The sequence below is a fragment of the Dasypus novemcinctus genome, chromosome 2 (genome assembly GCF_030445035.2).
Source record: "Dasypus novemcinctus isolate mDasNov1 chromosome 2, mDasNov1.1.hap2, whole genome shotgun sequence".
Taxonomy (NCBI): domain Eukaryota; kingdom Metazoa; phylum Chordata; class Mammalia; order Cingulata; family Dasypodidae; genus Dasypus; species Dasypus novemcinctus.
Window position 1 is genome coordinate 58,937,393 of NC_080674.1, and position 576,716 is coordinate 59,514,108.

Below are 576,716 nucleotides of genomic sequence, written 5' to 3' on the forward strand. Positions count from 1 at the left end.
TTCATGAATGCTGAAAAAAGCATTTGATAATTTTACCATCTATAATAAAAACACTTGATAAATTAAGAATCACTTGCCACTTCCTTAAATGATATAGCTATCTTAACACAAGCTAGCATAATATCTAAGCCCTCAAACTAAAGTTAAGAAATGGCAAGGATGCTTGCTTTCATCACTATTATATTAACATTCTACTAGAAAGACTGGATGTTACAACTAAAGAAGAGAAAGAAATAAGTATTAAAATGGAAAGGAGATAAAACTATCACTATTTGCAGAAAATGTGACCATATAACCGGAAAACCTTAGAGAATATGTGAAAAAACATGAATTACTATTAGGGTAGAATTCAGTAACTAGTAAGGTACTGAAATTAATATATTGAAATCAGTAGTGTTTAGAAGATTTAATGAAAGAAAGTTCTAACCTATAAAAGGACCAGAGGACAGAGTAGGTAGCCCCAGGAATCAGTTCCCCCACAAGAATAACTTTTAAACTGGCAGGAACTGTATTAATCAATGATTTCAAAACTCCAGAGTCCAGTATAGCATCCAGGGCAGAGTGGGAGGAAGAAGTTGGGAAATTGTGGTAAATATCAATAAATTGCTCTTTCCACATGGTGGTTACCATTGCATATTCACCACTTTTGTGGCAAGCAGCAATTGGGTCCAGACCCGGGTGTAATTCCTGGTGCCAGAGAGGGATATAAAAATCCAGTTCCCCAAGATCCAGGAGGGAAGGGGAAGAAGAGGGAGGATGGTCTGATTACTGATCACTTCCTTTGATTAGTTATTTGGATCACTCTGAGTATGGCCATTATTCCAGCCCATCCTGGACAAAGGTGGTGAAGGAGACTTAAAGAAAGTACAGTTTTTCAGAGATGTGGAGGACAGTTGATGGGCTCCATTTACTGGACAGGTGCCAAGTCAAGAAAGCCTAGCTTTAGGGAGCAGTAGAAAAAGCTCCTGTCACCCTCATTTGCCCTTTCCTCACCCCCTCCCCAGGGCCGTTTAGAGTCTGTGGCACTCCTTTTATGGGTCCATGGCCTTGTTCCCACTGGGAAAGACCTAATTTGGAAACTCCTTTCCAGTGTGCCCCTCCCCCCTCCCCCCCCCCACCCAAATTTGCCCTCCAGGTAAAAGCAGCTTAAGACAACAAAAGCAGTATAAGAAACAATTGGGGTGAGTGGCCTGGGTAAAAGCTTACCTGCTTTAAGTCCTGAAGTGGAATACCTGGGAGAAGGAGAAAGTCTGTTTCCTGGGAAGTGGAGCAGCATTCAAGCAACCATAGACAAGGAAACTCCTAAGATTACAATAAAGCACAAGCCCAGGACAATTCACTAGCCCAGAACAGACAGGAAGGACCCTGCATTTTTCATTTGCCTTGGACTAACTTCCTGATGGGAAGACTGAACTCTGATGGAGAGCACCAGCCCAAACAAAGCCAATTTACAAAGACAATGAAAAGTGTTTTTGCTTAGGTTTACTTGGTTTTGTTAGCTCCTGACACTCAAGACAATGTCTGTCATATCACCAGCTAGACACAAACTCAAGAAGCTGACATTTAATGGAATAAATCTCAGAGATTTAATATATTAAGATGTACCATGTGCAAAAAAATTTTACAAGACAAAGAAACAGGAAATGATGACTCACCCAACAAAAGAGTATACAAATCCAGAAAACATCAAAGAAAAAGACTGTACTGTGGATGTATTGAACAAAGACTTAAAAATAATGATATTCAATTTTTTGAATGATGCTCCTCTCAAGGAGATGAAGGAAAATATAGAGAAAGAAATGAAGAATATCAGGAAAACAATGAATGACCAATAAAAGAGTCTCAATAAAGAGAAATTTTAAAAAGGAATCAAACAGAACTACTGGAACTTAAGACCAAAATAACTGAAATGAAAAATTCCCATGAGGGTTTCTATAGCAGATTAAAGCTGGCAGAAGAATGAATCAGTGAACTCTGAGATAAGACTATTGAAGGTTGCAAAGCAGAAAGGAAAAAAAAAAAAAAAAGAATTATAAAAAGCCAAAATAGCCTAAGAGTCTTCTGGAATACAATCAATCATACCAATACACACATTGTTATTGTACCAGAAAAAGAGGAAAGAGAGAAAGGTACAGAAGGGATACTCAAAGAAATAATGACCAAAGCCTTCCCAAACTTAGCAAAAGCATGAATATGCACACCCAAGAAGTCCAGAGAACACCAAATAGGAAAAACGTGATGAAAAATATGGCCTGTCACTTTCTGATCAAATTGTTAAATGTAAAGGACAAGGAGAGCATTATGAAAGCTGCAAGAGAAAAATGTGTTATGTGCAAGACAGTCCCAATTAAATAAAGTGTCAATATTTAATTAGAAACCATGGAGAGAAAGCAGCAGTGGGTTTAAATACTTAAAAGTGTTGAAATTAAAACATTGCCAAACAAGACTTTTATATCCAGCAAGGCTTTCTTTCAAAATAAAGGAGAAATGAAGACTTCCAGATAAAGAAAAAAGCTGAGGGAGTTCATTACAATTTGATATGCCCTACAAGCAATGCTAACAGGAATTATTCAGAGTAGAAGGAAAGAACACTAGACAGTGGTTCCAAGAATCATTAAGAAATAAAAACCTCCAGTAAAAGTAACTATACGTAATTATAAATACCAGTATTATGGTATTTTTTCATATATAACTCCACTTCTTACTTCCTACAGATGCTAAAATGCAAATGCATTAAAAATGATAAATCTATGGTTTGGGATGTACAAAATACAAAGATATAATATGTATAATAATAAATACAAAAAAAAGGTAGGGGTATGGAGGGATAAAGCAACAGTGTATATGTATGCTATTGAAGTCAATTTGATGTCAAATCAAATACAACTGTTATATATTTGAGATGTTACATTTTAAGCCCATGGTAACCCCTAAGGAAATATATGAAAAAAAATCCCCAGAAAGAAATGAGAAGGGAGTCAATCTAGTTCAATCTTAAAATCTAAAAATAACTATGAAAGGAGGCATTAACATAAGAATTGAAGGACAAAAATAGGTATACAACTTACAGAGACTAAGTAGCAGAATGGCAGAAGAAAGTCCTGCATTATTAGTAGTTACTTTAAATAAAATGGATTAAACTTTCCAGTCAAGAGGCAGAGATTGGAATAATGAATAAGAATGCATGCTCAAACTATGTACTGCTTACAAGAGACTCACCTTAAAGACATAAGTAGGGATGAAAAAGTATACCATACAAGTAGGAATGAAAAGAGAGCTGGGGTAGCTATACTCCTAACAGATAAAATAAACTATAAGTCAAAATCTATTATGAGGGACAAAGATGATCATTACATACTAATAAAAGGATCAACTCAACAAGAAGATGTAAACAATTATAAGTATATATGCACCTAATAGCAGAGCCCCAAAATTTGTGTATCATATATTAACAGATTTGAAGGGAGAAATAAATGGTTCTATATTAATAATAGGAGACTTTAACACACCACTTTGAATAGTGGACAGAATATCTAGACAGAGATTAATATGGGAACAGAAGACTTGAATGATACTCTAAACCAACTAGATATAACAGACATATATAGAAAATTTCAGCAAACAGCAACAGAATACTTACTCTTCTCTAGGGCACATGGGTCATTCTCCAGGATAGACCATATCTTAAGTCACAAAACAAGTCTTAATAAATAAAAAAATATTGAAATTTAAAAATTTTTCTTCCCTTTCCACAATGGAATGAAGCTATATGTCAATAACAGGGGGAGAAATGGATAACCCAGAAATAGGTAGAATTAAACAGTGCTTTCTTAAACAACTAATGGGTCAAATAAGAAATCATGAGGGAAATTAGGAAATATCTTGAGGCAAATGAAAATGAAAACAAATTATACCAAAAATTATGGGATGCAGCAAAAGCAGTATTGATAGGGAAATGTATAGCACTAAGTACTGACATTAGAAAAGAATGATTTCAAATCAGACACCTAGCCTCACAACTAGAGGATCAACAAAAAGAAGAGCGATCTAAGAAAAAAGCAGGCAGAAGGAAGAAAATAAGAAAGATTAGAGCAGAGACAAATGAAATCAAGAACAAAAAAAAATAGAAGGAACCAACAAAATCAAAAGTTGGTTATTTGAAAAGATCAATAAAACCGACAAAATTTTAGCTAGACTGAGGAAGAAAAAAGAGGATACAAATAACAAAAATCAAAATTGAAAATGAGGATATTACCACTGACCCTGCTGAAATAAAAAGGGCTGTAAGAGGATAGATACTATGAACAACTGTAACCAACAAATTAGCTAACATAGATGAAACTGTCTACACTGACTCAAGAAGAAATTGAACATCTCAGCAAGCCAATAACTTGTAAAGAGATTGAATGAGTAATCAAAAACCTCTCAACAAAGAAAAACTCAGGACCAGATAGCTTCAGGTTAATTTTATGAAGAATTCCAAGGGGAGCAGATGTGGCTCAGGCAGTTGGGTGCCCACCTCCCACATGGGAGGTCCTGGGTTTGGTTCCCAGTGCCTCCTAAAGAGGACAAACATTGAACAGACTTGAGCAAAAAGTAACGAGCCAGCAATGAGCAAAAAAGATCAAGACAAAGACTAAATGACAAGCAGACAGTGAGCAAAAAGAAATGAACAGGGAGTGGATGTGGTTCAAGCAGTTAGACTCTCACCTCCCACATGGAAGGTCCAGGGTTTGGTTCCTGGTGCCTTCTAAAGACAACAAACAGACAATGGCAAAAACAATGAGCAAATAAAACCCCAAGTGGACAACAAGCAAACAGACGAGAGAGCCATATCAGGGCAGGTGTGAGGGAGGGAGTTCCAAGAAGAATTAACAATCCTGATCAAACTCCTCCAAAAAATTCAAGAGGAAGGAGCACTCCCTAATTCACTCTACAAGGCCAACATCATCCTCACACCAAAGTGAGAAAAAGATAATTCTAGAAAAGAAAATTATAGGCTAATATCTCTTATGAAGATAGATGCAAAATTCTCAATTGTGGTGTTTTGAAGCTGTATGTATCCCCCAGAAAAACATGTTCTTAAAGTTAATCCAGGAGGGATGGGGTAAGATGGTGTCTGAGTGAGTGCATCTTACAGTGTCTCCTACAAAGAAGCAGCTGGGCAGCGTTGGAAATTCTTCAGGACCAGGCTGTTTAGGGATTTTGCAGGGCAGGAGGTGTCTGGACATCAAATTGGTGGGACGGTGACAGAGAAGATTTGTGTAAAAGGTAGAATTGAGGCTCTCTTTCACGGAGATAGGGGCTGGATGCAGGACGCTCCCCCCTGGGGCAGGTGGCACGGCAGTGGCGATTCCTGGAGGTTCTGCAGTGCTAGGGAATTGATAAGCCCTGAGCAGGCTATTCAGGGGCTTGCAGGGCAGGAGGTCTTTGGAAACTGATTTGGTGAGACAGAGACTGAGTTTTTTAGGAGGTGTGGAATTTTGGGTTTCTGACATGGAGATCAGCGCTTCTGGCTAGAGCCCCACCCCCTAGGGCTGGCTGCTGATCTGCAGTGTCCTTAAATTGGTTGCAATATAGAGGTGCCCTCAGCAGGCTGTTTCGGGGGCTTGCAGGGCAGGAGGTGTCCTGAAGTTGAATTGGTGACACAGTGACAGAAGAGACTCTTGTGAGAGGGGGAATTTTGGGTTTCTGCCACAGAGGTCAGAGTTTGTGGATGTGACCCCCCCCCATAGGGCTGGTACCCAGCTGTGGGAATCCCTGAAGGCTGTGTTGCACTGCGGTGCTCCCAGGCTCCCTGTTAACTGGATTTGAGGTTGCCAGGTCTGTGTCCCCTAAACCCTGGTGGCCCACACCCCAGAGACTCACACCTCTTGAGTCTGCAATATCACAGACTTCCCATCCCTGAATCCACCATGCCCTGAGGTCCATCTGAGGTCCTTGATTGTCCTAGCCCTCGATGTTTGCATTTTTTTCTCTTTCTTTTTTCTCTTTTTTCTTTTCTTTTTTTTCTTTTTTAATAAAAATAAATTATGCTAATATTGCATTATCCCCTAGTCTTTTATCCGATTGTATCCCCCAGGGTCTTTTTTCATTTATTTAGGGTTTTTTTTTCTTTCTTTCTTCTATTCTTTTTCTTGCTTGTTTCCCTCCCTTTTCTTTGCCCACCCCCCCCTTTTTTTCTTCTCTTTTTTTTTCTTTTCTCTCTTTTTCTTCTTTATTTTATCTTAAGTATACAATAGGTGCTGCAGGGAACACCTCACATTTGCTGGGTTTCCTCATCCTCCATTGCCTCGTTTCTGTGTGAATTGATTTTGGCCACCTACACTATCCCTTTTCCCCTACATCTTCATATTCTCCATCATCTACTGTCTCTCCTATATTCCACCTCCCTTTCTTTGGTCCCCAAATTGTCTAACTTTTAATTTCTAATACCTTTGTTTTGTTTTCTGTCTTTTATCCACTCTTGATACTATTGTCTTTCTTTCCTCTTTCTCTCTCTCATGAAAACACTGGCTTTTTAATTCATACTATATTCCTCCCATATTCAGTCGACTACCTCATTATAGGTACTCTACTTACTGCTAAACTCTACACAACTTACATAAATCTAATATCCATCCTCCCAGATCTCATATTGTTGCTCTGTTAACATTTATTACCAATACTACTTTACACATTTTCCTTTTTTACACAATTGCCTTTCCCTGGCCCTAATATTTTCCTTGAAAGGGAGCTCAGCCAGCATCAAGAAATTAGAATAAGAAGAACAAAGTGACAAAGAGAAGATATAACATTTATGCAATAACAACAGCTAATTAATCCCCAAGGCTAGACAAAGAACCAAGGAACTGATTAAAGCTGTCAAGATAAAATGATGACCATACAGCAACAAAAAATTACAAACCAAATGAGTAATCAGGAAAACATGGCTGAATCCAATGAACAAACTAAAAACCAAGAAGGGGAGCAGAACTTCGGACAAGTAATTAAAGATCTCAGAACATATATCAGAGACAAACTTAATGAAGTAAAGGAAGAGTTTAACAATATGAAGAAAACACTTGGAGAGGAAATTGCAGACATATGCAAAAAGATAACAGATATGATGGGAATGAACACCACAGTTCAAGAAATAAAAAATACACTCACAGCAAATAGCAGCAGATTAGAAGAGGAAGAGGAGAGAATTAGCGATGTGGAAGACAGTACATCAGAAATCAAACAGATAGTTGAATTGATCGATAAAAAGATAGAAAAAAATCCAGCTAGGACTTAGGGACCTGAATGACAATGCAAAATGCACAAACATATGTATTATAGGCATCCCAGAAGGAGAAGAGAAGGGAAAGGGGTCAGAAGGGGTGTTGCAGGAAATAATGGCTGAAAACTTCCCAAATCTACTGAGAGAGACAGATGTACATATCCAAGAAGCACAACACATCCCAAATATCATAAACCTCAACAGGCCCACCCCAAGACATATACTTGTCAAATTATCCAATGCTTAACAAAGAGAAAATTCTAAAAGCAGCAAGAGAAAAGAAAACCATTACATACAAGGGAGGCTTCATAAGATTAAGTGCTGATTTCTCATCTGAAACCATGGAGGCAAGAAGGCAGTGGTATGATATAGTCAAGGTACTAAAAGAAAAAAGTTTCCAACCAAGAATACTCTACCTAGCTAAACTAGCATTCAAAAATGATGGGGAGTTCAAAATATTCACAGATAAACAGAAATTGAAAGAGTATGCCAACAAGAAACTTCCCCTTCAAGAAATACTAAAGGGAGTTCTGCAGGAAGAAAGGAAAAAACAAGACAGGCAGAGTTGGAGGAGAGTGTAAGAGCAACAAAAAAGACAAAAAGAGAAGGAAAAAAAACACACACAAAATATGACAAACACAAACCCAATCAAAATATGGCTAACATAAATAATTCCTTGAAAGTAATAACACTGAATGTCAATGGATTAAACTCACCTATCAAAAGATTCAGACTGGGACATTGGATAAGGAAATATGACCCATCTATATGCTGTCTACAAGAGACACATCTTAGACCCAGAGATTCATGGAGGCTGAAAGTGAATTGTTGGAAAACAATCTTACAAGCAAACAATAACCAAAAAAAGGCAGGAGTAGCTATATTAATATCAGACAAAATAGACTTTAAATGTGAAACAATTGTGAGAGACAAAGAAGGATACTACATATTACTGAAAGGGACAATCTGTCAAGAAGAACAAACAATCATAAATATTTATGCTCCTAACAAGGGTGCCTCTAAATACATGAGGCAAACACTGGAAAAACTAAGTGAAAGAATAGATGCATCTACAATTATAGTGGGAGATTTTAATACACCACTGTCAACTCTGGACAGAACATCTCAAAAGAGAATCACTAAAGAAACAAAATATTTGAACAGTATATTAGAGGAGCTGGATCTAATAGACATACACAGATCATTACACCCAAATACAGCAGGATATACATTTTTCTCAAGTGCACATGGATCATTCTCCAAGATAGACCATATGCTAGGCCACAAAGAAAGGCTTAATGAATTCAGAAAGAATGAAATCATACAAAATAATATCTCTGACCACAGTGTAGTGAAGCTGGAAATCTGCAAGGGCCAGAGGGCCAGATTTCACACCAAGATATGGGTATTAAACAGCACACTCTTAGAAAAACAGTGGGTCAAAGAGGAAGTCTCAAAAGAAATCAATAACTACCTTGAAACAAATGATAATGATAACACAACATACCAAAACTTATGGGATGCAGCAAAAGCAGTACTGAGAGGGAAATTTATAACCATAAATTCATGCATCAAAAAAGAAGAAAGAATAAAAATTGAAGAACTAACTGCACATTTGGAGGAATTAGTAAAAAAACAACAAAGTAATCCCACAGGAAGAAGAAAGAAAGAACAAAGATAAGAGCAGAACTAAATGAAATAGAAAATAAGAAAGCAATTGAAAAGATAAACAAGACCAAGAGCTCATTTTTTGAGATCAATAAAATTGACAAACCCTTAGGAAGACTAACAAAGAAAAGAAGAGAGAAGATGTAAATACACAAAATAAGAAATGAGAAAGGAGATATCACCACTGACCCAGAGAAATAAAGACTATCATAAGAGGATACTTTGAAAAACCATATTCCAACAAAAATGACAATTCAGAGGAAATGGACAAATTCCTAGAAACATATAAGCAGCCTATATTGACGAAAGAAGAAATTGATGATCTGAACAAACCAAACACAAGTAAAAAGATAGAATCAGTCATTAAAAACCTCCCAACTAAGAAGAGTCCAGGGCCAGACAGCTTCACAGGTGAATTATATAAAACATTCCAGAAAGAACTAACTCCAATCCTACTGAAACTCTCCCAAAAAATCGAAACAGAAGGAACATTGCCTAACTCATTCTATGATGCCAACATTACCCTAGTACCAAAGCCAAACAAAGACACCACAAGAAAGGAAAATTACAGACCAATTTCTCTAATGAACCTAGACGCAAAAATACTTAGCAAAACACTTGCTAATCGTATTCAACAACACATTAAACGAATTATACACCATGACCAAGTGGGATTCATTCCAGATATGCAAGGATGGTTCAACATAAGAAAATCAATCAATGTAATACACCATATAAACAGATTGAAGGAAAAAAAAATGACATGATTATATCTATAGTTGCAGAAAAAGCATTTGACAAAATATAGCACCCTTTCTTGATAAAAGCACTCCAAAAGATCAGAATACAAGGAAATTTTTTGAACATGATAAATAATATATATGAAAAACCCACAGCCAACATCATTTACAATGGAGAAATCCTAAAATCCTTCCCTCTAAAGTCAGGAACAAAACAAGGATGTCCACTCTCTATCCTTCTATTTTACATTGTCTTAGAAGTACTTGCTCGAGAATTGAGGCAAGAACCAGATATAAAAGTCATTCATATTGGAAAGGAAGAAGTCAAAATTTCATTATTTGCAGATGATATGATCCTATACATAGAAAACCCTGAGAGGTCTACAACAAAGCTTCTAGAACTCATAAATGAGTTTAGTAAAGTCGCAGGTTATAAGATCCATGCACAAAAATCAGAAGCATTTCTGTACACCAATAATGAGCAAGATCAGGAGGAAATCAAGAAACAAATACCATTTACAATAGTAAATTAAAAAATCAAATATTTAGGAATAAATTTAACTAAAGATGTAAAAAACTTATACACCGAGAACTACACAAAACTGTTCAAGGAAATCAAAGAAGACCTAAATAAGTGGAAGAATATTCCCTGTTCATGGATAGGAAGACTAAATATTATTAAGATGTCTATCCTACCAAAACTGATCTACACATTCAATGCAATCCCAATAAAAATCAACACAGCCTTCTTTATGGAACTAGAAAAACTAACTATGAAATTTATTTGGAAAGGAAAGAGGCCCCGAATAGCCAAAGACATGTTGAAAAAGAAAAACGAAATTGGAGGAATCACACTACCTGATTTCAAAACATACTACAAAGCTACAGTAGTGAAAACAGCATGGTATTGGCATAAGGAGAGACACACAGACCAATGGAATTGAATTGAAAGTTCTGATATAGAACCTCATATATATAGCCATATAATATTCGATAAAGCCACCAAACCCTCTCAACTGGGAGAGAATGGTCTATTCAACAAATGGTGCCTGGAGAACTGGATATCCGTATGTAGAAGAATGAAAGAGGATAACCATCTCACACCTTATACAAAAATCAACTCAAGATGGATCAATGACCTAAATATAAGAGCCAAGACCATAAAGACTTTGGAAAGCAGTATAGGGAAACATCTACAAGACCTTGTAATAGGAAATGGTTTCATGAACATCACATCAAAAGCACGAGCAGCAAAAGAACAAATAGATAAATGGGACTTCCTCAAAATTAAAGCCTTCTGCACCTCAAAGGAGTTTGTCAAGAATGTAAAAAGGGAGCCTACACAATGGAAGAAAATATTTGGCAACCATATATCCGATAAAAGACTTATAACTTGCATATATAAAGAACTCATATATCTTGAAAATAAAAAGATAAACAACCCATTTAAAAAATGGGAAAACGATTTAAACAGACATATCTCCAAAGAAGAAATACAAATGACTAAAAAGCACATGAAAAAATACTCTAAATCTTTAGCTATCAGGGAAATGCAAATCAAAACTACAATGAGATACCATCTTAATCCCATAAGATTGGCAGCTATGATAAAAACAGAAGAATACAAATGCTGGAGAGGATGTGAAGAAATGGGAACACTCATCCACTGCTGGTGGGAATGCAGAAGGATCCAACCATTCTGGAGGACAGTTTGGTGGTTTCTCAAAAAACTAGCCATAGATTTGGCATATGACCCAGCAATTCCACTGCTGGGTATATACCCAGCAGAACTGAAAACAAGGACACAAACCGATATATGCACACCAATGTTCATAGCAGCATTGTTCACTATCACCAAAAGTTGGAATCAACCCAAATGCCCATCAACAGATGAGTGGATCAATAAAATGTGGTATATACACACAATGGAATACTACTCGGCTTTAAGAACAAATACACTACAAACACATGTGATAACATGGATGAGTCTTGAGAACCTTATGTTGAGTGAAGCAACCCAGGCATTGAAGGACAGATACTACATGACCTCAATGATATGAAATAAGTAAACCAAGCTGCCTCAGAAAGCTAGAGACTGGAAGATAGGCTTACAGGAAACCGGGGGTATGGGAAGGATGTAAGCTGACATCTACATGGGTGAAATCTATGATAAGCTGGAGGTAAGTATGTGTACAAGGAAGGGATAAAATGGGGGCATAGGGTTACCTTTGGGTGGGGCTTTGTGGGCCTGAGGGGGGTTAGGGATGGGCGGATGGGTAATATTGCCCAAGAAATTGGGGGGTGGGTGGGGCAACACACGAACATAGGAGATTGTCAGGTGTTGGTTGAGAGTATAATGCTGAGAAAACCTTTTCAAAATATAATTAGGAAAGTTACCTATTTAAGATACTTAAAGGGGATAATCTGATGTAGGACAGACTCCTAGGGAATATGCGAATGCTCATTTTGCCAGAGTGGGTTATACCATTGGGTAGAGGCCCATATAATGAGAGTGAAGGTATACCCACATCCTGGGGAGGACTGCTGCCATCAAATAGAGGGAACTGTATCTCTCAAGAGAAATGGTGGCTCCCAGGGCATTAGGGCAGTTGAGCAAGTCAAGCCCTCAACACTGTTGCAAGTATCTCTGAACATGGCTCCTCAAGAAATGAAGATTGACTGTCCCTGTGGGCCCCAAGGGGAGGGGGAAATAGATATTAAATAGATGGAACCAACGTAACTGTGAGGGCAATAGAAGTGTTTCACAAGAGTACGCAAGGATGGATATAAAACATGTAATATTACACCAAAAACATATAGGGGCCTACAGACTAATAATGTAAATCATAATGTAAAACATAGGATAACTAAAAATTTAGAAAATTGTATAGCCTAAAGTATAAACCACAATGTAAACACAAATGTTACCTTGTTTGAAAGCTATTGTCTCAATATCTGTACATCAGTTTCAGTAAATATGGTATGAATATGTTAAAAGATTATTGCTGTGGAAGGGAAAAAGTTTTATATTGGATATGTGGTAGTACTGTATATTGTATATACGAATTACTATGATATATAGCTCTTGTGAAGAGAAGCTTAATAATTAGGAAAAAAGAAAAGAAAAAGATAGGATGTAGAATTTTTCCAAATCAATATGTATTCCATATCTAACCTTTAAACTCATCGCTATATTCCATTTTACTATTAAGGGAACCTGGCATTATATTGGGCTTACTTTTCAGGAAGTTTTGGATCACAGAGTGGTTCAACAATGGCAGCGGAGGAATACTGGTATGGGATGTTATTGACAGGGGACATATGGTTGACAGGGAGTTAATATAGGGCATGTGTCCAGAGTGCATGGAAATGTTTGGATATACTCATAGTGGAAACAAATAAAAACAACAGTTGGGGGGGTACTGGGTTCCTGGCCGGGGAGGAGGGGCTCTGTCGTGGTCCCTAGGGGAGCAGCGGCAGTCCCCCAGGTGCAACGGCAAGGACCAGGAAGGAATGAGGGTCCAACAGTGACCCCCTGATACTAATGACTATGCTTGTGAGCCTATACACCTGAAATAAGAACAAGACCTAGAGCAGCACTGTGCCTAGGAGTTCCCTCCTGACAGCCTCCGTGTTACTCAAATGTGGCCAGTCTCAAACCCAAACTCAGCATGTAAATGCCCTGCCTTTCCCCCAGCATGGGACACCCGGGGATGAGCCTCCCTGGTGCCAAGGGATCACTACCAAGTACCAGCTGATGACATAACTATAAAATGACCTTGAATAAAAGTTTCAACGCCGACCAGCAGAATATCCCTGTCTACATATAATAACAGGAGTTAAAAATGCTTTTTGACCTAAATTAAGGGGGAAATGGAAAGGTCAAATGAGTTTATATGGCTATGAGTCTCTAAAAAAGAGTCTGGAGGTTGTCAGAAGGATTGCCCCTATGCACACCTGAGCAGAGGCTCAGAGACAGATAAAGTAGATACAACCCCAGGTATTGGTTCTTCTGAGGGCTAAAGAGACCCACAGGTTTTATGGTCATGGCAGATGGCATTCACTGCCATGTCAGTTGGCTCTTCTTTGGAGTTGGTGTTTCTGCGTGATGGAGCTGGACTCAGATGTGATCTCTTTTCACAAGCCTTTCCTGTTACTTTACCAGAATTGTAGTTGGTGCTGGGGTTTAAGATATATCTAGGGGATCTGAATCTCTGGACTGACAATGTGATAGCCAGGCCTTGAGCCTCAACAGACTTCAGCTCCTACACTCTGGTTTATTGGACTTACCCCACTCAGCTAACATGGAGTTGAAGAATGTCAACCACCACACCATGGAGCCAAGAGTGCCTACAACTGAAAGCAGGAGGATTGCATCCAGTATCCATGTGGAATCTAAGCCCCCTCTTGAAATAGATGTGGAATGGACACAACCAATCCAAGGTCTACAGGAAGGAGGAATACAGTAAGGATTAGAGTGGACTTACTGATATTTTATTCATGAACTATTGTGATTAGTAATCGAGAAAATGTGGCATTGGTGTGGAAAAAGTGGCCATGGTGGCTGCTGGGTGTGGGAAATGGGAGGAAAAGATGAGATGTGGAGGCATTTCCGGGACTTGGAGTTGTCCTGGGTGGTGCTGCAGGGACAATTACCAGACATTGTAGATCCTCCCATGGCGCACTGGATGGAACGTGGGAGAGTATGGGCTATGATGTGGACCATTGACCGTGAGGTGCAGCGATGCCCAGAGATGTACTCACCAAATGCAATGGATGTGTCATGATGATGGGGGAGAGTGTTGCTGTGGGGGGAGTGGTGGGGTGGGGGTGGTGGGGGTGAATGGGGACCTCATATTTTTTTAATGTAATATTTTTAAAAATCAATTAAAAAAAATTAAAACACACACACACAAAAGAACATAGGCAGTAACCAATAAAAGAAAACAGAAAAAAAAAGTTAATCCATTTTTATACATGTAAACCTATTGTAAGTAGGACATTTTGATAAGGTTACTTCAGTTAAGATGTGACTCAGCTCATTCAGGATGAGTCTTAATCCTCTTACTGCAGTCCTTTATAAATGGAATGAATACGTAGAGAAAGAAAGCTGCAGGAACAAGAAGTTGAAAGCATCAGAACCTGAAAGAGAAGGGAAAGACCAGGAGATGCCATCATGTTCTTGTCATGTGACAGAGGAGTCAAGGATCACAGGAGCCAGTCTTCAGGAAGAAAGCATTGCCTCGAAGATACCTTGATTTGGACATTTTCACGGCCTCAAAACTGAGTTTGCAAGCTAATAAATTCCCATTGTTTAACCTGAACCATTTCATGGGCTCTACTTTAAGCAACCTAGGAAACTAAAACAATGAAATACTAGCAAACTGAATTCAATAGCACATTAAAAGAATTTTATACCATGATCATGTTGATTATATTCCAGGTATGCAAGGTGTGTCGACATAAGAAAATCAATTATTGTAATACACCACATTTACAGAATGAAGGGGAAAAACACATGATCTCAATTGATACAGAAAAGACATTTGACAAAAATCTAGCATTTCTTCCAAATAAAAGCATTTAGAAAACAGAGAAAAAAAAGGAAACTTTCTCAACATGATAAAGCGCATATATGAAAAATTCAGAGCTGACATCATAGGCTATGGTGAAAAACTGAAAACCTTCCCTCTAAGATCTGGAAAAGTAAAGGATTCTCACTGTTATGACTGTTGTTCAACATTTTACTGGAGGTTCTACCTAGAGCACTTTGTCACGGAAAACAAAGACATCCAAACTGGAAAGGAAGAAGTAAAATTTCTCCTATTTTCAGATGAAATGATCCTAGATACAGAAAATCCTGAAAAATCGCAACAAAGCTACTAGAGTTACTATATGTATTCAGCAAAGTGACAGGGTACAAGAACAGCACACAAAAATCAGTAGTGTTTCTATGAACTAGTAATGGGCAATTGAACATGAAATAAAAAATCCATTTACAAAAACAACAATAAATGGAATATCTAGGAATAACTCTAATCAAGGATATAAAGGATTTGTATACAGAAAACTAAAAAATATTACTAAAAGAAATTAAAGAAGATATAAATAAATGAAAGGACATTCTGTATTCATGGATCAGAAGACTAAATATTGTTAAGATGTCAAGTCTACCCAAAGCAATACGCATATTCAACACAATCTCAATCGTAAGTCCAACAGCCTTCCTTGCATATTGGAAAAGCCAATCATCACATTTATATGGAATGTTAACATACCTTGAATAGCTATAGTCATCTTGAAAAAGAATAATAAAGTTGGAGGACTCACACTTCCAGATCTTAAACTTAATACAAAGCCATAGTAATCAAAGCATGATACAAAAGCATGGTATTGGCACAAAGACAGAAATATAGACCAATGGAATCAAATCAATAGTTCAAAAAGCAACACTCGCATTTATGGCCAACTGATTTTTTGGAAACATATCAATAGTCTCTTCTCCTTTTTTTTTTCCTTTTTTTTAGGAGGAACCTGGGATTGAACCCAGGACCCTGTATATACAAAGCAGGCCCTCAACACTGAGCTACGTCCATTCCACTGGCCAACTGATTTTGACAAGGGTGCCAGGTCCACTCAATGGGGAAAGAATAGTCTCTTCAACAAATCATGCTGGGAAAACTGGATGTCTATGTGCAAAATATTGAAGATAGAACTCTACATCATACCATATACAAAAGCCAACTCAAAGTGCATAGTAGACCTAAATATAAGAATCAGAATTATAAAACTCTTAGAAGAAAATGCAGGGAAGCATCTTTAGGACAAGGTTTTAGGTAATGATTTCTTAGACTTTACACCAAAAACACCATCAACAAGAATAAAAAATAGATAAACATAACTCCATCAAAATTAAAAAGTTTTTTGCATCAAAGGACTTCACTATGAAAGTAAAAAGACAACTTACATAATGGGAAAAATATTTAGTAAGCACATATCCTATAAGAATTTAATATACAGAATATATAAAGAAATCCTACTACTCAACAACAAAATGACAAACAACCCAATTGAAAAATGGGAAAAAAAACTCAAATAGACATTTCTCCAAAAATATATACAAATGTCCAATTAGCACATGAAAATATGGTTAATATCTTTAGTCATTAAGGAAATGCAAATCAAAACCACAATGAGATTTCATTTTATAGCAACTTGGGTGGCTACTATTTAAAAAAAGAAAAATAACAAGTGTTAGAGAGGATGTGGAGAAGTAGGAACACTCATTCATTCATTATTCATGAGAATGTAAAATGATGCAGCCATTGTGGAAAACATTTTGGTGGTTCCTCAGAAAGTTAAGTATGGAATTTCCATATAACATATATGGGATTGCCGGGTATATACCCAAGAATTGAAAGTTGATAGTAACATTATTCACAGTTGCCAGAAGGTGGAAACAATTCAAGTGTTCATCAACAGACAAATGGAGAAGTAAAAGTATGCATATAATGAAACATTATTCAGTCACGAAAGGGAATGACATTCTGATACATGTGACAACATGGATGAACAATGAAGACATCATGTTGAGGGAAATAATTTGGACACAAAAGGTTAAATATTTATGAACTCACTGAGATGAAATACTTGCAAGAAAATTCATAGCATCAGAAACTAGTATGTAGAGTCCCCAGGATGAAGGTAGAATTAGAGAATGGGGATTTAATGCTTAATTTATACAGATCTTCTATTTGGTCTGATGGAGAAGTTTTGGTAATGGATGGTGGTGATGATAGCACAAAATTGTAAATATGATTGGCACCACTGAATTGTGTGTTTTAATGTAGTTGAAAGGGATAATTTTGGGTTATATATATGTTACTAGAAGGAAAATTTAAAAGACAAAAACAACATAGGGCTGTACAAGACAATGAACCTAATCTAAGCTACGGACTGTGGTTTAAGTATAATTATGATGACGTTGCTTCATCATTTGTAACAAGGGGTTCACAGAGGTGTAAAATGTTGGTGATAGGGAGGATTTTGTGTGTGAGGGGGAAAGTACATGGGAGCCCTATATTTTCTACATGAATTTTCTGTAAAAATTTAACTTCTCTAATAATAAATAATATAAAATAATTACTAATTATTGTGGCACTGTGTATCAATAGCCAGACAAATCAATGGAAAATAACTGAAAGTCCAGAAATAGGCCCAATAATAGGCAACATTTTAGTATTTTATGAAGGTACCAACTTCATAAAATATGAAGTCAGTGAGACTTACCTCACAATTTTGATAGATTATTTACTAAATGCCGCAGGGTCAACTTGTGGAAAAGAAAGTAAAATGGATCCATACTTCACCTGGTAAATTCAAAACAGATGAAAGTTTGAAATACAAAATATGAAATAATAAGGCAATATGGGAGAATTCGTTTATAGGTTGAAGTGTGGTAAAAAATGTTAACTATTACACAAAACCCAGAATTCATACACAAAAATAATCATTAATGTAACTATATAAAACACAAAACCTTTTCATTGATATAATAATATCATAAATCAAAGGACAAATAAACTGGAAAAAATTGTTTGCAAACATGTATCTGAAAAAAGTGCTTAGCCTTCTATTATGTAAAGAGCTATTATGAGTTGAAAAGTGACCAAAACATATATCTGAAAAAGTGCTTAGGCTTCTATTAAAGAGTTATTACAAGTTGAAAAATGACCAATAAGCCAATAGAAAACAAATGGCCTTTAGATTTGCTCAACCTCATTCATAAGAAGAGAAATTGAAATTAATAAAATACTGAGATATTTTCTACCTATGAATTGTTAAAATCCCAAAAGTTTGTGTGTGAACACTTTGTATCAGTGAAGTGTTGAGGAAACAAGCACTTTCATATATAGCTGGTAGAAATGTAAATTGCTACAATCTGCTTGAAAGGTAACTTGGCAGAAACTATCAAAATAAGAAATGCATGTAACCTTTTACTCACTTCTAGGAATTTGTTCCTATAAATCCCGCATATAAAATGATATATAACAGGAGTCAGCAAACTATATACCCCAATGGCCAGATCTGGTCCAAAGCCTGCTTTTGTAAACAAGGTTTTATTGAAAGATAATTTGGCAGACTCTATCAAAATAAGAAATGCATGTACTCCTTTACTCACTTCTAGGAATTTATTCCTATAACCCCACATATAAAATAATATATAACAGGAGTCAGCAAACTATATACCACAATGGACAGATCTGGCCCAATGCCTGATTTTGTAAATAAGGTTTTATTGAAACACGGCAGCTCCCATTTACTTAACAGATTGTCTATGACCACTTTCATGCTACAATAGCAGAGTTGAATAGTTCTGACAGATACCATATAACCCACAAAGGCTAAAATATTTACTATCAGGCCCTATATAGAAAAAGGTTGCTGATCTCTGATGTAGAAGATTATTCATTGCAGGATTGTTTGTAATAGTCAAAAACTAGAAAGGGCCTAAATGTCCATCAACAGAGGACTGGTTAAATAAACGATGCATTCAGACAATGGGATGGTAGGCAGTTGTAAAAACAAAATGAAGAACCTCTTTAAGAACTGATATGGAAAGAATGAAATATTGTACAGAAGTATAGAACAATTCTATACTCTTCATATTACTTCCTTTGGAGTAAAAAAGGAGGGGAAAGTAATATTTTTATTGCCTAAAATATGAATAAGTTGGAAGCATTTATACTTAAACTAAGAATAGCTTTTCTCTGAAAATTTACTTATCCATTTTTACAGGTAAATAGTTTACTTTTTCTAATCACTTTTTGTGTTTTAATGTTTGAACCAAGAGAAAATACTGTCTATCCAAAAACAGATAACAATATTTTTAATGACAGGGTCCAGTATATACTCCTTTATCTCTTTCATCTGATCAAGATTTATGTAACATACCTGAACCTATATTATTTAATTTTTTGACTATTAATTTTCTTTGCCACAGGTCTGAAGGCTCCATGAGGACAGTTACATTGCTTTGTTTATTACTGTATCTTCAATGTCTAGAACAATACTTTGCATAGAGTAAGCAAATTTGTTGAACAAATTTATAAATACAGCATTGCTGAGAAGACTAGATTCCATCTAGATTTGATCTTGCCCAAGTTACCCAACCTCGCTGTGCTTCAGCTTCCTCTGTAACATGGGGCTTACAATATTTTATAGGACTGTTAAAATGATTAAATAAGCCAATGCATGTAATGTCCTTAGAACAGTGCCTTCCACATAGTAAGAATCAATGTTACTCAATGTCAGCTACAATATTTATTAGTCAGGAGAAAAGGAAGGGGCGAGGATTAGAGCTACCAAGGGCAAGAAGTATGAGGAGGAACTGAACCCAAGGCAGAGAAGAGAGAAGGATTCTCTCTCCAGCATCTGGCTTATTTGGAAGGAATTGAACAAAACTGAATTGAAACTAACAAAAAGGGAGAACACTGATTTATTTGCTTTTCTGGTTTGTTTTTGGCCTAGGGAAGAAGGAAGTGAGGGGATGAAAGTGAGGGATCATCTAGGAACCTAGTAATTGCAGCTTTTGCATTTTGAAATTTTCCATTTTACATTGGCATACATTCTTAAACAAATGTGGTTTTGTTATACATCATTTTAATATGCATTTCTTTAGGGATTTTTTTTTTTTTGCTAATGACTTATTACTTGCTGCTTATTTTATATTTTAGACTATGGAAATGATGTTAGACAAAGAGCAAATTCAAGCAATTTTCTTATTTGAGTTCAAAATGGGCCCTAAACCATTGGAGACAACTCACAACATCAACAACATGTTTGTCCAAGAACTGCTAACAAACGTACAGTGCAGTGTTGGTTCAAGAAGTTTTGCAAAGGAGACGAGAATCTTGAAGATGAGGAGGGTAGTGGCCGGCCATTGTAAGTTGAGAGTGACATGACAATTGAGAGCGATCATAGAAGCTGATCCTCTTACAACTACACAAGAAGTTGCCGAAGAACTCAACATCAACCAATCTATGGTTGTTTGGCATTTGAAGCAAATTGGAAAGGTGAAAAAGGTCAATAAGTGGGTGCCTCATGAGCTGACTGAAAATCAAAATACCGTTGTTTTGAAGTGTCGTCTTCTCTTATTCTATGCAACAACAAACCAGTTCTCAATTGGATTGTGATACACTATGGAAAGTGGATTTTATACTACAACTGGTGACAATCAGCTCAGTGTTTGGACTGAGAAGATGTTCCAAAGCACTTCCTGAAGCCAAACTTGCACCAAAAAAAGGTCGTGGTCACCGTTTAGTGGTCTGCTGCTGGTTTGATCCACTACAGCTTTCTGAAACCTGGCGAAACCTTTACATCTGAGAAGTATGCTCAGGAAATTGATGAGATGCACCAAAACTGCAACACCTGCAGCTGGCATTGGTCAACAGAAAGGGCCCAATTCTTCTCCACAACAATACCTTACCACACATTGCACAACCAATGCTTCAAAAGTTGAACAAATTGGATTACAAAGTTTTGCCTTACCTGCCACATTCACCTGACTTCTCACCAACTGACTACTACTTCTTCAAGCATCTCAACAACTTCTTGCGGGGAAAAGGATGCAGAAAATGCTTTCCAAGAGTTTGTCGAAGCCTGAAGCATGGATTTTTATGCTACAGTTATAAACAAACTTATATCTCATCAACAAAACTGTGTTGATTGTGATGGTTCCTATTTTGGTTAATGAAAATGTGTTTGAGCCTAGTTATAATGATTTAAAACTCATGATCCCAAACCACAATTCCTTTTGCACCAACCTAGTGCTACCACAAGCCAAAGGAGAATATTGCCTAACCTCTCGCAGCCCTGTAGCTGGAAAGTGAAGAAAACTGCAGCCTACCTAGCTCCCAGGGAGAGAGAGGCGTGTTTGCTCTCAGTACATGTCTGGAGAAGCCACATTGGGGCACAGCACATTTATGAGCACATCTCAAGTTCTACTTGGGGAGACACACCTGTATTGTAAATTTCATATACTGCCTTGGCATCTTTGAGCTTCATAGGCCCCCAAAGACCTTCATATTCAATAGGCAAGAGGCCTCACACTGTTCGTTCCCCTGACAACCAGACCAGCTGCCCTCCACCTGCTGTTTTTGCTACCTAATGGATTTTACTTCTCTGCCACCCTGTGGAATTATTCAAACAAATCAAACGCATCCTCCCATGTGAAGCAGGGGTTACCTCTATCATTTGTTACCACAAAGCCTGCCTCCCAAGCTCCAGAGCTTGTATACTCTGTTCCCAAATGCAGCCCCTCATGTGGCCCTTCATGGCATGCGCTGTCTTCTTCCCCCAGGCTGTGAATATATGTGAGTAATAAACTGCTGTCAATCTCATCTGTTGGGTGTCACATGTTCAGCCTTCCCCAGAACCCTCTCTCACCAAAGTGATGAAGAGATGGTGAACAAAACACTGCCCTGGCATACAGTCTAGTAATGGTGAGGTACCTGCAAGGGACCATGGGGGTAAGAAGTGACCTGCTAAACCTGAGAAGCCCCCTCTGCCCAAGCAACCTCCCTCCCTCCTTCCCCATCCACACCTAACCCAGTCTTCACTATTTCAGGGCCACAAAACCAAACAGAAATATGAAAGGAGACAGCATTCTGGAGTTGGCAATGACTTGACCTGGCCCTGGGGAGTCCGTGTGGTGTCTGTAATACCAGGAGGGTCAGCCTCCGGGAAAGGAGAAAAGCCCCAGCAGAAGGGTAAGGAGTGGGACTGCTGGCCCCTCCCTGTGGTGAGAAAGGTGAGTCGCAATGACAGGTAGGCAGCATGGCGTCTATTTTTTTGGTAACAAATATAGTGAAAATAAATCAAATATATAGGAAGGTGAAAAGAAAGGTACAATGATAACCCATATAGCCATTATCTAGATTCAACAATCATACATATTTTACTTTATTTTCTCCATCTCTCTCTCTCTACCCCATTTAAAAACATGTTATATGCATCATAATACTTTATCCCTGAATGGTTCAGCATCAATCTTAAAATCTTGCAAGATAAACGATTCTTTAATATCTAATACCTAGCTCATATTATGTTTCACCAGTTGTTGCCAAAATACATTTTATTGCTGATTTGTTCAAAGATTCAATCAAAGACTGATTTTTGTAGGCTGCCTTTTGTTTTGACTCCTAACCATTAATCTGTAAAAGTCACTACTTTCTTCCTTTGAGCGCAATCAGGCCCTTTGTCTTGTAAAATATCCACCATTTTCTGAACTTGTTTTATTTTTGTCCTGGTGGTTTCATTTAATTTATTCCTGTCCCCTGTGTTTTCTTTGAACTTGAATTTAGAAATGCAGACTTAATTCACTTTGGCTTAAGCATGTTTTACTAAGAATACTTCATAGTGAGGATGGTATAATTTCCATTGCATCTCATCAATAGGCATATCGTGTCTATTTCTCACACATTTCATGATGATAAGTTTGATCTCCGACAGCCAGATCTCTCCATGATTCAGGAGCATCCTTGTTCCCCCTGTCCCGCACCCTTGTTATTGACATGCAATCAGTGGGGTAATACTTTGGTAGCAGGAGAATTTTCCCATCAACTATTCACCTAATGGTTGTGATCCTGTGTTGATGATTCTTAACGGAGTCAGTTATTTTATTTGTGGTGCAGAATGGTGATTTTCTGGTACTGTCCATTCTTTTAACATTTACTATTAGTTGATGTTCTTCCATAACAATATTTTCATCATGAACTGGGCCTATTTTATTACTCTGAACTATAAGTAGCACAAATGTTTAATTCTTTTCCTTGATTACCAATTTTCAGAAGAAAGATTTGGTGTAACAGTCACCTCCAATGTGAGCAAGAAAGTTTTTGTTTTGTTTGCATGTTTATTTTTCATTTTAATATCATTGTGGCCTCATAGTTTTTTTTATGTTTAAAGTGTTTTAAAGCAGCATGTTTATTATTTTTATTTTAATTCAAACTCATTCAGACAACAGAGCTAGGAGACACATTTTTTAAAATATTAAGCTGAAACGGACATTTGACAATTCAAATTTGGCTTTATGGAGTTTTGATTTAATTCTTTTGATTTTTATACTCATCTGTGAAAATGAAAACCTTAGTTTGTAATAATAGTGACAATCATTTATTTTATCTCTACAATATACATAACATGATGTCAAAATAACAATATCGATGCTACTACTGACAAAAAAACTACTGTATTTGAAATATGTTTTTTCCTTAGACTACATCTCTCCAATGAGCTTCAGCTAGAAACCTTCTAGAGTCATCTAATATAATCCTTTCCTTTGCATACTTATGTTAAATTTTATTACATAGGTAATTCTTTTTTAATATTTTAAATTCAGGGATTTTTATTTGTAATTGGGTAAAGCGTTTATATAATTCAAAATTCAAACTGACATAAAAATGTGCTCTGAGAAGTCTTGCTTCCATTTCTCTCCCCTCAACCCTGTTTCTGCTCTCCACCCCCATCCCTAACAAGTACCTATTTTTATTAGTTTCTGGCTTACCTTCCAGTGTTTTTTCCCCTGAAAATATAAGCAAATGGGTTCCTCTCTTTCCCTGTTTATTCATATGTGTATATTATACTCATAGTCACGTACATTTATTTCTTCTCCTTTCTTACACAAAAGGTAGCACACCTGTTCACCACTCTGCAGCTACACCAAGACTCATCGTTGAATCTAGAGCTTGGCTAGATAAAGAAGGCCTGCATGAAGATTGGGATTCTTGCCCTTATCCAAGTCAAGTTCAAGCCAGAGACTATTAGATTGTTGGCGCTATAGTTGAAATTTATCATAGGGTGGTAAGACTTGAAGAATCACCTTTATGTGAAAGTTTATAAATTCATTATCATGCTGATTATGAGGTGAAAAATCTCGAGTTATATGCAAAACCTCAAAATAAGAACACCAAGAGGGTGCTTGAAAATGTAAGAAGGAATCAATAGATTTCTGAGATATCTAGCTAGATGTGTTAATTGGGTTTATGAAAATGAGTCAAGTCTCCAAGAGATAAAAAATTGGAGAAAGTAACAAATAACTAATTCCATAGAAAAGTCAATTCGATCTAAAATATGCATGTTCTTGAAGATTTTCCAAGAGTCACAGGGCCATACAGATAGTTTAAATGGATCAGTTAATAGAGTCTTAGTTGTTACTTCAACTCTTTCTTAAAACCAATCTGCCTGAGAAAACTCCATTTTATTAATTTCCTAGAGGGGCTGGAACAAAGTGCAACAAACTGAATGATTTAAAACAACAAAAATTTATTGTCTCATAGTTTTGGAGACTAGACTCTGGATCAAGGTGCCAGCTGGAGCCTGCTCCCCTGGAGTCTGTAGGGTTCTGCAGGTAGCTTGTAATAACTCAATCTCTGCCTCCGTCACATGGCTACTTCTCTCTCTGTCTCCTACTTTTGTCCAAAATTTCTTCTCCTCATAAGAACACCAGTCTTATTGGTAGGGCCCACCCTAATCCAGTTTGCGCTTATCTTAACTAATGACATCTTCAAAGATTCTATTTCCTAAAAGGATCACATTCACAACACTGGGAATTAAGACTTGGACATACCTTATATGAGGACATAATTCAATCTATAAACCTAGGTCTGCCAGTTCTCCCTTCCCAATTGTCCCTTTTTCTTTCACAATTGTCCTAACCATTTTATAAAAGGAAGTCATACCACTCATTTATCCATCCATCCATTCATTCATCCATACAAAATTTTACTTTCGTGCTTTTCTACCAGGCATAAGTACTTCTGGAACCTTGAGAGAGAAAATTTGAGACTACAAAGCTTCTATAAGAAATAGTGAAGAGAATGAGTCTTCCTTCTTTCAAGTGACAAATATAAGGAGCCTCCTGACTCATTCTTTCTTTTCTTTCTTTTTTTCATTTCTTTGTTTCCCTCAGAGACTTAGAATTTAGAAGCAAGATGGTTATCACAGGACTGGTATTAGCACATTAATTTGATTTGGAAAACAAAGTCATATATTTCTGATTGAGTACTTGGACAGTGGAAACTGTTTGCCAATTAAATTATATAGTGGATGTTTTCCATTAACTGAAGGTTCAGTTACATAGTTTTGACAAAATGTATTTAAAACATACAAATAATATTAACTATATCAGATATTATATTCTTTAACACTCTTTAATATTATGAAAAAAGTTTATATGTCAACTTAAAAATGGTCAAAGTGATAAATTTTCAAAATTATTTTATAGGCAGTATATGGACCAAAACATTTGAAGACCTGTGAGTTAGTGCACAGGAAAAGACAGAACAGGACACAGAAAAAGTCAGAGCATAGACAGAGAACCAGAAGAGAAGGCAGAAGAGAATCTACGAGGTAAGTATGATGGCACAAAAGAGAGATAAGGACAAATGCCAAACACTGCTGAAAGAACAAGGAGAATAAGCACTCAGAAATGTCTCTGTCTGTTTGTGAATAAGTAGATAATAAGCCTTGGGAATTCAGTTTCTGCTAAGTAGTACAAAATTAAGGCTGCAGGTGGGGTAGAGGTTTATGTCATTCACAAAGTTGGACAGTGCTGGTAAGGAAAACTGACCATTCTATAGAAAAATTAAAGCTGATTATCACAGGAAGAGCAATTCAAGATGTTTTGAATGAAGGCTCTTGGAAGGAATATGATCTTTGGGACAGGGCAGAGGGTATGAAATTTGCTTGCTGAACAAGGAAGACATCTCTTCTTCTGAAACTGGCAGGAATGATGAGAAGAGAGCTGTGGAGGCAGCTGGAGAGGAGAGAAGACACCCACCTCAAGGCAATTATCCTCTCAGCAAAGTACAGTGAAGTCATGTGCTGAGAGCAGGGATTTGGGTGGAAAACAGAGAAAAAGTGAAATTACTCCTTGGAAGAGTATGCCAAGAAATCCATAATTGAGGAGTAAAAGAGAGGGCCGCTTAGGATCAATACCTTCCTAGCTTTTCTAAGACTTAAAAAAAAATTAAAGTTGTGGGTTTATAGAACAATCATGCATAAAATATAGGATTCCTATACACTACCCCACCTTAAACATCGCATTGGTGTGGAATATTCCTTACAACTGATGATTGCACTTTTTCTAATTGTACTATTTTTAAAATACTAGTTACCTTTATCAAAATTGATAAAAAACTATTAAAATAGTATTTTAACTATCATCCACCATTTATATTAGGTATAATTTCCCCTATACCACCTTATTATTAACACCTTGTATTAGTGTCATATATTTGTTATAATTCATGAAAGAACTTTACTGTTAACTATAGTCTGTTGTCTACAGTAGCACTCACTGTGTTGTACAGTCCTATGTTTTATCTTTTAATTTTTAATCCAGTAACATATATGACCTAAATTTCCCCTTTCAACCACATTCACCTATACAATTCAGTGTTGTTAATTACACTCATGGTCATGTGCTACCATCACCACCATCCTTTTCTAAATCTTTACAAACAATCTAAATTGAAATTCTGTAGAAATTAAGTATTAACTTCCCTCTCTAACTCCAAACTGTCCCATGGTAACTTTTATTCTAGACTCAACTCTATGAGTTTGCATATTATAATTAGTTATTGACAGTGAGATCATTCAAAGTTTGTCCTTCTGTGTCTGGCTGATTTCATTCATCATTATGTCTTCAAGGTTCATCTTATATTGTCACATGCATCAGGGATTCATTCCTTTTTAATGTTTGAATAATATTCCATCATATGTATATACCACATTTTGTTTATCCATTGATTGATTGATGGACACTTGGGTTGCTTTCATCTTTTGGCAATTGTGAATAATGTCACTATGAACATTAGTGTGCAAATATCTGTTATTGTCCCTGCTTTCAGTTCTTTTGGGTATATACTAAGTAGTTCTGTACTTAGCTTCCAGAGGAATTGCCAAACTATCTTCCACAGTGGCTATACCATTTTACTTTCCCACCAACAGTGAATGAGTGTTATTATTTCTCTGTATCCTCTCTAACGTGTAGTTTTCTGTTTTTTTTTTTTTATATAGTTGCCATTCTAGTAGATGTCAAATGATATCTCATTGTAGTTTTGATTGGCATTTCCCTAATACCTAATGATGTTGAACATCTTTTCATGTGCATCACTCATATATCCTATTAGTAGAAATGTCTTTTCTAGTCTTTTGCCCATTTTTTATTTGGGTTGTTTGTCCTTTTATTGTTGAGTTGTAGAATATCTTTATCTATTCTGGATATTACCCTCTTATCACATATATGGTTTCCAAATATTTTCTCACATTGTGTAGGCTGTGTTTTCACTTTTGTGACAAATGTAAAGTATAAGAAATCATTGCCTGCCATTAGATCTTAAAGACACTTCCCTACATTTTCTTGTGGGAATTTTATAGTCCTGGTTCATATATTTAGGTCAACAGTCCACTTTAAGGTGGCTTTTGCATTTGTTGTCTTATTGGGATCCACCTTCATTCTTTTGCACATAGAAATCCAGTTTTCCCAACACCATTTGTTGAAGAGATTATTCTATCCCAATTGAATGGACTTGGCATCCTTGTTACAAATCATTTGTCCATCCAAAAATTTCCCACCTTTTATAAAAGACATAAATATACATGTCCAAGAAGTGCAACATACTCCAAATCAATAGGTCCTAATAGACTTACACTGAGACACATACTGATCAGAATGTCAAATGCCAAAGCTAAAGAAAGAATTCTGGGTGGCGGACTTGGCCCAGTGGTTAGGGTGTCCCTCTACCACATGGGAGGTCCGCGATTCAAACCCCGGACCTCCTTGATCCATGTGGAGCTGGCCCATGCGTAGTGCTGATGCACGCAGGGGAGACCCAGGCGCAAGGAGTGCGCCCGGTAAGGAGAGTCGCCCAGCGCAAAAGAAAGTGCAGCCTGCCCAGGAATGGTGCTGCACACACGGATAGCTGACGCAACAAGATGATGCAACAAAAAGAAAACACAGGTTCCCCTGCCGCTGACAACAACAGAAGCGGACAAAGATGCAGCAAATAGATACAGAGAACAGGGGAAGGGGAGAGAAATAAATGAAAAATAAATCTTTAAAAAAAAAAGAGAGAGAGAATTCTGATAACAGTCAGAGAAAAGTAGTAATATTCTCTCATTTCTGATTTTACTTATTTGCATCTTCTCTCTCTTTTTCTTTGTCAGTCTAGTTAATGGTTTGTCAATTTTATTGATTTTTTCAAAGAATCAACTTTTGATTTTGTTAATGCTACTGTTTTTTTAATTCTCAATTTCATTTATTTTTGCTGTAATGTTTCTTATTTCTTTCCTTCTGCTTGCTTTAGGATTAGTTTGCTGTTCTTTTTCTAGTTCCTCCAGATGTGTGGTTAGATCTTTGATTTAATTCTTTCTTCTTTTTTAATGCAAGCATGTAGGGCTATACGTTTCCCTTTTGTCACTGCCTTTGCTGCATCCCATACGTTTTGGTATGCTGTGTTCTTGTTTTCATTTTCTCAAGATACTTCATGGTTTCCCTTTCAATCTCTTCTTTGACTCACTGATTGTTTAAGAGGGTGTTATTCAATTTCTGTATATTTTTGGGTTTTCCAGTTTCTCTGCCTGTTACTGAATTCTATCTTCATTTTATCATGGCCTGATAAGATGCTTTGTATAATTTTAATTTAAAAAATTTAAATTTATTGAGACTTGTTTTGTCACCCAATGTGTAGTCTATCCTGGAGAGTGATACATGTGCACTTGAGAAGAATGTACATCCTGCTGTTTTGGGGTACAGTGTTCTGTTAGGTCAAGTTCAACAAAGGTCTAGTTAAGTCTAGCTCATTTATCATATTATTCAAGTTCTCTGTTTTCTTAATCATCTCCTATCTAGATGTTCTATCAACTGATGAGAGTAGTGTGTTAAAGTCTCCAAACATTACTCTAAAGTGTCTATTTCTCCCTTTGGTTTTGCCAGTATTTGCTTCAGTCTATTTTGTCTGATATTAGTATAGCTACCCTGACACTATTTGGTTACTAATTGCATGAAGTATTTTTTTCCATCCTTTCACTTTCAATTTGTTTGTTTTATTCTAAGGTGAGTGTCTGTAAACAACAATTAGTTGGGTTCCAGTTTGTTTGTTTGTTTGTAACCATTCTGTTTCTTTTGATAAAGGAGATTTTTGGATTTTTAAAATTAATTTTGTTAATTTTTAAAGAAACTTCAAATTATGTAAAAATGGTAAGTGATTCTCATATGCCCTACTCCCTCACCCTCCCACACTTTCCCACATCAACAACATCCCTCATTAGTGTGGTACCTTTTTTAAAATTGATAAACACATACTGAAGGATTGCTACTAACCATAGATTACAGTTTACATTATAGTTTATACTCTGTACCACAGCTTTGTAGGTTATGACAAAATATACAATGACCTGTATCCGCCACTGCAATGTCATGCAGGAAACTCCAATGTCCTGAAAATGCCCGCACATTACATCTATTCTTCCCTCTCCCATCCTTCAGAACCTCTCGTGTCCAATGCCTTTACATCAACAATAAGAGTTCTTCCATTGCTAGAATAATAACAAGACTCTAGTAGAATAATAATAAGTCTAGTTTAGTCCATTGTTCATTGCCCAGTCTTGAGGAAACAGGGATGGTGATACCCACTCTGCTTCTAATTGAGAGGGAATTTAGACTCCATGGGGCAGATGACGAAACTATTTTGCTGGCAGTTGCAGACAATCTTTGTTCTTTGGAATGGGTGTTGTCCATCATCATCTATTTGTTAGTTGTCCTGGGTGAGTTCAATAAACTGGAGAGCTGGTGTTGCAACTCTGCTGAAATTCAGGGCTCAACTGGGACATGAATAGATGAAAGATTAAAATCTCTGGGACATATATTTATCAAGTATAGTACTAATTACAGGTTCAAGAAAAATGAGACAGAAAAGCCACGTGTAGAAAACCTATACATGAGTCTAACTCTGTTACAATGGGAAGCATAAATTCCTAAGTAAGGCCCACTAACAGGGTGCCAAATTTCTGAGCTTGTCTACCCTGCTTATGGTTTCTGGATGTCTCTAGACCTCAGGAGCCCCGCTGTTTGTGGCACTGTTTACTGTGACAGTCAGTGAAATTCTGCTGATAGGTGCATAAGCATAACTTCTGGAATGACCTTCCAATTCACTTTGAAATTTCTTAGCCATAAGAACTCATTTGTATTTATGATTTCCATCTTTTGGTCAAGGTCTTTTTCCAGATGCATTGCTAGTTGGCACTTGGTAATCCTTGGTGCCAGGGTGGCTCATCTCTGGGAGTGAAGTCCAATGCCAGGGGGAAGGTAGTGCATTTATATGTTGACTTTAGCTTAGAAAGAGGCTGCATTTGAGCAACTAAGAGGCTTTCAGGAGGTGACAGTTAGGATATAGTACTAGGCTAAGTTTCAGTTTCACAAGAAAAGATTCATAAGTACAATCATCAATACCAAGGGCCTGGCATAATTGTCTGTCTTCTTTCACAAGGCACTGCTCTTGCACTCGGGATTCTTGCTGTCCTATTAGAGAATGTAGCAGAGCTCCACAGTGCAGAATTCAATATGCTTTTGGTTATCGTGTGGATCTCCACTGATAGGGGAGTTTAATCCATTAACATTCAGTGTTCCTACTGTAAAGACAGCACATGCTTCAGCCATTTTGTCCTTAGGTTTTATATATATTGTTTTCTGTATATATTTAAAATACTTTCTTTGTGGTTATCCTGGGGTTTATATTCCACAAGCTACGTCTATACCCTACTAATTTGAAAAGATAACTACTTAGATTTAATAGCATAATTGTTCTCTGCCTCCATATCCCTTTGTTTTACTTCTTTATGTTTCTTGGTCCCAATTTACCACTTTATGTTTTGCATATCCATTATCAGGAAATATGTGTTTTTCTTATTCAATTGTATTCCGATTTTCATAGGAATTAAAGTGTAGAGTTTTATATTGAGGTTATAGTACTATTGGGTTTTACATTTACCCTTTTAGTTACCCTTATTGATAATCTTCAATTATTCCATTACTCCAAGTAACACTTTCCCATCTTTTCCTTTCAATCTGCAGAAGTCCCTTTAGTAATTCAGTGTGCCAGGTCCTTTGTTGGTGAACTCTCTTGGTTTCTATTCATCTGTGGATATTTTAAACTACCCCTCATTTGTGAAGTACAATTTTGCCAGATAAAGAATTTTTGGCTAACAATTTTTCTCCTTCAGTACCAGAAATATATCATACCACTGACTTCTCTCCTCCATAGTTCCTATGGAAAATCCCTTGTATGTGATGAGTCACTTTTCTCTTGCTTCTTCAGAATTCTCTCTTTATCTTTGACTTTTGATATTCTGATTAATATGTGTCTCTGAGTAGGTCTATTAGAATTTATTCTGTTAAGAGTTTGTTGTACTTTTTGAACATGTCTTCTGTAAAGGTTGGGAAATATTCAGCCATTATTTCCTCAAATATTCTTTTTGTCCCTTTTCCTTTCTCTTCTCCTTCTGGGACACCCGTGATGCATATGTTTGTGCATTTCATGCTGTCACTCAAATTCCTAAGATATTGCTCATTATTTTCAATTCTTTTCTTTACCTGTTCCTCTGACTATATGATTTCTATTGTCTAATCTTCTCAATCACTGATTCTTTCTCCTGACTGTTCAAATCTACTGCTGTATGCCTCTAGTGTACTTTTTAAAAATATTTTATAGAGATTTTTTGAAGAGATTTTATAGTATAGAAAAATTACATTGAAAATATAATGGATTCCTATGTGCCCCACCCTCTCTCCCTTCTACATCTTTCCCTTTTAAAAACATTATACAATTTTGTGGTACATCTGTTACAATTGATGAATAAATATTGAAGCATTGCTACTAACCAGGGTTTAGAGTTTACTTTGTGATTTACACTAATTCCAATGTCCTAAAAATTCCCTATGTTCCACTTATTATTCTCTATCCCTCCCCTCAGAACCTCTGGTAACTACTATCTTTATATCAATGTTATGTGTTCTTCCATTACTACAATATTAATAAGTTCATTTTGTCCATGGTTGCATCCTTCCCTCCTTATGTTTGTTCATTCCTCAAACTGGAGGATTTGGGGATGATGATTTCCACTCCGCCACAGATTGACTGGGGGTTTAGGTATTATAGAGCAGGTGGAAGGAATGGTTTTGCATGCAGTTGTAGATACTCTGTTTTTTGGGATGGGTGTTGTCCATCATTGTCATTTTGTTAGTTGTCCAGGGTTAGTCCAGTTATATGAAGAGTAGGTATTAACCTCAACTCTTCTGAGATTCAAGGCTCAATCGGTATATGAACAGACCAAAGATTTAAGTCTCTGAGACATATACTCAATGGGTATAGTACTAATTATAGGCTCAAATAAAAGGGGTAGAAGAATCATGTGTATGGAAATTATAAATGAGTTTTAACTCTGCTACACTGGGAAATAGGTTGTTAAATAGTTCAAGGTAAGCCCACCAACAGGGTGCTGATTTCAAGGGACTGTGTACCATTCCTATAGTGTCCGGATGACTCTAGGGCCCTCAGGAGCTCCCTATTTGAGGCTTTGCCAGTTAGTGAGATCTGCTTACCGCATGTATAAATGTAACCTATGGAATGACCTCCTGACTCATTTTGAAATCTCTTAGCTATAAAAACTCTTTTGTATTTGATATTTCACCCTTTTGGTCAAAGTCTTTTTCCATATGCATCACTGGTTGGTGCTGAGTATTAATCCCTTGGTGACACAGAAGCTCATCCACAGTAGTCGTGTCCCATGCTGACAGGAAGGTATTGCATTATTTGCTGAGTTTGCTTTAGAGAGAAGCCACATTTGAGTAACAAGGAGGTTTTAAGGAGGTAACTCTAAAGCAATAATTATTATTAGACTAAGTTTCAATTTTACAAGGGTGCAGTTCATAGTTACATGCATTAATATTGAGGACTTGACATACTGGTCTATTTTCTTTTATTAGACCCTCCCTATGTACTCAAGGGATTCTTGCCCATCTATTTGAGAATGTAGCAGAACTCCCCAGGAAGGGTGTTTAATATTTTGCTGTTTATTTTGTGGGTCTCCACCCACTGAATGAACACCTATGACAAGATGAACACTTTCATATTCAATAGATGTATTCCCCAGGTGGACCCTTCCCCACATATCCTCACACCACTGACACCCTGCACCAATGACTCTCTCCTGCCATATTTGCCAAAAGAACATCCCCATAACTGTGTTCTTATTCACAGACCTCCACCTCACTAGACTTCACCTGTTCGTTCCTCCAGCCCTTCCTCCAGTTCCATGGATAGCCCAACCTTTTCCCCTAACCCTGCTTATCCTCACACTCCAGCACTGTCAACCCCATTCATACCCCTGCACCACAATCACCCCCATCCACTGCTAAACCACTCTCATTCTCATTATCATAGATTCTGCCCAGATTGAGCATCTGGTCATCACTCCATACTCTCTATCTTCTGGTAACCTATCTTCCAGATTCTATCTCTGTAAGTTTTCTCAATATCCTTAGTTCATATGAATGAGATCATGCAATATTTGTCCTTTAGTGATTGGCTTACTTCACTCAACAAAAGGTTTTCAAGATTCATCCATGTTGTCACATTTGTCAATACTTCATTCCTTCTTACAGCTATGTAATATTCCATCATATGTATATATCACATTTCGTCTATTTGTTAATGGACACTTGCCAGGTTTCAAGTATTCTAAGTCAATCTTACTTATTGTGATTAATCTGTTGAGTTCATCAATTTCTTCTTTCATCAATATATGTTGCATATTTGTTTCTAGAAATTTGTCCATTTCATCTAAGTTATTCCTCTTGTCAACATACAATTTTTCAAAGTATCCTCTTTATGATCCTCTTTATTTCTATTGGGTCAGTGGCGATATCCCCTCTCGTGTTTTTTATTTTATGTATTTGCATCTTCCCTCTTTTTTTCTTCGTTAGTCTGGATGAGGGTTTGACAATTTTATTAATCTTCTCAAAGAAACAGCTTTCAATTTCATTAATTTTTTGTGGTATTTTTAAATTCTCAATTTCATTTAATTCCACTTAATCTTTGTTATATCCTTTTACTGCTTGCATTGCGATTAGTTTGTTGTTCTTTTTCTAGTTCCTCCATGAGTGCAGGGAGGTCTTTGATTTTCAGCTTCCTAAAAATCTTGTCTAGGGTTTTATTGTTGATTGGCCTTCTGCTAAGGTGCTTCTTCGATGCTTGGCCCAACTTATTCTTAAGACCTTTAGAATAGCCAGTGTTTAATTGATCACATTTTCTCAGCTCTACTTCACCTGATTCTTGCCCTGGACATGTGGTACAAATTTTTAGGATACACTGTTCCTGCAGTTGTTTTACCACTAGGAGAAATCTGCTTTTCCACTCTTACTTCTCTGGGAATTTTGATATGTTTTGTATTTGTGCAGACTTTTCTCCTCAAACCCTAGGATTTGTTTACATTCTCCCCCTCACTCAGTGCCACATTTTCCATACACTTTTCAATACTGGGACCCTCCAGTCTTATAGCAGTTCAGTTTAATCTCCCCCCCTTTTTTTTCTCTTTGAGGTCTTCTGCCTGTTAGGGTAGCAAGATCGGGTCAATCCAGAAAGGTGGGTCACTCCAGAAAAGTCCATTTTTGCATTTAGGTGGTCCAGCCAACAGAAACTGGATTGAGTGAGTGTACTACTTACCAACCATTCTACAGTGGCCACTGTATTAGTCAGGTTCTCTAGGAAACAGAATCAACAGGAAATGTGTAAATAGTATGAGATTTTAGAAGAATCTCTCACTTGACCATGGGGATGCACAGGTCCAGGTCCCACAGGCAGGTTGCAAACCAGGGACTCAATGAAAGTTCAGTGAAGGTCTTTAATGAATTTCCGGGAGACATTGGTTGTCCAAAAACGAGCTGGGAAATTCTCTCTCAGTGCTGAAATCACTTCCCCTTTTAAGGCATTCAATTGATTGGATAAAACATCACTCATTGCTGACTCCAATCTCTCTGCCTGAAGGTAGATGTAACCAGCTATCTATGCAGTAAACTGACTGATGACTAAAGCCCATAAATGTCCTCGTATTACAGTAAACCCAGAGCTTGCTTGACCAAACAACCGGGTGCAATTACTTGGCCATGTTGCCACATTAGCCTAACCATCACATCCAGTCTCTCCTTTTTGTTACCCCCCCCCCCCCCCCCGCCTCCCCACACACACTGCAGGGATGGGAGGTGGGGCTTTTGTTTATAGCATTCCTCAGAGCCTTGTGTTTCATCATAAATGTCTGCAAACTTAGGTCCCTGTTCCTGGGTATATGTGGGATCTCGTTGTTGTGAGTGGTTCTATAGTCTGTGACCCCAGTGGTAAGGACCCAGGCTGTTGTCTCTGAGTGACTCCCAGACCATGTGGACTGAATAAGGGAGAGGGGAATGGACTGGTAGGTCTGTGATGGATATCTCCTACTTGATATTTTCTTTTTTGTTTTTTCGAGTCAGCATTTGTAGAGTCTTTCTCCAGTCTCTACTGTTCTCCAGTGTTCTAAGCAAGTAGGATTTGTCCTTTTATTTGTTCAATCTCTGGGGAGATTCTTTCTAGGGGATACCTTACATTTCCATGTTCTCTATGACTTTTTAAAATGAAATGTAATAATACTGTCCCTTTTAAGGTTTCTATAATTTTTTTCCAATTTCCTATGTTGAAAGAGATAAGCTTTCAAAATACGGTGTTAGAAATAAAGATAAAGGAAAGAGAAGATAAATTACCTCATCAATAAGCTCTCTTGATTCGATAAAGTAGAAGAAGTTTTTATTGCATTTATATGGGGTAATTTGATGGTTCCTCAATCTCTTTGTCAGGCTGGAATAGTTTATGAAGATTTGTTTTTACACAGTAGGCAAACACTTTCAGGCAGTTTATCCATACCTGCGCTTGCCAGCTGTAATGGTCAGCCATACAACTTCGCTCAAGTTGTTTTGGTCTGGAGTATGATGTTCTAATGATCAGTTGCATAAAAGTCATGTTTATAACAAAGATTTTGATAGCTAGGCATGCAATCAAAAATTGGATGAAAAGGAAAAAGAGTTTATTGCCAAAGCAAGATGTCTAACCAGTAGAGGGCAGCCTTCTCTAGGTTTTGGTATACAGCATTTGTTCCAGTGCTTATTGGCTCTTCATTTCTTCCTTTTTTTTTTTTTTCTTTTTTCCCCCTAGGTGATTCAGGGGAGGAAATTGATAGTTTCAGTGAAAGAAATATAATCCCCCTACCTCCTTCAACAAATAGTTTAATGTTGGCACTTTTTTGATGACTTACTGACAAGAATTATGCTTTGAAGCTACACTGTGGCCTCAAAGACTTTGGGAGACAACTCAAGAAATAGCTAGTTCTAATTAAGGGAACTATTTGTCTTGTCCCTGTCTTTTTTCCCTGTTAAATAATCCTAGTGCTCACTAGTTATTTCTTTTGCCTAGCATCCATTTCCCTTATTCTAGTCAAAACACCGTAATATTCTTTGACAAACCATTGTTGGGGGGTAGTTGAGGAATGGTTAGCCTCATTCATTAGCTCCAGCCTGGGCATATGAGCCTGGCCCAACCCATCAGAGCATCCCACACCTGTCATCATAGGGGTTGTTCCTAGGATTGACTTGAAGCAAGTCAGGGACTTCCAGAACTGTTGAGAAAGATAAGCACTCTCGCCTGCCAGTATAAAGCTACTGAAGTTTGGAGTTGCAGAAGATTCCCAAACAGAGAAGGTCTAAAGAGGAAAGAAAATCAATCAAGAGAAGGAGAGACAAAGTACTGATGACCTTTGCTCAAGTCCTGGATCCAACCACTTCCTTTCTATTTTATTTTAATTCAAATTTATTATTAAATATTTATGATACTCAAAGGCATGAAGATTATTATAATGAGCATCCACATACCCACCAGGAAGTGTGAGAAATAAAAGATCACTAATGAAATTAAACTCATACACGTTTCCATTATGTAGATCAATAAATCCATTTTGCTTAAGCAAGTTTTAGTTGTGACTCTGTCTCTTGCAACAAAAGCATTCAGATGGAATTTGCACGTATCCCAAAATGCCTAATAAATAAAAGTATACAATGTATCGGTTTTAGTCACAGTTTTAGTTGCAAGCAATGTGTCCTTGTTCAAGGTCATCTTGCATCCTATTTAAACCTAAGGACACAATGCCCCACTGAGTCTGGGTCAGTTATCTACCTGTACTTGGCTTGTCTTGACAATATGCTGCTCTCCTCTTCATGCTCTATTTCCTGCATCAGTAGAAAGCCTCCTTTATCCCCACAAAAATGTGTGTGTGTTTGTTTGTTTGTTTGACCTCCCTGTAAAGGCCAAGCTTAGAAGCAGAAAATACAAACCTCTGGTCATATCTCCATCGGACATCCAGCGTCTGGTCTATCCTAGAGAACTTCCGATGCCTGACGACGAGCTGCAAGTTTCTCAGGCAGATTCAACACTTTACCCACTGACACACCCAGATCTGGGGGACTTTACAAACTGTCAGGAAAGCTGAGGACACTATGTCCTGTGGCTCAATGCCGCTTCTCTTCTCCTGAGAGTCTCCTCCAACAGCCATTTCTACCTTAGCTGAGTCTGTGCTTGTTCTCCAGTTTGCCAAAACTATTTGGAGCTACATACATATGTGGTAAAACCATAAAGAAAAGCAGGGAATGATTAAAAAAACAAGATGATAGTGATGCTAGAGGTGAGGAAGGATAACTTCATAGGGTGGGGCAAATTGAGGCTTCCTAAGTAGTGACGATTTTCCATTCTTTTCACCCGAGTGTTGGTACACTGGTGCTTATTTTATTATTATTCTCTAAACTATATATGTATAAATCATATCTATGCACATATGTAGATTTATGTGTTTATATACATATGTATTTCTATATACTGTTTGATATGTATTTATGTTTAACACCCCCCAAAAATCAGGCATTTCATCCCAAGGGCTATTCTCCCCATATAATTCCTGTTTCTTTCATTTATTCATTCAACAAAAATTTAATGCACTTCTTCCATATAACATGATTAATACTGCTAGAGACACAGCAGTGAACAAAAAAGACCAGGTTCCTGTTCTCATGAAATTAACATAATGGACGTAAAATAGGATGGACGTAGAGCGAGTGTGGGTAGGGATGCACTCCAGATTGGGATGGTCAAGGAGGGAGTGTTTAAGCGGATGCCTGAATAACGAAATGGTTGAAGGCATGGAAAGCTCTGGGAGAAGGACATGAAGGTAAGAGAACAGCGAAAACAAAGGTCTAAAACAGGAACAAGTTCAATGTGTTAGAGGAACAAAAAGAAAACAAGCATAGTTGGAGTCAAGGGTGTGACAGATGAAGCTGGTGGAGATAATAAGAAGAGAAAGAGGCCAGATCATGGATCACAGAAGATTGGAGTTTAATTCTAAACCTATAGGAAGCTACTGAAGGGTCTTAGGCAGGGGACTGATGTGATCTGGTTTATGAGTTAGAAATATAACTCTCTGAGCTTTAAGGGTAAAACCGATTGTAAGATGACAAGGATCAGAAGGGGAAGACCAGATAAAAGTCTATTGTGGCACTTCAGGCAAGAGATGAAGTGATCTGGAATATGGACATGTCTTTTCATGTACAGAGAAGTGAACAGAATGCATTTGGAGCAGCTCACTAAGTCCATTCAGAGCTAAACATGAGGTCATTCCGATCTATTCTACAAAACAGTAACAAGGGTCATCTTACCCAGGCCCCATTTTTGGAGATGTGACTCCCCTTCTGGAACTGTACAGAAGAAGGATTCTTAATCCTGGGACTCGTGAATCTTCACCTCAGATTCCAATATTTGTATCTCCTCCATTATGTGCTTAAATCCCTCATACTTTATTAAAACCCAGGCAAAGGCTCATCACCAGCCAACCAAACCTAGCAACCCTCCACAGTCAGTGCCTCCATCTTTCCTTCCGGTCACATACTCTGAAATAGATAGAGACATAATTTGGGATAAAGCAGCTTTTATTATAGAATTTTATCACGGGAATTGGCTAAGCAATTAAAGAGTACTTTGAAGGTTAAAAGCACAGGCTCTAGACTCAGGTTGTGTGGTCCAAGTTTGAATACGTGCTCTGACACTTAGAGGCAGTGGACTTTTTTAAGTAATTCAACTGTCTAGGTTTCAGTTTCCTCGTTTCTAAATGACTAATGCTCATCCCTGTGCGTATAGTGGGCATTAAAAAAGAAAACCACCATAAAGGGATCAGAGAATTGCTGGACACATGCTCAACTGCTCAATTAATGGGCACTACTAGTAATATTTTAACCTGTGCACAAATTCCTATTTTAAATAACATGTATTTCTCTCATGACCTTTACACACTTCAGTGATTATTACTTGCTTTTTCTTGCAACACTATCTTTCAAGTTCCCGTTTTACACTGAAGGAGTTAAGTTGCTCACCCAGATGATACAGCACAGTCACGGGCTATTAGTTCAAAAAAGACCTGAGTGCTTCTCAAAATTGGCTGTCTGGGAAACTTTTAAACACTTGGAGAATTTTTTAAAATAGTGATGCCCAAGTTCCACCTTCAGAGATTTTGCTTTAATTTCAGTGACTTGGGACCCAAGCATCAATATTTTTAAAGCTTTTCAGGAGATTCTAATGATCAACTAGAGTTAAGAATGACTGGCCCTTTTAAATCCATTTTAAAGATGAGCAAATTGAGTTGCTTTGTAATTTGATCACTGACCCAAGCTATTAAATGTCAGCCAGGCAGACTTTGAAGACAATAATGAGATAGTCTTAAAATTCTGATAAGTTAACTAAAAGGAATAATTCATGGGGAGAGATATGTCCCTTAAAAGAAGAAAGAGCAACTTGACATTAGCCTAATTTGTTGTTAACGTATCTCAAGAGAAGGCAGTAGTCTACATGGAAGCAAAGAAATATGAATTTCAGAGAAGTGGGTTTAGCAGGAACATCACACTGGTACACCTGAGACCATTAACAATTTATGCCTTGCACTAATGTCTCACCTTCTTATGAATTGGTTTAAAAGTATTTTTCCCATGGGCTTTCTGCCCTAACCACACTGTTAATGTTTGCTTGTTTTCTTCACCCTCTACTATGTCTCATGGGAATAGAGTTAGGAAGGGCTCTTTGCAAAAAAAAAAAAAAAAAAAAATTGTGGCTCTAAAGCAATTACTGCTCTTTGCTTCCTTTAACTTCTCATGCAGAATCACTGTGTAATGTAGATCATGCACGGTCTTAAAGCAAAAGGCTCGGAGTGATACTTTGCTCAGATAAGGTAGTTGCTTTCCCTCTACAGGTTTGGAATGGTAAGAAGGATCGATTAATGCTGTCCGTGGGAGAAATGTATGTGTTATCAAGTAGTCCTCATATCCAGCTTGATTACAGTGTGCAGTTTCAAAATATGCCCAGTTATTTTTAAATTGTATGTTATAGTAAGCCTCTCAACATTCACTGAAGAAGTTGGCAAAATCAAACAATGACTGATGTGGTGTTTTTTATCTTGGTTTTCAGTACTTTCTTCCTCAAAAAAATCTGTTGAAATAGTTTGTTATCTGACTTGTGAAATTGTGCATTGTCTAAGATGAATGGCATATCTGTTATAAAAATGTTGATTATGCAGCTTTCAATTTTATTCATGAAGACATAAAATGTTTTCAGTTTAATTTTTTCATAATCAATGGTTAGTCTACTTTCCCTATGTCCACCTATTTTTATCTGAAGGAGAAAAAGGGGAAAAACCTGGGGAAGTTGAGGCAAGCCTCAAGTCATGTTATCAGATCTGCATAACAATTAGGAAAGACTTGTGAAGAAAAAGGGGGTTGGACCAAAAGGAAGTATATACCAAACATGAAAAACAATTTCAAACATCCTCTTCAGATAGTGGTGTTGACTATTTTTATACTGTTCGTTTATACTAACTTATTAGACTTGGAGGAGCCCAATCAATTGTTGCATTATGGATGCATGCAGCAGGATGCAGAGGAGTTGTGCTACTTACCCAAGGTCCCAGAATTATTTCTTTTAGTAAAAATCAATTTACATCTATGTGTTTTTAAGTTGCACAGGATTTTATGTGCCACACATCCCTTAAGTGAGTCAAGGTGTACCAGTGAAAGACCGTATCATGATCCTAGAAAGTACAAATTCCCTACTTTGGGAGTTAAGATTCACTAATAACTTCCATCTTTCTTACTGCCAGCATCACTACTCTCAGGCTCATGAAACTCCAGATAAAGTTAGAATTCATCTAAATCAAAATCTACCTACAATTTAAGTAATTATTTCACCACGCAAACTAGTAAACCAGCTTGCCAATCAAATTACAAGTCAAATCTAGTAATTTGACTAGATAAAAAATGTCTAATCATCTCAATTTTCATGACTTTTAAAAGAATTATCACAATTCATGCCCAATTTCTATTTCAGTTGAGACATAATTTGCATTAAAATGCACAAATCTTAAATTTACAGCTTAATTAAATGGCTACCTACTTATACATTTGTGTAAAACCCATTGAGATCAAGATATGAAACATGTAGCAGATAGCCTCCCTCGAGTACCTCCCAGTCTGTAGGAACCACCACTTTTCAGACCGCTATCATCATACATCCAAAGATTAGTTTTACTGACTTTGCTCTCATATGAATGGAATCATACAGTTTGCACGCTTTTGTACCTAGCTTCTTACATTCTACATTATATTTATTAGATTTGTCCGTGGTGCTGTGCAAACCAGTAGTTTGTTCTTTTTCATTGCTATGTAGTATTCCATTGTGTGAATTTACTATACTTTATTGACTCATTTTATTTTTGATGGACCTTTGGATTGTTTCCAGAGCTTTGAGATATTATTAATAAAGCTGTTATAAATAGAAACGATGCTCATTTCCATTGAGTATATATCTAGAAATGGAATTCATTGTGTCCTTTTACTTTGTTTACCTTTCAGTTCCTTCTTTTTTTAGTCCTAGACCATAATATAAATTTATTGGTTGTCAAATGAACCATCCCTTTAGGCCTGAGAGAGTGTTCAAGTGGCAGACCTTATAGTCTTTCAGGTTTCCTGATTTACCCTCTATCTTCCATGATGAGTATTGTGGTCCCATTTCCTTCTTTCTACCTTCCTGTCATATGTATTCTGTTTAGTGTGAGGGAAAAAAGGACTATTGAAGGAGACATCTAAAGATTTTCTTTTTATCTATTCCTCACAGAGACAGTGTGGTATAGTGGGAAAATACTTAGTTAGATTAAGGGGCCTGGGCTTTTATATCCAGGCTAAGGTTTTATTTCCTAGGTTGGAGGATATGGAGTAAATCACATTACTTCTCTGGACCCCAGCCAGTGGGTTCATCATATCAATAGTTTTTCCAAACATTGCCACAAATTAAAATTGTCAGGAGAGATATTAAAGTTTGTTGTTGTTATAAAAATGTAAAACGTTAATAGAAAAAGATAAAATAGTACAGAAGAGTGTAAGATAAAAAGTTAAAATGTCCCCCCCCCCACACACACACACACAGTCTGTATGATCCACCCTTTTCTCTAACCCAGAAAATATTTGGTATTTTTCCTATCCTTTAAAATAAAGATCTATGGCCAGTACTTCAAACCAAATCAAGTAGAATCATCAGCACTCTAGGAATTTGTATTTTTTTAAAGCTTCATAAGTGATTTTTATATACTTTCAGGCTTGAGAATCTCTTGACTAGATAATATCCAGGATCCCTAGTAGTAAAAACCAACCCATCATCTTCCCCCCAAATTACATGATTTAAGTTTTCCTGTTGCTAACAAGACTGGCTCTAAAGCATCCATGGCTTTAATTTGACCCTCTCTTATTTTTGCCTTCTCCCCTTCCTTTTGGCTGCACAATTTCCTCACTTTAAAATTTCATAACTCTTTGTCCTTCCCTGAAACATTACTAGTTAGAAAGTGGTGATGTTTATTTAAATCTCTGATTGAATTTTGTTAATCACATAAACGAATCAATCAGTATTGATGATGACCTTGCTCACTAATAAATATTTAATATTACTTTTCCCAGGTCATGTAATACCTTAGGTCAAAATGTAGACTCCCATAGTGCCCTTAACAAGTGACATGGAGTTTTTATGCATATTCCAGAACATCCAAGAAGTTTCTTTAAGTCAAAAACACAAATCCATAAACACAAACATTTGTCCATGTCTACATCACTAAAACTAGGTTCAAGAACCTTATAAAGCACATTACGAAACTAGATACTAAGGGACACAAAAAATTACTAGGAAATTAAATCACAATTAAGTACAGTGATTACTAATCAAAAAGAATGAAAAAGAAACCTAGCCATTGTAGTCATGAATAAAAAGGGAAATGTAGACTTCCAGTTGACCAAAGTGGCAGTAAAAGATGCTCCAGGGTGACAATCCCCTAAGATCTTTGAGGAAATGGCAAAAACCGGCAGAGCCATTTTTGCTCAAAACTCTGAAAAATAGTTGAACAGTTGAGTAACTGAGCAAGTGACAAATCATGAAAATGCATCTTTAAAAAATGCAGAAGCTCGTAGTCCCCTTTCATTCCTCCTGGGCATGCTGTACAGCCAGCCTGTGCTCCCACCGTGAGTCCCTGGTTCGTTTCCAGAGGAAGAACAATAAGTCCCATGCACATACTGGGGTACCAGTATGTCCATGCCAATCTATCTAGTTGCAGTGAAAAAGACTCAACCAGGAAATTTATCTCTATCTTACCCTCCCAGAGCATGCCCTGTAAACAGAAGCTAGAAATCAATAATAAAGGGAGAACTGAAAATTTCAAATATGTGGAAATTTTAAATTGCGCTCTTAAACAAAAAGTTTAAGAGGAAATCTTAGGGGAAATTAAGGAGTATCTTGAGGCAAATGAAAATGGGTAAACAATATATCAAAACTATGGGATGCAGTTATGTCAGTACTGAGACTGAAATTTATAACTAAATCACTATGTTAAAGAAGAAAGATCTCAAATCAAAGTCATAACATCACAACTTAAGGATTTAGAAAAAGAAGAGCAAACTAAGGCCAGAGCAATCAAAAAGAAAGGAATATCAAAGATTAAAAGGGAAATAAATGAAATAGAGAGTACAAAAGCAAGATAGAATCAATAAAACCAAAAGTTGATTTTTTTAAAAGATCAATAAAATCAACAAACCTTTTCCTAGGCTGACAAAGAAAAAGAGGAGGGTACAAATAACTAAAATCACAAATGAAAGGGAGGACACTACTACTGACCCCACAGAAATAAAAAGGATCATGAGAAGATACTATGAGCAAATGTATGTCAACAAATTAAACAAGCCAGATAAAATGCACAAATTCCTATAAACACATGAACTACTGACACTGACTTGAGTAGAAACAGAAGACCTTAATTGACCAATAACTAGTAAAAAGATAAAACACAAAAGTCCTCAACAAAATAATAGCAACTTGAACACAAAAAGCACAATGAATAATTCTACACCATGATCAAGTGGGATATACCCCAGGTAGGCAGGAGTAGTTCAACATAAGAAAATAATTATTGTAAACATCACATGACTATGTTTTCACCATTAAGTATGAATGGCTGTGGATTTTTCATATATGACCTTCTATTCCTAGTTTTCTAATTATTTTTCTCAAATAGCTTTTTGTCAAAAGCTTTTCCTGCATCAACTTAAATACATATAATGGAATATTTTTCAGCTATAAAAGTTCTGATATATGTGATAACATGAAGGAAACTTAAAGACATGTTGAATGAAATAAAACACACAAAAGGACAAATAATGTGTTCTCATTGATATGAAATAATTAGAATAAGCAAATTCATAGACTTAGAAACTAGAGTAGAGGGTACCAGGGGCTGGTTGATGGTAGGAAATGGGCAGTTAGTGCTTACCTTTTACAAAGCTTTTCTTTGGGGTGGTGGAAAAGTTTTGGTAATAGATGGTTGTGATGGTAGCACAACATTGTGAATGTAATTTACATTGCTGAATTATATGTTTGAATGTGGTTAGAAGGGGAAATTTTAAGTTATACATATGTTACTTAAATAAAATTTTAAATAAACACTGGACTGTATGACACAAACAGTGAACCCTAATGTTAATTGTGGATTATAGTTAATAGAGTTAATACTACACTTATAATATTATTATTTCATCAATTTTAACAAAGTAACCACTCTACTACAAAGTATTAATAATGGGAGAGAGGTGCTATATGAGATCTCTTTATTTTTTGCATAATTTTTCTGTAACCTACAACTTCTTTAATTAAAAAAAATTTATAAAAAGAGAAATGTGAGAATACAATAAAAATGTATTTTGCTAGGACAAAGACTGGGAAGTAGGAAACAGAATTCTAGAGCAAATACCTGATTCCTATAAATGATAATTATACAATAAATCTATTTTGAATATAAGCAGGCAGCACTTATTTCATAAACTCAAAGAATGACTATCTCTATTACTTTTTAAAAATTGCAAACTAGAGGAAAAGGTCAATATTCCTTCATTTTATTTTCCTAAAGAATTAAATAGATTATAGATAAAGTGATAAGGGGTTGTATTATTCAGTCAAAAGGGTGCCAGTACAAAGTACCAGAAATCTGTTGGCTTTTATTAAAGATATTTATTTGAGGTAAAACCTTGCAATTACAAGGCCCTAAAGGTTCCAACTCAAGACTGCTTTCTCACCAAAGTCAGTTGCCACGTGTTGAAGCAAGATGGGGAGTGATCTCTGCCTGAGCTCTCCTTCCTTCTTCCTCTTAAGGCTCCATGGGCCCATCTTCTGATTTCAACTGTAGGCTGGCATAGGGCTCATCTCTCAGGGCTTCCTATATCAGTCTGACATAGGGCTCTTTTCTTCCCAGAACTTAATCAGCTGCTCAGCTGCTGACTCTCAGGCAAATGGCTCATCTCTCTTCCCAGGGCCAACGATCAAAGTTCTCTCCTCTTCAGTGTCTATAAAGTGTTCTCTCTTCCTGTGTCTTCTTGAGTGAGTGCTCATTTCTATCAGTCCACCAAAGGGGTGGGGACTTAACGTGATCCACACCTTACTGAAGCATGGCCTGATCAAAGGTCTTACCATTGTTTTAATCAAATGAACTTAAAACCTTCAAATTTAATACAATCAAGGTGTATCATACCCAAAAGAACAGAACAGTTTACAAACATCATCCTCTTTTTTGGGGTTCATAAATAATCTCAAACTGCCACAGGAATTAAATAACTTTCCTAAATTTAAATGGCAAGATCTCAATTAGCATCCAGTTGCTATGACTTCTAAATTAAAGAGATCACATACTTTAATATAAATTAATGTATTTATCACATTACTTGTATATATGCTTGAATTATGGAGGGATGGTTAATATTGAAATTAACCACTGACAACTATAGATCAGCTGAAGTTCATAGTAGCACAACTTCATAGCCTTCTTCATTCTGGGGTTTCTTGAAACACTTGATTCAGCCTTGATTAACTCTTCATTCTATGAGGTCTAGCTTGATCAAGCCTTGCCTTTCCTGAATGCCCTGGGTTGGTTGCCTCTTTTCCTTGCTTCCATTGTCCTCTGTGCATTACCAGTTCTTTCTTAATACTCATCCCTTTGATCTGAAATGATCTATGGACCTAGCCACCTCTTCTACTAGGCTTTAAGTGACACAAGGAAGCTTATTCATTATTGCATCCCCATTGCAAAGCACAATGGCTGGCACATGTCAATGCCAAATAAATAATGATAATACTGTCCTTTAATCAATTGGGATTCCAGTAACTACATCTTCTTTTAAAGCAACTTATACAAAGTTAATACTCTGGTTGAAAAAACTCTTAATACAATTTAAAAGGCAAATTTTTCATTAGTTTATTCTCTCATCTATCATCTGCCTAATTCAGCATTTTCCATTTTTATATTCCATGGAGCTGGTATCTGAGAGATGATGTTAAATAAATGATTCTGTGTGGGAAATGATATTCAAGCTAGCAAGACAGCAAATGTAGTGGTTTAGCACATAGATGTTGGAGGCAGACCACATTGTATGAGTGATTGTCATCTCCTGTGCTTCCACTTCCTTCTTTGTAAAAATAGGTATAATAAAAGTACCTCTCCCATAGGATAGTTGTCAGGGTTTACTGAGTGCTAACACCAAGGGTTTAGATTACTAAGTACTCAGAACAAGCTGGCAATTATTAAGCAAAGTTGAACCATTTGCTTTCTTATTTGGCTTGTTTTGTTTGTTTACTGTAGGCCTGCTTAGGGCTTTTAATATGCTGGCAAGCCTTGTGAATCTCCAAGTAACCAGTGTTTCCCAAATTATTTAATGGGAAACCTACTAGCATATCCCAGAATATGCCTCATAATATACTTTGGGAAGTCTGTTCTAATCAACTTAAAAGAACATTAGCATCTTCTAAACCAAAACACTTGTTTACCAACTATAATTACAACCTGGGAGCATAGGCACATAGCATTTGAAGTGATTTCTATTCCAGAAATCATACAAACACATAAATCAAGACTTTTGTGTTACTATATTTAGAAATCTTATTTTTAATTTTTTAAAAAATTAGAATTTAAAAAAATTTTTTTAACTTTATTTTTAAAGAAGTTTTACATTACAGAAAAGTTACATCGAAAATATACGGGGTTCCCATATACCCCACCCCTCCCTTTAACATTTTCACCTATTAATAACATCTTAGATTAGTGTGATGCATTTGTTACATTTGATGAATAAATATTGAAGCATTGGTACTAACCATGGTCTACATTTTGCATTATGGCTTACACTTTGTACTGTACAATTTTATAAGCTTTGACAAAATATGTAATGGCCTGTATCCTTCATTACAATGCAGAATGATTCCAATGCCCTAAAAATGCCCTGCATTCCACCTGTTCTTCCTTCCCCCTGCCCTCATGAGTGAAATGACTTTTATTGTTTCTAGAGGGAGAACTGCAAATATTACTCTAGTAAAAACCGTCTTGCCTTCACGTATCATTTTCTAATACAGTTGGAAATTATTACTTGATGAAGGTGAAGGCCCAGACTTCCTTACTTAAAAACTCATGCCATTTTTCTTAATTCTGGAGCGTCTAATGAGAACTTCCTCAAGAGCCAGTGTGAAATAAACTGAAAAGAGGAGCTAAAGAAGGAAGTAACTGACCAAAGTGAAAAAGGGGAAATGAGTACCAAAACAAAGCTGGTTTTTAAAACATAGTCAAAATAGCAAAAGAGACAGCTTCACACACCAGTCGTAAGGAAGGTAAGAATCTGGTTTAAGGTGTTTGGGTAATGAAAAACTGTAAGAAACAAGCTCATTTTTAATTAATCAATGAATTTTTAAGTTATCAAACTCAATGTTCAGGAAAATTGCCTTAGGTAGCAATCAAAAAAAAAGAAAATCAATTTACAAACTGTTTGAGAGTGATGTTAACATTGCTTTATAAGTATTTGTGCTCACAAGTGTAAGATTAAGCTTTGCTGTTGCCTTATTTCCAAACAGAAAAATAGAAATGGATTTTGAAAACTCCTGAAGCGTATCAACGATTTGTAATTTTAAGCAAATGAATAATTGTTAGTTAACCTGTCAGAACTGCTTTCCAAAACAAATAGAGTCGATCTTCTTTGCAACTGGGTAAAGTGAGACTTATTTAAGGGCTAAACTATATTTGAAAAATTATTGTTTGAAATGTTTTTCATTATAGTAGGCCTTTGTTCATCTGACCCATGGTTTTTCCTATAAAGTTATTTTGAAGAAAGGGACAGGATATATTTATTTTCCTTCAAAAAGTCTTCTTGTTTTTATCTCCATGAACACCTCTTAGACAAACTATTTTAATATTTAAAACCTATTGGAATGTCTATTCTACACAGAAAAAGATAGATGATAAAAATAAATTCTCTTCTTAGAAATTCAAAGGGAAATTTATTACCTTATTCTTAGCTGCAGATGGAACAATAGCTGGCTTTCTCCAAACCCCACTCCCACTTCTGTTGCAGGTTTAGCACGTGTTTTAATCGCTCTTTGAAATTTAGTTCAAATATGCCTGCAAACAATTATTTATACCATAAAACATATTACATATGATCAGTTCTTATCTATTTTAGAAAAGGAAGTGAAGTCTTAATGGTTAATTCATTTGCCAAGGTTTGCCCTTGAACACAAGAATTTTATCTGGCATAAAAAAGGATGTTTGGGTAATGAAAAATCTTTTATAAGAGATGCTCCTTTACAGATTGTAAATCTTATGTGATGGACAATACAGTTCTCAGCCCCAACGCCACCCCAAAAATGCCAAGGAGATTAAAAGACATCTAGATCTGTGGTGCCTTTCTCTATATTTTGATGAAATAAAATTTTTAAATTAACTGCAGCTGTTATTCAACTTGGGAATCATGAAATGCCAAATTAAATATTTACACTTGATATAATCTACCTTGAAAAAATTTAGGAAGATTTTCTATCATTCCTGGGTACTCACCGAGGGCAGGGCACAACTTGGTGGGTTTTCCTTTCCTTGTGTATCTTTACTATTGTAGCCCTAGAAGCAGATTACTTCATTCACTCAACAGATAGTCAATAAATATCTATTCTGTGCTTGGTGCTGGTGCTGGCGATGCAAAGATAAATAGATTTCTAAACCTCAAAAACCTCAGAGTTAATCAAATTTAGTGACAAATACGCTTGATTTATAGATACTTGGGCAAAATTAATATTTTAGGGAAAGTTTTACTTGAATCCTGGTTTAGTCACTTCTTAGCGGTTAGGGAATTTACTTACAGTCATTAATCCTCTCTTATCTCAATTATAAAATGGTGATAGGAATAGTGTCTATTCCATAAGGCAGGTGTAAGATTAAATGTAAAAGTGTTTAAAAGCTCAATCCTACCAAACTCTCAATAAAGATGTTTGATGATGACATTCAATAAATAATGATCACACCACAAGCACTACTACAATATTTGATGTAGTTATTGCTATGTCCGGGCTGAAAATATGCAATAATAATGTTTTGTTGATAAAATCATAATAGAACAGCCTGATTAAACATTTCCCATTTCTCTCCCCTTTGCCATTTAAAATCATTGACTGTAAACACCCTAAAATCTTAACCGAATGAAAGCTATTTTTGGAAGATACGAGAAAACTGGTAAATAGGAAGGCTTTCAAAGAGATATATATTTTAAACTTCAAAGGCTCCTTTCAAATTTAAAATACCACCTGCACCCTTTAGAAGAGATATCTTGAGTTTTAAATTATCAATTTAAGCAATTGGGTACTGAAATTTAGAGTCATTTGTTTGTTTATTCACTCATTCAATAAATATTGATTGAGTGACATTTCTGTGCTAGGTGTTATGCCGTTCTCTAGGAATACAAAGATGAAAACATTTTGTCTCAGTCTACCATTCAACCAGTAGGAAAGCACACAGTTTCCTCGAAACACAATTCCCTGTAATGTAAGGTGATCATGCTGTCAAAGAGAAGGGACTAATTAATATGGAAAGACAGAATAATGAGTGACTAAGGAAATGACATGGTCCTTTTCCATTCCAAATTGGGATTGTCAAGGTTTCAGTGAGAATGTGCTAGCTAATGGAAGTGATTGTACATGTATGCTCTTTTTCCTTTCCTCCTACTGGGTACAGAGCATTGTCTGTCACTTGGAAATTGTTAGCCTTAACATAAAAATGTATATTTACAACTAATCATACAACCACTTGGGCTTGAGCAGGGACAGGTTCTTGTAATTTTTCTAATCTCCTCACAACAGCTACTACGATATTCTTTTTTGAAGAAGAAGAAGAAAAGGTGGAATTTAATCTTTGTTTACAGGACACACTGTAAGATATGAAATTCCACGTAGAAATAAGAAACATATTGAAGAGAGGTTTCATACAGTATGTACAGTTTAGAACTGTTCAAGTATAGTTTTGTTGTAAAAAGTGCTACATAACAAATCACATTTAAAAAAGAGCTCTTAGTAGAGAAACAGCAAGACAAACTTATACAAAACATAGTACATAAGCAACTTTATACCTCAGCTGTACAATCTAAAAGTTGAAAGTCCCAGGAGTACCATCCTGAACTTGGAAGGTATAGCCTTCAGAGGTAGTTTCTGGCACAACATTCTGATCATCTTCTTCCTCTACAGAGATACTGAGGCCAGCATTCAATCAATGTTGGTTCTTAAAGTATTGATAGATATTGATAATTTTTATTTTTTATTATGCTTTTTAATAACATTTAATTAATATATTTAATTTATAGGTTTCTGCATGACAGATTGCTCAACCTTCCTTTCCTTGAGTTTTCACCTCTATTAATATTATCTTCCATTCATTTCTGCTTCATTTTGTGATTCACTGTTCGAAAAAGAAGTGGAATGAAATAAAATCTCCCTGATATCAACAATCATACATTAACAACAGTAATGTAAAAAGCATCGGATACAAAGAGAATCATCTTTCAAAAATAAGTTTACTTAATCTTTTCTCTAGTTGCAGCAAAACTTTGCCAGATAATATTCCTTTGGGTCTGAAAAGGAATTGCCAAGAGAGCTTCCAAAATTATTGAATCATACAATGCTATAAAAAATTACTTTGGTATGCACTGGTACGTTCATTAAGAACACCACCACACTGCTAAACAATATGATCTATGAAGAAATGTTGAAAAGCTGTGCAAATTCTTCAGTGGCTATTTCCATAGGAATTTTCCTTCTTTCACTCTTGGTATTCTGTGGAATTGGATGTGTTTGGCACTGGAAAAAGCAAAACGCAACCCGATTTACCTTGCCAAAGTTTTTGCAAAGAAGAAGCAAGAGAAAAGACTATACTAAACCACTTTCCTTAATTCCCAATGTGATTTGCCCAAAGCATAAAATCTCAGCTCAAACACAGGACTGCAGATACGCTATGGAAGGAACTAACATGCATGATGACTATGAAAATGTGGAAACCGGTCCTCCCAAAACTAAGAAAGAAACTGAGAAGGAATTATATGAAAACACGTGGCAGTCCAATTTTGACGAGCATATCTATGGAAATGAGATATCACCTGACTATTATGATTTCCGGAAGTGTAACATTTCTGAAACTCCTCAAGATGAAGATATATATGTTATTCCAGATATGTAACATTTTTTCCAAATGCTAGATTTAGTTTTGGGAGGATAAATATTCACTGGGTATTTTTTTGTACTAATGACATTATCAATCAAGTTCTTCTGATGAAATGTATTGTCTCTCCTCTATCTCCATTCTTCTAAATCTACTCTACGTATGTTACTAAGGATTAATTCTAGATATCCTCTCCATCCGCCTTGCCCAGATTAAATCTGTATTTATGCTATGTTGATTCTCCCTTCCAAAAACTACCTGAATTTATCTTTCTTCCATTTCTACTTCTACCATCTTTTTCTGGTTCATAACTGCCAGACTCATAACTGGTTTTCCTACCTCTAACTCTCTACCAACTCAGTCAATTACCCACAATGGTGCCAGATTTAGCTTCAGAAAACATCCCCAATGGCCATATCACTCCTTTGCTTAAAGACTTTTAATGCTTATTCTTTGCAAAAGACATAAAACCCATAGTACATACTCCAGAATTCATTATTTTCCATAACTGGGTCCAGTTTTCTTTTCCAATGACTTCTATTCTCATTTCTCTGCTTTCATCAGAATCATCTCAAAAATTGGTGGCAAACTCATCCCACCTCCACAATTTTGCTTGTCCGACTCCTTTTAAACCTTCCTCAGTTCATTACTTCTTCAAAAATCTTCCAAATAATTTCAAACCTGCATTTACCTTTTTCTTTTCTGACTTCCTATAGATTTTTCTGCCTGTTCAATTCCTTGGGCATTTAAACATAGTGCCTGTTATCATGTTTTATTATTTAATGTCATATGAAAATGTCTTAAATTCCCAAATGAATAGGAAGGAACGGTCTTGCATTCATATTTTTATTCTCAATTCCTAGACATCTTATGAGTTACTCAATATCTGGTGAATTGGTGTGAACTGAATTGAACATTTTGTTAAGTCTTTTTATTAGAAAAATCTAATAAGTTCATCCATTATTCATCCATCCAAGGAATATTTATTGTGTACCTTATGTCTATCTGTTACTGGGTTGTACATATGGTGAGGGTGGGGGTGGGGTTGCAGGTCTCAGAGAGGTATATGATAGTAAAAAGAAAAACATGGATCCTCAGCGTGTGCTTTCTAGTAGGAAAGAAAAGACAATAAGAAAATAACAAACAATGAATACTATGTTTGCTATGGAGCTATGGTATCTCATTTCTAAACCCACCTTCCTTTATGTTGCTCTGAATTCGGACTAGAATTCTTCAGAATGCATTTTTCCTTTGCATGGGGCCTCCATGTTAGACTCTGTCAATAGAGGGTGCTAAGTAAGAACGAAAGGCAATAGGAAGAAAACTGGACTTGCTCCTTTTTATTTCCTATCAGGCACCTTAGTCATATTTTTTTATGGTAGAATTAACAATTACTTCCAGTTTCTAATTTCTTCCAGCACTTCCAGATCAGCTTCATTGCACCCTGTCTAAATACCAGCACCAGCTAGGCAGCAACCTCATCTTAGACCCTGAGACTCAGTTCCCCAGGGACCTATTCCAAGCCCCTGAAGTACTAGAAGGAGCCAAATGGCACCCTCTCCTCAGAGTTCTGGGTCTTAGCCCTTATGGGTCTCCTCCTCTTAGGTTCCAACAATCTCCAGGCTAGGGGTGGTAACTGCTTCCAGCAGTTACTATTTATGGTTCTTCAGTGCCCCCTTTTTGTCTTTTTAGTCTGCATATACCTCTTTAATTAAGTTCCCTATATTAAATTTTCTCTCTTCAACTGGTGTGGTTTTTGTTTTCCTAAGTGGAACCTTGTAGAAATAAAAAGTACTGTAGATGCTTTGAAAAAGAAAAAAATAGTCTTTGAGAACAATCCTGGTGGGAAAGGAAGAGGATTTTAAATTGAATAAGTTGGCCAAACTGAGAATTGAGGGTGAGAAGGAGCTATCTTATAAATGTGGTAATGAACAGGAGGGAGGGATGAGACCAGCATGTGAAAAGAAACTGAAGCATGAAATAATTCAGGGTGGTCTGGGAACTCAAAGAAAACCATTGAGCAGTTTGGCAGTGAACAGGGGTTATGAGGATGCAGCCATGTAAACGGGGTTGATGGTGCTGGAGTCTGAGTATGAATAGGGTTGGGGGATGGGATGGGCCATCATGGAGCTGAGGGGAGTGCTGGAGGAAGGAATAGTTAAACCCTGAGGAGAATGTAGACTGGTTGAGAATACAACTGTGGGGGTGTTCTTTTGGTATCTGTGGTAGGGGAGGGTCACTGGTGCAGGGTGTCAGTGATTTGTTGGGATGGGTACACCTGGGGCATGCTTCTATGGAATATGAATGTATTCATGTTGTCATAGGGTATTATCTCAGTGGGTGGAGATCCACACAATAACCAACAAAATATTAAATTCTCATCCTGGGGCATCCTGCTACATCCTCAAATAAAGTGGCAAGAATCTCTAGATACATAGACAGTCCCTCGTAAAAGAAAACAAACCAATAGCCAAGTCTACAATATCAATGCTTGCACTTATGAAACTTATTCTTGTAAAATTGAAATTTAACCTAAGAATAACTATTGCTTAAGAGTTACCTCTGCAAACCTTCTTGCTACTCAAATATGACCTCTCTGTAGGGCCAAATTCAGCAAATAAACTCACTACAATTCCCCAGCATGGGACTTGACTCAGGGAATGCATCTTCCTGGCACCAAGGGATTATTATCAAGGGACAACCAGTGATGCATTTGGAGAAAGACCCTGACCAATAGGGGAAATATTGAATACAAAAGAGTTTTTATGGCTAAGAGATTTCAAAGTGAGTCAGGAGGGCAGTTCAGAGGTTGCACTTATGCACATCTCAGGCACATCTCACTAACTGCCACGGTAAACAAAACCAAAAAGGGTGCTCCCAAGGGCTCTGGAGACATCTGGACACTATAGGCAAGGCACAAAACCCCATGAAATCAGCATCCCAATATTTGTTCATCCAAGGTCGGTAGAATATATGATAATTTCCCCAGTATAACAAAGTTAGATCATTTATAATTTCCCTACACATGATTCTTCTACCCCTTTCATTTGAACTTACATTTAACACTATACCCATTAAATATATGTCCCGGAAACTTAAATCTTCAGTGTGCTCACATGCTGATTGAGCCCTGAATCTCAGCAGAGTTGTGGTCAACACCTACCCCCAGTTCATCATACTCACCCAGGATAACTAACAGAATGATGATGGACAAATCCCATCCCAAAAAACACAACTGCAAGGAAAACAGTTCCTTCCATCTGCCCTATAAGATCTAACCCCCCTCTCAATCTGAAGCAGAGCAGAGCAGCCATCAACCCCCCAAATCCTCAATAATGCAGAATGAACCAACATAAGGGAAAATACAACCATGGACCAGATAGAATGATTATTATTATTGTAATGGATAGTGGTTATCAGAGGTTCTGTGGGGAGGGGGAAGAAAGAATAGGTGGAACACAGGACATTGGAATTGTTCTGTATGATATTGCAGTGATGGATACAGGCCATTATATATTTTGTCAAAGGCTATAAAACTGTATGGTACAAAGTGTAAACCATAATGTAAACTATAGACCATGGTTAGTAGCAATGCTTCAGTATTTGTTTATCAAGTATAACAAATGTACCACAGTGATGTAAGCTGTTATTAATAGGAGAAAATATAGGGAATCCCCTATATCTTCAATGTAACATTTCTGTAATCTAAAACTTCTTTAAAAATACAGTTTAAAAAGATAGTAGTTACAAGAGGTTCTGTGGGGAGAGGAAGGAAAGAATAAGTAGAACATAGGGCATTTTTAGGGTGTTAGAAATTTTCTGCATTATATTACAATGATAGTTTCAGGCCATTATATATTTTTCAAATCCTATAAAACTGTACAGTGAAAAGTGTAAACCATAATGTAAATTATAGACTTTTGTTAGTAGCAATACTTCAATGTTTTGGTCATCAACTGTAACAAATGTACCACAATGATGTAAGATGTTTTTAATAGGGGAAAATGTGGGAGAGGGAGTGGGGTATATGGGAATCTGGTGCTTTTGATGGAACTTTTATGCAAATCTAAAACTTTTCTATAAATAAAGTTTTTTTAATTTTTATTTATTTATTTATTTATTTATTTATTTATTCATTCATTCATTCATTTATTTCTCTCCCCTTCCCCCTCCCCCATTGTTCTCTGTGTCTATTTGCTGCGTCTTCTTCTTTGTCCTCTTCTGTTGTTGTCAGCGGCACGGGAATCTGAGTTTCTTTTTGTTGCATCATCTTTTGTCAGTTCTCCATGTTTGTGGCACCATTCCTGGGCAGGCTGCACTTTCTTTCACGCTGGGCAGCTCTCCTTATGGGGCGCACTCCTTGCATGTGGGGCTCCCCTACGCGGGGGACACCCCTGCGTGGCACGGCACTCCTTGCGCGCATCAGCACTGCACATGGGTCAGCTCCACACGGGCCAAGGAGGCCTGGGGTTTGAACTGCGGACCTCCCATGTGGTAGACAGGTGCCCTAACCACTAGGCCAAATCCGCTTCCCATAAATAAATAAAGTTTATTATATGGAAAAAAAGCCATTGTGACTGAGGCTTAGTGAGGGAAGGTTGAACTGATACCTGAAAGGTTGGTGTATTAGCCAGTGGGGTGCTTATGCAAAGTACCAGAAATTTGTTGACTTTTATAAAGGGTATTTATATGGAGTAAAAACTTACAGTTACAAGGCCCTAAAGAGTCCAACTCAAGGATACTTCCTTACCAAAACTCTGTTGCCTTGTGTTGAAGCAAGATGGTGGGCATTGTCTGCGAGTGTTCAGCCTTCCTCTTTCCTGTTATGCCTCTGCAGGTCCAGCTTCTTCCAATCTCCGTGGTAGACAGGCATAGGGCTCTTCTCTCTTCCAGGCTCATTTCTTTCTGGGCTCAGCTGCTCTGTCCTCTTCACAAGGTCAGCTGTAAACTTTCAGGCAAATAGTTCATCTCTTCCCAGGGCCTCTGCTGTGTCTATGGAGCTGTCTCTCTTCCTCTGTGTTCTTCTGTGTATCTACTTCTGTGTTCTTAATTGAACATCCATTTATATAGCCCACCGAGGGGGCAGGGACTCAACCCCACACACCCTAAGGACATGGTTGAATCAAAGCCCCAATCTTGATTTAATAAAGTGAAAGTGAAACATCTAAATTTAATACAATCAAAGGGGTATCAAACTGCCAGAGTTGGTGAAGAAGGAAAACAGTAGACCAAGCAACCTCTTGTAGCGTGAGACTTTATTATAGGTGCAACTGGAGTCTAGTAAAGGGTTTACAAGTAGAGGATTGATATGATAACATTTATATTTTAGAAGAGTTTCTGGGTTGAGAAATGACTGGAAAGGGGAAAGATAGAAGTGGGTGGGATATTAAGAAGTTTCGCATTTACCTGAGGCAGATGTGGCTGCACCATAAATAATACAAACAATGCTGTCCAATATATTGGAAGAAATGCCACAGGACTAGCTGTGGGTGTTTCATGAGAGAATGTCTTAGTTTGCCAGATCTGATATGACAAATACCATAGAACATTTGGCTAAAACACAGGAATTTTGTGTCTCACAGTTTAGGGCTGGCCGTCCCAAATCAAGTGTCAGGAGGCTATGCTATTTCTGAAGTCTACAAAGTTTTGGTGGGTGGCTTGCCAGCAATCTGTAACTCAGTCTCTGCCTCCATCACATGGCCATCTCTTTCCCAGTCTGTTTCTTACTGCATCAGTGTCCAAATTTCCTCTGCTTGTAAATACTCCAGTCATACTGGAGTAAGGCCCATCTTGATTCAGTTGCCCTATCTTAACTAATAAGATCTATCAAGAACCCATTAACAATTGAATTCATTTGCAGGATTGGGGTAAGGATTTGAACATGTCTTTGTGGTGGACATGATTCAAATACACAACAGGGAGGGGGTAAAATTGTGGGTTATGGGAAAGTGAAGAATGTTTTCTGGCTGAAAAAATAATAGTGGTTGTAGATCACTTTACTGAGACAAGGACCTTAAGGGGGAAAAAATGTTTGGAGGCTCCATTATTTAGGAATGCATTGGGTTGCCAATAACATAACCCCAGATTGCATTGGCTTAATTACTTCCAGTTTTATTTATTTCACGTAACAGAAAACTATAGTGAGGCACTCCAGGACTAGTGAATCAGCTCAAAAATGCCATCAGAGATTCAGGTTTTTTTTCTGTATTTCTTCTCTGTCATCCTTAGAGTTGCCTCATGGTCACTCTGTGGCTTCTGAACCTCCAGGCATTATATCCATATTCAAGTCATAATGAAGAAAGAAGGGGAAAAGTCATCATCAAGAGATATATATTTATATATCATTGTCCAGAATTGTGTTACATAAAAATCATCAGTTGTAGGAGAGGGTGGGAAATCGAATCTTGACTTTTTATAATCTTGTGGAAATGGGAGCATGGGTGAAGGAGAGCTGTAAATGGAATGAATTGTCAATGTACAAAACTTGCCTCATGGAAAAAAATCAGTTTTAGATATGTTTATTTTGACATGTCCTGAGACATTCTGGGACCCAAGTAAAGTGTCCAGTTGGCAGTTGGGTATTCATATTTGGATATTGGAGGAAAAGTCCTCAATGTAGATGTAAATTTCAGAGCCATAAGCATTTAGGTTTTATATGCAGGAGCATATATGTGATTGCTTGGTAAGAGACTGTAGGAAGCAAAGAACGGAAAACCAAGAGAGAGGAAAGGGGAGGAACCCAGAGATTCTCCCCAGATTGCAACATTTAAAGGCTAGATCAATAAGAAGAATCTAGCAAAAGAGGCTGAGGAAGGGTGGCCAGTGAAGAGGATGGTGAATTCTTATGATCTCTAAGAATGGTGGTGACATTGTGGAATATATTATAAATTGACACATCCTTTTTCTCCTCCTCCTCCTTCTTCCTCACTCTTTGCTTCCACTCTCCCTTTTCTCCCTCACTCTCTCCTCCATCCCTTCCTGTCCCTTTCTCTCTCTCTTTCTGTTCCCTCCAATTCTTCTCTCCTGTCCATATCCTTTATAATTACATTTCCAGTCTTAAAATCTCAAAAGTAAAAGTTGTCTGAGAGATAAATATAATAAAGTTCATCTATATTGAGAGCAGCAGATTTTATGTGTGTTTTATTATTAGCAATAGTAACTCATGCAGCAAAATTAAAAGAGGAAGGATGTTGGGGGTGGGAAAAAAGAGATGGTAACATCAAACAGAATGAGTGTGGTTTTGCTGTGTTCTCAAAGAAATGTAGGTGTGTTCACATCCTGTGACTCATAACTAATCTCTGTAAAACTCTGTGGCCAGCATCCAGTAACAGTGAGCACTTGACTTCTTGACCTTGCTCTCAGCCTGCAACTTCAATCTGTCTTATACTTCACTTCTCAGCCTATTATTAACCTCCACAGAAAATGTATCCTTGCTGTAAAGTCTCCCAGTTATCACTCTGATTACACACTTGAGGCTGCTTCTCCAGGACCCACCTCTGGATTCTCACCTCAGTGATGACTCTACTTTTCTCTTAGATAATACTTCTTCAGCTGTTCTGGGTTAATTAACCTATCCAATGAAGCCTGGTCCCCAGGATCTTACAAAGATAAGCTCTAGTTTTATTTGTCAGGTTTCTTTCACCTCCCCATGATTGGGCACTCTATAAGGCAGGGAAAACCTTTGAGACTTTAAAATGTGACCCTTTGCTCCAGGACCAATCTAGAAGTTGAGAGCAACATTAATCATTTTCTTCTTTAATTGCCAAAAAGGAGATATTTCAAACCTTGTCATATTTTCTGAATTTTCATTCATGAGTGGTAAGGTATAGGTCGACAGCAATATTTTGACTTGCATTTCACTTTTGCTGGTTTTTTTTTTTTTTAAATAAACACTAGAAAATCACCTTGGCTCTCTGTGATAGAGTTACAACATGGGGACCTCAGACCTAAAAGAAGGGGATAAAAATAAACCTCTTATGTTGTTAAAGGTGTGAGAGTCTACTGACCATAATTAAGTTATTTTATAACAGACCCCAAATTATTAGCTTTCTGTGCTTTAGAATCAATAAGGGGAAGCACCCTGTTGGGCCTTCTTAAAGACAATTGGTAAACTGTCCTTTCAGTTTTGAGGATAGTATATGAAGCAATCAAGCGCTACTGTCTCAAGGATGGAGTGAAATGTAGTCATTGAGTTTTGTGTTGGCCAGAATTTTCTGAAATAGTTTGAGTGGAATTGGTATTCTTCTTTAAATGTCTAGTAGAATGCATCAATAAAGCCATATGATCCTGGGATTTTCTTTGCAGGAAGATTTTTCACACTTTGTATGATTTGAATCTTTTTTTATTTATTGAAACTTGTTCTATGGTATAAAATAGGACCTATCTTGATAAATGTTTCATGTGTACTTGAAGAGCGTGTATACTCTGTTTTGCTGAATGTAGTGTGCTAGAAATATCTATTAGTTCAAGTTGGTTGATAGTGTTGTTGAAGTCCTCTATATTAGTTTTTCTTTGCCCCCTGAAATGGCTCCCTTATCTGTTTGATCATTGTTTTTGCTTGTTGTCTGCTCATTGCTTTTGCTCAATATCTGCTCATTGTCTGCTCATTGTTTATTTGTCTTCTTTAGGAGGTATCAGTAACTGAACCAGGACCTCCCATGTGGGAGGTGGTGCTCAACTGCTTGAGTCACTTTAACTCCCCTATTATTTTTAATTGAGATATAATTCACATACTACAACTTTTACCCTTTTAAAATGTACAGTTTCATGGTTTTTAGTATATTTACAAATTTGTGCAAACATCATCAGTAATTCCAGAAAATTTTCATCATCCCCCAAAGAAATCTTGTATCTCATACCCATTAGCAATCACTCTTCCCCTCCCCACTGGCCCTTGGCAACCATTAATCTACTTTCTGTCTCCATGGATTTGTCTATTCTGGATTTTTCCTATAAATGGAATTTTACTGTATGTGGCCTTTTGTAGATGGCTTCTTTGACTTAGCATAATGTTTTCAAGGTTCATTTGTTTTGCATCATGTATCATAGTTCATTCCTTTTTAAGGCTGAATAATATTCTATTATATGTATATCACATTTTGTTTATCCATGCATCAAGTCCTCTAAATTTTTACCAGCTTTTCTTTCTTTTCTATAAATTATTGAGAGCAGGTTGTTGATATCTCTAACTAAAATTTTTATTTGCTTATTTCGCCTTGCAGTTTTTCTTTTTAACTTTTATCCTTTTTTACAATATTTGCCTTGTATATTTTGAAGCTTTGTTATTAGGTATATAAACATTAAGTATCATTATGACCTCTTCATGGAATTGACCTCTTATTGGTTGGCACTGGATATTTTCTATTACTCTAAGTATTCTTGAACTTTGTTTTAGAATGCAGTTAATTTACTTGGAAAAAGCTTGATCTTTTCAAGTCTTGCTTTACATTTTTATTAGGTTGGGGGTACTTTAGTCTAAGGCTAATTTTTAGTCTAGGGTAAAATGTCTCATAAGTGGAATACTTTCCCAATTGTCCCATGAATTATGAGGTGTCCCGGTCTGTCTGGTGGGAATATGAACTATTCCTGACCTGTGTGGGCTGTTAGAATTGTTTCCTCTGATCCTTCCAGGTAGTTCCTTCTTACCTTGGGTATTTTCCTCACAAGGTAAAGACTTGAGGGGAAACTTCTTATATCTCCAGAGTTCTCTCTCTAGTTGCCTTGATCTCCCCAGTCTCCCAACTCCTTCTCCTCAACTAACAGAAACCACTGAGCTCCATTTGGACTTGCCATGCTGTGGCTTGGAAACTTTCTCTAAGCATTAAGGTGAGGCAATAATAGGAATTAACCTTGTTTGTTTCTTGACTACCAGGGACAGAGAGGTGAAGAACCAAAACAAGAAACGTGAGTTACTAAACTCACTTGGCCCCTGAGGTGGCCAAGAAGGGCACCATCTCCCACCTTCAAGATGTTAAGCCTGGATAAAACCCCTGGCTCATGGCAGAAGACTTAGAGGGGAACAGAAGTTCTCCTCCTGGGAAGGGGAAGGGTGGGTTGGGGGACAGAGAGTGGTTTCTCTTTGTGAATTAGGCCAGCAGAGCCCACTTTGAATCTCTGCTCAGCTCAGACCAGAAATACCAGCAAGTGGAGGTTGAAAGAATTACCTTCATGGAAAGGACCACTGACAAGCACTACGCAAACCTCAGAAAATCTGTGCCCTGTTAATAGAGTCCCTGGCTTGATTTTGATAACTTAAGCTGGGCAATTTTAAAGACTCAGAATAAATTCGACCAAAAATCAAAGAAGACCTATGAGAAAAGAAAAAGAAAACACTAGAGACATAGACCATTAGAGTAAATTCACCAACATATTCAGATGGCTAGACATCAGCAAAAAATTGCAAGCCGTACTAGGAAACAGGAAGAGAAGACCCAGCCTAGGAACAAACTAAATATCTTGACAAGATGCAGGATTTGAGACAACTAATGAATGATAATTACATAACTCTCATAAATCAATTAAAAGAATTAAAGGAAAATATGACTAAGGAGATAAAGGATATTAAGAAGTCACTGGGTGAACATAAAGAACAATTTGAAACTCTGCAAAGAAAAGTAACAGAACTTATATAAATGAAAGACATAATGGTGAGATTAAAAATACATTAGAGACATATAACAGCATATTTGAATTGCTTGAAGACAGAATTAGTGATTTTGAGGGCAGAACATCTGAACTGGAAAAGATAGGAGAACAGAAAGAGAGAAGAAAGGAAAAATGTAACAAGGTTTCAGAGAATTGAATGACAATGCAAAGCACATAAGCACATGCATTATCAGTGTCCCAGAAGGAGAAGAGAATGGAAAGGGGGCATAAAGAATATTTGAGGAAATAGTAACTGAAAATTTCCCAGTGCTTAAAAAAGGTGTAAATATGACTATTCAAGGAAGACAACACACACCAAACAGAATAAATCCAACTAGACCTACTCTCAGACATCTACAATTCAGAATAACAACTATCAGAGATAAAGAGAGGATACTGAAAGCAGCAAGAGAAAAGCAAAACATCACATACAAGGGAACCTCAATAAGATTAAGTTGCCTACCATTGATCAGAAACCACAGAGATGAGAAGAAAGTAGTGTGATGTATTTAAGATACTGAAAGAGAAAAATCAAAAATTCTGTATCAGGCAAAACTATCCTTCAAAATGAGGGTGAGTTTATAGTCTTCAATGTGGGAGTCATGGACCCAAAGGGTATCGGGAATGAAAGACAAAGAGATATTGGGATCAGGGGTTCTGAGAGCATTGATTTCTCAAGCTCATCAGACAAGTTTATTACTCTCAGGGGCTTCTTTATATACCCCAAGCAATTGTGAGAACCAGCAACTATTCTAGCTAACTATTCCCATTACCTCATTCTAAATAACACAGTGCACAGTGGATAAGATAGTTACCAAAGCTCATAATGTTCTATTATATTATTGAAACAAATATACTCATTAATCTTGTTGCCCAGGTTTCTTGAAATATCAAGTCTGGGTTCTGCTGGAATGTTATGTTTCCCAGAGAGATTAGCCACCTGCACATTTATCTCTAGGGACAGCATGACCCAGTGGTCAGAAAGTAACTTGCTTCCATGGAAACAACATGCCTTTGTTTCCCACACTTCAAAGACAAAAATAAAAAGTATGTTACCAAAAGACCAGAATTACAGGAGGTACTAAAGGGAGTGCTGCAGCCAGAAAGGAAAAAAAAACAAGAGCAAGAGACTTGAAGAAGACTGTAGAAATGAAGATTATTGGGAAGGGCAAATTAAAGGCTAAAAAGACAGACAATAGGAAAATATGACAATGGAAAGCCAAAAGATAAAAAGGACAAGGTTAGTAATGCCTTAACTGTAATAATATTGAATGTTGATGGCTTGCACTCCCACATAAAATATCATAGTCTGATAGAATGGATAAAAAATATGAACCATCTCAACCATCTCCAAAGCATCTACAAAAAACTCACCTCAGACATAAGGACATAATCAGCTTGAAAATGAAAGTTTGGAAAAAGATATGTGCAAATTGTAATCAAAAAAGATGTGGAGTAGCAATATTAATATTGGGAAAATTAGATTTTAAGTGCAAACCTTTTTATAAGTGATGAAGAAGGTCATTATATATTAATCAAAGGGGCAATCCACCAAGAAGAAATAACCTATCATAAATATTTATGCATCTAACCTTGGTACCCCAAGATACATGAGACACACTCTGGCAAAACTGAAGGGAGAAATAGATGATTATACAATAATAGTTGGAGACTTCAGTACACCATTCTAAATATTGGATAGAACATCTGGACAGGGGATAATTAAAGAAAGAACTTGCATAATATGATAAATAAACAAGACCTAACAAACATTACAGCACATTACATCCCAATACAGTAGGATATACATTCTTTTCAAGTGCTCATGGGTCCTTCTCCAAAAATCTGTTGGCCATAAATGCGAAGGTTGATTTCTGAGCTTTCAGCTCTATTAGTTTGGTGTGTATGTCTGTCCTTGTGTCAGTACTATACTCTCTTGATTGCTATGGCTTTGCAATAACCTTTTTTTTTTTAACACTTTTTAAATTAAAATTAATAGACCACAAAGAAAGTTACATGAAAAAACATTAAAAAACATAAAAAAAATAAGAGGTTCCCATATAACCCACCCCCCACACCATCATTTTTGTAAATTGTATTTTTTGAAGATATATACATCATACACAAAAAATGTTACATTAAAAACATAAGAGTTTCCCATATACCCCCACTCCTCCCACAGCAACAACCGCCCCCATCATTGTGGTACACTTATCTCACTCAGTGAACACATTTTGGAGCACTGGTACACCACATGTGTGATAGTTTACCCAGGAGTTCACATTCTCCCCCACTACATTCAGTGAGTTATGGCAGGATACATAAAGTCCAGTATCTGACCTTGCAATATCATTTAGATCAACTCAAGGCCCCCATTCAGTGAGTTATGGCAGGATACATAAAGTCCAGTATCTGACCTTGCAATATCATTTAGATCAACTCAAGGCCCCAAAAATGCCCCCACATCACATCTTTTCTTCCCTCTCCCTACCCTCAGCATCTACTGTGGCCACTTTCTCCACTGCAATACTACAGTTTCTTTTATTCCTAGTCACAATAGTTTTATAGTAGAATATCAGTAAGTCCATGCTAATCCATATTTTATTCCTCCATTCTGTGGACCCTGGGATGGTGATGTCCACTCCACCTCTGGACCAAGAGAGGACTTAGATTCCACTTGGATGATGGAAGCAATTCCTCTGTGTGCACTTGTAGGCACTCTTGATTCCCTGGTGTGGTGGTTGACCATCTTCACCTTCCTGTTAGCTGACCTGGGTAAGTCCAATGAACCAGAGAGTAGGAGTTGCAATTCTGCTGTGGAGTTCTGTGCCATTTCAGACGACCCTATTTTGGAATTTGTGCTCCTAAGTGTGATGGAGTTGGACCCAGATGTGACCTTTCTACACATGCCTCTTCTGTCACTTTTTCTGAATCTGTGGTTGGTTCTAGGGATGGTGCATACTCAAGGGACTTGAATCTCTGGACTGCCCATATGCCAGCTGGGCTTTGTATTGAGTTTTTAAATCTGGAAGTGTGAGTCCTCCAACTTCATTCTTCTTTTTCAAGGTGGCTTTGTCTATTCAGGGCCCCTTATCCTTCCCTATAAATATGATAGTTGGAGTTTCCATTTTCAAAATTCTGTTGGAAATTTGATTGGGATTGCATTGAATCTATAAATTGTGTTGTATAGTATTGATATCTTAATGATATTGTCTTACAATCCATGAACATAGAATATCCTTCCATTTATTTAGGTTTTCCTTCATTTCTTTTAGCAATCTTTTCTATTTTTTTTTGTACAAGTCATTTACATCTTGCATAGATTTATCCCTAGATATCTGGTTCTTTTAATTTTTATTGTGAATGGATTTTTTTCTTGTTTTCTTGTTCTGGGTTTTCATTGTTTGTGTATAGAAACACCACTGATTTGGGGGTTTAGGTCTTGTACTTTGCCAATTTGCTGAATTCAGTTATTAGTTCTAGGACCTTTTTTTGTGGATTTCTCTTATGCTGAACCATTATTCCATAACAGGGTTAAGTCCCAACGATCATGGTGTATAGTTCTTTTAAGTATACTATTAGATATGGTTTGATAGTATCTTGTTGAAGATTTTTGCATCTGTATTCATAAGAGGTATTGGGGTGTAGTTTTTTTTTCTTGTGATATATTTATCTGGCTTTGGTGTAAGGGTAATGTTAGCTTCATAGAATGAGTTAAGGACTGTTTTCTCTTCAATTTTTTTGAAAGTGTTTGAGCAAAATTAGAGTTAAGAATTCTTGGAATGTTTGGTAGAATTCCCCTGTGGAACCATCTAGTGCTGGACTTTACTTTGATGGGAGGTTTTTGATTACTGATTCAATCTGTCTATTAGTAATTGATTTGTTGAGATCTTCTATTTCTTCTGAGTCAATGTGGGAGTTTATGTGTTTCTAAATATTAGTCCATTTCATCTAGTTTATCTAATTTATTGGCATACAGTTGTTCATAGTATCCTCTTACAAATCTTTTATTTCAGCAGCATCAGTAGTAATGTTCCCCTTTTCATTTCTGATTTTCATTATTTGTAACTTCTCTCTTTTTTTCTTTGTCAGTCTACCTAAAGGTTTGTCAAGTTTATTGATCGTTTCAAAGAACCAACTTTTAGTTCTGTTCATTCTCTCTCTCTATTTTTTATTTCATTTATCTCCACTCTAACCTTTATTTCCTTCCTTCTACTTTATTTGGGTTTAGTGTGTTCTTCTTTTGCTAGTTCTTCCAGTTTTGAGGTTAGGTCTTTGATTTGTAGTCTTTCTTGTTCTTTGGTATAAGCATTTATAACTGTAGATTTTTCCTTTCAGCACTGCCTTCTCTGCATCCCATAAGTTTTGATACATTGTATTTTCATTTTCATTTTCATTTGCCTCAAGATAGTTCCTAATTTTGCTTCTGATTTCCTTTTTATCCCATTGGCTGTTTAAGAATATGGAATTTAATTTCCACATACTTATAAATTTTCCATTTCTCCCTCTGTTATTGATTTCTACCTTAATTCCATTGTGGTCAGAAAACATACATTGTACGATTTCAATATTTTTGAATTCATTAGACTTATTTTGTGACCCAACCTATGGGCTCTCTTAAAGAATGATCCATGTATACTTGAGAAGGATGTGTATTCTGGTTTTGTTGGGGGCAGTGTTTTATATATGCCTCTTAGGTCTGGTTGGTTGGGTTAGTGTGTCGTTCAGTTCCTTTACTTCCTTATTGCTCTTCTGACTAGGTGTTCTATCCATTATTGAAAGTGGTGTGTTAAAGTCTCCTAAAATTAATGTAGAATACCAATTTCTCCCTTCAAATATGGCAGTATTTGTTTTATATATTTTGGGGCTCTACTGTTAAGTGCATCTACATATTATATTTGTTACATCTTGCTGTTGAATTGTACCTTTTATCCGTATATTATGACCATCTTTGTCCCTCATAACTGTTTTGACTTCAAGTCAATTTTATGCCATATTTTATTTTATTTATTTTTTTTTAATTTTTTTATTTTGTTGACTTTGTAATAATATTACATTAAAAATATATATGTGAGGTCCCATTCAACCCCACCCCCCCACCCCCCTCTCCCCCCCCCAAAAACACTCGTTCCCATCATCATGACATATCCATTGGATTTGGTAAGTACATCTTTGGGCACCTCTGCACCTCATATACATTGGTTCACATCATGGCCCATACTCTCCTCTATTCCATCAAGTGGGCCCTGTGAGGATTTACAATGTCCGGTGATTACCTCTGAAGCACCATCCAGGGCAGCTCCATGTCCCGAAGACGCCTCCACCTCTCATCTCTTCCTGCCTTTCCCCATACCCTTTGTCCATTATGTCCCCTTTTCCCAATCCAATGCCACCTCTTCTATGTGGACACTGGATTGGTTGTGTCCATTGCACCTTTATGTCAAGAGGAGGCTCAGATTCCACCTGGATGCTGGATGCAATCCTCCCATTTTCAGTTGTAATCACTCTAGGCTCCATGGTGTGGTGGTTGTCCTTCTTCACCTCCATCTTAGCTGAGTGTGGTAAGTCCAATAAATCAGATTGTAGGTGCTGGAGTCTGTTGAGGCTCAGGATCTGGCTATCACATTGTCAGTCCAGAGATTCAAATCCCCTAAATATATCTTAAACCCCAACATTAACTACACCTCCAGCACATTAGCATGGAAGTCTTATGAAGGGAGATCCCATCTGAGTCCAGATTCATCACACATAAACACCATTTCCAAAGAGGGGCCATCTGCCCTGGTAGTTAACCCCATCGGCCATGGCCATAACTCCCATGGGTCTCTTTAGCCCTCAAAGGAACCAATATCTGGGGGTTGTATCTGCTTTATCTGTCTCTCTGACTCTGCTCAGTTGTGCATGAGGGCAAACCTTCTGCCAGCCTCCAGACTCTATGCCATATTTTATAGCCATCCAGCTCTCTTTTGGTTACTACTTGCATGGTATATATTTTTCCATCCTTCTACCCTCAAATTATTTGAATTTAAGATGAGTGTCTTGCAGACAGCATATAGTTGGGTCATGTTTTTTCTTTTTTTCATTCTGCCAATTTCTGCCTTAAGAATGAATAGTTTAAGCCATTTGCATTTAATGTCACTACTGATAATATAGAACTTTCCTCAGCTATTTTGCTCGTTCTAAGGCTCATAATTTTTTTGCCCCTCAATTACATTAATGCCTACTTTTATATTTATTTGCTCTTTTGTGTTACACCATGTTTAGTGCCTTCTCATTTCTATCTTGACATATTTTTCACTTTTTATTCTTTTAGTTACCATGGGGTTAAAATGTGTCATCCTAAATATATAATAATCATATTTGGTTTGATACCAACTTAACTTCAATAGCATGCACATATTCTTTTCCTTTACTCCTCTGTCCCCCAACTATTTTTTGTACTTGTTACCCCTTATATCTTTGTACATTATATGCCCAAAATCATAGATTTATAATTACTTCAATGCATTTTTATTTTAACACCTATAGGAAGTAAGAAGTGGAGTTACATACCAAACAATAAAATACAATAATATTGGCATTTATAACTACCCAAATGGTTACTTTAAGTGCAGGTCTTTATTTCTTTATACTGCTTTGAACCATCATCTAATGTCCTTTCCTTCCAGTCTAAAGAACTCACTAAGCATTGCTAAGGCAGGTCTAGTGGTGATGAACTCTGTCAGTTTTTGTTTTATCTGAGAATGTCTTAATCGCTCTCTCATTTTTGAAAGAAAGTTTTGCTGTCTATAAAATTCTTGCTGGAAGTTTTCTTGCAGAACTTTGAATATTTCAACCCACTGCCTTCTTGACTCTGTAGTTTCTGATGAGAAATCGCACTCAATACAATTGGGACTCACTTATACATAACATGTTACTTTTCTCTTGGAGCTTTCAGCACTCTCTCCTTGTCCTTTGCATTTGAAAGTGTGATCAGTATATGAAGGTGTCTTTTTTCCTTCATTTTATCCTGTTTGTTATTCTCTGAGATTCTTGGATGTGCATATTCACATCTTTTCCTAAGTTTCGGCAGTTTTCTGTCATTATTTCTTTGACTATTCCTTTTGCCCCTTTCTCTCCTCTGAGACTCTCATAATATGAATATTGGTGCACTTGGTGGTGTCCTATAGCTGTTTTAGGCTATTTTTCTTTGAATATATCTTTTTTCTTTCTGCTCCTCCCCTGACTCATTTCAAGTGTCTTGTTTTCAAGTTCACTGATTCTTTCTTCTGTCAGTTCCAATCTGCTCTTGAAGCCCTCCTGGGCAGTTTTCATTTCAGTTATTGTGGTCTTCAACTCCAGATGTTCTTTTTGGTGCCTTTTTAAAATAGAAATTTCTCACTTTACTTAGACTCCAATATTGCTAATTCAGTGCTTTACTGATATCCCTTAGTTCTTTCTATGCGCTTTCCTTCATCTTCTTGATCATTGTTTATAAAGTTTTGTTTGGTATGTCCACACTCTCATATTCTTTATTGGTGTTTTCTGTATTTTTATCTTCTTCCTTTGTATGTGCCATCATTTCCTATTTCTTTGTTTTCCTTGTACTCTTGTTCCACACCATACTTTTTAATATTTTAAAATTTTAACTCTGGAATTTATTCTCTGAAATGTCTGTTCTTTGATTTTGTGAGCAAGTGGTGATAATATAGAGATTTTGTTGAGCTTTAGCTTCATATAAGGAAGATCTGCCAAAGGCTAATACACTGTGCAGTGTTTTCCCTGTCTTTCTGAATGTCTATCTTGTCTTGAGCTTTTATTTGTTGGTTGTTTGGATTTATCTTGTTTACAATAATTTACCCCATCTGTTTCCTGGGAACTCCAGGAGTTCGCTATTCTGCCATCTTCCCCAAAGTTCACTCCCTCATTCTGTATCTTGCTTTAGTTTTCTTCATAGCACTTATCACTCTCTGATACAAACTGTGTTTGTAATAAGTTCCATGAATGCAGAAACATTGTCTTACTCTCTGCTTGATCAGCAGTGCCTGGCTTATAGGATATGTTCAATTATGCTTATTGATCAAACTAATAAGTTTTTTTAAAGGCTAACACTCAACATAATTGCTGAAGAACTTTGGAAAATGATACAATGGGAAGAATTGCATATATTATTTGAACATCACTAATGTTCATGAATTTATTAAGGAACATTTTTGTGAGAATTCGGTGTCAGTTGTCTCTTTTACCACTTAACAGGATCAAAGTCTGTCCTTGAGATGTCCAGTCACTGGATCCAGAAAATTAACTAGGCAAGTGAGGAAGTTGGGGCATTAGGCTCAGTGAAGGACAGATCAAAAAACAGAAATCAAGAAGGGGCTGGTGATACCTGTTTTTATATTTTTAACTGCTACTTTAAGCCATATTAACTTGGTTTTTAAAATTTAGAGGATGGTAAGTCAAGTATGTACCTTCTAGTTCTTACCTTATGTGATCTCTTTGTGGCATAGTACTCCTACTCCCTCTTCTTCCCTTCTTAGGCTCCTTTCAGGTTCCTTTTCCCTTGTACACTTATTCAATGAGCATTTCTACATGATTCTCTCCTTGGCTTCCATATCCTTTCCCTATCACCCTTTCCCTAGGTGATCTAGATATTACTACATGAATACTCCTGCCTCGATGTCTTTTTTAAGCTCTTGGCTAATATAGCATGTCACCAACTGCTTATTTCTGTATGACACCGCTCAGACATCTTGAAGTTCAAGCATGGAAAAATTAGTGAATTAGGGTTAAGGTCTGGGTGTCACACAGCAATAGAGATGAAATTAGTGATGGGATACCAGAAGGATCTGAGATGAAGGGAACATACCCACTACATAGATTACTTTCTAATAACTTAGATAAACTGAAAGTTCACAATATCCCTACTGTGAAAACATCAGCCTCAAAATATCATGGTATCAGTATACCACGCACTCAGTGGTGGCTTCTTCAGTATCAATGCCTGGCTCAAACAAACAAGGTTTGTCCTTATGATCCCTAGTCACAGGAACCACATGGTGTACCATATAGAAAGAAGTGTGTCTTTCCTGCTCTTCCCCTGTCTTCAGTTTGATGAGCTCTGAAACATAATTGTATATGTAATAACTAGAAGGGTCCAGGGCTGACTAGGCGATATGCTACTGGACTTATTTGAAAACTACTAAGGGCATGGCTTAGTGCTGTCTTTTCTGTAATTTAATTCAAGATTTGCTATATATTTTAAAATCTTCTTAGAGAATTACATTGAGTTGGCTCTAAAATCAAATGTTAATGGAATATATTATGAAAAAGAAAAGCAGAGCAGAGATTTTAGTATTTGTCCATTTTGAGTGGATGGATATCCACTAATACCACTTTGAAAGACAGGAAGATTGCAGATACCTTGAGCAAAAAGCACCTTTTGGTAGATATCTATAATGGGGTAGACAGGAGGTTGCAGAACATCAAGGTCATGAAATTTATAACAAATGACCTTAATTATCTAGTAAATTTAAGTAATTTCAGTCAAGTAACAAATATTTATCAAGTGCTTATGATGTATCAAGCACTTGGATGGCACTAGCAGTTCAGCCGTGGGATTGGTGGGTGGATGGTAGAGTACAGAAATAGATGTTGTCTCTGTACTCAAAGGGCTTCCAGATTGCAAGAGAGTTCAGATACTTTTATAGGTAACTAGAAGGTAACATGATAATGATTTGATAGGGCAGCACAAGATATAATGGAAAACCAAAACTAGGTTCAGGTTAGGAAAGTCTTCCTGCAGAAAGTGACAGTTAAATGGAGATCTGAGGACAAACCGGAGACAGCCAGGACAGAGAATGGAGTCTCTCTCTTTGGAGCAGTGTTCCAAAAAGTAAGGGTAACACGAGCCCAGAGGATAGGGTATGCCCAAAAAACTGAAAGGGAATAAATATCACTTGAGTATAGAGAAGGGGAAAGATAGATGGAGGCAGTACTTTTAGCAAAGGTCAGATTGTGCAAGGCATCGTGTGTCAGTTTAAGGAGTTTAGAATTTATCCTAATAGATTTGATATCTATGATATCCGAATATGGTCTTGGAAAGCAGAAATTTTTTCTGCAAATAGGGTCTTGCAAGTAAAGAATTACCACCCTGCAATAGAGTATGGCAGGAAAGAATCTGAATTTTAGGATATTGATGCATGTGTCTAAGAGTCTGTGAGTTATAAAATAAGCCATGCTTTTCAGAAATTTATTAAAGGGAAGCCCCTACCTCTGTAGCTTCTCATTTAAATTCAGCTCCTATAGTTTTGCATTTTGAGATTCTCCTAATAGAGATAAGAACTGAGCAAATGAGAGGTGCTCCAACAAAAGGAAACACAGAGGATGGTAAAGTACCAAATGCATTCAAGGCTGGTGAAGGTATGACTGCAGCTATTGATTGACCTCTGTTGTTGCCATGGAAGCCAACCAAAGCTTTGTTGTCCTGGAGTGCTTTTCCTGTTTAAAGACAGATTGGCTTTACTGGATATTTAAGACTGCAAATTATGGAAGTTGGATCATCCATTGCCATATGTATTCTAAATCCTTGTTATTAGCAGAAACAATAGCTACCAGGGATTGAGGTAAACTTCTCAGAGGCCCAAAAGCTGCAAAGGCATCGGGTTGAAGCTCACAGAAAGGCGGAGTTTAGCGCTTGTCTCAGGCCCACTTCCCCACTACAGCAACATAGTAATCATAAATGACACCCAGAATTTAGGAGGAGGAATACAATTAAATTAACTATTTTTATCTGTTGTCATATTTTGTATCAAATTAGGAGATCTGAGAAGCATGAAACAAACAGATATGAGTATATGTTTGGCTTTCTTCCTAGACATCTCTGAGATAGCATCAGAGTACTTTCTGAGTGCCAAGTATGACAATGTGGTTTTATAAGAATTATCTTTCTTAATTGACTAATAACCCTATCACATAGGTACTGTCATTATCCCCATTTTACAAATGAGAAGATTGAGATTTAGAGGAGTTAAAATTGGCCCAAAGATCAAAGCAGAGACAGTTTCTGAGCCCAGTTAGTCACCAAAGCCTTGTTCCAATTATTTTGTTATAATATTATTAGTAAATGTTAGTACTTTCTGCCCAAGCATCATGGAATTTTAGATCTAGAAACTTGATTTGGAAATCATCTAGACCGACTGCCTCATTTTGAAAATGAGAACAATGAGCCCAGAAAGTTTTGTGGCTTCTTTAAGGTCACCTGGTGAATTAATGACAAACCAGGACCAACACTCAGAATTCCTGGCTTCGGCTTCATTATAATTTTTAATATCTTGATTGATGCCTCTTTAAAATGACTGTGTAAATACAAAGCTTTTTTTTGTAAAATCTAAGTATTCCTTACAGCATTCCTTTGAGTCCTATTTTTAAAGACCGTTGTTTTTCTCTGCGTTCTCTCCTGCACATCTGGAAATGAGGTTGAGTTTTCCAAATGTTAAGTAAAGACAGTCCTGGAAGAGCACAGTTGTATTACAGATGTCTTAATGCATGTGGCTTTTATGTGGCTGAAGTTAAGTAATGAAGGCAATCCATCAGGAGTGGAGTGGTGAAAGGTATGTCCTTTCCTGATCATTATTTATTAAGACATATTCTTTTGTCATTTTGTCTCAGCTGGTAGAATTTTCCCAGACTACATACACTTTTAGCTCAATTATCTAAGAGGAAAAAAAGATCAACAGAAGAGTAGCATTATGGTTGAGGAGAAGAGGGAGGGAGTCTGTGGGTGACCATTACATTGCAATAAGAAAGCTGTAGATCATATTTGAAGGAACAGCTGATGACGAAGTAAATAGTCTCCATGCTGCATGAAAACGGCCTACAAACTATTTTTAGTCTCTTTGTTCCAGAAGATGAAGAATAGTGTGAAGTACCAGGACAAAGAAAAACCTGACATTCCATTTTAGAGATAGTCTCATTTTAAAATATGAAGTTGAAAAACAATAGCAAAACAGTAATTATCTTTTAATTTGCTAGGTCTGCAAATTAAAGCTTAAAGCAAGAATTTGGGAGAGGGCTGGGCAAGTGCATGGTAGAGACAAAATGAAGAAAATAGAGGAATGAACAGATGCTTAAATAAAGAAGGCTTTGATCGAGTTAAAATCTTTCGGTGGTAAGCAAAGAGAGAAAGTGAGAAAGTTCTGTCAAAGTTGAAAACTCAGACATCCACATGGGCTAGGTAGGAGACATATACATAGGCTTGAATTCAACCTGCTGAAAGCCATGGATGCCTCATATTCTGACCAAGTGAAATGCCTGTCCTAGTTTTTTTGCCTTTTCAGACACTATGCAGGCCAACCAATAATCAAACAAAATGTGTCCTTGACTCTAAGTCAAGATGTAGTTGCTTAGTACTTCTATGTACAGTGTATCATATAGGTCTGAAGAAATGTGAATGTGGCTTTAAATTTCCCTTTTAATAAAAGTGCTTTCTAATGAAATATTTCATATTTCAAGGACATATTGTATTAAAGGAAACCAGAGGGGTAAGTGGGAATCTCTTTTTTTTTTAAGCATAATTTTCATTTCCTCATTTAAGTAGCTGCATTGCTTAATATACCAATACTTTCTTCTCCCACACACGTTGAAAAAGAAAGCAGTGAGGCTTAATTTAGAATGCAGCTACTTGGTTGCACTTGAAGGAAGAAAATTAAAATTGTGGTAAAGATTGCACTGGATGAAGATTAACTTGCCCCATTTTAAAGCCCAGCCCAGGTTAAATTCCAGGTCATTTATGAAGAGCCTTCTTCAATACCAACACTCCATAATGAATGACCTCTTCATTTCCTGATTCCCTTCCTTTTTTTTTTTTGAACTCTTGACCTCGTACATAGGAAGCAGCGTGCACCCAACCACTGAGCTACACCTGCTCCTGATTTCCTTTCTTTATTCATATTCATCCACCCACAAATATTTACTAAGGGCCTATTATCCAGTAAGCATTGTTACAGGAACTGGGAATTCAATGACAAATAAAAATATCTTATGTTACAGTCTAGTTGAATTAGAAAAAACACAGAAACATTTGGAGGGAACAATTAAACATGGGAGATTGTTGGGTATGTGGTTGAAACAATAATGTTGAGAAAACACTTTAGAAAATATAATAAGGAAGGATTACCTGTTTAAGGTGCTTAAGAGGGGGCATCTGGTATAGGGGCAGGCTTCTAGGGAGTGTGTGAGTGCTCATCATGTCATTGTGTGTTATATCATTGGGTGGAGACCCATACAATGAAAGGGAAGTTGTCCCCACATCCTGAGGAGGCCTGATGTTCTCAAAAGAGGGAATTGTGCCTCTGGAGAGAATTGGTGGTTCCCAATGGGGGAGGACAGTCTAGTATGTCAAGCCCTCAGCATTGTTGCAAGTATCCATGATTCTGGTCCTTCAAGCAGTGAAACTTGGTTGTCACTGTGGGTCTTGTCGGGAGGGGGAGAGACGAATAGAATAGATGGAAACAGGGTAACTGGGGGGCAATGGAATTGTTCCACAAGATCATGCAATGATGGTTATAGGACATGTTAAATTTCATCAAAAATGTATAAAAGTCTATAGGCTAAAATGTAAACCATAACATCAACCATAATGTAACTAAAATTTTAGAAAATTGTACAGTCTAAAATATAAGTCGTAATTTAAACCAAAATGAAACCATGGTTGATAATTATGTTTCAATATCTGTACATCAGCTGCAGCAAATATCACATGAACATGTACAAAGATCATTGCTGGGGAAGAGGGAAAAAGGTTTGCGGTTGGATATATGGGAGTCCCCTATATTGTATATGTGACTTGACTGTGGTCTAAAACTTTTGTTTTGTTTTGTTTTGTTCTGTTTTTAAGATTTTTATTTTTATTTATTTCTCTCCCCTTCCCCCCATTGTCTACTCTCTGTGTCCATTGGCTATGTGTTCTTCTCTGTCTACTTGCATTCTTGTCATGTGGCACCGGGAAACTGTGCTGCTTTTTTTGTTGTCGTTGTGTCATCTTGCTGTGTCACCTCTCTCCATGTGTTCGGTGCCACTCCTGGGCAGACTGCTTTCTTCATGTGGGGTGGCTCTCCTTGCAGGGTGTGCTCCTTGCATGTGGGGCACCCCTACACAGGGGACACAGCTGCATGGCATGACACTCTTTGCACATGGCAGTACTGCGTATGGGACAACTCACCACACAGGTCAGGAGGCCCTGGGTATTAAACTCCATATGGTAGGCAGATGCTCTATCAGTTGAGCTACAGCTGCTTCCCAATCTTAAACTTTTTTGAAGAAAAAATTAAAAATTAGGAAAAGAAAAGAATGTAGACAGTGAGGAAGAAATGAAAGAAATTGCCTTGCCACTGTACATACAGGGCAATACCTATTACAGTAATGAAAAGCAAAACATCAAAAACTAAATTTTATGATTTTTTTTTCATTTTTTAATACCTCAATTTATTTCTACTTTATTTTAGTTTTTCTAAATTAGTTTGTATTATATTTCTAATGTTTAAACCTATCATTACTATTTCATTTTCCTATTAATTGAATTTGGCAATATAATAGGCTTCATTTTTGAAGAAGTTTTGGACCACAAAGGGGTTCAACTATGGCAGGGGAGGAATGCTGGTGTGGAGTGTTATTTACGGGGGACACACAATTGGAAGGGAGTTCTCCAGAGCATGTATATAGGGTATATAGAAATGTTCAGATATTCTTTGGGTATTTTCATAGTAGTTACGACAACTGAGGGAGTGCTGAGTTCCTAGACAGGGGAGCTCTGTCAAATTCCCCAATGGAACAGCAACAATCCCCCAAGTGCAAGGGCAAAGACCAGTGAAGAAGGATGGTCCAATGATGAACCCTTGATACTGATGGCTATGCTTATGAGCCTGTGTGCTTGAAATTTGAACTAAGCCTAGAGCTGCAGTGTGCCTAAAAATGACCTCCTGAAGCCTCCATGTTGCTCAAATGTGGGCACTCTCTAAGCCAAACTCAGCATTAAAATGCATTACCTTCCCCCCCAGCATGGGACATGACTCCCACGGATGAGCCTACCTGGCACCTAGGGATTACTACCAATCACTCGTGAACAAAAAGACCTTGAATAAAAGGGGAAAATGGTAAAGACAATTGAGTTTATATGACTAAGAGTCCTCAAAAAAGAGTCAGGAGCTCATCAGAGGGGTCACACTTATGCACACCTCAGCAGGATCCCAGAGATAGCCAAAGTAGATACAATCCCAGCTACTTGGTACTTCTGAGGGCTACAGAGACACACAGGTTCTACAGTCATGGAAGCTGGCTCTGGAGCTCAGTGTCATGTCAGTGGGCCCCACCTTGGAATTTGTGTTTCTGAGTGTGACAGAGTTGGACTCAGATGTGACCTTTCTACAAATCCCTCCTCTGTCACTTTTACTGAACCTGTGGTTGGTACTGGAGTTGGTGTACACCCAGGAGACTTGAATCTCTGGACTGGCCATGTGCCAGCTGGGCCCTGAGCCTCAGCAGAGTTGCAACTCCTACTCTTCAGGTCATTGGACTTACCCAGGTCAGCTAACAGAGGTGAAGATGGCCAACCACCACAACAGGGAACCTAGAGTGCCTACAACTCCAAGCAGGAAAATTGCATCCATCAACCAAGTGGAATATAAACCCACTCTTGATATAGAAGTGGAGTGGACATCACCATCCCAGGGTCCACAGGATGGAGGAATAAAATATGGATTAGAGTGGACTTACTGATATTCTACTATAGAACTATTGTGACTAGTAATGGAAGAAACTGTAGCATTGATATGGAGAAAGTGGCCATGGTAGTTGCTAAGGGCAGGGAGAAGGAAGAAGAGATGTGATATGGGGGCATTTTGGGGACTTGGAGTTGTCCTAAATGATATTGCAGGGACAGATGCTGGACATGATATATCCTGCCATAACCCACTGAATGTACTGGGGAAGAGTGTAAAGTACAATGTGAACTATAATCCATGCAGTGCAGCAGTGCTCCAAGATATATTCACCACATGCAAAGGATTTTACACAATGATGAAGGAGGTTGATGTGGGAGGAGTGGGTGGGGTGGGGTGTACGGTATGTGGGAACCTCTTATATTTTTTAATGTAACCTTTTTTGTGATCTATGTATCTTCAAAAAAATACAATAAGAAATAAATGCTCATAAAAAAGAAAAGAAACAAACGTAGAATTACAAACATAGAAAATGCTATAAAGGAAAGAAATGAGGTGGTTTGAAAGCTCATAACTGAAGAACTTGATTTATTCAGCAGTTAGAGAAGGCTGCTCGAACTTGATTACTAATTTACTAATTATAGAAGCAGAATTTACCTGGAAGGAGTACAAGAGTTCACAATTGCCTTGCTACAAAAGAAGCCCATTATTAGAGAACATTATTGTTTTTTGTTGCCTTATTTGTTTAATAGAAGGGGGAAATCTCAAATTGTTTTAAAGGTTTTATAAAATGCTATTAAAATAATTAGAAACATAAAAATATTGGTGGATAAAATTTCATAGGAATTAATTTTCCATCCAGGCCTGGTGTGAACATAAATATTTCTAGGCAGTATAACAGAATGGGAAAAAGTAAAGATATCACATATATCATACATATGTCTCAATTATCTCTAATGAAATTAGTTCTGTGGCCTGGCAGAAGTTATTTATCCTCTCTGAACCAGAAAATTGATAGCAGAGAGTAGTAATAAAGAGCATTTAAAGTTTATTATGAAAATTGAATGTGATAATGTGTGAAATGCCTCAAACGTTAATGTTATTCAATAACTGAGATGCATTTAAAACAGTCTGTTTTATTACTCATTTCATTAACATCAGCTTTATACCACTAAGGACCTCTTTTTTAAAATAACTTTGACATTAAGAAAAACAAACAAAAAAGACCACTCAACGAGTTATGGAAACATTACTCCTGTAAATTTCTTTCCAGGCACTTTTATCTCATTGAACTCCAACTACTAACTCAATTGTTTCTCTAGTATTCAGAAGGATACTTCTTTTGATGATTTTCTTTGCAATCTTTTTCTCAAGAAAATAAACTTCATTTATTATTATATATCATTGTTTATCATACTTATAGTTATATATAATTTTATAAGTTCTTTACAAATTTTCAACAATTATACACTTGTAATTACCAATCAAAAATCTTTATCATCATGATCTCATGGAATTTATATACTTGCAAATAAAAATGTACAGAAACTATGCACACTGTTTCAATTATTATGATTTTTAAAATTCAAAATGCTACCCTTTACACAAACAGTCTCTTAGAGTGGCTCTTTCCAAGTTTCTCTCCAGAAAATCAGAGGCAAGTATGTCAAACCAAGAGCAAGTTTATGGGAGCTTGGGAGATGAGGTATGTGCTCCCCCAACAACTCTGAGGGCACCATTTGATCTCCAGTGCACTAAAGAGATCAATATTTATCAAGAAAAAGTGCTGTTGGTCAAAATATATTCTTGGTTGTTTCTAGGGTTTCTGTTGAACCTAATGTTGTCCTTGCTCCAGATGTTTGGTCTGATTCCACTGTTTCAGTGAGATCTCATCTTCTGAAGGTTGTGACACTCATTTTTTATGAGTTCTAAAAAACAGAGCATTAAAAATGTGCACAATTCTGTTTATATTTCTGCTCAAAGGGTCCTCGACGTTTTGTGTTCCACCTTGCCTTGGCTGCTACACTTTTTTTATCCCCTCCCCCTCCTTGTGGCTTTTTTTTTTTGGTGCTATCTGGTCTCTGCGTCCATTCACTGTGTTCTTTTGTGTCTGTATTTATTTTTATTTATTCCCCCCACTCCTTGCGGCTTGCTTGCTGTCTGCTCTCTGTGTCCATTCGCTGCAGGCTCTTCTGCATTTTTGCTTGTCTTCCTTTTAGTTGCATCACCTTGCTGAGCCGGCTGGTCACGGCACTTGCGGGCCGGGGCAGGGCACTCCACGTTGCCTGCAGGCCAGCAGCTCTCCGCAGTGTGTGGGCCAGCCTGCTTTCATAAGGAGACCCCAGGACGTGAACCCAGGGCCTCCCATATGGTAGACAAGAGCCCAACTGATTGAGCCACAGCCACTTCCCTGGCTGCTACACTTTTACCAGGGGTGCTCCTTGAATTTATTGAGTTCCTCCAGGGACTCTTATGATGGATGCAGAAGTAATAACCAAACAGAAAATGCCCTTAAAGAGTATAACCTTTCTCCTCTGGGCCATGGCATGATGATTTGAGGTAACCGTTTTGCAATTACCAAAATTGTTGCTAAATCCTGGACTTATTTTTCCCCATGCCATGCTGACTTGCTAGTATGATTGTGTTCACTTATCTATGGGTAATGTTGGCAGAGGAGGTTTTTGCCCTAGACAAGGTAAATTATCAATGTCAAAAGTCCTCTGTGCCTTTCCCTTCTGCTTATCGCAGTCCGAAACGCATACTATTCCAGATTCTTCCTCTGCTCTCAGGAATCACTAGGCTATCTTTGTTTAAAAATACCTATCCCTATATGATGTGCTTTATAATCATTATCAACTTATTTAATACTTTCAAGAGTTAAAGCTTCAGGTACATGACAGAAATTAGGACAAGAGTCATCACATATTTGAGTGACTAATTAGCTGCTCTTTTCCAAGACAAGTAGTAGCTTAGTGCAGGGGTTCTGGGAGGCTGGACAGGGTTTAGGGGGGAAGCTCCCATGCAAATTCAAATGGCTTTGGTCAAATAGATGCTGTGGAGAATTTTAGCAAAATTGTCCTCACACTGGTCCTCTATTCCTGCTTCTTGGTTCCTGGCTTCCCTATTTAATCCCTGATTTATATCACCACTTCTACTTAACTTGCATCATCTCTTACCCGCCCTCCTGACGTTCACTCATGTGATCATACAGAGTGATATTAAACTCAGGAGACAGAAATATGAAAGGCAAGTCTCTGCCCTTGGAAAGTTTATGGTCTGCTGAAACTTATAACTACTTTTTCCTCTAATTCATGAGATAATATTGCTACCCACTTGTTAATTTGCATTATTAACCCAAAAAATTTTTGGCAATTAGTATCATTCTAGGTCAAACATGAATCGCTTTATTTTAAAAAATTAGTGTCCATATGTCAGGGACCATTCTAGGCTGCCATGATGCAGAGATGATATCAAAGAACTTATAAACTATTGTGAAAGTCACATAAATAAACCAACCATTTTAGTACAAAATAATAAGCATAGGTTTTAGTAGAAGGGCAGATTTCTAACTATGTGGGCAGAGATGGGGAAGTGTAATACCGCATGAGACAGTGAAGTATGTCTTCAGTAAAATAATCATGTTGATCTGAGTTTGAGGAACAGAACACGATTACATTACCTTGGAAGTCTTTGGAAATATGGAATACAAGATATGTGCCAGATGAGAGATTATCTGAACACAGGGATTTATAGGAAGAGAGATATGGAGACCAAACAGAGGATAGGGGATCATGGGAAAACAAGGAGCATGATGATTAATTCTGGACAATTAGAGGTCAGAAGTGGCTTTGATATCTGAAGGACACTAAAAGTGAAAGAAAGATGGGAAATTGATAAAAAATTCACTGTACACTTTCTCTTAGTATTTTGTAGATAATATTTATATAAGTATATGCAGACATTTTAAATAGAGGAAATTTAATAAAGGAATTGGTTACAAAAGTGTTGGAGGACTGGAGCAATTAAAGGGAGAAGGTAAAGTTATTCACAAGTTCAGTAACTGCAAGAAGTTACAGCAGGGAAAGCTGAAGGGAAGTGATATTGCCTAGAGCCCACAATTACCGTGACCCTGAAATACTGCTGGTAGAATCAAGCTGCGCTAAACAGGAACCAAGGAAGTAACCCTCATTTGTGACCACTGTTGCTGTCATCACCTCCAGGGGCTCCACAAGAGCCAGCAGTGATGGCTTCTCACTTCCTTCTACCTTCCAATTTAACAAAAAGCCAGCTGGCAAGGCAGGTGGGGAGTTTGGGAAATAGAGTTTGCAGGTTCCCAACCCCAGTCATGGAGTAATTTACTAAAACAATGCATCATGGGGAAACACGTTCAGAAACTTGCAGCAAATGATCCCTTTATTACCTGCACAGAGTAAAAAGTAAAAAGTCCAGAAAGGGCAAACAATCTCCTTGTCACACAGTACAAACAGTCCAAGGGAGCAGGGAAGAAGTCCCATCATGGCAGGTTACCGCAGGTAGCTGAAAAGTTGATAACCACTCTGTAAAGTGGTTGATATATGGCAGTTCCACAGCTCCACTTTGTGAGAGAAGAGAGAATATAATCTATACTGTTTGAATGTGGTTTTTATTCACCTTGGAATGGGAGGAAGGGGCCCTGTCCCTGAGAATGCCTGTTCTGATAAGCATCTGGGTCTGCTTGTTCCTGGTTTCCAGGCTCAAGTTCAGACAGGGTCTTTTCATTAGCCTTAATGTCTTCCCCAGGATGTGGAATGGCACACAATAGAAAAACATGCGGTGGGGGTAGCCGAAAGCCTGAAGATGGCCACTGAGCTTGTGTTTATGACTTTCCCAGAGAAGGAAGTAGAGGCAATGGCTGCTTAATAGGTGTCTGTGATTTCCCTAACACCAGAGTGTACAAAAAATGAGTATGGAGACAGAGACAATAAACCCTACCTAGCAACCACATGTCTTGAGTTAAGCATCTCTTAGCATCCCCTACCCCCAGGTCTCCATCAACAAAATGGAGGACACACATATCCTTGTTCTCATTTTCATCATTACCTCCACATACTGTCATGTCTCTTTTGGGAAATAGAAAGTCATTCAAAGTATGTAGTAGAAATAAATGAGGAAAGATTTGAGCAAATAGGAGAGATACACATTCAGGAATGAAACAAGCAAAGAAGTCTAGTTGTAATTATATGAGAAAATAATAATGTTCTCCATTCCCAAGCTCTTCTTTACCAACACAAAGAAAAAATATTCTGTCTTATTTTACAGTTATGCTTTCTTTTTTAAAATTTTTAGGTCACCATATCTTTTAAACTCCCAATATTAAAGATTTGAGTGGAAAATGAGCCGGTTTTTTTTCATCCCAACAGCTTCTGATAATGAAATGTGACAAAACTAACTGTATAAGCAGCTATTCAGGTTGTTCAAATATGTTCTATTGTACATATTTGGAGAGCAAAATAAGATGCATCTGTTTGCAAAGGAGATTAAAAGTCTAAAAGATTAAAGAACAATGACAACTGGAAAACTCATTTGGAAAACAAAAATAGATATACAGTGAAAGAAAAAAACTTTGGGTTTTCAAACTTAATTTATGAAAGCTCTGCTTTTAAGAAAAAAATAATTGCATTTGTTGATATCCAAAAGATTAATAATGAAAAGGAAGTTAAAGTAAAATCAGTAAAAATGTTCTATGCTTTTGCTTTGATGTTTCTGTCTCCTCTATTTAACAATTAATTTTTAAAAGCACAGCACCCATACAGCAGTGTTCACCTATACAATATTCCTTAAGGTATATTTTAAATGGTAATCGGTGCCACTTGGTTGAAAGTTTAGGTTGAAAATCTAGAGGTGAAAAACCTTGGAGTCTTAAACAAAGTTCTTATTCTTCAATAAATTTGTAAAGTTATAAAAACATCTTATAATTCCTGGATATGTGGGGATAATTTCCACAGTGTTGGCTCTTAATAGGTATATTTAATGAGTAGTAAGAATTTCAGCATAGTCTTGTTTCTGAAGGTGATTTCATGCGCTCTTTATCCATGATACAAGAATAAGGCCCTGCTGGCCTTTTCTCTAGCTCTTTCTTCTTTCTAGAATGCTCTTCCCAGATATCTTAGACAATCCTTAAACTTTCTTCAAGGCCAGTGGTCCAATACCTACACCACCTCATTCACTCTACAGTGATAGCTTTATCTTGTCTAGAAGAAGTCATAAGACATCAATTCACTAAAAGGGGTGGTTTCAAAAGATAATTTTAAAAACATTGTTATATTTTGCAGAGTTCAAAATTCAAAATGTACAAAAGAGGATAAATTAATGATGTTTTCATTCTTCCCTTCTTTCTTAGTTCCCAGTCTCTCCTCTCACACCAGCAAAGCATTGAGATCAGAGGAGCATAATCTATAAGTTAATGGTAGATCACACCCCCAGATGAAGCTCATTGATAGTTTCTATTGATAAAAATTTTGAGATTTTACACTATTACAGGACAAATACACCTGCAACAGAAGTTACAAAATACACATAGGCATTTAATGGACTATAATATTTTATATTTCATGTAGACATTTACTTAAAAAATAAACTCAGAAGTATCAAGATGTTGCATTGTGGAGTGAGTGCTATTTCTTTGGAGAATGGTGATTGATTCTTAAATGACTGAGTGAAACACCTCATTGAGAGAAACACCCATGAATATTTGTATTTTGTTTAATGGTTAATTTATTAAATTTAGATATTTGATAAGTAAAACTTTGAAAATAGTTTTTCATAAATATTTAAATATGAATAACACATGAGTAATTAGATTTCTCTTCAATTTAACCTGGAATCAAAATTTACTGTGACTGATTCTTTTTTGATACTTCAAACCTCAAAAGAGATAAAACTTATGAATCCCCCCCCCAAAAAAAACACTCAGCAAACATTATTCTACTAACTAAAACCTATTTTGCAACTTCAATGCCATGGTTTTAATTTATTCCTTTATTGCTTTGCACTTGAAACTTGCTAATACCTTCCTAGGGTTATAGCTATACCAATTTTGATATATGCCTTGGGCTGCAGTGATATTATTTTCATAACTTCCTGAGGTTGGAACAAATTTACCAGATCCTTAAAAAAAAATAAAATCTTTCCCAGCCAAGGATTTTTGTTATCAATGATTGAGACAAAGAATTTGGCTAATTTTACCAAAGTGAACTTCCTCTTAATGGAAACATTTTACTTATTTCAACTCTATTCAAGTCCTCACTTTTCATGTGGATATAATTATTATTATTGTGTTTCTTGGTGTTTTTCCCCACTCATAATGTAGTTTAAAATAGCTAGAATTATATAAGCCACTGTCTTGCCATTATGATATACTGATCTAGCCTTTTAGCATTAAAAAGTGATTCAAAACTTGTTAGAATTTTATTATTATCAGTTACGCTGTACAGGGGTTTCACCTTCTGAAAGATTAGGGATTGACTCTGTGTAGTTTGCTTTCCTAATTAAGGACATTGAATTATTTATTATCCTGGAACAATGCAGATTTTCCTCTTTACCTGGGTTTGTGACCACTGGATATGTCTGCCTGTTGAATCCCCCCTCCACCTAAATTTTCTATTGTATCATAGTACTGCACATTGCCTCTTGGTCATGGCAAAAGTCCTACTTTCCCCCCCAAGATTTCTTAGCTTTCTCTAGACTTCTCTTTATATTCTTTTTACAATACTCAGCTAAAAGCAAGATCATGTCTATTCTTTACAAACAGACATGTAGCAGACTAAAAACAGAAGAAACTGAAAATCTTTATGTAGTAACTACTCTTCTGCTCTTGTTAAGATCAATGTAAATTTAAACCTATCCTATTATATTCACCTTCATGTTGTACTATAAGTATTTTTATAATATTTATATAAACTGTTCTCTTTGGAATGCCATTAGGGACTCATTAGTTTTCACGGATAAATTTTGTTCAAATTAACAACAATAACTATTTTGTTATTATTATAACAAATAATAACAACTTTGACCAGTGGAATCCCTCTATGCAGGTTCTTTGTCCTTTCGGTACTGCCTGGTTTTGGGTAATAATTGGACATATCCTGATATTTCTCTTCCTTAAGACTGTGATACCACTTGACTTTTAGTAGAGAACAATATTAGAGCAAAAAACCTGGATTGCACAAGTGTTGATGGTGGGCAAAAGTGTTCCTCCAGAATTTGATCTATTTTCATGAGTAACAGAGGTTTTATATATATATATATATATATATATATATATATATATAAACATTTATTTTTAAGGCAGAGTTCACACTGATTTTTTTTTTCTATTTAAAACATATGAAGTGCTAAGTGAAAGAAGCCAGTCTGTAAATGCTACATACTGTTTGAGTCCAACTACATGACAGTCTTGAAGGCAAAGCTAAAGACACTAGTAAAAGTATGAGTGATTTCCAGGGATTTAGGGGAAGGGGGCAGGAGATTTAGAAGTGGTACACAGGGCATTTGGGAAGTAGTGAAACTATTTTATATGGTCCTGTGATGGTGGAGACATGACATTATACATTTGTCAAAACTCATAGAACTGTACAGCACAAAGGGTGAGCTTTAATGTAAACTATGGACAACAGTTAAAAATAATGTATCAATATTGGTTAATCCATTGTAACAGATGTACTATACTAATGCAAGTAGTTAATAATAGGAGAAACTGGTGGTGGGGAGGGAGGTATGAAACCTCTGTTATTTCTGCATTATTTTTTCTGTAAATATAAAATTGATCTAAAAAATAAAGTAAAAAAAAAAGTTTCATCAGATATAAGTCTTTCTTCTACACAAGTAGAAAGGACATTTTGATATGCCCACCCTGAGGCTACATTACCACAGAAGACAATGCTTAGGTTAATGATAACATTTAGAACTTTACTCTATCTCAGCTAAGTATTAAGTCTAATCTTTATCCTGCAAACAATTTGGTTTTTGAAGCTGATGACTTAATTTGCAGAGAGCATTCCACTGGAGTCTTAATCCCATAATCAGGGTGCCTCACGAGTGTGCCATCCCTGCAGTCACACATGGCCTCCTGCTCGATAGGTTCCTGTGCTTGGTTTAATGCTCTGTTTTCACTGTCTCAAAATTCTTAATAATTTTTGAACAAGAGGATCCACATTTTCATTTTGCGTTGGGTACCTTAATTTATAGACCCAGTCCTGACCCTATGCATGAGCTGTTATGTGAGAATTTAAGATCCTGGTGCCTTTATTCAGCCCAAGAAAGGGGCAACTTCTTAGCATGTACTGTTCCAAAGATACCATATTATACTAAATCCAAGAGACTCAAAATTTCCCACTTGTAATTCAAATCCCATACAAAATGTCTCATTACAGACTGAGGAAAACCAGCCTACAATGAATTCTCTAAATATCTGACAGACGACTAAAATCCTTGGGAGACTTGACACTACAGTTTCTGGGCTCTTCCCCAGACTGAATTCAAATCCTTTGGGCTGGAACAGAGAACTCATTATTTTTAAAAATCTCTGGAAGTTTTTAACTGCAATTTTTAGGTGGTTGGGGGAAGAGAAGCTAAAGATTTCATTAGACTGTTGAAATTTATGATGTGAGAGGCTTGCATTACCAAACTTAGTTCCTATGAGATATTAATCTGATGTGGTTTCTGCCTGGTGGTACCCACCAGGAGGGAACTCACAGCTGCTGCTTACACCCACAGAGGATGTGAGACCTCTTAGCTAGTCTAATTATGTTCAGCTAACACTTTCAGGAAAACATTGGCAGAATAAATCTTTTTCAGTTTTCACAAGATTACTGTCATTTATCATGCACTCGTATCATCATTTGTTTTTCTATTTCCTGTGGTAACTATATCTGCTCAATTCATTATAACTTTCTCTCTCTTTCCTGAATCTAATTTTAGTTACAGCTGTTACTTTCTTCTGCTTAACCTTCCCTCTTAGTGGAAAAAAGAAAACAGAAGACATTAGCAAAGCAGAAGTAAAAGTAACATCTTACTCTTTACACCTGTGAAGTTACTGGTGTAACCCTAAGATTTATTCTGCAAAGTCACCACATGAGGAGTGGATGATTTTCTCCCACACACTTTGCTTGTATTTGTCCTTTAGATACAGAGTGTAAGGCCCATGAGCATTTCAAGGAATGAAGGCTTTACACAAACAATCAGAAAAGGAATTATTGGCTCTAAAATTGGAAAAATGCAAAATAAAACTAATTTAAATGTTACATTGACTTGATACTCGGAATATTCACCAAAATCTCACTATATTTGAAAATAGTTTAGAAGTTTTTAGGCCCGGGTACAGATCAGATTACAAACATAATCTAATATCTAATTTTGGAATTCATAACCATATCAAACTGCTACAGTACACAACTTAGACTTTTAAAACATCATACACTCAGTGCTTAAGGTAATCAGTAGGTTATGTAATGCTGGCTGATTCGATTCATGCTTCTTGAAAACAAATAGATGTAATATTAATATTTTTCAAATTATAATAATTTCTACATCTAAATTTAGATAGAATTCATAATTTTAAAATTGTTATAGCTAGTTTTACATGGGTAAATCACAAAGTGAGCTGATATATTAGTGATAATGGATTTTCACCTACCATTCAGAATATATTTTTTTTAAGATTTATTTTATTTTTCTCTCCTTCCCTCCCCTCCTCCCCACCACAGTTGTCTGCTCTCTGTGTCCATTCACTCTGTGTGCTTCTGTGACTGTTTCTATCCTTATCAGCGGCACTGGTAATCTGTGTTTTTGTTGTGTCATCTTTTGTGTCAGCTCTCCATGTGTGCGGCACCATTCCTGGGCAGGCTGCACTTTCTTTCGCGCTGGGCGGCCCTCCTTATGGGGAGCACTCCTTGCGCGTGGGGCTTCCCTACATGGGGGATACCCCTGCGTGGCAGGGCACTCCCTGCGCGCATCAGCACTGCGCATGGACCAGCTTCACACGGGTCAAGGAGGCCTGGGGTTTGAACCTCGGACCTTCCATGTGGTAGACAGAAGCCCTAACCACTGGGCCAAGTCCGCTTCCCCAGAATATTTTCTTTTTACGCTTGAGATACTAAGAGAGAAATGATAGTGCAAAGGCCTAAGGAGGCAGTTTTCTAAGAAGGGCTTTTAAAATCTTTGCATGGTAGAGATTCCCCATTAGCATTTTCTCAGCATGGGATTGTTAAATCACATGTTAAGCACTGCTGCCTTGTACTTTCTGCATCTTCCTCTATAACTAGACATATTTTCATAATTCGTGAAGGACGTATAGTAAGAATTTTTCTGCATTTCTTTTAAGTGAGATAGTGGCATCATTTAATTGAGGAAGCTTTTGTTTTTCTCTAGGAATTGTTCATTTGTTTGGCATATGTTTGGATTTTGCAGCTCCACGTTTGTGCCTTCCTTCTTGTTTATTCAGAGTTTATTCCAGCTAATTTTCTTGTGATTGACATTTCTTATTTCCTGCCTACAAATTTGCTTTCAGCAGCTTTGGGGATCTCAAAAATTGTGAAAAAATGTGCTATTTTGCAGCCATATCCCAATATCTTGGGCAAAATTATGAAATGAAACTATTTTAGAATTAGCATTTATCTTCTCCTTCAGCACAGGTTATCTTTTTCTCCCTATCCTCGTTCTTTTGAGGTCTTTCCCATATCTTTTTCACCCCTAACTCCTGGACCCAAATGCCCAGTTTCTCTGTGTAAATTAACTTGTTTGCTAACCACCATCAGAGATATTCTGCATTTGAGAGGGACTCCAACAAAGAATTGTGGAATTTGAACCTCTGGGCAACTTGATAGGAAGCTAATTAGGGACAGAAGAAGTAAAGGGGAGGGAAAAATGAATCAAAAGGATTTTCAGTTTAATTAAAAGGATTTTCAGTGTTCTATAAATTAAAATTTATATGTTATTAACTATTTCACTAATGCATTAGGCTGGGCCTCAACCTTGATGTATTCACTGGAGAATGGATTGAGGTCATGACTATAATGAAAATGCAGTTAGAACACATCATTTAAATAGTTAATATAAAAGCACACCATGTAATTTATTTAATGTAGAAAAAATCCTTGCTAAAAGTTGATGAAACCCTTGCTATCATCCCTATTTGTCCCTTGCACATCTTTTTTACTTCTCAAAATAAACTAAAACTTATTTTTCCCCTCTGCCACCACCACTCGGCTTCTCCCTCTTCCGCTTTTATTACAGGATTCCTTAAGGTAAGGATAACACACATCTTGCTCCCAACTGCCTATCCTAATCTGTGCTGCTGTGACTCATCTTTTAAATTCTTGTCATTCATTTAAAAATCAAATGCCTTTTTGGACAATGGAAGAAAATAAATGTAATAGTTAAGACTGTGAACTCTGAAATCAAATAGGCTTGGATATAAGTGCTTAGCCCTGCTCCTACTTAACTGTATGATTTCAAATCTATTATTTAATTTTGCTAAGCCCCAGTTTTCTCATCTGTATAAACCAGGGTGGGTAATACTAATCTTTTATACATCACTGTAAGTGGTGGCTTAACATTTCTCCACCAACGCCAAGACAATTACAAATCTCTAGGGAAATCTCAAAAATCGATTTAAAAACCTAGTATTGTATAAGACAAAATATTGTTGGTGATAAAAAAAACAACAACAATTATCAGGATCCCTTATTCATTCCATCAAGTTTCTTTATGCTATTTCCTGCCATGCTGTAAGCTTCCTGAAGGGAGGAAGCATATTTGTTTGGTTTGTCCTATGTCTAGTTGCAGGCAAATCATCAGATTCATCCTTCTTCTCATCTTTCTGACTTTTTTATTTTCTGTCAGTTATTCTGGAGGTCACCAAGAGGAAAGGGTCAGATAGAGGAAGTGAGAGTTTAGAATTTATAAAATGTCCTATCATCAATTGTAACAAATGTTCTACACAAATTCAAGGTGTTAATAGGGTGGTATATGGAAATACTGTATTTCATGGGTGATTGTTCTATAAACCCACAACTTCTCCAATAAAGAAAAATTAATTAATTTTAAATTTTATTTTGAATGTAATATCATAGAAGTGATGTTAGTGCCACTGCTGCTGCTGGATACTACTAGTAAAGGCTGGACATCCTTAAATTGAGAATTTCATGAGTGCTGAGGCTCCACTAAGAGTTGCCTCCTGAGTGAAACTTCTTAACTTCCTTTGACCCCATATAAATTCACAAGACCCCTAAGAGCCATTTATATTTTGTATCCCATACATTTATCACTCCATGTGCCCAAATCCAATGTTGAATTTACTTTTCTCTCTTGAAACACTTTCTTGTTTGGGCTTTGGTACACCACACAGTTGATGTTGATTCTTTTTTTCTTTTAATCTCTCTGGATTCTCCTTTTCAAGCTCTCTCACTTTTTATTCTCATCCTTCAGATGTCCTTGTAGATACTACTGTGTAGAAGTCATTTGTGAAGCTAGTAGGAAGGGAGAGTTGGCAAGCATTAGGTCTCAACTAGTTAGCATGAGCATTTCAGAGGCCATCACAGATGGGAACCAATGAGCCTGCATCTAATGGGGTGATTGAGGACTGCAAGAACTACGAGTAGATCAAACTAATCCAGTGAGGGAAGGAGTGTGAACAAAATAAGACTGGCCATTTGTTTACATTGTTTTAATTAAGGAATCTGAGTAATGGATAGATGGAGGTCATTACATTATTTCTTCTTCTTTCTAATATAGTTTAAGTTTTCCACCATGTGCAATATATACATATGTGTGTATATATATGTTTGTGTATATATATATAGATAGATATGTATATGTTTATATATGTGAATGTGTATATATGTGCAAAAAAGAAAGAAAAGTAAACAGTGTGCATATGTCAAGAAAGGCAGAGTAGAGATAGGAAATACTGGGGAGATCTTTTAATCTACACTTAACTAGTTTCATATTTCTGATTGTATCAACATTGCAGCATAGATGCCCTGATTTCACCATTCTTACTGCTTCAACCTGGGTAAATTTGAGGAGAGACCATTAATTATTGTTGAATATTGAGCAGACCCAATAAACATCAATCCCTTTGCTTGCCAAGTTTTGCATCAATTAATAGAATCAGAAGAATAAGAAGGACGAATAGCAAAGTCCAACATTTATTCATGATTCTGACCAATTTGGAAATGTAGTTTTGGGTCTATTCAGCAAGTGGGCTTGCTAATAACGCACCCACAAACTTGGCAAGCTTGTCCACCCAATCACAAGCACAGCTGGATGTACACGGCCCTTCCTTATGGGAGCTTGGCCCTATCCAACTTTTCAGTTGGAGCAGAGTAAAATATGTGGGTCTCTATTAACAACTGGCTCTTAAAAGAGAAAAGGAGTGAGAGGATCTGAGACATTCATGTTCAGTTCTTCTCACATTCACCGATATTGTGGAGAGGGTGAAGGCAATAGTTAAGGACCATCTATCCACATGGAAGGAAACATTATGAGTGGGATATAAGTGAACCTAAATGATCAATGGAAACCTTTACCTGAGAAGTCAATAGGAAGACTCTATTACAGTTCTAGCCTTCAGCCTTGTGGTTAGATTAGAAACTATGTTCCTTATGATGATATGTGAAGCTGCTTCTGTTGACCCCATTAAGGAAATCTTGAATCTTGAGGTTGTGCTTAACATCATGGTTGAACCTCTGGAGCATATGGAAGCTCTATGACCTAAACAGTGAAGGTGCCCCAAAAGTGTATTTTTCTTGGGCTTGTTTAGAAGTTGTATTTAATTATTGGTACAGACAAAGTCATTTGATACTTCAGAGGAGAATGGTTTCTAGTATATTGATTGTGGTTCTTGGAAGACTTTAAAATTCCCAAAAAGATTCTTGGCTTGGAGGTTTCCCATCTATCATTATTTTGGCGTATATTTTCAAAATGATTGATCATTTTGATATTTGCCTTTAAAGTGCCCTCCACCCCCACCAAATCTTCTGCATTCATGCTTAAGAATTGAGGAATAGTCTTTTTTCACAGAAATGCTTAGAGATTACATGGGTATCTTGTTCTGTGATGTCTCTGTGACTTCAGCATCAGTCATATTGATAATTTGTCACATCAAAAGAGATTACCTTCTGTTGAATTCTTAGAGCACTACATTTGTACTTCTCTTGTAATATTTGTCCCATGGCTAGTCATGTACTCACTGGGGAATATTCTTACCAATCCTGTAAAATAATAAGTTTCTAGACAGCTAGGATCACATCTAAGTTAATTCTTTCTCATCACAGGGACTGGTGCAGAGTAAGATCTCAATTAATGTTTTATAAATGTATAAATAAGCACATAGCAAAAATAAATAAATAAGATATCCTGTCTTCTTTCATCCAAATTTTTCCTTTCTCCCTTTTTATTATTCTTTCTTACCCAACTCTTTCTGCCATCAAACTTTCTCTGCCTTTACATATTTTTCCTAGCATTATTTTTGTTGACCAGTATGTGATCCTGTTCCTTCTATCGCTATATCTTCTTACCTCCAGATTTTATAGGCCTACAATATAACAGTGAGGAGGCAGAAATTTGGTCAGAGGAAATAGACGGAATTAAAAATTTCTTTAAAATCCCTGCTTTGTCAAAACAATACATGCACGATAGCTTTTTTAAAAATCAAATTATAAAGAAGAACTTATAGTAAGAAGACAGAAGTAATTGACTGAAAATGTTACCAGCCCTGTTTCCCCTCCCAAGATGTAACCTCTCTAAACAGTTTTAGATTGTTTTGTAGCTACTGTCACATTTCTAAATAATATGTTTATAGCATAACTTATTAAAGTTTCCTGTGGTAGATGAGGTGTTATCTTACTTGGATTACCACCAATGATCTCACTTCCTTATACTAAATATAGATGCATTTTCTACTGATTACCATTATAACAGTAAATAGCATACCTTAACTTTTAGTTCTGTCATCCATAAGTAATACCTCTTGACATTTTTAAGTTAAGTGTCCCATCATTGCCTTCACTTAGGGTGACCTATCAGCACATTTAGAGTATTTTTGTTAATTAGGAAAAGTTGCCTCTCTGGGTAGACTCATTCGTATGGTAGTGACTGGTAGCTCCTTTGTGTGAAGAAAAGTTGCTTTCTCCCAGATTTTAGCTTTCAGCCCCTATTGCCCCATTGATTGGACATCTTTGTACAGTCAACTAACTGTATAACTACACACAAATTTGGATATCACCCTCCTTTCCCCCTCTCTCCTTTCAGTTCCCAGTACTGTCAACTTTACATTTACTTTACAAACTTGACTTTCTATTTGTAAACCATAATTAACTGTATTTTGTACCTCTCAGATATTAATGTAAAGCATTTTCATTGTTAAGTGGATGAATTATTCACTGCAGAAAAACAGGTGTTGTGATTGTGTTTCCTTTTTTGCATAGTTATTTTGTTTTCCTGAAGTTTTTAATTGCCTCCCATTTCCCCATTTATTCCGTCTCTCTCTCCCTTCCCCAATGACTCCCACTTGGAGCCCTCTATCCCTTGCTTCATGCTGGGCTAACTGATCTGGGAACTGCTACATAACTCTCGTGAGTGTGTAGGTGGTGGGGATGGTGAGGATCCACATCCTTTATTATTTTCTTTTAAATATTCAGCCACCTTGTTTTGCCAGGCTGAAGAAGCAGAGCCTTAAGTAACAATCTATGAGAGGGGATAATTTCTTTTTCATCTCTTTACGTTAAAATTGTCTCCTCTTTGCCCTCACATTTCATTGACAATTTGGTTGAGAACAGAATTGTAGACAGAACACCATTTCCCTTGGAATTTCAAAGTCATAGCCCTACTCTCTTTTAGCATCCAGTATAGTTGATTAAATGTCCATTCCCAGTCAAATCTCATTTCATCTGTTTTTCCAGAACCCTTTCCTACCACCAGCCTTCTACCCCCACAGAAATTTTAGTGTTTTTTCTTTCCTTATTATTCTAAAACTTCACAGTCACGTGTCTAGGTTCGACCTTTTAAAAATCAGCTTCCGTGGTATTCTAGTAACACCTCCCACTATGAAATCTTATGTCTCTTTTCAGCTTGGGAACTTCTCTTTTAAAATTTATTTGATGATTTCCTCACCTCATCTTCCCTGCTTTTCCCTTTTGAAACTACTTTTAGTCAAATATTGGATTGCTTGACTGGGGACATTATCTTACCTATAGTTTCATATTTTCACTCCCTGGTGTTTTAGAAGTAGACTATGCTCTGGAACAAGACTTCCTGGATTCAAATACTAACCCTCCACTTACTATCTGTGTGATCCATCGGAGTTTCTTAACCTTTCTTGATTATGTTTCCTCATAAGTATAATGGCATCTCCCTCACAGAGTTGTCCTGAGGATTAAATGAGTTAATGCATTTAGCACCATGCCTGTCACAGAGTAAGCATTTTATGAATGTTTGCTAGTATTGAAATAGTATAGCATTGCAGTTAAGTTCATGGGCTCTAGAATGAGACTAACTGGGTTTTAATCCTGTGACTTTTGGCAAGTTGTTCAATTGCTCTAGACCTCAGTTACAAAAATTTTTTAAAAGAGCATCATACTATTATCTACATGATGGGTCTGTTGTGATGGTTAAAGTGCTTAGAATAGTTCCTAGCACTTAATAGGTACTTGATAAATGTAAACTCTTTGGAAAAAATTTTTTTACTTTATTTGTCCAATTTTATTATGTCTTATACATTTTTCCAATGGTATTTTTAATTTCTAAGACCTCTTTCACAGTCTCTGATAGTTCCTTTTTCATAGCATCCCGTTCATACTTTGTGGATACAAATATCATACCAAATCACTCTGAGCATCCTAAATCGACAGTCTTTTCCAAGAATAAATTTTAAATTCTTCCTGAGTGCTTTTAAAAAGTTTTGTTTGTTTTCTTTCTATACTTTCTTTCCTAAAAAGCTTGGTGAGCTTTGACTAGTCATTTTACATTTCAGAACAAGGCTATAATGAAGGCTAATGTGGTGTTCAGTGAACCAGAGTATGGCATGTTAATTGTTATTGTTGCTTTAGTATGAGTATACAAGGAGATGGTCATTATGCTCAGTGACCTCAAATTCCAGAGAGCAAGGGACTTTGGCTTGCTATGACAATATTTATACTGGCTGCCCTTGTTCTGCCAGAGAGCTTTGGTTTCCTTTTTTTAGGGAAGAATCCCATGGTTTTACTGCTTTGTTTTGTTGTTGTTCTTCCTCAGGGATAAATGCCTGCCTTTTAGTTGTCAGGATGGATGGGATGGGAAGCTGTTATTCTATATTAAAGCTTTCCATTAATCTTCCATTTTTCACTCACTCCATCGGTCCTTGAGTTTGAAGTCTTGTCAGTGCTTCACTTGGGAACATTGTCTGCTTCCTTGGCAGTAGCACCTACTGTTTAAATTCCAGGTTGCAGTTTCCTCCCACTCAGCTTCTACTACCAACACTATCACCTTTCTGCCTTCCAGATATTCACTGAAATCTCCTCACAGTTGATAATCTTTCTCCCATTTTATCTGTGATTATGGGCGAATATATTTTTCTTTCCTTCTGATTTAATAGGTGTTTGTGAGGGAAAGGAAATAAATGCAGATGTCCATTCTGTCATCTTTAATGAGTATTACTGGAGACACATTTTTTTTTTTTTTAGATTTATTTATTTAATTCCCCTCCTCCCCCGGTTGTCTGTTCTCTGTGTTTATTTGCTGCATCTTGTTTCTTTGTCCACTTCTGTTGTCGTCAGCGGCATGGGAAGTGTGGGCGGCGCCATTCCTGGGCAGGCTGCAATTTTTTTCGTGGTAGGCGACTCTCTTTACCTTGAGCATGGGGCGCCCCTACGCGGGGGACACCCCTGTGTGGCAGGGCACTCCTTGCGCGCATCAGCACTGCGCATGGGCCAGCTCCACATGGGTCAAGGAGGCCGGGGGTTTGAACCGTGGACCTCCCATTTGGTAGACGGATGCCCTAACCACTGGGCCAAGTCCATTTCCCTGGAGACACATTTTTAAAGAATCTCTTGGTTTACCTTAGTGTCACATTTGACACATGATTTTAATGAGTTAGTGCCTACATCTTGCTCAGGTATAAAGTATATGTAAAGAGGAATATTTAACTTTAATGGCATTTGCCCTGAGTTTGTAAATACTAACGAGTATAATAGTCCCTACTAATAGTTGTAGTTCATCTATCCTGGGTATCAGGAAGTTCTCTCTTACTTGATTCAAAGTCGTTCAGTCTCCTTTTGGTTATGTTGGTATGCCCAAGAAGGTATAATCAGGAGATATTGGTAACATGCACATTTTTTATTGCTACCTGACATTTCTCCCCTTATCTAAGCCCTACCCAGTATCTTACGCTGGCTATATGGACTAAATATCAAAAAACCTTCAAGAAGCATCAGTCCAGACAGCCTGGAACAGAGCTATCCCTAAGAAACCCACTTAATTATTTTTCATTGATCTATGACAAAGAAATGCTTTGATAGTTTCTACATGTAAGGCCCAGGAGATGTAGTAGAGAAAAGGACAGATGTTCCTCTCAATATATGGCTTTATTCTGTAACATACTTTTTCTTTTCTAGTACATTTCTTCACTTTATTAGAGAAGTTGTGGGTTTACAGAACAATCATGCATAAAATACAAGATTCTCATATACCACCCCACCTCCAACACCTTGCATTGGTGTGAAACATTTGTTACAATTGATGCTAGCACATTTTAATAATTGTACTATTGAAGTCCACAGTTTAACATAGGGCTCACTGTTTGTGTAGTGTAGTCCATGGATTTTAGAACAATTTTTATTCTGCTACCATATCTACAATCTAACATTTCCCCCTTTTAATCATATTCAGAAACATACTTCAGGGCTGTTAATTACATTCACAATGTTGTGCTACCATCACCACCATCCATTACCAAAACATTTCTCCCACACCTAATTTTTAATCAGTCTTTCTGAACTGAGCAGCTCTCGGCAGAATGCACTTCCATTCCCACTTACTATTCTAAATGAAACAAAGAACCACACAGGAGAAAACTTGGGTGCACTTTGCTGTTCACACCTGAGGCTGTGTTATTCTTTCTGTCTCATTTATGTTCTTAGAATCCTCTGAGTGGGAGTTGAAGAGAGGCAAGCAGAGTGTGCGACAAACTTGACCAAATATTCTTAATAGGTACTTTACACCTACCCAGCTTTTTAAGATTGGGATGAGAGAAGGGTAGAATTACATTTCCTGGAACATTATACATTGATCATCTCTCAATTTTAAAAGGGAACTTCCAGTGATTCTAACTCATTAACTCATACAAATAAAGCGAAAGTGCGCCAAGGTTGCTGTCCCTCTATTACATATACCACTAACCTGTTTCAGTTACTCTCACTCCAAAATTCCCAACTTGTCACAGAGGGCAGCTTTAGAACTGTCCCATTTTAAATTCTGGGCATAAAACTCTTCAGGTGACATAGCAGTTGTTCCTTTTATCCTAATGAGGATGACAGCCACTAGAGGCTCTCCAAGACCAGAACTCAACAATGAAACTGGAATGTTAAACAGCTCTCAGCAGCTTATGCAGCCCAGAGGAAAATGTGGGATGATTAATCATTCTGAAAGCACATATTTGCCAGTCATATCTACAACTGGTATATTAAACACCTACAATCTGTTACATAGCCTGTATAGTTTTCTCTTGTGAGGAGTACTGTCTAAAACCAAGAATCATTTCCAGGCTGATCTGTTTACTTTTCTTCTCCTTTCCTACAATTTTACTTCTTAATATTCTTTTGTTTCAAAAGAAAACTCTCAATACTCACTTGGCTGTGATAGTTAATTTCACATGTCAACTTGGCTAGGTTATGTGATCCTAGTGTTCCAAGCACTGGTTGCTTGTTAATATGAGGGTATTTTGAGATGAGATTTGCATCTATAATCAGTTGATTGTATCTAAGATCAAAAAGGAGATTGCCCTGAGCCATATGGGAAGTCTCCTCATCCAATTAGCTCTAGGACTTAAAAGTCAGAACTGAGAATTTCAGGTGTCAGAAGAGGAATTCAAACACAACTTCAGCGTTAACTTTTGCCAGAATTTCCAGCCAACCAAACTACCCTAGAGAATTCAGACTAAGGCTTCAGCATCACCTTTACTGACGTTTTCAGTTTGTGACCTGCTCTTCAGAGTTCAGACTTATTAGCCCCATGGTCATGTGAGCCAATATCTTATAATATGTCTCTCTCTATATATATGTATGTGTATATATATATATGTATGTATATGTGTATGTGTGCGTGCACAACTCCTGTTAGTTCTTTTCTGCAGAGAACCCTGACCAATATATTATAATATATTGGTAAAGATGACTTTGCTTTCCCAATGCTGATAATGCTCATTCTGATTCAGAAAAGGATTAGAAGTAGCTGTTTCATTCTCTTCTATGAACAATAATGCTGAACAATTGATTTACTAAGTCAGATGGATGATGGAGGTTGAGAAGTCTAAGTTATTCCATGTTAATCAATCTTTCCTGTATCTCAATGTGGAAGGGCTAGTAATAGGATAGTCTGGGATACATTTTGTAGTGGTTCAATCGATCCTTCCAAGGTTAGGATTCTTCCAAACTCCTAATGAACATGACAATATTGGCATAACTGTGGGCCAGAGGAATATCTTCAATACAGATATTCTAGGCTATAAATAAGAACTAAAGACTTTTCTACTATCTCCCACCTCAACATTGAGTGTTTGCAATAATAATTCACTCTTCTCCTCATTTAAATTCATCCCATCTCCAGAATGGTCCAGAGAAGACTGATCTCTCAGCTTGCAGCCAATTGCCCTTTCAAATCTTCCTTAAAGTATACATTATCACATCACTCCTCTGCCCCAAATACTTTAATAACTCTCCATTATTGGGTTAGACTGTCTTAGTTTGCCAGGGATACTATAACAAATACTACAGACTGGGTGACTTAAACTACAGGCATTTATTATCTCACAGTTTTGAAAGCTAAAAGTCTAAAATCAAGATGTTGGCAGGATCATGCTTTCTCTGAAGTCTGTAGCATTCTGGAGGTAGCTTGTTGGCACAGCCAACTCAATCTCTGCCTCTGTTGCACGGTTTTCTCTCTCCCCATTTGTCCACCAGTATGTATTATGCCCAAATTCCCTCTGCTTATTCAGGACTCCAGTCATATTGGATTATGTTTCCTCTGATTCAGTTTGGCCTCATCCTAACTAATAATATCTTAAAACTTCTTAGACGGAAATGGGTTCACATCCACAGGGCCAGGAGTTAGGACTTAAACTTATCTTTATTTTCTCCTCAGTCAAACGTTGTCAACGTGTTTTCCACTTCTCTTCTTTTAATCAACCCTTTTATCCAAACCTTTGTTGTTGCTGTTCATGCTACTTGAAATTCTGCAACAAGGGTTCTGGTCAGTTCTAAGAAGTTCACTGTTAACCAAGTCTTAATGAGTCTCTCAGAGTGGAATGACCCTGAGGCAAGAAGGAAAATTTCTGGTCTTTGGGAATGATTCCATTTTCAACCTACTCCCCTAGAGAGGATCTAAGAGCCCTAGAACATGGCAAATATACTTGCTTTCTAGGGATCTGGGCTGCCAGATATAGGTAAGATTATATGTCCCTAGCATTTCAATGAGCCCTATGATGGTTCACCTTGTCCTATTACAATGGAACTGAAGAGTATGGCTTGCAAATTTTAATGTTGGAAAATTCCATTATTTGCAGTTTATTTTAACTTCCTTAAAAAGGCTTACAATTATAAGTATCTTCAGAAAGAACACTCATAGATAACTGCTTCTTTGCCATTAATTACAGATATTGATTTTATGATTAATCACACTGTTCATGTTGTGTTCTAGATTTGCCCAACTGTTTAAGTCACTTGAGAAAATAATCTATTCCTAGCTCTTCAAGAAAAAAAGATTTTAGGATCGTTTTAGTCTGGTTCATAACAAAATATCAGAATATCAAGATTCTGATCTTAACTAAATGACTTTTTTACTTCACCCTAAGGAAAAAATTTGAGAGTAGCTGTTTGAACTTCTTAAACCTTCTGCTTCTGGTATGATGTTTACTAATTTCAAATGGAAACAGTAATTTTCAGGGCTTTGACCTGGATTTGTATAAAATTGACCCAGTCATTTTGACTTCCCAAATCTTAAAGAAAATGTCTTATACATTAACTTCGATGAACAGCTCCCTGCAATGGATTCCTTAAACTTCAATACAGTGCACGATTGACTATTCATTTTATGAGAATGTTGCTTTATTTTTATTCCAGGATTATAGGCTCACAATGAACTATTCCTTACCATACCCAGACAAAGGGATTTTACTAGGGTATAGCAGTTTATTTGTATTGTCACAGTCCTTGCACATTTAATGACCACTGAAAAGAAACAGAACAAAATTTATGATGATTAACATTGGTTACCGCTTTTGTGAAATGGCAGATTTTGTTGCTGGGAAACTAAGTGGGGGAAATGAGGGAAAACTCTAGCTTTTGCATTTACAGATTTAATATATGTGTTGAGAAGTCTTGTTTAAAAGGCTTGATTTCCTTTAGATTGATTAAATTTAGTTGATTATGAGTCAAGGTACATGCATACTAGCTTTCACAACATTTAATGATATTTTACATGAGAATTTGTATCTTTAATCAATAATTTTGAGCTGCTAATCTGAGGAATTCTTTGAAGAACATCTAAGGGAAAAGTATGCATGAATGCATACACAAACACACAAAATATGTGATATCTAAAATGTGTAGCATTTGTCATAATTTAGTAAAATGTTAATGTACAACATTGGCTACCCAGCATGGAAAGGCCATATTAGTATAGCTGGGGTAAACTAAAGTGGACATAATTTATGTCAGGAATTTACTTTTCCCTACATAAATGATTCTTTAATTAACTATATTTTCAGTCCTAAAAACTCAATTTTTTAAAAATTTTTCATTGAGCTACCACGGATTTACCAAGTGTTAAGATAAAAATCACAGATGTCAACAGTTAATTTACACTTAAGGAGATTCTTCATTTGCGGTCACCCCTCGGGCTGAAGTGTGGTTTACTGGCCTGGCGGGGGAGCAGCCGCAGTAAGCTAGGGTGGCTGGTCGGACTCACCGCCACCCCTGAAGGGAGCTTGGCATGGGCGCAGAGTGCCCTCGGGTCTCCCCTTCTCGGCAGCCATGCTTCTGCGGCCGCCCCTCCTCCCAGATAGCATCACACGATGCCTTCTTTCTCCCTGCGCAGGCGCAGGGCGGAAAATTCCAGTCTGCCCTTTTCCCCTCCCCCGCCAGCAGCAACAGCCAGGCGTGGGCGGGAAACTCAAGTCTGCCCTCCACCCCAGCAACAGCAGCCACCAATCCCTAAACCCTGCCCCTTTCCCCAGCAACAGCGACAGCCAATCCCTAACCACCACCCCTCCCCCGTCCAGTACCGCCCACTGACCTTTCGCCGGCAACCAATCAGAACAGGGCGTGGCTTTGACCAATCAGCCTTCCCCAGCCCCTATAAAACTGTTGCCTCTCCCTCAATAAAGTGGATTTGCGTGTTTACCTTGTCTCCGCGGTAGTTCTTCTGCTGTGCGCCCTCCAGTCCTGAGAGCCCCCGACAAGGGCCTGGCCTCCCTTGTCCCCAGTTCGTCGCCTGCTTCTCCGGGCGACCCCTTCGTCGCCAGCTTCGCCGGGCGACCCCGTCAGCCGAACCGCGCAACCCCTTGTGAGACCGATCCCTCGTCTGCTGCCGGACCGACCCCTCGTCCCAAGTGGGACCGACCCCTCGTCCCAAGCGGGACCGACCCCTCGTCCAGAGCTGGACCGACCCCTCGTCCACAGCCAGACCCCACCTCTACTGACCGAGCAAGACGTCGCAGTTGGCGCCCAACGTGGGGCAAGGCAACCCCACCTCTACCGACCGAGCAAGCCGCCGCATTCATTGTTTCAAAAAATTCTATTTCCCCACTAAAAGTAACTTTCCCCATCTCCTGAACTAGAATTCATTTAGAACCTGGATTTTTTCACATTAAAATCACCTGGAAGATATTAAAACAAAAAATAAATGAAGAAATTCCTCAGCCCCAGCCCTAGATATTCTGATTCAATTGCTCCTGAGTGTGAGGTATAATTATTATTAAATGCTCGACTAGGTCATTTTAACTTAAAACCAAGGTTGCTATTCTGTGATCCAGCTGATTTCTTTCTCCGCCACCCCCTCTCTCCTTCAAGCCATCCTGCACACTGATGTCATATTAAGGCTTCAAACACTGTTTTATCACATTCCTCCCCATTCCAGTTCCTTCACTTGTTCTTTATTTCTAGACCCTTATCAACCATTTAAACTGTAATTTCTATAAATAGGCAGGCCCCACTGTGCATAATAGCCAGCATTTTATAATAATTTTAATGCTGGGAAAATATTTTAGATTTTCAAAAGACTGACACGCAGCATGATAAATGCATCTGAATGTCCAGGTTCAGAATCAGGTCTACTGTGACTATGTGGTTACCATGTGGGATGACAAATTTCTTGCTTTGTGGATCACATCCAGAAAACTGAAATTGCACTATCAAGACTTCCTTTCTTCAGTTTAAAGAACTGCACCTTATTAAAATGAAAATATCCATTAATGTGAGGTCTGATGTGGGATTGCATAGTCTTTCCTTTCTAACAGGATCACTAACTGAAAGATTTGATGGGGAGTTGGTGGAGAGATGCAGAGAACACGGGATGTCTCCAGAAACTCCCAAAATGTGGAAAAGCCCATGTGAGGGAAGGAGTACCAATATTGAAACCAATTCCCTTCACTTCCCCATTTTACAAAAATACTCTGGTTTTAATGTGTGTGTGTGTGAGTATAAGCCCAAGTGTGTATATGTATACATGAAATATACATAATAGGGTGGGGAAATAGGATGTAAAATTTCAACCGTTTTCTAAGTGTAGACAGTTGTTATTTAAATAGCAGCACTCTTTTAGTTAAGCATTTTTAAAAAGAGCAATTGGGAGAATCTATTCAACTAAATATTAAAAATTACAGTAAACTTAAAATAACGAAGGTAACATGGGAGTAGCAGAACAATATACAGAGAGATAAAGAAATGGATTTTAAAAGTCACTAAATGGATTCAAGAATATATAATGTATCTATCTATGTGTGTGTACATATAATACTTAGTATATAATAAAGCTAGCATAAACATTAAGCCATTAAAATAATAATGTGAAAGGCATTTATTGACATAGAAAGTTCAACTACAAGGCTCTTTTGTTAAACAAAGGATAGATAATATCCAGGTAGAAATAATAACAGAGATAATTCTGCAAATGTATACACTCAGTGAACAAAGAGGTTACACCAAAAAGTAGAACTTTAGATAATTTTTATTTTCTGTATTTGTTGATCTGAATTGTTAAAATTGGAATTCTATTCATTAACTTGTATAAAAGTGTTTTATTATCTAAAAATGCTAAAACTGAAAAGATTTTCCTTTTTACCAGAAATTCTTAACTGAGTGATAATTTATTCTGATACTATTTTATAATTACTATACAGAGTTTGTAAGAGCTCAGCGTTACTGTAAAAATAGAAAAGGCACAAATGTGCCCGTGGAATATAGGGCCACATCTTCAAAGAAATGGATCCCTAAAAATCTCAGAGGAAGACTATATAAGTGGACTATATACTGTCTTTATAAAATAATCTGAACAAAGGGTTTATCTCTCAGCAGAGTAGATAAAGTAGGTGAAAGTTACAAAATTTTATTGAGGCATGGGAACTATAAGTTAGGTTGTAAGAACTTATTTTATCAATATTTCAGGCTCAAAGAAGTGAAAATAAAGAGGGGAAAAAAGTTGTTTTTTTAACTTAAATACTCTCTGCCCTATCCCATGGACAACCCAGCAGACATTGAAAATGTGCACAAATGCATCTGGAAAAACACCTTGATCAAAAAGGGGAAATGGTAAATACCAATGAATTTTTAGGGCTAAGAGATTTCCAAGTGAGTTGGGAGATCACTCCAGAGGTTACACTTATGTACATTCCAGCAGGATCTCATTGACTGCCACAGTAAAGAGCGCCTCATAGTGGGGTTCTTGAGGGCTCTAGAGACATCCAGACACTGTAAGCAGGGCAGACAGCTCAGGAATTTGGCATGCTGTCAGTGCGCCTTACTTTGGAATTTATGCCCCGCAGTGTAACGGAATTAGACTCATTTATAGTTTCCCTACACGCAGCTCTTCTCCATTTATTTGAACCTATTAACATTATACTCGTTAAATATATGTTCCAGAGACTTAAATCTTTGGTCTTACCACATGTCAATTTAGCTCTGAATTTCAGCAGAGTTGCAACATCTACTCTCCAGTTCACTGGACTCACCCAGGACAACTAACAAGGAGATGATGATGGACAACGCCCATCCCAAGGAACAGAGAGTGGCTGCCACTGCAACCAAGATATCTCCATCCATCTGCCCCATGGGATCTAAGCCCCCTCTTTTTTAAAAGCAGAGTGGGGCAACACCATCCCCAAATCCTCAAGACTGGGGACTGAACAATGGACTAAAATAGACTTATTATTATTCTACTATAACTTATTGTTTTTCTAGCAATGGAAGAACTGTTATCATTGATATAAAAGCAATGGCCACCAGAGGTTCTGAAGGGAGGGTGTAATATGGGGGAATTTTCAGGACATTGGAACTGTCCTGCATGACATTGCAATGATGGATACAAGCCATTATGTATTTTTTTATAACCTACAAAATTGTGTGGGACAGAGTACAAACTATAATGTAAACTATAGTCCATGGTTAGTAACAATTCTTCAATATGTGTTCATCAATTGTAACAAATGTACACTAATAAAGGATGTGGGAAAATGTGGGAGGGAGAGGAGGTGGAGTGTATGGGAACCCCCTATTTTTTTATGTAGCTTTTATGTAATTTAAAGCTTCTTTTTTTAAAATTTTTAAAAAGAAAAAGAAATGTGCACAGAATAATGCTGAGATTGCTAGCAAGTCACACATATGAGTGCAGATTACCTGGGACCCCACACGTGGATCGAGGCAATGATATTTTTGGGCAAGCCTCTGCTTCTCTTGCTAAGGGATCTGTGTAAATCAGATAAATGCCAAACTCATATTTCACCCAGACACAGCCTTTACACCAGCTGGGTCAATCCAATTATCTTGGAGCAGGAACAATGGAAGGAGTGCATGAGGATATTAGGCAGTTTTCTATAAGCAAAAAGAGGTGAAAAAAATACAGAAACTCTCCATTACCACCAACTCCATCCCATGTGTCAAAATGCCTCCCAATAATGGTAGCCAACATTTGTTAAAAGTTTACAATATGCTAGACTCTGTTTTAAGCCATTTTACAATTACTGTTGATATGGGCTGTGTGTGTGGGCTCTGTGTGTGTTCAGAAATGACATAGGCTGTATGTGTATTCAAGAATGACATGGGCTGTGTGTATTCAAGCTTACCTAGTTTCCTAAAAGCCCCTAGGCCCCAATAAATTGAAACCTGATCCAACGAAGAACGTCTTTTTCACGCCAAAACCTCTCCTGGCCCTAACCCGTATGTCTCTTATATAAAGGCAATCTGAAAACCCTACTCGAGGCTCAGTCTTTGGACATAAGTCCACTGGACCCAGCTGGCTGTTAATAAATCTTCCTTCTCAGAAGAGTCTTGCATCCTGGTCTTCAATACTATGATCACCCAATTCTCTCTACTGCCACAGCATTTCTGGGGTCTCATCTAGGATCACTGCAAAGGTCAGAGATGGCAACATTTGGTTGCCCCTCTCAGATGCCTCCGAGGAAGCTGGGAGGGTCCAGGTGAACCCTGGCCTGGGGCACCTCTGGACCCCTTTAGTTCAGAAAGAGTTTGTGGACTCCTCCAGAGCACTCCTGGAAGAAACTGGAGGCACTGGAAGGTTTGAAGGAGACCCTGAGAATGAAGCAGAGGAGTGTCACATGCCAGATGAGTAAGCCCCCGGGGGCATAGTGTAGGGAAAGCCAAACTCTGAAAGTTAAAAGGGGAGCCTGATTGCCTCCTGAGAAAGACCCAAGTACTCCCAGGAGTTCAGGAGGAAACCATCTTCTCTAGATCTGAAAAAGAGGAAGACCCACATATTCCCATGGGTTCAGGAGGAAACCCTATTCTCTAGGTCTGAAAGAGGAAGAACCAAATACTCCCAGGGGTTCAGGAGGAAACCCTCTTCTCTAGGTCTGAGAAAAAAAGGGAAGGAGGGTGGTTCTGTGCATGTGATTTAGAGGAACGTGTGAGACACAGAGAACTTTTGTAGAGTGCGGAGTCCCAATCCTCATATGGTGTGAGGCAGTGGGAGAGGCTTTGGTGGTTTTGACCCCACTCCTTCACTCCCTTAAAAGAAAAACCTTGCTTGGCTGAGGAGCCAATAGGGCATCTACGGGATTATTACTGAACACCTCTAAGTCAGAATCCCACCCAGGCAGAATGATATGGCAGCACCATGGAGCCTTGGTTGGCCTTGGATAGCCAGTACCCCACTGTCCCCGCTGGTGGGCTGTCATGCATGCTCATGCATGCAGTGCCCCCCACCGTGTGTCAGAACTGGGGTCTGGTGCAGAGATCCCCTAGTCCCGGGAAATGGGGTTAATCCAGAAAGGGAGCCACCCCCTTGCCCATCACACACTGCACGTTCATGGGGAACCTGGTGCTAAACCACACATAGATGTATTGCTTCTGGGTTGGGGTTTCATAGGTGGCAGAGCAGCTCCTTCGCTGCAATCTATTAAAAGTCAGCCCTCAACACAAGGGTTTTATTTTTTTAAAAAAAAAAAAAGGAAAAAAAATAAAAAAATAAAAATCAAAAGAATAACCTGCTGTTAGGTTTTGACTAACAGCAAGTTAGCATTTGGTTTACCTTCACTAAAGTAGTGAAGGTTTGGTTACAGTGGGAGAGGATTACTGCCTTTTTTGCCTTTATTTTGGCTGCTTTCTCTCTCTCTCTCTCTCTCTCTCTCTTTCCCCACTGCCATGGAGAATGAGACACTGGTACCCCAGTCCTCCCCACTAGAATGCCTCTAGCATACCAGCAAATTCCCTGTAAGAGTCTCTTCTTAGGAATCAGGAAATTCTGCCTACTGCTGATCCACATGGCAACAGTACAGCAGCCTCTGTATTGAACCCTGAATTCCAGTTAAACCAATGTAAGAAAGAGAACAAATAGATCTGAGGCCCAGAGACCTCATGTCATGTCTCCTTAAAGAAATAAGGAAATAAACCTCAAACTTCCAGTAGTTTAAACTAAGTTGTGCCTGTAAAATATGTGAATAGTGATCAAGATAAAGAGAACTCATATGCCATCAATTAGGATCAAAGAGTTCCTAGAAATGTTAAAGGTATAAAATTCTCTCTTCTGTTTTAATCTGTGCTTAACTCTGTGTTCAACTTTGAAATCTGCATATAACTTTGGCATTTTGCTTATGCCTAGGAAATCAGATTTAGGGTTCACCTGTTAAAAATTGATAATGGTGAAAAGTGACCTCAAAAAAAATGAATCTTTAAATGTCAATACTGTCTTGCTAGTGGATTTAATGCATAAATGACAAGTAAAATTTATTTAATTGCTGAAAAAGTGAGAAACTTCACAAAGTTTTTACTAATAAAATTGTTTTAATTGCTTAGTTAATAAATGGACATGCTCAAATTGATTTTAACTGAAAACTTTCTAAAAACTAAGAGTTAAGATCATTATATAAATGCCTTTATATATAAGACAGCAGAAGGATAATAACTGAAATTATTATAACTGAGTAAATGTAGCCTAGATTCAGCTATTGTAATGGTAATCTTAAACCAATTTACCCTTGTTTATGACTACTTCAAGTCTATCTTGTGCTCGCTATAGTAATGGAATTATAAACTTAACTTATCTTTGATTATGGTTATTTTGTAACTAGCTTCACCTAGCCCTTAGACTTCAGCTATTGTGATGGTAATTATAGACTGAGTTTACCTTTGTTTATAGTTACTGCAGGTCTAGCCTCACTCCTTGCCTTTGCTTGTGGTTATTTCTTGACAACTTCTGCCCCCATGGCTCAGAGAAAGCAAATTTAAGACATCACTGTCTCCTGTTCTACTTGTATTAGTAAACCTGCTTTCTCTTGTGGCTCCAAGTATGAACTAAATTGCTGTGTGGTGGAATTCTTGACCCTCAAGGTTGAATGTCCATTCTTCCAGTCCAGTGGGTGCCAGAATCCTGTTATCTCCAAGGACTGGGAAATGAAGGAGACCTCTGCCTTAAGTGTCAGGGTTCCTAAAAGTGGCAATTCATAAGAGAAACCAGTTTCCCTGAGGCTTCAATAGCCTCAGCGAATATACATATAATTAGTCTTGCTCATCCAAAGTCTGCTAAAGTCAAAGTGAAATATAAGGTTCTAAAGCAAAAGAAAATTGTATGAAAGCATTGAGAACATTTTGGTTATAAGTCATTAATTAAAAAGAAAATTCTTGTGCAACAGTGCATGGCCATAATGCAAATTAAAAGAAAGTCTTCGACACTGTCAAGTGAGCCTCATGGAAGCACCAAGCCTTGAGCTCCCTTGACCTCAGCAAACCATTCTACCTCTGTTTATATAAAGCCACAAAGTGGGGAAACCACAAACCCCTAGTCTGGAGAAGCCCACAAAGAAAAGCCTTTAAAGAAATCTTACAAATGCTATTTTACAGTTGAACTTGTTTTGCAAAAGAATGAAAGTTTTAAGGAACTAAGTTGTGTTTCCATGTCCAGCTATTCATGTCTGCTTATTTGTTCAGTGTGTATCTTCATACATTGGGATGATAATATCAAATTCACAAATAATTCTTAAAAGAACTCTATTCAAATTATTAAAAATTAAAAATGCAGTTATATATATAATGAATAGTCCTAGAGCCCAAATTAAGCTAAAAACACAGAAAAGTCATACAAAAATTTAAATATAGCAACTATTAAGAAAGGGGAAAGGATTTTCCTGAGCTCTTTGACCTACCCAGCCCCAAGGGCCTTCTCTTTGCAGGAGCTCTGAGGGAGGGGCTAGGTGTAACAGATTAAAACTCTTCTAAGCAGAAAGAATTAAGAATAAGTTTGTCCTTGTAAGATCATGCTTAATGAAATTAAGCTAAAGAAAAAAATGTAGATTTGCTCTCTTTTAAATGCATAAAGTTCCATTGTTTGCTAATTGTAATCTAAGGTAAATTAACCAGTCTATGTGGGTGTGGTTAATTATAAAAAGTTTGTAAGAGCATCTTCCGAAGTGAAGCATTTAAATGGCTAGTTCCTAAAAAGTCATTAACTACAAACCTACATTAATATTAATGGCAAAAAGTAACTTCATAGCAGTGAAACCTGTCTGGAATTCACTTCAATGTGCATATTCAAGTGGTAGTAATAAAGAGTTACTTTGATTCCATTGGGAATCTTCAGTTTTCATTTTAAAAATGGAAAAAGTAGTTTTTCTTCTACTGCTAAACTAAGAATACCTGCTAATTAATGTCTTCATGATATAAGAGTAAAAGCAAAAAGCAAAGTACTAAAAAGTTAAGTTCATTTGATATGTTACATGTTGCACTGGAAATGTTTAAAAAGTGTATAAACATCAAAAGATAAACATCAGCATTGTCAAACTCTCTTGTGCATTCAAACCAGGCCTTGAATATACTGCAAGTTGCCTCTCCATATGAGTTATTGGCTAGGTTAGTCACTGACTGCTAAAACAATAAATGTATCTACTACATCTCTAGTTGTGCTCCTGAAGTTGGTGGAAATTACATTGCAGTTTCAAACTCCTGCAGCAGTCAATAATGGCTCGGTACAGCCAAATGTACAATGGATAGTGCCTCCAGACTGGTACTATTTCATAGGGCCAAGAGCACTATGCACCAGGCCAGTGGAATACTGGAAACTACTTTCCTAGTCTCTCTCTCTAGGGTCAACGGTACTGTGGTTTGCTCACTGTGTGAGAGACATACCAGGTGGAGCAATGATCACTGAGTACTGTGAGTAAAACCTAAACACAATTGGCATTATGGCTTGCTCCCATGGAGAGATAACATGCAAAGTATTGCAAACCTGGAACTTGAATCTATTAACTGCAGCTCAAAAAGAAACTTATGCATTAAATAGTACATTAATTAGTAGTAAGTACTGTACCTATATCCTATTCTAGATATATGCTTAATGATTATGGTAATATCTTTTCTATTTTAGACTATATACAAAAAAAACAACATTGAACATGTCAAAAGTCCTGGTAAACTTCATTTTCTAAATAGTTAATAAATGTGCTTAACCCATTAAGGTTAAGCCCTTATTAAGGTTAAAGGAATGTCCAGCTTAGTGCACTAACCCTGAGTGAAGCCAGCTGCCCAAGAAAGTGTCAGCTTACCAGAAACACCTGACAGAATGTATGAATGCCAGTCATTAAATGGCCTAAATACCTCTTCAAGAGAAAAAGCTAAGTGGTGTCTATATGAAAATCAGTTGCCCAAATGCCAAAATCTTTAACTTAACTATACAAAAAAAGCAACGCTTCTTCATATTCTACCAAAGAAAAACAAATACTGTTTCGCACAAACTTTGGGAAAATGTAGACTTTGCAGGCACCTGACCTTTTCTACTTCTGTGGTCCAGTGTTCCCTTAGTGAGATCATATACTTTCAAAATTCTAATTGAGTCTATTTCTTCCAAATCAACATCTTATTAGCCATATGCAAACTTCAGCTAGCTTCACCCAGAATGCCAGATCTGTCTTCCTCCAGCCAAGATCAAATAGGAAGAAAGTTTCACACCTTGTCAGATAGGGGCTATTGACCCTAACCAGCAGAAAGTAGCTACAGAAAAAAGATCACCTCCCTTCATCACCACCCATAAGATTAAAGGTGTAAACACTCTGAGGAGGGGAAGCAGACTTGACCCAGTGGCTAGGGTGTCCGTCAACCACATGGGAGGCCCACAGTTCAAACCCTGGGCCTCCTTGACCTATGTGGAGCTGGTCCACACACAGTGCTGATGTGCACAAGGAGTGCCCTGCTATGCAGGAGTGTCCCCACATAGGGGACCCCCATGCACAAGAAGTGTGCCCCGTAAGGGGAGCTGCCCAATGTGAAAGAAAGTGCAGCCTGCCCAGGAATGGCACCACACACATGGAGAGCTGACACAACAAAATGACGCAACAAGAAGAAACACAGATCCCCGTGCTGCTGACAACAACAGAAGTGGATAAAGAAGAACACGCAGCAAATAGACACAGAGAACAGACAATTGGGGAGGGGAAGGGGGGCGGAGAGAAATAAATAAATAAATCTTAAAAAAAAAAAATTCTGAGGGGAAAGTGAAAGAGGCTAGTAAAAAAGGGCATCAATAAATGGATCTGGAACTTGGCAAAAAGTCCATGAGGACATTAACAACCCCCAAAATGGTTGCTGGAAGATCCTCTCCAAGATTCTGTCACTCAGAAAAAGACTTCCTCTAGAAGCCAGGAGAAGCCTCAGATATTCCCCAAGGATTTTATCATTGGGCCCTCCTAGGAGATTATTAAAAGAAATAAGCAGTCAAAATGGTGAGCAACTAAAACTCCTCCCATATTCTCATCATACTTCCCTGCTTCCTCCCCTTAATGATAGCTAGGATACATGCTTTGATAAATAGTACAGTAAAAACACAGACAGTTGCCCACCTCATAACTCCAACAATAGTGATGCCAAAACTTAATAAATTTAAGCTTGCATCAAAGGGGGGAATGATATGGGCTGTGTATGTGGGCTCTGTGTGCATTCAGGAATGACATGGGCTGTATGTGTATTCAAGAAATATATAGGCTGTGTGTATTCAAGCTTACCTAGTTTCCTAAAAGCCCCTAGGCCCCAATAATTTGACACCTGATCCAACAAAGAAGACTTTTTTTGCACCAAAACCTCTTCTGGCCCTACCCTGTGTGTCTCTTGTATAAAGGCAACCTGAAAACCCTACTCAGGGCTCAGTCTTTGGACTTAAGTCCGCTGGACCTAGCTGGCTGTTAATAAATCTTCCTTCTCAGAAGAGTCTCACATCCTGGTCTTCAATACTGTGATCACTGAATCCTCTCTACTGCCACAGCACTACCTTATTTGATACCCATAATTCAAGCTGGTAGCTACTGTTGTCATCTCCATTTCATGTATGAGGAAACAGACACAGAGAGATTAGGGAACTTTATCAAGGTCACACAGCTAGTAAGTGACAGAGCTGTGATAGAAATGAGACACAAAGTCTTCTCTTTAACAACCACACTGTATTTTGAGAGAAAAAGTGGGCTTAATATAAGTTTCTTGATAGTCATAAGGCTCCAACAACAAAATAGGATCAATAAATGTCCTCAAATATTACCAAATAACAAGATTTTTTACAGCCTTGAGGGTGGAGATAGAGATAAACAAAAAGAGTAAATAAGGAATGAAGAAGAATGAGCACAGAGAATTCTTTAGTCATTAAAAAAGGGGATCCACAATGGACAAACAAACTGTAATACATCCCTACAATGGAATACTATTCCACAAGAAGAAAGAAGAAATTGCTGATATTGACACACAGCAACATAGATGTCTCTCAAATGCGTTATAGAAGCCATATGCAAGAGGCTACATACTGCGATTCCTTTTATATGCTACTCTGGAAAAGGCAATGCCTTAGGGATGGAAAACAGAATGCTGGTTGCCAGGGGTAGGATGGGCAGAGTCAGGGATAGACAACTATAAATGTGCATGGGGGGCCAATTTTTGGGGGCAGTGGATTATATCTTAGTTGTGGTAATGGCTACATCCCTGTATGCATTTGTTGTAACTCTCAGAGGTCTACACTAAAGTTGGTGAAATTTACTGGACCTAAATGATATCTTAATTAAAAAATATATAGGACCCAAACACCCAGAAGTAAATATTCAGTAACCAACTAGAAATTATTATCCTCTTCCTCTGGAGAGTTCTGTTTGTGATGAATAGTGAGGTGAGAGTTCTTCTGGTTTGACATTGGATTAGTCAGAAATTTCTTTTGGAAATTTTGACCTTGAGAATTGGTTCTAGGATAATGGATATGACCTGGAACATACAGAGCTTGTATTTGGTGATTCTACAGTGGGTTGGGGGTGGGGCAGGACACGGTCACCCCATAGTTTCTATCAGAACAAAGATTCTAGCTCCTGTCCCTCAGCCCAAACCCACCCTCCCTAGACCTTAAGGCCACAATTAATTTTACACATGCTGCATATTTATTCAAAAAACTGTGAAGGTTTTCCACTTTGTCTACAGGAAAGCATTCTAAGAACTACAGCCTGGTGGTCTAAGTGTTTTAGGTCCCAAGCTGTTGAACCAGCTCTTCTTTGCCTTTGGGGAAGAACAGCCCTTTAATTTGCTAAATACAGTGTCTGGTAACCCAATAAAGAGCGCTTAAGCATATAATAGCAATAGTTCTTTTATCTAATACATGAATTCAATGCACATAGTGATATAAAATCAAGAAATATAAATGATTAAACAAAGAAATGTTTCTAGTATAACTATGAACTCTAGGGCTGGAATACATAATCCTAGAATATGCCAACAAGATGATAATAGCCAATAGCCACCTGCCATTTATAACACCATGTTATGCCAAGTGCTTTCATATGCATTATCTCATTTGACCCTTACAATAAGCATAAGACATAGGCATTATTTCCTTTCCTTAAAAATTGAGACCAAAAGTTTGAAAGGACTTCCTCTGTCTAAATATGGGGCATTTAACTATCAAAATAATGATAAAATAGATTACAACCCATTGAAAAAGTAAGAATGCATAACCCACACTGATATTAAAAAGAAATAAATAAACAAACCTAAATAGAGGAGGTTTAAATAAACTTTCTTGCCGTGAACGACAACTAATGAATGCAGAGGTAACAATGGAGTTTTTTTTTTTAATTACCATTTTAGGGGTAAAAAAAATCACCATTTTGTAGCTACTGTAGTTATAAGTGATTGCAGCAAGAATCATCAATAGATTCTACACCTAGTTGGTAAATATTTGATGAGAAACAGGATTTTTACACTATGTCAAAGTATATTCCATATGTCACTTATTAATTACAAAGAAGAAAGTAACTTAGCCAATGATCAAAGTTAACCTCACTAACGAAACAAGTTGACTTCAGATGTGATGATACGAATATACAACCTCACTACATATCTACATATTATAATATACAACCTCACTACAAAATATATAACTGAATCTAATTTTAAGGAAACTTCAGTAGAACTCAAACTGAGGGACATTTTACCAAATAAATGGCTTGTACTCTTAAAAAAATGTCAAGGCCAGGAAAGTTAATGAAAATCTTCTTCAAGAAGACCAAAGAGACATGACAACTAAATAAAATGGTTGATCCTTGTGACAAGATCCAGACCTAGAAAAAAAATAGCAATGAAGGACATTGTAAGAAAAAAATTGGTGAACTTTGAGTAATAACAGTCAATTAGGTAATAGGAGTGTATCAATGTGAAATTTCCTAAATTTGGGTAACTGTATTCTAGTCATGCAAGAGAATATCCTTATTTACTCTTAAATAATTCAGAAAAAAATCATATATCTACAAACACATAGATACAGAGATAGAAAAGACAAAGCAATTGTGAAAAATGTTAACCAGCGAATTGGGGTGAAGGATATATGAGAATTTCTTTGTATTACTTTTGCAACTTTTCTGGAAGTTTAAAATTATTTCAAAACAAAAAAGAAAGTCTGATTTCATAGAAGTTAGGTACTTTATCCAAAGTCACAAAGCTACAATCTGGGGAGAATCAGTCTTCTAACTCACAGTGGTCTGTTTACAAAGATCACTCTCTTTCTTTTCTACTAATGACTTGGCCAACACTGGAGAAATGCCACAAAAATTCTGAGATTAAAGTGGCTAAGGAGGAGGCAAAAAAATTTGCCATTATATTAATGGTTTGGTCAAATGAATTCATTTTCTGACTTCTTAGCAAGAAAAAACACAACAGGTAGGTGCAGTGGGAAGGCAGTTTTTCTGCACAAGTCTGTGTATTTGGATATTATAGAAGCAATATCTTGAAATATAAAATCCATCATTTGAAAGTAAATTCTACTTCTGTGAGAATTTGATAGTGATACTAATAAAAGCTAACGCTTATTGAGCATGCACTATGTCTCAGCACTTTCAAAACACATTAAGCATATAAACTCATTGAATCATCATATCCTGTCAGAATTATTTTGTCATCCCCATTTTCCAGGTGTGGAAACCAAAGCACAGAGATCTTAATTAACCTGTCCTAGGTCATATAGCTAGAAAGTGGAAAAGCCAAGATTTGTCAGTCTGGATGTAGGGTCTTGACTCTTTATAGCCACCTATGAAAGAAAATACATGTCAATCATTCTGAAGCCAAAGGTACCTTGAGTGTTATGGGTAAGTTTATGTCATCCATAGTAACAATTACCTCAAAGATGAAATCATAGATACCATGGAAATTAATGAAAATATATCAGGGTTCTTCTTCACCACTAATATAGAAAAAAATAAAAAAACAAAATCATAACAACCAGGTGAGACTAAATCTTGTGATAAACATAGTATGATGATAAACTCATTTTTCTTTTCTTTTTCTACTTACAATAAAATGAACCAGGTTCCTGATCATCATCCTTTGATGGTTCCTGTTGACTGCTAATCAGGATAACACATTACATTTCACCAATTCTGAAAGATGCTTTTATTCACGTCTTAACATGTCTGAAATTGGGATGCTACTTACAGTTGATATTGAGTCCTGGTTGATTTGCAGAGATTTCATTTTTTCTTAATGGTAAAATATTGGTGTTTTTTGCAAATGATGGCATCTTAGAATTGATGAAATATGCCAATCTTTCTCCTTTTTTCCTTTCTGTGATCATAATAAAAAATATGTAATAATAAAAACATTTTTATTCCAGATAATTTTTGATGACCATCACACTATATTTACAATATTGTAAAATATGTATAACTATAACAGGCATTAGTGAAGTTGACTAGTTATTAGATAATATAGTAAGAGAGAAAGATAACTATACTAGGGATTATTGCATAATTATAATAGTGTAGAATCCTGTATTGCATAAATGCTGACAAAATATCTTGCAATTACTCCAACATGTATTTTCACTTCTTTTTAGGCACTTACTATAATAGTTTCAATCAATTGAATGTGTTTATAAATGTAATATAAAGTGTTATAAGTCTATATCTTTAAAATATAGCCATCATAGCACATTTATCAAGCTCTTTTTAACAATTTTATATTGAACAGTTACTTTGCACATATACCAAGATAGGCCTGAGAGGGCACAAAAATTATAGTATTCGTCCTGACCTCAGGAAGCCCTTAGTTTGTAACATTTAATGAAATGAATTGATTGTCTCAAGAAATACTAGGGATAATAATTAACACAATAAGCCTATATTTTTTTCCTTTCAAATGTACCAAAAAAAAAAAAACCAGAAAAAAAAGCAGATTTGATCTGAAACATAAATAATATGATAGTGCAGACTTAAGTTGTATAAAGTGGAATACTTCAGATGTACCCCGGAGGTTCTCCACCTGAACAATATAGATCATGGATCCATTCATTTCACAAATATTTATTGAGTGCTTAACCTTCACCAGGTACCTGGGTGTTATGGCCTGAATCATGGCCCCCACACACACCAATGTTCAAGTCCTAACCCCTAAACCTATGAATGTGAACCCACTTGTAGATATAGGATCTTCAAAGATCCTATTAGTTCAGGTGAGGTCAAACTGAATTAGAGTAGGCCTTAGTGCAATTTGACTGGAGTCTTTATAAGTAGAGGAAATGTGGACATAGCAGGAGGAGACAGATGGGGACAGATGTGATGCCTCCATGTGATGGAGGTAGAGATTGAGTTATGGATTGCTGGCAAGCCATCACCAGAATGCAACAGACTTCAGAGGAAGCATAATCCTGTCAACACCATATGTTTAGACTTCTGGGCTTCCAAATTGAGACGATCAATTCCTTCTGATTAAGTTAACCAGTCTGTGGTATTCTGTTACAGCAGCCCTTACAAACTAAGACATGGGGTTTGGTGGCCAGTTTTATTTGTCAACTTGGCTAGGCTACAGTCCCCAGCTATACAAATGAACAATTATCTAGGTGTCGCTATGAAGGTATTTTGTTAACGTGATTAAATTCCATAATCAATTCATTTAAGTAGGGGAAATTATCCTAGATAATTTAGGTGGGCCTGATTCAAGCAGTTGAAATGACTTAAGAACAGAGCTAAGGCTTTCCCAAAGAAGAAAAAAATTCCATGTGTGTGTAGCAGCTTATGTCTAAGAGTTCTAGTGTGTTTTTTCTAATGACCTACCTCATGGATTTCAGGCTTGCCTAGCCATCACCCCCAGTCACATAGGCCAATTCTTTGCAATAATTTTTTTTTTCTATCTCTGTGTCCATGTGATATACATCTATATCTATACATAACTTAGTGGTTCTGTTTCTCTGGTTGAACACTGACCTACACATGATGAGAGAGGGATGTACAAGACAGACACAGCCCTTGTCCTTACCCATTGTATGGTTTAGTGGAGATTCCATTAACATAATCAAAAGATTGCAATGTAATTTAATGATGGTAGAATTGCAGGGAATGTATTGGGGGTTGCCTAGCCTAGACTTTGGAGTGGCACAGGTAAGGAAAATTTCCTGGAGACTGGGAAGAATAATTTGAGAGTTAAAAACTTAAGTATGAATTAAGAAAGTAAAGAGTATGAATGTGTGTGTTTGTGTGTGTGTGTGTGTGCGTGTGTGTGTATGTGTAGGCTTTATAGGAAGGATGGTAGTAAAGAGTTCCAAGCAGAAGACAATGTGCTAAAGTCTAGAGGTGAGACTCTATTGAGTATGGCACAACAAAAGACTTCAGAGAGACTGAAGATGGGGTGGTGAGAGAGGGAGGCTGTGGGACTAAGAAGAAGCTAGGTCATGAAGGCCTGTGAAGCATGCTAAGCTGCTGGGCATGGGGAAGCCATTAAAGAGCTTTTAGAATCTAATACTTGATTCATTTTGGATTGGGGAAATATCAGTCAGGCCATAATGTGGAGAATGGATTGAGGGAAGACAAAGATTGGGAAATAGAAGCAATCACTCAAGATATTTAGAAGGTGAAGTGGACAGTACTTGATGGTTGACTGGATTTGACTAGTGACAGGAATTGAAAAGTCAATGTCATCCTCAGATTTCTGACCTAAATAACTAAGTGGATGGTGGGACCACTCACAGAGGGACAGAACATGAAAAAAGAGCAAGTATGGAGAATTATTTTGGACCTGTTATGTTTGAGGTTTGCAGAGGGCATACAGGTAGAGGTATCCATTGAGCAGTTGGAGAAAGCAGTCTACAAGACAGGACGAGATGTGGGATAAAAATATGGATCTAGGGCATCGTTAAATAGATGGAAGTTGAAGCTCTGGGCCTGTATGAGACTATCTAGGGAGATAGTAGAAAGAGGGTGAGAGAGACCAGGATACAACCTAGAGGAAACCTGACATGTTCAAGGAGGGGTAGAGAAGAAAGCCCTCAAAATAGTAAGGATAGGAACAGATGTGGCTCAAGCAGTTGAGCATCTGCTTCCTACACAGGAGGTCTTGGGTTCGGTCCCTGGTTCAGAGAGCTGATGTGGCTCAGTGGGTGAGCATTGGCTTCCCATATATGAGGTCCGAGGTTCAATCTCAACCCAGGTACCTAGGGAAAAAAACTAGCGGGGACACTTGTTTTTAAAACAAGTTCAAAACATGACTTAGATGATGGCCTTCCTTAGGATTACAGATGAATTTACCTCAATACCACTACCTTTAATACATAACAAAAGTTTTTTTCTCCTCAGGTCATGTGTGGACACAAAAAGTAGTCGGGATCCAGGAAGTGACTGTAGCTCAATCAGTTGGGCTCCTATCTACTCTACGGAGGCCATGGGTTCACGTCCCAGGGACTCTTTATGAAGGCAAGCTGGGCCATGTGCCATGGAGAGCTGATGGCCCGTGCGCCACAGTAAGCTGACACAGCAAGATGATGCAACAAAGGGAGGCACAGGGGAAAAAAAGCAACATGCAGCAAATGGACACAGAGAACAGACAGCAAAAAACAAGCCACAAGGGGGGGTGGGAATAGATAGATAGATAGATAGATAGATAGATAGATAGATAGATAGATAGATAGATAGATAGATAGATAGATAGACAGATCTTAAAAAAAAAAAGTAGTTGGGATCCAGATATCAGGTTTTTGAGTTACAGATCTGCTCTCCTATACTAAAGAGATCTAAGTACCATGTTCTTAAGAGTTTGAAAAGCATTTTCACATGTGTACCTCTTTCATTTAATCCTGAAAAAAGCCCTATGAGATAGCTATTGGCATTATTCCCATTTTACAGAAGAAGGCACTGAGGCTCAGAGAAGTTCAAAAATTTGTCCATGATCACTCAGCTACATCCTAGTGCCTCTGACCATCAATCCCATCATCATAGCTCTTTACGTGGATATATATTAAAAAACACACCTAGAACTATGGTTGATCCTGTTTTACAGAAAAGAAACTCGAGGCTCATAGAAGTCAGAAGGTTAATCATAGTTTCTTACTTTGAAAACAGTGTAGCTGAATGTACATTCAGTTGTTTTGACTCTAAAGAACTATCTTTTAAATACCTGCTGACTCATAGTCAATAGCTACTTAGCAAACTTTTATGAGCCATGACTTAAACGATGTTTTTGTTTCTTTTCATTGGTTTGTTTGAGTATGAAACCATCCACAGCAAGTATCTTGTTTTTTCTGGGAACTCAGTAACTTTTTGACAAAATGTATATAGTTCCTTCTGAAAACAGCAAAAAAATAAATGTCCATCCCAGTTAATAATCTGTTTTGGTTCCAAACTCTCCTGCTGTCATCAAATAATATTAAAATATGGGAACATTATTTTGGAGCCTTCAAATTTATATAAATACTAAATTGTGTTATCATTACCATAACTATCAGTTACAAAGAATTAATGAGAAACAACAATATTATTCAGTGGTTAATGCAACAGTAACAAAAAATATCCTTGCAATTTCTTCTTATATATAAACTTATGAATCATTATGAGAATTCACCTATATATGTTCCATTAGCCCAACCTCAACTATGGAAGTATATACCTAGATTAAAATTATATTGAGAATCAATGACTTGATCAATATGTGAAATTGATTCATAAATGGAAAATACCTCCATGATAAGGAGGTATTGTTCTTATTATTTTATTAATTATAATCAGATAGCTCTTTGAGTTGGGCAGGGCCTTCCTGCCACAAGGCAAATCATTTTGCTTAAAAATCATTCACGGGAGCAGATGTAAATTAAGTGGTTGAGCACCTGCTTCTGAAGTATGAGATCTTGGATTCAGTCCCTAATATCTCCAAAAGAAAAAAAAGATCATACATGAGCACTATTTTATTTTCATCCAGATGAACTCAATTAATCTAGAAGAACTCCAGCATCAGTGAAGACAACATGCAGATTGAGGATTGGATATAAAAGTTTGGAGGTCTCAGGGAAAAAGCCTCAGGGCCTTGGTGAATTTCATGGTTCGTACGGGTCACCTTTTTAGTGGCAGCATTTATTTCTGCATGGTTCTAGCTGCTTGTTTCCCGTGGAAGTGCAAGTTCTGGAGTGATGACCCAGGAAATGATCTTGTCTTTCCTAGAATGTCTATCATGCCAAGCATAAATCATTGCTTCTTTTGGAAAACTGGGCTCCAGTTTTCAGTCTTCCATTTGCTGGACATGAATTTATGCAAGTCACTTTATCTTTGGTTTTGTTTCCTCATCTATAAAACAGGAATTATAATAATAATGCCTGGATCAGAGTTGCCACAAAGATATAAAGAATTATTGCTTTTTCTTCTGAAATTTTATACCACTCTTTCTATTTGAAATAACTTGAATACAATGTGACAGAATTATTAAGGAAAAGTATTTTACTTTGGACATAAGAAATGTAATTGTAAAAGGAACACATGTGCTCTGTGTATAAGATTATAAACCTAATGAACCTCAGAACATACAAACTTTTTTATAAATAAATATGTATTTTCATGCTCTAAAATGTTTAGGCCATGTTGTACTACTGTTTTCATTATATTTTTCATTGATTATTTTCTTTATTCAAAATTTAGATTGTGGAAGTTAGGATTGAATTATTGGACAGGAAAATTCTGCAAGATATGATTTCTGAACATGCACCTAATAAGGACCCTTGGCCATTTGTGTGCTGGTTTGGGAGTAATTTTTTTTCTCAATTCAGAAAACAAGAAATTCTGAGGTTACAAAGCCAAGCACCAAACCTAGCTTTCTCATGTTGCAGGAAATTACCCAAGAACTTCAGGAACTATCCTATAGACCATTACTCATCATAAAAGGGTGGGATTCCTGTTCACTCACACAAAAGGCTGGAGGCGAGGTTGGTAGCTTGTAGCTCTGAGATTGGGACGCTTACATTTTTGCTTAGAGAAAAGCAACCTTCTTTGTCTTTCCATGCCCTAATTGGTTTCCTCACTATTAAGCAGGGACCATTATTAATCTGTCTTGTGAATTTTACGTGAGGAGAAAATGATAAAACAGTATATGTAGAAGCTTAGTGAACTCTACTGAAAAGTCAATTATTAAATGAACAGGTAGACTTCTGCCAGAAACGATGACTTTCGGTTTAGCTTTGTCTTATTTGTAACTGTGGCCTGTAAAAATGAGACAACAAATAAGTCAACAATCTACACCTCAGTCATTTACAAGCATAAAGAACATACAATTCATAGGGGGCAACCCTTTTTCTTGTGTGTCCTTATCCCCACTGTTCCAGAAAGTCATTTGAGCTGCATGAGTTAAATCATTTCGTGGATTCCAAGCTAATGAAAGAACTGAGGTAACTGCTTCTCTTTAGGCTTCTAGTGAAGACTGGAGCATACTTCCAAAATTATGTATTCCATCCATCTCATTGCCGAATAAGAAAATCAATTGTTCAAAATCTTATATAAGTTTTACCTTTGTTCTACTACGCATCAACTATGTTTTACTACAGGCAAAAACAATGAACTCAGTAAAGAAATAATGGAGAAAGTTGAACTGAAATTCAATTCACTTCAGTTCACTTCATACAGTGCAGAAGTGCTGTGTTCTTACCCAGTATCTCTTTTAAGGGATAAAAATAACTCTCAAGTAGCTTCTGAGAGTTAAGAACAACAGACCAACAAACTCAAAAACACTTTCTATAAATCCATCTGTCATGAAACGTGTAAAGAGAAAACTCCTTGCTTGAAAATTCTTACAATCAGTTTTATTACAAGGCATAATGGGTATCTTTCAGAGAGCCAATTATGTGGCACGCTAAAAGCAACATAAATTGACAAAGTCCGAGACTCCTCAGCCTCAACTGGCTACTATTCACAGGGTGAGTGCTTTTCTACTAAGACATAATGTTCCATTAGTCAAGGAATGAAAAGGCTAGGATCAGAAATTACATTTTGCAGCACTAACTTAACCTCAGTTAGGATTTGCAAACCTGGTATAGAACAAAGAGGAAGCTTAGTATTATTTCTTTTTTTTTTTTTTTTTTTTTTTTTAATTTTTTTATTTTTTATTGACTTTGTAATAATATTACATTAAAAATATATATGTGAGGTCCCATTCAACCCCACCCCCCCACCCCCCCTCTCCCCCCCCCCCAACAACACTCGTTCCCATCATCATGACACATCCATTGGATTTGGTAAGTACATCTTTGGGCACCTCTGCACCTCATATACATTGGTTCACATCATGGCCCATACTCTCCTCTATTCCATCATGTAGGCCCTGTGAGGATTTACAATGTCCGGTGATTACCTCTGAAGCACCATCCAGGGCAGCTCCATGTCCCGAAGATGCCTCCACCTCTCATCTCTTCCTGCCTTTCCCCATACCCTTTGTCCATTAGAGTCATCACCTCATCCTGCTTTGTCCAGGACTTTTCCTGGTTTTGTACTGAAAATCCTATATGCCAAGAACTTTTCAGTCTTGGGCAAACTGGGATGGTTGGTCACTCTACTTCACAGACCAAGTCAGACTTACTCGCAGCTACAGTGTAATTTTCAGGGTTCCAAATGACTCTTCATAAAAAAATGCATTTTCATCATTTGAGGTACAGCATTTGGGAAGAGATGAGTAGTATCAGATGAGTAAAACAGCTTCAAATCCCCCCTATAGGATATTGGTAACACAGTCATTTGTCCATCATATGGTAGCAGTGAGATAGGCTATTATACAAGACATCTCAATATACCCTGAGAAGTGCTGTGCTGACGCAAGCTCTGAGCGCTATAGGAACACATGGGGTTGGGGTGGGATGGGTGGGAGGTTATATGTGAAATGTGCAAAGGTCAAGACAAACTTTGTAGAAGGAATGACATCAAAACAAACAAACTAATGAATAGATTAGTGCTAGAAGCCAACAAATAAAGCCTTAAACTGAGAAGGGAGGCTAGACAGGCAGATTTTTCTCAACATGATAGATCTAAAACAGCAGATGTTGCTTAGGAAAAGAGACGTTCCAGAGTGGGAGAAAGGGGAGAAAAGGGGAGAGGGAAGGAGAACCATGCAGACCCCAGAAGAGGCATGAAGGCCTCCTCCTAAACAAACTTTCCCCTTTAACCAGCCTTGTCTTAATTTCCTGAGGAAAACAAGTCCCTTGAGCCATTTCCCTCTCAAGCCTAAAGTACCAAAAACCATCTGTTGGGGGTTAATCATGCGTCCCTTGATAGTAGCATTGTTCATATTAGATGTCCTGGGTTGAATACTGTTCCCCCAAAATTCATGCCCACCCAAAACCTCATAAGATGATCTTCATTGCATAGCGTCTTTGTAGGTATAATTAATTAAGAATATTAAGATGAAATCATCCTGGATTTAGGGTGGACTGTAAATCCAATGACTCTTGTATTTATAAGAGAAAGGAGAGAGAAATTTGGACACTCAGAGATACAATGAAAAACTCCACATAAAGACAGAGACAATGATTGGAGTGATCCATCTACAAGCCAAGGAGTGCCAAGAATTGCAAGAAACCACCAGAAGCTAGGGGAGAGACATGGGGTGGATTCTTTCTCAGAACCTCCAGAAGGAACCAACCCTGTGACAGCTTGATTTCAAAATTCTGGCCTCTAGGACTGTGAAAGAGTAAATTTCTGTTGATTTAAGCCAAAATGTTTCTGGTAATTTGTTATGACAGCCCTGGGAAGCTAATATATTAGGTAATAATAGTCCAAGTAGATGATAGGGAGATGGTATATAGAGCTTACTCAAGGTTCTGAATGAAATATAATGGCCCACAAGTGTAGTGTTGGGATGTAAAAATTAAATAATGGGAATAGAGTTGAAATTTTGGAAAATACTCCTTATGATGAAAATGTATTTTCTCTCTTCACAAGCTCAATAGGGCAGTTAGCACATATAATACAAAGAGAAATAGAAAGACCTGTTTAAATTCTCTTTTGTCTCTGTGACCTAAGGAAGTTATTTCCTTTGATCTTAATTTGCCCATCTTTACAATGGGGGATTTGCTTATACCCTGCCTGCCTTATTAATCCTTTCTTCTCCACCCTTCTATACCCTGCGCTATATCATAGCAGACTAAGTACGTACACTGCATATGAAGGGTCCCACATCTCTGGCTTCTCATTGAGTTCAGACAAGGCAAAGCTAGCAGGAGATAGATCTGGAAGTTTAGGTTGTTTCCCTCCAATGAAGTCCCTATTTCCAATCAGCAATTTCTCCTGGTTCCAGTAAGTGCCCTCTTCCTGAGCATCGACCCTTCAGGCTAGACGTTGTCACAGACTCCTTGTTACAGCTAGCTGCATGGTACTGTACTCTTCCTTGTTGATTTCCATTAGCTATGCCCATGGCTTTGTAAATAGTCTCTTTATTAAATTCTTTACAAATTATCCAGTGTGACTGTGGCTTCTTTTCCTGTTGATACAGAAGGCAATCATATTTACCTCTTCACATTAAGTTAAACTGTGTGAAATATCTAGCACAGAGCCTGACATAAAATAAGTCAGATAAATATGACTCTCTTACTCTTTCTGCCTTCTTATAGAGCACTCTGGCATTCTTAAAGACATAAAACTAATCTGTACTATGATGGAATCTGTGCTTAATGTGATTTGAAATAGTTTAATAAGTTTTCCTTGAAGACACCTCTGTGTAAGTAAATAGAGAACTATTGCTTATGTAAGAGTCATTAGCAAATAAATTAAGAAAATGCATCTTTCAAAAAGTCATGGCACAAGACAACCAGTAAGATGGCAGCAGAGTAAGGAGCTCCTAGAGTCAGCTCCTGCTACAGGGCAGTTCGTAAACACTGAGAGCTCTCTGGAGCTAGCTGAGGCACCTGTTTGGGAGCTCCAGGAGTCCAGAAGAGCATCCTGCAATGTCGTCGAAGGAGTGGAAGGAGGAGACTGCCCGTCTGCAGAGAAGACTCGTAAGTAACGCTGCGGAGGCCGGTGCCCATCCTCCACTGGAGGCACAAGCCACCTTGGGAGCTGTTCCGCGGCTAGAATTGAAAACTCCACTTCCCCAAAACAGGGGAGGAAGAGACAGTTGGGCACCAATTTCAGCTATTGATGAGAAAATTCAGTGGGCTACAGTATAATACTGAGAAAAGCTAAAGCTTGAGCCTGTCCAAGTCAGAAAGAGGCCAAGAACTGCCATCTTAACTCCACGCCTGGCATGAGGCGAAGCACAGTGGACTGAAAATCCCAGTGCTGGTGGGGACTGGCTTCTTCCCATCCAGGTCATATTGCAGGTCTAGCCTAGGCCCCAGTGCCACCTTGAGCACCTCGAGTAGGGATCTGTGCCAGCCTCTCTGGCAAATTACCAGTCAAGCTGCAGAGGCTCGGTGATTATCCTACTCTGGCGGCACAAGCCACCCCAGGAGCTGTTCTGTGATGGGAATTGGAAGCTCCATTTCCCAGAAACAGGGGAGGAGGAGATGGTTGGCTCCCAATTTTGGCTACTGAATGGGAGACTTGTCGGGCTAAGAGGTAACCCTGGGAACAGGGGGTTGTGAACCAGCCCAAGTCAGAAAGAGGCCAGTAGCTGCTATTCTGACTCCTCCACCAGCCTGAGGGGCAGCCAGGGGAACTGAAGCTCTCAGTGTCAGCACTGAAAGAAACTCTCAGTTTCTTTCAGGCAGATCAGCCTGCAGCCTGCCTAGGCTTCAGCCCCACGTGGGGAAGAGGCTGAGGAGCCCTGCACTAGTCTATATAGGTAATTGCAGGGAACTTTGGCTGGTTTGGACTGAAAATCAGAAGTCTACCAGGGCAACTGTGGTCATCTTGGACTTGCACTGCATAGACTGCTGTCCACACCTGCAGCTCCATCCCTGCCCCACACAGGGGAGAAAGGGATGGGAACTTTCATCAGTCTCTCTGAGCAACTACAGTCTAGGCCTACACATGGATTATTCCACATAGCTGTGATGCTCTCCCTTTGCCTCTGTGAAAAGTTGGCAAAGGAGAAGGTTGGAAGAAGCTTCATTGGACCCTGGTGCAATAAGGGCAGCTTGAGCCTCCACAGCTTACAGCACCAACTACATGCTTGGCTCCTACTGCATAACCAGCAAGGAAGAAATGATAGGGATCTCTAAACTAGAGAGAAAAACTGCACCCAGAATAAATACTCGAGTAAGCCAGATGCGAAGACACCAACAAAAATTTACAATCCACACCAGGAAACAGGAAGCTACGGCCTAGTTAAAGGAACAAGATAAGCCTCCAGATGACATAAAGGATTTGAGACAGCTAATTATAGATGTTCAAACAAATCTCCTTAATAAATTCAATGAGATGGCCAAAGAGATAAGGATATTAAGAAGACATTGGATGAGCACAAAGAAGAATTTGAAAGCATACACAGTAAAATAGCAGATCTATGGGAATGAAAGGTGCAATCAATGAAATTTAAAAAAACATTGGAATCATATAATAGCATTTGAGGAGGCAGAAGAAAGGATTGGTGAGCTTGAAAAAATGGCCTCTGAAAGTGAACATACAAAACAAGAGAGGAAGAAAAGAATGGAAAAAATTGAACAAGGTCTCAGGGAACTAAATGACAGCAAAGGGCATGCAAACGTATGTGTCATGGGTGTCCCAGAAGAGAAGGGAAAAGGGGCAAAAGGAATATTTAAAGAAATAATGGTAGAAAATTTCCCAACCCTATTGAAGGACATAGATATCCCTGTCCAAGAAGCACAAAGTACTCCCATCCAAAAAAATCCAAATAGAACAACTCCAAGACACATGCTCATCAGAATGTCAAAGGCCAAAGACAAAGAGAATTCTGAGAGCAGCAATTGAAAAGCAATGCATAATATATAAGGGATACCCAATAAGATTAACTGCTGATTTCTCACCAGAAACCATGGAGGCAAGAAGACAGTGGTTTGATATATTTAAGATACTACAAGAAAAAACTTCCAACCAAGAATCTTATATCCAGCAAGACTGTCTTTCAAAAATAAAGGCAAAATTAGAATATTCATAGATAAACAGAAACTGAGAGAATTTCTAAGCAAGAGACCAGATTTTCAGGAAATACTAAAGGGTATGCTAGAGCCTCAAAAGAAAAGACAGGAGAAAGGGGCCTGGAAGAGAATCTAGAAATGAAGATTATGTCAATAAAAGTTACTAAAAGTGTCAAAAGAGTGGTGAAAATAAAATATGACAGATAAAACTCAGATAGTCAGGAATAAACTTAAGCAATGATGTAAAGCACTTATATTCAGAAAATTGCAATTCAATGTTAAAACAAATCAAAAAAGCCCTAAATAACTGGAAGAACATTCATACTCATGGTTTGGAAGACTAAATATCATTAAGATGACAATTCTACTCAAACTGATATACAGATTTAATGCAATCCTGATAAAAATTCTACCAGCATTAAAGAAAAAATTGAAAACATGAACATTAAACTTATTTGGAAGGGTAAGGCATCCTGAATAGCCAGAAACGTCATAAAAAGGAAAAGTGAACCCTCATCTCCAGACTTTAAATCATAATACCTACCTATAGTGATAAAAACAACATGTTACTGGCCCAAAGACAGACACAATAGGCCAATGGAACCAAATTTATGGTTCAGAAACAGACCCTCACAGGTATGGTCAAGTGATTTTTGACTAGCCTGTCAAACTCACACAGCTCAGGCAGAACAGTCCATTCAACAAATGATACTGGAAAAATTGGACATCCATAGCTGAAAGAAGGAAAGAGGACCCCTATCTCACACCTTATCCAAAAGTTAACTCAAAATGGATTAAAAAAAGAAAAATAAAAGCAAGAACCATAAAACTTCTAGAAGAAATTATTGGAAAATATCTTCAAGACATGGTGGTAGGTGGTGGATTCTTAAAGGAGATAAGAGAAGGACTGAGTGGACTACTGATGCTTAATATATGTAGAATTTTTTATTAGCTTCACTGTAAAAGTGTGGAAATATATAGAGTGGATGCTAACACACACAGTGAGTAACAGCTAGTTTATAAATGGGGATGTGACTGAAAATGGTAGTCTAGTTATCTAAATGCCAATTGACAGAATGCTTGAGAATAATCTAGGAACTGGACAGCACAGTAAACCAAGAGGTGGGTGAGAATTGTGGTTGATGGTACAGATGCAAGACTGTCCTTTGTTAGCTAGAACTAATGTGTATCACTACTGCAGGGTGTTGGGAATATGGAGAAGCATGGGAAAAATATAGCTGGAGTAACCTATGGACTGTGGTTAGTAGAAATAATATAATATCCTTGCATCTATGCAAAAGATGTACTGTGTTGATACTGAGGCAGTATTGAGGATGTGTGCCAGGTGTATACTGTGGACGTGGTGGCTTTTGGATGGTATTGTTTTATCTGTGGCAAATAACACAACACATAGTGGTGTGTTGACAGAGGCATATTGTTTGGGAGTTCTGCACATGTGCGTGATTGTTTTGTAAGTTTGCAACTTCTGTCATAAAAAAATATATATTTAAAAAATAGTAATAGGGTGGGGTGGGGGGAAAAACACACCAAATGTAAGATAAGAACTATGATTAGTAGTAAGATTTTGACAGTGTTCTTTCATAGTTTGTAACAAACGTCTCATGACAATGCAAGGTGTTGGTGGAGGGTTGATGTATGGGACCTCTGTATGATGTTATGCATGTTTGCTTTGTAAGTTCGCAACTTTCACTATACACTTAATTGTTTATGTATGTTCATATATAAAAGATATAAAGATAATAACAATCAGATTGGTTAGGGGAAAACTACTTTGTTTAGCAGTAATATTTTAAAATGTTCTTTAATTATTAGTTAAAAAGGTTTAAAAACAATGCAAATTATTAGTGGTAGGGTGAGATGTTATATATGTTTGTTTGATGTTATATATGTTTGTTTTGTAAGTTCACAACTATTTTACACCTATTGTTTATGTATGTTTATGTATGAGTGATATATTTCAATAAATTTTTAAAAAGTCATGACCGTATAAAGAAAAGTATACTTTAACCATGATTGTTTCAGATAGAGTTAAAGGTATACTTTTTAATAATTGGATTTTCTCCTCTCAGGAGCACACATATCCTCAGACTAAGAAAGAGCTAAAAAGCCATAAGGAAGAAAAAAATTTAAGTTGTGGGTGATAAGGTTTACTTGACATAGATAACATCTTTGTAGACTAAATATTGCCTACAAACATTTGTTACGGAAATGATTGATAACTTTTCTAGTACACATTTTTAATAAATTTTGTGGCTGGGAGATGACCTGATAATTTAATAAGATGGAATACCTTTGAGAAATGTCTGAATCTTCTTTTTTTCTAGTAAGGTGATCAAGGAAGAATGAAAAGTGTTCTCTCCTTGCAATAGCAGTGCCGAGGTCTGTGAGTCCTTCTGTCTGAGAATCAATCCTTCCTTATTTTCAGGGATAGTTAACAACCAAAAAGAGAAGTAATCATTTGTTTGGGGTGCACAGGGTGGAATTTCCTGAACATCTCTTCATTATTAAAGGCTTAAGTTTGTGTAAATAATAAAACTGGATTATAAAAGAGGAAATCTATCAGCAAAAATCCTGTGATTGAAGGTTGAAGTGGGTCCTGTGAGATTTGTTAGATACCTGGGAGCAGGAGGGCCGGGGGATGGTGGTTTCAAGAGCAGCAGAGGCAGACGCTCACTTGAATGCAGAGCCTCTGAAGTGGTAAAGCCAGGATGTGGATGGTTACTGGAGGGGGGAGGTTGCAATATCGGACACCATCTCCACACCTTCCTGTGTCTATGTCCTTTTGAAATGTGACTTTGTAGTTCCTCACGTCGAGAGATGTACTCTACTTCTCCATCTTTTGAATCTGAGGTGAATTGTAACTATTTTCTAGCCAATATATTGGAGCAGAAGCAATGTCGTTCCCGTTCTGAGTCTAGACTTCAAGACGCCTTGTGTGTTCCCACTCACTTTTCGAATCCTGAAAAGTTTCTGTGTGTATAAACACTAGATAACCTGCTGGAAGGTAAGGAACATGTGGCCCAGTTAACATGTTGGCCCCAATTCCCAGCCAACAGACAGAAAATTCCAAGAAGCAGATTTGCTTTGCTGACTTAGAGATGGCTGCAGATGCACAAGTGACAGAAAGAGACACTCATCAAGACCAGACCCAATTTCCAACCCACAGAATCATGAACTAAAATAAATGGCTGATGTTTAAATCTCTAAATTTTGTGGTTGCTTGTTACACAGCAAAACTAACTGATAAATTCTGTGCCTGTGATCCTAGGACTTGGATCAGGATCTCTGTACCTTAACTTGGCAAGGAGAGAATGGAACTACTGGCCTAGAAATAGGTCATGTTGACATGTAAATGAGTAACATTAGCGGTCATCAAAGAGTGAGGAAGATATCCTTGGTATACCATTTTCCTGTCCTGCTTTGCTTCATTGGTCTTGTGTTATGCCTAAGAAGAAGGATGGAAAACCTCTTCCCCCACCACCAGTCCTGCCAAACCAGACGATACTGTACATTATGACCACCTTAATATGTGTGGACTTGGGTCAAAATCATATTAATTAGAAAAATAATAAAACTTTGATTCTGTAGCTTAATGTGTTATATTTTTTTAAAGAGATAAACTTTGAAATATTTTCAAAGCCCTTATTTGAAGGAAAAGGCATTGTTTTTCAACTTTTCTTGGATCTTAACCTTATTTCTTAAGCAGTAAAGAGGAGATAAACATCAGATCTCAGATCTTTCTGTGATGAGGTTTTGACTTCTGAATAAATGTATGGTAATTTAATGATTTCTGAGGAAAAAAAGTATAGTAAAGTTATAAAGTAGCAGGTAAGTGGTTAAGTCTAAAGTTGAAATATGTATGCTTAGAAAGAACTCTGTCACTAATCAGTGCAATGCTATTAATAAATCAGTCATTAAGAATCTTTTGGCCTAGATTTCTTTATCTGCAAACAAAGAAAGAAGAACAAAGTAATCATTAAGTTTGTTTGAAGGTCTCATAGTCTATTTCTCTCATTCTACATTTACCTTTGGACAACCTTCTTAAATGTACACAGAGATATAATTTACTTTTCTATGGAATATCCTTGAACTGATTGCTCTCTCCTATGAATCTTTAAAGCAGTTACTTATGATAAGAGTGGGCTAGGAGCTAATTAGACACTGCTTTGTGTTCTCTCTGCCACTATCTTGCATTCTTTTCTATTACCTGTCTGTGTATCTGGTCTCCCTAACTAATTTGGAGTCCCCATGAGGATGAGGATGATGTCTTATCCCATTTTAACTCTCCATTTTAAATTATAATAGGTAAACGTAAAAGTAATTTATTGAAAATTATTGATATCCATAAAATCAATTTTATTAATAAATTACAATATACTTTCAGAATAATTACTTTTGTCAAATATTTGTCAGAGCACTTTGGCAGCATCAGATGACCTGTGGACCTTTAGGCAGGTCATTTTCCTTTCCTGGGATCTATCTTCCTACCCATAATATGGGAAAATTGAGCTAAATTATCCAAAGATCTTTTCTTGGTACAGTAGTCTGTCATTTTTTAAATTCTATGGAAGTTCAGGACATTAGATGCCCATTATAAACTCATTCTTCTTCCCAGCTTGACTTGGCTCTGAGATGTAAGCTTAGCTTAGAGCTATGCTTAGAGCTTAGCATCAGTATGCTTAGGTTACCCATTCCAATGAAAACATGGAGATTGGCTGTTGCAGTTACTCTGGCTGAATGCCAATGGTATGCGCTTCAAAATCACTGTCCCCATCCCTATTCCGCATCATACACACAACACACTATTGCAAGGCCTCTGAGAGATGCTGCCTGGGGCCACTGTCTGTCCTCAATGTCAATGTGTTGAATCACCTTTCCTTTGGCAGGTCAGAAGCCTCCATGTGGAAAGCTTGATATCTAAACTCCATATAGTTAAGCTTGGTCTTGATTATAAAACTGTTACCAAATTTTTAATAGTTTTATAAGACTAATGATTCTTTAAAAAATGATAGTTCTCTCTATAGAGGAACACCAATGTTTAATAAAGGTGTAGGTCATATAACTATAACCCAAGGAACAGTCTGAAACCGGTACCCGAATAAGGAATCTGTAAGAAATTTGAGGATCATTATTTATTACTCCTCTGTTTTTCTCATGGTTTGAATACTTATAATCTGCTTATTCCAAAACTGTCTTCTCTGGAATATAATATATGTGCTCCATTGAAAGATCTAAATTGGATAAAAAGTTCCTTAATAATAATGTTTCTAATGAATCAAATGCATCAGTATTTATATGAAAATGTGGATAGTTTTCAAATTTAAAAATGTTGTATGAAAAGATATAAGAAACCTAGTAATTCCAAAACAGGGCTATAAATTAACACCCTCATTCACAAGCAAGCTCAAAACAACAACACATTTCCAATAAAACATCTTTGAAAGAGATTATATGATTCTGAAGCAGGACTACCTTGTATGAGAAAAACTACGGTTAGAAGCCTGGGCTTTGGAATTAGATAGCCATGATTTAAATCCTGACCATGCATCTTACTAGCTACTTGTCTTAAGTAAAATACTCAACCTTTCTATTAGTTTCCTTCTTTCTAAAATAAGGTTAATAATGCTCAACTTGCAATACCACTGAGTATTGAATGGAGAAATCTAGGCAAAGTGCCTACCAGAGTAGGTATTGAAGAAAGGATAACTATCATTAATAGTACCATACATATCTTAGAGAAAGAAAGCATCATTTTCTTCTCATTTGGTTGCTCTGCCTTTATTTCTTCTTATGAATGGTCTCACTCACATTAATTATTTTTGCTATTAAAAACATCATAAGAAAGAATGAGTTAAAATCAGTTTTCCTTTTAATTTAAACAAGATTTATAATGCCATGGGAATGTTTAATTCCTTCCAAAGAGAACATGAGGCAATCAGTAGCATTTGTTACATGGATGCTGTATAAAACTGAGTTCAAAGCCAGCCACAGTTTAGTGAGCCAGACAAAGGTAATAGGGCTTGGGCAAGAAAAGCCTCCTGCTTAATTGGAAACAGTCTCAGAAATATCAAAGATTAGACTCCCAGCCATAGCCTTTCATTGTGGATTTGAGTAAGACTTGGGTGAGGGAAGAAGTGAATTCCCAGGAATGTCCTTATCCCTTATACCAAGCATTTTAGTTTGCTAAAAGCTTCTGGGAGCAATATATCAGAAATGGGTTGGCTTTTATAACGGGAATTTATTAGGCTAAAAGCTTACAGGTCTGAGGCTGTGAAAATGTCCAATTCAAGGCATCATCAGAGATGCAGTCTCACTGAAGGTCGACTGTTGGCGATCCTGGACTCCTGCCAAACAAGACACAATGGCGGCTCTCCCATCTGGTCTCTGTCTCTACTCCAGGCTTACCTTCTCCTGGAGCTCAGCTTGTGAGCAATCAGGCATCCGATTGCCTCTCCCCTCTCCTTTGGGCTTCGTCTCTTTCAGCCCCTCTCTCTCTGGCCTGGTTCCTTGCTTCTGTATTCTGCTGATTTCAGCCTCTGGCATCCAGGACCTCTCAGTCTCTCCCGGGTTTTTTATTTCTGCTGCTTTTTTTCTGTGTGTCTGTTGCTTTCAGTCCTCTGTTTATAAAGGACTCCAGCAAGAAGACCAAGACACACCCTGGGTCATGCCTCATTCAAGTAATCTAATCAAAGCCCCCTTAACTGAATCCAATTCAATCAAAGTGTCCCACACCCATACGATTAGATTATCTTAAGAACATGATTTTTCTGGAATTCACAAAAAGCTTCAAACTGTCATGCCAAGTCTCAGTAATTTTTATTTTTTGATGTAAATCCTAACAGAAAGATAGTGACAGTGGTGGAAACAAAAAGCATATTGCTATTTTTTATTTAACCAATATCATCATTATTACTTGTTTAAAACAAGTTAGTAGTAGATAGTAGTAGATAAGCTATATAAATACAAAAGCAAAGTAAATATCAGTGAATATTAGATAAATTCAGGGCAGCAAAATGTCAATCAATAATGAATAATGATTTGGGACAGTGAAGAGAAAATGGAACCAGAAGACAAAAAGACCTAAGATGTCTAATCATTGTTATCCCTCTAATGATCAGTGAGGACCTGGGTAAATCTTTTACTTTCTCTGGGCTTCTGGGGCTTTAGGGTCTGCTCTAAGGTCTAAGACAGTGATGAGTTCATGTTACATACTCAGAGGTCCCTTTCTCAATTGTGGTCTGCATTTTTAAATGTTTCAATATCAACTCCTAAATCAAATTCTTACAGTAGTGCAAAAGGCTTCCCTGTTTTCCTATTTTCTGAATAAGAGCCAGATTATTCTAACCTTTGGTAATCTCTTTTAAGGGTTTGATTACTGTTAAATTACAGAGATCCCTGTGAATGAGCACTTCTAAAAAATGATTAAATATTTATGCTTCAGTATAATTGCAAGGAGGAAAAAGCAGCAAGTTTTTCTTCTAACACCCCTGATGCCTATAGCAGAGACTGCCAGCTGTCTCCTCTTCTCTTCTTTCTTTGTAAATAGAACTCTTGATTTTCATCTGGGCACATGCCCACCCACAATAAAGACTACATTTCCCAGCCTTCTTTTTAACTAGGAAAAAAAAAATTAGAGGTTTTACTTCTAATAAGCTGCTATCATTGAATCATTGCCATTGGATTCCTTTTTGCCTTTCAATTATATTGGTTATTAGCTAATTTAAATGAAAATGCTCCAACCATCATGTAACCTTCAACTATGAGGTGAAGATCTTTAAATGCATTTTCTAAATAGTTATGAAAACTACCTTGGTAGTTTGTGTCAATTCTCATTAATTGCAGTACTACTTTTGGGTAGTATTGTGTCAATTCTCATTGATTGCAAGAAGACAGGTCAGTGATGATTTCTAAAAAACTTAGAATTAATGGGACTTTGTGAATATAACAGGTTTCCAATATAAGACTATTGCATTGTTGAACCAATGCTGAGAAATTTTGGAGGTTTATACTTTTGAAAAAGTCATATATACATGTATAGATGTATATACATCTATATATTCTTTTAAGGCAATGTTTCTAAAATTATGGCAAAGGTATCACTTGCTGGGGTTTTGTTTAAAATGCTAATTCCTGGACCCCTCATCAGATCTAGTGAATCAGATCTCTACATAAGACTTGAGAACATGAGTTTTAAACAACCCCTTCAAGAGATTGTCAAACACATTTAAGTTTCAGAACCTCTGTTCTGCTGCTTCCTCTAATGCAATGAAAAGGCTGATCTAAGTTATTTCTTTCATGCCTCTGTGCCAACAGCAGGAACATTCCTTTTCCACTCTGCCTCCAATGGCATCACTTTGACTTCATGCCAAGGCAGGGATCATTGCTGGACTGAATAATACTTACTCTGGAAGGAAGTGAGGAATTTCTAGGTAGGTAAAGAGGACAAAGGTAGTAATATATATTAATCAGCTGCGGGGGAAAAAAAATAAGTGTAACAAAAGTACAGTTCAGAGATTTCAAAACCATTTTTGGACTAGTCTGGGAGGAGTGCGGTTGTAATGTAAGGAATGACTCTTTTTATTTAAAGACAGGACAGGATAGCTTAATAGAGGGCCCCCATCTCATTCTGTGACGGTGCTTTTGGACTCTGGTGATGGATGAGTTCATTTCATGACTTGTTTTGCCCTATCAGCGCTCCAGCCCGCGGCCAGCGGCTGCCGTGTGCGCGCTACTGACGGTGGAAGGTGCCTGAAGGGGGACCTGGGAGGGGCTGCCCAGCTCGATCGCGCCTCCAGCACTTCCTAAGAGACTCCTAGCCCTTTCTCTGCAAGCTGCCAGTTGAAGACTCCACGCTTCCCCTCCAGAGGAAAGAAGCCATCCATCTAAATCAAGCTGTCCTCCCCACGTCCCTCATTTCTGCCTCCGCCAGCCTCCACCCCCACCCCTTCCATTGTGTTGTGCCTTTTCAGTGTAGCCCCGCTTCTTGTCTAAGACCCTAACCCTTTTTGCAGCGGGAGCGCTTACTGAGAATTTCCGAACCTCGAGTTGCAATGGAGCTGTATGGAAAGGTAAGCCCCGGAGAGTCTCACAGCACGCTCAGCGCGAAATCTCGCTTCGGTGGACTTGTGTTTTATGTGTGTGTGTGTGTGTGTGCGCGCGCCTTCTCAATGCAATTGTGCAGGTAAATCTTTTTCCTTATCTGAGTGTCATTCGTCTTTCTCCCCCGAATTTGTCGAATGTAATTGTAAAACCAAGCCCACTCTGTCTATGGAAATGTATAAACTTTGCCTATTCGGAAGGGGCGGGGAGTACCCAGCTCAGATTTTGTATTGGGAATTAGCACAGGTAGAGTTTCCTAACTAGGAAATCACAATGTGGCTTCCAAAGGCGACAGCAAAGAAAAAATTCCAGCCGAAAGGGGTTCGGGCCACTTTCGCCTGCGCGGTGCAAGGAAATGGGCTGGGAAGGTGGAGAGCTGTAACTGCCGGCAGCAAGGAGAGGTTCGGCTGGAGGAGAAGGAGGCTCTGTGGCCGAGGCCGACCAAGGGAGAGAGGCAGTGTTTTGCCTTCTTGCCGGGAGATGTAGTTCGCGGCTCGACTGTTTGCCCCGAAGTCCCGGAGGATAAAACTACATCTCCCATGAGCGCATGGGGCTCCAGGCCAGTACGCGTGTGCGGCGCCAGACGGGGACAGCTCTGGTGCTGATGTTGGAGCCGGTTAGCAAACCCCAAGTGTGTGGACCGTGGAGCGCTCCGGCTGTGCATGCGTGGCCAGGCGTCCGTGCCAGCGCTTTCCTAGCCAAAGATAAAGGACATTTTGTCAACAATGAGACACGAAGCGCCCATGCAGGTGGGTCTATAAAGAAAGTGTGGTCTCAGGAGGATGCTTCTCCCCTCTCTCTAGGCACAAACTGTGTCCTACCGAAGGGAAGGTCTAGGCGGCCACCCGCGGAGACGCGGCTCCGTGACTCGGTCCTGGGGGCAGAGGTGGGTTCCTCTGTGCTCTTTGTGGCTGTGATAGGGACTGTCTTGGGGAGGGATAGGGGTGTCCATTATCTTCCCAGGCACTTCAAGGAGGGTGAGAGTGTCTGTCTAAAATGAAAACCCAATCAAACAAAAGTCAGAGGAACATGCATCTCGTGTTGGCATTGATCTGCCGTCTTGGCTTCCACGGTTTGTGTTCGCGCTTCAAACGCACTGAAGATCAGCCAGGTCCGTGGTTGCCGAGCTCTCAGGGGGAGCCAGGGAATAGGTAGAATTCTGCGTGGTTAAGAGCGCGTAAAAAAAAAAAAAAAAAAAAAAAAAAAGGTGAAGCCGATGTTAGGGTTCCCAAACCTTTCTTTCTTCCTTTATGGTCTTAGTAGTATCAGCGAAAAATGGCATGCACGTTCGTATTTGGCTCATCCCAGAGCTATGGCAGCCCTTTATCACTGCCCACACAACTGGTTTACTCAGCCTCTGTTTTGGAAAACTCCCTTTGAGCTTTCCTGTGTCATGTGCCCATTTGTTGTACATTCCGAGTCCTTATTTCAGTCAGAACCTTAGGTTTGCTTCCTTCAAGAAATGCAAACGACACCGGTGCAAGGGTACCTCTGCCTTAAGTTTTGTTTTTAAGTACAGATGAGTGATGCTTTCTCTTTAGTTTGTGCATCCAGTTAATGCTAAACATCAGCCTATGTTTATTAACCAAGCAGGATGATCCCATTGCTTAACAGAAGGGCAATTTATGAATGGGGTTGGGAAGCGAATGGAACACTCCGTTTGGAATGTGTTGTCTCTCTTGAGAACCCTCCTCTGCTGGCAAATCCAACGATATAAATATTTGACTTTAATTTGAGTTTTAAACGTTTTCTGGCTAGTTTCTTTGTGAATCAAGGACTTTCAACATATGCTTCGATTTACTTTTAATTTATTTCATGCTTGTCTACATTAAGATACAACGACTGGACGGGTAAATGAAAAATCTATTGAATCCAATTGTTTGTTGAAGGATCGCATAATGAAAGCCCTCAAATTATCTTATGAGATACTGCAATTTTGATTTGTTCCAGACAACATTGGCCCCAATTTTGTGTCTTCTCCAACCTCTGTGAGTGGCTCAATTTTTCATTATAGACATGTGAAAAGAATCGGGACAGACAATAAAGGTACAGGCTGTCACAATCAAGATACATTGGCTTATGATAATTTTCCATTACTGAAGGTACTACCGGGAGTCAACTGATTGAAATTAATCATAGTTGATTATAAATAAACATTGACAATAGACTCTAGAAGTTGCTTGTTATTTTTAAAGTCAACCCTCATATATGCACTGAAGTCTTTCTATAAAAATAAATTACTAAAACATTGACCACACTGCATATTCATTTTTATTTTCTTACAGGAGTTGCTTAGAATATTGAGAAGGGGTATTAAAATGTTGCAAAACTGTGAAATTATGCCTGTGGAAAAACTTTGTTCTGTGTTCCCACTAAATGTATAGTAGGCACTATAATTTTATACTTTACTCAAAACTTTATATGTAAAGAACTATAAAATTAATTTGCTTGTGGATAGATTTATTGTCATATTTATGGTGGATTTTAATTATGGGACTAGATTTTTTGAAATTTAAATATTTAAATGCCCAAATGTTACCATGAATAATATGTACATCAGAGACTATTTTCTTTAAAATATTTTGCTAAAGGGCCCACATTGGTTCAATTTAACTGGCAAATATGCTGTTGTCCTGGTGAGCTCCTCTCCTATAAAAAACCTTTTTTTATAGATTTTTAATAATGCTTAATGATAGGAAGAGTACAAATTATAAACAATCTTTAATTTTTCAGTAACAAGTGATATCTAATTCTTAATTATAATCACATTCCAGGTAACTTTGGTATATGAAAATCTGATAAGATTAATCATTGACATTTCTTATTTTTTCCACTAAAGACTGCACCATATCATCATTTTAAATATATGCTCAGAATATTTTTTATTTATGTTTTAGAAGCTGAGACACAAAATATCATTCTATAGTTTCATTATCCTGAAAGAATCTTCTCTTTTAAAAAATATTCATTTAGTTCATTTGATATGAAACAAGATAAACTTTTAAATTTAATTGTTGATTTCCTAATTTACTTATATTTTCTTGAAAAAAGAAAATTAAAAATTATGTAATGTCTTTTAAAAGGTATTTGATGAGTCTATATAAACAGCCCAAATGTTCTGTTGTAAGTAGCTGTTTTTGACATATGCATATTTTCTCAGGAATACTTCTCTCTGAATGTATGGAAAATGAGGGATAATAATTGTTCTTTTATAGTGACTATTAAAACAATTTACAGTGATAGGATTTGATGTCTTTATTTTCTTTGTATCCAAGTAACCAGAAGAAACATTTAGTAAGCTTAGAATTTCAGTGGTTATTTTGTGTCTTCTCATTCAGTGTGTACCTAAATCCTGAGGGCCAAATAAAATGGGGAAGAGAAGTGCTCATGACTTGAGGGCAAGATTCTGGTAAACAAACCGTCATTTGATCCAGGACCCAGACTGAAAAAATCCCAGCTTATCTATGCCAAGCTCTGTGACTTGCTTTCAAATCTCATTTGATATCTTTAACAGCTCAAGGGTAACCAATATCTTAATTACAGGCAAGCTAGCTGGAGCTAGCTGGAGCTTATGAAGATTAAATCACTTTTCCAATATGGTCAGTCAAAATTTGGCCTAGAAATCCCATGTCCTTTCCTCCATTATTTTGGTTCCCCAAGAAGACCCAAAAGGGTGCTAGAAAGAATGAGGGCACTATTGATATAATTTGATTAACTCATTTGGTTCAGAGGAAAGAAAAATTGGTTTTCTTCTGTTTATAAAATAAACTTGTGTAAAGTTACCTAAATATTCGATAAGAGCTATTGTTTTAAAATGGCTTTTTTTCTGTCTTCTGAATTTGTAATCCCTTGAAGGTCCACTTACTCTCTTGAAGGACCAATGTCTCTAATTAAATGCTTACTTTTCAGTTTTGTTAACTACAGTTTTCTGGGTCGTCTCATAAATGTAGAGTCTTCTGACTATTTAGGAAACTTTAAAGTTCCACCTAAATCATGAAGCAGAGTGTACAAATAAAGATTGTTTGAGTTGAAAGAATTTAGATTAAATTAATGTTGAAGGTAAGGTAAAAGCCATTCAACAGATATTAAGTACAGCTGTGCTGTATACACAGATGACTTATAGAGTCCAAATATTATAGTTTCATTTGGCAATGGAGAGTACATAATATTCTTACACTATCATCATTAAATTTCTAACCACATTTAGTCTTAATTAAGATCCTTCTATCTTTATAAGAAATGGAAGTTTAATACTTACAGAAAGAGAAAATCCCTGGTTAACTTTGGAAAACAAGAAATTCTTCCCTCCTCCATTTGGGCTAATTTCCTCACATATCCATCTCTCTACTATAGTGGAAGTAAAGTATAGAGAGGGAAATTAAACTATGGTAAGAATAAACTTCTTTGGCACAAGGGCGGGTTTCCATTTCTACTGTTTTCAAGCCAAGAAGCTGTGGGTTTATCACATGGTGTAAACACAGTTTTCCCCTGCCATTATAAGCTTGTATTGGAACTGGAAATTCCTTTGTTGATGCTCATATTCCAAGAAATAATTATATTTTTATGCTCAGGCATGGGTATTCCTGGGACTGCCTTTACACCAAAGATATGCACCTCATGGAGTACAAACAGTTGGGCCACCTGAAAAATATCCTTGTATAGGTTAAAGCTTGTCCAACAATTTTTTCCTGTTTTTCACTCAATAATTTGGGTTAGAGTTGAAGATGAATCAGAAGAGCAGGTCACAATCTGTTACCAAATTAAATCTTTGAGTGTTCTTTGAAATTATATAGATCTATGGCATTTTTTATTTGCTCATTATTGTTTTGTTTTGTTTGGAGGTGCCAGGTATTGAACCCAATACTTCGTGCATGAGAAGCAGGTGCTCAACCACTGGGCTATATCCGTTCTCCAAAGAGTTGGTTTTTCCATTTGTTTGTTTTTTGGAGGTACTGGGGATTGAACCCAGGACCTCATATATGTGAAGCAGGCATTCAACTACTTGAGCTTCATCAGCACCCCTACAGTCTGTTTTTTGAGGAAATATTTATATATATCAAAATGCACAAATTTTGAGAATTTTGACATATGGATACACCTGCGTAACAGACTGCTATAAAAATATAGAACACTCCTGTCACCCTCAAATGTTCTCTCATGCTTTTATCCCAATAAATCCTCTTACATGAATAAAGAATTTTTTCTTTTTTCCACACTAATTAGTATTGTTTGCTCAAGAACATCATATAATTCCAGAATATACTGTAAGCACTCTTTCCAATCTAGTTTATTTTGCTTAGCATAATATTGGTGAAATTCATCCATGTGGTTGCTTTTCAATTATAAATTCCATTTTGTTGTTGAATATGATACTGTTGTATGAATCTATCATCCTTTCTTAATCCATTCTCCTGTTGATGGACATTGAGGTTTTTTCAGTTTGGGACTATTATTGACTATGAGTAAGGCTATCCAGTCTTGTACTGTTTTTTTTTTTTTTTTTTTTTTTTTAATAGTAATGTGTTTTCATTTCTCTTGGGTAAATACCTGGAAGTACAATTTCTGGGGTAATGGGTAAATGTATGTGTAACTTTATAAGAAACAGTCAAAATATTCCAAAAATGATAATACCATTTCACATTCTCACCAGTACTGTATGAGAGTTCCAGTTGCTCTACGTCCTCAATATATGTTATCAATGGTCTCTTAAATGTTGGTCATTTTAATGGTTATTTTGTGTGCATGGTATAGTGTTGTGATTTAAATTTGCATATTCCTCATGACAAATTATGTTGAACATGTTTTCATGTGCTTTTTGACCATCTGTATATTTTCTTTAGGGAAGTGTTTGTTTCAGTCTTTTGTCTATCTGGGGGGAGAGGTTTACTTGTCATTTTTTTTGGCCTTTATTTATATATTTTTAATGTTACATTAAAAAAATATGAGGTCCCCAAATACCCTCCACCCCCTTCATGCCACTCCTTCCATACCTCCTCCATCATCATGGGACATTCATTGCATTTGGTGGATACATCTCTTAGCACTGCTGCACCACATGGTCAGTGGTCCACATTATAGTTTACACTCTCTCCCAGTCCACCCAGTGGGCCATGGGAGGACATACAATGTCCAGTAACTGTCCCTGCAGTACCACCCATTTTACTTGTCATTTTGTTGCTTAGTTGCAGAGATCTTTATGTAATCTTGAAACACGTCTTCTCAGATATATGTTTTGTCAGTATAGTCTCCCCGTTGGTGGCTTGTATATTTATATTCTTGATAGTATTTTTTGATGAAAACTTTTGATTTTGACAAAATGTAACTTACCAAATATTTTTCTTTTATAGTTATTGCTTTGGGATCCTATCCAAGAAATGTTTGCCTATTCAAAGTATATGAAGATATTATCTTCTCTGAAGTTTTTTTAGTGTAAGCTTTTAAATTTATGCCTATGATCAATCTCAAATTAATTTTCCTGGATAGTATAAGGTAATGGTTGAGGTTTATCTTTTTTCATATGAATATTAAGTTATTGCAGCTCTTCTTGTTGAGAAAACTACTCCTTTCCTTACTGAGTTGCTTTGATGCCTTTGTCAGAAATTTAATCATATAAGTGAGGGAAGGACATATCTGGACTTTCCATACTCTTTCTCTGGTCTGTTTGTCTTGACTCTATATCCTGAGAACTTGCTAAATTTATTATTTCTAGTAGTTTTTTTTTTTAGATTCCTTAGGAATTTCTACATAAACAATCATGATTTGCAAATACTGACAAATTTGCTTTTTTTTAAAAGCCCTTTTTTTTCCTTACCTTATTGTATAACATAAGACTTCCAGTACAATGTTGAAGAGAAATGATGTCTTATTCTTTGTCTTATTCCCAATTTTAGGGGAAATCATTAATTAAACATGTTACCTGTCGGTTTTCAAAATAGATACTTTTTATTATACTGAGGAAATTTCTTTCAATTTCTGGTTTGCTGATAGTATTTATTTTTAACATAAAATTTTCCAGTGCTTTTTCTGCATTTATTAAAGTTATTACCTGGTTTATATCCTTCATTCTGATGGGTTACATTGATTGATTTTTAGAAGGTTAAACGAATCTTGCATTCTATTTTGTCATGATTTATTATCTTTTCTATATATTGCTAGGTTCAATTTGGTAATATTTTGTTACAGAGTTTGCTTTTAAGTTCATGAGGGATATTGGACTCAATTTTCTTTAAACACCTTCACAAGGTTTTAATATTGGAGTTATGTAGACCTTATAAAACAACCTAAGAGTGTTCTTTTTCTCTCTGTTTACTGAATGATGTGTAAGATTGGTAAATTTTGTTACTTAAGTGTTTGATAGAGTTTGTCAATGGAGCTATTAGAGCCTAGAGTTTTCTTTGTGAAAATGTTTTTTTTTTAAATAACTAACTCAATTTCTTTGATATATATCTGTATTTGTATCTATATCTGTATCTATCTACCCATCCCTTTAGTATATTGTGGTAGGCAGAATAGCACCCACCCCACAAATAATGTGTTTGCCCTAATCTCTGGGTTACTTGGCAAAAGGAACTTTACAGATGTGACCGAGACAATGGACCTTAAAATAGATAGATTGACCTGGAATATTGGGTAGGTCCAATCTAATCATATTAGCCTTCACACACAGAGAACTTTCTCTGGCTGGAGTCAGAGAGATGTGGCAGTAGAGGAAGTCAGAGATTGAAGCATGAAAATAATTCAGTATGCCTTTGTCGGGTTCAAGAGGAAGGTTACATGTTAAGGAAAGAAGGACCTCGGTTCTACAACCATGGAGAACTGAATTCTGCTAACAATCTGAATAAGTTTGGAAGTGGAATCTTTCACAGAGCCTCCAGATAAAAAGCCATTCCAGCCAGCATCTTGATTTTGGCTTAGTGAGGCTCTGAGCAGAGGATCCACCTGTGCAATGCTGTGCCCACATATCTGACCAACAGAAATGTGATTTAACAAATAGGTATTGTTTTAAGTCACTGAATTTGTGGTCATATGTTGCAGTGGCAATAGAATGCACAATCATGTGTAAAATATCACAGTTCTGTGAGGAATTATCTTTCATTTCAAATAATTTGCTCATTTCCTTGTGACTTTTTTCTATAATCCATGGATTATTTAGAAACATGTTTTCTAATTTCCAAATATTTGGATATTTTATATTTATTTTTAAAATATTTTTTTCTAGTTTAATTCAAATGTGGCCAAAGAACATATTCTGTAAGATTTCAATCTTTTGAAAATGTTTATACTTGCCCTTTCCAGGTCACTACTATTAATAATTTATTTTCTGTTAGTCATGCTTAAACAAATGTCTATTTTTAAGCATATATTTGGTACTTAATAGAATGTTGTTTAATGTACTTTTTAAAATTTATTTTTTATTATAGAAGTTGTGGGTTTACAAAACTATCATGCATAAAATACAGGCTTTCCATATACCACCCCACCACCAACACCTTGCTTTGATGAGGAACATTTGTTACAGTTGATGATAACACATTTCTATAACTGTACCATTAGTCCATGGTGTAAATTAGTGCTCACTTTTTTGTAATGTAGTTCCATGGTTTTATTTTCCTAATTTTCATTTAACATATATATTTCCCCTTCTAATCATATTCAGACATATATTTCAGTGCTGTTAATTCATTCACAGTGTTGTGCAACCACCACCAACATCCATTACTAAAGCATTTCCATCATTCCTAATAGAAATCCTATATATTTTAAGCCTTAACTTCCCAATTCCTACCCCCACCCCCTCCCTTGGTAACCTATATTCTACATTCTGACTCTATGAGTTTGCTTATTCTAATTGTTTCAAATTAGCGAGATCATATAAAATTTATCCTTTTGTGTCTGATATATTTCACTCAACATGATGTATTCAAGATTTATTCATGTTATAGACTTGGTTTTTTATTTTCTATTTTTAAAAATTTTATTGACATATATCATTCATACATGAACATACATAAACAGTAAGTATATAGTAAATCTTGTGAACTTACAAAACAAACATGCATAACATCATACAGCGGTCCTATACATCATCAGCTCACCACCAACACCTTGCATTGTTGTGAGAAATTTGTTACAAATTATGAAACATCATCAAAATCTTACTACTTACTATAGTTCATATTTACATTTGGTGTATTTTCCCCCAACCCATCCTATTATTTTATAAATATATTTTTATTACAGAAGTTGTGAATTTAAAAAACAATCATGCACATGTGTAGAATTCCCATACAAGACTCCTTCTTCAACACACTACACTGTGGTGGAACATTTGTTGTTATTATGAGATAATGTCATCAGAATATTACCACCAACCATGGTCCATAGCATACATTTGGCACACTTTTTCCATACTCCCCCATTATCAACACAGTACATCTTTGGCATTGACGCATTAATATTACAGTATTGCTGTTAACCACAGTCCATAGATTATACCAATTGTATTTTTCCCATGCTTCTCCACATTTCCACCACCCTTCAATAGTGATGTACATTTGCTCTAGATCACAGAAGGACACTCTTGCATCTGTACCATCAACCACAATTCTCATCCACATCTGGGTTCACTGTACTATTCAGCCCCTAGATTATTTTCCAGCTTTCTTTCAATTGACATTTGCATCCCTAGACTGCCATTTCCAGCCACATTCCCATTTATAAACCAGCTGCTAGTCACTATAATGTTTTGCCATCAACTTTATATATTTCAACATTTTTACAATAAAGTTATTTAAAACTTCTATACACATTAAGCATCAGTAGTCCTTCTCAGCCCTCCTCTTACATCCTGATAACCTATACTCTGTGTTTTAAATCCATGTGTTTATTCTTCATATTTAGTTCATTTAATGACACCATGCAAATTTGTCCTTCTGTGTCTGGCTTACTTCACTTAGCATAATGTCTTCAAGATTCATCCATTTTATCGTATGTGTCCCAATTTCATTTCTTCTTACTGCAGCATTGTATTCTATCATATGTATATACCGCAGTTTGCTTATTCACTCATTGGTTTTTGGACACTTGTGTTGTTTCCATCTTTTAGCAATTGTGAATAATGTTTAGACTTGCTTTTAATCTAGCATGTTGTCTGCCTTTGTGAACATTACTGTTTATAATTTTAGCTTTAAAGAGATTTATGTAATTTTTAATTACATAAGATTAATTAAGAGAAGAAAAAAATACACACACACTCTCTACTTAAGCTACTTATTGTTCCTGATAGTCTTCATTCATTTCTGAAGATCTGAGTTTTTATCTGGTGTAATTCTCCTTCAACCTGAACAACCTTCTTTATCATTTCTTCTTGAAGATTTGCTGACAACAAATTCTCAGTTTTTATCTGATAATATTTTTATTTTGCTTTCATTTTTTAATGGGTTAGTTTTCTTGCATATATTTTTGTTGACAGTTTTCTTTTTCTTTCAGCACTTTTAACATGTTTCATTGTCTGCTGACCTCCATTATGATTTGATGACAGCTGCACTTCATACCCTAGCATTTATGTCATTTTTTTCTCTGGCTGTTTTCAAGATTTTCTATTTAATGTTGAATTTTGCCGGTTTGACTATGATGTACCTAGTTGTTGTTGTCTTTATATTTAGTCAGTTTGGGCCTTGATTGGGCTTCTTAGATCTCTGAGCTTGTGTTTTTCACCAAATTGGGAAAATGTTTGACCAGTAGAACTTCAAGTGTTTTCCATTCCATTCTTCCCTCGTTTTCTCTTTTGAGACTCCAATTATGTGTATCTTAGACATTTTTTAACATTTATTTATCTATTTATTTCTCCCCTGCTCCCTCCATTGTCTGTTCTGTGTCCATTCACTGTGTGTTCTTCTGTGTCTGCTTGTATTCTAACTAGGCTGTTCTGGGAACTGATCCTGAGACCTTCCAGAGTGGGAGAGAGGCGATCATTCTCTTGTACCACCTCAGCTCCTAGGCCTGCTGCATCTCTCATTGTCTCTCCTCTTTGTCTCTTTTTGTTGCATCATATTACTGTGTCAGCTCTCCACCTAGGCCAGCACTCCTGCATGGGGCAGCACACCTGCACAGGGCAGCATACCTGTGTGGGGCTGCACACCTCCATGAGACAGCACTCCACATGAGCCAGCTCACCACATGGGCCAGCTTGCCTTCACCAGGAGGCCGTGGGTATTGAACCCTGTACCTCCTATATGGTAGAAGGGAGCCCAATTGCTTGAGCCACATCTGCTTCCCATGTATCTTAGACTTTTGATGTTGTTTCACAAGTCACTGAAGCACTGTTAATTTTTCTTCTTCTTTTTCTTTTGTTCATCAAATTGTATATTTTCTATTGACCTTGCTTGAAGTTCAGTGAATCTTTCTTTCTACTATCTGCAGTCTTTTGTTTAACCTATCCAGGGATTTCTAATTTCAGTTATTGTATATTTTCCTGTTAGATTTTATATTTTGTTCTTTTTGTATAAGTTTTATCATCTCTTCTGAGATTGCCAGTCTATTCATTCAATATTACTATATCTTCCTTTAACAACTGCTTTTAAAAAATTACCATGATAGGTAAAACCTTAATTATCTCAGCTTCCAGCTGCTGTTTTTGCTGGGTCTCCTGCAATGTCCACTGTACATGTAAAGTTCAGTTGTGATCCAAGGACTTGGGCAGAGTTTATATGTACAAGCCTTGGCCTTCTCACCATTGGTCTTCCTGCTTTTAGTTTATCTTTAGCCCACCAAAGACAAGTGGGCATTACATGTCAGTGACCCAATGGCTCAGAAGGGTGTCTGACTTTCAACTAAAGAAACTTGTAAACCAACACTGAGGAGTAATTTCTGTTAAAATAGCCATAGCTTTAAGAGCCTTGGAGAGGGCGGCGGACTTGGCCCAGTGGTTAGGGTGTCCGTCTACCACATGGGAGGTCCGTGGTTCAAACCCTGGGCCTCCTTGACCCGTGTGGAGCTGGCCCATGCGCAGTGCTGATGCATGCAAGGAGTGCCGTGCCATGCAGGGATGTCCCCATGCACAAGGAGTGCTCCCTATAAGGAGAGCCACCCAGTACAAAAGAAAGTGCAGCCTGCCCAGGAATGGTGCCACACACATGGAGAACTGACACAACAAGATGATGCAACAAAAAGAAACACAGATTCCTGGTGCCACTGATAAGGATAGAAGCAGTCACAGAAGAACACACAGCAAATGAACACAGAGAGCAGACAACTGGGGGGGGTGGGGAGAAGGGCAGAGAAATAAATAAAAAATAAATCTTAAAAAAAAAGTACCAATTGGCAAAGTATGACTCTTACATGATATTCAACTATAGCATTAGTAGTAGAGGATGGTTTTTCTTTTGAATGATTTATTCACTGAACACCTGTTTGAGTGGTTGGACTGATGAAAAGGGATAATGGAAACACAGCACACCTGTGGATGTGAGTGATTTTTTTATAAATGTGCAAGAGCAGGCTTATTCTTTGTAGTAAATAACAGTAGCAGTAGCTTTTGAATGAAAGGCAGGGGTGATTATATCTAGAAAAAATGGCTCTGTAAGCCATTCTAATTGGTAGAAGTGCACAGCCTTCTGTTAAGTCACAAGGTTCCTCAAGAATGGTCCAAAGATTTCCTTTGTCTCATAAATATTGGACAATGGGGTGATTACCCCTATATCTGACCTATCCTAATGAATGAAAGAAGGGAAGAGAGATGTCAATATTTGGAAGGAGTCTTTATAGTGTATCGCTGATGGCATTTTTCAAAGGCTCAAATATTTTAAAATAATTTTAATGATGAAAAATTATTAGGAAGCAAATATATTCATATTAAAATTTAATTTTTTAATGTGAACCTTTTTCCCCCACCTTGGGAATTTTTAGAATATTTTACTAGATATTTTTAAGAGAGGATTTTCCTTATACCACAGAATCTATTCTGTTTACTTTCTATTTTCCTCTCAGGAAGAGATATTCTTCATTTTGTGGTCCCCATTTGAACACTGGCCTTCAGTAACTGTCAGGTGTTTTGTTACAGAATGGAAGGACGTAAAGTCCAAATGTGCCTTTACATATATATATATATATATATATTTTAATGACTGATGGAAAAGTCAAGGCCACTTTCCACAGCACAAAGCAGAGCAGAACCATGTGTACTCATAGCCCGTCAGGAGTTCACAGTTAGGTATATTACCACTCTTCAGAAGTTCCTGGCTCTAACCAGGGGAGAGATAACTGATTAGGTACAATCTTCAGAATTCAGTTTGTCTGGACAGACTGGGCATTGCAGGGTATAAACCCTTATCTGCAGTAGTCAATATCGTGATGGTGAGATCTGCTGTCACTGTACGGCTAGAAGGTGTAGCTGGTAACAATAGCAGCTGACAGAGCTCTGTGCTCACATTTCCACATCCCCTGGGATCTTGTCCTAGCGGTTATATAACCCCATCTCCTCTTACACATATCCTAATAGATATGTACACCTGCCTTAATTGAGCAAAAGAATCATATGGGGTGCTCTAAATTTGACAGATTCCTGGCTCCACCCTGAACATTCTAATTCTGCAGAATTTGGGTGAAGCCCTGCAGGTTTGGGAAGCTTAGATCTTAGATTCCCAAGTTTGGGAAGATTCAGTTTTGTATTTCTGAATAAAAATTAATCCAACTAGAGAGAGGAGGTATTTGAGACCACAATGCCTAGAATTTTCTGCTGCCAAGTGATGAGATTATTTCAGGGAAAACTTATGTATATTATATCCATATCCATGAGAAAATTTTCAAAGGTTTCTTTACTTTTATCCCTCAGAAAGAGGCCCTTTCATTTTTACAAGTTGATATCTGCATATGGGAAGTGTGAATGTTAGAAATGTTTAATGATGTTTTTATATTTTAAGGTCAACTTAATTTTATCAGATTTGCATATGGAAGACGTAGGGGCTTGGCTATATAAAATCAAGGAGAGATGGGAGCTTGAACTTGCTATTGATCCTCCCATTTTCCTGCTCCAGCCACACCCAGGGTGACCTATCATCCTAGCCTGCCAGGACTGTCCTTAATTAAGCACAGCAAGTCCTCTGTATCCTGTGAAAGCTCCCAGTTCCAGGCAAACCGGGATAGTGGTCACCCTAGCCATACCCTCTAATCAGAAGTCCCAACATTTCCAAACCCTAGGCCAATCAACTGTTCTGCTGTGTAAGGATTCTTGTGGGCTCCTCTATCAAGCTTAGGATTCTATTTTGTCTGGTCCATCCATTTCCAGATTCCCAAATTTTGTTGACTTCTCTATGGACAATTGTCTTCTCTTTAATGATCCTTGCCCTTAAGGATTTTTGCTTTTGTAAAAATCCTTTGCCATTATTTTAGAGGTTTTTTTGAAAAAGAATGGAGATCACCATGTAAACAATATACTATATTTAACTCTTAAGGATGACTAACATAGTAATTAAAATATTGTGGACCTCAGTGATTTTCCAAATTCAGTGTCAGAGATTAGGCTAAACATTATCCCAAACCAATTCCAGGGCCAGATGTGAGTACAGTGTTTTCCCACATCTTCAGTGAGTTCCAGAGGCTCCCTTTCTCATGCTGCTCTTACTACATGGTACTTGGATTCTGCCTCTTATCATACCAGACATGAAACCCAGCTCTCTCCCAATTTCCACAGAAGTCCACTCACACAGGGATTTCAGGAGGTTAGTAATTTACAAGAAGTGGCAGGCAGTGTCAGAGTGTAGGTCACAGTGCCCATGGCCTTTGGCCACGTTCCCCTCCCTACTGCCTCTCTGGATCACAGAACCTTTCCATCTGCTCTTAGGCTCCTTAGGATCTCAGCTTCTATCAAGAGAGGTATTTGGATGAATGCTGTTTGTTCCATGTCATAGTATTTGAAGTATTTTAAGGCATTTATTTAGGTAACTATGAAAGTTCACAGAATGGAAGCATTGCCCTCAGACATTAGGATATGAGAAGAAGCACATTCTATAAAATCAACCTTTTCTATTTTAGATAATAGCATCAGTGGGAGTTGGGGAAGAAAGTGCATGGCTTGTGTATCATTTCACTGCAACAAGAGGAATAACAAGGATGATCATGGCAGCTCCAGTGAGCCCTTAACATATGCCAACAGTTTTACCTTGATATTCTATTATTCTTATTTTACGAATAGGAACAAAAGCAACTTTGTTCAAGTTCACAGAATAGCAAGGTAGCAAGTAGCAATCCTAGGATTCCATGTCAGGCAGTCTGACCACAAAATTCATGCTCTTTACCCATATTCACATCACACAACTAAGGTAGAATGCTTTTTTTCACAGATGTGTCTTTGTGCACATAATTTCAGAACTACTGAGAATTGGTGGAAATGTATTTTTCTACTTCTTTTCACTCAATGATTTCTCTGTCTTGGGTTACCAGTAGCTGGGTGCTTGCCAGCATCCCAGGGTTGTACTAACAACTCTGGCTCCAGAATCAGCGAGGTGCAGGAGCTGCTGGGACCAGATCTCTGCATTGTTACAGCTGTTAGAATTGCATCTGCAGTGTCTGCAGAGAGGGCTCTCTCAGCCCCTGTGGGTCTTCTCCCTTTGGTCTGTGTGTCCCATTTGTTCTGCTGCTCAGGCCAGTTCAGCTCTCCTGACATTCAGGGAAATCTTCTGGAACCAGACCTGGAGTGAACTGTAGCATGGACTGAGAGGAGAATAGTGGTCTTTGATGTTAATAGGAATGTTTTTCACATGGTTTGATAAATTTCATTTCTTATTTCTTGACACTCTAGAGTATACATCTACAGATTTTAATGAATATTCAAAATCTATTTAGTGAATTTAAAAATATGTATCAAGTTCATTCCTCCCTTGAACAAAGGAATGCTTGCTTTCTAGAAGCAAAGAGAAGATGCTCCCTTGCCCCATCCAATATTATTCTCCATGCTTGAAGTTCCAGAATTGTTTATTTGATGGTGGGAAGAATGAATTAGCTGAAGCTGCATGTCGTTAACTCTTTCTTTCTCTCTCTCTCTCTCTCTCTCTCTCTCCCTCTCTCCCCTTCACCCTCCCCCCACCCCAGTTGTCTGTTCTCGGTGTCTATTTGCTGCTGTTCTTTGTCCGCTTCTTTGTCCGCTTCTGTTTTAGTCAGCGACATGGGAATCTGTGTTTCTTTTTGTTGCGTCATCTTGTTGTGTCAGTTCTCCGTGTGTGCGGCGCCGTTCTTGGGCAGGCTGCAATTTCTTTCGCGCTGGGCAGCTCTCCTTATGGGGTGCACTCCTTGTGCGTGGGGCTCCCCGATGCGGGGGACACCCCTGGGTGGCAGGGCACTCCTTGCGTGCATCAGCACTGAGCATGGGCCATCTCAACATGGGTCAACGAGGCCTGGGATTAGAACAGCACGGACCTCCCATGTGGTAGGCAGATACCCTAACCACTGGGCCAAGTCCATTTCCCTCGTTAACTCTTGAAAAACATATTTGGTCCAGGTAATGAATGTGTTAGAGGTAATTTCTTTGGTTCCTGGCCAGTAGGACCTCTGGGGAAACTAGAATTGAAATTTTAAAATGTATCAAGTAAATTCATGATCTATTCCCTTGTTATTGAACATGGAACAAACAGCACGGTCCAGGTAATGAGAGTTCATTACAAAGGCTGAGAGAAGTCAAGATAACCTGTTAAGAAAACAAGGGCCATTCCACATCAGGGTCCTCTCAGATGCCCTTAGTTTCCTCATCTCTAAAATAGTAGTTATGCCTCCCAGATTAAGTGTGATCATATATGTATAGCACGTAGTATAGTCCCTGGTGGTATGAGTTGTTGCTGTTATGATGTTACCTTGTCTCGTACATATGCTAAGAGTATCCACATCACTAAGGAAGGCACGCAGGAGATGGAGATCTAGAGGAAAGCCGAAAGGGGAATTGTGAGTTAGAGCTGGAGGAATACCTTTAGAATATGTGGTGATTTGCATCTTAGAAGCACTGCTGTAATTTGGTACACCATCCATTCACTGTCCTGTCAGTTCTATGAAATAGTAATTCATTCCCGGTTAAAAAGTGAGAGACAAGATTTCTGAATACTATCCCACTTTTTCCAGGCCATTTACTTCAGAAACCAGGATTATAGGTTAAATATTCTTGTTCTTTGCCACTTCCAATTCCCTGGACAGCATTTGTTCAGCTCGATGGTGAGCTTTCAAAGTGACACAAGTGGAATCTTACTGCTTCTTGGCTGACTTCTGCCAGAACCATATTAACAGGCACACAGAGAGCCGGCTGGTCAGATATTACAGAGCATCATAATTTCAGTCCATTCTGATAGGCAAACTGGCAGGCAGACAATCCTGCACATAGAGGACTGTATTCACCAGGAGAAACAGCTGGAAGCCAACTGACAGCCATTTGGAAATCCTAACTTTTAATATAACCGTCTTGTTTCTAAATTTTAGTCTTTTTTCTGGACCTCTCAGCCATACTTCCTTTTTTTTTTTTTTCCTGTTATTTCCCCCCAGTTAGTAACAATTGAGATTTGGAACAGCTTTATGGATTTACACATTTTCAATACAACTGCCCATCCTTACCTTCACCCTTATGATGTCAAAGAACTACATTTCTTTCTCTGGGTAACTTACCCTCTTTCCTCTTCCCACTGACCCTCAGGCTGTTAGTAACAGAGGTAGCAGCTGGAACATAGTAACTTTAAAGTGACTTTTTTTGTTTACTCCTGCCAGATTCTCCAAATGGCTCACTGTAGCTTAAATTGTTAAGTGCCAAAGTAAGTGAATCATTGAAAATGATTTTGAAAAAAAAATGGCAAAAGTTTTAAGTAGGCTGTGGTTGAATGTGTTAGAGGTAATTTCTTTGGTTCCTGGCCAGTAGGACCTCTGGGGAAATTAGAATTGAAATTTTAAAATGTATCAAGTAAATTCATGATCTATTCCCTTGTTATTGAACTAGGCACGCCTCAGGGACAACACAGTTGCTTTCCAGGGCACTGACTCCCCAAGGTTCAGGATTTACTTTATACTTTCCAAATTCCTTAATATATTGTGGGGGTCTCATCCATAGATTTATATATTCAATAAGTTAAGAAGATCATTGTTACTTATCTTTAAACTGATTAGCATTTTCATCAGGGTTTTTGATAAATATATAAACTGCATACTGATAATATTTAGGAATAATCAAATCTGGAAAAAATAACTAATTTATTTATTTATTTTTTAAAAAAAACCTTGTTTCATCTTCACAAAAAAATAACTGATGTTTTTGATGACAGGTTGTAAAATGACCAGTTTAGAATTCTTTGAATTGTAGATCAAACAAACAAAAGGAAATTGAATAGGGCTACACATAAAGGTCAACACATTTAATAAAAAAAAAAATTACGCAGTAGACAAAGGGGAGACCTATGTTTATTACAATTAATGTGAAAAAAGAGCAGAGCATTTTAGGAATCTTTACTGTTAAATATGGTAGGTTATAATAGTCTCATTGTACTCGACACTGACTAGATACGTATCTGGTATACTATGACGAGTTTTGGGAGCTATATATAGATCTTTGACAATCTGGAAAGATGTCAATTTTAGCCTAGTAGGAGGTGTGGGATTTTAGGATATATCATATGTGGGACGGGGGGTGGGTGGGGTGGGGAGGGAGGAGCTAAAATAGAGAGGATCATCCAAGCAGGAGAAGAGAAATCTTATCAAGTAGGCTGTTTCATAGCATAGTGAAATTCCTGTCACTCCTGTGAAAGGCTAGGCTGGAATACTATGGCCTGGAAATGAAGAAATGTTGGAAGGAACACTAGAGATTGGTGGGAAATTGTTCTTCCTAAAGATTCTTTCCAAATGTATGATTCTTTCTTTTTTTGAAATTCAGATGAATGCAATTTGAACAATTATATTTTAAGTGTCTTTTATGAGATCTGATTTACTCTCTGGGACATTATCTCATGTCTACTCATGTTTTCAAATTTCAGCTAGATTTTACATGATTCAGTATTTAGAAATCTCAGTAAATTTGCACAGCAACCATTTACAAGTCCCTCTGACAGTCATATGCTGTCAAATTGCTTCCTTTTTGTTCTCAGCAAGGCTGTGTCTTTTTCCATCCTCTCAATGAGGATTTATTCCATTATCCTAAAGTTTTATAAAACACACATACATTCCCAATGTACATCTTTTTTCACTCTTTGTGAATCCTATTTGGGATATAAGTCATAAAATAGTAAAAAAAAAATATATATATATATGGTCATCAAAAATAAACTGCTCTAATTTCTCCTTCAGAAGCTCTTCCCTAAGAGAATAGAGACACATTTGCCATGTCCATCCTCCCTAATCCTGGACAACCTCAGTGTTCTGCTCACTTTCACTGCTGCCAATCCAACAAAGTATATTAGCCTTTTAAAACTGAAGATACTTTACCCTTGTATGGTTTTTCCCATCTTAATTCCCACGACTGCATTCAAAGTCCTTAGTTGCTGATGTATATATTCAGGCTTTGCAATCAGTCAAATTTTGGAATAGAACCCATGACTGATAGTAGCAGTCTTCCCACCACATCTCCTTTTGAGGCAACATGGAGATCCACAAGACACAGGTGGAAAATGCCTTTAGGGGTATTGAGTCCAGTATATGGCAGATTGAGTAAATGAGCAGTTCTAAGAAATTTGTAGTGTATCCTTTCTGGAGTGGCTTAGCTGAATATTCTCAATCCAGAACCTAGAATCTGGGCCGTTTCAAATAAAAGATGGTAAAAGAATCTTCTTACCAAAGGCCATTTGCAGGCCTGGTTGAATTTTGCAGTTGTGTAAGAGGGGAGTTTTTGCTGGTAAAAAATGTTGTGTTTGCGGGAAGGAGAGTGCCAAACAGAACAGTTACCTGACTTTCTTAGAGGATCAGAAATCTCTGGAGCAAGACATCATTGTTTAAAATGATAGTCAGTTGTTTTATTATCCTATTTCTGTCCTTGGTTGGTTCCTGTTGGGGGAGGTTAATTTTGTGTGTGGTCTCCTGGGACAGAAAGGAAGGTAAGGATATCTGCTTGCCCTAGTGGCCCAGTTTTGCCCACTGGGAAACACTCATTAATATTGGTCATGATTACTGAATGTATAGTTGTGGTTACATGCACTTACAAAGAGATATGATTAAGCTTATATTTAACAAGAAAATATGAAATGCAATCTCAATCTTTATCGTCCTTAACTGTCGTAATACATATGGATTTTCTTTTTGTCCTTATTCTTATACATATAATTACATTCTCTTAGTAGCAATAAGTAGAAAGGTAATATGTTATCTTGCCTTCTCACTTTTTCCCTTTTCGATGGTTGTTTATAAACACACACACACATACACACCTGACATCAGGTAGACAAACAATAGTGTCTTGGATGAAATTGAGCATTGTTTACTGTTTCTACCATTCCACCATCTGCTGAGGCTTCTCCCTTTGCTCTATTCTACAAGAGAAGGATGTAATTATTAATCAGCTTTTATGAGAAATGAAAAAAGGTACTGCCTAGCCCAGCATCACCTAATAGGATTTCTGCAATTATGAAAATGTTCTATCTAATACAGTAGCCCCCAGCCACATGTGGCTGATGTGCACTTGAAATGTGGCCACTGTGACTGAGAAACTGAATTTTAAATTCTATTTAATTTAAATTAATTTATGTATAAATTTGAATAGCCATGTGGGACTAGTAGCTACCCTATAGGACAATGCAGTATTAGCCAAAAAATTCATAGCATCAGAAAAGATGATAAGTAAATCATTAATAAGTAGGATTCACCATTCTAAATACTCTTTCCTACAATGAGCCAGATGGTACTTAGAAGTCATGCAGCATAATTTTCAATATATGTTGAGATGATCATCAAGAGAGATGAGAAAAAAATCAACATCCACCTAAAGCATTTATAGTTAATAATAGACAACTTTCTCTATTCTATGGTAGGTGCTTTACATATGTCATCTATTATTTTTACAAGTGTTCTAAGTTAGACTTTTTAATGTAAAAGCAGAAACAGGTACACCAATTTACAATAACAAACGCAAGGTCACACAGCCAATAAATGAAAGAATGAAGGTTTGGAGTCCCATAGCGTTCTTTGTTGATGCATCTCACAATGAATATTTCCCACAATGTCTTTTAGAGCACTTGTACATATTTCCCTAATGATCCTTGAGAAATAGCATAGAGCTTAAAAATATAGGCCCTGGTGCCACACTGCCTGATCTGAGTCCTGGGTCTACTGCTTACACCTGTGTGGACTGCAGTATGTTACTTAATATCTCTATACCTCAAATTTCTCATTTTAATATGGGAATGAGAAAGGTACCTACATCATAGGTTTGTTGTAACAGTTAAATAAATTGACAGTGCCTGGCATTTTGTTTGAACCATATTTATTTGCCATCATCATTATTATTAATTTGAAAGAATCTGCTCTGCTATTTATGTTAGGGTGTTGAATTTATATGTTGTTAATAGATGAAATAGAAATATGCTTTAGGTGTGTTTCCCAAGGAAATAAGAAGACTAATGATTCCAGTAACTCAGGAAGAAACATCCTGCTGTTCAGCCACTTTGGTGTCTCCATCTCTGGGATTGCCAAGTTTCAGGGCCCATGCCCTGGCCAATTCTTCATATCTTTGCTTTTCATGTTACCCTTATAGATGTCTCCTTTGGTGTCTTTGATGGGTTCTGAATGCCGAGCTGTTACAAACACCAACACAGCTGGAAAAAGCTGTAGGATTTGCTATTCTCTCTTCCAGCGGGGAATTATTGCCATGGATACCAGCATCAGAGGAAGACTGGGAAACACTCTCAACTTGCCTCCTGAGTGGTCTAACATCTGTTTCTGGCAAGGCCAATAATGAGTGTGCTGCTAGCTTCATATGAAATAGGAGACTGATACACACCTCTTTTGTTTTCACCACAGATGGCCTCTGCCCAAGATGCCAGGTTTGGCCAGAAAGACTCATCTGATCAGAACTTCGACTACATGTTTAAGTTGCTTATCATTGGCAATAGCAGTGTTGGGAAAACATCTTTCCTGTTCCGTTATGCGGATGATTCCTTTACATCTGCATTCGTCAGCACGGTTGGGATCGATTTCAAAGTGAAAACTGTATTCAAAAATGAAAAGAGAATCAAGCTTCAGATTTGGGTAAGTGACTTTGAACTGATGGTGTTCTCAATCTGGGGTATTGAACATATAAATCTGTAAGTGAAAAACTTTCTGCCTTCTTCTGTCCTTTTGAGGGCCCAAGTCTCTACTTCCAGGTGCTTTGCTGCAGAACATTCTGTTTCAAAGACGGAGGGGTGATGCCTTTTTAAGATATGGAGTCTAAACTATGCCTTCTTGTCAACTGATGCCCCTTAAGTTTCTTCAGAAGGAAAAATCCAAACATACATCTATCTCTGTGGTGGAAGGAACACTCAATGAGAAGTCTGGCTCTGCCTTTTATGATCTTCATGGACTTGAACAGGTCTATGAATTTTTCTATGTCTCTTTAATTTTCTACAAAATAGGCAAATTAGATCTAGTCTTTTAGTTCACAGGAAGCAGCCTGCCCTGAGCATTTTAAAGAAGAAGGTAAATGGCCAAATGTAGGGAAAGCTTAGGTTTAGTCTCTTCATAAATTCCATGGTATAACTTTGCACATGGTCTATTTACACTTCAAATGCTTTGTGTTCTTAGTTCTAAGAGCTTTGTGTATCCATGCACTAAACAAAACAAGCCAAAAGAAAATATTTACTTGGAACAGGGTCTTCCCTAAGTAGAAGGTTCTGTGATACATTTTGGGACTGTTCAGCTAGCTTTCCACCCCTCTGCACCCCTAAGATAAAGATCAGAGGTTCCTTAATTAAATTGTTAGGATAAATTTAAAACAGCCAGCAAGAAACTAAAGGGAAATGTATATGGGTAACAGGTCCAAGGTAATATAAGAGATGAGGTATCAAAAAAGCTGGTTACACTAAGAGAGTAAACATTTTATAGACATCAGATTATGTATAGGTACACAGGTAGAAGGTTACTACAGTCAGTTTCTGCATCTTTCCCTGTCCATCTATACATTTGTCACTCAAATTGATTTGAACTGTAAGCAGGTACTTCCCAAGAGGATTTTTCTTTCTGTTTCTGAGACAATTCTGATGCTGCTATCATTTGTGTGATGCTCAGGTACTTATTTAGAACTGATGCTAAGCCTCGTTCCTCAGATACGGAAAGTTGAAAGAAAGGTAAATACTAGAGTGCAGCATTTAACCTTTCTTTTTAATTAGACCCTTTAACAACATATTAAAATGAATTGGGTGATCTTTATTTAACTTGGAAGTAAATTTAAACTGTGTAGATAAAGACACAGACAAGTGTCCTTAGGTAGTTTATAATGGATTGTTACTATTTCATTTTTTCTAATTCTGGTAGTTTCCAAGTCTAATTAGAACTCAGGTAAGAACTTGGAAAAGTTGGCCTCACACTGAGAGTGTTCACTGTTCCTCTGTTCCCCAAAGCTGCTTTTATTGGGAGAGTCCCTTTTTAGGCACTTCACCTCGGTCATTGTAGTATTGTAGTACGTGCCCTTGCATCTTCTCATGGAAACAGATGGAGCCCTGTCCACTGCTTCATGTTTGGGTCCTGCTTTGTTCTTGCCACCCTTTGAGCTTCAGGCAACCAACTTTCATATGCTGATAACTTTAACATTCAGGTTGCGGAAAGGTCTGTGTGTTCTCAGGGACTTCTGTGAATTGAAAATTACATAAATTCGGTAACTACACACCTCTTAACTCCACAACAGTGCTCTTTTTACTAATATAGAGGAACAAAGCCCAACTGAGGTCTTCTAGCTACCTCTGCTCTAACAACCCCTCTTGCTTCAAAAGCCTTTGACATATCATTGTTTTCAAGTTTACTTCTACCCTTACAGAATCAACAATTTTTCTAAATCTCCAGTTCCTTCACAGCCCAGTGCAGCCTGGGATCTCATTCAAGGCTTCCATACTCTTGTACTGTGGACGTTCATACTACCTTTAGGGACTAGCCATTCAGAACCTCATTAGCTTAACTTCTTCCCAGTCCCAACAGTAATATGATGGCCATTATTATTTTGCAATTAAAAGATAATTTCATTTCTTCCTCTTTAGGTTCACTTAGGGTTCTTAATGAACATATAATTTTAGGAATATGAAAATGAGTTTTACACCGCTGCTACCAACTGATCCATCAGATCATGAAATACTTAAAAGAAATTCTATATAAAGATTTTGCACTCATGGAATTTGCAGTGTAGTTGGAGACATTATATACTCCTACAACTACCAACTTGTATAAATATTATTCATAGTGAGTGTTGAATATTATATATGCTAGGCACTACCAATGCATTATCTTTAATTCTCACAACAACCCAACATGATATTTGTTATTACTATTGTTTTACATGATAAATGTGAGGGTGGGACAGATGAAATAGTTTGTCTAGAATCATACCCAGCAAGGGGCTAAGATGAGATTCCCGACTAGGTTTATTAGATTTCAACATCTACTTGTTCCCCTTTGCTATGCTACTATAGTTAAGAGAAAGTATTCTTAAACATGCTGGTATTTTTATGAAGATGGAAACCTTAGGACATGCATCCTGGGATACTGAAGAAAATGTTTTTGAAAGTGTTTGATCATCTCAATGAATTGAAGCTTGCAGGTGAAGATATGTTAAGGAGAACATAGTGGTAAACCTAAGAGGAGGCATTTCTACAAAAATTCTAGGGATCCTGCTTCATGCTATAAGTATGTTGGAAAATAGGTGTGTACAGTTCTTATTGTTTCATGACTTCCACAATAAACTTATTTGAGTATATATTTGTCATTGTTAGAGTTGTCATCTCATGTGTTTTTTTAAAAGATTTATTTATTTATTCCCCCCCCCCCTCCCCATCTGCTCTCAGTGTCCATTTGCTGTGTGTTCTTCTATGTCTGCTTGTATTCTCATTAGGCAGCTCCAGGGACTGATCCTAGGACCTTCTGGAGTGGGAGAGAGGCAATCATTCTCTTGTGCCACCTCAGCTGTCTGGTCTGCTGCATCTCTTATTGTCTCTCCTCTGGTCTCTTTTTCTTGTGTCATCTTGCTGTACCAGCTCTCTGCATGAGCCAGCACTCCTGTGTGGGCCAGCACTCCTGCATGGGTCAGTAGTCTGGGCAGGCCAGCATTCTGCATGGACCAACTTGCCACAGCTTGCCTTCACCAGGAGGCCCTGGACATCAAACCCTGGACAACCTTTATGGTAGAGAGGAGCTCAATTGCTTGATCCACATTTGCTTTCCTCATTGTTTTAATAACCAAACAATTACCTTTGTTTCCCAGCTTATAATATTTTTATACATTTATCTTTTTTTTTTGAAGATGTTTTTCCCTTTATTTTTAAAGAAGCTTTAGATTATATAATGTTACATCGAAAATATAGGGGAATCCCCTATACCCCAACCTCTCCCCCTCCCACACTTACCCCCATTAACAACATCTTTTATTTGTGTGGCACATTTGTCACAATTGAGTGAACACATATTGATGCATGCTACTAACACTGGGAGTCATGTCCCATGCCAGGGGGAAGGCAGTAAATCTACATGCTGAGTTTGGCTTGGTGAGAGGTCATGTTTGAGCAACAAGGAGGCTTTCAGGAGGTAACTCTTAGGCACTATATATTACTACACTAAGTTTCTTAAGAACAAGGTTCACAAGTGCAAGCATCAATATCAAGGGCCTGGTGTTTTAGTCTGTCCTCCTTCACTGGCGCTGCCCATGTTCTCTAGAGATTCTTACCTCTCTGACAGAATGTAGCAGAACTCCCCAGAATGGGAATTCAATATTCTGTCAGTCATTGTGTAGGTCTTCACCCACTGAGACAATACTGCATGATCATATGAACACATTCATATTCCATAGAAACATGTGCACCTGTCCCCACACTTGTTCCTACCACAAACCCCCTGCACCAGTGATCCTCCCTTGCCACCACTGCAACCCTTCTGCAATTGGCAATCCAAAAATTCCCTAAAAACAAAGCCAAAAAATAATAATATAAGAAAATTAAGAAAATTTTTTTTTTGCATTTTACCTTTCGTCACTGTAAGATCTATTTGTTATCTTTTTTGTATATTGACAGTTTCTTCTGTATGTTCCCCCAGTATCTTTTTTTTTTCCACTTTATTTTCCAAGAAGGTTAGGTAAAAGAAAAGTCACATAGAAAATGTAGGGGATTCCTACATAGCCCCCCCAAATCCCCCCCTACCAATATTACACTACATGAATATGGTTTATATATTACAATTGATGAACAAATATCAAAGCATTGCTACTAACCATGGTCAATGGTTTACATTATGGTTTACATTCTGTACCATACATTTTTATAGGTTCTGACAAATGTATAATGACCTGTATCCACCATTGCAAGATCATGCTGAACAATTCCAATGCCCCCCAAATGCTCCTTGTTCTACCCATTCTTTACTTCCTCTCCCCTTTGAACCTATAGCGACCACTAAGTTTCAATTTTTGAAGAACAAGGGTCATAGTTACATATAGTTACATGAATTGATATTGAGGGCTTGACAGTGGTCTGTTTTCTTTTATTAGGCACTGCTTATGTACCTGAGAAGTTCCCACCCCTCTAGTCAAGGACATAGCAGGACTTCCCAGGATGGGAGTTCAATATTTTCTTGTTTATTGTGTGGGTTTCCACCCACCAAGACAATACCCCATGACAAGATAAATCATTTTCTATAGAAGTGTGCCCCAGGTGCACCCCTTCCCAAACATATCCCCCCCAATGCCCTGTACCAGTGACCTTCCCCTGCCACAGATGCCAAAAAAAACCCAAAAAACAACAACAACCCCAAAACACTCCCACCATTGTAGTTTCAACCAGACACCTCCTACAAATCCTCAGAGTTCACCTGTTCCTTCTTCCAGTTCTCTCCCCAGTTCCATAGATAGTCCAACCCCAACTCTCCTACCCTGCTCACACCCACATTCCAGCACTGCTGACCCTGCACCACCATCACCCCCACTACTGCCAAACCACCCCCTACCACTTTATCATGGGTTTTGCCCATATTGAGCATTGGCTCACCACACTCTACTCCCTTTCTATCTCCTAATAACCTATTTTCCAGTCTGTTCAATAGGTTTGGGTCATATTAGTGAGGTCATGCAATATTTGTCCTTCAGTTTTTGTTTTTTTTTTTCTTTTTCCCTCCCTCCCTGCCCCCATTGTCTGCTCTTGGCATCCACCTGCTGCATGCTCCTCTGCATCTGCTCACATTGTCAGGCAGCACTAGGAAACTGTGTCTCTCCTTCGCCCTGTTGTCCTGCTGCACCAGCTCTCCATGTGGGCAGCGCCACTCCCTGCTGGGCTGCACTCCTCTCACATGGGGCTGCTCTCCTTGTGGGGTGCACTCCCTGCAGGTGGGGCACACCTAAGCGGGGACACCCCTGTGTGGCACGGCACTCCCTGTGCGTGGCAGCACTGTGTGTGCGCCAGCCCACCACATGGGCCAGGAGGTCCATGGTATTGAACCCTGGACCCGCCACATGGCAGGTAGAAGCTCCATCAGTTGAGCCACGTCTGCCTCCCTGTCCGTCAGTTTATAACTTAACTTTTTTTCCCCCTCCCCTCCCCACACCCTGCTGTTTTTGCTGTCTGTGTACATTCACTGTGTGATCTCTAGGATTCACTGGGATTCAATTCTAAGGACCTCTGATATGGAGAGAGGGTCCCTGTCACTGGTGCCACCTCAGATTCTGGTTTCTACTGCTCTTCATCTTGACTCGCCCCTTCATCTCCCTTTTGTTGTGTCATCATCTTGCTGTGTAACTCACTTGTGTGGGCACTGGCTTACTGCATGGGCACTTGGCTCACCATGCAGGCATGCTTTTTCTTCTTTTTCACCAGGAGGCCCCAGAAATTGAATCCGGGCCCTCCTATATGGTAGGTGGATGCCCTATCACTTGAGCCACATTTGCTTCACTATACACTTAATGTGTAACTAATTCATTAAGATGTCCACAATCATCTTAAACTGTTATGTAGTTCAAAACAATATAAGCAAATATTTTCAAAGTAATGAAAACCATCATGGATTAGTCTAATGCACAGGTCCCTTTACTAAGACAGTTTGCAGATATTGATACAATTTGGATCACTCTATTAATTTTAAACTACACATGTGTGTGTGTATATATATATATATATATATATAATTTATATATATATATATATATAATTGCTTGCAGGTCAGGAAACCAAAGTATTGAAAGATTAAGGGATTTGACCTTTTTTTTTTTTTTTTCAAATAACAGCCTTTTAAAATTTTTTTTTAAAGACTTACTTATTTTATTTCATTTATTTATTCTACCCCATCTCCTTGTTGTTTGTACTTGCTGCCTGCCATCAGCTCTCCACGTCGGTGCAGGCCAGCTTGCCTTCACCAGGAGGCTCCGGGAATCAAACCTGGGGTCTCCCATGTGGTAGATGGTTGTCCACTAACTTCAGCCACAAACACCTCCCTGATTTGACCTTAATTTAGAGTTAATGCCAGAGTAAAGCTTAAAATCCAGGTCTCCTGCTAGCTGGGCCAGTCTGATTTCTCCTGTATCAAGGAAGCTTTGAAAGTAAGTGCTGTGTTGTAACAATTGATAAATCTCATACCTGGTTGCCAGTGGAATACACCAGACATAGAAAAATAAAACTTGTGACCAAATTTAAGTAGTAGATCAAATATGTCATGGAGAAAGAGACTGGTGGAAAGACTGCCCTGTTTCTCTACTTGATGGCTTGTTTTTCTCATGTTCTTCATAGTCGTTTCATAATTCAGCAAACTGGATTATTGGATTTTCAAGTCTACATTCTAGTAGAACATTTTAACAACTATTAGAAACATTGAATTCTTTTCATGGACATGTTACATCTCCTCTTTGTGGAAGTTCATTACTACCTTGGAATAAACTTTTTAAGAAAAGTAACATTGTTCATTTTTACTTAGTTACAAATTTTATCTTCCTTTTGTATATGAATGAATTTCTCTATCATTTACTACATTATCATTTTTATTACACTTTTATTTATTATCATTTTTATAGTACTCAAATCACTAACTTCCAACTTTTTGAAGACTCCAAATATTTGGGTTGGTTCTTTTTTTGTGACTGTTTACTGCTATTATGGATACATTGGAGAGAAATGTACTGTGGTTTTTTTCACTTAAATTACAGAAAAATTTTACAGTCAATGTCTATGATATTTTTGCTTCTAATTTACAAAACAATTAGGCCTTGAGAAAGGGTATGTAGAGTGGATTTTTGCCCATGGAGAAGATTAAAAATAGTTTCGCATCCATTACTAGATACTCCAGATTACTGGTATAAGAACAACAAAGCTCACAACAGAGCTTTGTAAACCAAAGGAGGGCTGACAATTATTAAAATTATACTGTGTAGATAGCCAGCCTGACAGTGTGATTCCCCTGAATAAATAGCAATTTCCTTTGCTTAAAGAAAGTACACAGATCTCCTTCTCCAATTGGGTCTATGTTGTTAAAGTCTAAAAATCATGATTGACTCAAAATAATGGAAGGCTCAGCTAATCAAAACACAGCTTAACTAGAGAATATAGGTTTAAAAGGGACAGGAGGGATTGTCATTTTAATATTGATGTATCAATGTTCTAGGGGATAGCACATCAAACAGGTTCATTTCCATTAGGATAGGGTACATGGCACATAACAGTCGGAAGAGTTCGTGAATGGGAGCTCCTTCCTTCTGCATGGGTGAGTGATCCAGGTTCAGTTCTTAGACAAAGCTGCCTTTAAATTCATTCTTCTCTTTATTACATTAGATCAGAGTCAGGCTTGGAGAACTCAAAGGCTCAGGCTAGGCCTGAGGATTCCATTAAAGCCCTCTTACTAAGCTGTTTAGTGATTGTAAAGAAACACCTGTCTCTAGCAGGTATAACTCAACTGGAGTTCCTTGGGCAGTGGGAGTAAACTCATGTAGCATAGGTTTCCAAAGCCCAAGTAAACACAGTTAAGAAGATCCCCAAAAGTGCCAGCTCTTGCAGAAAACCCTTGAGTCTCTCTCTTTGTGATCATGAGGTTAAATATTAGAGCAGGTTATTTACCAGTTTTGTGTTCTCTTTTTCCCATCCTCACCCTTCACCACTCCTTGTCTTTCCTCTTCCTATATCCTTCTTTCCTTCCCTTTCCCTCCTTTCATCTTTAACAAGCTCTGCCTATGCTGAGTTAATAGGAAAGTCATCCTCAACATGCTCCAAGCGCAGGGCTTCCATATATATAGAAATGCAAGTTGTGCACTGGACATGGGCGCCACATGGGTCACATGGGGCTACGTCAAGTCAGAGAGCTCCACTTGCAGCACCTTGTGCTCTTACTCCGAGTTGACCAGTTTCAAGAATGAGCACCTATCCTTTTCACAAAAGTGCTATCCACTCACCAGGAGGGTGCTTGCTGGTCCTTGTGCAATCAAAGAGGATTCTGTGTTACATAAAGCATCCATATACAAAGACAGAATCTAATGAAGGAGATGGATGAGTAAACCCTGATGTTTAGAAGCCCTGCTTCCCCAGCAGAGGCTGAGCAGGAAGGAGGCAGTTTCTCATAGCACAGGGAGCAGCCTCTGTTACTGATTCCACTCAAGGTGCTGTGATTTCACTCACTCTCAACACATTTCTGGGTCTAAGTTTTGGAGACTTAGAACATTGGATTAGAAAACGGGATTAGGAAAAGGTCTAATGGTCCAATGCTCTCACTTGATGATCCTGTTAATAATACCAATGTTTATTTTGAGCCCTTACTACTTAACAGGTGCTGTGATAAGCACTTTATGCTTATATGCATTTTAAAATTTATTTCTTGCAAAACGCCAGCAAGGGATAATATTATTAGCCTTATTTTATAGAGGTGGACACTGAGACTCAGAAAGATAGGGTGATTTGCCCCAGGTCATACCTGGAATCCAAACCTAGCACTAAGTTCAAAGCCTGTGCACTTGGCTGTTGGTATAAATGAGGCCAGAGAGATCGACTGATTTGTCTGAGATCTTCAGGGAAGCAGATATTAAATCACAAATATCTTAGTCCCTAGCAAGTACATTTTCCACACTGAGTTGTTGCTTAATATCTTTCAGTATTCCCTCACTACCTGTTCTAAGAATTTATTTCTAGTTACATAAATAAATCAGTTGTTTTGCTTGAAACTTATGATCTGCCATAATGAGCAGTTTGTGCGTTCTCTGTTTTGTGTTTAAAACACAAAGCTATGCAGAGGAAGAGGGACTGGAGCACATTCAACTAACTTTTTCATACATATTTCTGGAATTCCTGTTTCCACTGCTGAGAACATGCATATGAAGAGGAGTACATGGAGGGAAGAGTCTGAATAAAAGGAAATAAATACCTACAGGAAAATAATCCTGACTATAATCTTCCCATTTGGTGCTCATTTAGCCTAGTCACCTACCCCTTGATTTCAGGGTCATGTTTAAATCCTCTAGTCTTTCTATAAGGAAGAAACATTTTCTGCACAGGCAAGCCCCTTAAGAGCCTTCCAAAGCTGGTGACAGCTGCTGAGACCATTCCCGGTGCTGTTTATTTTTATGCTCTTTTCTCCCCATCGCATTTCTTCTAGCAGCATCTGCTTTTCCTGAGAGATTGAGAAAGGCAAGATTTAGTTTCACTCTTGAGAGAAGCTGATACTATGTGCGAAATGTCAAGATACATGAAAACATTCACTTTGTCAAGCAGCCTATACCAGCAGCTCCTGCTGTGCTTAAACTACTCCTCTCATCATTGACAAACTGTGAAGGATGGTAAGGATTTTATTCCTGGCCTAATAGAGCTCACCAGCTAAGTGGGAAGAAAGGAAAACAAACATGGGAGAAAGTATCCTCACGTGCATCAATAAGTGTATTCTGCCAAAGGGCTCAAACAGGGTTTTTGGAATACAGTGATCAAGGGTTTAAATACTGACCCTGACTCTCATTAGCTGTGGTTCCTCAAGCCTTAAGTTCTCTGCACTTCTATTTACCCACTTATGAAAATGGAGAAAATAATACCTAATCCTTAGTTACTAAGTATTTGCTATAAAAAACACCTATATATAGTTAGTGCAATACTTGGCACTAGACAGGCGCACAATAAATGTTCATTTTCTTCTTTTCTAAAAATAGTGCACCCACCTTCAGACTGTACTTAAGTAATTTAATTGAATCAAATGCTTGCTGGGTGCCTACTATGTGCCAGGCACTCTGTTAGGTTATACTGCAAAAGATGCAGGGTGTCTCTAAGGAGCTAACCATCTGGTAAAGAGGGAGACAAGTGAAGAGCAAGTTCCATCTGCTGTGATAAATGCCCCAGGAGGGCTGAGCACCCGGGACACAGGGAAGATGCCTAGCCCAGTCTTGGGAATTCTGAGAATGCTTCCTGGGGGAATCTGTATTTAAGCTGAGAACTGACAAAGAGGAGATTTTTGTTCATTTATTCATTCACCCATTCACTCAAGCAACATTTAAGTTTTTACTACGTGTCAGACACTGTGAGGGGATTTAGGATTGCAAATAAATACACACATACACACAGAAAAAAAATTGTAATGAGTGCTGTGTGGAAATGGAGTGCTCTGAGAAAGGAAAAACAACAGGGGAGGGGAAATCTACCTTAGCCAGGGGATCAAGGAGGGTTTATTTGAGTTAAATGAGCTGAGACCTGGAGGATAAGAAGGAGCCTTTCATTTGAAGTTTTGTCTTTTGAAAGGAGAGAGGGAGACAGAGAGAGAAAATGACTTTTTTACCCTGTAGTTCCACAGAGACTGTTTGTTGATCAAATCCTGATTTGCCTCACATTGTGCCCTCCATTTGATCAGGAGTGAAGTTAGGCATTTGAGGCCTGAAGCTTTTACAGCTGGGAGGCCCTCTTTATGGAAAAATATACAAGTAGATCTTAGTTCTGCAAAAGTAAATGAACATGTGCATACATTGCTGGGACCCACTTGGTTGGAGCTTAATCTTCAATCAGCTACACAGCAAATTACCTCTGCTTTTATAGAACGCTTTACCTGCATGTTGAAGGGAAGGACACATCAGGTGACGAAAAGCTGTTAGAACTAGTAAGAGGTAGGAAGAGGACCTTACAGTGAGAGCATGTAGGCACATCAAATAGAGAAGATGTGTCAAGAGAGTGGGATAGAGAAGAAGTGGCATTGAGGAGAGTGAATTCCAGGCCCCTCTGTGTCACCTTGGGGAAAATGGATTTAACCTCTCTTGGCATCAATTTTCGAATCTGTAAAAGAAAGGAAATGGATTCAATTAAAAAAAAACAAAAACAAATTCAAAAAACAAAGCCTGTGTCAGGCACAGCTGTACTTGCTTTGTAGGCAGTTAAGTCCTCCAATCCTCACAAAAATCCTATTGGATAGATTCTGTACTTACTTCCAGCTTACAGGTGAGGACATAGAGGCACAGAGAATGTGAGTTACTTGCTGCAGGTCACACAACTAACAAGTAGTTAGAAGATCTGAGGGCAGCCATCTGGCTTTGGAGTTTTTTTCCATAGTCAAATTTGCTCTACTCCTCTGTAACTGATACTTTCGAGTGTCACTGTGCATATTTTATTTCTAATGCATATAATGACCTTGAAATGTTGTTATTAATATTTGTCTTTTAAAGATGAGGAAACCAAGACCCAGAGAGGCTAAATTATTCCCCCATCATCACATAGCTTTTTCCACTGTCTTTGGAGTAATAAAGAACATTATTGCTCCTGATTTTAAAAAGAAATTAGAAAGAAACTAATAATCAATGATTAATTTTTTCCAGAAATATTTGAGGCAAAAATGGACAAATTGTGTCATGATATTCCATCCAGATTTGCATCCTTCTTTTATCTCTTCCCTCATCTCCTTGAATTGTTTTCGGATATTTGTTCAGACATCTATTAGTCAGGGTTCTCTAGGGAAACAGAACCAATAGAAGATAACTGTAAAATAGTCTGAGATTTTATGAAATTGTCTCACATGACTGTGAGGATGCATGAGTCCAAATTCCATAGGGCAGGCTGCCTGTCAGGAGCTCCAATGAAGGTCCTAAATGAGTTCCCCAAGAGACTCTGGCTGTCTGAAGTGGAAATGGGAATTCTTTGAGTGCTGAAATCACTTCCCCTTTTAAGGCCTTCAAGTGATTGGATAAAATGTCACTCATTGCTGAAGGCCATCTCCTCAGTTGATTGTAGATGTAGTCAGCCTAGATGTAATCAACTCACTGATGATTAAAGTCCATGAAATGTCCTTGCATTATAATTAGCCCAGGGCTTGCTTGACCAAATAGCTGGGAACCCTTATCTGGCCAAGTTGGCACATTAGCCTAACCATGACAGGACATCTTTGATTAGTTCTACATTTTGGGTCTACTCCTACTTTTTAATTTGTTCATTTTACTGGGCTTTATCTTCCAAAATACATTTATAATTTTTTTGCTGATATCCAGGCAACTGTTTATCTTGATGGGTTTATTCTGTTGATCAGTTTCTCTCTCTTGCCTAAGGTTTTATTTTTGTTTGGTTTTTGCTAAGGGTCTTCTTTGACAGTTGGGTTCTTCTTATTCTAAATCTTTAGAATTACCTGTGTTTAACTAAAAAAGAAAAAAAAGAAAAAAGAGAGAAGAAAGGAAATAATTTACAAAAACAAAAAATAAAAAAGAAGAGAGGAAAAAGAAAAGATAAAAAGAAATTAAGGAAAAAGGGAAAGAGGAGAAGGAAGAAAGGGGAAAAAAAGGAAGAGGAGAAGAGATAGAAAAAGAACATTGAAATAAAAACAAACAGGCCTCCCTCTCAAGTCTCCAGTGACCGGCTAGGTGCCCCCTCACCAGCTGGATTGCCCTGCTGTCAGTTACTCCTCTCATGCCCATTTGGACACCCCTACGCTTCCCTGATTGCCCCATCACCCACCACTCCCCCAGTGCCTGGCTGGGTCTCCCCTTTCCTACTGGCCCTAGACCCCACAAGCCTACCTTTCTTCCTGCAGCTTCTGGAGGAGTATTGAAGCCTGCTGGTCCCCTACTCACTACCTTGGATCTGCCCGATTTGAATCTTTCTTCATTCCAGTCAGCTAGTTCTCACAAGGACTTATATCCCAAGGATAAAGCTCTCAAACTTTCTAAAAATCAGAATACTGCCTTTGGTAGTGAGAATGGGGATTATGCATAAATGATGTTCCAGATAATTAAAGCTTAAATTGCCAAAGTTTTAAACAAATGAAATATCTTAATGGAAATCCTCTAACATGTGTTACATATTTACTTACTTTAGGAGAACTGAAAAAAAAAAGCAATGAAAAATAAGCCAAGTTGTCTTTGAGACTCAGGATCATTAGTATGTATCCCTTGGGGATAAGTATTTCACTCTGTGGTCTCAGGATATTTCCTGGATTCCTAGGTCTACTGAGGGGATCTAAATTCCCCTAATATGGCAACAACACATGTTGCTTTTGTGAGTAAGAATAAGTTCAGAAGTCAGTCTTCTTGGATTCAAATCCTTGTTCTAAGATTCTTGGCTATTGTAACTTTGGGCAAATTAATTAGCTTTTCTGTGCCTCTTTTTTTTATCTGTAAACTGGGGATAATAATAATACTTTCCTTTGAGTCTTATTGTAAAGATTAAATGAAATGATATTTATTTATAAAGTTCTTGGTATAGTACCTAGTACATAGTAAGTGCTCAGTAAATAAGCCATTATTTCTCTCCATATCCTGCATTTTACCAATACTTACCTTATCTATCTATACTCCCCATATTCATTAGAACTGCAAATTGAATTTTTGGACCATAAGTTTCCAGTTCTAATGTAGAGAGACAATTATATGAAAGACTTTAATTTTAGTGTCCTGACGTGGTATAAAATATACAAGCATAGCAACAAGGTGAAATATCTTGAGGACACCTTGCTTCTTTTCAGCAACCAGCTATTGACAAATTTTAATATTGCCAAGTGTAATCAGTTTGTATTGTTGAAGTGTTTGTGCTATTTTGAGCCATCTGTGCATTTAAATAGACATCAACTACACAGAGCAGGCAAATTGGAACAGCTTGTTTATTTATTTATTTTAATATGGATATTTTTAAATCTTTTTTTTAAAAGATAGATCACACAAAACATTATGTTAACAAATATAAGAGGTTCCCATATATCCCCCTCCCCCTCCCCAGCTCCTCCCAAATCAATATCCCCTTTCATCAGTGAGGAACATTCATTGCATTTGGTGAATACACCCTGGAGCCCTGCCACAGTGCATGGATTATAGTTTACACTGTCATTCGCACTCTCTCCCAGTCCATCCAGTGGGTTATTACAGGATAAACAATGCTCTGCATCTGTCCCTGCAGTATCATCCAGGACAAGTCCAAGTCCCAAAATGCCCCATATTACACCTCTTCCTCCCTCTCCCAGCCCTCAGCAACTCCCATGGAAACTGATTCCATATCAACGATACAATTTCTTCCATTGCTAGAGTCACAATAGTTCTATAGTAGAATACCAGCAAGTCCACTCCAATCCATATTGTATTCCTCCATCTTGGACCTTAGGCCAGTGATGTCCACTCCACCTCTAAATCGAGAAGGGGCTTAGATCCCACATGGCTGACGGATGCGATTCTCCTGCTTGCAGTTGTAGACACTCTCAGTTCCCTGGTGTGGTGGTTAACCATTCTCACCTCCCCAACAGCTGACCTGGGTACATCCAACAAACTGGACAGTAGGAGTTGCAGCTCTGCTGAGGCTCAGGGCCCAGTTGGCATATGGACAGTCCAGAGATTCAAGTCTCCTGAGCATAAACAAACCCCAGCACCAATCACAGGTTCAGTAAAAGTGGCAGAAGGGGCATGTGTAGAGAGGTCACATCTGAGTCCAACTCTGTCACAATCAGGAGTATAAATTCCAAAGCAGGGCCCACTGGCAAGACAATGAACTGAAGAGCCAGCTGTCATTACCATAGAACCTATATGTCTCTGTAGCCCTCAGGAGCACCAGTACCTGTGCTTATATCTACTTTGACTGTCCCTGGGATCCTGCTGAGATGTGAGTAAGTGCGACCCCCTCTGATGACTTCCTGATTTATTTTGAAATCTCTTAACCATATAAACTCATTTGTCTTTGCCCTTTCCCCCTTTTATTCCAGGTATTTTTCTAGATGCATCACCAGCTGGTGATGGTAGTAATCCCTTGGTGCCAGGGAGGCTAATCCCCAGAGTCATGTCCCACACTGGGGGACGATAATGCAGTTACATGCTGAGTTTGGCCTAGAGAGTGGCCATATGTGACAACATGGAGGCTCTCAGGAGGTAACTCTTAGGTACTCTGCAGTTCTAGGCCTAGCTGAAATGTCAAGCACACAGGCTCCTAAGAATAGTATCAGTGTCAAGGGCTCCTCATTGGACCATCCTTCTTCACTGGTCTTTGTCCTTGCACTTGGGGGATTGTTACTTTTCCACTGGGGAATGCAACAGAGCTCCCCAGGATGGGAACTCAGCACTCCCTCAGTTGGCATGTGTAATTCTATCCACTATGACAATGCCCAATGAACGTCCAAACATATATATACCCTATATGCATGCCCTGGAGAACTCCCTCCCACCCATGCATCCCCCGTCAATAACAACCACACCAGTGCTTCTGCCCTGCCATAGTTGAACCCCTCTGTGATCCAAAACTTCTTCAAGAATGAAGCCCAATATATTGCCAAATTCAATTAGTAGGAAAATGAAATAGTATTGACAGGTTTGTGCTTTAGATCACAGTAAAGTTACATATACAGTATAGGGGATTCCCATATACCCAACATCAAACCCTTTTCCCATTTCCCCAGCAATGATCTTTTTCCATGTGGATGTTATATTTGCTGCAGCTGAGTACAGATATTGAAATATAGCTACTAACCATGGTACCATTATGGCTTACCTTACGGTTTATATTTTAGACTATACAGTTTTCTAAATTATTGCTTACATTATGGTTTACTTTATGGCTTACTTTTTTACTCTATGCTTATAAATTGTTGGTGAAATTTAACATGGCTTACATCCATCATTGCATGAACTTGTGAGACACTTCCATTGCCCCCTGGTTACCCCCACTTCCATCCATTCTCTTCCTTTCTCCCCCTCAGGGTCCTCAGTGACAACCAAGTTTCATTGCTTGAAGGACAAGATTCAAAGATACTTAAAACAATGCTGAGGGCTTGACACTCTAGTCTGTCCTCCCCCATTGGGAGCCACACATGCTCTTAAGAGACACCCTCTCCTTTGTTTGAGAACATCATTCCACCCCAGGATGGGGGTACAACACTTTCCTACGCATTGTATGTGTCTCCACCCACTGATGTAACACAATGACAAGATGAGCACTCACACACTCCCTAGAAGCCTGCCCCAGATCCCCCCCCCATCAAACACCCCAAACAATTAACCCTTCCTTACTGTATTTTCTAAAGAGTTTTCTCAACATTATAGTTTCAACCATGTACCTGACACTCTCCCGTGTTCATCCACTCACCCCAAACCCTCCCCCAAATTCCATGGATCTTCTGGTCCATCCTCCCAAACCTAGCTACCTTCAAGCCTGCAAAGCCCCACCCAGTAGCATCCCTATGCCCCGTCTTATCCCTTCACTGCACAACTACCTACAACTGCCTACCTCCATGTAGGCATCAGCTCACAACCTTCCTCTCCCTACCGCCCCCCCTTTTCCTGTAAGTCCATCATCCAGTTTCTAGTTCTCTGAGACAGCTTGATTTGCTTAATTCATACCAGAGAGGTCGTGTATTATTTGTCCTTCAGTGTCTGGCTTACTTCACTCAACATAAAGTCCTCAAGATTCATCCATATTATCCCGTGTGTTAGTACGATATTCCTTCTTATAGCTAAGTAGTATTCCATTGTGTGTATATACCACATTTTGTTTATCCATTCATCTGTTGATGGGTATTTGGGTTAATTCCAACTTTTAGCAATAGTGAATAATGCCACTATGAACATTGGTGTGCATATATCAGTTTGTGTCCTTCTTTTCAGTTCTTCTGGGTATATACCCAGTAGTGGAATTGGTGGGTCTTATGGCAAATCTCTTGTTAGTTTATTGAGGAACTGCCAAACTGTCCTCCAGAATGGCTGGATCCTTCTACATTGCCACCAGCAGTGGATGAGGTTTCCTGTTCTGCATTCTTTCCAATGCTTGTGATCCTCTGTTTTTTTAATAGCCACCAGTCTAATGGGTGTAAGATAGTATCTCATTGTATTTTAATTTTCCTTTCCCTAATAGCTAGTGATGTTGAGCATCTTTTCATGTGCTTTTTAACCATTCGTATTTCTTCTTTGGAGAAGCATCTGTTCAAATCTCTTGCCCATTTTTTGAATGGGTTATTTGTTGTTTAATTTTTGAGATAAAGAATCTCTTTATATATGTTGGCTATTAGGCTCCTATCAGATATATGGTTACCAAATATTTTTTCCCATTGGGTAGACTGTCTTTTAATTTTCTTGACAAACTCCTTTGAGGTGCAAAAGGCTTTAATTTTGAGGAGGTCCCATTTATCTATTTTTTCTTTCACTGCTTGTGCTTTGGATGTGAAGTTCATGAAGCCATTTCCTATTATAAAGTCCTGTAGATGCTTTCCTATATTGTCTTCCAAGGTCTTTATGGTCTTGGCTCTTATACTTAGATCTTTAATCCATCTTCAATTTATTTTTGTATAAAGTGTGAGATGGTAATCCTCTCTCAGTCTTTTGCATATGGATATACAGTTCTCCAAACACAATTTGTTGAAGAGGCCATTCTCTCCCAGTTGGGTGGGCTTGGTGGGCTTGTCCAATATCAGATGACTATATATGCGAGGCTCTATATCCAAACTCTCAATTTGGTTCCATTGGTCAGTGTGTCTATCCTTGTGCCAATACCATGCTGTTTTTTTTTTTTTGTTTTTGTTTTTTTTAATACCATGCTGTTTTGACCACTATTGCTTTGTGGTATGTTTTAAAGTCAGGTAGTGTGATTCCTCTGATTTTCTTTTTCTTTTTCAATATGTCTTTGGCTATTTGGGGCCTCTTTCCCTTCCAAATAAATTTCATAGTTTTTCAAGTTCATTAAAAAATGCTGTGTTGATTTTTATTGGGATTTGCATTAAATCTGTAGATCAGTTTTGGTAGGATAGACATATTAATGATATTTATTCTTCCTATCCATGAACAGGGAATATACTTCCATTTATTTAAGTCTTCTTTGACTTCCTATAACAAGGTTGTGCAGTTTTCTGTGCATAAGTCTTTTACATCTTTAGTTAAATTTATTCCTAGGTGTTTTTTTTTTTATTTACTATTGTAAATGTTATTTTTTTCTTGATTTCCTCCTTGGATTGCTCATTATTGGTGTACAGAAATGCTACTGTTTTTTGTGCATTGATCTTATAATCTGCAAATTTACTGAACTCATTTATAAGTTCTAGAAGCTTTGTTGTATATTCTCAGGGCTTTCTATGTACAGGTTCATATCATCTGCAAATAGTGAAGTTTTGACTTCTTCTTTTCCAAATTGGATGCCTTTTAAATCTGTTTCTTGCCTCAGTACTCGAGCAAGTACTTCTAATGCAATGTTAAATAAGAGAGTTGATAGTGGGCATCTTTGTCTCATTCCTGATCTTAGAGGGAAAGATTTTAGGATTTCACCCTTGTACATGATGTTAGCTGTGGATTTTTCATATATACCCTTGATCATGTTCACAAAGTTTCTTTCTATTCCTATCTTTTGCAGTGTTTTTATCAAAGGGTGCTGTATTTTGTCAAATGCTTTTTCTGCATCTATAGATATGATCATGTGATTTTTTTTTCTTTGATCTGTTTATGTGATGTTTACATTAATTGATTATCTTATGTTGAAGCATCCTTGCATACCATGGATGAAACCCACTTGGTCATGGTGTATAATTCATTTGATGTGTTGTTAAATATGATTAGCAAGTATTTTATTGAGGATTTTAGCATCTAGGTTCATTAGAGAGATTGGTCTGTAGTTTTCCTTTCTTGTGGTGTCTTTGTTCAGCTTTGATATTAGGGTAATGTTGGCATTATAGAATGAGTTAGGCAATGTTCCTTCTATTTTGATTTTTTGGAAGGGTTTAAGCAAGATTGGTGTTAGTTCTTTCTGGAATGTTTTATAGAATTCACTTGTGAATCTGTCTGGCCCAGGGCTCTTCTTAGTTGGGAGGTTTTTAATGACTGTTTCTATCTCTTTACTTGGGATTGGTTTGTTTAGATCCTCATTTTCTTCTTTCATCAATGTAGGCTGCTTATGTGTTTCTAGGAATTTGTCCATTTCCTCTAAATTGTCCTTCTTGTTGGCATATAGTTTTCAAAGTATCCTCTTATGATAGTCTTTATTTCTGTGGGGTCAGTGGTGATATCCACTTTTTTATTTTGTGTATTTGCATCTTCTCTCTCTTTCTTTGTTAGTCTAGCTAAGGGTTTGTCGATTTTATTGATCTTCTCAAAGAATCAGCTCTTTGTTTTGGTAATTTTTTCTAGTATTTTCTTATTTTCTATTTCATTTAATTCTGCTCTGATCTTTGTTCTTTCTTTCTTCTTCCTTTGGGGTTAGTTTGTTGTTGTTGTTGTTGTTTTACTAATTCCTCCAAGTGTGCTGTAAGGTCTTTGATTTTAGCTCTTTTTTTGGTGTATGAATTTATGGCTATGAATTTCCCTCTCAGTACAACTTTTGCTGCATTCCATAAGTTTTGATATGTTGTATTGTGATTTTCATTAGTTTCAAGGTAGTTACTGATTTCTTTTGAGATTTCCTCCTTGACCCACTGTTTGTCTAAGAGTGTGTTGCTTAACTTCTATATCTTGGTGCCTAATTTGGGTCTCTGGCCCTTGCATATTTCCAGCTTCATTCTACTGTGGTCAGAGAAATTATTTTGTATGATTTCAATCTTTCTGAATTCATTGAGACTTTATTTGTGGCCTAGCATGTGGTCTATCTTGGAGAATGATCCATGTGCACTTAAGAAGAATGTATACCTGCTGTAATTGGGTGTAGTATTCTGTATATGTCTATTAGGTGCAGATCCTCTAATATGCTATTCAAAATCTTTGTTTCTTTATTGATTCTCTGTTGAGATGGTCTGTCTAATGGTGATAATGGTGTGTATTAAAGTCCCCCACTATGATTGTAGAGGCATCTATTCCTCTGCTTTGTTTTTCCAGTGTTTGCCTCACATATTTTGAGGTGCCCTGATTAGGTACATAAATGTTTATGATTGCTCTTTCTTCTTGAAAGATTACCCCTTCTACTAATATGAAGTATCCATCCTTGTCTCTCAAAATAGTTTTGCATTTAAGGTCTATTTTGTCCGATATTAGTATAGCTACTCCTGCCTTTTTTTGGTTATTGTTTGCTTGTAAGATTGTTTTCCAGCCATTTACTTTCTTTTTTTATTTTTTTTAAGATTTATTTGTTTTTATTTATTTCTCTCCCCCCACCCCCCCTCCAAATTGTCTGCTCTCTGTGTTCATTTGCTGTGTGTTCTTTGTCTGCTTCTGTTGTTGTCAGTGGCATGGGAATCTGTTTCTTTTTTTTGCGTCATCTTGCTGTGTCAGCTCTCTGTGTGTCCTGTGCCATTCTTGGGCAGGCTGCACTTTCTTTCACACTGGGCAGCTCTCCTTATGGGGCTCACTCCTTGTGCGTGGAGCTCCCCTATGTGGGGGACACCTCTGTGTGGCACAGCACTCCTTGCACTCATCAGCGCTGCATGTGGGCCAGCTCCACATGGGTCAAGGAGACCCGGGGTTTGAACTGTGGACCTCCCATGTGGTAGACAGATGCCCTATCCATTGGGCCAAGTCCGCTTCCCTGCCATTCACTTTCAACCTCCTTGAATCCCTGAGTATAAGGTGGGTTTCTTGTGGACAGCATATAGATGAGTCATGTTTCCTTATCTGTTCTGCCAGTCTGTGTCTCTTGACAGGTGAGTTTAATCCATTAACATTAACATTCTGTGTTATTACTCTCAAGGAATTACATTAGCCATATTTTCTTTTGGATTTGTGTATGTCATATGTTGTTTTTATTTCTCTTTTTGTCCTTTTGGTTGTTCTTACACTCTCCTCCAACTCTCTCTCTCCTGTTTTTTTCTTTCCTCCTGCAAAACTCCCTTTAGTATTTCTTGAAGGTCAGGTTTCTTACTTGCATACACTCTTAGTTTCTGTTTATCTGTGAATAATTTGCACTCTCCATCATTTTTGAATGCCATCTTTGCTGGATAGAGTATTCTTAGCTGGAAATTTTTTTCTTTTAGTACCTTAACTATGTCATACCACTGCCTTCTTGTATCCATGGTTTCAGATGAGAAATCAGCACTTCATCTTATTGAGCTTCCCTTGTATGTGATGGTTCTCTTGTCTCTTGCTGTGTTCAGTATTTTCTCTTTTTCTTGAGCATTGGCTATTTTAACAGGTATATGTCTTGGGGTAGGCCTGTTGGGATTTCTATTGTTTGGGGTGTGCTGTGCTTCCTGGACATGTACATCCATCACCTTCAGTAGGTTTGGGAATTTTTTAACCATTATTTCCTCCAACATCCCTTCTGTCCCCTTTCCATTCTCTTCTCCTTCTGGGATGCCTAGAATGAGTATGTTTGTGTGTTTTGTATTGTCATTGAAATCCCTACATCTCTGCTGGATTTTTTCTATCTTTTTATCTATCAATTCTACAACCTGTTTGTTTTCAGATATACTGTCTTCCACATCACCAATTCTTTCATCTGCTTCTTGAAATATGCTGTTATTTTCTGAGAGTATATTTTTTATTTCTTGAATAGTGCCATTCATCACCATCATATCCATTGTCTTTTTGTATGTTTACAATTTCTTCAGTATGCTCTCCTAGTGATTTCTTAATATCCTTAATCTCTTCCTTCACTTTGTTAAGTTGGTCCATGATATTTGATTGGAGACCTTTGATTAGTTGTTTGATGTTCTGCTCCTCTTCCTGGTTTTTAATTTGTTCATTGGACTGGGCCATGTATTCCTGATTATTGGTTTGATTTATACTTTTTTGTTGCTGTCTGGTCATCATTTTATCTTCATGGGTTCGTTCAGTTGATTAGCTTTTCCCTCTAGTCTCAGGTTTTTTTAGGTGCTGTTTTTGTGTGTGTTAATTTTTCTCCTTGACACTTTGTTCTTCTTATTCTGTTACCTTATGATTGTCTAAGTTACCTTGAAGGAAAAGATTAGGGCCAGGAAAAGCAAAAGAGGTAAGGAAAGAAAAAGTATAATAGTAGTATTGGTAGTAAATGTTAGCAGAAGAACTGTATAAGACCTAGGAGAATAAATATTAAACTCATGTAAGCAGTGTATAGTTATAGGAATAAGAAAGTGGAGTACCTACAATGAAATGGGAAACTGAATATGGAGAAGAATATAGTATTAATTAAAAAGGTAGTGTGATCAGGAGAGAGGGAAAGAGAAAAGACAATAAGATAAAGAGTTAATAAAAGATAGAAAACAGGATAGAATGTTAGAAATAAAAAGCCAGAAAAATTGGGGCCTAAACAAAGAAAGGGAATGTAAGAGCAACAACAGAAGGTGGAATGTAGAAAGATGTAGGAAGGAAATGAGGTAGCATACACACAGAAAAAAGGAGGTTGAGGATGAGGAAGCACAGCAAAGAATAAACAAGCTGACAGCACATAACTGAAAATAAGGAAAAAAGAAAAAAGAAAAAAGGGGGGGGGGAGATAATAAAGAGGAAGGAAAGACAAGATGACAAGAAAAACAAAAAACAAAAAAACATGTCTTCAAGCAAGGAGTCAACCAAACAATAAAAAAACCCAGACTTCAGTCTTAAGCTCTTATTTAGGGAAAATAAGAGACTCAAGGGAAGCTAATACAAGGATATTATCTATGTTTTCCCTGTCTCAAAGTATCCCAGTAGATCACTACTCTAAGAGGAGCTTTGAACTGAGCCAGAGCTCTTACATATTCAAGGTTGAAACTCCTCCTCTGAAACAAACCCTCCCTCAGGGTCAACTTGCTCCTTAAAGAAAATCCCCTTCCAGAGGCAGGATAGACTCTTTGCAATTGAATAAGCTGATTGGGAATCTGCCCTTCCCCCTTTCTTCCTTTCTCACTTCCCTCTCTTCCAGGGCAGCAGGAAGCTCATGTGAGAGCTCCCCTCTGAAATTCAAATGAGACTATGGTGAACCAAATCACCATGGAAAATAATGACTCTCAGTCTCTTTGAGAGAGAGCACCCAGACCTTGCCAGGAACTCTAAATGTGTTCTTGGAATTCTACCAAACACTTCCTACTACTCCCTCCCTTAGGTGTGTTGCACAGGATTAGTTAATTGCCTGGCTCCACCTTCTCCCAGACATAACTCACATAGGTAGGTAAATTGTGCTGCTGTGGCAGATTCGCTTCTCCCCTCTTCCTGGTTTCTCCTTAGTACAACTAACATGCTCCTCAAAGTTCTGAAAGGGGGTTCCAGACAATTGAACCTGTACTCATAGGACTCCTCTGCACCCTTCACCAGAACCCTCCCACTCTCGGGGTTTTCCTCCTCCTGATGTGTGACCCACGTTGTTCAGGGAAAGTCGTGGTTTCTTGCCCTGGGAGAGGAGCAGAAACCCACGGTTTTACCCTGAGCTATCACTCTTCTTATGTCTGCATCGATGTCCAGCAGCCTCCTGCTTTGTGGGTTCCCAAAACAGCTCATTCAGGCAGGATTTTGTCCCCACTCAGCCATTTTTTTGTAGGCGTGATGATATGGTGTTCTTACTCTGATGCCATCTTGTCCTGCCTTCCTAGCTTATTAATTAAATGCTAATAAAATGGATGTCCTGCCCCAGCACAAAATGATAATAAGTCATTGGCTCCGTGGAAAGCTGTTATTAAAATGCTGGAATATACTTCCCTCAGGATATTGAATGGTAATGCTGATAGCTTATGATCTAAGATGTGGGCTGCAACTATGCCACCAAACCACCCCTTGTTATATTTCTACTGAATTGTTTAAAGTTATGTAATACTTAACTGACCAGTTGTTCTGGCATTATATAAATGCTGAATAAATCTAAGTACCAATTAAGCATTTATTTACTCTTCATATTTATTACTTAAGTCAGCTTTCTCTAGATAAATTGCATTTACTCTTGATTTTCAGGTAAGGAATATTCTTTTTTTACCCTTCTGTTTTGCACTCATAACATTAATTTTACTAGTCCTGAACATTGCCATTATGGCAACTCATCAAGTAAAGTAAAGAAATGACAAATGTATCCATCAGTTGATACAAATCACTTTGCTCAAGCCAATGATGGATATGAAGAAATGGAAGACAAGATCCCCTCCTTCAAAGAGTTTGCAATCTCTGAAATCAATTATGTGAGTTTTAGAATGTCTATAAAGAATTGTGTGCAAAATCACAGGGTATAAACTAAATACTATAGTACAAAGGTGGTAAGAAACTAATAAAAATCAAGGGGATGAATGTATTCGACAGGGTGTTGGCAAGGAATAAGCAGGGTAATTAAGAAGAGTTTAATGATTTTACAAAGGTGGTGGCAGGGTTTAGGGAACCAAAAAGGATTGGTGTAGACCACAGAGCCAGCACATCTGAGAGCCCTGATCACCCCTTGGATGAATGGGAAAGTGGAGGGATCAGGAAAGAGCTGTGGCCGTAGTGAGCAGAGATGGCCATTGGACTGGAACCTTGGCCTCTTAAAGAACAGTCACTGCTAATCAATGGCCAGTGGGAAGGGACCAAGGGAATCATCACCCTGACATTTCATTCCTCCTGCCAGTCCCTCTCTTTGGTGGAACCTACTTAGAAGGTAGCCCACAAGAGAGCTCTGTTCAAAGAAAACCTTCTGGAGCACAAAGTAGGGTGGAAAAGGGTAAAGGCTGGATGTGGAAAGGCAATAGAATGTATCTTGCAAAACAAAGAAGGTAATCTTTGGTATTTTTTTTACGTAAGACACTTGGGTTTTCAAATAAAAGGGGGTAAAGCCCAAATATACATGTTAGGGAATTCAAATCATAGCCCTTATATGGTATTGTCTTCATAGTTTTATACCACCTGATAATTTGAATAATATGGTAATTGCATGAGTTTTCTTTTGTTTTACCTTGTCCACATCTATCGTCCTCCACAACTATTTCCTTGGGCATTCATTGAATAATTCTACAAGGCTCAAGATATTGCTAAAGTATTGGCCCTTTGAACACATACATGACAATTAATGTCTGCTTCATAAGGAGATAATTTTCATTCAGAACTGAGTGAATATTTACATGCAGAGAATACCAGTGTACAAGGACCTTTATCTGATCCTCTCTGAGAAGCTTCAACATGCTCTGAAAAAGGAAACAGTTTAAATAAGTTGGCACCAAAGCCAAAGAGGCTATGGTTTAATCATAGAAAGCCCAGGAAAGCCTGAGTACTGCACAGTACCAACATTCAAAGCCACCCTTCCACCTTGCCAGGCTGAGTACTCTGCTGCAGACCCATGCTGGCATCTGACAAATGTTCTGCAAACGAAGAGTCAGACAATGATTTTGCTTTTCTTAAAACAGAATGTATTCAATTTTAAGAAGCATTGTAAATTAAAATAGTATTACTTATTGCAATTAGTTACTACTACTCTTTGGTACTCTGGTAGATTGTAGATATGTTTTAAACCTTTCTTTGGGGAAAATAAACACAACAGTGCTCTGTCAAGTGCCACATTTATATTTATTTGCATTATCATTATGTTGGTCTTAATGCCCTAAAATCTGGAAAGCTTAGATATGAGGATTTCTTTTTTAAGATTTATTTTTTATTTTTATTTATTTATTCCCCGCCTCCCCCCCATGGCTTGCTTGCTGTATGCTCTCTGTGTCCATTCACTGTGTGTTCTCCTGTGTCTGTCTCCCTTTGTTGCATCATCTTGCTGTGCCAGCTCTTTGCAGGCACAAGCAGTCAGCTCTCTGTGCAGGCCAGGTTGTCTTCACAAGGAGGCCCTGGGACGTGAACCCAGGCAGGGCCTCCCATATGGTAGACAGGAGCCCAATCGATTGAACCACAGCCACTTCCCAGATGTGAGGATTTCTGTGGCATAGAGCTGACTGGGCTAGAGAGATGGAGGGAGCAGAGGGAAGAGAACAACCAGGCAGTTGTGCTGTAGTCACACAACCCCAGCCTGGCTTTGGTGTGAAAGGACCAGACACTCAGAGAGTGGTTGCTATTAGCTGTGCAAAGTGCTGGACTCTGGGGGTGAGGGAGGCCTGGGTTTTAGGCTCTTCTCTATCATTCAGTGGCTTACCACACAATGGCATAGAAGCAAGTAAGCCAAACACAAGCAGATTTTACTAAAAGCATCAAGAGGGACAGCACAAGGAGGAACGAAGGCCTTTTGGTATCTGATGGTTCTACTCTGGGCAAGGGTTTTATCTATACTATGCCTCAGTTTTTTGTTTTCTATGAAATAAGGATAATATTTCCCTTTTAAGGCCGTTTTTAAGAATAAAGATAAGATGTGTAATATGCCTTGGACAGTGTTCTCATACTTTTGGATCCTTTACACTTTGAAACATTATTAAGGACCCCAAAGAGCTTTTCTTTATGTGGGTTATTTCTATAGATAATTACTGTGTTAGACACTAAAACTTAGAAAATTTCTAGATATGGAATTCACTTAAAGCTAACAATATTAAACCCACTGGAGTGTAAACATAAATGACTACATTTTTTAAAATAAGAAAATTAGTGAGAAAAGTGGCATTCTTTTATAATTTTGCAAATCTCTTTAATTTCTGGTTTACTACAGGGCAGCTGGATTTTCATCTTGGCTTTCTCCTTCAGTCTGTTGCTATATGACACATCAGGAAAACTCTACTGCACACTCCTGAGAGAATGAGAGTGAAAAAGGCAGATAACAACTTAGTATTAAATGAAAGTAGGTTTTGACCTCACAGACCTGTTGAAAGAAATTGAGGGCCACTGGACCACATTTTGAGTACTGTTATCCTAGACCACAGAATGTGCTCAATACATGATTACTAAAATTAGCAGAGAATCACAGTATCGTCAGCATGTATAGAAAGGGACATAGCTTTATAAAGAGGTCCTGCCTTGCCATGGATCAAATAAAAAAAAAAAAAGAACCTATGACAATGGGTGGCTAGGTTTGAGGCTCAGAATAAGCAGTGCAAATCTTTGCAAATAGAGACTGAACCAGAAGAGAGTTTTTATTTTTTGACAGTATCTGAGCGAGAAAATGCCTAAATAAAAGTGCAAGCACACCCTTAATGCCTAGTTATTATTGAAAATATGGAAACAACAAATGCAAAGAACTAGAAAGGCAGTCCCCTTTCAGCTGCTCAAATCTTACTCACTGGTTAGAGTCTCCCCCTTATGCCCTGATGGGGAGGAAGGCAGATGGCAAGTGTGGTGAATCCTCCTCTCAAGTCTCACTTAGTTTGCAAATTGGGCAGCTGAGTGGAGAAACCATTAGGTTTCCAGTCAAAATTCTCAAAGAAAGGGAGCATTGCTGGTAAAAACAAGCTGGTGGATTCTGAAACCCTAGCCTTTCAAAGTTTATGAGAAGTTAAATATCAATTTACATTAAGTTATGCATGAATGAAAGCCTAAAGTCTAAAATAACCTAAGGTCATTTGCATTTTAAAAGAGTAGTTTATTAACTAAAGGCATAAATGAGCTTTTAGCAGTAAGTTTAATGGCAGGGCCACTTGTCTTGGTCTCTTCCAATTAGCCATGTGGAGGTTCCTTGTTCAACATGTGTGCAAGAGTGAGCCACACTCAGAGGCATATTGTTGACACATACTGTAATTGAGGGGGAGAAATGGGCTGATATGACTCATTTCATTTTATTTTAATCAATACATCTGTCCTCCTCTTTTAAGAATGAGAAAAGTGTAGTCTTTTTTTCTTTTTTCTTTTTCCTTTCAAATTTTGGAAAGCAATTAACCTCCGGGTCAGGATAAAGCTCAGATTTCATCTCTACCTCGTAATTCTTCACAAATTTATAATCAATTGGAAACAAGAGAGTGAGAATCGAGAGTTTTTTTCTCATTTTGCTGTATGTCTGCCTTCTGCAGATGCTGTAACAAGGTCTGTAGGTCTGGTTTTGAGACTGAAATTCTAAATTGAGTTTTGTAATAACATGGCTATCGAGGGCTGAAAGCAGAGATGGAGTAGGAGAGGCTCCTTACTCAGGGATTGGTGAAATATCAAGACCTGCTGAGCCCTTTTAGCCTGGCCTTGTCGATGACATACAGCACAAGCAACTTGAAGGCAATTCTGCAGTTGTGAGGCACTCAAGTTTGCCTATGGGCTAATCTCAGAGAGTTGATCTAAATTCATGTATGAATGTAACCAAAGAAGGCCGTATTAAGTTAGGTGCTTAGGGTTCCACTGGGGTTTGTTAGCATCACTTTTTCCCAGAGGAGCTTCTGGTCACTGACTTCAGTATATAAACCACAGACTCACCAGAGTCATGTACTCAAAGTATGGTCCCAGAGTCAGGCCTTTGTCAGAACCATTCAGGGAATTTGTTGAAAATGTAGGTTTTGACCTCATTTCAGGTCTGCTATACCAGAATCTCTCTGTGAGCAGAAGCAGGGAATCTGGATTTCTGAAAATCTTTCCAGAGGAGTCTGATGCAATAAACTTTGAGTACTGCTACTCTAAGGAACAGGTTGCAAGGGCCCTAATGTGCTTCTGGAATACTGCAAGTGCTCTGGCAAAGCTGAAGGTAATTCTACTTTAGTCTATTAAGGTTAAGGATAGATCTGAGTAGGGGCAGACTTAGAAGAATAGCAAACAGGTTTGAGGATCTTGAATACAGTTTGACAATGGGTCTCCTTACTCCTTCAACCCTTTTTTCTCCTTCCCCACGAGCCTATCATCATTCCCTCATTTCAAGGCCAAATATAGTCCAGCTTCCTTTTCATTGCTGACTTTGCTTTTGATTCCTTCTTCCCCTTCCTATTGCCCTTATTCTTAGATATTGAGGGCTAGAAACCATTTTGTCTCCATTCTCCTTTAGCTGTCTATGTCTCTGAACATGCCACGAACTAGAATGGGGAAGATCTAGAACTAGCCCTATCCCAAGCAGAGAGTTTCAAGTCCTTCAAGCCCCTTAGCATTTGCCATATGATTTCCAAATATTTCTTAAGCCATGGAGTCACGTCTTTAAAGAAACAAAATATGCAAAAGTCCAATGACTAGAGGGAACTGACCTGCTTTAGGCAGGGTGGGGTGTCCAGACCCTCATTCCTTCAACTGCCCAACCTCTTTCCTAGATGAGGCAGGGAAAGCTCAACCTGGAAAACATCTGCTCTATTATATCTTGTGGAATAGGGCTAGGAAGCATAAGGGATGTGCCTCTTGCTGATCCCATCTGTAATGTCAACCCCCTGGAAGATGGTAGATCTTATAGAAAGAGCCCAGGGTCACTTAAAACTAAGCTACTGAAAGAAAGTAGAGGGGAGGCGTAGGCTTAGGACATCTCACCCACAAGGGTATCTGCCATAATGTTAATCTTTTAACTTGTGTATGTGTATAGTGATGATTCAACAGTACAGAGTTCTGGGAAAAACAGTTAAGATCGATGATCTTTTCAAATAGAGAGGAGCAACAATCAAGACGAAAGCAACAGTTAAAAGTCATATTATTAACAGATATTTATATGAACCATCTGTTATTTAGTTCTTGACTTTCCTATCTTTTTCTTCCACCAATTCATGAGTGCCTATGGATCATGGACTGTTATTCAACACAGTATTCTAAGCACCTAGCGCCTGGCCCGTAAAAAGTATCAGTATGTGAATATATTCATATCTAACAGAGTGTATTAGTCAGCCAAAGGGGTGCTGATGCAAAATACCAGAATTTGGTTGGTTTTTATAAAGGGTATTTATTTGAGGCAGGAGCTTACAGATACCAGGCCATAAAGCCTAAGTTACTTCCATCACCTAAGTCTATTTTCACGTATTAGAGCAAGATGGCTGCCAACGTCTGTGAGTATTCAGGCTTCCTGGGTTCCTGCATTCCTGGGGCTTGCTTTTCTCTGGGTTCAAGGTTCCTTTTTTCCTGGGGCTGGCTTCTCTTTCCTCTGGAAGCTTACCTCCTGGGGCTCCAGCTTAAGTCTTCAGCATCAAAGCAACATCAAAACTCCAACATCAGAAGCCTCAACTCTGTTTTTTGCCATCCTTTTATCTGTGAGTCTCACCCCTAATGCCCTAATCATAACTCAATCATGCCCAGGTACAGATCAGATTATAAGCATAATCCAATATCTATTTTTTGGAATTCATAACCTTATCACACTGCTACACAGAGTTATCATCCTCATTAGCTCAAACTCAATTGTTATTAACTAACTCCATAGATGTTTGGTTGTGAAGCTTATTTGATTGTTCTCTTAAATTTTATTCACATATTTTCAGTTCTCCTAATCCTTACCATTCTTCCTTTCCATTATTTCAGTTGTTCAGGTTGAGGGATATTTGTTCATCATACCCTTTAAAAAAATGGAGGAGGTATTGCACGGGGAAGGAAGATCACCTGAAGTAGAGCTCTACTTCCCAGGAGACAGTGCAGCATCCTCTTTAGGAGCACAGGCCCTGATGCCAATGCCTAGGTTCAAAACTTAAATTTGCTCCATACTAAGGCCCTCCTAAACTCTGTCAGCCTCAATTTCTTCTTCTGTAAAGTAGAATAATGAGGGTATCTATTTCATAATATGGTTATAAGAAACAATCAGGGTAAAACTTTTATGTCACTTGGCATACCACCTTGTAAATAGTAAGACTGAATAAATCTTAACTCTTGTTATTATTTATAACTTGGACTAAGTACGCACCTTGGCATCTAATCTCAGAAAGTTGTATTTTGTCATTTTGAACATTTATCCTTATATTAGAAAATTACCAAGTCAAACTACCTCACCATGACCTGCTCAGGAACATACCTCTTTGACTCCCTGAGAAAATCTAGAGGTTCTGCAAGATGCAGCTTCCCCCTGGCCTAATTGCATTAACAGGATCCACCAAACCTGGGTCTATCCCTATTTAGATATCTCTCTGGGGCACTGGGAAGAAGACTGAGGGGCAAGCCTTCAAAAAAGGAGTGGAGACTTGGGCAGTATAGTAACAATATGTTGGAAGTTGTTGATCCTCATTGTAGAAGGAATAGGATAAAGACTTGTGGCTAGACAAGAATAAAATGATAGAGATAGTGGGGAAGGACAGAAGTGTGAGGTCATTTATGCAAAGGAACAACATATTGTGGAAAAAATGCACTATAGTATTGAACTCAATTGGATGTCCACAGTAGGAGGATGTTTTTGTCCTAAGATGACAAGAAAATATGTTTTTTCCATGGTCAGCATAAGTTAAAGGAATAAGTTATTCAAGCCATAAAGCTAGAATACTGATTTGTATATAAAGATTATCAGTTCTTCCTTATTTTCCCGAGGAAAAAATGGGCAGAGATGTACTAAAATGGCTGAATGAAAAGCTTTTGGTCAAATACATAAGGAAGAAAGTCTCTTTTTTTGTTAAACGTGGCATCTATTCTTGGGGAGTTTGCAGTCCTTCCTTAATGGAAGCTTTTCAAATGAATAGATCTTAATCTCTGGATAATAGTTTAGGTAAGTCAGAGAAATGAATTGATGACTTCTAAAGGTGTTTGCCTCCCAAAAAATCTTTTGTTAAGTTGTGTCATCTGGCATGTGGAATAGATTCTTGAACTTAAAGGAATGATTTTCTACAGAATTGGATAATTTTTAGCCAGAGAGAGAATTGTCATCTTGGGAATCAAATTCAGACTCACTGTGTCTGGACCTGGAAACCTCCTGTGACTTGGCTAGTACCAGTGCCTATTAGGACCAGGGTTTGTACATCTTCATATCCCCCTTAACTTCCTCCTCAAGCCCCTGAGGCTACATTCCAGAGTCTACTTTACCTCTAATGATTATCCCCTAGCCTTTGACACAGAAAGAAAAATAACCACCGTGTAAAATTTAAGAAGGGTGTGCCTGATCACAGCGTAGTCAATGGGGTGTTCAGAAGGGCAGAATTTACCAGACAGGGGACAATACATGGAGTTTGGTAATGGAAATGGTGAGAAATAATAGGAAGGGGCACATAAAGAAAAAAGTAGGATTTTTTTTCTTTTGATTATCTAATTTTACATTTTGGGGATGGATTAAAAGAAGATACTGGAAGTCTCTGAGTATGTTTTAAAAAGTCATATCATCCAATTGAGAATGATAGAGGGTCAATTAAAGGGAATATGGCATTAATTCTGCTTGGCTCATTGCTTCTGTAGCTCTCAAACCTGCAAAACTGAGACAACTTAAATAATTAGTCATTATTTTGGCCCCACCCCTACTTTAAGACCAGTTCTTTGTGGCTGAAAGGAATATAGGAAATGAAAACACATTTGTTCAAGTTTCAGGTTTCAAGTAGATTTTCTGGCTGGTCTTTCTGGTCTACCAATTTCCTGCATCCCAGTTACCTAGTTCAGTGGGTTCCTGCCTAGACCTCTTTTCCCTAGAATCTCAGTCCTGTCAGGGACTAAACTCCTATCTGTATTTGGACTCTGGTTAAATATCCATCATATCCGGAATTTAATTTGAGTCCTACCTTATGATATGTCCTTTCATGTCTCTTGATTAACCACCACTTTGCTAATGCACTCTTGTTCCTTTATTTACTTTTGCCTCGGCCTCACCTTTTAAATTTGCCTGCAGTAGTGTTCTTGAATTTTCTGATTTGGTTCCCCATGTCCCAAACCATTGTTCAGGCCCCACATTCAGCAAATGCTTCCTTAATCTATTTTCAATTGTGCTAAAATCTTATTGCCCAACAAGAAAAGATCAAATAAAAAATATATGCTAGACCAGGATGACATGTGCATCACCCACAGGGTGGTGAATTATAATACTTGGCATCCTCTCCTTTTCAGTTTCCAGGAAACACTGTCACAATCAGAAGTCAATGACCACCAAAAAGAAAGAATATAGGAGAATTTCAGCCTCCTTCTTGTTATTGATATTTATCTAATCTTCTCATACATGGGCTTAATTTCCTACCTTTGTATAATCTTCATGTATTCAATACCACCCTTTGAAATGTTGGAAATACTAAAAAGGGTCATATAGAAATCAGAAGTATGATTAGGAGTGAAACTTTTGGTAATGGATTAAGTTGCCGTTTTTCTGTCAAATTCATAATTAGTGGACAGTAACTATGAAAAGAACTTAGGCATGTGAAGCAGAACATTGTCTTTTATTCAAGTTTCTTTTAATCAGAGAACAATTTTTTCCATTTTCACTCTCCAATTTAAATAGATATTCATGCTTCTGTTTCTACCCCCACCCCGATGGTCCTTTACACATAGAAGTATCATATTTGGAAAACCAGAAGTTTTAATAATCTTTCAATAGTCTTTCTGCTTTTGTGGTCTTGAGAAGGTAACCAAACCAACCCCAAACAAAACAAATGTCAAACATTCCAGCTATATTCTGTAATTTGTATTTGTGTTTCTTTCTCTCATCCCTCCCTGCTTCCCTCTCCATGTCTCCCTTCTTCTATCCTTTTTCACTCTTCTGCCATACCTCTCTCTACATGAATAGATATTCTGTATTCCTGTAGATTCTGATGCTAGGACTATAAAATATCTGTGGATTCTGTCACTGATGCCTCCAAATTCTTTCTGCAATCTTCTTTTAAAGGGACTTACCACAGAAAACTAGACATAGGATTTAGAGTAACACTCTATAGTATATATAGTATAAATTTCAATAACGTATTCCTTTAGAAGATAAGAATCCCTAAAAGAAAAGGTGAGAAGACAGAAAAAGTCATTGGAACCACCCCCTCAAGGTTTAACCATAATTAACTTTAGCATTAAAATAGATTTTTTGTAAAATAATTAGCTTTCATTATTATTTTAAAAGTACATATGTGAATTTAGAAAATGAGGAAAGGAAAAGAAAGAAATTATTGGAAAATTTATGACCCAAAGATAACTATTGATAGTTTGGTGTATAACTTTCCAATTTTTTCTATATATTTATTTTATATGTTAAAAACAAAATACATGCTATAACACCAACTTTTTTCACTTGAGTATTATGACCTTTTCCCTAAAATACTTTAGTATACATTAAAAGCCAGATTGGAAGTAGCAATGTAAGAATAATTTATTTAACCATTCCCTTATTGTTGGCTTTTTATTCTGTTTCTGATTTATTTTGCCATTATAAATAATGGGAATTGCCTTTGTATATAAATACTTCTTTATGTGTAAATCCCAGGAAATAGATTTATTTATTTATTTTGTTTTTTTATTTATGTTGCCAAATTGATTTTCTTAGCTATGATTTTATACTTCCAACAAAAGGGCATGAGGTGCCCATTTCATTGAACCCTGCAATATTTAGCATAATAATTTTTTTAACTGCTAATTTAAAATTTATTATGTTTTTCACTTTTATTTTGGGTGTCTTTTCTCAAATGTTTATTTGCCATTTTCATTTTTTCCATATAAATTACTAAGTCTTCTTTTGTGCTACACATCTTTTTTTCTTATTGATTTGTGACACTCTTTTCCTGTGTATATAGTTGTTTTTCATAAGGCTTTCCTAACTGTTTGCTTTAATTTTGTTTATGACATTTTGGGAGGCCTTCCTTTTCTCTCATTTTTATGGAATCACATCTATCAATTGTTTCCTTTAAAATAAAACCTTCCAAAAGACAAGTCATACCAATGTTAAAACCTTTATGAAATAATAAATACATCCTTGTTCTTCTTTTGAAATTTTAACCTACTTTATAACTCAAGTGTATGTGCTAACGATATAATGGAAACCTCTAGAATGACAATGTCAGAACAGCGATACAAAGTACTTCAGAATTGAAAATAACAGGAAACCTATTATTTGGCACATTAGGCACCAAATATGTACAACCTTCAAAAAGGTAGAATGTGGAGCACTGTTAGGGGCTCTCGATGCAGTTGGCACAGTCATTCTAAAATGATCTTTCCCTACTCGGTGGATATGTGTAGCAAGTGCCTCAGGTACTCCTACACAACTGCTTGGCCCCAGTCCTGATTTTTAGCCCCAGCTGCAGCAGACACCTGTGTGCATGCTCAGCACCCAGTCTCAAGCACACCACCCCAACCTTTCTGCATTCTGCCCCAGGGCTCAAGGCACAGCTTACTAGGTCCACCCTTATCAAACAGCCTGGAAGAGGAGGGGCATGAATCACCCCCACCCTCACCTCACCAATAACCTTCAACTAACAGAGGACCAGATCCAGTGGGTAGACCCTGCAGCCTACCACAGTCTTGCAGGTGGGAGATTCTGGAAAGCTTTCTGTATGCTTTTCAAGAAATTATAGCAGAATCAACCCCCCATCCCTTACCTATCACCTCAGTGACCTTGATAATATGTACTCATATTGTCTTTTTTCTCTTTCCTGTCTCATCCTCCCTTTTACCTCACTCCTGTGTCCTGCAATCATCTCCCAAATAACCTACCTGCTCCCAAAGTCCTCCAAATCAAAACAATACCTTCTTGAAACCATGTCTGTTAATTGCACTTGGATAATGTAAAATTATATTTTCTCAAAGACCTCCTTTATGATTGTAAAGGCATTTTCTCTTCCTTTCCAAATGATGTTTGATTGTCAGGGATTCCTAACACTTCAAATCTCTGTATTCTCTGGATTCTATCAAATAATGATCTTTAAGTATACTAGAGAGTTCGTTATGTAAAAGGAATCCACTATACGTAAATATAATGTAAACATCCAATCATGCTGTGGATCCTTTGCAAAGACATATTCCATTCCTAGTGTCTTCTTAAATTGTGCTTGATTTCTTTCTCATCAGTTTTCCAAAAATGATGAATATGGGCCTGGGAGCCTGGGGGTGGTGGAGCGGGAGGAGCAGTGGGGTGGACAGTCTCCTTATTCATTTCCTCGAGCCAAGCTCATTCTCGGTTCTTAGAATGGATGAGCTTCCAGCTGCTGGCAGTAAATTTGTCTGACTGCCTAAGAGCTGTTTTACACCCACCCAGAGCTCTGCCAGGATGCTAAATATCAGGAGTCACCATGTGAACACCAGATATCCAAAGTAGGAGAGCCTTCCCCTGTCTCTCTTCTTCAAACACTTTGCATTTAAAATAGTCTCGAGAGTAGAGTGAGCCAGGGAAGATTCAGGCTGATTATAAAATTACTTCAGTCTATATGGTTTCTATTTGGATAAACAGTTGTCCCCACAAATGCCAGGAAGGTTGGCGATCATGGCTGCAGGAGAGCCCCATTAAAATGTATGAGCCCTCATACCTTGAGGAAGTAATTATAAATAATAATTACCATGATGCTCAGTACGCTTTTATCTGGGGCTGCCTTACTTCAGGTGTATATAAGATAGAAGTGATATATATGGTTCTAAAAATATTCCCATAAGCATGGTCTAAAGATGCCTGAAATAGAATAGCAGAATAAAAAATCGGATGTCTTTCAGGGACAGCATTGTCAGAGAAGGTGCCTTCTTCTCCAGTATGCTAGCGGCACTTACTACCACTATGGAAGGTGAATTGCAAGTTTTTTGCTATAAACCAGGACTCTTGTGCAATATCACAATTACCCTAAGTTTGCAATTATGTGACAGGGGAAGCTTCCAGAAGACAAATTAGAATTATATTGTTGTTTTGCACTAATGCTATAGGAACATGGACATAAATATTTTCTTCATCAGATCTTTCCTTGGATTATGGTTTATACCATCCAACTAAGCATCCTGGAATCATATTAGTGTCTAAAATAGTTGTGCCACTTTTGATCTCCCTTGCAGGCTGTCATCACCTACAATCAACTTCATGTAATAAAATCTAGCATGCCTTGTCAAATTTATATCAGAGCAAGGTAAATGTGTGGGTGGAAAAGGAGTTGATCTTTAAGGGAATGGAGACCTGGGATGTGCTCCCTTTTGAGGCTGTCCCTAGTGGTCAAAAGCATGTAGAGTTAGAAGGCCCCTTAAACAGCTTTCTATCCATCAAAACTTTCTCACCTCCTCAGTCTCTTATCTGACAAAAGAAAGAATCAGGCCTGCCGATTATAGTGGTAATGCTGGAAGGGAACAGCGTGCAAGTAAGTGGGGAAAGGGAGTGGGGTGTGGGGTCATTAAAGGAAGCAGAGATCCAAAAAAGAGCATGTGGCCCTGTGTCTTAATTGATCTCTGCCTCAATATCTGCACATGCATGAACCCCAGGTAGACTGAAAACACTAATATCCTCGTCATATTATATGCTGGAATTTTCAAAACAACTCCCATACGTTTCTATTAAATGCAGTCTCCATCTTAGAAGTGTGCTGCCTTCCAGATGTTTATTTTTATGTTTCCATTTGAAACTTGGAATACATTTTCCTATTTTAAAATGTTATGAAGAATGGTTAGTTTTCTGGGAGAGCTTCAAAAACCTATTTAATTTGTAATGTAGGTAAATAAATAAGTAAATAAATTTGGTTTGAGAACTATGTCACTGAAACAACTCTGGGCTTGACTGGATATAAAAAGAGCAGAAGCCTGTTTAGTTTATGAGGAAACTGCATTGCCAAAGAAACCAGGATCCTGGCCAAAAAAAAGTCCTGTGCCTATTTAACAACTCTTGATGCTAACAGAAAGTAGCTGGCAAAACCTGTGCCTTCCTCAAAGAGGGCACACTCACCAACACCACTATCCGATGAAGCCACGGAGGTTGAAGGACAAGGAAAAACCTCCCACCAGGGGCCACAGTGAGGAGAAGACAAGGGTCCTTCTTTCAGAGACCTTGGAGAAGACACGCCCACTTCTTAAACATCTTCACCTAAAATAGGTATATAATTTCAACTTTTCAGCTCAGTTTCCTTTGACAAGAATTAGTGAAATGCCTACACCTATGAAAGGCTGGGAAAAAGTCTAGCTGTGCACTTAGGATAAAAGAAAATGTATTTTGATGGACAGCTAGAAAACTGTGCCACAATTTTTCTTCACTGCCTACCTCCTCATTGCCCTTCCCCACCCATGGTTATTTCCTTTCTTTCTCCCAACATTCCCTGCCAGGTTACTGGAAATTGCAAACCTGCCATCTTCTCTTCCTGGGTTTGTAATTGCTCTTCACTTCTGTTCTGGTTGACTTCCATCCCCACAGGCCAATGACATTATTCATAGTAAGGCTGGAGATTATATCCCTAATTGACAAATACAAAGAACAATTTTCAGACCTCATCCTACTAATACTCTGAGCCACCTTCTCCTTGGATCTTCTATGGGCTTCCTGATAGTAGTCCCTCCTGGTTCTTTGCTCAGTTTTCTGGCCATGTCTTCTAATTCTCTTTTACTAGTTGCTCCTCTTTGCTCATCCCATAAATACTGGAACATCCTGGGGTTCTCCTTTAATTATTTTCTTTTTTCTTTCTGCTTGATCTTCTTGGGTGATCCATTTGACCTATGAATAGCTCTAAAATTTAAATCTCTGCTCCTCACCTCTGTGCTACGCACAAAACCCATTAAACAGCTCCACTTGACTACTCCACAGTCACTCAAACTTAACTCTGAGATGGACCTAAGTTCCTTTAAAATCTCCTACCTTTGTCTCCCTTCTTCTTGTTGTCCTAAGATGTCATATGATCACTCTAATGCTTATTGAGTGTATTCTATCTCCTATGCAGGCACCAGGCTAGGCACCTTGCATGCATTACAGCATTAAATCCTACAGCACCCTGTAAACTCAAAATCACTTATTCCTATAAGGGGCAACTAAAATTCAGAGAAGTTAAGTGATTCACTTATGGTCACCCAGCTAGTCAGCGACAGAGTTAGGAAATGAATCCAATTCATAAAGCTCTAGATCTTAACCATTAGGCTGTTATCTAATCCAATGTCTCAGAAAATAATTCATAGGATCCCTTATTTTTCAGTTATTATATATATATTACTTCATAGAAGGTCAATAATTTGTGAAAAAATAAAACCAGTATTCCTTTAGTGATTTCAAAAACTTTGAGAGATGAACATTAATGCTAATCATTTTAGATAATTTCTTAATCTGCATTCAGTTAGCATTACAATTTGGTCATGTTGTGACAATTTAACTTGGATCACAACATCTATAAATAATTAAGTAGAACAACTCCTGAAGTTATGGAGAAAGAGAAAAAAATTATCCTTTACTTGGACCCTAAAAATAGATGCAGGTGTCACCGTGAGAAGCAAAAAAAGCTGAAAATGCATAGATATAACCTGGCCAACTTACACTGATGTCATTTATCCTAAATTCACTGAGAAAGATTATTCCATAATGAAGTAACATTTGGGGTTTAAAAAGAAAAGTGCTCTTTTAGCTGTTATGACTATAATTACCTATGAATTTAGTATACCCAACTACATGTCCCATTCTTGGAAAATCTAAGATTAAAGCATGACAGGTATCAGACACTTAATGGTATGTAATTGGTAATTAGCTATAAAAACAGGGGGAAGAAAGCCTTTCCTTTTGGAAATTTAGGCAAATTGCACTCAGTTAAAAACATACATTAAAATTGTCTGAATTGGCTTCCAGGTTGATGCATGATTGAAAGTAATGATTTTCTACCTTTTATGCCATCTCATGTGACCTTCTAAATTCCCTATTGCAAATTGCCTGTTTCTGAAATCACGCTTTTGTGTGGTCACATCCAATTAATTATGGCACCACTCATGAAAAGATTTCCTGCCTCACTCTCCATAAAATAGTTCATTAGCTTCACAGGGATTTTACTTCAATACTATATTTAGTTTGCACTCCCTGGGCTGTTACAAACAGAAAAGAGTGTGCTCCCTAGGAGGAGGCATTGGAACTAGAAGAGTAATCAGAAGTAAATGTCTGTCTTTAAAACTGTTCTTGGTTGTAAAACAAAGCAGTACAAGGGCTGGTAGTAAGTCAACAGCACAGTTTCTTTTTTGTTGTTATTGTTTTGTTTTTTCCTAATAGTCCTTCTTTTACATGAGTTATCCTAGGCAAGCCATATCTCAGCTTTCTTTAGCAGGAAAACAATATATTGTTAAGCTAAGGGAGCTGTATCTGCTATCATTTTGTTTTATTGTTATAATGTCTAAAATTCTACTGAGGCCTAATATTGTACTCTGGTAGGCACAATGTGATTAGTGATTAGACTTAACAATGGCATTAAATGGGGCAAGTAGAGTGAATGTGCAGAGAGCAAGCAGTTAACAGAAATCATAGTTATGAGAGAGGCAGCTTGAGGTAGAAGGAAAACCAGCAGATCAGGAATTGGAGTGATGGCCCTGCAATGAGTCAACCCTGTGTGACCTTGTGTGATTGCTTCGCTTCTCTGTACCTCAATTTCATCTTCTCCTGAACTAGAACCTAAGTTTAAGATTTCTCAGGTCCCTTTTGGTTCCAGTCATCTATGATTATAATAATGCCTCAGGCTGAATAGTTCACTGTGTTTAGAGTGAACATTAGCCTGACAGCCAAAGCATCCCACCAAGCAAATGGTATGGCTTAATGATAACAGTAGTGGCTCGTGGAGACTGAGTGCTAGGCCAGGCCAGGTGTAGTATGCTCATAATAACCCTATGAATAGGCGTTAGTATTATTGGCCCCATTTTATAGAGGGTAAACTGTGGCACAGAGGGGTTATAATGGCCCAATGTCACAGAGCTGGTAGATGGATATGATCCTAGACAGCCTGACCCCAGAGACTGAACTCTTAATTACTGCACTTCCATCAAGCCTACCATTGGTCAGTATATTCCAGAAATTTTACAACATAATAACACATACAATAACTCTCTTCTCCATCTGGGTTTAGAGAAAATTGAGAAAACGAATGGACAGTTAATAAATGGTGGTGGAAAAAAACACCTTTATTTAATGGAAATTTTTTTTTTAAGATTTATTTATTTATTTCTCTCCCCTTCCCCCCCACCCTGGTTGTCTGTTCTCTGTGTCTATTTACTGCGTCTTCTTTGTCCGCTTCTGTTTTTGTCAGTGGCACGGGAATCTGTGTTTCTTTTTGCTGTGTCATCTTGTGTCATTTCTCCGTGTGGGCAGCGCCATTCTTAGGCAGGCTGCACTTTCTTTTGCACTGGGCAGCTCTCCTTACGGGGTGCACTCCTTGTATGTGGGGCTCCCCTATGCGGGAACACCCCCGTGTGGCACGGCATTCCTTGTGCGCATCAGTACTGGGCATGGGCCAGCTCCACATGGGCCACTGAGGCCTGGGGTTTGAACCGCGGACCTCCCATGTGGTAGACGGACGCCCTAACCACTGTGCCAAGTCCGCTGCCCATATTTAATAGTAATATTAACGTTACTGGAGAAGATGGCTTAGGTGGGCTCTTTACCCCAGAGTTAGACAGACTTATCACCCAGTTACAGTAGGTGCTGGTCCACTTTTGCCTCCCCAAAGGTATAGGTCACCATGAAACCTGTGACCCCCGAGGAGCAGAGCAGAGAGCAAATTTCCTGCAGGAAGAACTAATGCTTCAAAAAAAAGTTTGGCTGTTTGTTTTTGCTTTTCTTCAAACTCATTAAACAGATAAGCCATTCTGGGTAGAGTTAAGTGAGAGGCAGAAAGAGTCCAGGAGGATTACATTTACTGATGGCCTCCAGTTGGAAGGAAAAATCAGGAATGGAGATGAAATATTCCAATTCTAACTTTTTGTTCTGTTCTTCATTTATAACCTAGTTCCTCATTTTCATGCTATCTATTTCTGGTGATAAAAAAAGCATTTAAGATATTTTGACCAAAGTGAAAAGAAATTAAGATCGGCACTAGCTGAGCTACAAGTGTTGCAGGTTTCTGTGCCCTTCTATCTTCTTCACCTTGTAAGCGGGCCATGGAAGGGGTACTGGGAAAGCTAAACAGGAGCACAAAGAAATGCAAGCCTGTTTCATAAACACTGCATTTCCAGAGCACAAATGAAGCGGTGGTTTAGCCGTTGCTGGGTTAATAACCAAACTGAGTGGTTCGAGAAACAATATGAATGAGAAAGTGATTTATGATCAAAAGCTGTTGTCATCTGGCATCTTGATTTCCAAGACTGTGGTCAAGGCAATGGAGCCCTTAGGAGAGGAAGGGAGACATTCAGATGCAGCTCCTTGAATATGGCCAGGAGGCAGGCAGCAGACAGATGGGAACCCTCAGGCTCAACTGACATTGAACATTTCCCTTTCTGCAAAGTTTATGAGGCTGCAGTCTGTCTGCATGTGCCGTCAGCTGTTTATTAACACAACTGACTACAAATTGAGATATCACTGGATATTAATTTTCTCTTGTAAGTCACCTAAATGAATGCACAGGTTATCTGTTTCCATGACCAATCATGTGTCTCACTTCTAATAGAGAAAATATGCTTCAGATTTCACAGATGCATGAAATATAACTAGCTGGAAATAAGGAAGAAATAGCGCCAATTACTCTTGAAGTTTTAAGGGTTCCTAAAAGGTTTACAGAAATATAAGGACACGACATTCTTACATTTATCTACCCACCCCATCCATCCATCCGTCCATCCACCCGTCCATCCACTCATCCATCCATCTTACATTCAGTATTTGCCAAGCACTGTGTACAAAAAGAAAGAAGATATTAGAGTTTTTTTCTTAAAGCAGGCAAAAATAGAAAATAAGCAAGTAAAAGTAAGAAAGACACAGTCATTATTGTGATTTGTGAAAGACTAGAAGTAACCAAACAGTGTGTACTGTAGGAGCACAGAAAATGGGTATCTAACATACATGGGAGCAGTGCTGCATGAATAGTTTTGGAAGAAGTGATAATTTCTTTGAGCCCAAAAATCAAGAAGGAATTAATGGGGCTGAAGTGGAGGAGCAGGATACTCCAGGCAGAGAAGCAGAATGGGGTTGAGGTGGGCTAGGGTTCCCGGTAGCAGGACTGGCGCTTTCCTAGGCCTGGCAGTGAGTACCTCTGAACAGGATCCGATGTGAGTAACTGCGGCTTCTCTCCTTCACTCTAGGAGAAGAGAGAGTGACTCTAGACACAAACTTCATTCACCCTCACTTTCCCAGTTGTGATTTTGGTGGGACCACACCTGGTCCCACCCACCAGCTGCATTCTACCAGCAAAGAATTGCATTAACAACATTTTGCTATAGGTTCCACAAGGAGGTGAAACCACATGATTTTCTTCCCTTAAGAGGTATGCTTGATTACTACTTTTGCTAATTTTTTTGAGTTATAGGAAGTGTCTGGTCTTGCCTACTTCAAGACAAGAGGTGTCCTTCTCTGTTTCCATAGCACCTTCCTCACTGCACCTAGCACAGTGTGTTGTAATTGATGTTTACAAAATAGCTTGTTTCAGTTTCTATGGAGGCATAAAACAACATGTTTATTCAGTACTTTTGTATCCTTAATGCCTGGCAAAGTGCCTGGCCCATAATAGCACTCTTAAAGGTTCATTGAAAGAGTGAATTAATGAATAAATGAGTTAGCTGTTCTGATGGATTTTTAAGAAAACCTGCTATACATGAAATTTTCTAGGAAAATCCCTCTGAATCAGGCACACTTCACGCCAGGGACCCATCCAGTAAAGTAGATACCAGGTTCTCTTATGGGCGTTTTGCAAATTAGCTGACATGCTGTGGGGCTGGAGCTAAATGAAGAAGGAAGAGCAAACCTTTTATTGGTGGGCCACCAAGCTCATTCAGTTCTGTGAGAAGTGTGCAGAGCTGGGCAGGCAGTAGGAATAAAAGGTATCAATATCAATTTTACCTGTTTCCCCTCCAGCCCTCTGGGGTCACTCCCCTCACCACTTGTGGGGGCAGGGAAAGTAGGCCCCATACATCACTAGCCTGGGATTTAGAATGTTCATTACATAGCAAGACCAGTGATCAGTCATAGCTGACACTTTCAATTAGGAGCCGTAAAAGTAACTCTCCTCAAGCTGCCCCTTGGCACCTTCTGCTGTATCATTTTAAAGTGTGCAGAATCAGCTAAGGAAAGTAATGATCGCACTCCATATTGCTCATCTTGTAATGCAGGCTGTGACTATTAGCTCTTGGTCCACCCAGAGAGTGTCCAAATATAAGAAACAGTGTGCTGCTTGATTCAATATTCTTCTTTAAGAACTGGATCTCAAATCAAAACCAGATCCTCTATTTTGAAGAGCCATTGGCTAAGACATGTAAGCCAGTTAAAAGAAGTCAGTTCTCAATATAATAAAAATCCCTATACACCTGCCTTTTAGTTAATAAGATACTTTAGCTATTTTCTGATAAACAGAATAATAGCTTCCTCTCCCCTAAAACTTTGAGTTTTGTACGTTGGCTGACAATTTATGCCTTCGGGCAACTACACAAGAATATGAGAGCAGGTGGTATTATGTTGAGTCTGGCTAAATAAGTACCATGGGATATTTTTAATGACATGCTGAAGTTAAAGAAGATCCTGTCCTCAGATTTAATATTGCACATACTCTCAATGTACCTGAATTAATTCAATAGGTCTAGAGATTGAAGGTTGCCACAGTGCTTTGATATTGAGTGCAATATAATACTTTGATATTAGCTCATGCTCTATTTTGAGAACCTCATCTGCTTGAGGTTAAATGAATATTATTATCTATGTTTTGCCTGAGACTAAAAAATAATAAGTGACAAAGTGTAGAGAAAATAACACCATTCTTGGACTGCAAAAATGAGAGTTCTCATCTGATTTGAAACAAAATATTTTCATGGTTATGAGCAGATCCCTTTATTTCCCTGGGCTACAGTTTTCTCAAAGGAAAGTGAAAAGCTAATACCAAAAAGTCACCTTCTAAAAAATAAAGTCCACTGGTTCTAGGAGGATTCTGCATCACAAAATTAATTAGTGGAAGATCCCAGATTGGTCTCCATAATTGCCTTCTAATTCACTTTTCAATGGTACATTACTTTTCTAGTTGCAGTGACTTCATTCATTCATTCATAAATGACTTATTGGATGAGTCCTATTGACTCTGTGTCATGGGTACAAAGATGAATGTGACAATCCCTCCCCTCAGAGAGATCACCATTTACTTTGTGATTGTGCTGGTTTTGGATTTGTGAAATAAAGTTATCAATATTAATGGAAACCCCCATAACAGGCTGTAATGGAAATGAAAATCATGCTACAAATGTGAGAAAAGGAAAACTAAAACTTACAAAAACCCTCTTCTATTACTGGGAAAGATTTTACCATAAGATCTTGCTTATTTAAAATTAGTTTCTTTACATCATTACCTCTAATCATTATAGAATGTTCTACATATTCTTGGTGAGACAAGTGAACATAGAATCTGCTCATATTCACCAGTGTAAAATGGATGCAATACAATGCAAAAATAGTTTTAATCCATGATTTGATCAGTGTAAGCCAACTGCCATAAAACTCCCCAAACCTTAGTAGGTAAATACATTAAAACTTATTTTCTCAATATTGCAAAGTCCACTCTGATTTTCCTTGGTTGGGCACTTCTGAACATCTCTCCTTCAAGTAGTAACTTGGGGAACCAGGGAACTTGCTTCTTATGGCTCCGTCATGTGGTGGCTTCAAGATTTCCCTGGCATCATTGGGAAAATTATCTTACTTCTAATGGTCAATCACTTCTCCTGTGAACTAAACATCACTTCCCTTCTCATTCCTTTGGCAGAACTGGTTACATGATTCTACTTTGCTGAAAAGGGAGCTGGGAAATGTCCTGACTGGATAACCAGTTCCTAGCAAACATCTTAACGTGTTCAGCCATATTCTAAAGCTAAATAGCTGCTGTCGTAAGTTCACCAGTTGCGTTACCACCAGCTGGTGCCCTGGAAGCCCCTGAACTTCCCTATAGCCCAGCAGCTAAAGGGTTAATACCTCAAAGGAAGCATGCTATAGGACACTATTCCAAAGCTTGTCCTGCAACCTTTCTGAATGGATAGTGCCCACTTAATACCTGTTGCTAAATATTTTGCATCTCACACCTGCATCCAAGTTCCTTTCCAAGCTCCATCTTCTAAATCCACCAGCTCTAACTAGCTTGTTGAGGTCACTGGCCCTCTATTTCAGATCTCATTCTCCCTATGGGAACTCCTTTGGATTTGATTATACAGTCCTGGAAATCTCCAGCTTCCCTTTCCAGGATACAGATCTCCTTCCCTAGGATCCTCACTTAACAGGCATTGTCCATCCCTGCCGTCCTTCTTCCTCCTCCTCCTCCTGAGTCCTCTAACCTTCAGGAGAGGAGCCCAGTACTTCAAGGCACAGAGAGTCTAAATAATGTCCTTGTCTTTCTGGGCCCCTCACTGTCAGGCTCCACCAACCCTGACACAGGCTGCTTGTCTTTATTGTCTTCCTCTCAGCCACTCTCCAATAAAGAGATGTTTCTATTCCATCTTCATCAAAACCTGCCTGGTCATGTTGCTTTTCCTGGGAACTTCTAACTCTATTAGCTGAAGTAATGAACACATCTCTGCTAATGTTTTGGTCTGCCCATCCCAGACTTCCCATTTGCCTGGCAACTGGAGATAGCTGAAGATAAAGCCTTAGCTCAGAAAGTAGCACTCTCTGTCCTTTAAGGCACAACGGCAGCCTCACGCTACACTGTTCCTTCCCTGCCTATGGCTGGCTCTGATTTATTCTTTCTTTCCTGCCTGACTGACTTCCTGCCTTTCTGTTTATAATTTACAATTTATATGCAAAGAATTGTCAGCACTTTACATTATAACCTGAAGAAAAATTGCATGATGTTGTTCTTGGAATCTAAATTACATAGATTTAAAATCTCACCTCATGTGTCCCAGGCATTTTAAATGAACAAATAATAAATACTGGTTTAGCATGAGTTCACATTTCCTTAAATGTGGCATGGGAGTTTCTAACTCTGGTCTTCATCCAGATATAAGAAACAAGATATGTCTTGCACTAGTGATAAAGAGAAAGGATGATTCTTGCTAAATTCTTAGTAATATCAGGTAAAGAGAAGAATCCAGGAAGAGAGGAAATGAGAGAAAGTGAGAGAGTAAGAGAGAAGGGGAAGAGAAGGCTACTTTAGCAGTCAAAAATGATTAAAAGAACCAAATGTAAAATTCTGGTTTTTAATGAAGGAGAACTAGTGAAGGATGGGTTTAGCAAGTAACATAATAACTCTAGTTGAGCAAGGAGAAACCTTAGAGTTTCAGATACATGTGGTCATTGACTTATGTGTACTAAACATTAATTATCAGCTCAGCATTCACCTATAGTAAAGTCTTTTCATACCTTGCTTTACCAGCTTTCATGATTATATTTGTAAATTTTATCTAAGGATTCAACTCCTGGAAAAGTAAATATGATCATATTTGTTAAACTATTTATTATTATTGAACCCTGAATCTCTTGCAGTTTTGTTTTTTGTTTTTGTTTGTTTGTCTGCAGATGGTCTGAGCACAGGTATTAACAAGCATGATTCCCCTAAGAATTAGTGAAATTGACTAGGAAATACATGAAGCCCATTTTTAAAATAAATTCTACAATATTCTTGTACATTTCGATCTTAAAAAGACTAGTTAAAAGGGAAAACTCAGAATCAAAATACAGAATGGCTTGAATATTTGGACTGAGCAGGGTCACTTGTGAGCCAGAGAGATCATTTTCTCTGCACATAGAGTTGGGTGTCTAGTTCTGTAAAAGCTGGGTAATGTCTTTGCTTTGTAGCTTGTGTCAAAATTCAAAGTTGATTATATGCCATTGACATGGTGATGTTGAACTTGGACAAATCAGACCCTACTTAAAATCAGACTGTTCTGTTTTTTTGGCTTTCTGCATGGAGGAAGCCAACTGCAACTTTTTTTGGTTGTTCAGCATTCAGGTTCATCTGATACTAGTCACTCCAACATGCCACCCATGTTCAACCCCACAGAGATCTAAGTTGTGTACCTGAGGGTCACCGGTCACCGGTGAGGAAGTTGGAGACACGTCTGCCTTGGTCCCTTTGGTCCGTCTCCAAAAATGATGGTGATGACATCACCAATGGCCTGAACTGGCCATTGGTGTCTGGAAGAGTTCAAGGATTAAGGGGAAATTGACCATCAGAACAGACAGGTCTAGACCACGGTCATACCTTTTTGCCTTCACCTTGGTTATCAAAGCCACCAAGGAACCATGTGGAGACAGAAAGAAGCAGAGAAAACATTAAACACAGCGAAAATATCACTTTTGATGAAGTTGTTAACAATGCCCGACAGATGTGGCCCAAACCTTTATCCAGAGAACTCTCTGGAACCATTAAAGTGATTCTGAGGACTGCCACAGTCTGTGGGCTGCTGTGTGAATGGCTGCCGCCCTCATGACATCGTAGGTGACAGTGGTGGAGTGGGATACCCAGCTAGTTAAGAACTACAAAATGTAGTCCAGAACTACACAAAGGAAAATATTTCAATAAAAGATTGTTTGACAATCAAAAAAAAAATTGGATTTTTCTATTTCAGCTTACCATGTATGCTGCTGGATTAGCAATAGTAGCAGCAACCCCAATGCTTTGACATATAAACTGTGTCACATTCAAGGGTAGAAGGAAATGCTAGTCTACATTAGTTGTGGCCACAGTTCCATTGATCCCTTGATTAATGACGAGTTGTGTTTTCTTTCATCATAAGTAAGTTAACATATGAGACCATTGGTGATCTTTAGATCAGTAGTCTTTAAAGCGGTTGGGGGGAAGTGGATTTGGCTCAAGTGATAGAGCATCTACCTACCACATGGGAGGTCCAGGGTTCAAACACAGTGCCTCCTGACCTATGTGGTGAGCTGGCCCATGCACAGGGCTGATACACACAAGAAGTGACCTGCCTCACAGGGGTGTCCCCATGTAGCAGAGCCCCACGCACAAGGAGTATGCCCCACAAGGAGTGCTGCCCCATGTGAAAAAAGTGCAGCCTGCCCAGGAGTGGCACCACACACATGGAGAGCTGACGCAGCAAGATGATGCAACAAAAAGAAATACAGATTCCCGGTGCCGCTGACAAGAATGCAAGCAGACACAGAAGAACACACAGCAGATGGACACAGAGAGCAGACAATGGGGGTAAGGAGAGAAGGGGAGAGAAATAAATAAAAAATAAATCTTTAAGAAATAAAATAAAATAAAATGGTTAGGGTGCTAGAGGTGATGGAGGTGGTGTTCACCCCTGGGGGTGCAAAAGACAATCCATTAGTAGTAACAATTAGATAACATATTTATCACTTTAAACTTGATTTTACATATGTATTTCCATGTACATAATATATTAATATAGAATTACATGTATATAATGTATTTTTTATACATAGAATCAAAACAAAATGGTTCATTGTGTTGTGAAAATGGTGTAAATTCCAAACCTAATTCATTTGTTTAATTATTCATTCATTCAACAAACCTTTTCTTTTTTAGCATCATTCTATTCCAAGTACTATACTAGGTGCTACATACACAATCGTATCCAATAGTAAGCAAGATAAAAGCAAGCCCTATTATCTCAGCTTACTGTCTCCTTAAAGTAGTAATTCCAAGGGTAATGAATACTGTGTAAGCTTATAATAGGAGCGCATGGTCTAGTCTGGGACTGAGAGCTGTTCATGAAGAAATGTTGAAACTGATAAAGTACTTATCATTGATGTTTCACTCTTTAGTTGAGTTTATTTTACTATGTTTGAGTTTCCAATGTCACTTGGAAATAGTTTGAATATACAAATTTGTCCTAATCTTAAAAAATAAATACAATATAGTTCTCCTTAGGTTTTATAAATATGTGTTTGTTGGAAGTAGTGGGCATGAAAGAGGAATAGACATTTTTTAATTCTTACTTATTATTCTTTAACAGATTTTTAAAAAATTGGAACTAGTATATATTTCACAATATTCTCTAATGAATTATCCCATAAAATATAGACTCCACAATCAGTTATATTCCCTAAGGAAGGAAAGAAAAGAGATTTTCTTCTCATAAAACTTTATGAGTTATATGTTCCCTTTTCTTCGTTGTTTTGCCAGAAGGGAGAAATCATTATTACATGAACTATAAGGTCAGGATCATTATTATTTCTAACGTTAGAGAGTGGCCCAGTGGTTGCCATCATTCCTCTGGTAAATAACAGGGAGATGATGTTAACTTTACCTTGCATCTTGCTGTTCCAAACCTTGGAATGGGAGATTTTACACACACACACACACACCCACACAAAAACAAAACACACGTACACTATAGATACATAGATAGAGATAGAGATAGAGGTATAGTTATATAGTTTACCCAATGTGTAACATAATTAATAAAGCTAGCTGGTCTGAGACACAAAAAATAATTGTTGTTTCCATAAAATGAAAATAAAATTAGCCACCAAAATAAAGAGAAAAGATGACAACAATTTACTGATGGCGATTTATATGAAATTTTGAATATTAAAATTTACTACAGATAAAAAATAATTAAAATTTTACAGGAAAAAAAGAGATTTTAATCAAATATGTGTTCCTTGGCCAGTTAGATGATTTTTTAATTTTAAAATTACTGTAATAAAGTGTTATTCATCATTGTTGGGTGTGCAAAAAATGAAGTTCCTTATATTTTAATACCAATTTCATAAACAGATCATTTGAGACATAAATATTTTAAATCACTATTTTACTTGTACAGCAAACCAGAGGATGAGCTGAGAATGAAATATATTACTGACTTCAGATCTTTTGTTTTTTGAATACAAATCCACATAATTTTTCTATAATTTATATGTTCTTTTTAAAATGTGGCATTCTAGTTTTACTCATTTTTCTTTTGTAATGCTTTCATGGCTGTTACCTAACTTTATTCTTCTATATAAATTTTGGTTTGCTTAAAAAAGCCCTATTATTTTTATAATTATGCCATGCTGATTATAAAAATTTCAAGCAGTACATGAATATTCAAAGTAGAAAATAAAAATTATCGGAACTCTTACCCCACCTCTAGGAGAAGATGGTTATTGCCAGTATTTTGTAACATATCTTTCTGGACCTCTCTCTATATATTCATAAACTTGTAGAAAGGGTGTGTACAATCTCAGATAAGTGGCATTGTACTATACTTTATTCCAGAATCTGCCTTTTCACTCAATAATATTTCATGACTATTAAAGGTACTCCATATTTATCAAGTATTTTAACTCTCTGACATATGCATTACAAATATTTTTAATGAAATAATTCAGCAATCAATTTTCTAAAAGCAAATCTTTTTTAGAAAGTTCTATACTTCCAGGATTTTAATATATTCATGTTTTCCTCTAATAATTTTAAGTGTTTTTTAAAATATTTGAATCTTTGATTCATCTGGAAACAATTTTGGGAAAAGGATGGAGGAATCCAACTTTATATTTTTTCCAAGTTGCTAATTTGTTGCTGAATTCCATTGATTGAATAATCATCTCTCCCCTCTTGTGTTTGAATACCATCCTCATTTTTCCATTTTATATTTGGACTGATTTTTTTTTTTAAGATTTATTTTATTTCTTTCTCTCCCCTTCCCCCCTGCTGTCTGCTCTCTGTGTCCATTCACTGTGTGTTCTTCTGTGTCTGCTTGCATCCTTGTCAGGCAGCACCAGGAATCTGTGTCTCTTTTTGTTGCATCTTCTTGCTCTGTCAGTTCTCCGTGTGTGTGGCGCCACTCCTGGGCAGGCTGTGCTTTTTTCACATGGGGTGGCTCTCATTGAGGGGCACACTCCTTGCGCATGAGGCACCCCTATGCAGGGGGATCCCCTGCATGGCACTGCACTCCTTGCGTGCAGCACCACTGCACGTCGACCAGCTCACCACACAAGCCTGAAGGCCCTGGATATAGAACCCCGGACCTTCCATATGGTAGACAGACACTCTATGAGTTGAGCCACACCCACTTCCCTGGACTGATTTCTATACACCAATTTCTGTCTGTCTAATCCTCCATCAAGACCTTGGTTCAAATACTGATGCTTTAAAATATATTTCAATTTCTGGTATGACACTTTTTCTCTCCATATTATTTGCTGTCAGAAATTTTCCTTTATTACTCTTTGTTCCTCAGGATAAACTTTAGAAAATTCCTGATATCTTCCAAAATAAAATTCTACTGGGATTTTATTTTGAATTTATAAATTAATTTAGGGGAAATTGACAGTTTCACAATACTGAGTTCTCACAGCAAAGAAAAAAGTCTATATTTTCATTTATTTAGTTTGTTTTGCATTCTTTGGTAGATCTTCACATAAGCTCTTCAAGTTTCTAATCAAATTTATCCAGAGACATTGTAAGCATTTTCTTGATATAATAAGTCAGAGCTTTACTTTTAATTTCTGTTAAATTGCTGTTCCTTTGAAAAACTGCTGGTTTTTGTTTTTTTCTAAAGGTTTTCTTTTTCTGCTGTTGTTAATCAAAATTGTTATACATGAGCTTTTATTATAACTCTGGAAGAAAAAAAATTCAGATCACTACTGTTTAATAAAAATGTTTTAAATATATTCTTAGGATAAGTGGACTCAAGTAACAAATAAAGAAAAATTAAATTTCCTTATAAAATAAATTTAATGTTTCAACATATTAAATTACAGAACATCATCTGATAGACTAACATTATATTAATTTATAATTTTAAATGTTGTGAGTCAGGATGGTAAGTTTGGAAAATGTTTCTTGCTGACCAGTCAACATCCTCATTCTCCCAAGAGGTGTGAAGAGTGAAAGGGGAATGATGGGAGATAATTTGGGGTGGTGGTTTGTGTCCAGATTGTGAAAGATGATCAGACATTTAGATTTTGAAGGTGGTCACTGATTAAAGAGAGATAGAAAGTTAAAAAAGAAGGCTTTGACACTTCTTGCTTGGGGAGCTAAGTGGATGAGAGTGTTAATGGATGAGATAAATAATACAGGAGATAATTGAGTTTTATCATATTACCATGGTGGTAGGTGATGGTAGGTAGTGGGAGACATTGAGTTGGTGATGTCCAGAGAAGCATTTGTGAGAGACAGGAAGAGGTGAAAAAGATTTGACCTATAGATGGTAGATGAAGTCATGGAAAGATAAAATTTTTCCTGATTAAAAAAAAATCTTTATAGAGTTCTATACAGATTATGTCCCCAAATGGTCCATTTACCTATAATCTACATAGGGTGCTCATTATTCATAGGATACATAGCCTAAAAAATAGAGTAAGTTTTTAGATGAAATAACCCCAGAAATGAAACCCACAGCTGTAAAAATTCATTTTTTTTTAACTTTCTGACTAATTTAATGTTTGCTGCATTTACTTCTCTCTGACAATCTCCTTCTGGTCTGATTTCTTCTGGTTGCTTTTCTTAATTAGATGAGCTAGCTTAGTCTAAGCATTTGATTCTAAAGCCTAAAGTAATTCAAGGGTTTCCAATGCATTCTTAGACCTACTGCAGAACTTTAATACGTCATGTAGGTAGTGAAGTAGTGCTTGTAGAGTGTAATTTGCTCAAAGGAAATTGTTTTTAAAAAGAGATAATAAAAGGGCTCTTCATGGACAAGGATTTATGGGTTCTTTACAGGGAGCCCAGTAAGTTAGAATATATTTGAAACTTAAAAATAAGAAACATTTCCAGAAAAGTTCTCTTTTACTCCCCAAGATTCAAATTCCACTTTTCAGTTAGGTTTTATGATAGTGTACATACCTGATGATGTAATTTAGAGGTATAATTTAAAATTTTTAGGTGACAGGAATGCTATAGTTTCTACTGCAAAAAGGGTAATTATATAAATAATTAAATAATTTTTTTCCAATTTTCAAATGATATTTCCAAACATAGATGGAAAAATGTTTCAGAAAATGCTCATTATGAAAAACCCACTAAAAGGAAAATTGCATAAAACAAGCAGCAGTTTGTTCATATCATATTCCCTCTCTTTCTCTCATCTTCCAAAATTGTTTTGAAAATCTTTGAATATATGAATGTCTTTCCAAGAATGCTTAAGCATATTTCATGACAATGGCTCAGTAGCATTTTTTCATTTATTTTTTCATTCAGACAATATTTATTGAGTATCTACTGTGTCCCCAGCACTGTTCCAGATGGTGGGGATGTAAAACAGAAATGCCTTCCCAAGCTTATATATATATATATTTATTTTTTTATGAGTGAGACAAATAATAAACAAGAAATTAAATAAATGTAATAAATATAGACATGTACGCATATTTTAGGTAGTGATAAATTATATATACAGTATATATTTTCATACGGATATATTATTTAATTAATGATAAATGTTAAGCAGAAAATAAAGCAGGGTAAAGGGGACAAAGAAAGGCCCACTAGAATCATGGCTGCTTTCTAAATCCAGATTCTTCTCTCATGATCCTAAAGTTATGCACATCAGTGAGGAGAAGAAATAAAACAAACTACAACTCATGCTTACAGCATAACTGGGATACAGTAATACAAAACCTCAGGGAATATATCACTCCAGTTCCTCTCCTGTGATATGATCTAGGAGATGAGTTTGCCAATCAAGAGATGAATAGATTGCCTTACGCATTGAAATAAAACAAAGGTTTTATTTTGAATAATGAATAATACCATTGAAATAAAACAAAGGTGAGACAAGGGTGGAAGAATAGTATGTAAAAGTAATGTGTTTCGACAAGTGGAAGTAAGCAACCCAAGAAATGGAGAAGGAGAAAGAGGAAAAATTGAATAAGCTCTTTGATTGATACAGATAATAGGTAATATATGGAAGGCAAAGGATATAATTTAAGACTGACAAACCAAATTGTAGAAAGTCAAGTAAAGGAAAGAAAACTATGGACATTATAAAAGGTAAAGATAAAACTAACAACTGGCACAATAATGGACACCTTTCTAATTTCCAAAATTCTTTTCTTTCTTTTTTTTTTTTTTTTTTTTGAGGTACTGGGGATGGGAATTGAACCTGGGACCTTGTATGTGGGAAGCTGGTGCTCAACCACTGAGCCACGTGAGCTCCCCAGAGTTTTTTATGTTTGTTTGCTCATTGTATGTTTGTTTTTTTAGCAGGCACGAGGAACCAAACCCAGGACCTCCCATGTGGAAAGCAGGTACTCAACTGCTTGAGCCACATCTGCTCCCAAAATTCATTAAAAAAAAAAAAAATTAAAGAAACAGATTATTTGGAAAAAGAAACACACTAAATATAATACAGTGAAAATTATCTAATATATAATATTATGACAACCTTGGAAACCAAGCATATTCATCACTGCAAAACTGTATCAGTCACAGCACCTACTAAAAAGAGGAGATTCTCAGAATGCGTCACAATGGGAAACCTAATTCTACAAATTACAGAAGAGACATATGGAACAAAGGGATTTAGAAAGGCTAAAATAAAGGAACCAGCAGAAATAAATGAGGCACATACAGACAAAAGAGAAATAGAGGCTTTAATCCAGCTCTCACACAATGCAAAACAAAACAAAAAAATGAGTAAAAGAAAACACTTTATAATGCTAAGGACTATAATTCACAATAAAGGTATAATAATTTTTAATATCTATACTTTCAATAACACAAGAATGACCTCTGTAAATTAAAAAAGGACATACACACTGATACTCTTAGTCTAAGATAGGTTAAGTGGACAAATATGAAATAAGTATATGAACTCTAAAGAGAATCAACAACAAATGCGGGGAGGTTTGAGGGTACTGTGGGAAGGTAACTTTATCTAGAATGGTCAGAGAATGACTTTCTGAAGAGATGACATATGAGAGAGATCTGAATGATGATGTGTGCACTATGTGAAGGGAACTAGGAGAAGTTCTCTTCTGGGAGAAGGACATTCAAACTTAGGGAAGAAAGTATAATGGCTCCAAGGTGAGGATAAGCCTGACATTCTCATGTAGCAGGAGGAAGTTCACCAGCCTTAGAGCAAAGACAGTGAGGAGAAGAGTGGAAGATGACGAGGTGGGCACCAAACCTACCGGACCTAATAGTCCATAGTTAGGTGTTCAGATATTATTCTAAGTCACAAGAGAAGCTGCTGGAGGGTTTCAATAGGAACGGTATTTGATTTCAATTACAGAATATACCTTGGTACAAGATAAAGACTTAATCCTGATTTTCTCTTCATTTGATTTAAATGAAAAATTATTTGCTCATGCTATGTTTTTTGCTTTAGTTGCTAGATTCATCTTAACAGAAATTATAGAATTTGTTCAGTGTTGTGAAAAGCTTCATGAAAAATATTTTTTTAAAATTGCAAGGAAGGAATCACAGGAATGAAAGTTAGTCAACTCTTTATCTCAGAATGATAGTTCCAGAAGAGATCAGTGACAGAGTGGGCCACTGGGGATCCCTTGTACAGTTAAAAATAAAGAAAGAAAATGTAAGTTTGGAAGAATAAGAACTGTAATATTAATATCATACATTAGGTGTCTATTATAGTGCAGGCATGGTGTTGGACAATTTACCTTCATCAGCTCATTTAATTGTCCCAACAACTCTATAGAATTAATATTATTCCTTCTTATTGGAGGACAATCTAAAACCTAAAGAGGCCATGTGAAGTGGATGTGGCTCAACTGATAGAGCATCCATCTACCATATGGAGGGTCCAGGGTTTGATCCCCAGGGTCTCCTGACCGGTGTGTTGAGCTGGCCCACGTGCAGTGCTGCTGTGTGCAAGGAGTGCCATGCCACTCACGGGCACCCCCACATAGGGGTGCCCCACATGCAAGGTATGCATCCCACAAGGAGAGCTGCCCTGTGGGAAAAAAGCACAACCTGCCCAGGAGCGGCCCCACACACATGGAGAGCTGATGCAGCAAGTTGACGCAACAAAAAAGAGATGCAGTTTCCCAGTGCCGCCTGATAATGCAAGCAGAACCAGAAGAACACACAGCAAATGGACACAGAGAGCAGACAATGGGGGAGAAGGGGAGAGAAATAAATAAAATAAATCTTAAAAAATAATAATAATAAATAAAATAAAACCTAAAGAGGCCAAGTGGCTTTCCCAATGTCCAACTAGTAAATATGTGCAAAATTTGGAATTTAAACTCAGGCTGCTTCTGTATTCACCAAAGTGAGTCCTGAAACAAGGGAGGATGTAGTTTAAATATGACAAAGGAGAACTTCACTTTTAAAAATCAAGTAGAATATTATAATGCAACCTATTACAATTATACCATGGTTTATGCAAGGATAAGCATGTCTCTTAGGGATGCGGTTGTGGCTCAACTGATAGAGCATCTGCCTACCGTATGGAGGGTCCAGGGTTCGATACTCAGGGTCTCCTGACCCATGTGGTGAGCTGGTCCATGTGCAGTGCTGCTGCATGAAAGGAGCGCCGTGCCACACAGGGGTGTCCCCTGCTTGGGGCTGTCCCACGCACAAGGAGTACATTCCCCAAGGAGAGCTGCCCCTGCCCAAGAGTGACACTGCACACATGGAGAGCTGACACAGCAAGATGATGCAACAACAAAAAAAGAGACAGTTTCCCAGTGCTGCATGACAAGAATGCAAGCAGCCACAGAAGAATACACAGCAAATGGACACAGAGAGCAGACAATGCGGGAGGGGGTGGAGGGGAAAGAAAGAAATCTTAAAAAAAAAGATTGGAAGCCCTTTAAAAAAAAAAGAATGTCTCTTATTGGTTGCATCGGTTATCCTTTGCTGTATAACATACCATGCTAGAGCCAAATGGCTTAAAACAACCCCCATTTATTTAGCTCACTATTCTGTTGGTTAGCAATTTGGGCTGGGCTAAATGGGATGATTCTTCTAGGATTGGTCAGGTTCTCTCATGCATCTGCAGTTAGTGCAGATGGTGGCTCTGCTTCTGGGAGTTGACTGGCTATTTATTGGAGGATTGGGTCAGTGGAACTACTGGACTATCTATATCTCATATTGCAGTAGGCTAGTGTGGGGTTGTTTATATGGAGACTTGCCAAAATTTCAAGGGGGAAAGGACGCGTGAAAGACCTCTTGAAACATGGTCTCAGAACTGGCAAAATATCACCCCAATCTTTTCTGTTGGCCAGAATAAGTCACAAGTCCAGCTCAGCCCATATTCAAAGAGGTAGAGAAATAACTGTCACCTCTTATGGGAAAAGCGGCAAAGTCACATCATAAAAGGGGTATGTAAACAGGAAATTTTGGAGATCTACTACATTAGGCAAAAACCATTTTCCTCTGGAATTAAACAAATAGGAAAATAATTCTCCAGTAACGCTGTTTGACACCCTCTCCACATACACATACATGTGTGCTCATATAAGTATATGCACATACACATATAAATATTATATAAATTATATTTTCAGATAATGTATTTTTATTTTAAATTAATAAATATACTGAATTGAAATTATGTGTCTTATGCTGGGAGAGTTAAACTCTTCTCTCTATATATATTTCCTTTCTCCCTTTCGATGCTTCATGCCTGTCATAATAAATTCTCAACAAATACTGTGTGAATGACACCTTGAAGGCTTTATAAAATTTTTTTCTTCCATAAATCCAAAGCAAAAAATCAATCATCTATTTTTATGTCACTTATGTTTACCAGTGCGGAAGAAAAGACTTGATCATTTTTCCAAATAACCTTGTACCCTTCCAGAGTCTACCTCTGGATGTTCATACCTGGAGAACAAATAGTCTACTATTTTCCTCTGGCGGAACCAATCCCCACTTCCCCAGCCAGCTTTATTCTAGGAGAAAAATCTTTTAAAACTTTCCAATATTTAACGTTCAAATAGATAATAAAATAATTTCTTTCTCAAACTGCTGAGAAATTGTTCTAATATACTGGCCACTGATCTCATGATGACATCTCTTTTCTAAAGTTCTTAATTCAGTGATAACTTTGGGATGCAAAAACAAAAAGCTTTGCATGTACATACCACGTTTTATTTATCCATTCATCAGTTGATGGACACTTGGATTGCATCCATCTTTTGGCAATTTTGAACAATGCCACTATGAACATCAATGTGCAAGTATCAGTTTGAACCCCTGCTTCAATTAATTGGGTATATACCTAGTAGTGGGATGGCTAGGTAATATGTTAGTTCTGTACTTCACTTTCTGAAGAACTGCCATACTGTCTTCCACAATGGTTGCACCATTTTACATTGCCACCAGCAATTATTGAGTGACCCTATTTCTAGAACAGGTTACCAGGGGACAGGGTGTGTATAGAGAATGGGAAGTTAAGGCTTAAAATGTATAGGGTTCCTATTTAGAATGATAGAAATGTTTTGGTAATGGATGGAGATTATGGTAGTATACCATTGTGAATGCAATTAACAGCACTGAAATATATATCTGAATATGATTAAAAGGGGGAAATTTAGACTATATGGTTGGTAACAACAAAAATTGTTTTAAAAAATCCATGTAACTACACTACACGTGAACTCTAAGTTAAATCATGGACTATCATTAATAGTACAATTATAAAAATGTGCAACCATCAATTGTAGCAAATGTTCCACATGAAGGCAAGGTGTTGATGGTGGAGAAGCATATGTAAATCCTGTATTTTATACATGATTATTTTATAAACCAGAACTTTTCTAATAAGAAAAAAAAAACAACAAACTAGCAAACAAAAAACCTCAATATTCTGCCCCTATCTATGCAAGATATTGAATGGGAAACTTCTTAAAGTCTCCCTAAATCCATGACATTTATCAGTCTATTTTAGAAATTCTGATTGCTATGCTTGGGATTTGAGAAGTAAGAGATGAAATAATTCCTGAAACTGACTATTGCTCTGGGATATAAACTTCTCTCATGGGTAGTGAAATTGTCATCCTTCCTCCCACATACTCCCACCCCACCCCACACAGAAACAACAGCTATGAAAGAGAAGGATATAAATGGAGTTGGAGTGAGAACTCATCTCTTATTGATTTCCCTTCTTTATGGTATTGTCTTTTTCAGAATAGAAAGTTTGTAAATAGTCTCTATTTTGATGCATCAACACCAACCTCGTTTATCACATATATCAGATGTTGGGAGGAGAGCACATTATGGTAATTAATGCTAACACAATAATCAAACCTGAATTCTTAGTGACTTAATGAAATAAAAAAGTATGTCATGGTCTGAAGCAATGCAGGTTTCCTCAAAGCTCAAGGTCTCAGGTTCCTTCCATAATTACAAGTCTATCCTCTTGGAGTCCATTATTTTCAAAAGAAAAGAGAGAGAACATGGAGAACTAGTAACTTTGCTATAAAGGCAGTGGTCACCAGAGGTTTTGAGAGGAGAGAGAGGGAAGAATATGTGTAACATGGGGAATTTGGGGGACACTGGAATTGTGCTGCATGACCTTGCAAGGATGGATACAAGCCATCATACAATTTGTCAAAACCTATAAAATTGTGCAATGCAAAGTGTAATCCATAATGTAAACTGTAGGCCATGGTTAGCAGCAATGCTTCAATATGTGTTCATCAATTGCAACATGTGTACCACACTAATGAAAGATGTTGTTAATGGGAAAAGTATTGGAGGGGGTGGTGGGGAGGTATATGGGAATCTCCTATATTCGATGTAACATTTATACAATCTAAAACTTCTTTAAAAATAATAATAAAGAGGAAAAAATCACACACACACTCACACTCATACAAAGAAGGCATCCACACTTAACAGACAAGGATTGGAAGTCAACATCACTTCTGTCATGTCTCTCACATTCCATTGGTTGGAGTTAGTCCCAGGTCCCATCTAGAATGTATGCAGGGGAATGGGCAATGTAGAAGAGCTCATGGAATTTGCATGAACACTAACAACCTCTTACAGAGATGGTTCAAAGGAACCCAGTTAACATTGCCTCATCAAAGTAGAGTCATGACAAGTTTCATGCCCCACAAAACATGTCTTATTTCAAGGTCCTAAAAATGTCTTAGTTATATTTCAGTTTTTCTCATGACATAAACAATAGGATATTTGTTAGCATGAGAAAGAACAGAAACGGAAATATACTTTAAAGTACCATCATGTGTTCTCACAGGGTTTTCATTAGAATTTTTCACTCCACAGAAAATTTCACCATCTCAGTGAAATAAGCAAGTTCTACTGTAAATTTATCCATCAAAATATCACGTGGAATCATATGCTCATACCTTACTTAGGCTCTGCTTTTTTCTGCCATTTATTTCTAATATGTGTGCCCATGTCAGTAATTTTCCATCCTTAACTAAGCAGTTTGTACCACCTGAAAGGAATTGTAAATTTCCTAGAATCAAACATTTGCTGCTTCAAAAAAGTCTTTGTGTACATTTTTTTCACACTTTCCATTTCACATCTGCTTAAGCCACTCTAGTAATTAAACGTTAAAGTCCCATCTGAACAAATAGAGCAGCAACTGATTGAACAGAAAAGCCCTAGATAGATAGATCTAACTTTGATCAGACATAGGTCTCTCAGTTATGCCCTTGTGGCACTGTGCCCACTGTGGTGGCAGTGCACAAGCAGGCAGGGACAGTGGTAAGCTAGAAGTTGTTTAGAGGGCTAAAGCCAAGCTAGTTAACTAAATCCATGAACTCTATTCTTTAGAGTGGCTAATTGCTGGAACTATTGATCCCCTAAAAATACTTCAAAATGGATGCTTGTATTATAATATCATGGATGGACAACTGCAGAAGAAGTAGCAAAGGAATAAGAGAACAAACGCAAAATGGATGAACAGTGGCAAAGAAAAACAGAATAAAACACGGAGCTAAAATATCAGTCAATCATTTTCTAGTGTGAGCTGGAAAAGATTTGGAAGTGGTGAGCAGTCAAGGAAGAAACATTTGACCTTTCCTGCAGCTCTTCCTCTCCTATACCCCAGTTCCTAATTTGACTGAATTGGGGCAGTCAAAAAATCTTCAAAAATCTTTCATCTTCAAAAAGGTGAAATCTTTTTGAGAAGAAAGGAAGCCCTTTGTGTTTAGTTTCTGGCATTGACCCTTTGAGGGGGATTTCTTGAGGCCTTTGGTCCTGCTCTCTCGCTCTTTTTCTGGGTATAAGTAAGGACGTTGTATGCTTTGCCCTTTTCTTGGAAATCTTTTCACTCTGGAAGGGCTGAGAAAACATAACTGATGACTGCGTATGTGCTCAAGCCCAAAGGTCATGGAGAAGAAAGGGGTAGAAATTCAGAGAAGAATGTTTGTTCCATATTAAAATTATGATGGCAGAGTTCTTTTGTACTGATTCCATTGAGCTTGCATAAGGATTGAAGCATCTTCAGAAATATTCTATTCTTCTTTGGTTAAGAGGAAGGAGTGAAGGAAAATTCCAAGTTGATGGAAATAAATTTACATTATTTACATCAGTACTGATATAGATAAATGTCTGAGTACCTTAACTTTAATTCTCACAGTAACCCTAGGGGAAAGGTACTAATAAGACCATTCCTCAGCTGAGAAAACAGTTGTTAATTAATTGACCTAAATGTCATATAGCTCTTAAAGGAGAGCTGAGATTCAAATTCAATGAACCGAGTAAATCTTAAAAGACATTATGTAGAGCAAACAAAGCCAGCCACAAAAGAGAACATGCTATACAATTCCCTTTATATGAATTTCTAGAACAGACAAAAACACAGTTATAGTGAAGGAAATCTGATCAGTGGTTGTTGGTGAGGGACGGGAGAGGACTGACTTTGAAGGGTTACAAAGAGGCATGTTGGGGATGATGGAAATGCTCTTTTCTTAATTGTGGTAGTTAAACAAGTATATGTTTGTCAAAACTCATCAAACTTTATGCCAAAAATGGGTGTATTTTATTATCCATGAATTTTAACCAAATGGAATGGATTTTTTAAAAAGCAGTGAGCCTACCTGTCTTGGCCACTACCAAGAAAGTATTTGTGTGTGTCCACAAAAGAAAAAATGGGGGGAAATGGATGCGGTTCAAGCGATTGGGCTCTCATCTACCATATCGGAGGCTCAGGGTTCAATTTGATTATTGGTGCCTCCTGGTAAAGGGCAAGCTGGCCCATGTGGCGAGCTGGCCCATGCAGAGTGCTGGCCCACGTGAAGTGCTGGTCCGCACAGAGTACTGGCCTCTGTGGCGTGCTGGCCCATGCAGGAGAGCTGGCCCGTGCAGGAGTGCTGGCCCACATGGAGTGCTAGCCCACACGGAGTGCTGGTGCACAAGATTACACAACAAAAAGAGACACAGAGGAGAGACAATAAGAGACACAGCAGACCAGGGAACTGAGGTGGTGCAAGAGATTGAGCACCTCTCTCCCACTCCAGAACATCCCAGGATCGGTTCCCAGTGCTGTCTAAAGAGAAGACAAGCAGACACAGAAGAACACACAGCGAATGGACAAAGAGAGCAGACAGTAAGCACAAAAAAATGGGGGATGGTGGGGATAAATAAATAAAATAAATCTAAAAAAAAAGAGAAAATGTGATGAAGAATATAAGTACCACATTGCTAACTGTTAAAGAGCTATTTAGGTTTCTTTGGTCTGAACATCCAAATAGTACTTCTGCATCTTTCTAGTTAATTGCCAAATGTCTCACCATGTTGAGACACTTATTAAAGTTATGTCTAAATATGCAGAGTTTACAAAATGTAGACTCCAGACAACATTCTTTTGCTTAATTAGCTCTTCAAATTAAAAGAAAATGTATTTTAGGAAATTAAGATAGTCACATGATTGCTTTCATTTTTCTCTTATTTTAGATATGTAGACATTGTATATATAAAGATAAAGCTTTGTTTGTATTGTTAGCTATTACCTACCTTGATCCTAGTTGGAAATGTAGGCTATAAAATTATGTTCAGCTCAATGGGATAGAATTAGTAGCTCTATCCTTGGGACGGATATTCTGCTTTGTAAACACATTTCAAAAAAGAGATTTGAAAAAAATCTATTATTTGTTGGAAGATTAATGTTTCAAAGAGATAAATCCTCTCCCTACCAAGAACTTCAAGTTTAAATTTTAAATGTTAAAATGCAACTAAATTTACTTGAAATAGAAAAGGAAAGATTTGCCCAAATATAACTATTAGCTAAAAGTAAATACTACTTGGACAAAAGATCTGAACAGATACTTCACCAAAAATGGCCAATAAGAGTATGAGAGAGGCTTAACATCATTAATCATTAGGGAAATGAAGATTAAAACCCCAATGAGATACCACTATACAGGCATTAGAATAGCTAAAGACACAAAACAAAACAAAAAAATAGCTGACAATACCAAGCTATGGCAAGATTGAAGAATAGCTAAAAGTCTCTTAGAGTGATTGCAGGAAATTAAAATGGTACAGTCACTCCGTAAAAGAGTTTGACAGTTTCTTGTAAAGCTAAACATGCCTACTCTATGACCCAGCAATTGTATTTACCCCAGAGAAATGTTAACTTTATTCACACAGAAACCTATACGTGAATGTTCATAGCAGCATTTTTCTTAATAGCGCAAAGCTGGTTAAGTAAATCACTGTGCGTCCATACCGTGGAATACTCCTCAACAATAAAAAGGAATGTACTATTGCTACAACAACTGGACTGAGTTGCCAGAGACTTATTCTGAGTGAAAAAAGCCAACCACCAAAGGTCACATACTATATGGTTCTCTCTCTATGTATAATGTCCTTGAAATGATATTATACATATGGAGAACAGATTAGTGGCTGTCAGGGATGGAGGAGAGGGAGGAAACTGGATGTAGCTATGAAAGGGCAACTTGAGCGATTCTCGTGGTGATGGAATGTTCTGTAACTTGATTGTTTCAATGTCAATATCCTGGCTGTGATCTTGTACTATAGTTTTGCCTTGGTGGAATCAGGGTAAACGGAACACAGGATCTCTCTGCATTATGTCTTACAACTGCCTGTGAAGCTATAATTACCTCAAAATAAAAAGATTAATTATAAGTACATCGAATCATATTATTCCCTCCTCAATACTATCCAGTAGCTTCTCATCACACTCAAAATCCAAATGCCCTCAACATTGCCTCATAGCACTGGCATGGTCTGGCCCTCAGCATCCACTCCTACACCATTTGTTTCATTTCTCCCTTTAACTAATTTTACACTGAATACACTTGACTTCTTTTCATTCCCCAAATTCTCCGAGGCTATTCCCACCTCACAACTTTCCACTTTTCCACTTTCCTGCCATACTCTTCTCACAGATTTTAGCATGACTTACTCCCTTACTTAATACAGGTACTCAGAAGTTACCACCTTAATCTCACTTGCTCAGTAATCTCCTTTGCTGAAATATCATCTCTTGAATGAGGACTTATCTGGCCACTTTATCTCAAACAGTGCACAGCCTAGTCCCACATCATTTTCCATTATCTGATGCTGTTTAATTTCCCTTTTGGGTATTTATCCTTACCTGGCATTATAGTATTCATTTTTACTTGCTTATTTACCTTAATAAATGCTGATGTTGAGTTCAATTAGGGTAGGAGCTACACCTTCCCTATTCACCACCAAATCTCACAGCTCTAGAACAAATATTTTTAAAATAAATATTTGTAAAGTTAATGAAAGAGTGAACAAAAGCAAGTTGGAAAAGTAATGCATATTATCTATGAGAATGTTTATTTGTAAAGTTTAACTCAAATTATTTATTATTTAGTGTTATTAGGCAAGTAAATGTATATTTCTTTTATGGGTAGGGGACATGTTATGAGTGAGAGAAGACCTGATATCATTAATGTTTTTGGAGAAAATATGGGAGTATGATCTATGGGAAATAGTATTGTGTATAAATTTTTTAACAACTCCTTTCAGTTGCAGTAATTTTTCTAATTTTTTAAGCTGTCCTATATAGGAATTAGCTGTTGGATTTCTTTCCTTTTCAAAATTGGTCCCTACCTTGGGTCCTTCCAGAAAATAGAGCACTTATCTCTGAAGAATGGTACCGGTAATTGCGAATTGGAGCAGTTTAACAAGTGGTCAATTAAATGCTCTTGAATCTATGTGATATCTCTTTGTTGTTATTTGATTAACTCCTCAATGAACTACAGTGTTAGAAAAATCATTTTCCCCATTGCAAATCCTGGGACTGCCTCTCTTTGAAGCTGTTCAAATTTTGTAATATTTATTTTTATCTTCATGGCATCAGCATGGTGCCGTGCATGTTGAAGGTTTTCCCAAAAATGTATTTTAAAATAAAGGAATGAATGAAAATCAGACATTTTATTAGATTTCACATGTTTAGGAATAGTTCAATTTGTTAAGTTTGTTTCCTCTGAATCCCTATGAAGTCATGAAATACTACATTTCTAGAAATTCCTCAATGATGCATTAAATGAGAAATCTGTATATCCACTGAGGATCATGAAGGCCAATATCTGTCACTAAATTCTTGCCTGTACTGCTAACTCTGTGTTTGCTGCAATAGATTTCTACAAATAGATGATGGTTGTCATATTTTAATTTGATGCTCTGGCAGGTACCAACACAGAGGGTGCGAGGGGGAATCAGTAAGTAGGAAGCTGTGCTTATGTGGTTAGAGAGTATATAGGGTGACATTTACAGTCCTTCAGAAAATCAGCACCACCCCGTATAACTGACTTCATTTTATTATGTTTGGAATGTTCATGTTTTCCCATGCCAGCTTTGTTTTGTCTTCTTACAATTAAACCAAAAGTATTTACAGCATTTTCTGCTTCCAGGTTGGCAGAGAAGGCAAGCAAGCTATTGCTTTTTATGAGTGGGTTGTGTGAGGCATCAGTGTCTCTAGTTCTGCTAAATGTTTAAGTTAAAGATAAGTTGAAAACCACTGGAGATGGAAAGGATGGTGTTTCTCAAATTTGACCATTAATAAGAATCATGTGGAGAGTTTGGTAAAAACAAGACTCCTGGACCCCATGTCCAGAGATTCCGATTCCAAGGTGGGCACAAGAAATTACATTTCTAATGTGCTCCTAGATGATGCTGTTCTGTGCACCACACTCTCTGGAGGGCCTCCTTAGGCTGACCTGAAGCTAGCCATACGCCTAGAACCAGGAAGGGGGTTGGGGGAAGTTGGGGGAAGCTGGTGATACACACGAGTGAAATTTAGGTGAAAATCAGCTAGAGGCTTAAGCTGCAGTAGGAGCAGGGAGGCCTGCATCTTCCCAGAAAGAAACTGCAACTTCCTTGAAGACAGGTGACAAATGGGAAGCCACTTATATGGGAGATGACTCAGAGGTTAATGGAGATGATTCATGGAAAGTGATGACTGCAAAATGGAACAGAGACATGAAAACAGCAGTGAAGTTGTGACGTGCACAGAACGTCAGACCAGAGCCAAAACGCTCTTTTATTGCATCTGGACCTTTGAGCATTTTGTTCTAGGGAGCCAATAAATTGCCATTAGTATTGGAAAACAAAATTATCTGATGCTTTTACATAGATTACATAGTGTGTAAATGCATTGTGGTAATAACCTTGGCAACCCCTTGCTTTCCGAACATCCGTTCATTCCTTCTCCTTACCAACAGAACCACAATATAAATGAGATTTGATATTTTTACACTGATGGCACTAACAATGAGGACAGATTTTATTGAGGGTAACAGTGTGCCCAGTTATAAAATTTGATTTCTCAGGCTCCTTTACAACTATGTGATGCCACATAAACAAGTTCTAGACAGTGAAATATAACTAGATGAAGTCTACTAAGTGGGCTTCTGGGAATCTTATCACTTTTCTGATTTAAAGGGGAAAAAAAAGAACAGACTTAGCTCCATTGTGCCCTCTGCCATTTCTTCTTCTTCCTTGCCTGGAATGTGGTCATGAGGATTTATTTGTAGGAGCCATCGTTGGAAGCATTAGAACAAAAGCCATTTAGAAACCTGGGACTCTGCTGGCATCTTGGAGCTTCCATGCCTAACTTGGACTGCTTACTCCAGACTTCAAGATGCACTGGAAAAGTATACCCTTTGTTAAGCAGCTGCTTTTGTGTGTGATTCTTATACAGAGCCAAACAAAATTCCAAAATGATGAGACTGATATCACTATTGAGAATTTGCTATAGACCAGCCATGTTTCTAAGAATTTTATGTATATTGTCTCATTTTATCTTCACAACTGCCCCATGAGATATATTGTTCTGTATTACCAAAAGCTTCTAAGAACAGTTAGGAACATTTTTAAAAAATGTACCTTTAATAATACCAGGGTAAATTTAATTAGGTAAATTTGAGTTTCACTTATTTTAATCTTCCTTAACTATTAAGACGGTCTCCTGACCCTCACCTTTATATTGGTATTGGTCTATGTCTATTATATTGACTTGTAATTATCGAATTCACCTCCCATTGGGCTCAAAAACACATTGTAAGAATGTGGATGTAGATTATGGAGAGAGACTGATTTGAATAGAAACTGCCCCATTGTAAGTGCTCTCAGTATATAAAATAGCTTAGCCATGTATGGCCTGAAAATAATATTACATTCCAGTGGTACAGATAGTTTCATTAATTTTTTAGTGTAATCACCTACCTTAAAAGCTTGCCCGTCCTGAATAATGTTTCTTCCTTTCCTCTTTAGAGAAAAGTGATTAGAACATTAAGTGGAGCAAAATGACCTGTACCTCAGAGATAGATAAAGGGAGAAATTAGCTTGCAAGGAAATAATTCTCACTATCTAGCATTTATTAGTAGCTTGGATATGGGGATGGGAAGATAGGAGCCAGGGAGACAAATTGAGAATCTCGTTTCAAATTAGATTTTAATATCAATCTTGAATTCTAGTTTATCCTCAAAATGACTGAAAATGTCTTTGGCATTGAACCTCCCATAAAATCATCATTAAAACTAGGCTAATAGTTTCAATGAATTTCATTGACTAGTCTTCCATGTGAAGGGTATCACTGGAGTTTACAAACTCATACCTTCTGAATCAACATGCATTTATTGTTGTAAAGCACAGGCAGAATCAAATTGTAGAATTATCTAACTTTAAAAACCTCAGAATTCTAGTTTTGTATACTATTAATAGTTTGCAAAAGAAGATACTAAGCTGAGAGATGAAAGCTACCACTGCTAGTAACTAAACCAAAAATAGAATTCAGAGCTCCTAATTCTCAGTTTAAGATGCTTTCTAGTATTCCACAGTCTCCCATGAAAGACTTCCCTGGCATTTTTTTTTTCTTTCACATTCTTTTTTTTTCTTTCCCCTCCCCCTCCCCCCTTTTTTCACATTCTAAGTCTCACTAGATGCATATAACTTTTCAACCATAGTCTAAAGTAACTGACCACTTTCAAGTGAATCCTTTCCTGTTGTAAAATCAAATTTCTATCCCAAATGTGGTCACATATGGTAGCATTTCCTCTGAACAGAAATAGACAAAACTTCCCTATCAAGATCACTTCCATGTTCAAAGAGCCTGCTGCTTGGGTCACACCAGACCATTCCCAGAGCTGCTGGAAATGGAAGGGAGCACTCTCACACAGAGGGGTGGCCTCAGCTCACATCCAGTTCTCTTTTTTACAACCTCCCTCAGCCACAAATACAAGGTATAGCTAACAGTGAAGGTATAAATCCAGTTTCAAAGTCAGCTGGTACCTCCGTAGAGGCAACACATCTAGGGGTTAAGAAGCCTGGGGTTAGAGGCCAGCTCCGCTGCTCATTAGCTATGTAATTGATCTTAAACAAGCCACTGATATCTGTGCTTTGGTTTTCTCCTCCGTAAAGTGGAGCTAGCAATATTAAGAGTTAAAAGATTAAATGAAATGAAACACATAAGGAGTTTGACCCATAGCAAGTCTTTCTATGTTTGCTACAAGCACTAAAATACTGTCAATAATCTTAAACATAATTTTTCTGGGAAAATGAAGACTCAAGTCACTCAGACACATCCTCCAGTTCTCACAAAAGATGAATTCTTCACATTTTCTTTTCATTAACCACGACTTTTTTCATGGGGTGATTTGGAGACTTCTGAATAGTTTTGTATTTTTTCTCCTTAGCCTTTTTTTGTTTTGGAAATTTGGAGGAGAGGCATCAGCCAGCCATTTGACCTTCTGCATGAATATTTCTCCATAAATGTACACATTTACAAGTCATCATTCCCCCAATCTCAGTATTCTCATTATTGATTTTCTTTTAGGGGGGCATAGAACATTTTAAGAGTCTGAAGACAGCTGTTATCATCCCCTCTCCTACTGACCAAATTGACAGCAATCTCAGAGGCCCCCACAAGCACCCGATGTATATTCATGTGTCCTCATCAGGGAAGGCAAGTAGGTACAAAACCCTCTAGTCTAAGCCTACATACATTTCTTAAAATAAGAAGGTTCTCCAAAGAATGGATTAAAAACAAATTTAAAACCTTGGCTCTGATGTATTTGAGAAAAAAATTTCTCAAATTTTTGAAGTGATTTGTGAGCAACTCCATGGAAAAAAACATATTTCTCTTTACCTCCCTTTCCTTTTGGTGATATGCTGGATGTGATAATATTCTAAATTAGTTAAATCTCTCTTAAGGATCTGCCAAATTTCAAAGCAAAATTATATAATCTGCATTCCCAACATAAGAAAAAGTTAAAGTGCACATGAAAACATGCCTTAAAAATGTGGAAATTCTATCAAAGACAAAATATATTTATCACCTCAAAATCCAGAAAATATAGAACTGCAGTTCTTAAATTGTCTGCCTGAAGTGTAACTGTGTTAAAGTAAGTTAAGCAGAGGCCTTATGCCTGCTTTGTGTGAGAATTGGAATATTTTTATTTCATGGACTACACAGCAGAACCCGGCCAACTTAATGGTCAAAGTCCCAAATCCTATTTTTATTTCCACTACTGCCTCAGTCTATTCTTGCCTCTGATGATTCATCCAGTGAGCTCCATTGCATTTATGAAATCATACTCATGCCAAACCTCTGACTTCCACACACTTTTCATTTGCTAAGGGACACACTGGAGATCTGGATATACATTTCTACTTGAACAAGTCATGGCCTCTCGGGGTCCCTGACTTATTGTCTATCAAGTGGTGGCCAGGTTGAATCCTTACCTTCAGTGTCCGTTCTGTTCTTCATAACGGATCAGCAGTGAGCAGCTGATGGATCTTTTGTTGTTTCCCTTCCTGAAGATAATTACCAAAAGCCGAGTACTTAATAATGCCAAACACTAAGCGCCTTATATGTAATTTTTAAAAAACACACAAAATGCAAAAGAACACATTCCATTTTCACAACAGCCTTAAATTGTAGGCCCTCTTATTATCCCTATTTGAAAGACGAAGAAACAGCAGATCAGGAACTTTAAGTAACTTGTTCGAGGTCACACAGTTAGCAAGAAGCAGAATGAGGACCCAAACCCAGGCCATCTGGTTCCAGAGTCAGCAAGCAGAAAGACTGTCCTATTGGAGTAAAGCAACAGGGTGTTTCTAGTTAGGATTCTTGTAGTAAATTGCTTATTTTCCACTCTATTTTCCTGGATTTAAGAAGTTTAACCAAAATTTATATGCTTTAGAATTGGCACCATTAAAAAGAAATTGCTCCTCTAAAACACTTGATATAATGTTTTTCTCCTCGCAAATACATTTGCATTTAATTAAGTCCTTCACACCTCTCCATATCAGACCCTTGACTACAAGCATATACATTACTGACTGGATAGAATTTAAAAATAAAGTATAATTTGAACTGAAGCGTTCTGGTTGTAGTTTATGTGACCCAAATGTAACTGAAATTGCACTTTTCATCTGCTCTTATATGTGCTGACTTTGAATATCCTTTCAAGTTCATTCCTGTAAGAAATACATTGCTCATGAACTACAACTGTTATTCAGAAATACTGAGAATAGACTACTTCCATCTGAAGAAAGGCTGGGAAATTAAGTAAAACTAAAACACATACATTAATAAAAAGACATGATACAAATAAAGGTTCTAGAAATTGTTTTAACATTAAATAAGAATTATTTTTATCTACCTACCAGGTACTCTTCACTTAGTTTTAACTTGGTAGGTAATAAGCTGCCAACATACCAGAATTTTATGACAAAAACATTTGTAATATGTCTTCCAATTGAACTTCCTAGTGGGACCAGGGCTACAAAGTGAAATAAAATATATTAAAACTAAATGTTCCAGTGTTTTCAGGGTAATAGGGTAGAGTAAAAAAGTGTTTGGGAGGGGAGTCAGGCATCCTAATTTCTCCAAGCTGCATTGTTAACTTGCCAAGTTTGAGTTTCGTTTCTTCAGTTTGAGGGAAACGAGGAGCTTAGCCTGGATGGTTCTCAAAGGTCATATCCATCTCTGACATCCCATGGTCCTGAGACTGAAAATGTTTAAGGAATCAATCAAATTTGTCCTTGGTATATATTATTTTTGCTTCCTCTTGGAGAACCTTTGTTTAGAATGTGGTTCTCTTTTAAGTCAATGGAAAATAAGAGAAAATAAGGTCTACTTAGTTTCTGGAGATGCCCTGTGGTTCTCTTATCACTCACTGGCCACATTTATATACTAGGAAAATATTAAGCCATATATAGTAATCATTACTTGTTAGACCCCACCCCTATTCAGTTCTTTGGTTGTCATTGTTTTTACTTTCTCCCTAAGGCTATTCCAAGATTATAATATATGTTAGTGGTTTAGTTCCTTGATGCCAAGACAAATACCATACAATGGGTTGGCTTAAACAATGGGAGTTCATTGACTCACAGTTTTGAGGCTAGTAGAGTCCAAAATTGAGGTATCAGCAAGGCGATGCCTTCTTTCTGAAGACTGTGGAGTTCTGGGGCTGGCTGCTGGTGCTCCTTGGGCCTTGATTTTTCCATCCTATGGCAATGCCAATGATGGTATCTTTTTCTTTCTCTTTTGGGTTCCATTGGCTTCCAACTTCTGACTGCTCCCCAAGCCTTCTCCCTCCTCTGTCCAATTTCTTTTGCTTAAAAGAACTTCAGCTTTATTTGATTAAGGCCCACCTTCATTCAGTTTGAGAAAACTTTAACTAATAACACCTCCAAAGGTCCTGTTTAAAAATGAGGTCACACCCACAGGAACAGGCTTAGGGACCTGAACGTACCTTTTAGGGAAACATGATTCAGTCCCCAGTCATTAGTCTACATTTTAATAAATATATTAGGTTCTTAACCTCAGGTTTTATTTTAGATTTGTGGGGAGGGCAAGATTAATAAAATAAAATAGGAATTGTTTAAGGGTAGTTATTGTACTCCGGTGTTAGGTAATGTGCTTTGTTTGGAGAAACTTGTTTAGTTAATGGACTGGACTTGGTAAGACCCACAACCCTTCACACATGCTCTATTGATACTCCTTTCCTCACCCCGTGTGATATTTTGACAGATGCTGCAGATCCTCTGATGAGTTTCAGATAGTATTGGAAAGACCAGCCTGACCCAAACCAAAACTTTCATTTGAGATCAAATTCAAAGTTTCTTCCCCCATCAAGCCTGATCTAGTCTTGGAAAACTGTAGTGGAGAAATGTGGTGTTTCCTTTTTTCTTCAACAAACCCGTTGAACATACTCTCTCTAATCCTCATGAAAATCCTTTAAAGTAGGCCTCACTATTTCCCATTTTGTAGAACCTAAGAAATCATACATATCACAGGATTTGACACAGAAATGTCTAACTCTAAAGCAGGCTCTTTCTGCTGTCCTGCAGTGCTTTTCAAAATTTCATTTACCCACAAGTTTGGGGTGTGTATATGTGTGTGTGTAATTGGATTTGGTTCTCTTACATTATGTTTTCAAATGAAAAAAGATTTAAAAACTTCAGTTCAGATACTTTTTATATGCATCTGTTTGGAGAGAGATACATGTGCCACAACTTGATAACTTCCCTCATAGCTCCCAGGCATTTGGGATAAGTTCAAAGAGGGCCATGACTCCTGTCTGTAAAATGTAAATATTTTACCCATTACAAACACACACACACACACACATACACACACACTCACACAAGAAACATCTAATTGGAGAAATATATACTATAAAGAAATAATTTTTTAGACTATATAATATTAATGAATCATTAAAGTAGATTAGAGAACAGGTCAGAAATAGTAAAAGCGAGTTGCAGAATAGATAACAGATTAGTCATTCTGAAAAAGATATAGAGTATTGGTATTTTTCAAAATAAAAACATTAATAAGTATTTGAGAGAATTTAGGCAGGGGATTTAGAAATGGCATGTTGGGATCAAAAATGAAAGTGCGGTTAGCTCAAGTGATGTGATTATATTTAGTAAGAGTGATGAGTATCTATTTGAATGTACTATGTGAATTATCCCTGTGTATGTTACACATAGCTTGAGACCTGAGGTCATAATTTCTCTCATTCTTCAAGAAACAAGCTTCAAGTTTGAGGTGTTGATTGTCTTTGAAAGACAAATAATATGTTTGAAATAAATTCAGTGACTCCTTGGTTTCTAACTGAAAGTTCTCTAAGGAATATGGTTGGATATAAACCAACCAATGTCTAATGGATGTTACTTAGAAAGATGTTTCTTTCTCCTAAACAAAAGAAAGCATTGGGAAATATGCATAATGCCAAAAATTCATGTTTTCTGCTCAATCCATGTAAAAATTATATGAAGGGCAGTAAAAAAAGCTCTGATCAACTACAGAAATAGTACAAGGGATCTGTCTGGTCAAATTTACAATAATGAAATTTTTAACATTTTCATTCATTTTACAATAATGTGAAGGTCAACATACATGTTTAACCATTCTACATCAAATAATGTGATATACTATGAATGTATAGAGGTCTTTGCTATAGATTAAAATGTGCCAGAGGATATGAAAGTGCATTTAAAACTTGACACCATAGAACATAGAGATATAAAGTATAAGCCTGCTCTTTTGTCAGTCCTTTAGAATTATGAATTCTCTTTGAAGTTAGGGCAAGTATTGAGATTAAATACATCCATTAAAAAATTAAAAATCAAAACACTAAAGCTCTTTACAATTCTAAACTCCACCTTGATCCCTGAATAACATGATAAACAACCAAAAGCACCATGACTTTATGCCCCTTCATTTATTTCCCTGGGTCTTAGGGGATCCCTCTGAGTTCATTCCTCAGAAGTAATGAGGAATCCACCTGTGAGATCAAATTGTGGTTTTGAAGTTGAACCTGGAAGCCCTATCCCCACCTTTTGTGAATGTCTCTGTCTTAGAGGCATATCTCTCTACAAGACTTCTCTCTGAAAATCACTTCATATCCATCCCATATCCCATTAATTTAGGCTCCTTAAAACTAAATTTCAGAAAAGTATTAAAAATAGCTGAAAAAAAGAAACATTTCCTTGCCAAAACTAATTTTCTTCATCTCTAGCAATACTTCCTTGGCTATCCTTTTGCTTAACTCCCATCTCTGTAATAGTTAAGCACTTTTAAGATTACTTTATAAAGATAAATTTTAAACAGGCTGCATATCGTAGTTTAAGTTTCCTGTTTCTTTCTCCCATCTGCTATTCAAATTTTCTTCTCAGCAGAAACCACACCATTGCTTCATTTCCACACATGGCAGGCATTCAAGCATAGCAAATTGAAATCGCAGTTAAGCTGAAATGAGAAGGAAATGTGCTTCCCAATACCCTGTCAGCTTCTTGCCACCAGAGGCCATTTGTCTTTTCTACCTTTTTTTCCCCTGCCTTTTAAGGAAATTAATATCAAAAGAAAATATAAAAACTGAAATCAGCAGTATCCCCCAACTGTTGCTGTGCCAATGAATGGATTTTATCTTTTAAGGTTTAGGATTTCTATTAAAATTATTTCTCATGGTGAATCTGAGATGAATGTATCTTCTGAGCTTTCAGTGATTCTTAACCAGCCTTCTAGTTTTCATAGTATCCTACTTTAGTGACCCCTTTCCTGGCATCAATTTCTCCGCCAGGTGGTTCTCTTGGGCAGGGTTCCTTTCCATTCAGCCCAAGCTAGCTCTTTTCAGTAGGTCCCCATCTGGCCCATGGAATTGCTCCTGTGTCCTCACCCGGCAGCACTGTAGAAGGACAGGCCTTTCCTACACAGCTTGGCCTTTTGCTTTGCCAGGCAGCATGCTCCGATCATCCTCTTATCTTCAGGCTTTTTTCAAGGAAAAGTCCGTATGTTCTCAAGCTCCAGGAGATACAAGGCATGCTTTCTGAGGTGTTCTCTGAAATCTCCCTCATTCAAATTCCCTCAAGGGTTGAGAAAATGCCCTAGAACAGCAATGACTTTCTCTAAAACAAACTCTAAAGAAACTATCACTACCCTGAATTCTCAGCCATTGCTTAGATAGGTTGGAGGTGGGGGGTGAGCTAATATTGGCAGAACTCAGTTTTAATCAACCACTTTGCAAGCCTTGCATAGATGATTAGTGTGATTAACTTTTTTGAGTGTTTTTTTTTCTTTTTGTCCATGATGCATCTGAAATTTTGCTAAAGAGTTAGTGCCAGTACAGTATCTTAACCATAGTATTATCCTTGCCAGAACCTAGCAGGCTGCAAGGAACATTCCAGGTACTCATATATGTATTGCTTTCCAGAGAATTGGATTGTTAGTTTTATAACTATATGATAAGTTTATCTGGTTGAGTTGATTAGGAGATATCTAGAAATTTGACCTCAGGTTATGAAGAAATGCTAGAAAGTTGACATAGCCCAGAGCTGCAGTGGTTCAAAAGGATATTGTGTTAAATATTAACATTTTTCTATACTGAAGGAAATGAATGTAGTTCCTGCTATGTATCAATTTTTACTAGCCTAAAGGACATGATAATGAGCTAGAACTGAAGACTGATTTGCAAAATATATTTCTAGTTTCACTGGGAAGTAGTAGCTAGATTATTTGGTGTGTGTGTGTGTGTGTGTGTGTGTTCAGTTTAATGTTTGTGGTAGAGGCAAGGAAAAGAGACCTAGAGACAGCCATGCAAACTCCCAAGAATTTTCATAAACATCATTTTAGAGCAATGCCAAAACATCATAGTTTTGGACCTACGCTAAATTTTGAGTATTAAAGAATCCTCTTTTTATTGTGCTAAATTCATAAGTATTTATTTTTCATTTAAGACATGAAAATGATAGAAAATATTAAAGAATAAATTTTGATAGCCAGTAAGGAAACATATATGAGTTATGTTTGATATTTGTTAACAAATGGAATGTACTTGGAACGTTATACTGCAAGCAGCTGATATTTTTTTAGTATAATTTGTGTTCATGCTTACACTGATTACAGATACTAATTTGTATTTTGAATGGAGTACATGAGATCAACCAGACTATTGTTTGCCTTCTTTTGGTAAGGATACCTTAGTTAACAAGATGACAAACAACAAGATAAGTCCTCACTTCAGTAAAGTGATCAGGAAAAAATATGTCAAGAGGTCTATCTGAGCAAAACAATAGCTCTTTGCCTTTTTATATTTTACTGCAATCTTCCCTGAATGTCTTAGAAATTATTAATGCTTTCGCTTTTAAAAATAAATACTTCTTATATTACTAGCAAATAATTTTTCCTAATTCTGCCTAAGAGATTTATTTTAAACATAAAATTGAAATACAGCCATTCTCTATTTTTTTCAACATTCTTTTTCTTTATTAGAAAAGTTGTGGGTTTACAGAACAAGCATGCATAAAATAGAGGATTCCCATATACCACCTTATTATTAACACCTTGCATTGTTGTGGAACATTTGTTAAAATTGATGATTGTACATTTTTATAAAAACCTAAGTGCAAGTCATCTCAATTCCAATGTAACCTTGATTTAAAAAAATAAAGTAAAATGCATTATGCTAAGATCCTTTATCATCAGCTCAACAATATTACTCTGATAAAGACAAATATCTCCTTTATCAGTCTTTACTGTATGTGGAGGATAAATAAGAAAAGCCTTGTTTATAAGACTATTGTGTGTCCAGAGAAGATTTAGGGAACATTGACATTTTAGATTCTGCCTATATCCTGACCTGATGGACCACAACTCATCATATTTTGACACTTATTATACTCTTCCACTCCAATCACCCAAGCCAGAATAAAGACAATTGTGTGGGGTGTTACAAAGAAGGACACAGTGTGGTAGATAACCAAAGAGACACTGTATGGGGTGGTATGAACAAGGAGACAGTGTGGGGTGATGTGAATGCCACGGTCTGGAAGTGAGGGCTTGAATCACTTTCTTTGTAGTTTTCAGTAGATTCATTGATCACTTGAGTCTCATATTCACAATTTGGACTAGATTCTCTCTACAGACCTTTCCAGCTCTCAGACTCTATGAATCTCTTGCTCTCCAAAAAGGAGTTCTTTTCTTGACTGAGTTCACAATATTTTGGAGCATTTGGATCTCAATATTTTTTAGGCAGATCACTCTGTTGTATCATCAGTCTGTGTCACCTAGAAAACAATAGTTCTCCTGTTAAGGTCTTTCCTCCGCTATGGTTTTTCCAAAATGTATGATACATTCAGGTTCTTAACAGTCTTCTAGCATTCCTTTTTCCTGATCAAGGACAATTTTTCCAGTTAATACATCTCAGTAGCTGTCTTCCTGGGGGGGAAAAGCCCTCACAAGGTCTTTACTGTATTTGAATGCTTTTAAACTCATATTAAATGACTTAATGCTGCTCTTTGGTTGAAAATCAGACACAGAGAATCCAACTGTAAACTATCAGCAAACACATGGAGGCCTTTCATTGCATAGCAAAATAAGCAAGGCAGTGTTTACTTTTGAGTCAGCGAATGGCAAACATGTCCTTTAAGAAATGGAATGTTTGGTTTTTGGTGTGGAAATGTGTGCTGAGCTCAGTCTTTTAGAGGTTCAATTTGTCAGCAGATTGTCATGTCATGCAAATTTTTGCTTGTTTCTTTGGGAATCTAGCATTCGTCCATCTGAATACCTTAAACGACTGATGGACACAACCATGTAAAATCAAATGAACTGTGAATTTTGCTGTTTTTACAAAGTGTTGTTAAGGAAATGTAGCACTAATTTATAGTGAATAAAAGAATCAAAGGTATTGGAGGAGCTTATATAATTTTTGAATGTAACTTCCCATTTCAAGAAAATGGGATACCCCAAAAACAATATCAACAATTTAGTTCCTCGCTATGTGGGTCATTGAACCTTCCCTTGAGATTCTGGAATCTGGAAAAGTAACTTTGTCTAACCAAGGAGAAAAGCTTACAATGATGAGAAACCAGATCAAGAACGATCCAGAATGCACTTTCAATGTGACAATAATAAAGTGAAGTGCAAAAAGGAAACAACCTGGCTGCTTGTGCATTGCTAAAAACAAACAAAAAATCACAATTATCTTCTGTATTCTTTTTATCTGGTTGCTGTTAAAAAAAAAATTGCCACATTCTTACAGCTTAAAACAACACAATTTACTATCTTAAAGTGCTGGAGTTCAGAAATGCAATATCAGTCTCACTGGACTAAAGTCAAGGTGTGGACAGGACTTCTTGATTCCTTCTGGTAACTCCAGGGGAGAATCAGTTTCTTTGTCTTTCCAGCTTTGAGGGGCTGACTGTATTCCTTGGCTCAAGGCCCCTTCTTCTTAAAAAAAAAAAAAGAATTAAATGCATCTTGTTAAGATTCTTTCTAATCCTTAAAAGCATATTGAAAGTGTCAGAGAAGATGTGACCACAGAAGGAAGTAGTACAACACTGCTTTCCATGTTTAAAGAACATTCCCAATTACTAAAGTATAAATACTGGGGTTTGACAATGGGAAGATCTGCTTTATTCTTAAAATGAAAGAAATAGAATTGGTACTAAGCTAGAATATAATTTTGGAAATTTGAGCAGTCAATTGGATCAGAATAATGTGTGTATTATGATGGGGTATTCTTATTTCCCATGAGAGAACTTTACATTTAAATGGCTAAAATTAAGCAGTCTCACTGAAAATAAGATAAGTAAATAAACGGAATCTTTGTCACTCTGTTTCCTCCAAGAATATGTTATGGTTGTCAGGACAAATGTGTAGTATGAACTGCCATGAACCAAGATGAAGAAAGAGGAAGCTTATGTACTTAGATACTGTGGTTGAAGTTGAGGATACAAAAAAGAAAAAGTTAGAGATGAAACTTTTAAGGCCATAGCATGGGGGTCATTGAATGCCAAACTTAAAGTTAATACTTGGTTTAATAGGAAATGGGTGATGATTGAGGATTTTGAGCAAGGTTGTCAAGTTTTAGGAACCTTAATCTGACCACTGTGCATCAGATTACAAAAGGAAGTTAATGAGAGGCTGAGCAACCTGCAGCTAAAGCAATGCTAGGAAAAGGCAGGGGACAGATTTGAAGTGAGGCCGTGCAAAATGAGTATCTTCATGATCTAACAGCTGGTTAGATGTGGGTATAAAAAAAAGAGCATGACTCAAAGATGAGAATAAGGTTTCCAGGTGTCTGTTTCAATAATTGATAATGGCATGAATAAGAACTGGGAAATCATGAGAAGAAGCATTTGTGTGTATGTGGGGGAAGCGGCATGTGAAGGTTTGGATTGGAAGATATGGAGTTTAAGGTGTCTGCAGACATGCCAACGGTGATGTCAGTTACACTTGATATAGAAAGTTCAGAAGAGAGAGTACAGGATCAGAAAGAAAATTGACTTAGCTCTTTAGAGGTTATATACTAAGTCACTAAATGTGAGAATGCTCCAAGGTAGATTCTAGTATTCACTTTATAAACAAACTGCTCTTTTTGAACTTAGGTGATTTTGCTACTCCACTATATTTAAAATAGAACGGAAAAGATTTTCCTGCGGTATTACAATTAAAAGATAGCTTTTTAAGACTATTTCAGAAATACTGGAAGGGAGTACAAAAGATGTTAATTCTCATTCACATTCCCAACTACTAATTTTCTTCACCCTCTGGTGTTCTTGTACATCATTACACATGAAAAAAATCATACCTTTCTTGCCTGAATTAAAACAGTTTTTTTCTTTGTTCTTACTGAGTTAGTCTTTGTTGTGATACCATCGGCCTATTTTGAGAAATATATGAAATAGCCATTTGCCTCTCCCACACATATATATAAAAATTGCAAATATATATGTTTAAATATATTTATTATTAATAAATATACACATTTATGTATATATTTAAAGATGTTGTTGAGAACATTGTTTATTTAGGCTACATAATATACTCTTTATGACGATCCACTGAAGGAATTTCTCCCTGATCTCAGGCACAGAAATATAGTATTTCTCATGGGCATGGTTTATTATTTTAAAGCCAAATACTGAACACTGAATCTTATATCTCTTTGCATCATGTATATCTCTTTGCATTTGCTGCAAAAAATTATAGCAGCAAATTCATTACCATTTTGGCAAATATTTAAATTTTTAAAACATTTAATTTGGGAACTAATAATTTCTTGGCTTCATCTTAGAGTCTTTACTATATTTTTCCTTCTGATCTGCCTTTTTTGAAGCTTTCATTTTGAAAAATATTTTTTCTTTATTATATACAGTTTTGTAAGCCATTTAGAATATCTGCATTTTGTTTATGTCTGCATACAAAGACTCACAAACAAACGTACCTTGTCATATTCTTACTAAGAAAATGTATGAGTCTACAATTACTGCTTAAGAAATTGCCATAGATTTATTGGCTTAAAACACCAAAAATGTATTATTTTATAATTCTGGAGGTTAGATGTCCAAAATGGGTTTGCAGGGCTGTGTTCTTTCTAGTCTCCAGGAGATAATCCATTTTCTTATACTTTCCATCCTCCAGTCCCTCCAGAAGCCACCTACATCCTTTGCCTTGTGACTCTCCTCCCTCCAAAGCCAACAGCATGGCATCTTTTCCCTTCCCTGACTGCCAGCCAGCCTTTTCTAAGGACTATTGTGTTTACATCATTCTTACCTGGATAATCCAGGATAATCTTCCTCATCTCAACCCTTAATTTAATCACATCTGCAAAGTTCCTCTGCCAAGTAAAGTAACATATTCACAGGCTACAGAGATTAAGATGTGGACATCTTCGGACATCTTCGTGGGGGTAGGGGACTAATTCAGCATAATGCAGATAATAACTTTTTCCCTGAGGGAACTGTTTTAACTTGATGTTAGCTAAATCAATAGATCATTTATTTAGTCAAAACAATTATCAGATTTCTGTTGACTGTCTACTATGAGCTGGGCATTCTTCTAGGAGCTGAGGAAATGGGGATATCATAGTGATTAAATCTAGCAAGTGACCTGTTCTCTATGAAAACGATTCTAGGCACATGAAAAGATCTAGGATAGAAGACGGTATGGACCTTCCAAAAACATTAGCATAGTTCCCTATGGTAGTAGCATAGGATAAAAAGGAATAAAGCTATTATGAGCTGTGGTAGGAACTTTGGACTTAATCCACAGGAAATGGTTTCAAAGGGAGGTAGGCAACATGATTCGATCTGTAACTTAAAAAGTTTCCTTTGGCTGAATTATGAATTGGAAGGAAGCTAGACTGGACTGGAAGACTAAGTATTACGAGATGGTCCTTTAATCCAGGGATAAGTGATTATAGTCTGAATTAAGATAATAGCATTGGATGAGACAAGAAATAAAATAATTCAAGGCAGGACAAAGAAGTTGAGGGTATCATTATGACAGTTGTGTAATGACGTGTGGAGTCAAAGCCCAAAAGAAAAGTGAACAAGACAAAAGGGGCCTGCGAGGGAGAAGCCAAGTAAACAAGGTGGAGAAGTAAAAGGGTAAAGCAGAAGAACAGGTGTAGAAGGAGTCCCTGTGAGAGAAAACCAGAATAATAAGTGGTTGTAGTTGGAGAAGGGAGGTCTGACTTTAAGTTTTGAGAAGACGTGCTCCATATTTGCCAGAAGAGTGATCAGGAGACCTGGACTTGGAGGCAAAGGTAATTGGTTATACAGAGATCAAGGAAGTAAGAAGCTAGGAAGTTAGGTGACTCATACGTTGAAACAGTGAAGTTACTAAAAGGTGTACAAGGCTGGGGCAGGAAGAGATTGTACATCAGTGTTCACAAGTCTTCAATAAATAAAGGCAGAGTAAAAGGAGCAGTAGAAGGAATGGATGGAGGGATAACCAAAGAGACTGAGTCTCAGTGGAGCACAGTAATTTTGATCTGGTGACAACATTAAGGGGTTACGGGACACGAGCCCAACCCACCAGATTGAGCACCAGCCAGTCATTTTCTTGGCAATAACTTGATTTCACCCCAGTCAAGGATAAGAATATATTCAATGAAGAAGCTGAGGATGTCATGTAATTTATTAAACAAGCATATGGAAATAGAGACTTCTGTTGAGAAATAGAAACTCAAACATAGACATTTGCCTCCTCAACCCTCTAAACTCCAGTCAAATAATAAAAACAAAAAGGAGAACATCCTGCTAAATCTTACAAAATGTCATAACTTAGAGACACCAGCAACCACAAAAGATAGAAATAAGGGGGAAAGTATCCTAGATTATCTAAGGTACTTGATGAGGAAATTATTAACTTAAGGAAAATATAAAGGGCGAAAAAGAAAGGCACACTACTTAGTAAGTAAAAATAGTCGCATAGTTATTTGAGACCATTTGGTTAAATAAAAACTTGTACTATTTTTTTCTAACTTCATTAAGAAGTTAGATGGAAAGGAAAATGGGGGTTGGGGTATAATTGGGCTCAATCCTCCCCTATCATAATAGGAAGCCATAGAATGAATTAATCAGAAACAGCAAGAGAAATGTTATTGAAGAATATGGGGATCAAGATTGAGGTTGTATGGATTGTTGGGGTTTTGGACTGCTGTTTTTCATAAGAAGTCTTTAAACTAGCTCTGCATACTACTATGGTTAAAATAAGCAGGTACTAAAATTTAAAACACACATACAAAGTTTTGAGAGGGGAAAGTAAGAGATTGAGTCAGGCAAGAGAGGCATAGAGCAGGGATAATACAGATGTCTAAAGTTGCTTACATTTTGTTGGCTAAATTATATGAGGCATAGACTCACCATTAAGATGGTTTGGAGCAATTATTAACACTACCCATCACAGGCTGCCTTTCAGTAAAAGGAACTTGAGGAAAATTTATGTTGGGTATTTACTCTCTCACACATCAGGCTATCTATGTAACAGCAAAAGGTTAAAAACAAAAGCTACAAAAAGAACAAAATTGAATGTGTCAACCTATCACGAGGGAGCAATTGAGTCCACACCCTTAAGAAAACATTCTCTAATACTCCCTATGGACTGCTGCAAGAAGGAAGAGACCAGAGAGAACAGAGTAAAAGAAAGATCAAGGCTTGCCTAGAACCACATGAGAAGTTCTTGGTAGTGCTGAAATGAAAAGTCGGATTTCCTAATTTTCACTTGATACTCTGAGGTATCACAGTGCCTCTGTGGGCTAAGGGAGTCATCGCTTCAGGATTAGGGGAAGGTGGGAAACTGGCTGGGAAGCGGAAAGTTGTGAAAATGAAACGTCAAGAAGGAAGGACAAAAAGAGACCTGAGGAATTTCATAAACAATGGAGAAAGAACTGTGAGGGTGTGTGTGTGAATGAAAACAGAAGGAAGTGGGAAATGGCTTGGTCTAGCATCTCTGTTGACTTTCACTTACACAATCAATAACAATTTCTTTTCTTATAAAACTATGGAAAGGTTCTAATATGGACTTGCTTATAACCAATGGACATTCTCATTTCTTAACAATAAAGTTATGTTTTCTACAGACAGGAGGAGAAGAGAAGACTGGAGAAATTATTGATGAGTGAAAAGAAAGACTGTGAAAAAAGTGACTAAACCTGCTTTAGAAAAAAAAAGTAAGAATAGTTATTATGGGATGAGAGCAAGGAGGAAGAAAAATTAGGATCTATTGATGTCTTACCAGATAATTTGATTTTCTGTCAGATTCAGGGAATTGGCTCTACTCTTTTTGTACCCCATACCTATGAATTCCTTAAGGCCAAGGATGTATTTTAAGTGTCTCTCCATCCTTAATACCTAATGAGGCCCTTTGCTGTTGTAGGTTATCAATAAATGCTGGTTGAACTGAAAAGAATGACACATTATGTTTCTTTTCCCCAATATCCTCTTTTTCCCATTCTAAAATTGGATACTACCCTGTGCTATTTTTATCAAAAATTTGACTATAACCAATTTTTCACTAGGATTTTGTCTAAATGTAAAAGCTGTAGGGGAAACTGAGCCAAGTATCTGTATAATTTAGGTGAAAATATTGTAGTGCCCACATCATCAAATTTATTGTCAGTTAAGCAAATTACCTATGTAATCGTGTACACATTGCAAAGACAAACAGCAAAACAATAAATATAATAATTAGCATTTGTCCCCAAATATCTCCCATTTTGATCCAATTAATAAAAATATCAGCTTCTCTTATCATGACCAGTAAGTCCTGTTGCAGTCTGTCTCATTTTTGCTTTGTTCAATCTGTATGTGTTTACTCATTATCTCTTTCTCTGTGTGTCTCTATCTCTGTCTCTGTGTGTGTCTCTCAGTCTCTGTCTCTCTGACTCCATGTCTCTCAGTTTACCTCTGTCTGTGTGTGTCTCTCTCCTCTTTAGAGACAGCCCCCCTAATCAATTTTGGGGAGGAGAGGAAAACCTCATCAATACCTTTCATTCTGACATAATTTTGTAAATAGCAGGCTTGTCTCTTGACCCATGCATCCAGTTGCTCAGCCCAATAATCAGTGAAACAGTCAATTGGAGGAGAATAGATGACTTAGCCTACTTAAAAAGATATGTTAAGCAACACAACCAATTTTGTTACAAACCAACTAAGCCTTGAAATCAAGTTGGGGGAGAGGGGGAACACTAAGTTTTGAAACTCAAAGATTTTAACCAGTGACCTAGAGTTCAAGGACTTTTCCCATGTTCCCTGGTGAATAATAATGACAGTGTAATCATCTTTGTTTGTGTTTTTTTGTTTTGTTCTGTGGCTTATTGAGAACAAGATCATTGTGTCAGATTTTAGGAGTTGAATCTCTTCTAGAAATGATTGTGGTTCATTTTGTCCACCCACTAGGCACCAAAATAATCTGCTCTCTTCCCAAAATGTGCATTCACTATCCAAGTCATATTTTATGCCAACTTTTAAGAGAAAAGGAATCATGCCAGACTCATTTTAAACCAAGTTCTATTTTCTATTTCTAGTGTTAGCACATGGTAGACAGCTGGAGGATCATTTCATTTGAGTTGATTTCTTCCTTTACACTGTTTCTTTTAAGATATGAATTAGCTAGAATACTGCTAAAAATGAATTTTTCTAGTTCTGAACTTAAAAAAACAAAATCCAGTAAACATTTCAGTAATGATATGGTTTACATAGAAGTTAACATTTTCTCCTGTGGTTAAAAAATATTAATTATATGGGTTAGTATAATCCCACCAACTAAATCCTGGTCTACATGAATGTGGCATCAGTTATGATGTCAGGCAACAAGATGAACCAATATAGATAGAAAGAGGAAGCCTTAACTTCGATGCAGATTACATTTATATATAATATAACAGAGCTAATCCAAATATAGTGAAGCTCCTCCTACAGACATAATGCAATTTACAGATAGAATAAAAATATAATGAAGAAAGGATATGGCTTGGCCCTTAGATATATTTCTAGTTATTGATGTTTTTTTTTTTAGTTCTTCAGTTTATGAAGTATTAGACTTTTACCATTGAATACATTTGTGATCTAAGTCCCTAAATGGATTAGCTAAAGTTTTACTTGATTTATCATATCAGTTTATTCCACATATCCTCACCTACCAACTATCATTTAACACTTTGGTTGAATATGCTGTTTCCAATTAAGGCTTTCATTCATTCTTATACATGCGGACCAGGCAACATTTATATTCTTTACCACTTTGAAAGTCATTTAAATTAATTTACATGCTTTATTGATATTTCTTTGGCCTTTGAGTCTATGAATATAAATTCATTATTTAAGTCTGTAAGCCTATTGTAAATCTCTAATTATTAATGCTGACAATTTAATACTACTGAGAAAGTTAGTAGAAATGGACAACAATGATTTCAGTGAAGTCAGACATGTATTTCCTTTAGTTTTACCTTCTTTGTGATTTTCACCTTAGTAATTTGTTAGCACTCTTTGTTGAGCTGGAATTATATCCCTTACAATGGGGAAGAGAGAGAGCTGGCTCTATTAGTCAGGTAAACGGGTGCTGATGCAAAGTACCAGAACTCTCTTGGCTTTTATAAAGGGTATTTATTTGGGGTGGAAGCTTATAGTTACAAGGCCCTCAATAGTCCAACTCAAAGTTACTTCTTTACCAAACTCTGTTGCCACGTGTTGAAGCAAGATGACGGGCGATGTCTGCAAGGTTCAGCCTTCCTCTTCTTCTTAAGGCCCTGTGGGCCCAGCTTCTTCCGATCTCAGCTATAGGCTGGAGGGCTCATTTCTTTCCAGGTTCTGCTGCTCTACTATCAGGCTCATCTCCCTTTCCAGGGCCCCTGCTGTATTTATGGAGCTATCTCTCTTCCTCTGTGTTCTTTTCTGTGTCTACTTCCATGTTCTTGATTGAGTGTCCATTTATATAACTCACCAAGGGGGCCGGGACTCAGCCTGCACACACTAATGGTGTGGTCAAATCAAAGCCCTAATCTTAATTTAATCAAGTAAACATAAGCCCTTTGAATTTAACACAATCAGAGGGTATCATGCCCAGAGAAACAGAGCAGTTTACAAACATAATCGATATTTTTTAGAATTCATAAATAATATCAAACTGCCACTCTGATGTTTATTGACCTTTTACTGACTGTCAGGCACTATGTTCAGCATTCTATTTAGTTTACTTCATTTAATTCTTACAGAAGTTCTATGAAGTTGATGATATTTTTATCCCATTTTTTTTTTTTTTTGCAAATGAGGAAACTAAAATCCAGAGAAATTGAAGGTAACACAGCTACTGTGAGGTAAGACCTGTTAAAATTCAAGACTCCAGACCTTGAACCCTTAACATACTACCTCTCATATGAGAATAAATATTGTTTTCTTAATATAAATTTGACCTGGACAACTTGTTTTGCTCCTTAGTGTCAGAATAATGTCTCACTCCAGATATCTGAAAATAAAGGTCTCTTAGGCAACCAATTCCTAACTTAAATCTCAGTTACATAGATGTCTGTTTTGCAAAGAGTTAATTTAGAGGACACCCCATGACACAATGCTACTCAATAAGCTTATATGTATAGAAAGTTTAGGGGGAGAGAGAGAGAGAATATGAAAGTTTTATTATGTCTGTTATGTCTGTTCTAAGATTTTTGGAGTACCTTAAGATCAGGGCAGCCATGTCTTATTATAAAGACAATAACCATGCACTAATCTTTGTGATAGAGTAGATGCAAAATCATTTCATAAGGAGAGTCATGGCCTTGACTCTTAAATTCCCTGGTATATTTCGAGTGGAACTGAAATATCCCCTATTGAGGATGTTACTCTTAGCAGCCTCCTCAGTGCAATCCTTCTTGTTCAGATGACTATTAAAGGATATCACTTAGTGCTTAAGTAGTATCATTGACCAGTTGCACTCCAGATTTGTATTCTCTGCCACTCAATATTTATCAAAAGTTCAATGTGTGAAGCAATATTCAGGGAGGATGTCCTGAAGGGTATGTGCTTTGCAAACTCCTCTAAAATGTTCTACAGGCTAATCCTGGAGTTAGACATATCTTTCACCTCTTTACTAAAATTATTCTAAATTGTTTCACAATCTATTCCTTGAGTTAGACACACCTTTTTACTGAAGGTATGTGTATACCTTCTAAACACACACCTTCTAAACCACCTCTTCTTAAAAGCATGACTTTTCTTTTCTCTAGAAGAGGCAGAAATAAAGTTATCATAAGCAACAAAGAGTGATATATAAACTTACATGGCCCACTCTTCTGCATTAAATATAAATAGTTTCAGTTAAGAAATTCTGTATTCGTTTGAGTTGCTCTGAACTTTTTTTTAACTTTAAGAGATTTCTAAAAATGAAACAATGATCACTGTATACATTTCTATGTCATTTCTTTATTATTGGGTAACAAACTTCCTCAAAACTAAGTAGCTTCAAACACTCTGCTATTTCTAATGATTTCACTGGTCAGAAATTCTAACAGGTCATAATGGGAGGGGAGGGGTTCATCTCTCTCCAGACTGCAATAGAATATCTGAAGTGATTTCCTCACTCATTCATCTGACACCTTGGCTGGGATGACTGTAAGAGCTGGGGTTGACTGGAATGATTCAAACGGGATCATAAGTTTGGGGCCACTGTGCTCTCTGTAATCTGACTTCCTTAGTTTTGCTTCATGCAGCCTCAGGGTCTTTCCCTCTCTGTGTAGGCCCTTCACATGGTCTCTCCAACAAGGAAGGCCAGCTTCTTCCATGATTGCTTAGGGCTCCCCAAAGCACAAAAAGTAAAGGCCTTTTTAATGCTTATATTCAGAACAGACACAGGATCACTTCTGCTGCATGTCTAAATGAAGGAAATCACAGAGCCAGTCCTGAGTAGGGGACTACTCTAGGGTGAGAATGCCAGGAAGTGTGGTTAATGGGAGTTCACCAATATTACTTACTTATTCAGTTCCATTAGGTTACAATACAGTGAAGTAACTAATAAGATTTACAATAACTAATAACCCCAACTGCCAGTTTTTAAAAGTGTTGCAATTGATCATGAATTAGGAAGTCATTACTGACTATGATTTGCAAAAGTAGATCTCCAGGTTAAGTGATAAGTTGCTCTTAAGTCATTTTTCTATCTACCTTATTAATAATAGCCCTATATTTAAGTCACAAAGAACTCACAAATTATAATGGCTCCTACCATTTCCAGTGAAGAAATTAACCTAAAAACCATTGAAAAGCTGTCTACATATTCTCTTGAAAAGTTCTATAAATTGGCTAGGGAGCGTAGAAATAAAGAGCATGCTTTATGCAGTGATATGCTTAATTTCTGTAATATATTTTATTGAATGCCATTTTGTGTGGGATTTTAAAACCATTATCTCTGGTTATAAGGCATACTATCTTTATATGTTAGAAGATTATGATAAAGACCAACAATCTCTCTGATAGGCTATAAAGTTGTTTGTTGTTGTTATTATTATTATTATGTTGAGGAGTATTAGAGGAAAAGGAGACCTAACAGTGTATTGAATGACTATGAGCCAAATGAAAAGCTTTACATGGCACCATGGAAATGAGAACTTGGAAAGTCCAATGAATGTTCCAAATGGAAAAAATCCTTAGTGTTACGAGAGAGAGAATAAAACCAGAGGAATCATTAAAGAAAAAATGTCTTTACATGTAGTTTCAAACTTAAAAATTGGTCAAGTTTGTTTGTAGCATAATTTGCTTCATAAAAGCAGCCACTATACTTTACCAGTTAAGATAACCAATGACTTTGCCATTTCTAAGGGCGATTTGAAAGCAATATTGTGAATCTACTCAGTGAGTGATAACAAACATACATGACTCACTTCATTAATATGATCAACAAACTGCCATGGAAACAGACAAGGAAAAGAGTGGGATGATGGATTCTCCATTCCTTGGATAATAGAGGGTAGATGATATTAGAGAAAACATCAACAAAGCAATATTAACATGAGCTTTGAATCATAAATAAAAATCCTAGAGGGGGCTGTCATTGCTTTCAAAGTCACACCTAGAATATCACAACTCTCAACAAACTATTACTTTTTTCTTTTTCCATATTCCAAAAAGACCCTAACTTACTCAGGAGTAGGAAGAACTTGCAAATGGCCATGATCACAGGCATCTGAGTTTCCCGCTCTGACACCTTAATAACCATTAGTTGAGTTAATATAAATGGAGGTATGATGGAAGGTCAGTGTGGAATAGTTGATTCAACCCTAAGGAAATCATCTGTGTCCTGCCTACGGCACTAGTCAGGAGAATGCCCAGGATAAATTTAAGGTCATCTGAGAGAGTAACCATTTCATTTTTTAAAGAATTTCAAGTTTGAAGATTCTATAACTTCACCTGAGATACATATCTAGTAGCTGTTGACTTTTTATAGCCAATTAACTTTTTCCATGTAAACGAAATATTTATTGTAAACCTGTTAAATACTAATCAGTGGACTTTTAGATTTGAAAGATTCTATTCTTCGCCTGAACAACTCACGGTAAAATGTTTAATATAAGTATGAGACTAAGTGGAGTCTGTTCATAAAGTGTCTGTATGTGTCTGCTACATAAACCAAATTATTCTATATTTTTAATTTTTCCATAATGGATACTGTAGCAGTTTGATATGGTTATGAATTCCAAAAATAGATGTGGATTATGTTTGTAATCTTGTCTGTACCTGGGCATGATTAAGTTATGATTAGGGCTATGGTTGGGCCACGTCATTAGGGTGTTGAGTCCCTACTCCTTGGTGGGTGTGGACTCACAGATAAAAGGCATGGCAAAAGGCAGAGTTGAGGGTTTTTGATGTTGGAGTTTTGATTTTGGAGTTTGATGCTGAAGCCTTAAGCTGGAGCCCCGTGAAGTAAACTCACAAAGGAAAGAGAAGCCAGCCCCAGGAAGAGAGGAACCTGAGCCCAGGAAGAAGCAAGCCCTGGGAAGGAAGGAACCTTGAACCCAGAGAGAAGCAAGACCCTAGAAGGGAGGAACCCAGGAAGCCTGAACCCTCACAGCCATCAACAGCCATCTTGCTCCAACACCTAAAAATAAACTCAGTGAGGGAAGTAACTTACACTTTATGGCCTGGTATTTGTAAGCTCCTACCCCAAATAGATACCCTTCATAAAAACCAACCAATTTCTGGTATTTCACATCAGCACCACTTTGGTTGACTAATACTGATAGAGAATATTTTTGATTCAGTAATTTTTCAATACATGTTTTATATTTTATCTAATTTTTATATATCTGTTTTATGATAGAATTTTAAAACCAAGAAAATGGCACCAAAGCTGAAGGACTGAAAATGATTTGAATTCATATTTTCTTTCCTACTATTATTTTTTTAAATTCCTCCCACCCCCGCAAGATGGCTCCCTCATCTGTTTGCTCGTTACCATTGCTCATTGCTTGCACTTACTGTGTGCTCGTTGTCTGTCTGTTTTTCCTTAGGAGGCATTGGGAACTCAACTTGGGACCGCTGATGTGGGAGGTGGGTGTTCAACTGCTTGAGCCACATTTGCTTCTTGCTCATTGTTGTTTTGGCTCATCATCTGCTGTTTGCTCATTGTTTTGCTAGTTGTTTTTGCTTGATGTCTGCTCATTGTCTGCTCATTGTTTGTTTGTCTTCTTTAGAAGGCAGTAGGAACCGAACCTGGGACCTTCCCTGTGGGAGGCAGGCACTCAACTGCTTGAACCATGTCAGCTCACCCTACTACTATTTTTGATGCATCTTTTGAGCCTTTTCCTGAACCATGTTTCATGTTTTTGCAAAGATTATAGATCTCCAAGGTTGCATAAAATTGACCTCCTTTATAGTGGCAGTAGGAAGAATGCATTAACACTTGGATTTTATGTTGTGGAATGTACAGAGAAGCAGAAATATATATAATGAATAGGCAGGGAGAGACACCATTTGGGTTTCTAGGTGAACTCATCCATGGAATGATGTAGTACCTGTGTAGAATAGTCATATCCTCCACAATTTAGCACTTCTAGTGGGTTCTGAATCTGACTGCCCAAATGTCTGATATATTCTGGTAGAAACCTGTGTTTCATGAGAGCCATAAGAAAATAAAATAGATCCATGGGGGAAACCTCTTTGGTTTGATATCTTGGCTTCGGAGGTAAAAGATGATAGCTGTCTCTGTTGCTTGGTTGAAAGATGAGAAGGAGTAACTGTGAACCTGGGAGAAGGGGCTCAGTGAATGCATATCTTTCCTTGTGCTGCACTGATGAAAATAGGTGAGGGCTACCCACCTAATAATTTTTAAAAAAATTATTGATGTAATCACTCATACATAAACATAAATAAACAATAAGTATATAGTAATAGTTGTGAACTTACAAAACAAACATATATAACATCATACAGAACTCTCATACCTCACCCTACACCAATACTTTGCATTATTGTTAAACATTTTTAACTAATGATTAAAGAGCATTGTCAAACTATTACTACTAACCAAAGTATTTTCCCCCAATCCAACCTATTATTATCTGTATATCATTTAAATATGAACACACATAAACAATAAGTGCATAGTAAAAGTTGTGAACTTACAAAGCAATCATGCATAACATCATACAGGGGACCCATACATCAACCCCCCAACAACACCTTGCATGGTCATGAGATATTTGCTACAAATTATGAAAGAATACTGTCAAAATCCTACTACTAATTATAGTCCTTATCTTGCATTTGGTGTATTTTTCGCCCAACAAACCCTATTGTTATTTTTTACATGTATTTTTTATGACAGACGTTATAAGCTTATAAAACAATCATGCCCATGTGCAGAATTCCCAAACAACATTCCTCTCTCAACACACCACACTGTGGTGGAATATTTGTTACAGATAAGATAATATCATCTGATTGTTACCACATCCATTGTGGACATTTGGTTCACATTTTCCATACTGCTCCATTATCACCACAGTACATCTTTGGCATATGCAAGAATATTATATTATTACTGCTAACCTCAATTCGTCACTCCAGTTGTATTTTTCCCATACTTAACCATGTTCCCACCACCCTATAATAGTGATGTGTATTTGCTCTAGCTCACAAAAGACACTCTTGCATCTGTACCATCAACAACAATTCTCATCCACCTTTTGGTTTACTGTGCTGTTTAGTTCCTGGATTATTCTCTAGCATTCTGTCAATTGGCATTTACATACCTAGACTACCATCTTTAGCCACATCCCCATTTATAAACTAGCTGTTACTCACTATTTGTTACCATCCACACTATACTTCTATATACATTAAACATCAGTAGTCTATCTCAGTCGTCCTCTTATCTCCTTTAAGAATCCACCATCTACAACTAGGTCGTGAAAATATTTTCTTACAATTTCTTCTAGAAGTTTTATGGTTCTTGCTTTTATTTTTAGGTTTTTGATCCATTTTGAGTTAATTTTTGGATAAGGTGTGAGATAGGGGTCCTCTTTCCTTCTTTTGGCCATGGATATCCAATTATTTCAGCACCATTTGTTGACTGTTCTGCCTGAACTGTGTGGGTTTGAGAGGCTAGTCAGAAATGACTTGACCATACATGTAAGGGTCTGTTTCTGAACCATCAATTTGGTTCCATTCATCTATATGTCTGTCTTTATGCCAGTACCATGCTGTTTTTACCACTATAACTAGGTTATATGATTAAAGACCTGGAAATGAGAGTTTGCTTTTCTTTTTTAAGATGGTTCTGGCTATTCAGGACCTCTTACCCTTCCAAATAAATTTGATAATCATGTTTTCAATTTTAAAAAATGCTGTGGACTTTTTATCAGGATTGCATTGACTCTGTATATCAGTGAGTAGAAAGGACATCTTTATGATATTTAGTCTTCCCATATGTGATCAGGGAATGTTATTCCAGTTATTTAGGACTTTTTAAAATTTCTTTTAACATAGAGTTGCAGTTTTCTGAATACAAGTGCTTTACATTGTTGGTTAAGTTTATTCCTGACTATTTGAGTTTTAGCTGTCATATTTTATTTTCACCACTCTTTTGACACATTTAGTTACTTTTATTGATATAATCTTCATTTCTAGACTCTCTGCTAAGCCTCTCTCTCCTGTCTTTCCTTTTCAGACTCTAGCACACCCATTAATATTTCCTGAAAATCTGGTCTCTTGCTTAGAAATTCTCCAGTTTCTGTTTATCTGTGAATAGTCTAATCTTGCCCTAATTTTTGAAAGACAATCTTGCCAAATATAAGATTCTTGGCTGAAAGTTTTTCTCTTGTATTTATCCTAAATATATCCACAGTTTCTGGTGAGAAATCAGCATTTAATCTTATTGGGTATCCCTTATATGTTATGCATAGCTTTTCTCTTGCTGCTCTCAGAATTCTTTCTTTATCTTTGGCATTTGACATTCTGATGACTATGTGTCTCAGAGATGTTCTATTCTGATTTTTTTCAAATGGGAGTATGTTGTGCTTCTTGGATATGGATATCTATGTCCTTCAATAGGGTTGGAAATTTTTCTACCATTATTTCTTCAAATATTCCTTCTGTTGCTTTTCCCTTCTTTTCTCCCCTGGGACACCCATGACATGTATGTTTGCACATCTTTTGTTGTCATATAGTTCTCTGAGACCTTGTTCAATTTTTTCCTATTATTTTCTCCATCTGTTCCTTTGTATGGTCACTTTCAGAGGCCATTTCTTCAAGTTCACCAATCCTTTCTTCTGCCTCCTCAAATCTGCTATTATATGATTCCAATTTTTTTTTATTTCATTGATTGTACCTTTCATTCCCATAAGATCTGCTGTTTTTCTATGTATGCTTTCAAATTCTTCTTTGTGCTCATCCAATGCCTTCTTAATATTCTTAATCTCCTTAGCCATCTTATTGAATTTGTTAAGGAGGTTTGTTTGGTTATTTGTCTCAACTCCTGTTTGTCATCTAGAGGCTTATCTTGTTCCTTTTACTGGGCCATATCTTCCTGTTTCTTGGTGCGGATTGTAATTTTTTGTTGGTGTCGTGGCATCTGGCTTATTAGGGTATTTATTCTGGGTGCAGTTTTTCTCTTTAGTTTAGGGCTTTCTGCCCTTTCTCCCTTGCTCTTTGCATCATAGGAGCCAAGGTGTAGTTGGTGCTGTAAGCTATGGAGGCTCAAGCTGCCATCATTGCCCCAGGAACTAATGAAGCTTCTTCCAACTTTCTCCTTTGTCAGGGTTAGGGACAGGGTCACAGCTGTGTGAATAATCCAAGTCATGCAGGCCTAGACTGTTGTTGCCCAGAGAGACTCATGAAGCTTCATGCCCCTTTCTCCCCTGCCTGGGGCAGGGATGGAGCTGCAGGTATGAACAGCAATCTATGCAGTGTGGGTCTAAGATGACCACAGTTGCTATGGTAGACTTCTGATTATTTGGTCTGTGCCAGCCAAATATACCTGCAGTTACCTGGATAGGCTGGTGCAGGACCTGCCAACCTCCTCCCTGCCAGAAGTTGGGTTGAAGCCTAGGCTAGGGCTGCAGGCTGATCTGGGTGAAAGAAACAAGTCTCTACTGTCACTGTGATTTTTGGTCAGCCGGACTTCCCTGAATGCTGGGGCAGAGTCAAAATGGCAGCCACCAGCCTCTCTCTGACCTAGACAGGTTCATACTCTAGCTGTTGCTAGGGCTATACTCCAGCCAGCCAAATTCACCAATCAGTAGCTGAAATCGGTGGCTGACTGTCTCTTCCTCCCCCATTTTTGGGAAATGGGGCTTCAAATTTCAGCCACAGAATACCTCCTGGGGCAGCTTGCCCTGCCAAAGTAGTATATTCACCAGCCTCTGCAGCTTGGCCAGTAACTTCCCTGAGAAGCTGGCACAGGTCCCTGCAGCTTCCTCCCTGCCAGAGGCTGGGCTAGGTCTTAGGCTAAATCTGCAATCTGACCTGGATGGAAAGAAGCCAGTCCCTACCAACACTGTGACTTTCAGTCTGCCCTGCTTACCCTTGTGCCAGGTGCAGAGTTAAGATAGTGGCTACTGGCCTGTTTCTGACTTGGAGAGATTCAAACCTTAACTGTTCTTCGGATTATACTTTAGCCCACCAAATTTACTAATCACTAGCTGAAGATGGTGCCCAACCGTCTCTTCCTCCCCTGTTTTTGGAAAGTGGCGCTTTCAGTTCCAGCTGTAGAATAGCTCCTGAGGCAGCTTGTGCCTCCAGTGAAGGATGGGCACTGGCCTCCATGGTGTGGAGCACTCTACCTACGAATCTTCTTTGCAGATGGGCAGTATCCTCCTTCCATTCCTTTAAGGATGTTGCAGGATGTTCTTCTGGTCTCCTGGAGGCTCCAAACAGGTGCTTCAGCTAGCTCTAGATAGCTCTGGGTGTTTACTAATTGCCCTGTAGCAGGAAATGACTCTACAAGCTCCTTACTCTGCTGCCATCTTGCTGTTTTCCTACCCACCTCATTTTAACCATTGATGGAGAGGTATAAGGAGAGATCTAAATTATGAGAAAGAACCGGCATTGTTAGGTTCTAGAAGAGTGTGCCAGACATTGAAAACAGTAAGACCTTTTCTTAGAGTCTTTTCAAGGTGAGTCTATTAGGGTTATCCAAGGTGAGAAGAAGGTCAATGTGGCAGGAATGAAGGGAGAAGGAGAGTAAAAATAATGGAAAGGGTAGGTAGAGAATACATGTCCTTGTAGATAATGTGGTGCTTTCTTTTGACTTTTTTTTGAAGTTTTTTTATTTACTTATTTCTCTCCCCTCCCCCCCTCCAGTTGTCTGCTGTCTGTGTCCATTCACTGTGTGTTCTTCTGTGACCGCTTCTATCCTTATGAGCAGCACCAGGAAACTGTGTTTCTTTTTGTTGCGTCATCTTGTTTTGTCAACTCTCTGTGTGTGTGGCACCATTCTTGGGCAGGCTGCACTTTCTTTCGCGCTGGACGGCTCTCCTTAGGGGGCGCACTCTTTGTGCATGGGGCACGGCACTCCTTGCGCGCATCAGCACTGTGCATGGGCCAGCTCCACACAGGTCAAGGAGGCCCCGGGGTTTGAACTGCAGACCTCCCATGTGGTTGGTGGATGCCCTAACCACTGGGCCAAGTCTGCTTCCCTGTAGATAGTATTAAAGACTGTGAATTGTATTTTAACTTCATTTAGGAAGAAGACACTAGAGGGCTTTAAAGTTTAGCAGATTATTTGTCTGCTGTGGGGAAATGTAGAGTGAAGTTCGTTCTAAATTTACTCAATAAGGGGACTGAAGTTCCTTCCTCCAAATATAGAGGGCCTTAAAGCCAGAGAGTGTTGGAGACATATTGATGGGGAGGCTGATGAGTATTGGTACAGTCCACAGGAGATTGAAAGCCCAAGAAAGAAACAAGATAGGAGGAAGAAAAAATGTTCTACCAGGACTGTGCCTTCTACAGAAACAAAACATTAACACAGAAGCAGGGGGAAAGCAGCCAAAACACGTTTATGATCTTTAAACCCACTGATTAAAAGGTCTATTTGGAAGGGAAAACTGGCTAATTGCCGGACATAATGTTCTGTCTGAAAGACTCTGGGTGGCATTCAGGAAGAGCCGTCTTGGTACAAAATGTTTTTTCAGACAACATATGTAGTTCTTAATTCGCTGAAAGCTTCTTATAGGCAGGGAGCATGACTTAGGCCTTTTTCATTGTGCATTGTAAATAGAACACAGAAACTCAGTAAATATGTAGGTTTGGAGTAGATTTTATCTATTTCTTGCTCATCTATGATATCACCAGAAAAATACATTAGATAAATCTCATTTATACCATGATTTAATTAGTATATGGAACTGGTCATCTTGTTCTTTAATCATAAATGAATCATTCTACTCTTTTCTTCACAAAATGTGATTGTATACTGAAGACTGATGGGCCCAAGCACATGCTGAACTGCGGGGAGGGGAGATACTCTAGACTGCAGTTAGAGTGATAAAGCGATGTTTCATTTTTCAAGGTCAGAACACCCAAGGATGGCTCCAAGAGGTTGTGTATTTAAAACCCAAAATAGATATAATGCAGTAATGAAAGCATGAGATTGTATATATATATAATTTATATATGTCCCAAAATATGGGTCATGACCTTTTCATTGCAGTTTTATGAACCCAGAGTTTAGCTAATAGAACATCCAATGTGTGTTTAAATGTTTAGATAATGAATTTGTCAAAAATCAATGAACTGATTTACCACTTGTCAGGAATGTGAATATAGTAAGAAAAGCATGCTCAGGGGAAAAAAAAGAATAGGCTGATTTCATATTTACAAAAGAACAGTAAGTTCAGTAGTTGCCATTAGTTGGCATTTTGGCCATAGTTGGAATTTTATTTTGATGTGGAGCATAAAGTTTAGCCAGCTACCCACAAGAAACATTAACTTAAATGGGGAGACTGGAAGAAGACCCGTTCTTACAGGAAGACAGATCCCCCGCCCTTGACCTGGGGTCGCCGCCGGCTGCGGATATGCACTGGCAGCGGGAACTGTGGGAGAAGCCACCTGCCCGCCGCCTTGCCAGCCTTGGCCAGCGCACAAAAGCAAAAAGATCGTAGCCTGTGTTGCCGTTGCGGACCGTGAATTTAGAGGAAAACTTGAACTGTTTCATTCTGTGAGGTTTGTCAACGAAGGCAAAAAGTGATGGCAGGAGCCGATGTCGACACAAATTGAGTTCCAGAATTCTGATCAGATACTTGATACTTCACCACTTTCCTGACTGCTCCTCTGTAAATAACATCAAGTCATCTAAAACACCCTCACAGAAACAGGGACTTGCATGAGCTCAGCTCCAGCAGCACAGCCAGCGCAACTTTCTCACCCAAAGCTAGCAGCATCTTCCTTGGCATCTTGTTTCAGGTCAAGCAGAAGATATTTCCAGCAGCTCTGGCAGCCTGTTTATTGATAGGTGTCAGAAGAAAACACAAGTACTGCTAACTTGACAGGCCTCCATTATAGTGGGACTCAGAAGAATGCCATGGAAGTGCTAGAAATGAGAGTCAAAAATCCAGCGCCCCCAACACATAAATTTAAAAACAAGCTCATTACCGTTGCAGCAAAAATGATTCATCTAGTCATTGTCAGTGAAAAGGTGTCTTATTTCCTCAGAAAAAAAGGTTGCACAGGGATAAGAAACATCTTGATGACATCACAGCAGCTCGGCTACTACCACGTCACTATATCCATACACAGATGCATTCCATGGAAGAAACTTTGGCACTTCAGAAACAGTAGAAACAGAAGTAGGAGGACCTGCAAGTCAAGCTCACAGCACAAAAATTAACAGAAAAAGCGAATATTAAAATGAAGAGCTATAATCTTGAAGGGGAGTCTTCAGGGAAATACTGAGACGTAAGGAATGAAGGTGATGATCAGTCCCCTGATGATGAACTCTCAATGTGGGCATTGGAATGTTCTCTTCAATTTCTCACTGTCAAGATGTCATCTTATATCAGACTTTCTAACTAGTATCAAGAGACTTGTTAGCCACTGTTGAAGGAAAGAATTTTATTAAGTTACACCAAGGTAGCTTTCATGTCATCTTAAAGGATTATGTGGTTGTCTCCAGAGAAACTATACACTTATATTATCAAAGATTTTTTTGCCTAATATGTTGGAATCTTTAAACAATGTTGAATGGAAGAATAAAATACTAACTAGAACAACTTCAAAAAAAATTAAATGGGGAAAACATTATGACAATTAAAGCATGTTATAATTGCTTTTGGGTTTTGACCCACATATGTTGTTTTCATTGTGGTAAACATTGAGTTGACAATGGCATGCCATTCAAATATAAGTAAATGATTAGCATAAACAAGCCCCATATTGTCACTGTTTGATGAGTCTCCTTGGGTCAATATTTCGGGCATTGCTTTTCCATTTCTATTCATTTGTTAACTACTTTTTGCATCATAAAATAGTTAGACAATAGTTGAAATTTCTTAAAATACCCATTATTAACTCAAAATATAATTTTGTAAAACTTTGCCATCTACCTGTGTTGCTGGATTTTGTTTAGGTTTTTTGACTATGCTGGAGAAATGAATTTCAAGAGTACATCGGGTAAGTTCGGCCAGTAATTTATTCAGGTATGGAGGGAAGAGAAATGGGAGAAAATAACAGATCAGGGGTTCCAGATAGAGAGGAAGGGGCTGAAAAGTGATAATGAGGGCTGATTTACAGGCTACAATTACCCATTATAGGTTATAAATGCCCAGGTTTACTTGCGTAGGGATCCAAGTGGGCGAGAGGCAACTGGAGCCCAGGCCCAGAGGCAAGACAGCTCAGAGAGCAAGAGAGCTCATTCAGGCCTTGCTCCTGGCTTTTGAACTATTAATTATCCCACCCCTTTGCTAATGGCAGGGGAGGAGTTCCAGCTGTTTAGTGTTTTGATTGCTTATTTCCCCCATCAATCTCCCAGGAGGGCCCAATTATAAAGTCCTTGGGGGAATATCTGGGGCTACTCCTGGTTCTGGAGGAAGTCTTCGTCTGAGTAGCAGAATCTTGGGGAAGGTCTTCCAGCAGCCATTTTGGAGTTATTGATGTCTACGTGGACTTCTTGCCAGGTTCCAGATCCATCTATTGAGTCCCTATCTTACTAACCTGCTTCATCTGGACTATGAATATAAATTTTAGTGTATATTGGAAGTAAAATGTTTTTGTGAAACTGTGAGGGATTTGGCTTAACACATTTTTGCTTAATATAAACCATCAAGTTTTTCTTCTTTTTACCAAAATTTCACAAAAGCCTTCAATACTGCAGTACTTTACTTTGATTAAAGTATATATTAATTCAGCTAAACAGTAATGCTAAGAAAGTAATCTAGAGGTTACAACCTTCTACTGAATGAAAGCAACCCTAAATGGTCCAAGATAAAGTGCCTGAAGCATTCCTCTATAAGATCCTAAGTCCCTTGAGTGCAAGCATCTTGTCACATATGTTCCTGTAACACCAGTGCCCAACCCAGAGTAGAGAGGGCTCAATAAATGCTTGATGGTGTGTCAATTCTAGATGATGCAGAGGGGCAGGGTTTCTTAATGAGGAAGCCAGGGCCACATCCTGAATGAGATCAATTCTCCAGTATCCCTCACTAAACCAAAGGCTCCTTGAGAGAAGGACCACATCCACTCATCTTTTTTATCCCTAGATAAAAATCACCACAGAGCATGACATTTGGCGAGTGCTCAGTAAGTGTTTTATGAATATACTTTAAAATTATTTTGAAAGTCGACAGGAGTGTCTTCTACAAGTGTTTCATGTGATTTGGCTTTCTGAAACTTCCAGGTAATATTCAAATGCAAAGCATCCTGATTCTCAATTCTTCTTTTATGTTTTATGAGATTGGGGTAGGAGGAAGCAAAAGGATACATTATGTTTTTGTGACATTAATTCTCTGAATGTAATGGAACCTATTCAGGGGACTTTAGAAACAGAAAATTAACTAAGAAGTTCCTAGGTAACCTTGAGAATGTCTGTATTAGTCAGCCAAAGGGGTGCTAATCCAAAGTACCAGAAATTGGTTGGGTTTTCTAAAGGGGATTTGTTTGGGGTAGAAGTTTACAGTTACCAGGTCATCAATCAAAATGTACTTCCTTCAACAAAGTCTGTTGCCAAGTGTTGAAGTAAGATGGCTGCCAACATCTGCAAAGGTTCAGGCTTCCTCTTCCTCCTAAGGCTCCATGGTCCCAGCTGTAGGCTGGGATAAGTCTTGTCTCTCTCCTGGGGCTCATTTCTCTCTGGGCTCAGCTGTGCTGCTCTCTCCACAAGTTCAGCTGTAGACTAGTAGTCTACAATAGAAACCCACAATAAGATGTATTTTGCATCACAATCAACCTGCACACATAGACACACATCCACAAAGACACACACTAAAATCTTCACGAAATAACATGTTCTTATGATGTGTGATATACTCTATTTTCTGTTCTGAGCTATTAATTTTTGTAATGCTGTCCATTACCCACAGTTTCAACATCACTGTCATCACTGCCATCTCTTCTTCCTCCTCCTCTTCCTTTTCCTCCTCTTCCATCCTTCTATATCTACCTCCTTTCTTGTTTTCTTTCTGAATGGGAGAGTATAAAGATAGAATACAATTTTTAGAAAATTTTGAACATATATAAAAGAGTAAGCAGAAAACATAACCCACCTCTTTAAAAAAAAACCTCCAGAAATAACTATTAATATTTATACAATTTCAGTTAATCTTCTTGGCTATCTAGACCTATCTACTTAATAAAACAAAACTAAGATCATACCATAGAATTTTGCAACCTGCTGGAAATAGACTTGACATTGACATAGATAGTAAAATATGGATTTGGGTTATAACCAGAAAGTTTTGACAAGAAAATCTAGGGTAACCTATACATTGGGTTGACAGATATCCATGATATATGGTAATTAAAGGTGACTTAAATGAGAAAGAGGAATTTAAAGAGCTTTTAATAAAAGTAGGAAAGGATGATTCAGCAATTATGTGTGGTAGCCAAAGTTGAATTCTCCTGGTGAATTGATATTTTTTAATTCTTTTATAGTCATATTTCTGAGGACAGAAGTTATTTTTATTTGGAATAATTATTGGGCATTATTATATTATTGAGGCATTCTTTTCTAAGGATTAAGCCAGGATTTGGAGAATTTGCTTTAAATTTTTTCAGGCCGCTAGTTCAACCTCAGAGTGAGGTCCACAGAGCAACTACATCAGAATTACTTGGAAAGCTTACTAAGTGCTTACTAAATGTGAGGATTTCCATGTCCCATTCCCCTAAGCCCTATCCTACTAAATCAGACTTTAATGATGGGACCCAAGTATTTCCATTTTAACACATTTTGATGAATAATAAAGTTTGAGAAACATTGTACTGAAACTTGTGAAACCGTTAAATTAGTTTACTAAACAGCTTTTTAGGGACCCTAAACTGTATTAATGTAAGTTGTCCTAGAAATCAGTTTCTTTAAAAAAGGCTTAATAATAGGAGTCTTTAGAAATGAAAGAGCTTAAAAACTATGCAATTCAATCACCTCCCTTTACGAAAAAAGGAAAGTGAAAAGATATAGTGAACTTGCCAAAGTCACAGAGCTAGTCTGTGGGAGATTGGAGCCTTTTATCTGGAAAGAACTTCTGATTCCCAAGTCCAAAGCCCTTTCTCTCTTCCGCACTAGAGTATGTTTTACTGTATCCTTTGGATTATCTATTTCAAGCCACTATTTCATCATAGTAAATGCCATTTTAATCCTTACCTATTTACTTTCTAATGGCAGATCCTGAAACCAATTTCTTTATAAAAATACATGGCTGGCTTTAATGTAATTATGGAAACTGCCGAGCCAGAAAATCTGCTTTGCGAAGTGCATACTGCTTGGTGTTTGCACGTAGTTTGTAGTCCATAATTCTTAAGTTTGCCTGCTGGTGTACTCTGATAAGAGGAAGCATCAAGACCCCAAATTAAAGGACTCAGATAGAAAAAAACTGCAAATATATCCCTATTTCCTTAAAAGGAAAGAATTTTACTTGTTTAGACAGGTGAAATATAATCTAAAAACAAAGGATTCTTGAAAGCACTTTGGATATCAAGTAGTAAAATTACACAAAAGCAATACTTCACAAATAAATTTGGTTGAATGTATCAGGTGTTGATATTCTAGTCCATTCCAGAACAGTTGCCTCAGATTGACATTCAGGAAAAAGGATTGTGATGAGTGGGTAAAATTATTTTCCTTTTTCTGATTTTGTTTGCCATATGTTCAGAGACATAAAGGGGTGTTAGCTTTTCTTCTTTTTTTTTGTCACAACCTTCACTCCACTCTCTAGTTGAACATTTAGCTCCAGTTTAAACTAGGTGAGGTGATCCAGTTGCTGAACACCAGAAAAACTGGTTTGTTGGGCAATGCTGTGTTCACCATTAATTAACAAAATAAGAATCCCCAGTTACCAAATCAGGGGAGTAAATCACTGCATGAGTTTTCCTTCTCCGTCACTCCATGGATAGTACGTCAAAGTGAGTGGCAGTGCTGCATTATATTAATAACCAATTTCACTGAAGCTAAGTAAATAGTAATTTATTACTTTTAACAATCACTGTGATCCTTCCCTTTTTTCTGATTCTTCAATAACATTTTTTTAACCATCTGGTTGTTTATGGCATCTCGCTTTATGTTATACCAAGGTATGGTGGAAAGATATTTCTCTGGAGGAGAATATAAGTCTGTTGGAACTGGGTTTATGTATAGCATTGAAATAAAGGGTGCCAAAGTTTACAACTGGAAAGACTTCCTGAATAAAATAACTTGTTCCCAAATAGTCGGCCCCGCCCCGCCCCCCCCCCCCCCCCCACCCCCTCTGGCTTCTGGCCTTCTGGCTCCTAACGCAATTTAACTTGTTCCTGGAATGGAGCAAATTTAGTTTTACTTTTTAATTACACCTGAAGTACCCATCTTCCTATGGTCAGGAGATTAGGGCTGCATTTGATCCTGTGTTGGCCAATTTACCTCCTGTTATTTTCCAATTGCTTTTATTGCTTGTACTAGCCTTGTAGTTCATTTAATCATAGGAAATACTGGATATTATGTTTAAGTGCCTCAAATATAAAATTATGATTTTTGACTCTAATAGCATTTCTCTGATATTTTCTGGAATTACTGGAACAATTTTATAAAAACACAATTTAGAATGATCTAGTGCCAACATCCATAGGATGGTCTAGGAATAAGTGTAAAGGAGATGCCAAGTTTGGAACTCTTTTTTCCCAAAAGGAATAGCTTCTGATGGCCATTCTGAATGCTAAACCTTACTGTCCCACTAACTGAGAAGTTAAATCTCTACATAACGTTCACTATTCAGACAAAGCATCTTCATCCCTTTGCAAAAGTAAACTTGGAGAAGTGCCCAGGCAACATTCCAGTCATTATTGGTCTGCTTTTCTTTTACGGCAATTTCCAATTTTTATTTGCTTGTCTCTGTTTGTTTCTTAATTGCCTTGGACATTTCATGTTGAGAGAGGTTCTCTGGCAGAAAGATGTTTTAAAGCTCAGAGGTGTTTGCCTGTCAACTTCAAGCAAATTGGAGGACCACAACAGTAATCTCATTTCCATTAGAGATATATTAGCAAAGAATGACAACTTGTAAGATGTTTTTATTCCTTGATCACTCAACATTTTATTCAAACAAAGGTGACTAATAGTGGTTTGTAGTTACAAATTTTAAAAAATGGTGTCCAAAAATTACGTATCACACCAATAATATATTGAGATGCTTATATATGATAATTTCTATATAGAAACTTTAAAAACCCAAATCCTACATGTGAAACATAATAATGGAGAAAACATTACATATAAAAGAGAAACGTAAGAAAAAATAAAGGAGCAGCTGGGAATGACAACAGCTAATGTATTGCTCCTCTCCTCTGTCTGAGATTCTAGTATATACTAAACAAGTAACCTCCATTAGCTTACTTAATTTTCATAAACATTTGTTATGAAAAATTAAATGTTTACCACTTTATTTTTATTTTTTTTGTTGTTGTTGTTCTAAGGAATTTGCCAACATTAATTTATTTAAAAACTTACAACAAGCTAAAGGGGTAGATTTTATCACCATTAAGTAGAAGATGAAATCAAAGTACAGACAGGTTAAGGTACCTTCTCTTGTCTAAGACAACATAGCCCGTTTTAAACAAAATTTCTGTTTGAACACAGGTACATGAATCCAGTCACACCTGCCGCTCTGTGGGCCCGGCACTCACTCAGCTTTCAGGAGCAGAATGGCTGCACAAGTTTCTAGCTTCACCACACAGTGCCAAGTATCAGTTCAAAAGAAACTGTGCAGAATCACATTTTCTATTGCTTTTGTAATAGGTCTGTATACTCTATTGCCTTGGAAAGATAGCTAGGCCATACTTTTATCTGAAAATAGAGCAATTTGAAATGTGTATCTTTTAAAATACCAACTGTGTGCAACTTATGGGAGGACATACACCGCAGGGTTTACAATGGTTAGCTCAGCAATGTGAACTTGGAGTGTGCTGGAGAACACCCTTCACAGTGCAGATCTTTAGTCTTTTAATAGAAGTCACTGTTGACATTAGAGTTGCCCCTTGGAGTGTTATATTTACAAAGATACTAGGGAGTACAAATAGAAGTTGCTGCCTTTAATTGAAAAGCATCCAATAGTTGTTATTAAAAAAAAAAATAGGTCAGCACAGGGCATTCAGATGCTCAGTTGGATATCTTCAGATCTGCTGACCCTGGCTCCACACCCACGGCTGACTCGATCACAACCTTCTGGATTCTTAGACAACAGCTGTCAGCTAAGACAGGATGGTGGGAGTTGCACACTTGCTCCAGCAAAGGATCCTCCTAGGGTCTTGAAAGTAGACATCTGGGGCTGTAGCGCCATTGGAAGCTCCTGCCTTTTGGATGAATGGAGGTCAGGCTGATGCTGTTGGGGTGCCCCTCACAGTCAGGGCTTCAGTGGGGCTGGCTGCTGGAGGAAATATGGCCGTTGTCCTCTTAGGCCATGCCCCATGTCCTGGAGATACTGACCTGGTCCATAGATTACATGGATTAGCAGCCCTGGAGACCACCAGCCAGAAACTGCAGCAGTGGGATCCTTGATTCTCTTGTACTTCTTGTTGGATACTAGCTTTTGAGAAGGACACCGAGCAAGGCAGTGGCTATCCAATACTTTCCTCTTGAGCAGGAATTGCTTGAGTTTAAAACTGTTTTTGTTTGGGGGGGGTCCTCCTGCAGCCTTTGTTGTTTTTAAGTTTGCACTCTATGCTCTAACCCAGCTTCCTCTGGGTCCTTTAAACTCCATGGTGAACTCAAAACAAAACAAAACAAAAACAAGGGAGCTGATGTGGCTCAGTGATTGAGTGCCGGCTTCCCACATGAGGTTCCAAGTTCAATCCCTGGTCCCAGTACCTCAAAAAATAAAAATAATAAAATAAATAAATAAACACCATGGTGATTTTTCTGAAGGGATCAAAAGTTCAAGAAGCATTCTTAAAGATGGCTTTTTTTTTTTTTTAAACACATTTAAGCTGCCGAAAAGACCTTTGGTTCATGGGCTGCCTATTGCTCTCTCAAGTCAGGCTTCATTTTCTGGGGCTACTTCCCCGGTCCCTGACATGCAGACCATTGCAGCGGAGGACCCCTCATCCCAGTACTGCTGCATTTGGGCCCTGGGCTGCTCTGCAACATCTTGCTGGAAACCTTGCCCCAAGGGCTGCAGTGGTGACTTGGCCAGTATTTGGTGAGTAGCCTGCTGTAGCTGAGAGCACAAGGACTGATCATTAGTTTGAGGATACTGAGTCTGCTGCTGCTGCGACTGAAGGGAGGGCAAATATTGCCCTAGAATCTGGTGGTTCAAGGGCATTATAAGCTGTTCCTGGAACAGTGACTTCTCTAGAAAATTCTGAGGCTCTTGAGGTTGCTGCAGATGACATCCCCATCCAGTCTGCTCCTGTCCTGGCAATAGTGGGTAGTGATAACCGGCCACACTCTGCTCCTCCTGCTGGTCCCCCACTCCATGAGCATTGTTAATATAATCCAAAAGGAAGGGATTTGCATGTTGGCTTCTCCCTACCCCAGGACTGTCCCCGTCAGAATAATTCACAGAAGATGTACGAAGATGAGTGTAAACTGCGGAGCTGTAGCTTACAAATGGATCGTCAGGAGAAGATGCATTTTCTGTGTCACCTGGATTCTCCAAAGCATAGCCCAGTTCCTCTTTAATGCCTGGGATCCCAGAGTCACCTGAATCCACCTGCTGAACGGTAAAACACTGTTTCTTCAGAGAGGAGCAGCCAGCGCCAGGTAGCAGAGCCTCCTGGGCACAAGAGAAGCTCCGTTCAGCGGTATATTTTGGGGCTTTAGCCTGGGCATCCGGGAGGCTTACAAGTGGGAGACCTTGGACAGGGTACTCGTGTAGTTTCCTAGCATCAAATAGTCTGCGTCTCTCTCTAGGTGGTAGTCGGGCTCTTTTGTTCTGGAACCAGTTATCAATTACAGACACATGACAATGGACTTGTCTGGCCATTTCTTCTCTGGTTGTAAAATCAGGGTAAGGGTTCTCTATAAATGATCTGTTAAGTATGTTCAGTTCTTCCTTGGTAAATTTATGTCTTGTTTTTCCTTTTCCTCTTTCCCATTTTGTTCTTGCTTCATTATGGCTAGCCTCTTCAGTTGGGGAGCCATTGGAAGCCATGTTGAAACTCTAGTCCAAACTCTGAGTATAAATGTGCTCGTTTACCACTTTAAAAACTAAGAAACTGAAGTATACGGAGGTTAACTGATTTGTCCACAGTCACACTGTTAGTAAGTGGTGGAGCCATAACGTGAACACAAGCCATCTAACCCGAGAGTTTAACAGTTATTCTATATTGGTCAAACTACCAAGCACCAGAATCATTAAGAGTGCTTAGAGAAAGGACAATTTCCCAGGCTCCACCACCAAACCTATGAAAAGAGTTTCTGAAGGTGCAGCACCACGATAAATGGCCAAATGTAATTTATTTTTAAAAATCAGAAGGAATAAGTCTCTTAAAATTTCATTTAAAAAGAGGTCTCAGGGGACTATCCACTGTAGTTGTCCCTCCAAGCCAACTCTGAGCTATATCAAAATTCATTGCTATTGACTCCAAGAGAGGCAAAACCCTGCTTCACTTGATCAGTTCTGCAGCAGCTTACGAAAGTCTTTGGGTAAAAAGAATCATGCGTTTGTCTTTCTATGGGGATGATGGATCTGTGCAAATCTAACTTTACTTTTGCCTATTTGCCTGCGTCCCACATTTGTGAAATGTCTACTTTGGTTGAGCATGTCATTGGGCAACTTGGAGCAGAGGGATGAACACATCGGGATCAGAACCTGACCTTATTAACGCAGCATGACCATCAGGGCTGGCATAATTCAGCCTGGGTGGTGCCCAGCTGGAGAAGTTTCTATCTTTCCTGTAGGAGAAGGATCAATTACATGCCAGTACATCTGTTCTCCGGCTCTACCATAATGCTATTCAAGCAGTAGGTTCTGTTTATATGGTAAGAAAATCTCATTTGTCCAGCATATCCATCCTAGAAGACTTTTGCATTGAAACACCACACCCTTGCAGGCTTTTAATGCCAGCAGCTACATTTGTCAGTGAAATTTAAATGTGAGAAAAATGCATTTATGGGCTGCCAGATTATTAGGCAAATAATTTAGGGGTATTTGGTCTAGTTGTAATACAATGTTTTTTGTAACTTACTATGGAAATGAAAAACTAAATGGTGCTTTATACATGGGATTTATTTCCCCATCATTAATACTAGATAATATATATATACTCGATTGCGTATATTTGCCTGCCTGCTTTCTCTTTTACACAACCAATACAGGTATTTTTCATTTTGGCTTTTTACACTATCATCTGTCAATCTGGAAATAATGTGGTTGATTCATTTGTAGTCATTACTGTAAATTTGCTTTCCCTTGCTAAACAGAGGATTTAACACCTAAATAGATTTCAGGTTGAACTGCTCTTCTAGATTTAGATTGTTTTATGTTTTAAGATGACTTTGGCTTCTCTTTTAGATTTTGTTTTATTTCGGTTTTACAGTCGGATTTTATTCCTTTCAAAAGCAGCACCACACAATAACAAGGCTGAGGGAGCCCTCGGTGCCCTCCCCACCTCTGGCCTTTCTTCCAGCTCTGAGGGGAAGTCCACAGGTCACCGACGGTCCCATAATCAGGATGGCTTTCTTTCCAGCTTCCCAATTTTTGGGCCCCATTTTCGCCTAGTAAAGTCCTGGTCTGTCTTGAGAGATTTATAAAAAGAAAAAAATCCCCTTCAAATGGTCTATCAGAAAGTCCGTCTTCAGACTTCTGAAGGCTCACTGAAGCCTCCTTGAATCTCTTCCCCTGGGTGCTTCTCTCAGCCCTTTAGCAGCCTCTGTAGCTGACCTCAGACCCCTGCCTTTGATTTCAGCTTCTCCAATTATAGGGCCCAGCCCCAGATTCAGCTCTATATCCGTGTCTGACCAGAACTGAACAGAAAAGAGAACTGCTGAAACAGCAGTCAAAGCCATCTCTAGAAGCTTTCAACATAACCAAAATAATGTAGACAAAAAGCCAAGGATTTTATCTACTTAGCTGTGTGACTCTGAGCCTCATTTGCAATTGCCATTAATCCTAGGAGACCATGGATGACTTGGTGCCTTGTAAAATTTGGTATTATGTTATCTCATACACAAATATGAAGTCACGAAGCTTCCATATGAAAGTGCCCTGTGCTGTGCGATAGTCCTCAGCGACTCCGAATTTCCTTTGATGTTTACACATTCCATGTGGACATTAAATCATCTTGCTATAAATTTAGAATTAAAGACAAATGGTTATTTTTAAAGAAAGAAATAATTATATTGGACCTGCTTATAAAGAGAAATGTGATTTATTAATAGTACTTCTATTTCGGGTTAAGTAAGAAACCTTTCCAAAGGCTTTCCTTAATATTTGTCCTCGATATCTTTCCAGTGCTATTCCCAGAGACAATCATTTTAGCCCCTTTTTTCCCACAGCTGTTGCACAGCCAGTTGCCTGCTGCGTGCTGACTCTCTCCTATATGGAGCGTGTAATGAGATGCTGCAGCAACCTCTATTTTTCTAGCACCCGGTTTCTACTTTTTCATTTCCCTTTGTCTCCCTATATATTTTAGAAACTTCATTCATTAGATATAATACTTATTGCTAAATGGTTCTTGTCAACCAATGGTGAGTAGCAGTTTGAGATGTGAGATTCAGAGCTTTGATATTGAAACATTGTAATTCATTAGGCATTTTGTCTGAAGGAGGGTCGAAACAATCACAAAAATAAGAATGTCAAAAGACTTTAAAGACATCAGCAAGCCTAATTAAGTGGTGGTCATGATAGGAATTTGTGTATTTCATCTTTGAATTTTGTTCCTTTTTATTGTGTGTGTGTGTGGTATGGGGGGCGTAGGATTTGAGGAGAAAGAAAATGAGGGTATGTAGACTCTGGGTGATTCTGAAGGGCAAATATCTTGATTTTCATCCCTGCTCCATCAGTGGGATGAATAAGGATCTACATTCACAGAGCAGACTAGCTGCTTATTAATAGATACTTTTAATGGGATTTGACAGGCTAGCTTCAGCTCTTTACTGTCATTATATAGCATTTTATAGTTTACAGAGAACTTTTTTTCATTTGCAACTTGCATTTCCACTAGGTCTTGGGTATTGGCTTCATTATGAAATCAGGAAATCAGGAAAATGAGGCTCAGAGAGGTTAGGATTTTCCTAAAGCTTCACAGCTTGTGAGTCTCAGACCAGGATAGGAACTCTGAATTGCATGTTCTTTACCCCATGTGTTCCTGCTTCTGAGGAAAGAAAGGCTCATTTATTGAACACTTACTATGTGCAAGAAGACTTTATTTGATTTAGTCCCCACAAAAACCTTGAGAAAGTAAGTAATATTATCCCTATTTTAGTTAGGAAATGAAAACTCAGAGGGATTAAGTCACTTGTTCAAGGTCATACAGTTGGTCTAGGGTCATAGAATACGTTTTCTCTCTTCCATTTCTGATTACGGATCCTGCTCTAGAAGGAGCAAGAATGTGTTCTCAGTTGTTTTTTGTTGTCCCCAGAGGCTATAGTTTAAAAAGGGGAGGTGGATCACACTGCCCATTAGCAGCAGCTGGTGAATTTTCAGATGACAAACAGAAGCCTTCTGCAATACTTAAAGATAAATATGGTTTTAGGCCCTACAGAGGAGAAGTGGTGGAGAAATGCACAAAGGAAAAACAGCACCAATCTCTTCACTCCATGACCCATGCCCAAGAGCTGACCCAGCAGTCCCTTGTGGTTGCCTCTCTCCTCTGCTAACCACCTTCCTTCAGCCCTTCAAAACCTGCTCATCACTGGAACTCACCACAGCCCTTCCTTTTCCTGGAGTTTTTTCAGCTCACATCAGCTTGCCCCTTATTTTTCTCCAGTTCACAATGCACACATCATACTATAAACACTTCATACACTGCCAGGTTCTCAGATTACTTCATGTGCTTCACTTTGCTAGTTTACAGTGAATGTAAAGTCCTTGATTTAGAAATTGCTTCTTATAGATCAGGGGTTCTTAACTAGGTGGCTACAGCCCCCTGAGGGGTCCATGGAAAGATTTTAAGGGGTCCATGGGCTTGAATTGAAAAAAATCAACTTATTGTCTTTATTTTCTCTGACCTCTAACCGAAATCTAGCATGTCCTTCACTTACGAATGTATGCAATAAATAAATTACAGTGATATTCATCTCACCTGACTGGCAAAGGGGTCCATGAAACAAAAAAGGTTAAGAACCCCTGTTATATTGGGAAGTGGACTTGGCCCAGTGGTTAGGGCAACCGCCTACCATGTGGGAGGTCCGCGGTTCAAACCCCGGGCCTCCTTGACCCATGTGGAGCTGGCCTATGCTCAGTGCTGATGCGTGCAAGGAGTGCCCTGCCACACAGGGGTGTCCCCCGCGCAGGAGAGCTCCATGCACAAGGAGTGCGCCCTGTAAAGAGAGCTGCCCAGCGCGAAAGAAAGTGCAGCCTGCCCAGGAATGGCGCTGCACACACGGAGAGCTGACACAGCAAGATGACGCAACAAAAAGAAACACAGATTCCTTGTGCCACTGATAAGGATAGAAGTGGTCATAGAAGAACACACAGCAAATGAACACAGAGAGCAGACAACGGGGGGGGGGGGGGGGGCGGGGAAAGGGAGAGAAATAAATAAATAATTTTTTAAAAAAAAAAAGAACCCCCATCATAGATGCTTATTTTGTATTCTTTGCATTACCCAGTGCAATGCTGAGAATGTGGATTTTCAATGTTTGGTTAGTTTTTATTAAGAATTTAATCAAGATAGAACACTGATTAGTTAAAACAATCTGACTTTTGTCTTAAATGAATTTGAAAGCCCAAATCTAAATTTGACTTAGGCACTGAATTGTTTGGGCCAAGCTAAAATCAAGTTTTATTCTTATTTAAGAAGCTGCAGGAGAATAAAAGAATATCTAGTTGATAAGGTGTTTTACTTTTTTTTTGAAGACATGCTTAGGTGCCCTTGAGCGTGAAGACATAAGATTGAAAAGACGAGTATATGGAGGAATGTCACATAAAAAAAAAAAGACGCAGAGATAAGAAAACACATGGAGGGATGGAAAAGGTAGCTGAATTCTGATGCAAAGGGTACAAAAAGAGGGAGGCTGTGGCTAGATGAAAAAGAGCCTAAGGAATTTGGACTTTGTTAGACATATAACGGTTCTGGGAAAGGTGGTTTACAGTGCTGGTGGGGGTGGTGAGGTGATCTCAAACTGCGGGTCCTTGGGAGCCAGACAACAACATAGAGGAGAGAAGAGGGCCAGGTGAAAACATCTGAAAGGGGCTGGGGAGTGAGCTGCTACAATGGTGTGTCGTGGGAACCCAAGTTGAGGGCACAACAGAAACTTTCAACAAACAATCCCTTTATTACTCGCACAGAATAAAGAGTCCAGAAAGGGCAAATGATCTCCTTGTCACTTGCTCAGCACAGAGAGTCCAAAAGAGCAGGGGAAGAAGTCCTATCACGGCCAGCCTCCTGAGGTGGCCAATAACTGCTCCCAGTCAGCGTCTGTGGATGGCAGCTCTGCAGATCCCACTTTGTGCCGGAGAAGAAAGACCAAACTAAACTAAGTGTAGTTTTTATCCACCTGGAGGTGGGAAGGCCCTGCCACTGAGAATGCCTGTTCTGATAAGCACCTGGGGCTGCTTGTTCCTGGTTTCCAGGTTCAAGTTCAGGTGGGCCTTTTCATTAACCTTAACATCTCCCCCTGGACGTGGAGTGGCGCACAATAGAAAAGGAGGTGGGGGGGAGCAGAAGGCTGGAGGGTGCAGCCAAGCCGTAACAGGTGTCTGATTTCCCCATCAGGAGCCGCTGGACCCAGCTCCACCCCTCTGTGACCACATGTCAATGCAGGCACCACTTTCACCATCTCTTAGGCTTTTTCAGGAGAAATTGGAAATCTGGGTTTTTGTGTAAAAGTCTCCACATTTTTAATGTTGGCTTAAGAAAATTTTAAATACTATGTTAGCCAAGCAAAATACCCCTGTGAGTCAGAGATCAACCTGCGATCTTGACCTACACAAATGAGGCAATCCCTTTTCAGCATGGGTAACAGAAGAATGCTGATCAGAGAAAGAGGTGAGCTGGGTAGCTGGTGTGATGATTTAACTAGTCAGAGACTAACCAAAGCACAGGAAAGGTCCTATTCTAGAGGCAAACTCACACCACAGCCATAAATTTTCTTCCCTGTTCTAATTTCATTTTAAAACTAACAACTTTTGCAGTGCAGGGACTCAGATGACCTTTAGAACTTTCTCAAACCTTTTCCAACTATTTAGAACTAGCAGTGGTAATTTGACAGGAATCCATAAACAATGTGAAAATCTATAAACTTGTTTTGTTGAACCAGAACTAGTTCCAAGACTGAATTAAACTGAACAAATTCTAAGGGACTCTTAATTATTAGTTAATTATTTAGTAATAGTTTAATGAAGTTGTTAATTAAATGTTAATTGATCCATCACAGGCATAAATCAGGACATTCCTAGGGAAACCAGGATGTATGGTCCCTCTATCTACCTGACATCTAATTGGAATTCCAAAATAAAAGAATAAGAAGAATGGGGGGGAAAGCAACTCAAAGAGATAGTAACTGAATTTCCTGTCAGAATTGTTGAAAGACAAAAATCCTCAAAATTGGGAATTAGAATGAATCCCCAGCAGTATATACAGAAGAAATGTAAATGTAGCCACATCTTGGTAAAACTGCGGAACACCAAAAATGAAGCAGCTTCAGGGAAGGGAAGGTTTATCTACAAAGAAACAATTAGCCTGGAAACAGATTTTTCAATGGCATAAGCTGGAAGCAATAGAATAATATTGTAAAGAAAGAGAATATAACCAGAATTGTATATCCAGCTAAACATTATTCATGAGTAAGGATTAAATACAGATATATTTAGAAATACCAACGCTTCAACAGTGGGATTTCTAAAGAAACCATTTCAGAAACATGGTGGGGGGAGGATGATTTGAGATGCAAGAAGAAATTGTAAGCAAGGACAATGGAAAACATGTTGTTAAATATAAATATAAATGCATAATGTCTGTGTAAAAAACAGTAATATCTAATTTAGGGGTAAAAATCAAGGAAGTACTAAAATATAGGACTTAAGATATTATTATGTGAAATGGAAAGGGATGACTGACGAATTACTCTAAGTCCTTGAATTTGGAGGATTAAAGATATTAATTAAATATTTACTTTAAATATGAATTTTAAAATGTTAGCACTTTATGTAACTTCGCTTAACACTTTCTAAAACCGGGGTATAGGCAGCTTCCAACCACCGCAATACTCAGAGCCTCTCGTGCCTCTTCCAGTGGACAGCTGCTCTCTTGGAGGTCATTTGATGGTATGATACTACAAGGGCATCTACCTACTGATGTTTATTGATCTGGCAAACTCACAACCCCCAGCCACACTAACCTGTGGGAAATCAGACCACTCCACTGCCTCCCTGTCCTCAAGCCTGCCACCTCTCTCCCGGTGTAATACACTCTTGCACAAAGGCAGATCAACAGTTCCATTGCTTATGCCATATCCAACCAGGCTATGAAAGGCACATCTCCATTTCTTGCAAGTAGCTCAATTCCTCCCATGGCTTGTATGAGTGGAAGCCCCATCCCTTTGTAAGGAGAGTTCTGGTTTGAGTCTTAGCCGCAAATTTTAGGGTGACAGTGAAAGTCCCACTCAAAAGCTGGTGATCCTTTAAAGCACAGTGTATTTGATCTGATTCAAACATTTTGCATTATGTTGTATAAAGAAAAACCGTCACCAACCTTGAATAAAAGCTCCGAGCTGTCTGCATTTAGGTATTTATGCCCAGGTTTTGATAAAGTTGAGCATAATCAAAATCCTACTGTGAAGAAGAATGAAAAAAAAAAAAAGACTAGTTAGAAATAAAGCAAAAATGCCATCTTACCCTGTATCTTAGAAAACAAACTCTCAAAATAAAATCAGTAAATATACCTTTACACAGTTTTGATTGAAAATTTTATTAAGGTCTTGTAAAGAACCCATCTGAGTGTTTAGTGTTTACTGAAGAGTGTCTCCAAGTTTCATGAGCATAAAAATGCATTTTGGTATATATGTCAGGGTATCACTGACAATGAAGTCAAAAGGCCCCTACAAAGGATCTATATATGGCTTTTCATTTCTTGCAGGAGATGAATTGCCATGGTAACACTGCCATGAAATAATAGGTCAAGTTTTATCAGTCTGCTTTGGGCTTATTTTATTAGGTTTTGCTTAGAAGTGGATACTATTATAAAATGAAGGTTTTATATGCTAAACATCATGACAAGAAAATCCAATCAATAAAATCTGCTGGTGTCAAGAGGATGGATAAAGGACAATAGGTATGAAGAACATTTAAATTGACTGAAGAGCTATTTAGAGGCAGGTTTCTTAATGCTGTCTTCTAAAATGTGGGCTTGTTTCATAGATCCTTGTATAACAATGTGTAAATGAATTCAAACTGACTGCACAAGATCAGTAGGGGAAAGTGGTTTGTAAATTTTATTTTTCTGAAGGGCTAATTGCTCTAAAGAAGAAAGTTGTTATTTTAGTCCAAAGATAAATATTCCTCAAGAAAACAAAAAATTTTAAAGCTTCCTGTGTTGCTTACTATTTTTATAAAACCAAAGTTAATACCACTTTTTACCTATTTATGGAAATGAAAAAGAAATACAGCTTGGAGGAAAATAAGATCATGCATTAGAAGTGATGTGTAATAGTCAGCATTTTGTTGTTTTTGTTGTTTTGGGGTGTTTTACATCATGACTTTAGAGTTTTGTCAGGATATTTTGATCATTTGGGCATGAAATTCTAATGTGAAGCAATATATAATGTCTTATCGGTTCAAGCAACACTGTTCTGCCCTTTTAACAGTCTAATATCATTGATTGGTAAAGATTTCATTTTCAAAATAAACCACCTTTTTTTAGACAATTAGTTTTATATAAGTGGAATATGTTTTAGCATAACAGCTTTTATTAACTCACACATTGAGGACTATGTTATATTTCTCAATAAGACTACCTTTAATTTACTGTATTTTCTATTTGGTGAATAAAGAAGTGAGTGGGTAACTGTAAAATTTATATTACTTTCATCATGATCATGTAAACTGGGTCAGTCATATGAATCAGAGGGCCTTACCACTGAACAAATCATCTCTCTTATAATTTTAAATTACTATGTTGTCTTCCACTTTGAAAAAAGTGTTTTTATCACTTCATCTAATCTTTTGCAGACATGTAAGAAATATGGTGCTCTGATTAATTAAATGCTTTTAACATGTAGAATTTTAAAATATGCCTAGAATAGACAAAATAAAACCAATATATACCTAACACAATCCCTAATTTTGTAATGGATGTACACTAAATATTTATTGAATGAATGAATCAGTCAATCAATCAATGGATTAATCAATCAATGTTAACATTAAACTATATTGAAAATACTTTAATCTTCCTTTGCAGATTCAAAATAATTCCTTCAGGTGAAATGTAAGAGAGTATAAGTTAAGGGATCTCCACTTGCTTGAAAACAAAATGCCTGGGCTTTTATTCCATTTCATATCTTTGCATGCTCACCAGGAAAGTCCTTAACTAGTGTGGGTTTTGTGTCTTGTGTCATAGTGTTCTCAGCCCCCGATTTCTGTTCACCTACCTTTTGGGATATTATATAACCTTTAATTTATTTCCCCTAGCTTATTTAAATAACCTTTGCTAATCAGTTAATACCAGTGACTTTTGATTTTTCCATCTATAAAATGACCTGCTATTTCATGTACCAACATTATCTGTCCTTCCATCTATTTTTCTTTGTCTAGATATTCAATAGATGTATTTTGGTTCTGGTGGTATTATTTGAGTTCTGTCTCTTTACTAATGGTTAGTTACATTTTCCCTTTAATTCAATACAGAGAGAATTACCCACCAAAACAAAAGGGAAATTACAATATAACTCATATCTTGCAAGTAAAAGCTAATTCTTCCATCTTAAAACTACATATTATCTCTGTGTGACCTCAGAAGGGTTTGAGCATGTAGCACATACAGTTAAGAAAACAAAATGTTTCATCAGGGAAAAAAAATTAAGGGAAAAGCAAAGACAAAAATGCCTAAATTCAAAAGGAAAAAAATCTTAGCTATTATTTATCAGTTGCTAATATTTCCCATTTTACAAGTCTTTTCTTGACAGATATTCAAGTCTTTGCTAGGGAAACCTATTATTAAAGTAAAAAATCTCCCCTAAACCCATGATTGGTAAATCAAAATATTTAAACTAACTGAAAATATTCTATTTTTCTTAAAAGAGAGAAAAAAGTGAAGGCTATAACTTCTGGAAGAAAGTTTTCATCTATTAGTTATACTTGTAGCCTTCATTTTCCCTGTAAGAGATTCCCGTAGTGTTTTTTTTTTTTTTTTTTTAAGATTTATTTTTATTTTTTATTTATTTAATTCCCCTCCCCTCCCCCGGTTGTCTGTTTTCTGTGTCTTTTTGCTGCGTCTTGTTTCTTTGTCCGCTTCTGTTGTCGTCAGCGACAGGGGAAGTGTGGGCGCTGCCATTCCTCGGCAGGCTGCTCCCTCCTTCGAGCTGGGCGGCTCTCCCTATGGGTGCACTCCTTGCGCGTGGGGCTCCCCTACGCGGGGGACACCCCTGTGTGGCAGGGCACTCCTTGCGCGCATCAGCACTGTGCATGGGCCAGCTCCACACGGGTCAAGGAGGCCCGGGGCTTGAACCGCGGGCCTACCATGTGGTAGACGGACGCCCTAACCACTGGGCCAAAGTCCGTTTCCCCCCCCCCCCCCCCAGTGTTTTTTAATCATTGGAAACCTACATTTATAGAAAATCAGCAGGCCCCCTCCCCTAATTATTAGAGTCAACCAGGGAGAGGAACAACACAAGGACAGTTTGAAGCCAGTTTCCTGAACAAATGAAGAAGAGGTACCATATTTAGTCAGTTACCTTCTGAGACTGCTCACATTTAATTATATTAGTGGCACCTGATATTATAAAATGTTCTTTCCTTTCAAATATAACCTTCTATCATGATTAGAAAATATAGTTTGTAATGATATGCTTTTCTGACTTTTTTTCTTTCTGGTATCATGGAAGAAAATGCTAAAGAGTTTGTAATCTTGAAATTGTTTTCAGTACCCAAAACCAATGCACAGCCAACCTGGAGTCTGTTTACAAGCTCAGTTATATTCTTCATATTTTCTTTGCATGTGGAGCAAAAAGATATTTCCTCATTGTATTTTTTACTACACTTTCCTCACCTGGTGCAAATTTTTACTCTCACTGAAAGCTTTGTGTTGACAAATACCTCTAACGAGATATTGTTTCTGGGTTCAGAGCCTGCCCCTTGCTATGATTTAAGTGCTACTGACTATTGCATCTGAAAGCTTTTATTTTTTATCTTTAAAAGTTGTTTTGCCATCTCTATTTTTTAATTTTGATACCTTTTTGCTATTGAATTTTGTTGTTTCTCATGGTTTTTTGTAACATTTCAATCATAAGATAATGGGACCTTGATTCAGTTCTCTCAATGATTAAATATACCTACAACATGAAATTGATGGTTTTTATAACACTAGAATTAGTTTCTTTATTGTCAAAATAAAATTAACATCATGAAAAAGGCACATATCACTGGAAGAGTTCAAGAACCTAGAGAAAAGTAATATTTTTCAAACACAATATTCATTGTTTGTTTTGAAGGCAGGCTTGACAGGAAGGGTACAGTAATGGCAGCAGGTATGGGGTCTCCAAACTGTAAGGATGCTAGTCAGTCAATATCACAAAGATAGTTTACTAAGAGAAAAGGAAGTCATTTAATTTTTTTAAAAAGACACTTAGATTACATAAATGTTACATAAAAAATGTAGGGGATTTTTCCCATATACCCTGCTCCCTACCTCTCCCACGCTAACATCATTCATTAATGTGATACATTTGTTACACTGATGAACACATATTGGAGCATTGCCACTAAGTGTGGTTTATATAATAGTTTACATTATAGTTTAAACTCTCTCCCATACATTTTTGTGAGTTATGATAAGATATATAATGGTTTGCATCCATCACTGCCACATCATTCAGGACAATTCCAATGTCCTAAAAATGCCACCATATGATACTTATTTTTTTTTAAAGATACTTAGACTACACAAATGTTACATAAAAATTATATGGGATACCCATATGCTGCACTCTCCATGCCTTCCACATAATCCCACATTAACAACACCCTTCCTTAGTGTGGTACATTCAATGAAATTGATGAAGACATTTTGAAGCATTGCCACTAAGCACGGATTAAAGAGAGTTTACACTCTCTCCCACCCAATTCTGTAGGTTATGGCAAGATAAAAAATGGCCTGTATCTGTCATTGCAATGTAATTCAGGACAACTCCCAAGTCCCAAAAATGCCCCCATATTACACCTGTTTTTCCTTTTCCCTGCCCTTAGAACCTCCAGTGGCCACTGCCTCCACATCAATAGTATAATTTCCTCCATTGCTAGAATCACAAAAGTCTATAGTAGAATACCAGTAAGTCTACTTTAGTTCATAAATCATTCCCCAATCCTGAGGATTCTGGGATGGTGATATTTACTCCGACTCTAATTAAGAGGGGGTTGCAGTACATTAGGGATGATGGATGGGACTCTTGCTTGCAGTTGGAGACTCTCTCAGTTCCTTGGTTTGGTAGTTGTCCATCATTACCTCCTTGTTAATTGGCCTAGGTGAGACCAATCAACTGGAGAGTAGGTGTTGCAACTCTGTTGAGATTTGAGGCCCTGCTGGCACATGGACAGCCCAAAGATTTAAGTCTCTTGAACATGCACCTACCAACTCTAGTACTAATTATAGGTTCAAATAAAAGGACAGAAGAGTCATGTGTAGGGAAACCATGACTGAGTCCAACTCTGTCACTCTGGGGAACATGAATTCCAAAGTAAGACCCAAGGACAAGGCACCAAACTCCTGAGCTATCTGCCCTCACTACAGTGTTTGGATGTCTCCAGAGCCCTCAGGAGCCCCACTTTTTGGGGGTAGTATCTACTTGGCAGTCAATGAAATCCTGCTGAGACATGCATAAGTGTAACCTCTGGAATGACCTCCCCACTCACTTTGAAATCTCTTAACCATATAAACTCATTTGTCTTTACCTTTTCCCCCTTTTGGTCAAGGTCTTTTTCTAGTTGCATTGCTAGTTGGTGCTTGATAGTAATCCCTTGGTGCTAGGAAGGCTCATCCCAGGGAGTCATGTCCCATGCTGGGAGGAAGGTAATGTATTTATATGCTACCAACCATGGTCAATGGTTTACATTATGGCTTACATTTCGAATCATACATTTTTATAAATTTTGATTTAATTTAACATGGTCTATATCCATCATAGCAATATCATGTAGAATACTTCCATTTCCCCCAAAATGCCTCCTGTTCCACCTATTCTATTTCTCCCTCCCCCTCTCCTTGGGACCCATGGCAACCACCAGGCTTCACTCCTTGAAGGACAAGATTCATAGTTACTTGCAATAACACTGAGGGCTTGACCCACTGGTCTGCCCTCCCCTATTAGGCATTGCCCATGTGCTTGAGAGACTCCCACCCTTCTATTTGAGAACAAAGCAGGCCTCCCCAGGATTGGAGTCCACCACTTTGCTGCTCATTATGTGGGTCTCCACCCACTGATAAATCTCGCTATGGCAAGATGAATACTCACATACTCCCTAGAAGCCTGCCTCAGATGTGCCCTGTCCCGAATGCCCCCCATATCCAACATCCCAAACCAGCAACCCTCACTTGCCATGTTGCCAACAGAGTAATTCCAACATTGTAGTTTGAACCATATACCCACCAATCCCCAGTATTCACCTGCTCCCTCCCCCAACCCTCCCCCCAGTTCCATGGACAGTCCAACTCACCCTCCCCAACCCACCCTCCTTACAAACCAGTAGCGCCCATCCCAACAGTATCATTACACCACTGTCATGCCCATCAATGGCAGAACTACACACTTCTACCTTATCATAGATTTTGCTCATATGGGTGTTGGCTCACAACCTTCTTCTCCCTTTCTATTTCTGGTAAACCTATCGTCCATATTATAGCCTTTGAGTCTGCTTGATTTTCTTAATTCAAATCAATGAGGCCATGTATTATTTGTCCTTCAGTGCCTGGCTTGCTTCACTCAACATAACGTCCTCAAGATTCATCCATGCTATCCCATGTGTTAATTCTGTATTTCTTCTTACAGCTGAGTAATATTCCATTGTGTGTATATACCACAATTTGTTTATCCACTTATCTGCTGAAGGACATTTGAGTTGATTCCAACTTTTGGCAATAGTGCATAATGCCACTATGAACATTGGTGTGAATATATCTGTTCAGGTCCTTGCTTTCAGTTCTTCTGAGTATATACCCAGCAGTGAAATTGCTGGATCATATGGCAGTTCTGTAATTAGTTTTCTCAGGAACTGCCAGACGTCCTCCACAATGGCTGCACCATTCTACATTCCCACCAGCAGAGGATGAAGGTTCCCATTCCTCCATATCCTTTCCAACACTTGCAGTCCTCTGTTTTTTTAATAGCCATCAGTCTTATGGGTGTAAGATGATATCTTATTGTAGTTTTGATTTGCATTTCCCTAATAGCTAGTGATGTTGAGCATCTTTTCATGTGCTTTTTAGCCATTTGCACTTCTTCTTTGGAGAAGCATCTGTTCACATCTCTTGCACATTTTTAAAATGGACTGTATGTCTTTTTATTTTCGAGGTGTAGGATTTCTTTATATAATACATGCAGGATATTAGGCCCTTATCAGATATATGGTTACCAAATATTTCTCCCATTGAGTAGACTGCCTTTTCACTTTCTTGACAAACTTCTTTTAGGTGCAAACGTTTTTTATTTCAAGGAGGTCCCATTCATCTATTTTTTCTTTCACTGCTCATGATTTGGGTGTGAAGTTCAAGAAACCGTTTCCTATTTTAAGATCCTGTAGATGCTTCCCTACATTGTCTTCCAAGGTCTTTATGGTCTTGGCTCTTATAGTTAGATCTTTGATCCATCTTGAGTTTATTTTTGTATACAGTGTGAGATGGTGTTCCTTTCTCATTCTTTTGGATAAGGAAATCCAGTTCTCTAAGCACCATTTGTTGAACAGGCCATTCTCTCCCAGTTGAATGGGCTTGATGGCCGTTTCAAAGATCAGTTGACTGTATAACCAAGGGTCTATATCAGAACTCTCAATTCAGTTCTATTAGTCAGTATGTCTACCCTTGTGCCAATACCATGCACTTTTGACCACTGTAGCTTTGTAATATGTTTTAAAGTAAGTTAGTGTGATACCTCCTATTTCATTTTTCTTTTTCAATATGTCTTTGGCTATTTGGGCCCTCTTGCCCTTCTAGATAAATTTCATAGTTTTTCCAATTCAGTAAAAAATGCTGTGATGATTTTTATTGAGATTGAGTTAAATCTGTAGATCAGTTTGGGTAAGATAGACATTTTAATGATGTTTAGTCTTCCTATCCATGAACAGGAAATATTCTTCCATTTCTTTAAGTCTTCTTTGATTTCCTCTAACAGTGTTATGTAGTTGTCTTCATGTAAGTCATTTACATCTTTAGTTAAATTTATTCCCAGGTATTTGATTCTTTTTTTTCATATTGAAAATGTTTTTTTTAAATTTCCTCCTCAGATTGCTCATTATTAGTGTATAGAAATGGTACTGATTTTTGCATATTGATCTTATAACCTGCAACTTTACTAAATTCATTTATAAGTTCTAGAAGCTGTGTCGTAGATTTCTCAGGGCTTTCTATGTATAGGATCATGTCATCGGCAAACAGTAAAATTTTTACTTCTTCCTTTCCTATTTGGATACCTTTTATATCTTTTTCTTCTCTAAGTGCTCTAGCAAGTACTTTTAACACAATGTTAAATAGGAATGGTGAAAGTGGGCATTCTTGTCTTGTTCCTGATCTTAGAGGGAAAGCTTTTAGGATTTCTCCATTGAATATGATGATGGCTGTGGGTTTTTCGTGTATACCCTTTATCATGTTGAAGAAGTTTCCTTCTATTCCTTTATTTTGTAGTGTTTTTTTTTTTAATCAGAAAAGGGAGTTGTATTTTGTTGAATGCTTTTTATGCATCTATTAAGATGATCATTTGATTTTTTTCTTTCAATCTGTTTATCTGATATATTACATTGATTGATTTCCTTATGTTGAAACATCCTTGCATACCAGGGATGAAACCCACTTGATCATGGTATATAATTCATTTAATGTGTTGTTGAATATGATTAGCAAGTATTTTGTTAAAAATTTTAGCATCTAAGTTCATTAGAGAGATTGGTCTATAGTTTTCTTTTCTTGTGGTATCTTTGTTTGGCTTTGGTATTAAGGTAATGTTGGCATCATAGAATGAGTTAGGCAATGTTCCTTCCACTTTATTTTTGGAAGAGTTTAAACAGGATTGGTGTTAGTTCTTCCTAAAAGGTTTGGTAGGGAAGCAGTTGTGGCTCAACTGAAAGAGCATCTGCCTACCACATGGAGGGTCCAGGGTTCGATACCAAGGACTTCCTGACCTGTGTGGTGAGCTGGCCCATGTGCAGTGCTGCCACACACAAGGAGTGCTGTGCCATGCAGGGGTGTCCCCCAGGTAGGGGTGCCCCATGCACAAGAAGTGTGCCCCTCAAGGAGAGCCGCCCTGTGCAAAAAAAGTGCAGCCTGCCCAGGAGTGGCGTGAAGAAAGCACAGCCTACCCAGGAGTGGCACCTGCACATGGAGAGCTGATGCAGCAAGATGACACAACAAAAAAAGTGACACAGTTTCCTGGTGCAGCATGACAAGAAAGCAAGCGAACACAGAAGAACATACAGCGAATGGACACAGACAATGGGGGGGGGGGGGGAGGGAAGGGAAGAGAAATAAAAAATGAAATAAATCTTTAAAATAAATAAATAAATAAATAAAAGATTTGGTAGCATTCACCTGTGAACCCATCTGGTTCTGGGCTCTTCTTGGTTGGGAGTTTTTTGATGACTAATTCTATGTCATTACTTGTGATTGGTCTACTGAGTTCATCAATTTCTTCTTTTGTCAATGCAGGCTGCTTGTGTGTTTCTCAGAATTTTTCTGTTTCCTCTAAATTATCCATCTCGTTGGCATATAATTTTTCAAAATATCCTTTTATGATAGTCTTTATTTCTATGGGGTAAGTGGTGGTATCTCCTTCCTCCTTTCCTATTTTATGTATTTGCCTCTTCTCTCTTTTTTTCTTTGTTAGTTTAGCTAAGGGTTTGTCAATTTTATTGATCTTCTTGAAGAACCAGCTTTTGGTTTTGTTTATTTTTTTCTAGTGCTTTCTTATTTTCAATTTCCTTTAGTTCTGCTTTAATCTTTGTTATTTCCTTCTTTCTACTTACTTTGGGGTTAGTTTGTTGTTTTTTTTCTAATTCTTTCAGGTGTGCAGTTAGGTCTTTGATTTTAGCTTTCTTTTTTTTTATGAGTATGAATTTCCTTCTCAGTATAGCCTTTGCTGCATCCCATAGGTTTTGATATGTTGTGTCTTCAATTTCATTAGTTTCAAGGTAGTTACTGATTTCTTTTGTGATTTCCTCCTTGACTCACTGTTTGTCCAAGAGTGCTGTTCAACTTCCATATCTTTATGCCTCATCTGGTTCTCTGTCCCTTATTGATTTCTAGCTTCATTCCATTGTGGTCAGAGAAGTTACTTTGTATAATTTCAATCTTTATGGATTTATTGTTTTTCTGTGACCTAGCATGTGGTCTATCCTGGAGAATGAGCTGTGTGCTCACGAGAAGGATGTATGTCCCACTGTATTTGAGTGTAATGTTCTGTATATGTCTATTAGGTCCAGATTCTCTAATGTATTATTCAAAGTCTTTGTTTCTTTACTGATTCTTTGTTGAGATGTTCTGTCTAATGGTGATAATGGTGTATTAAAGTCCCCTACTATAATTGTAGAGGCATCTATTTCTCCACTTAATTTTTCCAGTATTTGCCTCATGTACTTTGAGGCACCCTGGTTAGGTTCACAAATGTCTATGATTGCTCTCTCTTCTTGATAGATTACCCCTTTTATTACTATATAGTGTCCGTCATTTTGTCTTACAATAGTTTTGCATTTAAATTCAATTTTGTTGATATTAGTGTAGCTATTCCTGTGCTTTTTTGGGTATTGTTTGCTTGTAAAATTGTTTTCCAATCATTCACTTTCAGCCTCCTTGCACCCCTGGCTCTAAGATGGGTTTCTTGTAGACAGCATATAGATGGGTCATATTTCCTTATCCATTCTGCCGATCTGTATCTCTTGACTGGTGAGTTTAATCCATTAACACTTAATGTAATTTGCTGTCGAGGAATTACTTACATTAGCCATATTTTCTTTTGGTTTATGTATGCCATGTGTTGTTTTTATTTCTTATCTTTTTAATTGTTCTTACATTCTCCTGCAACTCTCTCTCTCCTGTTTTTTTCCTTCTGACTTACAGAACTCCCTTCAATATTTCTTGAAGCACAGGTTTCTTATTGACATACTCTTAATTTCTATTTATCTGTGAATATTTTGAACTCTCCCTCATTTTTGAATGCCACTTTTGTTGGATAGAGAATTCTTGGCTAGAAGTTTTTTTCTTTTAGTACTTTAACTGCATCAACCACTGCCTTCTTGCCTCCATGGTTACAGATGTGAAATCAGCACTTAATATTATTTAACTTCCCTTATTTGTGATGGTTCTCTTTTCTCTTGCTGCTTTCAGCATTCTTTCTTTGTCTTGAGCATTGGACAATTTGACAAGTATATATCTTAGAGTAGACCTGTTAGGATTTATACTGTTTGTGTTGTACCACACTTCCTAGACATGTAGGTCCATGTTCTTCAGTAGGGTTGTGAGGTTTTCATTCATTCTTTCCTCCAAAATGCCTTCTATCCTCTTTCTCTTCTCTTCTCCCTCTGAGACACCTATAATGTGTATGTTTGTGCATTTTATGTTGTCATTCAAATCCCCAAGTCCCTGCTAGATTTTTTCTCTTTTTATCCATCTGTTCTACTATCTGATTGATTTCAGCTGTACTGTCTTCCACATCACTGATTCTTTCCTCTGCATGTTCAAATCTGCTGTTATATGCTCAATTGTATTTTTGATTTCTTGTATTGTGCCATTCATCACCATCATATCTGTTACCTTTTTATGTATATTTACTATTTTTTCAGAGTGTTCTCCCATTATCTTCTTAGTATCATTAATCTCTTCCTTTACTTCATTAAGTTCATTCATGATATTTGTTTGGACATCTCTGATTAATTATTTCCTGTTCTGCATTCCTCCTGTTTTTCAGTTGGTTTGTTGGACTGGGCCATGTCTTCCTGTTTCTTAGTGTGTTGTAATTTTTTGTTGGTGTCTGGACATCGGTTTATCTTGATGGGATTGTTCAGTTGATTAGCTTTTCCTTCTAGGGTTTTATTTTGTTGTCATTTTTCAGGTGTGTGTTAAGTTTTCACTTTGACACTTTGTTCCTCTTATTCTATTTCCTTGTTGTTGTCTATGTTCCCTTGGGAAAAAATTAGGGCCAGAGAAAAGGAAAGAATTATGAAGAGAAAAAGGATAATAGTAATAATAATCATAAAAGGTAGAAGAGGAACAATATAAGACCTAGGTAAATGAATAATTAACTTAAGAAGTGCAGAGGAATGAGAATAAAAAAGCAGAGTAAAAGAAAAAAAAGAGATGAGAAACCAAATAGAGAGAAATACATAGAATGAATTAAAAGGCCAGGATAATGAGAAGAGAGGGAAAGAGAAAAGACAGGAAAAAAAAGTAAAAAAAGCAAGAAAATAGAGAAAAAAGGAGAAATAAGAACAAGAAAAATGGAAGATCTAACAAAAAGAGGTGGAATGAAAGAACAACAACAGAAAGCAGAGGATAGAGAGATGAAGGAAGAAAAGAAATAGCATAGGTAGAGAAAATTGGTAAACAAAAAAAAATGGGGAAAAATAGGAAGGGGAAACACAACAGAGAATAAACAAGACAGCAGAAACTAATTTAAAAAGGGGGAGGGGGATGAAGGAGGCTAAAAAAGGGGGAAAAAGAAAAGAAAAGAAAAGAGAAAAGAAAAGAACAACAACCAAACAAACAAGCAAACCAACATGAGCCATGGAAAAACAGCCTTCCCTCTTAGTCCCCTGTGGGGCTTCTCAAGCTGACAGTGTTCATGGATCAATTACTCTCTAGCCTGCCCTCTGCAGGTTTTGAACTCTGTTTTAGCAAGTAAACTAAGTTAAATTGAAAAAAGGAACCTTTTTAAAGAAAAATTAGAGATCCAAAAAAAGGTAATACAAAAAGAATGTCTGTATGTTTTCTGTCCTAAAATATCTGCTGGATGTTTGTTAACCAGTGATTGCTTCTCTAAGAAGAGCTGGAAATCAAACCAAGGACCTCATATATTCAAGTCAGGAAGTTCTCCACTAAGTTGAACTTTCTCCTTGGGTCAGTTAGCCTTTGAAAAAACTATCCACCCACTTTACCTCAGGCAGGTTAGAATCTTTGCAGTTGGCCAGATTCCTGCTGATTAGAAGCCTGTCTGTCCCTGTCCCTTTTCTGTTCTAATTACTTTCTCTCCCAGGGCAGCTGGGCATGACAGCCTGTGTGAGGGGATCTCCCCTCCCCTCTCCTGATAAGGTCAAGGTCCCTTCCGACATTCAAGGGGACCCTAGTGACTCTAACCCACCACAAAGAAACCACTCTCAACCCTCTTCCAGACCCCTCCTCCTCCCACGGGATCCTAAACAAGCCCTTGAAAGCTCATGGCTCCCTTACAGGGGTTGGAATTTTGGTTCCAACCTCCTGCCTCCCTTGGAGGAGTTGGGATTTTGATAATTTTCAGGACAGGCCTAGTCTGGTGTCTCTTTCCGTCCTCTCCCCACCCAAGTTCCTCTCTCCCAGGGTGGCTGAGTGCATCAGGGACCCTGAGCTGATTCCCCTCTCCCATCTTCCCAGGGCCACCACGGTGCTAGCTGGTATGCTCCCCAAAGTTCAAAGAGGGCTCAGACTCTCTTCCCACAGAAAACACTGCCTCCCACTTGGCCTTGTTTTGGCCTTGAGCTGCCAGCTGTTTCCAGCCACAGGGGTGAGAAACTCATGGTTTTCCCTTGGGCTCTTTATCTCTTTGTCCAGTTCCCTCCAGATCAAAGTCCTGACGCCTCCTGCTCTGTGGGTTCCCAAACAGCTCACTTAGGTAGGATTTTGCCTCTGCTCAGCCATTTTTTGCTAGATAACTCGGAAGTGTACACCTCAGCCAAAACCATCTTGTTGGAACACCCCATTTAAATTTACTTCATAATAGACCCCCCAACAAAGTGGTACATTTATAGAAAACGTGTTCTGGAAAGTATGAATCCAAGTCAAATGTGAGAAAGTTTTAAAATAGGTTGGCTCTTCCAGAGAGTGAAAACATATTACAAAATCCCTGATTATACCTGGCTTTTTGAACACAGTACTTGGGTATTTGGTTATGGCATTTTATCCATGTTCTTTAACTTACTTCTTTGTTTCACAGTCAGATACACTGTTAGCTGAATTTTTAAATCCAGTGAATATTCAAGAATTTCCAGCATAAGCACAAGATCAGCTTTTTATCCCTAATAATTTTTCTATTTGTCCCAGTTATATGCATATCTGTGTTTATGTCTAGCATTTATACTTTCATTTTTCATTATTAAATTGTAAGCAAAATGAAAAAAAAATTCAAATAATTGTCAGATAAATTCATATGCCTCACCATATTTGCATTTCTAATATTACTGCTGGGATTTAATTCTTTTTATAAATTCACTAGCCATTTCTGTGCCAGAAGTCAGAAAGACAGTAACATACCTCTACAAAATGCTATTCACCTAAGGAATACTTACTTGGAAAGAAACGCCAGAACCCAGTCTCCAGGGAAAGTGGCCAAAGGGAACCCAAGGAGCACTGGGTTAAGAGTCAGATCCCAGATCCTGGGAAGATGAAGGAGCAAGAGTTGCTTGAATTGAGGAACAGGTTCTTCAGGATAGAGTATGCATACATACCTCAGGCAAGGTCCTCTCAGGGGTCCATGATGTTCCTGCCAGTTGCTTCCCAGGTTTAACTGTTACATGCCAATTCTTTTGCAGGCCCCAGCCCCTGTATTCACTGTGGCTCACTCCTGTTCCATTAGCCTTGCCTCCCAAATTATAGGAACAACAGCCAATTCTTACCATTTATTGATCAACTGTTGCATGCCAGGCTCTGTGTTAAGCACTTTATATGCACTATTTCATATAACCCGAACAAGACTGCTAAGCTGAAATTTAGAGAATTCCAGCAACTTGACTACGTTCATCCAGCGATTTAGTTGGAGAGCAGGAACTCTAATCCAGATCTGTCAGACTCAAACAAGGCAGGTAGTTTTAATCCCATTATACAGATGAGCAAACATTCTTAGCCGTAAGCTTCTTGAAAGCAGGGACATAGGATTCATAAACTTCTTTTTCTCTCTGCAGGGATTTGTAGTCAGTAGCTAAACAATAAATACATAATGAGTGAGCTAATATTTTAAACTCTGGTTTCAAACTATATGGAAAACCAAAGATTAATAGACATGCTTAATCTTTTATTTTTATTTTTTTTAGCAAGATGCTGTTTAATAGGTATGAACATAAGGTAATTTGAGTTAGATCTTGACAGAAAAAAAATAATTTTTCAAGTTATTGCAGAGTTGCCATTTGAAAATAATTAAGAAAAATACAACTAAAAAGGTATATTTTTCTATTTTGCAAGTACATTTAAAACCTTTGTTATGTGCGTGTGTTCAGAATCCTTAATTACTTTCTAAACATTTTATTGCATTATTTTTTAAGAGATGATTATTGTTGTTAACTTTTTTAGGACACAGCAGGCCAGGAAAGATACAGGACAATCACTACAGCCTATTATCGTGGGGCCATGGGCTTTATTTTAATGTATGACATCACAAATGAAGAATCCTTCAATGCAGTACAGGATTGGTAAGTAAGAACAAATGCTCCCCTGACTAATAATGATGAGTTTCTATTCAACTCTCTCTTCCTCCCCAAAGGAATTACCAAGGCAATATGCATATTTGTTATAGTCCTCAGTCTCAGTTGTGCTTCAAAAAACAAACAAATGCTAGTTATGCTCAGAACTATTTTCTAGTGATTGAGAAGTCATTTTGGTGATTTGTCTACATTTGTTCATTGCAGGGCTTTTGCACCCTAGCATCCTTAGTTCGATGGAGAGTAACACATTGCTTTTGATTTTTTAAAAATACAAATAAGTAAATAATAGTTGGGAAGTTTCTGGTCTAGAACAGAAATAAAGATCAGCCAAATTCAACTTGCAGGCCAAATCTGGCTCACTGCCTGTTTTCCTAAATAAAGTTTTAATAGAACACAGCCAGTCCAGTTCCTTTGTTTACATATTGCCTCTGGCTGCTGTCACACTACAGCAGCAGAGTTGAGTATTTGAACTGAGAACATTCTCTGGCAAAGCCTAAAGTATTTACTATCTGGCCCCTTACAGAAAAGTTTGTTGACCCTTTGTCTAGATGATTTTTTAAATAAGTTCTTCAAACTGAAAGGCTTCAAAGGACTGGGATGAAGGAAAAGAGAAAACAAAATCCCTTTCTGACTCACAGCTCCATTAAAACATCTGAAAACACCTCTGTGCATGAGCAGGGTGGTTTGCAGTGGAGGGCTTACTCTATGGCTGCAGCTTCCTTCCTTCCATCCTACCAGCGCCTTGAAAGGAGATACAAAAATGCTGATGGTAAAGGATCAAAGCAGTGGGCTGAAGAGGCAGTTTTTCTGTTGGAAAGACTCGGTCTAACTAGAGCTTTGTGTAACATTAGAAAGAAAATGATGCTTCCCCTGGGAGAGGTGGTGACCAGGACAGAATACATACTAATTTTTAAAATTCCAATTACAAAAACCATGCTTGTCTCATATGAGGAAAAATTAGTATAACGGTGGTGAAACAAACAGCATTCATTTATTTTCTGTTGTCCATGGAAATATTATTAGAAATGATCTTTTATATGTGAATCAGCTCTCTAAGGATTGGATGCTATAAAAATTTCAGTTTGCCTTAGATAGTTCCTTTTAATTTTAACTATCTACTTGGGGAAACAGCTATATTTTTCTTATTTACATATGTACATGCACACACACACCCCAAAATGCAAGAAATAATACTATCGATAATAGAAATTCAAAAGTGAAATGTATAAATTGATCAAGACAAGATTAAGACATACATGAAAAAATTATCTTCTACTGATGGATATAAAAGAAGGCTTAAGTACCCTGCTCTTTAGTAGATACCAGATTATAAAAATGTCAGTTCATAAATTAATTCATAAATCCAAGACAATCCCAATTAAATACCAGTAGGTTTGGTACAAAATGGAATGAAATAGAGATTCCACAGATGGAAATAAATATATATGGTGATTTAATTTATCATAAGCTAGCATTACTAATTCATGACAAAAATTGATTGTTCAGTTAGTAGTGTTGTGATATTTCACCTAATTGCCACATCAGCTATGCTGATATGATTTGCCATGCAAAATGGTAATTTTAACCTTGACTATTTCCTCTCAACAACTACAGAAGCCCAGTTTTCCCAGGCAGGAAGTATTCATGAATGAGGCTCCAGACTTTCAAGGTCCTAAACTCTGTTTTCCCCCATAGTTCTTGTTGCCCTATTGTTTCAATTAAAGTTATTTTACTCTGAGAAGGCATTTAAGCAGACACAGATTATTAAAAGCAAATGGCAACAATGCTAGGAGCCGTGCTATCAGTATCTCCACTCTGTATCAGAAAAGATATGGTACAAACAATAAAAAAGAAAAAAAAAAAAGATATGGAAATGTTCAGCTTCCTCATGCCTCCTACACGCCTTCCCTCTGTAACTGCCAGGCAATCGGGCTTCAGTACCATCCCCAAAGCTTCCACATGTCAATGACCCATCTGTGCTTTGTCAGTCCTCCTTTTCCTCAAATTCTTTAATCATTTGACTTGTCACCCACTCTTTCCTTTTAAAATTCTGTTTCCTATCTTCTGAGAGTCTGCATTGTCCGGATGATTCTTGTCTCTATTTGATGACTCCTCTTTCCCTTTCCTACCTCTCACTCCCTCTTCCACCAAGCGAAGAGAAAGTGTGGCCCTGTGGGTTTTTCTTGGGCTTATTCTCTGTTTCCTTGGCAATCTTATCCACTTATATGTCTTCATTTATCACTTATTCACAGATGGCTCCCAAATTTAAATTTCTGGCTCCGTTCTGTCTCCTAAGCTGCAGTATTGCATTTCCAAGTACCCAAAATATTTCTCCACCTGGACAGCCTGCTGGCACCTTAGAGGGATTATCTTCACCTGAAACCACTCACCTTCCTGACGTCATTATTTCTGTTCATTGAAATCAGAACATTCTGACACCCAAGGTCTACCCTTAGTCCAACTCTAAATTTCAGCCATCCCAATATGGGATCGGATTTTACATATTCATTTTTCTGACTATCCTTTGAATTTGCATCTACATTTCCATTCCCTTCTGTAACCATCCTTCTTCAACTTATTACTAGTATCTTTTACCTCTATCCTTACGGTAGCATTCTAACTGATCTTTATAATTTTAGACTTCTTCCTCTCTCAATACATCCTATCCACTGCTGACTTAAGAATCTTCCAAAAGAACAGGATCCTAAAGTAAAAATACATGGAGAAGTAAGGGTGGCTATAAACAACCTCTCTGAAAGTTGAAAATGGCTTACAATGTTCTTCAGATATGTCTACAAAATGAAAATGTGTATAATCATTAGTAACTAGACCAATTTGCCTGAACCCTGTTATTTTAAACTTACAGTGTGTTAAGGAGAAAGTTGCATGGAGTTAGAGAGAATAGCAGCAATCCAATGGTTCTAAGATATTTAAAAAATAGAGGCAACTCCTTTTTTGAAAACAGAGTATTCTGTGCTTTGAATCTTCCAATGGACTTTTACTGGAGGAATTAAAGTAAGTATTTGGTGAAGAGACAGGTCTAGAATATGTTTCAACAATTTTAGAAACACAAGATCACCAATGAAAACTTTACCCCCTCTGAAGTGTTTCTCAAATGAATTGTTGCCTGGGTCTCAGCTGGAATGTAGCCTCAGGTACATCAAATCTGGATCAGTTGTCAAGGCTCTTTCTGAATATCTAGCACTATGACTCGAAGTTACTAAGTATATTGCAGTTGCATCTTTACTGGACTTAAAATCTTCCCCATGGCTGACTTTGACTGTCTTTCTAAGTGTGGGATGGCCACAGGCTGCTGTATTTCCTGTAAGAAAATGTCGTTGGCTTATCTCTCCCCACTTTGTTTATTTACATTCTACTTTTTATGACACAATGAAGAGCTATAAATGTAAGGCTTTTTTAAGCATGAAATCTGGTGAACAGAATGATACTTTTTTAAAAACCACCAGGCGGAGGATAAAAGTCTGACACCATCTTCCCACCAGCTTTAAATAATTCATTTCCATGACTTTCAAGGGTACCACTGCAGATGTGCTGAGACTGGAATAAAATTTCTCCTTCAAATATTCTTTCACTTGGAAGTTTTCTTTCTTCTTCTTCTTCCTCTGAAAATATAGACTGATCTTAAATGAAGATGACCTCATGTTAAGTATGAAAGTATTTTACCCTGATAATAACAACTAAGATAGGATGAGCGATTGCTAAGCCTTTCTGTGGAGCTTTCTAATCTCATTTGAACCTGCTATCAGCTATGAAGTAGGTACTGTCACCCCTCGGAGGTGATGGGGATTAGAGCACCAGCAGCTAAATCCCAGGTTTTACCACCACTCCATGCTGGGCATCGAGTAGGTCCTCTTTCTAGATGTTAATGACTACATTTCCTAACCTGCCCTAACCCAGACAAAACAATAATGCAATTTAAATTCCAGTTTCTGTTTAGAGCATAGATGGCTCCTAACCTACCACCTCATCCAAAAACAAACACAAACAACAAACTCATTCCCTTCATAATCTTTATCATCTCAGTAAATGACACCACCATCTTTCCTGTTTATCAAGCCAAAAAACTTGGAGTCATGCTTAAATATTCTTTCTCTCAGACCCCACAGCCAGTCTAATTTCAAAATGTATTCAGAATCCCACCACTTCCCACTGTATCTACTGCCACCGCCCTGGTTATGTGACCGTTATCTCTTGTCTGGATTGTTGCAACAGTCTTAACTGTACCCCTATTTCTACTGCTGCCCCCACACACACACACTCTTCCCAGTACAGCAGCTGGGATGAGCCTTCCAAACTGTAAATCACTCCTCTGTGCCAAAGCTTCATAGCGTCCCACTTCTTCTGGATTAAAGCGAAAGCCCCTATAATAGCCTCCAGGACACTATAGAATTTACTCACTGCCTCAACTTCCCTGAGCTCCCCTTCTGCTACTCTCTCTCCTTCCCACCCCCCCGTTAGCCACAGCAACCCCCTGCTGTTTGAGAATATGCCAGGCTTGTGTTCTTCTCAGGGCATTTGTACCTGTCATCCCCACTGACTGCAAGTGTCTCTTCCCCAGATGTTCTATGATTTCCTCTTACCTCCCTCAGGTTTTCTCTGTAAAGTCACATTTTCAGGAAGGCCTTCCCTTTCCCCTACTATATTTTATACAGCAAACTTCCCCAATACTCCCATCACCTTTCTCTGCCTTATATGTTTTTCCATAATATTTTTCTCCACAACAAGAATGCAAATGGCATAGGACAGGGATCTCTTTCCTTTTAGGCAGTATTATGTCCTCTGAGCGTAGATAAACCCTAGCTCATATGAGGTAGTCAGTACATATCTGTTGAGTAAATGGAATATATGAATTACAGAAAGAGAAGTATACAGGGCCAGATCTTATTCATTTTGGGTCTCCAATGTCTAATAGACTCGCAGGCAACAAAAATTGATCAAAATATAATTGGTGTGAGTGCTGGAATAGTATCATCATTATGTTGAAAATAAACGAATGCTCTCAATCAAAATCTTGTAAGGAAGGACAACCAGTAAGATGGTGTCAGAGAAAGGAGCTCCTACATTCAGTTCATGATACCGGACAGTTAGTAATCACCCAGAGCTATCTAAAGTACCTTTTTGGGGGCTCCAGAAGACCAGAAGAGCATCCTGCAACATCCTTGAAAGAATGGAAGGAGAAGACTGCCCGTCTGCAGAGAAGATCCGTATGTACAGCACTCCATGCCCCAGGGGCTGGTGCCCATCCTCCACGGTGGCACAAGCCACCTCAGGAGCTATTCCCTGACTAGAATTGGAAACTCCACTTCCCAAAAACAGGGGATGAAGAGACGATTGGGCACCAACTTCAGCTGCTGATTAGTAAATTCAGCAGGCTAAAGTATAATCCTAAGAACAGCTCAAGTTTAAACCTGTCCAAGGAAAAACAAGCCAGTAGCTGCCATTTTAACTATGTCCCAGGCATGAGGGGAAGCTAGGCTGATTGAAAATCACAGTGCTGGTAAGGACCAGCTTCTTTCCATCCAGATCAGATTGCAGCTCCAGCATAAGCCCCAGACTCATCTCCAGCAGGGAGGAAGCTGGGGGAACCTGTACCAGCCTCTCTGGGAAAATATAGGCCATGTCACAGAGGCCAGTGATCATCCTACACTGGCAGGGCAAGCCTCCTCAGGAGCTATTCTGTGGCTGAAATTATAAGTTCCATTTCCCAAAAACAGGGGAGGAAGAGATGATTGGTCACCGATTTCAGCTACTAATTAGTAAATTTGGCTGTCTAAAGTATAACCCTAAGAACAGCTAAGTTTTGAACCTGTCCAAGTTAGAAAAAGGCCAGTAGCTGCCATTTTGACTCTGCCTGCCCAACCACCATGAGGGGAACGGGTTGACTGAAAATCACAGTTCTGGTGGGGATCGGTTTCTTTCACCCAGATAGGTCTGCAGCCCTAGCCTAGGCTTCACCCTCACCTATAGCAGGAAGGATGCTGGCAGGCCCTGCACCAGCTTCTCTGGGTAACTTCACCAGGCAGACTGAATAGTCAGGTACATTTACCAGGCAGACTGAAAAGTCAGAAGTCGACCCTAGCAATTGAAGTCGTTTTGGACCCACACGGCATAGATTGCTGTCTACACCTGCAGCGCCATCCCTGCCCTAGACAGGGAAGGAAGAGACGTGAAGCTTCAACAGTCTCTTTGGGCAACTACAGTCTAAGCCTGCATGACTTGGATTATTACACAGAGCTGTAACATTGTTCCTACCCATGGCGAAGGAGAAAGTTGGGAGAAGCTTCATAGGTCCCTGGGGAAACAAGGGCAGCTTGAACCTCCACAGACTACAGTCCAAGTACATCCTTGACTCCTACTGCACAACCAACAAGGAAGAAAGGGCAAGAAAGCCCTAAACTAATGATAGAAACTGCACCCAGAATAAATACATCTAATGAGCCAGATGCCAAGACACAAACAAAAAAATTATATTCCACACCAAGAAACACAAAGATATGGCCCAGTTAAAGGAACAAGTTAAGCCTCCAGATGACAAAAAAGGAGTTGAGACAACTTATCATAGGTGTTCAAACAAATCTCCTTAACAAGTTCAATGAGATGGCCAAAGAGATTAAGGATATTAAGAACATTGGATGAGCACAAAGAATTTGAAAGCATATATAGGAAAATAACAGATCTTACGGGAATGAAAGGCTCAATAAATGAAATAAAAAATACACTGGAATCATGTAATAGCAGAATTGAGGAGGCAGAAGAAAGCATTGGTGAGCTTGAAGAAATGGCCTCCAAAAGTGAATATAAAAGAACAGATGGAGAAAAGAATGGAAAAAAATTGAACAAAGTCTAAAGTGAACATAAAAGAACAGATGGAGAAAAAATTGGAAAAAAATTGAACAAAGTCTAAGCGAAATATACAACAGCAAGAGATGTGCAAACATATGTGTTATGGGTGTCCCAGAAGGAGAAGACAAGAAAAGGGGCAGAAGAAATATTTGAAGAAATTGTGGGAGAAAATTTCCCAACCCTATTGAAGGGCATAGATATCCATGTCCAAGAAGCACAATGTACTCCCGTCTGAATAAATCCAAATACACCAACTCCAAGACACATACTAATCAAAATGTCAAATGCCAAAGACAAAGAGAATTTTGAGAGCAATAAGAGAAAAGCAGTGCATAACATATAAGATTAAGTGCTGATTTCTCATCAAAAACTGTGGAGGCAAGAAGACAGTGGTATATTTAAGATACTGCAAGAGAAAAACTTACAGTCAAGAATCTTGTAGTAGGCAAGATTGTCTTTTAAAAATGAAGGTGAGTTGAGAATATTCACAGATAAACAGAAATAGAGAGAGTTTATAACCAAGAGACCAGCTTTGCAGAAAATAGTAAAAGGTGTACTATAGCCTGAAAAGAAAAAACAGAAGAGAGAGGCTTGGAAGAGAGTCTAGAAAAGAAGATTATATCAATAAAAGTAACTAAAAGTCTCAAAAGAATGGTGAAAATAAAATATGACAGATAAAACCCAAATATTTAGGAATAAATGTAACCAACAATGTAAAGCACTTATATTCAGAAAACTACAACTCATTGTTAAAAGAAGTAAAAATAGACCTAAATAATTGGCCGAACAGTCCATGCTCATGGTTTGGAAGACTAAATATCATTACGATGTCAATTCTATTCAAATTGAAGAACAGATTCAGTGCAATCCTGATAAAAATTCCACCAACATTTTAAAATAAATGGAAAGCATGATTATCAAATTTATTTGGAAGGGTAAGGGGTCCTGAATAGCCAGAAACATCTTAAAAAGGATAAGCAGAGTTGGAGGACTCTCACTTCCAGACTTTAAATCATATTACCTAGCTACAGTGGTAAAAACAGCATGGTACTGGCATAAAGGCAGACACATAGACCAATGGAACTGAATTGATGGTTCAGAAAAGACCCTCACATCTATGGTGAAGGGATTGTTCACAAGCCTGTCAAACATACCCAGCTCAGGCAGAACAGTACATTCAACAAATGTACATAGGCAGATATGGATATCCATAGCAAAAGAGGGGAAGAGAACACATATCTCATACCCAATACAAAAATTAACTCAAAATGGGACAAAAACCTAAATATAAAAGCAAGAACTATAAACGCACCTAGAAGAAAATGTAGGAAAATATCTTCTGGACCTTGTGGTGGGTGATGGATTCTTAAAGAAGATAAGAGGAGGACTGAGATGGACTCCTGACGTTTAATGTATGAGAAGTTTAATTAGCTTTATTGCAAAAGTGTGGAGATGTATAGAGTTGATGGTAACACATTATACTGAGTAACAGCTTGTTTATAAATGGGATTGTGGCTAAGAGGGGTACTCTAGGGATGTAAGTGCCAATTGACAGAAAGCTAGAGAATAATCTAGGGACCGAATAACACAGTAAACCCAGAAGTGGATGAGAATTGTGTTTGATGGTACAGATGCAAGAGTGTCCTCTGTGAGCTAGACAGATATATATCACTACTGCAGGATGGTGGAAATGTGGAGAGGCATGAGAAAAATACAACTGGAATGACCTATGGACCATGGTTACCAGTAATAATGTAATATTCATGCATCTATGCCAAAGATGTACTGTGTTGATAATGTAGGAGTATGGAAAAAGTGTGCCAAATGTACACTGTGGACCTGGTAATGATCTGATGATATCAACTCAGAATCTGTAACAAATGTGCCAACACAGTGTGGTGTGTTGATAGAAGGTGTTGTATGGGAATTCTGCACATGTGCATGATTGTTTTGTAAGTTTAAAATTTCTGTCATAAAAATATATTTTAAAAATAATAATAGGGTAGGTTGGGGAGAAAATACACCAAATGTTAGATAAGAACTATAGTTAGTAGTAAGATTTTATGATATTCTTTCATAATTTGTAACAAATGTCTCATAATGCATGGTGTTGGTGGTGGGTTCATGTATGGGGCCCCTGTATGATGTTATGTATGTTTACTTTGTAAATTCACAACTTTCACTATACACTTATTGTTCAGGTATGTTCACATATAAATGATGTAATAATAATAATAGGGTGAGTTGGGGGGAAAATACACCAAATGTAAGATACTTTGTTTAGTAGGAATATTTTAAGCATGTTCTTTAATCTTTAGTTAAAAATGTTTCACAACAATGCAAGGTATTGGTGGCAGGATGAGGCATGAGAGCCCTATGTGAAGTTATGTATGTTTGTCTTATAAGTTCACAACTATTACTGTACACTTATTGTTTATATATGTTTATGTATGAGTGATATGCTTCAATAAATGAAAAAAATGAAAAAAAAATCTTGTAAGGAGGCACTGCCTATTTTACAAAAATGATGCCTATATAATGAGCTACCTCTTCCAAATAAGATTGAGAGGATTTGTGGGTAGTAATGATATAGAGAAACATAAACATGTTTTATCTTACATATTGAACAATGTGTTTCAATGTTATCTGGTTAGTTACTATAGCATGTATCATCACTAAAACAGTATTTCTTATATTTGAGAAATGGGTTAGTACAAATAAAATCACAGCACATATATGGGAAGCAAATTTGACTCAACAGATAGAGCCTCTGCCTGCCACATGGGAGGTCCAGAGTATAAACCCAGGGCCTCCTGACCCGTGTGGAGCTGGCCCGCGCGCAGTGCTGATGAGTGCAAGGAGTGCTGTGCCACGCAGGGATGTCCCCCACATAGGGAAGCCCCACACGCAAGGAGTACGCCCTGTAAGAAGAGCCGCCCAGAGCAAAAAAAATGCCTGCCCAGGAGTGGCGCTGCACACACGGAAAGCTGACGCAGCAAGATGACACAACAAAAAGAGACACAGATTCCTGGTGCCGCTGACAATACAAGCGGACATAGAAGAACACACAGTGAATGGACACAGAGAGCAGACAACGGGGGGGGGGGGGGCGGAGAGGTGGGCAGGGAAGGGGAGAGAAATAACAAATAAATCTTTAAAAAAAAAATCACAACATATAATTTCAGGCATCTAAAAAGGGCCAGAAATGTTGTTGGAGACCCAAAATGAATAAGATCCAGTCCTGTATACTTCTCTTTCTGTAATTCATACATTCATTCATTGGTGTCTGATGGCATTAATTTTAGACAGAGCCTATATTAAGTATTGTTACATACCTCTCCCTTCCTGGGACATTGGTTTCCAAAGCATGGACAAGAATTGTGGTGTAAGTGAAAGACATTACAAGCAACCCAGCCATATATTATTGTCATGCCCTCAATCTCTTTTTCTTTGCTCACAGAATAACCCTTAGAACAGGTCTTATTTAAAGCCTATAACCTAATTTTAATTTATTAATATCAAATGAAATTTTTTATGGTTTCCTCCTCAGGAATATTGGAAGTAAATAGAGGATGGCAGAAGAGAGAAGAAATGTCAAAGGCATGAATGTTTCCCTAGGTGGTCTCTAAAATCTTTTTTAACCCAATCTCCTTAGCAATTCAACCATTTGGAAAGGTCATCCCAGTACATATCCATTTATTTACTCATAAATAATAATCACATACCACTGGTCTAATCTATAATATGCATTGTAAACAAACACAGGAAACTAGATGTTAAGAGAAGAGTTAAATACAAATAGAGTTTCAACTGTTGTCTTCAAATACCCCTGTGGAAGGGCTCTTTATAGAAAACTGCCCTAAGTAACTCAGAAGGAAGTTTTCTAAGACTGGCAAAACTGTACATGTCAGCTACAGAACAGCAGCTGGTTGTATTGGCACTGTCAGTATTCTTATTTGTACCACACTTTCCCCTTGACTCTCCTTCCCACTCTTGCCCTTTTTGGCTCCCCAAATGTTGCTATTCAAATCAGTTTCATTGCCACTGAAAGGTAACATAGAGATGATTTGACAAGGTCATTTTGATATAGCTCTCATCAAAATGTCCATGTCAAAGTGTAAGAATGTTCTTCTTTTATTAGCAGACAGTAGAAGAACAAATATAGTGACTCCAAATCTATCTCTAGCCCCATCTCAGGCCAAACCTCTTCTGTCAGCCTTATGCCCTCTTTGAATCCCACGGGGGCTTGATCCTCAATAAACTTTTAGATAGATTTATTACTTAGCACTCAAGGAGTTAAGTACAGTAAAACTAGCTGTGGCTGCTAGCTGTGCAGCTAGAAAGAGCTGTGGCTCTTTCTAGCTGCATATCAAATATTCAAGCCATGTGAAAACATAGATGCCTTGCACAATTGAAATTATTTCCTTATCTTTCTGTTTTAGATAAACTGTGATTTTCAAATATGCATATTTATATGGTAATTTATGCAAATCTTTGTCTTTGTATTTTATACTCTGGAGATGAGTTCTTTCTGAATTGTTTGAGCACAGAATTTTACGTTCTGTGACTTTATCATATGTACTTAAAAGAACCAAATATGACTTAATTAAGGACAGATTCTTAGCTTAGAAATTTCTTTAAGCTGGGAGGAAAAACTGTCTTTTTTAAAAATCCCTTCAACTGAAAACCTCCAGTGAGATAGGTAACTGGAGAGAAAACGAGAAAGGCACAAAGAAGGGAGTCAATGTGGGAGCATGGTTAGCGGGTTAGTGGTTAAAGCTCCATGCTAAAAAAGGGAAAGAGGCACAGGCTGGGAATTCTGAGGCTGGCAAGGAGGGTACTGTAGGCTTTGCATGCTCAGCCAAAGTCCCATGTGCCAAACACTGAGCAAATCTAATAGATCAAAATTCTTTGTAAGCTTGAAAATTTTAGTTACTTAATGTTTCTCAGCCTTACTTGACTACCTCTAGAAAAGGAAAAAGAATTCCTAACTTATGATTGTGAAGAATAGAGGAGAAAATAAAATATACCTGGCATGGGATAGGCACTCAAGGACTTTATCTTGCCCTTAGATATATAGGAGACCGTAGTTCTCAACCTCGATGACACATTAGAATTATCTGGAGATCTTTTAAAAGTACCTTTGTCAAAGCCCTACTCCATCAATTTAATCAGAATCTCTGTAATGATTATAATGTGATGTCACATTGAAAGATGAGAGCTTTTCTCAAGGCAATTTTTCATCACATATATTCGAATTGGACTCTTATGTATTAGTAATAATGTTCTGGGAAATAGATAAAAATATGTTTTAGAGTTTCTTAACCTTTTGTATATTTAGATTTTGCAGAATAATGTTTTTATGTCCTTACCTCTACCTCTAATCCATTAAAACTGTAAATCTATCCCACACATTTCTACTTGAGACTGAAGTTTAATGATCCATTGCTTGCCAGTTTTCTCAGAAATTCTGAAGTTTGAATAGGGACACCACATAGAGTCTGGGCATGGATCAGAAATTCAAACCAAACTGTTTGGACCAGTTGGATTCAGATAACAAGTCCTGGTTATCAGTAACAAGTATGGAACCTATTGCCGAGCCAGATGCTTGTTCTACTCTTGCTCCCAGCATAAGAGCTAATCTGCAAAGGAAAATAGGCTAAACCAATACGATGAATCAAGCGGTTTCCCCTAAAAGGGGTAAGAGATGCACTAACAGGAACTAAGTTGTTTCTATCAAGGATTTGTCATCATTGCTGGCTCTGGAGAGGCTTATAAGACTCATTGAGTGTCTTATAATGGAGCCAGCTGAAGAAGGGCTATATGGAGAAGTCTTTCGCAGGCCTGGGGTAAATATACCACCGAACTTGCAGCCGTCATGTGCGTTACTGGCAATTTACAGCATCTCAGGCCTTCGAGTCTAAGGCAGGATTCTCGGGAGCAGCAGCAGCACCTGGGGAGCTCATTTCAGATGAGGTGACTGATGCTAATCCTGCATGCTGTCTTTGCGTTTCTCTCCAATGAGGTGACTACATAAAAAAGAGGCAAGGCCAGAGGCACTGAACTTTGGAGAATTCTGAACTGGAGGGGTAAGGGAATGGTTAAGTTTGCAAGCTGTAGCTTTCCAAACATTATCATTTTTCAAAAATTCAGATATGAAGCCCTTAGTATGCTGAATATAGCATACAATGCTCCATTCAAGCCAAAAGGGTTTTGTTTTGTTTTTTGTTTCTGTTTTGCAGTTGAGGAGTTTTTGCATACCAATCACTGTGAAGGATACCAGAATGCTCCCGGACTTGAGAGTCTTTAAGGAGAAATGAGACGTGCATTGTCCTGGTCACAAAGTCACTATTGCAGAATCTATCTGTCCCTGGGGTTTCCTTTTTGACCAACCTCTTCCCTGCCCTCTCGCCCTCCCATGATGCCAGGGCTTTCATGCCACCCTCTGTTTTCAAAGCCCCCACTCTCCAGGCCTGCTGTTTAAGGAGTAGCTGGGGTAAAAATAACCCGACACTTTTCTTCACTCTGACTACTCGAGACCAATAGCTGTTGCCCAAATGGGCAGCGCTCCTTGCTGCCTATGTATCGCTCCCTCAGACTAGGGCTTCTTTCCTTCCTGTTGATCTGTACAGCCCTCTTCCTCCAAGGCTCGCCTCAGATACATCCCCCTCCTCAATGTTGTGGGTAAAGTGCTTGGCGAATGAGGCTGGCCATGGTATAGGTATTCATTAATTGTCCATTATCCTCTCTTCCTCCTGATTTCCTGGTCAGAATCTGTTGCTTCTTTGGGGCTCCTACAGCACTCTCCCTTCTATACCTCATAAGCACTTACTTCGTTTTGTTCATATTATTGTTTCTTAACTGGTCTTTTCTTCTACCTGGCTATAAGGATTTTTTTTTTCCTTTATTAGAGAAGTTGTCGATTTACGGAACAATCACACATAAAGTACAGGATTCCCATACACCATCCCACCACCAACACGTTGCATTAGTGTGAACATTTGTTACAATAGATGATAACACTTTATAATTGTACTATTAATTAAAGTCCATGGTTTAACTTAGGGTTCACTATTCTTATAGTGTAAATCCATGGACTTTAAAAAAATTTTATTGTTACCATATATATTAAATCTAACATTTCCCCTTTTAACCATTGTCAGGTATACATTTCAGTGTGTTAATTGCATTCACAATGTTGTGCTACCATCACCCCATCCATTACCAAAACATTTCTATCATTCCAAATAGGAACCCTGTATATTTTATGCCTTAACCTCTCATTCCCTATCCCCACCCAATCCCCTGGTAGAGGTTTTAACGGTTGAATATGAATTAGATTTATCCCTGTTTTATCTAACTTTCTTTGAAAGAAACTTATACTTGTAGGTATTCAATTAATATTCAGTTGATTAATGAATGAATGAGTGATTGAGATAGCAAATACAAGACAAATGCCCATGCCCTACTTTACTCTTCATAACTTGCCCTTCTTCATGGTTTCCTCCCCATCTAAATAGATCCTACTAACTGATTGCTTTGATACTTTCTAGGGATTAATTGGATTAAAACAACTCATAGAAGATGTAAGTCGATAATTGATTTGCTACAATAGAGGGATATATTTGCACTTTCAAAGGAGAGTTGGTGTTTTATATCCCCAAACTAATTTCTAATTTCTAAAGGATTTATGACAAATATAAGCAGGGGAGGTTTTTTGTTCCTTACTGAGGCTGGAGTGGGGGAGGGGAGGGACCACCTCACATTCCAGGCAGATCACCCTCCTCCCTGTAACCAGTCGGGTCAAGGAGTAAACCTAGGAGCCAGCAGTTTCTTTGCATTCTCGGGCAGCTTCCTGCCCACCCCTTCTCTTCACCTCTCCAGAGAGCTCTGCAATACATGGGACTTAAGGAAAAACAAAGACGTCATTAAAGGGAGAGAAGATGGGTTATATGCTGAATATATTAACTTGTAATCAGGGAGCAGCTAACAGAGTTGCAGCACATGTATGCATACACACGTAGGCTTCCTTATGATATTTTGAGAGAACTACATGTGGTAGCTTGAGTTTAGCACTAAGGGCTTTGATTTATGACTTCTCATTAGCAGCCACTACACATCGATGTGATGCAGTACCATCTTGAATAATAATTAGCCCATCCATAAAGTACATGTTTGATAGCTAGAATAGAAAGTGATGTTTGTTTCATGCTACCTCTGCAGCTGCAGAGAGAATTCATACAATTTTTCTGAAATCAAGTATCTTAAATATATCTTCCTGAAATAGGAAGGTGTTTTACAAGTTATTTTGAACATTGAATGTGCTAACAGATTCTGAAAAGATTCTAAAATGGTAACACTGCCAAAAGCAGGATATTTATTATTTTAATTGCTGTTGATATTTATTTCACTATTCCTATTTCTAGATCAGAAAACTGCTTGTTTGGTTCCTTGAGCCTGTTAACCAATTTGTTCATCAGGAGACACATACAAAAGCTAGTAAGACATGTGCTTCCGTGTGGTCTGTGAGGCTGGAAAGCCTGTTACTGAGAACAGTATATTAAAATTCGCCTCAGGTGGAAAGTGTATTGCCAAGGGTATATATATGGGACAAGTGCAAATAGAATGGCAGAGAGGCACATCAAATTCAGATGGAGTTGCCCTGAGAAATGAGATAATAGAATTGGGGATGGGGTGGCAAAATACTTCAATTTCATGCCAGTGTATGTTTTTTAACAGAAATTTGTAGTAAATAGTGTAAAAAAAAAAAAAAAAGCTAGTGAGAGGCCCGTGAAAACTAGCACTGAGGCTATGGCTATGAACTTTCAACATTCTGAATTATTCTGACAGAAACTTCAATTCCTCTCATTCCTCTCAGGAATTAAAACATTCCCTGGTTAGATCTAGCTTCATTAATCTAGCACCTAAAACTAAACCCTTTACATTTTCCGTAACAGTGTTTCTGGCTAGACCTTTTTAAATGAAATATTTAGGCAAGAATATCATTTATTATGATAACATTTAAAGTATCTTAAATAGAAGTTTTAGTTAGGGTTACCACATGCAGCAAATAAAAATACAAACCATCCAGTTAAATTTGAGTTCAGATAAACAATGAATAAATTTTCAGTATAAGAATGTCCTGTGCAATATTTGTGACATACTTATATTTAAAAAAATATTTGTTGTTTATCTGAAATTCAAACTTAATTGGGCATTCTGTATTTTATGTGGTAACCTTTTTTTAGGGAACTAGAGACAACCTGAATACACTAGAAAACATTTTAAAACACTTACATCCTGACAGTCCATTATTAAACTTGCCTCTCATTGCTTCCTGCCATCTGCCGCTCCCATTTTCTGGAGGTCACAGCTGGTAATCAAAAACATGCTATCATTTAGTCAAAATATTTATTATTTCTAGCAAAAGCATGTGAGCTTCCAAAAGCAATGGTGGGACATTTTCACAAAGAAAATGGCATAACATAGATTCTTAGTTACTCATTCCAAGGTACCAAACCAGCCCTATTTCTATGTGATTCTGTCCCTATATATATATATATTTCTGTCCCTATATATATATATATAAATATATATATTTTTTTGTTAACCATCTCTTCATTTAAATATCTGTTTTATCCTTCAATAGAATTGTAAAATTCTTTAGTTTGGGATAACAAAGTCAAATTCTATGAATTAAACAATACTCAGCAAAAGTCATGTACTTTATAAATACTCAGTAAATATATATCGTAGATAACAGCAATTATTATGATCAAAACCTTAAAAAAATCATAGGGCTTAAATGTCTCTAAATGAGATTTGATATTGCCTGTGTCAAAACACCATCCTTATTAAATACTTTAATTCTTTCAGGCATTTAATAGTACACTTATTTTTTTTAAGATTCATTTATTTATTTATTTTTCTCCCCTTCCCCCTCCCTCTACCCCAGTTGTCTGTTCTCTGTGTCTATTTGATGCGTGTTCTTCTTTGTCCACTTGTGTTGTTGTCAGCAGCATGGGAGTCTGTGTTTCTTTTGTTGTTGTTGTTGTTGTGTCAGCTCTCCATGTGTGTGGCGCCATTCCTGGGCAGGCTGCACTTTCTTTCATGCTGGGCGGCTCTCCTTACGGGGCACACTCCTTGCGCATGGGGCTCCCCTATACGAGGGACACCCCTGCGTGGCAAGGCACTCCTTGCGCACATCAGCACTGCACATGGGCCAGCTCCACGCGGGTCAAGGAGGCCCGGGTTTGAACTGTGGACCTCCCATGTGGTAGACGGACACCCTAACCACTGGGCCAAGTCTGCTTTCCTAATAGTACATTTAGAGTCATCATCACCAACAAAATTAAAAATTGGGACTCTACCTTTACTTCCTGTGCCCATAATAACAGCTGTGTGACAGGATGAAACAGCAATAACAAAAAACTTTCTAGGGAGGTGGAGAACTTTCTCTTATTCCTCATTCTGATAGTTAATAGAGTGAAGATGAGGGAATTCTTTAAGAGGGACATAGGCTATTCCAAGGTATCCAGAAGGAACGTCGAGAGGAATTGATATAATAACCCAGAGAGAATGCTGGGAAACCACTAAGAATAAGAAAAGGTAATTAACACTTTTAAATATTAAAACCTGTGCCTAGTTTTCATTGCATTTATCCTTGAAAGTATAATTACCTGTTTTTTGTGTGTGTTTCTCCTGCAGGCTGAGAATTCCGGGAGGTGATAAGATCCCCACCTTTATTTTGCTTGCTTTGCTATTGTGAGGCATATTAAAATACTCATAGTGTGTATTCAGTAGTTATTTGAAAAAATCTGAGAAGGGTTGATATAAACTAGGATACTGTTGAATTGGAAGAGTTAAGTTGAACTATTGGAGTCCCTAATTTGGAGAAGAAACATACCTCTAATTTGTTGGCTTGCTTGTAGCCCCAATCTTGTATTTCTCAAAGATTTATGAGTCGTGTGTGCGTGTGCAAGCACACACCTGTGTCTCTTCCAAAACTTAAATATAAGTAAAGAAATTTGTATATACACACACACATATAGTCTATAAATTCTATATACATGTATGACATAATATGTAGATATTCATTTAGGAGTAATTTAGAAAAAGGTGTAAGACGTCTTTATGCAGTAGAGATGGCCACCTCTCCACCAAATTTATGCTCCCCTTCTATAGTATAGTTACTGGGAAGTGGCTGCTATTAGGGACTACATATCCCAGCTTCCCTTGAGTCCAGGTGGGCCATGAAATTGGTTCTCACCAATGCACTGCCAGCCAAAGAATTGAAGACCACTTCCATACTATAGTGGGTAAGGAGTGAATTTGCTTTCTCCACCCTATTTTTCTCCTTCCATTGGAAGGGCTTGATGTGGTATCTTGGAGGTCATGTGATAAAGGTGATAGAGCCAAAAGATGAAAGGAGCCTGGGTTTCTAGAATCACTTGGGTTTCAAGCATCACTTAGAGGAGAACTTCCCTCCACTCCATCTATGGTGGTTTGAAGCTGTGTGTGCCCCAGAAAAACATGTTTTTAAAACTAATCCATTCCTGTGGGGGTAAACCCATTATAAGTTGGATTTTTTTGATGAGGCTACTTCAATTAAGGTGTGACCCACCTCATTCAGGATGGTACTTAATCCTATTACTGGCATCCTTTATAAACGGAATTAATATAGAGAGAAAGAGAGAGAGAGAGACAAACCCATGGAAGCAAGAAGCAGAAAGCAATGAAACCCAGAAAAGAAGGGAGAGACCAGCAGATGCTGCCGTGTGCCTTGCCATGTGGCAGAGGAGCCAAGGATCACTGGCAGCCAGTCTTCAGGAAGAAAGCATCACCTTGATGTACCTTGATTTGGACAATTTCTCAGTCTCAAACTGAAGCTAATAAATTCCCATTGCTAAAGCTAACCCATTTTACGATACCTGCAGTAAGCAGCCTACAAAACTAGAACACCATTTTTCAGGAACATTTATTTTGGGTTTTATATGAACAAGGATTAAATTTCTATCATGTTTGAGTCATAGGTTTGTTTTCTCTAGAAAATAGCCTCACTTAACTAATATACTTTATAAGTCAGAATTTACATTGCACCTATCCACTTTTGCTTTCTACTCTGTCTTCCCTAGAAGCAGTTGTTCTGATTATGTATTCTTATAGTTACCCTTCTCCATCTTTCCTTCGGAGTGCTTAGAAAAGTCCTAATAGTGGGGAGTTGTGATTCTTAAAGAATCTAAAGTGGTTGGTTCTGTGTGGATTTCCACTTCTCACTTAGCAAACATTTATCTACCATCCATTTTGCGGGACAGGCATCCTCCTAGGGTTTGGGACTTAAAAGATGACTAGCTGATGAATTAGAAAAAGAAATAGGCATATAAAGGAACAATTACAGTGGATTGCAATACAAAAATGTTACAGCAATATGAGTAAATCTCCAGGAGCAAGTAAAGAATGTTGTCTTTACTTGGAGCAGAAGAAAAAGGCTTCACAGAGAAGGTGACATCAAGTTAGATCTAAGCTGAGTAGGAAGTCTGCCAAAGAATATGATTGAACTGTTTACATTTTTAACCATATGTACAATGGATATAGGATATTGCTTTTTATATAAGTTCTTTATATATTCTATTATTAAAGCTTTTCATATTCATCAGAAATAACTTTTTATTGCTTTTACTTTTAGCTTTTTCCTGAACAAAGTTTTGGATTATTAACTTTGCCATTAATAATTTATTCCTTTGCTGTCAGAAGCATGATTATATCTCATCCACAATTTTTCTAACAGTTGAGGATTTTAAAAAAATCCAATTATTTAATCCATCTGCAATTTATTGTATATGATATAATAGTTAATGCATTGATTATTAATAACCTGTGTTTATTAATCATTACTTATTTGTCAGTGCTTTTATTTCACACTATTATCACTTATTAAACTCCCAGACTTGGCTCCATTCCAAGGATCTCTATTCTGTTCCTTGGTTCTAGTCTTTTTTCAAACTCTGTCATGCAATTTTGACAATGTGGGCATTATAATACAAGTATATATATGATAGGGCAAGTTCCTTAGTGTTGGTTTTCCCTCTCATGCTTTCCAACTTAATAGCATTCACTTTGGCAAGGAACCAATTCCCAAAAGCCAGAGGTTTAAAAACTGAGAAAATGAATGAGAAAAAATTGAAAGGTTTAGACAAAAGGAAATATTAGGCTATATAATTGATGCTTCTTATTTCCTGCCACTGTGATGTTTTCAAGGGCAGGACAGAAGTCTCCATTCTTTTTTGTAACTTTATTTAAGACCTTGGAAAATATATACATGATTCATGTGTTGAGTTAAATCACTGGCTGGCCTTGGTTCCTTTCTTTGTCAGTAACTCTAAGGATCAGCTGGGGAAGAGTTGAGTTCAGTAGTCACTCTAGGAAATATTTATTAGGAAATTTTGAACCTCAGGTTAAACGACTTTGAGAAAGAAGAAGAAAAGAAATTAGGTTTCTGACCTCCTGAAATGAATTGAGTTTAAGATTCATTTCAAATCCTTTTAATCTATATGGAAATTATACCCTCAGTCAGTAGAGTCTCCTTAGTCATATTACAAATTTTCCACTTTTTACTTTTTGTAGCTCATTGTAACCCATGTCTTAATTTTAAAATCAAGTGTTAAATTTAATTAGATTTGGAAAAGATGCTATATTTATAAAAAAGAAAATTTTTACCTTCAAGTATAGATCTCTGTAGGCCTGCTAGTAAAATAGTACATAGTCAATAATACATAGTACAATTGTACTATTATATATATATACATATATATAAACCTGACCTCTATATATATATTGGATCTTAGTTGAGACTGGAAGTCAAAGGTAGAAATAGAGACATATCTGTTTTGTTTACTGCCATATTTACAGTACCAGAACAGTACTTGCAAGACACCTAGTAGGCATTCAGTAAACATTTGTTGAATGATTCAAGTGGGGTCAAGCATGAGGCACAACAAGCAAAAGCAGCTCACAGAAGGAGTAAACCTAAGGTCTAAGTCAGACAGGCTAAAAGATCAGAAAGCAGAAGACAAGGTGGATTAGAGCAGGAGGTTTGGGCAGACGCTATACAGTGGCATGTGGGGGAGAAGCAGGATAGACTTCTGGCTTTTAAAAGCCCGGTAGGATAATATAACACCTGTGTATTGGGAGAAAAAAGAGTATTTGAGATTCCAGTCCTTCTTCCATGGCCCTATGGCTAAAATCCATTTTTGAACATACATTGAAGTCATAAAACAACTGCTCAAAAGTAATGACTTTTAGTCATCTCAGTTATATTCTGCGAATGAAGAGCTTCTTTTGACAGACCTAATCTTGTATTTGCTGAAAGAGAGTGTTTAATTGCCTTTCCAAATTATGAAGTAAAGCTGCTCTTTCAGGATTTTTAAGCAAAGTTGTGAATTAATTATTTAAATATGTCAGAGATGTAATTGTTGATTTTTCAGAATTGGAAGTCTCTCAAACATTGCCTTTTTAGCTATTGACCAAAACAAAATGTCAGGGTTAAGCACAATGAAGTATGAAAGCAGATATGGAAATCAGCTTGAAGTCTCAGTATGATTACTTTCTGACTTAGGAAGATGTTGAATGTACCCTACATTTTTCTTAAACTTGCAATAAAATATTTCAGAGATGCGAACATAGATTTTTCTTCAGCTCAAACTATAACACATAGCAAAATTTAAAATGACTACATATTAAAATAGCTTCTTGAAATTATTTAATAACTTTCTTGAACTCTGTAAATATGCTGCAAATAAAACTTGACTCAGCTGTGTCTCCTACTGAAGGAAATATAGGCCCCGATTAAAATACTAATAACCCAATAATAGAACTGTAATTCAGTGCTTGGAAAAGACCAAGCTATTTGCCCTTAAAGGCACATAAGGGATTTTGGAACACAACTAACTAAGAAAAACTCCCAAAACAGGACTGTGCTCCCAAAGGAACATGTTGAACAGAAGTTCTAGGGTTTCTTTGGGGAGAATACTGTATAGGAAACTCATTGAATTCACTACAGAAAAAAGATATTTGCAAGTAGAAATAAATTCTCTGTTGAACATTTGCACATATTCATCTTGAACTATTTATTTATTTATTCCTTCTTCCCACCCCCCACTGTCTGCTCTCTGTGTCCATTTCTGGGTGTTCTTTCTGTGTCTGCTTGTATTCTCATAAGGCAGCTCTGGGAATCGATCCTGGAACCTTTTTGGAGTAGGAGAGAGGCCATCTTTTCTCTTATGCCACCTCAGCTCCCTGTTCTGCTATGTCTTTTTATTGTCTTTCCTCTGTGTCTCTTGTTGCATCATCTTGCTGCACCAGCTCTCTGCATTGGCCGGCACTCCTGCAGGGTGTGGCATCCCTGCCTGGGGCAGCACTCCTACGTGGGGCGGCATTCCCACATGGGCCGGCATTCCATGTGGGCCAGCTTGCCTTCACCAGGAGACCCTGGGCATCAAATGCTGGACCCTCCATATGGTAGACAGGAGCCTAACTGCTTGAGCCATATTGTTTCCCCATCTTGAACTCTTATCTTTACAGTTTTGTTGCATGCCATCACTGATTCCAGTCACTGGGAATTCTCAATAGTTTTCTCTGTTGCTTGATTACAAGTGAGAATTTGATTGCTGATGGACTTTCTTCAACTTTTAAATGAAGTATCAAAACAAAAGATGTTACTGTTTTGGAGGAAAATATAGAGCTTAACTCTATTTTGTTTGCTTTTATTGTTTTTTAGCTACCCCCTAAAATGCAGATTTATTCATCAGTTTAAAATATAGTGTGTATTTGAATAAAGTAATCATACACCAGCTTGCCAAAAGATTAAATTATGGAAATGTGTGCTCATTCTGAAAATGGTTGTTGATGGCCTAACTCCATGTAAGGAATTAGACGAAATGCTTTATAAAAGTTGAAATGAGAGAGCCATCACTTCAAGATCCCAGGCAGGGTCAGTTTGAAAAACTGGGTTTTAAAGTATGAGAAAGAATCATGGAAAAAAAATTATTTGCATTCCTATTGTTAAAGTGGCTGATAGGATGCTTTCAGGCTATTTAAATATTCTCCAAAATTCATAAATATTCATTGAATCAATTAGTTATTTGAAGCTTGATGTTGTGCTGCTGAACGAAAATAATTATCTGCTGAGGTGGGTGTCCTGTCTGGAGCCTGCATTTATTTTGAAAGGTGTGAAGAAAACTTAGTGGGGGTTATCATTTTCATCTTGCTCTATGTAGAGACATTTTTTAATTGAACTATAGAATTAACATTCTCTGACCTGAAAGAAACAAAATGTTTTTCCCAAAAGTAGACCAGAGGGGAGTGGATGTAGCTCAAGTGATTGACCACCCGTTTCCCACATATAAGGTCCCCGGTTTGAGGCCCTAAAAACAAACAAACAAACCAATAAACAAAAAAATCCAACTCTCCTTGGAGAGCATATATAGCTCAGTGTTGAGAACCTGCTTCCCAGGCACAAGGTACCTCATAAAATAAAAAGAAAGTAGACCAAAAATCTGAATGAAGGATCTGTCTTTTCCTGATCCCTGAATCAGATCTTAGGAAGTAGTCATTTCTTAAAAATAAATTTTAAAAAGTAAAAGTATGTTTTAAGAACTGCTAGTAAATTCCCAACCAGAATTCCATTTTCCAGAACCTCCAGGTTTCCTGAAATTGTTCAGATCCAGCAGTAATCCCACACCATATTCCCCTTCCTCCCTGCAGTGTCATTTGAGGAGAGCTGAGGCCAACCAGGATATGCCCTGCAGCTACTTCAGGGACTAGTCTGCACAGCAGAGGAGGGGCAGGAGCAGAGGGAAAGGGACACCCTAACTGACTGGCTCTGCGCATAAAAGATACAATGACAAGAAGCATGGGAGAGGTGACGAGAGACAAGAAATGAAGAAATAGAACGAAGGGAGAGACAGAAAAGCAGCAATTCTGATAGTGTGTGATGAAATGGCCGTCCTGGGGCTGGTGGACAGCTGTACATGATGGGAGAGAGGACAAAACCACTCTGCTCACTGGTGGGATCCTCAGCTTCCCACAGCTCAAAACTGTAGCCCTTTCAAGATCTCTACTTTGAAAGGCTCTATTTTCTCTGTCAGAGGAGTGGAAGAATAATTGCTTGCCAACATTAGTATTCAAGACTTATCAGACACTGGATTCCAGCTTGCTGGTGGGTGGTAGAGAAAGAAGGGGGAGGGGAAGGGATGGTTCGAGGTGGGACAGGTAGCGTCTTCGGTTTGAGAGAGTAGAGACGTATACAAGACATCTTAGGGACTTTTCCATCACAAAAGAGTTCAATTCTGGCACTTCCATGGCTAACCCTCAGCTCTGTATTATACAGAGTGAACTATATAAGGTACTCTATTTCTCCCTGGTGGAGACTTGCACTTTACAACACAATTGTTATGCTGTGCTTGGCATTGACATGAGTCTTGTAGAAATTGTCACTAAATAATTTCAGGTTACCAAGACAACTTTGATCTGGGTATCGTTGCTAGAGGGGCAAACTTCTTAATGGGGGGCTCGGTCATATTATTAGTTGTATTTCTGCCTCTCCTAACCCAGGGCATACACATATAAGGCATTAGATAAATGCCTGCCAAAATGAGAAGAGGTCAGGGTTAAGATCACACTCAGTGTATATATGTGGCTAGCCAAGAAACAGTTTAGTAAGAAAGATTCTAAGCAGAGGTAATCTTGGGCTTTGAGAGGCAACATATACTCCCCAACACACTAAAAATGGTAATTACCACAGATCAATTATATACAGGACAAAAATTCAGACATCTGTACCAGCAATGAAGAGCCACAGCAAAGAGGAACCATTAAAAAAAATGTTTATATCGTGTTCACCACACACCACGTTCCCTCTTGAAAGATAGGAAACTGAGGCACAATAATATGTATAATAAATTACATGAATACAATGTCCTATATCTAGTATTTGCTACACTGAGAACCCCTTTGTGACCTCCTCAATCTTTGGTCCCCCAGCATCCAGAGACTAGCAAACTCCCCTTGTTTGTTTTTGTCTTTGTTTTGCTCCTGCACAAATCAGCAAAGCCATTTGTGTCAACCCAAGGTAAATTCCGAGTGACACAGGCAAGGAAACCAAAAAGGAAAAGAATGGGAGGGGGGAAACATCGGAACAGCTTTAACATGCTGACATTTTAGATACTCAATTGGAGCCGACAGCTGTAACAGTATCGACTGGAAATCATTTTCTGATCACTTATCCAATAACCCAAAAGGAATGACAGCCACACAGGGCTTGTGACAAAAAGGACTGTATTCCCGAGGAGGATGCCAGAAGGGCTCGTAGGGATCATTTCAAGAAGAAACTGAGTGACAGTGCTGGTTTCTGACTTGGAAGGAGCATGCTTGTTATTCTAGGGCAATGCCTTTTGATATCCTGATTTAATGTGGTTGTAAGCCTGAACTAATCTGATGTTATAAAACCTTAATTGGCTACTTCCAATTAACATTTCCCTTTCATCTAGCTATTTGTTTTCATCTAACATAGATTGCTTTTCTTAGGGCATGATGCATTTTGTGTGTTGTAAAATTGTGTTCGTGTTTTGGGCACAATTGTAAACTGTAAGTCACTCCTAATAATTGAATGTCTGAATGTTGAAGTGACTTTATCTCCATCAGCTACTGCAGGAGAGCATTGGGGACTGGACATGACTAGATGCTAGCAGTGGGGGCAGGTAGGACAGGCAAGAGTAGCTGAGAGCTTCTGGAATATTGCATCATTGGGGGCAAGGGCATGCCTGCTGCCAGGGCTTGTGCTGTAGGAAGAAATCTTCTTCTCTTTGGGGATTGTGTTTTCCAGACAGGAAGTTTCTCGTTCTAAATATTCCCGTTGGATAGCATTTTTTTGGAACCCAAAGAAATGCAAAGATTGGAGACAGCTGAGAGCTAGGCAATAATTAGCAAACTTTCACATTATCCCTAGCTTTGTTGTACTCTCACTTTTGAATTTAAAATGAACTTTAGTACGTAAAATAAAACTGTTTGAACATGTATTAATTCAAAAGAGCATGGCATTCTTCAAGATAAAATATTAAAAGGCATACAAGTATTTTTAAATAAATGTATTTTGTATTTTAATTTATTGTGATTATTGATACATTTTGACATATTTTTACCCTCAGCTTTTTTTTATTTGGAAGTCATTTTAATCTTATAGATAAGTGGCAGCTATAGAAATTCAAAAAAGAAGAGCTGCATATCCTTTATCCATAATTAATTATTGTTAGCATTTTATGTAATTTGCTTTGGCATTTGTGCTTTTTTCCACTTTCTCTTCATATATAGTTCATGCACATTGTTGTATCTATATTTTTCAGAACAATTTGCAGGCGAGTCACATACATCATGGCCATTTACCCCAAAGTTCAGTGTGTATTTCCTAAGAAAAGGGATATTGTCTCACATTGACCCAGTTACAGTTAGCGATTTCAGTAAATTTAATGTTGGTGAAATACTTTTAGCTAACCCACCTTCGTGTTTCAGTTTTATCAACTGATACAACAATGTTCTTTCTAGAATTTCCCTGACTAGTACAGGATCCAGTCTAGGGCCAGGTATTGCATTTAGTTGTCATATCTCTTTAGCCTCTTTCCTTATGGAATGTTTCTACAGCCTTTATTTTTTGCCTGTTATGAAATTACATTTTAGGGAAACGGACTTTGGCCCAGTGGTTAGGGTGTCCGTCTACCACATGGGAGGTCCGTGGTTCAAACCCCCGGCCTCCTTGACCCGTGTGGAGCTGGCCCACGCGCAGTGCTGATGCGCGCAAGGAGTGCCGTGCCACGCAGGGGTGTCCCCCGCGTAGGGGAGCCCCACGCGCAAGGAGTGCACCCGTAAGGAGAGCCGCCCAGCGCGAAACAAAGTGCAGCCTGCCCAGGAATGGCACTTCCCACACTTCCTCTGCCGCTGACATGACAACAGAGGTGGACAAAGAAACAAGACGCAGCAAAAAGACACAACAGACAACCGGGGGAGGGGAATTAAATAAATAAATCTTTAAAAAAATAAAAAAAAAAAGAAATTACATTTTAGAAGAAGTGAATACAACTCCTCCCCCTTTTAATAACATAGTCTTCGTTTGGGGGTATGTCTGATATTTCCTCATGACTAGAGTTAGGTTGTGAGTCTTAACTGCAATATTCACAGGTGATGTTGTGGCCCTCTCAGGTGATCACACCTGGAGGAACGAAATGCCCATCTGTTCCTCACTGGTGATGTTAATTTTGATCATCCAGTCAAGTACTTTCTGATTTCTTCATTATGTACTTACTGTTTAATTTTTTCCTGTGGAACTAATAAGCAGTCTTTGGGGAGATACTTTAAAGCCATGCTAAAATCTAGTTCCTCATCAAGATTTCCCTACAGATTTAGCATCAGTTGATAATTCTTGCCTGTTCCAATCTTTAATATAATGGTGGCAAAATTATGATTTTGCACTCCCTCCACATCTGCCATCAGTCCTCATCATTCTACTTTATTTTTTAAAATATATTAAAAGAAATTTTTAAAGATACTTTAGATTATCTGGCATAAAAAATATAGGTGATTCCCAAATGCCCCACTCCTTACCCCTCCCACACTTTCCCACGTTAACAACGTCCTTCATTAGTGTGGTACATTTGTTACAATTGATGAGCACATATCGAAGCATTGCCACTAACCATGGTTTATAGTTTACATTATAGTTTACACTGTCCTGCACAATTTTGTAAGTTATGACAAAATATATAATGGCCTATATCCATCACTGCAACGTCATGCAGGACAATTCCAATGTCCTGAAAATGTCCCCATGTTACACCTATCTTTCCCTTTGCCTCCCCTCAAAACTTCCAACAGCATTTCCTCCACATCAATGATAAAAGTTCTTCCATTGCTAGAATCACAATAAATCGATAGGAGAATAATAGTAAATCTACTTTAGTCCATTTTTCATTCCCTAATCTTGAAGATTTGGGGATGGTGATGCCCACTCTGTCTCTAATTGAGAGGGGGCTTAGGTCCCATGGGGCAAATGGATGGAACTATCTTGCTTGCAGTTGCAGACTCTCCCTGTTCCTTGGGATAGGCATTGTCCATCATCTCCTTGCTAGTTATCCGAGGTGAGTCCAATGAACTGGAGAATAGGTGCTGCAACTCTGCTGAGACTCAGGATCCAACTGGCACATGGACAAAAGATTTAAGTCTCTTGGACATACACCTGTCAAGTATTGTACTAACTACAGGGTCAAATAGAAGGGGCAGAAACCCATGTGTGGGGAAACCACACCTGGGAGCATAAATTCCAAAGTAATGTCCACTAGCAGGGTGCCAAATTCCTGAGCTGTCTGCCCTTCCTATAGTATCTGGATGTCTCTAGAGCCCTCAGGAGCCCCCCTATTTGAGACAATATTTACTCTGGCTGTGGCAGTCACTGAGATCTTGCTGAGATGTGCATAAACGTCACCTCCAAAATGACCTCCTTACTCATTTTGAAATCTCTTAGCCATAAAAACTCATTTGTATTTACCCTTGCCCCCTTTTGGCCAAGGTCTTTTTCCAGGTGCATTGCTAGTTGGTGCTTGGTAATAATCCCTCGGTGCCAGGGACCTCATCATTCTACTTTAAGCTAAACTTCCCCATTTGTTTATCTGTCAATTATCTGTATAGGCCACTGGGTTTGTATTTTGGTTTATAATTTGAAATAAAAATTGAATTTAATGATTTATTTATTAATTTCTTAAGTGAGTGTTATTTGAGAACCTATACTCAGCCAGGCACTCTGATGCATCTGGGGGAAACAACTGTTAGCAAAACAGATGCAGCCTCTCTTTTACCATCTATTCAGACATATTGTTGACATATATGTATCCACCAGAACTTTATTATCCATATGCAAATTAACCCCATTAACTCATTTAATCAACACGCTTCTCAAACACCTATGTGCTGAGGACCATCCTGGGAGCTGAGAGAACAGACCAGATTTCCACCCTTAGGGAGTTTACAATCAAATGTGGAAGACAGTCAACAAAAAAGTAAATATGTAAGTTGCCAAAAGAGTTATAGTTTGGTAAGTGTTAGGAAAGATAAAAGAAAAAAGCTAAGATAGGGGGTGATTATCAAGGTAATGTAGAGGCGAACCACTGTGAGAAAGAAATCTGAAAGGGCGGCTTCATCACGATTGCTTACTAGATGCCTCTCTGGACAGATGTTTGGCAGCTTTTTGTTGTTGTTATTAGCTAGTTTGCAGCAGCCTCACAATTAGAACAAGAGCACACCCCTGTTGTTGCCACCTTCATGGATCCAGCCATTAGATTTGATATCTACAACCAGCAACTGCATGTCAGTAACTTCTAACCAGAATGTAAAGGAGTCAAACAGACTAACCAGGACAGTTTAAGATTACCTCACTTAGTCATTCAATAAATATTTAATAAGAATGTACTATATGCCAGGTCCTGGAAAACAACGGTGGAAAAGATAGTAATTCTTCTCATTGGAATATATGTTTCAGTGAAGGATACGAACAAGTAAATGAGCAAGGTGTTACGAAAAGTGCAACCCCAGGAAAGCGGATGTGGCTCAGGTGGTATAGCTTCTGCCTACCATATGGGAGGACCCAGGTTTGATCTCTGGGGCCTCCTGGTGAAAAAGAAGAAGAGAAAGCGTGCCCACACGGCAAGTGCGCTGAGCCAGTTCCTACATGCTGAGCCAGTGCCCACGCAAGTGAGTCATGCAGCAAGATGATGATGCATCAAAAGAGAGACAAGGGGAGAGACAAGGTGAAGCGCAGTAGAGACCGGGAACTGAGGTGGAGCAATTGATAGGGAACCTCTCTCCACATCAGGGGTCTCCAGAATTGAATCCTTGTGAATCCTAGAGGAGAGAAAATGAGAAGAGAAAACAACACAGACAACAAAAACAGCAGGGCAGGAGGAAGAGTAGATATAGATAGATAGATAGATAGGTAGATAGATAGATAGATAGATAGATAGATAGATAGATCTTTAAAAAATCTTGTTAAAAAGTACAACCACAGTTGAAAGTATGGGGTCCTATGAGAGGTTAATCAAGTGGGTTCTAACCCACACATGGTGGGGCAGGCTGAGTGGGCAGGAAAGGCTTTCTAATGGAAGTGAAGTAAAAGGAGGGCTACAAATTAACCAGAAAAAAAGAGCTGTTCCCCATCCAGGCAGAGGGAACAGCATGTGCAAAGTCACAAAGGGTACATGGGCCCTGATTCCCTAGTTCAACATTGTATCCCCAGTGTCTGGCTCATAGTTGACACTGAATAAGTGTTTTGGAAAGAGTGAATGCCTCTGTGCATAAAGGTCTTTAAAATATTTAGTGTATGAGATAAATTTACATTCCTACTGTAGCTTTAATTACATATTGAAGAGGAGGATGGAGAAATCTTAGTCTTCTGTATTGAAATATATTTTGCTAATACCTTTAAATAAGGGTTTCTTAACCAGGGATCTGTGGAATAATTTCTGGGGCTCCATGAGCTTGAATTGAAAATTTAAAAAAAACAAAAACATTAATCTTGGTGCGAGTGTTGTAAAACTATCTGCCATTACATTCTGAGAAGGGGTCCCTGGTTTTTACTTGATTGGCAAAGGGGTCCATGGGAAGAAAAAGGTTAAGAACCCCTGCTTTAGATGGATTTGGAGTTTGGTGCCTTGCCAGTAGGCCCTGCTTGGAATTTGTGTTCCTGAGTGTGATGGAGTTGGACTCAGATGTGACTTCTCTCCCTTTTATTGAACGCTGTGGTTGGTGCTGGGGTTGGTGTATGCCCAGGAGACTTGAATCTCTGTCAGCTGGGCCTTGAACCTCAGCGGTGTTGCAACACCTACTCTCCAGTTCGTTGGACTTACCCAGGTCAGCTAACAAGGAAGTGAGGATGATCAACCACCACACCAGGGAACCTAGAGAGTCTAAAGCTGTGGGCACATGATTCCCCTCCACCAGCCATGTGGGGTCGAAGTCCCTCTCAATTGAGAAGTGGAGTGGGAATTGCCACCCCAGGGTTGTCAGGATGGAGGAATAAAATATTGATTAGAGTGGACTTACTGGTATTCTACTGTAGAATTATTGTGACTCTATCAATGGAAGAAATTATATCACTGATGTGGAGGCAGTGGCCACTGGACTAGCTTAAGGCAGAGAGAGGGAAAAAGAGGTGTGATATAGGGGCATCTTCGGGACTTGGAGTTGTCCTGAATGATATTGCAGGGACAGAGACAGGACATTATATATCCTGATATAATCCACTGAATGGACTGGGAGAGAGGGTAAACTACAATATAAACTATAATCCATGCTGTGTGGCAATTCTCCAAAATGTATTCATCAATTGCAATGAATGTACCACACTAATGAAAGAAGTTGTTGATGTGGGAAAGCGGGGGTGTCGGGAGTGGGGCATATGGGAACCTCCTGCATTTGTTTAATATAACATTTTGTGTGATCTATGTATCTTTTAAAAATAAATAAAAAATATATTTAAAAAAATAAAGTGATTGAAGACATATAAAAAAAGAACCCATGCTTTAAATAGATGGGTTGCAAATTACATTATTTTTACCTAGAACTGGCTTCTCTCACCCATTTAACTTTTCCCATTAACTGGAAGCCAGGTTGACTTGGCTTTGGTTCACTTTTATGGTAAAATTTAGCATCATGGGTACTGATTAATTAGTGATGAGTTAGAGGATGAAAATTAGGCCACAGGAGTAGCAACACATCACTAAGGCAAGTGTTTCTTATGCCTCTTCTACTTCTCTGATGTAGATAGAGCCTTAAGCCTTCCTAACTCCCATCCTCCCTACCCTCACTTGGGACCCTCCCACTTAGAGACCATTCCCACTCACTCCTAATGATGGGTGTAATTTAGCAAATGGCAGCTTAATGAATAGGCTAAATGTTCAATAAATTTATGTGTCAGTAGGGTTTTGATGTTTATTTGTATGAAAAATTGAGCCTGTCATTTGCGATATACCATGACCATAGGGAAAACAGTTGTGAAAATTTTGGAATATAAGCTCCCTGACACAACACATGGGTTGAGAGATGATTTCTGAAGTCAGATACTTGAGTTTAGTTCCCAGAACCACTACATCACATTTTGAGTGCATTAGACTCCTCATTGTAAAAAGCGATTTTTCAAAATACCTAACATAGGATGAGGATTAAATAAGTCAATATATGTCCAGCACTTAGCTTGCTGACTCACTCTTGCTCTCTAAGCCTCCTTTCAGCATTATGATTCTCAAAAATGAGATTCCCCAAAGTCTATACTTAACCGATTTTCACTGCTGATAAGAGGTGCCTGATTTATGTGAGTAATTATTATTATTAACCAAGCAACTTGCCTATTCTCTCTTCTTGTCTCGTGTTTGGACCTAGAGCATCCTGTGTAATCAATTAATCTAAATTAATAAAAATAAGAAACATTGATTATTGAGGAAGTATTTTTGAGAGTCCACCATGGACATATCTCTGTGCTGTAGTATACTTAAATATGACTTGATTTTTGTCCTTAGAGAACTTAGAGTCCAGTTAATGGAAACATGACATGCGCACATGGGTCTAACAACACAAACACAACAGGACAAATTGGTACAATAGCCAACAGGGGTATCTGTGTGTCAAGACATCCAATTAGATGGTTTTGTATATCATTTAAGCATCTTAATTATCCAAAAGAAGATATTTAGGATTTTTAAAAGTAGTTTATCTAACAATATGAGTTGTATAATCCCATTCACACACACTAACACAGCAAGAAAAAATTTGGAAGAACATATAACAAATAGCTCACTGTGAACTTCTCTAACAAGGATTGAGAGTGGGGATGGAAGTCTACTTTTCACTTTTTTATTCTATACTTTTTTGGTATCGATTGAATTTTTTTTTACAATAAGCATTTTATATTTTTATAATCAGAAAAATGCAGTGAAATATTTTACTTTAGCAAAAATAGAAGACAGTTCCCTGGAAAAAAAGCATAATTTACCTCTCATATTCATGAATTTTTACCTGATAATTACATATTTTGTTCTTTCATTGTAAATGAAAATTATGCAATTAAATAATGCATATATTTTCAATGCCTGGAAATACTTTATTTCATTTTGGGAAGATAAACACCTTAAAACCATATGCTACTTGCTTTGGAAAAAAAAAATAGGAACACATCCAGGATTTTGTTTGATGTAAGAATTTAAACTGTTTCCAGGGTAACCAATCATATCTCTAGACAGCTTATCCAAGCTTGAATTTATTTCCTCATTTTGAATCATCAGCTCTTTTCATTTCTTTCTAGAAACCTTGAACTTTGACATATATTCTCTCTCCTCTCTCTCTCTCTCTTTCTCTCTTTTTCCTGGCTGCCTGTTTTACAAAAGATATGGCAAACTAAATATATAGTTGTTGGTATTTAAACTGTTTAATGCAGCTGTTTCAATATGTTTTCTATCTTTATGTGCCACATACAATGGCAACTAAATGTTAAGTGATTGTTCATAAAAGGAAGCAATATTAATTTTGTATGAATTCCCAGGTGACTACCTTTCAATTCATGATCTTTGTTCTTGTTTTGTTTTGGCTTTCTCTAGCATAGGTACTGAACCACAAAAATATATTAGTAATGCTTAGTAAAATAATATTAATTATTTTTCTTTAACTCTCTAGACCAGCAATGCCCAATAGAAATATGTGAGCCACATGTAATCTTAAATTCTGTAGTAGTCATATTAAAAAAATTAGAAACAGGTAAATTTATTTTTAAATATATCTAACCCAATTTGTCTAAAATATAATCATTTCAACATGTAATTGTTACCGATCAAAATAGGGTGTTCTGACCTATTCCTGAGACACCAGGGTTTCAAATGGAGAAAGAGTTCACTGCCAAGTGCAAAGCAAGGAGATCAGATGGGCTGTCAGACAACTGCAGTAACTCATGGATTTATCATATCAAAAGATAGGCAGGTTTTATGATAATGAGTATAATGGCTCAAGATGAGGAAGTTAGAGATCATCAGATTGATTACATGCTTAGTTACAGAACAGAACATAGGTAATAAAAACATTAATATGGTGATGGACATGATTTTGGGTATTTTAGGTATAGGTCACTTACAGGCTCTAAGGTTTAAGTACTGCACAAGTCAGGCATGCCAATTTTGGTTAGATCTAGCTTTTTCTAATAGGAAATTAGGGGAGGGTTAGTGCTGGGCTAACTCAAATTCCTTCATTAATAAACATTAGGAGCTGTCTTTGTGATCTCCAAAGTTGTAAAACAGGATAAGGGGGTACAAGAGGGGCCAGTTATGCATTATCAAGAGGCTTTTACAATCATAAGGTAAAGATACAATCATCATCAAAGAACAGGGCAGCTGGATTAGAGTTCAGTGAATTTCAGTAATTTCAGGTATTTCCTTTTGGCTATTCTGCAAATACTAGAAAGTAAGAAAAAGGCATCTATGTAGTGGTGCAGATATTCTTTGTTAACTCTTACTTTTTATTACATAATATAAAAAATTAATGAGAGCATTTACATTTTTTGTATTAAGCCTTAAAAATATGATGTGCATTTTACATCTCACTTCAGAGTAGCTGCCGTTTCTGACTATATATGGCTGAAGTCCATTTTATTGGACAGCACAAATCTAGACAATAGTTATTACTTCCTTAAAACTGTTCACTGTCATTTTAACACTGGGATATTTACAGATATAAGATAGCATTCTGCAACATTTTTTTTTCCTTCCTGAAATTTAGGTCATTATAAACACTTCAAATTGACTTTGTTAAGGGAAATTTTTTTTCTTTCACTTTTCCTATATGTTTATCCTTTGGTGTATATTTTCCTACCAATAACCAGCCATCTGCAAAAACTGTGATATAAATATTTCTTACTTAATGTCTTTTAAAAGATAATTTAACAGAAAAAATCATAACTCAAACAGATATAAAATGAAGATGTGTTAATGAATTTATTTTATATTCATGACATGAGGGAACCAGGCAGATGTTATAACTGGTTCAAAGAAAAGTCAAAACAGTATAAATTTATATGGGGGTAAGGGAATGCAGAGATGAATTACAAATGGGCACAAAGTTTTTCCACAGAAAGAGGAAGTCAATTAAAATTTCTACCAGACAGGACAGATTTTACATATGTATCAGCGACCTACCACTTAAAAAGAGATATAAAATAGCTTAAAGCAATGCGTAGAGCTAGAATCAGATAAACCAGAAGGGCATACTCTAAATGATGAGTACTTTTATACTGAAACAAAAAATACATTTTTATATTTCTCATGAATTGACTATCATTTGTTCAGCTATGGATATAACATGAACATACAGAAAATATATCTGATCATGAAAACCAGTTGGCATTTATTCGATTTTATGTTTATTGACAGACCTACTACCAAACTAATATTTTATTAAATTATTCTTATTTTAAGTTCTAAGTACATTGAAAGTTTATATTTCTAAAACTGATTTTCCTTAGAAATGGGAAACAAATACTTTTAGAAAATAATTGTTAGAGAAAAACGGCACTCACTGGGACATGGAGACTGAGAATTGCAGGCAGGAAGTTTATTGGGAAGCTCTTCCAATGGAGGGGGACTGAAGAATAGACTTCAGATCCCCCACTGGCATCGTGCGGGTCTGAAGAGAGACTTCAGCTGCCCCTGGAGGGTGGTGGGTATGGCTTTATACAGTGCATCAATAGGCAGGGACACTGAGTACAGCCTGGGGTCATATGGCCAGGGTGAAGTGGATTAGGAGATCTTGGAATGTGGGAGGGTTGATGGTGCCTGGGGTAAAGGCCCTTACCTACCTTATCTGCTCCACTTTATTCTTAGGAGGGGATGGGCTTCTTCTTAGCCCCCCACAGGCAGTTTACTAAATGGATAGGAATGGAGTCTCAGCCTTACGGCCTGTTAATTTTTCCAAACCTTGTAAGGGGGAAGCGCTAACAATAATATTTACAATTACTTGTCTTTAGGTTTACCACCTGCTTCTATAAAACCTTTCATCTTAGTTGCTAATATTTGCTATTTTAACCAAACTAAGGTTAGTTTCATCCTTCCTTGGAGCATCTTAAGTAAAAGAGCTAACAGTTAGGAAAGAAAAAAGGTAAGAAGAGGAAAGAGAAAATAATAGACAAAGAGATCCCACATTTTAAAATATTGTATCTGAAAAGTACCCATATATATGGATTTTGTACCTGATAATCCATTTAAAGCCCCCTAAGCATCAAGTCCCAGCTGCTCTCAAAATATTAAATAACCTTGGGCAAGTCAGAGAGATTACATTTCATTTTGTTCTTTGGTAAATTGAAAAGTGATGTTCTGTATCCTCTTAGCCCCTTCCCAGGAATATGATTCTTTGAAAACAAGACCTCCAAAGGCATTTCCACCTGAAGGCCTCTCTTCATATGGAATATGGAGCAAGCCCCACCCAGAAAACAGGCTCCCTGCACTAGCTTGGTAGTTCTGGTTCCTTGCCATCAGCTTCCATGCCCTCCTTGTGATGCATGCTCTTTGAGAGTTTGCAGCAAAGAACCAATGACCAAGCTTCTCACACATGCAGTGCTTACCACTCTTCCCCTCTCGGGTTTATGGGCATATGACAAGAAAACTTGCCTTCTCCACAACTTAGAAGACCAGTAAGTCAAAGAAGAAAACCACTTGCTTTCTCTATAGCAAGTAGAAAAAGAGAACAACGCACATATCCTGGTGGAGAGGGAAATGGATGGTGGCATCATGATGGGATACATGGGGGTGTTAGGAACTTCCTGATAGGGACAAGGCGAGATGGTGGAAGAGCAACGCAGTGGAAGTCAGGAGCCTTAGGGGCAGCACCCAGTTCTTCTGTTAAGGTCACTCACTCTTGGGAAGCCTTTCTCAGCTTCCTCTAAATGAGATCATGCCTTCTAATTGGATATAGTTTTCATTTTAATAATTTCCTTTAAAAGTAAGAAAAATATATTGTGGTGGCATTAGAACAAGACTTTTTTTCTGGCATATGAAAACCATAGGATTCCTTTCTAAAACCCAACACACATATCTGCACTGAAGGGATGCAGACATATAGTGTCAAAATCACAGATATTACTCCTTCAACTTGAAGATAGGAGTATCGCCTCCTTGAAAATTTACAAATAGCTGATCCCCTGAGGATGTTTCTGAATCTAACTTCCATGCTATGTGTCCCTCACCAAAGCCTTCAGGTCATAATGCATGATGGTGAGGTCATAATGTATAATGTATAATGCATGGCTGGGCCAGCCCTCTGTCAGGACGTCTTTGCTTCAGAGTTAGTGGTCATCACTTGCTGAGGGATATATCACTGCCAGCCCATGAGCCAGTTTCAATTAAACAAATGCTTAAGTAATACCCAGAATAATCCCTACCATTTAATGTAACAGGTTCACTAGTACTAAAAGATGATCCTTATGTTACTGAATTTTATCGAGGTTCTTGACTTATACTACAGAAGTGAATTTCAAGAGCACATCTGGTGAGTTAGGCCAGTAATTTTTTCAGGTAGGGAGGGAAGAGAAATGGGAGAGAATAAGAGATCAGGGGTCCCAGTAGAGAGGAAGAGGTTGAAAAGTGATAAAGAGGGCTGATTTACAGACTACAATTTCCCATTATAGTTTATAAATGCCCAGGTTTTACTTGCTTGGTGATCCAAGCGGGGGAGAAGGCAACCGGAGTCAGGGTTCAGAGGCAAGAGAGCATGAGAGAGAGCACTTAGGCCTGGTGCCTGACTTTTGAACTGTTAATTATCCCACCCCTTTCTAATGGCAGGGGAGGAGTTCCAGCTGTTCACTATTTTGAGTGCTTATTTCCCCCATCAATCTCCCAGGATGCCCAATGATAAAGTCCTTAGGGAATATTCGGGGCTTCTCCTGGCTTCCGGAGGAAGTCTTCTAAGTGGCAGAATCTTGGGGAGGGTCTTCCAGCAGCCATCTTGGGGTTATTGTTGTCCACGTGAACTTCTTGCCGAGTCCCAGATCCATCTTTTGATTCCCTATATTACTAGCCTGCTTCCCTTAGAACTAAGAGACGTAAACTGGCAGTGTTAAAATGAATACACAGCTTAGGTTGTCCATATTGGTAGTACTGATTCCATCCCATTGCACAGTTCCTTTGCTTAAAAAAAAAAAGCTGCTGTTAGTAACCTGGTACACTTGTGCTATCTTTTGTCACATCCCTGGAGTTACCTGTCCTGCACTAATCAATTTGGAGACTTTCAGAACTATTTCCATGGACTGGTTTTATTTAATCAACTTTCTTTTTTTCAATAATAATACTTCCTATATTCTGTTAAGTTTTTTTTTCCTAGCAGAAATACATTAAGCAGAATGTGGTCTTTAAGACCTCCTTTTTAAATATATCTTAGTTATATTTTCAATTGCATGCCCTTTTGAAAAACATGTTTGTGAAGTATTGTATTTTGGAATTCAAATGACATTCTTCAAAACTGCCAAGAAAAACAAGTAGAAAGCAGAAAACTTCTTGCAAAAAAATTGAAAAAAGAGAATCTGATCAAACAACTAAGGATCACACACTGGGAAAAGTAAGGTTAATAGTAATTTCTAGCAATTTCTAACCTGTGGTAAACTCTGTTCAAGGCCAGCACCTTCTGTTCCTAAAATGGGGACATGCCCAGAGGCCCATCATGCTAATAAGCTATGCCTGGTGCATGTTTTTCCATTTCCACCTTCCTCAGCTAACATTTCCCTTTGATTTGCTTTACTAGAGATCAGAGAATAACTGGGCATGTAATGGGCCCTTACCATAGGCTTATCTTTCTTTCCTCTTTTTAATTGTGCTTCCTTTTTTCAAAGATAGCCCTTGCTAATATTAGAAAACATAAACAATGTTTCACATATAAAGAAGAAAGCATAAATGGACCTAATCTTACCACCACCAATATTTATTGAACCTCCTTCCATGCCTCTTTTTAAATGTAGATATATAATTTGGTGTGAATGTAATCATATTAAACATACTGTTTTGCAACCTTCTATCTTTATGCAAAAATAGATCATGGAGATGTCCTCATGTCAACTAGTCATGCATCATCTTTTTAATGGTCATATAATATTCTATTGTGTGGACACATCATTTATCATTTATCTGTTCAGTCACTTATTGATGAAAATGCTAACAAAAGATACAACTGAAAAGAATTCCAGAAATGAGACTGTAGGTCCAAGTCAAGAGTTCAGAGACAAAGATCCCTTACAGAGCTGGATAGAATTATCAGAAAGAACAATAGTAGGTCCAAGGCAGCACATGGTTAGTGAGGATTTGGAATACCCAGGGGTCATGGCTGTTCTAGAAGAAGAGGTGTTTTTTTTTATCATGAATGCAATAGCAAAGCTCAGGTGTGTGAATCACTTGTCACAAGTGGGGTTCAGAGTCTTGGAGGAACACAGTGCTCAGCTAAAGATATAGTCAAAGCCTCAGACTAGATAAGGCATGGCACATTAGTACAAAGGCAAGAAGTCTTCTCTGTTAGGATGTACTTACTGATACAGGCTAGGAGCACGGCTTGGTGCACCGGGCAACATCAGGCAGGAGCTGAGTCCAAGTATTTAAGTATGATGAGGGTTCTGGGTACCATGGGGTATAGAAAAGAAGTGGGAAATAGACTTCAGACTAAGGAAACCATCTCTGAATCTGAAGCAGATATGTAGGTCCACAAAACAGTAGAGCCAGAGTGGGGACCCAGGAGAGTGACTTTCATACCTCTGCCCTGGAAATAATTACCTGGTGGACAGACAAGGTTCCATAGGCTCACTCAGGCTAAATTTAGGGAAGGCTAAATTCTGCTGATGCTGTTAATTTAAGAGGGAGCAACATTATCTGTGGAGACTTCACAGTTCCTGAAATAGGCCAACAATTTGTAAGGAGGGTAAGCAATTTTCTAGTGAACTAAAGTGATGCAGACAGCCAAACCTCAGAAATTAGGACAAAATAATTGACTTGGTAATTCTCAGCTTTAAGAGGTGGGCTGAGATGTTGCCAAGCAGTTGAGTTTTATTTCACAGTGTAGTCTGGCAGGCACCCAGTCAACAGATCCTTAGCTCTATTCTAGACTCTTCACTTCATTCACTCGCTCCTTCAATAAATATTTAGTGAGCACCTGTTATGTGTCAGACATTGCTGCATGCTGCAAAGAGATGAATAAAACACAGTCCTTACTCATTTCAAATAAGAAGAAAAATTATGCAGTGCCACAACTGTGAAAGAAAAAGGCCATAGATATTTTGGAATTAAAAGAAAAAAAAATTGCAAAGACACATGTAATTTTACAAATCAATAGTAGACTGGGTGAAGGCAGTGATAAGCATCCTGGTAATATTTCAGTTATCCTTTCTTATAAACCCAGGGGATACAATGCAACTAAGCTAGTCATGGACCATGTTCGAAAATAACAGATATTTACAAATCATCTACTATATGCCAGGCACTGGAGAGCCAATAGGTAACAAGAGAGACATTGTAACATAGAGCCTAGTGATAGGAGAAGAAAATAAACAAAGGAAATAGCAGTAATAAGGGCTGAAAATTATATTATAGCAATGTGATAGAGTGTGAAGAATGGCATTTGAGCAGAGATGTGAATGATGAGAAGAAGTTGTCTTAGTTTGCCAGGGCTGCTATAACAAAATGCCATAAACTGGCTGGCTTAAACAGAAATTTATTGTCTCACAGTTTGGAGGCTAGAATTCCATAACCAAGGTATCAGCAGGACGTGCCTTCTCTGAAGTCTGGTTTTCTGGTGGTGGCTCACTGTAATCAATCTCTGATTCTGATTCATGACAATCTTTCTTGGTCTCCAGAGCAGTTGGAGAGATCTTATAAAAATGCAAGTATTATCACACTCCCTAGACTTTCCACCACCCACAGAATAAGCATGAGCCACATTCCCCTTGTACTTGTGCTCCAGCCACACTGGCCTTCTCGCTGTTCCTTGGACTCAGCAAGTTCCTACAACTCCCCTGTTCCCACCACCTGGAGGGTTCTCCACCCCCATCTTCTCAGGGTCAGTGTGAGAGAATGAAGCATGTCTTCCACAAATGCATCTTCAAGTCTGGGTGTGTGAATTCATTTGTAATTGGGATCTTTGAAGATTCTATTTTGATGAGGCCAAAGTGAATCAGGGTAGGCCTTAATCTGGAATGACTGCAGTCCTCATAAGCAGAGAAAATCTGGATGTGGAAGTACAAGCCATAGAAAGAGACCAAGTCAACTTCTTCTATAATGAGGGTAGGGCAGGAGTGAGGGTTGAGGCAGCAATTTGGAGTATGATATCTCAGATGGCTCAGATCTGCAATTTCTGTTGGAAGTCCAAGCAGAGATATTGAGGCGTCAGCCAGATATTTGAGCATGCAGTTCCAGAGAGAGGTCAGGGTCAGAGATATCAAATAAGAAGTATTAATAAAGAGTCTTCAAAGGTGTCTCCAAATGCACACAAGCACTTACTTCTTAGCGCAGATTGGGGTGGGAAGTGCTGTAAACGTGCTGTTTCTTTCTTCACTCTCTTTGTTTTCTGGGAAAGTAGATGATATTAGGAAAAATACCTTCTTGGAAAAATAGAGAAAATGCTGACAATCATCTTTAGCAAAAGAAGTAAGAAGAGTTATCAGGGTTTCGCTCGATATAAGGAAGTTTCTGAAGTTCTGGAACTCTTTCAGTACGTAATTTTATTAGATTTCTGCCTTTTATTTCTTTCTGTCTTATGAACTTGCTATTCAGCTGCATCCTCATATATAACTTCTACCAGGAGGTGAAATAGTTTATGTGTATTTCTTTATGAAAAAATGTAATCACCTTCAAGATTCTTCAAGATATGAATTTATATTTAATATTCTCCACCAGGGAAAACTAGTAATATACAATGTTTTGATCAAATTATTTCTGGTAAAATATGGACACTCTATTACTGTACCTTAAAATCACACTGCATGTTAATAAATCCAGAAACATAGTTTAGAAGAGTATAATATACAGACAATGCTGGTACTATCCTGTAGTGATAATTATAATTATTTTTGCTGGATTATTTCTATGTAGTGTTAATTATTCACGCCAACATAGAATAATATTATTAAAGAATAAGTATGGTAATTATTAATATGTTCTGCCCTGGGGTGACAGAAGGATGTTTAATTAATGAGCCAGCCTTCTCTTTATCTTATGGATGACTCATTGATAAGATGTGTGCAATAGAGCAGGCTGTTGTGTATGCTCTCTTGCTAATGGATTATCCAAATCATTTTCTCAACCAGAGTGGAAAAGAAGTCACTATCTAAAATCCAGAAATGATATTGGCAAAGAAATTGTGTAATCAATGGAATGGCTTGGAATAGGGTTCATTTGGATGGCAGGCAAAATACAAAGTGAAAATAAAGTTCTTTGTGGCTTACAGCAAGACTGAACCCAGTTCAGGCTTTCCTGAAAGTGGCTTCCTTCTTTCTCTCAGATGTTTCCTATCTTTGAGGGTCTCTAGGAGGTAAAGTCTGCTCAACTTGTTCTAAGAAAACAGATTTAATAAATAACGTTTTCTTATAGTTTACCGTCTTTCAAAACCATGAGATCTCTTCACATCTTCAGCAAATGAAGAAGTTAGAAAAGCTACTGCTAATACGAATATTTTGTAATCCACAGTCTATTCCAAATGTAATCCATAATTAATCTTGTCATAATTCATCATAATGTCATTTTTGTAGGTTCCTAAAATTCATGTGAAATTCACACAAATCAATTGAAGGCAAAACCAAATATTTTAGGAATAGACTAGATTCTGAGACATACACACTCATATTTCACTCTCACAAAAAAAAAGACATACATATCACAGAATAATTTATAAATTAACATTTTTTGGGAGAAGAGTGGTTAAAGAGTATTTAATGAGCACTTCAAGTACCTTAGAAAAGACCAAACATATTTCACTATGTATGTAATTTTGCCCATAAAAAAAAGAGAAAAATGTTTCCCTATCATATCATCTGAGCCATACAGGGACCAAACTGGCAACGTTGGTGTCACCAGCTTCTGTTCTACCAATATCAATTAGATAACATGCATGTGTCTTCAAAGGGATAAAAGTCATGAAAAAGCAACTAAAAATTGCACTCAACAATTACTTGTTGGAAAAGGGACAGTGCTAAATATTGGATGACTAATTATGACATATGCCTATATATTTTAGAGGCTTTTATATAAGTATATAATATAAATAAAATATATCAAACATGCATCTCCTGCTTAAAGGAGATTCAAGTTTGTTAGGGGAGAAATAAATATTTAACTAAATATTTAAATATTTATCTAAACAAGAAAAAAGTCTCATACTCTTGGTTTGAGTAAAAAATACCTCAGATTCATAGGTTTTATTATAGGTTAACGCATGAAAGGAGAAGAGGAAAATTCTGAATAGAGCTTCTTTTCTTGGTTGCATAAAAAATTTTTAAGGTATTTGTATCTCCAAATACTATCTAGCAACAAATAAATAGGCAAGGCAAGGCTGGCAGTTAGAAATCCAAAGTTTCACAAGATTAGAGTTCTTAGAACATAGCAACAATTCTATCTATATGCAATGCTTGCAAGGACAGGTTTTATAGTAGCAGAAATAAAAAAGGAATGATTATAGTTGCATAAGTCTCTACAGTGGAGCAGAGACTAGGATTGATACTTTTATTAATGTTCTCAATTTCGGAATTCCTCTTTATGAAGCAGAATAATATTTGCATTTCTGTGTCTGCAGGGGATGTAGAAACAAATTATTTTTTTCCTGAGATTCTTTATCCTGGCAGATACTAATAGGAAAACCAGTATCTTGAAGCTAAGTACTACAATTCCATCTGTTAGCATCAAGAGGAAAGAGAAGGCCTGAGAAGCTCAAAACATACAATATGAAAATAGAAAAGAGCAATAACAGAACATTGCTTGAGCAGAGCAGAAGTGTAATATACTGTTGCATTGGTAGCCCCAAATAAACAGTGCCTCTCAGTATTCGCATCCATATTAGTCATCCAGAGAAATCAAACCAGCAGGACATATACATATCCTGTCTGTCTTGCATATGTTTATTTGCAAAGATTTATTATATTTAATAAATATGCAGACATTTATTATATTTAAGAGATGTATTATAAGCAACTAGCTCCCCCATAGGGCAGACTACAGGCTGAAAACACCAATAAAGGTGATGTTGAAGTCCTTAGTGTCAATTTTCCAGGGGAAGCTGGCTGGTTGGAAATTCTGACAAGAGCCAATGTTGAAGATTAGGCGGAAATTCTTCCTCTGACTTCTGAATATCCAAGTTCTGGCTTTAAAGACCTCCATCTGATTGGATAAGGAGGAGATTACCAACATTACTGATAGTAAACTCCTTTGATGATTGTAATGCAATCAACTGATTATAGATGCAATCAAGTGACTGCAGATGCAAATCTCATCTATGAAATACTCTCACAGTAACAAGTAGGCCAGTGTTTGACCAAATAATTGGACACCATAATGTAGCTGTCTATACCTGAAATTAACCATCATTACATCCATATGCATTCTTCTCTCACACTGACGCTGAGCTTGGCCATGTGTCCCAATTTGGCTTTAGGGACATCACCAAGCATCAGTGATGCAAGCAGTTGCTTCATAAGTGCTTGTGCCTTGCAGCTTGTCCCATTGGAATGCTCTTTCTTGGAGCTCTGAGTCACCATGTTTAAGAAGTGTGACTATCTTGAGATCACTATCCTCTGAGGAACTCCCGACTGGCCACTTCGAGGGGATCCATGGAGGAGCTCAGAGGTGTGACATGTGAGTGAAGAAGCCTCAGTAAATACCACATGGAGCAGAAGAACCACCACCCAACTGATCCTAGCCAAGATTGCCGAATTTAGAGAAATAGTCATAATTTTTTAAGCCATAAAGATTTGGGATTATTTGCTACTTAACAACAGATAACTAAAGCAAAATAATAATAACCAGTAAAGTTCATAAATAGAATTTGAATTATGAAACTTATAATGAAAACCATATGGAGACAAGACTAGAAACAGAGGTGAACCTCAATTGTAAAAGGTCTCAATTGTAAAAGGTTGGATCAAGAGAATAGACTATTTGATTAAGAACAGAAAACTAGTGAAGGGTTTTAAGCAAAGGACTGGCAGAATCAAAAAAGTACTTCAAGAAGGTAAATAATTATGATATGTTCAATAGGGCTATATGGGAAAAGGCAGTTGGAGATCAGCAATAGGGAGAACATTTCCTTTGCATTAAAATAGAAGAGCAGACAATCAACAATGGAGAAAATATCTGTTATTAAGAAAGGACTGCAAGAAGAAAGGGATTGAAGTGCCATAGTGATACAATATCTCTCTGCACCCTCTAGAGACAGGTGTGAATGGCTTATGCCAAACCCCTGGAGATGTACTTCATGGTTGGATAGGTCCTTCAGCGGCACCTCTGTTCCCTGTAGGAGGTCTATGTGGGAACTGCTGAGTCTGCTCTTCCAGGTAACTAGCAACACATGAGCAGGGCCAAGAGTTTAATTCAATAGCACCTAAATTATTGAACAGTTTAATGAAAGCTTATCTCAAGAAATCAAAACATACTTTGCTGCGATCAGCTCAGCAATAGGTTGGCTCGAAGGGAAAGCAATGCAGAACTTTAAGAAATAAAGGGACAGAGAGAGACACACAAGAGAGGAGATAAAGCTGGGACCAGGGGCCTCACAGCTTCTGGAACTGAGAGCCTTGACCCTAGTTTCCACCGCGTATTTATTAGAAACTACCAAGCAGCTGTTTGCTATTAGAATTGTAACATCATCTACAATAATGGGGAACAACTGCAACATCTAACAACTGCAACATCTGCAATAGAACAGGTGTAACATTTACAATAAGGAACAGGTAAGCCGGTTTTCCACAATACTCTACCATTTTAGGGCACATATGCCCACTTTCCCAGGCTCTATTCTTTCATTGTCATGAGAACATAGGAAATAAGAAAACAAACCCATATTATTTGTCTTTGAGGGTTTAACAATCACCTTTCCTGACATCCTATGATGGCACAATCCAATTCATTCCTTTCGACCCTAGACATTTCTAACTATCCCAGAGGGCTCAGTTCCAACCTAATGATCTAAATCTTTGCATTCACCTTGATTTTATCATTTGTACACATAAAAAAATCCTAAATTGCTTAGATTTTATAGATCAAGCAAGGAAATCATGTCTATTGTACAGAGAGCCATAAAAGCACAGAGTGGAGAAATAAAATATTCTAAAGTGACAAAGAAAAATCATGAGCCATTTATAGAGGCATGAAGCCTATGAAGAGTGTCAAGTTCCAGGTAGGAAGATGGGGAGGGGGTGTCAACAGAGACAGGCATTTTATGCTTCTCATGCTTCATTTGATCAATCCTGACCCAGAAGTTTTCATAAAGAGATTCTCATGAGAGAGCAGCAGACTCATTCTATGTACTTTGGGGACTAATCATAAAGAATTCAGGAAAAGTTCTAAAAAAGCCAGGCCAAGAGTGGGATAAGCCAGCCTGGCACAACTTAACAGCATATTTTATACCAGTTACAGTGAGGTAGAGAGGTAAAGGCAGAGTAAATCTAGGACCAGAACAGAATACATAATAGTCTAAATTAATGTCTAAAAAGTATGTCAAACAAAAACTTGGATAGCAGAGTACCTAAAAGTTGTTTTAACTTGTATTTCATTATTTTTTTCCAATTTAGAGGAAAGAGTGAGAAAGTCAACTTGATTATCCCAAATTGAGTAGAGACTCTCTGAATCACCTCAGGTAGTTTCCCCAACAAAGATGGTTCCAGGGAATGGTGAGTGAAGGGCTCTATTGTCTTGGAAGGCACATAATTAGCCCTTTGGTATCTAAAGATTGTGGTGGACTGAATTGTGTATCCCCGTTTGGACAGTTCTTGATCTTGGTCGGCATTCTGGTGGGTGTGGACCCATTGTAAATATGATCTCTTCAGAATGTTACTTCAGTTCAGATGTGGCCTCACTGCATCGGATTGGGCCTGTATTCAGATTACTGGAGTCCTTTATAACAGAGTAAAAGTTGGATGAAGAGAGAAGCCATGGGGAGCAGCCAGAAGCTACAAGCTGGAAGTTATTGGCACCTGAAGGAGAAGGAAAAGACACCACCATGTGCACTGCCATGAGCAGAAACGCAAGGCAGAAACACCAAGGCAGAAACACCAAGGCAGCGATCACTGGCAGCCAGGCCCACAATGCCACACAGTCTTCAGGGAGAAGACTTTGCCATGCTGACTCCTCAGTTTTGGACTTCTCCTAGCCTAAAATCCATGAGCTGATTAATGTCCATTGTTTTGGCCAATCTATTGTATGGTATTTATTTTAGCAGCTGGGAACCTAAAACAGAAATCAAGAAGATAAATTTGCCTCACTTCCAGAAATACCGATCTCTGGGCAACACTAGGGGTCTTTGGTTTGAAAGGGTCTGCAAGGGTCAGAGGCCAAACCAGTAGAACCGGTGTTTCTGGGTGGTGGTGTCTTGGAGGAATGGCTGTGTATAGAACTGAAAGAGTAATCACAAGCAGCATGTCCTGGGGACCCAAGTAAGGGACTCTGCTAAATGAACTTGAAACTGAAGGATTAGAGTCACCTTGCCTCAAAGGACTGCAGCTACCTGTTCCAAAAGCTAGACAAGTAAGGATTATCACATCTTTTGGATAACTCATGGAGAAGGAGGATAGAGGAACCCCAAGACATATATATTAACGTTTCTGTTACTCAAAATTAGTGTGGCAGTTTACACTGGTTATACTTTTTTCCAACTCAGTGCCAATTCAGGAGGGGTGGGAGAGCAATAGCATTTCTTTCAAGCAGATGAGCAGCCTCAAGGTGATTAAAAAAGAGGCGACGGACTGTTAGGTTTAACAGCAGATCCGTTGAGTCTCCTCACTCCCTGATCTTCCCACAACACCCTCTCCTAGGCAATCCCAGGACAAATTTATTCCAACCATCTGCTTTTCTCTGCTTCTGCTCACAGGCTGCAAATGCTGCTGGCAAAAATCAGATACCTATGCCAGTTGGCACCACTACAACCTCAGCTGGGCCCTCCACACTGCTCAGCAATCCATTCACGTGTCCTAACCATCTCCCATTTCAATGCCCAGAACAGCTGTTCCAAGCCCTTTCTACTATTCCTAAGCTTCTTATAGCTCTCCTCTCCCCTCATTCTCAGCTACTGACCTTGCTTCTCCCTCACAGAGAAAATAAAGGGCATTGCCTCCATACCCTTAGTACCTAGTATAGTCCCTGACACATGATGAGGGCACAGTAAATCAATGAATGGTAATTAATAAGCATTGATTTCCCTTCCTCACTTCCTAACCTGTATCAGGACCTATCCTTGCCTTCCTTTATACCTACATGAGAGAGAATTCTCTTTCTGCCCTTTCAAGATCAGTCTGCCACCTAGGCCCTTGATTCTTTGTGCTCCCATCACTCTTGGGGTCATTCTTTGTCATTCATGGGCTCTGATTTCTACTCTCTTCATTTTGTTTTCTATACTTTGGCCCACATGCACACTTAAGTCCTTGCCTCTCTGCCTCTCTGTCTCTCTGTCTCTCTGCAGTGTGTACTGGACCACTCTTATATGTGAGGCACTACTCTCAGCACCATGGATACATAAATGGAAAACAAATCAGACAGAACTTCTGCCCTCTAATGGATGGCCCAGTGGAAGTAGACAATAAACATAATTTTAAAAAATAATCAGATGTTTGTAAGTGCCTTGGAGAAACATAACAGGGAGTGGGGACAGAGAGTGCCTGGAGGGAGTGGGTATGCTTTTTTAAATAGAGAAGACAAGCATTGGTGACATTTGAACCAAGACCTGAAGGAGGAAAAGGAATAATCCACGTAGAAAGTCTGGAGGAATAGCAGAGGAAACTGCTGGTGGAAAGGCCCCGAGGGAAGGCAGGAATGTTCTTGCTGTAAATCAAGGAGGAACAAGGAAGACTGTGGCTGAGCAGAGTGGGGAGGGAAACTGAGGAGGTCAGGGGAGCAGGTACTGCAGGGGCTTGTGGGCATTGTGAATACAAGATAGCTTTTATTCAGGGTAAATTGGGAAACTGTGTGAAGGTTTTGAGCAGAGGAGTGCCATGATGTGACTTAAACTTAAAAGGATCCCTCTGGCTAATTGAGTGTAAGGAGGTGTGGTTTGAAGCTGAAAATAAGCATATTCTTAAATCCACTCCATTCCTATGGGTGTGATCCCTTTGGAAATAGGACCTTTTGATGAACTTACTTAAATTAAGGTGTAGCCCATCTCAGTCAGGAGGGGACTGAATCCTATTACTGGGGTCCATTATAAGCAGAGTGAAATTCAGACAGATAGAGAAAGCCACAGGAAGTAACAAGTTATATCAATAGAACCTGGAAGAGAAGGGAGAAACCAGGAGATGCTGCCACAAGCCTTGCCATGTGACAGAGGAACCAAGGATTGAGGCCACCAGCCCCAGAACACCAAAGTCTTTGGAGAGAAAGTATCACTGTGATGATGCCTTGATTTGGATTTTCTTTCATTCTCAAAACTACAAGCTAATAAGTTCCCATGGTTTACACCAGTCTATTTCATGGTATTTGCCTGAGCAGTTAAATACTAGGAAACTAAACAGGTGGCATATTAGTTTGCCAGGGCTGCTATGACAAATACCACACACTGGTTGGTTTAAACAACAGGAATTTATTGGCATACAGTCTTGGAGGCTGTATAAAGTAAAAAATCAAGGTGTCCACAGGCTATGTATTCTCCCAAAGTCTATGACATTCTGGTAGTGGTTTCTCTCACTTTCTCCGAGTTCTACTCTGCATCTGAATTTCTTCTGCTTATGAGGACTCGAGTCATGTAGCTTAAGGCCCATCATGATTCAGTTTGCACTCATTTAAACAGGATTTTCAAAGATCCTACTTACAAGAGTCCACATACACAGGTGTAGAGATTAGGATTTGAATATGTCTTCATGGGGGACATGATTTTAATCTACCACAAGTGGTAAAGGGAGAAGCAGAAAACCTGGTTAGGAAGGGATTGCAATAATCCAAAAGAGAGATAATATGCTCCTTTCACCACCACATTTCTTCAAAGATACTATCACTTCATTCCTCATTTAATCCCATCTGGTTTATGCTCCCACTGCTCTTCTGAAAATACTCTTGGCTAAGGTCTTACATGACCAAAGTACCAAATGCCAAACCCAGGGGTTTGTTTTAAATGTTGGCACTTCTTTATGCGACCTCAGGGCTAAAGCATGCCCAAATGTATCTTGACTGTGTGCTGAAAGCAATACTGAGTAAGAAGATACAATCTGGCAGGTTTAGTGAAAACATGACAGCTCCAGAGACTTGAGATTCAATTTCCTATAATCTTAGGGTAGGATTTGCAAACACAAATGCTACAGAGGCTGGCAGGGGTTGGAAATGAGTAAAGGGGCCAGCAAAGGGATGATATTTCTCAATTCTAGATGATTGGTGACATGCAGAAATGTGACCCAGGGCTGCCAATTTTTAAAAGAATTTGGAAATCTGAAGTTTTCAGTTAGGTGTCTCCATTTTTAAATGTTGATAACTTAAATTTTTTAAAAAATCAAACAAAATATATCTTTGAGTTATGTATGGCCAGCAGAACACCAGTTACGAATCTTCCATAAAGGAATTGCTAAGCCTAGTGATGAAGCTCTTGACCTGGACCAGGCCCCAATCTGTACATGGTAAGAGCTGACCGTGAGGGTTACTCAGTGTTTCTCCAATTACTAGCCTTGAGCTCCTGTGAGAAAGCCTAGTTTTTGACACTTCCCTTATCCCAGTCTTGTTTTCTCTTTTAATTTCTGGCATCTCTTTGTCTGCCTTAAAGCCTTGCATTTTGAATCACACACTGACCTTGCTTCTACGCATTGCTCCCTGGTGGCAACTCTCCCCAATTTTGGTTCTGCCCATATCACCTCCCACTAGATAGATATATCTGATTCTGTCCTGATTCTTTCTTCAGGAACTCACTCCCTTAGCATCTTTTAGGTCTATTCCATTTTTCTGGAGACAGCTAAGTTTAGATTCTAATTCATGTTCTCTGGGAATGGGAGGTTGGCACTTAACCTTCATTCATTCACAAATTGGTGGGCATGTCCACCTCAGGGTTGGCATTGATCATGGCTGCAGGTTTAGTTAAAGCACTTAATGTGCTATATCATAAGAAGTGACTATCTTAAATAAACACACACACACATAAACACAAAGATACTTCCCTCCCTCTCTCCCCCACCCTGCAATCTTTCCCAAACTTTTTTGATGAATCCTCACTGGTATTGCCTAGAGTTCTGCTTTCATGTCCTTGTCTCAGCCTACATTGCATCAAGAGTAATTCCCTTTACTCCTTTGACTTAAAAAAATATCCATATGGATAACCAGCAAGATGATGGCAGAGTAAGGAGCTCCTAGAGTCAGCTCCTGCTACAGAGCAGTTAGCAAACACCCAGAGCTCTCTGGAGCTAGCTGAAGCACTTATTTGGGAGCTCCAGGAGACCAGAAGACCATCCTGCAATGTCCTTGGGGAAGTGGAAGGAGGAGACTGCCCATCTGCAGAGAAGACTCATAAGTAGAGTGATCCACACCACGGAGGCTGGTGCCCATCCTCCACTGGAGGCACAAGCCACCTCGGGAGCTGTTCTGCGGCTGGAATCGAAAGCTCCACTTCCCTAAAATGGGGGAGGAAGAGACGGTTGGGCACCAATTTCAGTTATGATGAGGAAATTCAGTGGGCTGCAATATGATCCTGAGATCCTGAGCTAAAGTTTGAGCCTGTCTGGGTCAGAAAGAGGCTGGGAGCTGCCATCTTAACTCCTCACCTGGCACGAGGGGAAGCGGGATGGACTGAAAATCCCAGTGCTGGTGGGGACCAACTTCTTCTCATCCAGATCATATTGCAGGTTTAGCCTAGGCCTCAGTGCCACCTCCAGGAGGGAGGAAGCTATGGGGACCTGTGCCAGCCTCTCCGGGAAGTTACCGGCCAAGCCGCGGAGGCTGGTGATTGTCTTATTCTGGCGACAAAAAACGACCCCAGGAGCTACTCTATGATGGGAATTGGAAGCTCCATTTCCCAGAAACAGGGGAGGAGGAGATGGTTGGCTGCTGATCAGCTACTGATTGGGAGACTAGGCTGACTAAGAGACAACCCTGGGAACAGCTGGGGTGAGAACCAACCCAAATCAGAAAGAGGCCAGTAGCCACCATTCTGACTCCACCCCCAGCCTGAGGGAAGCCAGGCTGACAGTTTCTTTCATGCTGATCAGCCTGCAGCCTGCCTAGGCTTCAGCCTTGCCTCTGGCAGGGAGGAGGCTGAGGAGCCCTGGACAAGCCTATACAGGTAACTGCAGGGGACTTTGGTTGGGATAGACTGAAAATCAGAATTCTACAAGGGCAACTGTGGTCATCTTAGGACCCACACTGCATAGATTGCTGCCCACACCTGCAGCTACATCCCTGCCCCCGGCAGGGGAAAAAGGGATGTGAAGCTCCATCAGTCTCTCTGGGCAACTATAGTCTAGGCCTGCCCGTGGATTATTCCACATAGTTGTGACTCTGTCCCTACCCCTGGCAAAGGAGAAAGTTGGAAGAGGCTTCATTGGTCTCTGGTGCAATGAAGGCAGCTTGAGCCTTTACAGCTTACAGCACCAACTACATGCTTGGCTCCTTCTGCATAACCAGCAATGGAGAAATGATAGGAAGCCCCAAACTATAGAGAAAAACTACACCCAGAAAAAATACTCTAGTAAGCCAGATGCAAAGACACCAACAAAAAATTACAATCCACACCAAGAAAACAAGAAGTTATGGCCCAGTTAAAGGAACAAGATAAACCTCCAAATGACATGAAGAGTTGAGACAACTAATTATAGATGTTCAAACATCTCTCCTTAATAAATTCAATGAGATGGCTAAAGAGATAAGGATATTAAGAAGAAATTGGATGGGCACAAAGAAGAATTTGAAAGCATACATAGAAAAACAGCAGATCTTATGGGAATGAAAGGTGCAATCAATGAAATTAAAAAAATCATTGGGAACATATAATAGCAAATTTGAGGAGACAGAAGAAAGGATTGGTGAGCTTGAAGAAATGGCCTCTGAAAGTGAACATACAAAAGAAGAGATGAAGAAAAGAATGGAAAAAAATTGAACAAGGTCTTAGGGAACTAAATGATGGCAAAAGGCATGAAAACATACGTGTCATGGGTGTCCCAAAAGAAGAATAGAAAGAAAAAGGGGCAGAAGGAATATTTAAAGAAATAATGGTAGAAAATTTCCCAACCCTATTGAAGGACATAGATATCCCTGTCCAAGAAGCACAATGCACTCCCATCCAAAAAAATCCAAGTAGACCCACTCCAAGATGCATACTCATCAGAATGTCAAAGGCCAAAGACAAAGGAAGAATTCTGAAAGCAGCAAGAGAAAAGCAATGCATAACATAGAAGGATATCCAATAAGATTAAGTGCTAATTTCTCACCAGAAACCATGGAGGGAAGAAGACAGTGGTCTGATATATTTAAGATACTACAAGAGAAAAACTTCCAGCCAAGAATCTTATATCCAGCAGGACTGTCTTTCAAAAATGAGAGTGAAATCAGAATATTCGCAGATAAACAGAAACTGAGAGAATTTCTAAGCAAGAGACCACATTTTCAGGAAACACTAAAGGGTGTGCTAGAGCCTGAAAAGAAAAGACAGGAGATAGGGGCCTGGAAGAGATTCTAGAAATTAAGATTGTATCAATAAAAGTAACTAAACATGTCAAAAGAGTGGTAAAAATAAAATATGACAGATAAAACTCAAATAGTCAGGAATAAACTTAACCAATGATATAAAGCTCTTGTATTCAGAAAACTGCAACTCAATGTTAAAACAAATTTAAAAAGCCCTAAATAACTGGAAGATCATTCCATGCTCATGGATTAGAAGACTAAATATCATTAAGATGTCAATTCTACTCAAATTGATATACAGATTTAATGCAATCTCGATAAAAATTCCACCAGCATTAAAGAAAAAAATTGAAAACACTATCATTAAATTTATTTGGAAGGGTAAGGAGTCCTTAATAGCCAGAAACATCATAAAAAGGAAAAGTGCGCCCTCATCTCCAGACTTTAAATCATAATACCTACCTATAGTGGTAAAAAATAACATGGTACTCCTAATGACAGACACAATAGACCAACGGAACCAAATTTATGGTTCAGAAACAGACCCTCACAGGTATGGTCAAGTAATTTTTGACTAGCCTGTCAAACTCACACAGCTCAGGCAGAACAATCCATTCAACAAATGGTGCTGAAAGAATTGGACATCCGTAGCTGAAAGAAGGAAAGAGGACCCCTATCTCACATCTTATCCAAAAACTAACCCAAAATGGATAAAAAAAAAAACTAAAAATAAAAGCAAGAATCATAAAATTTCTAGAAGAAATTACTGGAAAATATCTTCAGGACCTGGTGGTAGGAGGTGGATTCTTAAACAAGATAAGAGAAGGACTGAGTGGACTACTGATGTTTAATGCATATACAAGTTTTAATTAGCTTTACTGTATAATTGTGGAAATGTACAGAGTGGATGGTACCACACAGTGAGTAACAGCTAGTTTATAAATGGAAATGTGACTGAAAATGGTAGTCTAGTTATGTAAATGCCAATTGACAGAATGCTTGAGAATAATCTAGGAACTGGAGAGCACAGTAAACCAAGAGGTGGATGAGAATTGTAGTTGATGGTACAGATGCAAGAGTGTCCTTTGTGAGCTAGAACAAATATATATCACTACTGCAGGGTGTTGGGAATATGGAGAAGCATGGGAAAAATACAGCTGGAGTGACCTATGGACTGTGGTTTGTAGTAATAATATAATATTCTTGCAAAAGATGTACTGTGTTGATACTGAGGCAGTATGGAAAATGTGAGCCAAATGTCTACTATGGATGTGGTAATAATCAGATGATATTATTTTATCTGTAGCAAATGACACACCACATTTTGGTGTGTTGATGGAGGGGTGTTGTTTGGGAATTCTGCACATGTGCATGATTGTTTTATAATTTTACAACTTCTGTCATAAAAAATATATATTTAAAAAATAATAATAGGGTGGGTTGGGGGAAAAACACACCAAATATAAGATAAGAACTATGATTAGTAGTAAGATTTTGACAGTGTTCTTTCAGTTTGTAAGAAACAGCATCTCATGACAATGCAAGGTGTTGGTGGAGGGTTGATGTATGGGACCCCAGTACGATGTTATGCATATTTGCTTTGTAAGTTCACAACTTTTACTATACACTTAATTGTTTATGTATGTTCATATATAAAAGATATAAAGATAATAATAATTGGATTGGTTAGGGGAAAATACTTTGTTTAGTAGTAATATTTTGATAATGCTCTTTAATCATTAGTTAAAAAGTTTTAAAAACAATGCAAGTTATTGGTGGTAGGATGAGATGTTATATGTTTGATGATGTTACGTTTGTTTTTTGTGGTTTTTTTTTTAAGATTTATTTATTTATTTAATTCCCCCCCCCCCCCCCCCGGTTGTCTGTTCTCTGTGTCTGTTTGCTGCGTCTTGTTTCTTTGTCCGCTTCTGTTGTCATCAGCGGCACGGAAAGTGTGGGCGGCGCCATTGCTGGGCAGGCTGCGCTTTCTTTCGCGCTGGGTGGCTCTCCTTATGGGGTGCACTCCTTACACGTGGGGCTCCCCTAACACGGGGGACACCCCTGCGTGGCAGGGCACTCCTTGCGCGCATCAGCACTGCGCATGGGCCAGCTCCACACGGGTCAAGGAGGCCCGGGGTTTGAACCGCGGACCTCCCATGTGGTAGACAAGCGCCCTAACCACTGGGCCAAGTCCATTTCCCACGTTTGTTTTTTAAGTTCACAACTATTATACATTTATTGTTGATGTATGTTTATGTATGAGTGATATATTTCAATAAATTAAAAATTTAAAAATTAAAAAAAAAAGACACACACGCACACAAAATATCCATATGCCAGTGACTCCCAAATATAACAAAGCTAGTCTTAGCCTCCTTCTTAAGCTTTAAACCATTTTTCTATTGATATCTTGGACACCTGGGTGCCCCTACACTTACTTCAAATTCAACATTGGTAAAACTAAGCCCATTACCTTTCTCTTAAGCTCTCATCTTATTCATACCACTCCCTGCCTTTCCCCTTCCTAATATTGCTTAGCTAGCTGCAGACACTGATACACCACAACTTTTCAATGGCTTATCACAATAAAACTTGACTCCTCACTACCAGTGCATCGGACCTCACAGTCCATTGCACTCGGGGAGCAAGGTGGTAGGAGGTTCTGCCCCATGCACGTCCATCCTGTGAGGCTGCCATCTTCAACCCTATCCTCAAAAGGGGCTACAGATGGGGAAAAGAGAAGCATAGGTTTACAAGTGTTGTATATATCACTTCTGCATAGGTTTACAAGTGTTGTATAAATCACTTCTGCCCACATTCTATTGGACAGAACTCAGTTTCATGACCCCAACTAACTGCCAAAGTTCTGGGAAATGACACTTACTGTGTGCCCAGGAAGAAAAGAAGAGATAAAAACACTGGAACCCGCTAGGATTCTCAGTCATGCTATCTATTCTTTCTTCCATGACAGAAACCTCAGAATCAACCTGCCTTCCATGCATTGACTCTTACTAGTCCTATCTCAGAAAAGCCCTGCATCTTTTCTTCCCAGCTCCCTACCTCATCATTTCTCATTGGTACTTTTGACACAGGTCCCACTCCCCAATGACTCCTTACTACTAGCATCCAGGATAAAGGCCAATCTTGTCCACGCTGTCTCCAACCTACCTTTTCAGGTTTCTCCTTCAGTTCTTTCTGCTACTCACTCTGTACCATGCACCAAACTTCTTTGTTCCAATAATTAGTTGCCAGACTTCTATGCATGTTCCTAGGGTGTTCTTTTGATCTGGAATGCCCAGGCCTGCCTTTAACACCTCAAAAATCCTCTTTAAACATCAAGGCCCATCTCAAATATTACTTTTTCCTTGAAGCCTTCCCAAATTCCTCAGAAATAATTATTTTTTCTATCTATCCATAGTTCACATGACACTTGCAGCACTTTACTACATTTTATTGTAAATATTTTTCTGTATATCTATCTCCCATAAGACTGCTTTATGCATAATTTCATTGGTCACATTTATAATCCCTAAGTCTTTTATCAAAGCTTGACATATGGTGGATGCTAAACTGATGTTTGATGCAAAAAATAAAAAATCATTCCGCAATCATATGATAATGCAAATTTGAACTCTATATTTTTATTTTTAGAAAAAAATCAACCTATTATTTCTGTACTTCAGAGTTTCGTTATTTATGCTCTAAGAGCTATTAGCTATCCAAATATTGAAGGCTTTAGGAGGAGAAATTATTAAAAACAGCATCCTTCACTAGCCAAGTTAGCAGATTTTCCTTTGAACATTATAAAAAATCCTTCAGGAAGTCCTTGGCTACATCTCAACAAGAGGTGGGGCATTCCAGGATTTCATCCCAGTCAGTTTTTCATATAGTGAATCTTAGAATGCAGGCATTTATTGATTATCTGGGAGATGGTTATTTCTTTTACTTTTTCTTATTTTGAATCATTCCTAATAAAAAAGGGAAGGCAGGCCAGGTGAAGCCGTGAATCTCAGTTAATCCAGTTCTGCCTGAGTTTCAGCCCTGTATAAAGGCTAGAATAGACATTGAGTCTGTCTAGTATTTTCAGACTTCCTTGCTTTTCTTATCCTAATTATCAAGAATAATCAGGGTTTAGCCTCATCATTAAATGAGGCATGCCAAGATCCCATGTGTTTGCCTTCTCTGTCTCTCATACCTGACTGGAGTATCAAGGCAGTGAATTAAGATTACTTATACCCATTATATAAACCATGTCTATATTTATATAGAATGACTCCCAAATATGTGTCTTGAGTTTAGATGTCTTTCCCAAGTTCCCTATACTCCACTGCCTCTGGGCATTTCTACTCAATGACCCACAAGTATCTCAAATTCGTTTGTCAAATCTGACCTAATCGTTCTCACTCTCAAACCTACTGCAACTCCTCTCTTCCTTTTCTCAGTTAGTAATACTCTCATTCTTCCAGTTAGCCAGGTCTAAAAACTCATGGACATCTTTGACACCTCATACATCCCATCTAGTCTTTTTTTTAAAATTTCCCCTGCCCTTGCAGCTTTTTTGCTTACTGTCTGCTCTCTGTGTCCATTCACTGTGTGTTCTTCTGTGTGTCTGTATTTATTTTTATTTATCCCCCCCCCCTCCTTTGTGGCTGGGTTGTTGTTTGTTCTGTGTCCATTCACTGCGTCCTTTTGTATTTTTACTTGTCTCCCTTTTTGTTGTCACTTTGCTGAGTCTGCTCTCTGTGACACTTACAGGCCGGGCGGCACTCCGCAGCACTTATGGGCCACTGGCTCTCTGTGGCGTGCGGGCAAGCCTGCCTTCACAAGGAGGCCCCAGGATGTGAACCCAGGGCCTCCCATATGGTAGATGGGAGCCCAACTGATTGAGCCACAGCCGCTTCCCTACAGTCATTTTTTAAGCCACATTTGTTCTACACCTGCTAAGTCACTTAAGGTAATATCCTCATGCATCTCTTTTTGGAGAAAGTTCTTGACAAACTGCCAACCATGAGTTGAACACTCACTCCTGGGGTCTTAGATGAAGGTTCTAAAATCCTCCTTTGAAAGCAAGAGTTGCTCCTTGCTTAATTACTGAGCTGAAAATGAACATTCCATTGTAAGGAAATGTGGCTATCATGATATATCCAATATTTTACTTTAAATTACCTATCTTTTAGTCTTCAGTCATATACTAGTTGTAATTTGGTTCAAACCCTCTTCACTTCTCTCTAGAATTCCAAATGTGTTTTTTTTTTTCCCCTGGATTAAATGTCAGCCCTATCTTTGAGAAATAACTAAAATTGTATCTCCTATCCAGTGAAGAAGAAGCCTTCCTAAACACACAAGGACACACACAAACCAACAGACAAAACACTTCATAATTGCTTATCAGTCTCCACACCTGCCCTCCCACAGTGTGGCCCTCTATTTGCAGTTCCCATACATCCTTTTGGCTGGGAGAATGGTCTTCTTCTGGGTAGTTACCATTAATTAAAATCAACACTCACAAATTTCTCCCACAGCTATCACCTTAGTTTATTTCTCTTCACTCAGATTGTTAAGAGTCTCCTAATTTGGTCTCTATATTTCTAATCGCTTCCTTACTTAACCGGTATTCTTCAACTTAACCACAGAAAATTATTTGAATGACTATCTTCTCAATTTTCCCAAAAATGGTACATAACTAGGATCCCTCTGGATGCATAGGAGAAAAGTTGGTTCATTACATGCAATATATGCCTCAAGGCTTTAGGGTTTCTATTTGGTTGACGAAATGAAGGTGGGAATTCTCACTAGGTTAATCTTTTAAGGCACATCTCTGTTCATGTCATTGCTCTTCTCAGAAATGCTTATTTTCTCCCCTGTTCCTATAAAATTCAGTTGATCCTTTAGTATTTAGAGGTCCCTCTGTTCAGGACATATCTCTCATCTCTCTTTAGCCTGGCCAATGGGATTCTATCTTGGGCCCAGCTGGAACGTGCACTTCCAACTACTACTTCCACCCCAGTCCCTGACTCCCATTTCTATGTTTCTTTCCACTCTTTTTCCAAGGACAAGTTCAGACATTACTTTCTATATGAAAGTTATCCTAGACCCTTCAATTTCTAGTTATCCCTACCAGATTGTACTTTTTTTACTTTGCAAAACTTATCACTATCTATCTTTTATTTGAGTGCATATCTTATCAACTTCCTCTGACCTGAAATCTTCATGAGGGAGGAAACCTGGGTCACAGGCATATTTACATCCTTTTTCATCCCTTATCCCCAGGCTAAAAAGTGTAATGTCATTAAAGGATTGGTGATGGAAGAAAGGGAGGAAGGGAGGAAGGGAGGGAGGGAGGGAGGAAGAGAGGGAGGGAGGAAGGAAGGAAGGGAGGAAGGGAGGGAGGGAGGAAGGAAGGAAGGGAGGAAGGGAGGGAGGGAGGAAGGAAGGAAGGGAGGGAGGGAGAGAAGGAGAGTTGGAGTATATTGTCACTTGCATACTGGGGCAACACAGGGTCAAATTTCAACTGGTTAAACAGGATAGGAAGAAGAGGAAAGCATTGTTGGAGTAAGTGAGCCTCCTCACTCTACATGCCTGCATGTCATATGGAGCAGCATGACACCTTAACTCCCATCAAAAAATCTACATGCCCCTCCACTTCCTCTAATAGCCCCAACCCTAATCTTCCCTTTTAGGTTGGCCCCAGAGTTTCTTAGTGCACAATTTAACACTATGTATGCAGTATTCAGCAGCAACACTGAATATAAATGCTCATTATGCCAACCATCCTTAGATGGACAACTACTAATCTTTCACAATGAATGTCAAAGTAACTATTTTGTTCAATATTTAGAACTGATATGTTCCTTTTTTTTGACTTCTACATTCTACTTTCCCTAAATCAACCAAGCATGAAAATTTTTTTCCTCTTTATTTATTTTTCAAATGTTACATTAAAAAATATATAAGAGGTTCCCATATAACCCCTACACCCCCTCACCCCAATCCTCTCACATCAACAACCTCTTTCATCATTGTGGCACATTTATTGCATTTGGTGAATACATTTTGGAGCACTGCTGCACAGCATGGATAAGAGTTAACATTGTAGTTTACAAGAAAATTAGGCCTGCATAGAAGTCATTTCAACCATATTAACAATTTTTAAAACTTCACATTCTAATGTATGCTTTATTTGAGAATTCTACAGTACTGTTTGAACATGTCATGCAAAGGGATGATTCAGTCAGGACTTCACTAGCAATATCAACTTTTCACCCAGAACCATTCAGAGCCTTCCACACTTTAAGAAAAGATAGAAAGATAATAATTCTTTCTCAAGAACCAGGTTCTAGGACCACATTTGCCTTTCAAATAATAAAATGTGAAGGCTATTTCTTTGTATCATGTGCTACAGCGTTATTTATTTCAGTTGCTTCAGTTCTTTCCAGGTAGAAGACTACCACATAATCCCTTTTGATTTTCAAGAGAAGTAGAATGTGGATGTGTAACACTTCATATTCATAAATATTCCTTTTGGCTTCACATATTTTCTATCACCAGTGTAGTGCTGGTATGTCTGAATGTATGTTCCTATACTTATTCCCTCTTCTCTTTATTAGAAATTAATTGAATAAGAGCCCAACACAAATACTATATGTTTATAAAGCAAAAATATTACCAGAATCAGATCTGTAACAGAGATAAGATTTTTAAGAAAATGCCGTATGAGATGCTCATTGAGGAAATATTTTTCCAGATTAAATGTTTAAAAACATCCCCTCAAGCTTGGAAGTTAGAAAGTGTCTTATTTTTGTATAATGAAAATATTCAAATTGACATTTCAATCATTCAGATTAATGAATGTCTGAAATGAAGAAATAAAGGCAACATATATGAATCATTTAGAACAAAAAGATTTTCTCCAGTGCCTGTTACACCAAAGATGAATTTGTATTTTCTCCAGAAGAATCATGATGTTTTTATTTTCATGTGTTCCAGAAAGTAATTTGCATTTCAGGTGGAGTTGATATGAGAATACAGAAAACCTGTTCTTTATATTTTAAGTAGTTCTCTCACAAAGTACTGAGGGAAAAAGGAGTCAAGGTGCTTTCCATATGGTGCTTACTGTGTATCAAATGCTTTTCTTTCTAGGATTTACCAGGAATTGAACCCAGGACTTTATACACAGGAAGCTGGTGCCCAACCACTGAGCTACATCCACTTCCCAGTGAGAGTTGGTTTTTTTGCTTGTTTGTTTTTAGGACATACCAGGGATCAAACCCTGGACCTTGTACATGGGAGGCAGGTGCTTAACCACTTGAGCTACATCAGCTTCCCTCAAATGCTTCTAAAGCCACTGCAATAAGTGTGCTGCAATGGATCCCATAAAGGCACTTCTCCTCCAGGCATATTTGAGAAATGGCCTGGATAACCTGGGAGTGTGCTAGGGGATGAAGTATTGCAAAGTTCCCCCTTGTTCTTTCCTTCCCCTTTATCCTCTAACCACGATTTCCTTAAGTTTTTTGAAGGAACACTCAGGAATCTTGAGAAGCTACTGTTATGACTTAAATGTTGACTGAGTTAAATCCCTTCATGGTAAACAGAATTTTTGTACCACTTTAAACCAAATAAAAGTCAGGTGGAAGGCCCGAGGGTAGAGATGGGGACTATATTCTGTTGTGAGTCAGGAGTTTGTGGGTGAATAAGTGGGGAGGCACTTTTATGGAGAGGCTTAGGATGTAATACCTGATGTTCTTCTCAAGATGAGGGGTGCACAGCATCCAGTCATCCTTGATTGGGTGAAGTTCCACCTTCTCTCTTGGCTGAAAGCATATTTTAAAAATAAATGTGGGGAAGCAGATGTGGCTCAAGCAATTAGGCTCCCATCTACCATATGTGAGGCCCTGGGTTCAATTCCTGAGGCCTCCTGGTGAAGGCAAGCTGGCCCACACACATGCCCTGGAGAGCTGATGGCCCATGCTGTAGAGACCTGCCACAGCAAGATGACAAACGGAGGGAGACGCAGAGGAGAGACAGTGAGAGAAGCAGCAGACCAGGGAGCTGACGTGGCTTAAGCGATTGAATGCCTCTTTCCCAAGTTGGAGGTCCCAGGATCAGTTCCCAGTGCCTCCTGAAGAGAAGATGAGAAGACAAGTAGACACAGAAGAATGTGCAGCAAATGGACACAGAGAGCAGACAGCAAGCACAGGTGACAAAGGGATGGGAGGAGTAAATAAAACAAAATAAATCTTTAGAAAAAAAGATTAATTGTCAAACATTAAAAAAAAAAAAAAAAGAATGTGTCAGAAAGCCTACCCCCCACCACAAAAATGAGGAAATCAATATATAATCCCTTATATTTTCACTTTAGAGACCCTGGGTTTGCTACTTTTACATTAAAACAAAAAGTATATGACCAACCAACTAATACATGACCGTAATCTTACTAGAAGAGCTCTTAAATACATTTCTTAAGAAGAGAATGCGTGAAAGGAGGGAGGGAATGGGGGGGGGGGGGGAAAGGAAGTTGCAAAAGGCTAAAGGAGAGCCTGAGGAAAAGGAGAAGAAATCATCTGCCTTTTTTCTTCTTCCACATTACCTCATTACCATGCTTGAAAAGAGCCAATGAGCTTTTAAGGATCATTAGCATGCTTTCGTATGATGTGTGAGCTGGAGATGAGCATATTAAGAAAATATGTTAGTTCTAAAGGAGAATGTGGGGTTATCTGTCTCATCTATATATTAAAAACTTCGAATCTCACAGGAAACCTGTGGGAAATGTAGGGGTGAAAAACCTGACTCAACTCTTTCTCTGCAACAGTGTGAGGTGGACTGGTTTGTGTGCCAGAAAATAAGGGTCCTGGTTTCCTGAGGATGGAGGGCTTTCCCATGTTGTGGGACTTTCCATTTTAAAACTGAAGTAGTCCAGGAAAACCTGGACACTTGGTCATTCTGAAAACCAACATTTTCGACTCTTCTTAACACTGAAAGACTTCTAATTCCCAGGTTTTCAAGGCTGGTTACATGTTGGGAGGTTTAAAAGTAAGCAAAACTGATGCTGGTATCCCACCCCGGGAACTTTTAATGTTCTCCAGGGGATTCTACTGTGTAGGACAGTTTGAGAACCACGGCACTACAAGATTTTGCCACATTATTTAACCTCTCCAGGCATCAGTTTCTTTTTGGGGGGGCGCAAAATTTTGCCCTACTTATTTGTATATTACTTTGACAATAATAATCAAGCTTCACAATTTGGAATGTTTCAAATCAGTGCATAAGAATCACCTAGGGATATTGTTAAAGCATGGATTCTGGTTCTTTCGGTCCAGGAGGAAGCCAGAGAATTTGCATTTCTAACAAGCTCCCTGGTGGTGGTGCTGCTGCTGGTCCACGGACAGCAGTTTGAATAGTAGTATTTAGAACATCAAAGGGCGAGAAGGATTGTTCAAAATCATTTTCTTTCCTTGAAGATTAGAGGAAGTCATCAAAGAGTCATTAAGGGAAACAGGGAGATGTATAAGAGGAGACCACAATGGGCAGGAACTTAGGTGTGTGCATATTGGAAATTATGATAAACAGCAAAAAGGTCCCCAGAGATGCCCATGTCCTACTCCCTGGAATCTGCAAATATGCTGTTATGTGGCAAAGGGGAGTTAAGGTTGCAGATGGAATTAAAGTTGCTAATCAGCTGACCTTAAAATAGGGAGATCATCCTGAGTTATCTGGGTGGGTTCAAGCTAATCTCAAGGATCCTTAAATGTGGAAACAGAAGGCAGGAGAAAAGGCAATGTCAGAGTGACGTGATATGAAAAAAACTCGAATGGCTATTGCTGGCTTTGAAGATGGAGGGGGTCATCAGCCAAGGAGTGTGGGCAGACTCTAGAAACTGGAAAAGTCAAGGAAACGGATTCTCTCCCAGATTCTCCAGAAGGAACACAGCCCTGCCAACAGCTTGATGCTAGCCCAGTGATCCTTGCATCAGACTTCTGATCTCCAGCGTTATAAGATAATAAATTTTTGTTTTAAGCTTTTGTTGCAATTGTTATAGCCATAATAGGAAACTAATACATGAATGATATACAACTCAGGTAGGCAATAAATACAAATTTATTTTTCATTAAGTAAGTCTCTCACTCTGCATACCCATCAACCAGACATAAACCCTTAGTCTTTCTAGGATTTTGTACACCCACCTCTGAGTGTGGCTACAATTCCAGGATCCAGAGTTTAGGGATGAGTGGGGAGCTGACCAGTCATTACATTCCTGAAGGGCCCATTTGTTGCCAACAGCTCTGGGCTATCTTGGGGCCACTCTTGGGGCCCTGGAATCTTTGAGGACTGCCTGTGGGGCTGCCCATCCACAAACTCCAGGCCACCACAACCTGTCTAGTGAGGAGAAGACGTGGGACACAGACCCCCCACTCCTCTCTCTTGTTCAGCCAAGAGATTCTCACTGCTCTCAGCTCTCCTCCCATGGGGGTTCTGCAGGGTACTCTGTATCTCTCCTCCAACTCCTTAAAATTCTCTCAAAGGTTTAGGCTTTGGAAAACAAAGTCCAGAAAAATATGCGGGCTATTCTTATTTTCCTCCAGCCCACATGGCTCCCTGAGGCCGTGAGCCAGCTGGCTCTGCATCCAATGGGAACAGGAATAAGGGGAGGAAAAGGGAGCACACCTCACTCTGGAAGAGAACATGAGTCAATTTATCAAAATATCAGCCATCTCCTTATGTATGGGAGTTAACACAGTTACAATTATTTCTATGCCCCACCCCCTACTTAAAACAAGGAAAGATCTTCACTGCTGTAAGTATGCCATATCTGTCTGGTACATAAAAAGGTGGATTAGGGTAGGCCCTGATCCAATATGACAGGTGTCCTTATCAGAAGAGGGAGATTTGGACACATGGACAAAGAGAATGGCATGTGATGACTGAGACAGAGATGGAAGCACTGCAGCTGCAGCCACGGAGCACCAAGCAAGGCTTGCTGCAGCTCCAGAAGCTGGCCGAGGCAAGGAAACATTCTCCTCCACAGGTCCCGGAGGGAGCACCGCCCTGCTGGCACCTTGATTTCAGATTTCTAGCCTCCAGAACTGGGAGACAATACATTCCTGTAGTTTTAAATCACTGAATTTGTGGAAATTTGTTCTGGCAGCCCTAGGAAATAAGACAGAGACAGGAGTGGGGGGAAGGAGAGGGAGAGGCTTCTCTGGAGAGGGAGATGCCCTTGAGAGAGGAGAGGACTGCCGTGAGGACCTCCAGGTGGAGAAACACTGATTCAGACTCCCAGACCGCGGACGAGGCGGGCCAGGAAGGTGGGTACTGCCGCCTCGAGCTCCACCACCCATTTCCCATGTGCGCCCGTGCGGCGGGGAGAGCGATGCAGGCACAGAGAGGGAGGACACTGGTAGGTGACCTCTTCTGTCTTTGGTCACTTTGGAAAGGAATATGATGGCAGGTGAGGAAAAGTCTAAAAAGGATATGTCAGCTACCTCTTCTCCTGGCCACATCCTTAAAGACATTTCACCGCCCTCAGGGCCTGGTGCTAGCACTGACTGCGTGGTCCCGTTTTCCCTCTGCAGCCTCCCTCCCAAGAGGCGCTTCTGAGGTTTTGCTGCCCAACTCTGGAAAAGGTGTGGGTAAAGCCTACCTCATGGGGACAGGTATGACCTGAACGGGGAGGGTGGTAGTGGTCACCACCGTGGCCCTGGATGAGCCAGTGACAAGCCCTGAGTCCCAGGCCAGACCTATTCTCTGAAGAAGGAGCACAGTGGACTGATGAGAGAGACCCCAAAGGAGGAATATCTGTCAACCTCACCAGGTTGGGACGAGAATCACCCTTGGATCCAATATAATTAGCACCATCATAGTGACACTAAAGACCAGGCATTTTTGCACCTCGGTACTGCCGAAAGTTGTGTGTGGTAATGGGAACTGCTGGCCTCCTTCTCCAGGTTAGGATGTCAGCCAGTGTCAGAGCCAGAGCCAGCGAGCCTAAAGCTGTCCGACTCCTTTTCAGGGTGCTTCCCTCCACTGGTGTCAGGCAGGGACTGCAGGCCAAGCAGGGATCAAGTCTTTGCTTTTCTGCACAAGAAGTGGTGCTGTAGATACATTCCCAAAATGAAGAAAGGCCGGCAATAGAAATGAAGGCTGGCGTTGGAGAAAGCCAGAGGGCGAGAGCAGCTTCAGGCTGCCGTCTGACAGGCCCGATGTCATGCCGGTCACTGTTTATTTCTTTGCCGAGCCTGTTAATAGCGATAGGCCAGAAAGCTCTGAACTGACTGAATGGATGTACATAAAGCAAGCTGTTCGTTTAATCTGCACATTTAATTCAGCTGCTCTGCGTGCTGCTCCAGTCTGGCTTCTTTCCATATAAGGAGTTTGCGGTGTCTTTCTGCAGCACCCCTGCCTCTGTCTTGAAAATCAGCCAAAGATGGCTTTGTGTTTAATGCATGTGCTGTGGGCCGAAAGCCTCAGAGGCACTGCCACCACCTTGCTCAGTCCCTCCTGCCCAGGTAAGTCCCGTGCATTACATTTCTCTTTCTTCCTCAAATGAAAATGTACTGACTTCTAGCATTTTGGCTTTTGGGTTGTGAATGAATGGAAGGACAATAGGTTTTAATTTTGCTTGTCTATCAGATTATATCAGGGACAAATGCATTTATGTGGTATCATTTCCTGTTCGTGAAGATGTTGCTGTCATCTGCTTTAGTGTGTCTTGGGACAGGTTTGATAAGAGCTGAATGTCTTAATAAGGTGTATAGGAAAGAACAGTGTGGTGGGGGAAGGAGAGGACATTTTCTCATTCATGTACAATGTTCTATTTAAGTAAATACTATTACAACCTGCATATAACCAGAGCTTTATTGCAAGGTGCTGAGGTTAACATAGGTGGCTACATTTTTGTATGTTTCACAGATGAAACTGTTTTGGATAATAGTATGTAAATGAATCATCTTCCCTTTTCCCTAAGTGGTTTGTATGGCTTAATGCCTATCAAGGTTTTGTGAAATATCTGCCACCAGATATTTGAGATGATGCCACCAGAGCGAAGGAAAGAGTTAGGAATTTTAAAATATAGGCTAGTTCTGTGAGATTAAATTCCGGTACTTGGGCACATGCATGGTGGGGGTGTGAAAGAGTATGGCCGATGGAAAACAAATAGTAATTAAAGCCATGAGAAAAGGAAAATGCGTTACAGAGACAAGGTTGAGAAAGAGGAAAATTGAAATTTTGGTGCTGGACAAGGCCTCAGTAGAAAAAAACAGGGAACCTAGTCTTACTTGGTTATGCCTTATCTCCTCCGCTCTCCTTCGTGAATCGGCTACCTTATTTAGGATCCATCCTTCTCACAACATTAATCAAGGTGAAAAATACTGTGGAAGCCTGACAGTGAATGACAGAAGCTTGAGACATAGTTTATATATCTCCTCAGGGATGGTTGTAGACCTCAAATTAGATGACTATTATCTGCAGAATAACAGAAATTTGCTCCTGTCAGATTATATGAACTATGTATTTTATTTCAGCTATTACTTTCAATATGCTCTGGAGCACAAAGTAGTTGGCGCTGTGTTGGGTGTCTCATTTGAATTATCTCATTTATTACGTACAAACTTCTAAAAGTTAGTGCTAACTATTAAGGCTCAGGGAGGTTAAGTATCTTAGCCAGGGCCACACAATAAATGGGGGATGCAGGATTTGAACCCAGACCTACCTACCCAGGAAAGCCTGTGTTCTATCCACTTATGCAACCTCTGACTTTAATTTGCAAACTTGATGTAATTATGGACTAGAAATAAGTGGAAGAAGGGACTTGCAAAGAAAATCATTTTCTTGGGAAAATTGGAACCACATCTTAAATCAATAATTAAATCTCAAAGTACTTTGATTTGTTGTGAATTTTCCAGTATATTGAAATATGTTGAAATATTAGCCAGACACACTCAGGAATCATTTCTCAATCTGGATCACACATTTTACCAAACTGGAAGTTTTTTAAAACTACTAATGCTGACTGGGAGAAAATATTTGGAAACTGTATATATGATAAGGTTTTAATATCTAGAATATATACAGACCTCCTAAAACTCAAAAGCAAAAAGACAAATAGCCCAATTTTTAAAATGGGCAAAAGATTTGAACAGACATTTGCCCAAAGAAGATATACAGAAGACCAATAAACACATGAAAAGATTCTCAACGTCATCAACCATTAGGGTAATACAAATTAAAACCACAATATGGTACCACCTCACACCCACTAGAATGGCTAATACTAAAAAAGCATTTTTTTAAAAACAAGTATTGGCATGGATGCAGGGAAATAGGAAACCTTGTATATTGTTTGTGGGAATGTAGAATGGTGTAGCTACTGTGGAAAACAGTTTGGCAATTCCTCAAGAAATTAAACTTAGACATACCATATGACCCAGCAATACAACTTCTCGGTATATACCCAAAAGAATTGAAAGCGGGCACTCAAACAGATATTTATACACAATGTTTATCACAGCATTACTCACAATAGCCAAAAGTTGGAAGCAACCCAGATGGTCAGTAATGTATGAATAAATAAACAAAATGTGGTATATATTTACAATGAATATAATTCAGCCATAAAATAACAAAGTTCTGATACATACTACAACATGGATGAACCTTGAAATCATGTTATGTGAAATAAGCTAGACACAAACTGGCAGATTTTGTATGATTTCACTTATACGAAATAACTAGAATATGCAAATTCATGACAACAGAAAGTAGAATACAGATTACCAGGGGTGAGGTAGGGGACAATGGGCACAAAGTTTCTGTTTGGGGTGATGGAAAAGTTCTGATAATGGATGGTGGTGATGGTAGCACAACATTGTGAATGCAGTTAATGTCACTGAATTGCATGCTTGAAGTTGGTTAAAACGGGAAATATGTTTTACGTTTGCTACCAAATTTTTAAAAAATACTGATGCCTGGATTCTGCTCCAAGAGTTTCTGACTTAATTGGCCTGAGATGTGGTTTGAAATCATGATTTTTTTTTTAACATCATGATATTTTAAAAGCCCCCTAGATGATCCTAATGTGTAATCAAATAGGTACTTTCTCTTATAGACTTTGTCCTAAAATCTAGACCCATTAATCCAACTAATTCTTAGCCATCTCTGCCTTAGTATCACACAAACATCTCAACATGTCCAAAACAAAGCTTTCTATCTTTTTACTCAAACCTGACCCTCTTCTTCCTTTATTTTCTTCAAAGTCAAACACTAATTAAGGTATTGAGTGGAAAAGACCTATTATTCTAAATAATTCATATGTTAAGTAAATGCTGTCCTTATACTGTAGTAGGCATGTCTGACCACTATGTAGCTACTATATAAATTCATAGTGCTTCTGTGGAATTTCAAAAGCCTAACAACTTCAAACACCCGTTAGTAATGAAAATGTTGTGGTAATTCCTGCTTGAATGAAAAAAAAAAAAGAATATTACTCAATTTAAATGTTTATCATCAAGTTAACTGAAATTAACATATCAGTCTTATTGTTTATAAGAAAGTGATTCATCCATCAAATTTCAAGTAAATAATTACGGATTTTTTACTCTCCCCAATATACAGCACTTAAGGAGAATTTATATACCCAAGATATGCCAGTTTCCATGGGAAAACAATGATCAAGATAGCCCACTCTCTGCGGTACAAAGCTTCCAGTCAAATCAAGGGGATTATGATTTCACAAGTGAAAACTACATGTGGCAAAAAATGCTACATAGACTAAGAGAAAAATGATGGACGTCTCTATAATAGCTGGGGCTATTTCTATTGCAATTATTTCATGAAATCCCAACTCACCGAAGCAAAAAACAGAAGCTATTGGCTTTTGTAACTGAACAGTTCAGAGAAGGTTCTAGCATCAAACATAAATAGACCCAGAGGTTCAAACACTGTTCTGTCTTCCTGGATCTCTCTCTGGATCTCTCTTTCTTTGTCTCTCTCTCTCTGTCTATGTCTTTCACTTTCTATTTTTCTCTCATTCTTAGCTCCTCTCTGCCTCAAAGTTGGCTTTACTCTGTCTCCATCAAGCCCTTTCCCCGTGGGCTCCCACATGGGGATCTAAATTTCTATCCCTCAAGCTCTTAGTCCACCAAAGTCATTTTCTCTGTTTACAGCAGTCTTGCAAAAGATTGAGGCTAGTTGGACCCACTCAGAGCTAGTCACTATGGTTTATGAAATTTGATTGGCTAGGGTTTTACCCTATGCCCAAGGGAGAGTTGGAATCAAGGGAGATTTGGCCCAATCAAACCACCTGAGACTTACAGTGGAGAAGCGTGAGTCCACAGGGAAAACACGCTTCTGGTATAAGAAGAAAGATTAAATATCAGGCTGGGCAAAGTAAGAAATTCCCATTGTAGTTTCTGCAGGTACAGAGAGAAAGACATATGCATCTGGCATGTAAGAGGAGGTTCAAGAAGAAGGTATGGTTTGGGATGCTTCTTGGAGGATGAGCAGTGTAGGAGGAGATGCAAAAGAGAGTTTAACTACTTAATTTCCAATGATTATACCATTGTGAAATTTAATTCATGTCCTTACTTCCCCTTCCACCATTATGAATTTAAAAAGCTACTTAATCATCTAATGCGTAAATCAAAATATCTGGGTATCTTCAATAAACGTTCTACTTATAACGAAGGAGACTGTGACACTCAAGTACTTGGATTAACAGGTTTATGCCATCAGATCTTATATCTTTAAAGTAAGAGCCTCCTAAATTTGGGTGACTTTTTCTTGACATGAGCACTGAAATGTTTTCATGAAACTAAGAAAAAGGTTGAGGACTTATTTAAATAAAATGTTTAAAATGAATGCTTTGTGATTACACATTTTTCTAGCATAGAGACCACCTCTGTCCTGTTAATCTTTGTGTCTTTCTTCAAATATGAAATCAGAAAAAAAATGGATATTCATTTAATTTCACTTACCAGAGAATCAGAGCTATCAGGCTATAATATAAAGAAAAGAATGTTTATGATGATATTTAAAAGCAATTTGGTGTCTAGGGAAAGAAAACAAAAGAAAAATTTTCTTTCTCCCACTTGCTTTCCATGTAATTTTAGGAGGGTCATTTTAATGTTTTAATCGTTTCTAAAATGGACATGATATTGACTGGTAATAACAATAACTGATAATAAGATTGTTGTAAATATCAAATGGAAAAATGTAAATGAAATAGCTTTGTAAATGATAAGTACTATACAAATAAATGTGAAATGGTTGTTATTAGTTTTTGAAAGTAATATCTTATGTGAGGAAATTAGATGATAAGTGGGGGTTTTGTTCTTTTATTGTAAGCCACCTCCATTTTATGTTCATTAAATTCACCACCAGAACTTATTATAATAATTTAACATTATGGGTAAAGTACTATTTTGCTTTGATTTGGAATATACAAGCCTGGTGACTGCTACATCTGGAATAATGTCACGAAACAAGGAAAAGGTGAGAAGGAACAGCTTCTAAGCAATTAATGCTAACAGCCCTGTTTATATTGGGCCAAAACTCTCCATCATGTGGTAAGTAGATTTTCTAAGCAAAATGAAGGGACAGTCTCACTGCCTGGCAGTGATGGTCAAAATCAAGCATCTGGCGAAGAAGTCAAGTGCATAAAAGAAAGAAAGAAATTTTGCAAGAGGAAAAGAGGGATGTGGGAACAAGAGAGAGGAGAGCAGTGAATATAAACCCTGAAGACTGTTAAAAGTAGAGTGGAGATTAGATCAGAGGCAGAAACTGTGAAGCACAAAATCTCTGATGTTGGTGAGAGGGAAAACTGAGGAGAGCTGCTTTCTATGTGAATCTGACACCCAGCGGTTAGGAGCAGACCGCTTCCTAACAACTCCTCCTACGTGCCACTAGTGTATTTTCATTAATAATCATGCTATGAAACAAATAATAATGTCCAGAAAAGAAAGAATAATGTCCAATTTTCCTCACAGTGAAAATTTTCTTTTACTGAACTTTGCTAGTAAAAATAAAAAGTAACAAGTCAATTTTAGTGAAAATGAAACATCTACAACTGAAACGATTTGAGCAACTATTAAATTGTATGCAAATTAACATCTTAACTTCTTGATTTGTTAGTCTTAAACAATTTAAAGTGAAAAATAACTTCAATTTTTAAATATATTCAAGTTCTGTAAAATATTTTGTGTGAACTAAAATTTGCATTTATCAAACAAAAAAATATTACATTTTGCCACTTACATTCTGTTTCTGTTTTAAATTTAAGCACAAATAAAAAACTTCAAGTGATCACACAGAATGACATAATCGCAATAACTCAGGTTATCATTCTTTGTCTTTGCAAGCACTGCATTATCATTGCATATTTTGAATCTACTTTTTAAATGCAGAAATATGTAGAAACACAGGAATCAGAACACAAAATGTGCTCTTGTAAGCTCCAACAACTTATACTCTTTTAAAACTGACTCCTAAAATAAACCCATGTAGCTACGTGCACCTATTTCTGTAGCCAGTATGTAACCATGAGTTCTCCAGATTAATTTCCATGTAGAATAGAATTTTATTAGAGAAAAAATAATTAAAATATGTTAATTTGAAGCTTATACATATATACATAAATATATCATTAAAACACAACAGTAACTACAACAATTGCTTAGAATTTAGACTAACAAAAGATTATGGGGGTTTTATCATTGGCATTGTTTAAAAATACAAGCTTATGGTGGTTAAAAAAACCATTTAGACATTTTTCTTATTGTTCTAAAATTTTCTCTAGATAATGAACCCTCTTATTGCTTGCACCCAAAGGAGACTCCTCCCATCACTGGAGGAGAGTCAGCAACAAAATGAGAAAAATATTTGGATTACTCTGCAGAGAAGGAACACAACCTTAAACCTCTCAGTAGTCCCTAAGGGCTTTGCTAAATCGCCTTGCGAAACAAAAATCAGCACTCATAAAGCTGATCGCTCAGAGTTCTGTATATATAATGCCATAAGAGAGATTTCTTGCTCCTCTTGTGTTTACTAATATAAGAATTCCTGTTATAAGAATTATGGACTTTTTTCTGAGTCCTTTCTTTTTGTGTTGGCAGCAGGAGAGTTCAGAATAAATGCATTTGGTTTACATTAATTATTTCCAAACGTGTACAGTTTCTGGGCCACACCTCTGGAGAGGTTGAGTTAGTATGTCTGGGATAAAGCCCAAGAATCTGTAATTTTTAAAAGCACCCCATCTGTTTCTGATGGTCATCAACGTGGGGAAATCACTAGCATCTGGATTTGCATTTTTCTTCTTCTGGGCAACTCAAAATTTCTTTGGTCCTGATTTTATATTTTTATTTTGTCAGTGTTTTATTGCCTATTTACTTCTTTAGTTGTGGAAATCACCTTAATATAAAATTGGATTTGAATTCTTAGAGGGAGAAAAACCTCATTTCCCTTTCCTGAAACCATAATTCCTCATAATTGTGCATGCTGTATGCAAAGCCACAGGTTCGAGAGGTCATAAATCACCTGCAAGTTTCTCAGCAGAGTGCATATTACAATGTAAGTCCTTCTGTTCTTACAGCAGATCACTGAAGTACTTTCCAGACCAGCAAATGCAGTGAAAGTCATGATCCCTTTCATATCCTCATTCACAATGTATTATCAGAGTCTCCCTCGGAAATGTGTGAAACCATTTCCTTTACTTAAATCATACATTTTGTTGTTCCTTCACGACACCAAAAGAAAGAGGGAAAGAAAGGCAGAGACAAACACACACAGAAAAAAGCTTCTTGGAACATGCTAACTTATTACCTGATTTTTCTAGCTGCAAGATTGTGTGAAAATTTAAAAAAATAATATCATATGCTTTTCCTAATGTCTCTACTGATACAGGCAAAAGCCATCGCATGGTACTCCAGATTGTCTAGTGGGATATTCTTTTTTTAAACATCATTCTTTTGCTGCCTGGGCCAATAATAAATATCAAATGCCAATGTGAATATTAACCTGTTTTATCCTATTCAGTTTTAACATATAAATATTAGTTTTAATATTTATAAAAAGTACCATTTATTAATGGTTAAAATATTCCAGACACTTAACTAATGACCCTTTACTTTTTATGACTTCTCTATGAAAGTGTGGCTCAGAGACATTGACTAGCTTTCTTAAATTACTCAGCTAGTAAATTACAGAGCTGAAATAAAAATCCAGATATTCAGGCTCAGAAACCTAGATTTGTATACTAAATGACCTTAGTTCTTGTACCTTGGTGTGCTTAAGAATCTCTTCTGAGAATTTGTTTAAAATGCCATTTCTTCCCCAGAGATCCCCCTTCAGTAGGCCTGCAAGATAGCCCAGTGTTTTAGTTTCTTTACTGCTAATGCTAGTATCATGCAGTGGATTGGCTTAAACAATGGGGATTTATTGGGTATGAAGATAGGAGCAGTTCAAATCAAGGCACCATCAAGGCAATGCTTTCCTCCTGAAGACTGGTGATCTGGGGCTGGCTGCTGGTGATCCTTGGTCCTGGGCTGCTCTGTCACATGGCAATGTACATGGCTGCCTCTTCTGGCCTCTCCTTTCTCTTTCATGTTCTGTTGATGTTCAGCTCTGGCAGCTCCTTCTGTGGCTTTTTTCTCTCTATATGACCTTCCCTATTAGGTCTTCAGTAATAGGATTAAGACCTCCCTGAGCCACATCTTACCTGAAACACAAGGGTTCACACCCACAGGAATGCATTAAGTTTAAGGCTGGTTTTTCTTGGGTACATAGCTCTAAGCCACCACCCAGTGTATTAGTCAGCCAAAGGGGTGCTGATGCTAAGTACCAGAAATCTGTTGGCTTTTAAAAAGGGCATTTATTTGGGGTAAAAGCTTATAGTTACAATGCCCCAAAGAGTCCAACTCGAGGTTACTTCCTTACCACATGTTGAAGCAAGATGGCAAGTGATATCTGTGAGGGTTCAGCCTCTCTCTTTCCTCCTGCACTCCGTGGGCCCAGCTCCTTCCAATCTCAGCTCTAGGCTGGCATAGGGCTCAGCTGCTCTGTTCTCTTTAACTGCAAATTATCAGGCAAATTGCTCAGCTCTCTCTTCCCAGGGCTTCTGCCCCGTCTATGGCACTGTCTCTCTTCCTCTGTGTTCTCCGTGCATCTATTTCTGTGTCCTCCCTAAGTTGAGTGGCCGTCCATTTATATAGCCCACAAAGAGCGGACAGGAATGCAAACCGAGTCACCTTAATAACAAGGTTGAATCAATGCCCTATTCTTAACATAATTTAATCAAAGTCATCTCAGCTGAATTGAATGCAATCAAAGGATATCATGCCCAGAGGTACAGGCCAGTTAACAAACATAATCTATATCTCTTTTTGCAATTCATACATAATAACAAACTGCTACACCCAAGAATCTGCATTTTTAACAATTAACAGTGAGCCTGATACAGATGAGTCTCAGACCACACTTAGGAAAATCTTGCATTATGGGTCCCTCACTCTGGAAAACAGTTCAGAGTTTGGGACACCAAGAAAGTCCCCACCCCTGTGCTATTTCTGTTATATCACCTGGCTTTTTTCTCCTTAGAACCCAGGCCACAAGAGGCCACACCCTAGCCTACCCATCCCAAACTACTGGTTATCTTTTAACCAGAAATCTTAACTATCATGTGACAGGAAAGGGGGAGTACTTAAAATACAAACTGAACTTCATTTAGGATGAAGGACCCTAAAAAGCTTTGTGAGAATTATTGGGAAAGTGGAAGTGGAAAGAAAAGGCTTGGGAGGCTATAGCTTCAACTGTCTCACCAGGCCTCCCAACCAACAGTTCTTCTATTCCCAGTTAACAGTGATTTCATTTTTTTGTCTCAGATGACAGCACACTTGTCAGGAAAAATTACACAAAAGTGGTATAGAAAGAAAAATAGGAGGTATGGCAGGAGAACAGGCAGAAGAGATAAAGAGAAAAGAGCAGAAAACAAAGAGAGAGAGTATGAAGGGGAAGAGAAAAAGAAGAGGTAGGCTTTGGAGACAGAGAGATCTTGCAAATAGAACAGGCCATGGTTAAACCGAAGCAAATGTTTGACTGCCTTATCCTTACAATTCCTAGAGCAACTGCAAATTACCAGCTCCATGAAAATTACTCTTCACATATCTGCCTCTCCACAATGGGGATCACTTACATAATGGAATTGCCCAGTAGATAACCTTTCCTGTGACTTGAGGTAAAGTGGCTGAAAGAAGATAAATAAAATCTAGCCAGCTCCAGGAAACTCCAAAGCTTTCCATGTTAGATTCTGTGGTATTTGCTCCAAGTGGCAAAACTACCAGGCAATGCCTCACCTATGAAATTAAAAACTTCCTGGACCATCTTTGAAAAAGGTGCTAAGATGACTATAGAAACTCTATATGGAGCATTGGAAAAATGTTCACTTGGGCTCAGGTACCAAACCTGGTAGATGTCTGACCCTTAGCACGTCATGTAATTTCTTTCAGCTTTAGTTATCTAGCTATAATGTGGTTATAATTCCATCACACAGGTGGCTGAGAAGACTAAATCAATATTCATCTAGGAGAGTACCTGGCAGATAGCAGGTGTGTCAGAATGTAACAGAGTCTTGACAGGAAACAGAATCCATCCCATATGTTTCAGAGAAAGAGACTTATAAGAAGAGGTTTTTACAAGGATATTGGCAGTGATTTAAAAAAGAGTGGGGATAGGTAGGCACCTGCACCACTTACTGCAGGAAACCATTACTACCCTTCAAGCAGAAGGCATAGGGCACAGAAAGAGTATTCACTGTACTCCAGTGAGAGTTGTGGCTATTGAGAAGAGGTCCATAGGGCTGTTATGATGGAAAGATCCATCTAACTCCAGAGAAGCAGGGAGAGACTGACTTACTATTCTCCTGCCATCTGATCTCCTGCTGGTGCCTCCAATTGGCAAACCCAATTGGAAGTGAGGTGGTACAGAATCTCAGATGGTACAGTCCATAGGATCTGCAGAGAGAAAAAGGCAGGGAGAGATAAGCATAGAATGGATGGTGAAGGAAGAGGTGCACAGGTGTTAGTCAATGAAGTCTATATGTCACCCCTAATCTACCACACACACACACACAAACACAAGCACACACAACCTCCTTGTATTTACAAACAAAGCTGCATGCTTAGCATTTGGAAAAGCAGCTTATATTTAAGTAATATCACATTAATAATTATTCACCAAGTCCAGTAAAGAATTGCAGCTAAACATTGCTCTTCCTTCTCCCAAACCTCAGGACCATTAATAGTTATATATTGACAAGCCACTTAACTCTTGGACCCAATTCCTGTCTATATGGTAACTTAAAAATAACCTTTAGCTCTGTGACAGTTAAAGTGCTTCCTTAAAGACCTTACTAACTCACTTCCAATAAGTGACTTCAGCGCCAAGAATGTCAGTCTCCTTAGAAAAGTAAGAGAAATTAGAAAATGAGCAAGCAACTTACTACATACTGCTGCTGCCTCCACTTCCCAATTCCTGCCCTCTTCCAAAGACTGTTTGGATAGGTAACGGCTTCTCAACATGCTGGAGCCACCTCCTGTTTGAGAGGATGAACACCCCTCACCCCCACAGAGGTAAAGAAGCACCAGGTTGGTGGAGAATGCTGGCCTTGTAGCAGGACCAGGGAAGGAGGATGCATGCCGTGGTCTCGCAATGCAGCAGTGGTATGACTGGAACACGAACTGGGAATCACTTGGCCAGTCTCTAGGTACCATTTAGGTGTCAAAGAAAAGAGAGAAATCCTTTAACCATCGGATTAGAGGATCTTTGGAAATTATTTGGTCATGTAGCTCCAGCATTGTTTTTCCCATGAGCAAGGTAAGATTTGGTGACTATTTTATGTTCTACTCTGATGATGTTAAGTTGACACATCAGCTTCTGGCCTATAGGGTAAAGAAATAATCATTATAAATAACAACCAACCCTTGTCAACTGCCTAGTATGGAACAGCATGTGCCAAGAGCTTTAGATGCCTTTGCTCTAATCCTCACAACTCTTAAAATCAGTATTATCAGATTATAAGATCAAATTTTAAAAAGTAATAATCCATAATGATACTCTGGAAAGACAGCAGGGAGGTTCTTCTTTATGGGAAAATGTCAGCTAAAAAGGTAGAAGGAAAAATAGAACTAGAAAATTACAATTTTCCAACCATCAATGTAGTAATTGACTCAAAGGTCATTAATGGATGCTAAAGCATATGGAATAAAAAGTTAATAGAGGATAGAATATTCACAAAGCCTTAAAGCATTACTCCTCAGGATGGTTTTTTACAAAAGGAATAAAAGTTACCTTTAAAATAGAAAAATCTGGCTGACAATACACTATCCAAGTGATCAAAATTAACATCACCAGTAAAAGAACAAACTCATCATGTACCTTGTGTTATGCAATAGGTAGTATACAATATAATCTATATAGTACCCTTATTGAAATGGTTACTCTAAATCTAGTCATGAGGAAATCAACAAATTCACATTTGGGGACATTCTATAACTGGATACAACTAGCCTAGTCCCTTTGAAAATGTCAATGTCGTGAAAAACAAAAAGGTAAGAGAGAGTTTTCTAACCTAAAACAGACTACAGAAAGGACATCTAAATATAATATGTGATCCTTGATTGGATTACAAATTGGGAAAAAAAAAGTGTAAATATATTCCTATGTTAATTGGCAAAATTTGAATATATATATTATGGTATTAGGATTAGATTTCTTAGTTGATATAATGAAATTGGAAATTTTATGGAGGAAGCTGTTTTCATTCTTAGGAGATAACTGAGAAGTATTTTCATGTTGTGAAGTCTGCAACTTATTTTCATGATTCAACAATTACCACAAATTGCTATATGAAGAGAGAAAGCAAATGTTGTAAAACTTCAATAACTGATGTAAGGTGGAACCTAGGATTGAGATTTAAAAAAAAAAAAAAATTAGGGGGAAACAGACTTTGGCCCAGTGGTTAGGGTGTCCATCTACCACATGGGAGGTCCGTGGTTCAAGCCCTGGGCCTCCTTGACCCATGTGGAGCTGGCCCATGCGCAGTGCTGATGCGCGCAAGGAGTGCCCTGCCATGCAGGGGTGTCCCCCGCGTGGGGGAGCCCCACGCGCAAGGAGTGCACCCGTAAGGAGAGCCGCCCAGCGCGAAAGAAAGTGCAGCCTGCCCAGGAATGGCGCCGCCCACACTTCCCGTGCCGCTGACGACAACAGAAGCAGAAAAAGACACAGAAAACAGACAACTGGGAGAGGGGGAGGAATTAAATAAATAAATAAATCTTTAAAAAAAATAAAAAATAAAAAAATAAAGAGTTGAGGGGAAAACTGTAGTGTTACTGATCCCACTCAAATGGAAATTGAGAATGAGGTCACCCAGCTAGCACCTGCTGGAGCTAATATTCAAATCCAGGTCATTCTGACTCTACTAACTCTTTCAGTACATTTTGGTTCTAGCGTAGTCAGTGTGAAACACAATCAACGTGAAATAATCCAACAAAAAAATTCTATTTATTTCTCTAAGTTCCTCATGACAAGAACAGGGGTTGATCCCTCTCTGAGAGATAAAGGCTTGGGCTTGGTTTCCAAGGGTGCTGCCAGATAACTAAGCATACACTTCCTCCTCTTTTGTCTATTCCAGAATGATTTTAAATTCCTTCAGCATCATTTACTAAGGCTCAGTGCAAATTCTTATGGAATGCTGGGGTCTAAGTTAATCCTTACTTTTCAGTCATCTCAACACAATACCTAGTAGACAACAGAAGGCAACATTAAGTTAGCTTTAATAGAGGTCAAAATAATACACTGTTACTGTGGACCCATTTTACAGTGATAACACATGAATGTAAAAAAGAAGGAAGAGAAGAACATTTCTTCAAGTCCCTTAGTACTCTTCCTTCAAAGAGATTATCAGCTATTTATTAAAACAATGATTCATTATATGAGATATATGAGAGAAGTAATCATATATAATGCATTCAATTGATTTTAAAGATTTTTAAAAATTTATTTCTCTCCTCTACCCCCCTCCATTTTCTGATCTCTGTGTCCATTTCCTGTGTGTTCTGTGTCCGCTTGCATTCTTGTCAGTGGCACTGAGAATCTGTGTCTCTTTTTGTTGTGTCATCTTGCTGCATCATCTCTCCATGTGTGCAGCGCCACTCCTGGGCAGGCTGCACTTTTTTTTCACAGGGGCAGCTCTCCTTGCGGAGTGCACTTCTTGTGTGTGGGGCTCCCCTAAACACGGGACAACCCTGCGTGGCGCAGCACTCCTTGCGCGCACCAGCTCTGCGCGTGGGCCAGCTCATCACACAGGTCAGGAGGCCCTGGGTTTGAACCCTGGACCTCCCCTATGGTAGACAGTTGCTCTATCAGTTGAGCCAAATCCTCTTCCCTCAATTGATTTTAAAAGTATCTGTCTCAGGCAATGCCTGCTTGGTGTCCATGAGTTTAGATAAACCTGATGAGACTCCCCAGTGAATGGTATTTGTAAGTTCACATTTTATCTAACCCCAAACACAACTGCACAATAACATATTCTGATGGCATTTGAGTTAAGATTCTCATTTAAATGTCTTAAATTAACACAGTCAGTTACAAAGGAAAGTCATTCTTTGGTGGTTTATGGGCAGCTGTTGCACTTCTTCCAGGTTATATATGCCCTCTGTTTTTACCCTACTTGCAGTTTTTGGACTTTATGAGCAGCTGACAGGAAGCAGACTTTTTTTGTTGTTGTTGTTAAGTGTTCTGTGCAGACAGGAGGGAAGAGCTCACAGGAGGCTTGTGGTATCATTAGCAATTTTGTTCTTTATAGAACAAGAAAATATGATCAGGGTTTTTAGGCTATTAATTCTATAGGCTAGAACTTCCTTCCCACTAGAAAATGCTTACTATCTCCACCCCTGGAGATGGGTAATTTTTAATGATTAAGCAAATCCCTGCCATGCCCTTGTCCCCATGAGTGTAATGAAAAAGTTGTGCTTCAGTGCCACCTGTGGTGAGTGCACCAGGGTACAATCTTCACTGTGTCTCAGCTCCTACATGTGGAGGGTTAAACACAGGGAAGATCACATTTGTGCTTTTGTGACTCTCACATATTTTTTCTAAATGGAATCTTTAGCAACCTTGAGAAATATAAAAAAGAGAGAAAGAATGTGGGAGACTGGACAGATCCAAGGGCCCCAGACACTAAGCTTAGCTCTGAGTGACTTTTGATGAATCACTTTATTTCCCTGAATCTCAGGCTCCTTGTAAATTTAGAAGGTTACAAGTAAGTGCTCTTTCTGGCTTTTTCCAACACTGACATCTGTCATTCTTGTTGAAAATGTGGACTTACCACATGGATTCAGAGTTACTTTCTTCTCACCTGGAATGACTGCCATTTCTCTCACTGTCAGTGTATTTATTTGCCCTGCAGACATTCCCGAGGAACAAGGTAGATGAAAGAATACCAAAGAGACTACAAAAGCCCCTGACAGATGCTTGGGACTATTGCGCCTCAATGTAGCATTTGGCTGTATGTCTTTCTTCTCCCCAGACCTCTCACTACTCTCAAATAAGGTTCTTTTTCTCTCACTCTTGGGTTCTAGAGGGCTTCTGGCAAAGAAAGGTAAAAGCATGTGCTTGAAATAAGAAGCAGCAAGGCTAGGACCAGAGGTCTCAATTAGGGCTTTGTTTTCAGTTCCTTGGCAGGTCAGGCAAATACCATGAAATGGGTATTTAATGAGAATTTATTAGCTCATGGTTTTGAGGATAGGAAGAAGTCCAAATCAAGGCATCATCAAGGCGATACTTTCCCCCTGAAGACTTTGGTGTTCTGGGACTGACTGCCAGCAATTATTGGTCCTGGACTCTTCTGTCAGGTGATGCACATGATGGCCTCCCCTGGTCTTTCCCTTCTCTTCTGGGTTCCCTTGATGTTTAGCTTCTCGTTGTTCCCTCTGTGGCTTTCTCTGTGTCTGAATTTTATTCTGCTTAAAAAGAGCGGCAGTAAAAAGATTAAGTGCCATCCTGACTGAGGTGGGTCACACCTTAACTGCAGTAACCCCAACCAAAGCTCCTACCTACACTAGGGTCACACCCTCAGGAATGGATTAACTTTAAGAGCACGTTTGTCTGGGGCACATAGCTCCAACCCACACAGGCTCCAAGGATCTGCTCTCTAGTTCTGAGTATTCCATGAAATGGTGAAGGGTGGCATGAGGAATTACAGCAACATCCAGAATTTCATTATTGTATAATGGTTGCAGGTATATGGTGTCGCAGCATGATATATGAACAGTAGACTATGTCCATCTGACATGAGAACCAAATGGGAAGCCAAAGCACACGTGTATCTGGTAACCTCAAGGGCAAAAGTTTAAGTTAAAATTAGCCAGCCACTAAAGACTGCGCTTTTTGAGGATTTTAGCATTCTAAAATTGTGATGTTCATTTTTATTGGTCTACAGCGTAGGCCATCAGTATATTGGTCTATACTCATGGAAAGGGTTATGAAAATTATGAGGTTTGAAACACATATCTCAAGCCCAGAAAAGGAATCTGCTATTTTATGGCCAGAGGTCAGTGCTCTGGAGACACATAAGATCATACACCTCCATTGCTTTGCCCTAAACTAAGCTCTTGAAATGAGGGATTGTCACAGCTTGCAGTAACATGGGCACTCTGTCAGGAATCAGCAGAGACTGGCTTGGGACATAGCAAATCTGCTCTTCAAAGAAATCCTTGAAACTTTGACAGCCTTCAAGCTTTCAACTTTCTAGCTTATCACTGTTCCTGACATTATGCCACAGGAGAGAAATATGAGGGCATTCTTTTCTTTTCTCCATAAAACCAGGATCCAAACTGCCTTCATATGAAACATGTGGAAAATTACTCCTGCCATTTATTGTTCCTTTTCAGTGAAGCACTAGCCAAAAATTGTTTCTTAATGTCTTGTTAGTTTTATGTAACTAAGAGAAACATAATATAAATTTGAAGATTTTTGAAACCAAGCCCTGGAAAAATACTATAGCTGAAAGTAAAACACTGCATTTATTTATACTAAATCAATATGACCTTTAGTTGCACTTCCAAACCCCTGTCACCCTCAAAGTTCTGAATTAGAACACTTCTTTCCTTCTTGCTGGTAATGGAACCATATTCCTTACTAATGGACCAGCATGTATCAGTTCCAGCTTCAAAGAAATGACAAACAGGCACTCTGCCAGGCCTCTTTATTGTGTGTTTTAATGAGACAGCACACACGAAGGCTGTGTGTGCGCACTCCCAAAGGGCAGAGAAATCATGCAGAAACCTCACATATGGAGTTTGCAAGAAGAAATGGAACTTGCACCTAATGGCTATGGCTGTTGTCATAGTGAAGATAATAACTAGACTGGTAAACTTTAGAAATTACAAATGACCTAGAACTAAGTGTTTCAGTTTCCTTGGCCGCTCAAGTAAATACCATGAAATGGGTCAGGTTAAACAATGGGAATTTATTTGCTCACTATTTTGAGGCTAAAAGCAAGTCCAAATCAAGGCATTATCAAGGTGATGCTTTCTCCCTGAAAATTGTGGCCTTCTGATGCTGGTGGCCAGTAATTCTTGGTCCTTAGCTTGTCACATGGCAAGCCACCTGACAGCATCTCCTGGTCTCTTCCTTCTCTTGTGGTGTCCCTTGATGTTCAGCTTCTGGCTGCTCTCTCTGTGGCTTTCTCTCTCTCTGTCTGAATTTCATCCCACTTATAAAGGATTCCAGTAACAGGATTAAGACCGATCCTGATTGAAGTGGGCCACCCCTTAAATGAAGTAACCTATCAAAGGCTTCCTCTTACAATGATTTCACACCCACAAAAATGGATTAGGCTTAAGAACATATTTTTCTGGGGTACATAGAGTTTTGAATCACCACACTAAGTAATAAATTAATGACTGCATCCCATCAGCTGTTGAAAAAACTGGTCCTGAAGAATATTTTCCAGTCTTCTGTGATTGGCTAAGAATCTACACAAAGGTCCTAGGTGAAGAATACAGCAGTAGGTGGGTACAGATGAGGGTGTATTTTGAAATTGTGCAGGTTTAGTCAAAGAATCCTATGTGAGGTAATATAAAGGCTAAGCTGTTTTAACAAAAAGACCCTAAAATATGAGGCTAAATGACATAGATGCTGCTTTCTGTCCCATTTAATGGCTGGAAAGATATCCATCCTCCCCAAGGTCATTTAGGGGCATATGTTCCTTGCAACTCGCTGCCCCATTCTTCATGTTAACCTCAGCTGCATGGTGGAAGCTGGGTCACAACCTCAGCCATTCCTGCAGGAAGGGACAAATGAGGTGGCCCAGGTCAAGCAGTTTTAAGCAAGTGAGGCAGAAATTGCACTCATCCATTCCACTCACCTTCCATTGACCAAAGCCTGGTGTTGCAGCCGTGTCTAGCTGTGAGGAGGCTGGGAAATGGTGGCCATGCCCCAGGAAGAAGGAGAACATTGATTTGGAAGAGAAAAATAGCAGTCTACTGCCTGACTTGCACTTCTGACTGTTAAGATTCTTATTCTCTGCAGCCAAGACAGTTTGTAAGAGGATCGTGGTGATACACAATTGAGCTCTCCCAGAAAATTTCAAGTAGATTTTTTTGTCACTTTAATTAAGTGCTGTGACAATAGTGTTGTTAACATGTTGAAGTGTCAATTCTTTAATATACAGTTTTCTTGTATTAACTATCTGCTCAGAGCATATCAGTTACTGTGTGTCCCCTTCATCCTTTCTCACTTGCTTGCTCTTTTCAACTGGGCTCCTGAAGCTGGAAGCATTAGTCAAGCAAGCTCCATTTCTGGGAAAAGTCATCAATGAAATAAAACAACCTTGGCCTAGGAGTTTTGGATGTTGTCTTTTTCCTCTTGAGATTTTAAATGTCTCTGCCTTTTATTTCAGAGCTTGTCAGAGTGAAAGTTTGCTTTTGGTTTCCTAGAATCAGTTGGACTCCTACGCCTACTACCGTGGTGTGCAACAGACTTACCATTAAGTCTCTGCTGTTCACTGTGAGAAACAAAATTAATTTTCTTACAAAACCAGCTCCGTATCTGTGAAAGTAAGAATGGATTCTGATTGCCCATGTCAGACCCACTTTCTCATGAGCAGCCACAGCTGCAGCATAGTCTCAGGTGAAGTAATTGATTGTGCAGTCAGGTTGAAAAGAATGGCTCCTTGATGGAAGATAGCTAGGGGATCAAGAAGATAAACGCAGCCAGAACAACGAGCTTTAAAAGAATTTAGTCTGTTTTCTAGTCCTCTTAGAAATGTGACATTGTTGTAAACTGTTGGGCTCTTTAGCTAATTGTCCCTTCCTCTAAATCTGGTTATCTGTCAGTGGATTACTTCAATAAAAATTATTGGTGGCATGCCTTAGGTGACCAACCTTTTTCCCTTCATTTTTAGGACGGGCTGGTAAAAAGCAACTGATGAGCAATTTTTCTTCCCTTTCTCCACATTCAAGTGTGGAGCCCACGGATTGTAATTGAGTTTTAAAATCAGAATTCTTCTGTTCTTATATGTCTTACATTCCTATTGCCTTCCACAGACATGTTCCTGTTCCACTCAGATTTATTTCTCCGAAGTAAATTTCTCTGCTAGGGAAGGGGCAAGGCAGGGTACTTGGGACTGTACGTCAAATCACATGGCTTCACAGTTGCTTTCTTACCCCCAAATAGATTTTCGTTTTATTTAGCAACATTGCTAGCACATCTTTAGCACTTTATTAGCAATAAACGCAAGTTTAGGGAGGAACGTTAATCTAAAGCTGGTTTGGCCTGAATGCCACAGGAGAAAAAAAATCTGTGTATGTGTGGTTACACATGCCAGTAAGGCATCCCAGCACCTTTTGTTAAGAGTAATTTTCATACACGAGTGTTCAGCTAAACTAACAACCCTTTCTTGCAGGAGGTAACTAAGAAAATGCCCCTGTAATGTATGAACTATAACTCCTCTGCAAAACAAAATAAAAAGAAAGATGCATTTCTAGCATTTTGAGCTAACAGCTACCTAAAGATCATATGTGTTTGTTTGAGTATTTCCCTATTTTTTTCATCACAACATTATACTGAATGTTCCTTGATATTTGAAGATGCTAGTGATTGCAATAGTAAAAAGGGTTACCAGTTAGGAGGGGGTGAACGTGTTTTTTATTTATCTAGGTTTTGATTTACCCAAGTTTCTAGATTTTAGTCTTTAGAACTCAGAACGGTCCATATTGGGGACTGAATCACGTCCCACACAAAGGGCATGTTCAGGTCCCAACCCCTGGGCCTGAGTGTGGGCTAGCCTTAATCCAATATAGGCTGAAGTCCTTATGAGCAAGAGAAAAGCCATGGGAACCAGTTAGAAGCTGGAAGTCAACAGAACCCGAAAGAGAAAGGAGAAGATGTCATGTTGTGCATTGCCATGTGACAGAAAAGCCAAGAAACTCCAAGGATTGGCAGCCAGCCAGACCATACCAACCCTGAGAGGAAGGAAGCCTTCTAACCTCTGAAACTGTGAGCCAATAAATCCCTGTTGGTAAGCCAACCCATTTCATGGTATGTGTTTTAACATCTAGGAAACTAATACAATCTATTGCCACCTAACTGCATTCATTCATTGTCATTTATTCAATCATTTACAGAATGTTTTTTGAGCACTGTTCAATACTGTGGAGGATACAAGAAAGTAAAATATCCTCCCTATTTTCAAGACTAATTCAGAAGAAAAGAAATACTCACGTATAGTGCTTTTTAAGGAGCAGTGTGGACAAGTACTAGAAGAACCAAGAAGATGGGAAATATGACTTGAAGGAAGTGGAACTTGGGCTAAGAGTTGAAAGAGGGACAGACTTTGAGTATGTGGGAAAAGGAGAGATGATATTCTAGGCAGAGAATATAGAAAACATCCCAGAGATGAATTTGTCCATTGATAGGAAGCATGAGTGCTTGTGAGCAGAGGAGTGGTAGGGTATATTCCTGAAAGGTAAGGTGAGTTCTCAGCCTGCTGAAGAAGGCTATCACCCTGAAAAGGGATTGCAACCTGAGCGAGCCTGGAGAGGAGTGTGGCTGTGGGTGGGGGTCTAAATAGAGCAGCTCACATGACATCCATATATGGCCAGGATCCTATCTTTTTCAATTAATTTCAAATGCATTTATGTTTGAATTTCTAGTGAACAGGTTATTTTACTCCCTTGTTATTTTTTCTGTCCCTGTAACTAACCTGATTGTGGATGAATTTATACTGAACAGAAATTTTATAAGGGAAGGAGGGAAAATGTATCAGGAGAAAGAGAGAGAGAGAATCTAATCCTCTAAGCATTCGCTAAAAGTGAAGGTGCTGACTCTGGAGCCAAACTCCATAGATTTTTTCCCCACACCTTCATTTATTAGCTGTGCAACTTGAAACAAAATGCTTAAACTCCATCAGCGTCATTTTCATCAACTGTAAGATGGGAATACCTTTAATTCCATCTCATAGGGTTGTTTTGAGTATCAAATGAGACCAAACATGTAAAATTCTTAGAAGAGCTCTTGGCACATAGTACATGATCAATAAATGCTAGCTATTATGATTACCCTGGGGGAGAAAAAGAATGCCTGAGTTTTAGAATGGGAAGAGAAGAAGCTTCAGTGACGATCTGATTATCTTGGACTCATTTAGTATGAAAGGATATTGAAAGCTCTGATGAACCACAGAGAGGAAATTGGAAAGTTCAAATCTATTCTAACTGTTCACAGACCTGTGTGGCCCTGGGATACCAGGAGGTCAGCTTGTAGTTGTTGTATAAATATGAAAAATGTCATCCTTCCCTCCAAAAAAACATCATCCTACTTTAAAGAAAAGCCTAATCTCTGTGACATTTGAATATAAGTCTGTTTCACTTTGCCAGTAAAGCAATAACTGTAGGAGGCCAGGTGTTATATGCTGCCAAGCAGTAAAGCAAGAATTTTGTGCTTTTTCAAAGCAACCCAAGTAGCTTTCTTGAGTGCCTGGGTACAGAGTTCATTTGAACTAACTGCTCTCTACTATTCCTACTTTCTAACAAGGCAAAGCATAAGCTCCCTAGACAAGTGATTATTAAAAAGAGATTCCTTGGCTCTGTTAGAACAGGGCTTCTCAGCTATGGCACTATTAACATTTTGGGCCAAAAAATTCCTTTTTGTGAGTAGCTGTCTTGTACACTACAGGGTATTTAGCAGCACCTCTGGTCTCTCCCAGCAGATGCCAGCAGCAGCTCCCTTCCCAGGTCATGAAAGTCAAAAATGTCTCCAGACATCGTCAGACATTTCATGGGGAACAAAATCACCCCCAGTCAAAAACCAATGTGGGAAGCGGATTTGGATCAACTGATAAAGCATCCACCTATCATATGACCCGTGTGGTGAGCTGGCCCATGTGCAGTGCTGATGCGCGCAAGGAGTGCCGTGCCACGCAGGAGTGCCGCCCATGTAGGGGAACCCCACGCACAAAGAGTGCACCCCACATGGAGAGCCACCCTGCACAAAAAAAACACAGCCTGCCCAGGAGTGGCATCACACACACGGAGAGCTGACGCCAAGATGATGCAACAAAAAGAGATCCAGATTCTCCTTGCTGTTGATAAGAATGGAAGCAGACACAGAAGAACACACAGCAAATGGACATAGAGAGTAGACAACGAGGGGTGGGGGAAGGGGAGAGAAATAAACAAAAATAAATAAATCTTAAAAAAAAACACAATGTATCAGAATCACTGAATGGAAGTGTGGTCAAAATAGTACCGCTACCTTTTCATTCAGAGAAACATTGACCCATGACCCCTCAAATAAACCAAGGTTTCCATCTCAGTATCCATGGCTGGGGGAGGGGGATCACCAACGGAAAGGAGGAATGGGAGCTGTGCTGATGACTTGGCAAGATTTGATTAGTGGCATTTCTCAACCAAGCAGAAGGACCTGGTAGTGACGTCATCCCTCTTTTTCTCTGCAGAACGAGGAAATAAAGGGAGTACATGCTTGAGTATTACAGTATACATTTTTCCTTTAGAAAGGGTTACTTTGATTCGCATCTCAACGTTATCACTGATAATAAGTATGAGAATCCATTAGATACTTGCTGCTGCTTGCTTTCTCTGGAGTGATGTTTTTTAAGGCAGTGGATAGCATGTCAGGCCCAAGAGGCGTCTGCGGAATCGTCACTGCGGGGGAAAGGAGGACCATTTTGACTGACGGAGTTCTGTGCCCCACTAGAGAGACACAGCTACAACGTGCATTCATTTTCAAGGTGTCAGGGTCAGAGTGGGGCAAATATGAATTTGGAGAGTTTCCAATAGAGCTGGGAATTCTTATCTTGCTAGTCCCTACCTAACACTAACTTTGAAAAATACTAAGATTCAAGATCATGCATTTTTCATTTTTTAGTTGGTGTTTCTACTGAGCTTTTTTTTTCCTGATAAAAAAGAACACTCAAAACTAGAAATCCCATTTTCTTTCATCAAAGGTCTGCCCCAACGAGGCTCCAGGCACAACTTCAATGATATTTTGAAACCAAAAATGCTTTGATCCAGAAAGAGCCATAATTCTCCAGGGATGTCCTATTCTTTTCTTATCTGAAAAGAAAAAAGTGTGGGCCAAAGTTAAAGTATTTCAAACTCAGAATAAGTCCTTTTGCCGCACAGAAGTTAACACTTCCTTCCATTCATACCAGTGCTACAACTACATTGAGTATCAATGTTCCCTGGGTGCATCATTTACTTTCATTTTCCGGGGCTTTTGCCCTTGCAGTTCCTCGTGCTAGAATTTTTTTGCTAGAAAAGCCAGTGGCAATGTCTTCTCATATTAAAGCAGTACACTGAGGGAGAAGAAAGTCATGACCACTGCGTATGGTACATAGAATTAGGGCTAATCAGATATTTGCTTTGCAAGTAGGATTTTTATGAACCTGATTGTTGAAGTCAAGAGAGCAGGAGAGTTAATTATATTACTGATACTATGGGAAACTTTGGTTTTAAATATCCTCTGGTTTTAACTATCAGAATAATGAGGCGAGTCCAAACAAAACCATATCACAATAGACAAATAAGAGAGTATCTACCATGTAGCAGAAAATAATTCAGTGAACAGAAAGCTTTTTAAAATGACTAGGTTTAAGTCAATCAAACACAAATTAAATATGAGTAGCATCTCTTCAAAGTAATTCTACTATTTATCCCATTATAAATCACTTGATTGTGTTACAAGTCAAAGAAATTCGAAATTGAAAATAATTCTTGGGCCACGAAATCTAGTGACTTGTCAGCATCAAATTTGTCCTAGGGGTTTACTTACCAGACCAGCCTCAAATAATGCCTCAAATAATGAAGGAGGAAAATATTGTGATGATCTGATTGAAATACTAATTTTATTTCCTGAGACTGAGATTCATTTTTTTTTGTTGAACTTCTGGTTTTTCCCTCTGGAATCAGGTAAGAATATTTATTCTTTCTGTAGCTTTCCACTGTGTGCCAGGTTGTCAAATTCTTAAGAAATGCTTTATCATGTTTTGTCATTTGTTTTGCCCAAAGCCAGCCAAAGTTATCTCAAATAACTCTGTAAATGCTAGAGTTTTAGAATTTTTACTAAATTGCTTTTGCTGAACATAGCTGGTATATGTCTACATTTACTGTTATCCAGTTCTTCTTATAGATAATTTCATTTTTCTCCTCTCTCTCTCTCTCTTTTTTTTATTGGTTTGGATAGCACCCATACATAGCAGCTACAAAATAGCACAGACTTTAATGTTGCCAAAGCTGAGAACACATTTCCACTAAACTAAATTTGTTTTTTCTGGGGTGGATAAGTTACAATGGAAAAACCTCTAGTTACATTAATTTTATTAATTACTATTCCTCCATCACAAATAACTTGTGGCAAATGAAGTCTTCACCATAGTTGTACATCCAAAGCAGCGTATGCTTCTGGATCTACAAAATCTTGTCTTGTTTTGTTTCCTGAAAGAGAAACTATTCAGACATTAACATAATTTATCATTGAGGGTTCAGTCCAGAAAACAACTTGGCCAGGTCATTCGGTGCTAGGAATTTGATCCAGGATAACTAGGGGCAGTGAGACCTCTCAGAGATTATCTGCGCTCAGGTATGAAGGGCCAAGCAAGGAGGTGCTGTTACTAGAGTCCAGTAGCTGGGACTGCTGCCTACTGGAGAACTACAATGACAGGACTGCTGCCCCTCCCAGAGAGGCCTCCCAAAGCTGAGCAGGAGAGCCATTCCCCTACCCCCTCCTTCGCACCAGTCTCTCTCCAGTGTCTCCTACCAGAAACCAGCTGGCAAGGACGTCTGTGAAAGAAGGGGTGTATGGGTCATGCTCCTGCCATACAGAGCACAGCAGGGGAAGAGCGAGAAACAGACCCAAGAGCACACAGGCAAATGCCTGATGCTTCTGGAAAATACTCATCAAGAAATGGGAAGGCTGCTGGCATAATTGCTGTGAGCTTCTGACTGACAGGGCCCTGCTTACGCCGCCCATTTTACCATTAACCTTTCAAACCAGACTTTTTCTCTCTATTGAACATAGCAAACTGGGGATAGAGGTTGTATCCTATCATTTCTATCCCCTATTATAGTACTAACCAAAGGGTGAGCTGAAAACCAGCTGCATTGGCATCACTTGGGCACTTGTTGGAAATGCAGAATCTCGGACTCTACCCCACGCTCCTAAATTGGAGTATCTGGGCATTGAGCCCAAGAATCTGTATTTTCTCAAACCCTCTAGGTGATTCTGATGCCTACTATAGGTTGAAAAGCAGTACTCTATGGGGTCTAGACAGTAGTTGCTTGATAAGTGGTTGTTGATTTGAGCGTATTTGGAAGATCACAGTGTGGAGCCTGCAGAAATAAACGCAGAGCACTAAATGAGAGCACGCAAAGGCTATTTATTCAGACCTTACACAGCAAGGAAGTTAGCCACCATCACTTGCGTTCGGCAGAGACCAAAAGGCAGACGAGGGAGTGTAAAAACTTTATAGTGGAAAAAAGGGAATGCTTCAGATATGCCCTGACTGAGGTTGTTGGCACGGGGAGGCCACAGGCAGGCTAACTAGAGGGGCGGAATCCTGAAACTGGTGGGGTGGAGCATAGTAGGCTTTCTCTGGTTGGTCCTAAGTTGGAAGCAGGACAAAAGTTACGGCAGTGGTCAAGTCCTCGCCGTTTAAGGCTGATTGCTACAGAGGTTGAGGTTTGGCCTCCTGGATTGGTTCCTATAAAGCTTATGGGTCGGAGGGCATTATCCCTGTGTATATTCAGTCTCTCGAACCAAACTGCCAGCTCCCTGAGAGCAGTGACCATGCATTTCGTCTTTGCTGCTATATCACCAGCTCCTGGCATAATTCCTGGCAGTGCATTTGTTGAATTTAAATAGAGGGTGTTTTTGTTTGGTTTTCTTTTTCTCCCACTTTAACCTTTTATAATCAGAGCAAAGAAAATCACAATGAGGCTCATTTAGAGAACTGATTTTGCATAATTACATCGGTACCCTGTGAAAATTAACAATAGCAGTTTGCTGGTAATCCATTCCATTTGTATAGCATTCGCTGGACACAAGGGCTAGGAATGGGTTGAAGGAAAAAGCCCTAGGGTAGGAAGGGGTACGCACCACCAGGAGGGGTGAGGGGTTTACCGAGGTGGCATTTAGGATGGTTTGGTTCCACAGACATGGGTGGGGGATTTATTGAGATTGCGATTAGGACCATCGGGCTAATTCGACCCTTGAGACTGTAAGGGCTGGGAGAGCGGAGGGGGCACATGAGGAACTACCTATTTAGGAGCCTCTTGGGCACCGGGGTAGTCCAGCGAGAGGCAGAGGGGAGTGGGAAATTGGGGCAAAGTGAGACATTTAGAATAGTTAGCATCAGAAGTTGTCTTTTTTCCCCCTTTTTTATTTCTGCAGTCTGAATTGTTTTTCTCTGCAGTCTCACAGCTTCAAAATTGGTAGATTGGTTTCACGGTAGTCAGATTGGGGAAAGGGGGAAGGCTGTGCAAGGAGTAAAGCCGGCAGCTTGCTCAAGAGGAGGAAAAGAGCCTCTGTCAGTTTCCGAGGACTGCCGTATCCTGGTGACTTACCACAACAGGAATTTACTTTCTCACAGTCTGGGGCTAGACGTGGGAAATCCAGGTGTCGGCAGGGCTGTGCTCCCGCCTTCCTTGCCCCTTCCTAGCTTCTCCCTGGCAGTGCGCAGCTCAGTGGCAGCTCTCGTTTCTGCCTCCGTCTTCCCCATGTGTCTCTGCCTTTGTGTCTCTTCTGCTCTTCCTCGAACACCAGTCATATTGCATTGGCGGCCACCCTAATTCAGCATGACCTCACCTAACTTGAAATCACCCGCAAAGACCCTATTTCCAAACAAGGCCACATCACAGGTACCGGGGGTTGGGGCTTAACTTACACTTTTGGAGGACTCGCTTCAACCATGACAGGGTTGGACAAATGAAGCTACTGTTATATTGCTGCCCCACACTGACTCCCACCCAAGGGCCCAGTGATCCATACATGGTCACAAGGGGCAGGTGCTCCTTGTTTACATAAGGAACATTGGAGGAATTCAGTCTGTCTCCTGATTGTTAGAGTTTCTCACTCTGTGCTCCCCCATGGGTCTCTACCAGCACTGCTTCCTGGGTGATCACCCCTAATAACCCATCAGGAAGGCAGGGGTGCCTGCGGTGGTCCTTACATGTCACAGCAGTTATTGCCTTTTCTCAAATACAGGTTGCTAGTCAGTCCAAATGCCTTCCTGCCTTCAGTTGTTAATGGTGTTATGGTTAGTTTTATTTTTTTTAGGAGGTACTCAGGATTGAACATGGGATCTCATATATGTGAAGCAGGTGCTCAGCCACTGAGCTATACCCACTCCACTATAATTTTTTAAAAAGGTAAAATCACAACTCTTGTACAAATATAAAATAAACACGTGCCAAATATTTTATTTAACTCATTAATTAATGAAGGAAATGGTAAGATGTTAGCACTCTGCCAAAGGAATAGTCACAGAATACACATGGAGAGGCAATTAGAAATGCTGGAGCAAATTTCCAAATAGGTACAAAGTGGGTTAATATCGATTACAGACTAATCAGTTACATTCCATCAGACCAGCCTTTCTATAGAAAAGAACTCATTTGTATGATTAGCAGTTTTCTACCGTGTACAGAGCTGTATTAAAATAGCTAAAAGACAAGGAAAGGCAGAGATTACCTAAAAAAGTGTACTAGACAGGAACCCCAGTAATCATTTTTGCCCACTTCAAAGTCTTTCGTAATTTTTTCCTGACAGTTACATCTCAAATAGTGTGGGAGGGACAGAGGATATAACTGTCTAATTAACTCCTTTCCCCACCTGGAGAAGAGGCATCACAGTCCTAAATTTCAAGAGGCTTAAGTGGAAATGTCTCCTTTCCCTATCTTTATCTCCTCTTACTACCCACTTCCCCTTGTCCTGCAGCTCCCTCTTGCAAAGTCCCACAAACTAGTGAAGAAGTCGCCTCCTCTTCAGTCCTACTTTAATGTCTTATAAACGTCAGTGCTAAAGCTTTGGCTGAATGTGACAGCAGTTCGTCTGCTCAGCCACTGGGGCCATTAGATGGTCTGGTGTTCTGAGTGAAAGTAAAGCAGATGGTAGATTCTGAGTCCACTTCCCCTTCAGCAAGGACTGCCTGATACCCTTACTGTCAACCTAAGAAGCCAGCATATTCTGTCAAATACCATTAATTCCTCAGGGACAATGCAATCTTATCTAATTTGAGAAAGGAATGTTTTAATTAACATGACTTTGTCCCTTGTGAGAGAATAACCCACACATCCTTGATCCTTTCCTTTGTCAGATATCCATCCTCTCATTGAAGAGGACTCTTTATTGTCCAGAAGGGAGAAAATTGTTTTTTCCTTACTTTCTTACATTGACGGAGAGAGGGTATCCAATTGTTCCTACTACACCTATGGTTTTAAAAAATAGAATGTGGCATTTTATGAACTCCAAGAGAGATCAGAAAGTTACAAAAGGGCATGGTGGAAACAGGTTTAAGGTTCGATTTAGACTAATGAAGCAGAATCAGATGTGGTGCAAGGCGGATCTAGTACCCCAGGGATCTTGAGCTCTTGAAATAAATCCCCAGTATTGGTACTCAGCAGCAGACCTACTGCAGACAAGCAGATCAGACAGATCCTTCAGGCACATCCCATTCTGCTCATTCCAGTCCACAGCTGAATGACACTATGAAACTATGGAGAATGGTTTTGGTTTCCCCAGGAAACATATTATTCTCCGTATCCCATGAAATATAGTCACTTGTTTACCCTGTGGAGGCTTGTTGTAGAAAAGCAGTCACTGGGAGCCTTGAATTATAAACCCACACTAGCCACTGCTGAGTTGTGTCCCCTCAGCAGGTCACTTCACATCTTGTATCTCGGCTTTGCCATCTATGAAATGAAGATGTGGAAGGAGGTCCTCTCCAAAGGTGCTTCCTGTGGTATTCTCATCTTAACTGTTCATGCTGGAACAGAAAGGAAAATGTGATTCCTCCCTTCAGGAATGAAAAGCTAGTCACAAAGGTGGCCTTCGAGAGTGTGGAGGGGTCACACTTGCCTGCCCCCACCATGGATACTCAGGGTATAAAAGGCCGTGGAGAACTCTGCCGGCAACGGGTCCTAAAGTAGGTGCAGGGCATCTTGACATCACCTAAGATTTTGGTGATTCTCCTCCTGTGCTATTTTTATTTTTTGCTTACCTTCTATATTACCTGAACTTCTTAGGCACTCTTGCCACATTCAGTTCTATCATTCATTCATTCACCAATTCAGATTACCATTTGAGCACCTTCTATGTACTAGACATTTCAATAAATACTGAGCACACAATAGTGAACAAAACAGTTGAGGTCTCTTTCTTCAGAGAACCCATAGTCCAGATGGAGTAGAGGCAGAAGAAAGGCCAGGGTGAGTGGCATGCAATTTGTCTGTGGGTCCATGTGAAAGTCACCTAATCCAAAGGAATACGTATGCTGGGACCAGATGGAAGAGAATGACAGAGCCCAACACAGAGGGAATAAATGTGCTTAAACAGCTAGCACATGTGACAGCTACAGGTAGATTTCTTGCAAAGTTAGCAAAGCTTAAGTTATAGATGTACTGGTCTAAACTGACTCCTTCAAAAACAGGAGAAGAAAAAAGAAAAAGAAAATATGACTTTAGCATTTGCCAAATGCCCATGGTGCAAATACTCCCACCACGGTTGATTTCAAGCTACAAATAGTTTAATCACTGACTTGCTGAAGTGCTTAATATGTAATTATCAGCTCTTATCGCCAGTACTGCCTGCCCCAGCATACCACTACTACTCAGCCTTGGGACCCTTGCTTCCACAAGTTCCTTCAGAGTGATTTAGTAAAGATTCTTTCAGAAGCAGGCTCTGAAACAGTGATTTAGAAAGTGCAGGAAATACCCATAGTGGGTGAAGAAATAAAACAGGGAAGGGAAGGCAGCCAACAAAAGGTATATTTTCAAGCCAGCTACCGTTGTGGGTAAATAGAGCTTTATCCTGCTTGCAAATTCTGCAAAACCGTGTATACCGCACCTCAGAGTTACCCTCCTTGAGAAAGGGAGCTGGGGTCATTGCCTGAGGTCTGCTCCTTGGGTGTTACTTCTGTTATATTTGGCCTTCCCTGAATGGGCAGAGTGGCTTCCATAGTTTTGAAGAAAAATGTCAAGTGCAGAGATGCACATATGGGCAGCTGGAAGCCAGCCAGTAACAAGCACAGCAATGGTACTACCTGGAGCAGGCAGACTACCAACAGCTTCTGCTCTAAAATGCCCTGTTCCTCATTTTGAATTTATAATTTTGTAATTTTTTTCTCTTAGATTGGGACTTCAAATATTTATTAGTTTCAGACCCCATAAAACCTGAAATGGAATCACTCATAGCAACAGTCTCTATGTGTTAAAAAACACAGCATGAATGGGGAAGTCAAAGAAACTTGATAAGGGTGTAGCAAGAGATGGGAGGAGGGAGGCCAAAAAGATAAGAAGTTTGAAAGGTAAGCAAAGGCCATATAAAGTGTGTTATGTTCAAACAGGTTCTCCTAGGCTTGACTGGTATCTTCAGGTCTCTGTGGTACTCAGTTGGGCCTCTGGTGGCCTCTCATTCCTGGGCCAACAGAGCAGCCCCTTTCAGGGGTGGGCAAGTCTCCTGATGAACAAGAACAGAAGAGGCTGTTGGAAACTCACAATGCCTCTGAAGGCATTGCTCACAAGGAGCACACATCAAATCTCTTCACACTCCATTGGCCAAAGCAAATCACTTGACTAAGTCCAAAATCAGTAGGACAGGGAAGGAGGTGACGACTAAGTGAGAACAGTAATAAAACCTATCACAGGATTTTCACCAAAGGTTAATAGGGTTATCTGGGGGCAGTGAGATTTCAAATAATTTTTATTTTTCCTTATCATTTTCTCTATTAGAATTTTTAATGAAAATATAGCAATCTTACCTAAAGCCACTTCTTTAAATAACAAAACGTTTTACCAAACACTGGAGAACATTTATTTGAGGATACTTTATTTTTTCCCCCTTTTTCTCTCTTTATCAAATAAGGTAAGACATATACAAAAAGCCTAGCTTTTCAGATGTGGCTCAAGCAGTTGAGTGCCTGCCTACCACATGGGAGGTCCCGGGTTTGGTTTCCGGTGCCTTCCTGAGAAGACAAGTAAGACAGAGAGCTGATGCCATGGGCTGGCACTATGAGCTGATGCAACAAGATGACACAGTGAAGAAACACAATGAGAGACACAGCAGGTGGGAGTGGAGGTGGCTCAAGCCACTGGGCACCACCCTCCTGCATGGGAGGTCCTGGGGTCAGTTCCTGGTGCATCCTAAAAAGATGAGCATACAACAGTCACAGAGAGCAGACAGTGAGTACAAAACAATGTGGGGACGGGGCTGGGGGGGGAAGCAGAATATGGCTCAAGTGATAAAGCTTCTCCCTACCATGTGGGAGGACCTGGGTTTGATTCCTGGGGCCTCCTGGTGAAAAAAAAGAAGAGAAAGTGTGCCTGCACAGTGAGCCAGTGCCCACGCAAGTGCCTCTATGGTGAGCCAGCACCCTGCACAAATGAGTCATGCAGCAAGATGATGATGCATCAAAAAGAGAGATAAGGGGAGAGTCAAGGTGAAGGATAGCAGAGACCAGGAACTGAGATGGTGCAATTGACAGGGAACCTCTCTCCACATCAGAGGTCTCCAGGGTCGAATCCCAGTGAATCCTAGAGGAGAGAAAATAAGAAGAGAAGACAACACAAACAGCAAAAACAGCATGGTGGGAGGAGGGGAAGGGGGGAAATAAATAAATAAATCTTTCTTAAAAAAAAAACAATGGGGGGGTGGGGAGTGGATAAATAAATAAATAAATAAATAAAAGGCCTAGCTTCTCAACTTCTTGAAATTACATGTTTGGCATATGTATTGGGTTTTATTATGGCCCTATTTCTGCTTCTTTACTATGACTCTCTAATTTTAAAATTTCTTTTTGTATATATCATTATAAACTACTTTTAAATATTTTTTTGTTGTTAGAGGAAGAAAAACAATTATTTTTAAACCAAAAAAATATATAAAATTAAAAATAAATAAATAGAGGGATGTACCTAAGGTATGCTCCCAAAACAGAGAGTATCTACAACCTCAAGCAAGACAGTTCCACCCACCTGCCCCATGAGATCTAAGCCCCCTCTCTACTGGAAACAGAGTAGGCATCACAATCCCAAAATCCTCAAGATTTAGGAATGAATGAAAATAAGGAGAAATATAACTATGAACTGAAGTAGACTTATTATTCTAGTAATGGAAAAACTTGTGACATTGATATAAAGGCAGTGATCACCAGAGGTTCTGAGAGGATGGAGAGCAAAGAATAGGTATAACATGGGGCATTTTGGTAACATTGGAATTGTTTTGCATGATATAGCAATGACATATATATACCAGTATACATTTTGTGAAAACCTATAAAATTGCACAGTGCAAAGTGTAAACCATAATGTAAACTATAGTCCGTGGTTAGTAGCAATGCTTCAACAATTGTAACAAATGTACCACACTATTGAAAGATGTTAGTTGTTAGTGGGGAAAAGCATGGGAGGGGGAGGGGTGAGGTATATGGGAATTCCCTATATTTTCGATGTAACATTTATGTACTCTCAAACATCTCTAAAAATAATAAAATAATAATAATAAAAGAAAAAAGAAAAGAAATATATAAATAAGAGGGAGGCTCTGGTGATGCACACACCTGGCTGCACATGCCAAATACCTGGGGGGGATAGTTTTTGTTTGTTTGTTTGTTTTTTCCCCCCGGTGGCTTTTTTGTGTGCTGTCTGCCTCTGTGTCCATTCGCTGGGCACTCTTCTTTTTTTTTTTGCTTGTCTCCCTTGTTTTTTGTTCGTTACCTTGCTGAGTCAGCTCTCCGTGGCGCTTGCGGGCTGGCAGCACTCCGTGGCACTTGCAGGCCAGTGGCTCTCCGCAGGTTTGGCTGAGCCTGCCTTCCCAAGGAGGACCCGGGATGCGAACCCAGGGCCCCCCATGTGGTTTACGGGAGCCCACCTGAGTGAGTCACAGCTGCTTCCCTGGGGGGATATTTTCTAATATCTGTGATGAATCACCCAGAGTTTCCAATTTAATTGTGCTGGTTTGGGTAATTGTAAAAGACTTCCAATGACTGAGAAAAATTGAATATGTAAATGATTAAATTAGTGGGGAAAAAATCAGGAGGATCAAGTTGGAAAGTTTCTTTACAAAGTATACCGAGATGTTGATAAGTGAGGCTTATTGAAGAGAATAAGGAATATGGATGCAGTGGATAAATATTAACTTCCAAAATTAAGGGGAAAAAAAAAAGACTTCTATTAAGACCTGTCTGAGTTTGGCTCGATGAAAAAGAGTGAATCACATTTTCTCTGATGCCTTATTTTTTCTCAGGTACAGCCCAAAGTCAGATCCTAGTAGAGCAATTCCTTTTTGGGGTCACTAAGTTGCATTTTGTGCACTGTTTTCCAGAACCAAGTGACGAGCAGGAGTCCATTCTCTATGAAAAGAAGTTAAATTCAAAGGAAATTACTTATGCATCCAGGATGGGGGAGAAGGAATAGAGCTATTTTAAGATTTGGCTTGTTAGTTTGACACTCTCCAGATACAAATTATTTTATTCTGTGCAGACAGAATTAACTCACTTACATGTAAAATACCAAAAACTCTTTTTGTTTCCCTTTACCCCATCCCAGCTTTTCTGAAAGATTCCACTTTTATCTTTGACTAGAACCGAAATGGGAATAAATTACACTTTCTTCTCTTTCTTCTCTCTCTCTCTCACTCTTTCTCTACATATACATGTATATATAAATATATGTATGTATGTATAACTCTTGTTTTAGCTAAACAACAAATAAATAACAAATTTTTTGGTACCTATGATCTGGTACCAGTAAGGTCTGAGTTAACTGACATTTATGGAGTAACGATGGCGACCAACATATTGCTTCCGAATTCATTAATCTTGTTTTGAGATTAGCAGTAAATCCCAAAGGATCTTTGCAATGTTTCAGAAATAAATCATCTTTTCACATGTATATTATTTGGTGACAACCACTCTCTAAATGTGTGTCTCTGACCAACAAAGAAATAAGATAGTTCCTCTAATGAGATGTTTAGAAGCCCATCTCCCAAATAAGAAATTTTACAAAATATAACAAATGACACAAAAATACAGACATAATTTCCACATGGAGAGGAAGATTTTATTCAACAGACAATTGTCAGATTCCTAATAGAAATACTAGAGGAAAGCCCTTTGCTCCCAGTTAGAAATTTACCAGTTTTAGAATCTTAGCCTGGAGAAGTGAATTGAAAACAAATTTGAGTTTCTGTGATGAAAAAAAATTCCAATAAATTATTTAGCTTATAGGAATTAGAAAGGATGAGTTGAGCTGAACTGAGGCAGCTGGCTGCCTAAACTGGGACTAAGAATATTCACTGTATCCTACATAAAACCACATTTGTTCTTACAACAACCCAGAGTTAAACAGAAAGCATGGTAGTTATATTTTACAGATTCAAGAATTAGGAACAAATCCCAAGCATAAGAAAATAAGTAAGGCATGTCATAATCAAAATTGCTCAAAATCAGTGATAAATAAGCAGCCAAGAAAAAAAAGACACATAAAGAGGAATAATGATGAAGATGACAATAGATTTCTTGTTGGAAAAAAATGCAAGATGGTGACCTAACATCTTTAAAGAGCTGAAAGAAAAATAAAAGTTTCGATCTAAAATTTTATACCCAGGGGAAATATCTTTCAAAAATGAAGGCAAAATAGAGACTATTTCAGACATACAGAAGCAGAGAGAATTTATCACTGGTTGACTCACATTACAAGAAATGTAAAAAGAATTCTTTCAGGCAGAAGAGAAATGATACCAGATGGAAATACAGATATAACACAGGAAGGACAAGGACCAAAAATAGTAACTACATGGGTTGAAATCCACCAAGTATGCAGAAAGGGGTATAAACTTAATATTAGTAGTCAAATACTCATTTTGGAGGCATGACCACCACTTCATATTTTCTTGCAAAGTAACAACATAGTGCCCTACAGGATCTAAGAAGGGAAGATACTAGCAGAAAAAGTATGGTAAATTTTTTATGCGGACAGGGATAAAATGATTTTGTCTATTGTTCACTAAGTAAGGCAAGTGAAGACTAGAGAAATTGCTAAATCCTGCAGAATACACCAAAGAATTTCCAAAGCAAAAAGAAACTGATGTGTCTGATGTGTGTGTGTAGTGGGGACTACTGTAGAAGCATTGTATCATAGTTTGGCTGCATCTTTTTATTCCAAGCAGTTCATAATATAATATTCACCGTATAATTGATGACATCTTGGATTCTATGATGTATTACAATTTCTGAATCAAAAGATATGTGTTTTTTCTCATTGGACCGTACCTGGAGCTACCTTCTCTGCTTTGTTGATGGTGAGCAGCAGGAAGTCCAAGGTAGTCAAACCATGACCAGACATTGAGCATTTACACCCTGATCCCAATCATGAAATTAACCAACTCTAGCAGCAAATTGATATTTTGTTTGCCTCCACACAAATGTCCCACACTACAATTCTTATCTGAATAAAAATTATTATTGTCTCCATTGGTGCTCTAAGCTTTCAAAATTCTTTATAAAACCTTGATAATTGAAGAAAATATTTATTTCATTTTATTTCCTTGGCAGTTTAGGGCATTTAAAGAGCTTATATTAAAATATTTCATATATAAAAACAAATGGAAAGGGCGTTGGTTCTGATACAGTAATGGCAAAGAAGTGTATACTTTTCTTTTCAAATGTTTTTATAAATTGTTAGTAAATGGAGAAAGTTGTGTATGCAAAAACATGTATTCAATTGCAGTATCCCAGTACCTCATGGGTTATTATGTCAGCAGAACTGAGATCCTAAAATGCATGTAATGGCAAGAACAGGCATTCAATTAACTTTGTTTAAGAATTCAAATCAGCTGATGGGTGCTAAGTTAGGTCCCTTCCTTTCTTCACAAAGATGCACTCTGGATTATGAGTTTATATAGTCAGGAGTGCAACAGGATCAATTTAGGCATTTGTTCCCTGGGAACTCAGGAAGCTGTGACATTTACTTCCCAGCCCCAACCCCTCAACTTACACAACTGTGACTCTCCTGGGGCCTCCAGGTCACTAACCTCATTCTAAGTGTCTGATTTCTAACAGTGCCATCAGGTCTAGAACGTTCTCTATTAACATATGGGGTCTCTACTTAGGGCCTTTAGAACACAGACCTAAGTCTGACCCACAAGGCCTATAGTAACAGAGGAATAATAATAATAATAAACTACACAGGGAAATCTAACCAGATTTGATTGTCTTTAACAGAACCTCTGAAGTTTATTTGTAAGACTATGTTAGAGCTTGAGATTCAAGGTGTGTCCATGAGGGTATTTTTTTACACCTTAATTCTCTATGTATTTTCATTTTTTCATATGCCCCACACATCAGATATGATTGGAAAGAAGCATAGAGTTTAGAATTTCAGCCTTTTCCCCAAGTCCGTGGGTACAAGCTGAATTCCACTGTTGAAACTATTAACTAAGGAATCAGAATTAGAAAGGTCACGTTCCTCAGATTTTTCTGATAAAATATGCTGAGCCTCGGAGGGGTCCAGGTGGAATCAAGAGTACGTTGCACCGAATACTTTAATCTTATTTTAAAATTCATGCTTGGTTCAGGGGATACTGTGAAATAAAACTCTGTCTCCTCTAGCTCTCTCCTTTCTTCTTGGGAGGGAGAAACAGAGATGGCATCTGATTGAAAGCTCTCCTGCTGCAGTTTAAAGCTATTTGCTTTCATTCTCTCATCAGGTTGGGAACAGCTCGTTACTACTTTCTGTTTAACAATCTTCAAACACTTGGCAATTATTAGTAAGACTGTTCCCAAGCTTCTCTTCTCTGAACTTTACAAATCAATTCTTTAAACTTTCTTCATTTGCTTAGCTTTTCAACACTTTGATTGTGCTCTCCTGACCCTACCCATTGGATGATATGCCTTTCCAACCTATTTTAAAATGTTGTCCTTAAATAAGAATGTGGCCAGTATAAAAGGGAGGATTAAAGAACATCATTTCCTTTCAGCCTCCTCTCTGAGATAACAATATGTACACATGCACAGGAACTGTACTTTTAAAACTTTGAGTGAATAGTATGGAAACATGTTCAAGAGCTCAGGCTTGGAAACCACCTCTCCTGGATTTCATTTCCAGATCTGCCACTTAACTAGACAAGTGATGATAGACAAATTATTTCACCTCTCTATACCTCATTTTCCACAGCTGTAAAATAGGGACAGTAATATCCCTATTGAGTACTTGTAATGGTTAAATTATTTTTAACAAGTGTAAAGTGGTTAGAATATCCCCATGTATTAACTATTATAATTATTATCTAAGTTTCAAAGCCAAAAGTAGATTATGTGCATCACAATCCACAGCGGAAACTTATGCTAAATGCTAGATATAGTGTTTTTGGTAACTTAAACCCCATTGCACTGTAATTTTGATGAAAATTAGCCCGGAACTTTTCTCTTAAAAATGCAAGGCATAAGGATATTATTTCTTCTGTTTCTTTTTTAAAAACTATTACCCCAGAATTTCCTGAACCCCAATTTCCTTAGCCACTTAGTCATTATTATAATAAGGGAACATTACATTTTTGTGTGATGGATTGTGAAAAGGATTACCAACCATCTTAGTTGATCTGGAACTTAGGGATTTCCCAGGACGAGAAACTTTTACTGATAAAAGTCTTGGGCAAGCCAAGACAGCTTGTCACCCTAGCTGTAAATATACTAGATATTATGGGGTCAAAAGGCAGAAAGGAAGAAGCAGTCATATTATTAACCTTATAGAATACAAAATAATTTTTAATACACCACTGTTTTTAATTTTTTTTAAAGATTTATTTTTATTTATTTCCCCCCCCCCACCACCACCACCATTCTTCCCATTGTCTACTTTCTGTGTCCATTCACTGTGTATTTTTCTGTGTCTGCTTGTACTCTCCTTAGGTGGCTCCCAGAACTGATCCTGGGAACTTCTGGAGTGGGAGAGAAGCGATTACTCTCTTGCACCACCTCAGCTCCCTGTTCTGTTATGTCTTCTGATTTTCTCTCCTCTTTTTCTCTTGTTGTGTCATCTTCCTGCACCAGCTCTCTCTGTCAGCCGGCATTCTTTCCTGCAGGTTTCCTGTTTGGGGCCACATTCCCGCATGGGCCAGCACTCCGTATGGGCTAGTTAACCACATGGGCCAGCTTGCCCTCACCAGGAGGCCCTGGGCATCGAACCCTGGACCTCCTTTATGGTAAACAGGAGCCCAATTGGTTGAACCACATTCATTTCCATCTCTTAATTTTTGATACAGGCAATCCCTAATAAGTATCTGCACTGTAAAACTGCACTGAACTAATTAATTCTAATGCTATTCTGCTTTCCTCTAATTGTTTCCTGCCTATTCTTTTTCTTTTAGGTCAACTCAAATCAAAACATACTCTTGGGATAATGCCCAGGTTATCCTGGTTGGGAACAAGTGTGACATGGAAGACGAGCGGGTCATCTCAACCGAGAGAGGCCAACATTTAGGAGAACAGCTTGGTAAGGAACAAATTAATGAGAGAGTTTGGTAAATATTTGTTACACTGTAGAGTCCCAGCTAATTGCCAGAGTGAGTTGAAGTTTGTCAACCTGACAGAGGAAACAACACATCCTCCTAAGTAGTAAGTGCATTTTCCTCCCACTTTCTTTCTTGTGGCATCATTGGAATTCAAGCACATTTATCGAAGCAAAATATAACAATCAGAATTTGGTTCAAATTCTTATTACATGAAAAACATAGGTTATGCTTGCTCACTGTTTCTTTGGTTTCTTCTCTATACACAAGATTTCGCATTGAGCAAGCATTTTATTTTATTGTGTGATTGTAGTTCTCAACTTTCCACCGGAGGAAGGTAATGTGGCACAGAATAAGTCACACTCTAGATTTAGATTTGTAATAACTATTACAAACCTTTAGACTCAATCTCCTCATTTCTCAAGAATAAGTATCATAATCCATGCCTATGTCATCAGGTCCTTGTAGATAAGATCAAATGAGATAGTAGATATTAAGGAGAGCTTTAAAAACAGCAAGCCTATTCAAAAACAAAATATTCCATATAAGAAAAATGCTCAAATGAGTACAGTAAAGTTTCAGTGCAAAGGAGGGAATCGTGATTAATTTCGTAATTCAAGACATTTTTACTGAGCACCTATTATATGCCCTCCCTGCACTGTGCCAGATGTTACGGGGGTACAAAAATGTGTGATCCACGGTCTCCCTGGACTCAAGAAGCTCCCAATAATATACACATGAGAGTAGAAATAATAAGATAACGAGAGTAGGGCAATGAGGAGCTGGTCAGCTAGGAGCAGAGGCCAAGAGGAAAGCAACAGGAAGAGGGAGGCAGAAAAAGGGAGACAGACAGCAGTGCCAGAAGGATGGAACAGTGTGGGCAGGATCAGAGGCAGGTGGAGGACAATGCAGAGGAGACACCTGGGGTGATAATGTACCCAAGTGAGCTTTACAGCCAGTAGAGTGAGTGATGAGAAGAGGTAGAGATCACTGTGGGTTAAATGACCAGATAAAGCTTGAATGGTCCCTAAGGAGAGCAGAATTTGAAAACCACTAAGAGGAGGGGAAGAAAAGTACAAGGGTGTGAGGGCATTGCCCTCAGCATAAATCCAAGGGACAGTGAGCAGAAGGGTTGGAACATAGCATAATGTTGCTAAAGTTGTGAGTGGATTTGTGAGCAATTCCAACCCAGAGGCAGAGGAGCTGGAATTCTCTCTCTCTCTCTCCCTCCCTCCCTTTCTGTAGACAACAGAGAATATTGAAGGATTCTAAACAGGAAAATATCTATCTGATTTTCCAACCTTTTCAACTGGGACCCACAGTAAGAAATATATTCTACCTCAAAACCCAGTATGCACATACATATAGAGAGAATGAAACAAAAATTTCACAAAATATATTTACCTGTGCTAAATGACATTTATGCTATTTTCTATTCTATTCTTTTTTCTTTTTTAGCAATAGTCTCAACCTACTGAATTGATTCCAAGACCCAATATTGGGTCTCAACCTGCATTTGGAAAGCACTGCGGGGAAGGGTGTGCTTTGGGATTAATCTGCTGGTGGTGTGCAGCATTGATGGGGTTTAGCAATCTCAATACTCACCTAAGCATAGTCCACTCTACAACTTGACTTCTTCATGAGATTAAGGAGCTTGTTAGCCTAAATGCTATCATCTGATGGCCATAAGCACCCTTCCGCCAAGTGTTCCTAAAGACGCCCATGAGAAAGTCACACAGCTCATTTCTGGTTTCCCGCCATTGCTCTTGAGCCCTTATCTTCTTGCCATGGGGCCTCTGTCCATTTATATCAACTTAACAATGTCAAGAAAAGTTCAAAAATCTTGGCAGCCTTTCCTCAGACTTCTCTGTTCCTCACAAAGATGAAGATAAACATGGGAACTGGTTGCTCCCCAGTGGAAGAGAGAGGAAACCTGGAAATGGGTTGACAAGTGGCTTCCTGAGGACCAGCTACCGCTTTCCTCCTTGGAGAGGAGTCAGGTGTCTGCCAAGTCAGGAAAGAAATAGCTAAAAGCACACAGGCTATCTTTATGCATAAACACGAACATTGTTTGGTTCAAAGAAAGATAGATTGGAACCAAAATTGTTTAATGTCATCAGTATATATGAGCCAAATATCTGGCTAAATTTTTCTACCATTCTAATAAAATACTGGGATGTTGAGGGGTTCTGGAAGGGGACATTAGAATGACAGGAAGGCATCAAGAGATTGACTCCACCAAATGGCACACACACAAACCCTTTCCATGCAGTACACAGATGTGAGAAATTTCCTGAAATTGTGAGGCAAAATGTTTATGTCCCTGTGCGAGTTCTGCCAATGGCTTCTAATTGATTTTTGCTCTCTAGTCAATAAAAGCTAACAGTTGTCATAGCAACCACCATGTGCATTCATTTACTTCCTCTAATGCGGTTTGTTCTCATGACTACTCTCACTTTCACAAATGATCATGAGATAACCAAAATGAGAAACACACCCTCACTGTCTAAATTTAAAGGTTTTCAAGGCTTTTGTTTTATTTTTTAAATTCCTGGTAAAATCCCATTGTCCAGAATACCGTCACTTACACACAGAGGTTAGGCATTGCTTTTTTGTTGTCATTTTTCCCTTTTTTTTTTTAATTAGAGAAGTTTTCAGAAATAGCATCCCTAAAATACAGAGTTCCCAAGGCCACCTATTTATTAACACCATGCATTGGTGTGGTACATTTTTTTCTTTTCTTTTTTTCTTTGAAACGATTTGTTGAAGTATATCATTCATACATGAACAAACATAAACAATAAATGTGTAGTAAAAGTTATTAACTTACAAAACAAACATAGGTAACATCATACAGCGCTCCCATATATTACTCCACCACCAATGCCTTGCATTATTATGAAATATTTGTAACAATTGTGGAGGAACATCATTAGAGTATTACTACTAACTATACTACCGGTAGTCCATATTTTACATTCCCTCCAAACCACCCTATTATTTTTTGTTCATAGACCATACAATTTATCTAAAGTGTACAATCAGTGACTTTTGGTATAATCACTGAGGTGTACATTTATCACTTCAATCAATATTAGAGCATTTTCATTACTCAAAAAAAAAAAAGAAGAAAAAAACAGTTAAAACAAACCACTATCATTCCCATATGTTAATGCTACTAATTACAAATCCTATGATATACTTTCACCATTTCTATTCATTTCCAAACAACTTTTCACCAATTCCACACAGATTAAACCTCAGCTTTCCATTCTCTAACCACATTCTATTTTCTGGTAATTTATATTGTGACTATTAACTCTATCAGTTTGCCTCATTATATTTAATTCATAATAGCAAAATCATACCATATTTGTCCTTTTGTGCCTGCCTTACTTCACTCAACATAATGTTCTCCAGGTTCATCCATGTTACCATACGCTTCATGACTTCAGTTCTTCTTCAGCTGAATAATATTTCATTGTGTGTATATACCACAGTTTGTTCATCCAGTCATCAGATGATGTACACATGGGTTGTTTCCATCTTTTGGCAATTGTGAATAACGTTGCTATGAACATTGGTGTGCATGTCTGTTTGTGTCACTGCTCTCAGTTCTTTTGGATAAATACCTAGTAATGGTAATTCCAGGGTCACATGGCAGATCTATATTTAATTTCCTTAGGAACTTCCAAACAGAGAACCATAGTGGCTGTACCATTCTATTCCCACCAACAGTGAATAAGCATTCTTATCTCTCTCCACGTCTTCTCCAACCTTTGTAGTTTTCTTGTTTTTTTCATAGTGGCCATTCTAGTAGGTGTGAAATTATGTGTCATTGTAGCTTTGATTTACATTTCCGTAATAGCCAGTGACATTGGACATTTCTTTCATATGTTCTTTCATCATTTGTTTTTCTTCTGTAGCAAAATGTCTATTCAAGTCTTTTACCCATTTTTTAATCGAGTCATTTGTCTTTTTATTGTTGAGTTGTGTCATCTTTTTATATATCATGGATATTGTACCCTTGCCATACACATGATTTTCAAATATTTTCTCCCGTTGTATAGCCTTGCCTTTTATTATACTCTCTTCACAAAGCCCTTTGTGAAGTATTTAATTTTGAGGAGATACCATTTATCTATTTTTCCTTTCATTGCTCGTGCTTTGGGGGTAAGATTTAAGAGAACTCCACGTACTACGGGGTCTTTTAGATATTTCCCTGCATTGTCTTGTAGGAGTTTTATGCTCCTGCTTTTATGTTTAGGTCTTTGATTCATTTTGAGTTGATTTTTGCATAGGGAGAGAGAGAGAGGTCCTTTTTCATTCTTTTGGTTATGGATATCCTGTTCTCCCAGCACCATTTGTTGAAGAGACTGTTCTGTCCCAGAAAAGTAGATTTGGTAGGCTTATCAAAAATCATTTGACTTTGGACGGTAGGGTCTCTTTCTGAACTCTTGAGTCTATTGATCAGTGTGTCTGTCTTTACACCAATACTATGCTGTTTTGACCACTGTAGCTTTATAATACACTTCAAGTTCAGGAAGCATGAGTCCTCCAACTTTGCTCTTCTTTTTTAGGATGTTTTTGTCTATTCAGGACCCTTTTCCCTTCCAAATAAATTTGGTAATTGACTTTTCTATTTCTGCAAAGTAGGCTTTTAGAATTTTGATTGGCATTGTGTTCAATCTATAAATCAGTTTGGGTAGAAGTGACAACTTCATGATGTTTAGTATTCTAATCCATGGACATGGAAAGTCCTTCCTTTTGTTTAGGTCTTCTTTGATTTTTTTTTTTTTTTAGCAGTGTTTTGTAGTTTTCTGAATACAGATACTTTACATTCTTGATTAAATTGATTCCTAGATATTTGAGTCTTTTTGTTGCAATTGCAAATGGATTTTTTTCCTTGATTTTCTCTTCAGCTTGCTCATTTCTAGTGTATAGAAACATTGCTGACTTTTGCATGTTGATCTTGTATCCTGACACTTTGCTGAACTCATTTATTAGTTCTGACAGTTTTGTTGTAGATATTTCAGAATTTCCTAAATATAGTATCATGTCATTTGCAAATAGTGACAGTTTTACTTCCTCTTTTCTAATTTGGATGAATATTATTTATTTATTTATTTATTTATTTATTTATTTATTTATTTTGCCTAATTGCTCTAGCTAGAACTTCTAGCACAATGTTGAATTTCAGTGGTGACACTGGGCATCCTAATCTTGTTCCTGATCTTAAAGGTAAAACTTTCAACCTCTCCCCATTGAGTATGATGTTGGCTGCGGAATTTTCATATATGTCTTTTATTATGTTGAGGAACTTTCCTTTTATACCTATCTTTTGAAAATTTTTGTCAAGAAAGGATGCTGGATTTTCTGGAATGTCTTTCCTTTCAGCATTGATTGAGATGATTATGTAGTATTTTTCCTTCAATTTGTTAATCTCGTATATTAATTGATTTTCTTGTGTTTAACCACACTTATATACCAGGAATAAATCCCATCTGGTCATGATGTATTATACTTTTAATATGCTGTTGGATGCAATTGGCAAATATTTTGTTGGGAATTTTTGCATTTATGTTCATTAGAGATTGGTCTGTAATTTTCTTTTCTTGCTGTAACTTTATCAGCCTTGGGTATTAGGATCATGCTGACTTCCTGACTTCATAAACTGTATTGGGTAATTTTCCCTCTTTTTCAATTTTTTGGAAGAGCTTAAGCAGGATTGATATTAATTCTTCTACAAATGTTTGATTGAATTTACCTGTGAAGCTATCTGGTCCTGGATTTTTCTTTGTTGGAAGATATTTGATGACTGCTTCAATTTCTTTACTGCTGATTGGTTTGTTGAGTTCCCTGTGTTTCTTGTAGAGTACATATAAGCTGTGCATTTCTAAGAATTTGTCCATTTCATCTAGCTTGTCTAGTCTGTTGACATACAGTTCCTCATAATGTCCTCTTAGGATTCTTTTTATTTCTGTGGGGTCAGTCATAAAGACCCCCTGCCCCCTACTTTCATTCCTGATTTTATGTATTTGCATCTTCTCTCTTTTTTCTTTGTTAATCTAGCTAAGGGTTTTTCAATTTTATTGATCTTACCAAAGAACCAGCTTTTGTTTTTCTTGATTTTCTCTAAACTTTTTTGTTCTCAATTTCAATTATTTCTGCTGTAATCTTTGTTATTTCTTTCTTTCTGCTTTCTTTGGGATTGGCTTGCTGTTCTTTTTCTAGTTTTTCCTGATGTTCAATTAGGTCTTTGCCTTCAGCTTTTTCTTCTTTTTTTAATATAGACTTTCAGAGCTATAAATTTTCCTTTCAACACTGCCTTCATCATAGTCCATATGTTTTGATAAGGTTTGTTCTTGTTTTTATTTGTCTTGAGATAACCACTTATTTATTTTGCTATTTCCTCTTTGATCCACTGATTGCTTAGGAGTGTGTTGCTTAGCCTCCATATATTTGTGAATGTTCCCCCTTTCCTGCCTATTATTGATTTCCAGCTTCATTCCATTATGATCAGAGAAGGTAGTTTGTATAATTTCAATCTTCTTAAATTTATTGAGAGCTATTTTGTGGCTCAACATGTAGTCTATCATGCAGAAAGATCCATGAGCACTTGAAAAGAATGCTGATTTGCGGTGCAATATTCTGTATATGTCTATCAAGTCCTGCTTGTTTATCATATTGTTCAAGATCTCTGTTTCCTTGTTGATCTTCTATCTAGTTTTCTGTCTATTGATGTCAGTATCATGTTGAAGTCTCTATTTTTGTAGAGATGTCTGTTTCTCCTTTCAGTTTTTGTCTCATGTATTTTGGGACACCCTGTTTACATGCATAGATATTTATGATTCCTAAATATCTATGCACCTATCTAGTGCATACTCCTTCCTGGTGGATTGTCCCTTTTATTAATATATAATGGCCTTCTGAATCTCATCACTTTTTTGTATTTAAAGTATGTTTTGTCTGACATCAGTATAGCTACACCTGCTCTTTTTTGGTTACTGTTTGCATAAAATGTCATTTTCCAACCTTTCACTTTCAGTCTATATGTATCCTTGGGTCTAAGGTGAGTCTCCTGTAGAAAGAATATGGATGGCTTACATTTTCTTATCCATTCTGTCAGCTTATGTCTTTTCATTGGGGAGTTCAAATCATTAACATTCAGTATTATTACTGTAAAGGCACTACTTACTTCAACCATTTTATCCTTTGACTTTTGTCTGAATTGTTACCCTTTTGGTTACTCTTTCTGATATTCTTCACTTCTACACTCTCCTCCAAGTCCCTCCTCTCTTATCTTTTCTTTTCTGGCTGCAAAACTCCCTTTAATGTTTTCTGCAGAGTTGGATTCTTATTCATGAACTTTTTTAGTTTCAGTTTATCTGTGAATATTTTAAATTCACTGTCATATTTTAAGAACAGTTTTTGCTGAATGAAGAATTCATGACTGGCAGTTTTTCTCTTCCATGACCTTAAGTATATTATACCACTGCCCTCTTGCCTCCATGGTTTCTGAAGACAAATCTGCATCAAGTCTTATTGGACATCCCTTCTGTGTAATATTTTGCTCCTCCCTTGCTTTCACAATTTTCTCTTTATCTTTGGCATTTGGCATTCTGAGTATTATGTGTCTTGATGTAGTTCTATTTGGATTTATTCTGATTGGAATATGCTGTGCTTCCTGGACATGTATAGTCATGTCTTTCATGAGCATTGGAAAGTTCTGGGCCATTATTTCCCCAAATACTCTTTCTTCCCTTTCGCACTTCTATTCCTTTTGGAACTCCCATAACATGTGTATTGGTGCACTTCATGCTATTATTCAACTCCTTGAGCCCCTGCTCATTTTTTTCCTTTTATTTTTTTTAACTCTCTGTTCTTCTCTTTTCAATATCAGCTGTTCTGATTCTTTGTTCCATGATTTCAAATCTGTTCTGATTCTTTGTTCCATGATTTTAAATCTGCTGTTGAGTGCCTCTATTGTATTTTTTTAAATTTATTTGTATTTATTTATTTCCCCTTCCCCCCATCCCCCACATCCCAGTTGTCTGCTCTCTGTGTCTATTTGCTGCATGTTCTTCTGTGACCGTTTCTATCCTTATCAGCAGCACCGGGAATTTGTGTTTCTTCTTGTTGCGTCATCTTGTTGTGTCAGCTGTCCGTGTGTCCGGTGCCATTCCTGGGAAGGCTGCACTTTCTTTCGTGCTGGGCAGCTCTCCTTATGGGGTGCACTCCTTGCGCGTGGGGCTCCCCTACACAGGGGACACCCCTGAGTGGCACAGCACTCCTTGCACACATCAGCACTGCATATGGGCCAGCTCCACGTGGATCAAGGAAGACTGGGGTTTAAACCATGGACCACCCATGTGGTAAACGGATGCCCTAACCACTGGGCCAAGTCCGCTTCCCTCTATTGTATTTTTAATCTCACTTACTGTGTCTTTAATTCCCATAAGTTCTGTTATTCTTCTATCCAAGGTTTCAGACTTTTCTTTGTGCTCAACTAATGTCTTCTTAATGTCCTTTTTGTTTGTTTGTTTTTTTAGGTATCTGGGTCAGGATTGAACCCAGGACCTTATATGCTGGAAGTCAGTGCTCAACCACTGAGCCACATCAGCTCTCCTGAGATATTTTTTTTTCATTTGTTTACTTGTGGTTTTTGTTTGTTTGTTTTTAGGAGGCACTGGGGACTGAATCTGGGACCTCCCATGTGGGAAGTAGGCACTTAACTGCTTGAGCCACATCAGCTTCCCTTTGATGTCTTTTATTTCTTTAGCCAGGTGTATTAGTCAGTCAAAAGGATGCTGATGCAAAATTCTAGAAATTGTTGGTTTTTATAAAGGGTATTTATTTGAGGTAGGAGCTTACAGATACCAGGCCATAAAGCATAAGTTATTTCCCTCACCAAAGTCTATTTTCATTATTTTCATGTATTGGAGCAAAATGGCTGCTGACATCTGTGAGGGTTCAGGATTCCTGGATTCCTCCCTTCCAGGGTCTTGCTTCTCTCTGGGTTCAGGGTTCCTCTCTTCCCAGGGCTTACCTCTTCCTGGGCTCAGGGTTCCTCTCTTCCTGTGGCTTCCTTCTCTTTCCCCTGTGAGCTTACTTCCCAGGGGTCCAGCTTAAGGCTGGAGCATCTTCAATATATTACAATATCTATAGCCCATATCTTACATTTGGTGTATTATTCTCCCAACCCACCCAATTATTAATATCCTATATTGGTATTAAATATTGGTTATTGCTCATGGGAGAATGTTCTCATATTTGTCCTGTTAACCACAGCCCATTTTCCACCACTGGATTCCCTGTGTTATACAGTCCCATGCTTTGTACAATCCATTCAATGTACACACTCAGTAGCTCTCATTTTCATCACAGAGTTGTGCTGTCTTCACTTCTGTCAATTTTAGGATGTTTTCACTGCTCCAAAAGGAAAAATCCCAACCCTTATATACACCCCCTATTGTTGGCCCTTAGTGTTCAGAAAATATATTCTTGCCATTGCTGCAAAATATTACAATATTACTATTAACTATTGTCCATAAGCTATGTTAGTTGTAATTTTCCCATGTATCACCATATTCATAGCATTTTATAAAAGAACATCCTTCTGTTTATACTATCAGCCACAATCGTCATCCACCAACAAAATCACTTTGTTATACTTACCCTAGATTACTCTCTAGTTTCCTTTCAATGGACATGCATTGTTTTCTAAATGCATGCATTATCACATCCTGGCAGTTGGCTTAAAATAACTGCTTTATTGATCTGGTTAGTATTCTCCATGGTGGATGGCTATACCCATATAACATTGGCTCATCTTAATTTACTTGATAGAACAGATTGTTGAACTGAGTTCCTTAAAATTCTTCCATGGCAGTTGCCTTTGCCAAACCAATTCACTCCATCAAGCATTTAGGCAGTCTTTACTATATGGCAGATGCTGAGGATACAATTAAAAATGACCCTCTCTTCTAAGAACAAACATTATAGTACCTGAGATAGACTGTACAGGCCAGACAATGGGTCTTTTTCAGGCCTTCCCTATTCTGGCCATTATGCTTCATTTGAGTGCCTTATTGCGCATCCTCCATGTTGAACGCTGCCACCTTGACTTCTATAACATAGTAGTCCCTGATCTCTCCCTCACAAGTTATGCCTGTTTCCTTGATAGGCTCTTTCTGCCCCTTGAACTTTTCTTTCCACCCTTAGCCCACTATTCTTTCTCTCCTACATTCTCCCCTTGGTGCATCTTCCACTTCCAAGGTTTTAGCTCCTCCTGTAGACTAACAGCAGTCACGTCAGTGCCTAGCCCTGACCTCTGGCTTCAGGCTCACATACCCACCTGCCAGCTGTGCATGGTACCTAAGTAAGTACTTCTCAAGGTGTTCTAATCCTCTGCAGCTGATAAACTGGGGTTCCTTTTCAAATGCGTAGTCCTCAACTTCAACTCAAACTTAGAGAATCAGAGTTTCTGGAGTTATGGCCCAGGAATCTACATTTTTAACCAATACCATGTGCCTTTTATGCAACACTACGTTTTTAGAACACTGGTTTAGATGGTGGGGAGGCTTTTGGAAAGAGTAGGGAATTGCCCCCAGAGCTGAGTGTTATTCTTGTAGCTGGTATTATTCTTCCTTTGCATGTTTTTACATTTACTTTATATACATTCACTATAACATCTATATAATGAAGTCTTGTGTTTTTCTTTTGTGTAAAATGCATAATGTGGAAGTGAGCTATATATAGGTACAACCTCAAATTTCAGTTTTTAAAATGTAAATAAACTATTTAATGTTAAGTAAAAAAAATCAGAAATTACAATTGAAGATATAATTTTTACTAAAATGGAAGTAAACTATGAGTAAGAAGAAAGAAAATTTTGGAAGGGAAAGATTTGAATGCTTTAAAAGGTCCTATAAGAATGCTTAAACCATTTTTGCAAGTTCTGAAAAGACAGAAACTTCAGAGATTCTGGAGTTTCCCAAAAGTATAGTCAGAGAAAGGAAGTCTACAGATAAGCTAAAATTGCTTCTGGAGAAAAGTGATTCTTTTTTATTAATGATTTGTAAGAAGTCAGCTTTGACGTGTTTTTAATTTGTATTAATGTTTCTTCCTAAAGCAAATACGTACATATCCCTGTTACTATCCATTCAAACAATTGTCATGATAACATGTGGATGTCTTCCTAAATTACAGGCTCAGTCCTGCTTTCCTCCCCTTGTCTGACATAGAGACTCCATGAAGATTTCTGACAACCACAAGCTATGCTTACACTTCTCCATCTTTCCCACATGTACAAACTGCCTCCCCTTTTTCATGCTTTTTGTCTTAATTATTCTTCTAACAAATACTTGTTCTCACCTATAATGATAACAGGAAGTCATAAAAATATATATCTTCCCTCTCATGGAGCTTTAAGTATGGACTGTATATCAGAAACACACTAATATAATATGAATACCTAAAAAAAATCAGAAAAGTCAAGGCTGGAAAACATCAAAATATCAAAAGTGTGGTTTGAATGACCAAGGAGGTGGAGGAGACATGGAGTTCTGAGAGTGGACAGTTGCTTCTGTTGTTAGGAAAAGAAGACTGACAAAAACAGATACATTCTATGTCCATAAATTCTGCAACATATTAATTTGAAAAATACTGCCTAAATTTAATAATTCCTTCAAGAGACTAATCTCTTGAAGTAGAAAGAAGTAACTTTAGGGCAAATGAAAAGAGTTATTCTTTCACATAACAAAGCATACACTAATAGAACCAGTTGTCTCTGGAATTGGGAGTTGGTACCAAATGGGAAATATAATTACTTCCCAAAAGGTATAGATGAATCAAGGGCAGCAGTTCACCCTAACTGATAGAGGAAGTTTGGCTGTTCTGTGGGATAGTTCTACCCTGTCAAGGATAGGCTAAGAGTTTGGCCCTTTCACAACCACGGTGCCTCTTCCTTTGCCTGGTACTCCACTTGCAGTAGATAAGATGACTGGGTGAATGAAATGTTGTGAGCCATCAAGAAAAGTCCACCTGCTTGCCCGTGCTTTCTGCTTGCTGCAGAGCCTGAGGGACCCCAGAGTTGCTTGATTTGGTAAATCTGATTCTGGGATTCTTTATTCTGTTCCTATGAACCCCTGAATGTAAACCACCCATGGTCTTCATTGTCAACCAGGTAAGAGAGAGCGAGGCAGTACTGCAATGTGAAGTCATACTGTTCTGAGAACCTTGACAATCACATGTGCACTGATTGTGAGCACCAGATTCTCTTCATTCCTTTTTCTATTGAGGAGAAATATCACAGCTGTATCATACCTTCCCTGACCTCAATTATCTACCTCAATTATCACACCCTTGACATACCCTTGAGTTACAGAATTGGTCTTAAATGAATTTAATTTTCAATCTTATAGTCCAGGAGTTATTTAGGGCCTATGTAGCTAGAAACCCCATTTAAACTCTGTTCTTGGGCCCAAAATCTTTCTGATCCAGGAGAAGCTGCCAGAAAATGACCAAAGACCAAATCATTATTAAGGATAGGTTCTTCCTAAGGCAATTTTATTCAGATATGTAATTTATCTTTTCAAAAACCTCTTTTCTGAGCTCTTCCCAACTAACAAACAGGGAGTCTCCTATGCAGCTCATCCTGTGCCTTATAAGAAACCTCTTCTATGGGCTTTAAAAATTATACTGAGATACTTACTACTAACCCATAGAGAAATTTTTTAGTACCTTCATAGTATCATCTCAGGGAAGTTGGAATCAGTACCCTTCAGGAAAGTTTCCTTCTAAAAACTAAAAATCAAGGTATTATGGACTATGCTGTTGTATTTGTTTGCCCGCTGCATTGTGAAAGCTGCACTCCACTTCTCAGGGGATAGAAATAGAAATGAATTGACTCAGGAGTCACAGCTAGGCCTCAGAACATTGAGGAATCTAGTTTCTTTCCCAGAAAATTAAAACTCAAAAAAGACTAAGGGAGGAGCAAGGAAATTAAATTTAGAAGGAAGACTGGATTTAGAGTAAGGATTCTCAACCTTGGCTGCACATTTTAATAATCTGAGAAATTTTTTTAAATCCCAGTGCCCAAATTTCCCCACCCCTCAGATTATTTAAATCAGATTTTCTGGGGTGGAACCCAGACAACAGTATTTTCTTTGAAGTCCCAAATTATTCCACTGGGTGGTGTCACTCAGAAAGCACTGATCTACAGAGAAAGCAAGAGCAGATTGGCCCAAAGAGCAAGCAGAAAGAAATTGAAATACATATTAACCTTCTCTTTAGCAAAAGACTGCAGCCAATTTAATAGTTTGGTGGTGCTCACGTTTTTATAGCTAATCTCATTATCATGGGTGCAGACTGTCATTAGAGTGTCATTTCAGCTTGCCAAGGGTCATTCAGTTTGCTGGGATGCCAAAGCCAGAGTAGCATGAGAAACCCTGGTGGTGGTGGCCATTTTAAACCTTTCTTTCCAGCTCAGACCCACAACATTGCCTCCAGCAAATCCCACTTTAATAAAGGTTGATGTTTTTGCTTCCAAATTTTAAATCTTTTCCCTCTTGCCTCTCCAAAAACAATTCAGTAATAAAGTCAGGTTAAGGAACCAGACACTCTAATGAGGACAGCATTGCCCTATTTTTAAAACTCTAACCACCTGCTCCAATGTGCCTTGAGTCCATTCTTCAGCAGCTTTTAAAGCCTTATTTAAATCTTAATTGTAGTGTTTATGAAAGAATGGGGATTGCCAATTTCTGGATTCAGCAAGGAGCTCCAGCAATGCTATTTAAATGCTCTAAGTACCTGTCTGCACGCAACACTCTGTGGAGAAGCACTGCCACCCTACCATTATTTCCACTGGTTCACATTCTTTTCGGTTAAGTATTCCTGGGAGATATAAAATAAACCAACAGGGCATATTTTAATGTGTCTGTGTTGGTTTAGGTTTGTTGATACCTGTAGGGTAGGTGTGGCAGTTTGAAATTCTTACTGTCTGATGGCTTGGACCCCTGTTTCCTGTATACTAAGCAAACAAGCTTTTTTTGTGTGTGTGAAATCTATATGAACAAAACCATTGTCAACCTGGACTAAAAGGGACAGGGAGGGGAGAGAGTGAAGGAAAACTGGTTCCAAGAGGAAAACCATGGAAGCTGAGGTCTGGACTTGGGCCAGAGAGGGACCCCACCCATGTGAACAGAAAGTGTGAGTTTACCCTGGCATTTGAAGAGGGTGGATCTTCCATTCCATTGTTCAGGGAGAGTTTGGCCACCCCAGAATACAGTGAGGATGGAGCACTTTGCCCTGTGGTTGGGAAAATTTAGGTCTCCACCCCAGTACTCTGAGGGCATTGGGCCTATTCTCCACAGATTAGAGAGAGTTAGGTCACCACCCCACTGTTCTGAGGGAGTCAACACTGTCCCCCAGTGATTGGGACAAGGGTGGCTGTCACCCCAATGTTCTTGGAGGGTGAGGTCTAGAGCTCAGCTGCCTCCCAGATGCTTGATGAGAACTGAGAAAATGGCTCTTGGGCAAGGCTATGGAAGGGGTGGGTCCCCATAAGGTCCTGAGGAGAAGAAACCATCACTCTAGAAATGATTCTCAGACTTTGAAATCTAATGAAGTATGCCTGGCAGGTTTTCAGAACTGTTTGGGATCTGTGATGCTTGTTTTCCTTCCAATTTCTCCTTTTGGTAATGTAAATGTTCATCCTATGTCTCCTCTCTTTTGTATATTTGTATATTGGTAGCAGATAACTTGTTTTATAAATTTCACAGGTCTATAGCCAGAGGGGACTTTTGGCCCAAGCCAAACTGCATGCCTAAAAATGATTCTTATGTCATTTTGTACTTAGCATTGCTACAGAATTGATTTAAGTCTTTTGAAATATTGTCATATAATGAATGTTTTTGCAAATTGGAAGGAACATGTCTTTTGGGATTCACAGAATGGAGTATGGTGTTTGAGATTCTGCCCCAAAGTAGAAAGAACTAATCCATTCCTGTGGATGTGAGACCCTTTCAATTGGACTATGTCAGTGAAGCATGACTTAGGTTGAGTCTCTGCTACGTTGCTGGGTCTGATACAAACAGAGACACACACAGGAAAAGAGATCTCCAACATATTTGATTTGTTCATGTGAGAGAGAGGACTCTGGGAAAACAGAGAAGCCCAGGGGAAGGTGGAGCCCTTGACAGAGATTGGCGGCCATCTTGATTTGCCAGCCAGACAACAGGATCAACAGTAGCTGACACTGGGGAGGAAGCACCTCTGATGGTGCCTTGATTTGGATATTTCCTGAACTCAGAACTGGAAGCTTTTACTGCAGATAAATTCCCTTTATAAAAGCCAACCCACTTCTGGTACTTTACATTGGCAGCCCTTTGGCAAACTAAAAAACAGTAGGGAAGAAATGGACTTCTGTTTTCTCTTGGTCCTCATCTCCCTTGAGCTCCTCAACTCTTATTAACTCTTGATCTCATTATTTTACAACCTTATGGATCTCCAACCTCTTTACTAGCAGCTGAAATTCATTTCCAAGTAGGTGGTTCTTCCTTGTGAATAAAGTGACTATACATCCCAATTTACTCAGGACAGTCCCAATTTGCACTTATTCCCCAATGTAAGTAGTAATAGCACCACCTTTCCATCTCAAAAGTGACTCTGAACAATAAAACCTATGAAACCCCACCCATGCAGCACCTTTGAGTGGCAGACTCACCTTCCTCACTGACTTCAGGGTTCCCCACACTACCCCTCTTCTAAGCCTCCACTCGTATTCTCACATTTCCCAATGAATGAAGGAATTCTTCTCAAGACCTTGGTAAATTCCTCTTTTAGTCTTTGCTTTCTTTAATTAGTCACCCTTACTAACAGGTGTTCTTTCCCTTACTCTTTCATACTGATTCACATCTCTACCAATATTTGACTCCTGGGGCATCCCCTTTCCAATGAACCCAATAACTTCAAGGGTTGCCAATGTGTGGCATCCTCATCTTTTCACTGAAGAACCTTCAAACTTCCATTGTTCTCCTACCTGTTCACAGGATGATCAGTGCATATCCTCTAAGAGACCATGCATTTCCATGTTTCCTGTCCCATCCCATAAACTTGTCCATCCCTCACTTTTCTTACTGGATTAGCTCAGAACCACATCTATGTTCTAAGTTGTGCCCTTTTCCCATTCCTATGAACTTGAAAAATCATTTGGTGAAATTTTAAAAAATGAATCCAGTTCCACATAACAGAGATCTCAGCAAACTTTTGTCTTCATTTTTTCAGTTAGTCTTTAAAAACAAGAGGGGAGTGGATGTGGCTCGAGCAGCTGAGCACCCACCTCCCACATGGGAGATTCCAGTTTCAGTTTCTGGTACCTCCTAAAGAAGATAAACAAAAAAAATGAGCAGACATCAAACAAACAAACAAAAAGCAACGAACAGACAACAAGAAAAAACAACAAGTAGGCAACGAGCAGACAATGAGCGGACAATGAGCAAAGACAAAATGAGCAGGGAACAGATGTGGCTCAGCAGCTGAGCACCTGCCTCCCACATGGAAGGTCCTGGGTTTGTTCCTGGTGCCTCCTAAAAAAGAAAAAACAAACAGAAAACAAGCAGACAAGAAAAAAAAAAGGAGCAGACAAAGAGCACAAACAATGAGCAACAGATGAGGGAGCCATCTTGGGGGGGTGGGAAACAAAACAGAAAAAGTACTATATCAATGTTACTTAATAGAATTAAAATTAGATATAAAAAGTGCAAACTGCAGCATCTAGATAGAGTTTACTCTGTTGAGAGTTGAAAGAGTGCAAATCAAGGGCTGTTTGCTCAGGCTCAATCATGAAGTATATGCTGGGTGACTGCAGCTGCAGAGGTCCAACTCTGTCCATCAACTTTTCATGTTTTCCAATGTTATTAACAGAGCTAGGAGAGGGGGCGGGGAGCGGGGGGGGGGGGGGAGGGACAACAAATCACACTAACCAAACTCCCAAGGGACGGGACTGATTTCTGAATAAAAGTTCTTTTTATTGTTTGCCCTGAGAAATGTAAACACCACATATATCATAATATTCCTGTCAGATAAGCAGTCTATCTTTTTATCAATAGATTACCCTTAGGAAAAACATTCAATTTTTAAGGTTTCTCAGTGACTCTGTAGCAAAGAAAAGGGAGCCCAATGATGTTCAGTCAGGTTATCTTTATCCTATTGAGTGCTTACTGTGTGCCAGGCCAGTGACATTAAGGGAATACCATTGGGCGAGGACAGCACTCCCTTTTCCCTATGGAGATGAGCGGGCAGGCAAACCCACATGCTCACACTGCTAAGTACAGGCACTCTCTCCCTTTCATTGTCTTTTTTCTTGACTCTATACAAACCAACTTCACCTTTGGTCTCTTTTGATGATCTCACCTTGGAAATTTTGTAATTTACTAGACCATATATGAGAGAGAGATCTTGTTCCCCACATTAGAAATTTGGAAAATACTCTAGTCCCTTGCTGGATTTTGGGAGGTATCCTGGTCTCACTGGAAACTCATTTGTTAATCTCATCTTGGAGTAGATTACTTCTGCAGATGGCTAATTTCATTCACCTTGTGGCACTTACTGACTAACTCTCCCCTCAGCATGTGATTTTTTCTTGTCTTAGTCCCAAATTCCAAGGATATACTCCGCTTGGAGCCTGTAGGCACCCCTCTCTTACTCCCTGTACTGAGTAAACCTTGCTATTCCATCCATGGAAGTCATCAGAATAGACATTTTCCCCACTGAGTCTACATGTTGTACCCTTATTCCTTCTCTCTCTTTGGCCTTAAACCTTAATTGATTGGTATTCACCTGGCTGGGTCTTATTTATTGAAGAAGCAGCTGTTTTACATTACAAAACGCTTCCAAAGCAATATACAAGAAATGAGTTGGCTTTTACAATGGGGATTTATTAACTTATGAATTTACAGTTCTGAGGCCATGAAATCGTCCAGATCAAGGCATCATCAGAGTTGCTTTCTCCCTGAGCTGCAGCTGTAGGTGATCAGGCACATGCAGTGCACAATGGTGGCATCTACTTGTTTTATATCTTAAATTTCCCCCAGGGTAAAAACAAAGTGATATTACATCTCCCCTCTCCTCCAGAGATCATTGCTTTCAGCTTCTGACTTCAGTGGCTCCTCTCAGCTTGTAGGAGTTTTTCTCTAGGTCTCTACACAGCTTTTTTCTGTGTCTGTATCTGCAGCTTTTTATCCCTCCGTATATAAAGGACTCCAGCAAGAGGATTAAGACTAACCCTGGGTCCTGCAATCTAATCAAAGACCCTTAACTAAAGTGATCTAATCCAAAATTCCCACTTCCAGAAGGTTCACAAGCAAAGGAATGGATTAGCTTTAAGAACAGGATTTTCTGGGGTCCAAAGACTGTTTAAACTGTCACAGTGGCCATTATAAGAAAGGTTTAAAAACTTCAGGATTCATCGTAATCTCATATTCTCTCTTGAGGGTTAAATGAACAAACAAGCTGCTACTGGGAAGATGATTCCTTTTCCAGATACCAGATTTATCAAGAGAAGTGGTGACTTAACCACAACATTCAAGGCATATCATCATATGATGGGAAACCTTCTACCTGAAGTTTCACTTAGTTTTCTGTGTCTGCTCTAGACAGGAGAACTAGGCTGCTTTGCTCTAGAAAGAAGCTAGATTTAGACTTTAAAAAGAATTTCATGATTTTGAGAATTGGTGAGCATTGACGCATATTATTCAGGGGTGAGAGGAATCCCTGGGAACTATGTATGAGGCCAATAGCTATCCTGTGATGTATGAGTGTGGCACTGCCAGAATATAAGAAGATGGACATAAAGGATGTATGGCGGCCAAGTTTGCAGGTTTTAGAATCAGACTCTTTGTGCTTTTCCTGGTTTACCACATGTGGGACTCAAGCACTTTTCTCAACTGTCAAAGGCATGGTAAAGGTACCTGCTTCTTGGGGCTGGTCCCAGGCTAAGAAATAAATGCAAAATGCCTAGCACAGTATTGAAACATAGTATGCCATATTTAAGATTTCACACCCCTGGATATTATAATGAAACCTTATTAGTATGGATCCAGCTAATTGAAAGTTTATTACACTATTCTTTTTCTTATAAATTACAACAAAAATGGCATGCTAATTGATAATGCATATAATTGCTTTTGTTAGTGGCAAATCCTATATAAATAAAAATTGTTGACATTTTGCTGACAATTCATAAATAGGCTGAAAATGGGATCCTTTATAGTTGAAAGCCTATAAATATGCTAAGAAGGTGCAAAGGGATTATTTAACCAATTGAAGAGAACAAACTCCTTTTAAACACTTAGCACCTATTTGCATGCAAACAGTTACTCTGCCCATCCTAACTGATTTGGATCTCTTCATCTAATCCAATCTACCACAGCCTCAACACTTCAATGGGTGTTAGTTCAGGTGTCAAGATGTAACAACCTGCAATTTCTTCAGTATTTTCAGTGATGTGTCTTTCTTCACAGTGGAATTGAGTTGGCTTAATTTGTTTTATATCTTAAATTTCCCTCAGGGCAAAAACAAAGTGATATTATGTGGAATCCTATGCTTGGGTTCCCATGACAAAACTACAACACAGATTTAGCCACTTCATAACTATAAACAGAAGAAAAAGTGACCCTCCTCCTTCCATTTTGACATCCCATCCCCTCACCTTCTCCCAGCCAATTAACAGCAGCAATTCTTTAATTAGCAAACATCTGCTGGACACCTGCTTGTGCCGGGCACTGTGGTAAATATTGCAAGGAATACAGAGAAGCCCATATGGGATGTACAGTCTAACTGAGGAAGCAAAATGCACCTAGTACAAAACAACATTAATAAATTCCAAACATTTGGTAGAAAAAGAATTGTTAGGGAGCAGGGAATGCTCAATGTGCCTAGAGCCATCAGGCAAGATCTCATAGTTGAGTGGGATCACAGAGGTGATCTTAGAGGTTTCAACTCACATGCCTACAGGGCATTGCAGGGGATGCAAATAAATAAATGAGTGCGGCAGACAGGTATAAGATTCCAACACAATTAGCAGAATAAAACAGTAGAAAAACCTGTTTCACCAAAGTGAAGGAATGTGCTCTCTTCTTTCTCTTGAAATGAGAAGCTCCGCTCTGTGGTAGCTTCTGTTTCCCCACTGCTAATAGTGATGTGGCTGCCAAGAATCACAAGAGCAAGTGTAAAGAGAACTGACAACAGAAACATGAATTTAATGCCAAAGAGACAGTCTGGAGTGATGGAGCCTGTGGTCAGCTGGAGAGAGAATGGCCATGTAAAGTGGGCCAGCCGGGGACACATGGGTGTGCCTCACAGACATGCTGACTATTCCAAGTTTTAAAAGAGAAGCCAGATAACTGAGTTTTATGTAAAAATCGCCTGACTTTTAAAGGCTAGCTCAAAATAAAATCTTAAATAATCTGAGAGTCAGATGTAGCACGTAGCAACCTATGTCTTAAAGAATATGTCAAATTGGGAAGAGGAGAGGATGAGGAAGAGGTACTTCAAGGCAGATGTGCAGGGGCAAAGCTGCAGAGGGGCTTGTGTCAAGTCCATTTACCAGATGGAGAGGCTTTAGCGCTTGGCTAAAGAAGAGGGTTGGTAGGGGTTGTGTGGGGCGGGGGCAGTTTCAATGCAGAGGTCAAAAGGTAGAAAGTGAAAGACAGGCTGTAGAATACAGGTTCATTCAGCTGAGAATGGTGAACCTAGCACGGGCACCATTACACCAGCAAGTTCAGTGGGCACCTGTCTCTGCAGTGCTCAGTCTGAGCTTCTCCCGGATGTGAAGAGCCTCGAGCTCCTATTGGGAGGAGAAAGGGCAGGGAGGAACCCTTCTCTACATCAATGAGGTGTCACAGGACACAGAATGACATTGCAGTTTCAGAACTCTGATGGAAGGAGAAGAAAGCTACCATCTAGTCAGGGCTAGCTAAGGATATGAATTCAGAAACTGGAGTAGTTGACACTTTTTTAGCAGCACTGACCTTTGGCCAAGCTCCTGTTCAAGTTTCTCTCCAGCTTTCGTCTGCTTTCTTTGCTTCAGTCAAGTAGGTCAGAATCTCCTCCTCCTCCTCCAGTCCCATCCAGGCTGGGGCCCAGCCCTGGGCAAGCTAACATGACAGCTTGTCCTGCTGCTCAGCAATCCTGAGTTTGGGCCCAAATGTTGCCCGATGGAGTAACCTTTTCTTACAGCTCTGGTTTACCACCTTCCACAGGAAAAGGGAGACAAGGCATTGGAACTGCTAATAGAATATGGAAATATAAGATCTCATTTAGGAGAACACAGCATAGATTTTTAAAAATTAGAGATGAAAATTATTTACTGCAATATGATTTTAATACTTTACTTCTATAAGAAGAAATAACAGTTGTGATTTTTCTTTTAAAGTGAAATTAAAAAGACCAGTCAGACAAAGTGTACCAAATGGTGTTAGGATTTTCCTGGAGTAGAAAAAGAGAAGCAATCTCCCAAAACATCTTATGAAAACAAACAGCATTTCACAAAATGACATAAGCATTAATGCATGGGAATGAATTAAGTAACTGCCTATAAGTTGTTTTAAATGAGCTAAAGAAAGGGACCAAAAAAGTGATGGTTAAATGTTGGTATCAGAATCGTGATTATTCCTGGTAATGCGGTGCAATCTCAAATTGAAAGGACTCCCTTGTGTGGTGCTGTGACATTTCAGCGCTCTTCAAGTGCCAGAGTCACAGCCCGGAGGCTGCCTCCTCAGTAGCAGCTCCTTCCAACCTCAAGGCCCTGCCTGCTGCCCTCAAGGTACCTGTCTGAAAAGGTGCCAGACTTCTTTGAAGTTCTGCTCTCAAAGGACCTTCAGGAAGTAAACCAGGGAGAGCAGTGCCAGCAAGCCAGGTGGCGGGGTTTGTATCCTTCATGTTCATCAGATGTATCAAAACACAGTCCCAGATAAACACCTCCTCTTTCATCTCCACCGAGGCCAGAGCAAGAAGAATTGGACTGGGGAGCAAATGTGGCTCAGGCAGTTGAGAGCCCATCTCCCACATGGAAGGTTCTGGGTTTGGTTCCCAGTGCCTCCTAAAAAAGACAAACAAACAATGAGCAGACATCGAGCAAAAGCAATAAGCGGACAATGAGCAAAAACAAAAACGAGCAGAGAGTAGATGCGGCTTATGCAGTTGAGTACCTGCCTCCCACTTGGGAGGTCTTGGGTTTGGTTTCCAGTGCCTCCTAAAGGGGGAAAAAAAAACACAGACAACAAGCAAAAAACAGTGAGCAGACAACAAGCACAAACAATAAGCAAACAGACAAGGGAGACATCTCAAGGTGCAGGGGAGGCAAGAACTGGACTTAAAAATCCTGTATAGGAGATTCATATTAAACATGGGGAAACATTTTCTGACTGAAGACTTTGGAATGGTTTCCCTAATAGAGCATGGGGTTTCCTTTTGAAATGATGTCTTAAGGGCAATGTAAATTATTAATTTAGGACAATGATTTTTTAAAATATAACAGCTTTACTGAGACACAATTTACATACCATATAATTCATCCATTTAAAGTGTGAAATTCAATGGTTTTTAGTATACTCAGAGTTGTGTAGCCAACACCACATTCAATTTTAGAACATTCTCATCACCCCCAAAAGAAAGCCCACACCTATTTGTATTCTTTCCCCATCTCCCCCTTCACTCTAACCCTCCACAAATACTAATCTACCTTCTGTCTCTATAGATTTGCCTGTGCTGGACATTTCATAGAAATGGAATTATGTAATATATGGTCTTTGGTGACAGGCATCTTTCACTTATAATGTTTTCAAGGCTCATCCACATTGTAGCATGTATCAGTACTTCTTTCTTTTTTATTGTTGAATATTATTCCATTGTATGGATATACCACATTTTGTTTATCCATTCATCATCCATTGATGAATATTTGGGCTGTTTCCTTTTTTTGCTAATATGTCTAAGGCTGCTATAAATATTCATGCACAAGAATTTTTGTGACATATGCTTTTGTTTCTCTTGGATATAGACTTAGGAATGGAATTACTGGGTCATATGGTGACTATTCTTAACCATTCGAGTAACTGCCAGATTGCTTTCTAAAGAGAATGGATGATCTTACATTCCCACAGAATATGAGGCCAGTGCTTCTTAACATTTCATGCATATAAAAAACCTCCGAAGGGGCTTGTTAAAAATGCATAGTCTTGACCCTATTGTCAGAATATTCTGGAGTCACTTAGGTTTGCACATACTTTATTAGCCTTATTTGAAAGTTTCTTAAACTTCAGAAGAAACTAAAGATCAGTAGATAGAAAAGTTAGAGACAAATCTGTTAGGTAATTTTCCATGGATTTAAAAAAGGTAACAGTTCCGTACATAAGGGAGGGGAAAGATTGGTACAAAATGCTAGCATAGGGGAAGCAGACTTGGCCAGTGGTTAGGGTGTCCACCTACCACATGGGAGGTCTGCGGTTCAAACTCCGGGCCTCCTTGACCCGTGTGGAGCTGGCCCATGTGCAGTGCTGATGCGCGCAAGGAGTGCCCTGCCACACAGGAGTGTCCCCCGCGTAGGGGAGCCCCACGTTTAAGGTAAGGAGAGCTGCCTACCATGAAAAAAATTGCAGCCTGCCCAGGAATGGCGCCGCACACACGGAGAGCTGACACAACAAGATGAACCAACAAAAAAGAAACACAGATTCCTGGTGCTGCTGATAAGGATAGACGCGGTCACAGAAGAACACGCAGTGAATGGACACAGAGAGTAGACAACGGGGGGGGAGGGGGGGGGCGGGAAGGGGAGAGAAATAAATAAAAAATAAATCTTTAAAAAAAAAATGCTAGCATAGATTCTAGGTTTTACTCCAGTTTCCTCAATCCCTTCAAGAAAAAATATAGTTTGTTGCAATTTTGTCTATGCTTTGCTAGCCATAGCTGCTATCTGCACTATAAATACCTAATTAAAGGCTGTATGATTTTCAAAGCACCAGGTATTTAACTCTCAGGAGTGAGTCTTTCTGCCACCATGCTTTTCACATCTGTGCTTTATTTTCTCACTATGTTTGCTGTTATGTGATCATGTTTATTTTAAGAAAGCACCTAAATGTAATGAACAATTAACTAATATGCTTTGTTAAAAACAAATGCGTAGTCTGAGGCCCCACCCTTCATTGTGATTCAAGTCAGTATGTCTGGGGTGGCATTCATTCGGAAGCGTTTATGGGTGTCAGGTGATTCCAATGTAGGTGGCTTCCTGGCATATGAAGTCAGGATGTAAGATGGTGTCCTTTGGGCACTGCCTCTCCCAGCTGCCCCCTTAGTGACAGACACAGCCCGAAGAGGACACAGTGTTGGCTTTATGCTGTGTTTGATCCCCTCTTTCCTCAGCATAGCTAACACATTTTTTCCATAAGAAATTGTCCCCAGGCTTCTGTACTGGATCCTGACACAGAATGAAATTGAATCAAGAGGTCAAATACAGATTTAGGGTCCAGCCAGGCCTGTATATGTTTTGGAAAGTGCAGGAATGATCCTTCCAGGATCAGGCATAAAAAGGCCTGAAGCAAAAATGTATCGGATAGCAATGCAAGGCTCATCCAACTCAGGAACAGTGCACTCTCTGCCAGAGAGAAATTAGAAAGGTTCTGATTAGGGAAAACTGAGCTAGGATGATGGGCGTTTCTGTATTAATCGAAAGTGTTCACAGCTTTGGTGATGTAGACATGAGCATGCTGAAATTATTAATTCCAGATGATGTAGTCAAAAGGCCAAAGCGACATCAGTAACCTATTTATTAGAAAGTCTTTGTCAGACATCACTGTTGGCTTGCTGTGTGACCTTGAGCTACTTAGTTGATCTTGCTGAACCACACTTTCCTGCCCAGCAAATTGGAAGTGATTGTCAAAGTTTTATAAGAAAACTCTGGCTCCTAATCATCATTGAACTACTGGTTTCCCACTGATGTTGATGTATATAGATAGGAGATTGAAGATTTCTGAGAACAAGTTGATGGTTCTATAGTTGAGGTTAAAATACTCAGATACTAGGAAGCAACAACTATAAAATCTAACAATGAGTTACTAGAAGAATAAAGGCTGTCATGCTTGAATCTGTGGATATGATTTAGGCCATCAGCTTTACACACCCAGGGGAATTGGGTGTTTTAATTGACAATCAAGCTAAGGTGTGGGCTGGGGAGGTCTCACAGATTAGTGATTGAATGAATTGAACGAAGACACTGATTCACCTGGAAGAAGAATCATTTATTGAATAGTAAATTTCCATTTGCTCTAAACCTAAGCAACTAAATGATAAAATAAGATTGATGTTGATGTTGATCCTGACTATCTCATTTTATGACAAGCTTATGACAAGTGGATCCAGCACATGGTCAACAAGAGACTGTCTAATTTCTAGAGCAATCTTTTTTTGAGGATTGAACCTGGGACCTCGTATATGGGAAGCAGGCACTCAACCTTTGAGCTAGACCGGCTCCCCTCTGAAGCATTTTATGTCTGTATTCCTATAATTCTGTATAGAGACACACCTGTCTTGATGGTCATATGATGAATCTTAAGCAGCACAAGATATCAGAGTTTCTGGAATCATTAAGAGGAGATAAAGCTTCATTTGGTATAATGGAAGCGTTAAGCCTAGTTACTTTCTAATTATTTAAGTTGATGAAAGTTTATGGAAATGCCTAGTAATTATTTGATGAAAGTTTATTTGCTTGTTCATTAAAATAATACTTCCAGTTCAACCAGAAAAAAATAATACTTTACTTTTGCAGGCTATCTAGAGAAGCAGGAGAGTCTACAGGTTAATCTTTCAAATCCCAGCTTTGCTATTTCCTACCATGTGATGGCTTGAGCAAACTATTCAATCACTTAGGGCCTTAGTTTCTTTACCAGTAAATTGGAAATAAAAATGTCACCTAATTCATGGACTGAATGAGTTAAAATGTATGAAGTATTTTGAATAGTTTCTGTTACACAGTAACCACTCAATAAATGTTAGTTTATTATTATTGTTGTTGTTGTTGTTACAGCATTTTCCTATTTGCTTGGCACTTTTACATACAATTTTCTTATTCAACCCTCATAATAACCCTGTAGTGTAAATAAGGCAAATGTCATAAATAAGAATATGAAGACAAAAAGTGTCTTGCCCATAGTCTCCAAGCTGCTAAGTGTTGATAGTGGGGCTAGATTCCAAACCTTCTCTATCCCTCTCACCATATTAGAATCTCCTTCTTTGCCATGTTAGATAAATGAAGTTCCATTAATAATACAGTTTTCTGGGAAGCAGATGTAGCTCAACTGATGGAGCATCCACCTACCATATAGGAGGTCTGGGGTTCAAACCCAGGGCCTCCTGACCCGTGTGGTAAGCTGGCCCATGCGCAGTGCTGATGCATGCAAGGAGTGCCCTGCCACTCAGGGGTGTCCCCTGTGTTGGAGAGCCCCACACACAAGGAGTGCACCTGCAAGGAGAGCCACCCCACGCAAAAAAGTACAGCCCTCCTAGGAGTGGTGCCACACACACGGAGAGCTGACACAGCAAGATGACACAACGAAAAGAGACACAGATTCTTGGTGCCACTGAGAATGCATGTGGACACAGAAGAATACACAACAAATGGACACAAGAGAGCAGACAAGGCAGGGGGAGAAATAAATTTAAAAATTGTTTAGATTTTAAAAATTAAAAAAATTTTTTAAAATAATAGTAATATGGTTATCTATCTCTGGGACACTGCCTCCTTAGTACCCAAACCTTTCTGGTAGTCTAGATTAAAACTGAGAAGCCAAGAGCATTCTGTCTCTCAGTATCGAGAATCACTTTACTGACATCAAGTTGTCCACAGCATCATGGAGTATCTCAAAGCCCAGATTAAGAGAGTCACATTGGACAAAGGCTCATGTTGCTTACTGCCTTTTCACCATCGCCAAATCCTTTGTGATCCCCTCCCAGTTCAATGTCTTCCCATATCACACTAATAAAAAAAGAACTGCTAGGAGAAGAGACAAGAGAATTAAATGAAAACCTTGAGCCAAGTTATGGGATTTTTCCTCCAAGATCTCATCCAGGGATCTTGATTTCTTCTTCGATGTGTTCTTAATATCTAGAAATGTAAAGCATCCTCTCATTAACATTGGGAAAAACCCCGCAAGAATGCAAATAGTTTTGAAATCCCAGCAACAAGAAAATTGCTTAGAGCATATATACCCTTCCCAAAATCCAAATCAAATAGGTCAAAACTGAATTATCTAGACCTATGGACTGTGCAAACATTAAAAAAGGGGGTGACCATACCTGTTGATAAAGAAATACAGAATCTAAGAGAGCTATGTAAGCACTCTGCAGGGACACAAATGAAAGAGAAATACAAGCTATAGATAGTTTGAAATATTCACCTCCTTTACAGAACTGGCTCAACTGAATTGCTTTCAACCCAAATCCTGCAATTATTCACTTGGACTTTAACAACAGAATACACAGTACCTGGTGAAACTCAAGCTCAGATGTAGCTACCAAGCCAAATAGATAGTAGCATAACTAAATTAGAAATTTTAACTCATGAGAATTGCTTTTTCTTGCCTTCCCTTTAATGCTATTTGAGAAAATACGTATTTCTGGATTATCAGAGGGGTTTTGACATGGATGCAAAATATTAGTGCATTTTATCTCCTTTGGCCTCTGGAGCTGAGATGAAATCATATGATTTAATCATTCTGAATCCATGTGGCTCCTCTGAGATAGGGCCAGATGTAACCAGAAGGATTTATAGAGTGTAAAATTCAGAATGGATTAGAGAAGCATTTCTGTGTTCAACCCAACACATCCTAAATCAATGTCCCCTGAATGGACCAGAGTGATCTCTGGCTGGTCTAGTGGGGAGGTTGTCATGGCAACTGACTGGCAAGCTCAGCCAGTGGAATGTGAATGCAAACAATGGAGAGATAAGACTGTGTACTGAGTCACATGCTAAATCCAGGTAGACTGTCACTGCATTTTGTACCTTGCAATTCTGGCAGCTCATTTGAAATTTACCAAATGTTTTGTCTCAAGTGTCTGTAAAGCATTGCTGCTGGTAGATAACAGAAGCTATGGAAAAATCAGATAGGTGCAGTGGTCCACAAAGCCCTGGAGGGCTCTCAGGCTCCCATCACTCAAAAATTTCCTGGTGGGAGAAGCACGCTTAAGGTAAATCCTGTGGCTCTTTAGTGCCACCTTGTGACCTGGTAGACGCTGGCTGTTTACTAGAAGCCTACCCTCAAACCCTTCACGGGGCAGCAGTGGGGCAAACATGGGGAAAGTTAGAACTGGATTATGCTGAAGCTTGGTGGTCCCTTTTGCAGCAGAATCTGTGCAAGACTTCTTCTAGGCCTCAAGATGATGGAAGCAATAAAAATTAATAATTTTGGTGGACTCTGGGAATGGGGAATGAAGAAAATGCCAGGCCTAGATAAACTGTAGAGAGGCTACTTCGTGGGTGGGAAGTGGCAGAAGGAATGGCAAGGGGAGGCCCAGTGTTCAGGAATCTTCATGCTGCCATCATCAATTCTTGCAGAGGAATAATTTTTTAAAAATCTTTTCAGCCATGCTGGTAGCATAAATGAACAGGGAAGAATAAAATTTGGGCATCACCAATTCCATTTTATAATTCTTTGTTTGTACTTAGTGGGTAGCAAGGGAGTAGCATTTGGTCAGATAGTACCTCACACCCACCACTCATCTCACATCCAAATCAAGACCCCCATCCCCAATCATCACCCCCAGAGCCATCAAAGGCCCATTTAATTTCAGCAGACGTGTGAAATGACCAAACTGTGTTTCTGTGTCTTTATTCCAGGATTTGAATTTTTTGAAACAAGTGCCAAGGATAACGTGAATGTCAAGCAGACATTTGAGCGCCTCGTGGATATCATCTGCGACAAAATGTCAGAGAGTTTGGAGACCGATCCCGCCATCACAGCTGCAAAGCACAACACAAGACTCAAGGAAACCCCTCCTCCACCGCAGCCCAACTGTGGCTGTTAATGTCCCTGCACACACAGGCCGCTCCTGGGGGGTCGGATGCCAACAAACAGCATTTATAAATGGTCTTTTAGCCTTCATTTATACTGCCTAATAATTATTTGAGGGAAGTCTTTGACGGCAATGGCTCATATATGCATTCAATTCTTGGGAGATATCCTATGTTAATATGTGGCAAACACGTGATCTTAAATTTGTCAGGACTATCCATCTATAGACATCTGGTATTTGCATGTGAGTAGTTATTTATTTGTCTTTTAGGCTCTTTTTATTCCAAACTTCTTCTCAGTTAAGCTACTGCTGTGACCTCAGGCTATTTCTCTACAACTGACTTCTGTGCCACGGATTCAAAATATGCTATATTCACTTGCAGGAATGATGACCAAGCAAGTGTTTGGGACTGGAGATCTCAGGAAACTTCATTTGCTTTACTCTTAACTGAAAATCAAATGGAGAATAATTAAGGAGAATGTCATGGGTCTGGTTAGTTTATTCTTCAGGAAATGTGTATGTTTCACTGATATTCATAACCAAGGATACCACTAATATCAGGAAATTGAAATATTGTAGATTTAAGTCCCTGGCAAGTTTCCTAAGGCATTACTATCAACCTGAGCTAATATACTTTCTGACCGGAAGTATATATAAACAATAATCTTAGTATACATGTTCAAAACAGCAATTACCCTCAACCAAGACAGCTATTTCCATTGATTCTAACCCCCTGAATATTTGAGGGCATTGAACAGACTGACAGGTATCTGCCAAGTAAACCAAGAAGGGTAAGAATAGCTGTAGTATTTCCAAAGCCTGAGTTTCCCCCATTTCCTTAATAACTTGCCCCCCATAACACACATCACCACCACTGTCACTTTCCAGGAGCCATCACCAACTCTTGGAATAGAAGTTATGTTGAAACTTGCTAGGTTCCCTCTTCCATAGGATATTGCCCTGCTTCCCCAGGCATTGTTTTCCTCTCAAACCTCAGCTAAGTTGTCTTCCCTAATTAGAGGTTATTTAAACAATACCTCAATGGGTCCCAGGTTGAGGAAAAGACAATTTTCATCTCTAATCTTTTTTCAGTCTAGGTGTTCCTATTTCTAAAAAAGTACTCCCATTATGTAAGCCTGTAAACATGCTTGAGTTACTCTGAGAATAATACTCTTTGGAGCTGACGGTTACAGAAACACTCAGGATGCCATAAACAATTTGAGAGAGGAAGAAAAATCATTTGAACACCCAGATTTTTTAGCCTCGCTTTCCTAAAGACTGTATATGAATAACAAACCTTACCAGCTGTGCTGAGCACTGCAGGGAAAGATGGTGTCTGTGTCATTGTCCAACAGTATTTACAACTAGGAGTTTAAGAAGGTGGCAGATGCTGTTTGGCATATTTGGAAAAAGAGTTCCATTAGGTGGCTTTTCTCCTTCTTTGGACGTCATGCTATTTATTTTATCTTTTCAAAATAAGACATGCTTCCCATGAAAGTATTGGGTGCAAGTTTATTGGGCAAGGGTCTTGACAGGGAAACATTCATACACATCTAAAGATATCTTTGGAGAATAAATGCCAATAAATCAGGGAACTAGGTCTTCTATACATTATTATTAAGTTAGAAGATGAAAATTATAGAAGAGAGAATTTGGGATGTTTTAAATCTATTCATGTTATTTCTCACCTACTTAGCTTAAAATTCCACTAATTGGTAATAAATATCCACTTTGGTGCTCTGTAAGGCAAGCCTTATTTGATGAAGACAAACATTAATGTTTTATTAGATTTTTAATGGGACAACCAGCTTCAAAATCACAGAAGTTAAAATGGAGGGAAGGGGAGGGCATAAAAGATTTGTTTGCAATAGTCACCCCAGTTTGCATGACGTAGTATTTTGATAACCTGTGTTAAAATATGGCCATGCTACATGGTATAGCTGTTAAGCACATTTTCATGAATAGAGTCAGGAAAACCTTTCCATACTCCCTTGCAGCCCCCATCCCATACCTACACACAAATGTAAAGAGCCAAGGTAGGACATTTCAGATGACTTTTTCAGAAGGACCTTGATGTGTGTAGTAGGATACAATGGAAAGCAAAATGAGAGAGAGTAGAAAAGAGAAAGAGTTGAGTTTTGCTCTCTTGAACACTGTTGGAGGAAAGGGGGTGCTCACTGGGACATGGAGACTGATTGTAGGCGGAAAGTTTATTGGGAAGCTCTCCCAATGGAGGGGGTCTGAAGAATAGATGTCAGCCCCCACTCCCACCCCCCGCTGGCATGGTATGGTCTGAAGAGATTCTTTAGCCCACTTCTGGAAAGGGGGGATTTATGCAGTACATTCCTAGACTGGGAAATTATAGTCAGTGGAAGGGTCGAGGGTCTGAGTGAGGTGCATGAGGCCAATAGGAAGCCCTAGAGGTGAAAATTTTCCCTTGTATGGCTAGGATTTCCTGATAAGATTAGGAATGGGGACAATTCTCACTTCCCATGAACAGCAGGGACTTGGGTGTCCTTTGACTTGATTCCTGTGACAATCCTCTCTGGAAACTTTCAGTATGCAGAATGGAATTCCCAGCAGGGTTTGGGCTGCAGAACTGAGAATCAATTAGAATACTTCCAGTTCCAATGGAGGTTGAGAATCAATTAGAATGCCTCCAGTTCCAATGGAGTGTCTCATATTCTTTGGCAGTGACACTCAGCCTGTTGCTACATCATGCTACCCAGACTAGCATTAAACAGTTAAAGTTGGGCATGTAGTCCCAATGTTGCTCAACCTTTTAGCCACTACACTCTTACTAAACCTGTTATATTCTCACCATCTGCCAACAGTTGAAATAGCCACCAGCCATTTTTACCAATGGCCTAACTACATCTGTATTTAAAAGAACAAGGCACCTTTACCAATATACTCTTGTGTTAGTTTGTAAATCCTAAAGACCTGTCTCATGTTGTCTTCAATGCAATTAAGTTAGTGTTGCAAGTGTGAATCTCTCTTCTCCTGCCACTCATCTCCTCATCACCAACACCGCTCCCATTATTTGTTAGGAACAAACCTTGACTATTTCGAGCAGATCCTTCCAAGAGTTTTGGTCTTGATACATTCCTTTCCTTTCCTTTCCTAATGCAATGGAAAAATTAGACTGGAGATTATCTCAATAAATAGCCAGGCTCAGAGTGGATCAGCATTTCAGGCTTGGGGAATGTGAATGGATGTAGAAGGTGTATGAAGTGTTTTAAGTCCTAAAATTGCAGTTTAAAAATTAACATCACATCTTCTGGCTCATAAGGAGAATGAGTCACTTCTTTGCTGCTTACCCCACTGAACAGCTTCTACTGCCTGGATGAACTTCTAAAGACTATGAGAACCAGGAGGCTCATTTTATATCATTTTCCCTTTACTACCTGATCGATAAGATTATGCCTTCAAATGTAGCAGAAAGCTATAGCATTATAAATGTGAAATCTAAATTCTACAGAATCACAACCCAAATTGTACAGGACATCAATACATTCCATAAACAAATATATATTTTACCAACTTAACTCTTAATCTTAATTGAAAATTAAAATTAATCTTAGTCCTTTTGCTTAGCATTTTGGTTGTTAGAAGCCAATTTTAACTACATCCATGCCGAAAATAATAAATTTTCAGGTGTAGATATACAGTGTTCTTTTTTAAAGTAGATCACATCCCTCTGTTAACTGACCTTCCATGAAGCAGTATGATTTTGAAATGTGATAGCCCACAATTAGTGGTTCATTGTGATATGCTATATCCAACAAGTTTCTCAGTACATGGGGAGGATGTACTATATCATATTTAGTCAGCCATGTGGCATTTGTGGGATGTATTAAGATTATACCCAAACTCTATCAAGCTATGCCAAGCTGAGGTAGTAGCTGCATATGAAAAACTGTGATATACATTGTGTTTTAAAGTCCTGACTAAAACCGTTCTTAACCAAAAGGTCACTCTGTGTTTGTTCATCATTTTTAAAGTATTATGGAATGCTCAATCAGGTATTTTTTGGTGTGGCCTACTTGGGGGCTGGCCTGTCTTTCTCTTTGAAGGGCCCTTTTTTCTCTGAAGAACATTTTTCACAACTGGTAGCTGGAACCCTTTGGTCCTTTGCATGGACACTTGCTCTCTCTCCCTGAGAGATGTCAGGGTGCCAGGGGAGTCACTTTCCAGTGGCCTCTCTAATCACCCCGGGAGGATGTGCTTTCTCCAGCTCTGCTTAGCTCTGCCTGTGTGTGTATACAATTCGTACCTGCATTAGTTTGCTAGTAAAATGATGTCTTTCAGATGTGCCCAGTCTTTTAGTATTAGGATCAGCTTTGTAGAGTTCTTTCTATTTTAGGTGAATTTCTTTTTTTGCTAAAGTTAGTTAAAAAACATCAATTTGTTTTATATCTCAGAATGAATTGGGACAAACCAGATAAAAGACAAAGTTTATGACCAGAGAAAAACATCTCTACCCTTAGGCTGCACCTAAAGGGCTTCAGGTCCTAGAAATACAGTACATCTAAGGCAGCAAAAAGAGGTCTGGAGAATTTATCTAAAATGTATCTTCCTATTGTTATTGGTACTTCATGAAGAAATGTAGCTATTTGTTTTTTCTTAAAAAAATCTTTACAGAAATACTTGAGACTCCAGCCAAATAATATTTCCCTTTGGTAGATTGAAATATTTACTCTTGGGCTATACACATAGCGCTGCCCTCCTAACACACACACATACCTTTTTTAAGGAAGGGAAAATTCCATATACAGTGTTTTCTCAGTGCTAGGGAAAAGAGAGCATTTGTTCTGCTCCCATTGAAACTCACATTTTTTAAAAGTCCATTCATTAGGTTCTCTGCTCTGATTTGATTTGATTAGCCTGTGTGCCTGTGCATATACTTAATTACTAGTAAACAGAGAGAGTGGAGAGAAAATACAGTCTATAAACAGTACAGAAAACAGAAACGGATTTCTTCAAAACCATACAGTGCAAGTACTAGTATCATACCATGTAGTGAATGAGCACATTGAACTTTCTATTTGCAGTTCTTTTCTACTTCCTATTCCTTAGTTTTGTTTTGCTTTTATCATTTCAATTTCTTAAGCACCATCCTCACAGAATGACAGTACCAAAAATAGGAAATGAGACTTAAGTTCACCATTTACAGCCTATCACAAATTATTATTGGTAGGGTTTCAACGAGTCGTTCCTTGCTAAAATGAGCCTTGGGGGTTACCTGTGCATTTCATACTTTCCTTCATTGTGGACAACTGAGAGTCGGCTGTATTTCTTAATGGAAATGTTTCCTGTGCTCCTGCTGTTTGGGGCTAGAGATGGCTTTGGTTCATGAAAGCTGTTCATAAAGACACAGATGGTACACGAGCCACACAGACACCTGGCCTTTCAGGGACTCATGCTTCTTCTTGTAAAAGTCAAGTCTGGGAATTGTTTGCTGTATCAATATGGTGGTTTCCCATGCATTGTCTCATCATATCTAGGATGCGTGCTGGATGAAAACTGTCCTGTAATCCCTGTTAATATATTGTTAATGTCAGATGTGATGTGATACCGTTGGACTGTCCAAATGTACAACTATTTAATGGTGTTTGTGGAACTGAAATGTCTTAAATGTTGCATGAAATATGTTATAAAAATAGATTTGTTTTCTATTTTTCAACACCTCAGAATTGAGGGTTCATGGGCCAATAAGTGCAATATTTAATGACCTACTCAGTGTATATAAACTAGTGTGAAAGAGTGAATTACAATGAATGTGTGAGATGCTTTGATGGCTGTGTGACTTATTCAAATGATTTCTCGTAGCTGTATTTGTCTAGTGGTGCAATTTATACAGTAAAATACTGTACTGCTGTCATGTGAATATCCTCCGTGCCTACTTCAAAGTACTTTTTTTCCTATAAGGCCAAAAGTTTAGTATCTGCAAATAGACGTCGTTTTATCTTTTAGAATTGTGGATTTTCTTTTCCAGCTGGAATTGCCATTACTTTAATTTTATGGAGGCATTCTCTTCTACAATTCAGAATTCTCTTTAGGCCCCTTAAAATGGTGTACATTTTATTTCCTGCATTAATTTAGATACCTAAGAAAAATATGCATATCAGGAAAAGTCACTTTCTTCTCAGAAAGGCTCATCACATGTTCTGTCTACTCAGAATTCTCACTCTGGTAGTTGTGTGTGTATTTTATTGTTACTCAACAGTGTATTTTGTTTGTAAATTTTACACTGTCATCCCTGGGAATCCTAATGTCTTTTTAAGTGGTAGCTAATTTTACATTCATTCTTGATTCTCAACTGTCCACACTGGTGATATAGGAAAAGCAAAAATCAGAATCCTAAAATTGCTTTGGAATGTTATCATGAAATCATATATTTGTCCTGAAACCCCCTTGGTTAATCCCACAATCGGAAGACTGAAACGTCACTGAACTGCATAAAAAAGAAATGAGGTCTGGTTGCTGGATTGCCAAAAGCTGTAAATGCTTATGCGTATGAAGTTTAAAGTAGGTCAACCACCTTAACTTCTTATTTGCCATTTCACTTCGTAAGGCAAAGCACTAATTTTAAAATGTGCTTTGCCTTTTTATTTTACTTAGCAGGGTAAGCCGTGATACTCTTAGGATAAAGAACACAGAATGAGTTATTTACTAAAAATGACAGAGAGCAGTTGGTTCCAGATGACCACAGCAATCTGTACCTCACATGAAGCCTTCAAGCCTCGCTTTGGCATTGGGCCTGCCATTGACATGTGAGGAAGTGCCAATCGTATTAATGATGCAGGGCTTTTCATATAATAGTCTGAAATTTGTACTCCGCTCTCAAAACCCACTGAAGAAGTCAAAAGGTGGGTGAAACTGGGAGATTAGTGAGGACTTTGTGCCAAATTAAAAAAAAGAACTGTGGAAGCAGGTAGCCAATATTAGAATGATCACTTAAGGGTGTGGTTAAATGTGTAATTAGTCTTATCATGTGCTCAGTGCCATGAGAATCAAACATGGAAGAGGTGTGGCGTCTGCCCCTGACAAGCTCACTGACTGAGGAACTAGACAAAATGCCAGGATATCGAAATGCTATGTTATGCCGGGATCTGGGAGCACAGACAAAGGAGGATCCATGAGAACTGGAAGAGTCAAGGACGACTGCATTAAAGAGGTTAGACATGATCCTAAAAAGAATTAGATGGTGAGGAAATTGTGCCAAGTAATGAATAGGAAAGGTCACAGTACGTTCCCTGTAAATGGATCTAAACTGCATTAAAGTGAGGTGTCTGGCAGCTAAAGGTCACTGTTTTTCCCAAGACAGAAAACTTGGTCCTCTGAAACCTCCCAAATGACCCCATTTTGGCTCCCCCTGATTTTGTCCCTCTGAGGAAGACAAGCTGCCACAATGTCATAGTCTTCCATGCTGGGCGGCCCCAGATTTGGTCACAAAACAGAAATTACTTTAAAGCCACTTTCGAGTAGTTGATTTAGCCATTTTTCCAGATACACCAAACCATGAGACATTGTCTAATCTGATGTCACCCAGGCAGATATATGCCCAGAGATTTTTTCCTTAGCTACATGTTATCTATAAAGGGCATGGGAAGGGCATAGATGAAGACCGTCTTTTGTAACCGGGCACTTTGGCTCCTTCTCAGTGACTGCACTGTGGAACTCTTCTTGAGAAAATATTGAGTAACAGCTTATTGCTTTCATATAGTGATTGTGACATTTAGTTGAAAACTGCTGCTTAGCAAATATTGTGACTCTGTGTGTGTCCACAGGAGCTCTTGTCTGGGTTTAAAGCTATGAAATTTATTCACATTGTGAAATTTTAATTCTCTTTATTGAAATTAATTGTGTAAAGACTGTGTGTGCTCTATTAGGTGTTCAGATGGTATGTGAATTCTGTATAGATGTGGTTTTTGTTTTGGGCTTATCTTGTTTTATTTTTTTGGAGATTACAATAAATATCTAAGAGACTATATTCCTGAATTTCTCAGCATTGGTCTGATGAATTTTTTCATCTCCTTCAATTTGTTTCATTCTGGGGCCTAGAATGCCTATTGCCATTTCTTTTCATTTTCCTCTTCTACAACCTTAGGCAGAATGCTGAAGCTTGCCCTGGAGAAAGAATATAGTTTTATTCAGGGCTATGTTTGTCCAAAGGTGAATTTCAATTTAGGCAACAAGTCAATTCCAAGTCTTGTAAGGAGGTTGTTTTTTGTACTTTGGTGGCTCTGCATTTTAGAGTTACAAAGCCTTTGGCTCTAGAACCAAGAATGGCTGTTAAGGTTTTAAGTCTCCTCTGCTCCCTAAAGACCATGTGCACATGGGCTCCCTCCATGACAAGTCTAGGATCAGCTGATCATTTTGGCACACTAATGGCTCGGCCTGGGAAAGGGACAGTCGACACTGATAACCTGCGGATGTGTGAGTGGTGTGGGCTTCGTTTAATGCTGCTGTGCTTGATACAATGATGAGTCAGATGCTGCTGCACAGGCTGTCCTCAGTGGGAACCTCAGTGCATGGGGAAGCACCCAGCCACCAAGCTCTTTGTGTCACAGTAGATCTGCTACTAATTTGGAGATCTCTTAGGATTCGAATTGTGTTACCAGCTCTAATTCTATATACTTTTTTCCAAATATGACTCTTAGGGCCATTCCCAATATTCTCTGCTGAAAATAAGCGAAGGGGAAGGGCCTGACGGCAGCCAACATAAATAGAACTGTATTCCTGAACTGAACCTAGCAGACAAAGGATGTGGCATGCAAGGAATCAAAACTAAAAAAAAACAATAAACCAAGGGTCATTTCAACCATATTGTCCACAAGCATTTACAGAATACTTGAATATGCTAGTTGTTTGGTATACATCTAAATAAATACAGTAGAGTCCAGATCCTTAATGGACTCACACAGTTATGATGGAGGCAAATGTGTAAGTTAATATTAATAAATTACCACAGCTTATAAATTTGATATTCCCGAATACTTGTGTCTATTTAATCATTGAAATGAACATTAAATATTTGTCTCATTTCAACAGCTCTTACAAAATATCTTCTTTGAAATGTTATAAAATGCATTTGTTAGACTTTATCCCTTGTCTGTCTGTCACCTGGAACAGATACTAACTCATTCTCTTCCCAGCTTCCTAATGGACTTGAAAAAGACCCCTTCTAAATATAAAGCCACAAGGCAGGCTCTAGATTTTTAACACTTCTCAAGACATTCCACCTCTTGGTTCTCTCATTTCTCTTCTTTCTTCTCACCCCTCTCCACCCCACCACCCCACTCCCAGTTCAAAGAATCTTTGGTCTGTTGGATAGGTAGACTGCAAGCTCACCTTTTCTTCCTAATCTATTTTTGTGCATGAAATTTAAATCCTGAGTCCTTTAGGCCCACAGTTTCTCATTCATTAATTCTAAGCCCCAGGTAACTTCAATTCAAAATCATGTTCTCTATTTTTTTTTTTTTAATGTATTCTGCCTCCCCTAAAGCATGCCTGTGTCTGACTGGAAGAAGGCAAAGAAATAAAATATAGAGAGAAGGCAGTATTGGGAGAAAATCTGGATTAATACTTGAAAATAATATCCTACCAAGCTGATGATCCCAATATAATCTGATAAGTGCCAATATAGAGTTTAAATATAACATATTATGGAACCATAGAAGAGGGGCAATTGACTCAGATTATAAGCAAGGGATGGGATGTTCCAAGGGTTCTACTAGAGGAAATGAGGCCTGAGCTAAAATGTATAGGAGATGTGGGCAAAATGCAGGGACAGAGTAGAAGAAAGTTTTCCCAAGGAGAGCGAACAAGCACCAGAGGTGTGGAAGAGTTTGGTGCATCTAGAAACTCCAAAGCTGTTCACATAGGTGATCACAGGGTAGAAGAAAAGGAGGAGCCCAGAACTGAGACCATGACACTTGTCTGAAATGTTTTAAAAGTCTACATTTCATCCTCCAGCTTTGACAAGCATTTGAAGAAATTTAAGCAAGGACGTTGTTTGACCTGATTTGAATTTTGAAAAATCTTTCAAATATGAGAAGGGGACAAATGGAGGCAACTAGAAACAGGAAGACCATTAGAAAGCTTTTTCAGTCATCTAGCACTGATATCCCTAAATTACACTTTGGGACAGTAGGGGTGGAGAGTAGGAGACATGGGAAAGTTCTATTTAGAAGGTCAGAAATGGTAACCGAAAAGATTTGGGGAAGAGTGAAAGTTAGAAATCAATGGTGACCCTAGGTTTCTGACTTGGTTAATTAGGTGGCTATTAGTGCCCTTACCTAAGGGAAAAAGTATAACATAAACAGCATATTTTAGGGGGAAGATGATGTGTTCCTTATCAGGAATGCTGTGTTCCACGTTTTTGGGGGACATTAAGTGTTTGCGTGTACAGGTCTAGAGCTCAGAAGAGAAATATGAATGAATGACACTTCTGGCAAGTGTCAGTATATAGATGATAACCGAAAGTTTTAGAGTAGAGAAAATAAAACACAAGAGAATATTTAGAATGAAAGAAATGGGGCTGGTGACTAGAGAACACTGTATTTATAGGCAGCAGGGGAAGGGGAGCTCATAAAGAAGACTTGAAAAAGGAGTGGCCAAGGAGGCAGGAGAATCAAGTGAGAGTGGAATACAAAGCCAAAAAAAGAGAAGGTTTGAGAAAGAAGGTGCAATCCACAATCTAAACAATGTGAAGTAAAATCAAGATTGCCAGTAACCTTGACATGAGCAGTTTTAGAATAGCTATAGGTGAGACAGACAAATGGTACTGAGTTGAAAAGTAAATGGTGATGGTGAAGACTATATTCTTTCAGGTACTTTGAAAGGAAAATGAAAGAGAATAATTGAGAGAGGATAGTTTCAAGGTTTTGTTTCTAAAATGAGAGATTTACACATCATGTTGTGTTGAAGAGAAAGTCAAGAAAGCTGGAATCTGAAGATATAAATAACAATTGATACCCTCCCCATCTAATCTTACTCACCTATTTCTACTCCTCTTGTTTACTGCTCTTTTCCCTCTCTGTTCACCTTATTAAGAATTTATCTGCAACTATCTCAAGTTAATTGATTATGCCCTCACCTAACATTGTTACTAAATCTTAGGACTCAAGAGTTTTCAGCAACTGCTAATGGTGACATCAATAACAGCTACTGTTGAAGTCCACACTGTAACAGACATTTTAAATTATTAATTTTTTCTTATAATTTGCAAACTAATGAAGGAATTAGCTATTCCTTCTCCACAGGGTTGAATACATAGTGCAATGTAATAGAAGCCAGAAAGTAGTCAGGTAAGTAGGTGACAAGCCCAACTGATCTGATATTTTAAATTGTCCTGTTTCCACCAAATCATAAAACCATTTGTAGGAGGAGAGAAGGTGATAATGTTTCTGAAAAGTTGGCAGCTGTTCCTTTAGACTTTCTTCTTGTAGGGATGCACCAGGTGTGACACATTCCTTGTAGTCAAAATCACTTCAGAGCAAGTATAAATGAGCCTATCCTTGGCAACATTTTGCCCTTGCCGCTATTCATAGAACAGAAGAGTCCAAAGACACGGCCACCTGATGGAGAGCAAGCCAAAATTAAAAGGACACTTCAAAACAGAACTTGGCAGAGAGGGTGGTGTTAGTAATGGAAATTCTGAAAATGGACATATAAACATGGGCTTAGAAGGAAAAGGATGGCATTCACAAAAGACCATCTGTTGACACTTGAGCTTAAGGGGAAGTCAGGCTTTGCAACAGAGCCTGGGAAAGGAGGGAGAAAGTATTTCTTATAAAGTTTAAGTATTCTTATAAAGATTTGAGAATATAAGCAAGAATACAAAAGTTTGTTTTAAAAAATGGGGGGTGGAGTCTGCCTTGGAAATTATATTAGATTCTCAGACACCATGAATTCTAATCCTAGAGCTGAAAATACTCTTCAAGAATTTTATATATTATCAAAAATAGAATGGAAACTGAAGACATGCAGAAAAACCTTTCTTCTTTCCTTTCTCTAGTTTAAAATGCATTTACTCTTAAATGACTGCACATTAGCTGGTGCTTTCTTTTATGGTTTCCCAAGGTTACTACAACTCTCTGTAAAACACATTTAAATGTTTTACTCTCATACCTGTCTTCCCATAAATAGATAAATGTATAAGGTTTTTCTTGCCTGTCATAAAAAAGACAAAAGACTCTTCAAATAGCAGTGTTATATCACTTTTTGAGCTTATTACTTATAATTTCCAAAATTACATATAAGCCCAATTTCCAAATAAATTCTAGGTCAGCCACATGAATACAATGATTTTAGTCGGGAAGAACCTAGCTTTAGATTTAAAATGTAAATTGTTCAATATGAATATCAACTTAAAGTCACTCCATGATCTTATCATTAAAAATAAGGTACAGTGTTTTGGTACCTTTGATCTTTCATTCTCGATGGTCCCTAGGTGTTATTTCCTGCATCAACTCATTTAACAAATGTCATTGGAGAGCCTTTATGTGTCAGGCACATAAACTTAGTTTTTTATCACCCTCTGAGTTCCTTTCCCACAGGAAGAGCAAGCTGACTAAATGACATCCTTAGCCCTGCAGTGGGAAGCATCACCCAACCTAAGCCAATCCTGGGGAATATATTACAGAGATCTGGGGTTTCAAACTTGATTCTCTATCTCCGCCTTGGCCAATTAAATCAATGTCTTTGAGGATGGGTCCAGGTATAAGTACATTTAAAAAAAAAATTCCTCAAGTCATTTGCCTGTAGTCCAACTGTGTGAAGCACTGACAAACACCAACATGAAATAACACAGTTCAGTACAGCTTTCTTAAGCATGGAGCAAATAATGACTTTCTTGATGATGAAGGGTTATCCTGCTCTTCACGGATCATCGCATGGCCCCTCCACCTGTTTCCTGTCCTTCATTCAATCAGGAAATATCAGGGCTATAAGCAATAGCTGCTTTATTTACATTAAGCTTAACACAAGCCTGTACAAATTCAACCCTGAGAACGGCTAGCTAGTTAAGCCATGGCAACATCAGGAGAAACAGCCCACCAAATAGGCCCACACATAACGAATACAGAATTTAAATTCACAAAGAGGCTTCACTGGCCCTTTAAGAATTATCTTCCCTTTATCTTCCCTTTTCAGACCTTTCTAATTTCTTCTTGTGGCCCGTGCAAGTGCAATTGCTTCCCTGTTCCTCTTGTTGCAAGAATGCAGGGACATTGCATCAGTTTTAACTTTGGGGGTATTGGTAGATGCTACAGAATGTGCTCTCTGTGCTTCTTTGAGAAAATCATACATTCTCAGCACAGGTTTCTTGTGGTAGGCCACATCTACCACATGCAATTATCCTAAGATGGCCTCCAATTTTCTCACCTCCTAGTGTTCATGCTTGTATTGGTGTTCTGTGGCTGCTGTAACATATTACAACAAATTTTGCCATTTAAAACCACACCCATTAGTTCTGTAGATTAGAAGTCCAACACAGATCTCACCAGGATAAAATCAACATGTAGTCAGGACTACATTCCTTACTTTAAGCTTCAGGGATGAATTCACTTCCAAGCTTATTCAGGTTAGCCAGTTTCGGTTCCTTGTGGTTGTAGGACTGATGTTACCCAGGGACCAGTCTTTGTTCCTAGAAGCTGTCTGCATTCCTTCTCATGGAGCTCTCAGGAGCTCCCAGCAGCCTTGCTCCTGTCTTTGCACATGACCCTTGCATCTCAGAGCCAGCAATGACATGTCAAATCCCTCTCACACTTGAAGTCCCCCTGACTTCCCGTTCTGCTGCACATCTCTTCTGCTTTCCTCTTCTGACTTCTTCTTCTGCTTTTTAAAGAGCTCTTGTGATTACATTGGGCCCACCCAGAAAATCTAGAATAATTTCCCTGTCTCAAGGTCCATAAACTTAATTATGTCTTCAAAGTCCCCTTTGCCATGTAACATAACATATTCACAGCTTACAGGGATTACGTCATGAACATCTTTGGGTGAAGTGGAGCATTATTCTTCCTGCCACATACTTTAATAGAATCCTGTCCCCTTGCGTGTAGAATGGATTTAGTAACTACCTTTTAGCTAATAGAGTGCCACTGAGTTGATGTATATCACTCCCAAGATTAAGTGGTAAAAAGACTGTAGCTTCCATCTTGGGACACTCACTTCACTCTTGCCTGGACCACTCACCCTGGGAAAGCCAGTTTTCATGTCATGAGGCAGACCCATAGAGGAGAGTCCATAAGTTTCAGCTTAGAAGTAGATCTTCTGAGGCCTGGAAACAGCCAAATGAGTAAGCTTGGATGCAGACATTCCTGTGTCAAGCCTTAAGATATCTGCAGCTCTGGCCAACATCTTGATTGTATTCTTGTGAGAGACCCTGAGCCCAAAACACCCAGATAAGCTTCTCCTGGCTTCCTGATCAACAGAAACTGTGAGATAATGATTTCTTTTTAACTGTTAAGCTTTGGGATAATTTGTTATGCGTCAATAGATAAATGCACACAGTGATTTTCTTACTGACAGTTTCTAAAACTGAAGATAATGTATTCCTCACCATTTGTCTGAAGGGTAAGATCTAGTATTGTGGACAATAGAAAAATATTGTTAACGATAAAGAAAATGGACGTATTTAGGGATAGAACAAGAAATGTATGTTTCCATCACCATTAGTTAAACCTGTGTAGTCTGCTTAGTGCACCACAGTTTCAGTTTCGAAACAGAGGTGGGTAGAGTCCAGATAAGAGAAATTCACATTATTTATAAACTTGGGACACATAAACTCTAGATTCAGGGAGGCTGGTTTATATAAATTGGAGGAGAAAAAAACTAAAGATGCAAAAAATGTGTTGCCTTTCCTCTTTGGTGGTTGTAGCAGTGTGCCTAGTGCAGTGTTTCCCAGAGCAATCCATGGCCCACTTATATTAACATCACCTATGATGACTTTTTAAACTGCAGATTCCTGAGCCTTCTGAATTAAAATCTCAAGGGAATAAATGTGGCTTACTAATAGGCTTCTCAGGTGTTACTTGTTTCCATAAAAGTTCAAGAACTATTTACAGGTTTCGAACCATCTGTGTGTAAAGTTTACTTCTTCCATGCAACTCTGAGGCCAGGGAATTTTAGCCGATTTATTCATGCAGAATCCCCAGTGCCTAGAACAGTGCCTGCCATATAGTAGATACTTAAAAAATATTTGTTGAATAAATGAATGAATGAATGGCCCCAGGCAAAGGTCTCAATTTCACCAATTTTCTTAGCAGAAAGTAATAAAAATGACGATAGTAACCCCTATTTTATAGGGTTATTGTAAGAATTAAATGAGCTAATGTGTGTGCAACAGATAGCACAGTGCCTGACACATGGACAAAAGGTAGGCAGCATGATGAGGAGTTTGATGTGGGGGTTGGTATCATCATTATGTCGGTGCTCTGGCAACAGCAATGACAGGGAAAACCCTTTGCTCTCAGAGAAACCCAGAAGCTAGAAAATGTACTCTGTCTATGGTTGGAGTTGGTGAAGAGATGCTACGGAGGGACTTGGGGATGGGGGTGGGAAGAGACATGCTAGGAGTGAGGACACATTTCCAGTATTTATCAAAAGAAATCTCTCTTGAGAAAGTCCAAAAAATCTTTTCAAGTGAGGCTATGACGGAGTCAAAGGCCTGATATTAGGAAATACACTTTATGGGTATGCTTTTCTTTATCCTCTGCTGCTTCCTCTCTGCTTTCCTTATTTCCAAAATAAGGAATTTTGATATTTCTGGCCATGAATGGCTGGATATTGGCTGGCTTCAGACTTAAAAGATAACAGCTGCTCTAAGAACAATTTTGAAAACACTGTAAAATAAATCAGACAAAAGTGCTCTGTGAATAGATGGCAGGGGCATTTGGAAAAATACTTTGAAATGTAATGACTTCCCCAGAATTGAGACATTAGAGACAATGACAATTTACTTTAGAACTTGACTAATATAAGATGCATTCACTATCTTGATTATGTTGCTAGTGTACAGGTTTGATGGTTTTTTAAATGTTCACAGATTCTTAGTAATTCCCCTTCAAGACGTGGGGCCTAGCTCCCATCCCCTTGAGTGCTGGCTGAACATAGAGACTCGATTCTAGGAGAGCAGACGTGAGGGCAGGCTTTGGAAACTAGGTCATAACGATCCCTGCAGTGGCCTCTTGCCTGTTCTCTCGCGTTGCTCACTCTGCGGGAAGTTCTCATATTGTGGGGACACTTAAGCAACCTAGGACCTTCTGGGAAAGACAAGCAAGGAAATGTAGCCTCCTGCCAACAGCTATGAGATCCGGCCGTCTTGGAAACGGATCCTCCCGCCCAGGCAAACCTTCAGGTTATCTGCCGCCCCTTCTGGCCCTCTAACTGGCCACACCTGAGAGGTCGGGTGCCTGAGCCACCCAGCTAAGCCACTCCTAAATTCCTTATCCTCAGAGACTGAGATAACAAATGCTTCTTGTTTTAAGGCACTAATTTTGAGGGTAATTCATTACATGGCAATAGATAATTAACAGAGTTGTATGGATATGTCAAAACTAAGCAGATTATAAACTTTAAATATGTGCAGTTTATTGTTTGTCAGTTGTAACTCAAGAAAACTGAAAAATGCAAAACAATTTTCGTGCTATAAAGTAAAACTAAAATCCTATGATTTATTATTGAAGGTGTATTTGGCTCTTTTTAAGATGACTGGTGGGCAAGTGGGCCGATTAAAGCAGGTGTAGAACTGACTTTTTGATGAAACATTAAAAAAAAAAAAAGCATTCCAGGAAAGAGAAAGAGGCAAAGAGTCACGTTTATTTTAATGTCACTAAATTACTAAATGTTAGAAATAAACACCCAGTCAAACAAAATTGCTGGATCTATATCCCTGTCGGCTGTCAAGATCTTTTCCATATTCAGCACAACAACCCATGATAGGCTAAAAGGAAAATTGGCAATTTCTAACAGAAGTGGAGATGTCTTAGTTACATGCAATCAGTTCTTGATTAATAAATTAATAGAGGCAGGAAATAGCTCTAGAGTGGCTTAGAAAATTCTGTTATATTTTAAAGAAGGAGAATGGCAATCAGGATTCAAGGAGAAATTGTTCCATGTGGCAGGACAGGTATTCTACCAGTTATACTCCTTTTTCTTGGAGCCAACATATACTCACTTCCCTCTTCTAAGTCAGACATAAGAATGAAGTCAAGGAGCAACACTAGGTGTGGAAAGAGTTGGAGGTTCTTAGCATAACAACACAGGAGCTTGCTGAAAGGGGATCAGTCTTTGCATAGTGAAGGTCTTGGCTGTCTTTGTAGAGGTCACACTCAGATGCTAGATCTCAGTGAGAGCCTTCTTTCTCCCTTCCTTCCTCCACCCTTGATTTTTTAATTATCACCATCCCCTTTTGTATGCATGTATGAACACAAAAAATAGCATGGACCTGAATATCTGATAATCCATTGCAGATACAGGAGATAAATAAAAAGGTAGCACCCAGGAGACTGGAGGAAAAAAAACATGACAGGGAAAAAAAAATGCAGAGAGGAAGGGGAAAAAGAGAAAGGGTCCAAAGGAGAAAGAGTCCCAAACAGGATAGGAAAGGCCATATTGCACAGTGCAAGCATGGGCAGAGGGTACTAGAATGAAGGCTCCTATGACCCATTTAGAGAATAAAGCAGATAAACCACTCCTAAACCCCTGCTTCATAAAGAAGGGTTTTCATGAAGATAGTGTCTGTGTTGAAAATACTGGATTGGAGGTCACATGACATAGAATGAGTATAGGCTTTAGGCTGAACATTCTTGGATTTGAATTTCACCTCCTTATGCCAGTTTCTAACCCCTATGACCTTCAAATTCCTTACAACAGCATCCCAAGCTGTTGTTAAAGCTAAATGATACAATGCCTGGCACATGATGCTAGAGATTATCGCTTATATGCTATACCGTGGACAGGGCTGGCAAAGGAACACTTATAGCTTATTGTCACCACGAGAGGACAGAGTAAGAATTATTCTCACTTTTTCTATATCGGTAACAATAAGGGAATCTAGAATGTGATGTGAGTACATAATTTAAGCACCAGTTACTAATCCTTAAATCTTGGGAGTGGGCCATAATAGACTTAGGAAAAAAAATATAAAAAGGAAATACATGAAGAGTAATTTAAGGGGAAATGATTGTCACAGGAAAGTTTGGTAGTTAAGAAAGATATGAAGTAGTTATGAAGATTTTTTTTCAATGTTTTATAGCTGTTGGATGTTTACAGAAAAATCAGAGTCCCCATATGCCCCCCTTCACCCACGCACACAGTTCCCCTCATATTAATGTTTTGCATTAGTGAGGCACCTTCTTACGATTGAGGAAACAATATTATTATAATTTACATTAGGGTTCATTCTTTGTGTTGCACAGTTCTGTGACTTTTTTAATTTGAAGATTTTTTTTTAATTGGAAAAGTAATCAGCAATATCCATATAATTATTCTGAAGTAAAGAGAGGAAATGGGAAGATGAAAAATTTGCACATCAGATACAGCCCTGTCTGTTAAACAGTGCACATGGCAAAATATTTTTCAGAATAGTGAGCATGCCAGAGAGATGTGGCAGACAATACTACGTTACAGGATAAAAATGATTCCTTAAATATAATCATCCCTGAGCTATCAAAGACTCCCCAGGGAATAAAGTTTCCCCTGAAAATAAGCAGATCAATCACTTCTTAATTCTCAATGGCAACTACTTTGTTGTTAACCTATACATTTTCTCCAGAAAGACCGGGGTACACTGTGCATTGGATATATCTGTAGCCAGCTTGGTGCTGTGAATCTCTTTTAGAAATATCAAATTCTATCATCGTTGAAAGGAATGAAAAGTCAAGTTTTGCTAAAGAAGCTTGTTTTAGTGGTGCTTGACATTTAAATTGGTCTTCTGCAAAATGTGTTCTGCTCCTTAATTACTAGTTCTTTCAACAACAAAATTAAGTCCTGGGTAATTTTCCTACCTTATTAGCTAAGAACAGCTTTCCTGGTCAATACAATAGACAAATCCTCACCCCCACTAAACCTGCCATGGAGAGAGCATTTCCAGTAGCTGGTCTGTCCTCTTTCCTCCCAGGTCCCTCCTGGGGTGCACATGCTGGCACCCTACATGCTGGCAAACTTGGTAGCATGGAGCTCCCTGAGCTACCTGTTGATGAAAGCTGAACTCCATTCACTCCCCAAGGGCTTGTGTCCCTCTTAACAGTAAACCCCAAGTTTCCCATCTGTGAATCCAATGCATCAGAATTGTCCATGTGCAGTGGTGGCAGAGGTGGGGTGGGTGAGTCATATTAAAATTACACATTCCCAGCTCCAATCTCAGACCTATTGAGTAGAATGTTCCAAACTGGATGTCAAATATCTGTATTTCTCAACAATTTTATTAGGTGACTCTCATGAACAGCATATTTCAGAACTCCTGAGCTAGGTGGGAGCTAGCAAATTAGGTATAATAATTACAACAAATTTTCCCAAAGTGTTTACAGCGTACAACGTGAATTATCATGCATTTTCTCACTGAACCATCGGAGCTGGCCTTATGAGAGCACTACTACATTAAGGACCTGCTTGCATCGTTTACTTTACAAACATTATCTTGTTGGAGCCTCTGTAAGGTAGGCGCTGTGAGGGACCTTATTCTAGACCAGGAACTAAGGCTTTAAAATTGATGTGATTGTTCAGGATCAAAACTGGGAAGTGGGTCAACCCTCTAATTCTCAATGCCACGCTCTTTCCACCCAATAACAGTCTCATTAACTTCTGAGGTGGAGAGAGACAGACCTTAGACAGACCTTACTTTTCAAAGTGAAGTAACCCTTACTTTTCAGAATCAGAAGATCTAAGACAACATCAGGTTCCAGAGCATCTCTGGACAACAACATCCTTGGGAGATTCACTGTACTTTTCATAATTCTTCAAGATATTCCTGAGATGCTTGCCTTTGGAATTACTTTTTAAGCACCAGAAAGAGGTTTCAACTGATCTGTCCATATTCTTCCTAGGTTTTTTTTAAATCAACACTTCAACTGAATGAGATATAGACAGAGCCTGAGGGATTCCACTGTTGCCTTAGAAGAAAGATCCAAAAGAATATGAAATTCCCTTGACCATAGTAAGCTAACTGGCAGATTGGATTTTCCAAAAATGGTTACAGCACTATTTCCAGTCCCATTGGCTTTTCCAGGACCCAGCCACTCACCCATCAAGAGACCCCCCCTCGGTCCCCTCTTCTTGATCAGGCGTGTGACTGCTCCAATCAATAGAGTATGGCAGAAGTGATGCTACATGACTTCCAAGGATACAGCTCTGCCCGGCTTTCTTTTGGGGGACACTTGCTTGTGCGGACATTGTGAGGAAGGCCGAGTTTAGCTCACATGAAAGGAAATGACACTCCCAGCCAAAAGCCATCATTAGCCCCCAGACATGTAAAGGAACTGGCCTTTAATGGTTCCATGCTTCAGGCTTGCCAGTGAGCTTCCACCTGAGGCCCCATTTGTCTTAGAGCAGAGACATGCTGGTCTCTAAATTGCCTATTAAATTGTTGTGCTCTGCCACTAAGTTTTGGTGTAATTTGTCACACAGTCATAGTAAGTGGAATTTCAGCCCTAGCCAGCTCCATGTTTAGGCTCAACTAACTTTCAGTGAAGATTCTGGAGAAAAACTTCATTCGAAATGAGATAAAATGGGGAGCAGATGTGGCTTAAGCAGTTGAGCATCTGCCTCCCACATGGGAGGTCCTGGGTTCAGTTCCCAGTGCCTCCTAAAGAAAACAAACAGACAATGAGCAGACAACAAGCAAAAACAATGAACAGACAATGACCAAAGACAGCAAACAAAAACAACAAGCAAACAGATGAGGGATCCAACTCAGGGGAGCTGATATGGCTCAGTGGTTGAGTGCCAGCCTCCCAAAAACAAGGTCCCAGGTTCAACTCCCAGTCTCAGTACATTAAAAATAAATAAAAATTTCCCAGCCTAGACTGTATCACAGATAATTTAAAACAGAATCTCTGTGGGTGAGGGCATATGTTCCAGGATTATAGCAAGTTCATGATGGAAATAAGTCTCCTGACTCCTGGTTCAAAATTCCTTCCACTGCTAGCTTCCACCGTTTCTTATTCCTTTCAATTCTGTATATGCAAAAATGATTTGACTAACGCGACAGTCTACAAATATCCCTTTGTTAGAAAAACAACAAAAAAGGACAAGCCTGTATCAACACTATCTTCCTCCAACTTATCTTCTTTTTAGACTTCTTCAGAAGAAAAAACTCCTGATTCTGACCTGCATTTGAAAGCTCCCTAATGTAGTTTTACAGTCAATGCAATTTTTATAACATACTTTAGCAGAAAGGTCATGTTTTATAATAATCTAATTTATCATGACATGCTTGAATTTACCACTTTGCAGTCAAACAGTATCAAGTTTGAGAAAGCTGTTCATTTCTTAGTGTGCTTTAAAATGGGTCTCAGCAGCACTTGAACCTAAGGCTCTGCAAAATGAAAGAAGCCACACAATCCCTCCTCCACTACCTCCTCATGGAGAAGAAAGAAACAGGCATTTTAAACCTTAATTTCACTCGACATCAGAGATGGATCTAAAAAACTCTAAAGTCAACAATGTTCTGCCATAACATCCTAAACTTTCTCAATACCTGTTTCAACTCGTACTTATTATCCCACCTCAAAATAGATAAGAGTTTGGATAAAATTAAAATGTTGAAAAGCAATGGAATATTATTCCCTTCAAATGAAAGTGAACAATGTTCTGTCAATTTTAAAAGAATAATAAACATGATGTGAAAATTAATTGGAGTAAGGGGGTGCTATTTCAGCTCTCTAGAACACCAGGCCAAGAACATCTTCTGTGTGACAATGGAGTTGGAAAAGCAAAGGGCATACCTTTTCTTTTGGGCAGCTTTGCCCAAACAGAGATGGGAGGAAATAGTACATTCTACTAAATATTTAATAAACCAAGTTTATAAAACGGTTTCTATCTTTACAGCTTTGATTGCTTCCTGCCTTTCTCTTTTCTTCCTTTCCTCCATGAAGAAAACCCTCTCACCCACTCACACGGCTTCCACACCCGCCCCACAAGGAGCTGGGGCCCAAAGCGTTTCCACTAGATCTTTCCTCAGCTACTCAAATGCAACTTTTCTTATTAACTAACTATTCAATCCAGTTTTTACTCCTGATTTTTACAGTTTCTCTCTGTCCTCTGGTCACCCAAGCTGAAGTCATTTATCCCATTTCTCCCTTTTCCTAAGACCCAGCTCTTGTCATTTTTCCACCACTAATGCCGAGGCAGGAACAGAACCCAAATTTAAGATGCACTGGGCGCTGGAGGAAACCTGGCTGGATTCCCATCCAGTGACCAGGGGTAAGTTATTTAACCTACCATTCTGTGGCTGTTTCCTCATTTGAAAAAGAGAGAAGATAATTTTAAAAATACCTTAAGGGGTTGTTGTGAGGATTAAATTGGATAAATACACAAAGCACGAGAGGAGTAAACATACTCAGTAAGAGTGTGCTACACATCAGGATCTCTGTCCCCTCTCTCAGCTGAGATGATTTGTTAATTCTGCAATAAATCCTCCACACCTTCCAAAGATTATCTCTTCTAATCCCACTCAATTTCTCAAAAAAGTTAACAGCGGCTCTTAATTGCCAAAGAAATTTTGTCCAGCTTCCATCACCCAGAGTTTTCATTTCCAGCCTCATGTCGGCAACCGGCTACTTCAGCTCCATCAGGTCCATTCCTTGTCAAGCTGAGGCCACACTCCTGCTTCCTTTGCTCACTTTCCTTCACAGGGCATTTGACCTCTCCACCCACCAAATCCTTTATTTTACTCTGAAATATTTCAAACAAATAGAGAAGCACAGAGATCTATATAACAGACTTAACCTCCACCCAAGGCTATCAAACCCAAACATTTTGTCTGCCTTGCTTCAGACCTTTTCATAGATATAGACCGTCACAGATAGATCCTTAAAGACACTGTGTACCCCTCCCCTAATCCCATCTACCTCACAGCCTCCCCAGAGTTAGCCACTGTCCTAGATCTGGTGCTTATGATTCTCCTTGCAATTTAAAAAATGTATCTTCCATCAAAAACAAGGAAAGTCTGAGAAACTGTCCACAACCATGAGGAGCCCAAGGAAACAAGATGGCTAAATAAAATGTGTATCATGGAGATGGATCCTGGAGCACAAAAAGGACATTACGTAAAAGCTAAGGAAATCGGAATAAGGTATGGACTTTAGTTCATGACAATGTATCCTATTTCATTGATTGTGACAAAGGTACCATGCTAATGTAAGATGATAATAAGAGGGGAAATAGGTGTGACGTTTATGGGGGCTTCTTGTACAATCTTCACAACTTTTCTGTAAATATAAAACTATTCTGAAGTAAAAAGTGTATTTTACTTTTAAAAAATGTTATTACCCCTGTATTAGTCAGGGTTCTCTAGGGAAGCAGAATCAACAGGAGATATCTGTAAATAGTATGAGATTTTATAAAATTGTCTCACAACACCACGGGGATGCACAAGTCCAAATTCCGTAGGGTAGGCTGTAAACCAGTGCCTCTGATTAAGATCTTTGATGAATTTCCAGGAGACACTGACTCTTTGAATAGAGATGGGGATTCTCTCTCTGAATGCTGAAATCACTTCCCCTTTTAAGGTCTTTAATTGATTGGATGATAAAACATCATTCATTGCTGACAGCAATCTCCTCAGTTGATTGTAGATGTAACCAGCCATCTATGTAATCAACTCATTGATAATTAAAGTTCATGAAATGCCCTTATATTATAATTAACCCAGTGCTTGCTTGGCCAAACAACTGGGCACCATTACCTGGCCGAGCTAACCCATTAGCCTATCCATCACAACCCCCTATCCATATAACCTTTGACAATACATAGCATTATTCTCTATGTTTACCAATTTATATAAATGATGTCATACTATATAGTTCATTATACAACTTTTTTGCATTGGTTTGTCTCCACTGCCCATTGGGGTTCCATTTTCTGTCCTCTATAATCCTCTGTGCCCCAAAAGACTGACTTTCACGAAGTGCTTCCTCAGGCTTCCTTGTTCTTTGCTTCAGGTTAAACATTGGGAAGCAACAGCAGAAGACTGGAGAGTGGCAGAAAAGAAAATACAGTGTGAGTGGCAGAATAATGCCTTGTACCCAAGATGTCCGCATTCTAATCTTCAGAACCTATAAATATGTTCCCTTAGATGGCAAAAGAGATTTTACAAGTAGGATTAAGTTAAGTATATTGAGATGGGGAGATTATCTAGATTATCAGGTGGGCCCAATGTAATCACAAGGATTCCGATAAGAGGGAGGCAAAATGAAATGCTATGCTGCCGGCTTTGAAGATGGAGGAGAGGGCCATAAGCCAAGGATTGGAGACAGCTTTTAGAAGCTGGAAAAGGTAAGGAAATGGATTATCCCATGACCTTTCAGAAGGAATGCAACCTTTCCAACATTGTGATTTCAGCTCAATGGGACTCATTTTAGACTTATGACCTCGGGAACTATAAGGTAATCCATTTGTGCTATGGTAAGCCACTGTGTATGTGGCAATTTGTTACAGCAGCAACAGGAAACTAATACAGAGAAGGTATTAATTGTCCCTGTGATCTCCTTGCTTGGCTGCACTTCTGGCAGTGGCTTCTCTTCTGGCTGTAGCTGTCTTCTAGCATATTTCTTTTATGATTCCAGCTTTCACCAGGCTCCATTAACCACACTCTTTCATTTTACCCCTTCAGGATGAGAGGGAGTAAAGACTTCTCATTATTACTAGTTCCTGGGTGCTTCACCAATCTTTCTGGTTCTGTTCGCCTATCCACACTCCTGGATACAGTTTCTTCATTAAGTTTTGCTCAGTTTAACTCCTTGAGGCTGCCATGTTTTTGATAGGACCTTCACAAATACACTTTTTTCTCTCACAACTATGTACTTTTATATATATATCCATGTTGATACTTGTAGGTCTAGTTCATTTAATCTATTAGTTAGAAAACCTTCTATCATATAAAAATACTACCTTTTATTCGTTCTCTGATGGATGGACATTTAGGTAGATAACAGTTTTACTCATTAAACTTTCTTGTGTATAAATACTTGTATATGATAGATTTTCTCTCAAGTGTAAAATTGCATGTGGAATTATGGGTGGTTGACGATATATAATTTTCTAATTTAATAGATATGATGAATTGACTCTCCTATGCCCTCTCTCAAATATGTGTCCATAAAAATCCTGCCAATTATTTAAGAGCCAGCTTGAATCCCACCTCCTCCATGCAGCTTTCCTTGACTCTCCCAGCTGGTATGGATCCTGCAACAATTTTATTTTCGTCCACTCATATGGCACTTCCATCACCCCTCTTTTTTGTTTTATTGTTATGTGTGCATGAGTCTCATCTCTCCTACAATCAAGAACCATATCATTTTTGTAACTTTATGCAGCAGATTATATTTGTATCATGAACAATGTCTATCAGCACATCTTTTGCCCAAAACAATTTCTCTTCTTGACTTCTCTCTTTCTATAAATGCTACCAAAATTCTCCTCGTCACAAGGTTCTGAGGCTTCAGGTATCTTAACGTCTTTCTGCTCCCTCCCCTGCTAAATTGTCATTTGATAAGGACTTGTGCACCCATGACCACCATAATGCTTGAATCGAATCCCTCATTCCGCTCCTTAGTCTGAGTCCTCTTTGCTTCTCATTTGGCCTTCTGTAATGGCTTTGGACTGGTCCCCCAGCATCCTCACTCAAGAAGCTGGATTCCCCCATTTGAAGTATCCTATGAAAACATCTTGTTTTCTGCTAACACACCACCAAGGCTCAGAAATCTCCAGTCGCAGCTGGGACCCACTTACTTTTCTCCTTTTTCCCAAACCCTCTACAGTTGGGCATTTTTTCCTTCTCCAAATGTGTCTCACCATTTTCCTGTATTCACACCTTTGTTTACGCTATCTTTTGTCTGGAACATCCTCCCTTTTACGTGATGAAAAATTTTTTTTAAATGTTGCCTACTGCACAAAGAAAGAACCCCTTCCCATGCCCTCCCCATCTCTACCTCCTGCCCTCAGCCCACCACCATACCAGGATAGCATCTCTCCCTCTTTAAAAGCTCACAGCACTCTGTAACTTGTGACACCTTTTGATTCCTTTTACATCCCCTAGCTTACTGTTCCTAGTCTTGTGGTCATGTGTATATTTCTACAAATCTTTGTTAGTTTATAGAGGTCAGAGGCTGTGTTTTAATATTTTTTAATTTCCCCCAAGTCACCTACCATTGTGCTTTGCGTATTTACAAAGTTGGGAGCGAGAACAGGGGAATCTGGAGGAATAGGAGAAATGTAGCTGGAAGAAACTTTAGAGGTTATCTACTTCGCCTCAACCTGTATTCCATCTTTCCATCCTTTAATGCTTCAACGAGTCCCTGTTCTCTTAGAATAAAGTCCAGATTGCTAATGTGGCTTGAGGCCTGCAGGTTGGGCCTGTTACCTCCTCCCTTACTGTTCACTCCATCCTTGCCCCTGTCTCTTCATCATGTGGCTGGCTCATCCTCTACAGCTCTGCCCCTCCCTGCATCACTAAAATAGCTTGAATTCACCCTCAGAGCTCAGCCTAAAATGTACTTCATTTACTCGTTCATTCTATGTGCCAGCCACTCTCTTGGGCCCTGGGGATAGAGCAGGGAACCCATCACCCCAGGCTCCCTGCCCTCATGGGGTTCACATGCTTCCCCACAAACCAGGTCTGTTTCTTCCAGTTATACAGAGGGACCAGACTTCTTCTCTACAGTACTTTTCACAACTTTAAGTACTGGATCATGAATTATTTCATGTAATGCCTATCTTTCTTGGCAAGCTGAAAGATCCTCAAGGGCTGGGTCTTCACTCTTGTATCCCCAACACCAAACACAGTGCCAGGCCCACGGTGAGTCCTCAACCAATTTCTTGAATGACTGAATGAAGTAATGAAATCATGCTTTCACTATATAGCACAGGAAATCATGGTCCAGGTTGGGAGGGTCACCAGTCAATCCTCATAATGCAACAACGTATCATAATGAGGTAGGGACAGGGTTAGAATCTGGCCCAAAGGACCCTGATCCCAGTGCATTTTTCATTTTAATGAAATAGAAATGGAAGCAACAAACTTAATGTCCATCAGTAAGAAAATGAGCAAATAAATTATGCTCTCAAGACAAAATACTAAACAAAGGTAGTTAAAATGAAATAACTAGATCTATATGTGAAAATATGGATTGCTCTAAAAAAACGTTAAGTAAAAAAATACCTATAGTTAGGTCTTTGTTATATTAGCCTCTGAACTTTTTAAAATAAAAAGCATTTTAAGGTTGCTTTAAAAATAATTGAAATGGATACAGGCAAGGTAAATGAGTAGGGTGGGAACAAATGTGAAAGAGGAAAATATATACTAAGAGAAGAAAAGAAAAATCATTAAAACTATTTTTTCATATTTTTAATTAAGTAGTTTTATTGAAATATATTCACACATCATATAGCAATCCAGAGTGTAAAATCAATGGCTGTCATTATATCACAGAGTACTGTTTATCTCCCCCCCATTATTGGCATTCAGCATTGGAATGGTAACTGCTACAATTGATGAAAAAAATATTAAAATATTACTTTTAACTATAGTCCATAGTTTGAATTAGTTATATTTTTCTCATATACCCACGCTGTTGTTAACACCTCGTAATAATGACATACAATTGTTCTAGTTCATGAAAGAACATTCTTGTATTTTTACTATTAACCAGAGGCAGTGTCCACGACAGTGATCTATGTGTTATTCAGTCTTATGCGGTTTTTTTTTTATTAGAAATGGTGTAGGTTTACAGAAAAGTCACTCAAAAAATAAGCATTCTCATATACTCCCCCTCATTGTTGACTCATTGCACCAGTGTGATACTGTTATTTTTTACAGTTAAGGAAAGAATATTAAAATATCATAGTCCCTTCATTGTACCTTATTTTTAACACCTTGTAATAGTGAAAAATTTTTTTTCTGGTTCATGTAAGAGCATTCTTGTATTTGTACTGTTAACCACATTTCTCATTCACCACCAAGTTCTCTTTGTTATATGGTTACAAGTTTGTCTGCTAGCTTTCAGTCTATCATCTGCTACAATCATTGACTACCTCTATAAGCCAATATAACATCTATAAATCAGCACTGTTAATTATACTCATTATAATATGTTCTCACCATCTTTATCAATTCCCAAATATTTACAATCAACCTTACTAAAAATTCTTCAGATATTAAGCATCAGCTCACCTTTCTCAACCTTCATTCCATATCCAAGTAACTTATCCTCCAGGTTTTAACTCCATGAGTTTATTCATTGTATTTCATTCACATTAGTGAGATCATATAATCTTTGTCCTTTCGTGTCTGGCTTATTTCACCCAACATAATGTCCTCAAGGTTGATCTGTATAGTTATATGCATCCTGACTTCATTTCTTCTTACAGTGAATGAATAGTATGAATACTATAAATAGTATTCCATAGTATGGTATGGAATATACCCAAATATGGTATATTACCATATTTTGTTTATCCATTGATCAGTTGATGGACACTTGGGTGCTTCCATCTTTTTGAAATTGTGAATAATGCCGCCATGAACATCCTTGTGTAAATATGAGTCCATGTCCTTGCTTTCAGATCTTCTGAATAAATTCCTAGTAGTAGGATGGCAGATCATACAGAAGTTCTATATTTAGCTCCCTGAGAAACTGCCAAACTGTCTTCCACAGTGGCTCCACCATTGTCCATTCCCACCAACAGTGGAGGAGTGTTCCTATTTCTCCACATCCACTCCAGCCCCTGTAGCTTTCTGTTTTGTTTTGTTTTTAGTAGCGGTCAATCTATAAGGTGTAAAATGATATCTCATTGTAGTTTTTGTTTGAATTTCCTTAATAGCTAGTGATGTTGAATTTTTTTTTCATGTCCTTTATAGCCATTGTATTTCCTCTTTGGAAAAATGTTTATTCATGTCTTTTGCCCATTTTTTAAATAGGTTGCTTGTCTTTATTATTGAGTTGTATGATGTCTTTATATATTGTGGAAATCAAACTCTTACCAGATATGTGGTTTTCAAATATTTTCTCCCATTGACTAGGCTGCCTTTTTACCTTGACAAAGTCATTGGAAGTCCAAAAGTATTCAATTTTGAGGAGGTCACATTTATCTGTGTTTTCTTTCAATGTTCATGCTTTGAGTGTAAAATTTAAGAAGCCACCTTCTATCACAGATCTTGAAGCTGTTTCCCTAAATTTTCTTCTAGGAATTTATGGCTTTATCTTTTATATTTAAGTCTTTGGTCCATTTTTAGTGAATCATTGTATGAGGTGTGAATAGGGGTCTTCTTTCTTTCTTTTGAATATGGATATCCAGTTCTCCCAGCACCATTTGTTGAATAGGCTGTTTTGACCCAGCCGGGTGGATGTGCCAGCCTTATCAAAAATCATTTGACCATAGATGCAAGGGTCTATTTCTGAACTCTCAATTTTATTCTATTGGTCAATATGTCTATCTTTATGCCAGCACTATGCTGTTTTGTTTTTTTTTTTACCATTGTAGCTTTGTAATAAGCTTTAAAGTCAGTTCTCCAACTTCATTCTTCCTCTTCAAGATGTTTTTAGCTATTCAGGGATCCTTAACCTTCCACATAAATTTGATGATTGGTTTTTCCACTTCTGAAAAAAACTGTTAGAATTTTTATTAGGATTGTGTTGAATCTGTAAACCAATTTGGATAGATTTAACATCTTAATGATATTTAATCTTCCAATCTGTGAACACAGAACAACCTATCGTTTATTTAGGCCTTCTTTCATTTTTTTCACAAAGTTTTATAGTTTTCTGTGTACAAGTCCTTTATGTCCTTGGTTAAGTTTATTCCTAAGTATATGAATCTATTAGCCACTATTGTAAATGGGTATTTTTCCTGATTTCCTCTTCATACTACTCACTACTAACATATAAAATCACTACTTATTTTTTGCATATTAATCTTGTATCCTGCCATTTTGCTGAGCTCATTAATTAGCTCTAGTAGTTTTGTTGCAGATTTTTCAGGACACTCTAGCTATTGGATCATATCATCTGCAAATAGTGAAAGTTCTACTTGTTTCTTTCCAAATTGCTTTTTATTTCTTTTTCTTGCCTAAATTGCTCTGGCTAGAACTTCTAGCACAATATTGAATAATAATGGTGACAGTGGACATCCTTGTCTTGTTCCCAATCCCAGTGAGAAAGCTTTTAGACCATCACCGTTGAATACAATTTTTGTTCTGGGTTTTTCATATTTGCCTTTTATCATGTTGAGAAAGTTTCCTTCTGTTCCTGTCTTTTGGAGTGTTTTCATCAAGAAAGGATGCTGAATTTTGTCAAATGTTTTTTTCATCAATCAAAAAGTTCATGTGATTTTTCTCCTTCAGTTTATTAATGTGTTGAATTATACTGATTGATTTTCTTGTATTGAACCTCCTTTGCATACCTGGGATAAAGCCCATTTGATTATGGTATATAATTTTTTTAATGTGCTGTTGGATTCTATTAGCAAGTATTATGTTGAGGATTTTTGCATCTATGTTCACTAGAGAAATTCGTCTGTAATTTTCCTTTTTTCTTAGTTTTTTCATCTGGCTTTGGTATTACGGTAAAGTTCACTTCACAGGATGAGTTTGGTAACTTTCCATCCTGTTCAATTTTTCGGAAGAGTTTGAGCAGGACTGGTATTAAATCATCTTTAAATGACTGGTATAATTTGACTGTTAAACCGTCTGATCCTAGGCTTTTCTTTTTGGGGAGGTTTTTTGATGATTCATTCCATCTCTTTACTTAAGATTGGTTTGTTGAGGTCTTCTATTTCTTCTAAGTTCAGTGTTGGTTGTCTGCATGTTTCTAGGAATTTGTCCATTTGTCTGCATTGTCTATTTGTTGGCATACAGTTGTTCATAGTATCTTGTTCTGATCTTTTATATTTCTGTGAAGTCAGTAGTAATGTCTCCTTCCCCATTTCTGATTTTATTATAATTTTCTCTCTCTTTTTTTTTTTCTGTCAGACTAGCTAAAGGTTTTGTCCATTTGTTGACCTTCTCAAGGAACAAAAATTTTGGTTTTGTTGATTCTCTCTAATTTTTTTGTTGTTGTTGTTTGCAATTTCATTTATTTCTGTTCTAATTTTTTTTATTCCTTTCTTTTTGCTAGCTTTGGGATTAGTTTGTTGCTATTTTTCTAGCTCCCAGGTGCATGAATAGATATTTAAATTTAATATATGAATTTAGAATTTTAAATTTACCCCTCAGAGCTGCCTTTGCTGCACTTCATAAGTTCTGATATGCTGTGATTTCATTATCATTCATCCTGAGATACTGATTTCTCTTTCAATTCCTTCGTTGACCCACTGATTTTTTAAACTTTTTTTAAATTTAAATATATCACCCATACATAAACATACATGAACAATAAATATATAATAGTTGTGAACTTACAACACAAACATATAACATCAAACATATGTAACATCTCACCCTACCACCAACAATTTGCATTGTTTTTAAACCTTTTTAACTAATGATTAAAGAGCATTGTCAAAATATTACTACTAAACATAGTATTTTTACCCTAACCAATATGATTATTATCTTTATATCATTTATATATGAATATACATAAACAATTAAGTGTATAATAAAAGTTGTGAACTTACTGAGCAAGCATGCATAACATCATAAAGGGGTCCCATACATCAACCCTCCACCAACACTTTGCATTGTCATGAGACGTTTGTTAGAAACTGTCAAAATCCTACTACTAATCATAGTTCTTATCTTACACTTGGTATGTATTTCCCCCAACCCATCCTATTATTATTTTTTAAATATACTTTTTTATGACAGAAGTTATAAACTTATAAAACAATCATGCACATGTGCAGAATTCCCAAACAACATGCCTCCATCAACACACCACAATGTGGTGGGTTATAGGCTACAGATAAAATAATATCATCTGATTATTGCCATGTTCATAGCATACATTTGGCTCACAATTTCCATACTGCCTCAGTATCAACACAGTACATCTTTTGCATAGATGCAAGAATATTGTATTATTACTACTAACCACAGTCCATAGGTCACTCCAGCTGTATTTTTCCCAGGCTTCTCCACATTCAGTAGTGATACACATTTGTTCTATCTCATAAAGGGCACTCTTGCATCTGTACCATCAACCACAATTCTCACCCACCTCTTGGTTTACTGTGCTATCCAGTTACTAGATTATTCTCAAGCATTCTGTCAATTGGCATTGATATAACTTGACTACCATTTTCAGTCACATCTCCATTTATAAACTAGCTGTTACTCACTGTGTGGTACCATCTACTCTATACATTTCCACACTTGTACAGTAAAGCTAATTAAAACTTCTACATGCATTAAACTTCAGTAGTCTACTCAGTCCTTCTCTTATCTCCTTTAAGAATCCACCACCTACCACAGGTCTTGAAGATATTTTCTAATAATTTCTTCTAGAAGTTTTATGGTTCTTGCTTTTATTTTTAGTTTTTTGATCCATTTTGAGTTAGTTTTTGGATAAGGTGTGAGATAGGGGTTCTCTTTCCTTTGTTCAGCTATGGATGTCCAATTCTTTCAGCACCATTTGTTGAATGGATTGTTCTGCCTGAGCTGTGTGAGTTTGACAGGCTAGTCAAAAATCACTTGACCATCCCTGTGAGGGTCTGTTTCTGAACTATAAATTTGGTTCCATTGGTCTATTGTGTCTGTCTTTAGGCCAGTACCATGCTGTTTTTACTACTATAGGTAGGTAGTATGATTTAAAGTCTGGAGATGAGGGTTCACTTTTCCTTTTAATAATGTTTCTGGCTATTCAGGACTCCTTACCCTTCCAAATAAATTTAATGATTGTGTTTTCAATTTTTTCTTTAATCCTGGTGGATTTTTTATCCAGATTGCATTAAATCTGCATATCAATTTGAGTAGAATTGACATCTTAATGATATTTAGTCTTCCAATCCATGAGCACGGAATGTTCTTTCAATTATTTAGGGCTTCTTTATTTGTTTTAACACTGAGCTGCAGTTTTCTGAATACAAGTGCTTTACATCATTGGTTAGGTTTATTCCTATTTGAGTTTTATCTGTCGTATTTATTTTCACCATTCTTTTGACACTTTTAGTTACTTTTATTGATATAATCTTCATTTCTTGACTCTCTTCGAGGCCTCTCTCTCCTGTCTTTTCTTTTCGGGCTTTGGCACACCCTTTAGTATTTCCTGAAATTCTGGTCTTTTGCTTAGAAATTCTCTCAGTTTCTGTTTATCTGTGAATATTCTGATTTCACTCTAATTGTTGAAAGACAGTCCTGCTGGATATAAGATTCTTGGCTGGAAATTTTTCTCTTGTAGTATCTTAAATATATCAGACCACTGTCTTCTTGCCTCCATGGTTTCTGGTGAGAAATCAGCACTTAATCTTATTGGATATCCCTTGTATGTTATGCATTGCTTTTCTCTTGCTGCTCGCAGAATTCTCTCTTTGTCTTTGGCCTTTGACAGTCTGATGAGTATGTGTCTTGGAGTTGGTCTATTTGGATTTTTTCGGATGGGAGTACATTGTGCTTCTTGGACAGGGATATCTATGTCCTTCAATAGGGTTGGGAAATTTTCTACCATTATTTCTTTAAATATTCCTTCTGCCCCTTTTCCCTTCTCTTCTCCTTCTGGGACACCCATGACACATATGTGCCTTTTGCTGTCATTTAGTTCCCTGAGACCTTGTTCAATTTTTTCCATTCTTTTCTTCATCTCTTCTTTTGTATGTTCACTTTCAGAGGCCATTTCTTCAAGCTCACCAATCCTTTCTTCTGCCTCCTCAAATGCTATTATATGTTTCCAATGTTTTTTTAATTTCACTGATTGCACCTTTCATTCCCATAGATCTGCTGTTTTTCTATGTATGCTTTCAAATTCTTTGTGCTCATCCACATTCTTCTTAATATCCTTAATCTCTTTAGCCATCTCATTGAATTTATTAAGGAGATTAGTTTGAACATCTATAATTAGTTGTCTCAACTCCTTTATTTTATCTGGAGGCTTATCTTTTTCCTTTAACTGGGCCATAGCTTCCTGTTTCTTGGTGTGGATTGTAATTTTTGGTTGCTGTCTTCGCATCTGGCTTACGAGAATATTTTTTCTGGGTGCAGTTTTCCTCCTTAGTTTAGGGCTTCCTATCATTTCTCCCTTGATGGTTGTGCAGTAGGAACCAAGCACGTAGTTGGTACTGTAAGCTGTGAAGGCTTAAGCTGCCCACATCGCACCAGGGACCAATGATGCTTCTTCCAACTTTTTCCTTTGCCAGGCGTAGGAACAGAGCCACAGCTATGTGGAATAATCCATGCACAGGCCTAGACTGTAGTTGTCCAGAGACACTGATGAAGCTTCACATCTCTTTCTCCCCTACCTGGGGCAGGGATGAAGCTGCAGGTGTGGGCAGCAATCTATGCAATGTGGGTCCAATATGACCGCAGTTGCCCTGGTAGGCTACTGATTTTCAGTCTATGCCAGTGAAAGTCCCCTGCAGTTACCTGTATAGGCTGGGGCAGGGCTCCTCAGCCTCCTCCTTGCCAGAGGCGGGGCTGAAGCCTAGGCAGGCTGCAGGCTGATCTTCGTGAAAGAAACTGTCAGCCTGGCTTCCCCTCAGGCTGGGGGTGGAGTCAGAATGGTGGCTAATGGCCTCTTTCTGACTTGGGCTAGTTCTCACCCCAGCTGTTCCCAGAATTATCTCTTAGCCAGCCTAGTCTCCCAACCCATAGCTGAAATCGGCAGCCAACCGTCTCCTCCTCCCCTGTTTCTGGGAAATGGAGCTTCCAATTCCCGTCACATAACAACTCCTGGGGCTGGTCATGCCACCAGAGTAGGATAATCACTGGCCTCCACAGCTTGGCCAGTAATTTCTCAGAGAGGCTGGCACAGGTCCCCCCAGCTTCCTCCCTGCTGGAGGTAGCACTCGGTCCTAGGCTAGACTGCAATATGATCTGGATGGGAAGAAGCTGGTCCCCACAAGCACTGGGATTTTCAGTCCACCCCGCTTCCCCTCATGCCAGGAGTGGAGTTAAGATGGCAGCTCCTGGCCTCTTTCTAACCTGGACAGGCTCAAACCTTCACTGTTCTCAGGATCATCTGTAGCCCACTGAATTTCTTCATCACAGCTGAAATTGGTGCCTAACCATCTCTTCCTTCCCTGTTTTGGGGAAGTGGAGCTTTCAGTTCCAGTCACAGAACAGCTCCCGAGGTGGCTTGTGCCTCCAGTGGCGGATGGGCCCTGGCCTCTGAGCCATGGAGCCTCTACTTATGAGTCTTCTCTGCAGATGCGCAGTCTCCTCCTTCCACTACCCAAAGGATGTTGCAGGATGCTCTCTGGCCTCCTGGAGCTCCCAAACAGGTGCTTCAGCTAGCTCCAATGAGCTCTGAGTGTTTGCTAGCTGCCCTATAGCAGGAGCTGACTCTAAGAGCTCCTTACCCCACTGCCATGTTGCTGGTTCTCCTTGACCCACTAATTTTTCAAGAGTGTGTTGTGGCTTATTTCAATCTTCTAAAATTTATCAAGACCTATGTTTTGTGTCTCAATATGTGGTCTATCCTGAAGAAGGATCCATAAGCACTTGAAAAGTGCTGCTGTTTTGGGGTGTTTTGTTCTTTATATGTCTGTTAGGTCTAGTTCATTTATCAAATTGTTCAAGTTCTCTATTTCCTTATTGATCTTCTATTTAGATATTCTATCCATTCATGTGTATAGTGTATTGAAGTCTCTAACAATTATTGTAGAGGCTTCTATTTCTCCCTTTAGTTTTGACAGTGTTTGTCTCATGTGATTTGAAGCACTCTGGTTAGGGCAGAGATATTTATGATTGCTGTTTCTTCCTGGTGCATTGCCCCTTTTATTAATATCTAGTGTCCGTTTTTGGCTCTTATAACAGCTTTGCAATTGAAGTCTATTTTGTCTGATATTAGTATAGCTACCCCAGTTTTGTTGTTGTTAATGCATGTGTGGAATATCTTTTTCCAGCCTCTTACGATCAACCTATATGTGTCCTTGGGTCTAAGGTGAGTCTTTTGTAGACAACATACACATGACTCATAATTTTTTAAATCCATTCTGCCAAACTGTGTCTTTTGATTGGGGAGTTTAATCCATTAGCATTTAATGTTATTACTGTAAAGGTACTTATGTCACTCATCTTGTCCTTTTGCTTTTATATGTCATATCTTATTTTCATCACTCTTTTTACATTTTTAGTTAATTTTACTGATAATTTTCATTTCTAGATTCTCTTCCAGGCCTCTCTGTCCTCTCCTTTAGGCTGCAGAACTCCCTTTATTATCTCTTGTAGGACCAGTCTCTTGGTAACAAACTCTCTTGGTTTCTGTTTATCTGGAAATAATCTAAAATCACCCTCCTTTATTAAGGAAAATTTTGCCAGATAAAATATTCTTTTTTTCTTCAAAAAAAATTTGTTTATTGTGATAACATATAGACAACATAAAATGTCCCATTTTAACCACTTTCTGTTATACTAACATCACCACTCTCTATTACCAAAACATTTTCAACACCCCTGGACAGAAATCTGTAACAATTAGGTGATAATTTCCCCCACCCCTTTCTGGGCCCTGATATTTAATAATCTACTTTCTGTCTGTTTAAAAATAATGTTTTCTTTAATAAACTTTTTTGATCTACTAACTTCTGGTTTCTTCATTTTTGCCCCAATGCAAAGATTTCTTTCAGATTATGCAAATGATTTAGCAACAACAAACTGTTGGAAATTTAAAAAAAATAAAGGTGAAATTGAACCATTAGTGCCAGGAATGATTTAAAATCTTTTTTTTTTTTTTCTGGATAATTTTACACATGAAGAAGAGTTGAAAAAACAGTACAGAGTTCCCATACTCTTCCCCTGCTACCTTTACGGTGGACTTGGCCCAGTGGTTAGGGCATCTGCCTACCACATGGGAGGTTCAAACCGCGGGCCTCCTTGACCCATGTGGAGCTGACCCATGCGCAGTGCTGATGCGCACAAGGAGTGCCATGCCAGGCAGGGGTGTCCCCACATAGGGGAGCCCCACGTGCAAGGAGTGTGCCCCATGAGGAGAGCTGCCCAGAGCAAAAGAAAGTGCAGCCTGCCCAGGAATGGCGCTGCACACACAGAGAGCTGACACAACAAGATGATGCAACAAAAAGGAACACAGATTCCCATGCCGCTGACAACAACGGAAGCGGACAAAGAAGATGCAGCAAATAGACACAGAGAACAGGCAATCTGGGGGGGGGGGGGGGAAGGGAGAGAAATAAATAAATAAATCTTTAAAAAAAAAAGATCTCACATAATCATCAATTTTCAAAATTAGAAACTTCACCTTGTCATTATATTATTTAACTAAATTACAGAATTCATTTGTTTCACCAGTTTTCCACTAATGCCTTTTTAAATCAAGGTAAAGTTTTAGCTGGGTGGCTGATAGTCTAGTGGATCATGTCACTAAGAAGAGCCAGGAATCAGATAAAGTATTCTTGATTGGCAGTTTTTCTCTTTCATTATATTAAATATACTGCTGCCTTCTTGACTCGATGATTTCTGAATAGAAATCATCACTTAGTCTTTTTGGGTGTCCTTTGTATGTGATGAATCACTTTTCTCTTGTTGCTTTCAGAATTCTCTCTTTATCGTTGGCATTTAACATTCTTATTAGTATGTGTCTCAGAGTAGAACTATTAAGATTTATTCAGACTGGAGCACATTGCACTTCTTGGCCACTTATATCTTGTGTCTTTCAAAGTAGTTGGCAATTCTTAGACCATTATTTCCTCAAATATTCTTTCTGCTCCTATTCCCTTCTTTTCTCCTTCTGGGACACCTATGACTCGCATGTTTATGTGCCTAACGCACATAATGCTGTCATTCAGTTCCCTGAGACCCTGCTCAATTTTTTTCCATTCTTTTTCCTATCCGTCTTGTCTGTTCAGTTTTGGAAGCCCTGTGTTCTAACTCACTTATCCTTTCTTATGTCTTTTCAAATCTGCTGTTTTATTCCTCTAGTATATTTTTAAAATTTCATTTGTTGTGCCCTTCATTCCCTTAAGATCTGTTATTTTTCTTTGCATGATTTCAAATTCTTCTTTGTGTTCACCCAGTGTTTTCTGAATATCATTAATCTCTTTTGCTATCTCATTGAATTTATTAAGGACATTTGTTTAGACATCTGTGATTTGTTTTCTCAAATCCTGTATTTCATCTGGAGGCTTAATCTATTCCTTTGACTGGCCCATATCTTCCTGTTTCTTAGTGTGGCTTGTAATTTTTTGCTGGTGTCTTGGCATCTGGTTTTGGGTGTTTTTTTTTAATGTGTTAATTCTCTCTTTATCTGATGGCTTTCTTATTGATTGGCTTTTTGCTAAAGCTCTACTTAGACATTTGGCTTAACTTATTTTGAATCTTTATACTAGTCCATGCTTAACAAGTCAGAATTTTTCAGCTCTTATTCAACTGATTCTTATCCTGAATATACACTATGATTTTTGATATTGCACTATTTGTACATTTATTTCATCTCTAGGAGAAAGCTTCCTTTCCCCTGTTCTTCTTCCAGGAGTGTTCATTTCTTCTGTTTGTTTTTTATTTTCCTCTACATATTTTTACTGCACCTTTCATTTTCTCTAGCTGCTATTACTTGGAAGGTTCATTTTAGTAGGAGTGTCCCCCTAGAGACAACTTTCCCAGATCAGATTTTCCAGCCAAAATGGACACAGGGACACACAAAGAGGGTATAGATTGATTCCAATGTGCCTTGGGGAGGAGACCTTAAAGGCTGTCAATTTTCTCTTTGACTTCTCCCTGAACCTTCACTTTCCCAACACACCCAGCAGATAGCACTCTTCATCCAGCTGTTCCCCACTGCCCTAAGGTGTTGCTGTGCCTTAGGTATGGTTGAGACCGAGACTGCCAGCCTCGCCAGGGTGAAACTGCTACACAGCTCCCAGACCCTGGGACCTGAGCTCTCTAATTAACCGCCACAACCTGTGCTGGGCCCCTTAAGGTAGGTGAGGGGACTTGCCAGCGCTGCCCTGAGAATGTGATCAAGCTGTGCCCAACTTCCTCTCCTTCCGGGGGCAGGGATGGAGCCCCTTGCTGCCCTTGAGGAGGTTGGGGTGAGTCTGCCTGCTCTGGCCTGAGAAGGTGTTCAAACAGTACCCAGCTTCCTCTCCTGCCTGGGGGCATTTGGGCTGGGACCACCACAGCCCTTTAAGGTAGGTGGGGTGAATTAGCCTGCTCTGGCCCCCAGAAGTGATCAAACTGCACCCAACTTCCACTCTTGCATGGGCCCAAGCAGTGCTCACTGGTGGCTCTCCAAACTGGGTTCCTCATCCTGGGAATCTAGTATGTTTTTCAGTTAACCCTGCTTCCTCTCCTGCTGGGGACAGAGTTAAAATAAAGGCTGCCAATTTCTTTGTGGCTTGGGCAGGTTTCAACATTAGCCATGCTCAGAATTGGGATCCAGCCAGCCAAATTTGCCGTAGTCAGTGCAGGCCACTTCTCTTCTCCTGCTTTTGGGAAAGGGAGCGTCTGCTTCCTGCCAGAGAGTGTCTCCCGTGGCAGCCCACCTTACCAGTGGGATGGGCACCAGCTTCTGCAATGAGGAGGGCTTTATGCACCAATCTTCACAGCAGATGGTCAGTTTCCTACTTCTGCTCCTCCCTGGATGGTGCACAGTGTCCTTCTGGTCTCTAGAGTCACCCAAACAGTTGCTGTAGACAGATCCTGACTATTAGCTGCCCTGTGGGATGAGCTAAATCTTAGAGCTCCCTACTCTGTCACCACCTTGGATCCTCCTGAAACTACTTTTTGTAAATAAAATTCAATAAAAGAACAGGAAAAGGGAAGACATGTTAATAGATGGAGAGACAACTGGTGTAGGAAACTCTAAGGGACAGTCAGCAATAGGACTGTGTGTTTCTATTTGGGCCCTTTTTCCAGTACCTCATAGTGAATATTTGTCTTTTATTTTTTATTTTTTGGTGGGGAGGACGCCCAACACCTTTGGTAACCCCCCCTAAAAGTGTTGGACAGTCTCGACTCTCTGCTGCAGGTCCACTCCTCACCTATCCTTTGCCTTGCTGACCCTCCAGGCACTACATCATGGGGTCTCTGGCCCTCTGGCTTCCAAATGAGTTCAGTCAATGGGAGGCACCAGCAGAAGACTGAAAAATGAGAAGAGAGAAGGACCTGATGTTTATCACCCCAGCTCCCCCTGCCAAGGCTCAAGTTGGTAATGGCCCCTCTTCTGCCTCCACAGCACCTACAGCGCCACATCTCACCACGTTTCACTAGTAGCTTCTCACCCTTTCAGGCCTGAGGCTGGTGGTGGCGTTTCTCCGTTGCACGTCCTGGGGAGTTTCACCATCCCTTGCTGGTTTCCTCTACTGTAGTCCACACCTTTAGACGTACAATACTTCTTCATCACACTCTTTTGAATCATGCAGGTTGAGGGTGTTAGCTATTTCCTGCCAAGGACCTGACTAATAAATTAGGTTTGGAGGATTCCCACCCTAGGAGACAGAAACAGCCCTGCTTCTAGATGCCCAGTGCTTACTTTCCCAGCTTTCCCTTGCCTGGGCTCCACCGCTTGGACGTACCCACATGAGAGTTTGAATCTGAACCTGGAAGTGCATGGGTTCCATTCTGGGGTGGCTGCAACTAGCAGCAGTTCCTGGCTGTATCAGTTCGCCTGGTTTCTCAACTTTTGCAAAGGTTCTGAGAATAATGTCTTCTGCTTAAACAAGCCAGGGTTGGACTCTATTGTTAGTAATTAAGAATGATGACCAATACCACTCTTTCCTGGACTCTTTAATTCTTGACACCTGGCTAATTCTCCTGACTTATTATCTTATATTCCAGTCATAAGTTAGGTTTGGCTTTAGTATTTCCCATTCTTGCACTGGAGAAGTTGTTTTCTTTGCTTCCAATAGCTAGGATCGGTCTTATATAACCTCACTTTTTAAAAAATCCCTGTAAAAACTGATCATTTGGAAATCAGGAATATAGAGTTGCTCTCTGTGTGATCTGCAGACTCTCTGCTTGAGGCCCCAGGTCCAAATGTCCCCCTTCTCCTCCCATCATCCCTGATCCTGCTCATTCATAGTTTCAAGAGAGCTCTATTCCTGACTTCTTGACCTCACATTCTATAAAGGTTAGCCATGAAAGGTTACACACACAGGACTATTTCTGACGCTGGGCTTTGCTACTTTTCAGGAAAGACTAAGACTCAAACTAAGAAAAAGGAGAAAAGTCCTTTTGAAGTAGAACTTGTCACCTATATTCTTTACTTACATACTGTGGGATTCCACATGTAATAGAAAAACCCATGTGGTCATGTCCACATCCAGCTCTGCCTGAGTGGAGAACAGAGCCCCCCAAAACACAGATTTTTTTTTTCATTCTGATGAACTGCTCAGAGGCTGAGGCAGGAGAGGAGGATTTTATTTTTACCTTGAGATTCCTTATCCAGGGTCCCAAGTCAGGCAGCCCATTACAGGTAGGGATCTAGGAAATAATTAGCTGAATGTCTCCACATCTAGAAAGTATCAGTGGTGTATAATTGTGTGAGTGAAGTTATAAACACCTGCTCATAATTATTGCTTTTATATATATATGTATACACATACACACACACACACCTTTGGTCATATATATATATAGTTTCATCACTATCACATATGTATGTATATGTGTGTGTGTATTTGTGTATATACATATATATATATATATGTATATATATTTATAATCTCTTTGGTCTTGCTAACCATCAATAGCTAATATTCCAACTAGCAAGGAGCTTAAAATTCATCTGGTTAAATTCTTTCTTTTTATAGATAAGGAAACTAGAATCCAGAAACGTTAAGTGCCTGCCCAGATCAGGCAGCTGCTGAAAGATTGAGCTAGATGTGAACTTGATTCTTTTTGACTCCCACACCAGTGTACTTTCAAACCTTAGGAATCTAATTTTCTAAATAACAGTGAAAAAAATAGCTACAGATCTTTATTTAATAAAAATCCTTTCAGAAAGCCAAAGATACATTAAATTTGTCTACAGAATTTATTATCAGAAAGGGAAAAAGTAGGAGTAATGTGCTACATCCATTTAGAGATGGGGAAACTAAAGAATAGAAAATAATTTCAGTTTACGCTTTTGCTGTAATAGCGAAATCAAGCCTAGAACCTTGTCCTGGAACCTAATCTCATAAAGTGGACCATCTTTTGACAGTATAGATGGTTAAAGTTAGTGCAAAATGACGACTCACAAAGAAACCTAAGTGCCAGTTGCAGAACCCTTAGACATTCCCCTGGTAAAGGGTGAGAAAATGATGCCGTGATACTGGCATTTCTGCCCCTCGTACATCACTTAGGAAGGTGGGAAAGGGAGTGGCTGAGAGCGCGGGCTCTAGAACATGGTCTGTCAGTGGCAGATCCTGCTCACGATAAGCTACCTGCCTGCTCTTGGCACACACCAACTCCTTGTAACTTCTCTGTGCCTCCTTTTTTCTCATTTGTAAAATGGGGACACAAACCTACTTCATATGATTACGGTGAGACAACGCATTTAGCACCTGGTACACAATAAGTGTTCAATATAACTAGCGAGTATTATCAACAAAAGAATCTAGACGGAGATCAGAGAGCTCACATATGACCTGTTGTTGGAAACCTCCTTTTTTACATTGGGTGAGCCTGGAGTTCAGGTGTGCTCCAAACAGCCACCAGAGGGAGCTCATGAGTCAATCTGGGCCAGTAGAGGGCTTGCCACAGGGGCAGCCACATGCAGAAATGCACTCTCATTTCCTACCAGCAAAACACATGGCCTTAGAGAGAAGCAAAAGGCCGTAAGCCTGAGGCCCATGGGATTTGTAGGTCAGATGTCCGCCTGGCACTGAGGTTTCTGTGGGAAGGCGGTTGGAGGCTGACTCTGCATTACCCCTCCTTTTCAACTCAAGTTGCCTGAGGCTGCACTTCTACTCTGTTGTCAGGACTCAGTTGTGAAGCATGTTACTGGTGCTTTGTCAAAGCACTGAGGTACTTTAATATGAAAAATACAGATATATATACCCACATAAATGTATATTAAATGTGTTACATATATGTACATGTAAATATACACACGCCCATACATACTCGTATATAACAGCAGAGTCCCCATACCTCTTACATTTCTCAGTGTGAAAGAAAAGACGAGAGCTCCTGGGGGCACTGAAAACTCATAGAAACCTCACTCATTGTGCATTTTGGAGAAAAATCTAAAAGTATGTGACCCAAGGCTGGGGCAGAGAGAGCAGGGCTCACCCTAGACGGCACAGGCACCTAAGAGGGCACAACCTGGACCCTGCGTAGGTTCATTTGGGCAAAATGCTGGTGTTCTTTCAGGGTTGGGCGAGGATGAGACGAGAGGCACTGCCTCCTTCAGTTTTGTGCCCTAATGACCCTCTTGCCTCACCCCAGACTGGCTTCTTTTCCCCGCTCTTCCACTGCCACCCTGAAGACACAACCTCAGGCATGACCTCTCCTACCCTTACCCAATCCAGAATGTCGGGAGAGTGTATGACTTAGTCATTCGTCCCTCAATTTGATTTCGGGACAGCGTTAGCTCTTCTAGAAGCATTTACATTTTAAACCTTAGCTGCGGCCTTCCAGGAAGATGGTGGACTAGAAAGACACAGGACTCTCTTCTCCTCCAGAAAAATAGCTAGAGGATAGGCTGGCAGAGCCTGGAAAAAGATCTTCGAGGGTTAAGGACACAGGCGAAGGCTGGACACCACCCAGAGGAGAGAGGGGCAAAGGAGGGTAATAGCTGAAACCAGCAGCTCCTGCTGCTAGCACCCTCCCCACACTAAAGACACACTAGACTCCTCAGACCTCTGGGCCTGTGGCTACAGACAAAGAGGGTTCCAGGGACCCACCACCCCAGCAATGGGGAGAGAGAGGGACATAGCCTAAGGCTGACTCAGCTTTTGACTCACAGATTTGTCCTGCTGTGTCCCAGGAGCCCTTCCAGGCCAGGTGGGGCTGTGCCATTGTTAGACTTGGGAGCCTGCAAGGAGCTAAAGACATATAATCCTCCCAGTCTCCTCCGGTATGAACAGGGACTGATTATTGAGGACCCAGAAAGGATTGGAAATATTTCCAACCTGAGAAAAGGGAGGGGGCCACCAGAGAAGGCTGGAGAACTGTCTCAGAGAAAATCTGAATTACAGGGCTCTTAGCTTCCAGGCTGGAAGATCTATCCCAATGATCCGGTGTGTTGCAACAAATACACTCTGACCAGGCACTGAACTGAGAGCTGCCAAAGAGCTCCATCTGCTGGCAGACCAAGGGAGCACACATGAGAACATTAAAATAAGAAAGAGGTGCTTTTTCTGGCCTTTTCAGCTTCTCTCCCCAAGGCCCTAGGAAGGTCTGCAACTAACTACTCGGTCCAAAGCCCAGTTTTGAGCAACTAGCAGGGATATTCCTAACAATCCAAGTTGAGCCAAGAATTATAAAGCAGTGGTAACACACAGCCTCTTTCCATTAAATCCCAGCAAAAGAGAAATTGAACATTTGAGTAAACTACATCCTAATCAGATGCCTAGACATCAACAAAAAATTATGAGCCATACTAAGAAAATGGAAGACATGGCCCAAGAAAAGAATATAGCAAAGCTTCAGAGGAGGCACAGGATTTGAGAGAATTAGCAAGATGCACACAAACTTCCAAAATGAAATTAATGAATTGAAAGACAATATGACTAAAAATATAAATGACATCAAGAAGACAAAGAAAATTTGAAATCCTGGACAGAAAAGTAACAGAGCTCATGGGAATGAAAGACACAATAGGTGAGATGAAAAACACATTAGAGGGGAGAGGAGGTGGCTCAGGTGATTTTCCTCCCACATGGGAGGTCCTAGGTTCGATTCCTGGTACCTCCTTAAAAAAAAACAAAACAGGAGACCAGCATGCAAAAAACAGACACAGCAAATATAAACAATGAAAAGGTGGGAAGAAATAAATAAATTAAATCTTAAAAAAACAAAAACCACATTAGAGGCATACAACAGCAGGCTTGAAATTATAGAAGAAAGAAGAAGTGATACTGAAGACAGAACTAAAATTGAAGAGAGAAAAGAATGGGAAGAATTGAGCAGGGGTTCAGAGACTTGAATGACAACACAAAACACAACGATATACATGCCATGGGAGTGCTAGGAGGAGATGAGAAGGGAAAAGGGGCAGAAAGAGTACTTGAGGAAACAATAGCTGAAAAATTCCTAACTCTCATGAAAGAAATGAATTTACATGACCAAGAAGTGCACTATACTCCAATCAGAATAAATCCAAATAGACCTCCTCCAAGAAACATACTACTTAGAATGTGAAATGTCAAAGATAAAGAGAAAATTTTCAGAGCAGCAAGGGAGAACCAAACCATCACATACAAGGGATGTCCTTTAAGACTTAGCACAGATGTCTCTTCAGAAACCATGGAGGCAAGAAGACAGTGGTATGATACAATTGGGATACTGAAAGGTAAAAACTGCTAGCTGAGAACTCTTTACCCAGCAAAATTGTCCTTCAGATATGAAGGTGAGTATAAAATATTCACAAACAAACAGAAACTAAAAGAGTTTGCAAAAAAGAATCCAGCTTTGCAGGAAATATTAAAGGAAGCCTTAGAACCTGAAATAAAAAGACAGGAGAGAAAGACCTGAAGCAGAGTATAGAAGAAAGAATAGAGAAAGGATAATCAAAGAAGTAAAAAGACAGACAAAAATATGATACAACATAAGAAAACCAAAGAATAAACTGGTGCAAGTAAATAACACATTTACAGTAATATCATTGAATGTGAGTGGATTAAACTCTGTAATCAAAAGATACAGGCTGACAGAATGGATAAATAAAAACACAAGCCAGTCATGTGCTGCCTACAAGAAACTTGCCTTAGACCCAGGGATACAAACTGGCTGAAAGTGAAAGGTTGGGAAAAGATACTCTATGTAAATAGTAACCAAAAAAGAGCAGAGGTAGCCATACTAATATTGGACAAAACAGACTTTAAATGCAAGAAAGTTATAAGAGATAAAAAAGGACATTATATATTAATAAAAGGGACAGTCCACCAGGAAGATATAACAGTCATAAGTATCTATGTACCTAACTAGGGTGCCCCAAAATACAGGAGACAAACTCTGGCAAAACTGAAGGGGGAAACAGACATCTCTACAATAATTATTGGAGACTTCAACACCATTAGATAGAACAACAAGATAGATAGATCAACAAGGAAACAGAACTTGAACAACATGATAAATGAGTTAGACCTAACAGTCATATACAGAACTCTACATTCAAAATCAGCGGGTTATACATTCTTCTCAAGAGCCCATGGATCTTTCTCCAGGATAGACCACATATTAGGGCACAGTGCATCTCTCAATAAATATAAAAAGTTTGAAATTATACAAAGCATCTTCTCAAATCACAATGGAACAAAACCAGAAATCAATAATAGACAGGAAAAAAACCAAATTTACAAATGTGTGGAGGCTGAACAACATATTCCTAAATAATCAGTGGGTCAAAGAAGAAATTGCAAGTGAAATCAGTAAATAAATTGAGACACATGAAAGTGAGAACACAAATTATCAAAATTTATGGGATACAGCAAAGGCAATCTTGAGAGGGAAATTTATAGCCCTAAATGCCTGTATTAAAAAAAAAAAAAAAAAAAGGAGAGCTAAACACAAAGATTTAACTGGACAACTAAAGAAACTAGAAAAAGAACAGCAAACCAATCCCTAAGAAAGCAGAAAGAAAGAAATAATAAAGATTAAAGCAGAAATAAATGAAATTGAGAACAAAAAAATAATAGAGAAAATCAACAAACCAAAAGCTGGTTCTTTGAGAAGATAAATAAAATTGGCAAATCCCTAGCTAGACTAACAAAGAAAATAAGAGAGAGGAAGCAAATAACGGGAAGCGGACGTGGCTCAACTGATAGATCATCAGCTTACCGTATGGAAGGGTCCAGGTTTCGATACCCAGGGCCTTCTGACCCATATGATGAGCTGGCCCAGAGTGCCATGCCCCATGTGCAAGGAGTGCACCCTGCAAGGAGAAAAAAAAAGGGGGGCAGCCCACCCAGGAGTGGCACCACACACATGGAGCGCTGACGCGGCAAGATGACGCAACAAAAAAGAGACGTAGTTTTCCGGTGCCCTGTGGGTGCAAGCAGACGTGGAAGAACACACAGTGAGTGGACACAGAGAACAGAAAATGGGGGAGAGGGAAAGGGGTGAGAAATAAATAAAATAAATCTTAAAAAAAAAAGAAGCAAATAAATACAATCAGAAATGAAAGGGGGGAAGTTACAACTTACCCCACAGAAATAAAAAGGATCATAAGAGGATATTATAAGAAACTGTATGCCAACAAACTAGACAATATAGATGAAATGGACAAATTCCTAGAAAACAAACTACAAGAAATACAAGAACTTAGCAAACCAATCACATTTAAAGAAATTGAATTCATCATCAAAAAATCTCCCATCAAAGAAAAAAGGCCAGGCCAGATGACTTCACAAGTGAATTCTACCAAGCATTTTGAAAAGAATTAACACCAATCCTTTTTAAACTCTTCCAAGAAATTGAAAAAGAGGTAAATTACCCAACACATTTTATAAAAGCAACGTTACCCTAATACCAAAGCCAGATGAAGATACTGCAAGAAAGGAAAATTACAAGTCAAATTCTCTAATAAACGTAGATGCAAAAACCCTCAACAAAATACTTGCAAATCAAATCCAACATCATATCAAGAGACTTATACATCAACACCAAGTGGAATTTATTCCTGGTATGCAAGGCTGGTTCAACATAAGAAAATTGATCAACATAATACACCACATTAACAAATTAGGGGAAAAAAAAACACATGATCATCTCAATTGATGCAGAGAAGGCATTCAACAAAATCCAACATCCTTTTTCGATTAAAAACTACTTCAAAAGATAGGAATAGGAAGAAAATTCCTCAATATGATGAAAGGCACATATGAAAAACCCACATTGTACTCAATGGGGAAAGGTTGAAAACTTTCCCTCTAAGATCTGGAATAAGACAAGGATGCCAACTGTCACCATTGTTGTTTAATATTGTACTAGAAGTTCTAGCTAGGGCAATGAGACAAGAAAAAAAAGAAAATTAAAGGCATCCAGATAGGAAAAGAAGAAATAAAACTTTCACTGTTTGCCGATGACATGATCCTGTATTAGAAAATTCTGAAGTGTCCACGATAATGCTACTTGAGCCAATTGATGAGTTCAGCAAAGTGTCAGGATACAAGATCAACATTCAAAAATCAGTAACGTTTTTATATACTAGTACTGAATAATCTGAAGAGCAAATAAGGGGGGAAATTCCATTTACAATAGCAACAAAAAGACTCAAATTCCTAGGGATTAATTAACCAAAGAAGTGCAAGACCTATGTGCAGAAAACTACAAAACAATGCTAAAAGATATTTTAAAAGACTTAAACAAATGGAAAGACATTCCATGTTCATGGATTGGAAAAATAAATACCCTGAAGATGTCAATCTTATCCAAACTGATGTATAGATTCACTGCAATACCAATCAAAATCCCAACAGCCTTCTTTACAGAATTAGGAGGAGTAATTACCAAATTCATTTGGAAGGGAAAGTGCACCTGAATAGCCAAAAGTGTTCTAAAAGAGAAGAGTGATAGATATGGGAGGAATTTCACTGCCTGATCTTGAAACATATTACAAAGCTACAGTTGTCAAAACAGCATGGTACTGGCCTAAAGATAGACACATTGATCAGTGGAATAGAATTGAGAATCTAGAAACTGTTTTTTGACAAACCGACCAAGTCCATGTTAAAGGGACAAAACAGTCTCTTCAACAAATGATGCTGGGACAACTGGATATCTATAACCAAAAGAATGAAAGCGGACCCTTACTTACTCCCCACACAAGAATCAACTCAAAATGTATTGGAGGCCTAAATATAAAAGCCAGGACCACAAAACTACTAGAAGAAAATGTAGGGAAACATCTTAAAGATTTCGTGGTAAGTGGTGGTTTCTTGGACCTTATACCCAAAGCATGTGCAACAAAATAAAAAATAGATAAATGGGATCTTCTCAAAATTAAACACTTTTGCACCTCCCAGGACTTTATCAAAATAGTAAGAAGGTAGCTGACTCAATGGGAGAAAATATTTGGAAATCACGTGTCAGATAAGGGTTTAATATCCGTGATATATAAAGAGATGTTACAATTCAACAATTAAAAGACAAATGACACAATTTAAAAGTGGGCAAAAGACTTTAATAGACATTTGTCCAAAGAAGAAATAACAAATAGCAAAAAAAAAAAAAAAAAAACCATGAAAAAAATGCTCAACATCACTAATGATTAGGGAAATGCAAATCAAAACTACAATGAGATATCAATTCCCACCTATCAGAACGACCACTGTTAAAAAGACAGAGAACTAAAAGTGTTGGAGAGAATGTGGAGAGATAGGAACACTTATTCACTGTTGGTGGAAATGCAGAGTGATACAGTCACTGTGGAGGACTATTTGGCAGTTCCTAAAGAAGTTGAATATAGGCTTGCCATGTGACACTGCAGTACCACTACTGGGTATATACCCAGAAGAACTGAGAGCAGTGTCACGAACAGACACCTACACCCATGTTCATAGCTCCATTATTCACGATTGCCGAAAGTTGGGAACAACTCAGGTTTCCATCAACCAATGAATGGATAAACAAACTGTGGTATATTCACACAACGGAATATTATGCAACCATAAGAAGAAATTAAGTTGGAAAGCATATGAAAACATGGATGAATCTGGAGGACATTATGTTGAGTGAAGCAAGCCATATGCAAAAGGATAAATACAGTGTGACTGTGTTACTATGAATCAAATATATTGTGTAATATATTGTATGATTCAAAAAAAATTTTATATGTATCCAGTAAAAAAAAAAACAAAAAAAATTTGGCTGCAACGTTTGACTTACAGTCTTTCTTTTACTCCTGTGTCCTTTCTACCCTCCCCTTCTAGCATCTTAAAAGAAATTTCCAGGTTCACCCCTAAGCCTAGATTATCATTATCAGGAAGGGTCTTCAGCAAATCTGGTCGCTAAACCCCTGTCCCAGACTGGTTTAAGGGAGGGCTATTGGTGGAGGCCGAAGAGCATAAGCCTTCTCCCAGGTCAGTGTTCAACGAGCCTCAGAGGGGTGCCATTTGCTGTCATTTCTCTCTGTGAGGGCCAAGGCCTTGCCATGTGGTGAAGGGTCGCCCTGCTGATGGACAGAAGTGTTCTACCCTCTAATGTGAGGCCAGATCTTTGTTCTAGCCCTTCAGGTCTGGAGTGGCTGAACCGAATCACTGCCGGCCAGCCGGTCCTTGGGGTGCAGCTGGAGTCTGGCCAGGCGGTGGTCCCCTGGGCTCCACTCATGGGGAGTCTGACCCATTTGGCTCTTGGTGCATCTTTCCGTTGGCGTGCCATCTCCTCTCCCTGCTGCTTCTCCTGGGCTCGGGCACAGATGCCCCAGCCCCTCACCCTGGAGCCGCAGAACTGGTCATGTTTTCTGTGTCTCCAAGAAATCCATTTTTTAAAAGCCTGTTAACATCACGTAGGAATTCCTCCCAAGTCACTAGTCTTCCCCCAAGGACATAGCAGCCACCACCACTACATCCCTCTACAGGCATCTGCAATAAAAACCAGCCCACTGAAGACAACCATCATCTTTCCGTAAGCAGTCCTGGGATCTTCTCTCAACGGTTTAAAAATATTGAAGCACACAATCGCTTCCTGAGGAGGGGGCACTGTAGGCTGTTTGATTTTCAACCACAAGTCCCTTTCTGTTCTTCAAAAACCATACCAAGAATTTTTTTAAAATAACAAAACCACACAGCCTTGTTATCTTGGATATGGGTCCTTGGGAAAGAGACCAGCACTGGTTTTTGGTTTACTTGTCTACCACCCACCTGAAATTCCACCTTGAGTTTTGGCCACTCTGGTATTTTATACACTGAGGCCAGGAGACCAGTGATGTTGGGATAGAAGAAAAAGAGTCTTTGTTTTTAAAGTACACTTAACAAAAAATAAAGTACACTTAACCAGCTAAGTAGAAAAGAAGAGCACAAACTAGAGCTAAGTGAAATTTATTGTTTTTGCCGGTTGCCTCAAGCAATAGTTTGCTGTTGCTGATTTCCAGGCACCCAGAGTATATAATTTTGTTAGTCCTTAAACCATAGTTATAGCAAATGGAATAAAATTCAGAAGAAAAAAAAAATCTCCCCTAGGCCGCCCAGAAAATGAGCGTTCTATTTTTCCCCTCTCAGAAAAGCAGCAATGACTGTCTCTGTACTGAAATACTTGCCACTTGCGTCCATTTCTGACCCATCCATAGAGACAGAGAATACTTGAGAGATGGGAAGAGTTAAAAAGAATTAGTTTCTACTACCCCATTCTAGGCGCACAGGCACAGCCTGGTGGCCGATGCTTGAGAGAAATCTCAGCTGCAGGCAGTTCTGCCTAATACCTAAGACGCTGCATGATGGACTCATTAAACCTTAGGGATGGAAGAAATTTTAGAGACTATGGGGCAGAACATCTCATTTTCCAGATGAAGCGACAAAGCTAGCCTGTGACTATCCCGAAGCAGAATGGACGGCTGGAAGCCTGGTCTCTGGAGCTGGGCTGCCTGGGTTGGAGCCCAGCCTCTCTCCTTCCTAGCTGTGCAACAATTGGCATGTTACTTAACAATTCTGTGCTCTGTTTCTAGTCTTATAAAATGGAACTAAGGATGGCATTTACCTCAAAGGGCTGTCAAGTGAGTTAATTACATGTAAAGTGCCTGGTACTGAGAAAGCAATCGATAGAGGGTAGGATTTATTTCATTTTACAGTTCTAGCATTGAGCTGAGCGCTGAGCATTTGGTTGCTGCTCAATATATCAAGAATGAATAAACAATTAAATAAGGATTCATATATCCACTTTACATATAAAGAAATGAGGCTGGAGGAGTTATGAGATGTAACCAAGGTTACCAACCTAACAAGGAGCGAAACGGGCCCCAAACCCAGATCCTGGCCCTCTCCCACGGCACCACACTTTCTCTCACTGATAAAGAGACAGCCCAACAGGAGTGACCAGGGCGCCACCTCTTACCTGTCCTGCTTCTCACCCACACTCAGCAGAGAGATGACCCACCCTGACTGGCAGACAGAAGGCTCTGTCTACAAATGCCAGCTTTACCCCAGCTCCTTCAGCAATTCCCCTGCTGCTATTCAGTGAGGAGTCTTCTCTGTGACCTTGCGGGTAGGAAAACCCCAGCATCTGCTCATGACCAGCTCCTTCTCCTTTTTTAGACCGAATTGTCAACCTGGCGGCCTCTTCTCTCCTGCAGGCTCCCACAGTGCTGTCCCTGAAGCTGAGGATCCAAGATCTTCGTTTTCTTTGTTCTGAAGGTGACTATTTCTGCCAGGCCCTCCCTCCAGCCCCCTCCCCCTGCCTACTCCTCCCTGCTAGTCTGATGAAATTCTCAGGTCCAGAGAGCAGGGAGCTCCCACTGCGTGGTTCCGCTTTCCCTCTCCTCCCATGCTCCTTCCTCTCCTCCCTCTCTCAGCCTTCACTACCCTTCTTTCCAGTCTGCTTTTCTTTGCCCTTCCCTTGATTTATTTTATCCCCTCTGTGCTTTAAAAAAAAGACTTCCACTGACAAGTGATCGGCTCCCTGTTCCCCAGTGCATCCTACTCAAAAAGGGCCAGCCCTGACACCTCATCCGACGGCTATTAAAATGTCCTGTTCGTTGTTGCAGCCCACAGCAGGCAGAAGGCTGCAAGCATATGCTGGGAGATATAATTGTCCTGCTCAGTCCCACTATCCCCAGGAGCAGCTCCTTGACATCACAGTGAGTGACCTTGAGCACCCCAGGAAGAGTGCTGTATCTCTTCTTAGGGACCAGAATTCCCACAGAGAAGCAGTGGCCTTGAGGATGAGTAAGATCTAGAGCAGCAAAAATCACTTCATTCATCTGGGAACGAGGGAGGCCTTCCTGCTCTGCTTCCTGTGGTTCAGTGGCAACTTTTTTGCTTTTTAAAGGTCATTTCTTTCTTGGGGAGAGGAAGTTTCACCTTAAGTTATCCTTGTTCTGTGATGATGCTCTGGCACCAGGGAGAAAAGGAGGCAGGCAGGGAGCGGCCTCAGGCCACACTCCATCCTGCTTTTTTCCAGTGGGGAACACGGACTAAGGGATAAGCAGTACCTGGGAGGCAAGATTTTTTTTTTTTTGCAGTGTGATTCTATCTTAGTTACACTGTACCACGTAGGTACAGTTCTTTCAGCCTCCCTCTGTCCCTCTTGGTACCCATCTGTCTCTCCTTCTCTCTGTTGCCTCTTGCACCCCTTTGTTTCCTTTGGGTCACATGAGTTTCACTTTCCCTTCATCCACCCCCACACCATGAGCTTCCCTTTCTGTCCTCTGTGTGGTGCCCTCAGACCAAGGGAAGGCCCTAAGAGGCTGCGCCTGCTGAACCTTACTGTTGACCAGAGGACATTGGGATGAACACTGAAAGTTGAGGCACTCACCACCAGAGGGCGCTTGATTAAGTTCTCTGCAAATCTCTTGACACTTAAAAATATTTCCAGCTGGTTACAACAAAAAGGCACAGGGAAGCACAACGAGAGGTCACTCAGCCCAGTGGTCTCTAATTTTTTTTTTTTTCGTTTCCTACCAATATCAGTAAAAATCTGTTAATCATGCATATACTTCATTTACTTGTAAAAATACATGGACTACGATTAATCTATATAAAATATTGGTACAACTTAATTAGAAAATTGTTTCCATAAAAAATAAAATATCTATTTACATAGAATTCTAAGTACTTTCTTCCTCTACCACAATGCATCATTTTATACACAGCCCATGGATTTGTTAGATCACTGATCTAGTCCATATTTCCCTTCTCCAAAAGGAGCACATTTCAAAAAAACATGTATTGATTAATTACTGTGTACAGCCTGCGTAAGTAGCAAAAAATTATTCAAAAAACGGATAAAATATCTATTCTGTCCACAAGGGTCTTACACTATAGCTATGGAAGAAAGCTATGACAATAGACATAAAAGTTTTAAAGATAATATAAAACAGTATATCCATCTTCCACCCCTGATTGGGAACAATATAATCCACTCTTACTATTTAAGCAGAAGACGATTTATTTGGGATTTGTTAAGTACCATACAGAATGTTTTGCAGGACAAGTGAACCTAGTTTAGAGGCTAAGCAGCAGCCAGAGAAATAATCAACCATCCAAGGACTGTCCTGGAGGAAATCACGGGTACATCAGAAACCAGATGTGAGATGTGGAGGCATTTTCAGGACTTGGAGTTGTCCTGGGTGGTGCTGCAGGGACAATTACCAGACATTGTAGATCCTCCCATGGCCCACTGGATGGAAAGTGGGAGAGTATGGGCTATGGACCATTGACCATGAGGTGCAGCGATGCCCAGAGATGTACTCACCAAATGCAATGGATGTGTCATGATGATGGGGGAGAGTGTTGCTGTGGGGGGAGTGGTGGAGTGGGGGCGGTGGGGGTGAATGGGGATCTCATATTTTTTGAATGTAATATATTTTTTTAATGAATAAATAAAAAATAAAAAATAAAAAGAAACCAGATGGTGGAACTTCTACTGGAGAGGAAGGGGGAAACAAATGCCTTGGCCACTAAGCTTGCAACAAGAGCTAAGCACCCTGATGCCAAGCACTGCTTCACAAGGGCCACTTCCTCCTTCCAGGTCCTATATGGCTTCATCTGCTCAGCAGATCTCAGGCTGCATCCAGAACCCAGTTTTAAGGAAGTCTAGCTCTCCTGTTTCTGCTGTGAAGAAAGGGACAAGAGACTGGAACAGACGTTGAGTGAGCCAGTTCACTGGATCAGCTGCATTACAATCATGTTAATTTTAGGAGCAAGGCTAATGCTTGCTTTGAGAACTCAGAAGAACTCAAGGGGGCTCATTCAGGAGCTGTGAGTTGCTACCCCATGCAACTCTATTCTTATTTATCCAAGTAACTTTTGAGCTCAATTTTGCATTGACCTCCCTTTCTTCCTGTTTCCTGGCTCCTCCTATAAACAAATATTTGATCCATGGCTTCATCTAACATTTGACTTTTATCCTGTCCCTTGCCTTGCTCTCAACATCATCCCCAGCTCTTGCTTGAATCCCAGTTTACTTCCCATCTCCTTAATATATGTGGGCTTGGCCCCAGTTTTTTACCTAAAGGGGTTGGGCTCTGAGAATTGGGTATATGGAGAACTGGAAGAAGGGCATTCTCCATGGGGACAACTGAGGATAAGGGTCTCCATTTCCTCATCTAAAAGGAATAGTAATAATACCTACCTCATAAGGTTGTACTGAGGATCAAATGAACTAATGCAAATTCATAGTACATGATATATAGTAAAGGCTCGATTATTCTTGACTATTATTATTTTAGGCTGCAAACACACAGACTCCCTCCCTCCTCTGTCCACCCCCTACAAATGTACACAGTTCTTCTTGATTCTCATCTGACAAAAGAGAAACAAAGTAGCTTTATGTCCAGGTCCCTTCCTCACCTTTCATATCCTAGAATCCACTGTATAAGAAAGAGTAGTACCAATAAGAAGGCCAAAAACAAGGCACAGAGGTACAGAAGCATGAGCATGGACCTTGAAAAACAACAAAAATGCCAGACCAGCTAAAATGGAGAGTTCTTGTTAGAAGGTGGTAGAAAATAAATTTGTATAGCTCAATTTATGCATGCATCAATAAATACTGATAAAATATGAGACGTTTTAACAATAGAACTCAAAATTGTTTAAAACCCATCTGTGATGGTTTAAATTTTTTTATGAATCCCCAAAAGAGAAAGATTATGTTTTTGAACAAATCCATTCCTGTGAGTGTGAGACCTTTTTGATTGGATTACATAAGTGAGGAAGACTCCGGATGGCTTTCCATCTTTTTGCTGGGTCTAATAAAAATGGAAATGCCAAGAGAGAGACACACAGGAAAAAAGGAGCCTCCATAGTATATTGATCCTCTCATGAGAGATAAAGAGAACTACAGAAAAGCAGAGAAGCCAGAGAGGTGAGAGAGGTCCTAGAGCCTGGAACCAGCAGGAACAGAGGCATGGAAAGAGACCCTTGAGAGGCTGGGTTCTTGGAGCAGCCCAGGCTGAAGAAACAACCCCTGTGCCTGGATGCCCACAGCCTAGCTCCAGGAGATGGTAGATTCTGGAGGGGAAGGTAGAGACCTCCGAAGGGAATGGCAGCCATCCTTGTTTCACCACATGGCAAGACCCTGGGAAAGTATCTTTGCTGATGCCTTGATTTGGACATTTCACAGCCTCTGAACTGTAAGATTTTACCCCAAATAAATCCCCTTTATAAAAGCCAATCCATTTATGATACTTTGCATTGGCAGCACTTTAGGAAACTAAGACATCATCTGAGAAAGAAATTCTCAGTACCACCAATGGAAGTGTGAGTACTCGCTGATGCTTGCTATTAGCATCATCTGCGTAATAAACCAATGCAATAACTCCCAAAGCTGCTCTCAATGGTTTGACTTACATTGCCTCTTGCTGACCCAAACTATCTGGACAAAACCTTGGAAAATTAGTGCCTGCATCCATTTATGCTCTTCCCCACAACTCCCAGCAGCCTACTACATTTGTTGACTACCTACAAAAGTAATTCTTGATGGTAATGAAGAGGAGGGTAAAGCTCCCCTCTGAGAAACTTAGAATTGCCTGGGGAGCTCTTCAACGGAACACTACATACAGCTCCCCCTCCAAATTATAATACCTACTTGCCCACTCACTAATGATGTGGTAGAGTCAACCCCTACCAACTTGCAAGAGCAGACTGTACACATCTCTTCCCAACTCCATGTTCAGTGACATCACATGGATAGCTTGAATTAGCCATGGTGGGATTATTTGCACTGTGGAAACTGGAAAACGTTGTGAGTCAGTCTGCCACCACCACCCCCAGAGCTATTTTTGGAATACTCACCAGCAAACCACTGCCACCCTCCATTGAGAATCACTGCAGTAAGGATGCATGTTATTAATGATAGTGTATTGTATCTGTCTCCCCGCATGTAGAAGAGGAACAGGTTGAGAAGTCAATGTTCTGTAATATCTGGAGAACTAGTCTGGGTGCTTTCAAATCTCTGTCCTCCAGCAGGTCAGATGTGTGATGACTCTAGGCATGATGATGATGAGCTCAGCTCTGCTTCCATCAAGTGCTGGGGAAATCCCTCTGCAGTGGAGATACAAAAAGCATCAGACACAATTTCTGCCCTTGTGATGCTTCTGATTTGGATGATAAATAAGATACAGACCATAAAACATTGAGTGATATATAAAATAGAATAAGGTGTGGAGCTGTACCAGATGCCTGGTATAGATAATAAGCACTCAAAGGGGTTAGAAGGGGGTTGATTGAGTGCCTACTATGTGTCAACCACAGGATGGGGTCCTAGGGGCTCTAGTGAGCAAGACAGAACTGATTGCTGCCCTGGAGGCACTCACCATCTAGTGTGGTGTCTTTCCACAGGGCACTCACCATCTAGTGTGGTGTCTTTCCAAGTTTTACAGATCAGAAGATTGAGACAAAGAGAAAGGACACCATTAAGAAACAGCAGTTATTAGGAAACAGCAGTTATAACTCAAACCTGGAAGCCTGGATTCAGTGACCATGTCCTTAACTACTGCATTAAAAAGGCTGATTTCTAGGACTCACCAGGTGTCAAGGAAGCTTCCAGAGATAACAGATTCAGATAAAAGGCCCAGAGAAAAGAAAGCTGCCCCACCAGTGAAAAGCTGGCAGAAAGCCCCTATGGTTAGAAGGTAAGAAGACGTGGCAAGAGAAACAGGTGGAGGTCCATCAGGGCCCAGTGTTATGATTGTACTATTTGTGCAGTTCATATAGTTGCTGTATCCACTTAGGAAACGGCCTCTGTATAATTCAAATTCTCCCCCACATACCTTTGTGCCATTTGCTAGCAGTGGCCCTTAAACATACTGGCAAGGGCTTCATTTAAATCCACATCTACAAATTTGGACAATGAGTAGCTATTGAAAGATTTTTAAAAAACAGGAATGACGTAATCAGGTTTGCATGTTTGAAGGATCAACCTCGCTGCAAAGTTCACAGATTTCTACAGAGCATGTTTGCCTGAGGTCAGACGTGGTAAATCTGACTAATGGTGAGATCACCACCATAATTCCTCCTATCTTATGAGGCTGCAGATTCCTCCCCACCTACTGGGATATTGAGTTTACTCATGTACATTCCAAGAATGCCACCCCATCAAGTCAGACTTGTCCGCAGGTTAAACTTTTTACAGACCAAAGCACTTACTTCTTACAACTACATTTACATATAAAGAAACAGAAGGTCAGAGAAGTTAAGTAATGTGCCCATGGTCACACAGCTGGAGACGGAAAATTTTAAAACATGTATTTTTTTTCGTTCCAAAAGTTCTTGCCCTTTCCACTGCACAACTCAACTGACCCCAAGTCTACGTAAACATGGTGAAACTGGACTCTTCTAGGGTTCCTAAATAATAAAATCCACATGGAGAATACAGAAGCACTCAATTTCCTCTTTAAATTTCCATGACACAGAAAGCTATAAATGAATCAATATCTTGTATCAGAAGGAACCAGTTCAGCGCAAAGTGACAGAGACACATGTCAAACTGGCTTAAGCCAGAAATTTAAATAGTCCATGTAACTAAAATGTCTGATTACAAGCCCGGTGGTCATAAGGCCTTGGGCACTATCACCCCACCTCAGTGTTCCTTCTCTTCATGTAGCTACTAGCTTCATCATGGTGGCAACAAGGATACACAATAGCAGCTCTCTCTCTCTTACTGACATCTTACCTGCTTGGACACCTCAGCTGGGAAAGAGCCTTCACACTTGTTTTAGTTTAATAAAAACTGCCTAAAGCAATATACCTAAGATGGGTTGGTGTTTGTAATGGGAATTTATTCTTATAAATTATAAGCTTGTAAGCTTATAGTTCCAAGGCTGAGAAAAATGTCCAAATCAAGGCATCAGGAGATGCCTTCTTCCCAAAACCAGCACATGGACGCATCTCTCCCTTCTCTTCCAGATTCCACTGAGTTCAGCTCCTTGCTCTTGTGGCTTTCTCTCTCAGTTTCTAGTGGTTTCTCTCTCTGTCATCCCCTTTATAAAGGACTCCAGTGATAGGATTAAAACCCACCCTGGGTTATGCCTTACTGAAGTAATCTCATCAAACTACAATAGGTTTACACTCACAGGAATGGATGAGCTCTGAAGACATGATTTTCTGGGATTGATAAAAGCCTCTAACTACCAGATCCAGAGAAAGTCCTGGCAAGGGATCTTTTTGGTTATGCCTGGGTCATGTGGTCATCTCTTAAAAGGGGGTGAGGTCAGACCCACTTGGTCACGTGTTCAAAGACTGGGAGATTGTGCCTTCACAAAAGAAACTGAAATGCTGTTGCCAAAGAAAGGAGAATTGGATGGTTGGCAGAGGGGGAAATGGGTGTTCAAAACACTACAGGATTTTCTAATCCCTGCTTAGATCCTACAAACTTCTGAATCTCTCCCATAGCAGTGATAATTCAAGACCCATCTTCATGAGAACTGCCTGCAAAAATATCAGGATTTCCCTTTTCAGTTTTGTGCACTTTACCATAAGATACAGGTGGAAGAAAGTCAAAAGGGAAGTGGAGTTGCTGATTTCATGGGAAATATTAAAGAATATAAATAGTTGGAAATTTAACAATAAAAGAAACAAAACAGGAAAGTCTGAGAGATTGTTTAGTTTAACGAATTCTGAGGCCAAAGAAAGTGAACAAAGTGGAGAGAGGAAAAGTAAAGGAAAATTATTTTGAAAAAATTGAGTTGTTCAAGAAAGAAGAGCTAGTCAATGATAGCCATTTCGACAAAGCAGAAATCCAACAACTTAATCAAGATTTCTGCCTTAAAAATTGCTGAGCTAACTAGTATGCTGCTTTCCCCTACATGGCAGGTGATAGAATAAGTCAACCAAGAAAGAAAAAGATGTTGCTGTACTAACTGGTTTCTCCATCACCATGGCAACCTCACAAGTGGAAAGTAGTGATGCCAATGACTTTTTAATTTAATCATTTCTCCTCTGCCTTCTTGTTTTTCAGTGTTCAGTATGATGGCAATAAAATTGATTTATTTACTTTATTCTATGAAGGTTTTACTTTAAAGTTGTTGGAAATTATAGGTGCTGTTCTGTGTAATATTTGGTTAAAGGTAATTATTTAGAGAAATTTTTTAATGGTTTGACAGAAAAATGAAGAGAAGGAAATGCTTTTTTCATGTGTGAGCTAATTCTCTCCAATTACATGTGAAAAGTATCTCACAGAGAATCAGATCTGTACACAGTCAGTCAGTAGAGAAGATGAGCTTTGAACATTGCTGTAGCTGAGCGAGAGGGTTTCGTCCTCGCTCAGGCCCAAGAGTCGGGGGGGCTTGCTCCTGCCGAACCACCGGCGGGGGGTGCCCCAAGAGGGAGCACCGGTTCTCCAGGCGTGGGGGACGCGCGGTTGGGGAAAAACCACGGAGACCGCTTGAGCGCAAGAACGGGTCTGCTTTATTGCGGAAGTACACTTGGTTATATAGGCAGGGAAGGGGGTGGAGTATGAAGGGGAGAGCAGGGCGGAGGGATGGCTGTGGATTGGCTAAAGCTGGGGGGGCAGACCTCTGGTAATACGCCGTAAGCAGTTACTGGGGAAGAGGGCAGATTGTAGGTTGGTAATATGGGCGGGACTGGCGGGAACGGTGGCGGGGGCTGGAAGGGGAGGAGGGGCGGAGAAAGGCAGCAACACATTGCAGGTTCAGATACCATATTATGGCCCAATGTTTAATTGTCTTGTAGGACCACAAAATAGATAGCCATATTAATTTAGTCACAATCATCATTATCCTTGAAATCATCAAAATAGTTACTGTTCAATAAGTACTTTCTGTGTGCCAGGCACCATGCTAAATGCTTCTTATGTCCCCATTCTATACATGAAGAACCTGAGGCTGACAGAGCACAGATAATTTAGTCAAGGAGATAAATATAGGAAGCAGCAGAACCATAATTCACACATTAGGCTGGTTATCCTGGTTAGCACCCCATTAATAAATCCAAACCATAGATTAAGCATATACTCGGGTCAATCAGCCTCACCATGTTCTAAGGTCCAAGGAGTTCATTTATGACCCTTGTCATCAAAACAATTTTTCTAAAAGGGAACTGAGCAAGTATATATGTTCTTCAGTTATCAAAAGTCCAGCTCACAGTAGGTACAGATGATAATAAGCATTTTCTTCTTTATATGTGAGCCTAGTTGTAATGCCTTGGGAATTTTATTGACCACCTACTATGTGCAAGGTACTGAGAGAGCCAGTAACTTCAAGAAGTAGAGAAGTAGCTATTATTTCAAATAGCTTACAATCTGGAGCAGAGATGGGAGAGGTGGGAGAAGCTAACATGAGCTCTCTATGTGTAAAATGAGTCATGACTAGAAGTACACCATAAAAGAGATATAAACCACATGTTACAGGAGCTCAAAGAGACAGAGGAGTTATGTCCTTTTGTGGACAGGTTTCACAAAGGAGCTATCATTTGACGCAGTCCTTGTTGGTTTGTCAGGATTTCAGTATGCACAGAGGAAAGGAAAAGAGGGCATTTCAGACAGAAAGAACAGCATAAGACAAGGTAGCTCTGGTTCACACACTCATGATGAATGAGTATTCCAGTCTGGTTGGAGACAAATGTGTGTGTATGGGGATTATGAGGGGCAGGACTAGAAACATAGGTTGGAGATACTGTGCCCGATCTTAATTGCCAAGCTAAAATGGCAGCCTTACTTTGCTAGGCAATAGGGAAGATCTGCAAATGATTGAGCAGGGAGAGATTTGGTAAAAACAAATCAGTTGCTCTGGATACAGCCAGTTTTTTATGATAGCAACCAACAAAAACACTTGAACATGTCTAAGAATCACCTGAGATCTTGTTAAGATGCAGATCTGGCTTCAGTCGTTTTGGGGTGGAATCTGAGATTCTGCATTTGTAACAAGCTTCTGGGTGATGTCAATGCTGCTGATACACAGATCATACTTTGAGTAGCAAGGGACTGCAGTTCAGACAATTCACAGGGGTGATATGGAAAAGTTAAAATAATTTCAGATTTTTACGACTGTTTTTCAAATAAATTTACTCCAATACTTCTTTACTTTTAAATCGGAACTCAAAAGCACATAAAATGATCCATAAGACAGTCCTCGGTACCTTGCCATCATTTGTGATTACCAGTCAGTTCTCTGTCCAGATATTTTATTGTTTTGCATTTTCATCTGCTCATCTGAAATTTCCACCTGCATCTTCCTGTCCTCCCATCATTTTAACTCCTTAAATACAATCTTGAAGAACAGGAAGAAGCAAACAAATTAAATGAGGTCATTTAAGCAATTTGTGGTTTCTGCCACAGATTTTTGTTATCTTAAAGGGAAGCAGAAAACATGTGGATGTATAAATAGAGGTGTGGAACACAAGTTTGCAGAAATATATTCTCTCACTGTATAAGGATGAGCTCACATTTAGAATGAAGGGCTCACAGTCCGCTGCCTTCATGAGAAGTGGGATCCTGGTTACACCGAGGACAACTTGAGCAATTTAGGTCTTTCTTTCTCTTGCTGTGGACCCCTTTGGTCTCTGGAGCAAATTAAACTGAAGATATTTAAAGCTGGAACAGGAAATTCAGCAGAGGACTTGAAACTAGGTCAAGGAGGAAACTCTAGAAAAGCTGAAATGGCTTTTCAAACATTATGAACATAATTCTTCAGATTGGTCATTTACAAAAGGAATGCTTGTATTCCCAAATGATTACCTTCCTGAACCCCTAAAAGAGTCCTGTGCAGAGAAACATAAGGGAAAAATCTAAGCTAGCCATGCATACCTTCTGCACTGCCCAAACTTCTGTCCCTACCTCTTCTATGTTATACTGCTTCCTGACCACCCAGTATAACCAAGGTGGGAGCAAATTAACCCAGAGTGAAAACCACCCATAAGGGAAAAGATTAATTCACACTTGGGGGTCATTATAATTTAATCCATTTAGGTATACTGGATAAGTTGGCTGATTTCGTTGACGGAACAGATGGTGGCAGGGTACATGCACAAGCTTCAGTCAGTCTTGCCTGACCAATCTCTACTTACATACCAAGGAAGGCCTTAGCTAAGAGCAATTGCCAATCAAAAACAGGTTGGAGGAAGTTTCACCTATACTTTTTAAAACCTTATTAGTATCATCTTATGCTTGTAATGATACTCATTTCTGAGTAATGGAATAAAACCTTATCCCACTGATTGTTTTCTTCAAGGGAACTCAGGGATCACTGAAAGAAAATATAAAATGAATGTGCAATCATTCTTATGTCAGATTAAAACATGTGGGACCAAATGTTGTTGAGGCCATGGGCATTTTTATGGCAGTCATTGTGTGACACGTGACACCCCCAGTCTCTTGAGAAAAACTTCCCTACTAAGGAAAGGAGTTCCAAGTAACAATTCTAGCAGGCATAGCAGTAGTGTTCAGACTATGTTACCCTGGCATAAAAACTACCAAGTCTGAAGCCAGTCTTGACCTGTGATGTGATCTTGTTCAAAAAATTCTGTAAAAAGAGAAATGAAGGAGCAGATGTGGCTCAAACAGTTGAGTGCCTGCCTCCCACATGGGAAGTCACGGATTCGGTTCCTGGTGCTTCCTAAAGTAAAAGAGCAAATGATGAGCCAACAATAAGCAAACATATGAGGAAGCCAATACAGGGGAGCCGATGTGGCCCAGTGGTTGAGTGCCAGCCTCCTGCATGAGGTCCCAGATTCAATCTCTGGTCCCAGTATCTCAAAAATAAAAGAGAGATGATGGCAATTAGGTGGGCCAACCAGAACTTGTCTTGGAATTTGAACTGGAAAATGTGGAAAGAATCAGCCATGGTAGTAGGGGTGAGGTGGGGGAAGGTAGCGAGAAGACACAGTGGATAGCAGAACCACAGGGCAGGCCGAGCACACTGAGTCCCACTGTTGGCATCCTTGGAGGTGCCAGTGGATTCCAAACACCCTTTCTGACCTATGTCAGGCTTTATGAGACCCAGCTTTATCAGGCTTTATGCTTTCTATGGAGCCTGTTGATTCAGCTTTCCCAGAGTTTCCACAGGACCCATCTCTTTTTGTTATCTTCACAAAGTGCCTGCCAACATTTGAGTCTTCATTCCACAATCCACGTTAATGAAAGTGAATAAATACTTAACTAACTAGAACATATGAAGAAAGGAAAAAAAGACTGGAGGGAGGAAAACAGGAGTGCAGGCCCTGAACAGAAAAGTCACAGATTATCAATACCGCTTTCATGAGTAGAAGTTCTACAAACATACCTGTCAGTCAAAACCCTTGCATTCCAGACACTCCTCAAGACTAAACATTGACAAGCAACCAGCAATTATTAAAAATAAAGAATGAAAGATAAAGGTATATGTTGTTTTTTTTTAAAGACTTACTTATTTCTCTCCCTCCCCCCACCCCTCCCCGTTGTCTGTTCTCTGTGTCTATTCGCTGCACATTCTTCTTTGTCCGCTTCTGTTGTTGTCAGCGACACAGGAATCTGTGTTTCTTTTTGTTGCATCATGTTTTTGTGTCAGCTCTCCATGTGGGCAGCACCATTCCTGGGCAGGCTGAACTTTCTTTCGTGCTGGGCGGCTCTTCTTATGGGGCACGCTCCTTGCTCGTGGGGCTCCCCTATGCAGGGGACACCCATGCCTGGCACGGCACTCCTTGTGTGCATCAGCACTGCGCTTTGGCCAGCTGCACACAGGTCAAGGAGGCCCGGGGTTTGAACCGCAGACCTCCCATGTGGTAGACGGATGTCCTCACCACTGGGCCAAGTCCGCTTCCCTATCTGTATTTTTAATCATTCCAAAATAGCAATTATATTTTGAATAAAATTCATCATTGATTGCAAGATATCTGGAACTATTCTTTGGCTTTCTCGGTCTCCTTTTTAATCATCACAGCTGATTTCTCTTCTATTTTTCCATGCCATTTCTATTCTATTTTACCAGAGAAAAGGAAGTGTCTCACAACAAAGGACACCATTTCCCCCTCAGTTAAAATTCTGAAAAACACAAAAAGATTCATTTAATTATATACTTGAACTCTCTTTCCCCCACTCACTCCATCCCCAAACTGCAGCTTAGTCCAGATTTTTTTCAGATTCTCAAAGTAATGAGTGCAATGAGGACAGATAGAAATGAGAGAAAGTTCTCTCAAACCTCTGAGTCCTTCCTTGTTCAAAGAAGAGAATTTCTTTACAAAATTATTTTATTTTATCATTCCACGACAGCTCCCCTGCTGTTCAAAGCCTTTATATCATCATTTGGAATTCAGCTTGCATCACTGGTGAGCACTGACATTGAAATTTCTCTCATGGGTTGTCACAGGGAGAGGATCTTCAATGAGTCTCAGCACAACTGTCTCTGGCTACAGTGAGTGAAGAGATCACCATGGCAACATTAAGTGGGGTACAGAAGAACAGTGCTATTGTTGCCTCATGGGAGGTACCTCTCCTGTCAGGGTTCTTATCACCTATGGCTGGTGGAAGCCACCTTTCTTGCTTAGCATCTACACTACATTCAACGTGCTGGCAAATGCTATGCATAAATTAGACACACCAGTGAGTCACCTGCTATTCATCTGAGCATTCCTGAAACACTATATACACCTAAAATGGAGCCCTAGGGGAAAGGGGGAGGCCAAGAATTTTAATCATTTTTCCCAAATGCCAATCTTAAATCATTAAAACCATTTTAAAAATATCAAGAAGGATTTTCTGTGTCATAGCATTCAACCTTAATATCTCTCAATATTTTTTACATCATTATCAAAATTCTGAAGTTTATTACCAATGAAGATGGTAACAATGAAGAATTTCTTGTTACCAGTAAGATGCTCTGTGGTTAGGTAGAAGGCAACAGTGCTTATCTCTTGAGATGAAATTTGAATAAACTAACATGGCTTGCTACCTTCAGAAGAGTTACACTCCTCCCTTTTCCTCAGAGAAAGCAAAGATTCCTAAATTGGCAAGTTTATACTCAAAACAGAGAGTCCTTCTTCCTCAACCTGCTAGCTTGGTATGAAACAGTGCAGCATTGTAGCACCTTGCTGTGTAGCCATGGTCAAATGACTCACTTAGGAAGTCAGGAGAACAGGGTATAATAGATTTGTCACTAACTCTCCATACACACCTGAACAAATCAATCACCACACCTCATTTTCCCCAAATGTCAAATTAAGGTAGCACTCTTGCCTCCCATTTACCTTAAAGCAGCGGTGTTCAGCACTTTTTCCTCAGGGTTATAACTGTGGGCAACAGTCACATCTTGGATATAATACCACCAGGCAAGGCGACTAACCAAAGGGCTGAGCAAGTGAGATCACAGGTTTTGCTGGGTTTTCCCAATGCCACTAACTCTTCTCTTGATTTATCAGTGTGATAAGCAGTCTCTAAGATGGTCCCAGTGGCCCTACTGGTATTCACACACTTGGGTAACTCATCCCTTTGGGTATGAGCTGGACCTAGTGACTCTCTTCTAGTGAAGAGAATACAGTAAAAATAATAGGCTGTCACTTCCAAGACATCGAAAGACAGTGACTTCCCCTTGCTTACCCGCTGTTGCCCTCTTGCTCTCTTGCTTGCTCACTCTGATGAAGCCACCTATGGAGTGCCCCCAAGGAACTGAAACCCGTCAGCTACCACACAAGTGAGATTAGATGATGATTCTCTCTCTCCCTCAGTAGAATCTTCCAATGGGACCTCAGCTCTGGCCAATACCTCGATTACAGTCTTGTGACAGACCTTGAGACAGATGCACCCATATATGCAGTACCTGGATTCCTGACCCACGAAATAGCAAAATCATAAATGGATATTTTTCAAGCCACTAAGTTTTGAGATAATTTGTTGACTGTAGCAATAGATAGCTAATATCACCAGCATGGACAGAAACCGTGGTTGAGAATATTCACCTTGCAGTGGCATTTTTCAAAATACTTGTGTCCCAATCCACTCTAATGGTTATGATTCAATTTAGTGAGGTAGTGGGCCTCAGCTGGCATTTTTAATATTAGAATAGAAAAGAACAGAATAGAATGGAATTATAGAGTAGAATAGAATGTTAGAATCATTGCAAGTACTAATGACACGTATTGTCTTATGCAAGTTTTATTTCATATATACCTTTGCACACTAGATCTTTATGTAAAATGTATTTTTTTACTGTAATTTGGCCCAAAAATGTTTAAAAGACATAGCTCTGAAGGGCTATTGTGAAAATCAACTAGACTTTCTTCCCCTCTGTCTGACCAAATACAACCAAATTTTAAGGCTTGGCCCAAGTCCCATCCTTTTCTAAACCCTCCTCTTGACCACTTCATCCCACAGGCTTTCTCCACATCCTCTTGGAATATAAGGCCTACAAAGAATCCAGTGTTACTTGGGCACTATCTTGAGATGTTATATTATTTTGAATTGTTATTTGTCATTGTTCCTGGGAGTATGTATTTCTCCTGAAATAGATAGAATCTTGAGAGTGAGGGCTATAATTTCTCTTCTCTATATCCTCCATAATATATCCTGTGGTGAATATAAAGTATACAAAGCAGAGGCATCTGGATCACCTCTGGTTATTGGGGTTTATTGTGAAGGAGCCCAGGAATGCAGGGTAGCACTGCAATTGCCCCCTTGTGGTAGACTGAAAAAATGGCACCCCACAATATATCCCCATCCTAATTCCTAGAATCAGTAAATGTTATTTTATATGGAAACTGGGTCTTTACAGGTGCTTAAGGATCTTTGAAAATGGGGAGGTTATCCTGGATGATCAGGATGGTCCCTAAATACAATCACTTTAGAGAGAGGAAGAGGGAAATTTAACACAATAAAAGAAGAGAAGGCAATGTGAAGACAGAGGCAGAGTGGCATAATGTAGACACCAGACGAGCAAGCTAAGGAATGCCTACAAGCACAAGCTGGGAAAGACAAGAAACAGATTATCCACCCTGAGCCTTCAGTGAGAGGATGAGCCTGCATACACCTTGATTTTAACCCTGTGACAGTAATTTTAGACTTTCTGCTTCCAAGACTGCAAAAGAGAAAAGAGTCTGTTGTTTTGAGCCACTAAGTTTATGGTATTTGTTACAGCAGCCACAGGAAACTAATACACACCTCAATACTGTTTTTACAGTTGGGTCCTAGAATTCCCAACACTGACATGCAGTGGGCTTTATTGACTTCCGACAATGTTTCTTCACATCATTTAGCAAAATAACCTAAAATACAGTGACCGACTTTCTCCCCAAGGAAAAGATTATGCCGGTTTGGTCTTTTGCCACATAATACGGAATAGCCCCAGGGGGCAAAGCACTTGATAAATTGCCTTGAAAGCTAATGGACTCTTTCATGTTCATGCCCTTTGTGGTAATTTTTGAGTCATGAGGTCTTAATGGGTTCCCTAGAAGCAGAGCCTAAAACAGGGCTTCTTGTTGAAGTGATGGATTAGGGGGAGCTCTCAGGATAAGGGGGGTGAAGGAAGAAGAACAGGTGGGGGAAACACTTAGCCAGATGTAGTATCAGCTAAAAAATAGCTTCAGTCTGATCCTATGAGAGTTTGGAGCAAAACTTGCACCAAAGGATAGCCACACCTTAGGGCAAAAGGGCCAGCCTTTGTATCCCCACTCAGTCAAATTGGCGCAGGAAGAGAAAGGAAGAGGTTTATGGCCTCACAGGCAAGGATCAGCCAGTTCCATAGGTTTGTTATAAGGAATGATTAATGAAAATATTTGTAAGGAACACCTGTATGCAAAACATTAGATGACCAGTTAGTGAATTTAGCCATTTTAAGGGATTGCCAGGATAAACTTAGATTAATCCTAAAGTGCTGGCCAAATGGCAGTTAATGAGTGTTGTTTATCACCTCTGAGTTTTAACTCTGGCATCCCTTTGCCTATAGCATACTACTCCAGCCTAGAAAATCTCAATCAAAAACAAACAATCCTCATCAGACTAAGAACGGAATGATACCCAGCTCAGAAATGAGTGACAACCTTGTATTTCAGGCCCAAAGGAGGGACCATTCCATAGCAGGTGAAGTCTACAAACCAGCAAAGCAGCATCTGTGGGGGCCTTTGACCACCTCAAAGCGCTTGTTTGAGCCCAGGATGAAAGGCATGATCCAAACATGCCCTAAATGAGCCAGTGTTGTTTTATTATTCAGGCAGTCAGGGTGAAACAGCAAAGCATCTAGGGAGGTGTGAATTCCACTATTTGTGTGAGGAAATGTGTGACCTTCGAAGCCTAGATTTTAATCATTTAAATCCAACACTTCTGGGCAAGTCCTTGAAACTTAGAAAACACCTTGTGAATTTTCAAAACATTTCTGAAACATGCTAGAGTGTTGCATTTGCTGAAGTCAGCTAGGAAAAAAGAGGTGGGTAGATATTGAGGACAGTGAACATGGAAACAGCTTCTTTTCCATCTAGGGGAGCTAGCTGTGCATGCCCAGTGTTCAAGCCCCCCAGCACACAGCCCCCACTCTGCTCTTATTCCAGATTTATCAGATAGATCCTTAGGTTCCCCTGACTGGTAAAAGATAGACAGATGATGGAAGAGCGGGGGCAGGGTTGAGGCAAGGAGGGAGGGAGGAGGAGAGATAAAGAGAGATATTTGGAGAGACTAAAAATGCATTGAAAATTCTTCTTTCTTTGGATGTTTATAAAAAGCAAAATATCAAGAGAGAATTGTGGGAAGAGGGTGGAGCAGGAGGCTCCAGGAACAGTCCCCGACCAGAACAACTATTAAACAAGCAGAACTTGAAACTCTGGAGTCCAGCAGAACACTGGGCAGCATCCAGGAAGAGCAGAAAAAGGAGGAGGTTGGTGAATTGCAGTACATACCAGTGAATTGCTCTCCCCGTGTGGTGATTACCATTGCCCATCCCCAGTTCTCGCGGCGGGTAGCAGTGGGGTCCAGCCCATGGCATAGCTTGCTTGTACCAGAGAGGGCATAAAACCCTAGTTTGCCAAGATGGGTGGCAGAGCATGGCCCGTGGACCACTGCTTTTATTTTTTTAATATATATTTTTATTTACTTTTGAAAGATACATAGATCACACAAAACGTTACATTAAAAAATACAGGAGGTTTGCACATGCCCCACTCCCTACACCCCTCACTTTTCCCACATCAATAACTTCTTTCATTAGTGTGGCACATTCATTGCAATTGATGAAAACATTTTGGAGCACTGCTACATAGCATGGACTTCAGTTTACATTGTAGTTTACACTCTCTCCCAGTCCATTCAGTGGGTTATGGCAGGATATATAATGTCCAGCCTCTGTCCCTGCAATATCATTCAGGACAACACAAGTCCCCAAAATGTCCCCATATCACACCTCCTTTTCCCTCTCCCTCCCTTCAGCAACCACCGTTGTCACTGCCTACATATCAATGATATCATTTCTTCCATTGCTAGAGTGACAATATTTCTATAGTAGAACACCAGTGAGTCCACTCTAATCCATATTTTATTCCTCCATTCTGAGGACTCTGGGGTGGTGATGCCCAATTCATCTCTAAATTGAGAGGGGGCTTCAATCCCACATGGCTGGTAGAGGAAGGGACTCTAGCGCCCGCAACTGTAGACTCTTGGTTCCCTGGTGTAATGGTTGTCCATCCTCACTCCCTGTTAGCTGACCTGGGTAAGTCCAACAAACTGGAGAGTAGGTGTTGCAATACCGCTAAGGCTGAGAGCCCAGCTGGCACATGGACAGCCCAGAGATTCAAGTCTCCTGGGCATACACCAACCCCAGCACCAAACATAGGTTCAATAAAAGAGACAGAAGAGGCATGTGCAGATGTCACATCTGAGTCCAACTCCATCACACTCAGGAGCAGGACCACTGTTTTTGATGAACCTTTTTCGAATCTGGAGGCCCAATTCAGAGGATGGTCACTGCTCTGACCAACCCCAGACAAAGGTGGCGGAGGAGACAAAGGCGGTATACCTCCTCTGAGCTGCAGAGGACAGCTAAGGGGCTGCATTTGCTCGGGAGGTGCCAAGTCAGGAAAGCACAACTTTGGGGAGCTGTAGCAGAAACTCTTGGCACCCTCCTTGCCCCTCCCTGACCCCTCCATGGCCCCTCCCAGGGCAGCTTGGAGCTGGCCAGCACCCACTTTGTGTGTCGCTGGCCTTGTTCCGGCTGAGAAAGACTGACTTGGGAATAAAATCCCTCAATGTATTTTCAGTTCCTCTGTTGACTCCTCTCCAGTGTGCAAATATCTGTACAAGTTCATGCTTTCCATCCTTTTGGCTCTGTACATCGAAGTGAGCTCTCCAGGTCCTATGGGAATTCTAGACTTACTTTCAGAGGAACCGCCAAACTGTTCCCCACAGCAACTGCAGAATTTCTACATTTTTACGTTCTCACCAACAATGGCTGAGTGTTTCCGTATCTCCTCATCCTCTCAAACACTGTTTAAAAAAAAAAGAAACACTTTTTTTTTACAGATCCAAAAACTTATTTATTGAAAATCTAAAGGAGAAGCTCTACCACCCGTGTCCCCGGGGGACAGCCTCTGGCAAAGACACGGGTGACCTTTCCCAACCCCACCCTACCTGGCAGCCTTGTCTTTCCCTGTTCAGTGTTACTTGAGTGGGGCCTCACTCTCCCAAATTCAAGTGTCTTCATAAGTCAGGGGCTTGGGACATTTCAAGACCAAACCATAGGGAGATTTTCTTCTGCAAATAGCTGAATGACCGGGACAACCAGCAGTACAATCAGTAAAATCAGGCCCCTGCCTGCCACCTATGCCTCCTGGAAGGCTGGCCATGCAGGCCGCCAGGCTCTCACTACAGGGGACATTCAGGAATTTGGCACAATCTCATTCCCATTCACAGTATCATTCAAACTATCATCTGTTGCTCTCTTCTACTCCGCAAATAATTCTGAGATTGTATAGTTCAATTATATTTATTTATAATCTCTCCAAGAAAATGAAGACAGAGAGCTTGGTCTGAAGGCAGCGGGTGCAAAAACAGGTTCTGGAAGAATACGGTTGCTGTTCTCAAAGCATCGCATCACCTGACATGCTGATCAATGTCAGGTCTGCCACCAGACGCCATGGCCACGAGGAGGCGGCAGAGGATCTGAAGGGCCTGCGTGTGGTCGCGAGTCAGGGAGCTACAGAGGGGTGGATTGAGTTTTCTCCATCTCTGTTGTTCATGAGCCCCAGTGATGGCCTGATGATGGGTGGGGCTGGGCAGCCTGGGTAACCCACCTGCTGAAAACAAGCCCCTGGAAAATCAGGGTTTAGAGGGATCCAGGGGCTCCAAGTAGGAGACTTCACTCTCAGGGTCGTGGCCACAGACAACTCCAAGTTCCCAGGAAAGAAAATATCGAATGTGTAAACTCTGCTTCCCAAATTGTTTTCCTGATTTCCTCTGGAACTAGAAAGAGGTGAGGAATGGAGGGGCTCATGCAGGGGGACTTGCCTGGATAGGGAAGGAGCACCAGCAGGAGCAGCAGGAGGTCTGAGCACCTGCCAAGACCCAATGGCCAGTATTCCAGGCAAGCTGGACGACAGGGAGGGAGCCAGGGGTTGGTCCGGAAGGGTGGCCATGAAAAACATTTTTTTTTAACAGTTGCCATTCTAGAAGTGGGTGTGAAATGTTATCTCACTGTGTTTTTTTAAAAAAGATTTATTTATTTACTTCTCACACACACACACACACCATTTTCTGCTCTCTGTGTCCATTCACTGTGCATTCTTCTGTGTCTGCTTCTCTTTTCTTTTAGGCAGCATGAGGAACCAACTCTGGGACCTTCCGGAGTAGGAGAGAAGTGCTCAATCTCTTGTGCCACCTCAGCTATGTCTCTTATTGTCTCTCCTCTGTGTCTCTTTTTGTTGCATCATCTTGCTCTGTCAGTTCTCTGCTCAGGCCAGCTTGTCACGCAGGTCAGCACTCGTGCACGGGCCAGCACTCCACTTGGGCCAGCTCACCATGTGGGCCACCACTCTGTATGGGCCAGCTCACAGTGCAGTCCAGCTCACCACGCAGGCCAGCTTGCCTTCACCAGGAGGCCCCAGGAATTGAACCCTGGACCTCCCATATGGTAGACAGAAGCCCAATCACTTGAGCCATATCTGCTTCCCTCGTTGTGGTTTTGTATTGCATTTCCCTAATAGCTAATGATGATGAGCATCTTTTCATGTGTTTATCAACCATTTGTATATCTACCTTGGAGAAATATCTATTCAATTCCTTAACCCATTTTTAAATCAAGTTGTTTGTCTTTTTGTAGTTGAGTTGTAGGATTTCTTAATAAATGCTGGACATTAACCCCAGATGGGATATGTGGCTTCCAAATATTTTCTCTCTTTCTGTAGGTTGTCTTTTTATATTTCTGATGAAGTCCTTTGATGTATTAATGTTTTTAATTTTGATTAAATCCCATTTATCTTTTATTTTTTCTTTTGTTGCTTGTGCTTTGGGTGTGAAAGAAACCATAGCCTCAGCAAGGTCTTAAAGATGCTTCTTATGTTTTATTCTAGGAATTTTATAGTTTGGGTTCTTATATTTAGGTCTTTGAGATTCATTTTAAATTAATTTTTGTGATTGGCATAAAGCAGGGGCCCATCTTTATTCTTTTTCATATCGCTGTTCAGTTTTCCCAGCAGCACTGGTTGACTAAACTATCCTTTCCCTATCGAGTGGATTTAGCACCCCTCTCAAAAATATATCAGCCATAGATGAGTGTTTATTTCTAAAATTTAATTCAATTCCCTTGTTCTGTATGTCTGTCCTTGTGCCAGCACCATGCTCTTTTCATTACTTTAGACTTGTAATAAATTTTCCATATAAATATTGGAGAGTGTGCATACTCCAATTTCATTCTTTTTCAAAGTGGTTTTAGCTATTTGGGCCCCTTATCCTTCCATATAAATTTGATGATTGATTTTTCCATTTCTGCAAAAAAGGCTGTTGGAATTTTGCTAGGGATTTCATGGAGTCTGTACATTGCTTTGGGCAGAATTGACATCTTAACAACATTTATTCTTCTAACTCATGAAAACAGAATGTCCTTCCATTTATTTTGGTCTTCTTTGGTTTCTTCTAGTAATGTGTCCTAGTTTTCAATGTACATGTCCTTTATATCCTTGGCTAAATTTACTCCAAGATATCTGATCCTTTTATTTGCTAGAGTAACAATTTTTTTTCTTAATTTCCTCTTCATATTGTTCATTACTGTGTATTTAAACACTACTGATTTTTGTACATTGATGATGTACCCTGCCACTTTGCTGAAATCATTTATTAGCTCTGGTAGCTTTTTTGTGGATTTTTCAGGATTTCTATATATAGGATCATGTCATCTACAAATAGGGAAAGTTTTCCTTCTTCCTTTCCTATTTGGATGCCTTTTATTTATTTATTTTCTTGCCTAATTGCTCTTGCTAGAACTTCCAATACAACATTGAATAACTGTGGTTTGACAGTGGGCATATTCGTCTTGTTCCTGATGTAAGAGGGCAAGTTTTCAGTCTTTCACCATCGAGTATGATGATTGCTGTAGTATTTTCATATATGCCGTTTCTCATGCTGAGGGAATTTCCTTCCATCCCTAGTTTTCTAAGTATTTTTATCATGATGGGGTGCTGGATTTTCTCAAATGCCTTTTCTACATCAATCTAGATGATCACGTTTTGTTTTGTTTTTTCCCTTCATTCTATTACTTGTAGGGCATGACTAGTGGGTGACGAACTTCCTCAGTTTTTATTTATCTGAGGATGTCTTAATCCATCCCTCATTTTGACAGTCTCACTGGATATAAAATTCTTTGTTGGCAATTGTTTTATTTTAGCACTTTAAATATTTTGTCCAACTGCCTTTCTGTCTCCATGGTTTCTGATGAGAAACCAGCATTTGATCTCATTGGGGCTACTTTTATATCACATTTGTTTTCTCTTGCAGCTATCAGAACTCTCTCTTTGTCTTTGGCACTGGACAGTTTGATTACTATGTGTCTGGATGTGATTATTTTGATTTTATTCTGTTTGCAGTTTGTTGGACTTCCTAAATGCGCATATTCGTTGTCCCTTTTTTTTAACTTTGGGAAGTTTTCTGCCATTTTTTTCTTTGAATATTCCTTCCACCCCTTTCTATCTTTTCCTTCTGCTACTCTCATTATGAGTATATTGGTATGCCTGATTGTGTCCTACATGTCCTTTAAGCTCTGTTCTTTTTTTTCCCTTCATTTCAAATATCTTATCTTTGAGTTCACTGATTTTTCTTCTTCTGTCAGCTCCAGGTTGCTATTAAAACTCTCTAGGGAATGTTTTTATATTCTTTTTTTAAATTTTTTTAAAATTTGTTATCTTTTTTTTTAAAGATACATAAATCACACAAAATGTTACATTAAAAAATACAAGAGGTTAGGGAATTTTTCATTTTAGTTATTGTGATCTTCAACTCCAGTATTTATGCTTGGTTCCTTTGATGGTTTAAAGCTCTAGTTACCCCACAAAATTTTTTTTCTTATATCTAGTTCATTACTGTGGATATGACTCATTGTAAATAGGACCTTTTGATGAGGTTCCTTCAACAGTGGTGTGTCCCATCTCAATAAGGATGGATTTTAATGCTCCTATTGGAGTCCTTTATAAGTGGAGTGAATACATAGAGGGAGAAAGCAAGCTACAGAAGAAGCTGAAAGCAACACAAACTGGAAGAGACAAGAAAGACCAGCAGACACTGCTGTGTGCCTTGCTCTGTGGCAGAGGAGCCAAGGATCATTGGCCTCTGGTCTTTGGGAAGAAAGCATCACCTTGATAATGCCCTGATTTGTTCATTCTCCAAACCTCAAAACTGTGAGTGAATAAATTTGTATTGTTTAAGTAACATTTTAAGCAGTCTAGGAAACTTAAACAGATTTTGGTGTCAGGAGAGTGCTGCTGTTGCAAATACCAGAAATGTGGAAATAGCTTTGGAATTAGCAATGGATAGAGGCTGGAAGAATTGTGAGGCACTATACAGAAAAGGCCCAGATTGCTATGAAGAGACTGTTTCTAGAAATATGGATGCTGAATGTACTTTTGATGATGTCTTAGAAGAAAATGACGAGATAGAGAGAGAGAGAGAGAGAGAGAGAGAGAACCACACAGAATCAAGAAGATGAAATCAATGAAACCTGAAACTCAGAAGAGGGTCACTGGCAGCTAGTCTTTGGGAATAAAGCATCACCTTGATGATGCATTGATTTAGATATTTTTCCAGCTTCAAAATCATGAGTGAATACATTTCTATTGCTTAAGCCAACCCATTTCACGTATTTGCTTTAAGCAGCCTCAGAAACTAAAACAGTTCCTTTTGAAAATTTCTCTCTCTTTATTGAGATACCCACATTGTTCATTGACCATTTTCCTGATATCTTTTAGTTCCTTTTCTCTGTTTTCCTTTACCTCCTTGAGTATATTAAAGATCATTAAAGTCTTTCTCCAAAATGTCTAAAGTATTATCTCCTTCGTTGTTGATTTCAGAATTTTTATCTTGTGCCTTTGGATGGGCCATCATTTCTTATTTATTTGATTATACATTGTCTTATTGTACACTGTACATTTTAATAATTTAATGTACTAACTCTGGGATTTAGTACTTGAACTACCTGTTCCTTAATTTTATATGCAGCTTGTGAATGACTGAGATATCTTTGGGTGACAGGAGCTAACAAAAACAAACAAACCAAGGCAAAAAAAACTTTTACAGACTTTGTAAATGGTTCTGCCATTGGCTGGTGCTTTTCTTCAGAGTTTAGCCGTCCTATCAGAAGATCAGCCTGAGGCAAAAAGTGAAGTTCAGGGTCCTCTTGCTTTTTCTGAACCTGCTTCTTGTCCTAGACTTGTGCTCACTTATGGCCCTAGAAATTCCCATTCACAGAAATCCAAATGTCCCCTCTGCTTCCTATGAAATTGACATTCCCTGCCTCCTGATGCTCTATTGTATGTCTCAAAGCAGAGAGTCCTTTTCCCCAGGCTGCTTTGACTTAATTGTTTCTGACACTGCTTTAGCTGCCCACTGAGTGCCTCTAGAAATTCCCATTCACAGGAATCCAAATGTCCCCTCTGCTTCCTATGAAATTGACATTTCCTGCCTCCGGATGCTCTATTGTATGTCTCAAAGCAGAGAGTCCTTTTCCCCAGGCTGCTTTGACTTAATTGTTTCTGATGCTGCTTTAGCTGCCCACTGGGTGCCTCTACCTGCAGGATAAGTTCTGGGAGGGCAAGACAGAGAGAAGTTTCCATCTTTCAGGCTGCCACCCAGTAGACTGGCACACATACACAGGCACTCCTGTAGACTCCTAAGGTTAATGTGCTCCCTCCAGAACAGGGCCAGGTACCCACAATGGGAGCACGGGCTGGCTCCACACTGTGCTTAGGAGGGGCACGGAGAGGGGTTTACAAAACACCACAAGCTTCTCCTACTGTTTTAAAGCCGTGTTTCCTTGATTAGGCACTTGCATATTTACTGTAACCCTTTAACTGTTTTCCAGAGTTTTGAAGAAGAAGACTTTGCCAGTTTTTGCTAATTGCGCATAAATTCTGAGGGGATACAGCACCTTGGAGCATCTTATTTGTCATCTTGGTTGACCAGAAGTCAAATTCCTTAAGTAGTTGTTTTTTGTTTTTTTTTTGATTTGGCATTCTCCCTGTTACTGCAGTCTGTCATGTAGGACCTTATAAATGATCACAAGTCGAAAGCAAATTCAGCACAATACTTTGAATGCTAGCATATTTGGCATGTAAATCATTTGGTTGTCCAATGCAGTTCTTTGCTTATTATCAAGTTTCCAACATGACCAATTCATAATAAGCAGGGCAAGGGCATAATAGAACATATTTAAAGGTGGAGGAGTCCAGTGTCTCTAAAGTTCATTTACCTGAAGTCCAATACAAGGCAGGTGGGTATTTTTAACAAAAGGTCTTGGGAGTCAGTCTAATTCAGCGTCACTGAGGCATTCAAAGCTATCATCAGTGGGTGCTGGTCATAGTACAGTGGTAGGGGTGGCAGCAGGCCTTCCAGCACAACATGTATTCAAGCCAGGAGCCAGAGCCGCTGAGGGTTAGTCTGCCTCTACCTGATGCTGCACTGTGCTTGCATGGTCCGGCAGTTTGCAATTATTTATGAATCCCAAAAAAGAGAAAGATTATGTTTGTAAACTAATCTATTCTTCTGTGTGTGATACCCTTTGATTGTATTAGATACAGCTGAGCTGTCCTTGATTGAAGCCTAAGATTAGAGCTTTAATTCTACGACCTCATTAGGGCATGATTCAAGTTGAGGTCCCGCCCGCCTGGGAGGCCCATATCAGTGGACATTCATTCAAGAAGACACATGGGCAGAGAGAGAGAGCCCCATCATGTCCGATCCTGGGGTCCTGGGGAAAGATAAGCCATGTACCTGATAGTTTGCCACTGATATAGGAAGCCTTGAGAGCCTGGAGGAAGCTGGGCCCATGGAAACTTAAAGGGACCGGAAGCCCAGACGGAATGGAGAAACCAGGTAGCGATCAGCCACCATTGTGCTTCAACAAGTGGCAATGACTTTGGTGAGAAATCAGCCTTGAGTTGGACTTTTTATTTTTTTAAGATTTATTTATTTATTTATCTTCCCTTCCCGCCCCACCCCCCACCCCGGTTGTCTGTTCTCTGTGTCTATTTGCTGTGTCTTCTTTGTCCGCTCTGTTGTCGTCAGTGGCATGGGAATCTGTGTTTCTTTTTGTTGCGTCATCTTGTTGTGTCAGCTCTCCGTGTGTGCGGCGCCATTCCTGGGCAGGCTGCACTTTCTTTGGCGCTGGGCGGCTCTCCTTACGGGCGCACTCCTTGCGCGTGGGGCTCCTCTATGCCGGGGACACCCCTGAGTGGCAGGGCACTCCTTGCGCGCATCAGCACTGCGCATGGGCCAGCTCCACACAGGTCGAGGAGGCCCGGGGTTTGAACCGCAAACCTCCCATGTGGTAGACGGACACCCTAACCACTGGGCCAAGTCTGCTTCCCTGAGTTGGACTCTTTATGGCCTTGTAACTGTAAACTTTTACCCCAACGTAGGAGTGTCTCTCTTGCATGTGTCCATCAAGTCCATATCATATCCTCATGTGAATGTCTGGTTATCCTTGTTAATAAACATGTTTTTCCCAATTTGTTTACATTCTAAATGTGGTCAACATGTTTACAGTATTTTTGAGATTCAAGATCATCAATACTCCAGTACACTATTCAGTCCTTTAACTGTTTTCTGGAACTTTGAGAAAGATGCTTCTCAACATCTTGCCAGTTGTTGAGGTCTGGATGATTGTTCAAAGCTTCAGTGGAGGAACAGATCCCTGAAGCATCTCATTCCACCATCTTGATCAGGGCGTGCCCTCGTTTTTCCCTTCTTAGTGGTTTTAATTTGATTTTCTCTAATGACTAACAGTGTTGAGCATTTTTTTCAGTGTCTGCTCAAATGGTATACCCATAATTATGTAGATTGCTTCTTTGCTTATTATTGAATTCTGAGAGCTCTCTATATCATATGATAAGTTTTTTTTAAGGTATGTGATTTGCAAATATTTTTTCCCATTTGGTGGCTTGTTTTTCCACTCTGCACAGGGTCTTTCAAAGAGCAAAGTTCTTAATTTTGGTGAATTTTGATAAAGTTCAATTTGTCAATCTTAAGAAAAGCATTTGGTATTGTTCTGGTGCTAAAGGAATTTTCTGACAGATAAAATATGTAATGACAAGAGCTGAAAGTTGGAGGATTCTTACCTTGTGGCAAGCATTCTAATAAATCTTTTGTTTTCCTATTTTCACTTATTACAACAATCCAGTGAGGTAGTTATTACCATCTCACTTTACAGATGAGGAAACTGAGACTCAGAGAAGTTAAATAATTTGCCTAAATAATTGCCACATATAGAAAGGGTCAATAATGAAATGGGTGAGATAACTAGGATCTAGGGTACAAGGGACCCCAGAATAGGGGGAGAAATAGCCACTTCTTTTGCCTCCCCAGTGTTCCCTTCCAGGCAGAGTCACCTCCAAAGACGTGATATTTTTAGCATCTCTCCATCCCTTGTTCAATTTCTGATTAGTAAATTGGGAAGAACAACTGGGCAGTTTTAACTCATAGCCTGCTGACCAAGAGTATAATTAAACATCAGCTCCTCTTTCCAGAGGTCATGCATGGGGCAAGGCCTGCCTGAACTTAGAGGTTACAACAATTAATTCTGTGGTTTAGTATTAGCAACCCCAGTAAGCTAATCCATATCATCCAACTTGGCCTCTATCAGTAACAAAAATATTTTGGTCTCAATTTCCTTTCTTTATTTTATTTATCAACTTGTTTAGAATCCAGGCATGGAAGATTGGAACTAATTCCTGAGGATCTCCAGATAGTCCCCAATATTCAATGCATGATCTGGGAAAATTGAGAAATCAAAACAGTAGGATGAAAAAAAGAAGAATATGTACATGGAAATCATTTTGGTGGACCTGGGTGTGTAGCTTTGATGTTTGCCCTTTTGGACTTTGGTAGGGTATTTTTATGTTGGTGGTTTGTACACAATATTGCCCCAATTGTTTTTTTTAATCAAATCAATTTTACTGATACATATTAATAAAGCATAAATCCATCCAAAGTGTAAAATCAATGGTATTCGGTGTAATGACATATTTGCACATTCATCACTTCAGTCATTCTTAGAGCACTTTCATTATTCCAATAACAATAAACAATAGAAAATAAACAAAACTCATCACTTCTCAATCTCTCTATGTTTCCCCTGTGGTACATAGCTGCTATTCTGTTTCCTTCTCTCTAATATACTTATGTTTATACTTTGTAAACAGTCTTATATATGCAGTATCACCCATATCACCCATATTCGTGTTTTATTTGAGGTTTTACTATCTTATACAGTCCCATGTTACAGTTTCTAATTTTCCTTCTAGTAATCTCCATGACCTTAAACTTTCCCTTTCAACCACCATTACACACATATAATAGTTCTGCTAGGTATAAACACTGTGATGTGCTTTCATCATTTCTATTCATTTCTAAAGATTTACAAACAATATTTTTTACCAATTCTGCACAGATTAACCCTCAGCTTTCCATTCTCTGCCCTCCTTTTATTTTCTGGTGACCTGTATTCTAATTTTTAATTCAATGAGTTTACACAATATATTTAGTTCACAATAGTGCAATCATATAGTATTTGTCCCTTTTGTGCCTAGCTTGCTTCACTCAACATAATGTCCTCCAGGTTTATCCATGTTGTCATATGCTTCATGACTTCATTTCTTCTTATTGTTGCATAATATTTCATAGTGTATTGTAGCAGTTTGATATTATTGATGAATTCCAAAAAGAAATATTGATTATGTTTGTAAACTGGTTTTTCCCCTGGGCGTGATTGTATTAAATTCAGGGGTTTCATTTTTACTTGATTAAATTAAGATAAGGGCTTTGATTTGGCCGTGTCAGTAGGACATTGAGTCCCTGTCTCCCTGATTGGAAGATACTCACACAGAGAAAAGACACAGTAGAGGAAAAGATACAGCAGAGGAGAGAATGTGTTTTCAGTGCTGGAGTCCTAGGAAGAGTTGAGCCATTTGCCTGATAGCTTACATCTGACCTTGTAAAGAGACCAGAGCAGCTGAGCCCAGAAAGAAACAAACCCCAGAAAGAGAGAAGAGCTCTATGCCAGCCTACCACTGAGATTGGAAGAAGCTGCACCCATGGACCCTTAAGATGGAAGAGGAAGGTTGAACCCTCACAGATGTTGCCCACAGTAGCAATTTGACATGGTTATGAATTCCAAGAATAGATATTGGATTATATTTGTAAACTGGTCTGTATCTGGGTGTGATTAATTTATGATTAGAGCTTTGATTGGGCTATGTCATTAGGGCATTGAGTCTCTACCCCTTGGTGGGGACTCATGGATAAAAGGCATGGCAAAGGGCAGAGTGGAATTTTTAATGTTGGAGTTTTGATGATGGAGTTTGATGCCGAAGACTTAAGCTGGAGACCTGGGAAGTAAGCTCACAGAGGAAACAGAAACAAGTCCGAGGAAGAGAGGAACCCTGAACCCAGAGAGAAGCAAGACCCTGGAAGGGAGGAACCCAAGAAGCCTGAACCCTCACAGAGGTCGGCAGCCATCTTGCTCCAACACATGAAAATAGACTTTGGTGAGGGAAGTAACTTATGCTTTATTGCCTGGTATCTGTAAGCTCCTACCCCAAATAAATACCCTTTATGAAAACCAACCAATTTCTGGTAGTTTGCATCAGCACCCCTTTGACTGACTAATACACCCACAATCTTGTGCTAACACATGACAACAGACATTGGGTGAGAAAATACCTCTTGTGGTACCCTAAATTGGACTATTAGGGCCTTTTAACTGTAAGATTCTACACCAAATAAATACCCTTGGTAAAAGCCAGTAGATTTCTGGTACTTTGCATCAGTACACCTTTGGCTGACTAATATTAAATACATGTTTGTACACCACAATTTTTTTATCCACTCAGCAGTTGATAGACACCTGGGTTGTTTCTAACTTTTGGCAATCATGAATAATACCGCTGAGAACATCAGTGTGCAGATGTCTGTTCATATCTCTGCTCTCAGTTCTTCTGGGTATATACCTAGTAATGATGTTGCCAGGTCACACGGCACATCTATATTCAACTTCTTTAGGATGTGTCAGACAGTTCTCCACAGTGGCTATACCATTCTACATTCTCACCAACAGTTAATAAGCATTTCTGTCTCTCCACATTCTCTCTAATATTTACAGTTTTCCTACATTTTAACAGTGGCCTGTCTAATAGGTGTGAAATGGTATCTTATTGTGGCTTTGATTTGCATTTCCTTAACTGCTAGCGACGCTGAACATTTTTTGATGAGTTTCTTCATCGTTTGGACAATTTCTTCTTTGAACAATTGTCTTTTCACGACTTTTGCCCATTTTTTAATTGGGTATTTTTCTTTTTATTGTTGAGTTGTATGATCTCTTTGAATATCATGGATATTAAACCCTTATCCGATATGGGATTACCAAATATTTTCTCTTATTGAGCTGGTTGCCTTTTCACCCTTTTGATAAAGTCCTTTGGGGTACAAAAGTCTTCAATTTTAAGGAGGTTCCATTTGTCCATTTTTTCTTTTATTATCCATACTTTAGATGAAAGGTTTAAGAAACTACTGCCTACCACAAGGTTTTGAGGATATTTTCCTACATAGGAGTTTTATGGTTGTTCTTTTATATTCAGATCTGTAGCAGTTTGGCATTATTTATGAATCCCAAAAGCAGATAGTAGATTATGTTTTTAAACTGGTTTGTTCCTTTGGGCATATTAGATTATATTGGATTCAGAGGTTTCATTGATTAAATAATGATTAAGGCTTTGATTGGGACATGTCAATAGGACATTGAGTCCCTGCCCCATTGGTGGGCAGAGACTCACAGAAAAACTGCACCACAGAGAAGGATTGTGGGAATTTTGATGCAGAGCCTGGGGGAGTAAAGACATGGAGAAGGAGGATACAAGGGAGTTTTAATGCTGGGACCCCAGGAAGTAAATACACAGAGAAGCAGATACATGAAGGTTCCAATAGACATGGCAGAGGCCCTGGGAAGAGAGACGAGCCATTTGCCTAATATTTTATAGCTGACCTTGTGGAGAGAGCAAACAAGCTAAGTCTGGAGAGAAACAAGCCCTGGGAGAGAGATGAGACTTATCCCAGCCTATAGCTGATATTGGAAGAAGCTGGGACCATGGAGCCTAAGGGGAAGAGGAAGCCTGAACCCTTGCAGATGTCAGCAGCCATCTTGCTCTAACACATGGCAACAGAGTTTGGTGAAGGAAGTAACTTATGATTTATGGCCTGTAACTGTAAGCTTTTACCCCAAATAAATATCCTTTTATAAAAGTCAACTGATTTCTGGTATTTTGCATCAGCACCCCTTTAGCCGACTAATACAAGCTCTTTGATCCATTTTGAGTTAATTTTTGTATAAGGTATGAGATAGGAGTCTTCTTTCATTCTTTTAGATATGGATATCCATTTCTCCCAGCACCATTGATTGAATAGACTGTTCTGGCCCAGCTAGAAAAGTTTGACCACCTTGCCAAAAATCACTTGACTGTAGATGTGAGGCTCTATTCCTGAGTTCTTGATTTAGTTCCATTGGTCCATGGATCTGTCTTTATGCCAGTACCATGCTGTTTTTACCACTATAGCTAAGTAATATGCTTTAAAGTTCAGAAGTGAGAGTCCTCTGACTTTGTTGTTCATTATTAAGATCTTTTTGGCTAGGGACCCCTTTCCCTTCCAAATAAATTTGATAATTGTTTTTTTCATTTCTCTGGGCCAGCTTTTAATTGCTGCAGCCAGGATAAAAGGTTTTCAACCACCAAATATGTGGTATTTTGACCTTAGCTAGTGACAAGCCAAACGGCCAGCTGATGCTAGAGATGAAAGTACCATGGTGGGCCATAGGTCAGTCAGCACCAGAGGCCTTGATTTGCATACTGGTGTATGAAAGAAAAGAAATAACTGATCGCAGCAAAATTGCAATCTCAGGCTATGGAATTATGACATCATTTGGAGACATGAATTCAAACCATTTTATGGTAAATGTGATAAACACTTATGTGCATTAAATATTGGTAGTAGGATGATTATGGCCCCCAGAGATATCTAGGTCCTAAACCCTGGAACCTATAAATGTTACCTTATATGAAAAACAGGTGTTTGTCAATGTAATTTAGTTAAAGATCTTGAAATGGGAAAATTATCCTGGATCAAGATTCCTGGTAAGAGAGAGACAGAGGGAGATATGACCACAAAAGAGAAGAAAATCATGACCGAAGCAGAAGAAAGCAGAGTCAGAGAAATAAATAATACTCCACTGACTTTAAAGGTAGAGGAAAGGTCCATGAACCAAGGAATACAAGGAATGGAGATGTAGATGATGGAAAAGGCAAGGAAACAGACTTTCCCTTAGAGTCTCCTGCAGGAGCACAGTGCTGACACTGTGATTTTGGGCCATTGAAACCCATTTTGAACTTTTAACCTTTAGAACTATATAAGAATAAATGTGTGTGGTTTTAAGTCACCATGTTGCTAGTAATATGTTACAGCAGCAATAGGAAACTAATACAGTATATAATTGAATGAAATGGGTATATAATACATTGAATCTGAAAGTGTAGTACAGCCAAAATAGGAAAAGGGGATGGGTTGAACGAGAGGGAATGAAATGGAGAAAGAGAATAGAAAAGGTGCTGAATTTAAGAATAAATGAAGCTCCTGAATTCATAAACAAAAAGTGAAGCTCCACAATAGTAACAGATGGAAATCTTACCAGTTATAAGGAGGCAGAAGGCCTTAAGAAAAAATATGAGTGGAAGCACAAGTTTACATTGACTGAAAAATTTACAGCTGAGATGATGTTAACCTTGTTCCTACTATTTAAGTTATTTACACATTGCCTTTCCTCCAAAGATTGAAATGGCAGAATGTAGTCCAATCGTTTTACTTTCTTTTTCCTCTTCATAGTCTTATAAAGGTAAAACACGAAGAATGACACTGTAGCAGTTTGCTATAGTTATGAATTCCAAAAATAGATATTGGATTATGTTTTTAATCTGGTCTGTACGTGGGCATGATTAAATTATGATTAGGGCTTTGATTGGGCCATGTCAGGAGGGAGTTGAGTCCCCGCCCCTTGGTGGGTGGGAGCTCACAGATAAAAGACATGGCAAAAGAAGACAGTTGAAGATTTGAATGTTGGAGTTTTGATGTTGGAATTTGATGCTGAAGTCTTAGGCTGGAGTCCCGGAAAGTAAGCAAAGAGAGGAAAGAGAAGCTAGACCCAGGAAGAGAGAAACCTTGAGCCAGAGAAGCAAGACCCAGGAAGAAAGGAAACCAGGAAGCCTGAACCTTGGCAAACGTCAGTAGCCATCTTGCTCCAACACTTGAAAATAAACTTTGATGAGGGAAGTAACTTAGGCTTCTGGTTTCTGTAAGCTCCTACCCCAAATAAAAACCCTTTATAAAAGCCCACAGACTTCTGGTAGTTTGCATCAGCGCTCCTTTGGCTAACTAATACAGACAACAACAAGAAGAAGGAGAAAAGCCTTTTTTGCTAAAGGCGTGGAACTGAATGGGAAGCCAGAGGACCTCTTATTCTGGTCAACTTGGCCCCTGTGATAAGCTCAATGAAAGGACAAGCTAGTCCTCAGAAAGGATATAGCAAGAGAAGAGATATTAAGCATTGAAAATACTACCCATGCCTCTGAAATTAACCAAATGAAAGCAAAAATTTTTCTAACTTTGGACTTATATAATTGTGCCCTTTATCTCATCCACAAGAGACTCAAATGGGAAGTAACCAATTTGTTGGTGTTACAGGTACAGTGGCTTTTGCCAACAGTTCCTTCTGTGTGCGGTCCCTAGACTTTCACAATGACCTTTTCTTTGTAGTCCCTCATCCTTAGAAAACAGCATTGCTCTCAAAAAGGAGATAATCCCTTCCCTGTTTTGCTCCTCTTGCAACAGGAAGAGAATCATTTAGATAGCATTCCTCTTAGTAAAGTATAAAATCTAAACTGTTTACCATTCATCTTACCAAATCAGAATCAGTTACTTCCATGGCTCTCAATAACAGACTTTAATATATGTGTGCCAGTGAAGAAAAACACAACAGGATAATATTGTTCCTTCCCTTTTTTATTTATCCACAGTCTTATTATTTGGAGGACTAGTTATATTTCATTTTTTCCTTGGGTTTCCTTCTTTTTTTTTAAGGAAGGATTAAATTACATACATGTTACAATGAAAATACAGGAGATTCCCATATATCCTACTCCTTCCCCACTCCACACTTACCCCCATTAACAACAACTTTCATTAGTTTGGTACATTTTTTACAGTTGATGAACACATATTGAAGCATTGCTACTAACCATATCTATAGTTTACATTATGGCTAACACTTTGCAACAAAAAAATTATTGGTTTTGACAAAATGTATAATGGCTTGTATCCATCATTGCAATATCATGCAGAACAATTCCAATGTCCCCAAAATGCCCCATGTTATACCTATTGCCCAAACTGTACCTCTTCCAAACTGCCAATAGTGCCCTACTCAGAGAGGCTCAGACATAGCATGATGTAGGCAAGAGCCTGGAGGGCTGAGTGAGAAATATATCATTGGATGGAGATGAAGCATAATGTTCTGATGTTCAGATTTTGTTGGTAGGAAATGTCTTGAATGGTCCTAGAAGAAAAAAAGAAAACTATATTAGAAGAATGATTTTGATGTTGTTGCTGCATACCTTCAAATACCAGCTGACATCTGTATCCCAGATGTCACGAAGAAACATTTGCAGTCCTGACTATGCTACCTGTGGGCCACTGTAATAAAACTTCACATAATAGTGCTGAAATAGCTATCACTCTCACATTCTCAGGACGCTCTGACCTTATTCAGAAAAGAGAACTCTCCAAACTAAGATGAGTGTGCTGCGTATGCTGACAAAGCCCCAGGTATTAAAACAGCCTATTTTGGTCCCTGACATATTTCAACCAATCTTATCAAAGCACTTTTCAAATGTCAGCCCCTTCTATCACATGGTTTTCATCTGCTTACCACTCAGCTCTTTTCCAGACCGATTTTAAGGGATGTTTGGCCTATAAACTCCGAGGCTTAGAACCCCCAAATCTAAACTGACTTGAACTGATTCAGTTAGTGGGGCTACAACTACTTTCAGGAGACGTTCAGCTTTTCAAGTCATGGATTCTTGGGGAGCAACTGAACTGAGTGTCTGAATGGGAGTTTGAAGCTCTGACTGCTAGCAAACCACCTCTCCCTCCACCCCTTGGAGAGTACTTCCAAGTGCTCATATCTAGTATCAGAAAATAGGGAGGATGTTGACATGGCCATCTTCCGGTGTATTGAATAGCTTTCCTGAATGATGGAAGAAAAAGAAATCCTGAGATGCAAAAATAAAACTCATCAGCATCATCAAACTTCACAGGAGAATAACCCCTCTTGCCTTCTTCATTATTAATGAAGTCAAAAGAGAGCCTCAAGTTTCGATCCAGGAAGTACCAAGGGTAAATGTGGTAAGCGAAGCTCAGGGCTGACACCTTCTGTGGCTGACAGTTCAGTTTGTGAACATCTGGCCTGAGATGCAGGCTCAGGGTAACCATTGGTGCAGACAGATCAATGCACAGGCCTGACGTAGAATGACGGCAGGTCACTGGCATATTTGCCTCCACAAAATTCAAGACAAGCACCACAGGCACTCTGCACAGCCATAGAATTTTCTGGGTTGAACCTGCCATTAGTGTCTTCCTCCCCCTGAACCACTGAATTGGAACTGTGTATATCTTTATCCTGTGGACTCACGTCATTTGAACTGCAATTGCGGTCCTTGGCATTACTCAGTTCAGTTAAAAATTTAGATATTTCAGCCTGTTTTAAGACTTGATAGAATGAAGAATGTGGTGGGTATTCAAATTTGTTTCAGCTGAAATTATGTCTTATTTTAGCTTTCCATTCTTTTTCTGAGTCAGACATCAGTAAAGTTCTGTTGCAATTGTTTTAACTTAAAATGTAGAATAGTGAACAAATGGCATGTGAAGTGTCAAGCCCATAAAAGGAAGTATGGTGATGGCTGCTTAACGTGCCATTATGTAGTAGTTGGTGCTAGGATTGAAGCTACACTGCTTATATGAGATATGAACACATATCTTAATGGTACAAAGTCATTAGTCTTAGTTTGGCAGGGCTGATGTGAAAAATAACCACACAATGGGCTGGTTTAAACAATGGAAATTTATTGTCTCACAGTTTCAGAGGCTAGCAGTCCACAATCAATGTCTCAACAGGCCATGCCCTCTCCCAGAGCCTGTAGTGGTCTGGTGCTGACTTGCCACAATCCCCAACTTGCATCTCTGCCTCTGTCACATGGCAATCTATCTCCTTGGTCTCCTCGTGGTTTTTCTCTGACTGTCCAAATTTCTTCAGCTATGTGGGCTCCAGTCATAGAGATTAAATCCCACCCTGATTCCACTTGACCTCATCTAACTAGGATCTTCAAATATTTGATTCACAAATGAGTCTACATCTTAACTAATGAGAACATCTTCAGAGGTCCTATTTACAGACGGCTTCATAGCCACAGGGCCAGGGGTTAGGACTTAAGTACATCTTTATGGTACACGTGACTTTGCCCCTTCGTTGTTGTGCCAAATTGTCATGCCTATTCAGAAATGATTCCCTTAGTCCATTCTCAGCAAGTCATGATAAAGTGTTGGCTGAGCCACACGTATTTTGTGGCTAGCTTCTTCTCTTGCCCTACAGCTGGTGAGTTGATTTACTGATGTTAGCGTACAATCTAGCTTTAAAACAGAGATTTTCTCTGAATGAAACTGGATGGTCTAAATGTGTCATTTTTGTTCGCAACCCTGGCATAATTAGTATGCAGCTTATGCAGAGACTTAATTTGCTACTCACACGAATATCTCTTCCTTACTCTTAGAGCTGACCATGGAAGGGCCATGCTTCAGCTTGTCCTTGATGGTATCTACAATTGACCAGCTAGATGTTAGTCCAAGGTAGTACAATTTTAGGGGATCATAATCAAGTGATATTGACTGTATTCCTGTAAATCTTTTTTTACAAGTATCATATTTTATATATGGTGTAAAAAGGACCCATTTGGGTTGTTTTACTAGTTCTAAAATAGAATATAAGAAAGGCGCATTGGAACAAGAGGGTTTTGTTTTAAATCAGACTCTTTTTGCTCTATGTCTTTGAAGTTACTGGTCCCGCCAGCATGGGTCTGGTGGTTATACCTGCATTAATCACCCGTAGGGATGGAGACCCAGACAGAGAAGTAAGCAAGGCCACAGCGGTGGCCACACTTCATGGGCCATCTGGAAATCAGGCCCCACTGCAAAGGTAACTTTAGCTTTGTTTGGTAGAGCACCAGGAAACATCAACTGTGGTCCCAGCAACCTGTAGAGATCTGTGGCACTACCTCTAGGAGCTACTTAACTACTTACCCAACCCTACTCTTGCTTTCAGCCCATTTGGATGTAAAAGACCTTTGCTAGTTCCTGGCCAGTTCACCTAAAGGTCAGAATCTTCTTTCAGGAAAGCCTTTCTTAAATAAATGAAGTAGGCTAGAGGCTATGAATGCTAGTACAAATCAGTAATTTAGAAACAGATCTTCCTGACAGTAGCTTGTCACTGACACAGGAACAATAAACTTCAAGTAAAATGAGTTAGGATGAAAGAAAATCCACACATAATAAAAACCACTATGAATGGGAAGAATCACCAGCAAAATTACATTCTTTTCCCTAGTGTATAACCCCTTTCCTCCCATCTCATACTCTTACTAGAGAACCTAGGGCCCCAACCTTGCTAGTCAATTGTAGACTCTTACGAGGGATTTGGAGGAAAGCTCCGTTTCTTGAGTATGAACTCTCAGTTTTGTGTTGAAATTTCAAAATGAGGTGAGTTCTGAGGTTGGTGACACCATGTGTGCAGGACTACATGGTTCTCTTTCATCCTCACCCACCTATCCCACAGCCCACCCTCCCCCACACTCCTTTCTCAAAGCTGCAGATGAGAATCGGAGGTGCTGAGGCTTTCAAATAATTTGAAGATTTACGAACTCATGGCAGATGAGTAAAGGTGAAACAATCTTTAACTCTGAGGTAAATTTGGCTTCTAAGTAAGTATGAAAGAAAAAAAAAGTCATTCGACGGAGCTTAATTCTTTAGGGATTTAACAAGGAGCTGGATATCATGACTTTTTTGTGATTCATTTATATTGCCTGCAGATGAAATTAGTACCATTAAAATAGGATATTTTGAGGAGGTGATGATCCATGATTACAACCTAGCCTGGTAGTGTCATGCCAGCAGCAACAGCTAGCACCAATTTGGACCTCTTGAGTCATAAAACCCAGCCTGAAGCTGGGTTCTTTGAGTCAGCCCTGTGCAGAGAGTGGGAAGGGGAGGGAGTTAGTCCCTTCAACCAGAAACCTCAACAGCTGACCTCAGAGCAATGGGTAGGTACCACAGTTGTGTTGGGAGGGATGGGCAATCTCTCCACGGGCCCTCGCTTCACTACTAGCCCACTCTGCTCTAGCCCCTCGCACACCCATCACCTATCATAGTGCCTGCAATTCCAACGTTAGAGATTGGCTCTTAGTGTACAGAAATACAAAAGATTCTAAAATGTCTTTGGGAGAGTAACAGGGACCAAAATCATTGACATTTAAGTATTTTCTCCCTACTAGCCTTCTACTAGAAGACCGTTTTGTTCACACTTCCTTTATTTTGATCATTGAGGAAGCGTGGGGAAACAGAATTATGAAAAGCAGAGTAAAGAAGATCCAATTGTATATGAAATGGCATAAAGCTGCTGGAGGAAAAAAAAAGAGATCTGAGGGGAAAAACACTCGATTAGAAAGCTTGAGGAAAGGAGATTTGTGTGACCAAGAAGAGAAAACCCGAATAAATTAGCTGGAAGAGAATTATGTAAAATCAGTTTTTAGATATTTTGCTATGTGCTTTATGACAAAATATTTCTGGCTACCCACTTAAGATTTATTTTTTTAAGGTTTTCTTTATTGAATTTTTATTTCTTTTGAGATAAATGTTAAGGATGGAGCAATAAAGGTGCAGATTTACTTTGGTTCCATCTGTGTACATCTTAGCATGACTGTGAGAAACAGCCAAGAAAGAGCAAGCTTTTGCCGAGAAGGGCTACAGGTTAGAGGCATGAAATGGGGAGACCATTCTACAAGGAGTGTGGCAAGGCACCCTGACATAATTTGCCTCTCTACAGTTTCACACTGGGCTAGCTCCACTGATCTTGTTTCTGGCTGCCTGTGTGCCCTTTCTGCGTCAAAGGAGTACCCAGGGAGCTGCCACCAGAGAGCGGAGCAGCGGCAGCTGGGGGACCGGGCAGAAGTCCAACTGCTCGTGGCTGCCAACACTCTGCACCCTGCCGATTCCTCCCCCATCCCATCCTGCCAGCTCCTCATTAGGAAGTCAAGGGCAGACCTGAACTGTCCTGGGCCTCCTCCACTCCCTCCCCAGGCCCACAAATGTCCCAGAAATGACCTTGTGGTATTGCCCCCTGGCAGAAGTGCATTTCCAGTTCCTCCCCTGAAGTCAGCTTTGGGTCCTGCAGGTCTTCTGCGCCGGGCCCGTGAGGCACAGATAGAAGAACCCAGTGTAAAGGAAGTTGGCACTTAATTACAAATCTGGCTCCCTACAAAAAGATTTATAACTGTGGAATTCACTGCCTATTTGTTGTTTTTAGAAAACAGTTCCTGGCTTGACTGAGGAAGAGAAACTTTTGTGGAAAATGCCTGTCATTCGTGTTCTTGGCAGACTTGCAAGCATTTTACAACACAGATGTAGCTTTGATTGCTCACTCTACAAACGCAGATGGAACCTTTGTCAGGACATTTGCTGTGATATATGCCACTTGGTGGTCAAGAGAAGGGAGCTCAAAGGAGAGCCTGCCTTTTTCCCTTCTGAGAGCCACAGGGGTGAAAATGTGTGCTCTCTCCACCACCCAGATCCTACGCCAACTCTGTCTTCTCACCTTAATGAGAAAGTGCTTCCCCTCAGGACCTAAGAGGACTTATTGCCACTGAAGATGGCTTGATACTCACCCTGAGCTGACAAGAATGTGGAGGTAAAATAGTAGAAATCCAAGTGAAATTCCCCTTAGGAGCACCAGGCAAAGAGCATATACTGCAGAAAAATGCCTTTGTGTTTTTCTAGCTGAAGGTTCTTATCCTTCATTGGTCCTTGAGGGGTTTATAATCCCTTTTTCTATCATACAGACCAAAGTGTCAATGGTTGTCACCTAGTTCAATAATAAATATGGGGAAAACGGACTTTGGCCCAGTGGTTAGGGCGTCCGTCTACCACATGGGAGGTCCGCGGTTCAAACCCTGGGCCTCCTTGACCCGTGTGGAGCTGGCCATGCGCAGCGCTGATGCGCGCAAGGAATGCCATGCCACGCAAGGGTGTCCCCCGCGTAGGGGAGCCCCACGCACAAGGAGTGCACCCATAAGGAGAGCCGCCCAGCGTGAAAAGAAAGAGCAGCCTGCCGAGGAATGGCGCCGCCCACACTTCCCGTGCCGCTGACGACAACAGAAGTGGACAAAGAAGACGCAGCAAATAGACACCAAGAACAGACAACCGGGGGAGGGGGGGAAATTAAATAAATAAATAAATCTTTAAAAAATAATAATAATAATAATAAATATGCTCACACCTTGAGCCTTTACTCTATGATATGTGGGACAAGAAAACAATTCTTGGGAATAAATCTCAACAATCTCTGTTTGCTCTCAAGAGGAAAACTCTTAATTATTCCAGTCATAAGAGTTGGGAAGCAGATCACTTTGCCCATGGGCTTAACTTGCCCACTTCTGATTAAAGTTTGGAGCTGAGTGGACCTGACTAAGGAAACCTAGAGCTGTCTGGAAAGAAGGTCAATTTGATATCACTCTGGGGATCAAACGGAGGGGAAGATTGGTGGGAGGGTGCCAGGGTGGAAACTATGTAATACAGGCAATAAGGAGCCCATGACTGGAGTCAAGACTGAAAGGTGAAGGTCAAGGTGACAGAGTAGCTTGCAGAGAAAGAAGCACATGAACACGAGGAGTAAAAGAGATTCTGTGAAGAATATGACAAAATTCTGGATTAGGCAAAAGAATATGTAAAGGAATTTGACTCATTTCATTCATTTATTCATTCATTCATTCATTTATTCACCCTTAATTTAGGACAATTAAGTGTTAAAAAACAGAAATGAGATCATGTGGAAGAGACAAAGGGGTAAATGTTACCAGGCAGCTGTATAAAGGAAATCTTACAACTGGAAGCTAAAAGAAGAAAAATAACTTACAATTGTTTCCATGTATATGTATACAAACTCATCTAAAGACCAATATTTCCTGGAAGTGAGCTAGAGAAGATTTTATCCATTGATCTATAATTACTGTTTATGAGAAGTGATGATTAGACATTCTGCATCTCAACTAAGGGTAACCCTGACAGTAAGAGCCTCAGTTACTAGAGGTTTTAGAATAGCCTCCTCTAGGTTGTATGTTTGTGTGTATCATGTATGTACATATATACACTCAAACACACACATACATATATATTATATATGGTATATATAATTTCCTTGTAATTCCTTCAAAATTTTGGGCTGAAATGAGGTTCAGTTTAAAGTCTGAGGATGGATTGCCAGATTTCTTTATTATATTATCCTCAAGAAATACAAAATATATGGTAAGGAACCAGGTAAAATGTATGCAAGATTTTACACACAAATGTATTCTCAATCCCTCACCTACTGTCAAGTCACTGAACCAGAGATACACTATGAGTGGTAATTGAAAGACAATTAGTCCCATGGTCTTACACAGCAAGAAGCAAAGAAGATATCTTTAATCCTCCAGTGGTGTAATTATCCCATGAAACTCCCAGCTTGCTGAGAAGTCTCCTTGCTATTATTAGATTTCTTTCAGTTTAGGATGTAAGTATATGCTGAAAGTCATTCACTGAAAATTACAGGTTTCTCTAGCAGTGTGTTTGAAATCTGAGCTTGATGGTGATTAATTTGGTCGTTGAGCTAGGTGAAGCTTTCCTTTGGCTTTCCCGGAGTACAAGGCTTAATTCTGAATGAACCAGTGTATGACCTCCCCTTTTTCTACTTCAGTGAATATTTCCAGAAAAAAGAAAACTGTTCTTTTTTCTGGGACTGTGAGATTTCTCTAAATCCAAGACTATCTCCATTGACTGTTTTATCCTTTTAACAATTTCAAAGGTTCTTAGTGCATATTTTATTTTTTTATTTTTTTATGAAACTGAGTGCATACTTTGTTTTTTTATCTTTTTTTCTCTCTTTATTTCTTTAAAATGTTACATTAAAAAAATGTAAGAGGTCTCCATATACCCCCCACCCCCCTCACCCCACTCCTCCAACATCAACAACCTCGTTCATCATTGTGGGTCATTCATTGCATTTGGTGAATACATTTTAGAGTACTGCTGCATCACATGGATAAAAGTTTACATTGTAGTTTACACTCTCCCCCAGTTCACCCAGTGGGCCATGGTAGGACATATAATGTCCAGCATCTGTTCCTGCAGTACCACCCAGGACAACTCCAAGTCCTGAAAATGCCCCCACATCATATCTCTTCTTCCCTCTCCCTACCCTTAGCAGCTACTGTGTCCATTTTCTCCACATCAATGCTACAATTTCTTCCATTACTAATCGTAATATTTCCATAGCATAATATCAGTAAGTCCACTCTAATCCATACTCTATTCCTCCATCCTGCAGACCCTGGGATGGTTATGTTCACTCCACCTCTATATCAAGAGGGGGCTTAGATTCCACATGGTTGATGGATGCAATTCTCCTGCTTGCAGTTGGCACTCTTGGCTCCCTGGTGTGGTGGTTGACCTTCTTCACCTCCCTGTTAGCTGGCCAGGATAAATCCGATACACCAGATGGTAGGAGTTGCAAGTCTGCTGAGGCTCAGGGCCTGGCTGTCACATGGGCAGTCTAGAGATTCAGGTTTCCTGAGTATACATCAACCCAAGGCCAACCACAGGTCCAGTAAAAGTGACAGAAGAGTCATGTGTAAAAAGGTCACATCTGAGTTCCATCACCCTCAGGAACACAAACTCCACAGTAGGGCCAACTGACATGGCAATGAACTTTAGAGCCATCTGCCAAAACCATAGAATCTGTGGGTCTCTATAGCCCTCAGGAGAACCAGTACCTGGGGTTGTATCTACTTTGGCTATCTCTGGGACCCTGCTGAGGCGTGCAGAAGTGTGACCCCTCTGATGACCTCCTGACTTTTTTGGAGACTCATAGCCATATAAACTCATTTGTCCTTTCCATTTCCCCCATTTATTCAAGGTCAAAAAGCAGTTTTTAACACCTGATATTACAGGTAGGCTGAGATATTCTGCTGGTCTGAGTTGACCCTTTTGTTCAAGGTCTTTTTCTAGTTATGTCATCAGCTGGTGCTTGGTAGTAATCCCTCGGTGACAGGGAGGCTCATCCCCAGGAGTCATGTCCCACACTGGGGGGGGAAGGTAATGCATTTACATACTGAAACATTTTTATGTACCCTGTTACATGCCCTGGAGAACTCCCTCCCAACCATATGTCCCCCATCAATAACACCCCACACCAGTGTTCCTCCCCTGCCTTAAATGAACCTCTCTGTGGTCCAAAACTTCTTAAAAAAAATGAAGCCTAATATATTGCCAGGTTCCATTAATAGTAAAATGGAATATAGTGATGGGTTTAAAGGTTAGATATAGAATACACACTAATTTAGAAAAATTAAAGTAAAAATAAATTGGGGTATCAAAAAATGAAAAAATGGAAAAGCTTTGTTTTTGATGTTTTGCCTTTCATCACTGCAATGAGTGTTTCCCTGATATACAGTAGCAAGGCAATTTCTTTCATTTCTTCTTCAGTGTACCTCCTTCCTTTTTTTTTCTAATTATTAAGTTTGTCTTCCCTAACATTTCATTTTATTAAAGATTTATTTATTTGTTTATTTCTCTCCCCTTCCCCCTGACTCGATTGTCTGTTCTCTGTGTCTATTTGCTGCATCTTCTTCTTTGTCTGCTTCTGTTGTTGTCAGCGGCACAGGAATCTGTGTTATAAAGAAAGGGTGCTATATTTTGTCAGATGCTTTTTCTGCTTCTATTGATATGATCATGTGCTTTTTTTCCTTCAATCTGTTTATATGGTGTATTACATTAATTGATTTTCTTCTGTTGAACCATCCTTGCATATCAGGAATGAATCCCACTTGGTCGTGGTGTACAATTCATTGAATGTGTTGTTGAATATGATTAGCAAGAATTTTTTTGAGGATTTTTGCTTCTAGGTTCATTAGATAGATTGGTCTGTAATTTTCCTTTCTTGTGGTGTCTTTGTTTGGCTTTGGTACTAGAGTAATGTTGGCATCATAGAATGAGTAAGGCAACGTTCCTTCTGTTTCAATTTTTTGGAAGAGTTTAAGCAAGATTGGTGTTAATTTTTTTCCGAAATGTTTGGTAGAATTCACTTGTGAAGCCATCTGGTCCAGGGCTCTTCTTAGTTGGGAGGTTTTTAATGACTGATTCTATCTCTTTATTTGTGATTGGTTTGTTGAGATCATTGATTTCTTCTTTTGTCAATGTAGGCTGCCTATGTGTTTCTGGGAATTTGTCCATTTCCTCTAAATTGTCCTTCTTGTTGGAATATAGTTTTCCAAAGTATCCTTTTAAGATAGTCTTTATTTCCATGGGGTCAGTGGTGATATCTCCATTCTCATTTCTTATTTTGTTTATTTGCATCTTCTCTCTTTTTTTCTTTGTTAGTCTAGCTAAGGGTTTGTCAATTTTATTGATCTCAAAGAACCAGCTCTTGGTTTTGTTTATTTTTTCAAGTGCTTTACTATCTTCTGTTTCATTTAGTTCTGCGCTGATCTTTGTGATTTCTTTCTTTCTTCTTCCTTTGGGTTTAGTTTGTTTTTTCACTAGTTCCTCCAAGTGTGCAGTTAGTTCTTCAATTTTAGTTCTTTCCTCTTTTTTGATGTATGAATTTTTTTTTTAAAGATTTATTTATTTATTTAATTCCCCCCCCCTCCCCTGGTTGTCTGTTCTTGGTGTCTATTTGCTGCGTCTTGTTTCTTTGTCCGCTTCTGTTGTCGTCAGCGGCACGGGAAGTGTGGGCGGCGCCATTCCTGGGCAGGCTGCACTTTCTTTTCACGCTGGGCGGCTTTCCTCACGGGAGCACTCCTTGCGCGTGGGGCTCCCCCACGCGGGGGACACCCTTGCGTGGCACGGCACTCCTTGCACGCATCAGCACTGCGCATGGCCAGCTCCACACGGGTCAAGGAGGCCCGGGGTTTGAACCGCGGACCTCCCATATGGTAGACGGATGCCCTAACCACTGGGCCAAAGTCCGTTTCCCATTGATGTATGAATTTATGCCTATAAATTTCCCTCTCAGTACTGCTTTTGCTGCATCCCATAAGTTTTGATATGTTGTGTTAACATTTTCATTAGCCTCAAGGTAGTTGTTGATTTCTTTTGAGATTTCCTCCTTGACCCACTGTTTTTCTAAGAGTGTGTTGCTTAACTTCCATTTCTTGTTGCCAAATCTGGGTCTCTGGCCCTTGCAGATTTCCAGCTTCATTCCACTGTAGTTAGAGAAATTATTTGGTATGATTTCAATCTTTCTGAATTCATTGAGACTTTCTCTGTGGCCTATCACATGGTCTATCTTGGAGAGAGATCCATGTGCACTAAAGAAGAATGTATATCCTGCTCTATTTGGCTGTAATGTTCTCTATATGTCTATTAGGTCCAGCTCCTCTAATATGTTGTTCAAAGTCTTTGTTTCTTTATTGATTCTCTTTTGAGATGTCCTGTTCAACGTTGATAGTGGTGTATTAAAGTCCCCCACTATAACTGTAGAGGCATCTATTCTTACACTTAGTTTTTCCAGTGTTTGCCTCACATATTTGGAGGTGCCCTTGTTAGGAGCATAAAAGTTTATGATTTTTCTTTCTTCTTAAAAGATTATCCCTTTCACTAATGTGTAGTGTCCATCTTTGTCTCTCACAATTGTTTTGCATTTAAAGTCTATTTTGTCTGATATGAATATAGCTACTCCTGCCCTTTTTTGGTTATTGTTTGCTTGTAAGATTGTTTTCCAGCCATTAGCTTTCAACCTCCTTGAATCCCTGGGTCTAAGATGTGTTTCTTGTAGAAGCATATAGATGGGTCATATTTCTTTATCCAGTCTTCCAGTCTGAGTCTTTTGACAGGTGAGTTTAATCCATTGACATTCAGTGTTATTACTTTCAAGGAATTACTTATATTGGCAATATTTTCTTTGAATTTGTGTTTGTCATATTTTGCTTGATTTTTTCCCCTCCTTTTGTCTTTTTATTTGCTCTCACACTCTCCTCCAACTCTGTCTCTCCTGTTTTTTTTCTTTCTTCCTGCAGAACTCCCTTTAGTATTTCTTGAGGGGCAGGATTCTTGTTGGCATACTCTCTTAGTTTCTGTTTATCTGTGAATATTTTGCACTCTCCATCATATCTGAATGCCAGCTTAGCTGGATAGAGTATTCTTGGTTGGATTTTTTTTTTTCCTTTAGTACCTTGACTACTATGTTATACCACTGCCTTCTTGCATCCATAGTTTCAGATGAGAAATCAGCATTTACTCTTATGGAACCTCCTTTGTATGTGATGGTTCTCTTTTCTCTTGCTACTTTTAGTATCTTCTCTATGTCTTGCGCATTGGATAATTTGGTATGTATATGTCTTGGGATAGGCCCATTGGGATTTATGCTGTTTGGGGTGCATTGTGCTTCCTAGACATGTACATCCATCTCCCTCAATAGGTTTGGGAAGTTTTCAGCCATTATTTCCTCCAACACTCTGTCCCCTTTCCTTCTCTTCTCTTTCTGGAATGCCTATAATGTGTATGTTTGTGCATTTTACATTGTTATTCAGGTCTCTAAGTCCCTGCTGGATTTTTTCTATCTTTTTATCAATCAGTTCTACTATCTGTTTTATTTCAAATGTACTGTCTTCCACATCACTAATTCTTTTCTCTGCCTCTTCAAATCTGCTGTTATTTGCTGAGAGTGTATTTTTGATTTCTTGAATTGTGCTGTTCATCACCATCATATCCATTATCTTTTTGTGTATGACTGTAATTTCTTCTGTATTCTCTCCAAGAATTTTCTTCATATTCTTAATCTCTTCCTTGACTTTATCAAATTGGTCCCTATTATATGTTTTGAGAGTTTTAATTACTTGTTCAATGTTCTGTTCCTCTTCCTGGTTTTTAGTTTGTTCATTGGTGTGGGTCATGTTTTCCTGATTATTGGTTTGGTTTGTAGTTTTTTGTTGCTGTCTGGTCATCATTTTATCTTGACAGTTTTAATCATGTTGTTTAGTTTCTTTGTCTAGTCTTAGGGTTTAATTAGTTGTTGTTTTTGTGTGCATATTAAGTCTTCTCTTTGTCACTTTGTTCTTCTTGTTTTATTTCCTTGTTTTTGGCTAAGTTCACTTGAAGGAAAGTATTAGGGCCAGAGAAAGCAAAAGGTGTAAGAAAAGAAAAAGTATAATAGTAGTATTGATAGTAAATTTAATAGAGGAACAATGTGAGATCTAGGTGAATGGATATTAGACTCATGTAAGCTGTGTAGAGTTATAACAGTAGGAAAAGTGGAGTACCTATAATGTGACAGTAAACTGAATATGGGGAGGAATATAGTATGAATTAAAAGGTCACTGTGGTCAGGAGAAAGGGAAAGAAAAAAGAAAGGACAATAATATAAAGATTGAATAAAAGACAGAAAACAGAACAAAGGTATTAGAAATAAAAAGTCAGAAAAATTAGGGGCCAAACAAGGAGAGGTGTAATGTAAGAGAAACAATAAATGATGGAGGATAGAAAGATGTAGAGGAAAAGGGATAGTGTTGGTGGCCAAAATCAATACAGACAGAAAAGAGGAAATGGAGGATGAGGAAACAGCAAATGTGAAGTGCTCCCTGCAGCACCTAATACAAAAAAAAAAATAAAAAAGAAGATGAAGAAAGGAAAAAAAAGCGACAAAAAGGGGGAGGGGAAACAAGCAATAAAGAGAAAAAAAAGGAAAAGAAAAAAGGGCCTTGGGAGATAAAGAAGAAGGAAAAACAAGAAAGCAAATCAACAAAAAAGACCAAAGTTTCAAGCTAGGAATCCTCTTTACAGTTAAATAAAATTCTTAGGAGTCTGACATTTCCCCTTTCTCCCTTTCTCACTTCCCTCTCTCCCAGGACAGCAGGAAAGCTGCATGAGGGGTCCAGTAGGAGATTCAAGTGGGTCCTTGGTGAACCAGCTCAGCACAGAAAACAATGACTCTTAATTTTCAGAGAGAGAGCACCCACACCTCACCAGGAATCCCAAATATGCTATTGGAAGCTTGGAAAGCACATCCTATAGTCCCTCTCCCTTAGGTGTGCTACAGGAGGGCTAGTTGATTTTCTGACTCCACCTTCTCCCAGACCAAGTTTCCTATCCCAGGGCATTTAGGTAAAGTAGACTTTCTCAGCAGATTCGTCTCTCCTTTCTTCCCAGGCTCTCCCCAAGCCAGCTGGTATGCTCCTCCAAGCTCAAAAAGGGGGGGGGGGGGGCAGAAAATTGAAACTGCACTCTTCTGACCCCTCTGTCCTCCCACCATATCCCTCCCACTCACAGAGTCAGTCCAAAACCAGAGGGCTAGGGTAATCCCAGACCTCAGGGAGTGCTGGATTCAGGAAAGGAAAGTCTGGGATATTGGGGACTCAGGGTATGTGGGTCTATGGAACGTGGGCTAAGGGGCTTAGGGGACACAGACCTGGGGACCACACATCTGGGAAACACAGGGCTTGGGAATGCTGCCACACAATTGACAGTTTTCAGGGAACACTGCAGCTGCCAGCCCTGGGGGTAAGGATCCTGCCTCCCCACAACTTCTGACCTTTGTGCTAGAAACCCACAATTCTACCTTCAGCAAGCACTACTTCTGTCACAGTCACTCCAAATCTACATCTATATACCTCCTGCCTTACAAGCACCCAAAACAGCCTACTCTGGCAAGATTCCAACCCTACTCAGCTGCTTCTTTGCAGGAGAGATTATGAGGTACACTCACTCAGACACCATCTTGCCCGACCTCGCGCATTTTTTAAAATATCATAACCAATGATGTGAATGCTTCCCAATTTGCTGGTGTCTTAGTTTCCCAGCTGCTAAAATAAATACCATACAATGAGTTGGCTTAAACAGTGGGAATTTATTGGCTCACATTTTTGAGGCTAGGAGATGTCTAAAATCAAGGCATCAATAAGGTGATGCTGGGAAGCAGACTTGGCCCAATGGATAGGGCATCCACCTTCCACATGGGAGGGCCGTGGTTCAAACCCTGGGCCTCCTTGACCCATGTGCAGTGCTGATGCGCGCAAGGAGTGGCGTGCCACGCAGGGGTGTCCACCTCATAGGGGAGCCCCACAAGCAAGGAGTATGCCCCATAAGGAGAGCCACCCAGTGCAAAAGAAAGTGCAACCTGCCCAGGAATTGCACCGACACACAGAGCTGACACAACAAGATGACGCAACAAAAAGAAACATAGATTCCCAGTGTCACTGATAAGGATAGAAGCGGTCACAGAAGAACACACAATGAATGAGCAAATGGACACAGAAAGCAGACAACTGGGGGCAGGGGAGAAGAGGAGAAAAATAAATAAATAAATAAATCTTTAAAAATAAATAAATAAGGTGATGCTTTCTCCCTGAAGATTGTGGTGTTCTGGGGCTGGCTGCTGGTGATTCTTGGGTCCTTGGCTTTTCCATCACTTGGCAATGTCCTCTCCTTTCTCTTCCAGGTTCCATTGACTTCCAGCCTCTTGCTTCTCCCATGGCTTCTCCTTCCATGTCCAATTTCCTTTGCTTATAAGGACTTCAGCCTGATTGGATTAAGGCTCACCCTCATTCAATTTGGGCACACCTGAACTAATAGCCTCTTCAAAGGTCCTATTTACAAAGGGGTTCACACTCACAAGACCAAGGCTTGGGATCTGAACATGGCTTTTATGGAGTACATGATTCAATCCCCAACACCTGGTCAAAAGAAAGTCCCCTTGTCATACCACTTGGAACACTTTGAAAACACTTGCATGTTACCTATGATGTCCTGAGTAACTCCACTAGGTAACTAATATTAAGTTCATTTTACCAATGAAGAAAGGGAGGTTTCAAAAAATTAAGTGACTTGCCCAACATTGTATATCTACAAGTATGAAAGCAAGAATATAAACTTGCATCTGTATGAATTTTTAAACTGTTTTCTTATTCTCTTTCTATTCCACCATGGATATTGATAGCAATTGGCTAAATTCCAACTACCTGTTTTCTATATTGTGTATTTATTTGCCAGTGAATCAATGATATTCATTCTAGTCACTTAAGAATTAACTATTCTTAGTTAATAGCAACAATCCCGCAAGTGCAGGGGCAATGACCAGTGAAGGATGGCCCACTGATGGTCGTTTACTGACAACTATGCTTATGAACCTTTTGTACTTAAAATTTCAACTTGCCCTAGTGTTGCAGGGTGCCTAAGAGTTACCTCCTGAGACCCTCCATGTTGCTCAAATGTGGCACTCTCTGACCAAACTCAGCATACAAATGCATTACCTTCCTTCCCCAGCATGGGGCATGACCCCCAGGGATGAGCCTCTCTGGTACCAAGGGATTACTACCAAGCACCAACTGGTGATGCAACTGGAAAAAGGCCTTGAATAAAAGGGGGAAACGATAAAGACAAATGAGTTTATATGGTTAAGAGACTTCAAAATGAGTCAGGAGGTCATCAGAGGGGTAGAACTTATGCCTGTCTCAGCAGGATCTCAGAGACAGCCAAAGTAGACACTACCGCAGATAGTGGAGCTCCTGAGGGCTATGGAGACACCCAGGTCCTAAGGTCATGGCAGATGGCTACAGAGTTTGGTGCCTTGTCAGTGGGCCCTACTTTGGAGTTTGTACTACCAAGTGTGACACAATTGGACTGAAATGCAACTTCTCTACACATGCCTCTTCTGTCTCTTTTATTGAACCTGTGGTTGGTGCTGGGGTTGGTCGGTGCGTGTTCAGGAGACTTGAATCTCTGGGTTGTCCATGTGCCAGCTGGGCCCTGAGCCTCAGCAGAGTTGCAACACCTACTCTCCCGGACATTGGTCTCATCCAGGACAGCTAACAAGGAGGTGATGATGGGCAACTACCATATCAAGGAACCAAGAGAGTCTACAGTAACTGCAATCAAGAGAGTCCCATCCATTGGCCCTATGGGATCACAGCCCCTGTCAGTTAGAGGTGGAGTGGACATCACCATCCCAGAATCCTCAGGATTGGGGAATGAACAATGGACTATAGTAGACATGCTGGTATTCTACTATAAATTTATTGTGATTCTAGCAAAGGAAGAAATTATATCATTGGTATGGAGACAGTGGCCACTGGAGGTTCTGCAGGCACAGAGAGGGAAAAATAAGAGTAATACAGGGGCATTTTTGGGACTTGGGAATTGTCCTGAATGATATTGCAATGCAAATAAAGGGTGTTATAAATCTTGTCATAATGTACAGAATTGTGTGGAAGGGGGTGTAAACTACACAGTAAACTTTAATCCATGTTGTGCTCCAAAATGTGTTCATCAATTGCAATGAATTTTACCACATTAATGAAAGAAGTTGTTGATGTGGGAAAATTGCAGGATGTGGGGAGTGGGGTATATGGGAATCCACTGCATTTTTTTAATGTAACATTTTGTATGATCTATGTATCTTTTAAAAATAAATTTAAAACATATTTTAAAAAGAACTAACTATAATAAAATCATCATTGGATCCATTGTTCACTTTTGTACAAGTTAAGTGAGAGTTGCTAAATTCTTATCCCAACTCAGTGTTTTCCAGGAAACAGTCTTCAGGCTGGTGAGCCTGCATTTTCTGCCTCTTTCTTCCCCAGAACATGGCAAATTAGGTGCTTGCTCACCTACTTAATCCCTCCATTTTTCCTGGGGTCTGCATTCAAGAATTTGGGTATTTTGCCAACCCACAGAATACTCAAGTTGGAAAACTCTGTCCCTTGACCTTCCATATAATTTGCTCTCTGTGTTCTTGACAACTGTAATTGTTAGTGACCAGGAGGGAAATCAGTAGTCGTTAACGTATGTATTTCCCTTAAGTCCTGGAATACCTAGAAACTCACCTAAATGCATTAGCACTCCCTACCACTGTTTTCTGAGAACTCACATTTTACAGCAACATTCTGCCATCTTTTTTTCTTTCTTGTTTTTCCTTCTTCCTTCCCATCTCCACTCCTTCCTTTTTTTTTCTTCTTCTTCCTTTTCTCTTTTTAATGGCTCTCAGATGCAGAATATTGAGCTAATCATATGTCTCAGGTCCACAAAAGGTCTCTTGCTTGTTGTGTATAAATGTAATTCTTCCCCTTCCATCCTGATCCCCACTCCCATTTCTTCCCCCTAGGGCTCCCACTCCAATGTGTTTGATATGTGTTACTTGCACATGCATATGTTTATGACAGACACTGTTCCTTCTCCTCCTTTTTACATAGTAATCTAATTTATAGCTGGGTGCTAGGTATGACCAAATGTCTTTGTGAAAAATTGATGAGCAAAAGTCATGTGTGCAATTTTTAGTTTGCACCTTTGCAGTACAGTAATATAGTCCACCCCACTTTCCTTTCCCCTCTTCCCACTGGCTAGATTATGATTGGTGTGGTAGGAAATCAGGCAGCCATCCAGGGCTCTGAGATAAAAGCCATGATTTGAGAGTCACAAAGCAAACCAATAAAAGAAGACTGTGTCCCTGATATTCTTTGAACCACTACACCTTCTCCTGGATTGCCTGGCCTGGGTTTTTACAGAAGAAAAAAAAGTCTTTGTGGTTTAATCCACTATTATTTTGGGTGCTTTGGTTATAACCACTGATCCAATTTTCTAATTAAATACAATATCCTTGTAAAATATGTAGGTGCATTTAACGTATCTGTGTCGTGTTTTGGGGGGGAGTGGTAATTATTCTTTTTTATTATTCTTTTTTTATTTTTTAAAGATACTTAGATTATACAAATGTAATATAAAAAATATAGTGAATTCCCATATGCCCTACTCCCCACACCTCCTACATTTTCCCACATTAACAACATCCTTCACTGGTGAGGTACATTCATTGCAATTACTGAACACATTTTGGAGCATTATCACTAAGCATGAATTAAAGTTTGCAGTGTACTTTACACTCTCACACACAATTCTGTACATTATGACAAGATTTATAATGCCCTTTATTTGCATTGCAATGTCATTCAGGACAATTCCCAAGTCCTAAAAATGCCCCTGTATTACTCTTATTTTTCCCTCTCTGTCCCTGCAGAACCTCCAGTGGCCACTGCCTCCATATCAATAACATAGTTTCTTCCTTTGCTAGAATCACAATAAATTTATAGTAGAATACCAGCATGTCTACTATAGTCCATTGTTCATTCCCCAATCCTGAGGATTCTGGGATGGTGATGTCCACTCCACCTCTAACTGACAGGGGCTGTGATCCCATAGGGCCAATGGATGGGACTCTCTTGATTGCAGTTACTGTAGACTCTCTTGGTTCCTTGATATGGTAGTTGTCCATCATCACCTCCTTGTTAGCTGTCCTGGGTGAGACCAATGTATGGGAGAGTAGGTGTTGCAACTCTGCTGAGGCTCAGGGCCCAGCTGGCACATGGACAGCCTAAAGATTTAAGTCTCTTGGACATGTACCTATGAACTCTAGTACTATTCATAGGTTCAAGTAGAAGAACAGATGAGCCATGTGTAGGGAAACCACAACTGAGCCCAACTCTGTCACTCTGGGGAACATAAACTCCAAAGTAGGGCCCACTGGCAAAGCAACAAACTCCTGAAATATCTGCCCTGACTATAGTGTCTGGATGTCTCAGAGCCCTCATGAGCCCTGTTATTTGGGGTAGTATCTACTTTGGCAGTCAATGAGATCCTGCTAAGACATGCATACGTGTAACCTCTGGAATAACCTACCAACTCACTTTGAAGTCTCTTAGCTATTTAAACTCATTTGTCTTTACCATTTCCCCTTTTTGGTCAAGGTCTTTTTCCAGTTACATTGCTAGTTGGTCCTTGGTAGTAATCCCTCAGTGCCAGGGAGGCTCATCCCTAGGGGTCATGTCCCACACTGGGGGGAAAGGTAATGTAATTATACACAGGGTTCGATTTAGAGAGAGACCACATTTGAGCAACAAGGAGGCTCCCAGGAGACAACTTTTAGGCACCTTACAAGTAGGCTGTTTCCATTTCAAGAGTAAAGCTTTATAAGCACAGTTATCAGTATCAAGGCCTGTCAAGGGACCACGCTTCACTAGTCATTGCCCCTGTACTTGGGGAATTCTGGCTAATCTATTAGAGAATGTGACAGAGCTCCCAAGGATGGGAATTTGATATTCCTTTGGTTATTGCATGAATTGCCTCCCACCATGACAATGCCCCATGAATACTTGAATGCATTCATATGCTTTATATGTATGTCCAGGTGAGATTCCTCCTAGGTATCCCCCATCACTGATACCCTGCACCAAAGATCCTCCCCAGCCCTGTTGTAACCCTTCTGTTATCCAAAGCTTCTTTAAAAATGAAACCAATAAAATAGCCAACTATGGATAACAATGATAGTTTTAAAAATAAGAAACAAAATGCAAAAAAAAATTTTTTTAATAAAACTTCAGGATAATAAAAATAATGAAAAATATTTAAAATTTTTTTGACATTTTCCCTCTATCAGTATAAGATCTGTTTTCCTGTATATACAGTGACATTGTCTTCCATGTCTTTCCCCAGTGTCTTACTTTTATTTTTACTTTTTTTTCATTTTGTCCTCAAAGAAGTTTAAGTTCCAGAAAAGTCACATACAGAATACAGGGAACTCCCATATATCCAACATCCTCCCCTATTTCCCCCCTTCCCCTATTAATAACATTGTATATGTGTGGATGGTATGTGTTACAACTGAGGTACAAATATTGAAACATAGCTACCAACCATGGTAAGTGGTTTACATTTTGGTTTACATTTATATACTTTTATAAACTTTGATGCAATTCAACATGACCTGTATCCATCATAGTAAGATCATTTAGAACACATCCATCTCCCCCAAAATGCCCCTTGTTCCATCTCTTCTATTCTTCCCTCCCCCTCCTCTTGGGATCCATGGCATCCACCAGGCTTCACTCCTTGAAGGAAAAAAATCATAGTTACTTGCGACAACACTAAGGTCTTGACACACTGGTCTGCTCTCCCATATTAGCTACTGCCCATGCTCTCAAGAGAATCCTGCCCCTCTATTTGAGAACATAGTGGACCTCCCCAGGATGGTAGTCCACTACCTTGCCACTCATTATGTGGGTCTCCACCCACTGATATAACACACTATGGCAAGATGAGCACTCATACCCTCCCTAGAAGCCTGCCCCAGGTGCACCCTGTCCTAAATGCCCCTCACATCCAATGCCCCAAACCAGCAACCTTCACTTGCCATATTGCCAAAAGAGCATTCCAAACATTGCAATGTCAGCCATGTACCCACCAATCCCCAGTGTTCACCTGCTCCCTTCCCAAACCCTGCCCCCAGTTCCATGGACAGTCCAACCCACCCTTCCCACCCCGCCCTCCTGCCAAACCAGCACTGTGTGCATTTTAAATTTTAAATGCTCTCGCCTGTTTTTTTAGGTGTCTCACTCATCACTATTTTAAAATATCTATCCTTGCTGCAATGAGCACATTCAGTTTTGCTTTTAAGTGCTTCAGAGTAATCCATTTTGTGCCTCTACCACATTTTCCCTACACATTCTTTTAATTACAGACACTCACATTCCTTCTAACTCCGCAGTACCACAAACAGAACCTCAACAATTTCCTTGGTGATGTTCCTTAAAAATCTATACAAGAATTTCTCTTGGATATGTGTGTAAAAGAACAATTGCTGATCATAGAGCATTCTCATGTTTAATTCCATTAAGTTCTTTCACATCACCTTTCCAAATGGCTGGACCAGTTTACACCTCTATTAACAATGCCTGGGAGCTCTTTTTACTCTACATTCTTGCCAATGCTTTGTACTATTTAGGTTTCTAATTTTTGCCAACCTCAAGTGACTTATTTTTGTTTGCAGGTCTGTAACTATTAGTTTTTGTGAAACTGTTCAGATGCTTGTTAGCCATTAAGCTTTCCTCTTCTATGCATTGCCTGGCAAATATTTTTTATATTAATTCACGTTGGTTTTAGTCACTTCTATCCATCATCTTTCAAGGCAGATGTCCTTAGCACCTCATTCACAGAGACCATGTAGCCATTTGATATCAATTCCCACATTGCTTGGCATTCCCACCCCAAGACTTGTCATGTCCCTGACACTCCCAGTGTCATACAGCTGCCAAGAGTCCTCAGCTCCCAACAACTCCACTGGGAAACCAGCTCTCTGCTCTTCTGCTGACTCTTTGTATATTAGCCCCCATATCTGCATACAGCCATTAGATACTAACCCTATTCTTTCCTGTTGCCTCCTTTGTTTCCTTTGCAGTTAAGGAGCAGAGGAGAACAAGATAAGATATGGATTATACAGCCAAATGATAATACTCCAGATTTGGAAATGGAAACTTGAATGGGAATTTGGATGAGAGACTCTGAAGGTCCCTTCTCATTCTAAAACATCTGACTCTTCAGAGCACATGTGGGAATTCACAGAGCTTTTCTTTTAAACTAAGGATTTCACTTGACTATACCTCTTATTTTCAGCTTACTTACTGAGTTTCTCACCCAAAAGCCAACCTCCTCTCTGGATTTGGTAGCACTTATCTTCATCTTGGCAAAGTCTGATGCCTTTCATATTAGGAAGCCATGAAAGCTGTTAAAGGTAGAATTTTTTTCTTTAGACTAAGTCCTAAGAGAATGGCACTCCGTGTAAGCCAGTGCAAAAAATTTCATGCAGCTAAGCAGATAAAAATCTTTTTTTAAAGTGCTCTACTGACTAACAAACCAGGGAGGAAAAAAGAGGCTGGTTCCATTTTTGGAATAGAAAGAAAAAGGCTACATCATTGGGGGGCACCAGGGATTGGCCAGCACCAGGAAGGGAGGGTCTTTCAGACATAATGGTCTCTTAGTTGCTTCCTGGCTTCACTTCTGGCAAGAATCATGGTTTACTGCTCAAACCATTCCCAGTTGAGCAGCCAGTGATCTCGATGTCTTGACCTTTTATTCTTCTGCTACTCCTGTTTAAAAAGCTCCAATTCTGGATTAATCCTGACATCCTCCTCCTCTACTTCCATAGAGTCCTCCTGTTGAGCACTGCTGACAGAGGTGGCACCATAGTACTGGTTGAGGCACTTGACAAATTCATATCCCCAACCTCAGCTGGGTTTTTAACCCTGCCTGGCCATCTTCCCATGGTCCACAAAGGATCCACCACCATCCACCAGGATAACTTTCAGACCTTACTAACTCTATTAAGTCCCTTTCTTCAAGTTTAACTCCTCCTTCACTTTTAACACATCTTAGCTTCCTACTGAACAGAGACTAGGGAACAGGTTGACTTCTTCAACTCCATGTCCCCCTCCTTCAACTTATTTGCATCTCATCAGTCTTCACCATCTTCTCTAGAGCAGTGGTTTCTTCTAATTGCCTCTGTCTTTGCAGGTATTTCTCCACTGAATCAGACCCAATACTCTCTTTTTATGAAAAATATTTTGTAACCCTCCTGCTCTTAATTACTGAGAAAGGAATATAACCTACCTAGACATGATTACTTTTTAATTGATTTAATGCTGTAATTCTAATCTAAAGGCAAAATAAAGGAGAGCAATTTAAATTGCATTTCAATATGTAAAAGCTCTACATTAGAATATATAATTAGGTAGAAAAATACTTGCACCCAGATGCAGAATCACTATGTGACAATTCTGAATGAGCAGGCTAATATAATTGTTTGGAATTGGAACTCAATACTAGGAGCAACAAAGCCATCAGTGACATGATTTTCTAAACAGTGAACAACGCTTGCTAAAACTCCCAATGAAACAAAAGTATAAATTCCCTTTAGAGTAGTTGAATTCTTGGAAAATTCAGCATATATTAAAGCTGTATAAAAGTACTATTTTTATATCTGAATAATGGAGTTTGATTCTAGGCTTAGGGTAATTATAAATAGACTTTTTATGTATGTGTCTTTCTGGTAGGACATTTGCATGCTGCTCAGAATGTAGAACAGTTCTTCACTATGCTGGGCAGCCCTTCCCACTACATGACAGAAAGGAGCCCTGGACTCTGTCCACTCAACATCTTAACACTCCCAAGTCATTGTGGCAACCAAAACACATTTCCAAAATGCCCAGTGGGCATGCCTCCATCCTTGTTGATAACTACTGGTCTGTGTTCTGGATTCCCTACTCAGTGACTGCCTTTCATCAAGTCCTCTCTTCATTTTCAACCCTCAACCTCACCTTCTCTACTTGTCTGTTTCCTCAGCTGTGTCCCCTAATAAAATCAAAACCAGGTGAACCCCCAGCCTCATAACCCTGATCCTCCCCTAGCTGGTGCACTGTCTCCCTCTTCCTCTTTATAGCCAAATGGCACAGTTCATCCTTGCTCTTCCTCCTCTCAGGTCTTCCATTCACTCCTAAACTTACTGTTGACTCCCTTTGATCCCCTACTATACCAGTCTTGACTCAATTACATGGGATCTCCTAGTTCTTGGTTTTCCTTCTTTTTGGTTGGCTGGGGTTTTGTTTTGCTGTATCTTCTTTCATAGTTGTTCTTTATCTGTCCTTCTCTTAAGTGAACACCTCCATCAGTATTATATATCTCAGTGGATGATATCACCATCCACCCAGTATTCCAATAAGAAACTAGGGAATCATACTGTTCCCTTACCCCCTGGCATTCAGCCAGTGATGAACTTCTGTTGCTTCTCCTCTATTAATTTCCCAGGCTGCTCAAGCAAATACCATGAAATGAGTTGGGTTAAACAATGGGAATTTATTAGCTCATGGTTTTGAAGTTAAAGGAAAGTCCAAACCAAGGCATCACCAAGGCGATGCTTTCTTCCCCAAGATGGGCATTCTGGGTTTAGCTCTTGGTAATCCTTTGTCCTTGACTCCTCTCTAACATGGCAGTGGATGTGGTGGCTCTCCTGGCCTCTCTGTTCTCTTCTGCATTCCTTTGATTTCAGCTTCTTGCTTCCTGTGGCTTTCTCTCTGTCTGAATTTCATTTCATATACGTAAGGCTCCAGTAATAAGATTAAGACACATCTTGATTGGGTTGAAACATACCTTAACTGAAGTACTCTCATCAGAAGGTCGTAGTTTTTGTTCAGACCCACAGGAATGGATTAGATTTATGAACATGATTTTCTGGGGTACACACAGCTTCAAACTACCACATTTCCTTTCTTAGCATCTGTCAAAGCCATTCTCTTTTTATCATCAGATCCTGTATCTCTCACCTGGATTACTATAGAAACTTCCTCTTCCCTGCCTTCCCCATCCCATGCACTCATCTTGTCACTTCCCTTTGAAAAAAACTTTCAGTAGCCATTGCAAAACTTCAGGACAAAATCCAAACCTTAAACATAGTAGAAAAAGACCCTTCAAAGTCTGACATCATTCCCACTTGTCCAGCTTCATTGCTTACCACTTACTGCTCTGCAACCTCATCCAGTCATGATAAATTAACGGTTGTCCTTCACTGCACTGAGCTTTCTAATGCCCTTCAGGATTTGCACATTTTGTTTCTTTTTGGATTGCCAGCCCACCCTTCACTTACTTCTTCCATTTGAGCTTCAAGATATAGCTCAGATACCCCTTTTTCAGAAAGACTTCTCGGACCTACCTGTCTCCCCACTACAGCAAGGTGGGATGGTCATACTTGTTTCTCCTACCAGCCTCTATCAGAGTGTGGTGCACACTGCACTGGAATTACTTATCCAGAGTCTCCCTCTACCCTGTAGCAAGCATCTCCTCTGTGCCTCATCTTTGCAATCCCAGTATCTAGCACAATGATTGCAACACAATAAAATTTGTTTAAATGGGAGATGATGTGGCTCAAACAGTTGAGCTCCTCCCTCCCATATGGGAGGTCCTGGGTTTGGTTTCTGGTGTCTCCTGAAAAAGCAAAATGAACAACAAGCAAAACAAACAGAAAAAAAAAACAAATCTCGGGGAAGTCAATGTGGCTCAGTGGTTGGCACTGGCTTCCCACATATGAGGTCCTGAGTTCAATTCCTGATTGCAGGTACCTAAAAAAAAAGTTTGTGAAATGAATAAGTAAAGAAATTAAAAATTGAACAGGAGAAGAGTGCAGGTAACACCAGCATGGCCTAGCCCTGGGCATTTGATAATAACCTAGGGACTAGTCTAGTAACTCGCTTCATTAAAAGAAAAAGAAACTACCACCACCACCACCCCCAAAAGAGAGAAAGAAAACCAAAACCCCTGTCTTTGTCAGTCACAGACTGTACTATAAATCCTGTCAGTTCCACAAGAATGTAGTATTTGGACAATTTTCAGCAGGACAAATGTCCAGAGTTATCAGTCCTATATAAATCCTACATGTAAGCTTTCCCTCTTTGAAAGTGGGACACCAGTCATCTTTCAAGATAAGGCAAGAGGAAACTTGTAGAAAGACAGTTAACTCAGCCAAAAAAAATCTCTAGGAAAGTGGGTCTCCTTATGGCCCCAGAAACACAGTTTTCAGGAAAAATGTCAGGAAACAGCTCAGACAGGGCCTACCGTAGCCTTCCATTTTGCAGCCAAGGTGCAGCTAAATACAGAATGGGGAGGGTGTTAGAATGGGGTGGAGGTGGACATGGTTGAAAAAGTAGACATCTTTTCTCAAGGACACAGACTTTGTTTACCTCTGCCTTTGGCTGGTACAGTGTCTGTACTCAACAAATATTTGATGAATTATTAAATGAATCTTTGTTAACACAATGAAGTGTTAACAGTGTGCCTCTGGGGATGGTATTCTCAGTCTTTTTTTTTTCCCTGCCTTTTTATGCTTCTTGGTTTAATCCAAATTTCAACAATAAGCATGCATTCCTTTCTTAATTCCTTTTACAGTCAGAGGTGTTTCAGAGAAAAGAAAGGAAGTGAGTATGCAATGCAGTCATCAGGCAGTGGGCTTGGTGCAGATGGTGATAGTACAGTGTTGTGCTGAAAATAAACACTTTCAAAAAAGGGGGAGCAGAGCAGGTTTACTGAGCTAAAGTTGCATTAGTGCAGGAGCAGCAACAAAAGAGGTTTCTCTTAAAGAGGCGAGCTGTGGGAGCAGCTTATCTGGCTGTTTGAAAGAGAATGGGGAGGAATAAAGGGGACATAATTTATGGTTACTTTGGGGGCTCCAGGTGTTGCACTAGAAAAAAGCTTCTGCCACCACTATTTTTTAAAATGTCTCATAGCAAATGAGTATACCTTAGACAGAACAGTTAAGAATGAAAGACCATCACAGACCCCAAAATGTGACACCTCACTCTCCCCCTCTCTCTTTTTTCTCTTCTCCCTCCCTCCATTGCTGTGTCTCCCATTCATGTACAGCAAAGTACTATTAAAGTCACAATAATTCTACAGTAGAATACCAATAAGTCCACTCTAACCCATATTTTATTCCTCCATCCTGAGGACCCTGGGATGGCAACGTCCACTCCACCTCTAAATTGAGAGGGGGCTTATGGATGGGATAAGCCACATGGCTGATGGATGGGATTCTCCTGCTTACAGATATAGATTCTCTCAGTTCTCTGGTGTGGTGGTTGACCATCCTCACCTCCCTGTTAGCTAACCTAGGTAAGTCCAATGAACCAGAGAGCAGGTGTTGCAACTCTGGAGAGGCTCAGGGCCCAATTGGCACACAGGCAGTCCAGAGATTAAAGTTTCCTGAGCATATACCAACCCCAGCACCAACCACAGGTTCAGTAAAAGTGACAGAAAAGACATATATAGAGAGGTCACATCTGAGTCCACCTCCATCACACTCAGGAGCACAAGTTCCAAAGTAGGGCCCACTGGCAAGGCACTGAACTCCAGAGCCATCTGCCATGACCATCGGATCTGGGTGTCTCCATAGCCCTCAGGAGCACCACTACCTGGGGCTGTATCTACTATGGCTGTCTATGAGATCCTGCTGAGGCATGCGTAAGCACAACCCCTCTAATGATCTCCTGACTCATTTTGAAGTCTCTTAGCCACATAAACTCATTTGTGTTTACTTTTTCCCCTTTTATTCAAGGTCTTTTTCTAGTTGCATCACCAGCTGGTGCTTGGTAGTAATCCCTCAGCACCAGGAAGGCCCATCCCTGGGAGTCATGTCCCACACTGGAGGGAAGGTAATACATTTACATGCTGAGTTTGGCTTAGAGAGTGACCACATTTGAGCAACATAGGGGCTCTCAGGAGGTAACTCTTAGGCACCTTGCAGCCCTAACCCTGGTTAAAATATCAATCACACAGTTTCATAAGCATTGTCATCACAATCAAGAGCCCATCATTGGACCATCCTTCTTCACTGATCTTTGCCCTTGCTCTAGGGGGATTGTTCTTGCTCAATTGGGAAATGCAAAAGAATTCCCTGGAATGGGAACTCAGCACTCCTTCGGTTGTTGTGTGACACTGTACCCACTATGTCAATACCCAAACTATATCATTGATGTGGATATAGGGGTATGGGAGTTGCTGAGGGCAGGGAGAGGAAAGAAGAGGTGTGATATGGGGGGATTTTCAGGACTTAGAGTTATCCTGAATGACATTGCAGGAACAGATGCAGGACATTACATATGCTGCCATAACCCACTGAATGGAGTGGGAGAGAGTGTGAACTATAATCCATGCAGTGTAGCATTGCTCCAAAATGTATTCATTAAATGCAATGAATGTGCCACACTGATGAAAGAGGTTGTTGATGTGGGAGGAGTGAAGGGGGGAAGTGGGGGTATATGGGAACTACTTTTATTTTTTTAATGTAACATTGTGTGTGATCTATGTATCTAAAAAAAAGATAATAAAAATTTTTTTTAAAGTATTATGTAGGCTATGTGAAGAGTTGTGCAGAGACAGGGAAATGATAGGGGGTTCCCATACATTCGCAAAACTGTGTGGGAATCAGTTCTTTTCAAATCAAATGAAAAGCTATTTAAAAGCAGAGTTCTATTGTGAACGTGCCTTGGGGCGGATCTCTCAGGACGTTCCTAGTGTGCACACATGAGACACTCCCACGTGTCCCTTCACAGCCTGGGAATCCCCTAGTACGCGAGCCCTAAACTAGACTTAAAAGCCACCAAATTCTGATGGTAGCACCCCTCCTCACCCCTCCAAAGAGCAATATCATCAAACATTTCATATAACTGCCAGTGAGGAAACAATCACAAAGGATAACTAAGCAAGAGCTAATGGAGCTGCAAATTAAAGGGTATGGGTAACAGAGAAAAAATAAATACTTTCAGCTGGCATTTCAGAGGAAATGGCGCTGAAGGGCAAATGAGTCAGAGAGAGAGAGAGAGAGAGAGAGAGAGAGAGAGAGAGAGAGAGAGAGAGAAAGCTAAATCCTAAGGGAAATTATCAGGTAAACAAGCTCCCAAATGGCCTGTCCACATTTGGGTACAAGCTCAAAGTCATTTGAACTCATTAGGATTCCTTGTGTTTGTCTTTTCCAATGTGAAGGCCCCCAGGAGGAGGGAAAGAACCCTTTATTTACACATATCTGGTACTTTCCCCAAATATAACCTGCTTGCCCAAATATTTGAAATCAAAAAAACAAAAAAACAAAAACCCAACCAGTCACCATTGTTACTGCTTTCTGCCATTAGCCTCCAGGTACGTTTTTTATCAAAAATGTGCTTGAAATTTTCTAACTGCTAGATATTGGGGGCATCTACTTCCATCTAGATCCATTCTAAAACCATTGAATTTACCCACATTCCTGACCATGACCAAATCCAAGTAACATTTCTCCAATGTTGTTCTTGATTTCTGCCCAAATTTATCATTAATAAAATACCATCTCATTATTCAACTGATTCCAGGGTATGATTCCCATCTTGTTCTTTTCTCCTAATTTCTCTAGCCACTTCTTTAGGGCAGGGGTTCTTAACCTTTTTTGTTCCACAGACCTCTTTGCCAGTCAGGTGAAAACCACGGACCCCTTACTAAGTCTACCCTACACAGCATATTATTTAATAAGTATATCAAACCTGCACCAAAACATCCCCACAAGAATGATGAGTTTTTAAAAAATTCCAATTCAAGCTCACAGACCCCTTGTTAAGAACACTTGCTTTAGGGTCTTAACACAAAAGATGCTAAAAAATGCCATGAGTTAATTGAAAACCTCTCCTTTGCTGATTCTTTTTATAACTTTTGAAGTCATCCCTGTAATTCTTTACTTTTTCTCAGTAGAGCAAACCTAGCTATTATAAATTTCTTTAGTTTTAATTACCAACTCTTATGAATGAAAATGGCAAATCATTTTGTCTAACCTTGAATTTTGTCATAGAAAAACTGTACCAGACTGAAACAGGCAGTGATGACTTTATTCAGTGGCTGCTGTAGCAGGGGAGAAAGAGTAGCACTCAGTTGCATGGAAACAAAGGGCAGCAGGCTTTAAAGGGCTGGGCGTGGGTTGGTGGAAAAGCCCTGGAAGATTGTAAGGGGGTGTCAACTTCCCTGGCTGCTAGAACAAATACCGTACAATAGGTTGGCTTAGACAGAAATTTATTGGCTCACAGTTCTGAGACTAGATGTCCAAAGTTGAAGATTGTGGCATTCTGCAGCTGGCTGCTGGCAATCTTTGTGTCTTTGGCTTTTCTGTCACATGGCAATGCACACGGCAATGTTTTCTCCTTTCACATCCGGGTTCTGCTGACTTCCAGTTTCTGCTCCTCCAAGTGGCTTTCTCATACTGAATTTCTTCTGTTTATAAAGGACTCCAGTAACCCAGATTAAGCCCCCTCCTGTTTCACGTGGCCACATCTTAACTAAGATAACACCTCCAAAAGATCCTATTTGCAATGAATTCATACCCCCAGGATTGGATTCAGCATGTTTGTCTGGGGTACATAACTCAATCTACCACAGGCAAATTATCACTGGGATGAGTGAGTGATTTACTGAGGTTGCATTTAGGGATACTTGACTCAGAATGTATTCCACCACTGTAATTAGGTTACCTAGAGTCTGTGAGGGCTGAGAAAGGAGCTGAAGGTTTAAGGGCCTGAGTGAAAGGGAGAGAGGAGGAGCTTAGAGGTAGCAAAAAGATTGATACTTAGAAGACTGAAAGAAAGGGATCGGCTTTTATCCTTTTTTGTTTTCCTGCAGTCCCACAGCTGCAAGGTTAACTTCAAGATAGTCAAAATGGGGGAGAGAGAGGGAAGCAGTGCACAAGGAGAAAGGCTGGCAGCTCTGTCAAGAGAAAGAAATCTAGTCCATCAATTTTCATCTTTGTTCAATCCCTCCAAACTCGAGTGGCCCATTCCCTGAGTGTCCTTTTACCAAGGTAAGTTAATTTTTAAAATCTTCTTTCTACACCTCTCATAGGCCCAGCTCTCCTCTCACCATGGACTCTGCAGCAATACTACATATGTTTAACTTAAAAACAACAAAAGGAATGTTTAGGCTATTCCTCATTTGTATTAGTTTTCAAGTCTGCTGAAAGCAGACACCATAAAATGAGGTGGCTTTTAACAGTGGAATATATTAGCTTACAAGTTTACAGTTTAAGGCTGAGAAAAATGTCAAAATCAAGACATCATCAGGCGATGCTTTCTCCCCAAAGACTGGCTACTGGCAATCCTAGACTCCTCTCACACAGCAGGTTTATGATGGAGTCTACATGGCAAGGTTTACAACAGAGTCTGTTGGTCTCTTCCTTCTCTTCCAAGTTTCCTTGCTTCCAGCTTCTTGCCTCCCTGGCTTTCTCTCTCTGTGTCTGAATTTCATTCTCTTAGAAAGGAGTCCAGTAAGAAAATTAAAACCCACCCTGACTGAGGTGAGTCATACTTAAGATCTTACTCACTGAAAGATCCTACTTACAATGGCCCACACCCGCAGAAATGGGTTAACTTCTAACACGCTTTTCTGGGGTACATACAGCTTCAAACCTCCACAAAGGCTAATCTTGAAATTCTGCCTTCAGGATCAATCTCATAGTCCAAATATTTTCCTCAGCTCTTATACCACAGTTTTTGTTCCTTTCCTGGCTAGTTCTTCAACTGTTCTTTCTTGTCTTGCTGCTGGACTACAGATCTAGCCTCCCCTCTTGAAGCTTAGCATAGCCAAGTTGTCTTTGGTGCCTTTTTGTTTTGGGTGTCCAACTTCCTCCAAAAATTGGAGAATGGCTTCCCTTTGACCTCTGGATCAACTGCTCTGCTTCAACGGGAATCCCCACCTCACCTGCCTCAGGTATCATTTTCTCTGGCTTCTGATTCCTTATTTATGTACCATGCATGAATTTGCTCTACAACCCTCAAAGTGCCAGAAAGGTCACTTTGTTTTTCCAAATCAAATCCATCTCACACTTAAGGACTGTTAGCAGAGGTATTGTGGGCAGGGGGATGACCTGCCTCTTCCCTAGGATCAGATTAAAATCCAAGTGCTTGTAGGTATCAACAAATGAAATTGACCGACCTGGGTCTCCACTCTTCAGAGCTCCTTGACCAGGATCCCTGTAGGCCATACGAAGTTTATGGTTCTACCTCTTGACTGAGGTTCCCAAACTGAGATTGTGGGTTGTCATGTCCCACCTACCCTACCCTCCTCTGCTCCAGGTCACACTTCCCACAGGTCATTCTTGTCCTCCTGGCCCTGGAGAGGTACCTGCGAGTAGGCATAGGTTCCATTTTCTTAGAAGGTTTCTTTTCCCTTCCCCTACATTCCTCACACTTGCCTCAGTCCCAAGCACAACTTTGCATCCCCTTTCCCTCTCAAAACAATTACAGTTATCTGAGTCTAACAAAGGTTAAGAGGATAGAAGAACCAAGATTTCTTCAGATAACACAAAAGCAGTTAATTCACCTTTGGGCACAGGAGTCCAGAATGCTGAGACCAAACAATCTTTAGTATGGTTGGGATGGAGTGGATAGGAGAGGATTACCTTATAATTGTTCCTCCTCTCTAACAGCAAGAAAAAAGAAGTTAGCAATTCAATAAACTACCCTGCCTCATATGTCATGCAAATATTTATCCCCACCTAGTTATACTCTACTTATCTCCTATGCCCACCACCCATATCTGCCTGTATTGACTAATTTTCACAAATCCATTTTCTGGTCTTTTGAATTAAGAGTAGTCTTTAAAGTCACTTCCAGTTTTATAATTCCAAAAGTTTACTATAGTATAAGTCTACCATTTTAACACATATTATAATTTTTATTCTATAAATAAGTCTTTTATTAATGTTACTCAAAACAAAAAATTGTCATCAACTATTTGGTTGTTACTCAAGGGCTCTTGACGTCTTTGTTCTACAAGGTATTTTCAAACACCCTTTTCCCCATATTTTTCTATCTTGAAATTCCTTAGTCGGTATACCTGGAATAATCTTTTAGCACACTCAGTCCCTCCAGGTCCTCCAGAGTCAATCTATTCCAGCGGGTCTCTGTTCCAGGTGTGGGTTCCTAATGCTGACCCACCCCCCTCTTTAGCATCCTAACACCTGATAATGATTCAATATATTGCCATCCCAAGAAACTCGTGTACATTTAATTAATGGCCTCTGGTGCCTTAACTCAAGAAGTGACTCTCAGAGGCATTATTTCCAGCATTGTGGTGGATGGGCAGAAGGGATATCTAGACATAAGAAACCCTTGTCCTACCTTCAGATACCCTGAATAGCCTTTTCACTTGGCAGATAACATAGAAAGATTTGGGTTTTTTTCTTAAAATTTTGTTCAAATATATTGATATAAAAAGTGCACAAATCTTAAACACAGAAACATGTTTGTGAAACCAATACCCAGGTAAATAGAATGTTTCCAGTTTTGCTTGTTTTGAGCTATGTATAAATGAAATCATATGTCTTCACATTACATTTTTAATAGACTATGTTTAAGAACAGTTGTATGTTACAGCAAAATTGTATAGGAAAGTACAGAGTTCTCATATACACCACATTCCACACACACACAGTTTAGAAGCATAGATTTTAAATGTGGAATGCATGATTACCTAACAAAGCATAGTTACTTTTCAGATTTATAGTAGGTGGGAACACCTTGAACTTATCTTTATTTTAGTGGTGTCTGGAACCTCCTGGATTTGCCCCTGGGTCAGCCTTCCCCCTTCTGTCCCAGGGTCAGAAAACTCACCTGTGGCTCTGGTGCCTTTAGGAAGAAAGGTACCAAAGGAGTGACTACATCAGTGTCAGAGCCATGGAGACAGAGCACGACTTTCCCAGAGGATGAGGGACAGCTGCTGGCCTCGCCTAGCCCCTGGGATGACTGTGGGAGGACTTCCAGCCAGGGGAGGCATGGCCTCCCTTGAGCCAGAGGTTCCTTCTGCGAGGACCACATTTTTGGATTAAGCCTGCAGGAGTGGGCAAACTACAGCCTACAGGCCAAACAGCCCACCAGCCTATTTTTTATACTGGCTAGGAATGATTTTTACATTTTTAAAAGGTTGTAACACCACCACCACCACCATTACCACCCCAAAAACAAAGAACAGAACAAGCAAACAAAAAGAAAGAATATAGACAGAAATCACAGGTGCCCTGGGAACTATAAAATACCTACTATGTGGTCCTTTGCAGAAAAAGTGTGTCTATTATTAACGCACATGGGTACCCAAGAAGGGTAAAGCATTGACCATTAGCATATATTCACAGCTTTAACATGAAGGAATATCATTTTAATGGAGTCAAATGAGAGTGGGGATTAGAAAGTTTCAGCCCACAGACTTCTCTAGAGCAGTTTCTCAACCTTTGCACCATTGACATTTTAGGTGGGTAATTCTTTGTTGTGGGGAGCTTTCCTGTACATTTTAGGATGTTCAGCAGCATCCATAGACTCCACTCACCAGAGACCGGTAGCACTGCTCCCGCCCACAGATTGAAACAATCCAAAATGCCTCCAGACATTGCCAGACATTGCCAAATGACCCCTGGGGAGCAAAATTGCCCATAGTTGCAAATCTCTCCTCCCAGAGTGTGGTCCTTTGACTGTTCCTGCCTGAAAATTGTTTAATAGCTGTTGTTGAAATCAAATACATACAAAAATGGAAAGAGTTTACAACAAAATGATAGCATTTTGACAGCATAATTTTATATTTGTTGAATATAATAAAAAGTTTGGGTTTTTTTTTTGTATGATTTTGTTTCCATTTTTCTAGCATAGACTTTTTAAAATAGTTTTTTTCTTTATTTTTAAAGAAGCTTTAGATTATATACATGTTCCATCAAAAATATAGGGATTCCCATATACGTTACCCCTCCCTCCCCCATGCTTTTCCCCATTAACAACATCTTTCATTAATGTGGTATATTTGTTACAATTTGAACACATATTGAAGCATGCTACTGACTATGGTCGATTGTTACATTATAGTTTATTGTTAGCTGGATTTTTTGGTGTTTTGTTTTGTTTTGTTTTGTTTTAATGGACAAAGGACTTTAATAGACATTTCTCCAGAGAAGATATACAAAGGGCCAGTAAACACATGAAAAGATGCCCAACATCATTCGCCAATAGGGAAATTCAAATTAAAACTACAATGATATACCACTTCACACCCACAAAAATGGCTACTCTTTTTAAAGTGGAAAATTAGTGTTGGTGAGCCTGTGGAGAACTTGGAAAACTCTAGTGCATTGTTGGTGTGAATGTAAAATGGTGTAGTCACTGTGGAAAATGGTATAGTCACTGTGGAAAATGATATGGCAGTTCCTCAAAAAGTTAAGTATAGAATTACCATCTGACCCAGAAACCTCGCATCTAGACAAAAGAGAGTGAAAACAGGGTCACAGATATTTGTACACCAATGTTTATAGCACATTATTGACAATAGCCAAACCTGGAAACAACCCAAATGCCTTTCAACAAATGCATTGATTAAAAAAATGCGATACATTGTACTACATAATTTTATAGGTTTTGACAAAATGTATAATCACTTGTATCCTTCATTGTATTATCATCTAGCATAGACTTTTATTGTGTTTCATAAAATTATCAGTCATCAGTGGATTAGGAAAACAATAATCATCTACCACAGATAGTTTGAGATGTATGCTCTAGAGAATCCCAGCATAGTTGGGGAAGCAGAAAGTCAGGAGGGGCAGCTGACTTGGCCCAGTGGTTAGGGCGTCCGTCTACCACATGGGAGGTCCACGGTTCCTCCTTGGCCTCCTTGACCCGTGTGGAGCTGGCCCATGCGCAGTGCTGATGCGGGCAAGGAGGGCCCTGCCACGCAGAGGTGTCTCCACGCTGGGGAGCCCCACGCTCTCCGTAAGGAGAGCCGCCCAGCGCGAAAGAAAGTGCAGCCTGCCCAGGAATGGTGCCGAAAAACACTGGAGAGCTGACACAACAAGATGATGCAAAAGAAACACAGATTCCCGTGCCGCTGACAACAACAGAAGCGGACAAAAGAAGACACAGCAAATAGACACAGAGAACAGACAACCGGTGTTGGGGGGAAGGGGAGATAAATAAATAAATAAATAAATCTCTTAAAAAAAGAAAAATAAAAAGAAAGTCAGGAGGAACTTTGACACTTGGGGCATGGAAAAATGGAAAATTTCTTAAAGAAGATGTCAACTGCTGACTTTCCTAAACAACCACCAGAAGAACCTGTTGATTAACAAAGTTAAGTTTATTTAGCAAGAGCAGCATCTTGACAGCAACTCTGAGACATCTTTTTTTTTTTTTAATCTTTTCTTTTAGGGATACACAGATCACACAAAATGTTATATTTAAAAATATAAGAGGTTCCCATATAATCCACTCCCCACAGCCACCACTCCTCCCACACCAACAAATTCTTTCATTAGTGTGGTACATTCATTGCATTTGATGAATACATTTTGGAGCATTGCTACACAGCACGGATTATAGTTTATGTTGTAGTTTACACTCTCTTCCAGTCCATTCAGTTGGTTTATGTCAGGATATATAATGTCCTGCAGAAGGAGAATATGGGGCTAGATCTTATAAGATTTTAGGTCCTGGAACAAATGGTTTAGAGCAGATCTTTCAAAGTTGGGATCTATTGGGAGTAGGCAAAGTTCATGATATAGTAGTTTAGGATTGGTGGACAAGCCAGGTATCTGGATAAGTAAACAGTGGTTGCTAAGTTGGTTGAGTTCAATTACTCATGAAACCAATTATTTCATTACAAGGGACTGATACAAAGTGGTGGTACTGACAGGGAAATGTGTACAAATATGCCCTCTCTCATTTCCGATATTGATAAAGTGTGTCTTCTCTTTTTTCCTGCTTAGTCTGCTAAGAGGTTTATCAATTTTTTTATCTTCTCAAAGAACCAGCACAAGGTGTAAGAGCTGTTTTAATGTCCTTGTCTGCTAATTCCATCATCTTTGTCATTTATGGGTTGGTTTGATTTTTTTCTTCATTATACATCATGTTTTCCTTCTTTTTTGCATGCCTGGTAATGTTTTATTGGATGGCAGACATTATGAATTTTACCCTGTTTGGTGTTAGATATTTTTGCACTTCTAGATATGTTCTTGAACTTTTTCTTGCCAAAGCAAATCAAAGTTGAGTTTGCAGATTACAGCATTTTATTTGGGACACCAAAATTTTGCTGCATTAAGGAAGCCATATCACTTGTGAAAACAGAAGCAGCTTTGAGCTTCTAGGGATGGAAAGCAATTGTCAGAGACTCAAAAAGGAAGTTAGCTTGGCTCCTATTGACTAGATGAGTGTCCATCTTAAAGTGGTGGATTTAAGAAAGTTGGGTTTAATTTTGTATTGGGTCAAACAAAACTAATTAGAGGCTTAATTGGCTATCTGGGTAGGCCACCTTGGTGAGGATTTCAAATTTCAAAAGACTTAAAGAGGAAACTCAAGAGAGCATTCTAAGAAGAAGTAGGGCATGTTTGGTTTTTTGTTTGCTTTGTTTTGTTTTGTTTTGTTTTGTTCTGTTTTGTTTTGTTTGGCTCTGAGAGGGTCCATGGGCTTTCTCTATGTAATTTTTTCATTCTGGAACACAGTTAAGTACTTCTAAACAGTTGGATTCCTTGGGGTCTTACTTTTGAGGTTTGTTAGGTGTTACCAGAGCAGCATTTAGCCTAGGTCTAATTTTGGCCCACTCCTGAAGCAAAACCCTTCTGAGTATTCAATTCAATGCCCCATGAATTATTTCCACTCTGGCTGGCAGAAACTCTGTAAACCCTGCATTCTGTTCCCTCTAATCCCTTTGGGTAATTCTTTCTCTGGGATCAGGTAGTTCCCATACACATATGCTGACCCATAATTCAGCCAAACACTCTACAGGGAATATGCATCACTGGAGTTCTTTCCTTGTGCCATTCTCTCCTTCTCATACTCTACCCTGCAAACTCTAGCCATCTTGCCTTCCCCAGACTCCAAGAATGGTGTCCTCCACTCCAGGAAAGAGCGGGGTTCTACCTGGGATCCCCCATTCAGCATGACAGCCTAGATAATCTTTGCAGACATTAAACTGGGGCAAGCTTAGTGTTCATCCCACCTATTTCTCATCTCTCATAGATCACTGTTCATTGCCTGAGGTCCCATGTCTTGAAAATCTTTTTTTTTCCCCTGTTTTTTTTTTTTTTTTTTTTCAGTTATTTCAGTTGGCGGTCTGGGCCCAAGTGCTTTAAAGTCAGGACTTTCAGTGCAGGAATCTGCTTGAACTTTGGCAAAGTTAATTATATTATATTTCAGGACACGGTGAAGAAGAGTGTGGAAGCAAGTCTGGATAAGTAGATGATTGCTTGACACATTGTTTGACGCAATCTATTGTCCTGAAAAAAAGAGCTATATGCGCAAATGAGCAATGTATTGTCTGAATAAATTGGTGTGCAGGAATTTTCTGAAGATTGAAGTTATTTATTGTTAGATGGTATTATTTTCCTGGGCAGAAATTTTCTGGAACAAATAGTAAAGTCATGATGACATAGGTGGTTGCATATGAACATATGTAGATGTGGGTAGTCTCAGTTCTCAGAGACAAAACGGCTCTGCTGAAGAGGAAAGCCTGCAGAAGAGTGAGGAGACGAGATAGTTTCTGGCTATGATCCATCTCCCAAAAGAGCTGTATGACCTTGAACAAATGACGTTCTGTCTCTGTGCTTCACTGGAATTGAGTGCCTTCTGGTTTCTTGCTCTTCCTGTGGTTTCTTTTTCCTGTAAAATTTCCTTTGTTTATAAGGACTTCAGCTATTTTGGATTAAGGCCCACCCTCATTCAGTTGGGCATATCTTAACCAATAACATCTTCAGAGGTCCTATTTACAAATAAATGGGTTCACACCCAAGTCCAGGGGTTGGGAACTGAAAATGCTGTATTAGTCAGTAAAAAGGGGTGTGCTGATGCAAAGTACCAGAAATCTGTTGCCCTTTATAAAGGGCATTTATTTAGGGTAAAAGCTTGCAGTTATAAGGCTCTGAAGAGTTCAATTCAAGGTCCCATAAGAGGTACCTTGTCACCCAAAGTCTGTTGCCACACATTGAAGCAAGATGGTGGACAACGTCTGCAAGGGTTCAGCCTTACTCTTTCCTCTTAAGGCTGCATAGTCCCAGCTTCTTCTGATCTCAGCTGTAGGCTGGCTTAGGACTTGTGGCTCTTCCTCTGGGGCTTGTTTCTTTCCAGGCTCAGATGCCCTGTTCTCTTCACAAGGTCAGGCTTATCTCTCTTCCTGGGGCCACAGGATCCTCTGTGTTTCTTCTTGTGTATCTACTTTTTCTGCCTTCTTGACTGAGTATCTGTTTATATAGCCCACCAAAGGGGCAGGGACTCAAACTGAGTGACCCTAATGATGTGATTAAATCAAAGCCCTAATCTTGACTTAATAAAGTAAAAGTGAAATCTCTGGATTTAATACAATCAAAGGGGTATCATGGCCAGAGGAACAGAATAGTTTACAAACATAATCAATATATCTTTTTGGAATTCATAAATAATATCAAACTGCCACACATGCCTTTTGTGGAGGGTATGATTCTATCCCCAATAGAGGTATACAGCATACACATTCTGGTCATATGACAAAAGGCCTTGTTTTGTTAAGCTGAAGCTAAGACCAATATCACCATCATAAAATGAATTCATGGGATACAAGAATAAATCTGAAACTGTATTTCAAAAGTAATGATTATAATATATAATTCCATTTATGTAACCTTCCCAAGATAGACTGGAATGTAGAATTGACCAGTGTTGCCAAGTGTATGGAGTTGGGAAAGGGAGTGACTATAAAAACATAGCACAAGGGAGTTTTGGGGCAAGAGAACTGTTCCATATGCTGATTCTAGTGGTGATTACATAAATCTATATGTGTGTAAAAATTCGTAGAACTGTACATGAAAAGAAAAAAGTTAATTTTGCTGTATGGTAATTTTTAAATGTTTATCTAAACATTTTTAAAAGTTTAACTTGATAGTGTGGGAACAATAATTGCTCAGGATAGTCAGCTGCCAGATTGTTCCTTTGATCACTATTACAAGTGTCTGATACTAAATAGTTACTTGCTTACAACTGGCATATTTAATGATATAACTGGACTTTTGGGGCACAGTGCAGCAAAATGTAACTCAAGAAAATGTCTTTCCATAATGTGTTCTAGAAGAAACTTTGCATACACTACATGTAATTTGGACAAATAAAACCTCTAAACTTCAACTAATGAAAGCGTGTGGTAGTTTGTAACAATCATTTTGGCAAGCTTTTTATTCACTTAGTTTCCAAAAATTTAAACTGCAAGGAATTGTGTTCTTAAAACCTTCAAAATAGTGAGTTATGAAATCTGATTTGTTTGAACAAAATGTTCTACTACCTCAATTTTCTCTAACAATTTTTCTCTTCTTCATCTTTTTGTTGTTGTACATGATTCTAAATACATATGCCCTCCATGAAATTTTTGAGATGGCAAGATTGACAATCTGCTTTTTTTAAAAAAAATATTTATTTTATTTATCCCCTACCCCACCCCCAGTTGTTTGTACTCACTGTCTGCTCTCTGTGTCTTCTTTTCACTAAGCACCAGGAACCAAACTTTGGACCTCCCATGTGGTAGGTGGGCACCTAACTGCTTAAGCAACATCCACTTCCCAACATTCTGCTTTTTATTCATCCTCAGAGGTAAATGATTTCCTTTTTTTTTCCTTGAAAGATTTATACCTTAATGGAATTTAAATAATTAAAAATTAAAATGTAGTTATTTAAGTAGAGCAGGTGTAGCTCAGTGGTTGAGTGCCTGCTTCACATGTATGAGGTCCCAGGTTCAATCCCCAGTTCCTCCTAAAAAAAAAATAGTTATTTAAGATTATTTGGTTGAGTATTACAAAAGTTAGAATACCAGTTTTACAAAGATTAGAACTATGATCTTATCCTATTAATTAAATTTATATAAGCTGTTATTGACTCAACAGTTACATTATTTTTCTATATTAGTTATCCAGCTAATCCTCTCTTTAATGTTTCTATTATCAATCTATTTCCCAATTTAATTATTTGAGCATTCTTATTAATAATTCTATGTCCATAGATTAACAGCTTATGTAATTATTATTTGTTGGAACATTTTACTTTTTATATACATATACATTTATTCATCAGCTGACTACTAGAATTTCAATATTTCTAAACTCTTCTCCAAATCTCTTGCCCTTGTTTTTTCCTTTTAGGCTGCAGCACTCCTTTTAGTATCTCTTGTAATTCTGGTCTTTTGGCAACATATTCTATCAGGTTTCTTTTGTCTGTGAAGCCTTCGACTCATCCACATTTTTGAAGGATGGTTTTGCCAGATACAGAATTCTTTGCTGATATTTTTTCTCTTTCAGTACATTAAACACATCATGCTACTTTCTTCTCACCTCCATGGTTTCTGATGACAGGTTGGCATTTAATCTTATCAAGTTTCCCTTGTATGTGATGCTTTGCTTTTCTCTTGCTGCTTTCAGAATTTTTTCTTCATCTCTGATATTTGACATTCTGGATAGTAGGTGTTTTGGGATAGGCTTAATTGGATTTATTCTGTTTGGAGTGTGTTGTCCCTCTTGGATATTGATATTTATGTATTTCATAAGGGTTGGGAAAATTTTGGTCATTATTTCCTCAGATATTTTATCTGGTCATTATTTCCTCAGATATTCTTTCTGCCCCTTTTCCATTCTCTTCTCCTTCTGGGTTACCAATAATGTGAATGTTTGTGTGTTTCACAAGGTCATTCAATTTCCTGAGATTCTACTTCATTTCTTCCCTTCTCTCCTCTTTCAATTCTCCTGTCTTTTCCAGTTAAGATGTTTTGTCTTCAAAATCACTAATTCTCTCTTCAAGCATTTCAAATCTGCCCTTATGTGCCTCTAATATATTTTTAATCTTGTCCATAGTGTCTTTCATTCCCATAAGGTCTGTTATGTTCTCTGCAGGCTTTCAAATTGTTCTTTATGCTCAACCCAGTGTCTTCTTGATATACTTTACTTCTTTAGCCATATTTTCTTTAAATTCTTTAAAGTGATTTAGGAGAGTTGTGTGATTATCACTAATTAATTATCCTAAATCATGTATCTCTTCAGGATATTTGGTTAGTTCTTTTGGTTGGGCTGTTTCTTCCTGTTTCCTACGATGGCTTGTAATTTTTTGCTGATATATATAGGCATCTGAATATGTTGGTGAATTTTCTCTGATGGCCAATTTCTCTCTCTTGCCTATTTTTTTTCACAGCTCTTCTTTGATATTTGGTTCAACTTATTCTAAGTCTTTGAAATTATCAGTTTAAGTTATCAAAATTGGGCCAGGGACTCACTAGTGGGGTGCAGATTTTCTCCTAGGGGTTAGGATACAAATAGAACAGAGATTTTTGTCCATGCAATTTCCAGACTAGCCAGCAGATGGTGCTGGTCAGTGCTTCTTTCCACAGAGTTATTTTAGTCTGGGCTTCCCTGTGTTACTGTGCTGAATCTCCAGAGCTGAGATTCAAAGCAGGACCTGCTGGCCAAATTCACTGAAGAAAAGCCTCCTGTCTCCCCCTCCCTTTTCCATTGAAACAGCTGACAGGGAAGAAGATGTCTGTTACCCTCTCAGACAGCTGCAGTGAGCCAGGTGTTTTACCCCAGCTTAATTCCTTGGGGCTGGGGGAGGGGAGCCCTTCCTGGCTGCAGCGGGGGGCTTAGTTACTCACGTTTTTTGTTTCAGCTTCTTCCTCTTTCTGTCCCTCACCCTCCTGAGACTTGTCTGGCACTGTCCTGGCCTGCTGACCCCCAAAGTGGATCCCTCCAGACAGCTTTTGGCTCTTTCTCCATTGTTTATGTAAGAGCATTCACCTCTGCCTATTAGTGCCATGTCATCTCCCCACAATTTCCTAGAATTTCAACATATAATGTACCTAAGAAGATTTTTGTTTCAAGAGCTAATTAGAATGCTTACCTTTATTTGAATGCATGATATTTACACTATTTTTCATTGCATTCCTTATTTATGTATCTGGTGCTTTTACAATGATTGGATACATAATCACATGGTCATTGGTGACAGGGATGACAGAAATGATGTTGAAGGGGTTTTCTGAAGGCTGAAGCAGAATAACAGACTATGTCATCCAATACTGAGCTAAAACCAAAGTCTGGTATATTCCTACTTACAGATATCTCTCTATCAAGGATGTAGGCATGAATCTATGGGTCTGAACCAAGACAGAGTATAGCACGAGAAGATTCCATGCTGTTTGAAAGTACTCTTTCCTCTGACTCTGTGGCTTTATTACTGAATCATGCCAGACTCCACATTCTTCTCAGGACACTTCTTTTAAGTCCTTATGAAAAGATTGCTTCCAATTCCACTCTTCCAGGCTGCCATATATCTCTGTATTTAAATCCTGTGAGCCCTGTGCTACACATGTATATACATACATATTATTTTCTAAGTTCTTGCTGCAACAGGTACTATGCTGGTGGTTTCTATATGTTATTTCTAATTATCATGATAATTCCTTAAGGAACTTCCACTTAAACATGGGAGATTGAATATACCTATTTCTATATTTTTCCACACAAAAAAATGACAGCAAAGGGGCTTTTCTTTAAAAGGCATAAATCCACCAGGACAAAGAGACTGGGAAAGGAGATGACACACAAATATTTAAGAAGCTGGAAGCAGCTGGATAAGTGGTGACTGATTTGATAGTAGAGTTAGCACAAACCTAACCACAGAGTAAGGGAGGCACAGAAATAAGTGGATTTGCTCAGCAGGGTTCCAGAAAGGTTCAGAGACTGGAAGATCCAGGAACCTATGGAAGTGGGGGCACAAATGAGTTCCGAAAACAGGAGGATTGATTGAAAATCTTTAATATGCAAAGCAGTTAAACTCTTCCCGTACCCATCTCATGTAACTAGATGACTATATGTCATTCATGCTGGTTCTAAAGATTTACTCTTTGGAGAGGTTGATTCCAAAGAGAAAATACTGAAGAACTGCAAGAATTTTTGGGTGTTCCCTATAATGAAATGGCCAAGCCAGAATTGCCCAGAGATGCTTTCCAATTAACAAGACTTGTGCACACACACACACACAATATGTTCTTTGTGAACTAACTGCCAATATGAAGAAAACCTCTAACATAAAACTTTCTGCAACAGTCAAAAAAAGAGTAAGAGTAAACCAAACTATGAAGGGTACAAAAGGAAGTCTAAGAAAGCTAATTAATATCAGAATTCATAGGAAATGTGGATAAAAATAATATTCCAAGAATCAAGAAAGCTTTTAGAAATTAAAAACTGTGTGTTGTAAGATGTTGTAAGATGAAGTTGAGAAAAACTTCCAGAAATTGGAACCCCAAAGGACAAAGAAATGGAAAGCAGAAAACATATGAATGTTAGAGTTTGATATCAACAGAGGAGGTCCAGCATCTATAAAAAAAAATAAAACCAAAAGGGAGCAACGTACCATTAAATACTTCAAGAAAACCCCTAGAAATGAGAACCATGAGCTTTCAGACTACAGGGTACAGTAAGTACGCAGCACAATGGATTTTAAAAGACCCTCATCAAAGCACATTATCATGTAATTTGAGAATAATAGGACAATAAGAAGATCTTAAAGCTTTGACAAAATGAGCAAAAACAACAGAAAAATCAGGTTATATATAAATAGTAAGGATCAGGTTGATGGTAGGTTTCTCCATACCAACTCAGGAAATGAACATGCCTTCAAAAATCTGAGGGACAATTATTCAAATCCTAGAATTTACTTAACTATCATCAGAAATAGGGTAAAATAAAGACATTTTCGGATTCAAAGTCATAGAATTTACCTCCTATACACACTTCCACAGGAAGCTACTAGTGGATTAGCTACACCAAAATAAGCACAATAAGAGATAAACCAAGAAAGGAAAGACATTAAGAGCTAATGTAGGTGAGAAGGCAAGAGAATCTCCAGCAGAACGACAAACATCCAAAGAGAATACTCAAGACAAGACCTCAAATCCATGGGCCTAGAGAATGACCCCTCCGAATTGGAGCAGGAAGATCAAGAGATGAATGTGTCTGTTCTCTGGTGTGTCTGACCAGATGAAAGGGGACTTACACTTCCAGTAGAGAGTGTGGGAGGACTAGTGATAAGGTAATTTAAAAACAAAACAGTTAATAACTCCAGGAAAGAAGTTATACAAGAATGGAAATGTAATTATAGTAAACTACATGGATTAGCTGTAAATAGTTATTAGCTAACTATAACATGGCAAACTTTTAATAATAATCTCACCCCTAAGAATGGTACAATTTATAGTAAAAACTTTTTCATTATTATTTGTAGGAGGCATGGGAATTGAACCCAGGACCTTGCCCATGCAAAGTAGGCACTCTAACACTAAGCTACACCTGCTCCCCTATAGTAAAAGATTTTTTAGGAAGGGGAGTGGGGATGTGATCTGAGATGGGTAAATCCTCATCTATGATAATGAAAGTCAGAAGATTACATCTAAAATCGAAAAAGCAAGAGGTAGCAGCTTAACCGGTTATTTATAGATATGGCAGAGAATACAAGAAACAGTAAGAGGAGGTGAAAGATCTAGCCTCCGGGGCGTGGGAATCATGGTGGCGTGTGCCGGGGAAGTCACAGACACACTCTGTGGCCATCTCCCAGCCCTCACCTAACCCCTCCTTTCCCCCTTTTGCTTGTTTGTGTGCAGGTGAGTGGTATATTTCCATTTGTGCTTGTTTGCAAGCAGGTTTTGGGTACGCTTCTATTTGGCAAGAGACCTCAGGCAGCGGGGAGGGACTGGGAAGGCGTTAATCTCAACCCGTCCCAGCTGCTTGCCAGGGCTCAAAGTTTGCTCATTGGCAGAGTCCCGTCGTCACCTGCCCCCCCCCCCCCCCCGCCCCCGAGCGTATAATAACTCAGCACTCATTGCAGGTGCCCCCATCTCTGACTCGAAGAGAGGTGGAGCTGCCATCCACCGAACCTGACCCGAACAGTGGGCATCCTGGGAACTTGCCAAGGTGGGATCTTTTCCCCTTCTCTTTGGACCCTTTGTGTCGTGCAAGCAAAAAGCCCTCATTTGCTGTTGTGCCTGGGCATGGGTTCCCACGATAGCAACTGTTCTCCCCCGCCCCGCCCACAGGGATGGGGAGGAGAAAGGATTTCCTTTTGGCAATCAGTTTGATTTTTCAAACAATGTATGTATAACTTCTATCACCAACCACTCCAGATTTTCACAAAGAGGCACTTCAGGCAGGGATTGTACATGAAAGAACTTCAGTTCTCTCTTACCTCTAGTCAGACAGTGATCTCGGCGTACATTTCAAATGCCATCTTCCTAGGTAAGGCTGGGAATGACCCTAGTAGACTGACTTGTACGGTGAAACCTGAATTCAGAAGTTCTCTTGAGATCTGGGTTGATGCAAGAAATACTTTCATCTCTCTTGTTAAAGAACAGGCGTTCCCATGGGTCAGCGTGCTGTGAGCCAGGGGGAGGGATGGATGGAATTACAAAATGCCCTTGGGTAACCTTCCTATTCTCCTGCATCCCCAATAATCCTGAGGCTATTTGGGGAGAGAGAGGATAATACATAGCCCAGGAGTGGGATGGAGAGCCGTAGAAGGGCTTACTGGCAAGGTCAGCCTGTTTTAAACACAGCTGCTTGTTAGCATATGTGTGAATTCTAGAAACGTGGAAAATGTTGACAGGAGCCAAAATTTGTTGCCCTCCCCCGCCCCCCTTTAGCTTCTAGAGCTGGAAAATACTGTGGTGTATTCTAATAAACTGAACTTCAAATCTTAGTCACAAATATTAATAATCTCCTGAGTGCTTAGCACACTTGCTATTCATCGGCTTTAAGAAAACTGACGAGACCGCTGCTGGAGAAAGTAATCTGGAATGCATTTCAGAACAGCCAGGAATGCAGAGAGGGAATTGCTAGGATTTTTCTGTGTTCTCCCTTATTCCACTGGCTTTGAAAATAGGAATGAAAAGGTTTTAGACACATAGAACGTATTTGTGCATATTAGAGGTTTAGTCAAAAGTCCGCCAAAATGGATTCAAAACCCTGCTCTGACACTTACAAAGGCCCCATATTTTTCGGTTTGATTTAATTTCTCTGTACATTTATTTTTCATCAGTAAGTTTGGTGTGAGATCTGGCAATAAGGTATGGAAAGTATTTTGCTCAACATGGGGTGCATGTTAGACAGTCAAATAGGAGTTATTAGAGAAGGGAGAGAGTTAAGATTTTAAAAAATCCCATAAATAATGCTTTGGATACTCACAGCTGACATAAAAACTTAAGTAGCAATCAGGTTAAAACTCTCTCCACCTAAGCCTCCTCCTAGGGATGCAGGTGACTTTAGAGGCCGATGTACTTTCAAATGTCAGCTCTGACCTGTTCAATAGGTGACAGCCTTCTCAGCCTCGTATGACTTGTCTGTAAAATGGAGGGAATATTGGGCTATTACAAAACTGTAATGAGAAAGCAGTACATTCATCGTACTCCCTATATCTTACTTCTCCTATACCTCCCTTCCCCCAGTCCTTATCCAAGCAAACTGAAAACTCCTCAAAAACAAGACAAAAGTTCTTGTTTTGGGGTACCTAGCACAGCACTTTGTAAAATAGGCAGTTACTGCTCCTCAGTTGATTTTGAATTTCCCATTCTCTTGGCATGGCTCAAGGCCCTACCCTTCTCCCAGATAAGTGTCAATTATCTAAAAAAATTTTTTTCTAGTCTTTTTACCTTGCCTATTAAAAGAACAAAAACTGCCCACAGCAGAATTAGCATGTTTGAAAGCATTCTATTTTATTATTTTCTTGGAGCAGGAAGGTGATTGCAGTTGGTGCAGCACTTGGGCGGGGACCTGCAGGGGAGAAGAGTAAGCTGTGAAAAGTTTGAAGTGAGTGCCTTGTAGTAATGGCTTCCAGGTTCTAGGGCAATTCCTGCCATTTACATACACAGTTTAGCCCCATGATTAAAGCTGCCTTCTGTAAGGTGATGGTGAGCAAGCTCCACCTCTGCGCAGGTGTCCCCACGTGTCTGCGTCTAGGTAGTGAGTAAAATGGCAAAACGCATACTACTTTTCTCTCACCCAGGCCCTCCTAGGCTGTATGTTGGTAATAAGTAAATATGAAAATTAAGGGAGTATCCTGTATTCATAAAATAGACAAAGTTACCTGCCCACCAAAGCAAACAACTTTCCTTTGGAATGAGGTAGTGGAGGTGATTCCCATAACTTAGGGATCCTGGCATCCATCCTATTGTTCTTCCTCTCCTCCTACAAAACAGTGTATGCCACCATGATTCCCATCAGGACTGTCCAATGATCCAGCACAGGATCAAAATCAGGAGACAGATATATTTATTAGTCTGGAAATTTTGCAATGGATAAGTGCACAAATAAGGATGGCTTACATATCTGTCCAGCACTGGACTAGACAGAGTTCTAGACACAGGCAAGTATAAGGTACCAATAATTGTCTACTTTCAGAACACGGCTCTCAAAATCACAAGTTCTCAAAATCCAAGAAATCACTTATTTGTATCTGCATGTCTCTACCCACACAATCTGAAACATCGATTTTGGGCTATTTTCTTAAACACTACTCCATCATATCACCCCAACCATCAGTCTCTGCCATTTATGTTATTTAGCCTCACTTTTTTTTTAAATTTCATGTGACTTTTTAAAGCAGTTTTTTTCACACACCATACAATTCTTCCAAACTGTACAATCAATGACTTTTAGTTTAAAAACAGTGTTGTGCACTCATTGCCACAAAAAATTTTAGAACAACTTAATTACTCTGTAAAGAAAAACTCCACACCACTTAGCAAACACCTCTCAATCCCTCTATCTTCCCCAGCCCTACATAACCACTAGTCTAATTCCATTTTTCTAAATGGATTCATATTTACATTTTATATAAATGGGATCATATAATGTGTAGTACTTGGTGTCTGGTTTCTTTCACTTAACAAATTTTTTTCTTGTCTAATATTAACATCTTGTAAATTAACATACATCTGTTCAGTTTCAAGGAAAAACAGTCTTATTTTATTGCCCATACTCATACAATATTACCCATATTCATATTTCACATGGGGTTTCACAATGTTACGTAGTCCCATGGTACATTTTTTAGCTTTTCCTTTTGGTAACCTTAGATTTTCCCTTTCAACCACTGTCATGCCCATATAATGCACCACTAGTTATAAACACTATGATATGCTTCCACCTTTCCTATTTATTTCCAAAGTTTAATAAACAATGTTTATACAAATTCTGCACAAGTTAACCCTCAGCTTTCCATCCTTTAACCTCAAACTATTTTCTCGTGACTCATATCCAAGTTATTAACACCATGAATTTACACATTAAACTCATAAGAGTGCAATCATATAGAATTTGTCCTTTTGTGTCTGGCTTCACTCAATATAATGTCCTCCAGGTTATTCCATGTTGTCATAATCTTTATGACTTCATTTCTGCTTATAGCTCCATGATATTCCATTGTGTGTATACATCAAAATCTGTTTATCCATTCATCAGATGATGGATACCTGGGTTGTTTCCATCTTTTGGCAATCATGAATAATGCCACAATGGACATCAGAGTGCAGATACCTGTTTGTGTCACTGCTCTCAGTTTTTCTGGGTGTATACCTAGTAATGGTACTGCTGAGTCACATGGCAAGTCTATATCCAACTTTCTCAGGAACTGCCAAACAGTCCTCCACAGTGGCTACACCATTCTACATTCCCACCAACAGTGAATAGTGTTCCTATCCCTCCACATCCTCTCCAACACGTGTAGTTCTCTGTCTTAACAGTTAGACCATTCTGATAGGTATGAAATGATATCTAATTGTAACTTTGATTTGTGATGTTGAAACTTTTTCATGTGTTTGTGGGGTTTTTTGCCAAATTCATTTCTTCTTTGGGTAAATGTCTATCCAAGTCTTTTGCTCATTTTTTAAATTGAGTTGTTTGCCTTTTTATTGTTGTAGCTTCTCTCTGTATATCATGGATATTAAATCCTTATTGTTAAACCCTTTTGACTTCCCCCCTTTTTGTTTCTGACTTTATATTTATTTGTATCTTCTCTTTTTTGACTTTGCTAGTCAAGCTAAGAGTTTGTCAATTTTATTGATCTTCTCAAAGAACTAGTTCTTGGTTTTGTTTTCTGTTGTTTTTTTGTTGTTGTTCTCAATTTCATTTATTTATGCTCTAATCTTTATTATTTCCTTCCTTCTGTTTGCTTTGCAAATGCTATTTGCTATTCTTTTTCTAGTTTCTGCAGGTCTAGATCTTTGATTTTAGCTCTTTTTTAATATAGGCCTTTAGGGCTATAAATTTCCCTCTCAGCACTGCCTTCACTGTGTCCCATAAGTTTTGATAAGTTGTGTTCTCATTTTCATTTTTCTCAATATATTTACTAATTTCACTTACAATTTCTTCTTTGACCCACTGATTATTTATGAACATGTTGTTTAGCCTTCGCATATTTGCACATTAACTTTCTTCCTATTATAGATTTGTAATTTCATTCTATTATGATCTGAGAAGGTGCTTTGTATAATTTCAGTCTTTTTATACTTATATTTTATATTTATATTTATCGAGACCTGCCTTGTGACCTAACATGTGGTCTCTCCTGGAGAAAGATCCATGAACACTTGAGAAGAATGTTTAACACACTGATTTGGGATGCAATGTTATGTATATGTCTGTTAGGTCTAGCTCCTTTATCATGTTGCTCAAGTTCTATGTCTCTCTGTTGATCTTCTGTCTAGTTGTTCCATCTAACAATGTGAGTGTTGTGTTGAAGTCTCCAGCTTTATTGTAGAGAGGACTCCCTCAGTTTTTCCAAAGTTTGCAACATGTATTTTGGGGCATCCTGGTTATGTAAACAGGTATTTATGACTGTTATTTCTTCCTGATGGATTGTCCCTCTTAGTAATGTATGGCCTTCTGTATTTCTTTAACTTTTTTGCATTTAAAGTCTGTTTTGTCCAATATTAATATAGTTATCCCTGCTCTCTGATGGTTATTGTTTGCATGGAATATCTTTTTCTAACCTTTCCCTTTCAACTGGTTGTATCCCTGGGTCTAAAGTGAATCTCTTGTAGGCAGCATATGGAGAGCTCATGGTTTTTTAATACATTCTGTCAGTCGATATCTTTTTTTTTTTTAAGATTTATTTATTAATTTCTCTCCCCTTCCTCTCCGCCTCCCCCGCTCCAATTGTCTGCTCTCTGTGTCCATTCACTGTGTGTTCTTCTGTGACCACTTCTGTCCTTATCATCGGCACTGGGAATCTGTGTTTCTTTTTGTTACATCATCTTCTTGTGTCTGTGTTTATTTTTGTTGCGTCATCTTGTTGTGTCAGCTCTCCGTGTGTGTGGCACCATTCTTGGGCAGGCTGCTCTTACTTTCGCACTGGGCAGCTCTCCTTATGGGGTGCACTCCTTGCGTGTGGCGCTCCCCTACGCAGGGGACACCCCTCCATGGCACAGCACTCCTTGGTCACATTAGCACTTCTCAGGGGCCAGCTCCACACGGGTCAAGGAGGCCCAGGGTTTGAACCACGGACCTCCCATGTGGTAGACAGATGCCCTATCCATTGGGCCAAGTCTGCTTCCCAGTCTATATCTTTTGACTGCAGAGTTTAATCCTTTCATGTTACTGATATTACTGTAAATGCCTTATTTACTTCCACCATTTTATTCTTTGGTTTTCATATGCCACATCTTATTTTTACCTGTCTTTTTACTCTTTTGGTGATCCTGCTATTCCTTGTCTCATATACTTTATACTAAGCCTCTCTCTCCAGTCTTTTTTTTTTTTAAGGCTGTAAAGCTTCCTTTAACATTTCTTGCGAGGGTGGATTCTTTTTTATAAACAATCTTAGTTTCTGTTTGTGAATATTTTGTACTCATCTTCATATGTGAAGGACAATTTTTCTGGATAAAGAATTCTCAGCTGGCAGTTTTTCCCTTTCAGTATCCTAATTCAGTGTCATACCACTGTCTTCTCTATTCCATGGTTTGTGATGAGAGAATACTCACTAAGTTTTATAGGGCATCCCTTGCATGTGATGGTTTGCTTCTGCCTTGTTGCTCTTGGAATTTTCTCTCTATTTTTGATGTTTGACATTCTGAGTAGTATGTGTCTTAGAGTAGGTTTGTTTGCATTTCTTTTGATTGGGGTACACTGCTTCTTGGACGTATAACTTCATTTCTTTCATGAGAGATGGGAAATTTTCAGCCATTATTTCCTCAAATATTCTTGCCCTTTTCCTTTCTCCTCTTCTTCTCGAACTCCCATGACATGTATGCTGTTGCCTTACATGTTATCATTCAGCTCCCTAAGCCCCTGCTTAGTTTTTTTTCTCATTCTTTTCTCTCAGTTCTTCTTTCTTCAATGTCAACTGTTCTGTCTTTATCACTTATTCTTTATTCTATCATTTTAAGTCTGCTGCTATATGCCTCTTAACCACTTGAGCTATACTCACTCCCCTCTAATGTGTTTTTTTATCTCACCTATCATGTCTTTCATTCCCATGAGCTCTGTTACTTTCCTGTTCAGGTTTTCAGATATTTCTTTGTGCTCATTCAGTTTCTTTTTGATGTCCTTTATCTCTCTAACCATATTTTCTTTCAACTCATTTATTTGATTTTGGAAATTTGTGTGAATCTCATTGACTAGTTGTCTCAAATCCTGTATCTCATCTGAGGCTTTGATATTCCTTTACTTGGGTCATATCTTCCATTTTCTTAGTATAACTTATAATTTTTTGCTGATGTCTAGGCATCTGATTATGATGGTGAGTTTACTCAGAAGCTCAATTTCTCTGTTTTTCATAGGAATTTAGTTGCCTGACACTGTGTATTACTGCTGTTCTTTGATTTTTGGTTCAATCTGTTCTTGGTCTTTAGAATTGTCCTTGTTAGTTGCCCAAATCTGGGTCCTGGACCCAGTAATGGGTTGCCGACCCACTTCCAAAGGCCTTGAGGAAGGAGGCTGTCACGGTTGGAAAAAGCCTCTTACTTATTTACTTTTAGTTCCCTCCATGCATTTCGTTGGTCCACTGGCAGATGGCCTTCTTTGGCAACTCTTAGTTTGAAGCCTGGTTTGCTGCAACACAGACTGGGAAAATGTGATAGGGGATCCTGCCTAGAGGCTAAGAGCGTCATAACTCAAACTTTCTCAGAGGCAGTTCTCCAACCTTTGCTGGCAACACCCTCCCTTATCCCACTTAGGAAATAATTCCACTTCCCTTTGCAACCTCAACAATCAGTCCCAATCAGTAGAGAGGAAGATTGAGAGGGTCAGATCTCTTTAGTTCCATGAAGCTCCCAAGGTAAACAATGCTGTAGCCTGACCTGGCCTAGAAGGGCTCATGAAACTCAGCAAACCAAATTCTTGGGTCAAAACTGAGTTCATCTTAGGCTGTGTCCTTCTCTCTCCCCTTCTGAGGAGGTGGATCCCTGGGGGCTTCTTTTGTCTGTAGACACTGGCCTTGAGGCCTGAAAATTCAGAAGTGTCTATGGGATGAGGGAGGATGCTGGCAGTTGCAGCTGAAGCTTTTAACTCAGTTTTGCCATCACAAATTTTCTTTTGCTCTTCTCTCTTACAGGCAGTGTCTAGATTTTTCCTGGTGTCCTAAACCCGGGAACATTTTTTTCCAGGCCTTTAGCTGTTTTTTCTGGGAGAGAAGATAATGTCCTATCTTTCTAGTCTGTTGCCTTCCTGGAAGTTTCCAGCTTTGGAAGCTTTGTTGTAGATTTTCAGGGATTTCTAAGTATAGGATCAAATCACTTGAGAAAAACAAAAACTTACTTCTTTCTTTCCAGTTTGGATGCATTTTATTTCTTTTCTTGACTAATTGCTCTAGCTTGAACCTCTAGCACAATATTGAGTAACAGTGGTGACAGTGGGCATTCCTAATCTCAGCAGGAAAGTATTCAGTCTTTTACCATTGAGGAAAATGTTAGATGTGGGGTTTTCATATATGCCCTTTATCATGTTGAGAAACTTTCCTCCTACCCCTTTCTTTCAGAATGATTTCATCAAGAAAGGATGCAATATTTTTTCAAATGCCTTTTCTATGTCAATCAAGATGATCATGTGTTTCTTTTCTTCAGTTTATTTATGTATATAACACTCATGGATTTTCTTATGTTGAACCACCCTTGCATACAAGGTATGAAACCTACTTGATCATGGTGGATTCTTTCTATGTGCTGTTGGATTTGATTAGCAAGTATTTTGTTGAGGATTTTTGCATCTATATTCATTAGAGAAATGGGCCTGTAATGTTCTTAGTATCTTTATCTTGCTTTGGTATTAGAGTGATGTTGGCCTCATCAAATGAGTTTGGTAACATTCCCTCCTGTTAAAGTTTTTGGAAACGTTTGAGCAAGATTGGTATTAAATCTTTATTGAATGATTGGTAGAATTCACCTGTGAAGCTATCTGGTCCTGGGCTTTTCATTCTGAAGAAGTTTTTGACAACTGTTTCAATCTCTTGTGATTGGTTTGTTGAGGTCTTCAATTTCTTCTGGGGTGAGTGTAAGTTTGTGTGTTTCTAGGAATTTGTATATTTCATCTACATTGTTTAGTTCGGTGTACAGTTCATAGTATTCTTTTATCTCTTTTAAGTTTGTGGAGTCAGTAATGTGCCCCCTCTCGTTTCTGATTTTATTTGCTTTTTAAAAAAAATTTTCTATCTAAGCATTTGTCACTTTTGTTGATCTGCTCAAAGAACTAATTTTTCATTTTTGTTGATCCTCTCTATTTTTCTCAATTTCATTTATTTCTGCTTTAATCTTTGTTATTTCTTTCCTTCTGTTTTCTTTGGAATTAGTTTGCTAGTCTTTTTCAAATTCCTCCACATATATAGTCTTTGATTTTAGCTATGTCTTCTTTTTAATGTAGGCATTTAGCACTATAAATTTTCCTCTCAGCACTGCCTTCGCTACTTCCCAAAAGTTTTGTTATATTGTTTTTCATTGCCATTCATCTCAATACAGCTATCTCGAAATTTCTTCTTTGACCCATTGGGTGTTGAAAAATATAGTTCTTCCCCTCCATACATTTGTTTTGTTACATTGTTTTTCATTGTCATTCATCTCAATATAGTTATCTTGAAATTTCTTCTTTGACCCACTGTCTCTTTAAGAATATGGTGCTTCCCCTCCATACATTTGTGCATTTCCTCTGTTATTTATTTCTCACTTTATTCCATTATGATCAGAGAAAGCGCTGTGTATAATTTCTGTCTTCTAAAATGTATTCATACTAGCCTATGAAAAACAGAGAAATTGAACTTCTGAGTAAACTAACCATGTTTTGTGACCCAACATGTTGTCAATCCTGAAGAATGATTCATGGGTTTACTAGTATTTTTGTTGAGGAATTATATTGGTCATTCATTTTCTTTTCTTGTGGTATCTGTCTTTGGTATTGGTAATGTTGGCCTCATAAAATGAGTAAGAACTGGTTCCTTCTCTTCAATTCTTTTTTGAAGAGTGTGAGCAGAATTGGTAGTAATTCTTGGAATGTTCGGTAAAATTCACCAATGCAGCTATTGGTCCCGGGATTTCTTTGCTGGGAGGTTTTTGATAACCGATGCAATCCATTTACTTAATATTGGTCCTTTGAGAACTTCTATTTTTATCTTGAGTCACTGTAGTTTGTGTGTGTCTAGGAATTTGCCCATTTCATCTAAGTTTTCTAATTTTTGTTATACAGTTTATCGTATTCTATCAATCCTTTCTATTTGTGTGTGTGTAGTGGTAATGTTCCCGCTTGTTCCAGATTTTGTTTTTATCATTTCTCATTGTTAGTCTAGCTAAAAAAATTTGCTGATTTCAATGATCTTTTCAAAGAACAAGTTTTGGTTTCATTGATTCTCTCTATTGTTGTTTTGTGCTTTATTTCTTTTATCTCCACTCAAATCTTTATTTCTTTCCTTCTGCTTGCTTTGGGTATAGTTCACTTTTCTTTTTCTAGATCCTCCAGTTGTCAGATTAGTCTCTGATTTGAGATCTTTCCTCTCTTTTAATATAAGCATTTAGAGCTATAATTTTTCTTTTTAGCTCTGTCTTTGCTGCATCCCATAAGTTTAAGTATGCTGTGTTTTTATTTTCATTTTGGCCTCAAGATATTTCCTAATATTCCTTGTGATTTCCTCCTTAAACTATTGGTTGTTTAAGAATACATTGTTTAATTTCCACATATTTGTGAATTTTTCATTTCTTCTTTTTATTTATTTCTCTAGCTTCATTCCATTGTGGTCAGAGAAGATACATTATATGATTTCAATACTTTTTATTTATTGAGACTAGTTTTATGACCTAACAAATGGTCTGTTCTGGAGAATGATCCTTGTGCACTAGAGAATAATGTGTTTTGTGCTGTTGTTGGGTGAAAAAAATTATTAAATGTTAATATCAGATATAAAATGTCTGTTTATAGTATCACTTATGTTTTCTAAAAACTTATTGATCTTTTGTCTAGATTTTCTGTCCATTATTGAATGTGGTAGTATATTGAAGTCTCCTACTATTAATGTACAATTGTCTATTTCTCCATTTAAATCAGCAAAATTTTTTCATATATTTTGGAGTTCTGCTGTTAGGTGCACATATATTTACACTTATGTGTTCTTGTTGTCTTGGCCACTTTACCTCTTTATCAGTATATAATGAGCTTCTTTTGTTGTTGTAACATTTTTTTTTTTACCCAAAGTCTATTTTATCTGATATTAGATAGCTACCCTAGCTCACTCTTGTTTGCTATTGTATGGTACATTTTTCACTTCTTTCCCTTTCAACCTACTTGTGTCTGTAAATTTAAGATGCATCTCTTGTAAACAGCATACAGTTGGGTCATGCTTTTCTTTAAAAAAAGATTTATTTCATTTATTTATTTCTCCCACCCCCCTTAGTTGTTTGCACTTGCTGTGCCTGCTTGTCTTCCTTGTTTCTTTTTAGGAGGCCTGGAAGCCGAACCTAGAACCTCCAATGTGGGAGGAAGGTTCCTAATCACTTGAGCTACTTCCGCTTCCTACTTTGTTCCATCTCTCATTGTTTTTCCTTCCCACATCTCTTGCTGCGTCATCTTGTGATGTCAGCTTGCCATGCCTGCCCATCATGTCAGTCCGCTGTCTTCTTTAGGAGAGGCACAGGGATCCAAACCAGTGACCTCCCATGTGGTAGGCGGGAGCCCAGTTGCCTGTGCCACATCTGCCTCCCTGTGTCATGCTTTTTAAATACTTTTTGCCAATCTCTTTTTAACTAGAGATTTTAATCTGTTTATCTTTAAAGTAACTGCTGATATTGCAAGATTTCTGCTATTTTGCTGTTTGTTATTTGTAAGTCTCTACCTCTTTTGTTGCTCAATTCTTCTGTTAATGCTTACTTTCATATTTATTTAAATTTTTTTTTTGTATTGTACTATTTGCGTCCCTTCTCATTTCTTTCTTTAAATATTTTTCATATATTTCCTTTGTGGTTACTGTGGGACTGAACACTAACATCCTAAATCTATAAGAATCACAACTGATTTGATACCAACTTACTTCAATGGCATACACATACTCTATTTCTATACTCCTCTGCCCCCACCTTTTTGTTGTATGTGTTAGAAATTATATCTTTATACATTGTATGTCCAAAACCATAAATTTATCATGATTTTTAATGATTTTGCATTTTTTCAACATGTAAGAAGTAAATAAAGTGGAGTTATATGCCAGAAAAGTCCAATACAGAACACTGGAATTATATTTACTGGCAGTCATTATTTCTTTATGGTACTTTTATTCACTGTCTGATGTCCTTTCCTTTCAGTGTGAAGAGCTCTCTTCATTGCTAATGGGGAAGGTCTAGTGGCGAAGATCCCCTTAGTTTTTGTCTTAATTTCTGCCTCATTTTTGGAAGACAGTTTGAATGACACGGGGAAAGGTGGCGTGTGGGAGGTGCTAGCAAGGGTACCATGATCTTCTCCTCCTGTATTTTAAAGCTGTATTTTCTTGATATGGCATTCACCAAGTTACTGCAACCCTTTAACTGTTTTCTGGAGTTCTAAGAAAATGGCTCTGTCAGTTTTTGCTAGTTGTTCAAATATTCTGTGGGGGAAGAGCACCCATACACCACCATTTTGGTCTACCAGAAACCTACTCATAGTTCCTTTAATTTTTAATGTTCATTGCAATCATCTTTTGATCTCATAATCCACTATGTGATCACAAGCTGAAAATTCAAAAATATTGTCTAAGGTTTACAGTGAGATTAGCATTTATTAATTAATTTACTCTAACACTGAAGGGCATAGAGCAGATTCTAATATCATAATTCCCATATTTAAAATGAGGAAAAATAGAATTCAGAAATTAACTTGCCTAACATTATCCAGCTATCTTGGATATACTCTACCAACCCTCAGCCCAATCTCACTGGCACATTGTTGAATAGATAGCAGGTGTATTGGGCTTCTTTGAAGAGAAAATAATAGGTCTAGCTAAAATGGCTTAAATAGAAGCTGATCATTATTTTGCATAATTAGTTTAGAAATAAGGCTGATTATTTCAGTGACTCAAAAACATCTTCCAAGACTTATTTTCTTTCTATTTTCCACTGTGTCATCCTCAGTGTAGTGTCTGTGACTTAAGGTAATTCCTGTCATGGTCTCAAAATAACTGGACCAACTGAGATATCTTGAGGAACAGTTTCCAAAGTCTGGAAAAGACAATGTCTCTTCCTTTCCTTCCTCTAAGAATGAAGTCACCTGTGTCTCAAGATCTAGAATTGCAAGATCCTATGCCTGTTCTAAGCTAATCACTGGTTATGGTAAAGGTATTAACATAAAAATGCTTATAATCATCCTTTGGGACTGAAGAGAGGCAGAGTATTCCTGCAAATACTTGAATGTACAAGACCCGAACAAAATCCAACTTCCTTTACCAGAAAGAAGATGGTGGGGAATAACCATTAAGTGGGCAACCAAGAGTATGTACAGTGAGTATTTCTTGTGAGAGAGCAGAGGGTCCCACAGTCTCTCTCTTACTCTTTCCATGTCCTGTGTTTATATTTAGAATGCTGATTCTTCCAAATTCTGCTCCTGTTCCATCATCTTCTCCATATAAGGGCTATAGGGCCCTTACTGTCTCACCTCTTGCTTGTTCAGTCTCTAACCCATTCTAGGCAAGTCACACCCTTCCTAGGGATTCTTCACCATCAACCTTACTCATTCAGGTAATTGCCACTCCACATTCATTTCCTGTTAAAGAAAAGAGGAAAGCACCCACTTCTTCTTTTCCTATTTAAAGATTACCAACTAAAGGGCAAACACTGAATTAAATCCTGAGAAAATGAAGACAAATAAGGCCACTTACTACCTATAGTCTCAAAAACCCTACTTTTAAACACTTAGTGCATACCCACAAAAGTCCACAAGCTTGACATTGCTGTTCTAAATGGGGATAACATGTAGCCTTGGGGCTTTAGGAAAGAGAGCTTGATGCAGAGATTAGTGATTATAGTCTACTTTGGAGATGCTAGCTCTTGGGCAGTAGGGGTGAGAAAATAATGGATAAAGGCGTAATAAAGCAAGTGAAGGATAGGAAAGCAAAGGAATGGGAGTTGGAAAGGTGTGGAGCAGTGTAATGTGACATGTGCATTGCCACACTGGCTATTGCTTCCCAGTGAGTCATGGAGAGACACAGCCGGTTGCTTGGCAAGTGCTTTTTCAGACATGCGTGGATCGCCATGTCTCAGTGTATTTCAAGGAGAGAGAAGGTGAAGAAATTAAGCAGTCTGGCTCCCTCCCATCTTCCTATTTCCAATGGTCCCATGGGGGATTACCTCCCCTGAACTTCTGGGTGGTGTCATTTGGCCCCTTTGGTGCATTTGGGTGTGTGATTTTGATAGAAAGTCAGATTGGGCAGTTGAAGCCTAAGAAGGTGCTCAGTTCTCCATGTTACTCTCCGTTGCATCGTGGTATTGCAGAGACTGGATGCATTTTTCCTCTAGTCTCCTCTCCTTTGAATGACATTTTGATTTTTACTCCCTTTAGTCCCCATACCAGCTTGTAATGCTAACCAATGCCATGATGGCAACAGCCAATCCCAGGTGGTTCCTGCTGCTAGCAGGCAGCCAATAGCTGACTTTACCATTCTTTTCTCACTCGCTGGAAATTGGCCAAATCCACAATTACAGTGTTCTGATCACAGTTGGCCCTCACCAGGTTGCCTGCTGCAATTTCTGTAGTAACACACATCCCTTGGTTAAAAGGAATAAATTAGAAAGGAGGTTAAGATAATTACTTCTGTTTTTCACAGAGCAATATGTGGTAAAACACAAAGTTTCTCAAACTTTATGGTATATAAGAATCACCTGGAGAGCTAGCTTGAAACAGATTGCTGGGCCAACCCCTAGAGAATGTTATTCCATAGGTCTGGGTTGGGGCCTGATAATTTGCATTTCTAACAAGGTCCTAGTTGATGTGCATGGTTTGAAGAGTGTTAGTGTTAGAGAAGAAAGAGTCAAATATAAATATCTTAATTTCTTAGCCTGGTAAAAAGAAGTACATTGCTTGCAAAAATCTCACAATTTAGTGAGACAGACAAAAAGTAAAAAAGATAATTAGAAGATATTTTAA

The 576,716-nt window shown here is 38.8% G+C and overlaps 2 protein-coding genes and 1 pseudogene across 4 annotated transcripts; all 3 read left to right on the top strand.

Annotated features, from left to right (window-relative positions):
• Nucleotides 1-49,019: 49,019 nt before the first annotated feature.
• GAPT (GRB2 binding adaptor protein, transmembrane) lies at nucleotides 49,020-57,036 on the top strand. Its single transcript, XM_004458825.3, has 2 exons — nucleotides 49,020-49,073; nucleotides 52,082-57,036. Exon 2 carries the CDS (start codon nucleotides 52,465-52,467, stop codon nucleotides 52,948-52,950), a length of 486 nt encoding a protein of 161 aa, XP_004458882.1. The 5' UTR covers nucleotides 49,020-49,073; nucleotides 52,082-52,464; the 3' UTR covers nucleotides 52,951-57,036.
• An 81,395-nt stretch (nucleotides 57,037-138,431) lies between these two features.
• RAB3C (RAB3C, member RAS oncogene family) lies at nucleotides 138,432-436,134 on the top strand. 3 transcript variants are annotated; one of them, XM_004458827.4, is made up of 5 exons: nucleotides 138,432-139,081; nucleotides 161,073-161,300; nucleotides 292,917-293,035; nucleotides 398,926-399,050; nucleotides 427,955-436,134. In XM_004458827.4, exons 1-5 carry the CDS (start codon nucleotides 139,064-139,066, stop codon nucleotides 428,140-428,142), a joined length of 678 nt encoding a protein of 225 aa, XP_004458884.2. In that variant the 5' UTR covers nucleotides 138,432-139,063; the 3' UTR covers nucleotides 428,143-436,134. The 3 variants fall into 3 exon arrangements, with proteins under 3 accessions (XP_004458884.2, XP_012380744.3, XP_004458883.2); XM_012525290.4 differs by lacking the exon at nucleotides 138,432-139,081 and adding an exon at nucleotides 139,534-139,998; XM_004458826.4 differs by lacking the exon at nucleotides 138,432-139,081 and adding an exon at nucleotides 139,662-139,861.
• On the top strand, nucleotides 163,767-261,275 carry LOC139439811 (putative GRINL1B complex locus protein 2; annotated as a pseudogene).
• Nucleotides 436,135-576,716: the final 140,582 nt, after the last annotated feature.

Excerpts from the sequence above, each read along its gene's own strand:
- RAB3C (XM_012525290.4), top strand. The coding sequence starts at position 139,660 with ATGGGGCTCCAGGCCAGTACGCGTGTGCGGCGCCAGACGGGGACAGCT. Across the intron at positions 293,036-398,925 it reads TTCAATGCAGTACAGGATTG|GTCAACTCAAATCAAAACAT; the intron begins GTAAGTAAGAAC and ends TTTTTCTTTTAG. Across the intron at positions 399,051-427,954 it reads ACATTTAGGAGAACAGCTTG|GATTTGAATTTTTTGAAACA; the intron begins GTAAGGAACAAA and ends TCTTTATTCCAG.
- GAPT (XM_004458825.3), top strand. The coding sequence starts at position 52,465 with ATGATCTATGAAGAAATGTTGAAAAGCTGTGCAAATTCTTCAGTGGCT.